We start from the raw sequence: 536,542 nt of genomic DNA on the forward strand, positions 1-536,542 counted from the left end.
TGCTACATTTGATTTACAAATTTTATAGAACAAAATGGTTCTAAAGAAATACATATGGACAACACATTTTAAATAGTAACAATTAAAATGCTAAATTAAATATATTTAAGAAGTAATGAGATTTTTATTTTTCATAGGATAAATTACTGAATATGATACTTAAAATCGCTGATGCTGTAATTTTAAAGAAAGTAAAAATTAAAACACAGAATATTTTATGAGAAAGAAAATACAAACTATGACATCTTTTCACAAATTTTATTTATTTTCTGTTTCTACATTGATAAACATCAAGGAAAAAATCTATGTTTCTCAAATAAATGAAAATGATTCTTTTTACTTTTTTTCAAGTCCGCAAAGTACAGCGAAGGATACACAGAATGAGAAAAACCCATCATAAAGTAACACATGCCTATTAAGAACTGTGAATGACATCCTCCAGTACTAACGGGAAACTGATAAAACAGAACAATAAGCTTTTACGTAATGTACATGGCCGGAATCCTCAGTGCAGAGGTACAGATTTCCCCCCCTTTCTAGTTCCAAAAGCTTTGGGAATTACCAGCTTCCAAAGTACTTCATTTCTTTCAGCATTTTTTTTTAGATGGGAAGAACTAAGCAAATTATAGTTAATAAGGAAAGAAAAATGAAATAAAAAATATACAGTAGATTAATATGCTCACAAATGATATTTTTTAAAATGCAAATGAATAAAATTTACAGAATGATATAAACAACCTGGGAAAAAAAATCACACTGCTCCTAAATTTCTACGAAAACATAAAACAAATGAATCTGGTTACTTTAAATAAACCAAAAAGAGAGAAAGGGAGGAAGAAAAAAAAAGCATTTCAGTTAAAAAAATGCACATTTAAAAGTCCGATTCAAAATCGTGATTATACTCAAGCTCATGAATATATAATACTCCATTTTTCGTAACATCTTTAAAAAGAGAAAAATCTAGATAAATTGGCGTGATCAAGTAAAATAATCATCTGCTAAATTAGAATGCCAAATGCATAAAATGCTGAAATCTTTTCAAAAATAACAGAAAATCTGTTTGCAGTACACAAAACTGATGATATTTGCCATGCAATAAAATTGAGAAATACTGTAAGATAACTAAAATCAGGTTCCCCCTAATGTATCACCCAATTAGAAACAGGAAAGAAAAAAAGTGTTACACTCTTCTAACAAAAAAGTTAATTAGACCCTCAAAATACTTCTTAAAACAGGTACACTTTGCATTGTCATAATTGCAAGAAGGAATTGGTGCACTGTTGCAGTTAGTTGCATTAAAGCATGGTAAAGAGCTTGAAGGAGATGTCACAAATTATAGAAATATCTGAAGTAATGTATATGGGGGGTAGTTCACTGTACATAGGAAGCAGCTATTTCTTTTTCACAGGTCCGCGAGGAGGTGTTACTGGTCGACCTGAATTTAGACCTCCATACTGATATTTGGCTTTTTTCTCAGAAGGCTTCAATATCTGGAAAAAATGAAAACAGGTATTTCTCTTTTTTTTATATAATAAATAAATTTAAAATCAATTTTCAATTGTGCTCTTTTTTCATGAAAAGTAAAATTGTCCGATCTATTTCTTTGAACTCTTTAAAAAAAAAAAAAAAAAAAAAAAAAAAAAAAAAAAAAAAAGTTGTTTTAAAATATTTTCCTTACTTGTATCAATTTTCATAAACAATATTTGATGATAGTACTTTTAAAAGTACTTTAAGAATATTTTTTGTTTCTTTTATCTGGAGTGAAGTACTTTTCTCTCTTAAAAATTAGGAAATGTTTAATGTATTTAATAAAACAAATTCTGTATTTTCATATTAATTATAGCCAATTGCAAATGTTAAATTTATGTATCAGTTTTTTTAAATTTAAAATCTTGTCACATGATAATTTTAATTAACAATAGATTTCCCCCCAAAAAAACATGTCTGAAAATACTAAATCATGATTTTCTGAGATATAACATTTTTCTTAAAAAATTGATTTACCTAAAAATGTTAAGCCATTTTTAGTCACAGATTTCAACTGAAATCGTAATTTTGAAAGATCATACTGATTATGCAAAAATTCAATTACCGAGGACAAAAATGAGTAATTTTCTTCAATTTATTTCAATAGCAAGCTTTTACCATTAAATACATTAGAGAAATAAACACACATTCCGATTTCTAAAAGCTAAAATTATTTACCTGAAATGAACACATTAGTGTTTCATCAACTGACATCATTCCGCCGGCATTGTCAAATTCTCCACAGTAATTAGGAGCTGAGAATAAGGTTACCAACTGTCTTTTAGCAAAAAATTCATATCCATCCTCAACCACCTAAAATTATAATAAAAAAAATTTTAGATTTGAATTTCAATACTATCTTATTCTTTATAATTACTAGGGTCTTTCTCCCCATAAATTTGTTATAAACCAACAGAAAAGTATGACTTAATAACAACAACAATTATATTGCCAAATGGCTTCTTAGATTCATCTAGATACTTTCATGCAGAAGTAACTTATTTTAAGCAGATAACATATAATTTTAAGCATTACAGGTAAATTGTATTTTTCAATGCACTGCTGAATTGATGCATTTAGAAGAACTCTTACTAAATATTTTCAAGTGAATGCACACAAAGAGAAATGATTTTTAAAAATTTTATCTTAATTTATGTATTTGTTACAAAAATGTTTATCTGTAGTGCTGTCGTTTTAGTATAATACAAGTATTTGCATATGTTAATCTATATGCATAATTTGTCATCATGACAGAATTCTACATGGTTGTGAATGAATAACTATTAGAGCTGACAGTTTTTATGAGGCTCTGTTGGATGCTTTCGTAGGCAATGCAGTGAATGCTTCTGGCAAAGATGTGGGTGAAAGTGGTGCAATGTCCAAGATTATGGCTGCACACAGAAATATTGTAAAAAAATGTGTTTTTTTTTTTTTTTTTTTTTTAATAGAGGTAAATGAGCACTACATACTATTATGATGAAAGAAATCTATGGTAGCAAATATGACTGCTGTACTGATTATGCTAGAAAACCTTATTATCATCAAAAAATAAGAAGGGAACTAAATCCACATGCAAGAAATTTAGCAACAAATTGCCATTCTAAGATTAAATGTCCAGAACAATGCTACAAACAGAAAAAGGTTAATAAATCACTGAAGAAATGCCCATCAAATGAGCTGAACTTTACAATGTTAAGAATATCAGCTAAATCTATATCTGGAAACTGCCATCTGTGGTTTACGATTCAGAATGTTTGTTACTAAAAATTAAATATGTCTGGATTCAATCATGAAATGGGCAATCACATCATGACATTCTACTGGACATATTATTACTCTGCAAGGTCACATCACTGTAAAAAAATATAATAATCATTTTGTAAGCCATGTCTATCCCTGGTATCCATTCTTGTGTGAAATGGAATTTTATCGAGAAGATAAAGTTCCAACTCGCAAAGCTTGGTTTTCTGAACATCAAAATGAAGTTTCATACCTATTACAGTAATTACAATCATTAATCTCAATATTATTATGGACATATGGTCAATGTTAGAGGAAGCTGTACATTTTCATCATAATTAATAGAAACGAATACTATTTTACAAGAAGAATGGCTCAATATACAATAAAAGACTTTTAATTTACCTAAGGAGAGGGTAGGAAGTTCTTATAGTGTTATGCTATACAATATTAGTAAGTTTATACACTTTTTTAAAAGGTATTTCAATATTTTTGATGAGTCTCTACATATATAAATGCATTGGTAAAATTTTAATTTCATTAACTGACTATACTCTAGTTCTAAATCCAATAAAAAAAAAAAACCTGTAACTTGTATATATAAACAATAATAAAACTATGCAATCTATACATTAAATAATAAAACTGTAATAATAACCTGATGGGCTCTACAAATCAGATCTAAGTCATGACGATTAAGAAACTTGCTGACTACATCTGCTCCAAATGTGAAAGACACACCACGATCATTCTCACCCCAACCTTGAACATCTTTGTCTGGATCAGACCATAAGAGATCACACAGCAAGCCTTCATAAAAAAAAAATAAAAAAAAAACTAAAGTAATAAGAATTTGAATAATACAAACACCTTAACAGTTGAATAATACATTACCTGTGTCAGGAACATCAGTAGGTCTCATGATTCTTCTTATTTGCTCCATAGATTGCAAATCTGGGGAAAGACCTATGAAGATAATTCAATTTTGATTACTATGTTTTCTTAAAAAGTAATTTAACCACCAGTTTTTAATTCAGATAACAAGGATAGGTTAAATCAATAAATCCAATTACATACACATTGAAATGTTTAAAATATTAAAAATACTCAATATAGATCAAAATAATTGAGCAATAAATTTAAAATTTATATTCAAGGTGCATCAGGAAATTCTTACATAGAGCAATCATTATAAAAACATTCATTACTATAAAAGGAAATCAAATTTGAACAATATGTTCATTAAGAAATAAGGACACTTGAAATAACATTTGTAACAGTTATTAACACTATTCATGAAAATTAAAATTTCATTTTGATCTAAACTGACCGACCCTATGTACATAATAATAATAATTTAAATAATAATACATAATAATTTAAATAAAGTAACATTTTCCATTATTAAAGAAAAGATCTAGAAATTAAAATAAAATTAGAAATAGTATTACCTCCATGGCAACAGAATATTTTTTCATCAATTATAGCAGCAATTGGTAGACAGTTAAAACAGTCTGTGAATGTTTTCCACAATTTAATATTATAACGTCTTTTACCTGAAAGAAATAATACAAAACATATATGATATACTAATAATGGTAGAAAAACAAAAATCATCAGTAGGAGGGTTCATTACTTAATTTTCTCCTGAACAATGTATGCATGTTTTATGATGATTTGTTTTATATTGAAGGCAACCAAAAATATATTTTAGAGCAATTTTTTCCCCCCTCCATTTTGAACAATTTGATCCAAAATTTCACCTACACTTACAACTGTGGTCAAAATAAATTACATACTTAAATTCATTACTCTAGCATTTTGCATTTCTGAGTTCTTGCATTAACATATTCAGCCCAACAAACAGTCATTAAATGACAAATTAAGTCCAAAATGCTATATATAGCGCAGTAATTTAAATGATAAAAGCATGTACCAAATTTAATCTAGTCAACTTCTTATGTTTTTGAACTAAAATGTCTACATGAACATACATAAACATGCAAAGATAACCGATTAAATTTTATTTTCCCAATTTATTGTGTTTTCAAACTAACCCATTCAAAAATTAATTATTTTTTTTAAATAAGTATTTCAGAGTCAGAAACGTCTTAAGTAGAAATATTTTTTCCAAATATTGAGGTTAAATGTTATTGGTTTAAATTATTCTCCAGAAAAATATTAACATAAAATATACAAACTTACATTCATCATAGAAACCATAAATTCGATTAATGCTAGCACATTCATGATTTCCTCGAAGAAGGAAGAAGTTTTCCGGATATTTAATTTTGTATGCTAAAAGGAGACAAATGGTTTCAAGAGATTGCTTTCCTCTATCTACATAATCTCCAAGGAAGAGATAATTAGCTTCTGGCGGAAATCCTCCATATTCAAACAAACGAAGAAGATCTGTGTACTGTCCGTGGATATCACCTAAAATAATAATAATAATAATAAAAAATGCTTTTACTGTAATTAAAAAAAAAACTTTAAAAATTTAAATCAGTTCATTTTTAATTGAAAGAATATTATTCAAAAAACAGAATTTAAAAACTGAAGCACTGGAAATTTACTCCCAGCTTAAATTAATTACACATTAAAATAAATCATATCCTATTTAAAAACTTTACAGCTCTTAAAAAAGAAGCTAGATGTGATCAAACTGCCTGAAGAACAGGGTGTCAACTAATTTCATCTTAAAAAATAAGAATGAGTACTTTTTAAACACTTTTAGACAAAAAAAAAAAAAAAAAAAAAAAAAAAAAACTAACCTAGTATACATTTTTTTAAATTATACAGCTATAAGTCCAATGAAATAAATTGTGTAGTAATTCACTGTCCAATTTTATATAAACATAAAATACTATTAAGAATCACTGAATATTTTTCACCAATATTGAAATAAGTTATTTAAAATGGTTTTAAGTTATTCAAAATTAAAAAGGAAAAAAAAAAAAAAAAAAGGATCATTATAATGCTTAATGAATCTTTTTTTGAATTGAACTATACCAACGGTATACGAGTTGGAACCTCAGTATTTATTTCACTCTGGATTCCTTTTCCGAATTCTTCATTTTTGTCAGTTTTCTTTCTTCATACATCTGACAAACAAACCTTATGACCATGTTTTCAGATTATTTTATTCAACACTTGTGGAGAGGAAGAAAAAAAAAAAAAAAAAAACTTTCTTTGCACTTGCCAAGAAAATTAAGCACTTTTTAAGAACCTTTTTGTAAAATTGAGCAGTTTTAAAGTACTTAAAAATGATTTTCAAACTGAATTCACTTTTTCATCTCAAGTTGATTTCACTTTCATTACACGCCTTGGCATTAAATAAATATCATCTCATAATTTTTCTTTTTTAATTTTGAAATCACTTTCATAGAATCTTGATTAGTTTTAATAAATATTTCATTATGATGTCTAAATATAATTTATAACATTTTAAACTTACTTCTGAAACCTCTTATTTTTACTAATTACACAAAAATGTCAGCAATAAATTTTAATTAAACCTAAGCCTCTACTGCTCTTTTTATAAGCATACATAAATAGTCATATTAACTTTTAGTTAAGTATGAATATCAAATTTATATTCATTAATATACAACATTCAAAAAAGAATAATTTCCAAAGCTCAACAACAAAAGCAAACAATTACCTACCATCAAAAGAAAAAAAAAAAATCATGATAAAACATATTAACTGAATAAAACTTAAGATAAATCGAATTAGCCACATTTCAGTAATACAGAGATATGAAAATAACAGTATAAAGTTAAAATGTGTTCTGAGCTTGGGGATGGACAATTCACGACGTATTAAAAAAAATTTAAGTATTAAGTTTATAACCGTAGTTATTAAAAATATAATTTTAGTCACATGTTTTAAGCACTTTTATGAGATCTATCTATGTGCATCTCTCTCTATATAAATATAAAATGTTCTTTTTGGTAAATAAACAGAAGAGCAATACGTTTTAAATCTCAGCATTACTCTTTCTTCCAAAATTTGACAACTAACCTCAGCAACTTTAAAAAGCTCTGTTTAAACTGTGTCCACAAACCACAGTAGGCATCTACTCAACATAGATGCCAAAAGCAGAAGAGTTCACAAGAAAGTATTTAGAATTTACAAAAATTTGAAAAGGGGATTTTACCAAAATATGGCTAAACAAGTGTTTATTATAAGACATGATTTGTATGAGATACTGCAGCTTAAAGCAGGACAGCTAAAGTTATAGAAATTGGATTCAGAAAAATATGGGAAAGCCAAAAGCTAATGAAATTCAAAATTTCTTTTTACAGTGACAAAATTTATTAAAATCATCATAATGAAGTTTTAGCAACTGTATCTTCCTTCTGGTTGATAAGAATTAGTTTGCTGAACTAAGAACAAGTTTTATTAGAAACTATTGGTTTCAAATAAAAAGCATTCATAGAAAACCACAAAGCTTTGTAAGAGGAGGTTGGGGGGATTTTTAATAAAGATGATATTGGTAAATAAAAAAAATTAAATCAAAAGACAATGCTGTAAAGAAGGAAAAAAGGGGAAAGAAGGAAAATTAAAATTAATATAAAAATGAAATGATAAGGATGAGAGAAAAGAAATCCAAGGAAATTTTTGACATCTTTAAAAAGGTTCCTTCATCACTTTCAAAAGAAAATATAGTACAGAAGAAAAATAATCACAGAAGAGAAAAAGAAAGAAGAGTCCACCTCAGAAGACTCTTCTCATAATCGAATTTTTGATTTCATGATGCAATAGAAAAATATAATGCTGGATTAACAAAAGAAAACAGTAACCAAGAAGTTAAATATTTTACCCATGGTATCTGTAGACATAAATAAGATTTGTAGAAATAGGAAACTTTTCAATTTTAATCAAATATCTTTTAAAAAAAAGCTTTAGTAAAAAGCTGTGGATTTCATATAAATAATAATAATTGCAATCCATTTACAGAAGTGCTAAATAATAATGAAAAACACAAAACTGAAGTAAAAAGATTTTAACATAAACATTCTGCATTTATACTTTCTCATTGATAAAGTAAAGTAACTGTAAAAAAAAAATAATATTCAAATTTGAGATTTTGAAGAATTTCTATATTTCAGGCTTCCCTAAAAAACATTTTTGGTATTATGTCTGTCTGTCTGTGGTCATGAAAAATCAAAAAGGCTTTGAGCTTGATCAATGAAATTTGGTACACAGATTTATGATCAAATTTGTTGACTCCAATCTATTCACTGAAAGCCTTTCTATCTGTCTACTTGAGTACAAATACCTACAAAATGTAAAGAGTTGGACAGATAAAATTTGGTACACATTTAAAATGTAGTTCCTTATCAAATTTTGAACAAAATCTATTAAAGGATTGTCTACTGGTTTGTACTCTGTCTGCATGTAAATGTACTAACTTAAATTAATGAAATTCAGTATGTGATCTTGTAAATTATAACTGTAGCTCAGTGTGAAAGTTTAGTTTCAATAAGTAAGAAAAAAAAGCTGACAAAAATATACATATCTTCACAAACAGATTCAATAAAAATGTTCAGATTCATACTAAAGATCAATATCGACAACTATTGTTTGCCAAAATCATGCAAAGCATTAATGGCGTAATCCAAGATCCACAATTTTATGCAGAGAGAAAGGGATAGTATAAAAGAAGTTCCATAGAGACCACTTCTCCAATTATATCATTTCTTAATGTTCTTCCAATTTGGTTTGAACCTATGCCAGATCACAGAATGCCACAGTTAAAATATTAGAGAAATTATACTGAAGCAACTGTTTGATTCAGAATTTTTGAACAAAGCTTTCTGAAATATAGTGGCATGGAAGAGCTTCCATTATTTATATATTCTAAAGAAACACAAGGAAAACTGTGCAAGGGTTAGGGATTTCATTATAGAATAAGTTCAATAATGAAATGATTAGATTGATTGTCATTAAAGAAAAATAAAAATATAATATACTTTTGCCTAAAAAAACTCAAAAACGATACACCAGAAAAATAACCTACCCTTAAGAAAATCATTGAATAGAAAAATTGAAATCAGATCTGGAGACAAAGAATGGGATCAGGAACAATTTTAGTTCCAGCTTTTTTTGTCATAGGGTGGGGGGTAACTACAATCACTTCATCGGATATACGCTTTAAATGTGAACTCTATCTGTCCTAAGACATCCCATCCTGAAGACTATATCAAGATTATATGTGTCTTGAAGATTATATCAAAGATCTTCATACATTATTAGAAGTCATTCATGAGTTTGTATGAGGTAGGACCAATATAGCAGTGGAAATGATAATAAGAATGGAGATGACAGTGCTTTCACTGAATAAGAACATGATTGTCGGTATTTTGACTTTGACAAAACTGCTGAATACCACAAGTCAAATTGTGAAGGAGTGTTTTGAATTTTTCACACAGATCTACGAGAGAACTAGTCTGTTGAAATCTGAATAATTTTTTTAAGTTATAGGTATCTATAAATAACAAACATAAATTCATCTGCAATGCCTTAATTTAAAAAATTATTAGTAGCTTTATAGTAATAATATGAGTGTATACACTGATTTTAAGTAAAAATAAGCAAAAACCATTACTTTTTGAAATTTTAGTTCTCTATTAATTACAGACGAATTTAACCATCAAACTATATTATATATATATATATATTACTTTTTTGCATATAAATAAACATTTTTTTATTCATTTTAAAAATATAAGAATGCATAACCAGCCATATTTAACAAAATAATTGAGATTTGACTAAAACAAAAAATATTATTTCTTTTGATGTAGCAAAAATGACTTAATTTTATATATTTTGGCAAATGCAACAATTATTAAAAGCTAAAATACTTACATTAATAAGGAATAAAGAATTAATGTTCCTGTTATTCTGCTACACTAGTTATCAGTGAAAAATCAAGCATTAGCTTAATTTTTTAAAATCAAATAACCTATCATCCTAAATTTATATTTTGATAGTGATTTATAATAGAATTAACTACTCATGGAATAAACTAGAATAGGCTAACTTAAATAGGCACTTCTTTAAAGAATTTTAATTATTGAAATATTAATAAAAAAAGATTTACATTAGTCCTGCATGGTACCCTATACCACAAGAAAGAGCAATTATAAATGTTCTAATATGATATTTCCCATAGCTTTATAGCTCAATTTAATTAGAAAAACTCCTAAAGCAATTGAAAAATATATCATTGACTGTTTTTTAACAAATTTTTGAAAATTTACATAGCTACATTTCACACATGAGTAGATATATCTGAATAAAAATTGGTATTTTCCCAAGTATACATAATTAATTAGTATATCCATGTCAAATTTTATGAAAAATTCAAATTGTCAGGTTTACAGAATGTTTTGTATTTATAAGGAATGATTTGATCTAAGCAAGAACATTTACCACAATTAATTAATTCACAAGTTTATGTCAAATTTAAGAAAATAAAGCAGTAAACAACATCTTGAAAAACTGCTTGCACAAAATGACATTATCAAAAATTTTAAAATTTATCTTTCCATTTTACTGATCTATATACCACATATACAAGTTTAATCTCATTAACTAAAAAAGAATAACTTCTTGGGAAAAAATAGAGAAGTGGAGGACACTCATTTATTTTTACTGTTCTGGGTTTATTTGGCAATTTTCTAACCATGCCAAACTTCCTTATTCATAATGCAACTATCTTGCCATTATATTTCAAACATGGAGGACAAAAAATAAATACCTTTTTTACCAGTTTATATTGTTGTTTAAACTTAATTCAAATACTAAAGAGCTAGTTTTTAAAAACATTCATTTACAATTCATGTTTATGGATTTTTTATTTAATTGTATTAAAATGTTTGATTTAAGAATCAACATAATTTGATTTTAATCCAGAAATAATTGTATTTGAATTTTATATTGAATAAATGAAAGAAAATTTTTTGACGCCACTTATTCCATTATAACCAAAATACTCGACTTTTTTTTTCTCTTTTTTTTTTGAAATCTGATATACAGAATATCTGCAATATGGCTATGACAGCCTTTTGTAAGAAAGAATAATTAAAAGAAGCAAGTGATATCTCAAGCATCTCGTGCTGATACTTGAATAAATTTCTTTTTAAAAAAATTCATTAAAAAAACTGCAGCTGTACAAGGTTTTTAGCAAAGAATATGCATAATTTTGAGTGACATGATTGAGTTAAAACAAATTTTGCATGTATTACTAGACATATTTAACTTTATAAACTAAAATAGCAATGGTAACTTAGCAATCTTTCTATAGCTCATAGAATAGATAAATTCTGAATGCATCTCCAATACAATGCCAAATAGTAGAATAAGCAAACATGACTATTTGATACTGAAAATGCTTAGAATGGTTGTAATGGAAGGGTACCCAAATTTATATTGATTTGCTTATCCATAATGTTTACTTTTTGGTACTTATTAATAAATGGCGAAGGATTGGCCAAATTTTTAACTTTAACATCAATAATTTTGATTTCTTTTAATATAAACAGATTATGGTTTTCTTTTTACAAGTTAAAAGCACACTCACAGGGTTGCAATATTAATTTGGCTTTTTCACTATTAATTATTATCTAATTTACTACACATTGATGCAGCTTATTCTGGTCAATCAAAAATGCAAATATTTTTATTACTGTTTTTGAATTATATATATATATATATATATATATATATATATATATATATATATATATATATATATATATAAATTTAAAAAGATTTTCATTTAAGAGTTGGTTAAGAACATTTTCCAATAATCATTTAATCAAATATCTTCAAGAAATATTTACTTTTATACATATCAGCATATGAAAAATTAAAAGTTAGCCTAACACTAGATCCCAGAATTATATGCAAATTTCATCACAAGAATATTAACCCACAATCACTGCATTGAAAAATACTACATTTTACATCTTCCATTTTCAATCATCTCGATAAACTGAAAAACATTGAAAATATGGCAATTAAAAAAGGAATTGTTAATAATAAAGTTAATTAAGAAAAAGTGTTAATGATTCTCATATTTTCCCAAAATGAGGTTATATATAAATAATCTTGTAGCATATATTACAAACAAAATGATGAAAAAATATTTTCCAAAAATTTGACTAATTCTTCCACTATTCTCAAACTTCTAATTAATATTTTTATTTTATTTATTTATTTTTAATATTTTACAGGGATTTAAGTTATATCAATGTCAACAAGAATAAGTCAGTGTTCTCTTTCACACATAAGTATTTTCTTTTTCAATTTTAAGAAATTAAGATTTTTTTTTTTTAGCTTTACTTTTTGTAACAACTTTAATCTATTGCCAACTACAAAGACAATTGATTATATATGTTGCAGAAAATAAAGCAAAATACTCATTTTAAAGTTATTCCCCTGACTGGTCACCATGGATTAAAACAATTAAGTATTTTCTTTTTTCATAAAAATATTTCATGCATTTTATAAAGACAAAAATGCTGAATTTGCTTAGCTTTGAAAATTTATTTTTGTAGTAAAAAGATTTAAATACATTACACATACCACATATTTTTAAAGGTGCTTCCAGTTCCAAGAGTATGGGCTGACTCAGAAATATTTCTCTGGATTTCAGACATAATCCACGAACCTCTGCTTCCGTGAGTTGAACGGTTTTCCCAGGCCTACATCCACGAACTAAAACACACACACACAGATATATAACAAAATTCCAAAAATAAATCTAGCACATGAAGACAGAAAATTTTTACTAAGACACGAACTTAAATTTGTTACACTACATTTTTAAAAATAAAATCATTATAAACAATGTTTCCATATTTTATTCTTTGCATGAAGTTGTATTTCACAGCTGATAATTATAGATTTCAACTATCAACATATAATAACCAAAATTATTATTTAATCTACATATTAGAAGATCTGCCAGTGAAGATCTTCTAATACCACACATTGTTATCTTACTAACAATATTTTGAGATTGTCACAAATTAATTAAAAGTTGTAATAACATTTTTGCACATTGGCAGAATTTTTCAGAAATAAAAAAAAATAACTATACACTTTAGATAAAAATATATAATAATATTAAAATTTTTATTTCCTTCTAATGGAATCTTGTACATTCATAATGTTAATGAAAACTCAAATCGAATCTAACCACTAAAATGAATTTGAAACAAATAGTGATTCACTAACAGAAAAAGTGCAATATCAACAATGTCAAATACAAATATTGCTGAAAGAAAATATTATCAATAATCTTTAAAAGGAGAGAGAATATTATTAATGAATGGACCTAAGCTTGTTACTTCAGCTATAATCCGGTATAAAAATAAAAAGTAAAAATGCGAAGTGTAAGATCCTTTAACTTATTTCTATTTATCCTTAGCTGTATTCTCGCACATGAATAAAAACAAAAGCAAAACAGATTTTGCCAACGGACAAAACAGATATTCATATTTTTCAATCAGCAAATACATTTTGGAAATTCCATTCCGTACTACAGAAGCCACTGGACAATTATATATAGTGACTTTGCTTGAGTAAAAAGAATAAAATTGCTTAAGAAAGCTAAATTACAACAAAAAGTATACAAAAAATAATTAAATCTTTAGACAAAATTTGCTCTTTTGATGCATAAATTTCAAATATACCAAGATCTTTAAAAAAAATCTATCAAGGTGCTGTTTAAAGTCCTAAGTTATAAACCAAATTAAGTCATCAACAAAACAATCAAAGTTTAGAAAAAAAAAGAAATTGCTTTGTATAACAATGTCAATGAAACTAATCATTATGAATTTGTTGAAAATAACTCAAAAGTAATATACTTATTTTTAATAGAAAGCTTTTAGGTACCTATTTATTCTTTTTTAATCAAAAAACATTCTAATTAAATGAAATTCATGTATTATGACTAGATAATACACATTTTTTTATATGTGCTACATCCTACAACACATTTGAACTCTGCCCTTTATATATCATACAGTTTAATAACTTACCCACATCTATTTTTATTAAGTAGCATGTATCCTAAAAATTCCCAGTTCCTTTAATATTAATGTACATCGTTTAAGTTTTTTTTAAATAATAATTTTTTTAAATAAGGATTTTAAAGTATGTATTCTTAAAATTACAAAATGTTAGGTTATTAAAAAAATTCTTCACAAAGGTAAAAAAGACCATCTGTCATAAAAATAAAGGAAAATGCTGCGAATTCCGCCTTAACTGATGTACAGTAAAATGATCGGCAAATGCAACACCTGTTTCCTCCAATTTGCGTTTCAAGAGTTAAAATTTAAATAAATATTAAGTTCATAGATTTGCACTTAAATGTCAAAATAAAGTGATTTCATAAAATTGTCAGTTTAATATAATTCGGATAACACAGGCTTATTTGAGATAAGCAAACAAAGATTCGATTACACTAAGGTGCAAATGTCAATTTGTTTCAAAATTACGCAATACTTGATCTTATATAAATCATTCAACAGTTATACAAAATATATGAAATAACATTTTTTATTCCTTTTAATGCTATCAAATATTGATTTCATCAAAAATATATCTTCTTCATAAAAACAAAACTACAATAACCAAATGTTTATCAAAACAATCTTGACAGAAAAATCCATAGTCATAAATTTTTCTTTCGTAAACAAACAAAAATAAGCGCCGAAATCAATATTTGGTTTTTTTATACTTTCTACATAAAATAATTAAATACTTTAAGCAAAGCCATACCTTCCAATAACCTTGAAATAATACTATCGACGTTCAACTCATTCTCCGCCATTTTCAGTTGATGACGATAAGTGACGGGAAAGCTAATGCCAACAACAACTGAAAACAAACATTCAGTTTCCTTTTCCAGATGATCATAATGCTAGTTGCGGCCTTCAAAAAATCCAATAAAAATGATTGGAAATAATTAATTCAAAACTTTCCATAACTATTTATTTCAAATCTTATGTCTCTATTAACGATCATAATATTTTTTTCATTTACTTAATTATTTGTCTAAATAGTTGATGAAAATCTAGACATATTTGGCAAGGTTTAATAAAGGTGACCTCTCATGGAAGAAAAAAAAGAAAAAAATTGGTTTTTGAATTATTTCAGGACTTATTTAAAAATCATATAAAATATTCAATAAAATTAATATTCTTCAATTATTGATTTAGTTCTGTTTTTAATTCAACAAATACCGTTTATCTGACGAAATTTAGATGTACTAAATATATCTAAATTTCGTAATCTAATTATCTTTTATTTTTAGATGTGAAAATTACACATAATTCTTATAAACTTAATTTTGAATATTCTAAGAAAGTGAAAGATAAGAAAAAAAATTCAATCCATGCATTTTAATTGTTTTCGAATATGTTTCAAATATCGAATGCGAATTTTCGAATAATAACAGTATCTGCTTTTCAAACGCTAAGTACTCAGCCTATTATTCTTGGTTGGGGTTTCGTAATCAAAATTTTACACAGATTTCTTTCTATATAATTTCTTGTGAGAGTAAAAATGTCATTATCTTCCTTTATTGAAGCTTTCTCTTGGAAAAGAATTTTGAGCAACCATGCTTTCATTTAAAAAAAATAAATTATCAATTTTGTTTTTATATTATCACACATGTATTATAAGTTCCTTAGTAAAATAAATATTGAAACTTTCTTGATACCTATGTATAAATATAGCTTAATCATTTACCAAGTTGATTTCTGAGAATAAAATAAAAACGAAACTGAAACTTCCGATTAAGACTTTTAATTTTTCTAGCAACGCTTCTTAAAAAAAGAATATTTCTGATTTATTCAGAAGTTAATTAACTTATTCCAATGTTAACTTTAATATTCTTAGATTCATTACTCGTTTTTGGTGTTGTAATTTCGAACTTTATGGAATAATTTGGTGCTCAGAGTAGAAATAAAATAAATGAAAACTGGAAATTCAGTTACAAATATTTTAAAATTTATTTTTAAAAGGCATAAACGATTATTCTGTTTAACATAGTTTCATGACCCTCTCCGTCCTACACGTCAATGACGTAATTTGTGTGACTCATCATCGCAACGATGGCTCTTCCAGCGGACGCTGCCAGCGAGTTGAGGTTCCTAGGGGTGTTGTGCTTGCTAGCCCTGAACGTAGATCTTTGTATCTTTTGCCAGTAGCCTGATTCCGTGTTATCCGGACCGCCATATTGGTACGTAGCTATTTGTGTTTTTCTTTTAATCGGACTGTAAAAAAGTACTGATTCAGCACAATTATTTCATTTTATTGTTTGTTGATCAATTTTAAAAGTTAAGGATGATGTTCAGTTTAAAGTAACGATAGTTAGTTATTGATTCCGGTTAGTTTTTACCATTTATTGCATGTCCTCTTCTTTTTTCGTTCGTAAGCCTAAATACTAAAAAACTTTAATTGATCAGAATTTCGAGGCGTTGTTTTCGTAATATGCCAATATTAACTTTATGAGGTTGTTTATGAATTAAAATGAGTAAAAATGTTGAATGATTACCTTCAGACATTGAAGTAAACTTGGTGTCATAGTTTAAACTGTCAGCTGTTTTGCAGAGTGCATTTTTTGGGAAAGTTCATTCAACGTAACAATTTGTTCTGTTTGATTATATATTACTAAAATATGAAGTAATAATTGGTTTCTCACGCTTTCGGAAGTCCAGATTACTGTTTTTTTCATCATGATTATGTGGATTGAATGGAATGTCAATGATGTGTGTTAAATGCCAGGAGACCTTTAAAATTTTATTGAAATCTTGATGTTTCTTTCTATATTACTTATTTTAATTTATTTAATTAATAATATAAAATTTCGTTCTTGTATATTCTTTGATGATTATCGGGCTTGTTTGAAATGTATTTATATGCATTTTACTAATGATATTCGAAAACTAAATGCACTTAAATGATTAATTAATTTTTTATGGTGATTATAATCATGCAGTATTAAATCTGTTTTTATATGCTGTATACTATCTTTTGATTCAAATTGCAAACATTTATACTTTATTGGTTAAGAATAAATATTTTCATCAGACCTTTACTTAGTGTTAATTAGAGATAAAATATTTAATACTTTTTTTTATTTCATTTTATGTCTGTACATCCTTTTATTAGGCTCTTGATGGCTAGTATTATATTTCTTTAATTTCAGCCCTTCTTAATTATTTGGATTGGATTGCAATCTTAGTGAAAAATTCTTTGTAATGCACTTAAGTATATTTTCAGTATTTTAGTATTACTCTCCAAATGTTTGTCATGAAATGCTTTTGTAGATACATTACACATAATCACTTTAAATTTTTAGAAAAAGAATTAAATAGTATTCGATTTTAGCAATTTTTCAGTAATAAATTATATTATTGGTTAATATTTTTCAAAAATATTTGGCTTATTTATTGTTCCTTTTTATTTAAAGTATTTATGAATTGTACTTTTTTATTCTTAAGTAGAGGATTATTGTAGATTTTTTTTTTGGAACATTATAAATATTGGCTCTATGTTCTTATCTCCTTAATTAATGATTTTTAAATTTTAAATAATTTACTGTGGTTTATTTAACAAATAAGGAATTATTGTTTCTTTTTAATGCTATTGGTGAGTAACGTTTATTTAAAACTTCAACTGTAGGATTTGCAGTGTCAAAGTTTTAAAGGATTATCTTACTATATTTTAATAGTTTGTATTATAATTATTTTTCAAAACTTCAGTTATTTTAAAATCTTCATTTTTTTTTTTTTTTTTTTTTTTTTTTTACATGGGAATAATTTTGTGTTTAAAATTTCAAAATAGTTATGATCTATTTTAAGTATAATTTATCTCTTGTATTATTTTAAAAGAAATGGGAATATTTCTAGCTCTATTCATTTTAGAAAAAATTTTCTTTGAAAATAATTTTTTTAAATTCATAAATTTAAATAGAATTCTTTCATAATAAGTGTTGTAATAAATTTCATATTTTTCATAATGTACTTGATGCATAATGTACACAAGGCATATGAATATTTTAGTGATGGAATAAGAAATGTACTAGAAAAAGAGTGTATTAACAGAATAATTCCACAGAAAACTACTGACTACTAGTTGTATTAGTTAAAAAGTTTTTTAAATTTCTGGATCCAAAAACAATTATTACTATTAAATTATGTCTTTAAATTGATTTTATTTCTAAAATTTTGAAATGTTTGCATATTTATAGTGTTTACAGAATTAATGTAATTAGTATCAATTAAGCTTTCCAGTAAACTTGACGCAACTTCATCATCAATAAACAATGCAAGTTGTATTTATATGTTATTTTCAAAAAAATACTCCATGAAATTATAACAGTTTGTTTTAAATATGATTCTTTTACTTCTAAATATCAATTATAGGTATTAAAATAAATTTGGTTTGAGTATGTCAGTTGCTTTTTAATATCTTGTAACTGTTATCAGAATTGTTTAACTGTACTAGGTAATATGCCTTGTTTAAATCTTACGTTGCCAACTTGAATTTTCACTGATTATATGTTTAATGATTTTTACATTACATCTTTAATTAGTTTTTGGTTAATTTTAAGATTGAATCATTTTATAATTTTTTTCCCTTAAAAGACATAGTATGTTTAATAGTTTTGTTACTAATTGTTCATTATTACAAAAAGAGTGAAAATTATTTTTTGAAAATTTAATATAAAAAAAATAAGATATGGTAAAGTGCATTGGGCTTTAAATTTGAAATTTTTTTTAATTGTCTATTACGTTAAATCACTAATAAGCTATTCAAGTGTAGAATCGCTAAGTTCCCAGATAAAATATTTTAACATTAAGCATCTTTGTGTTACATTGATTTGTAGTGTTTACAAAACTTTTAGTTATCAAGAGTTCCATCACCAGCTTTATCTTTCTCTGTCATTCTACATCAGTACTCGATCTCAGTGAAAAGTAATCATATTATTCTTCAGTTGTGTTGGTCTTTTCTCTTAATTTTTTTACAAAGAGTTCTGGCCAAAGTATAATTATTTTATTAAAATCGATTAATTTGAAAGTAGTTTTAAATTGATCAAACATTACTGATAGAAAATTTATTGAAATGTTTTGTCTCTGATTAAACTTTAATCTTGTGTAAATGTGCATTAGTTTTCTGATTGAAAGATCAGTTTTCCATTTATAAATTTTGACTGAAGAATATTTCAGATAGTTTAAGTTATAATATTACATGTATCAAATTATCTTCAGTGGTTAAGAATTAAATTTTCATATATTGCATTTATATGCAAATACTTGAAACTGTCAAAGTAAAATAGCATTATTTCATTTGGATAGTTTAGTATAACTAAAATATTAGAACTCTAGGTTAATTTCATTTCATTGATGGAATGTTTTATTGTACATTTCTAGCTTTGAAATTTAGAAGGGGGGGGGGTTCTATTGTGATGTTTTTCACTACTTGCATTATAATATGTTATAGGAACATTCTTTTTATATTTGACACTTGGTTAATATTATCTGTAGAAAATTTATTAATGCTTGTGTTATTATGATTTTGATTTTTTTAAAATTAAATTTTAAATATTTGCTAACCAAATATATAATGAAGACAGTCAAATGTTTTAGTAATTTTTTTTTATGTGCATAACAATTGGAATATCAATTGATATTTGGGCTCCAAAACTTTCAAGCATTGTAGCGGACTTTTTACTTTCTCTTATACAAATTATTGTAATCATCAAAAAAATTCGAACACGAGATTTTGGTGAATCTTCATGTTTTACATGTTTCTGAGTTGGAAAAACTTATTTTTGGAAAATGTCTTGTGTTTGTTACTAAGATGCTCAAATGCTCTGAACCAGACCATTGAAATTTAATGTATAGTCTTTACATCAAATTTATATATTTTTGTTAAATTTTGATGAAAGTCTGTTTAGAGAAGACTGTATTTCTAGCTGTTTGAATATAAATTATCAAGATAACTATAAAAGGAAGAGAGGTAGATAAATTTTGTACCCAGATTTAACATGTATAGTGTGCATACCTAGCGAATTTTTATCTTGATCTGACAATGTGTTGATCTGTACTTTATGAATAATGTAAACACAATAATTCAGAAATGCCACGACTTAAAATTATCAAAATTGGTATATGATCTTATTACAAGTGTAGTTTTATGCCAAATTTTTGTTTCAATCGGTTGAGTTAAATGTGCCTAAAATGCAAATACGATTTTTGGATACTATTTAATTGTCAAAAAACTTACCCACGATCACACTTTAAATTCAGTAAAAATACTAATTTCATGCCAAAGAATTATTATTTAAAAATATTTTATATTTATACTATGCGAGGCATTTTCTGGAAAAACACTTTTATTAGAAAGTTTTGAGATACCACTCCCGTTGATAAGAAATTCCATGGTAATCTCCTTCATGGTCAACTCGCACGTTGTTTTTGTTTTTTTAATTTTGAAAAAGTAGTTAATATTCAGTGTATTTTTTAAAAAGATTCTTATGTTTGGCATAATGAAAATTTTAACTCGTCTTCGCATTATTTTACAAATTGTAGAAAAATTGTAAATATACATTCAAGTGTTGCTGTGACTCACCAAAAATTGTTTCGTATCTCATCAGTAGGTTGCTATGTGAAATTTAAAAACATCCGAGATAAAGCAGACTTGTTTCCCCCTTCCCTTTGTGCTTTTAATTTAACTGTATTTAATACACTTAAACAAAAATTTTATTCTACATACCTAGGTAATTAAGATATATTGGTTCCAATAAAATTTGCTGGTACTTTCTGCATGTACTTGAAAGCTTTTATTAAGACGTAATTACGTACAACGTGTTTTTGTGTGTACTAGGTTTGAAATCAGTTGGTGATCAATTTTTTGTTATGGTTAGGAAATATTCTCATTTGAACAATTTGAAGTATTTTTTCAGTTGGATTTAATTAACAGCATAATCCCATGTCTTACAGACAGATTTTTCCATGGCTTTTTTATCGTATACCAATTGTTAATTGCCAACAATTGTGCACTAATGGGGTTTAGTAATTAATGTTCCCCAATGGCAAGTGGTTAATACATTGGTACTTTTTTTTTTTCATCACATTGTTCCTGTTATGAATCAATTTGCCTACTAGATAAAAAGAATAAAATTATCATGGAATTTATGTAATGAAAATAAAATAAACATATATGTGTCAATTCTTTTATTTATATGGTATTAAGTATTGCTAAATTAATTTTATATGAATAGAGCAAAATTCATCCTTTTTGAATGTTTTATTTTATTTATAATCATTGGAATATTCATAAAACTATGGAAGTCTTCAAAAGTAACATGCTTATGTAGGGATTAATTTTAAAGTCTTGATACAGTTATCTGGAATGAAATAATTGTTGAATATGATCAGTTAGAATTAGTGTGATCAATTAAGATTATGAATTGTCTTTCTGGCTACTAATAGTATTTTATAATTCTTGATTCTATCGAATGCTCATTCTTGGAAAGATAAATTAATTTTTAACATTAGGAAACTTCAAAGCAATTAGTAACAATCTTTAGCGGATTTGTAAAAATCTTTGATTAAGGTATAACATTTGCAGACTTAATTTCTTTTATTGTTTGACCTTGAAAATAACTTGCGTGTTTCCAAGCTCCAATGTGTTAGGAATTTGAACTCAGTATTGACAACAGCTGGCGATTAATTGCCAGAAATGATATCTTTTATTAACTACATTCAGTCATATGAATATCATTCAGCTTTATGATTCTTACCATGATGGAAAACATCTAAGACTAAATGAAGTTTGAAGTGATTTCAGTGATAAAAATAACTGTATAGAGGATTGTTATTATTTTAATGAAATATTGCATAAGATTAAACTTAAAATTTGCCAATGGCATATAATGCCATTGGCAAATAATGTAATGCAGATAAAGCCCCAGCTGCCATGGTTCAATTTGACAGATTTTCTCATCATTTAATCTATATTTGGCTCAATAAAATGGATTGGGCTAATAGTTTTCAATTTTAAGACCTTGATTACATTTTCCTGAAGTGTTAGCTCCTGCTTTTTTAATATTCCAACTATAGGTATCCAAGTAATCTGGCTGACTGCATTATCCTGCAAATGTTCCAATATTACTCGTGCCTTAGAGAATGGTATCAAAACTTGGAATATCATTCAGCCTTATGATTCTTATTATGATGGTAAACATCAAAGACTAATGAAGTTTGAAGTGATTTCAGTGATAAAAATAACTGTATAGAAGATTGTTATTATTTTAATAAAATATTGCATTGGATTAATTGTATTTTTTGCATTAAAATTGAGAAAATTAGCAAGATATTGAACCACAGTCATGTGAAAATTATTATTATGGAGAAAATTTATTTTAAATATTATCTATTGATTCAAAATATATTTATGCAACAGACGAATAAGGTAATGGTCTATGATTATTCTTTATATTCTTATTCTTTTATTCTTTCTTTATCTTAACTTGTAAATACTATTATGAATAGAAAGCTGTATAAAAGAATTAATTCTGAAATAATAAGATTCAAAAATCAAAAATTTAATCATATCAAGAATTGTTTGTGGCAATGAATAGAATTTTGAAAAGTTTTATGGAGATCCAGGAGAGATTGATAATACTAGCAGAAATCATATTGGAAGCATAAAGAAGTACGTAATTTTTGCCTATTAAAGAACGGGAGAGGGGGGAGTGTGTACAAAATGCAATTGGAAATTCTGTTATAATGTGCACAAGAATCTGGATTCAAATAATTCCATGCAAAAACAGATAAATTTTACCCAGTGTTTTATTTTTATACAATGCCTATTCTTTTAAGGTAAAATAAATCTGATTAATTAAAAAGGGAGAATATTTTTGAGATTAATTTTGATTACAATACTCATTCTGGGAAAAATTTAATGAGGCAAAATATTTTTTCTAATGTTAGTAACATTAATAAAATTAAAGGGAGAAAAATTGGATTCCACCTGAAGTGTCGGCATAATTGTAAGACTAGTTGCTGATCAAGATCCGATTGTAGATCTAATGGATCCATGAATTTTATATGGATGCCAGTAATTATGTTGAAGCATTCTTTGCACTGCCATTTTTAAAATAATGAGTTTTCAGGGTGCTTAGCATCATTGAAGTTACTTAAATTTCAAAACCACTTTTAATCATCTTAATAATGCTTAATTTTGGAGGTCTTTAACAGTTAGTGCCAAATCACAGATTGCCAAATCACAGATTGCCAAAAATCACATGATAGATTGGTAAAAATATTAAATTTATGCTGAAGATTAACACTTTATAGATTTTTATGCCAATGCTATGCAAAGCATTATCTGGGATAACACTTTTAATAGAGAGTATTCAAGAAAGTTTTGGAGAGTCCATGCCTATTGGTTTCTTTTTATAATTCTTATAGATTTTTTTTTCTTCCCAATGAAGTCTTTTAAATATAAAAATTTGATTAACAGTGCAATACTCAAATAAGCCATTTAAATTAGGAGCATGAAATTTGGAAATTACATCGTAGGTATTACCACTAAGAACAAGTTTTGCAAAATTTTGATTAGAAGTTCAATGAAAGGAGAAGAACAAAATTTTATGTGTTTTCATCAGAATGTCAAAGCATATTGCGCAAAAAAATTTTCATTATTTTAATTGTAAAAAAAAATAGTTTTTCCACTATACCAATTTTGTTTGAATGAATGTTTTTTTTCCCCCTCTTTAGTTTTAGTAAAATTTTTGAAAAATTTGGTTTTGGACAGCATTTGTAATAATCAATTTTATTATGACGAAATTCATAACATTTTTTCGTCAAATCAATGAGCCATGTTACTTTAATGCTGTTAACGTTGTGATAAAAGAAAAAATACCTTTCTTTGCTTTTATTTTTTAAAAAAGAAATTTTAAGCATTTTATATAATATTTTTTATTTAACGAATTTTGTTAAATTTTGTATCAATGATATGTGTCTCGCATTTGCTTCAAAAAATATTTTTTAAAAATGCTTCAACTGGTATTTATTTTAATTTTGCTTTTAACTAAAGAGCTGATTTTTATTTATTTTATTATTTTTTTCAATTTTGTGATTTTGTTTCATGTTTGTTCATTATTTATGAAAACTAGAACCTGTTAAAGGCATTTTCATTTCTTCGTGAAACATATAATCATATTTTTCTGTAATTTTTTTTTTTTAAAGATTAAGGTTTGTTTTCTTTTGCTCATAGGTTATAAAACAGGTTTTTATTCAGTTTTTGGAATGTTAAATGTTTATTAAAAACCTTTACTAAACTTTAAAAATTAAGATTTTTTTTTTTTTTTTTTTGTCTGACCATATCTTTCATCTCTATTAAATAATTGATTGAAAAACCTCTTTTAGTAAATGGTTTTGTACTATCATCTATATTGTGGCAATTTTGCTAGTCTTATGACGGTAGCTGGAATGTTTTAGTTCTTAGCTTTAAGATTGGAAATAAAATTGTTAAATATAGTGAGTTAGTACAGGTGGAAATTACATTTTCATCCCAGCCATGTCAAATCTTATTTGTTTTCGCATGTATAAAAATTGTGCAAAATTTTTGTCCATGCTATGCTTCTGCTCTTATTCTATGGAAGTAAGGAAAATCCTATACTTTACAATCACCTAACAGTTCTGTAAATAAATTTTTTAGAAATTTGGGAAAATGGTATTCTGTATCTAGACCAGCATTATAGTTGTATACAATATAAACTATTAACATTTCATAATCTCTTTAGTTACCGAAATGTATTGGAATGCTTAATATCAAACACACAATCGCAAGCAACGAATTTTCTTTAGTATTTTCTACTTTTATTCCCAGATGTCTTTTCCATTTCTTAAATTTCAATATAATAAATGTTTATATGGAAATATGAAAATGTTTTAAACTAAATTTGTAATAAGTCCCTTTCAGTTTAAAAATAAGCATATCTGCAAATTCTGTTGATAGAAGTGTGCATGGATGAATGAGAAATGTTTTACTAATTGATACTTTTGTGTTATTGGTATACAAGTTTAATGTTTTAATTTTAATCTCCACAGAAACCAAAATTTCTTTTTATGCAGTTGCCTATTTCATTTAATGAAACTTTGTAATTAGAAGTATATGTATAGGTTCAATATTTACGGAAGTCTATTTTCCTATTGCTTCGATTTCTCTTTTTTTGGGGGGGGGGTTACCCTGCATATATGATATGCTTCTGTTCATGGTATTAATTTTCTTGTATAGCAATTGTTTTCAGCTGATGAGAAAGAAATTTTTAGTGCTTTCAAATTTTTCTTATTGCATTGTTAACTTAGCAATGATAATCTGTGATTTTGATATTTGTTTATACATTCACTGTTATTTGTTACATGAAAAATTAGTCAACCACAAAGTTTTGAATCGTGGATCTATTAATTCAGTATTAGAATTATGTATTAATTATGTCTTATTAATTGAAGTCTTATTAATGAATTATGTCTTATTATTGCAAGAACATTAGGAATATAGAATGTTGAAAGAAAAATAAAATGGCATTCAATCATTAGTTTATTAAAATGTTAAAAAAAAAAAATTATTTTTCTTCCAGGTTTTTTTCATGGCCGTAACATTTTAAATATCTTAAAATGATAATAAAGTTAAAGAAGAGACTCTCTGAATTCCGATAAAAATGAGCTGTATAGTAAGTTATGTAATAAAAATTAGCCCAAGCACTGGTTATTAAAGTGGGACTTTTCCTGATTCCTTGCTGAATAACTTTCAGGTAAGCAGTGTAAATGTATTTTAATCATTTTATGTAATAAAGAGAATAGTTTAATGTTATTTTTTAATATTTAGTTTTTTTATATATACTTAAAATACAACCTATGATAATATATTTAAAAATTGTTACTATGCTAGTAATTGACTTTCTGACAGTTGAGACGTTTTTTGTTCATAATCTGATTTTTTTTAACATCCTTTTCGCAGCATTTGCAAGAAGTCAGAATGTCTGCCAGTGTGAGGACACCATTACAGACTGTGCACGAATCTGTCACAACTGAACAAGTTAAGGTATGCTGGTGTTCTGTCATTTTCATAATTGCAGAGAATTATTTTGAGTTGAAATCTGTGGAACATATAATTTGTTAGAAAATTATCTATTGCTGTCATGTTTGGTTTTTTTCAATAACTCATTTTTAATTTGTAGTTTTTTTTTATGTTTGAAATGTATATACTTCTTAGGATGAAGGGTATTCAGCCTTCAGAATTGCTTTGATTTGAATGTGTTGTAATTTCAATTGCAGCATTGTTTTCTGAAAGATTTGCAGGGTAATTTAAAAATTTTGTAATTAAAATCATGGTTGTGTCATTTTATTTTGTGCTGCTAAAAGTGTAGAAATTCATAAAAATTTATGATTGTAGTTTTTCTTTAAAATGCTATAGGAAATTGGCATATATGTTTTATTTGATATTGTATTTTAATCACAAATTCTGTGTTAATTATCATTTTAAACTTAAAATTTGTTTAATTTAAATAGAATTTATATATTTAAATAATTCTAGCATCTTTGCCTTTGGCATAGTCTTTCCACTTTTTCATAATGATTCTATAAATTAATTATTAACTCTAGATATTTCAATTTTGCAGTAAACTTAAAAAGATAAGTTTTTCAAATTCAATATTTGAATAAATGTTTTTAATTTGTTTTATCACCTTAAGAAGAATAAAAAAAAATATATTTTAAGTAGTCTTGTAATTATTTGTTAAAAAAAAAGCCTATGATTTTAATCAAGCTTGAAAGCTTTGATTAAAATCAATTGGTTAGTCACACAAAACACTGTCAGCAGGATGACGATCTTTCTGAATCTGATCAACGGCAGAAGGCAGTTGCTTCTTCTAAAACTGCTGGTGCAAAAAAAGAAAAAGATCAAGGAGCCTCCGCTAAATTTAAACAGCGTCCTGCAGTGAGTAACCATTTGGTTCATAAGTTTTTTTTGTGCATTCATTATTTAAGCACAGATTTTTAATTAAGAAGCTTTGCTTGCTTGATTTGGTAGATAGATACCATAATAGCATGTGAGGTAGAGATAGAACTTATGCCAAAATTAGGTAGCTCCACTTTGAGACTTGTAAAAATTGGCATGGGTCCTTCATAGTATTCAGTACTAAAAAAAAATTTTTATTAATTAAAAAAATGATGGTTTTCTTATGGAGGCTTATCCTTCCTTTTTCCCTAATTTTTCATTTATCCTGTGATTCTTAAATTGATACCATTATCATGACATTCATATTAATTCACCTGGTTTTGAAATAATTCCTTATATACTGTGAACATGCACTGACTATTTGTTTGCTTGCTTTTTCCATGTATATATTTCTTTTTGAAAAAATCCTTTATTAATTCTTATTTTGTTTATTTTTGATGAATTCCGAAGTAAATACTATGTTGATTTATTATTTACATCTCTTTTTCCTTTCCTTATTCACTGTTTTTTTATAATTTTTTAAAAATGATTCATTGTGAGGAAATATTTAAATTGATTACTGTTTAAAAAATTCATAGTGTTAAATAGTTTTTATTAATATGCTCTTAGCAAACTGAACTAATAATGCCAAACTACTTAATGCTCTTTAAATTTTTGATTCCTATTGCTTTTTGTTCTAGTTTGTAAGCTTTCAATTTTACCTTATATATGATGATTAGCACCTTTGAATTCATAGCATTTTTATCATCTGTAATGTCTAATTTTATTTGAAGATTTAAAATCTTTCATTGATGTTCATTACGATTACTTTAGTTAGGTATTCAATTATGTAATGTTTATTAACTTTTTTCAAAGGATGGAGAAAGGCATCGGGGCTTTTCTTCCAATTCCCGTGGTCGAGCATCCAGCCACACACTGGATGAGCCTCATATTGGGCGGTATAGACTACTCAAAACAATTGGTAAAGGAAATTTTGCAAAGGTGAAGCTGGCAAAACATCTACCTACTGGAAAAGAAGTAAGAAGCATTTAAAATGTTCAGAATTTTAATTGCAAGATATGTTTTTTTCCAGTTCTAAATCTGAAATATAGATGTTTAATTATGATAAAATAGTTATGGTGTAAATTCATTATATGAAATTATTTTATATTCAAGCATAATATTTGTTTTTAAAGATGTTTCATTTGTAAACAGAATTTATTTTTTTTAGGTGGCAATTAAAATAATTGATAAGACTCAATTAAATCCATCCAGTTTGCAAAAAGTAAGAGCTGTTTTGTTTTATTCTTTTTAATAATATGGATTAATTGTAATATATTTTTTATAACAAAATTTTAATATTGCAGCTTTTTCGTGAAGTAAGAATAATGAAAATACTAGATCATCCAAATATTGGTAAGAATTTGTTCTCTAATTTTTTTTTTCTTTCATATTTTTTTTTTTTTCCTTTCTTTTATATTTTTTTTTATGTTTACCTATTTATAAGTTACTTTATATATTACTTTCTTTAAAATGTTTAATACTATCAGATTAAAAAAAAATGTTTGTTAAACATTTTTTTAATCAGACATGACACAGTTCTGTAGATTTCGGCACTTTCAAAAGATTTTGCAAATCTATATTAAAATTTTTGTTAATATGTTGGGCTGGTGTATGAAAACAAAAACTGAGTACCATGTGCTAATTATGTGTACATCTCAAATGTGAAAGTTTTAAATTCAAGGCATATTGCTTAATCCTGTCAAAAGTGGCTCCGAAATCGAGTAGAGAAAATAATGGGAATTGCCATACTTTGGAATCCAAGTTCAGCATTGAAGGAATTGCAATTTCAAGTGCGAGAGAAAACAATCACTAGCTCTCTGAAAGAAGCCGTTTTCTTTTTAAACATTCTTTTCTTTGTTAAATTTGTTCTCATATGTTTATTTATCATCATGATGGTGACTATGATTTCCATTTGTTTGAAAATTAATTTTAAAAGTTTTTGGTGTAACTAGCTAAGAAAAAGAAATTAACATGGACAAAGAAACTGATATTCTTTTGGAGTAGCGTAAAAAAAGTTTGATGTCAGGAGGAAAGTATTGTGCATGCTTTATTATGACTAATTATAGTAAAAGTGGATTTTCTGCAATAACTATTATAAAAAAAATATGAATTATTCTTTATCTAGAAATTTTTTATCACATTAGTTCTCATTTTCAGCAGTAACAAATCTTACTCCTGCATCAATTAATAGTTGTTTTAATAGAATTTCAAATATTGAGGTCCTAATTTTGAATGTTATAGCAAATTTTAAATGACATATGTTCTGTTGGATTTTAGTAAAGCCTTTATCAAAGATGACGTCTTGAATTACTTGACTTTAAATAGAAATTGTGCATTCTACTAAATGAAATTTAGTGTTGCAAGAATGTTTTTCCAAATACGTTGGAAATTATAAAATGTTCATTGAATTTAAATTAAATTACAAGAAAAGAAAATATGAATTTACAAGACAATTATTCATTGAAGTTTACAAGACATTTATTTTTCTTCTTAGTATCTGTGTTTGGTATAATTTATTATATATATATATATATATATACTTATTTTTTTTTTGTGCCAAGTTGGTGGTTATATCAAATGCATATATGTTCATTCATTCATTGTTGTTGATTTTTGTCGATTTTGTCCTATATTGTATAAATAGATCTATTGCATTCTGAAAATACATATACTATGTTAGTTAAAGCAGTGTGTTAACAAAACTGTTCTTTTGAGGAGTACTTAATTTCAGTCTGTTTTATGTAATTTTAGTAGCATGGAAAATCATTCAAGAAGTTAATGCTCTGTAAGATAAATTTGTTTTGAACAGAAATGCTCTTACTATGTTTTACTCCCTAAAACTTATATTATTCTGTATTTATTTATATTTAGCAATGATGAGTGAAAGCGTATTATTGATAGTAATAATTTAATTTTTCAGTTAAGCTTTACCAAGTAATTGAAACAGAGAAAACACTATACCTTGTAATGGAATATGCTAGTGGAGGTATGTACCCCCCCCCCCCCTTCTTTATACCTTCACATAATTTTGCTAAGATTTCTTCTTTTAACTGTAACTATTACATTTCAGGTGAGGTATTTGATTACCTTGTAGCACATGGTAGAATGAAAGAAAAAGAAGCCAGAGCTAAATTTAGACAGGTAATTTTTTTATTAAAAACATTTTTTTTTTAATTTGAGGCATTTATTGAATGCATATTAAATTATTTTCATAACTATTTCTTTTTCCAGATTGTTTCTGCTGTTCAGTATTGTCATCAAAAGAGAATAATCCATAGAGATTTAAAAGTAAGAATCATGTTTTATAACTTAAAATGAATTTTCATATTTCAACTTCTTTGAGACAGAGAAGAATAGAAATATTTTCAGTGGTTGGAATACTTATTATTGCCTTTCCATCTTATGTAGGCTGAAAATTTACTATTGGATGGTGAAATGAATATAAAAATAGCCGATTTTGGATTTAGTAATGAATTTGTTCCTGGTCAGAAATTAGACACATTTTGCGGAAGTCCTCCATATGCTGCTCCAGAATTATTTCAAGGTATGTGTTAGTTTTTCTGTTATTGCAAATGTCATTTAACTTCTGATTTTTTTTTAAACTTATTACTACTTTTTATTTTTGTAAAAGTGTGGTGAATTATTTTGTTGCTTAACTTTTAATGTTCCCATGCATTCCCTCCCTCCTTCTCTTGCTTTCTCGTTATGAGAATTCTAATTCCATTATTTAGAAATAGAAATAAATTTATGTAATTTAAATTTGTTTGTAGTTTTAATTAAATTTCTAGATAAAAATTCTCTGTTTTAGTTATTACTTCATGCTTTTAATACAAATTTATAACTAGGAACTAAAATTAATTATTTAATTCTCAATAACTAATTTTTGTCTAAGTATTGATCTGCCAGCTCTGGGAATTTGGGATATTGCTGTTGTGCTTATTCTCAGTAAAATGATATATATTTTTTGAAATTGAAATATTATAATGCATAAGTTAATTTGTTTGAAATAAATAAAAGAATTAAAAATTATACTTGTTTTGAGTTTCTAGTCTATGAATCAAATGGTTAGTTACACACTAACTCTGATTTATCTAGAGTTAAATGAAACTCTCTTATATGCCTTGTAGATACAGTTGCTTAATATCTCAAATTGCATACCGTTTCATTTTCTCTTGAGTGTATATTTTTGCGATTTCTTCTATTATAACGGAATTGAAAATCAGTTAGCTGCATTTTTTAATCTGAATTTAATTTACAGAGTAGAATTTATTTTTTAAGAAGAGTTGATTATTCCTTTTCAGTAACTTCATACTGTTTTTAAATAGAGAAAAACATTTAATGTGGTCCCTCAAATTAGTAGTATATAAATAAGAATTTCATAATTTTTATTACTTTTTAACTTTTTGTTTTAGGAATAATATGGCTTAAATTGAATTTAATTTTTTTTCAGTAAAAATGGTTTTTTTTTTAACTCTTTAACATTTCTTTCCATATTTCTTCTTTATTTCTGTATTGTGTAATTTTTAAATAATATTTTGTAAAATTACCTTTTGTGTTTGTTATATGCATTTTAATTTTCCTGATAGAGAGAATACCAAAACAGGCTTTAATTTAAAAATTATTTGAAGAGCTCAGTATACTTTATAAAACCTGTCTTTTTTTTTTTTTTTTTTTTTCTCTTTAGTAACTGCTGGTACGAATTGAGCTTTTAATTTTTTTGTTTCCTTGTGCATTAACTTCAGTAAAATGTCTTTCTAGGTAAAAAATATGATGGTCCAGAAGTTGATGTTTGGAGCTTGGGTGTTATTCTATATACACTTGTTAGTGGTTCTCTGCCGTTTGATGGAGCAAACCTCAAGGTTAATATTTAATTTTGTCAATATCTTCCACCATTTAAATTTTTTTTTATTATTATTATTCTTTTTATTCATATTACTGAGATCTTTTCTCTCCCTTTCCCAGGAACTTCGTGAGCGTGTTTTACGTGGAAAATACCGTATTCCTTTCTATATGTCAACTGATTGTGAGAATCTCCTAAAAAAGTTTTTAGTTTTAAATCCTGCAAAAAGAGCATCATTAGAGGTATTTGATTAAATTTCTTCAGATTTATGTTTCCTTTTTTTTAATATTTGTAAGAGTCTATATACCCAGCTTTCCTCGCAGTCAATGCTGTTAAATGTGTAAATATTTAAATACACATAATCTTTTTCTTATTATTAAAATAAGAATATTGACATGAAATTCAAAATCAGTGAAATAAGAGTAGATAAGAGATTGCAATTGATATTTTACTAAATTAAAAATAATGAAAAAAACATTAACAGCTACAAAATTATCAGATACTACTGAACATTAAGAAACTGCATAAAATTCACCATTCTCATTAGAATGTAAATAACACTAATCATACATGAAAATAAGTGTCCAGTCAATGCATGACAATTCCATTAATGACGAAGCAGGAGTTGAAACTTTCATAGGTTTTATTTTCACACATATATGGACACGGACATTTCTAAGCTACCACACAAACACATCACAACATAAAAGACGGGAGAGAGAGTATGTACATGTCGCCGCGTCGGCGTCTCGAATACATCTGGTTAGGGGAACAGAATTTCCCCTTTTCTCCACCGGAGGGAGTCAAAACTCTAACAATAAGTTTTAATTTTCCATACATTTATAGGTCATAAAAATTAGAAGTTTTTAATTTTCTTTATTTTTTAAAAATTTAATTCCGAAATACATCAGAATAAATATGAAAGATCTGTTAATTAGCAATGTTTAATTTTTAATATATAAGGCACCAAAAAGATAAATACTTTCCTTTGAAACAATAGGTGAAACACTTTCTAAGGCTTGTCTCATTGGAATGAGGATAAAACAGCACATTCTCTAAAATTCTATTGGGAAAAAAAATAATTTAACACACTGCACTTAAAGCATCCATGATCCAAATTTCCATGCCGTCAAAAGCCTTGCATCATTGGCATGAGAAAATAATCGGTAGCCTTTCTCCATCGACATAGGAAATGAAGTTGAAAGATTCGAGGCAGAAATGCAAACTGTTAAAAACGTGAGAAATAGTTTTTAATTGATAAAAAAAATGTGACTAATTGTCATGAAACTTTCTAAGATATGTCTATATGCCTCAATGCATGTGTATGCAAAATTTGAATAAAATCTGTTGATAGTTTAATTTATTGAGGAGGCATACAAATGAGCAATGCCTTTCTAATATATATATTGATACGATTTATCTTAATTTTTCTTTTACTTTCAGACAATTATGAAAGATAAATGGATGAATGTAGGTTATGAAGATGATGAATTGAAGCCTTATGTAGAGCCTGAGCCCGATTTTAGCGACACTAGAAGAATGGGTAAGCAAGGTGAATTATTTTTGTGCTTCTGTAGGTAGCAGCTTTTCTCCTTATTTATGTCCATAACTCCTTAACTTTTTCGTACTAAACTTTCCATATTTAGCTTTGGGATGCATACTGTGTGTTTGTCTTGGTTTGGATTCATAGGTATTTCTCTTGGTAATTCAAAATTAATCATTACTAGTTTAAAAATTTTCTTTTCTGACATTGAGTTGATTTAGATTACTAAATTATGTATCCTTTATTAATTTTTGTTAGTTGTTAGATATCATTATTGGCATGTTTCTTTTTTTCTTTTTCTTTTTTTTTTCTCATTACATTTTGATTAGTTTCTTTATGTGGTTAGATTAACTGTAGTTTGTTTTAAAGTAATTGTAAATAATAGTAAGAAAAAGCAAACCATGAATTTCAGTTTTTGATTTTTACACATAATAATGGATTTAAATTTTCTTTCTGTAGAAATCCTACTGTCTATGGGATATACCCAAGATGAAATAAACGATTCTCTAAGGAGCAAGAAATATGACGATATAATGGCAAATTATTTGCTTCTTGGGAAACGTAATACAGAGGTATTTTTTCCTTTTGACTATTTTTAGCCAAAGAAATTCTTTTAATATCTTTACTTGTTTAATTAAATGTTTATTGCCCTGCTCTCTTAGAGCTGTCATATATGATTAATATTGTCTGATTTAGCTTCATGTGAGTTTAATATTGTTTGGATTGAAACTTATTCCTTTTTAGAGGGGGTCTAAAATTCCAAATTCATCCGTTTGGGGTCACAACCCTTCTCTCTCCAGATGAAAATACTTTCATAATTTCAAATTAACAAAACAGTAGTATTATACATCTACCTCAGGGATAATGAATTTTGATTTTCACTCTAAAATCTAAAATTATATTGAAATTTGTTTTTGAATTGTTGACGAATTCCTAATCTTTCATTAATATTTTCCAGCTGTTCTAATAAACATTAGGATGTGAATCGTAAATAAAATTAAATTATATATTTGGAACACCCATAAACAAGATATTCACTTCACATAGTCTTTCAAATTAGTGACTCTTGGAGTTTATCTGATACAAAACTTTCTTCCCCAGAAAGTATTATTTACTTTTCTCTGAGGTTACTAATGGTTTCTTTGTGGTTAAAGAATTATATTCACCCTCTTTAATGTTTTATCCTCATTTAATGAAGTTTTTTTTTTTTTTTTAACCATGAATATTTTAGTACTTTAATGAGACATTAGTATTTTCTTGATATGATCACTATTCCTGACAGTTGTGAATGATATATAGGGATTGTAGCCCTGACAATAAGCAACAGATGGCCTTAAAAAATTGAAATTCACTTATTTTAGAAAGTATTTCCCTCATTTGTCGTTTTATTCTGTTCCAAAACTTACTTGATGTATAAAATTAAAATGTTCTTAATAATTTAATGTTGTCCATTGTCAATTAATAATAGATCTGAATGATTTGGATATTGATACATACAATTTGTATTTGATATACAATGCTGTATTTTGATACCTGTCAGAAACATCATAAAGAATAATGTATTAAAAATCTGTTTGGAATACAAGTTTGAAGTCTGTACTATTTTTCAGAGTGGGTTTCAAATTTTATATATATATTTTTAAGTTATGAAGTTCTTAATGCAACTATTTTTTAAATGCTTTTCCATTGTAGTTCTGTTTTACTGCTCAGATTTTTTTTATGTGTTTGTGTTCTTGTAATAAACAACTTTTTTTTATAAATTTAGAATGACAGTTGTGATTCCCAGTCTAGCTCTAGCTTATCGCTACGCACATTGAAAGCACCGACTGAAACTACTGGAAACAGTCAGTCTCCTCCGCACATTAAAGTGCAGCGTAGTGTTTCAGCTAGTAGCAAACCCCGTCGCTTCAGTCATAGTAAGTTATGTGTTTCATCATTTATAGTCTTTCTGTCTCTGCATAAGCATATTAAGAATAAAATATATATTTATTTATTTGATAAATAATAATTGCTATTAAAATATTGAAATGTTTTAATTTTTGAAAATAAAGCTATTATAGATAAGATATTCTTTTATTACAATAATTTGCATCTAAATCCATGTGGCACTTTCTAATGAATAAGTATTTGATTTCTTATTCAAGGCCTGGATAATTTTTCAATTTTAAGCCAGAATAATTTTTAATAATACATGTTTTAGTTAATATTCAGAATTTCAATTTAAATATAAACTCCATTTAATGATTCTGCCTAAGTTATAACATATTATTCCCTTTATTAGCCAATCAGACACCTGTTACAAATGGTCCTCCTCCGTCCTTCAAGGCGCAAGAATTGCAAAATTTTCTCGATTCGACTGCTTCGAAAGAAAATCGTACCGTCTCTCTTGGATCTCCCACTATTTCCACTGGTCCAAGACCTGCAAAACCCAATCAGTTATCTCAAGAAAACTCTAGTGAGTTGATAATTATAATTAAAATTGGTTGTTTGATAATTTTGCCTTTTTATTTGAAAAGAAAATCAGGTTTAAATCATCATAGACATTTTAAGAGTCTAAATTTTTTATTCATTTATATTCTATGTTGCAAGTGAATTCTGTGAAATGCAAATGTAAAGATATTTTTCTTAATATAAACAAATTTTAATTCATAATAGTTTATGTACAAGGCTTGAATATGCAAAAAAATTTTAAGCTGATACAGGAATTATTAAGTTTAATAAATATAAAGAAAACATTGGCATTTAGGAGCTTTGCCATTCTTAATAATAAGAATAAAGTTATTATGCATTGGCAGGCATATCTGAAATTTTAATTGCATATTGCTTAAAATTTGGGCTACGGTCTTTAGATTACTATATCTGAAATTTAGTGTTGCTTAGAAAATATAAATTTAAGCCTAGCTATTATTTGTTTTTTAAGAATACTATGGAAATTAATGTTTTTCGTGTATGTGTATATATATATATATATATATATATATATATATATATATATATATATATATATATATATATATATATATATATATATATATATATATGTAATAGAACTAAATGCTTTATTTTGCAGAAATGTGTTTGTCTTTATTTAGTATTTAAATTAAATTGAAATATAGATGAATTTCCTGATTGCTACATCATATTCAATTCTAAATAAAATTTATTGCCTTAATGAAAAAGACACGAGATTTTTTAAAATGTGCTCAAAGTTTCCTTATGATTCTCTCAACGTAAAATCATTTTAATTATTAATTTCTTTATATTTGCAATAACTATTTATTTTGAATTATAAATGACAACATTCGCATTAAAGCTGATAAAAGTATAATTTCAAACCCTGGTTTTTTTTTTTTTTTTTTTTTTTTAAAGTTATCATAAAACTATCCTTTTGCATTTCAATTTATTATGTTTTTCTTGTGTATTAATCAAATGTCCATGATGCATTTAAAAAAGGAACTTTTAATTTTAGCTTCTGGTCCATCTGGAGCTAGTAGTCCATCTAAAGTAGTTTCGTCTACTGCACGCAAGACTCATACGCCATCAGCTAGTGCAAAATCAAACTATAGTGGTATTCCAAGAAGAAATACTTACAATTATAGTGAAAACAAGACACTGTCATCTTCTGACAAAACTGGTAGTCAGGAAACTTCAAATAGGTAAAAAAATGCTGCATGATTTTGTTAAGATTTTTTTTTTTTTATTATTATTATTATTTTTTATTTTTTTTGAAGTAAGGATACAAAATGCATTAAAATTTTAAGTAAATCAAATGTTTGCATTATTTTAAGAAGACATTTGCTTTTAATTTATTTTTATTATCTGTAAACTGCTGATGTTCCAGATTCAAATAAATAATAATAATAATTTAAATATGTTCCAGAGTAGCTGTTAATTAAAGTAGATTTTGAATTTGTATATTTCAGGCTTAAACATGATATATAATGTAGAATATTTAGAGCATATTTTATTAGAGCATATTTTATTATTGAGACAAGAATTTCTATTCATTTCCTTTCATCTTCTACATTAAATTTCATTGAAGAATGTTTTTAAAAAAATTCTTAAAGCATTTTTTATATGAATCATTCCTTTTAGCTTGTGTATGAGTTATGTATAGCAAATGTTTTGTTTTGATGTAATTTATTGATGCCTTTTTATTTTTCATTAAACCTCTTATTAGTTTCTTTTAAAATGCATTCAGTGCCTGTGCTTTTTGCTGTATGTGCATTTTGTATCCTTGCTTATATTTAGCTAACCATGCTTATATAATCAAAGCTTTCTTACCAATGCTAACATTGCTAACTAATCTCATTCTTGTAAACCTCATTTTCTCTGACAAATCCATGATAATTAGAGATCAAAATTGTAATTAATTTCTAATTTTAATATAATTTCTAAAATATTTTGAGATCCATTCTGAAATAAAAGGAGGCTTTTTAATTATTTGCTTATTGCTAAAGATGGATAGGAACTATTCATTTCAATTCTTACAAAAAAAAAATCTAAATGTAAAATGTCATGTTTCTGCCAATGTTCTTAATATTTTGAATAGTGACTTAATATTCTTACCTTTATGTAGCATTCTTTGCCAGCTGAAAATTTCATTCTTATTGTTTGTACCAAACAACACAATTGTATAAACTATATGTTTCAAAATTATAAACATAAAGGAACTTTTTTTTTAATTAATGCACAAAATTTAAACTTGCAAATAATGAAAAAAATCTGTAGTGAAGATATTTGGAATACCTTTACTTTACATAATATTAATATTTCAATACATAACCCCCCATCCAAAAATGGTGGAGCTTGTTTAATTGAAGTTTATTGGTAGCAGTTATATGAAAATCACTGTTTCTTTTCTATTCTAATTCATATTTTTCAAACATTCATTTTACTTGTCCTTAATTTTTATTTTTAAAAAAATGGAGCATTTTGTTCTTATCAAAAATGTGAGAGAATTTTTGAATTAATGTCATTGGAAATTTTTACAGTATTTATATAATACTGTAAAATTTTGTACTCAAATTCAAAATGAATGGAATGCAGAGATTTGTAAAATGAGGTATGCATGAGTGACTTAATATGAATGAATTTGGTGCATGACTTTAAATCTGTTAACCCTATTAACTTTCTCATAGTAACATCCCATTGCTTGGCGATAGAACTCCTGTTCCTAGACCTAAGGGACACACAAAATCGGCCTCTGTATCTTGTACTGGTCGGCCGGAGCTTTCATCTTTCGATTCATCTGATCCACTTAGACCAAGGTAGCGTTGTAACTGTTATGTCTACAACAGTGGTTCTTAACCTTGTGTCATTTGTGGAATTCTTAAGAAATTTCAGTACAAAATATTTTGTCCGATTTGTTGCACAGAATAAAAAAAAAATGACCACATCCTTATTCATTTTTGATTTTGGAAAGATTAGGACTGAATGTGAAATGTGACATTCTGCTGTGATGCAATGAATTGAATAGTAGTAAAATGGGTTTATCTTTTGAAAATGAGTTTCAAATTTTTTTTTTAATTATTGAACTTGATTTTTTTAATAGCAGAATTTGAATATGTTTGATTTTCAAAAAATTGAAATTTATCAAATGTTATGAACCAAAAGATTAAATTTTTAGAAACTTATTGGACTTTAGGTTAAGAACCACTGGTTTATTTTATTTAACAAATTTGGAGCCATCTTCTTCAAATTAGATGGCTTTTAAAAAAAATCTATCCAAAATTTAATTAAAACCACACAGTTTTAAAATAAATATACCCTCATTCCATATATGGAAGTAGTATATCATTGTCAGTTTTAGTAAGTTAGGGTAAGATTCAAAATTGAAAACATTTCTATTTTATATTAATGTCTCTGAATATAACCTTAAGTTTGAACCAACTCTAAATGAAATCATTTCCTATAATTAGGATATCTTTCTAATTCCAAGTGCTTCATAAGTCATTAATTGCTTTCTTGAAGTAGCTGATTGTGTGCAAATGATTGCAGTCTGTTTGAATATATGTCCCCCCTTTTCTGTAATTATAATAAATAAAGCTTGTTCTGCATGAAAATTTATAGCTTTTAATTATTTTTATACTGCCAATTGTGATTTTGAATGAATAGCTTCGGGAAGCAAGCATTAATGTATGAAGCTTTGTCTTTCAATATTGCCCCATATAGCCGCAATCAATTATTTGCAGATCCAGAAAAAACTTTCACGTGTGCATTTCCTCTTAGAAATCATCCTTTTTAAGTTTAAGTTTGTATTTTTTTTTAATATAATGTTGATCTGGATTTTAATTGTGAATTGAGATATGTAATAAATTTACAATATTTATAAATTCGGTTTGATCTGTGTGCATGTAGGAGGGTTCTGACTTATTTAATAACTACATTAGCTATTATGCATAAAATGTTAAAATGTCATTATATGAAATATCAGGCATTTCTTTCATTATGTGTGAAATTTTTATTTTAATAATTAATTTTACATACGCTTATTCAAAAAGGGCCCACGTTGCACAAAATTAATTCTTTTTAAGAAATGATGCTTTTTCAAATTTGTCAATGTGTCTGAAGAACTTAAAGAATGTTTTCATATTATTCTGATCCTGTAAACTGTCTATTCTCATTATTTATGTTTGCTTGTTTTTATAACAAATTGAAATTTACTCTGAAAAGTTTATAATTGATATAATTTTTTGGTTAGCTTTTATGTGTAATGTTATCAAAATGAAAAGTAAATTAATTTTTTAAATTATCATTTCACTTTCAAATTGATATAAATTTGTATTAACATTAATTCATTATTTCACAGCACTGCGGCTATTGCAAAACAGCCTGCAGCACTGTCTCCTTTGCCAGCTGTCAGCAGAGCGTTTCCACGAGGCACTGCTAACAGAAGCACGTTTCACAGTGGGCAGACGCGTGAGCGACGTCACGTTAACACCTGCAATGGACCCCAGGGCATGGTCCCTCTCAATTCTCAAGAAATGTCAATGAATCATGCTGGGAGGCAGTCTTTTTTCAGCAAGCTTTCCTTCAAATTTAGCAAAAGGTAATTGTGTTTTGTTTTTTTTTTAGTTTGAATCTTTTTAAAAATTATTTTTTGAAAGAAAAATTTTATGTTGTTAATCCCTGTGCTTAATATAATGAACTTGAATCATTATTTTAACAAAATTTAGATACTGTAAATTATGAGGAGCAATTAGTAATAGGTAATTGTACAAAAAAAAAATTGTAGAGTTTTTTTTTTTTTTTTTTTTTTTTGTAACCTCTAGGAGAGTGTCTTAACTTCTGATATGAATTGAAATAAAATCATTGCATCCAAATTGAGGAAATTGTTAATGAAATTAATACGAAAAGAGATAAAGCATATTCAAGAAATTTGCCATGATTGGTAATAATTAAGTTCATAGTAATATTTGTAACATAAACTGAACTGTTAAGAAATTTTGTTTTCTTATGACCCCCAGCCTTATTTTGTATCCTCATTTAACTACTTATTTATTCTTAAAAATAGTCATTAGGAAATAGTACTTTTAATGTTCCTGAATTCTACCTACAAATTAAATATTTACCGTATATTTGATGGTTAATTTTAGCCAGTATCTTATAAAGTTTGAATTTTGCTGCTTTTATTTATCCTATTTGGATTTACCAAAAAATCCAAGCTGGCTATTTTGTTAGGCTATTAGATAAAGTTGTGTGGCAAGTTTCAGAATTTCAATTATGTTGAAGTCACAGTGCAAGCAGATGAAAATTGGGGGGGGGGGAATCATAGTCCCTTAAATTATTTTCATTTTAAAGTAATTAGTAACTTCCTGTAAAAAAAGTTGTAAAATTTATATTACTTTGAAACATAAACATTTAATTAAAATCTATTTCCTTTTATTCTTAGTACTAGATTAGTGTAACTGGTATCAGATTAAAATGAATTTAATAACTAACCTAAGCAAAATAAATTATATGCAATGGGCAAACTATAGCCCCCTTCCCCAAATTTTTATATTTTTTAAGCAGCTTAAAAATCTTAAATTGTTGATAGTTTTACTTATCTTCGGTCTAAAATATTTTTTTAAATTAATTTGGCAGATAAATACATAAACAAAAAGAGGGAAACCTAAGCTAATTAAGCTTAAAACTAATATTTTACTGACAGGCACATTTTCACATTCACTTCAGAAGAGAATACCTTTATATAGCTAAGATAGATGTAAATGCCTTTTATCTGTTTTTGAATGAAAATTTTTTACAAGTAATTATGTAGTGGAATTGTGTTTAATGGTGTGTGGGGACATAATCGTGAGTTATAAGAGTAAATTAAGGAGTTTGGTAATAAAAATGGATGAGATATGCAAAGCATAATATATTTGCATGTGTATTTCCAGAATGATCTTTCTAGTAAAACTAATGGGGAAGTTGTCTATGGAAAGGCCAAAAATTAGATGGAAAAGGTATTTTTGAGGGTTTTTATATCAATTACTTTGAAAAATCTTGCTTAAAAACAGGACAATATAGTTTGAACTTTTTGAGTGGGCCAAATACTCTTGGTTTTTGAACATATCTTGAAATGTTGAGTGTAGAGGAAAAGGCGATAAAAGCTGTTATATCCTATGTTCTAAAATAGCCACAGTTAGAAAAAGGTTGGATTTACTATCTGTGAACTTGGCCCACAGTACTTTTAATGAGATGTTATCTACTATGTTTAAGTTCTGTCCAAAATCTGTTTCTGCAGTAAGAAAAATTCATACAGAACAATAAAATATGACCAGTATCATTGATGCTGTTGCACTCGTGGCAAAGGACTTATTACATAAATTGAAATGGTATAAAAATTCTGGTGTGATTGACTTTTTGATTTCTTGTCCAAGATGTATTGGTATCAATACCAACGAGTTATTTAAAGCTGTCTGCAGTCGGATATTTTTATGTTTCAAAGCAATGGCAATTAAAGAGAGCCATTTGATAGAAGGAGAGTTTCCTAGTACTTCCTCTGCCATTTGATCTACAAGTTCATTCCAGGAAATTGAATGAAATTCTCTTCTTTAGTCTTGTCAAATTACGCATTTGTGACAAGCTTATATTGGACTTTTTCTCCCCCCCCCCTCGAAGCATTTGGATTATAACTTTTAAATAAATGCAGCTTTTATTTTTTTATAAACAAAAATATTATTTTAGCTTATACCTACATTTAAGCCAAAAAATTTTATATTTTAAAGGAAATAAGAATTTTTTTATGCCATTAAAAAAAAAAAAAAAACTTTTTGCATATTAACATTTTTAAGGTCTATAAAATTAGCTTTTAGAATGAATAAACCTTTTTGGATTTAATCACTCTGAAATCTAAGTTTTAAAGTGGGATTTTAAGAAAGTCTGCATGTAAATACAAATTATTTGCTTTTGAACTTAACTTGAAAAATGATTTTATATATATACATATATATATATATATAATATGTATTTCATGTAATATAGATAGATTTACGTGCGAATGAGTTCTTTTCCTTTATGATTTTTTAACAATCTACTGTATATATAATTTTAATGCTATCTATTAAAATCTCTCGGATATGATCAGTGAAGTTAAGGATTCCAATTTTCAAACCTTTGTTTAGATAAACGAATACACATCTCTTGATAGTTCAGCAGATATGTTGGTTTAGTGGAGATTCAATTTGGTGTAAATTTAATTATAATTGTTGCATTTAGATAATGTTATGTATGTGTGTAATATTATGGCGTTTAATTTAAAATTTTAATAGTAGCCTATTTACATTGTGCTAAGGTTATTGATATTTGTATGTAGCAAGTTGTTTCTATCTAAATCCCATCCCTTTGCTCTCCTGTTAATGCTATTCAAGTAGGGAAATTGCCAGATTATAACAATAATATTGTTGTTGAAAATTTCAACATGGCCAGGCTTATGTTATAGTAAAAAAGAAAAAAAAAATGAATATATTAATGAAGTGTATTGTATTTTGAGGTATAATTTCATATTTGGGATGCTTTTTTATGTAGGTTGGTTTTCTACAGTTTTAAATGTATCACCTATCATTTCCTTCTGTATTACAGAGAAATAATTAATATAAATATAATGGAAATTTTATCTTTGCACTTTGAATTTAAAATATTTTTAAAAACTGAGGCCCATTTATTAGGTTTCCGCTTTTCTTTTTTTTAAATGTTAGAAATGTTTTTAAATTAAGGCAAGATTTGATATTCAGTTATCTCATCATTTTAATATACTTACTACTTTTAAAAAATTGTTTAAAAATATTTTACTGTTTTTAATTAATAAGAGCTGTACTTTCTTAGATGCACATATTGTAAATATAATAATCATTATGCTTTAAAAGTTATCAATTCAGATATTAAAATATATTTAAAAAGAAATTTTGCATGCTTTTTTATTTAAAGAATTGATTTTCTTTGGGATTAAATTAGGGAAAAGGAAAAAAAAAAATGCTATACAATTCTTATTATATCTAATGCTTAGCACATGTTATGAATAAAAAAAATTAGTTCTTAAGTCCAAAAATTTTGGAAGTAGTTCTCTATTTTTTAACATAGTTTATTTTCTTTTGTAATAAAGTCAGTTGAATGTTACCAAAGGACAGATTTATTAATCAAATGAAATTGTTTGCATAACTAGGATGTTTCATCTCATTTTTCCCCCCATTATTTATTTCATTTTAAGTTGACTTTTATTTTTGTACTTTTATTTTGTCAGACTTATATTTTTTATGTGATGATAAACTGTTCATTATTTATTTTGTATATAAAATATTATTTTTTATTTAATCAATTCAGATTAATCTTTTGTTCAGTTTTTTGTTATTTAAGCATTATTAACTCATTTCAAAGTAAGCACATATCTGAGGCTAGGGCTATACTATCTTTTGCTTAAAGGGCGGATCCTGATCTCACACTTATCAGGCCTGGTAGTAAATACATCTCAGCAAAATGATCCAGTTCCATGTTCATTCAACCGGCTGTCAACGCTTCTGCCAAGTCTGCCAAGTTTATTCAATTATTTGCGATATTTCTAACAACAATCTTTCTGCATCAACATCCTTTTAACCTGCAGGTGGAATCAACAAAAGTGATATGGTTTGTACACTGAACATATATGTGAGCAAAAGAATAGACACTATTATGAGAATTTTAGCAGAAAAAGCAGCACAGTGTTTTATTCAATGCTTGCAAATTAGTGCTCTGTGATTAAGTACATGGTTTGAAAATTTCCAGTACTGGTAATCAGACATGTGTTTAGTTAAATTAAGCACTTTCATGTGAATTCTGGAGTGATTATGTGTTTTATACTTTTTTTTTTACCTTCTGTTTTAATTATGGTAATCTCAATCATAGGTTTGTTTTTGTATTGATCATGTGCAATTATTTAAAAATCTTTATATAGACTTACTATGTATATTATTTTTTTTTCTCGGTGATTGATTTTATTTTCCACATCTGTTGTACTTACTGCTGGTTCTTGTAAGTATGCAGATGTATTCTTTACTGATAATACCCACTTTCCAAAGAATCTAGATTTAAAAATTGTTGTACTTTTTTTTTTTGTGATTTCTAATTTATTTGTGGTTAATTAAATTACCGACATCTGACATAAAATTATTATGGGTTGTGATTTAGATTTAGTTGTTATGTTTGAAGTTCCTTTCATTGAATATTTGCTATCCTCTAATTGTATAGCCTTTGTTTTTGATGATTGTAATTTATATTTTTGAAAACTCCTTTACAATTATGCTTTAATAAGAAAATTGTAATTTGACATATTTGGTCTTGTATTAACTTTTCTTAAGTTTTAAGTTGTTAAGACCAGAATGGCATTCTTGTAATGAAGTGAACATTCCTGTTTTTATCCATTGTTTTTCTTTCCTTTTTGTACATTCAGATTGAATTTGTATTTGCCAAAAAATAATTACTAACACTTTGCAATTTTCTTACTATTAATACAATATTAATGAAAATATGTTTCATGCTAATTGGTTTATATTAGAACAATGTTGTTCTCATTCCATTAAAATATTCTGTTATGTTTACTGTTATTTTTAGTTACATCAAAATCAGTATGTTGTGTTTAAATATAAACATCAAGAAAGTTTTGTTACTGTTGTTTTTGGAGCCTAATTTTATTTCCTGGAAAATTCTTGAATTATACCCTCTGTTTGACATTTATACACTTTTTTAATTTTTATTGAAACCATATTTTTGTTGGAAAAATACTTTAATAGAAAAATTTTAGTTGAGAGGTCTCTCTGGGTAGTTGGAAAGTTATTTAGTACCTTTTTTTTTGTGTGTGTATGTGTACAAAATCATGAATTTATTATATGTAATTTTCTGATTAGTTTTTGGTTAATATTATGCAAGATATCCAGATTTAATGAAATAATATTCTATTTAAAGTATTTCGATTCAGTGCGTAAAAGTAGTCTATAGAGCATTATAGTAATGGAAGGGAATCTTAGATTAATCTTAATGATAATTCATTCTTTTTTATTTACTTTAGCTTTGAGATTCAATAGAAAAAAGAAATTGTAGCACGTTGTATGATTTTTCATTCACATTTGTATTCGTGTTTCATAATAAAGAAAGGTAAAATATTACACTAGCCTATAGGTTATTCATTCATTGTTCTTTTAAAACTGTTACTTTTTATTTCGTTTTATATTTCAAGTTATTAAAAACATTTTCAGTAGGGCTTTTGAATCTGTGCCAAATGCTAAGAAATAAATTTGTGCCTTGCATAGTATATTATTTTCATTTCTACTTGTGTGTACATAGATGCCTTTTTTTTTTTTTTTTTTTTTAACAAAATCATTATAAGTGTTCTGATAAATCTGTTGTGATTTCTTTGAAAATGTTTAGCCTTACTGTAATTTGATGAATTTGTACAGGAATTTATTTATATTTCAATAAAGAATTTTGAATTTAATCATTGTCTGCTTACTATTGTGCCTTCATACTCAGTTTCAAATTCCTATAAATGAACAGTTGTCTAATTGTAGTGAAGCTTGTATCGGTTATTCAATTTTTAAAAAATGGCAAATTTAGAAAACTTTAATTGTTAATTTTAAAACTATTTTTAGGTTTTGTATGCTTTTTGTAAAAGTGTTGTTTTTCTTGTGTATGTGTATAGACAGTATTATCCAAAATGATTGAAAATGCATTATTGTATTATTTATATGTTGGGGAGGGGTTGAAATGTTTGCATTGTTATTTAATTTCTTTTTATTGAGTGACTTTGTAATGAGTTTTTTACTTTTATTTGTCCTTGCAAGAAAAAAATGTTCAGATAATTATGAGAGTTAAATATGTTTTTGTTATTTCTTCTTAAGTGTCATTTTTATCATATGTGAAATGAATAACAAGAAATATCTTTTTTGTTTCTTTTCTCCTTACTCTAGGACAATGAATGAAGATCAAGTAAAGCCAAGATCGTTAAGGTTCACTTGGAGCATGAAAACGACGTCGTCGCGGGACCCAAATGAAATCATGCAAGAAATTCGCAAAGTATTAGACAAAAACAACTGTGATTATGAACAGAGGGAGAAGTTTCTATTGTTATGTGTTCATGGGGATCCAAATACAGACTCTTTAGTTCAGTGGGAAATCGAGGTTTGCAAACTTCCTCGGTTGTCTCTTAATGGTGTGCGCTTCAAGCGCATATCTGGTACTTCTATAGGCTTCAAAAATATTGCATCTAAAATAGCTAATGACCTCAAGCTGTAAGTACTACTGTATAAAACAGGAGATTTGGAAGAACTATGGCTACTTTTATTCAGAAGTAAATGCTGGTGTGCTCCGGAACAACAGATTGAGGTGACAAAACTCATTGATGGAAAGCTGTGCACTGTAAATCTAGTGTTAAGATCTTATACTCTTATTATTTGTGCCACCTATATTCTGTAATGGAAGTTTTAGGTGCCACTGTTTTAAAAAGAGGCTTATTAGAGCAAAACAGACACACTCTATCTTGTGCTCTTTGTTTTTTCGGGAATAGTGTATTTATAAAGTATGGTACCTTATACTTATGACTTCCAACTTCTGTACAGGTTCTCTGTTTAGTTTATTACAATTTATCTTGGCACATGATAGGAGTTTGTGTCTCTATGTTTCCTGGGCTTGGCATCTTTGTATGGATGATGACTGCCCAATCACTGTATATAGACTAGCACTCGGTATGTAGAGTTATATTTCAGAATGCTGTCATTTTTATTTCAAAACCCATTATTTTGTAATACCTCTGGAGAGTTGAGGTTGAAGAGTGTACTTGATTGTAAAAATTGTAAATTCTATGAAGAAAAAAAAAGCATGGTAATTTGGAAGTTTATATAAATATTATATATATATATAATAGTTTAATTGCATCGTACACATTTGACAAAACCATGTATCCATTCTCTTGCGTACTTTGTTGTACATTTTCCTCTAATTTTAGATTAATATAAGATTTTATCAACTTCACTCTTGAAAGATTTTTTTTGTGGCTGTTTTATTTAATTGCTTTATTGGTCATTTCATTCAGATTTAAAACTTTTTAAAGAACTACATATCATATTTAATTAAAACTGAAGCAGAAATTAAGCCAAGATACTCATTGAGGGAGGGTAATAAAAAATTATTTTACAAATGATTCCTAAAGAATTAAGACAATTGGAGCTTCTGCATTAAAAAATTTTAGTGTGTGTGGGTAGAATTCTCGAATCTCTTGACTTGCAACTTTATTCGCTTCTCCATTACTACTTGTATTGCAATTCTGTGAATTAGTTAATTTGTGGTTTTGCTTTTTATTGTTTGGATTCCTCTATATGTGTACTTGTAAATCATGTACTGATTCCTGTGAAAGAAAACTCATAGAGCACTTTCGGTATTAATTTGACTTGCTGAGTTTAAATGTGTTGCATAATTTTTAAAGGAAAACCTGATATCATCTCATCTTTGTAAATATGATAAGAAATTCATTGTAGCATGGTGCTACTTTGTGTTATATATTACGCATCTTGTATGAAATTGCAATCCTAGAAGTTTGAAATAAGGGTATGTTTGCACACATATGCTCTAATATGCAAGTTTATTTCTTTTTTCCAACAAAGGTTTTTCTAAATTTTGTTTGTAGTTCACATGTAACATTGGCAATAATCTTGACTTAATAGGGTGACCTCGTACTTGTTGTTTTAATAGTTAACTTTAGATTTGTAACTTTTGGAATTCATTTTTTTCCTATTTTTCTTGCAGCTGCAAATTTTGTCTGTTCCTTAATGTGATAGTACTTGTATGATATTATTTAAATAAACTATAAATGAATGATTTTTCTAAGTAAGTATTAACTATTCACTGAATTCCCCGCCCCTCCCTTTAATTCCTACAATTTCATTACATATAACCTAATCAGATGAATGTTTTCTTTAAGAAATTTACAGTTTTTAAAAAGGAGGAAGAAACCTATTACTGAATATGCTCAAGAGTTATGTAATGGTTTAAAGTTTGAAAATAATGGTATTTGATTTTTGTAACTGTTTGTTGTGTGTTACTATAGACTCTCTTAATAGCTATATTATTATTTATAGGGGTAATTATTTGACCTTTTTTCAATCATGTACATATGTTAGTCAACTTTAAATTTGAACAAATGTGAATAATTAACTTAAATTATACAAGATCATTTCAATCTGACCAATTTCATATAAAAGGGGAGCTGAACAATTGTAATTTAAATTTACTCTGTAATTAACTAATAAACCAGTTTTCTAAAATATTTTTTTTTAATATAGGTTTGTGGTTTTTACATGCTTGAACTTCTGAAGAAAAATTTTATTTATATAGGGTAACCTAAGTTATTTGTGTTTATTCAGTTTTCAAGTTAAATACATTTGAATTTTTTTTTAAATGATATAATAAATGATGCATTAAAATCAAGCTATAATCTTATTTCTTTCAACAATGCTTTAAGACTCGGTGGTTATTTACGTAAGTAAGCTTATTGAATTGGGTGACATCAAACAAAATTTGTAAATTGCTTATATTATGTTTCAGTTGAATCATTTTATATAATTTCAGTAGTTCTTTTGCTTTTATGCATAGCAAAATAAAACCTTTTCATGCTGAATTTTAAAAATTTGCTTGTGAATTTTATTTTAAAAATATACCAGGTTAAAATTGTTTGCAATTGCTACAGTGTCTTTCAAATTAAGATCTTTGCGTCTAAGCAAAGTTTTTTTTTTTTTTTTTTTTTATTAATTTGGTTTATATGTCCTTTATTTCTTCATATTGAAATTAGTAGGGAGTATTATCTATAAAATTTTCAAAAAGAAAGAGGTTAAGAATCCTGATAAATATAATTTAGGGGCGTTATATTGTGATTTTGGTATGCTTAAGTACAAACAGTAAATGCTTTTTTTAGTCAAGGTAAATTCAGATCCTTCACAGATATTTCAATTAGACAACTTATAATAGTTTCGTAAATTTGTCTTCTTGCTACAAAAATGCTTTATCAGTTCATTACATTTTACTCAATATAATAATTATTTATATTCGTATTATAAATATTGAGATATTTTCCAGAGTCGTGCTGGTAAATTTTAAAAATTATTCTTAAAAACAGAGGTTTTTAAAATCTTATTTTCATTATTGTTGGGATATCGTGTAATAGAACTTTTGTAGGTCAAAAATATCTCAATATTTAAAACTTGATCTTTGACATGAAAGTTAACATTTTCTTTGCAGCAAGTCTTATTGTTGGATATATAGGTTAATCAGTCTAGACGTAAATCACTCTTTATATAAGCTTGGAAATTTAGATGATCTTTTATTGTTAATTTTGAAATGTAACAATTCTTCAAAGTTACAGAATTTATAGATTTTTTTTTTTTAAGTATAGCCCGAAATTATGCCATATTGAGAAAAGCCTGCTCTAAATTTTAGTGTTTTTAATCTTCGTAATGTAGATAAGAAATTCTGTTTAGTTAAAAGGTTATATTTTCAAAAAATGACTAAATGAAAGTCCCTATTTCGTCCTTATATTATTTCATGCCATGTTAACAGGAACAAATATATTTTGTTTGAAGTCTAAAATCTTTTGCTGATATTCCTTATTAACAAACATAAATATAGATAATATTCTGAGCTGATTAAAGATTATAAGTTTAACATTTTCTTTTTATGAATGGTTGAGATGAAAGCAAAAATAGTTAAACTTCAAGAAATTAAAGATCAGAGCATTAGTAACCAAAAAGCCTTAGTCTGATTTGAACAAATGTTTTGTCCATGAACATATTTAATTATATCCAGGAATAACTAGAGATCTATGTGGAGAAAAGGTGTACAGTTTTTGGACATACTTAATGCATTTTGATCAACTGTATTATAGATGATTTCAAAAGTGTGGAGTGTCTTATAAAAAGACACTTGTCTTTATTCTAAGTAACTAAATTCATTTTAAAAACTACCTGTTAATATTAATGAGCAAAATAGCATTTAATAATAATATACAAATTTCGATAAATGCAAGAAATTGGGTGAATTGTAATTCAGTATAAAATGTTTATCATCATTTTTTTTTAAGTTTAAAATTTACAATTTAAAGGACCAAATAAAATTTCAAAAAAAAAAAAAAAGAAACAAAAACGGAAGAGAAAATTGTGCATGTTTTTGTAAATGAGAAAGATCGTGAAATATATTCAGTTTTTTTAGCTTAAGTGATTTGAAACATCAAAGTATTCAAATTATATTCATTTAAAAGAAGAGAAAAATTTGAATGGTGGTTTGAGTCAATAGTATTGGTTTCTATTAATTGTAAGCAATGCAAGAGATTTTTTATGGTTGCAAATAAATTTTTGATTCCCAGGCAGGAGAAGCTAGTTACACCAGCTTCCCAGTTGGTGTAAAATAATTCTTATTTGATTATAAGAATTATTTTACACCAGCTTGTAGTGTTGTGTAATTCAAAAAAAAAAAAAAAAAAAAAAGAATCAAATTTTCCACCTTGCATATATTTGAAACATATGATAGTATTGGTTTGTGGTAAACTGGCGCAAATGTGTGCTCCAGAAATTCTGATAATCTTAAATAAAGGTTTGCACAAAAGATAATTTTTTTATTATCAAAAAGTAAGCGTGGTGAAAAAACACATGAACCATTAAAGAAATTTTACTGTTGGAAGAAAAAAATCGAACACTTTAAACAAACAAGCAAGCTTAAAACATTTACTCTTAATTAAATAGTTATAATGTGTACAAAAACATCGTTTAATGTCATAGTAATGCACATGAATACAAATCAAGTGACTACAACATTAAAAAAGGTTGTAAAGCATATTTGGATGTGTTCATTTTAGATTAAAGGAGAAAAAAAACTGGTAAAAAAAAACTTTTTTGTTATTAAAGTGATATGAGCGCTTTTTTTTTTTTTTTTCCCTTCTTCCCCCTTCTGTATATTAATATGCTATGAAGTCGAAAAAACGTTACATTTTGAAAAATCCTAGCTTAATGACCTCCTGCTATTTAAGATGCAAATACTTGCTAAATTTGATAAGTGTAACAATCTGTCCTCTAAAACGTGTACTGTGTTTCTTATTAAGAGCACCAATTACTATGCTTCTTTTTTTTAATGTTTGCAAATAAAACAAACTAGAATAAATATATGCAGTCCAAAAAATATTAGTGTATGTCGACAAATAATTCGGAAATCGGCAGTTATCGCCCATCCTCAGCTATGCTTCATTTCGTTTTCCGTCTCGTATTTCCGCTCTCCGACGCCGGGTGGTACATTTAATATTGAGTTCTAAATGACTTTAGTCACAATTTGCAGGTTGTATGCATTCCTATGTGCCTTGCTATATTAAAATCGCAAAGAGGACCACTTTGGGTCGTTGGTAATAATTTAATGTAAATTCACTTGGAGACAACAGGAAAAGAATTGGGGTCATTTAAATTTCGAGATTAAGTCAATTTCATAAGAAATAGCTGTGAAGATTTTTTGTACGTTAAAATTTTTTCCAGTGTTTAAACAAATTATTCAATATATGTAATTGAATGTCCGTTTGTTGTACATGTTGCGGTAGTTCAAAGTAACAAACATGCCATTCCATCACAAGTTCGCTATTACTGGAATATTATGAAAGCTACTGTATGTGTCGTAAAATACAGGGAATATTATGCAGCTTGATTTTAAAATTCTTATATTTAGATATTTTTTTGAAAAACACGATTCATAAGAGTGCGATTATAACGTATATAAAAAGTCGTTATATAAGTTGCGTTTTACATGAGTGCGATAATTTAAACTGAAAAAGAATCGATGAGATAGTCTAGTGGCGCAAGATTAATCATTTAAAAATAAGAGACCATGAAGAAATTAGAAGAACCATGGCTATCGGGTGAGACTATAATAAAGCTATCTAAAAATGACGTCACTTCATAAAATTGCCGAACAGCATCAGCATACGTTTCTTAACTCCCTAGAAAGATTGATTGCGCTGTTAAAAAAATTTTACCACTGCCTAAATGCTGTAAAAGGAGGATTAAAGAAAAAAAATCATGCTTTTTCCTGTCACAGTTTCAGAACAAATCACCGCACAAAATTTTTTTTTAATCTTATAATTTAAAAAATTAGCTTTATAGTGATATGAATTTGATTTTTCTATTATTTTGCAGAGTTAGTTTAAACATTTTTAATCGAAAATTAAACCAGTTTCAGAGTTGATTAAACACTGAAATCGGTTTAATATTTCGACACCTAAAAAATCGCATATATCATTCGTGGACTTCTGCCGATGTTAAGTTGTTTTCTACAGTCATTTTAATTTCTACTTTTAACTCTTCAATTCACAATTTTTTACATTTCATTTAAAAAAAAACTTTTTGGTATAGGATGTTTACATATAACAACAGAAAATTAGAAATAGAACAAACTAATAAACGCAAATGGAGCTGCGAGTATTGCGGCAAGCAAAAATATAAGTTACAAGGGGAAAAAAATATTGATATCCCCTTGCTTGCTATCTCTAGAAAAACATATATAATGTTACGAATCTATGAGGCGGCTTCCCAGCATAGTTGGTTCCATAGGAGGTCCGAGAGCTTGGCGACTTTGGCTCCAAAATAGATTATACCCGAAACATCGAGAATTTTCCAGAACCGTCCAGTAGGAACGGAGATACGCCTCGAACGTTCCTGATTGGTTGAGAGGCTTCTAGCCCCGCCTCCTAAGACCTATAAAAGGAGCTGCAGCTGCCGGGGAGTAGTGGTGAATTAACTCAAATTAAACAGTATCTCAATAGTCAATTCTAGCTCACAAGCAGTAAAAACTTACTAAGCCCAACGGTAGCGTACCCCCCCCCCTCACCCTAATATCAGACAATCACAATGAGTCCTGACACTCGTCATCTCCAAATTTCGTCGAAGACGGCCACGGCAAAGTATAGACAGCAAAGCACTGTGAAGTCTCTCCTTACCGGGGATAAGCCCCTGCCGGGGCTAGGCGCCCCGTCAACCCAACCATCAAGGGGAGTAGTGGTGAATTGAGTAGTTGGAAGCGACAGAGAAGAGTGGTCGTGGACCAGTGGAGTCGAAGAGTAGTCGGGATCGACGGTAAAGAACTCGCCTTCCAGAGATAAGCAAAGCAGCGACGGAGTGAAGCTAGTGCTGAATTAAGCTGTGCGCTACTATCTGCAGTAGAGACTGTTGTATGCTGCTGTTTATGCTGTTTTGTATGCTGCACGTCTCGACTGAAGATAATCGTCTTTTGTGCTGTATATAGTTGTCGTCTTTGTGCTGTCCTGTGTGTCTTCGTGTAAATAAACGTCGTTGCTTTATTTTCTATTGCCGCCTGCTGAGTGAGCGTTCTCCTCACCATATAACTCCCCCTATCCAAACGAACCCGGAAATTTCGTAACAATATATATATTCTACGATCTGGGTTCCTTTTCATCAATTTTTCCTTTGAATATAGCTGTTAATCATTTTTATAACGGTCATTCCTCACAGTCTTGCTTTACTTGTTCTAAGAGACTCTATAGCAGGGAAGGACACACCAGTTTTCTCAGAAAAGATGCTATGACTTGTATAAAATGACTGGCATTTAATTTTATCTCATAAAGCGCACAATTATTTGAAAGCATTTTTTTTTCTGTACAAAAATTGTTTAGACGACAATGGATTGTATAAATTATAATAAAAAACGTATTTACATATATACAAAATTGATCGGATTTTTTGCTGCCTTAAGACAGAATGCGGGCTTCATGTTAGAGCTAGATAATGTGATTATGATCAGAAGTAAAGCTGCAATACTTTATACACATTAAGCAGGAGTATTTTAACGAACTGATGTTCTTGAAAGAACAGCGGGCTGCCAAAGATTATTCTAACTTAAAAAGAAGGTCAAGCTAAGTTGTTACAGATTTCGGTTCTTCCAAATGGCGCTGTCGAGGGTCATCTAATATTAAGGTAAGCCTTGCCTGACTTCTGTGGTAGGCAATGGAACGGACAGGGATGGAAGGCGTTGGATTAATCTACCCCAAATCGAAATTGTTGTACATATGTAATTTCATGTAACTTTAATATTTTATAGCACTATTTCAAAGCTATACTTTTAATAAGTAACAATGGACATTTTAGGTTAGTTTTTCTTTTCTGTTCTTTTTTTTATTAAAGAGTTTCGGCCTTTTTTTAACTCCAAAGTTTATAGATTTTAGCTTTTTTTTTTTTTTTTTTTTTTTTTTTGCATAACATTAGCTCAAAATCTAAACACTGACTTTTGAAATTTTGTTTGAATATTGTAGAAAATTTGAACAATAATGCTCTAAAAATAGAACGGATATGAACATGGATTTTAAAAACCTATAATGCAAAAATAAATATATAAAAACAATGAAAAATATTTTCTAAATATACATCTATTTCATTAAAATTGGCAATATTCAATGAGCATGTTGCATTTTAAACCATGAAAATTCTTTCACTGTGATTTATGCATTATCTGAATTTGTAATTGCGAAATTACAAATTTTGTTTTCAGTAATAGTTTCTATTAAAATATCTGCATTGCCTTTACATCAAGTATTAAAAAAATTAAAAAAAAGCTTTAATTTTGAGCTTAAAATATAATAAATAAACCACTACCTTCTTTATAAAAAAAAAATTGATTTTCTAGAAATATAAAAGTAAAATGAAGCTCTCATTGAAATCAATGTCCACGTTTTAAAAAGAATTAAACTCATAATTTTAACAACCCTTTAGAAATTTATTAAATTTAAATTAATTTTCATATCCTAAAATAATTGCAGTGTAGCTTTTTATTCCTATTATTTATATAAATTATTATAAAATTGATGAATTTTTGTTTAATCTTCCAACTAACATTACTCCAAAAAATTTCACCTACTTTATTGCGTGTCGTAATATTTAATTTAACAATATATCCGAAAAAAATCTGTCAATTTTCATTGAATAAATAAAAAAGAAAAAAAAAATTAAATTAAATTATGGTATGAAGGCACTTCTAGGGTTGAGACAAGGACAAAATTTTCAAGACAAAAAGAGCAACCTGATTACTCCGGAGGGGAGAGTGAACCCATTAACGAGAACGTTAATGGCCTCTTTGATTTCAAGACTATAGTAAAAATCGAAGAGGCAATTTTCAACAAACAAAGTTGAAATAAGGAGAGAACATCTTCGAGATTTTTCATTCGGTCCCCACACTTAGAGAAATTTTTTCGGAGTTTGGTTCCTGAAATTAAGAGGTTAAATTATTAATCGAATTTTGGAAACAAAATTTCTTTATAAAAGTTAATCACGCTGTACCAGCGAATTTTGAAATACATGTCATACTTGTCATTATTTGCTTATACTTCAGCCTGAAATTTCATTTTTTTTATGGATGCAGCCCCCCCCCCCTCTCCTTTTTTTTTTTCTTACTTAAAGAAGTTTAGTCTTTTATCCCTTTCAGAAGTGTGAATAAAAGATAAAATATTTACAAAATGTCATTATGAATGATATAAGAACTACCAAAGACTATTAATTATCTCAAAATAAGTGTACATTTTTTTAATGTGAGCTTTATCAAGTTATTTCTGCCAGTTCAGATGTCGTCCTCGCCATCTGACCGCGGTCCAAAATTACGAGATCAGTCTCAAAATATTCCTAGTGTTGCCTTAAAAACGGTACGGTAACATAACTAAACTAAACTAAAATTTTCATTCGGTGCAGTAAAATAATATATTTTTCTTGAAATTCACATTCAGATTGCAAAACAATATAGAAAATAGAGTAATTCTATTTTAAAAGAGATGTATTTCAAAGCAGAACATAAATACATTGCATTATCTGGCTTTGAAAATTATATTTAATATAGTCATTATCTATAATTTTTTTTTTTTATTTGGCAATAAAATTTGCTTAAAAAATGAATATAAAATAAGTTGTGCTTACCTTAATACATCCATTTTGTGCTTCTTTCTAGTTGCATAGAAGAAATGAATTGATTTTTTTTATTACGATTTGTGAAATTGCATGTATAAAAGTATATGCTTTGTATGAAAAATATTTATATGACAACGTTTATTAAAACTAAAACATGTGGAATTAAAAAATAAGCGTATATTGCATTGCATCTTCAAAAAGAAAATGCATTTCGTTTCATTAATATCACACGGAGCCTCACGATAAACACTAGATAATATTTCGTTATCAAAAACTGCAGAAGTGAGATAGAATTATGAAAAAATCTAATAGGTGAAATGAACAAAACTGAAAAGAAAAGAATTACAAGTTTTATCACAATTGATATATTTACACCTTGTATTGAAAAATAAATTGCTTGTATTCATAGTGCGTAAAAATTAAAATAAAATGGATCATTATCAGGTTAATGTATCAACAAGGCGTTAAACGAAGTAATCGATTTCCATTTCATAGACGATGATAATGTTAAATCTAAGATTCTGCAATAAAGAAATTTATTGAAAGTGAAAATGAATAAATAAAAAGAGCCATGGATTTCCATAAATCCAAAACTAGAAACCGAAATGGTCGAAAATTAAGCGGGCTGACCCACGACCTTCGTAAAACATTATGACGGTCATTGCTGACCCCCATAGGAGGAAAAAGAACGCCAGAACTAGGAAATACTCCTCTCCTCAGGGCATCCGTTCTCCTTAAAGAAGGCCATAAAGGAAAAGAGAGAAATCTGTGAATGGGTTGTAAAGAGAATGGACGATGATTCTTCAAATTACAGAATCGCAAAAATCATTCGAAACTACTTATCACTGTGGGGGGGGGGGGTTAATTGGGGTTATTACAGTAAAATACAAGTGAAGTTTATATTCATTCATTCTCCAGGCGCCATCTATTATCAAAATATAGAACTAATCCCAAAACTTTAAAGAAATGACAATACTTTTATTTCATTTTTCTATAAAAAAATACTTCACTCAAATAAAGAAATATGCTTTTGAATAAAATTGAAACTAAGTTTAAATAAATAAATTATATCGCTTACACTTTACTTAAAGTAATAAGGTACATTTAATAAAAAAATAGTTAATAGTGTGACTAAAATAAGACTTTCACATATTATTCCAAACATGTATTTAAAAAAATAATAACAAAACTATTTTTATATTCAAACAATCGATAATTATTTATTTCTTTCCGTATATTATTTACTTGGAATTTTCCTTTGGAGAATTTTATGTGGCCCAACGACCTGTCAGCAAACATGTCATAGAAAAGTGCGACTCATTTCTTACAAAATTTAAATAAAGAAATGCGTAATTCTCAGTAAATTTTTCTTCAGATGTAAGTAATTTTAAAAATGTTACCGATATCTTTATATGCATAACTAGCCGCCTTTGGCGACCAGCCGGTTCGCCAATCTTAGTGTTCGTTAAAATTTTAATAATTAAATATTTTATGCAATTCCAACTTCTTCAGCAAAATAGTTTATTCTTCAGCAAAATATTTTAAAACTTCAAATTTTGATAGTCATATAATTCACTCATAATATTATAAAGGCCTTCAGTCATAACGTGATATGTATCTCTCTAATTTTCTGTTACCCCTCGTAGAATTTATGCTTTAAATTAAAGTGTAAAGGATTAATCTGCAATTAATATAATAATATTTTTTTACTGAAACAAAGCATTTTTTTTAATAATATGATTACTGATAATAGAGTCACTGAGCGTTTAAACTTTATGGGCACTAAAGAATATCTTTCTTAATTTATGTAATATCTCAAGAATTTGTCAACAAAATTTTCTCAGATTCATCATGAATGGATCGATTCATTAACAATGTTTCATTTTAAATGCATCAAACACTCAGAAAATAAAATGAATCGTTTAAAATAATCTGTCGAAAACAGGTTTAAAAAAACTACTTAAAAAACGATGTACTTAAAACTATAAGCATATATAAAAAATATATATAATTAACATAAATACAATTTAATTACAAAAGCATGCAACTAACCTAAAAATAATTTAAATCATTGTAAACAGGTTAAAAAAAACTACTTAAAAAACGATGTACTTAAAACTATAAGCATATACAAAAAATATATAACTAACATAAATACAATTTAATTACAAAAGCATGCAACTAACCTAAAAATAATTGAAATCAAGAATCATCCGTTGATAATATTGTCAACAATCAGAACCCAATGCGCATGCGTGAATTTTCAACGCCAGTTACGGTAATGCGTGAATTTTTCTACGCCAGTTGGGGTAACGCTATGAAGATTAGACATTTTTAATTTCCTTTATTCTGTGCTATTTTAATTCAAAAGTACTTCAGAATGAATCTGAAACATGGATTCATTAACAATGTTTAATTTTAAATGCATAAAACATTAAGAAAATAAACAGAATCGTTTGAAATAATCCGCCGAAAAATCTTAACCCTAGCCTCATTACTGTTGGGAGAAAAAAAGAACTAAAGCCTAAATCATTTGGCGTTGGGGAAAATCGAAGATTTTTTTGGCGGAAAAGTTGGCGGTGGGGAAAAATGGAAGATTTTTTTGGCGGGAAAGTTAGTTTTTAATTAATAATTGACTACCCCTAACATTTAGGGGGATGAAAAATATATGTTGGCCGATTCTCATAGATACCGGATAAGCACAAAAAATTTCATCAAAATCGGTCAAGCCGTTTCGGAGGAGTATGGCAACGAAAACTGTGACACGAGAATTTTATATATTAGATAAACAAATCTAGATTTGAGAGAGTAGTGATGGAAGTAGAAGTTCAGAAGTATTGTTGACAAATTACAGTTCATTTAATTAAGAATTTAATTTAAAGGATGAAATAAATGCATGCATTAGTCTACATTAAATTTAAAATATAGGAAGAATTTTCATTTTCATTTTTGGATTAAAGTTATATAATGCAGAAATTCATTTTCAAAAATTTTGTACCGCGGTTAATTTAATTGTTTCGCTTTGGCTTTCACTTCAAATGCATTGTTTTTGGCAAGAGCCCAAGTAAACTTCATTTAATTGTTATTAAATGATTAATATTTTTTTATGATCAAAAATTTATGTCATTGTGAGAAATGGGCCTTCTTAATGATTCAAAAAGCAGAAAGAAAACGTCTGCTTTTCTTATTCAGCATTCAAACAAATTGATAATCCTTAGTTTTCTTTGTGGAATTGTGTGGTTTGCAGCATTGGCGTCTGATGTTTTCAATAACAAAACTTATTTTTCTGAAAATGCTCTACTTCCAGGTCTTGTTGTTAGAGAATTTAATCCAAGGTCAGCACTCTCACGTTTATTAGATGCTCTGAAAGAAGAAGCATCTACTCATCCTTCAGACATACTACCTTCAGCAATGATTTTAGGTCAATTTCGACAACTTGGACTCGATGTATATGAAAATAATTTCACAGTTAATTATCCTTTAGGTTCAAAGCCAGTTTTTATAGGCAATAATCTATATGCCGTTTTGAGAGCTCCAAAAGTGGCTAGCACTGAAGCTATAGTTATTTCAGTTCCTTATAGAGATTATAATAGCATTCATGAAAATACTCTACCTTCGATTGCTTTGATGATAGAACTTGCCCAAGCATTCCGAAGACATGCTTACTGGAGTAAAGACATTATATTTCTTGTTACACAATTTGAAAATATTGGTTTTCAAGCTTGGTTAGATGCTTATCATGGTGTTTCTACATCAGAATATATCAAAAGTGAAAAACTTCAAAGTACTAGTGGACTGATACAAGGTGTTATAAATCTTGAAATTAGTGATTACTATTTTTCTCATGTTGACATTAAAATTGAAGGTTTACATGGCCAATTACCTAACTTGGATCTCTTTAATTTAGTTGTCGAATTGTGCAATCGTGAAGAAATAATGACATCATTTCAATCTCGGTTCAATTACTATCCTTCAAAAATTCTAACATGGAAAAGTTGGTGGCATAATTTCAATACAATGGGCCGCATGATTTCCTTGCAAGCCACAGGACTTCCATCTGGTGGCCACGGACTATTTCATCGTTTTGGTATTCAAGCATTAACTTTAAAATCCGTGACTGACAAAAGATCAGGTCGTGAGTCTGTTTCTTTAATACAAATAGGAAGAGTGTTAGAAGGTACTATAAGAAGTTTAAATAATTTACTTGAAAAATTTCATCAATCCTTTTTCTTTTATTTGTTACCAAGCACTCGAAGTTATATATCCATTGGATTGTATATGCCACCATTTGCTCTAATTGCATTACCTGTATTGATAAAAGCTCTTTATCTGTATTTAAATATTCAAACTTCAGACTCTAATAATCGCATATGTCCAAATGAAAATAATATTCATTATTCAATTGCTTTTGACACGTTTAGTTTACATTTACTTTTTGGCATGATGATGCTCTTTTTTCCCATGTCTCTGGATTATATAAGAATGTTATTACCATTTTCAACAAAAGACTTATTATATTTTATTTTATTGAAAATAGTGTTTTTATGGCAGTTAGTGACTTATTTTTTTAATACTCATTATCAAGTAACAAAGACTGAATTCCATTTTAAAATGTGCACAATCTTGTTGATGTTGGGTGGATTTCTGTATACTTTAGCATTGGTAAATATTTCACTAGCATTAATATTATCTTTATTGTTTGTTCCAATCAGTGTAACTCTACAATGTAGAGGGAAATTATCATTCTTACAATATGTTTACTTAATTCTTATCAATCCATTAGTGTTTACATACTTTATTGTTATTGCTCAGTCATATATAAACGATAGTAATGCTCTTTTGTGGACGCATCTAAAGCGTGCTATAGAAGGACATAAAAACTTATTATTATACACTATAGAGGATATGTACTTCTTTGGTAATTGGAATTTCAAAATTTTAACCTTAATTGTGTTACCATTATGGCAAAGTTTACTGTCAATAAAAATATTAAAAATAAAGTGAAACACATACGCATATATATCCTTTTAAAATTGGACATCTAATTCTTTTCAGTATATATATATATATATATATATATTGCACTGTTTAACTTTTATGTGTAAATGTAATGATAACTGTCACTTTTCTGTTATGAGTAATAGTAAAAATTTTGTTAAATATAGCATTTTTATTGTTACAAAATTATTACCCTTTTCTGCACTAGATAACTAGTCTCACTTACCTAAACTCTAATAGCTACTGCACTAATAAAAAAAGCATGTTATTATTAGAATAATATCAGAGTTTCACATATTTAATAATAAAATTGCAGTTGAATTCTAGTTTAAAGTCCCCTGCACTTCATCAAGAATACGAAATTGCCAAAGTCAAAACTCCAGATGGCTGACAACAATTGCTTTACAGCATTGTTTATCTGGCCAGTTATATGGATTGGCAACTTGATATCCTTAGCAAGGTGATTAATTATGTTTATTCAAAATTGCTAGCTATCATATGTGCTTGTAAAATTGTTTAAAAATAATACCATACAGTCATAGAAAATGATCATATTTTCTTTCTCATTTATTTTCTGATCATTAATTTTCATATGAATTAAAATTTTAATTTTTCAATTTATTAAATAGCTTTTTATTTATTTAAAGAAGTACTTTGCTGATACAAAATTTTGATTATAATTTGATGCATGTTTTTTGGATTTTTAAAATTTCTTCTTAATAGAACACAGAGAACACATTTAGAACACAGAGAAATAAAAGTATCTTCATATATAACATTTTATAATTCTAATATTATAATTGGAAGTTAAATCATATGCAGTTTGATTTTTCCTGAAACAGACATTGGCATGTTAATTTTTTAATAATATATTAATTTGATTTCCAGTATAATTAAAATTAGATTGATTTTATATAATGTATTAGATAAAGTTGTTGCAGATTAAAAAAAATTTTCTTTGAAAAAAATTATTTATTTTTTGTTTAAACAGATATATAAAATTTTTGAAATTTTTTCAAAATAATCAATAATGATGTTATATGAGTCTACCCTTTTTTTTCCCCTTCTATATTCTTTTTCTTCTTGTAGCATGCTCAAATAATTCTAAAATAAAAATCTATCTTCTATTTATGACTTTATTGTATTGGTCTCATGATTTTATTGTTAAAATCCATCATTAATATATTTAATACCATCATCAAAGATTTATTTTTCTCCATTTCTTAACTTGTAGTTGGAATATAGTAGGAATATATAATTAGATTCTAAGAAAAATTTTAGAAATGAGTATTGTTTTATATTTTATAACTTAAGGTTTATAAAAATGCATTGGATGGCAGCAATGAATGTAATTTAATTGTTATTTCTGGCTATTTTTATTGCTACCCAGGTTGAGAGTTAGTTTTAGTAACAGAAAGGAAAAATATTTTTAAAGTAAAAATCATCTTCTTGTACCTACTCCCATGAAATGATTTGTACTCCTCTCCCCTAACTAAACATTAATCTAAATTTTTGATGCAACCTATGTTAAATACTATTATCTAAATCAAAGCTTTTTCAATTTTCTAAGCTGAGGCAAAAAGTTTGAAATAAACTTAACCAAGTTATTTAGTAGAGTTTTGGGTATGCTCAGCTAAAATCAAAACTCAAATAATATTATTAAATAGTAGAACATTAATATTTACAATACAAACAAATTATAATAAACTGTAAACTGAAGTCCACTCTTTTATCTTGCTGGTCCTTCCCAAACTTATTCTCCTTCAAGCTTTTCTTTCAAAATTTTTATTTAGCCCTTTCCTTCAATTAACATCTAGTATGCAATTCTAGTTCATAAAGAAATAGCTAGACTTGATGACCCTACCAAGAAAAGGGTATTTGAAGATATCATGGGATTTTTTTTTAAATCTTTAACTATCTCATTTTTTAAAAAATCTTTAATAATCATTATTAAAAGTCAATTTGATTTAATTTCTTTTAACTAAATTATCAGATAACTGTCTTTGGAAAAAATTTCTTTTTGTGTAATTTAGTTTAAGAATATTTGTCACTCTTCAAAAACTAAAATATATAATTTTTTGATTTAAAGTGGTTATTTAGCAATTATTAATAAAAGGTTTTTCATCTAAATATTTTCTAACTCTTTTAATTAAGAATAATTAAAAATCTGAAATGGTTTTTAACCCTACAATTTTTTATATGTCAATTAATTTGGTGTTTCAACTCCCAGTTTAAATTGGCGACTGTTCTAAAACTGTTAATTTTAATGCATTGTTCTGAATTAATGACTTTTAACATTTTATTATTTAATCTCATAATGAATCTTTAATATCCCTTTGCAGAACAAAAATTCATGTGCAGTTCTAAAAATGAAATAAAACATGAAAAATATCTTTCTAAAATTTATATTTTTCTAAATTTTATTTATCTTAGACAAATTTGTAAAATGTGATGGATAAAATAAATGATAAGAATGTATGAAAATTTTCAATTCTCCTTGTATTTGTGAATTCCTGTTAGTAAACTTTAAAAGATGCATAATTTCAAAATGAGAACAATTGTCTGAATATTTATATTACATTTTGTTATTATTCAGCATGTTGTTTAAGAGAAACTAGCAATATTTAATTCATATTTGTGTCACTATTTTTTATATTGTGTATTTACTTATTTTTATTACAAATAAAGGAAGAAATATTTGTTACATTTTGTATATAGTATTCATTATTTAATAAATAAAGTTGCTTAATTTTTTTTATGTATCTTTGTTTATGGTTTAATCAATTATTAAAATTGATTTATGGAATATTATATTTTCTGTAATTTTTGCTTTAAAAACAATTCGGGTTTTTCCCATTTGACAGCAGATGAAAATGTACCATCTTTTCTCACAAGAGCAAAATATATAACAAATTTTTCAGATATATGAACTTTATTCTATATTTTGAACAATATGCTTGTAAACTATTACACATATGCAAAAGTCGTATTTTGCTGAATTATTTACATTCAAAAGGTGTTAAAGCAGAAAAATACTGTCATTTTTAATATGATAATTATTAAATTATTTATCATATTTCATGTGATTTAGAAAATTTTATTTGAGAGTTACAATAAAATTAAATAAAAAAAATCCTTTGTTACAAAAATAATATTTTTTCGTTTGTTTTTTTCTGTTACAATGTCATTAAACATGAAAAGGAAAATGCCATCAATTCTTTTTAATAAATCATATTTTATATCTGTTCCTGCATCCATATTTTTGGTTTATTTTCATACAGAAGTTGATACTAGAGATGGTAAGTTAGAGTGATGAATTAATTGTCTAATTTCAGAAAATATTTAATTATTTGGTGAAATAGTTGAATATTGAACTTGAAGTAATGTGGTTTAATTAGTTATTTCATGAATTAGTAAGGTGTTTAATTAGTAAAATGAAAAGGATACCAAATTAATTTCTTTTTATTTTATATATTTTATGAATTTGAAATTCAAGATCCCAAACAAGGACCAAACATGCTTTGTGGTTTAATGCTATTTGATAATTATTTGAAAGAGAATTCTAATGAATACTTAGCAATAGATTGAAGAGTCATTTTTTAATGGAATCATCCTTGTTATTTTTTATCATGGCAAATTTAGGCAGGTGAATTCCTAGGTGTAAATTATGGTGTAGTAAATTAAAGTGGCAGTGTGAATTAAGTGGTTTCCTTTTTATAAACTAATCAGTTTAATCAAATATTACAAGGCACTTTTAACATGATAAATATGTTAATATTAATTTTTGTTTATTTTTAAAAAAATTTAGTTACTATTTGTGGTGTGGCTATGTTTTTATTTTTCATGATTCATGGCTGTGGAGCACCCACAACAATGACTAAATATGTTTTGTGATTTAATGGAGTGTAATAGCAAAGTGAACATCATGAATCTGGTAGAAAATGTTTGGAAAAGTGCTAATATTTTATAATCCTTATTAGTTTTTATAAGTTTATTTCTCAGCTAAGCTGATAGTATTTAGTTAACATATCTGCTCTTAAATCAGCGACCCTTGGTAATTGTTTAATCAAAAATCCATTACTATTTCGAATTACACAGTGTTACAGTAATCTTTAATTAATTTTTTATAACAAAATAAATAATGGATTTGACTTTAGATTACTGCTTATTGAAATCTCACATATCCTTTTAAGATGAGTTTTAGACTGCCTTCAAACCCAAGAGCTGAAGGTATTTCCCTCATTTTTTTAAAAGTTATTTAAAGATTAAGTTTGTAGTCCTTTTCAATCACTCATAAGAACTGTCTTTCCTTTTAGTCCCTCTATCATAATGTAATTATATTCCGTAATATAGAATATAAAACAAAACAGCATTCTATTATATTTAGACAAAAGTATTCCATAAAATATATTAGTATCCTTAAGTCAGTCTTTGACATGCTCTCTGATAAAGAAGGTGAAATTAAGCAAATGTTTATGAATATTAATGATAGAGATTTAAATGCTAAAACATAACAAAATAAATGAATAAATTTTTAAAGGAGGCGCAATTGTATGAATTATATTGCATTAAGGTATTTTTGAAATGACAATAAAAGAAATGAAAACAAAGAAATAGCACTGAATTCGGCAAATACAGAGACAAAAAATCTCTCCCCCCAAATAGTTTATCGGTTTTCTTGAGTTATCTTGAACTTGAAAGAAGTAAGGATTTATAGCAACAATGGATATTATCCCCTGATTTCCAAATGTAGAGTAATTTCATCAACAAACACTAGAGCACTCATAAACCAACGGGAGTGATGTCCCCGAAACTTTCACGCAAACTCTCTAATAAAGGTGTTATCTCAAAGAATGCCTTGAATAGCACTGGCCTAGAATGTTTATAAAATATTGACCTTTGGTGTAAAAATAGCATTTTTTCTGGATCTATCATGTTATCCTTGACGAATTATTTGGCGATCAATCCCTGATATGCGATTCATAGTATCTGAAAATTGAATTTGTATTTTAGATGCAATTTCCTCATCCATTGAAACAAAAATTTGATACAAAACTACACTTGTAATCACAAAATCACATATTAAATTTGATATATTTAAGTCATTGTTTGTTTGGGTGATCGCTTTTAAATGTTTCTAAAAGTACAGACCAAAAGATGAAAAATCCAACTCCTTGTTGAATTTGGCTCACAATTTGTAGGCGTATACACTATAGATATTAATTTTGTGTATCGAAGTTCATCTATCTTGCTCCTTACGTTTTGTAATTGTATTAAATTATATTCGAACAGCCTCTTAGTGGAGTTTATTCAAAATTTGATAAAAATCTATAAATTTGATAAAAAGACCCCATAAAAAATTTCATCCGACTAGTTGAAAGCGTATTAGAGTTATCTTTTTCACAGACAGATAGACTGACATTTTCCAAAAATGTTTTTTCCGAACTCAGGGTGATCTTGAACGTGGAGATCCTTCAAAATCTTGAGTTCGAATTTTTTGACGTTTACTATATTTTCTCTATGCTACGTATGCGAGAAAGTAGAAAACACAGCAAACTTAAGTCTCAATCATTTTGTTATTTTGCTGATTAATCAGGATAATTGATATTTATTTAACGGCAGTGTTAAAACAGCTGCAAATGTCTATTATCGCCTATTCAGGTTATTGAAATTTTAGATTCTTGTCATGCTTCTTCATTTATCATTTAATAGGAAAATATTGATGTGTGCATGTCACATGTATTGTCATTCTTGTTTTTTTTTGTTTTGTTGTTGTCTTTAAATTTTAACCTTTGAAAATGACAATGTACTTGTTAGAAATTGGCAACAAGTTTTGCGGCGTCCATCTCACTTGTAATTTCTGCCTATAGGTCAATACCTCATCTGGCACAGCTTCGGCGTTGTTTTAGCCAATTGTGCTTTGTGTATGGTAATAATTTAATCAGTTGAAAAAATACGTAAGTATTTGAAATTATCAGTGGGATACTAGTTATTTTAAATTAATTATAGTCTTTTTTTACTTATTTATGAAATTTTCTTTCTTTCGATCCTTGATTATGCAATTTAGTCAATATACCGGCAGTAGCCATTTTATGCTATTGTCTGCAATTTTTGTAAGACTGTGCCAAGTATTTTTATTTTAATGATGAATCTCAATGTATATATTCAGCCAAAAATTTAAGATGACTTCGAGTGAAGTGTGAACATTGTGCACGTTGTAGATCTGTTTCTGATGTAATCCTGACTTAAGTGAATTAATTTTTTAGGATTTTTTTCTATTCGTTTTTTTAAAGCCTAATACAATATAATTTTCGATGATTTTCTACTAATAAACCCTATTCTTTTGAAATCGACTCCACACAATATTTTCTTTGTTAACTCTAGATTATTCCATGTTTGTAGATTCTGGAATATTCCGTCATTATTGTTAATTTAGACTATCACTAGATGCTATATATTTTCCTCGTGCATAGATAAAATATAAAATTTCTACAGAAAACGAAAAAGTTACCTGCTTTATAACTAATTTTGTGCATACATTTCGAGAGCTGTATATATAAAAAAAAATCGTTTGAGAGTTCATGCAAACACTAATTTAAAATGCCATTTATTTAAATGTATTTCTCATTGAAAACAACTTGTTTAGCGTTATTATGTCGACACTGTGAGACGGTTGATGTGTAAAATTGGATGAACAGTGTTAAAATGCTTGAATTTTGAACAGACTGTAAGGTTAAATATAAGACATTGAATTGCTCTGTAAATATGTCTCGATTTTCTTTATTTATATTTGTAGATTTCTACAAAATTTAAATTCATAAGACAATCAGTAATATTTTGTTAAAAAAAAATTTAAAATCTTAAAATATCTTGTATATGTATTGTATCATTCTTGCTGATATTGTTTCTAGTTTTCAATCTGACATAATTTTGAATTACTTTCATTGTATCTGAATTTAAGTGTTAAAAATAAATTTTAATTCTTTAAGATTTTTATTTATATGATTTATAAAGCTTTTTTCCCCCCCATGTAATGAAAGCTTTTGTAACATTGCAAATCTTTTTGGGAAAATTCTCAGTGTAGCTTTGTGCTTATTTGGTAAGGTGATAAAATTTTAATATTTAATATTTTAAGAGAAATATTATATATTTATATAATATTTAAAATATTAATTAATATTTTAAGAGAAATATTAAAAAAATTAGTTGAAAAAACTGTAAATGAGGTGATTTAAATATAAATATTTTTAAAGAATTTCTTTTAATTTAATATAATGTTATTAAATTCTTATTTTTTCCATGGATTATAAAAATGGCATATTGAAAACTCATAACAGCATTTCTGAATTAATTTCTAATTAAAACTTCTTTCCAGCTTGAATTTTTTTTTTATTTTTCTGTATAAAAGCATATATATCTTTTTTATAGATCATCCTGACTGAAACATGAGTGCTCCTGTAAGTACAGCTCTAATATTAAAATTATATTTATTTGAGTGAAATTCATTCCCGATAAGTTGTTATTGTTTTTTTTTTCTTTTCTTTTTCTTCTTCTTCTTTTAGAAAACTAAGATTTTTGTTGGTCATTTGCCCGATGGCTGTACAGATGATGACTTACGTGCATTATTTGAAAAGTATGGAGAAGTCACTGAATGTGATGTAATTAATAAATATGGCTTTGTGGTAAGTTACAATATTATTTTTAGTAAAATAATCTAATGAATTTTTATCCAGTTAAAAATAATTCAACTTCAGTAATTAGATTGCATTTTATTATTAAAAAATACCAAACTATATCCTAACAATATATTTAGCTTACTCGATTAATTCAGAGCTTGTATATTTTATCAAAAATTCACTACAAGTGTTATTCTGTTTTATTTGAATATAATAAGTATGATTTATTTTATAAATTATAGAAATTTTTTTCTGTGAAATGTTTTTATATGAATTAAGATTGTGAGTGGAACTCAGTATTGGAAATCAAATTTATTTAACCGTATCATAATTTTTTTTTAAGGATTTGTTGAATATTGTAAAAAGTTCACATTAATTTTAAATTGGTATTCTACAGGATTGTTACTACTCTTACTATGTAATTATTTGTACCTCTAATTTTCAAAAGAAAACAATAAGAAACATTGCAAATTTATTCAGCTTAAATTAGTATCTTATCAAGGTGAATTTTATTTGAAAGGTATGCATTTAAAATAATTAAATGTCTGAATATTGGAATAGTTAATGCTTAATAATAAGGATTAATTTAATTGTGCTTTGTATGCAGCCAAAATACTTAATGATACTTAATATGTACTAAATTGTCTTGCATTAAGTGTTTTTATAAAAAGGAAAATATTTTCATTAAAGGGCAATAAATTTAAATGTATTTGAATTTCTTTCAGCATATGGCTACTCCAGAACAGGCTGCAGAAGCTGTTAAACAGCTTAATAATTACAACTTAATGGGTTCAACAATAAGTGTGGAGGTAAGTTTTGAATTTTTATTAAATTCGATTCATGACAGATTTTAATTTTGATTAAACTCCTTTCATTCATTATCTTAAAATCTTGTAGTAATGGAGGATGTTAATTTGATATATATGTAAATAGAATTTTTACATATGTATATTTTCAAAAATATCTTAATATGTATATATTTTTTTGATAGCCTTCCAAGAGCAAGTTGCATCCTGAACCTGGTGCTCCAGGTCGAGCTAATAAGCTGTCTATGATAAGGTAATTGCATTTTTGTTATATTTTAAAAATAAATTTAAAATCTGATGAAATTAAATTTTTTATTTACATCTTGTTTTTATTTTAAATAACTGTTTGATTGGATACATTTTAAAATATCTGATCCAAATAATGAAGAGTATTAAAAAATTTATAAGAAGAGAAAATAAGTGTTGCATAAGGATTTCAATTATTAAAGATATAAAAGAATTAATTAATAGTATCGGATATTCTTTTAGTTGTAAAATCTTTAATAGTATTATGAATTGTATTTATCTGTATTTTTAATTATATATTTATGAATAATTGAAATTTGTCTTTAATTTACATTTAATTTTTTTTAAAAGGAGATTTTAAAACAAACTGAGTTTTTTGTAGGAATTAATTTTTATTGTATGATTTATTGTTTTTGTATTTTTATTGTTTTTGATTTTTAAACAATTTGTGCGATTTGCATAGTTCTTGGCTGCAAATATTTGAGTTATTGTTTCACTGCGTCCAGTAGCTGTTTCATATAGTCCAGTAGCTTTTTATAGTAATAATGGATATTAGGCGAAAGCATCAAAGCTACTGATTTATTGCAAAATACTATAAAAAAAAATCTCAAAAATAGCCCTTTTTTTTTAATGCTCACTCACAGCAGTACTATTGGTAGTGAAAGTTTTTAACATTGTTAAAAAAAATGGGGGGGGGGAAGGGAGTGATTTTGTTCCAACATGAATACAAAATCATTGGAGTAGCTCTTCATAGCAGTTGGTTATAATGTTAAACTGAAGATTCAAAAAGAAATCAGTGCTTGCTCTTTAATGAAAATAATTGTAAATTTCTAACTAATAGTATTAATTTGTTTGATCAACAAACATGATTTTTAAAAAATAATATTTTGTCACTATATTTAGACAATAATAAATAATTTTGCAAAATTTTTTAAATCGAACTTTAAAAATATCTATTCTTCAATGATTTGTTATTACTCATATTATGTAACATAACTAAGAAGTGCTACTGATGATTGGGTAACCAACGTTGGAAGATATGTTGTTGATGATATTTATTTCTTTTAAGTCGCAGAGGAGGAGGAGGTCCCCAACGTAATGGCTATGGTCCACCTAGAGGTGGATTTGGTGGTGGTTTCTCAAATGGTTATGGAGGAAGACGCTATGATGGACCTCCCATGGGTGGAGATTCGTATTATGATCGTTCCTTTGGCTTTCCAAGTCCAAGAGAACGTATGAGACCATATCCCCCTCCCTTTGAACGACGCAGTCCAACTATGCCACCCATGCGAGATGAATATTCAAGAAGGCCATTGCCTCCAATATCTTCAGATCCATACGCCAGACCCTTGCCTCCATTGAGCATGCGAGATGATTTATATGAACGACGACCAATGCCTGAACGTTCAGATTATCTGTATTCAAGGCGATCACCTCCTTTGTCATCAATGAGGTATGTTTGTTGTTTTTTCATTTAAGACAGTTCTTAAGATTGCAGCATTTTTCAAGAATGAGAACTGTTATATTCAAGAATAACAATTTTTTTGCTGTGTATTAAATTGTTTGATTTTTTTTAAAAATATATATTAAATTCCTTTAAGTTAAGATAGTATTTGTTTTCCCTCGTCTCGCCACCATTGCTTTTAAGATGAATTTCATCAATGTTCTTGAACTTTTCTTTTAATTAATTTTAGAAGATTATCTTTATTATCTCTATCTTATACAAATATTATCCCAACTTAAAATTGTTATCGTTTTTAATAATTTAAGTTCTGTATATTATAAGCAATTATTAGGAAATTAGATTTGATTTAGAGAATGCCTTTTTTTTTCTTTTCTTTGTAGCATTCTTCTGCAAGAATTTTAATTTTCTTCATACTGTATGTAAGATGAAGGAACTGAATTTTTATGATATTGAAAAGCCTTAATGAGCTCATAAAAAATGCTGCTTTATATGCATTTTATAGGAGAGAGGGGATTGAAATGGCCCATGATTGCACTTTGAAGAATTAATTAATAATCTTGATACATAAATTTTTGATTTGAAAATCCAACATTGTATTGTGACTTAATTCATTACTGCTCTAATAATATTAATCGGCTGTTTTTGATGGACAAATTTCTAGATATTCCTTCGTAACATTTCTTTCTTTGTTTCAGATCTCCTTACGGATATGATTCCATGTACAATGGGTGAGTGTCTTATTAAATAATTTTTATAAATCACTGATATATTTAAATACCAAACTTAAAATTTACTGAAATTTATTGCATGTTAACATTATGGGCTAGGACAATTGTGGGCTAGGATGTATGTGTAAGCTTGTTTGATATATTGCATGCTTTGTGTTATGCATGAGTTTTGATTTTAACAAATATTAAAGTATGTATACTTACATGCATATTTCTTGACAAAATTTTCCTAAACGTAATGCTATGCTATATGTAGTATCTATGATAAAAGGCAATTTCTATGTTTCTAAGGATTTCTGGTTTCTATGTTCCTCTTATGCAAATTTGTGTTTCCTTTATTTAAGATTGCATGTTCTGTCCTGCTTATTCCATTTGTGTCTGTGGCTTTTTTTCCTTCTTGGTAGCAATGTGTGCCTATTCTGTTTTATTACTTTTTGTCATGATCACTACCGAAAATCACTTGCTTGCTTTAAATGTTTTTAAAAGAGTAAAACTTGCTAAAGCACCTGAAGATCAAATTTTTAAGAATTCATTTTGAATTGGATTTTTGTGCAAGTGAGTGATCTATTTAGTTTTCATCATGACTTAAAAGTCTTTTTCAATCCAAAAATAAAATTTTAATTGCGTTTGAAGCCGTGCATTTCTCGCTAAACTGACGGCCTTTCTTTTTTATTTTCTTTAGCAGCAGCCGAGTCCCGCCTCCTTCTGCGACTAGACGACTCTCGTATTTTTGAAAAGTACACAGGGAATCGCGCCGTTGAAGATCCGCTCAAAACTTTTTCCGCCATCCGTAACGAAAAACGACCGTTAACCGTTTGAGCGTATAACAGAGAACCGCTGTTTTATAGGAAGAGACAGCCACTTTTAACGATTATTTTGTAGAAATTTGTGTCATTGTCATTTTTTATTAACCATTTCCAGAATCGTTTTCCATCGATTATATGTAGAGAACTCTGTTAAGGCTTCCTACAAGTATACACCTCATTTCTTTCTAATGTATTATAATTTTTTTATTGTGATGTGTGAATGTTGAGAATTTTGTTAGCGAAATACGATCACTAGTGATGGCTTCCGATGTTTTTCACGTATCTTAATGCCGAATAAAAAGTGTAAAAAAAAAGTCTGAAGTGTGCGATGTTTCTTTAATTTATTGAACTCGATGTGTAACTTATCAATATTAAGAATGTGTAATTTTATTATGTAATTGCGAAAATGAGAATGAAACGATTTCCTATGAATAATTTATAAGCTAACTCTTTGCGAATACTAAATAAAGGCTGACGAGTATTTTTCAATGAATTCACGCTAGTTCTATTTTTGCGTAGCAAGGTAAAAACCGTAAATTTAGATAAGCTGTGCCAAAAGGGTGATGAATGTTGAAGTGGAAATTGTTTTATCTCATTCTTTCTGGAAACTTTTCTGTTCCGTACATTTTGTTTTAACTGCAAAATGTTGTTCTTCCAAATTTCTTAGGATTTATCTTTTATCATGCATAGTTTGCTTTAATATTGATAATAGTAATTCTATAAATTTTTGATTGTGCTTGAATCATCTGTAGTAATTTCTGTATAAAATGAAATTATTGTGCTGAATATTTTTTTCTTTTGATTATTATGCATTTTCAAAAGTCATTATATTAGGATGATTCTTATCCTTCCTTGTAATATGATTTGATTATCATATCTTTGTAAGAATCTTATCTGTTTATGACATGAGTTGCATAACATTTCAAAACACAGATTTATCATAAATTCCACTGGTTGCAGTTGAATTAAATAGAATGCAATTCATTAAAGCATTAAATAATATCCAAGAAGTCATTTGGGTGTTAATGAAACTGACTAAAACTAGAAAATTAAACTGGTTTTAAATTTTTTCCCCTCCTTCTATTATCAGTGATGTAAAGGCCGTAGAATGTCATTTTGAAAAGATTTTACTGAAGTCCAAAAATTTATAAGTTATTAAAAATATTTCTTATTTGAGAATTATTTTAAAATATATCTATTCAAGAAAATACTTTCATATTATTGATTTTAATTATCATATATTTAAAAGAGTATCTCATATAAAGATTAATGGATTAATTGTAATTCATCAAATATGTTATAGTAGTTACACTTCTCAGTTTTCAAAATTCTTACTGAATTCTGCTAAACAATTTTATATTTTACTTTCTATTACTACCAATACTACATTCTTTAAAATCTATTTTCGAATATAGTAAAAACTGGATAATTCAAAGACTTTTAACTAAGCAGACCAAGCAAGATTATGCAGACCTCTTAACTACACGGAATCAGAAAATTGAACTGTTTTACATTTAATGTAGCCGATAAATTTTTCAAAAACGATCAAAATTGGTATTGGAGCTGATTTTCGAGATCCAAGGCCTATGAAATGTTGCCTTTTTGAGTGTGTTTTTTCCCCCTTTTTTTGTTATTTAGAAATGTGGATAATGATTACATTCTGAAGCACTTTAATAATGTGTGCAAAATCTACGCATTTTAATGAAATTAGAGAAAAAATGTATTGTAATTTCTTGTCGAGAGAAAAGAAAAATGTTCATTTGAAGAAATTATTAAAAAATCATTCTGAAGATGCAAATGAAAAAAAAATAGTGACAGTAGTGAATACCTTCTTCAGTTGCTTAATATTTGACTTTCCTTATCTATGTTAGATCATTTAATAGTCTTTCTCATGTTCATGCATATTTTCTTTTCATAATTGGAAAAAAGATTTACTCAGATAATTTATTGGCTAATGCATGATAGTGCTTGAGGACTTATTTCTATGAACAATTTGTAAACTTTCAGTTTATTTCTTTTGAAATTTTGATAACCTAAAGTGATTATGGTTCTTGACAGTTTAAATATTTGTGGATGTTTTGAGAAAGAAATTGAGATTGAGTTAAGACGTATTTAGTTTGTTTTTTCTGTTCTTAATATATTTTATTTTTTAACTGTCTAAAATACTGATTGGTCATTAAAAGTCAGTTTTAAGAAGTTAACATTTTTACTACAAAAGGAATCTGGGGAAAATATTTAACTTAAAAATGGTCAACTTCTAGTATTTGTCTATTATTAGGGATTGAAAATTTATTCTTTCAAACTAATATTGGAAATTATTTAAAGTAATTTTTTTAATGGCAATTCTGAAAAAAATAATACAAATAGTATCGATGTTGCTTTTTTTCGTATGTTTAAATTGAAATTTTCATAAGTGGAAGTGCATACTTCTGCTAGAATTCATAATAATTCATATGTTAATTCATAATAATTCATATGCTAAGTTTTTTTCCTGTAGAATACCCACAAACATATTTCTTTGTTATTTAAGTGTAAGTATTTAAATGAATATTAAACAGAATTCCTTGTACTATGATGGATTTAATTTATTTTGCCTATTATCTGTATTAGATAAAAAATATTTGACCTCGCATGTTATTGTGCCTTAAATTGCAAAATAAATTTTAATACAGAATTGTATGAGTTGAAAGCATGATTTTTCTGGAAAAGAATATTTGTATAAATTAGACGTGATAGATACCGGGGAAGGGGGGTAGTAGTCTGATGCTTATATACTGGATTATAAAATAAGTCAGTTATTTTATAACATGAATTAATTAAAGAAAGAATGGATTATAACCCAAAGATGTCAGCATTCTGCAATATTGCAGGATTTACCAAGAGATGCAATGCTGTTTTTTACATAATACTGTACACTGCTGGAATAACCCAGTTGTATTTGGCATAACAATAGAATAAAAAGTCATTTATTGTTTTTTTGCTAGTCTCAACCAGAAAGTAAACCAGAATACTGGATTATTTTCCATCATTTCAAGCTGGAAAAGGTCATTACTGAAAAGAGACTTTTTTCACAAAAGAATGTACTGCAACAAAGGGGGAGGGGATATACTGTGAAATCAAACCCCCAAGGAACGATGGTAGAGGACATTTTTTGGTTACCTTTGTGGTGCATGAACATGAAATATAAAATGTCAAAATGATTGATAGAACACTACCACTTTCAAAAAGAATAAATCAGAGCAAGAATTCAAATTTATTGTATGATACCAAAGTCAATTACTGTCAGTTTGATTTTATGTTAATGTTAAAAGAGTAATTTTTAGTCTTGCGATCGTGGAAAGACTATTTTTGTAAGATAACTTTTTCGGAAGACATGAACGTTTAATTTCCTTTGGTAATGATTGCCCGTGTGGCTGTCGATAGTTAAGTCAATTTTTCACTGGATCAAATTTTCCATTTGAAGTCTATTTCTTGGTTTCTTTTATATAATCTTTTCCCTGACTAAATGTACTTTTTGTGAAATAGTCAATAATCTCCAAAACGTTTCTAATAATATTCTGCAGTCCTGTAATTAGCTAAATGAATTGTTGAATTAATGCCACTGTAAAATTTGTATCATGATTATATTTACATCTGGCTGTTGCCATTTAATAATAAATAACAAAAGAGATTTCTGTGCTAACTATGTTAGTGCTTTATATAATATAGATTTTTTTTAAAAACTGGAAGTAGATGACAATAAAACTGTAATAATATAGTATGCAATAGTTTTTTTTCCCTCTAAAATTACACTTAATCATGTGTATACTATTTCATATGATTTCTATGCATACACTTAGCGGGAAATCGAGGTATATACAGACATTATAAAAAGGATGAGAAAGTAAAGTTTTTGAAATAGTTTTCAAAATGAACTATAAATCAGCGATATACATATCCATGCATGAAAAAAAGGAGCATATTGTAATTGACTATAAGAGCTAAGGTTTTGGCATTGGGAATAGATAATTTATTAATGTTTTTTATATATGTTGATTTTGGAGATAATTTTTATTATAATTACTTTAATTGGGAATGAAAAGGCTGATTTATAGAAAAGAAAATGTAGATAAAAATTTGTGACGGAAGTGCTTTATTGTTATTTTCTCTTAGTCAGTAGTATTTATCAAAATGGAATACATATGTATCATTAAATTAACTGTTCCTATTTGAATAAAAGTTAGTTTTTTTTTATACTGAAAAACAATAAGAAATTTAAATAATTTTCATGAAGAAATAAAGTGCAAGGACTTTCTGCTGTGAATATCGATGCATATTATTTCCTTTTTTATTCAAACTGGATTATTATTAAACAAAAACTGGAGAAGTAAATTCAATTTGAATTAATTTTCCCATAATTTAATTTTATTCTTTGCAACTCCTATATTTTTTTAAACAGTTCTTTTATTAATGTTTCATATTTTCTTACAACATGTAATCAATAGTTAAAAGCTGCTTTCTTCATTTTTACATCATTTATCATATTGGTGTATTTTTTAAAAAGAAAGCTAGTACTGATCTCAAATAGAAATAATAGTGGTATAAAATTAAGTTAAAATAGTGGTGATCAGTAGTTGTCTATATTTGGCATTTAAAAATTTTCTCCTACTGTTTTTTCAAGAGGAGGAATGTCGGGGAGGTAGAGACTAATTGTAATGATTAAATATAATGTGCACATTATATAGTGACTTTAAAATTTTTGATTAGATTTTTTTTGTTCAACATTATTCTATTGAATGGGGTAAAGGTAATTGATTTAACAAGTAATTTTATCCATTTAATTTTTTTTATCTCTTTGCTCCCATTTATTAAATCATAACATGTTAACAACTAATCTTTTTAATCCTTTTTCATGTACTTAGACTTTCTGCCTTACATTTTAATATGCAGTCTCAAAGATAAGATGTCCCTAAGGCTTACTGGGCAAAGATTAATATAGGTTAACAGAAAGCAATTGAAAAATCATATAATTAATAAGAAAGGATTAAAAAAAATTCTGAGGGCGGAGAAGGTATTAAAAAGTGGATTTTCAATTTCAATCCCGATTCTGAAATGAAGAATGTTTTTGCTAGCAAATTTGATGAAGAGATATAGATGTATTATAAAACGGGGAATAAAATTCACCAGAAGAGAAAAAAAAGGTTAATTATTTCTGTTAATTGCAGTTCTACTGATACCCAATGTTAATGTTGAAGTGTTAAATGATTTTACTACAAGTCACTTGATATTATTAATTAACACATTCCTGCTAATGATTGTGAAATGTCTTTTGTACATGGATAAATGATAATGAAAAGATCTTTTAAAACATTATGGATTTAATTGTTACTATTTGTTCCACTTTTGCTGCAGTTTGCTTCAGATCTGGGTAGTAAGTAATAGATATCAATTTTGGAAAATCATTTCTGGTACTAAAATCAATAAAATTATCAAGTGGTTTTTTTTATATATATATGATGAATAAATAGTTATATTATAAAAAGTAGTTATGATCAAGGAATCATAAATGCATTTAAATATATAAGCATTTTTCCAACTAATCTTGGCTTCTCTATTTTGATTTCAAAATTGAAAATTAAAGGAAATATTAACTAATTGTGAATTAAAAGTAATTTTATTTGGAAAGAGTTCAAGAAAGAAAACAAAACTTAAGTATCCACACAAATACACACAGCCTAATTCATCCCAAGATTTCTTTTGTGTGTGTGGAGGATTTTTTTTTTAAAGAATTATTTTAGTCTTGCATTATTTTATTCTGTAATTTTGAGAAGAGATGAGAGCAGTAAATGCATAGAAAAGGGAGTGAATTTTTACTGTACATGGGGGTTAAGGCCACATATAGTTTATTTCTGTTTTTTTTTTTTTTTTACAAACTTATTTAATGCAATGAATATTACAGAAATTTTATGCCATAAATGCTGAAAAAAAAAATCGTTTTATGTTAAATTGTGTATGATTGGATGAAAATTTGGGGAGAAGTGGGAAATTTAAAGGAAAAACAGACTAAAATATTTTTATTATTGGTATCCAAAATATGACTTATGAAAAAAATATTTGTGTATTAAGGATAAGCTTCTTTTGTTTGTTTGAAAAGCTAATTTGTGCATATGTTGATTTCCTAAAAATGAATGCATGTTGAATGTTTAGTCACAGTGATATTCTTGATCAGCAGCTATTGAAAATTTTTATGATCTCATTAATACTTTGTGTAATCTCACTGTTTAAATTGTATATTTATTGGGAATATGTGTATGGTTTTATTGCATCTTTTGTATATATTTCAAGCTCTAAAAATTGTCAAGCAAAAAAATTAAAGCATTTTATGAGATAAACTGCAGTACTTCTGCAGATGATCGCAGTTATTTTTTCTCCCCCACCTGAAAAGTATCTCTGAATCCGTATCTGAAAAGCACTTTTGAATAGTAACTTTGCGTTACTCTTAAGTCTAATAGCGAGTATATCCGAAAACTCATTTTATGTTGTGAACACATAACATCAGTTTCACAGCTGTACCTACAGTAGACTGGAACAATGGCAATCTTCTCACCTTTGCTACTCTGCTATTACACTTGGAAAATTTAATATTGCATGCAGATGACCCTATTTTTAATATAGAATATGACTTTGGTTTGGCTAATTTTCTTCAGTTTTGCTGTACGAAAGTCACCAATAATTTATTATGAATTTTTTTAACCTTAATTATTGATTACATGTTTTAAAGAAAAGATCTCTACAAATAGGGCTGTTTTTATCTTTATTTTCAATTAAAAACATTAAAATCACTTCGAACAAAGCCTCCAATTTCAGTTTTAAGCTAATGCTAATTCATGCTAATTTCTTAAAATTCATTATTAAAAAATAGAATTATATCACGAAATCTTTAAAGACTATTTTATTGAACTGAATGATTTAATCAAAAATTCTTAACTGAAAAGCAAAATTACATTGTGTTGAATGCCACATAATGCACTGCTTGCAAATACATTCATTACGGTAGTTTATTTGGCCTATTTCTTGCCAAATGATATAAATGTATGGCTGCACTGATATTAATATAATCTTGTATTGAAATTCCAAGCTGTTAAACTCCAAATAGATATTTGATTTTGAAGTAAAACAATTGATATATTATTTTGGTAATTTATGAACATGAAAATATTCCTTTAAAAAAAGAAATTTCTCTCATTTGAACTCTTATTTTTAAATTACTGTCTATTTTTATATGAATTTCTTATAGATTACATATGGAATTTCATTTAAAAGAAAATAGGAACCTAATGGAAAACTCAATTTTTGTTTTATTCTGTTTGCAAAACTTAAATGGGTGAAATTTGAATTCATTGATGCAGTTATGAAAATTCGAGCCACTTTGTATGATAAGTGATGTCTGCTTATAAATTCTCAAATTTTAAAGAGTCCTGCTTTAAATTAAATTTTATCAGTGTGAAGTTGGTTCTAATCAAAGTCTATTACTCATATTATGAAAAAAGAAGCTTTGCACCACATTTTATTCAAGTAGCAACAATTTAATATGTATAATAGATTCTCCTCTTGGTAAGTAACGAGCTCATTAAAATTTGAATTCATCTGATTTTACTTGATTAGCTTGGTATCTGAGTTATATCTTTCTTTTCATAGTTATATTACCTCTGTAAAGAATAGATTGTTTATTGTATAATTTTAGTTTCTATAGAATTTGAGAAAGCTTTACTATGTAGCTTTTGTTGTTTTCAATTTCAATGGGAAAATTTGGAATTCTTTCTGCAGATTTATAGTATTTACTTTCATTCTTATACATTTAGATTCTCTATAGTTCCTTCCTTGACTAAAAATTAAGTGTATTGATTTGAATTTTTTTTTATTATTATTATCTTCTGAAAATCTGTTTCATTTAACCCTTTGAGTACACATTTATTAAAAAAATTTTTTACACTTGAAGCATATTTAATTTTGTGGGCAAGTGAGAGCAGTAGATTTTATGACGTATCAGAACACTATGCATGTCTTTGCCCAAACAAATGCATGACGTACTGATACGTCAAATGCAGCCAAAGGGTTAATGCAGGAAATACTTATCTATTTGAAGCACTTGAAATGGGAGATAAATCTAAAAATTATTAATTATTTATGCATTTATTTGGTTTTTTTAATTAATTATAAACACATTTTTCTCTTCCCTCAAAAATTTAGATGGATAATGTAATCATTAATTTTTAAAATCTACTAAATTTTCAAAACTAAAATTGTCCTTAAGTGTATACTTCAAGCTGTATACTTAAAGATGAAAAACAAGTAAATGGTTTCTTTTAAGTATTAATTGTATCGGTTAAATCTTTTCTGTCTATCTTTGTGAACTGTCACTACATTGTAATTTCAATCTTAAACTTTTCTGAAGCAGAATTATAAACTTCTGATTTAACTCTGAGAAAGGATATAAAATTTTGTAATAAAATCTAAATTAGCTTTGAAATAGTATGTATAATTATATCGTAAAATCTTTCACGAAGTCTGCAAAAAATCAGTATGGAATTAAACATGTAAAATTATGGAATGATATATGAAAATTAGTACTCATTCTGTTGATAATTTATTGATGCCTAATAAATTAATACAATGTATTAATTATTTATGATTCAATTAATAATTAGCTGGTTTAGGTAATATTGACTAGATTCCATTTTCATTTGATAGATTGTGAATATCTCCAAGATTAATGCTAATAACAGTTAATGTAAATTTATTGAACCTTATGAGAAAAGTTGTGAGTGTCATGTCCCCTTAAGGTGTTCAAAAATTCAGTATTAAAATTATAAATTTAATCAAAAGTAGCTTCACATAGTAGAGTTCTTTTTATTTTTAAAAATGTATTAGGCTTGTCAAGATGCATATTGGATTATTCCTCAGTGATGCATCTGCTGGTGGCTTTTTACATGCTATCTTCTAGCAATATAAATAACTAATGCCGTGCAATAGCTCTAGTGTAGTATAATAGATAAACAAAAGCTTTATCATGTTTTTTTATGTTATATTACATAAATAATACTATGCTTGTACACTTTTCAAAAGTCAAGAAGAATTGTAAGTTTGTGAAAAAATTAAATCATAAGAAAGCACCTTAATTATCATCTAATATGAAGAGATTAGTAAGAAGTATTGTAAACATGGGGAAAGATATTAACAATGGTATATAAAAAGGGAGTAATGAGAATTAAAGGTGTAGAATAAATTTAAAATGGCCTCAATTGGATGAAAAGTAATGTTAATCTAATTTTACTGTGCAGAAGTTTGAATGACAATTTATTTATGTATAATATATATTAATTAATTGAAAGCAATATTGTCTTATTTAAATATCAAATATGTAATAGTAACTTTAGAATGCATAATAATTTTCATAACTTGAGTTGTCAGTGCAAGGTATGCCTTATGTTTTCTTATTGTTTTAACAACTTGAAAGTACAAGAAAACATATGTCTGTTAAATGGCAAAACATATTTTTCTACTACCTGCTGTCAACTTGGTTGTTGAGTATACTGTAGCTTTAATTATATTTCATATTTATTTCTTCAGGTATTAAAATGGACCCATAATTCAAGGATCTTCAAATTGAAGCTGGCTCTGGAGTCTTGTTGCAACAGTTGCATCAATTATAGGTGAACAATCTAATATTTTATCTTTTTAATTTGCATACATTTTGTGTTGCAATACCAATAAAAGTTAAAACGGTGTTAAAGTTAAACGCTAAATTTTTATCTTTTAGTTTACATACTTTGCATCTTCAGTTATAATCTATACTCTTTGATAAGATAGGATAATATATAGGATAGGATAAGTCAGGATAATATATTTCCTTGAATACCATTATTTTAATTACCACTCCTTGTTTCCTAAAGAGATTAGTATTGGTAATAAAATTTCTAATATCCTTTAAGCAGATATGAAAGTTCTTTATAAAGAATTTACCTATTTTTAACATCAGTTTTAATTTAGTTTGAGAGATAATTTAACAGAGTAGAGTTAAATAGAGACAGGCCAGGGCTTTATTAGAAACTTTTACCATTCTTGACTCTTGTTTTACATCAGCATCCCAATTTTGTCTGAACGCTTTTGTCTTTATCCTGAGCAGAGAAAATTAAAAAAAAAAAAACCCATTAAATAATATAACTAAAAGAAATTGCAATTAAAAAATTTTGAGGAAATATGTAAAAACATTTTTGTGAATTATTTTTGATTGGAGAAGCTAAAAGAAAAAAAGCCATATAAAGAGTTTGTGATTCTTTCTGATATATATATTTACCTGTTTTTACCTGCTATTATATTTATTTATAAAGATTTGTGTACTCTATAGCTCTGAATGAAATACAAACTGGAACATGGTGATAATATTTAATGGTTTGGTTAGGAATGAAAAATTCAGATTATAATTTTACATTCCTTATTTAGAATTTCTGTTGTTATTTACATATCTCCCTATTTGAATTCTTATTTTCGCTAGTGAAATTGGAATTAAACAACATTATTTCATATTACTTAAAAGACTCCAATCAACCAAATGCAAGTATAGTACACTCCTGAGTATCCGGCCTAATGTCGGAAGCGCAGGTGGGGTACAAAAATCTCGGATAGGCCAGAATTCTATGAACTCATTTTTTTGCCCACTAATATCAGAAGACAAAGTTTTTATACCATAACTCTTTGCTATAATATGTATTTTCTCAATTCTTATTGAATACTAAGTCCTCCATTAATCTCGAGCCAAGTAGAATGTGAATGTGGCCCAGTGAATCTTAGAAGCAGTTGATGACGATGTGTTGAGTTAAAATAGAAGGTTCTTTACTGATAGTTTATATTCTGCACTGCATGCTTCAATAATTTATTAGAGAAAAAGTAAATTAAAGGATATAAACTGTTCACATTTTAACATAAATTCTGTAATACCTTGCATATATGCAGGGAACATAAACAAAACATTAACATAAATCCTAGGCTTGGTTCTTAAAAAAATTGACTCAAACTGATTTTATTTTTTACTGATAAATGATTACATAGTTATGAAAAGATAATCTTAAGATAAAAGAATCAAAACAGTTTTTTGTTTTTGAAAAAATCCTTAATAAATGACTACTTCTGCATTTTAGTTCATAGCAGATGCTTGCTTCCAATGCCTTGGCAATATTGCCAGTGCAATGCTTTGCCTTCATTTAATTACAATAAAAGAAAACCAGGCTGTGTAATCGCGAACTGGATACTAAAGAATGTACTGTATCATGTAAGGCATTTGAATCTCTCTCAGCTTGTAAACATACCTCTTTGTACCAAGCCCATTTTGCTTATTCTGCATTACTTACATAGTCTTATGGCTCATTGCTTATAAATAATGTTTAATTACATACAAGGATTATTCTGCCTCCTATCAGCATCGAAAAGAACATCACTCAGTTAAGTGTTATAATTCTAGAATTAGTAATCTAGATTCTTCAAAGACTAGAATGGCTTCTGCTTGATTAAGATTGTGGAGAAGAAAATATCTTGAGTTTAGTGACAATAATCAGAATTTTATATTTTCGAAACCAGTTTTCTTATTAGAGTGATTATCTTAATATTTTTGTTTTTAGAACAACATTGCAGTGTTATGTGTACAAATTTATATAATATTGTATATTTGTATTGGATGTCATTTATTAATGATAGAATAACATCTGTGACAGTACTTGGCACTTTTTTCTTTTCAAACATTTATGGATTAATGTTATGCAATGGCTTTTTTTGTAGTAAAATTTCTATCACCTTAGAAAGGAGATGAGAATGATAAAAGATGGAAGAAATTCCATTTAATTAGCTTATATATTAATCTATTAACTGACTTTTGATATTTGCTTTTGCTAATCTTTTTTCATCGGATATCAAGAAAATGCACAGAACTTCTGAATTTTTCAATCGTTAAAAGTAGTGGATTCAGTTAGATGGATGATTCACAGTTTAGTTTTAAAACAGAATCGAAAAATTATTATAAAATTAATTATTTTAGAGTAATGCAGTTCTGCTGTAGTGACTTTTCTAGGTTTCAAAATTTAAAAGGCTAATTTTAATATTGTGAGAAGGAAATGGCATTTTTTATCATTTTATTATAGGCATTGTCAATGTCAAGTAGAATGCTAATTGAAAAATTCTTTTAAATTCTTGTTTACTGTGTTTTCATTTTCCTGATGTAATGTGTTTTCTAAAATTAAACTAGTCTCAGCTTCGCATATATTGGACTAAAAAATGGTAGTTTTGTAAGGTCTGAGATTTTTGCTTTGTTTTCTTATATTTTGCTGTGTTCCAGTGTGTTGTTTTCAAGTTTTTCTGAGAGTTTAGTCTACTCTTGGTTTTGATATTTTTAATTGTTTATATTAATTGATTGATTGATGATAGATTGTTATATCCTGTCTTGTAAGCTGGGTTTTAGATTTTTTTTATTTTTTCATTTTCTGCAGGCTTTGTTTCTTTTGTTGTGAATTATTTTATGATTTGCATTTCTAAAATGGGTATTATGGTCTAATACAATGACTTTAAATAGTTTCAAAACTCACAGTTTTTGAAACTAATTTAGATTTTTAACATTAAAAGTAAATATAAAATTTAATGTCAATAAAAATAAATGCTTTGTTTTTCCGCAATTTGCTATTATTATTCTTATTTGATTAATGCAGTTTGATATACATCATTAATTGCTAATCCTGTATTAAATCAAATAATTGTTAGCATACTTTTTAGAATTAGTATTTAATAATGTTAAAAAGTAAAGATGAAAATATATAAAAATAATGCAGTAAAAATTCATGAACTTTGCTTTTTAAAATTATTTATCATGAAATTAGCTAAATCTGTTATCATTACTAAATATATTATTTTTTGTATTTTTACAGGCAATTGTTGCAACAAGATTTTCCTGGAAGGAAAATCTTGTCAAAGGGTATATTTTCCCCTGCAACCAATGCTACCTTGATGTATTATGGCTCCAAGAGCATTTGAAAATGGCAGAGGTGCAAGACCTTATATCCATTGATGGGGATTTTTTTTTTTTGCTGCTTTTTTTGTGAAGTCTTTTGTATTAATTTATTAATAAAAAATTGAAAGAAGGTATTTATTCTGTACTAAATTCTAATTATTATCAATAGTATGATAATAATGTAACACCATACAGTAGAAAAAGTATATAATAGAAAATTACTAATTGTACTAAAAAGTAACTCCTATGACATTCTTCCCTATTTGCTGTGAATTTAGTTCGCAGTAAGTGAAATTAATCCTTTCATTAATTAGAAGAAGGAAATATACATTCTTTAACTGTCAATTTTTTTCTCTTTTGAAAAAGTATTAAATATTGGTAAGTTCTGCTCTTTTTTTTTTTTTTTTTTTTTTTTGTACATATCTTAAATATCAGTTGAACAATAATTACAATATTGATTCTTAAAAATTTCTTCAAACAGTTAAATTAAAATTTTTCTTTAGTTCTTTATAAAGTTGAGCAGAATTTCTTTTATGCATAAATGTTTTTAAAATATTTATTCTTAATATTTTACAAGTTTAAGCTGTTTTGCATTATAAATAAATGATTTTAACAAATGACATAATAACCAGAATTTTTAAATTTATTAATTGCAAAAATAAGTTAATAATTTTAACAAATAAATAGCATAATTCACATCCCATGTTTAAAGCTTTTTAAACAGAGGTTTGTTGTTTTGTATTGAATGTAATGCATGATGGATCGAATATAACAGATATACTGCACACAATATATGTTCTTATTTAAATAATAAATACTATTCAGGATTTAAAAGGTTTTTAAATTCAAATTAATTAAAATAAAGTGTTAGAGGTAGATATATAAGGTATCTCAAAAACCTTGACCGCTGCTTTTATTCCTTAAATACCGATCGCAGACATATACTGTAAATTACGAAGTTGCGTAAAAAAAGGTGCAAAATGTTATGAAATCGATTAAAATTTTCAGTAGATTAAACTTTAACAAATACAAAATTGAAATTTTTATAAGGACCCCGTACAAAAAATTTCCAGTGAGTAAAATGTGGCCCATCCTCTAATAAGGTCATGTACAAAATTTCAGAATTTTATCATGAAAATTCTCAAATATATGTTAAAATAAAGATGGAGAAGAATCAATCACAAATTAAAATGTTTACAGCTTCAGTGCAGATGACGCGACTCAGGAATGCATCATAAGAAAATTTAATATGCTTCATATCTTTAGTTTTAAATACACATTTTGAAATCTATGTTTTCTGAAAAATATTTTTAAATTTTATATCATGAATTACAGAATATAACCTAAAAATAGCACATTCAGTGAACTTGTAAAAAAACTTATGTAATCTTTCCTTTAAGTTATTATTTCTACACATTTTTAATACTTTTGAACCAATAAATAGTGATTATTATTTATTTATTCAATCATTACTTTCTTTGTTAATTTGTGTACGACCCCTAAAACATGATATTTTCTCTTTGCGAACTCATATCCAGGCATCGAAAAGTGGTCTAAGTCAGCATTTATGTAATTTTATATCTTTGAAACTTTTTGAGATAAAAGACTGAAATTTCGTACATGACCTTATTAGAGGATGCGGCACATTTTACTCCCTGGGAATTTTTTTCTATGGGGTCGGTATAAATATTTAAATTTTGTATTTTTTAAAGTTTAATCCCCTGAAAACTTTAATTGATTTCATAACAATTTGCACCTTTTTTTACGCAACTTTCTAATTTACAGTATATGTCTACGATCGATATGTAAGGAATAAAAGCCGCGGTCAAGGTTTTTAAGACACCCTGTATACTAATAGCACAGTGGTGGATTTAGGTAACTTGCAGCCCAAGGCAGTGAGGTCCTTCTTTTATTAAGAGGATCAATTTACTGACCTTCGGTTAATAATCACATTTAGTTAATGATCTGTTTTAAATTAATATTTTTTATCTTATTAACTTTGATAATACAAATTTTCTTTTATTAATGTATTGAACTCCGAAATCAATGTTTGTACACAGTATTATTGAAGTAGATGCTCGAGTTTTATAAACTGGTAAAAAGTAAATGGTGATGAAATCTATAGGAACTTGACCAGTTGTACTTTATAAAGGTTTAATATTGGCCTAAAATTTTGTCATTTGTAAAATTTTTATTTTTTTTACAAATTTGATCTATTTCACAAATAGGAAAATCAAATTTTTAAATTGGTTTGTTTGTGATCTCTGTCTACCTGGATGGAAATTCAAAATGGCTTCTGAAGAATACTTTTATCTGCCTAAGCCATACACATACCCTCCATTAGCTACGGAATTTCCGTAGTTGCTATGGCGATTAGTTGAAAACTATGAAAGTGGAATCTTGCTCTTCTATGAGTGCTAAAAAAAATCTGTTATATTGGATATTTAAAAGGAAAAGGTTATTTCCAATGCTCATAATATTTGATATATATACAGTAGCTCAAAAAATTGAGAGTACACCTTACTTTTACTTCATAAATCCGACTTTCAATATAAATAACACATTACCGGAAAGAGCAAATATGTTTTTCTTTTTACACATAACAAATGGTTTAATTTAGAGTAAAAATAAAGAAAAATCAACGAAATATTTCTAAATTGAAAAGTTTCAGAAGCATTTTAAATAAACATACTCAGAATTTTGCCTCAAAAAATTGAGAATACACCAATGAAATTTTTGTAATATCTCGCATAGAAAGAACGTGTCAGTATTTAGTTGCATGTCTTTTGGCTCTTATGATGGTCTCTAAACGTCGTCGTACCGATTCGACCCATTTTTGGAGGTATCTGAAGATATTTTACCCATTCTTCTTGCACCACTTGTTTTAAATGGTTTTGTTTCTAATTTTGTGTTTTTGAACCACTTTTTCGAGTATAGTCTGCAAATATTCAATGGCATTGATGTCGGGGTGCTATAATGGTGTGTGTAACTACTGTTTACATGAAAAATACACCATATTTTGAAGTTACGTGCATTCTGTTTGGGGTCGTTGTCCTACTGGAAAATGAAATTTCCATCTAAACCCAAATTTTTAGCACTTTCCTTTAGATTGCTGAAAAGTTTATCCAAGTAAACCATATCGTTTATAATGCCATCTATAAAAATTAAATTTCCTACTCCGGATGAAGCTATGCAACCTCAAATCATGTCGGAGTCACCATCATGTTTAACTGTAGGACAGAAATGTTTCGGATCCGAAGCAGTATTAGGCTTTCTCCATCCAGTACGATGGCTTTCACTGCCAAAAATGTTGAGTTTTCTTTCATTATTAAATATAGCTTTCTTCCAAAGGTTATTGGTCTTCAATTGATGAGTTTTTGCACACTTCAAATGCTTTTTCTGAATTAGCAAGCTGAAGAACGGTTTCTCTCTAAAAATGCGACTTTTATATCCAGCTTGTCTAATGGCATCTCGCACAGTTTCAGCACTTACACTTCTGTCTATGATTTAAAAAGCTTCTGCAACAAGTTGGATGAACCATATGGTCGCAGCAATCTAAAGGAAAGTGTTAAAAATTTGGATTTAGATAGAAATTCCATTTTGCAGCAGGACAACGACCCCATATAAAATGCAGGTAACGTCAAAATGTGGTGTCTTTTTCATTGTAAACAGTAGTTACACACACCACTATAGTACCCCGACATCAATGCCATTGAATATTTGCAGACTATACTCGAAAAAGTGGTTCAAAAACACAAAATTAGAAACAAAACCATTTAAAACAAGTGGTGCAAGAAGAATGGGTAAAATATCTTCAGATACCTCCAAAAATGGGTCGAATCGGTACGACGACGTTTAGAGACCATCATAAGAGCCAAAAGACATGCAACTAAATACTGACACGTTCTTTCTATGCGAGATATTACAAAAATTTCATTGGTGTATTCTCAATTTTTTGAGGCAAAATTCTGAGTATGTTTATTTAAAATGCTTCTGAAACTTTTCAATTTAGAAGAATTTCGTTGATTTTTCTTTATTTTTATTCTAAATTAAACCATTTGTTATGTGTAAAAATAAAAACATGTTTGCATTTCCCGATAATGTGTTATTTATATTGAAAGTCGGATTTATCAAGTAAAAGTAAGGTGTACTCTCAATTTTTTGAGCCACTGTATATTGTAATTCTTACTCAATTATTTTTTTTCTCAGTAATCTTTGTCTCTCTCTCTATATATGCATATATTTCTTATCGTTTGCAGTTGCTTCTTTAGTATTAAATACATATTTTGTAGAATTTTAATTAAAACTTTAATTGAAAAATTAGCAGAATTTTAATGTGTCTGCCATAAAATCAAAACATATTATTAAATGCATATTATCTAATAAAATTTTTTATACTGTTTTAAAGTAAATAAACAAATTTAATTTTATTTAAATGCATTTTCCCTTTTAAATTTGAATAATTTTTTTAAATTGATTTTGGATGCAATTTGTAATAATGCTTTTTATTGTAATGAATTTCAAAACAATGTCATCGCTTCAACAAATCTTTGAGTCCCATGCTTTCAACACAATAATTTCAAAAAAAAAAAAAAAAAAAAAAAAAAAATTATTTAAAGCAGTTTATTGACTAAGATTCCTCACATAATGTAGGTTTCTGAATCTTGAGGCAATGAGATATATAGCCTCACGTTGACTTAAAAAATTTTAAAAACTTGGCAACTGATATTTTTTATTTGCATTTAGCATCTAGATCTCTTTTTATTTTTTTCTTGTCCAGTCACTTTTTAACTTTGTTCTCATTATTTATTAAACATAAGAATTTTCTAAACCATTTTCATTTTTTAAAAAAAATATTTAATCATGTTTTTCTTTAATTTTTTAAGAGCTCAAGTGAGAAACTTTATTTATTTATTTCTTTGCATATGAGCTAATTTTATTAAATTTTGTAGATATTAAAGTGCTGAAAAAGATCTTTACTTTTAAATTTCAGTAGTAAAAAATGATTTTCGTAACCTTATTTTTCTAAATGTTATCCTTTTGTTAAAAATTTGATTAAAAAAAAGATTCATATAAAACAATTAGAAAATGGCATAGTCTTGTTAAACCGTTAGGGTTGATCGTAAAGCATATGAATCGAGAAACGTTAGGTTTTAACAATATGAAATTTGATATATGATTTTGTAACTACAATTGGAACTCTGCATCCAATTTCGATTTGAAACTGTCTGAAAAAAGGCGCCCAAACTACACATTCGGTTTTATGATACTTGCATATTAAGCATATCCTTGTAATTAATCGTAAAGATCGCATTTTAATAGGCTGTTTCACAACTGTTGTCCGCTAATAGCTTATGGGTACATTTATTAGAGACTGCGAGAATATTTCTAGGAGACCATTCCTTTTGATTTTACATCTGATATGAACATGAGAACGATGTTCATTCCTGCAGTGAAATAAAGGTAAAATATTCATTATTTGGTTGCAAAAAAATGTAACGTTTTGAAAATTGTCGTAAGTAGTGTAGTTTGTTAAGTGAAGATATGTTTTTAAACTCGAAAGTAGGTATACTTTTACAAATTTGCTATTTCCAGTCAGGGGTGTTTGTGCTCCGGGGAAACCCCGGAATTCCGGGGATTTTGAACTTCGATACCCGGAAATTCCGGGGATCGTCGTTCAAAAGGAAGTAGGAATAATAATGAATTATTTATTTTGATCTGGGTAATTTTGTTTGCTTTGAAAGCAGAAAACGCAAGGTCAGTGTGTGTGGTGAAAACTTTTCCTTTCTTTCTCCAAAGGCAGTGATAATGCGTGAAAAGGGGGAAAAAACTTCTTTTTTGTTCTTTCCTTATTGCGAGTTATGACTCATTCCCCCGGTTCTCGGACATTCTCTTCTGGATTCTTTTCGGCAAGTAGGCGCGGCAGAAAAAAAAAGGGAGAGACTTCGTTCGACCAGATGTGCGATCACGTGACTCTGGGTTCAAAGGTCTTAATTTTGCAAAAAAAGTAATTCATTGAACTTTTATAATTAGGTCATTCAATACTTCATAATCGTAATTTTTCATTTCTCCCCCCCCCCCTTCTCGAAACTCCAAAATGTCGGTAGTAAGTCCGTAAAAGTTTCAGGGGATTTTTTGGGGTCCCACAAACACCCCTGATTTCCAAAACGTAAAGTAGTTTGCAGCCTATAAATATATTTTACTTCAATGGGTTCCTTAATTCTCCGCCTTATAATAATGGACTTTTATCATAATGTGTAAATATAATGTTTATTACAGATTCTATAATAGAGATGAAATAAATTATGCCAGGTTTTAGCATTTGGACCTTGTACCACTTTATAGTGAATGTTGCTGGACCAGGGGATAATTTGTGAAGTTAATGTAAACTGAAAAGTAATTCTTGTCCTATAAAATTATTACTATAAAGAATATTAGGTTCAGAAATGAAAAGACAGTTTTGTCCCCTCTGTTTTAATTTAAGAAATTAGATCTATAGTTTTCACTGTTTAGATATATTTGCAAAATTTCAAATTAATAATTATGATTACTAACGATGTTCAATATTCATTATTTTGTTGCTTGTTAATGTTAGTCATTTTTTAGTTTTATTTTTGAATTATTGCAACACCGCCTATCCCAATTTTCAAAATGCTTTAGAAGAAACTAAATTTTTCGCAACCAAATAATGAATATTGAACGCCGTTCTCATATTCATACCATATATAAAATCAAAAACACATTGCATATTCAATCTCGGCCTGATTAGTAATTGAAATAACTGTGAGCGATGAAATAATTTGTCTTTTAGTATATAATTTGGGTTGGATGAAATTGCACTGAAGCCATTTTTCACATTTCATGGATAGATATTAAGACACATAAGTCGAATACAAATTTCTACCATGAAACTCATCTCTATGACCTCTGTGCGTTAAGATTCTTCCTTTCAGAATTTTTTATTAAATGATATGATTGGCAACCGAGGAATTTTTCCTAGTATGGAAGTTTCAATAACATAATTAATTACTTTTGTAATTTGAAAAACTTTTTTCAAATTGCTTCCCTCACCCCTCGCCGAACGTGTTTGCCATCTTAAATTTCACATTGTCACCAATTGAAAATAAGAACACATTTCTGTCCTTGATAATAAGATTGACATTCAAAGGAAATGATCACCTATTGTGAAGTTTGTCTACTCATAAATAAACAACATTAAAAACAACAAATTAGATGGAGAACAGATAGCAAGATTTTGTTAAATTTATGGTTCCATTAGAATGATGATGAAAGTAAGTAATCTATCTGGCTTGATGTAAATTGGAACTGGGAAGTCCGCAAAGTAATGTCCTGTGAGAAATCGAATTAAAAGAAAAGGTTCTGGAAACGGAGAAAACCACGTATTAAATTCTGTTGGATCAAACTGATGATTTTATGGTATAACTGTAAGTATAAACTGTAAATTTTCATTAGAAATTGAGCTTGTTATATGCTTTTTATGCATCTTGCAATGTTTTCAATTTATTATTTGATGATACCTTTTTTAATCAGTGGCAAATTTCCAATTAGACAGCAGCCTAGGACCGCTGGAGTGAAGAGAGACCATAGACATGTTGATTAAAAGGCTGTTATAAAACAAACGAATTTGATAAATTAAAATATATATATAAATTAAATGAATCAAAATATTAGGATTATATTAAAACTTTGTCAAATATGAATAGACAGATTTGAATTTGTTTCACTACCTTCATTTAGTTATAATAATATTTATAAGTAAAGAGTGCGTGTTTACAAATAATTGTACACAAACCTGGATACTATGGCCATAAGTCATAAGGAAACAAATATTATTTGCCAACGGTTTCCAAAACCCTCCGCACTTTTGTGCATGCGTTAAGACGAGTTTAACTCGACAAAATAGGGGTGATAGAAAAGATGAAAGGACAAGATGTTCATATTTAACAATAATTTAACCCCTTAGTGAGGTAGAATCATCGAGAACCGCCTTTGGCGACCAGCCGGTTCGCCAATCTTAATGTTCGTTTAAATTTTAATAATTAAATATTTTATGCAATTCCTACTTTAATAGATTCTTCATCAAAATATTTTAAAACTTCAAATTTTGATAGTCATATAATTCACTCATAATATTATAAAGGCCTTCAGTCATAACGTAATATGTATCTCTCTAATTTTCTGTTAGCTCTCGTAGAATTTATGCTTTAAATTAAAGTCGAAAGAATTAATCTGCAATTAATATGATAATATTTTTTACTGAAACAAAGCATTTTTTTTTATAATAAGATTACTGATAACAGAGTCACTGAGCGTTTAAACTTTATGGGCACTAAAGAATATCTTTCTTAATTTATGTAATATCTCAAGAATTTGTCAACACAATTTTCTCAGATTCATCATGAGCAGATCGATTCATTAACAATGTTTAATTTTAAATGCATCAAACACTAAGAAAATAAAACGAATCGTTTAAAAAAATCGGTCGAAAACAGGTTTAAAGAAATTACTTAAAAAACGATGTACTTAAAACTATAAGCATATACAAAAAATATATAACTAACATAAATGCAATTTAATTACAAAAGCATGCAACTAACCTAAAAATAATTGAAATCAAGAATCATCCGTTGATAATATTGTCAACAATCAGAACCCAATGCGCATGCGTGAATTTTCAACGCCAGTTACGGTAATGCGTGAATTTTTCTACGCCAGTTGGGTAATGCTATGCACATTAGAAATTTTTATAATTTCCTTTATTCTGTGTTATTTTAATTCAAAAGTATTTCAGAATGAATCTGAAAGATCGATTAATTAACAATGTTTAATTTTAAATGCATCAAACATTAAGAAAATAAACAGAATCGTTTGAAATAATCGGCCGAAAAATGTTAACCCTAGCCTCATTACTGTTGGAAAAAAAACCTGAAGCCTTACTCATTTGGCGTTGGGGAAAATGAAAAGATTTTTTTGACGGGAAAGTTAGAATTTTAATTATTAATTAAAAACTAATTAAAAATTCAAAAAAGGAACCCCAGGTGCACATTCCCGACCTCTAAGGTATACATGAACCAAATTTGGTAGCTGTAGGTCAAATGGTCTTTTCTGTAGAGCGCCAACACATACACACACACACTGCAGTTACTAAAATAAAAATAAAATCTAAAACAAATCATTAAAGTATTGTTAATGATGCTGGAAATTAAAAAGATGTTGAAATGAATCAATTTATTAAAAGATGGGATTTCGTGTTGTGCACTGCCTAATGTTTCAAAACACTTAAATGCGTCACTGTTTAAATTATTCGTTTAGTGATTGTTATTACTAAGTTTAACTGAATTTGCCTTCTACTGTAGATATATTTTTGCTGTTCCAGTCTAGGGAAATTTGCTTTGATAGTAAACATTATTTCCAATATGGTACATAACTCATTTGACGAAAACGTTCATATTATGAAAGTAATTAATACATCCTGTAGGCTAATTCTGGCTGTTGTTAAATGCTAGTAAACTTACTTGTTGGTTAATATTAAGATTTAATATAGCTGACTCTGCCTTCAATGAATGGTGCAAAGTGTGTAAATGAAGCATTGAAATAAAGTTCGGAATTGGTGTTGTTGAAAGTGTACTCTGATGGTTACAACGAAATGTTCCATTTAAAATTTCTTATTATTCCTTTTGCAAGAGCAAAATTTTTTACGGCAAAAATAAAAACAAAAACATGATAAATATTTAGGGGATTGTCAAGAGAAAATGAACCATTTCCTCATATGTAATACAAGATATACGCAATAAATACAACTCACAAAGGGCTGGGATACCTTTATTTCTGCTTTACTTAGTTGAACACTAGGCTATTTTCTAACAGCTTTCACCTGCTTTGACAAATCTCGTACGACAGCCCTAACTTGCTTGAGTCTGTCAGCGCATCAAGAAGCAATATTTTCTCTTGATAGGCAGTTAGTTCTTCACAACGACAATGCAATATTCTCTCTGGACGTGCCATAGTAGAAATGGCCTAATTTACACGATGCAAGTTCATTGGGAAAAGGCGCTGTGAGACCAGGTTTAATTGGGAGATCAATTTTGTGCCAGAAAAAATTCTCTCATTATAATAGAGGAAAAAGACGGCATTTACAAAAAACGTCTTCTTTATTTCTTAAGACAAAGTGCCTGGTCAGTGAAATCATATCTGAATCGTTTTCACTTATGTAATAGGTTTGAGTAAATTGAAATTTTAATTTCAATAGTGGTAAAACAGACTCCAGCATATTTGGGAAAATTTTAGTTTTAAAAGTATTGGTAAATTGCGATTGGTACTGCCATTTTATTTTTAAAAAGTAACCTTTTATTTTTCGTCTGCTTCGATAACTTTCCGTTGTAAAATAATTGTGTGAAACTAAAACATTATATAGATCCTTTCACCAAATATTGTTGATCGAAATTTTTTTAAATATTAATTAAAGAATATAGTTAAGTTACCATATTTGGCAATGAATCGCCTTTAAAAAATCATGGATTGGCGATTGTACTTTAATTTAGTAATTGATATCAGATTTACTTAGGAATTAAGGTTAAAAATTTGATTATTTACATTTTCTTTTTTATGCATTTTGGTACCAAAAAAAGGATAATAATCTTTCAAGTGTTAGACCAGTAAATAATTCTGTTCTTAAAATTCTCTCTTAGAAATTTGTGCAATGAAATTGATTTACTGTAGTTTCTTATTACTCACGATGTCGTATTAAAATTCTTGAACTTTACAGAGGTAAGCAATATAAATTAAGACATCATTACTTTCGATTATTCCTCAATTTTAAGAAGAATTTGTAGTTAAAACTTTTCTTATGCCTTTTCTGGTTTTTAATGCAGTCACTTTGAGTACGCAGATGAAAGATAGAAGTTCCGTACTAGGTTTCGGTTTCAGGAAGCCGTATTAAAAAATGAGACAAGTTTATGGTCTTTTGTCCGATGTTGAATTGTATATTTTATTAATATTACATTCGACGTAAATCTCACTATCGTTGTGTGCAAAGATCGGCGGTTAAATTTTTAACACATTTGAGTCGAGCCGCGATGTTGCTTGCACCAGTCACCTACATCATGCATATGGTGGGTAATAGTTACCTTTAGTTTTCTTGAAACTTACGTAGCCATCAGGAATTCATGTTGACTATGGAATAATCATGTTATGCATATTACAAAATGTAATTTCAATCACAAGATACAAATTGAAATAATCTGATTGGTATAATTTTTTACTTTAAAAAAACTTTATAATCTAGTTTTGTATTTGCTTATTTATAAATAACGCATACTACTGTTATTTAATCCTCTTTCTGTCAAATAAAAAAAGTTTATCATTTGATTTATTTCTTTAAACTTTCAATGAATTATTTTTTTTCTCGTCTAAAATGAATAATTAAGCGCTTAGTATGATAGTACATTTGAAAAAAGGTAATTAATCACGTACATTTTTCAAGTTTTAAAAAATATTTTCAACTACAATCATATTTTCATTTCTTTTGTACAGATATCGTCTGTTAAAAATTATAAACAAATTCACGTTTTGTCTTTGACAATGTCGAAAATTTTGAAATTTTTCTTTTTTGTTTACCTAGATATTGAAAAGAAAATCGTCAGCTATTTCTAACATTAAAGTTTTCTCTTCCTAAACTTGCAATTGGCAATGAAAAAATGAATCGAAAGGTTTCGAAATATCGTGTTATTAATTTTTAAATGAAAATTCTAAAAAAATTGAGATAGTGAATTATTCTTTTCTCAGTGAGGAAAAAAACCCCCATTAAAATTTTAATTTTGGACAAAAGAATATAAGTGAATATATGCACTACCTTATAAATAATTTCTGACTTTCAATCAGAATTCGGAGCAATTCGAAACTTATTAAAAGCTCTCAATTCCTAAACGAAGCTCTATTTTAATATTCCAGACCTGCATTTCGGTTTTTCGAATGCAATAGATCGTGGAAATATAAGAATGTTTGTATAGCATATTTAAAATGGTATTGGCACAAAATTAAGCTCCTTAATCATGGTCTCAGTCAGCTCACGTAATATCTCTCCAGGAAATTAAGTACCAAAAAAAGAATGTTATAACATATTAAAATTCTCAATCTTTTCATTGCATGCTCTCTCTCTTTAGTTGCAATACTTAAAAAGTTTGATGAATTTCATCGAAACACATTGCTATTTGCAGTGAGTGCAAAATTTCATGGTGCTGGATTTCGATCTGGTTGCATTTATGTATATATATATTTATATTTACCAAACATACTAGAATGTTTTTTCTCTCTGTATTTTTTCCCTTGGATTTCACAGTGGGAGTTTCTCTCTTATTAATTCGTAGACAGCCACTGAAGTTCTTAAAAACACTTTGATGTCTGAAAGGCTGATTCACCCACCGTTGAAATCCGTCTTTCGTTTCGCGCCATTTTGGCTCTGCTGTCACTCGTTCCAACGAAGGTTTGGTCTGCGGTAAAGCTTAGCATAAAAACTAATTATTTTTTCCCATCCTAAAATGTTTGCAGTCATTATAGTTCAGAACACATCTCTTCACAACACATAGTTTCAATAATAAAAAAAAAATTGCACAGAATATTAATCATATATAAGTTTCATAAACGTTTTATCTCAAATTCTTTTCATTTTTAGGGAGATATTTTCTTAAATCTAGGATATTATTACACATACAGGTAATTTTTAAAAAATTTTCCTTAATATCTATGTCAAAATCAATATACACTGCAGTATTCACATAATCATGTTCAGATTCCTCAGTTAAGAATCTTCGAACGTCTATCATAGATGATAGCGCTGTTCTGTTAATTTTTAACCTATGAGAAAAGAAGATTTTTACAAACACACACGACTTTATTCACATAAGAAATCGATCGCAGCCATTTCTATATTTAGTACTTCATTTTTTTTTTGTCAGAGTTTCTTTTCTAAAGTCAGGTTGCTTTTTTCGATGTTCAGAACTTAATCTTACTTACTTTCTTTTTCTTTCTTTCTTTTTTTTTTTAATTTAAAAGAATTTTGTGGAGAAAAAAGCTGCTTGCCCTTTCAAGGAACTAAGTACCTCAACAGATCATTGGCTGGTCGCTTCTATTATTAGCCAATTAATGGCTGGGCCTGTTGAGGTTAACATCACAACAACAATAACCATAAAAGCACACTGTTTAGTTATCGGTGTTCGTATCATGCAGAGATCAAAAAAGACCAAAGGATGGTTGGAACGAGCGATAATTTATTTAATGTGCTAGTCGCATACGAACGCACTTTCCGAGTTTTTATTTCTTGAATCTCCTGCTTTGTCTCTTCACACGTACCATTCTTTAAGATCTTTGACGTCTTTCTTTTTAGGTTGCTTGACCATTTTATTTTGGGCAGGGTCACATTTGAGGGCCCCGTTCATGTGCTGTGCAGATGGCGGTTGGGACTGGTACGGTGCGGTTCCAGCCGGCGGGAAGTGGTACCTCTTTGCCGTCTCATCCACTTTGTATCCTCCAGCTGGGGAAGCTGCCAGAGTCCAACTTCTCACTCTGTACACCACAAGGGCTACTATCACCACTACGATCAACACGCCGGCTATGATACCGATGACCATTGCCGTGTTGTCAGCTGCCGACGATGTCTTGATCTTTGGTGGAGGCTTATTGCTTTCTCGACCCGTCACTGGCAGGTCAGGAATGGGCACGATTTGCATGGTTGGAGGTGATCTGGTGGAAGGTCTGAGTTGAGGCCTTGGTGTCTGCTGAGGGATCACTGGATATAAAGGTGGCGGAGGTGCTGGAGGTCGATACTGGGTCACGATCACCTCTTCTGGAGGAGGCCTCCGATATAGGGTTGTCGATGGAACAGAAGGAGGGGTGATGACTATTCTCTGAATCGCGTCCGCATCGTGTGTAGGCGGAGGTATCACACGAGGCGGATTCGCGAAGTTTTCCGATACTTCTTGGTGAGTGCTGGTAGTAGTGATGAATGCTGGAGTCGCAGGCGTATTCTGGTTGATTGTGAAACTGACTTCACCTAATCCCGAGCCTCCTTCGATGCAGTCTTCTTCATCGTCGCAGGTAGTGTCCTCCAAGCCACCAATTGCATGGTGGCGAGGAGGTGCTGAAGAGCGGCTATGAATATAACCGCCACCTCCTCCATTTATGCTTGGAGTGGTTCGGGGATACGGTCGTGGTGTTGGTGGTATGTAAACAGGAGTTATAAGATCATCGCCTGAGAAAAGAAATAGAAGGAGAAAGAATCATTAGAAGAGGTTAGACAGAGGAAAATTATTTTTTTAATGCGATTAATTGTAACCAATACATAAAATGCATGTGTGAGCTGTCCGAGTCTAATCCGTTGTCTCATGTGAACGGCTTATAAATCAGTGAACGTTTTTTTTGGTTGCTAAAATCATGTGAAAAACCATAATGATAATTTTTAATTTATTTTTTAGAAGGAAAGAACAAAACAAAAACGTTTTATAAAAAGAATTGAAATCTATCACAAATTTCAAGTTATCATGTGAGCGCAGTATTATTTTTAAGTCCCGTGATATCAATCCGACAGAAAAACATCATGTTCTCACATGACATATTTCGCAATTTCCAACATTTAGAGAAACGATGGTTTTTGATCATTTCAAAATCATTTGAGTTCTAAAGGTTTTTTTTCTCGAGGCCAGAACTTTTTTAAATTTTTAATTTTCTTTAAGCGCTAACTTTTTATGATCCTGCCCTTTATTAGCCAGACAGGAGAATCGGGTACTTGGCAGACATTCACTCCAAGTTGTAACTTTTTGTTGGCGATAAGCCGCCAAGTGCGACAACCTTCTTTGTCATTTTATAATATCTTAAAATGCGAAAAATGGATACCTGAAAAGCCAATAAATCGCCAATTTTCTGCCCGTGCATTTTGAGACTTCAAAAACCCCAAACCAAAGCAACATTATGTTCTCACATGAAAAAAAAAAGTTTAAAAAAATCAAATTTATTACATAATTAAGAAACCGAGGATGTTAAATACTATTCTAGCATTATATTATAGATACAAGACACTTCGTTCCAAATGTATGATTACTCAAAACCAAAGGAAGCAAAATGTGTAGTCATCATAACAATTCTTGACTCAATCGGTCAACGGGAAGATGTCCATAATGTATTCTGAATATTCTGTATTATGCGACGAATTTAAACAAAAGACGTGCCGAAAATGTATTTAGAAAGTGGGAAGGTTCCCATTCTCCAGTATTTTGAAACCTGACATCTATTGTTTCTAATAATAACAAGAACGTACGGGATCTACCTGAGGTGGATTCCTGCTCACCACAATCATCTTCGTCATCCCAACAGCCAGAGCCTCCTCCTCCGGAGTACACCAGGTCGTCACCCTCGTAGTTAGGAGATGCACCTGCATGCTATAAATCGAAACATACTTTCAATGTTAGTCATTCAACAAAGGCAAATTCTTTCTGCTATTGCTTTGTCTTTAGAATCTTCATTTCAATTATTAAATCTTATTTGAAGAAAAGATATTTCATTTATAGGCAGTAACTCTCCCCTTATAGACATTTAGAGCTGGCACATAAAAAAATAAATACATCAATACAACTTATTTTAAAAATATGATAAAACTTCGATTATCCGCATAGTTTGCTTTCGTAATCATCTCAAATAAGTGAAAATTTGATTAATAGAGGTTAAATTTTAAACCATAGTTTGTCGTCCGTGAATGGTATCAGGTCTTAAAAGAAGTTCGGTAATTAATAAGATAGTTTATTAAGAGTATTCGCAAATGTTACTGATATGGCTTTTAAAAAAAAAATTCTTACGATTTTTTTTAAGGGTATAAGAGCAAAAATCTCCTAAACAACGCGAAACTTTCTGACACATTTATAGCTCTGTTTTTACCATGAAAAAGCAAAGAAGTTCCCCAAATTAAAATGATTAAAAATGGAACTGTCTTTTTATTTAATTTTTCGCTGTAAGCAACTTTTTGAATTATAAAAGATCATATTCCGAATATTGATATTTTACAGGTGTTGGCATCTTGCAAATCAGCAACAACGCTGAATTTCGCACCATTTTCTGAAGAATTCGTTGATATTATAAAAAAAATAAATAAAAAAACATAGATTTTGATAGAAAAGATAGATAGAGAAACATACATTTTGATACTGGATTGTTAATAATGATTTCGTTTAATAGAGATCCGGATAATCAACGTTACATTGTTTAAGATTTTGAGATGCTTAATATCTATTTATAATATCGATAGTTGATTTTAAATTATAATTTTTTTCATGAGTAAGGAATTTTTCAATTAATAGATTGTAGTATTCATTCATTAATTTATTTTTCACTCCTGGTATGAGCCTGTTTAATTGTAACATAGGGCTCATGAGAATGTGGGCTTTTGGCATTTCACCAGTCCATGAATGTTTATAGAGCATGCATCAATGAGGGTCTCTCGCCATTTTGAAACAGAAATTCGTAAGAGAGAAAAATATAAATATCATTCCAAAATCGAACTTCCCAGAAATTCAGTTTTAAAGAACTCGTTAGAACCGGGAAAAAAAAGAATAACTGAAACTATTGTAAGTTTTATTCGTTTTTTACATTGAAAATTGAATTAAATTCTGGGCTTATAATTTAAAAAAAATTTGGAAAACAAGGGGCTCTATCCTTACGCGGTCACTTACCTGATGTTCTAATGTAAACTTCTAAACCTTATATCTTACTTGGGTAAGTTGTGTCAATGTCATCCTTTGGGAGCTTTCCGAGATTATTGGGCGAAAAAGCACCAATATGTTCATCCTGGAGTTGTCTCATATCTATTTGGGACAATCTGACCGAATGCCCCTAGTTTTAATAGTTGATGCTTAACACTTTCCCCCAAACAATTGAAACCTCATTTATTATATAATGAAATTCTTCATTTTCCCTTTTGCATAAATAAGTAAAAACATTAATTTAGCAAGAAAACAGTTTCTAACAGAAATTTGGCTGTTGAGTACATAATCATAGAGTTTGTGATATTCTAGTCTTTCGAACGAAGTTTGATCATGATAATTTTTCTTCGTTCTACAGAATAGAAAATATGATGTACTGCTAGTGTTATGCACCAAGAAAGAACAGAGAGCATTCATTTTTTTTTCTCTGATCAGAAGGAATTAATTAGAGGTCTTCGTACAATAGGAAGATAATTCTAGAACATTGTAGCATGAAGACTCTATTCCCCAGATATGCATTATATAGATATCATTTTTCTATAGAACAAAATGTGCAAAAAAGAAGAAACGCATCAGTAGTTATTACCCAATCCTAAATCTTTTTCTTTCCGAAATATACAAGTTCATGGATTACTGGATTAAATTCAACAGTCATAGAAAGACTATGTCAAGAAATGGAACTTTTATTCAACTTTTTGCTTTGTTTAACCACGGTTCAAAAACAAATTACGGTTAATTAATTTATTAAAAACCTAACTAGATTTTATGCAACTTCTCAAGGCCGCTGTCATACAACTATGCTATGATGCTTTTACCTTGATAGATTTTCAAACCATAATTTTTTTCTTACTAACAATGGTTCTTGTGCCATGAAAATCGAAATTCAAACTTTTATTGGGTTGTTAGGCTTACCTGCTGCATCTGGTGGTCAGATGGTACGGATCGTTGCTGTAAACTTAGCGGTAAGGACATGAGAAGTTCCACATCCCCTTGAACAGAAATTCGGGGGTCATCTTCTGCGGCCATGTCTAGGATACGGTCGCCGTTCACAACAAGTCCGGAGATGATACCCTGGAAGGGTCTCTCAATCCCACCCCGTAGAGGGTTCTTCTTGCCACCCACTTGAATCGTCGAATGGCTGTTGAATACTGTCAGCTGCCGACCTACATTTGGAAAAAACATTCAAGAATTTCATTTTATTCATTTGTCAAATCTGGAGAGTATTGGGAGTTAGAAAAACCATAACGAAAACTCAAACTTACAACTACAGAAAGAAAAACCATAACGAAAACTCAAACTTACAACTACAGAAAGAAAAACCATAACGAAAACTCAAACTTACAACTACAGAACAAGCCATCATTCCAAACACTTGTGATCAGAATTATTCAGATTCCTGATTAGTGGAATCGTTAAGTAGTAAAAGAAGCAAGAGCGAAAAAGTAGATGTATAAAATTCAAAAATAATGGTAAGAACTAATGTATATTATATAGGGTGCCCAATTAAATTTCTTACTCATCCCGTTACCTTTCGAATGATGGTAGCTATAGTCATGAAATGATGTCCATAAATAATAAAATTACTATGTGATGAGAATACTTACAACGCTAGTTAGGGGAAGAGTCTGGAGTGAGTTATTTTTACCTCGGAAACAATATAAGATGGAAGAAAGATATCCATTACAAAGCATTACAACATTATCAATTTAGCACAAAAAGATACCGATTTGTGTGAATCTGTACCGATTACTAGCATTATCAATTACAAGCACGTATTAACAATACATTCCAAAAGCACATTTATTTGTATTTTTCGAAATTATGAACGTCGCAAAACGTGAGCATAGAAAGAAAATGTTATTTTTTGTACAAGAATGAATGTACAAATAACACGAGAAAGCATATTTGCTATACTAAATTATAAAATGCGATTATTGAAAAAATAATAAAAAAGGTCATTTAATAACTGGAAAAAAATCCGATAACTTGGATATCAATTTACAAATCTGACAAATGCATTTCGGTCTTTGAAAGAGGGGTGGTTTTTGATGAGCCAAACTCTGGTTTCCTGATGTGCCAAGAGGATTCAAGATTATCATTCTGTAGTTTAAAGTACGCTGCAGTCTATTCCTCCATAGCTTATGTTATGCGATTATAAAATGCGATTATTGAAAAAATAATAAAAAATGTCATTTAATAACTGGAAAAAAAATCCGATAACTTGGATATCAATTTACAAATCTGACAAATGCATTTCGGTCTTTGAAAGAGGGGTGGTTTTTGATGAGCCAAACTCTGGTTTCCTGATGTGCCAAGAGGATTCAAGATTATCATTCTGTAGTTTAAAGTACGCCGCAGTCTATTCCTCCATAGCTTATGTTATGCGATTATTGAAAAAATAATAAAAAATTTCATTTAATAACTGGAAAAAAAATCCGATAACTTGGATATCAATTTACAAATCTGACAAATGCATTTCGGTCTTTGAAAGAGGGGTGGTTTTTGATGAGCCAAACTCTGGTTTCCTGATGTGCCAAGAGGATTCAAGATTATCATTCTGTAGTTTAAAGTACGCTGCAGTCTATTCCTCCATAGCTTATGTTATGCGATTATTGAAAAAATAATAAAAAATTTCATTTAATAACTGGAAAAAAAATCCGATAACTTGGATATCAATTTACAAATCTGACAAATGCATTTCGGTCTTTGAAAGAGGGGTGGTTTTTGATGAGCCAAACTCTGGTTTCCTGATGTGCCAAGAGGATTCAAGATTATCATTCTGTAGTTTAAAGTACGCTGCAGTCTATTCCTCCATAGCTTATGTTATGCGATTATTGAAAAAATAATAAAAAATTTCATTTAATAACTGGAAAAAAATCCGATAACTTGGATATCAATTTACAAATCTGACAAATGCATTTCGGTCTTTGAAAGAGGGGTGGTTTTTGATGAGCCAAACTCTGGTTTCCTGATGTGCCAAGAGGATTCAAGATTATCATTCTGTAGTTTAAAGTACGCTGCAGTCTATTCCTCCATAGCTTATGTTAACTATCGACTGTGCAAGGAACATTTTAAAGAAATGAATGCGAAAATCTGTATAGCTTTATACTATCTAATATAGTTCTATAGTATCTAATAGAAATGGAGATTGCATAGGGTACTAGCACAAATATAGTTTATTTTAAATGTAAAACAAATGTAATTTGCTTTATAACGTCCGACACACGATTTTATTGAAATTGAATCGATTTTTTTAGATTTATAAAGCTATAAAATTCTTTCAATTACACAAAATAAATTATAAATAAATAATTTTTCTCGATTTAAATTTCGGCTACCAGAGATTATTCTTAATTTTTCTCATCAAGAGTGGTCATCCGATCATTTCTCATCAAGAGTGGTCATCCGATCATTTCTCATCAAGAGTGGTCATCCGATCATTTCTCATCAAGAGTGGTCATCCGATCATTTCTCATCAAAAGTAGTCATCCGATCATTTCTCATCAAAAGTAGTAATCCGATCAATTTTTATTGCTTTAGGCATTTTGTGGTACTTGGCTGGTCTATTTAGTTTCACATTTCAACATATTTTTAACTTAATCGAAGTACTGATGATGTGCTTTATTTTAATGGTTTCTCATCATTTGGAGGATGGATATTATTTATTATGACTAATGACAGCGCGGCACTTACTTTTATATTCATTCACATTTAAACATACGTTTGATATTTATATACGTAAGAATTACGAGAATGCAATGAAACAGGAATCTAGCTAATTATACTTGACTATGTAATGATTTTATCTCAAAATTTTAAATTCATCAAATAGGAATATTAATTTATTTGACTACTATAATAATAATTTTTTTAATCATCCTACCAATGGCCCATTCTTAGCCTAACGGCCCTTAGCCAGTTGCCTAGTCAGAAATTTGCTTCTGTCTAATATGGTGCAGAATTAGTGAGTTTTTGTCCGGTTGATATGATTTTGCCGTGTTTGGTGAGAAATTGGAATAAATATTACCGATGGAATACAATTACCAATAAATGGATGAAATTCAATAGAAGGAAAAAATAACTTGCAGCTTTTCAACTTGTGTGGCAAAAACTACTTTTTTTATTTGGAATTTTGTGATAGAATTTAATACTAAGTTGGCTACATTTTTCTTGTACAATATTAATAAATTAAATACAAGTCAGACGTTTTTTTTTTAAAAATATGTTATCAAATTAAATTTTCTAATGATTTCAAACATGAAATTGAACTCGTGAAAAACATGAACACATGTAAATAATAGATTTAGGCACGCATGGTTTTATTTGTACCTGGAGGCTGCTTCGTTCTCACGTTATGATCATCCACTTGGATGGTGGAGTTGGGTCCAGATCGGGTGAAACGAACCACGTGATACTGTCCATCGTTTACATGCACGCTGTGCTCTCCGATGGGATGATCCTCTGTTCCCATGTTGTACACCATGTAAATATTACCGTCCACCTGAAGACAGGGGAAAATTAATCCAAATACACACAACGTGATACTTACAAGTTAATCCATGGTAAAAAACAGAAAACTGAAAAATTTAAATTCTTTTATTAGCTTAGTTACAATTTTCCCCTAAGTTATTTTTTTAATGTCCTCGTCAACTTATATTCCTTGGGTGTAAGGCATGTACAGGCCAACGGGAGAGATTTATTTGAGTCATCTAAAACATTTTTCCGGAAATTCCGTAGGGTTCTTTTCTGATTTGTTGGTCGATGAAATAAACAGTCCTTTAGTAATAAACGACGACGTTTATTGAACACGAAGACACTAATACAAGGACAGCAAATATACAGCCGAGACGAACACAGGCAATACATAGTAGCAAACTACAACAAAAAGTAGCTCACAAGTAGTAATAGGTAGTAATGGTAACCATAGCACACAAAGCGGCCAGACAGAATTCAGCAGAAAGAGGGAATCTACGTAGCTTCACTGTACGGTCTCTCCAAACGTATGTAATGCACCGCTGTCCCCTCGCTTTAGCTATATCCAACTGCCGACTCACTACTGCAGACTGGCTACTCCACACACTACTCGATGCTGCTTCCACAATAAACAACAGGACTCGGCACAGGGCTCAATTCATCAATCGCTTGAGTTCTTCGCTGGACTGATCCAACTATTCACTGTAGACACTTTACACGATTATGACTGACTGCAGTTTGAGACTGTCGGCCTTTTATAGTTCTCGGGAGGCGGGCAGAGAAGTTCTGAACGAATCAGGCGTATCTTGGTTTTTATTGGCTGAATTGCTAAAATTCTGGAAGTTTCAAGTAATATCTATTTTGTTGCCAAATTCGTCGCTAAGTTTGTAGCCAAGCTCTAAAATCACTTCCGCGGCACACGATCAACCACCAACAGAACTGATCGTAAAGCGATCTTTCCAGTGATTGAATTAACCGTACTGGGAAGCAACATTACAAGTTTGTAACAATATTATATTGTATATATCTCTAAACATACCAGGTTGTTTTAATCAGTTGCACCAATTACAAATGCATATAATATGCATGGTAGGAAGAAAAAGGTATGAATATAATATAGAAGGAAGTTTTGTTTGCATATTTAATAATTAACCTATGTGACTTTGTCATGCAGGCAACATCCAAGAGGAAGTCTAGTTTATATCAGATAGTGTGAAGTTTATGTTCGACAGCTAAATACATATACTGACTGTGACAATTTAAATTGTTTGAAATTGGATCTTGTGTCTTTATATCACTAGGATAAGTTATAGATTCAATCTGTTAGCCTTCTTTGTGTAAAGCAGTGAGAACTGAAGGTGCATATGGAAAAACTCTCAAAAATTTAGAGTGTCCCTTCGTTTCGCCAAGACAACAATGCAAAGTCGCCAATCAAGATGACTGATTAGATAAACAATACTGTAAAATAGTTATTGTCAATCACCTTGAACTCTTAAGTTTGGCGACCTGATATTTTTAGCGAGTTGAAAGGGCACCTTAAACTAGATCTCAACCAATGCCTCAGATGAAAATAAAATGGAGTACGCGTAGAAATGTTTTCTGTGTTTTCAAGAACAGTTCACAAAGCTATTTATTGCATATACAAATAGAATTTTAGTTAAATTAAAAAAAAGCATAGTAGTGGATGTATCACAACGATAATGCCTCCCTGCATTAATTTTCGGTTTCTTTGAAACATAGACACCAACTCAACTCCACCAACGAATTAGACATGCAGGGAGGTGGTGGAAATACTTCCACCAACGAAAACCGAAATTCCAGCCAAGTTCCGGTTTTCCACACCGCCAATCGTCTCTAACACCTGATTCTCCTTAAAGTGGGCGAATCTGAACTCAATATTATTTATATATATATATATATATATATATATATATATATAGAACGAACTCAGAAAATAAGCTGAAGAAAAGCATAATTCGCCAGAAGAAAGAAACCGTCATAATCAAACCATCCAATCTTCAAACTTTTCATCCGACAACACCCTCGGCACTTATCTATTTTTCTAATTATATAAATCAAATTTTGGTTTTTAGTATCAAAATAATAGCTCCATTTTAAGAAACAAAATAACGATTAAATATTACTTTTACAGAAGAAAACGGCGAGACTCCAAGAAAGGCCTTCAAGACATTTTGAACAATAGTCTTTAAACAATTTAGTTTTTTATTTATTTATCCCAAATACCTAGATAATAAAAGTCCTTTATTATTTTCCCTTTACTATAAAAGTCCTTCACTATACAGTGGCTCCCAAAAGTGTTCGTACACCAACAAGAATCAATTAAAAACCTCATTATTTACCATTACATTTTACATGAAAATTTTTTCATAGCATTTTTTTTTCAGTTCTTAATAAAGCAGTGAAGAATAAATTTTAATTACGATGCAAATTATTTTTTTAAAAATGACAATAAATAAAATTGCACAAAAATAGGACACAAAAGTGATCATACACTTTAAAAAAACATCACTAAATATGAAATTTTCTAAATCTTTATAAATGTTTAGTATTTAGTAGGATATCCTTTATTCTTTATAACAGTTTTTAAACGTTTGGGCATAGATTTAACTAAACGGTCGGTTACTTCTGCACCGATCTTGTTCCATTCTTCGATCATTACTGCTTTCAGTTGAATTTTCGATTTAATGTTGTGACTTCTTATTCGCACCCCTAATTCTTTCCAAATATGTTCTATAGGATTTAAATCTGGTGATTGAGCTGGTGTTTTAAGGGTTTGAGGACAATGATAGAGGCAAAAAAGACGAACATTCATGGCCGTGTGCTTAGGATCGTTGTCTTGGTAATACACAAAGTTGTTTAAAATGCCCAATTTTTGTGCTGACACTTTTAAATCATTATTGAGAATATTTATATAAACTCTATGATCCATTATACCATCAATGAATACTAAATTGCCTACTCCAGCCGCTGACATACACCTCCAAACCATGACACTCCACCGCCATGTTTTACTGTTCCAACTAAATTCTTGGGATTAAGTTCTTCGTTTTTTTTTTCTCCATACAATGATTCTCCCATCCGACCCAAAGATGTTAAACTTACTTTCATCTGCAAATAATACACGATTCCAATAGCTCTCTGGCTGGTTTATTATAGATTTGGCAAATTTAAGCCTAGCAATTCTGTTCTTCTGACTTGCAAAGAATTTTCTTCGTGCAGAGCGGCCATGTATACCAGCATTCCGAAGAATTCTACGAATAGTTTCACAGGAAATAGAAGTTCCATTTGATTCATTATATTGTGAAGTAAACTTTATTGCACTCAGACGTGGATTTTTTAGAAATTTACTCACAATATTTCTTTGACTTCTAGCTGACAGAATTTGAGGGCGACCATTACGAGGCTTGTTTGCAATCCTTTTTTCCTTCTCTGTAACGTTTTATTATACTTTGCACCGTTGAATGAGGTAGATTAGTTATAGTTGCAATGCCTCTAATTGATTTTCCAGCTTTAAAATGAAATATAATTAATTTTCGTACGTCTAAACTCGTTTCTTTACGAATGCGCGTCATATCTAAGAATAAAGTAAATAGAATAAATAATTGTGTTATTAAATACTGAAATCAGACGATTTTAGTGTATTTTTCAATTAGAAGAAAAATAAGCGGCAAAAGTTATTTTTATGATGAATTTAAATAAATATAATGTTTGGATGTACGAAGACTTTTGTGTTCTAATTTTGTGACATTTTTTATTTATTTATTTTTTAGAACAATACTACTTGATTTTTTTATAAAAATATTTGTTCAGTTTTATTAAGAACTATTTAAAGATGCTAATTAAAAAAACCCAACTAATAAAATGCTTTATTAAGAAGTATAGAACACAATTTCTGCAAATTTCTTTAGTGTACGAACACTTTTGGGAGCCACTGTATATTTTTTTAATCTCTAAGAATAGTGGACACTTAAAAATCTAAAAAGATGTAATACCATCATCATTTTCTCATGGTCATTTAATAGTGAATATAAGAAGCATAAAAATAAATAGGAGAAAATTATAAAGATATTAAGAAGCATCTTGCTTCTCATCAGCTAAAAATATCCTAACATCTGCAGCTCTTCGTCAGCATCAGAGCAAGATTTGAACATCAAAGCAATATCGAGACCTTGAGTTTCATATTGCTGCCATTTGCTGTCTCATTTTTATGCCATTCATTGTGACTAATTTCTTTATAGTAGAGTTTTCAATATTTCAAGCTTTTACGATTTTGTTTTTGTCTTCAGCATTTTGATAAGAATAACTTTCTACTTCTAGTATACGAATAAAAACATACTTGAATAAATGTCTTTTATTTTATTAATGATTATTTTCTTAGCTTTTAATTTATTTCATAATTTGTTATTATTATTAATAGAATCAAATTTATAACCAAATATGTCTCACCAGTTGAACTGATATTTAATTAAAATTAATGGCATAACTAAAAATTAAGCACTGAAAATAGCGTATAGACATCAGAAAGAGAAATCTATTCAAAAATTTAGAAATATAGTACACAAGGAAGCGAAGGAAAGTTCAATTATAAAATTCTATCTTTACAAATATGAATAAAAACGTGTAATATATAAAACTACTTCTGCATACATTCATTTCTGTTATTATATAAAAATGGCAAATAATAATTACAAATTAAAAATAGAATCTAATTGCAGATTCAAACTAACATTGACAAAAATTTCATAAAAGTTAAAAGATTTTATCAAAAAGTCATACGATTTCCAGTTCCATGTAGTCGTTGGATGTCCCGCTGTCTATTCGTACCAGGACTCCGTTGTCAGCCATGGTGATGAAACCTAGGGCTACAAGATCCGTTTTGGTGTCCGGCATTTTGTCCGGTGGAAAAGTGAGGGTGATGAGACCTGTTCCGGGTCCGAATTCGTAAGATATGCTCTCTGCAAAAGAAAATACCTTTTTTTTTCATTTATGTACATTTAATATCTATACATCTATCGTTAAGTAGAGAAAAAAACATTTTCTCAAGAATCGAATACAATTTTTTTTTTAAAGCATACACAACGTTTTAAAGTTTGCAATATTTTTTTTTAAAGTTAACATTTAAATGCAAAGTATTTTGACGTCTTTTTCATCTAGCCTACTATATTCGCTTTTTTACTTTCTCGTATACGTAATATAGAGAAAGTATAGTAATCGTCAAAAAATTCGAATTTTGACGAATTTCTCCCTGATCTCCCTGAGTTCGAAAAACGCATTTTTGGAAAATACCCGTTTCTCTGATAGTGACAAAAATAACTCAAAAAATGCTTTGATGTAGTTTTTTGTACCAAATTTGTAAATTTCTATCAAATTTTGAGCAAAATCCGCTCAGAAATCTATCTGCCTGGCTGTTCGAATATAAGTTAATACGCTAATTACAAAACGAAGAGAACTAGATAAAATTCGATGCATAGAATAGCATCTATAGTCTTGGTAGCTATCAAATTTTGAGGTAAATCCAACAAGAGATTGGCCGTTTGTACTTTTAGAAACGTAAACGCGATTACTCAAAGACACAATGACATAAATATATAAAATTCGGTATGTCATTTTGTGACTACAAGTGTAGTCTGTGTCAAATTTTTGTTTCAATTGGTTGGAAAAATACACATCTAACACACAAATTCGATTTTTGGATACTGTTAACATCATACGAAGGATTAATCGCCAAATAACTCGCCAAGAATGATACTATAGACTCAGTAAAAAATGCTAGATTCACGCCAAAGGTTAATATTTTGTAACTATTGCATGTCAATGCTATATATAAGGAGTTTTCTGAGATAATATTTTTACTAGAGTGTATGTGGGAGAGTTTTGGGCAGACCACTCCCGTTGTTTTTGATTTACTGAAAACCAAAAATCTCTATAAAGTTGCAATAAGACTGCATACATTTAAGTGAATTTTTTTAATCTCCAGATTAAAATTTATTAAGAGAATATAATTTTTATAAATGCATATCATGAATACGCAGTCTGAACGATGTTCAGTCTTGATATATGTACTATTCGTATATCAGGGATATGAGTGAGATTTATGAGAAATGATTGGTGAGTATTTTTTCACATTAGGAAATCTAGGATTCAAGAAAACGAACAATTTCGCTTATGCTCGTGCCACAATCGTACGATGAGTATAAGAAACAAAGTACGATTTGTAAAAAGGAACAAAGTTGACTGACCGTCAGCGCATATAGGACCCGAGAAAGACGTCATGTCACAGTCGCAGGTGTAGCTGTTAAACACTTGAACGCACACCCCATGGTTGGCGCAGGCGGAATGACTGCACTTCGTCATGGAACCTAGGAACAAAACGAGAAATTTCACTAGTCTGCTATTGAATTAGAGAAACAATTAAGAAGGGGGAGGGAAATAGGGCAGCATAAATATAGCATTATTTTTCTTTTTGTAAAAAAACTAAATTTTTATTTTAAGAGTGATATTTTATAGCACTATTTTTTCTCTTCGGCTCTGTTTTGGGCGGAATTCCACCCCCCCCCCTCCCACCAATTTCACTGAAACTTCCAAACAATATAAATGAGATCACCTATTTATCACCTATTTATTAAAAGATTCTAACGAGAGGGGAAAATTTTAATTTATATAGGTTAGAAAAATTCACTTTTTTTTTTTTTTTTTTAACTTTCTCGCATACATAGCATAGAGAAAGTATAATAATCGTAAAAAAGTTCAAAATCGAGATTTTGCCGAATCCCCACGTTTTAGACCTCCCTGAGTTCGATAAACGCATTTTTGGAAAATGTCCGCTTGCCTACGATTAAGATAACAACAACAACAAAAAAAAGACCACTTTCAATTAGACGATTTAAATTTAGTGTACGGTTTATACGACAAATTTGCAGACTTCTGCCAAATTTTGAGTAAAATTTGTTCAGAGGGATTTTATCTGTTCGACTTTTCAAATATAAGTTAACACGATAACGACAAAACCAAGAGAGCTGGTTATATAACATTCGGTACACAGATTTGATATCTATAGTGTAGATACCTGCCAAATTTTGGGTGAAATACAACAACGGGTTGATGTCTGTCGGTCTGTACTTTCAGAAACATGTAAACGCGATAATTAAAAACAGAATGACTTAAATATACGAAATTTGGTATAGATTTTTGTCTACAAGTGAAGTTTTGTGTCAAATCTTTGTGCCAATCTGTTGAGGAAAACGTGTCTGAAGCACAAATTCGTTTTTCGGATACTATTAACGGCACGCCAGGGATTAATTGCCAAAATACTCGCCAAGAATGACGCGATAGATTCAGTAAAAAGGCTAAATTCACGCCAGAGATTATTATTTCGAAAGTATTGTAGGCCAATGCCAATGTAAGCCGTTCTCTGGCATGGCAAGTTTATTAGAGAGTGTGCGAGAAAGTTTTGGGGAGACTATTCCTGCTGGTTTGCAAGTTTTTGAAAACCTTTATTTTCAATTTAATCAACCTAAAATTAATCTAAAAAAAACATTTTTTATTACTACCGCATTTTTTATTGCTTCATATAGCAATCTGAAGAGTGGTACTCAAACATACTGTGAGAGCAAAAAAAAAAAAAAAAAAAAAAAGTTTAGGTTTAACACAAATTTATATTTTATTTCGCATTATCATTGAAAATTTATTCTTATTTGATATTAGCAATTTCTTGACTAACTCGTTATTCGCTATCTTTAATCTACGGACTTGTATCTTTTTGACAACACGAAACTCTGATGATACATTGCAAAAATTGCGATAAACCTCCTATAATAACTCATTTTAATGGTACTTCGGTACAAAAATACCGACATTTTTCCTATAACAGGACATTCGGAAAACATGCTACTGAATAATGATAAACCTTCTGTAACAGACCATTATTACAGTACAGTTTCCACCATATAACAAAGCACAAGAATAGCGACATCCATACTGCAGTTCGATATCGGTAAAATATGGTTTATCTGTTTTATAGAGCATTTATTAGGTAACTATGTTTTTATTTATTTTATCTACTCTAGAATTGAATACGTTCGAATAAATCGTTAAAACACCTAAATTAAAAAATTGCAACGTTCTTTCTTTCTCTGCTCCTCTCCCTGGTCTCCCGACCCCCACTATCACTCGCTATTTTTCTTTTCGCTAGACGGCGCAGATGTTACAACATAGATATGTTTTGGCTTTTTTGGTTTTTCATATCTTTGAACAAATAGTAACAGCAAAAGGGATATCGATTCTTTTCTTACCTGCACAGCCTCTTGCCACCAGAGTGGACGGTATGAGGGCGTCTCGAATCAGGTCCCCGGTTTCTCCGTTGAGGTCGAGGGAGGCTAGGCATCCCTGAAACCCTTGCCTCGAGTGAAGAAGTCGAGGTAGAGTGCCGTACATGGATCGCCGGACACCACCTACATAGAGCAGGCCTTGAAGATCCAAGTGAGTGTTGGGGCCTGGACTGCTTACCTGAAGAGCAATGTGAAAAAGCAGATGTAAGATCCAAAATACAATTATAGTGAAATAAATGCAGTCAGCTCCTAGAAGCCATCTTAAAAATATTCTAAATAAATTGAGCCTACATCGATGGCAAGAAGAATGGGATAATGGCTCAACTGGCAGAAATATCTATCAAATCATCTCCAAAGTCTCCTTTAACCCATCATCTTAGAAAAGGCTTAACATTATTTTTACAACTGGCCATTGCCCTTTCTCTTCATATTTCAAGCGATTCAATATTAAAGGATCGTATCAATGTGGCCGCGGTGAAATAGGCGATCTCCTTCATTATGCCACTAGTTGCCCTCTCACCACATCTTTTCATCTCAAATTACCCACCCACGACCTAGAAAATATCTGGTAGATCAACGTTATGGGAAACAAGATGTTCAAGGTCAAAATTAGAAATCTTGTGCAGTTCCTACAAGACAACGATTTCTCCAGATCCAAGCCCTTTATAAATTTTCGTCTTGTATCTCAACCAAACTCTTCTTCAAAATATATTAACTTCAATAGATTTCATCTACTCATACTCCCCACCGACAACCCCCTTCATCGTCATAATATTGTATATAGTTACTTTCTATGTATACCGTATGTAAAATAATTTTTTTCTTAATAAATATTTCAACGTATATCCTTTAAACCGACAGGGAATCCTAGAGATTCCAAGTTCGGGGATATTCTGTGACGAAAGAAAGAAAGCCAGCTCTCGTCTATTCATTCTCATCCAAAAATAATTCTCTAGAACAATTGCAAAGGGGCGTTCTCTGCGTATTGTGATATTGGCGGCATTAAGCATTCTGCGAAACCCAGGTAGTACATATTATGAGAAACCCCTCTTTCAAAAACTGGACAGTATAGTTTGATATTTCAACAAATTTTTATCTTAAGATATTAATTATTTATTTTAGATTTTTAAAGTTTTTTTTAAATAAAATTTTTGATAATTAACCATAATAATAATTTCTTTACTTAAAAATAAAAGCATTTGATTACTATAAAAGTTTATAAGCATAAATTTTTCAAATAATTATAACATTGAAAACTATTGTTTTACTACATCTCTTAAGTGGAATATAATATAATCAGTCTAATAAATAATTTATATTTTTTATAATATAAATAAGTAATAACATTATATATAATTAATTTATTGACTAATTATCCTTAATTTATTGATGATGCTAATAATTCTTTGTAGATATATTCTGTAATTGAAAATATTTGAAATTCATAAAAGTTTTATTTTATACAAATTTATTCATGTGGTAAACTCTGAGCGAATAAGATATTTAAGTTACTTGTGGTCCCCTTAGCTAGCTGGTAAGTCGAAAAACCGCAGTTGATCATGTCCATAACATAAGCTGATAAGCAACAATCGCTTTAAGAAATGAGAAATTTTCAATTTTCCCCTTTTCATCTTATGTTTACCTTTTCACAAAAGAGTGATCGCTTATACAGAAATAGTTATATAAAATCAAATAATTTTTGCAAGAATTAGGCCAAAAAGCATTAATTTTATGTTAATGCTTTGATAATTATCCATTTGTCCTTCTACTAGTATATTAGTCTGGATTATTGGTAATCTTCCTAATCTCTACTCATCCAATTCTGTAAATCTCGTAAACATAATCTCGACAAATTTGGTACATTGGCATGTCTTTAAAGACTTGTCATCGATTACGCAACATTTACCTATTACGGTTGGAGAGTTGTTAAATTGTTCCTCAACTTAACTATTCTTCAGCATGTTGATCGTAATGAAGGCTCCATTACACGATTCTAATGCGCTTTCGATCGTTTCTTACAAGTTGCCATTTTACGAAACACAAATATACTAGTAAGATATGTACGATGTTTATATATATATGCAGTATTATACTTTTCAAAGTAGCATCAGAGGAATAATAATGTGAAATGAACTTAAATTTATATTAAGGAGAACAATACGAAGAGTTTGACGGAAAATCTTCAAAGACGGGAACTCAAAAAAATGGTGTAATACTGTAATTTTAATTCACCATTAAATTATAAAAATAATATGATTCTGAAAATGAAGCTACATCTCAGACGATTCAAATTAAATATCTTTAGATAGCAGCTATTAGGTTTAGTGATTAGTACAAGAATGGCTCTTGTTTAGACATTTGAAACTCGGTGAATTCTGAAATGGTATTCGCAACTTTAAGTTTGCTCTCTTTTTTTAACCATTCATTAAAATTAATTTAATTTCTAAGTCTATAAAACTAATACTGCGGCAATTCAAGATAAAATTTTTTAAAGTTATTTCGGTATAACAATACAGTGTATATTTGATATAAAAGCGAGAATTTTTCGGCAACAGTAAGTTCTGAGATAAAAAAATGTTTTTACTAATAAAGCTTAGAAAAGAAATATCTAAAACGGGATATGTTTAAGAGCGTATTCAGCTATTCTAAATTTCACTAACCTTGGTGATCATATCGTCCACCATCAAAGTATGCTGGTGCAGGGACGGCCGTCCAATAGTGACGGCGTGCCACTGGTTATCGTTCAGAGCCGTCTTTGTGTTCGACCTCACTCCTCTCGGACCGTCTCCTAAGTTGAAAACATAGTGCAAGTGTCCATCCACCAGTTCGACTGCAATGAAGTCTTGTCCTTTACCGGCGTTATACAAAACTAAGCCATTGGGTTCCATGGTCTTGAACTGGAAGTACAAGTTAAGAGTTGAATAGGCCCTCAGCTGTGGAAGGCCCAAGAAAGTGAACTTGGATTTGAACGTGACAGGATGGTGGACGATGTTGTCCTTCTTGCCGAATTTCGCTGTTACCTGAAAGAAAGGATGCCCAGTTTCACCTGCACTGAATATGAAATGACAATCATCAAGCATTTGTAGAATTTTGAATGTATTAATAAATTCACTATTCTGTAGATTATTTGTGATTTTATAACTTTTATGTGGATAAGTTATTTTCAAGCATAACGTAACTTCTTTAATAAGACGAATCTTTTAATTTGATTATTCATTTAATGTTAAAAATATACCTTTATGGCACAAATATATATGATAATGTGGTAACTAAAACCATAGAAGAAAAAATTTTAAGAATATTATTCAATACATAGAGATTAGAACCCAAAATAGGATGTCATGAAAATCTAAACTACTGATGAAATGGAAATTAAAGCATTTCCTTGCAAGTTTCTAAAAAACAACAACAACATTGAGTACCATTTAAATTTTTATTAGTGTAATAAAATGATCGAAAATATCACATTATATCTGATAATAAGATTTATATTTTGTTACATATCTTTCATAAAGATTCGAGTTAGAAGAAATATCTGTGTATGGTTTTTCTAAAAGAATTATTGCAATAAACTGAACTGAAGTATAGAATTTTGTAATTTGGTGTAATAAAATGCTATTCAACTGTCTAAGAAAATCACAATTTAAAATACTTTTAAAGATCTGCTCATAATGATTAAATTTTGTTGGATGTTGAACAATTTGAATTATTTGGAGAGGCGCAATGTTTAGCAAAAATATTGTATTCTGAGTGTATCAATGGCCGGAGCACAAAACTTGTCATAATATTGTTGCCCAGTAACAGAACAGGTTCGATTCCATAAGTCAATTTGCGAATTCCGAACCGTACAACATCATCTATCGGCGAAATTTTGTACTATTTTTACTTTCTTGAAAATGTAGAGAAATGGAAAAAAAAAAAAAAAAATCTACCTCGAGATTTTAACGAATTTCTACGTTTCAGACCACCACGAGACCGAAAAATACATTATTGGAATTATGACTACTGATCTGCGAACATAATTACCCACAAGCACTTTGAGTTCGACAGATTGAATTTGATATTGGACTTAACACCATATTTGTAATTGATTACTAAATTTTGAACGAAATTCACCCAAAGGAAATCTAAATACAAGAAAACTCAAAGATGACTAAATAGAAAGACACACATAAAAATTTTATACACAAGTTTAGCATCTAAAATGTGAATTCTTATCAAAATTTGAACCAAATCAAGTCAAAGTGTTGATCGTCTGTAGTTGGTCCTTTCATATGCATGCAATAATTCAAAAATGCAATAACTTAAATCAATGAAATTTGGTATGTGATCTTTCAACTACAACTGTAATTTTGTGTCAAATTTTGACTTCAATTTGTCTGAAAAAGGTCTACAAAATGCATATTAGCAAGATAAATCCAGCTAAAATATTAGATTCATGGAAAAGATCTATATATCATAACTATTGCTCTCCAATATTATGCAAGGTACTCGTGGCTTTATACAATGCCCACCTTAAGGTTCAATAAGACTCTTATTGAAAAGTGCGCGATAAAGTTTGGAGGAAACTATTCCACTAGTTTAATAAATAGCAAGCGCATCACAAGATTTCTGAATTAACTATTGTCTATTTTTTGTGTCGTTTGGACAAGCAAAATTTTTCCCATAGTTGTTGTTGTTTCTTATGACACTTGCCAAGGACAAGCCCGCTGTTCAAAGACAGCCGATTTAAGGCCTAAGGGGGAGCGCCTCTTGTTTTTATCGTAGAGCCAACTTGGGCCAAGAGTACGACTTGACTACTCACGCATCACTCATTCTCTTGCACAACCCCTTTTTACAGGAGGGCACATTCACACATCTCACAAATAGAACAGGAAGAACAACCATGCCCAAACCGGAGCTCGAACCCGGGACGCCCAGATCACGGGGAAGATGCGCTACCCCTATGCCAGGACGCCGGCTTTCCCACAGTTCTCTGAATTAGTGAAACATAATTTCAACATTCCTGATTACAACGAAATAGAGGGTTCCAATCGAAAACACTCCTGCTGTCTTGATTGTCAAAAAGGTTTCGAATCTGCCATACTATTAAAAATCGGGCACAAAGGAACATTTCTTACCTTGAAATGTGATATTTGCCCACTGTGCGCCATGTCCAGGTAGTGTTTTCTGTTAAAAATGAGATGTTGAAGATGTCCTACGAAGTTCGGCATGCTCGCTATGTGCTTCAAATGTTCAGGGTGTATCGAACCCACATGGAGGGTTTGGATGTCCAGAGTCATTGAATCTACTTCTCCGAGATCTATGAATAGGAAAATGAGAAAAAAAAAATGGTTAAATTTGAACTTAAATTCTAAAAGCTAGTGTTAATCAAACAGAGCTGTTCATACCTCGACTGGAAGTACAGTAGACTCCCGATTATACGCAGGCGGGTTATCCGCGCCTGCCGCACTAAGTTTTTTTTTTTTTTTTTTTAATGATTTTTTTAAAAAGGTGCAGTTTTACAGTTATGCTTTTGTAATGACATAATACATTACAGTATTAAAACAGTATATATGTATTAATTTTTCTGTGTATCCTTGACGCCTCTCGTAAGTAAAAAGCACTTTTCTGTTTTCATTAACAAAATGCATTTTAGGTTAGTTTTGAGTGATATACTAAAACATTAATCGTTAGTTAAACATTTCCTGCTGTTTATTTTACGTTTTATTGTACATAAAACGAATTTTCAAAGTTGGAATGACTGTTTTCTCTTTTGCTATACCCGTTTTTAGCTTTTGACGGATTATCCGCGATTTTTGTTATCCGCGGCGGCCGCGCCACCCAATTCCGCGGATAATCGGGAGTGTACTGTATATACTTTTGTGAATTTTAGTAACGTCGCACCAGTTTTTTAGGTTGAACAAAGTCAAACATGGCTACTAAATATCTATTGGTGCATATAATGGATCATGTACAGCTAGATGAGACTTTTACAGAACTTAACAGATATTTTAGTGTGTTTCATTTGACGGAAATTGAAACATTTCAAAAGTTAAAAAGTTATTTCTTTAATTGAAACAAAAGAAAAACTTGCGAAATTTTTAAGAGCGATAAATGAAAAATGCTTGAAATGGTCGATTCTTTTTTTTTTTTAAAGAACTAAATGGCTATCCGCATTTATCATGTTGATTTATGGTTAATGATAAAAATATACATCATTTTTGTCTTTAAAGAAATGGATTTAGCAGAGTTTTAAAAAAATTTTTTAACTAAACAAACGTTACACCTACGAAATTTTTCTGTATTACTAAGAGATTTTATAATACTATAGCCACTGCTCTCTTTGATAGATAGTACGTACTTGAAATTAAGCAACTCTTTTCAAATATAACGAAACCTGTTTAACACACTATTCTAAAAACCATACCAAAATGATTCTCTATCAAATTTTGGTTAACTACTTAATTTAGCCATGCAATATAAGCCCGATGCCATGCATTTTTTTAATAGCTTCCTTTGAAAGGTGTATAATTCAGCTTGTAATTTTAGACGATATTAATAAATTTAAACTTGAATTCTGACTTTCATGTATGAATAGATCTTAATGAAAATTACGACATTTTCATTCAATGATCATAGTTTTAAAGTATGCATAATTTCTCTCGAATTTTTGTCACCCTACATATATTTATAAAATATAATTCTCGTTAATGGACACACAGCAGTATATAAGACAATTTATATTTTTATTAGAATAAACAGAAATTAGTAATTTTTACTGCATTAATTCCAGACTTCTTTTTCGTTTTATGGAAGTTCGTGAAAAATTTTAATATTATTTCAAAAACAATACCTTTAGATAAACATTGTATAAACGTTTGGTATTGGATTCCAATTAAATCGCTGTGAATTGAATTGGTGAAAATGTCTTTTTCTCTTTCAGTGTTCGATGAAGCATTATCAAATATCTATGACGCCACAAAAAAATTTTTAACCACGAAATGAACAGGAATTTAATTACTCCCAAAATTTAACGAACAGTTTCACTGAATGAGATTTCATTCCATAGAATACTGATTGATTATTATTAAATTTTGATGACATCTGTCAATAACTTCTAAACACACAAGAAGGGCCATTGAATGAAATGTTGTCAAATTTTATTGCCATTGACAGTCATTTATGAAAGTGACAGGTATATTTTATTGAAGGACTATAATATTCCGGCTTCTGTGCCGCCATATTGCTTACCATAACTTTTAGAATCGGAATCCAAGTGGACATCCATCTTGTGGCCTCTCCTTCGAATGTGGACGGTGTGCCACGTGTCATCGTTCAGGCTCTGTCCCAGGTCAATCACCTGAAAAGGAGGCAAAATTGGTTAATTGCCAGCTCTGTTGGGTAATCAATGGGCCTCAATTGAATCCACTCTTTCGTAATTAGCAAGACTCCGCATTTGGCTACAACCTGGGCAAGATGCCAGAGTAGGAGGAAGGGGTGGAGGAGGAGGGTTGGAGCCTTTCTGTTCACTTCAGGTGTCACGGCGGTGCCTTCATTATCGGACAGCTTCGATCTCATTAATTAGCTGACACACTATCCCCCTCCTTCCAAATATTGTAGTTCTAGGACAGCAGCCGTCAAAGATTTTAAGTTCTGGAGTTGGTAGTGCTTGTCGATGGGAGATGCTTCGTTTTACGTTATGGCTGCTTTCTCATTGTGATGATCTTTGAAAATGAATTTCTTAGTCGCGCGATCAGGCACAATCTCTGCATTTCCTAATTAATGAGAACATAAAGAGCTTAAAAGTTTTAACTAACTTAAGAATCGATCCAGTATTTGAACATTGAAGAGTTTCCTGCCTACTGCAGAAGTTTGCCAATTTCGACTCACGAGCCACTTGCAACTCTTTGAGTACCTGCAGGGGCTAGAATAGTAAAGGATCAATTGTCCCTCTGATGTGGAGGGAAAGTTTGAAAGTGGCAGTGGAAGACTAGTTCAGGTATCACTCTCATCATCTGATCACGATTCAAAGTTACGAAAACCGTTCAAAAATAGTCAAAATGGGACGTTAAATGTAACTATACTAAATCAAATTAGATTTTGTGTATGTGCTGAGGATTCTGAAACAGAATTGGAAATTAAAACAACTTAATAACTTCATAAGCGAATATATGTACCGTCTATATGGGAAAGATTTTACGAAATATGACACTTTCAACTAAATGTTTAGTATAAAACTAAGTGTTTATAGATTTAGATCTTTTTATCTATCATGGAGCATATTCAATAAACCCTACTCAAAGAATAGAATAAAAGGCTTTGTTTAAATCCTTTTTCCCAATACGGTAGTGTGCTTGTGGGAATAAAGAAAAACAAAATAAGGTTATCTCTTAAAAGACCAGGCGGAGAATTCACTTCAGCAAAGTCTATTCCCATTTCGCGTTTTTTACGATAAATAGATTCCCGTTGCGGTTAAAATAAAAAAATCTAATATTTCATTGGAGGAGACTGTTTAAATCGAAACTATTTGAGTCTGTTTTTGGCGAATCAGTGCCTTTGATGGAAACACGATAAATATTAGCGTCGACGCTACAGATTTCCGTATTTAACATCAATACGGTAAACCTAACCTGGAAAAAGAAATTTGCGTTTTTTTTTTCCAACAATTTTTTGTGCATATTTCGTAAGATGTATGGCAGTAATATTACTAACATAGTAATCCCCAAGAGATAAAAGTGTGTCTTACAAGAAATGTATTTATTCAGGCAAAATGAATTGCATATGCTTCTTGTGAAATCATTTCTTTTTTACTTTCACATATCGAGCCTATTTTTATTTTGTAGTGTAGAGAGAGCACAGTAATCGTCAAAAAATTCGAACTAGAGATTTTGACGAATCTTGATTTCGTCAAAATTTAGAAATCGATGTTTTAGACCACTCTGAGTTCAAAAAACATATTTTTCAAAATGTCCGTCTGTCTATGAGAAAGACCACATGACCAAGCCAACATCTGAACATGTTTGGTTTAGTAGTGTTGCCTTTTCCCAAAGACCCACGATTAAAAATTCAGAGAATGATTCGTCATCTGGAAGGAAATCAATATCTGTTTAGATTTAAAGAACACTAGTCCCATGAGTAGTAATATACACATATATATTTATTTTCTGTTAGTTTCATGTTTGTACATAGCATTTATTTGTATTTTTCTGTCCTGTTCTTTTTCATTGTTATTTTTATCCTTATTTCTAGTAGCCCTTTTTTATTAATAATTGTATAATTATTATTTTTCCTGAATTTTGTAATCACAGACAAACTGTAAGTCTGTTTATGTAGATTAGCGTAAGTTTTCAGTATCTCTTTGATAGTTTACTTAATAAACCAATGCCATTTTTCATTTGAATTTCAACCAGCTCATTGCTTTCGGTTTTTTTTAAATCCAATATTAAACTCACCTTACAAAATTTCAATCAATAAATGCCAGATACCGAACAATTTGGGTGATTGTCACAGCGATGGATAAACATGAGCGTCTTTCGATGTCTGTCTCACTTTATGCTCATTACATTGTTTAAATACTCAGTAGGTTATAGTCCAAGGGGCATGAAGCGGTGTTGAGTGTCTGTGAGAAAGGTAACTTAAAAACTTTTTGAGCTAAACGGATGAAATCTGGTATATGATCTTGACACCAAATTTGTAGATTTCTATCAGATTTTGAGTACAATCCGTTCAGAGAAGGTTTGTCTGTACTGCTGTTCGAATATAAGTTAACATGATAAATACAAAACGAAGATATATGGGTAAAATTTGGCACGAATAAATATCCATAGTCCATACACCCATCCAATTTTGAGCCAAATCCTGCAAAAGGCTGATTGTATGTCAGTCTTCACTTTTAGAAACGTGTAAATGTGGTTACTCAAAAAACGGAATAATTTAAATACATGAAATTTGGAATGTGATATTATGACTATAAGTATAGTTTTGGTCAAATTTTGTTGTAATTGGATGGAAGAAACGCATTTAAAAACAAATTCGGTTTTTGAATGCTATCAGCTGCATGCCTGAGATTAATCGCCAAAAATTTCGCCAAGGAATGACACGATAGTCAGTAAAAAGGCTAAATTCATGTCAAAGGCTAATATTTCTTAAATATTGTACACTAATGTTATGCAAAGCATTCTCGGGATAACATCTTTATTGCAAGAAAGTTTCGAGGAGACTACTTACGCTGGTTTCATCTACTGAGAATTATATTCAAAGATAAAATTTTTCTGTGTAATATATGAGATTGTCTATGATATTTTGGAATTTTTTTCAAAAATGTTTACATTAAAAAATCATAAATCCTCTTCTAGAGCATTCAGCATTAAATACATAGTTCAATACATTTTGCTTAACTTAATGAGCACTTTCATTAACATATCTTGATTAATTTTTGTGATATGACGATACTCGTACAGTAGAATTATGGGAAAAAAAGAAAAACTCGTTCTTCAGAAAATGTTAAATGCTTATAAATAAGCATCACTTACGTGTCAGTAAACGTAAATAAGCATCACTTACGTGTCATTAGTTTGCTATAACTTAACTTCTAATTGACATAGAGACAAAATAAAGATATCACTGGAAACAGAATCATACCAATTTTTTGAAACTGCAAAATAAATAAATAAAATAAAAATGTGAATTTTCATTGAAATTCATGTTTACAATTTCGTCAGATACCTTAATTCATTCGACAGAGGAAATTTTCTGAACTCCCTTCTAATAAATAGTTGTATAACCATTGTTGTAATATCCAATGGAATTGCGAATAAAGCATTGTTCTTCATTTAGTAAAACTGCAATTTGTATATTTTTCCATAAACAGTCTAAGTCTGTACATAAAGTGACACACAGAAAATCGAAAGAGCGCCCTAACTATTGCACATTTAGATTTTGAATAGATTTATCTTAGCTGCAAATTTATTCAAAACGGAATAAATACAATAGAATGAAGAGCAGAGTAAACAGACCTTTCCGTGACAAAATTCGATTTGTGAGAACTTCTACTTAATCCAACACTTTTAGAAGCTCCTGCAGTCGAGCCTACAAATCTCTTTTCAGAAGATAGGTACACATCTGATAAACTTTTCATACTTAATTCTCTCGTGTGTCATTTCTCCCACACTGCTTTCTGCACGAACGAAGCCGTGTCAAGTGGCGAGCTTGACGGTTCTGACTGGGTCGCTGATTTGTTAATGTCCGTGACCGCTGAGAGATAATTATTACGTTGCATTACATTATCAAGACCTTGTTGTTGCAAAATATTTTATCTTGTCGTTTCTGTAACGATTTTTACTTTCTTGTATATAAAATATAGAGCAAGTATTGTAATCTTCCAAATATTCGGAACTCGAGATTTTGACGAATCTCCACATTTCAGATCTCTCCGAATTCGGTAAATACATTTTTGCATTATGTCTGTCTATGAATATGATTATTAAAAAAAATTCAGCTAGATGGTTCAAATCTGGTATATGAATCGGTATTGTAACATTCCCCGTTTCCCAGTTCTGATAAGACATTTACAGCCAGCTGTGTCGTCGCTGTTACTTACTAAACCCCTCGAGATAGCCAGATGGTGGATCTTTTCACCTGGGTGGTCTCGCATCTGTTCATTAGTGACTACAATGACAGACCACATGTAGAATTCCTCGTTCAAGAGGTATTGATAGAGAAAGAAAAGAGAAAGGGTTGTCCAAACAACTGGATGCTAGATGCTTCTCTTTGTGAAAGGACTTTCCCACGACCAAATTGCGCCGCTGAGAGAGTATATGGCTGAACCCCGATTGGCCGAAAGAGAGCACAAATGACCAATGTAAATTAAGAGGCGGAGATTGTCGCCGAAATAAAGCGCGGAGATTTTTTTTAGGAGGAGAGAAGAAACGAATTGCAGGAGACGGTTGGACTACGCCCACGAGTTTGGAGTCAGAGAAACTACCCCTGGAGTGGTTGTGTTGACGTGATGAAGAACTGAGTTTCAAGAAAAACCTTCGACTTCAACTGTCGTATCTCCTACTACAGGTGTAAATAACTATTGATTTAACCAATATTAGAACAAATCGTTCTTTTGTATATATAGGGCTGTAAAATAAAGATTTGTCTGGAAATTCTGCTTCGTTATTTGATCAGTCTAGATCAAGACATTACAGTTGTAATTCTCTACAAATAATTACTCATTTCTTTCTGGTGAACACCATTTTATTTTCGGACACGTTTTTTGTGCCACTTCATGTAGACTATTACAGATTAGGACACCTCTCACAATCGGGTGCCACGTCTAAGTACTAGAATCGTTCTTACACACTCTACGTTCTGATACAAAAAAGGAATTAACAGAACTTTGTACTCGACAGATACGCCATCTATCGGCGTGAAGCTGTAACAACAGTATTGAACGAAATCCATTTTGTGAAATCTGTTCCAGCGATATTTTTTACTTCAAATATGTGATTTATTTATTCATCGCAATTTATTGATCAACTGAAAAAAATGGTATCGTCATATAAAATTTTCGAAATTTTGTCATAGCAACTATAAACCGTTTTTTTAAAATCATTCTTAAGTTTTCCCTTTCATTTAGCGTCACACTTGTAAGCAATAACACAGCAATTTCGGAATGGACAAGTACGAGAACGACAGTTGAGCTGATCTTCTTCAAATTTCAACATCAAATTAGCAGAATGGCATTTAACCGATAGACTCAGTGTGCACCAGATCGATTTACGGGACAACTTTTCGGTGTAATTGTATTTCGATTCAGAAATCCTTGTCCCGAAGGGTTATTAAAAGAAATGATGGGAAAGATTTCTAGCCGTTTGCCAACAGTTTGAAGATCCTTTAAACTTTTGTTGGCCGTTGCTTTCTTATGCAAAAATTTGGATAGTTAATGAGCATAACAGCCAGTCATAATAATCCCTGTTTGTACGGCTTAGTTCTGTGGTAACGGAGTGACTGGTTAAAGAAAAAAACGAAAAGTCCCGAAGGTTCAAAAGCCGAAGTTTTACTACCAGGTCAACGCAACCCTCCATCATGTTTTTAGATTATACTTTTAAAGCCTAAATATAAAATCTCATCCCATGAATTTGAACAGTACAACCATAAACTCATACATCGGCAAGGTTTCTTTATAAGCAATCTGAAATTCACTGTCGAAGGACACCTCGTAGTGGCAGCCTTTTGTGTTTGTGATTACAGATTATTTTGGAGAAATGACACGTTCTTCTATACCGGATCGACTTGCAAAGTCTGTTACATGATTTCAGAAAAAAAAAACTGTTTAAGACTTTGCCATTTCAAAGAAGAATAAATTAGAATATCACAAAAATCTAACATTTATAATTATTAAGCTAAAATCTTTTGCCCCACCTTGTCTTTGTCTCCCAGATTAATGACAATCTTCAATTTCCCATTCTCTATGCCTAGCACTAGGAAGGTGCTGGCCTTCTCGGAAGTAGTGGCCAGCAGGAGACCACCTGGACGTGGGGTTCGGAATCTCAACTGCACGTCTTCTGCCTGAGTCTTGGATCCCTCTGGAATGTCGATCTTCAGATACTGGCTGCCATCGAAGCTCAAGGTGCTGGCATCTGAAAGGGTGAAAAACAATGAAGACGCAGAGCATCGAGTAATTCGACAAAATATTGATCGTTTTAACTCAAATGGTGAATTTTTTCGATTGCTGTTGTTGGTTTTTATCATACTTTGGCGAGCAATGTAAGTCAAGAAGCCAATGTAAGTCAAGAATTCATGATAAAGGGGAAGTATGACATCTGTTGATTGAGATTTTGGAACATCATGGGTAGCAGCTGCGGTGAAAGCTAGCTTGATTCCTATAATAGAGAGATAGCTGCCGTTTCCCTTTTTATCGAATCTGACTTATAATTGTATTTTGTTAGGAAGGAAATTTGGGAAATCTCCAGTAACTTTGTCATCCGAAGCGAGAAATCTGTTACTGAAAGTCTATCAGTCTATCTGTTTCCGAAGAATGTTATTTAAGAAAACAGAAACCCGAATCTGACAGCCAATTCTTCTTAGTTATGCATCGTCCTAACTCACATAGCCATGGTGGTTTGGTTTAGTTTAGTTATATTAACGTCCCGTTGTAAAGCAACACTAAGGCTATTTTGGGACGGACCTCGTCCTTTTGAACCGCGGTCAGATGACGAGGACGACACCTGAGCTGGCACCCCCCTCTCCACGCCACACCACACCAGCGGGAAGACGTTTGGCATGACGGATTTAACGTGCAACAGACCCCATTACACTACGGTTCTTCGGTGGAATCGGAATCTTCGGTGGAATCGGGTCTCGAACCTGAAACGCTACGGCTCATAAGCCGAGACCTTACCACCAGGCCACCGCGGCCCGACATAGTCATGGTGGGTTTCTAATTGGTTTATTGCGTTTAAAGATGCAAACGCGTTATTGATCATTTTGCTCCTAACAAAAGGTACGTTATTGAATAAGGTGCAATTTTCAGAAATCGACTTCATTTATTTTCAATTAATGATAATGCTTTGAAATAGATTCCTTTAATTGATGGAAACAAAATTAATCAAATAAAAATAAATTATTGCTTTAATTTTAAGAAGTTGAAAATAAGCTAATATAAAAAACTTGAATTTAGGGCCGTTTCATAAAAGCTTTCTGTATAAGTGACGAATGAATTTCTTTTGTCCATTAGAAAATAATTTTTGCAGCAAAATAACATAAAAATAACAAAGTATATGCTAGTTCATTAAGTTAGAATGCGTGATGGAACATAATCCTCCAAATATGAAGGCGTTACGTCGACTGGTTCTCTAGCCAGGGCTCCCAAATAGGTATAGTTTAATTTGAATCATCCTGTATTGTTAAAATTGTCATCTGTCGCTCACAATTAAAAAAAAAGATATTTCAATAGATAGGTAGATATATGAAAATCCCGGTATATTTTACTAGAAAGGCTTATTCCCACGCATATGAACCTGAGGTCCAATTCAGATTTTCAGTCATTTGTTGTGTTCTATATTCAATCACTACAATTATTTAAAATAAAAGTGATAAGTATATTCATCGACATCAATCAAAATCTCATCTATTATAAGAATGGTAAATGCGAGTAAAAATGATAAATCAGCATTATTCATAATAGAAACAACTGAAAGAATGACAAAAAGAAATTTGTAACTATTAGCTGTGAAATCAGGTGTAGCAAGCAGATAGAGAGAATATCAGCATAACATGGGGAGAATAGCTGACTACAGAAAAATATTTACAAAAATTAATTAACTTTACTATTCTAAATTCACACACAAAAAAAAATCAAAACATAAAAGGGATTTGAAAATAAAATAAATCAAATCAAACTGGGAAAACTTTCAAAATTTATTCATAGAGATAAAATGGTAGAAGTTTTTTAAGAATACAATAACTGCCTCGGAATAAGATTTTTAATGAGAATTAATTCAAGAAGTAAATGAAACTCACCTTTGGCACACACTGGCCCTGTAAATCCTGTCCTCGTGCAGTCGCATATAAACCTGTTCCATCCCTCAGAACAAAGCCCTCCATTCAAGCATGGTTGGCTATCACACTGAGAAGGAGACGTGTGACAAGAAGGCCTCAGACTGCCTGAATCCTGTTCTCGGGCCTGAGCCGCCAGGTCTATGGTCTTACCGTTGATCACCAGCTGTCTCAAGCAACCCACGTAACCGTAGTTCAGCTTGGCAGTCCACACCTCACTCGGGACATTTGGACCTTGGTCAGAAGGAGCCAAGGCACCAACGAACAAAGGACCTTCCAAGTCCAACTGACTGGCTGTACCTGTATGGATAAAAATATAATTGAGCTGTTAATAAATATTTGTTTATTTTGTTATGGAAAGTAAGCGATTTACAGCTTATGTAAATCGCTTTCATATTTCTGTTGCCATATTTTGTTTGTGATGTTCGTGTTAGCACCAGTCACTAAATTTCTGAATTGCAGACTTACAGCTGGTTTTCATTTAATTAAACTTTCGGTCTTTATTCTTACTTGTAACAAAAATAAATGTGTGTGTGTGTGTGTTGGCTGTTTTCAGATTAATTGTTTTACCTAGACTGGGCTATCAAAATTGGAAAATATATACTTTGCAAAGTAGAAACGTACATTCTGGGTCAATTTCTGAAATTTTAATTAGAATTTCTATTAAAAATTAAGCAAAATGTTGGCATTTCCCCGCTATGACTTTAAAAAATGCTGCAGTACAAAAATGATTTTTACATCATCTTAAAATTCAAAAAAATTATTTTTACAATGATATCAACTTTTAGCCATATAATTTTTTTCTATATTTAATCAAATTAAAAAAAATATTGTAAATTTATTTTTTAACAAGAATACACATATGCATTAGAATTCTGAACGAATGTTAAACAGAGGACGATTGTTAATACAAAAACAAAACAATTTGTAAGAATACAAAGTCATTTTCAGAGGTGACGACAAAAGTCAATATTAAAATTAAAAGTATATCGATAATAATATTTCAAAAATTCACAAATTACTATCGATATTAATACAAAAAAATAATGAAGCATACAACACAGAGAAATAAATTTCCATCCTTATCAAAAATCATTACTTCCAAAGCAGATTTCAGAAAAATAAGCAATATATTTATTCAGTTCTAAGAAGAAAGTGTGAAAAAATTCAAATTTATATTTAAAATATTATTAATACACGAAAATAAATGCCCAATTTGAAATTGTTTTAGATTAGGTTATGTTGTTAAAAAAGCTTGAATGAGTATATCCATTTTTTTACGAATTTTAGAGGAGCCGATAGAAAAATAAGCGAAATGCATAACAACATGAACAGAAAGGTCTGAATTGAAGTGAAAGTTTAAAAATATTTTGCTATATGAATACTGAAGGTTACAAATATTTTGATGAAGAAGCTATTAGGACCAAGTTATTTTAAATACTGAATTAAATTAACGAAAATTAATTCCAGCGAACCAAAGGTTGCTACTGGATGATAAAAATAAAATATTTATGAATATTTAAATGTTTTTGGTGCTTAGGAACAGGGAATGTTGCAAAATTTCAAGGAAGATTTATAGCTAGATTATAGATTGTAGGAGTTGACTTGGAGCTTTAATTTTTGGAATAACATGACTGTTTTTCATTTGTTATGTGCAGATTTCTGTTTTTGTATTATGATATTATATTTCCTATCCTTTATTTTAGGTTTTATTTTGTTTTTTCCCCCCTAGAAATGCTGTTTTAGTTAATGCTTTTTGCATTTCTTCATCAGCTTTAATGAGGCGTATGTCTTTTAAATAGGTTAATCAGATAAAAGTTAAATAAATAAAGGAATACCAGCATACTAACTCTTTGACAAAGGTTACATAAGATATATTCTTGAACGATTAAGACTAACTCTTGAAGAAAAAATATTCTAAGAATATATTCTTTAACCCTTTAAAGGGCCTATTTTTTCTAGTCATATTATATTAAAATATTTTTAGGCTTGAAAATAGAATAAGAAAAGAGATTCCTTTAGCTTATTAGATAAATTTAATTTGATTAATTAATTAATTTGGTTAAATAATAATTAAGTAACAAATCAAGACACATCATTTTGTCTGAGATAAAGAACTGAAGCATCTAAGTTTCTGACTTACTAAAAAAATTTGTCAGAACTTATGCCAAACTACATAATTTCATGCAAAGATTGATAAATTTGGTGGGAAGCATACTTCCTACGGCCCTAGAAAGGTTTAAACAAGGAATTAAATGCACAAACAATAAAATTCTGTCACACGTATTGTCAAGTCCTTGACAGATGGGATCTAAGAACTCTTTTTATAATTCAAGATGTTTCCTTTTCTTAACCCTTATGTTCATTTTGTATAGTATACCATACATACAACTTTATAAAAATATACTACCACTATAAAATAATTTTTAACTTAGTTTAATATCATATCATATCACGATTTTTTTATTTATTTTTTGATGTTTTTTTATAGCGTAAAGAAGCTACCTATATACATTTTTTTTTTGCTTTTCTTCAAAAAAGCAATCTTGCCACGATAAGAGTTAATATTTCCTTTGTTAAGAAGTCAAACTATGGCTCTCACAACAATATGGCAGAGAAGTGAAGCCATCTACGGTACAATTAAAGCTATATGAAGGAATCGAGATTTTAATGATTTCGTATGACGGCATCTGTACTAATCCATATTATTTCAAGTAAAATATGTCCTGGTATAGCATCTATATGGCTAGTAAGAAAAAAGCTAATTTTTCCACATATAAAAGTTAATGGAATAGCATAGCATGGTGTGAATAATTATAATAAGATCTATTTCAAATACTGCCAATTGCGCTTATTTAGGATAATAAACGAATTAATTTCGACCTATTTATAGAATGCTCCAAAGACGTATTATTCAATTTATCTTCCTCAAAACAGAATCATTCCCAGGAAACTAATTTCTGACACAGAATTTCTGGAGTTTGATCTGTGCGACTTTGAAGCTTTGGCGGTTAAAATGAAAAGACTCTCATAGAATTCATTCTTAATTTAATCCATTAGGACAAGAAATTTAATTAAGGTTAGAACGGCTGATATTAATCATCATAATCAGCTCTTGTCACATACTCCGCGTTTTGAATGATATTTATAGATGATTCCCTATTCTTTTTGTCGAAACCTATTTCCTCAGACGACATGTGAAACGTGTATTGGGAAATAATCAGAGTGGCCCTTGCAAAGAGTGCTGTTTTCTCGATAGGGGCAACTTGAACGCGGAACACTCGATCATATGCCATGCTTAAAGTTTATATTAAATTAAATGAAGAAATTCTTAAAAACAGTATTGATACGTTATATGTTGGATTTTTGCGTTACATTAATAATAATCTGGAAGCTACAACATGGTTTGCAAACTTATACAGTGATGCTTATCGCGAGATATCTCACAATGTTTATATTACGAATACATTAATTTTATAGAAAGTTTCCATTTAATACATATTTCAACCTGAATCAGTCATTACCACGGAAATACTTTTATGCATTATAGCCATAACATGCACTTTAATAGTAACTCTTTCTATAAAATTGCAAAATCTGTCACTGTTATGCAAAAGAAAAATATGCAGACCTCAATACGACAAATATATAATGGTCCTCAGGTAGAAAAAAACCCACTAGGAAATGATCAATGAAAGAATATTAAAAAACTATTTGCTATTTTGATCAATAAAGAATAACATAAAATGATGCTGATATGTATTTAAAAAATCCTGGCAAACTTTTTATTGAAATATTTAGATTATATTAAAAATTGTACTTTTTTTTTGCTATTTTGTAAAAAATTACTTTCAAATCTGAGAATACGGAAACTAATTAGACTGAAAGTGACATTCAAATGATTTATCATTTTTGATGATATAATACTTGATACTTAAAAATTCCCTTTGTATACATATTAACTAAAATCAATAATAACAATTTGGTTTTAGAAGTTCGAAAGGATGAGGCCATCTCCAAACTTATTTTGACTGTAGAAGGCAAAAGCCTACATCCGATATTGCATTTAACCCTTTAAAGGGCCATTTTTTTCTAGTCATATTATGTTAAAATATTTTTAGGCTTGAAATTAGAATAAGAAAAGGGATTCATTTAGCTTATTAGATAAATTTAATTTGATTAATTAATTTGGTTAATTAATAATTAAGTATCAAATCAAGACACATCATTTTGTCTGAGATAAAGAACTAAAACATCTAAGTTTATGACTCAGTAAAAACATTTGCCAGAACTTATGCCAATCTACATAATTTCATACAAAAATTGATAAATTTGGTGGGAAGCATAATTCCCACGGCCCTAGAAAGGGTTAAATACGAATTTTATGAAATATAAGCCGTTTCCTTCCACAACAATTTCTTTCTTCTGATTTAGGTTTTTGCTTCGTATTCTTACAATAAGAAGTTTTGTAGTTGGTTTGGATTTGGATTTTTTGGATTTTATTGGCACAAGAGCCATGGTATTGTCTATGCTGCGCCAAATTGTATTTATTTTAGGATTAAAAAATATAATTTCAGCTATAAAAAAACAATGTAAAAAATATGAAAAAGATGAAGCTTACTTAAATATGGGGATAAAAACCTACTGATTTCAAAAAAGCAAAAAGATTAGCATGAGGTATTCTATCAAGCAAATGAGAAAATGTTAAGTTGTTAAAATGATATAAACGTTGAGTACTAAAATTTGGACATTAATTGAGAAATGGTAAACATACATGATGCAGTTGCATTGAGAGCACGTTGGTGCCTCTTCTCCAAAAAGTAGATGGCGATGGTTGAATCTAGTATGACCTATCCGCAAACGGGTTAAGATAGTGTCTGCTTTTCTATTTGGAAGACGTGGCCAAGGTTCAACTCGAGGTTGAACACTATGAAGTTTGTTTTCTGTTAACAGATTCCATTGAGTCTGCCATTTTGAGAGGTAGAGAAAAGTTGTGTTTTCTTAAATCACTTACAGGGATACTAATATTTGCTGTAGAGGTAGCCGATTTGGCGGCTAATAGGTTTTTGTAGTTGGTAGTGGATGGCGAAACAGTAGCATCGAACCAAAAACCTAAATAGAAGTTCCCAACATATGGAGTGCTTTTGGGTGCTTATTTTACATTGAAGAATTGCTGATGGGATATGACAATAATGATTTTCAAAAAGAAAATGATTAATCAAGTGGTATGGAAGAAAATAAAAATTTGGTAATTAGGATAGATGATAGCTTTAAAATTATTGAAATATTTAAAGCATGTATAAGCCTTTCGTGTTCGAAACTTACCAGGTGTCGTGAAATCATAAGCCGCTTCATCCACAGCAATTCTTCCAGATTTGCCTGTTCGTCTGAGAGTGACCGTGTGCCACTGGCCCTCATCGCACCTCTTGGCGGAAGCCTTGACTTTGGCTATGCCCGATCCGAGCCCGAGTATGAGGTAGACATGCCCGTCCAGCAGTTCGAGGGCGAACACGTCTCCCTGTCCGCCGTTGTACATCAGCAGGCCCGTGGCCTCGTTGGTTCTGAATCGAAAGGCGACGGATCCCGTTTTGCTGCCTTCCCACGTCGGAAGTGCCTGGATAGAAAAAAGAAATTATCCATCAGTCAATTCCACATTTTGTTACCTCCAAAAGAATTGACATGAGATAGTAGAAATTGGCATATATATTTTAAAGGAATTTGTTTTTACCAAAAAGAATTTTGCTGTAGATATCCATTAACAATCAGAATCATTTTTCAGAAAGATTTTAAATGAAATATTGTAAAGAAAATGAACATTATACATCGATTACTAATTAACTGTGTTTTTTTAATACACGCTTTTTTAGAAATATTGACTTGTTAATTATAAGATAAAGTTTAAAGAATACGATTCTTATTTTAAAGTTTTTTTTTATAACTTTTTATATTTTCTTACTTAAAGGTTTTCCTTTAAAAATAAGAAAAGCTTCTATTTTGTAATCACATTTTATTTGTAACTGACAAAAGCACGAGAGTAGTATATTTATTGTTATTGGAGAAATAATGTCTACAGAGGAATAGTAGCAAATAGATGTTTTAGAACATAATAATAATAAAATAAAGTGATAAACGCGTTGCGATGTTTATATTTTAGTTACGAGTATGTTTTTATTATTTAATCAAAAGATGTGCCCAGTTTGACAAGCTGCTATCCTGTCCACAATATCTCGGATAGGACTGCCACAGATTAAATAACAGAAGTTGAGTTTATAAAAACCTCATGCATATTAGCAGAAAGTTTAAGAAATAAAAAAAATTTGTTTCTAGTAACTTTACATACAAATATATGGTGACATTTGAAGTTTCGTTTCTTTATAGAAGGATCTTCTCTTTTCATAATGCTCACGAATTCTCAAATCAAAACTAATTGTTAAAATCTGTTTGAAACAAATAGTGATCTTCTGACAGAAAAAAAATTGCAATACCAAATAAAAAATAAAAATAATTCTGAAAGAAAGTATTTGCAATAATCTTCAAATGAAGTGAGAATATTATGAATCAGAAGACTTCAGCTTTTTTAACATTTGGTGTAATATATCATAAAATCCCACAAAAAATTATTATTCATGCTTAACATTATTCGCACACATAAAAGAATCTGCCTGAGTCACTAAATGCCAAAACGCGGACATGCAATCAATTTTAGCACGTGCTTTATTTCAAAGCTTCAGTTCAAAAAGTCAAAATCATGTCCATCAACTCTGCTTTTCATGGGACAAGTCGCTCGGAAACTATCTTTCCGACATTTAGAATTTTATCTTAAAACATATTTTAAGAAGCGAAAATGTGTAATTATATTTAAATGCAATTTGTAAAATATTATTTCGAACTCTATGCATCTGAAATTTTTTGACTTGGTATAATATAAGATCAGCGAGGTTCTTTGCTGTGCTAGCTAAGACATATGATTGAGAAAGTAAAAGCTTTGGTGACTGAGAATGGAAATAAGACTAAGACTGTAAAATAACTTTCGTGGCTTAAGATAGAAATACAACTGGAAGACAGATTTGTTCACTGAAATCAAAAATAAGACTGGGACGGTGAAAAAGCTTTGGTGGCTGAAGGTAGAAATACGGCTAGGACGGTAGAAACGCTTTAGCGATTGAGAGTAGAAATAAGACTGGGATGATAAAAGCGTTGGCTACTGAGAATAGAAATAAGACTGGGATGGTAGAAAAGCTCTGGTGGCTGAAGGTAGAAATCTGACTAATGTGGCAGAAAAGCTTTGGTGACTGAGAGTAGATTTAAGACAGGGACGGTGAAAAAGCTCTGGTGGCTGAAAGTAGAAATACGACTGGGACGGTAGAAAAACTTTGGTGATTAAGAGTAGAAATAAGACTGGATCGATAGAAAAGCTTTGGTGATTTAGGGTAGAAATAAGACTAGGACGATAAAAACTTTGGCTACTGAGAATAGAAATAAGACTGGGATGGTAAAAAAGCTCTGGTGGCTGAAGGCAGAAATACGACTAAGATGGTAGAAAAGCTTTGGTGACTGAGAGTAGAAATAAGACTGGGACGGGGAAAAAGTTTTGGTGGCTGAAGACAGAAATACGACTAAGATGGGAGGATGGCAGAAAAGCTTTGGCTACTGAGAATAGAAATAAGACTGGGACGATAAAAACTTTGGCTAGTAAGAATAAAAATGAGACTGGGATATTAAAAAAGCTTTTGTGACTGAAGGTAGAAATAAGATTGGGACCATAAAAGCTTTGGCTACTGAGAGTAGAAATAAGACTGGGAGGATAATAAAGCTTTTGCGACTGAAGGTAGAAATAAGATTGGGACGGTAAAATACTTTGGTGGCTGAGAATATAAATATTTTTAGTACGGTAAAAAAAGTTGTAGCGATTGAGTATAGATAAGCGAAGGGTTAAAATAACACGGTCTTAATGCCTGTCACAATTGGGCACTTAAAAAGGCTTTGTTGAGCTAGCTGATTATGAGCATTAAATTTTGCGTAAGAGATTTAGCTGAAATCAAAACAGAACTAATTATCTCGGCGAACCTGTTAATTGTCAAAATGTCAAGTATTCACATTAAAACAGCCTTTCAAATCTTTTTTTATTTTTATTATTTACCATTTCCTTTCATTTTCACAATTTCCTCTTTTTTGCCTTTGCACAGTTCATTTTCTTCTGCTCATTAAAAGTTAAAACAACATGTTCTTTCTTTCATGACCTCGGATGCCATTCACTCGTAAAAGATATGACTAATTGCAAAATTTAAATATCTGCACGCGAAAAAAAAAAAAAATCCCACATCATCGTGCAAGGCAGTTTTAAACAACAAAAGAAAAAAGAGTTAAGGAGAGGCTGCTTATGAAAAGTGTCTCAATCTTCGGAAACTCGATGCCCGAGAAAAGTTCTTAAAGTTTTTAACGGACCGTCACTGTCACCGTGACGGAGAAGATAAGAGGATAAGTGGAGCAAGGACATCCGATCTCTGGGCCATCAATATTCACTCTCATATTCTCGTCGGAGATTTACTTCAACTTCACTTCTTGTTTCGCCGCAGTGTTGCCAGAAAAGAAAAGAAAAAATCGTTTGGCCTTGGAAGTTAAAAACTTTTTTTTAATATTTGTCTTTATATATATAAAAAAATACTGAGATTGGATAATGTTTATTTTTTCTCATCACAAATTGACTTTTATGGATGAATATAGAAATGGAAAAGGATTTGACTGTCAATAATGTTAAAAGTTGTAATGTTCGACTTTTTTGGCTTCTCAACCGACTTCTTTATGAATTACTAGTCGCCTCTGGCGACCACTTGATTCCCCGGGATTAATGGTCACTAAAATTTTCAAATAAATATTTTATATAACATGACTTTATAATAGCTTTTAAAGAATATATCTTTAAACTTCAAATTTTGATAATCGTATAACGCATGCTATTATAGAAGTCTTACGCTTTTCTCTTGATTGTACTATGTATCTTTTATTCTCTGTCAATTCCCCTAAAATTTGAAACGATTAAACTAAAATTAATGCAATTTTCGTTTGCTGAAACCAAACATGTTTTTTTAAATATGATTACCGAAAACAAAATAGTTTCACATCGAAGTCTTATATGCACTACAGCTTTAAAGTATGCAATGTCTCAGAGAATTATTCAATAAAAATTTTTTCTGATTCATTATAAAATTCAATTTTTTAATTTTACTTTCAAATAAGGATTTAAATGACGTAAATATTAATATTTTATTTGGCTTAAGTCAAAATGTACTTCTAAAAAAATTAGAACATTTAAATTTTATAAAGTCCTTTGGTCCCAAGGAACCGTATTCAATAAAAGATTCTTGATACTGCAATTTTTAAATAAAAATAAATAAAAAAAAACCATTTTTATCTTCTGCGACCAAATCTGAAAGAGTTATGAAGTTTTCAATCACTGTTTACTGTTAATACACTGTGTTAGTTAATATCACTGTTTTATTTACCACCACTATCACTGCTTTAGTTAATTCACCACTGTCAAAAATTTAGACTAATTCAGACTAATCAACTTTGGTAAATCAGTCTTGGGGTGGTAATTTGCGTACTTTCTTTGAACTGCTCAAGAGAGTGGTCTAAAATCGAGAATTTTTATAAAATATTCACATTTTTGCAGATTGAGTCCAATTAGGCATATATGGAATAAAAATCCAATCAGAATAAAGAAAATAACATGAGTGGCAAAAGAAAAGCGAAAGTCAATGAAAAACAAAATTTCTGTATAAACTGGTTGCAATTAGGGATTGCAATACCGGTATATCGGGATACCGAATACCGGTATTTTGAGCCATTTGTATAATTTTATAATACCGGTATTCACAAGTTTAAATACCGGTTTTTCGGTATTTACTTCGGTATTTTTAAAATGGTCTCCACTATATGTTCAGAGATCGCCAACATAGCAAAATAGTATACGTTTTTGTTTTTATATCTCCCTAACGGAGGAATTAATTAGCTAATTAATGGCTTGATTAATTGCTTGAATCTAAATTAGCGAAACATGGATTATTAATGAAAGAAGATATTGTATCCATAGCGACGAATGGAGCAACAATTATGAAAAAAGTTGGAAAGTTGATTGGTGCAAATAAGCAATTGTGCTATGCACATGGAATTCAATTAGGAGTAATAGATGTATTATACCAAAAAAAAAAAAAATAAAGAACACAAGAATCCAAATACTGTGGATATAGAAACTTTGAATTCCAACTTTGAAGAGAGTAAGAGTGAGAGTGATATTGACAGTGATGATAATGACAATCTAATTGTTGAAGAAGATATTGCTAATGAGGATTAAATATTAATCTATCAAGAATTGCTTCCTATCATTTATAAAGTTCGAAAAATTGTTAAGATATTTAAACGTTCCCCTATAAAAAAGGATATATTACTAAAATATATACTAACTGAAAATAAAACAGAATATATGTTAATATTAGATTCTAAAACACGTTGGAACAGTTTACTCCTAATGATGGAACGATTTTTGAAACTGAGAAATCCAATCCAAAAAGACAATAATTGACTTAAACCCGTAAATTATTTTTTTCAGATAGCGAATGCGACTTAATATCCAGAACTATATCAGCTCTACTTCCAATAAAACTGACTATTGAGGCATTATGTAGGAGAGATTTTAATAACAGCTAATGCAACAATAAATTTCATGTTGCAATCACTGAAAGAACAGTACACATCATTATCTAAAGAATTATATATTACATTGAAAAATCGCACAAAAGAAAGGCATACAGAAATAGAAAATGTCTTATGGTATTTACATAATTATAATGATTTTAAAAAGGAAAATAAAAAAGAAGAAAAAAAAAAATAACCAGTTCAAATCTGATCAGGTTTAGAGTAAATTTTCTTAAAATTTTTTACCCACAAACCTATCCACATTCAGAAGAATTCGGTTCAATTATCGAATTTTATGATGTCACTACTGTCGATAGTGAAAAGGAATTGTCTCTTGAACAAAAATTAGAATTAGTGATAAATAAAAAAATTTCAACGAACCAAAATTCAATACAGAAATTAGCTATATCCAAAACCATCCGACAAGAAATCGATTTATTTGAAGATGAGGGATTTAGAGGTAAATACTGGAAAAAAATATATCGCGCATTGCTAACAGCACCACCAGCTAGCGTAGATGCCGAAAGAGCGTTTTCGACATCTGGTCATTTTTACACAAAATTACTTTTCAGGCTTAATGACAGTATAATGGATACATTATGTTTTTTTAAGATCACATTTCAAAAATTTGTAATAGTACCACAGACTGAATAGTCATATTTGCACTTTTTTTGTGATTTAAATAAATAAGATGTTCCTTTACTTTTTTGTGATTATATACTGTTATAATTTATAAGTTATAAATTATTTTTTGTGATATTTTCACTCTCTAATAAAACTGGCAAATAAAACAAAGAAACACCTGTGTTTTCTTTCTTTTTCTAAAATTTCTAATACCGGTATTAAAACCGGTATCCCGGTATTAAGATTTAAAAAATACCGAATACCGGTATTGAAATTTTGGTCCGGTATTGCAATCCCTAGTTGCAATCCTACCAGAGCATCTCAACATATCTAAATTAATATTGCTGATATTATCATTTTAATTATTACAAGTTTGCAAACTGTATAAAAAATTTTGTATATTAAAATATTTTATGCAAAATATTTTTCATGAATAATTTTCTTAATATTTTTCAAAAATGCATTTATTTGAACTTATTATTGCTCTATAAATAGATATTAAACGTATTTCAAAGCTAAAATTAGGTATGGAAAGGCTTTTATCAGGAGTAACGCTTGGCATATCTGTTAGTTCTGAATATCCATATTTTATAATGGGAAGTGCTTCTGTGTATTGGCGTTATGTAGGACAGACTTTTACACTTATAGCTAACAAATTCGGCAAAAACAAGCTTTAGAAGAGGGAAATGTGCACCTAGAATAGATTTCGTTGAAAATTTCAATTAGAATTTTAATCAATTAAAAATGAAACGAAAATCTGATGTTATACAGTCATAACTTCCACAAAATATTGGAATACAAATTAAAATTTTACACCGTTTTAGAATTAAAAAAAATGATCTTTTTAATGTTATCATTTCAATTCTTGTGCAATACCCCCCACCTCCTGACATATTGCACAAGAAATTAATTTATAATATTCGAAAATATTGTAAAATTACTTTTGCATAGTTTTCAACAATAGACTTCACCGTTGCAATGATATTCAATGTTTTGTAAAATAAATAATATAATCGTTTTCTTCCATTGTTGAATAAGGAAGAAAAATTCTGCTAATTTATATCAGCAATTTAGGTCGGGATAGCCTAGTTGTTAGGGCGTTGGATTCGCGTCCCTTGGGTTGCGAGTTCGAGCCCCGCTGGCCAAAGACTCTTTGTGTGTGGTGGTGACTGGCGCACGTATAAATCTGTCGTGGTTACAAAATCCTCCATTTCGGGAGTAATATCACTTGGGGGTACTGGATCAGGGGTGATCGTTCTCTGATTCAGATCTAAATTACGATCTGTGGATGAGTGAATGAAATGCATGAATGAAGTCCGCCCCGTAAAAAGGGTTGTGACGTGTATGTTGCTAAGTCGTACTCTTGGCCCTAGATGGCGCTACTGAAAAACAAGAGACGCACCATTGGCTTAAAATCATTGACTTCTAAAGTCAGTGAGCTTGTCTATGACAAGTGCCATTGGAAACAACAACAGCAACAACATATCAGTAATTTATAAGAGGAATCAGAAAGTGATTCTGAAAAGGACACCTTGCAATTCGAATTGTATTAACCCAAGCACTTCAATTTACAATGGCTGATCAATGTCATGTGCCTCGATTTCAGTAGACAGACTCCTTCTTTGTTGAGAGAATCGCGGTTATCATTAATATGCCATTTATATATAAAATGCTAACGTACGAAGGTCGTGACGTGGCACAGAAATCGCTTTTATTACTTATTATCGCTCTTAATTGCAACAGTTAAATGTATAACGATATACGAACGTTCCGGACTGATTTTGTCGGCGTTTTTACAATTGCACTTAATTCAAAACTTAGCAAATTAAATAAAATTATTATATAAATCTGCTCGCTGTGTTAAACACTTTATTCAATCAAAAGATGTAAAAGAAATCAAGAAACAGGCGTTAAACAGAAAGTTTAATATGTTGAAGGCGAAAACAGGTACCGGTAAGCACAGTCACTAGACGGATATTCGTTTTGACTTACTAATGGAAACAGACGATTATATCTTCCGAAACTATTAATTCTATAAAAAGGTTTTTACATTATCTTAAAAACTCAAAAAAATTACCTCTTTAATGATATCGATTTCATTTCTGTACAGTTTTTTTTCTTTGCTTTTAATAAATTCTTGAAGTTTAATTTACAATGTTACGGTGCTTTTAATCTATGCAATTCAAATTCATCCATTAAATATTCAATCGCGTGTTTATTGCCAATGTTAAAATTAAAATTAAAAAAAAAAATTATCTTTGGACATTAATTTAAAAATAGGATTTTCACTTCCGCTTTTATTTCTTCGTACATACACTTTTATTTGCGCTCATAATAATCTATTGCAGACTGATTCAAATAAATTCATATTTTTAAGTCGTATCAAAGAAAAAGATATTTAAAAAATGCATTTCATAATTATCGGCTAACAGCTTAAAAAGCCAGTAATCTGAGCGAGCAATCTGGTCGCAAAAGGCGGCTAGTTTAATTTGAATTAAACAATTAATATTCCCGATTAACCTGTTGGTCATAAAATGTAGTTAGCTACATCAACAGGAAGAAATTAATTAAAGAATTAGATAATTGGACTTTAACCTGTCATTTTATTGATATTAAGCAAAAGTATATACAATCTTTTCTTTAAATGTCACAATATGATGTCTATGATCGAAATAAATCCGAGATCAGAGACTTGATCGTGGGAACCGCCTGCAGGCTCAATTAAAGTGGCTACAACACGTTGTTTTGGCAGATAACGGTAAACAACTCTAAAAGTATCAGGAGTCGAATATTGCTTTCCCGAGCAAACAGAAAGTCACCGTTTCGATATGCAAACAAAAACTAAATTCCCCGAGTGTAATCAGAAAAATCCCGTCAACAGTGAAGAGAAGTAAAGCGAAATTGTATTGGGTAAAGGCCCGGGAGCAAATACCAGGGAACGAAGCCAAGATGGCAACAACGAAAATCTTTGATGGAGCGCAGGCAGTCAGCCATTAAGAGAAGGATGAAAGAGATTTTGTATGCAGATTTGGCAAATGGGAAGGGCGGAACTGTGATGAAGAAAAGGAATGTATTCGCTATAGATAGGAAGCAAGCTTTAGAGATGGAGAGAGAAATTATAGGGTGTGGCTCGGATTAAAAAAACTTCCTGATGTATCTTAAGATTTCTGATGAGAAATCGTTGTCCTGGATATCATAAAAAGATTTAATTATTTATTACAAAAGCTAAAAATATTATTATAAATTATTTTTTTATTTAAATTTTTTTCTCAGCTAATGATTTTAATTACTCATTTACGCACATAATTTCTTATTTGTTCATATACTAATATAATAACGTCTTCAAACGGCTTCCTAAGACAAAACAGAAATTAGTTTTTACTTTTGTATAGTACGTTTCTGTTCATTGTCTATTCTTATTGTGCTTTTGCTTTTTTATAACCCATTTACATTTATATGTGGAATATCTGCACCAAATGACGTTAGTTATCAAAAGCCTCGGAATAATACGGTTTTTGCATGCTTTCTAGAAAACTACCCGTTTTTTTAAGCTTCAAACTATAGCTTGCAGAGCATCTTAAATTCTTAAAACTAAAATAACACTCCAAGCAATTTAGAATTCCATAGGCTTGTTTATTCTTTCAACTTAACAGCGTATCTTACAAACATTGCCAGATTCTAGAAGGTTTACAATTGATCATCAGCTATTATACAAAAAAATAAACGAAATAATATTAAGAAAATATGCTTATCAAAGAAAAAATCGTTTGCTTTTACTTTTTAATAATATTTTAACAAAATAAAAATAGTAGCAGTTATAAAATCTCTGAAAAGGTATCGTCTGCTAAATGTCTATTAACAGATTTAGATTATGATATTTACATAACAACGGTGACGACAAAGTTCATTTACCACCTAATGGATTACTCGGCTCTAGTGGTATATGTTTACGTGGCGCATTATTTATTATAATATCACGAATAAATTACTCCCACGATTATATCACTACAGGATTTACTGCGAGAGTAATAATACATCACGATATTATTACTCTCACAATAAAAAATATCGTGATATATATTTATTGCTGCGTATTATTATTATTGCGAAAACAGTAGATTGATTTTGAGACTTAAAGATAACCATATTTATTAAATACATCTGCGGATTTTTAAAGTTAATTTACTGCGCAATTAATGTTTTCTTTTATCCAATCATTACGCATTATTTCTAAGAAAAATCAAGCACGAAGCTAAGAATTGTGGCCAGCTATGGATTCTAACTGAAGAAAAGGAATGCAATGACGAAAATATTGATTGCCAATCTGCAAAAAGTAACGTGTGGATGCAAAATAATAGTTTGTATACATAAGCTCATATTTATGATGAATATTCAAAGACACACACACAAAAAAAAATCAATCGACAAAATATGCTTTAAAAGTTTGCTAAGTTCTTCGATGAAATGCTGAAATTCTAAAATTATTATTAGCAATCACTATGCCTGAAGTTGAACTGGCTTTCCAAAGCTCAATAAATTTAGACAACAAAACATTAAATATGTATTTTTAATTTCACTTTCCAAATAGTTCCATATAAATATAAAATGTATAAATATAGTTGCAAATTCGACTTAAAAATTATATTTATTTTATTATATAATTTTTTAAGCTACGATGTCATTATAATCAATAAATGTAATGAATTTTTAAAAATATGCCTCTATTAAGTGTATACCAAAATTATATTTTTTAATTTTTATTATTTAATAATTTTTAATTCATAATTCATTATTATCAGTATTATTATGGAGGCATATAATAATTGTTTTTCAAATTCATTATGAGGTGGCAGTGGCTATGAAATCAAAATTTAATTAAATAAATCAATTAACTAGTAATTAAGCCTTCGAAATATTCAAATAATTGATTGTAGAATACAGAACTTCAAAACTATCGCACCAGGAAATGAGTGAAAAATCGATAGCGAAATTGAATCTTTGTTAACATGGATAAAGATAACTTAAATGAAGGTATGTGAAGATAAGGATTTTTGCACCGATTAGTGAGGCTTTAATGTTCCTCAGCCAACCGCCGTTAAATGCTTTAAACCATTCAGTGGAGAAAGAGGACACATAAAGCTGTGCAGAACTTTAGAACTCTAGTATAAGAAAAATCGAATGAAAAATCCATCACTAAAATTCACCATTACAGATATGAAACTAGTGATGGCTAAATAAATAAATAAATAAAAAGTTTCTAAAGGTTGGATTCTAGAGGAGTAAACGAAATATTTAAATGAGATTGCAACGTAATGTGCAGCTGTAGAAACCGCACTATACTCCCTTTCCTCATAAAATGTATTCATCTTTACAATAGAACTAGCGGAGCTAAATAAACAAATAAAAAAAGATTCTAAAGGAGGAATTCTGAGAAAGAATTCTAGGGGAATAAACGAAGCATTCAAGTGAGATTGTTACGTAATGTGTAGCTACAGAAACCACACTATACTTCCTTTCCTCATAAAATTAATTCATTTTTACAATAGAACTAGCGGAGCTAAATAAACAAATAAAAAGAGATTCTAAAACAAGAATTCTGAGAAAGAATTCTAGGGGAATAAACGAAGCATTTAAGTGAGATTGCTACGTAATGTGTAGCTACAGAAACCACACTATACTTCCTTTCCTCATAAAATTTATTCATTTTTACAATAGAACTAGCGGAGCTAAATAAACAAATAAAAAGAGATTCTAAAACAGGAATTCTGAGAAAGAATTCTAGGGGAATAAACAAAGCATTTAAATGTGATTGCAATGTAATGTGCACCTGCTGAAACCACACTATACTCCCTTTCCTCAAAATGTATTCATCTTTGCAATAGAACTAGTGGATCTAAGTAAATAAATTAAAAAAGATTCTAAAGAAGGAATTCTGCGAAAGAATTCTAGGGGAATAAACGAAGCATTTAAATGAGATTGCAATGTAATGTGCAGCTGCAGAAACCACACTATACACCCTTTCCTCAAAATGTATTCATTTTTACAATAGAACTAGCGGAGCTAAATAAACAAATAAAAAGAGATTCTAAAGGAGGAATTCCGCGAAAGAATTCTAGGGGAATAAACGAAGCATTTAAATGAGATTGCAACGTAATGTGCAGCTGCAGAAACCACACAATACTCCCTTTCTTCAAAATGTATTCATCTTTACAATAGAACTAGTGGAGCTAAATAAACAAATAAAAAGCGATTCTAAAGGAGGAATTCTGCGAAAGAATTCTAGGGGAATAAACGAAGCATTTAAATGAGATTGCAACGTAATGTGCAGCTGCAGAAACCACACAATACTCCCTTTCCTCAAAATGTATTCATCTTTACAATAGAACTAGTGGATCTAAATAAATAAATTAAAAGAGATTCTAAAGGAGGAATTCTGCGAAAGAATTCTAGGGAAATAAAAGAAGCATTTAAATGAGATTGCAACGTAATGTGTAATTATAGAAATTACACAATACTACCTTTCCTCATAAAATGTCTCAACTATTTTCGAATAACGTCTTCAAAGAAACTTATCAAAATGTTAATTTATGTACCGCCTTCTTTATATCAAAATGTTGTATATCAATAATCATACACAGTAAAACCTACAGAAATTTGGAGCATCGGGAGGCTAGGTTATTTGGTCCCAGTGGGGTTACTTGAACCCCAAACAATAAAGAGATTGAAGCATTTGGTTTAGAGAAGCAATGGATATTTTTATTTGTTTGTCCTCCAGGCAACACACTGCATGTTCTGGAGCAATCCACGTGTTTTAAAAAGATGCCACCAGAGTTTTGTGAAGATTATCCTGATACTCTGCAGCGTGCAATATATTTTGTGTCTTATTTAAACCCAATAAATGATTATACAACATTTATAAACCATTAAAACATGGTTTCAAGTAAACACCCTAAGGGTTACTTGAATTCCGTTATAATTATTTTTTATGCATTATTAAATGCAAAAATATTGTAATTACCGTTGTAAACTGAAAAACTAACTGTTGTAGATTAAGGAAAAATAGGATATCAGAACAAGAATATTTTTATATTAATTTAAATCAGCGAAAGTGGTCTCCCTACAGTTTTCTCGCATCATCTCTAACAAAGGTGTTATCCCTGAAAACGGCTTCCATTGAAATGGCGTACAATAGTTACAAAATATTAACCTTCTGCGTGAATTTAGTATTTTAATGAATCTATCGTGTCATCATGGGCAAGTTCTTTGATGATTAATCCCTCGCATGTGGTTGATCATATCCGAAAATGGAATTTGTGTTTTAGACGCGTATTTCACAACCGATTGAAACAAAAATTTAACACAAAGCTCTATTTGTACACAAAAATACATAACAAATTTGATATATTAAAATCATTGCGGTTTTGAATTATCAAATTTACTTGTTTCTGAAAGTACAGACGGTCAAACCCTTGTTGGATTTGGCTTAACATTTGATAGGCATTGTAGCAATTGCTGCGGTCTTTTTGTGTTGCTGCGTCAAGTGAGTCTGGCGACTGTGGTTATGCTGTGGGTAGATGGCGCCACAACAGCTGTACGAAGGTTGAAGAATCATCGTCCGAGGTCACCAATGTGGCGGATTGTGATGCGCGAGGATAGAACCTGGGACTTTGTGGTTTGCAGCTGAGTAACATGACCACTATACAAAAGCAATTGCTCGTGCAGCATAGCTGCAAACTGGCTTATATGCTATTCACCACAGCATCTACATTATAGATATTGTTCTGTAATTATCGTGGTAACTTATATTCGTACAGCCAGACAGACAGACCTCCTTCGTATAGACTTTGGGCGACATTTGACGGAAATCTACAAATTCCGTGTGAAGACCGTATATTAAATTTCGACCATTTAGTTTAAAGTATTTTTGAGTTATCTTTGTCACAGACAGACAGGCAGACAGACATTTTCCAAAAATATATTTTTCTAATTCAAAGAGGTCAAAAACATGGAAATTCGTCAAAATCTCGCATTCGAATTTTTTTGACAATTGCAATACTTTTTTTCTCTATAATAAGTTTACGAAAAAATAAAAAGAAATACATCCAAAATATAGAAAAATTGGATCCAAATAACCCTAATTTGTACTAACAAAGGAGTCATTAGCCACATATGGTATTTTGTGATAACATACTGTAATTAATACTCCATGTAATGATATAAAACCAGAAGTAACTCACCAAAACAAGTATTTTTGTATTACATATATTTTAATATTACAGAGACGATATTATAATACTCAGTGTCAATGAAATGGTAATTTGCAAAAGATAATCTGTTCCTCTATATTTTTTAAAAAGTAGAAACAGAAATACAACAACGCCTCATCGTATTTCGGCATTCAACCACCGCATCTCCAGCCCAGATTCGGATTAGATATGGAATCCACGCTTGTAGCGAGAAAACACCCCAGGTACACAATCCCCCACCCCTTTCTTTCCGAATGAATAGCTGCGAGGAGTATAAAAATTCAGCCACCAAACGCTAACGGGGGGATTCAGACATCCGAGAAAAATATGTTACTTAAGCACATATCTCACGTAGTTTTCTTTTCAATATTTTTTCGGCCCATTCCGGCGATATTTCAAAGCCGCTGGTTTCTTGTTGGAAATAGGCCAAGGAAAAGAATTTCTAGGTCGGGGAACGATAAGATTATGTCGGTTGGCGGCATAATAGAGAGAGAAAGAACAAAAAAAGAAGGAGCAACTGTTTATGGTTAGAATTCCGGAAAGTGTTTTATTAGGCGAGAGAATAGATTTATTAGTAATGGTTTGGCCTGGAATGGTGCCTGCAAAGTATAGGAGTTTTAAAAGGTGGGTTCTTTTTTCTTAGGAGCTGCAGTTTAAGCGGTGGAATAGTTTAAACATTGCGCTGTCATCTCGGTTAGTATATGAAATAGACTTCACTGAAAAACTGCAAATGATTTATGTTATTGAGCTCATTTTTGTAAGCTTTGTCTATGAAGCTCTTTTGTGTTTGTGCGTTTTTTTAAAACTGCGAGCAAGTCAGTCAGTGGTTTAACGCTTTAAAGCATAAGATTTCTAATAGTTAAGCCATGTTTTATCAAAACTATAAAAGCTACCAAAAGCTGTTAAGGAATTTATAACAGAAGTGTCGTGTCCATTAAGGTTGTCGAGCTGAACCAAAGAATTAATAAATTTAGCCATAAAAGCTAATATATTTTAATCTTTATTTTTTATCTTGTTCGGCTGATAACATTTAAATGATCTGTGAAAATAATAATAAAAATGTAGAAGAAGAAAGATGATAGAAAAAAAATCAGCAAATAGGAAAGACATAGAAACTGGTGTACTCTGAACAGTAAATAAAAGTACCAGATGGAAAGTGATTCATCGGAAGGCAAAAGTCACGTTTTCCTCTACTGAACTACAGAAAATAGTATAAGGGATGACGAATATTTTACGAGCGGTTATTACGTAACCAATATCAAAAAGTCATAAATACCAGTGATCAATACTTTTCAAAGAGGGGTGTGATTCAAATCCTTGATACGATCTTACTGATGATATTTCGATTACAGGTCTTGGATCACGATAGAAAGTAACAATCGATTCGCTATCACTGAAATTTACCGGAGCGGTGACTACACTGGAAAGTAACAATCGATACGATCTGTCCAATGGAAGCTCTCGAACAAAACAGAAAAGGAGAAACCTGTGAATGGATTGAAAAGTGAACGGACCGGTTATTGGAATTATCGTATCATTGAATTGCATATCACTGGGATTTATCGGAGTGGTGACTTCACCGGAAAGTGTGGGAAGTCACCGCTCCACTTCATGAGAGTGATCTTGACTTTCCGATATTCGCATTTGATGTTGCACTATTCCATACAAAACATTTTTAATTGTTTGTGACTTGACTCTGTGCATATATTCCGTTTACTGCTGGCGCCATCTATTGGTAGAGTATAGAACTAAAGTAAACAATTTAAAGAAATGACATATATATTTAATACAAATTTTTCAGAAAATGGTTTACTCCAATAAAGAAATTAAATAAATAGTTTGGAAAAAGATCACATTTAATAAGTAAGCTGAAATAGATAAATTAATTCAATCACACGTTACTTAAATTAGTAAATTAAGTATTAATTACAATTAATAAATTTTATATTTAATATTAAGTAATAATTTTTAATTAATAATATGATTGAAATAACAGATATTTGGAACAAATATTTAAAAATAACAATAACAAAATTATTTGTTCTTCAAAAAATCGTGAATTATGCATCTTTAAATAGTACGACTGAAACTGAAATTTCACAACTATGATTGGCTCTTGGGCAAATGATTTATTGGGTGTGTAAATACGAATCCGTTCTTTTTAAAGTTGAATAAAAACGAAATTATTTATTATAAAATTAAGAATTGGTTTATTGAAGATATATCCCATCAAAAACTCCAACATTTGTCCATCTTTCATGAAAAAAATCGAATTTCGAGGAGAAAAAAGTTTGGTTGTCAGGTGCATTTTAGTTATCAATCAAATTTTAGAGATCTACATGGAAATTGAATCTCTTTCCAGAAAGTACACTCTGCATGCAGTGAAATAAATAGTAATGTGAAGAAGTAACATGTCTCAGCGAAATTATTCTATAGATTCTTTCAAAGATCTGAAAGCATGAAGGTGAGTATTGTCGTGTTGGAAAACAACCTTATCATGTCTTTCCCCATGTTTTGAACGTTTCTCCTTCAATGCTTCGTTCAATGGTCAGTTCATTGTTTGTTTCGTTCAAAACTGAATGCTTCCCAACTGCATTTTAGATTATTTTTTTAGATAATTTACCATGCGCTATGTCATATGTATGAAAATCATCGTTTTTAAATTACTGGTCACATGTTTTACGAGTTGCATTCGATGGGGCACGTTGACCATAAATGCTCAAGAGCAATCGATGCGTTTCTGCGGCAATTTTCTTTGTAATGAAATAATGTAACATAACTTCCGACAAATGCTGTTTGACATTATATATATATATATAATGATATTTTAAACTCTTAATTTAATCCAAATTAATTTCCAAAACTTAATATTCTCTTATTTCGTGATCCAATTCTACTTTCGGTTTAATTAATTCCTTTGTAAAAATAATGCGCCATCAGTACTACGTATCAAATGAATGTGATCTCTTTGGTGCCCTTGAAAAGGTGTCGAAGGTCACCACATGTATTGAATTGGCGCGTGGCCGGAAATCCCATGTTATATAAGACTAGTGATCATTTGTTTGTCCCTTCTTTCTTACTTCTGCTTTTCTGCCGCAATGCGCCTTCTTGTAAATAATCATGCCTGTCTCATGAAGAGAATAAAACGAAATGAAACCTACAAAGTTTCTTCACTGCTTGTTAAATCTGCTGCTGCAACCAAAATAATGTTACATATTATTTAGCGAACAGGATTCGAAATCCATTATATATATATATATATATATATATATATATATATATATATATATATATATATAATGATATTTTTAAATCTAATTTAAAACCTAATTAATATACAAATTTTTATCTTAATTCAGCCCATATTAACTTCACTCTAAAATGGCCTCTTATTTTCTGATCCAATTCCACTTTTTATTTAATTACTTTTAAAAATCGCTCTATAAACTGCTGGTGAAGGGATAAAAATCCCAAATGCTTGCAACATTTTTTAAAAGAAACCTCCATTTCCTTTTCCTAAGGCTACAAGTGTCAAAAAAATTCCTATAAAAATCTTATTGTAAAACCAATGAAGGGGAAAATTTTGCTCTTCTTTTTGCTCTGTAATGCGATGTAAACGGACGTTAGCTTCATCACCGCTTCTTGTACATAATATGCCTCCCGGATGAAATAAATCGAAGTTAAATTTCAAAAGTTTCTTCTTCTCGGTCACGCATCTGTCAAAATATGTTTACACATATTTCGATGGTCTGCTCTAATTTTTAAAGGTTGCTTTCAAACACGATTTTTTGGATTTATTTGCAGGCAAGCAGTACTACTAACGCCATCTACTGAAAATGGGCGGAATCATTAACTCCATATACCCAATAGTAAATATTTCTGCTCAGATAATCTGAGGGGGGGGGGGAAGGTAAATGCTCCTAAGGATCATGATATGTATTTTTGAGCACCATGAAACATATGAAGGAAAAAATAAACACTATTAAAATAGGGAATATTTTAAAACTTAAATGAAGATGCCATATATATCTAGACTTTATTCTATAGGAAAGTATTAATCCTCTGGCTGTGTAATTCTTTAAAATCACTATTTAGATGCGATGTTTGAAAATAAGTTCAATATATTTTTCAAAGAAAGTGAACTGATACTATATATTACACGATGATAATATAATGTAATAAAAATCTGTAATCGTAAAAATAAACACTCTAAGCTGCGAAAAACGTGGGATGCAACAGAAAATGGATTGATTCCCAAACCGTGGAAATCGTGGGATACGTTGCTGGAGGGTTAATTTAGAATCCAAATGCTTATAACAAATTTTGGTATCGCTTTCATACATTCACAATTTTCTGTTAATTATGACGTGACAATTGTGAATTATGTTTATACAAGTAATTGTTGTTAATTTTACGTGTGATTTATTTTATGGAAATTTTAACGTCATATAATTCCCAGTTTCTTAAAACCACCAAGTTTTGGCATTCTACTAATATCGCTACTTTTTAACAAGTTTTGATTCTGTTTAATTTCTTTCATATTTCAATACATTTGGTTACTCATCTTTTAAGGTTTTGAACTTTTGTGCAATTACTTTATTTTTGAGGACAATATAATACTATAATATTTAAAGAACTACAAAGAAAATATTAAAGAGAATTTTAATTAGGATTGATTATATGAGAGAAGTTCCATCTAATAACAAATCTGTGACAGTTAATTTCTAGAATTCATAATAATTATTACTCAGTGTATTAAAAATTAAAAAATATTATTAATTTTTTTAATAAATATGTTTTTATAAATGCTCCATAAAGCAGAAAGTAATACTTTTTTTCTTAAAAAAAATGAAGCGAAAACAGAAATTGTAGCAGCATGAGATACTGAAAATAATATAAAGGGGAAATTGACCCATACGTATTTAATAAAAAAGAAATTTAATAAACCATCATTAAAATAATATAATTCAAATTCTGATTCATTAAGAATATTTCTAACAACGGCTCACTCTTTTATGATTTTTGATTTCACCTCCAGATTCTGGTTAGAAAAGTTTCTTATTTTTTAAAAAATATCAATGAAAACGAGATTTTCTTTTTTACAATTCATTTTACCAATGATTTTTCTGAAATAATTTACCCTGTGTTTTGCCGGGTTGCTTGACTTTTGAATATCCATCGTGGTGAATAGCATATAAGCCAGTAACAGCGCTTCTACCCGAACAGCTGTTTTGGTAAAATGGTTAAGTTACTGGACTGCTAACCAAAAAGTCCCAGGTTCTATCCTTCGCCCATCACCTATCGCTTCACCATCATTTGAGTTCGTTCTAAATATCCATTAACTCAAATTATAATTGAGTTGCATATATAAATTGATCTTTTTAAATTGCAGCTGAAAAGTTTGCAGAGTTTCAAAGTCTGTCGATGGTTTCTCTTCTCATCTTTATTTCTCTCAAGCTATATGAAGTCATTTATTCAATACATCGGAGTAGAATGGAGTCAAACTATTCCTTCCGTACTTTTTCCCAATTTGCTTCAACGTAGAACCACGCATCATAATCGTTTTCGGAATGGTCTGCTGACTTTCCAATGAATCAGGATCATCCTTTTGATTGATCCTAATAAAATCAACATGCCTAACAACCTGGACATTGAAATGGATCACTACAATCGAGTTAATGATCAATAGAACCGGCAAAATTTCCAGGTTTTTAGATACGGCATAACAGCATACAATAAAACAGCTGCATACTGATAAGCATAACAGCGGCATAACTGATTGGTCATTACATCTATAACCAAGCGGATGATACTGTATTTCTTTACTAGAGATGGTAAGAGGCTATTGCACAACAAGGCAAAATATGACAAGGACTTACCAGAAATGACTCCCTAGTAGTGAAGGTGATGGGGTCGGCCGCTTCCATCTCCTGACAAAAGAACTGGACATCTCCATGGTAGCGTAACAGTTTGCTCTGTGATTTTGCCAAGGATAAAAGGTCCAAGGAAACACTGTCTGCGATGAATTCCACCTGGAAGCAAAGGATGACAAAAGACTCATTAATGTTTTTATTCAAAAGGTTTAAGAGAAATTTTATACAAATCTGCATCTATACAAATCCTTAAAAAAAATACATTAAAATTCTAGAATTTTTTTTTTTTTTTTTTTTTTTTTGTAAAACACCGAAGTGAGTTTTTGATATATTATTTAGGAATACAAAAGAAGCCATAGAACTTTTCGTTTCCCTTACAGAATTTCGTGAAATGTTTTCAGTATTGTCGAATTTTTAGAGGATAAGAGCTTTAACTATATTGTATTTGATTTCCATCTTTTTTAACTAAAACCGTTTCAACACAAGGCTTATATTAAAAAAAGGTTAATGAAAAAATTGTTTTAATATATTTAGATAATAATGCCTTGTTTTTGCGAAGAGAATTAAAAATACTAATTGTTGGACTACCAACATTTTCACGCAGACGATTTTTCTCAAAGTATATTTTTGAAATAATTTCGTTTAAACTAAGTATAGATTGACAAAATAAAGAAATTCTGGAATTTATTAAATACAACCGCAATCGAAAAATATAATACAAAATGAAGCATTAAAAAAATTCAAAGGACTCCCGAGACTCTATTTTGAAACAACATAGTAAGAAAATATTTCAGGCTTAATTCATTCACCTTTATATTATATTAAAATGTACTCTTATTTATATAGAAATGGTAATGTTCATACAAAAAGTATATAAATATCGCCGCAATACTTAACATTTTTAAAAAAATATATTTAAATTTTTTAAAAATTATTTAAATCAGAGAAAAATTGTATGGAAATAAAATTAACATCACTGAAATTCTTATGTTTTGAATTTTAAAATGGTGTAAAATTAGCCCTTGTACAGTAATTTTTTTGAAAGTCTTTGAGGAAAATCGTTACAATTTCGTTTAATTTTTTTTGGATAAAACTCAAATAGAATTTTTGATAAATCTTTTTTTTTTTTTTAAGTAACACCTACGACCAAAGAAGTAACTGAGTGTTAAATTTGTTGTTCCATGTCCGTGGCCTGCTCTATAGAAGATTTTAAACGATTTTTACATGTCGCAATTTATAAATAGTTTCCGGCATATGAACATTATTAAGCTAAAATGTTATTTTGAGAAAAACGTATCCTCTAAACACTCACATTTTAAAATTTTATAACCATAATTATAAAATAAGCTGATATTCATGATAATAATAATAAAAAAAATTCATCCATTTTGTTTTAAAGTAATTCCAAAGTTACATGGAAATTCGTAAATTTATCTCCATTCCCCCAATGAAAAAACCTTCTGATAAATACTTAAATAATTCTAAAAATTCTTATAAATTACGAAATTTATAATTATTTTTCAAATTTTTTTTATTTTCCTATTCTTCTATTTAAATATTCAACACCCTATATAAATGATTCAGAATGTTTTTAAAATTTCAATCTTATTTTGATTAGATATGAATCGTTTTTCATATGCATTTCAAATATTAAATAACTTCCACAAGAAGAAAGATAAATATGTTAGTCTGCATTTAATTATTTTATTTTAATAGAATTATAAGATTCTTGGAAATTTATCGTTTTCGTATAAAATTTCTTTTTATTTCAGTTTAAAATAAATTCAGTTCTGAAATATATTTTACAGTTAAAAAATTATCGTCTGCTGAAAATTTATTATTAATGAAGCTTTTCTGTCTGTAAAAAAAAAAAGCTTTCTTCTTTAAATTGCGATTAATCTTTATTGTTACTTTTCATAACTGATTAAATTTTGTAATTTATATATTTTGGATATTAGTTTCAATTTTATGAACTGTCTGAAATGATATGATTATAATATTATATCAGTTATTTTAAAAAATACCAACTACAGCTTAAAGTTGTTTTTTTAAAGTTTAAAATTAAATTTTTTTTTCTGTTTTGAATGCAATTAATATCGTACAGATATTAAATAAAAATTTGCTTTGCTTTTGCATGTTGTTGAATGTAGGAAAAACTATCAGTTGCCAAATATACAAGTTTAACAATGCCGAAATAAAAATATTATTCTTCGTTCAATGCATCGTATGTCATAATACACTCTTATTTAAAAATCTGGAGAAGATTTAAAAAAGAAGCAGAAAATATATGATACAACACTGGATAGAAGAAAGTTGAAATTTTTTTTTTTTTTTTTTTTTATTCCGAAAATTCTTGTAAAAGAGCTTTTCTTTTTAAGGAGAAAATGGCGATGCCCCAGGAAAAGTCTTTTTGTGCGCTGCAGCATACAAGGAGTGGATCCATTGTTACATTGAAGCTTGTATTTCGTTGTAAGTTTAGCAAAAAGCCGCCTCATCAAAAACAGATTTATAATTATTAGGAGAAATTCGTAGTAAATGGTTTTATATACAAAGAGAAAGCCATGATTGTCCTCGAACGTCATATGAAAATATTGAGCATATCTATTGAATATAAACATAGAAATTCATAAGTAGAAAAAGCAGAGATTTTAGAATTTCGCAACAAACGGTATAACATGTGTTTAAAATCTGTGCTTGCTGTTCCTCAAGATGAATTTTTTACAGCTGCAAATATAATAACCTAGGACCAATTACTTAAACGTGTAGCAAAGAAATGGGATTTCGATTCCACAATTGTCGCATAACAAATGGAACTCATTTTAAAAGCACAGAATAAAACTTTGAGTTTCATCTATTCAGTGATTTATTGTATGTATGCCTAAAGGATCTCCCAAAATTAACGCAAGATTTGAATTTGCCACCGTTCATGCTGTAAAATATGTCAACCCTATTTAAAAAAAAACTATTTGACAGCTGATAGTTTATGATCAGGAAAAATGGAGTATTACACGATAGAACAACGTGTTGACGCAAGATTTGAATTAAATAAAAAAAACACAGTTTTTTTCCCTTTAAATTGTTATATTTTTATTGAATTGTAAAGCACACAGGATAGGGTTATGCATGGAATAACACATAGGGCAAATGGCCTCCACGGTCTTGTTGGCACATACCCACACTTTTGTCGAAATGTTCCATGACTATTTTGCATAATTGTGGCTGAATTTCGTTGATGCAGCGTCGAATTTCCTCCTTCAATGTACCCGTGCTTGTGGGCTTGTTGTCATAGATCTTTGACTTCAAATAATCGCATAATAAGAAATTTAATGGTATTAAATCACGCGATCTAGGGAGACAATGATTAAATTTTCAAACTGTGGGCGCCAGACTTTCATTACTTTTGAAATCTTGTTCAACAATGAAATGCTCCATTCTTACTAACCCTAAATTATCAGCTGTCAAACATTTTTTAATAAGGTTGCCAACACTTTAATTCACATCTTGCGCTAATTTTTGGACACCCTTTAACAATTAGAAATAAATATTTTAACTACGCTCTCTTTTGTTTGAACAACTTTATAAAATAACAGTTTCTAGCAATTTTAAAGAAACCTGAACTTCCAAATAATATGATTTAAAGTGAAATTTAATTATGATGCAGTCTTTTATTCCCCAAAATATATTAATTAAGCATTTATTGAAAAGAATATTTCAAAAACAAGTAAATCTCGACTTTCTTACAATTATGATATGACGGCGCACCCTTTGAGATCCTATTTAGCATCTTCAATCACCGCTCTCCTGGATCAATATGGACCCATCACTCTTTTTCTTGCACTGATTAAACGAACACACGTGTTCCAGCGCCACCAGCCGATCTATCAAATTGATCTCCACTACTTTAATCAGCTTTCAGGCCGCTGATGATGTTGTGTGGTGACGCTAATGAAGATTGTTTGTTAATTTGTAGCAAAAATGTTACTAACAGCGTCACCGTATCATTATTCCGCCACGGGTCCTCATTTCGGAACTTAAAACTCCGCTCTTAAGTGTTCTTCAGAGGGCCTCGGAACTGAGGTTAATTATTTATTTCGAACACGGGCATGATTGGGGAATGGAGTGGATGAAAAGTTGATGGAAAAGTACAACCCATAACTGGTTAAATGGGAGGTTAGGCGGACGATTTTGGTTATTATTATAATTATTATTATTATTTTGATGGAGTCAGTGCCATTGATAATGGCTGGTAAAAAATGACGGGTTCAAACTATTGTGATAAAGAACAGTACCGTAGGGAAATGTAATATTTTTTTTTATTTTATTGATACATTAACTTTTTATTTGTTGTCTTATTTATTACCCATTAGAAAGATAGAAAAATGCTTCAGAATTAGGCAAATGGTAATTCCAAAATGATGTCATAATAGTTTTGAGAGAGAAAAAAGGTCTAAATATTCTGTAATTTTCTTAATGCAAGTAAATAATGCACATCTCGTCATTTTCTGTCCAAATAAAAATCGTTTTTTGGCAGCCTCATATTATTCCATATTATTCAGAAAAAATATATGTAGAGTTTCAAAACTAATGCAACAAAAGAAAAGAATCAGTTGAGCCGCTTAGTTGGGTTTTTTTAAAAAAAAATCTAGTTTGTTCTATTTCTAGATTATTGCTTTCATAAAAGCACGGAATACAGAGTGACAAATATTCAATCCTTGGATGGACATTGTTTATGTAATTTTATTATTTGTAATTTTTGTTTATATTTAATTATTTTATTTGTATTTTTTATTCTTTGCATACTTATTCACATAGTAACAATTAATACTGAACATAGATGGCGCAATATGCCCTAAACCATATGTATGTTTGGAATGTGAGGGAAGCGCACTTAAGCTTTTTTTATTGTAAACACTTCAACCTGAGAGTTGGTGTGAAACTGGTGCAAGCAGGCACCGCTCGCTCTTTTGTTAGTGGCAAAAAGAATAATTCGTTCGCTCTTTGTTAGCGGCAATTTCTACTTTTAAATGTTTATATTATGTGTTTCCTTATATATGTATGATCATCGTCCATGTGTGTTGTTATATGTGTGTGTGTGCGAAAATAAATAAGACAAGAAAGCATCTTTCCTAGGATTAAACACACACATCCATCTACAGACATGACCCATCTACAGATTTGATGCATATCCGCAGTTACATTACGTTGAATATCTGTAATTATATGCTAAATTTTACTTATCAAACGTTTCGTATTTTTGAATTGTGGTCATGTGTTAAAAAACGAGAAAAAAGGAAGATTTTCAATGGACGAATTTCGTCTAAAATTTGATCAAAATTCAAGAATTTGGTGTAAAACAAACTTTTATCCATCACTCTTGTTGTATCTTTGAGTTTTCAATTTTACATATATGTAGACAAGCTTAATTACAAATTTCCGGATTCAGAGAGGACTAAAATATGAGCATTCAACAAAAACTCAAAGCAAAATTTTTTTTAACGATTACAATACGTTCTTTTTCGAGAAGACATGCAGTATCTATAAACTTATTAATAATAAATGAAATTGTCAGTGTGTGCTTGTATCTCTGTATATTTAAGAGTATAAGTAAGCTGTATAAACCAAATATTTTGGTTTAGGGCAACCAAATTTCACACAAATATGTTTTGAAGAGTGGGTATTAGTATATTAAAAAGATTAAAAAAATATTAATTAAAAATCGAGATAAAATTTGGCATTTTCTACTATAGATTTCGAAAATATTACTGCATATTTTTTTTTTACGTTTTAAAACCCTTTTCAATTGGAAAGTGGCCAAAATGCGAAATGCTGTAGGGAAATTTTTTACGGTACACACACTACGCAAGTAGGTTATCTATAATACATTTACGTGTTATTAGACACTTATTTTCCTTAATTGATTTTATCAACTCTCCGAAATTTGCTGTAATTGTAGCCAGAAATCTGCGTATAAAGGCATGCCTGCTATCCCATGTAACGTATATGGAACTTATATCTTCCATGAGAGTCAATGGAAACATGCTTTTGAGCAACTATATTAAATAAAGAGTCAAGTTCAAAAAAATATCTTCTTAATTACACCAATTATATTGTGGTGTCATTTTCTCTTGAATTTTGATATTTTTTAAAAATAATCTTTAAGAACAGCTTTTATCATTGCAATGGAATTGAAAAGAATTTCATTTTTCATCAAATGTTCCATTGCATGATTTTTCTTCTATTACTTAATTCCAATGAATAAAGATTCTATTTATTATTCGGCCTAGTTTCCACAAGGAGTACGAAAGTGAAGTCCCAGTACCGCAAAAGACAACGTGTAAGAAAAGGATCACTCGCACAATTTTGCTTATAATGCCACTTTGATCTCATGGGATTTGATTCCATTAAGAAAGTTCATCAGCACACTAAACAGAAAAAGTGCCAGGCATTTTAAATAACTTCGCGTTATGTTTATCACAATTTGATGGTCAAAATACTTTATGGTGTTCCATGATCAACTTATTCATACAAGATTTAATATAAAATAAGATCTAGCAATATTACCGGTTAACCGAATGGTCACAAAAGACGGCTAGACTAAAATATGTATAAAGCACAAACAACATTCTGTAAAATGCCTTCAAAATAGTTTCTGCATGTTCATCTGAGTAAAGCAACCGTTTCGTTTCGTTTCGCCTGATAAAGAAAACAAAACTTAGAAAGAAGCCACGCAGAGCTTAGAATACCTGAAAAGAAAAGTACTGGCTTCACCGAATCAATGCTTTCGCTCCACATTTGCACCCTTCTGTTTTTTAGTCAAATTTTTTCTGCTGCTCAGAAATTTTATTTCGCTGTTTTGATGCAGGTGAAAGAATGCGGGACGTAACTCTTTATTTCACGACGAAATATTCCAAAGAGGTTTTTCTTTCCGCATGGGTGTATCTTTACATGTGAATTTTGAGCAGGATCGGGAACAAGGGACAACAAAGTGCTTCTAGGCTTTTACGATGCGAGTTTGGAAAATAAACACAGAAATAAAAACTTTTTTTTATGAATAAATGCTATGTGCGTTTTTTTTAAAGAAAATGCCACATCATTTCAGAACTGGCAACGTTTTTTTTATAGTATAAAAGTTCTTGATTTGGACGGAAAAAGTATATTTTTGGTATTCGAGAAAAGTGATTACTTATTATCACAGCCGATCTCGAGCATTCTTTGATGCAATCAATTTTGGACAAACACTCTAAAAGGCATTATTATTAAATTATTAGGTCACAAAAAGGCCAAGTTTTAAAAAATTAACCAATCACATTCTAAAAATTTCTCTCTGAGTGGCAAGCAGGTAATTAATTTTAACACTAACGACAGTCACTGTATTAAGAGTCTTATAAAACTGTAATGTTGTTTTCCTGTGCAGTGAGTCTCTCAGTAAAGAAGAGAGAATTATAGATTTTTTTAGTAGATGCTGAATGAACGCCATGTCAAAGACCTTGGCGACCACTTAGCGACAAAAATGAAAGTTCTAAAAACACAAGATATTTCTATTAGAGCTTGAGATCCAGGAATTCATCTAGAAGATTCTACGTGAGGTGGAGAACCTATTTTCACTCGAACGGATGAAGCGAGTCAATCTAGGGAAATCTTTCTTTGGAATGTTGATCGCAGAGCGAGCTCTCCAGTTGTTTGCCCTGAGTTGTTTTCCATTTAAACGATATGCCGCTTAAGCATATATTGTCGATTTCTGAAAATGATTTGGTGTATGCTTCGGCTGCGTTTTGGTATCATAGTTTTCTTGCGGAATAACGCCTCTTTATGCGTTATCGGACCTATCGGAATTTTCACCGTACCCCCACCAGACGAATTTTCTGTAACAATAGCAATAATTTAACAATACCAACCAAACTTGGATGAATTGCATTTTATAACAACAAATGAAAGTACTACTTCAAATTATACTTGCACTATACATATAAAGTATTCTGATTGGTTAGCTAAACACACGAAGTGATGAAATTAAATGAAGGTATCTGTCCAATTTACATGTCTTGGAAGCTATGCATAAGTTTTATCTTGCGATATCTTTCGAAAGTGGGAGGACAAGCGGCCATTAGTAGTGTATTTAAATATAATAAACTAAATTGACGGAATGAGTGCAGTGATTAGGATAAGAGAAGATCTACTGTGAGCTTTCTCTGTATATCGAGATCATAAGGTGAGATTGTGTATTAGAACGTTCGCTCGAAAATGGTGCGGCACAGATGATGCCATATCTACAGATCCTGCTTTCATATGAAATAAAAAATTGCGAAATCGGAGAAATGATTGGTGCTTGGACAGGCGACCTTAATGACATATCTGTGAAAGCAATTGCTTTTAGCTGAACCGAGAAAACATTAATCTTTAAAATGCATATTAATTATTTAGAAATTCTCTGACACATTAATTAAACATTGTTTACATAACAACTACAAACACGTTATTTATTTAAAATTGCTTACTTGTCACTCTTTTAATGCCTTTGTAATATTCTTAATTCCATTTACCTATTGAAGATATCTTACAATGCATTCATCATATAAAAAATGCTCTTTTCTGGGTCAACAAATTTTATTCTATACCCATTAATGTGAAAGCATCAAAAAGATATTAATTTGGAAATTTTGTTAATTGCTTTTTAATAAAAGTTGCGCATAAAAATAAAATAATTTTTTTAATAAAAATTGTGCCTACCTAAAATTTTCTATTAATAAATTTAAATAAATTGCTTTTAGAATTCTCTAAGTAACTTGAAGTTTCTATTTATCATTTTTTTTGAAATTTTATAATTGTATTTGTTAGCTTTATTTGATTGATGAATTTATCTCTAAATGTTCTCCAAAAAGCTTAAAAAACCACGAAGAAACAACATTTTTTTTCAAGGCCTACTCATTTTTCTCTCTGTTTTGATTTTTAAAAAGCCTAGGTTTGCTATTCAACTACAATTGCTTTTTTTTCACTTTAATTGTGTTTGAAAGGACAATGCCCCCTTTAGAACGAGTGAAGTCAACAAGAAAGAAATCTAGTAAGATTGCTTAGCAATTTTTACGGGGGTTAGCAGTCATTAGCGAGCAGAGAGCAGAGTTTCTTAGTAATTAAAGAATTCATAGAAGTTGCAAATAAAAATTCCTCTTTAAAGTCACAATGGGGAAAACGCTTGTTTTTAATGACAGGGAATCCTTTTTACTTTTTCGTACAAGCAGTATAAAGACATTTTTTACTCTGTTCATCAAAACAGCTGCTCTGCTCGAGTTCGTCAAAAAATTCGAACTCGCGATTTTGACAAATCTGGAAGTTTTAGACTTCACTGAGTTCGAAGAACACATTTTTGGAAATTGCCCGTCCGTTTATCTGTTCTGTGACAAAGATAACTCAAAAGCACTTTTATCTAGACGGATGAAATTTGGTGTACAGGCTTAAAACGAAATTTGTAGATATCTGTCAAATGTTGAGCAAAATTCATTCACAGGAAGTCTTTCTGTCCGGCCGTTTGAATATAAGTTAGCGCAGTAACTAGAAAACAAAGTGTGATGGAGAGATAAAATTCGGTAAATAGATTTAACATCTATAGCGTAGACACCTATCAAATATTGAACCAAATACAATGAGAGGTTAACAGTCTGTCGGTCTGTACTTTCAGAAACATGTAAACATGACAACGTAAAAAACGTATTGGTTGATATATATGAAATTTGGTATGAGATTTTGAGACTTTAAAAATAGAAGTGATACATTTTTGTTCAATTGGTTGGGAAGTCTGACGCGTGTGAAATCCAAATTCGATTTTTGGATATTTTTGACCTCATACCAGGCATTAAACGCAAAAAAAATTAGCCAAAGATTATATGATAGATTCAGTAAAAATGTTAAATTTATGCCAAAGGTTAATATTTCATAACTATTGTACGTCAATGCCATGAAAGATGTTCGATATGCTTAACATCTTTATATTAGAGTATAGGAGAAAGTTTTAAGGAGAAAGCTCCAACTAGGTTTTAAGCAAAAAGTCTCATGCCTATGGAAAAGGACAGATACCCGACAGCCGTCTTTGAATCACTTAAATAATAATAATAATTATCAGTAGCTACATTATTATTGGGTACTTTATATGATAAAACCTTGCATCGAATACCCTTTCACGCTGCAAGATCCACACCATAATAAATAATATTCATAAATACCAAAAACTCTTTAAAACTACACAATAGCTGAGACCAAAATGCCACTTGCCAAAATCAGCCGAAATAATTCTTTCAAAAGTGCTCAAAAATCCCTCAAAAGTGCTACAGATTTCTGACTCTGCAGTGTTTGTTTATATGCTTATACATGTCATACAGATGTTCACAGCCGGCGTCCTGGCATAGGGGTAGCGCATCTTCCCCGTGATCTGGGCGTCCCGAGTTCGAATTCCGGTTCGGGCATGGTTGTTCTTCATTTGTGCTCTATCTGTGAGGTGTGTGAAAATGCCCCCCCCCCCCTGTAAAAAGCTGTTGTGCAAGCGAATGTGTGTGTGCCATATTCATATGAGCTAGAAATCAGACTTCTGCCCTCGGGTGATCAGGGGTCTTTACCTTCAGAAGCTACTACACCCTCTTTCCGTGGTAACGCGGACACGACATCATCATCATCATCATAGATGTTCACAATGTAATTTATCATTTTTTTTCCTTTTTAGTTAGTAATCTCATTTCCCTGTAAGCTCAACCCAGAGTCACCATTTGTTTAAGTATTCTTGTCCATTTAGGTATTACTTCACCAAAAATTGAATACAGTCGTGTAGGATTTAACATCGATAGGATTCTCTCTGGAGATCCCTTTTCTATTTCTTTATTTCTTTTAAGTTTTTTTTATTTCTTTTTTTCTCTTCCTTCTATCTTGTGCTCATCCAACTGGTTAGATAACTTAGTGCTTTAGAGCTGGTTAGATAACTTAGTGCTGGTTAGATAATTTAGTGCTATATGATAAAACCACCCACACGGTTAGGTACTACATCTAAAGCAACTGCAATTTTAAAATCTGAAAAATTCTTGCCTGTAGTTTCATCTATAATTAAACAATATTTTTCTTTTTGTGTTTAATTCCTTCGTACTTAGAAAGTATTGAAAGCAATTGTGCAGTCTCTAGTGGCCAGATTTTGTTTGAAATTTGACACAGATATTTAGTTTTGGCATAAAGGATATAGAATAAATAGCATTTTCGTACCACATTGTGGTTTTGAGGTATCATATGCACATACCAAAAAAGAAACAAATGAGCATAAAGTCTACCTTTTGCCATATTTCGAGGGAAAAAATTAAATATAGATCCACCACTTTGATGTAAAGTTCATTTAATAACATTTATATAACTAATTTGTTGAATTTTTATGTTATCAAAATCACTGGTAAGCGAAAAGATAGGCCGCAAATCATATACTCTTTTAATGGATCAAGTACAGAATTTGATAAAAAAAATCTACAGTTTGAATGAAAAGATTGCTTAGTAAAATTCATTCGTCTCGCAGTTCTTTGCGCTTTTGTGCCATCATGTACAGACAGGGTTTTAAAAAACGCTTTTTGCGTTTTAAATTTAAACATAAGCATAACTAAACATATTAAGTTTCAAAAATGTTTAACAAAGTTTTTTTCCCTTTAGGATGATGTAAGGTGTATCAGAGGTAATTGCAATTGTCAACAAATCTGATCGGCTTTTGGCGAATCTGACTCGGTTCAAATATCAGTGATTTTCATTTTCCTGAGTTGTTACATTTTTGATAATCGAATTTATATGCATGCAAAAGAACATACAGAGGCGAGTTGTCTTTGGGAGATTTGGTTCCAAATAGGAAACATACCTACACTTTAGACGTTAAATATCTATCACGTCCCGAATTCGATTGAGGACCACGGTTTTGGCGTGTAAATCGCACTCCAAATTTCATCTAAGTGACTCATTCTGGTTACAATTTATTGTGCTTGCACAGACAGACAAAGCCTCGAACATTTTCTTTTCTTAATTTGAGAAAGTTTAAAACTTTGTATACATCGTATAATACGAGGAAGTAAAATAAAACTCTCACAACAATTGTCCATCAATAAAAATATCTTTATCCTCGTGTTTATTCTCCTAACTTTTATGCTCTCACCTCGTAAAATCAAGTAGGCTTTGTTGTTTTTATGTTCCCGATCCCTTCACGAGAGTCCCCCGGAAAAGAGGCACACTCATGCGAAAAGAAATCCACTTTGGAGTATTTCGCCGGGAAATAAAGTGTTACGCCGCACACCCTTGCACCGGAAGAATGAAATAAAATTTCTCGGGAGCAGAGAGAAACAGATGGGTACGAAATGTGAAGTGGGGGGCATTGATTCGGCAAAGCCAATACCTTTTCTTTTCAGTATTTTAAGTTCTGAGCGGTTTTCTTTTCTCGGGTTGGTTTTGTTTTCCAAATCTTGCGAGAAAACGAAAGAGTGGATTTACTCTGAAAGAGAAGCTGAGGTTTTTTTGTAGACTCTCTTTTTTTTTCAGTGATGCTACTACAACTACTTTCTAGTGTACAACGATAAAGTACTGGGATTGTTATATTATTCAAGAAAAATCAGAGGAAACATTCTCCCCTCGAATTTCTTGTGCATTGACACAATATACAGGGTTTCTTAACATGGTAAAAAAACACACCCGAAGATAGAATTTAGTTGTGAATATGTGTTTCTGTGTTTGTGGGGTGTGTGTAGGGTCCAAACATTTGGCTGAAACGTTGATACAAATATATAATGCAAATGGCAGGATCGTATGCCTAATTACATTTATCAAAGTACCGTAATCGTCACAAATTCGATTTCGACTAATCTCCATGTTTCAAATCTTCCTAGGTCCACAAAACACATTTTTGGGATTGTGTATGCATATTTGTATGCTCATAAATACCTCAAAAATGCTTTAAATAGACCGATAAAATGTGGTATTTGGTCTTCAAATTTGTTTATTTCTGCCAAATGGAGAATAAAAATCCATTCAGAGGAAATTCTTCTGTTCAGCTGTCGGAATATAAGCCAACACGATAACTACAAAATGGAGTGAGTTAAGTAGATAAAATTTGTCCTGGATTTGTCATAATATTAAAGAAAAATCAGCAAGAACATTCTCCCCTAGAATTTCTTGTATATTAACATAATATACCGGGTTTTGTACTCCTTAATATAGTAAAGAAAACCGAAGATGGAATTTCTGTGTGTGTGTGGGGGGGGGGGGGGGAGGGATTCCTTCTATTTGGTCCAAATTTTGATTTAAATCTATAATGTTGTTGTGTTTGACTTATGGCACTTTACAACCCCGCTGGCACGTTATCCGCCTGCGATTTAAGCAGAGCGAGTATCTCTTGTTTTTTCAGTAGCGCCAACTAGAGCCAAGAGTACGACTTAGCTACTTCATAGGTCACATTCGCTTGCAAAACCCCTTTTTACTGGGTTCACACACTTTACATTCACACACCTCACAGATAGAACACAGAAGAAGAAGAATTACCATGCCCGAACCCGGGACGCCTAGATCAAGGGGAAGGCTCGCTACCCCTATGCCAGGACGCCGGCAAATCTATAATGTAAATGACTGGATCATAAGCCTCATTTCATTTGTTTAAGAACCGTTATCGTCAAAAAATTCGAACTCGAGATTTTCGAACTCCAAATCGAGTGTGTGTGTGTGGGGGGGGGGGGGTACTCTTTGGCTCAACCTTTGACACAAATCTACAATGTAGATGGCAGGATTGTATGTTCGTTACGACAATGTCTGTCCGTTTGTGACAAAGATAAGTAAAGAAGCCCGGTTGATTTAAATGGTTAAAACGGTCCTTATACGAAATTTTTAGATTTCAATTACATTTTGAGCAAAGTCTTCTCAGATGATGTCCGTCTGTCCAACTGTTCGAATATGAGTTAACACGATAAGTACAGAAACGAAGAGAGCTAAATCGACAAAATTCGATTCGCAGAATTAACATCTATAGTCTAGACATCTCTCAAATTTTGTGCAAAATCCAACAAGGGGTTGGCTGTTTGTGGTCTGTACTTTCAAAAATATGTATATGCGATAGTTCCAAAACGTAATTACTTGAGTATATAATATTTGGTATGGAATTTTGCTATTACAAGTGTAATTTTGTGTCAAGTCTTAGTTTCAGTAGGTTGGATTTGGAGATCATTTGTCGACATATTGAAACTAAAATTAGTCACAGAGTAAGCAATAAGATCGCATACCAAATTTTATTAATCAATGTAGCAGGTTTTTTTTGAATTATAGCACTTACATACACGAAAATGTAAAGATCAGCTGAAGACGAATACTTTGATGGATTCTATTCAAAATTTAATACAAGTCTATATTTTAGCTGCTATAACCGAATTTATTCATCCGGCCTTTTGTATTTTGCAAATATCGTTTTCATTTGTAATAGTACAACCATTCAGACAGACTTCCTGACAATGGATATTGTAGTGAATATCTTATAAGCCAGTTAACAACTACGCTGCATGAGCAATTGCTTTTGTATTGTGGTGGAGGGACTACGCTGCACGAGCAATTGCTTTTGTATTGTGGTCATGTTACTGAGCTACGAACCACAAGGTCCCAGGTTCTATCCTCGCTCATACCAATTCGCCACAATATCACTGAAAATTTGACAGAAATCTACAAATTTAGTGTAAGGATTTGTATACCATTCCATTATTATTTGAAAACCAAATTCTTTAGTTTAAATTTTTTTGAGTAATCATATTCACAGACAGAAAAACATAATTCAAAAAATGTATTTTTCAAAAATAGGGAGGTCAGAAACGCAAAAATTCGATATAATCCTCCAAATCGAATTATTTTAACATTTACAAAGCTTTCTGTTTGTATATTTTATATGCAAAAAAGTAAAGAATAAATTCATGGAATACAGAGTGAATCATTTCTTCACATACCTTCCGGACGCATCCGATGAAATTGTTTCGAACCCTGGAAGCCGGCAACAACTGCGCAGCCGTTGTAGGGGCCAGTCCACCCACGTAGATGACACTGCTGGACAGCATCGAGAAAGAACCAGCCGTCGATCCCCTTTCAGTATACACGCCATCGATAGTAACAGACAGCTGGAAAGAAATAACAGTGCTATGTATCAAATTATTAGATAAGGAAACAGAAAAACGTATCTTTATTTATAATGCCTACAATACAACCAGACGCTGAAGGCTATGCTAAGCTAGATCGGTAAATAAGGCTTATAGATACTTCTTTATATTTTGATGACATTAGTGTATTTGAAACAGAGTTAAGAAATCGGAAAAGCTTCATTTTAAAACACGAGGGTTTAGGATGTGTTGAGGATATCAACACAAATATAATTCGGACAGGTATGAATTGGTACAGCAATGGATGAATCTGTTATAAGCGATACGTAGTTTCGTCAGAATGATTCAGCGTAACTTAACTAATAATTAGGTTTCTAAATAGAAATAGTTTTTTTTCTGATATCTTTAGATACTATTAATATAATGTTAATGTATCTTTATAATTCATATTAATCTCAATTAATTTGAAATCAAAAAATTACAAACAGTGTTATTTTTACTTGTAAGTTGTTTTTGTTACTTAAATAGGGCCGAAATTTATAGTTTATATTCATTTTATTGATAAATGAAGCAAAAAGATGCAAAATTGTTTTTAGGTTCCTCATCTACTCAATGTCGTATCTTCGCTAAAGAGAATTGTGACATGCCTGGAATAGATTTTGAGCCCCTCTCCATCATGATTGTTTTCTCCCCTCCCCCCCCCACACACACATAAAAAACTACTATTCTTCTCAATCATCATCTTAAGAAAACAATCTATTAAAACCCATAATTTACTCGAGGACAGTTCTGCTGTAATGGGAATAACAGACAAATGGGAATAAAGTGAATTCATAACTTTATTATACAATTTGTGTATACTGCACGTCGTCTATTTATTAAAACGATTTATTTATATAATAAAATTATTATTTTTAAAAACTTTTAAATCATAATTATTATTTCTTAATTTTGTTACAATTATTTGCTTTTGATTTATTTCTTATGCAATATTTATTAAAACTTAAACATTAAAAATACATCTTAATTGACATTTTAAATTTAAAAAAAATGGATTTTTTTCTTTTTGTAGGATATTATTTGATTATTTTTATTTGATTATTTCAATTTGCACAGACAACTGGTGATAAAATTTGAAAGTTTGTGTATTTAGTACAAAGTTCATCCACCAGTTGCTTATTTTAGTTTGTTGCTGTTTGAAATAAATACTTATTGCGCTGAATAAAACGATTTCTGATTTTATCCCTGAAAAGAAATTTGTAGATAAATCACTTTTTATCTAATAACGTTTCTTGACACAGTTAATAAATGATATTGATACATACGATAGATAGACTTATAATCTTATTTTGTGGAAACCGATCTTTTTCTATTCCAAACCAAAATTGAGTTACAGAATTTTGAATGTGAAACCATATCTTTGACCATAACGATGTATTGTTCTTTCGAGCAAGTCAGAGGCACAATACATTTTATTTAGAGCAAACTAGGGATGCTTGATATAAGATAAAGAATCATTAAAATGAAGAAGATTTAATCATAAGAAGATTAAGAATCATAAGATTTTGTGAGACAATTGGTAATTTGTTTATGACAATTCTGTTTGTTCTTTAGTCATAGTCTATCGTAAGAGATTTCAATTTCAATCTGAAAAACTATTGTGGTAGTAAGTAAATATGTTTTGGGAGTCTAAAGTAAATTCACCGTTTCTCATTTCTCAGAGGATTGAAAGAATGACGAATTAACAATATTTTTTATGAGTTTTAAGCCTACTTCAATTTATAACTTGGTGTGTGAAATTGTGCGTTATTATAAATGGTTTAATCTTTACAAAATTGAAACAATTCAAATTTAAATTAATCATTTAATTAATTTAAAGTAATACACTTGAAATTTAACTATCCTAGTAAATTAAAGTAGTTCAAGAATATTACTAGTACTAGTAGTATACTTGAACCTAACAAAAAATTTCACACATTTATATAGGTAAGCAATTTTTGATATTTATTGTTACTACTTTAGAAATGCGTTTGACTTATGGATTTGCCATAGTAAATAAAGAAAAAAAACCCTAGATTACAAATAATTGCAAGGAAACAGTAGCTACGAATGTAATGCTAATTTTCTGAAAAAATATGAATTCCAAAAGTAATGATAAATTTTTTTTTTCTAATTATAAGATTCAGTAAAGATTTTCCTTATTCTTTAAATAGTCGAATAATGAATACATTTTAAAAGAAACCAATCTTTTAAAAACTATAAAACTTTGTTCTCATGAATAAAAGCAAGTATATTAATCAAAAATATTTATTTTTTTGTTTTATGTAATTATAAATCATTTTCTGATTTATTTTTGTTCTCCTAAGTTCAAGTTAAAGAGCAACATTATACTAAACCACGAACCCCCCTTCTAAAATTTAAAAAATAATTAAAAATATTAAAATTGAAAATTTTGGTCTTTTAAATATGTAATAAATAAAAAACTAACATAAGTTAAAGTAAGCTTTCGCAATAGAATTACAAATCTCTAAGTGAAATCAATAAAAAATTGACACCGAAAATGAAACAAAGATACAATATTCTTTCCTATTCATTTTATGACCCAATTTCGTTTCATATGAATTCTCAGATAAATTGAATTTTCATTAAAGTCCCATTAAATTAGAAAAATTCGATGTCTTCATGTTAACGATTGAAATTTGCCGATTAATTTTCAATAATAGTATTGATACGATTAAACTTGCCTTGGTGTTCTAACTTCCATTTAGTTTTTAATTTTAAATATCTTGCCAGTTCTCCAATCTTGAATTATAGCATGCTATGAAACAAGTAATATATAAAAATTTTAAATTCAATTCCTACTTAGCTCAACAAAGAAAAATTTTATTTTAGTTACTTTTTATTAAATAATTATCAAAAAAATATTGATTTTCGCAAGAATTGAACTCGCATTCTTCACCTTCACTTGAAAAATACTGAAATTCTTGCATTTTACCGATTGAGCTACTGCCTGTTAATTTCAATTTTCGTTACAAACTGCTAAAACTCTAAAGTATTAAAAATTAATTAAATTTAATTAATGTATTGATATTTGAAAAAACTGTATTAACATCAAGTGTCATCCAGTACAAGTTTTAAAAAATGTTTCTGAACTTGAGTGGAGTGGATGAATAAAAAGTATTTTATTAACGATTGAAAATTTGAACAAGGTATATAAGTAAATATGTATAGGGAGAGTGTGAATTAATAGTAGGAATTGAAGAAATTACTATCAAACTCGCTAAAATAAGTGCCAATAAAAAATATTTCTTCTATATATTTTTGACTAATAATTGTCGAGTTAGCATAAGCATAAAAAAAGTACGTAACGACATATAAATAAAATACAAAAATAGCAACTACCAAGTAAAACATGCATTTCTGTGAAAACTCTTTTTTTATTAAATGAGCATTTTATTGATTTTGAGTATTGCCAGCAGACAAAATAATAATAATAAAAAATGACAAAAAAAAATGTTACAAACAATAGCAACAAAATTTTACAAAACCTTGAAATGTAAATAAAAAAGAAATGTAAAAAAGTATTGCAATTTTACCATTTCAACCACAATAAAAAAAACCAACGAAAAAAATGGCAAAAAATACAATTAAAAATAAATTATCGATAAAACGGAGCATAGATAATAACAATAAAACAAAACCATTTAATATTTATTCAAAATAAAAAAAAGTATCGAAATTCAATTTACTCAGCCATTTGAGAAATAAAATATATAAAAAAGAATAATATATAAATATCTTATTACAATAAAAAAATAAGCAGTTGAAAACGTAATCATCCATTCAAAAAAACGAAAAATACTAAGCTCGCTTCGAAAAGTTTCATTACGCTTCAGTTAAGAGTTTTGAAATCATTTAAATAAAGAGATACTTCCATTTTTAAAAGTAAAGATCCATGATTCATATATTTTTTTTTCTTAATGAATGATTAATTACACATTCAGAGTTGAAATTTTGCGGAATTGGATTTATGCATGCAGAATTGAAATTGCAAAAAATCTAATAAAAAACAACAACAATAAAAAAATACTTACATGGCAAAATCCTGTTGCTCTAGTGATCTGCAAAATAAAGAAAAAACAATTATTAATTCATGTTTGGAAAGTAAAATTTTAGACACAAAACTGAACGAAGTTAAAGATAAACAAAGATTAGAATAATTATTTTAAATTCAACTATATGGATTATTTTAAGTGAGAAAAAAAACTGCGAATATATTTATTTTTCTTAATATGTTCAAACAATGATATTTCGGTATATTGCTAGCCGTTTACTTTTGGCGAAAAGCTGTTGGAATATATATCAATAAAATATATCAGGAAAAATATCAGGAATATGCAATATCAGGAAAAATAATTCATCTTGACAACCTGAAAGGCAATGGTAGATTACTTTACATCTAAATTACTATTTGGAAACAAAAATTATTAATGATATTAACAGCCAAAATTAGGGCTTGAAAATCACTTTTAAGCCTCTAACTTCTAAGATATTGCAGTGCAGTTACACGCACGCACGCAAGCACACACGAACACGCACTTTTTTGAACAAAGGATGGTTTTAGATTCTAGGGACCATGATAGGTGAAGATCTGAAGAAAGTTTCCCGAAAACTCGTCATGAGAACCATTGCAATAGGTAATTTTCCTATAGGAATCTACCTAAATGCCTAACAATTAAATTTGTATTACTAAAAAGATAATTCTTGAACTTAAAATTGTTGCACCTATGAAATTTGTGCCATAATATTTTTTGGAAATCGTAGTGTAACAAAAAAACTTTTGGTCGATTTTTAAATAATTAATATTTAAATGTTTTTTCAGAAATACAGATTTCCACCTTCCAAATGTGTCAAATTTGGCAGCACTAGAACGGTCAATCAGTTGGCCATGTTAATGGTCTTAGATCGCACGCTAAATTCCCGTGGAAGATCAACATTTCGTAACTATTACTTTCCAGTCCTAAATAATGAATTGCCGGCCATACGCAAGGTTCATAATTTCATTTAGGGAAAGGAAGATAACATTTTTATTATAGAGTATGCGAGTAAGTTTTGTTGAGACCACTTCCATCAGTTAATTATAAGGAGCATAAAAGAGATTTTTCGCCTCAAAAGTTTTCAAAATCATATATCTGATAATGGCTTTATATTCCAGACATTTACACACACAAAAAAATAATTTTCCCATTATCTCCCAAATTCCATTTATAAGAGAAGACGACGCAAGAGTCAGTTTCCAATTTTGCAATCCTCAATACAAAGTGCGAGAGATGACTAATGGAAATACATCTTTTCAATTAAGTGATTGTTTCTTTGGCGTCTAAAGTACAGCATTCGCCATATCAATTTCTGGCGAGCAGAAATTCTGTCTGTCAGCTCCTATACGGAGAGACAGACGACGGGAGAATGCATATTTATTGACGTGAACGTGCTTAAAGTTAATGAAAATCGCCACTTTTCCTGAAATCATTTCCTTCGAACTTTCGAAATATTCTTAGACAAACATGACTGTTTCCCCAATAGTTCCTCGTACGTCCTTCAGCGAGTATTTTGCATGAATAAAAGATGGGCGTTGTTTGGACCGAAGATAGTATTAAAATCCCGAAAGGGATCTACTTGAAATCAAATTAAATTTTTCTTCTTCTAGCTCTTGAATATTTATTTCGAAGAATGCATTATCGAGTTGAGAGTTAATTTTCTGATTCGTCGAAATCTTGAGTATTCGGAGACTCAATGATTTGGTGATGAAAAAAGTGTTTGTTACTTAATGTTGCAGATGAGACATCTTTATTTATTTCCCCCCCTTCAAATTAGAGCATTACAAAAAATAAATTCTCCAAAATCAAATTTATTGAAATCGATTGTGCGCTAGTTATTGAAATTGTGCGTTTTTAAAACATTTTCAAATTTTATTACTTATCATCTCTACAAATAATAAAGGAAAATATGTGTGTTTGATCTAGGTTATTATATTTGACCCAAATGCCCTAAAAATGGTGGAAGTGCATACGTGGGAGCGATTTTTTTTAAATCTTCATTAGAATTTTTAAAAAACTAAGCAGGGCTTTATTTAGTAATTTATTAATAAATATTAAATTTTAATGAATAATTCCATAACGATTATTTTTGGATCATGTTTGTTTTTTCATATTGTTTTTTTTTTTTAATATGGCAATTAAATTGCCGTGCAATTTTTCTTCTTCAATTTTAACAGGTTTTGAAAAATATTTTTATGCATTATTTCAACATTCAAATTTCTTACATTGTTTCACCAAATATTTAATTATGAAAATTTCTTCCATTGGTGGAAGAAAGAAAGTTCCTAGTTTTCACGAGGAATCTTATTCCTAGGTTTCTTATTCTCAGTTTACACGAGGAATAAGAAAGTGAAATTACAGTATCTCGAAAGACAATGTGCAATTAGAAGATATTTTAAATAAATTTATAATGTGGATTTCATAAGAAAGATATATTGTTACAAATCTGTAATTTTGCTACCCGGAACGAAGATTGTCATCATGGAAAAAACCGTTGCAAGATCTGTTCTTTGCGTGCTGAGCGGGTGCCGCGTCAATGACCTGAGAGCTTGGCGACGAATTTGGCGAGTTTAGCGACTAAATGGATCATACGGGAAAGTTCGAGAAGTTTCACGATCCATCCAGTAGGAACCAAGATACACTCAGATAAGCCCTGATTGGTCTGGAAGATTCTAGCCCCGCCTCCCGGAACTATAAAAGATAGGCACTATGAAGCTGCAGAGAAGTCGGGTGTGAGAGTTGTCGGAGTTGCCGACAAGTAAAAAATTAGAGGATTAGATAGCAAGCAAATTGCTGAACTAGCGATTAAATGCTCTGCGTTATTACGATTGATTGACGCTATTTGTAGAAAAGAAATTTTTGTAACAATATGTACGCAATAAACAATAGAAGTGCAAGACTAATCAAATAAAATGACATTAATATTTACCACAATTCGACGCTTAAAAAGTAGCTCACTAAAAGAATCATGAACATATGCATAAGAGATTTTATTGAAATTATACACAAGCGATAATCCCGACGAACCAGTTGATCGCCAAAAATGGATAGTTCACGAATCGAGAATATCAGTTGTAACTCTTAAGTTCAGAAAAAATTTAAATTTTAAAATTTTGTTATTTGTAACTCAGGTAAATTGCAATTACTTTAAATGGAACAATAAGACAAGCATTTGATAATTCCATTACAGTAGAAAGTTTTTAAAAAATTACCGAAATATATTACAGGTATTTTAGTTTAATGTTATACATAACTAAAAATCGGGATCAAGTAACTGTAACCGCACATAGCTTTCAGTGAGAATTTGCTGGAGAGAGACTTCGCTCATCTATTCAATTCTCTCGAATCGTCTGCTATTCCTAACTGCTCGTCTGAGTTGAACTTGTGTTTGAATCGGCAGCATACAATTTCTCGGTATTTTATAGTTTCCATGACAGGTCACAAAATTATTTAGAACAAACGACATAATTCGAATCATAAAAGCAGGCCGGTCATCTGGGGGCCCCGCTACTGACGGGTCTCACGGTGATTAAGAATTAAAATAGTGTTCTGAACAATAATAGCTATTACACGTACTGAAAGTATACAAGTTTGCTTGTTTCTACGTGGCTGGCTGAACGTCGACTGACGCCATTATTAGGCAATGATACCTATAAAAAGGGGGGGGGGGGTCATTAATGAATAAAGAAATCCCCTTCAGATATGTTAAGACAGAGCGGTCCGGCTCCTAGGCGCAAATGGCAGCCAGGAGTCGAGGCTGAGGCAGGGTTCAAATGGACTATTAAATCATCAGCTATTTACTTTTTTTCTACATCTAACTTAATATTTTTTATGCGTGCCTCAGTGTATGTTTATATTAAGTAGTTCAAACAAAAAGTAAAACGAAGATAAATTAAATGATCAAATCCTAGCAATGCGCATTGCATTACTGCTTCACCGGCTATGATCGGAATGAAAACAATTAAGGAAGAAGTTTAAATGGAGCAGTCGTTGGATTTGGATATATACGATATATATATTAGTGCAAGTGTGCAAAATATTGTTAATATAAGGTAAGTAGTCACCTCACCTACTGGGTAACAGCGTATAGTATAGCATATAGTAATTTGATAATTCATTCTATAAAGTGCTTATTACTGTTAGATATAACCATGTTCATGTCAAGGAAATATCCCTCTGGGTGTCAAAAAAGAAAATTATCAGGAAAGTAAAAAAAAAAGAAGAAAAGCTAAACTTCAAGAAGTCGCAAGTATATCTGTTTTCTTGGCTACGACGTAACTCTGGCAAAGAAATTGCTTCGACTTCAGAAGTTTCAATTCCAACGTCATTGGGGAAGAAAGTTCCGCGCTAAGTACACAATCTTGCAGTGAAAATGTTGAAACGGTGAAATTTGTTGAAGAACCGTGTGTTTATTCAAATATGACCGAATCAGAAAATAATGACGAAAATTGCAATAACAAATATGATCAAGAGAGTATAAATGATCTTGGTTTATGGCCAAATATTAACTGATAAATTTAGAATGTTTTGTGTTAAAGTCGGACCAGTACAACACAAAAGAGTTTTTGCTAAAAATGATAAAGGTAGATCATTTTCCACTACGTACTACTTTAAAAAATGCCAAATGGTGAAACCAACTTCGCAGTTAGTTAATTTATTAAAAAACACAAGATTCCGTATTTTGTTTTTGTTGTATACTGTTTTTGAAAAGAAGAGGAAATGACCAAACTACACGATTTATAGGTGGCTATAATAATTCGAGAAAGTTGTCAACTGTAATCCAAGATCATGAGCGTTTTAGTTGCCATTTTAATTCGTTTAGTACTTGGAAAGAATTATTAAAACGACTAGATTTATGTTCGACTATTGATAAAACAAATCAAGTTAATATAATTAAGTAAAATATAATTAACGACTCAAATTACTATTTGAAAGAATTGTAGATGTGATTCTATTTTTAGTGTGTAATAATCTTCCACTTCGAGGAACCCATGAAATAATAGGTACGCCTAATAATGGAAATTTATTATGTAAATACGACCCTTTGCTAATGGATCATATAAACAAAATAATAAATTCTAAAAATAAAATTGTTCATCATTCAGCACGTAGGTCACAAGAATAAATTATTTCTATGTTAGGAAATGAAATCCTTAAGAAAATTAAACGTGATATAAAAACAGCCCTGTACTACAGTAATCAAAGAGATTGTACTCCTGCTATTTCCAATAAGGAACAAACTTCAATCATTATTAGGTATGTAAAATTTGAAAAGAAAAAGTTAACTATAAACGAATCATTTATAGGGTTTTTTTGAAGTAACTGATGTGACAGGAGAAGGACTAACAAAAACTCTATTGAAAAGATTTACTGATCTTGATTTAGATATTATGAATTGTAGAGGGCAAGAATATGACAACGATAGTAACATGAAAGAGAAATATAAAGGAGTGCAATCTAGAATACGTTCTCTAAATCCGCATGCAATTTATGCTTCTTGCCTATCACATTCCTTTAATTTATTAATTTGTGATGCCGCTTCCAGCAATATATATAGTAAAAAAATACTTTTGGGGATATTACAACGTTTATATTGCTTATTTTCTGCAATGGGAAAAAGACAGGAAATTCTGCAAACATTACTCTTAAACCATTATGTGACACTTGTTGGGAAGCCAAAATAGATTCGGTGAAAGCAATGCATACAGGGTTTGAAGGGGCCTGTAATTCCTAGAAGAATTTAATGATGCTTAAATGATGTAAGTAACGATAATACAGCGGTATCCGAAGCTAAAAGTTTATTAGATGCAAGAAATGTCATTTATTTTATGTTTAATAGTATTGTTTGCAATATTTTCCAAAATTAACACTTTGAATAAACTATTTCAAGCAAAAACAATTGTTCTTGACTCGGCTTTCAATTTATACAATAAAATTTAAACTGAAATCGAAAATTTAAGAACAAAATTTAACCCAATTTTAGTCGAAACAAAAATGCTAGCACGTAATTTGAACATTTCAGAATATTTTCCTGTAAAACGAATTCGAAAAAGGAAAAGATTATATTTCGAATTAGCAGAAGACGAAGTTATAAAAAACCCGGTAGTGGAATTTAGGTGTTATTTTTTTAGCACTGTAATTGACACTATTTTGTGCAAGTAGAAGATAGATTTAAAAATATACCAAATATTATTTCAAATTAATTATTGATATAAAAACTTTAGAAAAACATAAATTAGAGAAATGTTCCAAAAACTTTGTAAAGTTTTATAACAAAGATGTAGATGAAAAACCTAATCCAAGAAATTTGTTTGCAACGGGATTTGATTTTGAATGAAAGATATGAAAACAACGCACAAGACATATTGCAATAGATACTAAATAATAATTATAATGAGTTATTTCTAAATGTGTTAACAGTGTTAAAACTTTTCTTTACGTTGTCAGTTACTATAGCTGAACGTTCACCGGTTTTGCTGAGCGTTCTTTCAGCAAATTAAAACTATTAAAGAATTATCTTCCGTCAAGCATATGTTCAGAACGCTTAAATGCACTTGCAAAATTAAACATCAAAAAAGAAATGGCAAAAAAATTGTAATTTTTCTGAAGTAACTGATTGATTTTCATCTAAATTTTCTAACGTAATTGAAACAAAATCACGCATTAAATAAACATGTGTTAATAATATATGTTCGTGTTGTATTTTTTTTACTTCACAAAAAATTAGGGCCCCAAATAGCTTCTTGCCCCAAGGCCCCTTTATAGAGAAGGCCGGTTCTGCATGAAGGAACTATTTTCGAAGATTCTTGTAGTTTCTGATATTTACGCTTTTTTTGCCAAATAGTAGTCAAGTTTGTCTGAAGGCCGAGTATCATTGACTAGGCAACTATTCAGTGAATTTATCCGTTATATTTGCAAAACTCAAAGGGAGAGTTATTACATTGGAGACTTATTACACAGAGTAGTAACAGCCTGAATGAACATGGCTAAAGCTAAATGTCAATGAACTATAACAAATAATGAAAATAATGACGAAGAAGATAAATAAAAACGTTGTTTACAACTCTTCAATTTCTTAACCTATCACAACAGAATAAAAAATATTTGAATCATCACTTTTTAGAACAAGACATGGAATACTCCAAATACTATTTTTACGAATCCTTGATGCGGCTTCCCAGCATAGTGGGTTCAATAGGAGATCCCAGAGCTTGGCGACCATTTGGCGACTTTGGAGCCAAAATAGATTATACCCGAAACATCGAGAATTTTCCCGTCCGTCCAGTAGGAACCGAGTTACACCTCGAACGTTCCTGATTGGTTGAGAGGCTTCTAGCCCCGCCTCCTGAGACCTATAAAAGGAGCTGCAGCTGCCGGGGAGTGGTGGTGAATTGAGTCGTGGACCAGTGGAGTCGAAGAGTAGTCGGGATCGACGGTAAAGAACTGGCCTTCCAGAGATAAGCAGAGCACCGACGGAGTGAAGCTAGTGCTGAATTAAGCTGTGCGCTACTGTCTGCAGTAGAGACTGTTGTATGCTGCTGTTTATGCTGTTTTGTATGCTGCTGTGTATGCTGCACGTCTCGGCTGAAGATAATCGTCTTTTGTGCTGTATATAGTTGTCATCTTTGTGCTGTCCTGTGTGTCTTCGTATAAATAAACGTCATTGTTTTATTTTCTACTTCTGATTGAGTATTCTCCACACCATATAACTCCCACTATCCAAACGAACCCCGGAAAATTTCGTAACACTATGAATACTTTCTTTTCATATGTAAAATATGTAGTACAATGTAAATACAAACCCAAAAACTTTTAACTTCTATAAAGTTGAAAGAGCATGTATGAAATGACAATCAAATGAAATGAATTTTAAAGCAGTTCTATTGTATATGTACGCAAGCTTTTCATATAATCATCGGAATCTCAGTTACTTTGCATTTTTTGTTTGAACAAAATTTCTTTCCCACAATCGAAACATTTTATCTATTAATCGAATTTGTTAGAAATTTTCCTTAAAAACTTCAGCACATATTATTGCTCAAATTCTATTTTTACATCTCATTTTTAAACAATTACCTTTCCAATGATACCATTTTTAACTACGCTCATTTTTTTCTCTTTAATTATAATACATTTTTCGAAATATTTTTTCTAGTAGTATATATTACTTTTCATTGTTTAAATAATTGCATTTAGACACAAAAGCATTGCAATGACAATAAATATATTTTTGGTTGTACCTTATGTTGCTATAATTAAGAATAATTTTGAAAAATAAAGCAATTAGCAAATCGATCCAAAAGCAATACCGTGCTGTGATATTCCGAACTAAATAATGGAATGTCTTTTTAAATTTTTCAAAACATCAGTACTTTAGAACAACTAGCTCATTTTCACTTTTTTAAACCAGTCATTCAATTAATTTGTAATTTAACGACACTGAATGGTTAAAATTACACCATTAATTACTTTAAAAGTCATTGCAGAACTAGTTAAGAAAGTTCTTTCTGCTGAAGAGAAAGGCAAGAAAATGGAATAATCTTTCATTAAGTACTATAGTTTGTGAGGAAAGTGCTTTCTTATCTTTCCTGCAAGTAAAACATACTTGACTTTATTGTCGCGTCTTTCTTTTAACATTTAAATTTCTAATTGGATTCACCTGTACTTTCCGCATCTCAAAAGATTTTGAATCTAGTTTAAGCATTATTGGGAGGAAGTGCACAAAGCATTTCATTTTAGAATTTTAAGCTGCAGGAAGTATATTATAATCTACTCGACTTGATTCCTAATTAGTAGCATCAACCCATCTTTTGTGTAAATTTTACCTTGCATTTATTCATTTTGTTAAAATATTATTTAAAATTTAGGGCCAATTATTTATTAATAACTAATCACCTTTGGCGATCTGTTTCATTCTCTGGGAATATTAATTATATATAATTTCAATTAAATTATTTATAAATAACTTTATATCCATAATTCCTTCAATATTCAAATATAATTTAAATAAAAAAGACTTTAAGAGTCAGGCATTAAAGTCTTTTTATTTAAATTATATTTATAGCTTACATGGATTTTTCTAATTTTAAACCAATTACAGTAGACTCCCGATTATCCGCGAGCGGGTTATCCGCGCCTGCCACACAAAGTTTTTTTTCTTTTTTTTGACTGATTTTTTTCAAAAATGTGCAGTTTTACAGTTATGCTTTTGTAATTACATAATACATTACAGTACATATATATTAATTTTTTGTGTATCCTTGACACCTCTCGTAAGTACAAAGCACTTTTCTGTTTTCATTAACAAAATGCATTTTAGGTTAGTTTTGAGTGATATACTAAAATATGAAGCGTTAGTTAAAAATTTCCTGTTGTTTATTTTACGTTTTATTGTACATAAAACGATTTTTCAAAGTTGGAATAACTGTTTTATCTTTTGCTATACCCGTTTTTAGCTTTTTTCGGATTATCCGCGATTTTTGTTATCCGCGGCGGCCGCGCCACCCAATTCCGCGGATAATCGGGAGTGTACTGTATAAAATATCAAGGCACTTTTAAAAACGTGACAGTTCAGTTCATCTACCTTCGAACATTCACGATATTGTAACTTCGTTTCTTTATCTTTTAAACTATATAGATATTAAATAGAACCATCCTTCTTTGGCTTTTAATAATGGAAGAAAATCACGTATTTAGATATTTAAAGAAATAATGAAATCGGTTTGTTGGAAATAAGATATAAAAGTAATTTTTTTAAAAATTGCCAAAATTTTGGAAAAATTCGCATGACTATTAGACTAGTATTATTAAGAAATAAAATTTGTTAAATTTTGAAATTGTGTGAAATTTAATTTTGTGCAATAACATTTTCAGAAGTTATCGCAAAAAAAATAAATCCCACCATGATTCAGCTTAATTTTTAATTGATTAGAACTCTAATTAAAATTTCAGAAAATAAAAAAAATCGCTCCTGGTTGTGCAGTAATACTATGTAAAATACTTATGCGCCACATTTTCTGGCTGTAGGCCAAATGGTCCGGCCCGTAGAGCGAAAACACACGCACACACACACACACACACACACACACACACACACACACACACACACACACACACACACACACACACACACACACACACACACTTTTTATTATTAATAATATAGATAGAGATTTAGAAGCGAAAAGTCCTGCTTTTTCACCATTATTGTTCCAAAACAAGATTTTAAGAATCGAAAAATATCACCATATTTTCCCTTTTACCTTCAAAATACAAATGCGAAAAGAAACTCTTATTAAATTCTCTCTTTACAGCTAGAAAGAGAAAATGGATCGAATCTCCGATTACGCCGGAAGATAAATTCAGAAAAATAAAATTACTTTTCTATCAAACGCAAAGAGCCACTGGGCAAGTTGTCAGACCCTGTATCAAACACGAATGTGCTATTGTTAACCCCTTGAACAGAAATGTTGAGAACCGGCTCATAATGAACTTTCTTGAGCAAACTGCCAATAAAGAGCTACATTCGGCAGAAATTGTTGAGAGTTGATGCTTTTTATTAAGAGCTTTTAAAAAAATTATGAATTTTATCTATGAAAAGTTTTTTTTATTAAAAAGAAAACTCTTAAGTATCTAAATCATTCTATTCTCTTTTAAAACTAAAAAAATGAAATTGCCTGACAGGGAAATGCTGACTGAAAATAAATTGCAGTTCAAGGCAGTATTAAAAATAAGATGATTTTAAATTACTAGTTCATTACCTTGTATCTGATCTTGCATTCAATTGGGAAGAAAATTGTACGGCAGATCCATATCTACTATTTAAAATACATCATCAATAAGTCATTTTATACTAAGACTGTTAAATTTCTTTCCACATTAAAACAAACTAATGAAGCATTAATTAATAATAATAAACGAATGGGAAAATCAAATAATTTATTTTGGAAAATTTTAACAAAATAACTTTAAAGGAACTGATACATTCCCGGCAGTAAAAGATATCGAAATTTTAATCGTAAGTAAGGGAATTTTCTTATAAATAAATTACAAACAAGGCATAAAATTTAGTATTTATAGGCTGTTTTCACATAAACCAGCAGAATTCATTGTAAAATCAGTTTTGTTTCTATAAGCATTTATTTTCTAATAACAAAACAAAAGCAGCCTGTATTGTGATGTGATGATTCTCAAATTTATAACCACAAATAGGTACTAAAAATAATAATAAAAAATAATAATTCTCAATATTAGATGAAAATCAGCTTAACACTTTAAAGGGTCATTTTTTCTAGTCATATTATGTTAAAATATTTTTAGGCTTGAAATTAGAATAAGAAAAAGGATTCATTTAGCTTATTAGATAAACTTAATCTGATTAATTAATTAATATGGTTAATTAATAATTAAGTGACAAACCAAGACACATCATTTTGTGTGAGATAAAGAACTAAAGCATCTAAGTTTCTGTCTTTCTAAAAAAAATTGTCAGAATTTAAGCTAACCTACATAATTTCATACAAAGATTGATAAATTTGCTGGGAAGCATACTTCCCACGGCCTTAGAAAGGGTTAATATGTAAATATGTATTATGTAAATATAAAGATCGTATTCTCATTGTAATAAAGGGTGTTCCAAAATTAACTCAAGATTTGAATTTGCCACCATTCGTGCAGTAAAGTGTTGGCAATCCTATTAAATTAAACCATTTGATAGTTGATAGTTTAGAATCAGTAAAATAGAGCGTTACACGATAGAACAACGTATTTTCATCGTTGAACAATATTTCAAAAATAATGAAAATCTGGCGGCGACAGATCGGAAATTTGAGAATTGGCTCCTAGATCGTGTGATTTAACACCAATGGATTTCTTTTTATGGAATTATTTGAAATCAAAAGTCATGACAACAAGTCCACAAGCACACGTGCATTGAAAGAGGAAATTCAACACTACAACAACGAAATGCAGCCACATTTATGCAAAATTGTCTTTGGAAATTTCGACATAAGAGTGCGTATGTGCCAGAAAACCGTGGAGGTCATTTGCTCTAAATGTTATTCCATACACAATTGTATCCTGCGTATTTTACGATTCAATAAAATATAACAATTTAAAGAAAAAAACTGTGTTTTCTATTTAATTCAAATCTTGCGTTAACACGTTGTTTTAACGCGTAACGCTCCATTTTACTAACCTTAACTCTTTAAAGGGCCATTTTTTTCTAGTCATATTATGCTAAAATATTTTTAGGTTTGAAATTAGAATAAGAAAAGGGATTCATTTAGCTTATTAGATACATTTAATTTGATTAATTAATTAATTTGGTTAATTAATAATTAAGTAACAAATCAAGACACATCATTTTGTGTGAGATAAAGAACTGAAGCATCTAAATTTCTGTCTTTCTAAAAAAATTTGTCAGAACTTAGGCCAACCTACATAATTTCATACAAAGATTGATAAATTTGGTGGGAAGCATACTTCACATGGCCCTAGGAAGGGTTAAACTATCAGGTGTCAGATCGTTTTTAATAGGGTTGCCAACACTTTACTGCATGAAAAGTGGCAAACCCAACTTTTGCGTTACTTTTTGTATCACCATTTATAATTATTGATTTTTTTAAAAAATTAATGTTACTGTAATTTAAAAATCTAAAAAATACATATTATTTTGCATTTTAAATAACCCATTAAAATTATACTAATGTGCAATAAGTAAATAAAAACTACTGAACAGATGTGTAATGTCTTCAAAGCTCTTTCATATAAGTTTTTATATGCTTGCAACAAAAAGAATTTTTTTCTGTGTGTAACGGAACTTGAAGAAAACAAAATTTATGTCTCTATCATAGGAACTGTTATGATAGAAAGTTACATTTTAAAAAACTAATAAGCTGCATTAAAAAAATAAATTGATGAGATTTCATCTTTCCAAATATTTATACATCAGAAGTAGCAACAATCAGTGAAATGCTCACTATTTTATTAGACTAAAAATGAATAGTCAATTTTTCAAAGATACAAATATTTCAAGTTCTCTTAAATCAAGGATATTAATACTTAAATATTAATACTAAGGAATCTGACATAATCTTGTCCTTCCATTTAATATTCAAGTACGGAACTGCAATTGGAGGTTAGAATCGTAATTATATCTCAAATATAGTTTGGAAGCCCCGAACCGATCGATTTGGTAAGATGGTTTATGCATGACAATGGCCTCGAGTTAGAATCCTAGATTAGGTTGGTGTTCTGTTGATGTTCCGTTGTTAAATGGCTCTTTAAGAAAGGAAGTGGCATAGGAAGAATGTTTTCCTTCTTGCTTTGGGCATTTCTTAAATTAAAAGTGATCACCGAAATAAATAACAATATCAGAAGCTTACTTGACATCATAATTCGTATAAAACGCTTCATATAAATAATAATAATAATCTCTATAATAATAATAATATAATATAAACTCTTCAGATAAAACGCTTATGTGGATGCAAAATAAGGATGAATTTGTTGATCGTCATTTGGTAACAGCTCGCAGTTTTGGATTGTTTGTATGCTTGTTTTAACAAAGCTCTGAGGTCCCAGAAGATAACAGTTTTTGTCACAATATCCCATACTGTTTACATTTGTATTTGTATCACCTATTAATATTATTATTTAATTATATATGCATATTTTAGAATATTTCTAAAATTGCATTTTATGTCTTGCAGGAATAATTAATTGAAAGAATATCATAAGCTACTTGTATACATCTTTTTCCTTTTTTTATGTATATTTTCATTCATAACAATGTATTTTTCATAGCAATGTAATTATAATGTATTTACGTCGTTAAATCGTATTGTTCTCTGTCACCACTGGAGGAAGGGATACTCTATAGTATCTGGCAACACTCGCATGAGCGATCTATCCTTTATATAAGTTGAGTTGGCAACAGTTTGAAAAAGTTAATGGAAGAAGTAAGTAAGAATAAAATTTTGCTGTAGTTTTTATCTTTCTGATTATGAAAATTAATAATCAAAAACACTACACATTCAAGTTCAACTCTGAGGAAATATTATCTTTTTTTTCAATTGGATAATAATAATAAGAATAATAATAAAACACGAGTTTGAATCGAGTAGTTTCGATTATAAATCGAAATTTTCGAAAATGGGAAATTAGGGAAAAGGAAAATATTGAAGAATTATTCATAAAAAAAATCTAACCGGGATGAACAAAAGAGAGGTGTAAAGTGTTTTTGCGTCTGGAGCGAAGTTTCTGAACTACAGAAACATGCCAGGCAAAAAGGGCAGACTTTTTGTCTGGGCATGTTTCTGGTGGAAAAATCAAATTCAAATAGAAAATACACAAAAATTTTAGCATTATAAAATAATGTTTTGGAAAATCAGTTGAATTCGGCCGAAATGTTTAAAGATTTACCATCCATCAAACGGGCTAGTTCAAACTGTTTGGCGACAAAAATTGGCGAAATCGCCAAGGCAAACCTCTTAATAAACAATTATGCCTCTTGAAGAAATTTTAAAGGACTGATTTAATATTTATGTAAATCATTTTGATTTTTAAGAATCTTAGAATTATATATCATTGCTTTCTATCGTTTACATGTACATATCTCTCTTTTAAAAAAAGAAATTTAATTTTTAGTAATTGATGAAAAATGCAATTGAAGTAGTAGTTCATGCAATTTGAAATGATAATATTATTTTTAATAAGGATTCTTATAACTCTAAATGAGTAATTTTTTTTATATATAAATTTATTTCGTGTATTTCGGAAACAGTTCAAACGATTTGGATCAAATTTTATTTGTAGATAAGATTTTGCTTTTTGAGTTTATCTATATGGGTGTCTTTTCTGAAAAACATGCTTTTACACAAAAGAAAAACATTTTTTATAACTAACTATTAGGGCCTTTTTTTTATCTTCTCTCATGCTGACAATTTCATATAACGCCATCTTGGACCCGATTTCTAAAAATAAACACAATTTTACAAAAAAACTTGCCGAGCAAAGCTTGATTTTCCCGACATTGTATTTATAATTTATTATTACTAGCAGACATGCATAACTACGTGGCGAGAGAGCAAAGCGAGTTGAAATCGCATAGTGATTCTAAGAATCACAATGTGATTTTTGAGGGTGGGTCAGCAGAGTAAGCATGAGTTGTAACGTCCCATCCCCCCCAGGGAATATATAAAGACATATCACTTCTTGAATCGAAATCTTCTGAGAAGAATCATTGCAATTATTTAAAGAAATTATGAATGGTATGGCCCTAGGTAAAATGTCAATATTCCACAGCATAATGTTCCTCCAGTCTTTACTATTCATCAAAAGAATACTTACTTTACACCGAGAGGATGATATCACAGTGCAATTTATCCAAATGTGCAGACCGCGGTGGTATGGTGATAAGGTCTTGGCTTCGGAACCGGAGGGTTTCAGGTTCGAGACCCGATTTCACCGAAGAACCGTCGTGTAAGAGGGTCTGTTGCACGTTAAATCCGTCCTGACCAAACGTTCTCCCGCTGGTGTGGTGTGGTGTGGAGAGGGGGGTGCCAGCTCAGGTGTCGTCCTCGTCATCTGACCGCGGTTCAAAATGATGAGGTCCATAACAAAATAGCCCTAGTGTTGCTTCAAACGGTACGTTAATATAACTACACTAAACTAAACTTATCCAAATGTGCCGAATGATTTTGTCTAGTAATACAATATCTACGCCAAATAATTAACTTCTCCAATGGAGTGCAGCTTCAATAATCAAATTAATTCATGCTGGGTTCTCTCTCATAGGATATTCGATTGACTTACAAATATTATGACGCTAGCTCCCAATAATCTGTAAAGTGTGTCCAAAAGAAATTTCAGTCTGATAAAACTTTTTGAAATATATATTCTTCTAGCTCACCTACAGTTATCCAGTCGTGGTCATTTCCTACAAAAAGAAAAAGAAAGAAAGGAAAAGAAGAAAGAACGAAAGAGAAAAGTCGAAGAACTTTTAATTGGCGCCCTGGTTAAGACAAAAATAGGAAGTCTACAAATAGTAAGTAAAAATAAAGTAAAACAACAACAACGTCCGAAAAGGAAAACCAAACTTGGAAAAAGTCGAAAAAAACTTACAATACAGAACAAAAATAACAACAACAACAATAGCAAAAAAGCCCTAAGAATCTCGAAACTTTTCGTTCTTCTTTTGTAGGATTTGTCATAGATTTCATGTGAAACTTTGGCAAGAGTTGAATTTGCGATGATTGCTAATATAAAAATTAACAAACCATTAATCCTATTATTAATTTTTATTCATTATCAATTCATATAATTAGCTTTTGTTCCCTGCCTCCAATTTTAATCGATCTATTTGTCTAGAATTAATAGCTTAATTTACAAAAAAATATAAAAATCTGTCATTTAGTTGACTCAAAATTCACATAAACATACAAAACTAACTCGTTGGTCGTATTTAGTGCATTAAAACATAGAGCTAAATATATTGGTAGTATACTGTCTTTGATACCAAGTCGAAGTCACACAATATTACTAAAATGACTTGATTTCTTCTTTCTCGACAGTTTTTATGCCAATTTGGGACAAGTAACAAGATTATTTTCATTGGTTTACTATATTGCCTCACTTTTTAAATTTTCGGTTGCTTGCACAAATATCATTCCAATTGTAAAACTTTTTTTTGTTTTAACCCTTTAAAGGGCCATTTTTTTCTAGTCATATTATGTTAAAATATTTTGAGGCTTGAAATTAGAATAAGAAAAGGGATTCATTTAACTTATTAGATAAATTTAATTTGATTAATTAATAATTAAGTAACTAATCAAGACACATCATTTTGTCTGAGATAAAGAACTGAAGCATCTAAGTTTCTGACTTACTAAAAACATTTGTCAAAACTTATGCCAACCTACATAATTTCATACAAAGATTGATAAATTTGGTGGGAAGCATACTTCCCACTGCCCTAGAAAGGGTTAAATTAAAATGTTCGAAGAAGAGAGAGAGAGAAAGCTGAATATGAGGACTTCAGCAAAAAGGACATTGCAGACACAAATTAAAAGTACATAATAAATTATCTAAGCTAGGATTTTTTTTAAAAATTTGGCTTTGTTCTTTCCTTACTTTGGCGCGAAAAGATCAATGGGTCACTTCAAGTTGAACTGAAGGAGTACTACGTAACTCTTTAACTTCAGCTCGTCACTTGGCTATCGTTCACATCAATGATTTGATTTTATATAATTGGTGGAACTGATAATTACAAATCTGAAAGAAATATAAGGTTTCCTAACTGCACATTGTACTATTTAAATATAAATTTGCATATGTTCCTTCTGCTTTAGTATGGAATAGGCGAAAAAAATCAGTAATGTCTTATAACATCCGGGTAATTTCTCATTTAAAAACACAACTTCGACTTAAATAATCAAATATTTTAAGAAATATGTAATTTGAGTAGCAAAATTAAATGAAAAAAAGTGAAAAAGTCATATATGAAAATAAAATATTGATACCAAAAATTTTATAAGAGAAGTCAAATGCCTGAAATTTTTCTAAATTACTTTACTTTACTTTTCAAATGATACTAAATTCTGAGTGTATTAAATAATCATATTCATACGAAATAGCATCCAGGCTTTCCGTAAACAGATTTTTCACAAAATGTTTAAAAATAACTAACATTTTGACTTAAAACCAAATTCGAAATTTTATCCCCATAACATGTTCTATTTTTGATTTCTTATGCTCCAAGGAGACAGATATAATTCCAAACAGGTGTTTTTGGGTCCAGAAAAGTCCAATGTTTGGAGATTCACTAATAAGTCAAAGTAGAATATTTTCTTCTCGTATACAAGTAAATAAAAATGAAGAAGAGTTGTTTTTGTCAGCCATTTGTTTAGTCAATCAACCAAAAGCAATGAATGACAGTGCGTTGATGACAGACACACGCTTTAGACACATCCAATCGTAGAAACACATAGGAGTGCAATTGTAACTACTCATATGTGACAGAATGCTGACAGCTTACAGATGACCCAGACAACGCATTAATTGCTTGGTGGAGATTATTAATAACATCGATGCTGCAGGTGACACTGAACTGTTGCCGATTGCCTATCTCACGGCTGAGGAATTAATCAGATTGCTATTAGTTACGATATTTACAAGCAAAATTCATCTCAAGATTTTAAAAAAATAAAAGTTTATCTAATGCTAATCCACTACATTTTGAAGTTATGATTTTTATATAAATTTATATTGTAACACTTTTGATATATTGCGATAAAAAATTTAAAAAAATTAACATAGGAATTATTATTTTTATTGAGCAGACGATTTAGTGAGATTCTTAAAATCTAAATATTTGCGTCTAAACAATTTTTATTGAGCAGACGATTTAGTGAGATTCTTAAAATCTAAATATTTAAGTCTAAACAAACTTAAATTTAATATTCTTTTTTAAAAATTGCATGCGAAGTTTTTTTTTTTTTTAATTCAATAATTTTTTTAGAATACCAAACAAATCTTAAAAATTTAAATTTATTTCTTACATTAGATAATCTACCACTTTTGAAAAAGTAGCAAAAACCGATGATAAGCCTAAAACAAAAATAACTTTAATTAAATTTTTTTGAAATAGTTAAGCCTTCCATAAAAATTTTAAGGCACATAAATAGCTGATAAAAACTGACAAATGCTATAAACTTTTCAAAAAATGTAGCCAAAGACATTTTTTTCTGGCTTATAAAGTGGATTATTTAGTTTACAGAGCTTTTATAGCCCAAACAATATTTAATAAAAAAAATATGACTTTATTGAACCAAATCTTCCATCAGGGAAAAAAAAAAAAAAAAAGAATGTTTTCCCGCTGGAAAACGAAATTCCACTTCACGCAGCTTGTAAAAAAATGACGCTTAATTAAGATTAAGATGAGTGCCGAAACTTTCTGGAAAGAGCCAATCATCTAAACGCGAAATATTGATCGTAACTAGATTGATTAATTTTATGATATTAATTGATTAATGCGAAATCTTGCTCCTTTTTTCTCAGGCGCATAAAATATGTTAAGGATCCAAAAAAAATTCGGTAATAAATAACAGGAAAGTGCATTAATATTAATGATGTTGATTTATGAGTGATATGAGAAGATTACACATTCGCATTTATAAGGATTTTTAAACGACGAAAAGTAAACACTCGATAAAAAATTTAAAGGTCTTTCCGAGAAAAATGTGTGTTTATAGAGCTACTATGCGTTAATAATAAAAAATTTCGATTTATTTTAAGGTAGAAAATATTTTTTTGTGAATAATGAATCTAATTATGAAAATATAACTCAAACAAATGATATGAAGCTTATCACGAAACTCAAATGCCACTTAAAGTGAATTTCTATTTTTGTCACAAAAAATAGATGCCATTCATGTATAATAGAAGAAGTAATATTTTACTCACATTTCACTTATACTTTTAATGATTTTGAATTGAAACTGAAATTGTTCTTAAATTAAATTAATATAATTTTAAAAATTGTCTATAGCAAGTAATAAAAATTTTTTTAAGTAACGAGATAAGTTTCTTCGAATAACATTAGCCAATTTTTTTTTCACATTTCCATTAAAAAAAATTAGTTAATGCATTCTTTTTCTCAGATTCATTTGTTTTTATGTTTGTTTTTTCTTAAATGTATAATGGAATTAATCCATGTTCACAAAATATATGCCAGTTGTTTCTGAGTCTGGAATTTACAACTCAGTTAGCAGGGGAAAAAGACGTAAAACAACGTCCAATTAAGTGTTAAACGGCATAAGCAAATTATGGTAATCACAGGAAGTAATTTAAATTAATTTTATTTAGAATTTATCATTGAATTTTTTTTAGTTCTAATTCTCTGACTTAGTTAAAAAGATAATTAGTGAGTCGATTGAAATTTTTTTATATTAAATGCTTGAAATTAATTAATTTGAAATTCCGAATTAGTTGCAATTGTGGTGAAATTTTTTGCTTCATTTTGCATTTCAGTCACTTTTTCCAAATCTCTAAATTCTATGTTATGCTAGAAGGAGATCAGATTTAATCATTAAAAATCTTCAGAATCATTTAGTACAGTTATATTGAAAATCACCTGTTAAAATAGTATCAATATTTAAAATGTAGAAATTCTGCAGTAAATTATTCATTTTTGTAATTTTTTAGCGAAAATAAAATCACAGATTGAAGCTCCTTTTTGTTACATTTTATCGTATCAATAAAAACTAAAAAAATAATTTGTCCGTCACAACAGTTTCTTAATAGTAAACAAAAATTGATTTAGCATGAGTAATATTAAAGTATCACAAAGTTTCACAGTATTTTTTTAGATATTCCGCTAAATAAATAAAAGCTAAGTAAATAATTACAAATATTTTGCAATAGTTTCGGTATGATAAAATAATATATAATAAAATAATAAATAATAAAATGATAATAACTTATGTTTTAATTCAACCAATTCACTAAGCATCAAATTAAAAGTTTTTGCTTTCAAGCAATCTGTTATTGTATTTTTGAAACGACGGTTTTGATATTTAGCGTAATTTTAATGCTGGGAAAAATCATTTTAAAATATGTTTTTAGCTTATTTGAACTTTAAAACAAACTTTCCCATACTCTACCATAAAGGAATTAATTTTACAGTAAAAAAATGATGGTTTTTGGAAATGTGTGAAATGAATTTTCGAATGAAATTTTAAAATAAAGCTAGTAATTTTTAATAATTTAAGTCTGGTTTAATTCATTGTGAAATAAAGAATTCCTCAATTTCTAGATTTTTCCTATTTTCTGAAATAAAGTTTTTCTATGAAGATGATAATGTTTCAAATAACTAAAGTTAAAAATTTAAATAGTTATGTTTATATACAAAAGAATTAAATATCTTTTTTAATATTAAAAACTCAAATATGAATCGAACAATCATTTAATACGACAAAGGTAATTTTATAATTATTTTGAAAACTCAATTCATACGAATTAAGTGCATAAATTTAAGAATGCACTGATAATTATTAAATTAATCTTTCGCATAGCTATAACGTTAGTGGAAAAATTCTTACTTTTTATGCAATTTAACTTATTTCATTTTTGTAAAGTTGGAATTTGGTGGTTGATTTCTTGCTCTCTCCCAGATGTACTGGAGTTTTGAAATTTTGCGAAATTTTGTATAGTATTGATGGCATTAACCTGTTTCAGTATTTTCAGAACTTAATTATCAATTGATAAATCAATCTAATCAAATTTTGATATAATACATGCGGTGTTATCTGGCAAAGAATTCGGGGGGGGGGGGAATTCTGATTTCCATAATATTAATAATAGATAAAAACTATACATTAACATTAGAATGCATGATTTTTTTATTTTACAGAAAAAAATATATGTCTTAAATAACTATATAACTAAGAAAAATTATTAAAAAATGTAATTATTTTTTTCATAAAGTTAAAAAAATAATAAAAATATTGCAAATGGCTGCATTATGAATTAAATAATATTCTAGTGATGCAAATAACATTATAGCAATAAAAATAAATTAACTTTTTGTCATTATATTTTTTTCGATTCAAAAAAAATATCTTGATAGTATTTCTCATAATAGATCTGATGAAAATACCAACAGATATTTTAGATTTTTTCCAAAAAATCACAAACAAGTAAAAAAGTGAATAAATATTACATTGTCCACCATTCCTGAGCTATGTTTAAAGTTCCAAGTCTCTAGATCATTGGAAAGTTAATTTAAAATCGACTGCAAAATTTGCACCGAGTAGACAGATGAAGAGAATGAGTTAATAAAAAGGGACACAATGGTTTAACTCATACCTGCTGTAATCCACACTTTTATTAAAATACATCTAGATGAAATCCCTTATTAGTCCAAAAACTGAAAATGAAAACTAAAATCTAGTAGCGAAAAAATCTTTCGATATTTTTTTCGCTACTATATTTTAGTTTTCATTTTCATTTTCTTTAGTTTAGTTTTTTTTTTTTTTTAATTTTCAGTTATACACTTTCTTTCGAAAGTATATAAACAATGAAACACAAAATCTCCATAAATACTGGTTTCAACTAAGTTAAAATGTCTCAGGGTATTTATGAAGTTCTGAAGTGATTTCGATTGCCAAAACCAAAATTATAGTATTGGTTTGTTACATATTATTTTTATTGTACTGTATTGATCTTGATTTTGTATAATTAATGTATTCGGTTTCACATAAAAATCCATTTTATTAAAATTTTAAAGTTTTGAATATATTAAGGTAAAATTTTTCCATTTCATTTTATGGGATAAAGACGAAATTGTTTGGACTACAGATATAAAAACGTACTCTCCGCAGTTATTTAAAAATTTATTGATTATTTTGGGCGTTGTTTGCCGAAATTTTCTAGCTGGATTTCAAATCATATAGAATAAAATATAACAATAAATGATGCACCACTTTTGTTAATTGATTGAAAAGTATAAAATAATTTCTCGTATTTATAATCCCACACAAATTCTTAATTCCTGATTGTTCTGAAAATCTGTGATTGTAAATTTTTAAAATTCAAAAAAAGTTAATTTAAAATCTATTGAAAAATTTGAATCGAACGGACAAATAGACAGAGAAGAAAGTGAGCTAATTGAAACATGTTAAAATGAATTTTAGCCATGGCCTATAACCGTGGTTTTAAGGATAATGTTTCAATAACTTTTAACTGGTTTATTTAATGCTGTTTAAAAGAAGGAAGGTTTTTAATAACCATTAACAACTATTTTTCTTTTAGAAAACAGCAGTTGCAAAAAAGCTCTCAACTCAACTAGTACTTATTGCGGACTCATGCCTTCTAAATCATTGCTGAATCTACTGAAATACAATACAAAATTTACTGGGAAATATGCTGGTATAAATTACAAATTGAAGCATCATCAGTGAAAAATAGTGTTGTTGAGTTTCTAAATTTCAGCAAGAAATAGAAATCAAAGGAAAATTCAGAAATGAACAATTGCCCAATTTTTTCCTTTCTGTACTTATTGCGGACTCACGCCTTCTAAATCATTGCTGAATCTACTGAAATACAATACAAAATTTACTGGGAAATCTGCTGGTATGCATTACAAAATGAAGCATCATCAGTGAAAAATAGTGTTGTTGAGTTTCTAAATTTCAGCAAGAAATAGAAATCAAAGGAAAATTCAGAAATGAACAATTGCCCAATTTTTTCCTTTCTGTACTTATTGCGGACTCACGCCTTCTAAATCATTGCTGAATCTACTGAAATACAATACAAAATTTACTGGGAAATCTGCTGGTATACATTACAAATTGAAGCATCATCAGTGAAAAATAGTGTTGTTGAGTTTCTAAATTTCAGCAAGAAATAGAAATCAAAGGAAAATTCAGAAATGAACAATTGCCCAATTTTTTCCTTTCTGTACTTATTGTGGACTCACGCCTTCTAAATCATTGCTGAATCTACTGAAATACAATACAAAATTTATTGGGAAATCTGTTGGTATGCATTACAAAATGAAGCATCATCAGTGAAAAATAGTGTTGTTGAGTTTCTAAATTTCAGCAAGAAATAGAAATCAAAGGAAAATTCAGAAATGAACAATTGCCCAATTTTTTCCTTTCTGTACTTATTGCGGACTCACGCCTTCTAAATCATTGCTGAATCTACTGAAATACAATACAAAATTTACTGGGAAATCTGCTGGTATACATTACAAATTGAAGCATCATCAGTGAAAAATAGTGTTGTTTAGTTTCTAAATTTCAGCAAGAAATAGAAATCAAAGGAAAATTCAGAAATGAACAATTGCCCAATTTTTTTCCTTTCTGTACTTATTGCGGACTCACGCCTTCTAAATCATTGTTGAATCGTATTGAAATACATTGATAAGATTTTTTCTTTTTTTCATCAGATCATATTTTTAGTATCAAAAATTAAAATTAAAATTCATACAATACTTGTTTCCCGATAAAATTCAGTTAAAGTTAAAAAAATATTTTTTTATTAGATTGGCATATAACTCTTTCCTCGTCTCTGAAATGTTTATATCCTTCATTCTAATTTTTAATGCTTAAATTCCCACGTTATAAAAACGTTTTGTTAATTTTGATGTAAACCAATTATTCTAGTAAAAATAATTGTTTTCCAGAGAGAGAAATAAGGATAATTTTAACATCAGAGTTAACCGTGGACGAAGAAGAACAACGCAAAATCTGTACATTTAATGTATTAACTCTATGAGGTACAAGAGTGTATAAAAATATTTACTCATATTAATATACTCATATTTTTTTATTATAAAAATGAAAAAGAAAAAACCATTGAATCCGATTATTTAACATGAAGCATTAGTTAATTTTTTTAAAATTCAATTCTACTGTCGCAAATTTCAAATTATTATGCAAGAACAATTTTAAATGACAATACGAATTTTGAAAGCAAAAATTGAATGTTTAAATCATCGCTTCCTTCCATGAAATGCATTGATAAATTAAAACATCAAAATCATTTTGTAAAAAGGGATTGAAATTTGCACCATGATCATTCTGCAAGGATAATTTTAATAAAGCTGTCAGATGGCTTTTGATTCAGAAACTAATCTGAAACGTTCGAGATCTGGAACATTTTCTCATATTTATGGTCCATATCAGAGAAAAATTGCTACAATTTATGAGTTCCAACGAATCATACTCTTAATTCTTTTGCCTACTGATTTTAAGGCTTCAAAGGCCCCTAACCAAAACAATATTATGTTCCCACATGATAAACATAATAGCATTTCAATAATTCCTTTTTTATAGGGTGGGACATATATAATCCCACCACTTCACAGCTTCAAAATTAATATAAAATATCAATTAACATGCTTTTTATCATAAGATAATTTAGTCTCTTATAATAAATTAATACAAACCAGTTACGATCGACAGCAATTTATTGCATCACATAATACGTCAACCTTAATCACAGCACCACATACGACTCAACTGATGCATTTTGATTTGTATAAATTTTTTTACTTAATTACGCATTTATCGTTGGCGTATAGCTTTGCCAACTGAATGAAAAACTTTAAATAAAATATTAAACTTTAATACTATTTTAATTTTTCGAGGTGGATTAAAATATATAACAACATGCATAAAAAGCTAAGCTAAAGGTGGGATAGTGTTTAACCCCCTTAGCACCAAAGAATTAAATGTAAATAAATTTTGAATTAATAGACATTAAAAGGCAATTTTATGAGCCTCAAATATTTTAACTTATATTTTTTCATAATTTTCTCAAAACAGAATTCGGTTTTATTAAAAAGGATTTACCAATATGTAATGACACAAGTTCTTTTCCGAATAAAATAAAATATTACAGAATAGTGTGAGAGAGTGTGTGTTGGGGGAGAACTAATTCGACGAACAATCGACTTCCTTTGTCGCTATGCCCCTTGAATTACTTTAGTTCTCAAGGTCTAAGCGAATGAGAGTAATCCGGAATACGTGCTTTGAAAGATCTATGCCCTATAGTGGCAAACGATAAAAAGAAGTGAATTAACAGACGATCGTGTTGTGAATAGTATGCAAATGAGTTTTGTAGCACAACTAATTAAAATATTGCCACAGTTTGCAAAGAACAATTCCACACGAAATATTTCGAATTGTTCCTCCGCGCCACGACTATTGCAATTAGTCACGATATTACAAACAGTGAAGGTTCTTTTTCTTTCTGGTATTGCCAAATCAAGAATACAAGTCACATCTCGTTTTTCCGGGAAATAATTTTAGAATACACATCACAGTTTTGCTCACTGTTACGGTATGTGTTGAACAACGAAGTAAAAGCTGCAGTCGTAATGCATTTGCATAACGTAATTTCGTTCGGTTGTTAGTTAATAAAGCAATTATATCGTTAAAGCAAAATTATAAAACATTTTTACAAAGAATGCTTATTCATTTAGGAAATGATCTTTATTTTTAGATGAAAAATACTTTACAGTAAATGAGTTTTATTTGACATGAAAAATCGTCTGAAAAAAAAAATCGAATTTTTATTTCTAACCAAAAATTTTCCAGTACATAAAACAAAACTTTTTTTGTATATGCATGTGCAATCAATTTTTCGTTTCACAATTAAAACAATCATAATTTAATTTCAGAGATTGTTTATATTTTTCTTTCAAAGATATAGATATTTTTATATTTTTTCCTGGCAATTATTTCCTATAAATTTATTTCGGTCTCAAAAATCTCAACATCGTTTTTGTGATTCGTCACCAAACGAATTATTTTCCCAACTTATAGCCGGTTAGATTTGGCAACGGTTTAAACACGAATAAAACTTAATATGCGATAAAAGTATCGTGGATTTAGTGATAATATATTACTTAAATTACTTTAAATCTAAACAGTTTTTTTAATGTGGATAATTTTACAATATCGATCTGATAACACAATAAATCTTCACACAGGCATTTAAACAATCATGTATATAAAAATTTATTATTATACTAATCGTAAATTAGGGCCTATAAAGAATTAAGCTAGTAAAAAACATATTACTTTTATCTGAAATTCTAATTAATTATTTAACATTGTTTCAAAAATAGCTTCAAAAATATAATCGTTTTAAGGCGATGTAATTTTTGATTGCAGATATAAAAATAATTATGTCTACTATTTTTGATGAATCAAGAAACATTATTTAATTTTTCTAAGATGCTTTTATTAATTTAACAAGATTAATTGTTAATGAAAACCTATAATACTTATTTTATTTAAATTTAGGTTTAGATATCGTAACATTTTTTTCTCGATAAATTTCCACTTTTTTCTTGAATATTAGACATGGAAAAAGGGGAAAAAAAAGCGAAAATAAAGAAATCTGAAAAAATATAAAAAGATTAATTGATCTAATATCTATTCAAAAAATTATTTCTAATGTTTTAAATAGCGAACGAAAAGGAAGTAATGAAGATGTAATAGTAGAATTTATTTTTTCGTTAGTAATTTTTTTTTAAATCAAAGAATTCATAAATACATATATTCCCTACTTACTTACTATATAAACTGACAGAGTCGTTTTACTTATTTAATGTAAAACTGTTAAATGTCTCTATTAAAAACTTTTTTTCCTTTTTTCTGAATTTTATTTATTTATTTTTTGTGGATTGGATTCAATTGATAAGGTATTTTTAAATAAATAAATGACGGAAATCCAAACTGTTTTTTTAATACATTTAAGAGAAAACAATCAGTGTTAAAAACAATTTATTTGCAACTTTTTAAATTTTAAATTTTATTGCTTGTGAATAGAATTCCAGTTTTTACTCTGCTAATAAAGTTTTATCTCCTCGTTTGGAAATATTCCGGGTTGACACGAAACGCGATAGGTGTCGCTGCTGTCGCCAAACACATCACTTGCGGAGGCGTAGCACAAACTGGCAACACGCCAAACGATAGCAAAGGAAGGAAAGAGAAGAGGGAGGGGAGTGTTTTAACTTAGGGAAAATCGGCTGCTGAATCAAAATAAGACGGGAAGGCGATGAAAGAGCGGGAGAATAGAAAAAAAATAAAAACGGGGAAAAAAAATTCGTGTTCCTAAATCGATTAATCTTCATCTTTTTGTCCGAAATTCCGGATTGGAACTTTTATATTCAGAAATCTGGAAATCTAAATGAGATCATGGACTGGACAATCACATTTTGTTTCTTTCTCGCGACACTCAAACTTTTACTTCCATTTCCTTTTTCAAAGTTCGAAATTTATATGTAATATTTTGATGGATGGTTACAATTGATAGCTTTATTAAAGTTAACGACTTTAGATGTAATAGTTAAGATTAGAATTAGATTAAGCTCTACAATTTAGGGTCCTTAAACAAAGTGAATTTCGAACCCACCCTTTCAGGGTGTTCCCAACACCAAATATTTTTTATTGATTAAAATTTTATTTCTATACGAGCCATGTAACAAATTTTATGAAAACCTGGAATAACAAAGCATGTAATTGCGAACCATTCTTAATATGTCATCTATAAAGAAGTCAAAAGTAAATTTAAAAGGGCAATTTAAAATAATCAAAAAATTTGAAACTTTTCAACATAATTTAATGCTCATCAAAGTTTGTCAGAGCAGTTAATTTGTGAGATAGTCAATAAATTTCAAGAAAATGAGCATCAAGCTTATCTGTAAGTCAATATGAATGCGTGACAAAAGATAAGATTCTGTATTTAAAATTATTCCTGATTTTAATTCGAAAAAATTCGAGTAGACTGCCATTTTAAACTGAAGGTAAAGTAGAAAATAAAATTACCTGAGAATATCATGAATGAAATCCCCTCCCATCTCAAAGCTGCGGGATTCCCTTTATTTTCTTATTTGATAATCCGACTTTAATCAACCCCCTAACTGTCTTGCCCGATTGCTATATGTGCATCGATTTACCGAATGTTGACAGTTGTAAGCAAAAAATAAACCATTAATAAAGATTATAATTCAATATTAAAATTACTTCGAATTCATATATAAGTCAAGTATTCAATGGATTTCCATTTGAATCAAAATAAGGAAATGTTCCTAAAATAGAAGGTGTCATCTTATTAGATAGTAAAGAAAATAAAACAGTTAAGTGGTAAATACGTTGTTCTCCTGCGACTAAAAAAAATCTTATTTCTTTTTATTTAAAAAGAAATTATTATTTTCATTTTTGGACGATGGCTAAGTTTAAATACATCAAATTACGTTTTGTTTCTCCGAATTCTAATTGATACGATTCTGTGAAATTATCTTATCTTGGTTTTAGTCCACTTATATTAAAAAAAATATTTCGTCTTCTAGAAACTAGATTTTATGTGAATTTAGAATTTTAATTATCGAAATATTCGGATAATATATTTTTTTTAATGCTAAGAGTAAGAGGAAAAGATTTGATTAGTATTACTAAAAGGAGGAACTGAACTTTAAAAGGGAAAACAAAACTAGTCCGAGAAATTTACTTTAACCCATTAAAGAATATATTTTTTTTTACAATGGTGTCAAAATATTTTTTGGTTTAAGCTCTATTTAAGAAAAGAAATTCATTTTACTTATTAAATAAAATTAATTTTAATTTATAATAAACCTTTCAAGTAAATAATTAACCTATCAAGACATTTTATAATACTGAGATAAGAAATTAAACTGTCCAAGATTTTATTTCATAGAAAAATACGGCGAATATTAATGTCAATCTTCTTTTCAGTTCTAGGCATTGGTATATTACCATTTTAATTTAAAATAATAATAATAATTAAATGACGTTTTAATTTTTAAAGCCATTGAATGTGATCAAAGTATTTATTAATATTTTTGTAGTTTCTGAAGTGATTAAGAATTAGTAACACAAATCAGAGGTGGTAAAATAACTTTCCATGGGCTGTTAAAAAAAAACTGGAGAATTTTGCGAGAAATATACTTTTAGTTACCTTAATCCTTTCTAGGTCCGTGGGAAGTATGCCTCCCACCAAATTTTTCAATCTTTGTATGAAATTATGTAGGTTGGCATAAGTTCATCAGTTCTTTATCTCAGACACAATAATGTGTCTTGATTTGTTACTTAATTATTAATTAACCAAATTAATTAATTAATCAAATTAAATTTATCTAATAAGCTAAATGAATCCCTTTTCTTATTCTAATTACAAGCCTAAAAATATTTTAACATAATATGACTAGAAAAAAATGGACATTTAAAGGGTTAAAAGGGGTTAATTTTTTTCAAAGAATGAATAGTGTGTCGTTCTGTATTTTTCTTTATTTTGTTTCCCTAAACATAATGATTAAGTTTTCACTATGGTGCTGCCCATTAAATTATAACTTTTTTTGTTAATCCATTTCATCTCAACTCTTTATCTAAAATCACAAGTAAAGATATTTTAAAGGAGATTCAAATCTCTTTTGAAGAAGTTAGGAGGCATTATAACATAGGAGGAGGCCTTTTGGAGGCATTATAACATAATAATATTTTAGGTTTCATTTGTCTGTCTTGATTTTAATTATATTGCAGCGATAACATGTGTGAACACACACACACACGTGTATTAAATATCATAGCAACTTGGTTGAACATAAATTCAGTTAATGAAACACCGAAAAGAACTGTGTAAAATATTTACAATTTTATTAAAATTAAATAATAAAATTGGCTTAACTGAAAAGCTAATTTTCTAAATTTTAAAATGGTGCAAAAAATGGGTCGTATAATATGCTATGAAATTATTGCAAAAATGTTAATTTAATTAATTTTTAATTAAAAATCTAATAATAATTAGATTTTTAATTGAGTTAAGTTTTGAGTTAATTTCTATTACCCAAAAATAACTACGTGCCAAATTATTTGCTATAGGTACAATCATCTGCCCTGTTGAGAGTTCTGAATGAAATTTTTTCACGCTTGTCAAAATTTACAAATATTATGCAAATTTATAATCTAATTTTAATATAAGTAAAAGCGTTTGCGAGTTCGTATGTATATATACTCCACATCCCCTTCTAAATGATTGGAACCCTTTCAACCAAGCGTTGGTAATTTATTTTTTAAGACAAGAGAAAGATTACCTTCAGTGAGAATTAAATAATCAATTAGAAATTAAAAGAGTTTTTGTCCTTTTTTCTGCAGTAAATTCGAAATAAATTATCTTATAAGAAATATTTTAATACCATCTTAAAATTTAAAATTTTTCTTTTTGGGTGATACTAAATTCCTTTATTGCAATTGTTTCTTCGATAATCATTAATTCTTTTAAAATTTAATACAGATGGTTTGGATGGTTTATAGTAACAATAATCCTAGTATACTCGTTAATCTTTTTGTTTCATATTTATCAGAAATTTTTTAATGATTCAAAAAAGTTATATAATGATGTATAAAATAACTGAAAGAAATAACTAATATATCCTTAATAGACAAGCGATTGCAAGGTATGAAGGCCCAGGAGTAAACAAAGTGTGATATAATAAAAGGATTATGGGTATTATATAATTTATACAAAAAAATTACATTAAAATATTTTGTATTAATGTACTTTAAATTACGAGAAACGTATGATGTATCAATTATTTTACAGAGCGATGTATCTTAAAACTTGGGATAATCCCATCAAAACATTCAGAAACGAGAATCATTTCAACATAGACAAAAATTAAAAAAAATGAAAAAGTTTTAGATCTCAGAAAAAAAATGTAAAAACAATACAATATAAATTATCAACTTAAAGGCTTTCTTTAAGATTTCAAACAGTCCGAAAGTGAAAATAACTTTGGAAAAAACTAACTCCATCAACTGTTTGCTTCCTTGCAACATACAGATCGTAATACAGAAACTGGTTTGACAGTGAATTAAAAAAAAAATAATGATGAGTTTTTCAACAATTCTTTGAAGATGATCATATCCAGTTGTAAATCTGATACCACTCATTTTCATGAAATTTTTTCAACGAGAAATTTTCAGTTTGAAAGTTCATTTTTTGATCTACTTATATATTGCCACAAGTGTTACGTTTGATACTTTATAGCATAAAGATAACCGATCATTTTGGACTTCTTTTCGAACATATTGAATACAAAAGTTAGCAAAGATTTATTATGATGTAAAGTCTGTATCAGGCTTAATTAATCTATATCTTCACGATTTTAAATACATAACAAAAATTTACTTACAGATCATAGATGGTCAAATTGTTGACGAATTTGGTTTGAAATTGTTTACAGATGTGCAATACTTATGATAATATAATATGCTCGATTTCATTCTTCAAATTTTTGTGATTTTAAATTACTATTTTCATTTGCAGATGAACGGAATACAAACAGAAGAGAATGAACGAATATGACAGAAATTTATAATTTTAGAAATAGGAGATGTCAGATTTCAGGTTTCGAGTTTATGGCGCTATCGATTTACAAACAGGCATATAGATAGACAACGTCAAAATCTAGTATATTATTTTTTCAACTAAGCTTTTTTTAATACTTCGTACTCTAAAAAGTATTTTAAAAAAGGCATTATATGTAGGGTCTTTTTCGAAAATCCTTTATTTTTTCCTGAAATCCCACATTTAATTATTCTCCAACATATTTTTGACATCTACTGCATCCATCCAACTTATGACAACGTTTTTGGCAATAACTTTGTTGCATATTTACTTTTATACAACCTTATATATATTTCAAAACTCTTTTACAGAAATGTACCTCCGTCACAGTTTTCTCTGCATTACTAGAACAATTTAAAATGTCCATTTAATCCAGCAGGAGTAGTTTCCCTAAACTTTCTCGCATATTCTCTAAAAAAGATGTTATCCCTTTTCCTGCATAGAATTATGGACCTTGGGTAAGGCCAAGAATGCCTTAAATAAGATTGGCCAACATTGGTTAAAAATATTGAAGTTTGGCATGAATTTAGCATTTTTATTGGGTCTATCTTATAATACTTGGTGATATTTTTGAGAATTTTTTCCTATCATAAGCAATATGTACCTGAAAATTCAATTTGTGTTTTAAACGTGTTGCGTCTAATGAATTAAAAACCAATATTTCACACAGTACTACAATTGTAGTCACAAAATCACACAATAAATTTCTTATATTTAAGCCGTTGTCTTTTTGAATTAACGCATTACATGCTTGTGAAAGCACATACCTATAGAAAGTCAACTCCTTAACGGATTTGGTTCCAAATTTATAGGTGTTTAGTTTAGATATTAAATATGTGTGCCAAATGTTATCGCTCTATCTCTCTTCGTTTCATAGTTTTCGTGTTAATTTATATTCCGATAGCCAGATAGACAAAATTCCTCAAAGCTCAAAAGTTGATAAAAATTTCTAATTTTAGAGCAGAGCTCATATACGAAATTTTATCTGTATAGCTCATTTTCGAATTATCTTTGTCATAGATAAAAAGAAAGGCAAATGTACAGGGAGATATATAGAACCAAAAATGTGTTTTTCGAATTCAGGGAATCTGAAACATGAAGACCCGTCAAAATCACGAGTTCGAATTCTTTGAACATATTACAATTATTTCTCTCTACACGATAGTAATTAGTTAGATGCTATCTACACTAAGCTGAAAATAGTACTCCTTAACAGTAATTAAATAAATAAAAAATTCTTCTTTGTCATGTGAACTTTAGCATTTCTATTTATATTCAATTTAACTCAGATTAGGACTGCAATATTTGCTTAATCAATAAAGAACTCCATAAATATTATACCCATTGCCAAAGTTGAAATCCTTAAATAAAGGATTATTTCAACAAACGATTTTTAAGAGGAGTATTAATGGACGGGAACACAAATTTTAAGTGTATAGCTGCAATATGTAGACAATATAATTTAAACTTTTCAGCTTTTATATTAAATGTCTTTTACAAAAGGTCAAACAATGAATAGGTATGCTTATTTAAAAAAATTTTCATTGTTTCCTCTAATAATTTTCGGTTAATATCTGTCCGAAAAACTATAGCACAAACAGTTCATTCAAGAAATCATGAAAGTCCCAGAATTATCTCTCTAATATTGGAAGGGCATTTTATAAAATTGTATAAAGTTCTCATTTATTAGAAGTTCTAAAAGAAGACTATAGTCATGAAACTGAGGTTAAGATATGAAAAAATAATTATTCGTGCCATAATGATACCTACAGACAAAATATAGCGTTAACATTTATATCTATCACGAAAAAAGTCTATTAAAAGTTGTAGAGTATAATCGATTTAGAACGAAAAGACATAGAAATTGATTTAGAATGACAGGATTAAACATTAAGAATATATTTCATAAAATATTCATTCATTTACAGTGACTCTTTTGCATATCTTTTAATGCAATTTTAAATTTTAGAAAGATGTACAATTTTCCTTAAATGTTTTTTGCGAAAACAGCTACATTTCGAAAGGCATGATTCTAAAAATTTAATGCAAGTTGGCGTTTTTAGCGAAGAATAAAAGTATTCCATTTCCATTAAAATGGAATAAACTTGTTAATATTCTAGATTTTTTTATACTTTGAATTTTAAATGTAAAAAAGTTCACAATACTTATATTCGATGCAACTGTTTTAAAATAACTCAAGCAGAAATATATAACATTTGTTTTAAATCAATTTACTCCGAATTTTATATTTGCTTAATCCTTTGAAATTCTCTGAAAAATATTTTAGGAAAAATGTTATTTAATAGCAGGAATTTATCCTTCATTCTTATTTTACAATCCAATCCAAGTTAAGATAATATCGAACACAGTCGCAGTCAAACTGATTCAGATATCAAATTTGAAAAAAAAAAATATCGTCTGCAGAAACAACAACTTTATATTGCTTTCTATTTCGAGGGAAATATCCCTCGAGGAAAATTAGATAAAAGGAACAAGAAATGGAACTTTATTCTAAAAATTAAACCTGCAATTTTAATTCCTTTCTTTTTCTTTTATGGTTTCTAAAATGTTTCGAAGAACGTAATTCTCTCACTTTCCGATGGAAATTCCGCGGACTTCCTCACAACAGATTTTACTCAAAATTTGAAAGAAATCTGAAAAATTTATGTAAAAACCTTATACCATATTTGAGCCGTCTAATTCAAAGAGGTTTTAAGTAATTTTTGTCACAGACAGACGGACATTTTCTAAAAATGTGTTTTTCGAATTCTAAAACGGGCAATTGTACAAAATCTTGAGTTAGAATTTTTTGACGATTATTATATTTACTTTATACGATGTAGACAAGAAAATAATAAAAAAAAAACACATCAAGTTAAGTAGTTGCAATTTATCTACCTATCAATACATTTTAGATCACCATTACGAAAATAATTCTCAATTAATTCAATCTTAAACTATCTAAAAACGTGGAGAGAATACAGCAAATGAATTAACATGCCAGCTAGACGCTGGTCGGATCTGATCATCCGGAAACTCGTGAAGGCCCACTGCGAACACTGTTGATTGATTGATTTCAAAATTAAAAGCAACACATTTTCTTCCTTTGTATTCAGATGCATCAGTGCTGCAATTTGACCAGATCTGTCTCGAAGTGTGGATGGACAACTGATCACCCATTTTTTTACACTCCCGTCCTAAATTTGTCTTCATTCTCTTAGTGTTTTTTTTTCTTTTCTTTCATTGGCTGATTTGCGAATTTCACTTTCGCTTATTGTTGCTTTTACAGAAATATATTTAGCTAGTTGGGTATTCATTTTCTATTGTTAGTTTTAGTTTAGTTTTTAGTTTAGTTATATTAACGTCCCGTTGTAAAGCAACACTAGGGCTATTTTGGGTTGGTTGGTTGTTCGTTTTTTTTTTTTGGCGCAAGAGCCATGTTTGGCTATGCTGCGCCAAGCAGATGGTATTTTGGGACGGACCTCGTTATTTTGAACCGCGGTCAGATGACGAGGACGACACCAAAGCTGGCACCCCCCCCTCTTCACACCACACCAGGGGGAGGACGTTTGGCATGACGGATTTAACGTGCAACAGACCCCCTTACACAACGGCTCTTCGGTGGAATCGGGTCTCGAACCTGAAACCCTACGGCTCACAAACCGAGACCTTACCACCAGGCCACCGTGGCCCATTTCTATTGTTAAAAACTACTCTTTGAAAAAAAAGTAAGTAAATAATGTTCTAAAATTTTTTCAATGAAATTATTTTATAACGAGGGGTAATTTGTTATTAAGATATGTAAAAAAATAATACACGTTATGAATCTTGGAAAATTGTATTTTCGCTTCTTTCACTAATTGAAAAAAGAATTGGAGAAATTAATTAAAAAATACAGGTCATCTACGTGGATACAGGTGCGGTTCAAATATTGTTCAAAAGTTTACAAACAGGGAAAACCAGCACCAGAGAAAATTTCACAGCCAAATATATTCTAAACATGTTTGGTCGTATGGATATTATGGAAAAAAATGCATTATTTTGTTTACTTTATGACAAAGATGATGCATGGAATGTTGACGGTGTGAATATTTGACGTCATTTCCATGAAAAAATTTTTAAAAAAGAAAAAAATTCTGAAAAATACTTCATAAATATACATAGATATTCTTAGCAACAATTTTTTTTGTTTTGTCCTCTTCTGAAATTTAAAATTTTAGGTTATTTATTGGTAAAGTAGTATTTTTTTAAATGAAAATTTTTTAACTTTTTTTTGCAGTACTGTTATTTTCTAAGATGACGAATCGGCATTGGCGATAACTGAAAAAAACAAAGAAGTATTGGATGAAATTTAGTATACAGATTTATAATCACAATTTTAAATGTGTATTAAATTTTGGATCAAACCTTTCAAAGGGGTGTTGGTAGGAATTTATTGTTTCTTATATTCGCATGTATATAAATACACTAAATCAAAACGTAAAGACTTAAATAAAATTTGGCAGGCTATCCGGTGGTCAAAATTGTAGGTGTGTATTAAATTTGGTATCAAATCAGAGGAAAAGAAAATTTCCAAAATGCGCACTCAGTTTTCCTCATTACATTACGAAGCACAAAACACGCCATCCTGATGCACTCACTACAAGCGGAAGTCAGGGGAATGGGGGGATACTCACACTAACATAGTGCCGTGACTTTCGAATGTTTTTCCATTTCCTTCCCTACCCTACCGCATCTCCGTTACATGTTCAGGAAATACAGAGGATGAAAGAGAGGAGGAAATGAAAATGCTGGAAGGTCTTAGTATATAAACAAGTAGAGGACAGAGTAATCTGGCGATTTTCCTGTTGTTTGTTGTTGGTAAGAGGTCATGGATGATCAAGATTACACTTATGTCGCCAAAGAGCAGTGAAAGAATTTCTACAGACAGATTCTTATTCCTACAGAAAGCATACAAGATCTATGCTTCATTATTTTAGGCCACATTGGGAAGATTTTCATTATGGAACAACCACTAACCGAGAACGATATCGTACGTTTTAGGCTTGCATATATTACTTTGGTATGCCAAATTTATATGCAACGGATATCAAACTGCATAACGGTGATGCAAGAGGGACTTTTATTATTCATATAATTTTTCAGAAAATTGGCCCACTAGAATGAATATTGGTGCCACAAGCACTAAACCGTCCGGATCTAACGTCATCAAATTTTTACTGTTTGAAGGACTTATTTCGTTAGAAATAAATCATAGATGACAAAGAGGCCATTGCATGTGGAAAAAAAAGTGGTTTAAGGAATAACCTCAAGAACGTGCATTTGTGCATACAAAGATGGCTACTGTGAAATAAACAAGCATAATGAATAGCAATTACAAACAACAACAACAATAATACCAACTACATTTCATTTCAATATTGTTAATTATTACCAAACTGCTTTAGATGAGCGACATTTTCTTTGCAAACGTTTGTATTCTATGCAACAAATGTATTAAAGGAAATTAAAATGTCAAATAAGAATCTATTTATGACGCATATTCACACGTCATGCCAAAATGAATTTACCATAAAAATCTGACATTAAGTTATACACTCTAGTGAGTATATTACCAATGAAAAACATCATAAGAAGTGTAAGCAAGAGAACAGGAGACATGCGGATACGATGTACTGAATTGCATTCATTAAATAAAATAAATTTTGAAATCGTATATAATATAATTGTCTAGCGTCGTCTCTAATGCTGTAAGGAATTTAAAAATATATCCGACCCTTTTAACTGAGTCATTCGTGATTACGCAAATCCTAACCTCGGTTTGGCGTCTAACAACTGAGGTAAGCTTTTACGTTTAAATAGAATAATATAAGCGAATAAAACTAAGCATGAATAAAAATTAATTCTGAGATGTGACCCTCACACTCTATTTACATTTTTTATTCTGAATTATAGCAAAGATTAATGAGCTGAAATTTGAAATTTTTTTTTGTCGTGTGACTGTTTTAAGCCAAATTTTTGCGCAGTAACTTCTGAGGGTAAAGACCCCTGAGCACCCGAGGGCAGAAGTCTTACTTCTAGGTCAAATGAAGATAGCATACACACACTCGCTTGCACAACCCCTTTTTACAGGGGGGGGGGTCATTCACGCACCTCAAAGAGAGAACACAAGGAAGAGAACAACCATGCCCGAACAAGGACTGAAATTTTTATTATTTTATATTTATATCAAATATTTTCTTTTAACATTTTGCTTGGTATAGCATTTTTTTAACGTTTGTTTTTTGTTTGGTATTCCATTTTTTTTCTATTAGTGAATCACTATTTATTTTGATACATTTTTAGTGATTACTTTTTATTTGAGTGTTTAGTGTTCATGAAGTTTTTTAGTTCATGGAATTCCAGACCTTCATCGTTTATTTTTATGTTACTATATATTTACATCTAAAATCTGAGGCAAATTACAATTTTTTAAGCATTCTGCCAATGTGCATGAGATTTTCTATAACTTCCGTTAGTTTATCTGTGACAATCAGACCTAAAATATTATTAACAGAATAACAGAGCATCTAGATAAGCGAATCTTTCACTTACGGAATAAAAGTTTCCATCATATAAAGAGAGAAACAATGAAACATTACTTATTTTCCCAAACATTGTCTTACACGGTGCACGACAAAATATCTTTCCAATACATTACCATACACGATGCAAGGCAAAATCTCTTTAGAATTGAGAAACATTTTTATCAGCAGTAGTCACTTTTTAACATTCAATACACAAGTGATTTGAATAAATAGTACGACATTCCAACCAAAACAATTGTATATTCCAAATAAGATACAAGCTAACTATTTCGAAAAATATTTAAGCCTCTATGTGTTCCAGAATCTTTTATGATCAAAAGTCATAAGTCGAACGTTGCCCCATATCATCAAGATTTTATCTCAATGTGTCTTACAGAAGCAATCAATTCCAGACCCACTCAAGTGCTTTTTATTTCGCTACGACTCCTTTCTATCTAACAAAAGGCTATCTTTCCAAATAAAAGCATATCTTATAAATATATATCCATCTATCTCTAAAATAACTCCAAAGACGGATCAGCTTCGCAAATGAAATGAACTTAAGTCCAACGTTATGAAACTTTGATGCACACAATGAAAGCTTTTCTTCTATTTGTGCAGTCTTGCAGACAGACAGAGGTCGCTGAACTTCTGTGCAGCGCTTCGGTTCTGAGTATTAGAAATCTTATTCAATTGATGCTGTTTCATATCGTATTAAGCATTCGCTTTTGGAATGTTAGATATTGCTTCCACTGTTTCCATTTGTAGTTTCAGCTTTAGTTATTTTTCTAGAATGACAACAATACGGGATCTTAAGTAGAATTGTTTTGACATGAAACCGAATAGAATAAGAAATTTTTGTAATTCTGAGGACATAAAAGATTTTTAAAAATCTGAAAGAAAGAAATATGTTTACAGAATAAGAGAGGTATTATTCTAAATCATATAGAAAGCTTGTCAAGCCTAACAACACATGTATATTTATATATAAGTGATTACGTAAACAATTTCATTGAGTGATTGGAAAATGATATACAATAAATCTTGGAATAATTATGGATAAAATTGATGTCAGACATATATAAAGAAACATTAAATTACTCAGTGAAATGTGAGCGCATCCATTTTGTACAATAGCACATGAATTTAAATATTTTTTTTTCCTTTTTACAAACGAATTTCAAAGGATATGATACAGTTTATTTCTGTAGGTAACAGGAAAATTCGAAAATGTATAAAACAATGCAAAATTTGAACTGAAAATAATTACTCTTTTAAAACTTTCATGGTGTTTCAAATACTGCGTAATTTCTTTCATTCTACGAATTCAGAATGATATGTAAAGCAGTGGTGGATTTTCATATAGGCAGATTAGGCAGCTGCCTAGAATTACTAGGCTGAAGGGGGTTGTGAGTAACTCGATTAAAAAAGACTGATTGAAAAAAAAATTAAATTCGTAAAAACGAAAATTTTATGAAGTGTAAAATACTAGGAACCTGATAAAAATAAAAATAATATGTGTAAAGAAATCAAAATCTGTGTATTTTACTTAAAATAAATCAGTAGTATGATGTTAAATAAAAAAAAAATGTGTTGAGATATGAAACTAAATTATCCAATTTATTAAAGAAAAACGATTTAAAATTAACGTATATATGCTTGTTTTTACATTTTGAAACAATCTACCACATTTTTTAAAAAATTTCTCTTTTATTTTAATGCGACTTTTGACAATAGATTTATTGGCCTTAAATTAGCAATTTAATCATGCTTGAAACTAAATTTGATCGATCATACCAAGACAACCGTTTTCATACTTTAGCATTTGTAATAAAATTGCCATACTAATACAAAATATATTAATAATTTATGGAGAAAATTAGATATCGGTAGTTTTTAAAAATCGTCTGATTTGATTGATATTTCAATTTAAAGCAGAAAATAAGAGGATTTTGTATATTATAATATTTAAGAAAATAGTTTCTGAGTTTAAACATTATACATGAAAAAGGACACTATATCAAATAGTAAGAAATAGAAATTAGGGAAATGTCTATAGTAATTGGAGCTGAAGCACTGGTTTTTAGGTTTTCCTAAGGATTTTAAATATATAGAAGTTCAGAAAAGAAATCAACGATTTTTTTTTAGGAAAAACATTTTTTCGAGTTGACGAAATTAGTTTAAAATGCAGTACAGATTTGAAATTTTTGCGTAAAAATATTTTCTTTATGATATACTAGTAGATTTACGAGAGCTAAAGAGAAATTGAGAGAAAAGTGTTTATCATGAACTTATTTTGAATTAAATCTTTGAGATTTACTTTTTACTCAATCCTAAAACCCTTTTAACTTTTTTTTTTCCGATTTGTGAAAATGGAAATAATGGAATTCTACAGGCACATATCTGCTGTTGGAAATGTCGGCCGCTAATAAATTATTTTAAAAACCAACAACATAAAAAAAGACATTCCAAGTAAAATAAAATTTAAATGCTTATAGCTATGTAGCAAAATAAAAAGTATACACATAAATCTGAAATGAATTAGATGCAATAATTTTAGATGACAGCTATTTCCACCATAAATAAAACACCAAATAAATCATTTGTCATAATGAAACTACTTATATTTCTAAAACTTTCTGTTCTATTTCGTTATTATTTCCGCATTTTTTATTTGTTAGTGATATATATACTTTTCTGAAAGAAATAAATTGTCATTTTTTATTTTTTTGCTTTAACATTGCAAAATAGAATGGTAGTTGGAATCCATCTCCAATTGTTAAGAAAAATTCCAAACAAGGCTACAGTATTCCTTTTTTTATCAAAATGGAGCTAGTTTCTCTAGATCCAAGAAAACAAAAACTTCGCTCTATGCCATGACCTCGTTAGCGATTCTTCTTGAGAAACCGACACAAACATACAAAATTCGTATTTATTTCAAGTTTTATATTTGCGCTATTGCCAAAAGTGCATTTTAAATGCAGCTCAAAAAGTTATTTTTATATGATTTTTTCCAAAATATAATGTTTCCATATCTTTTTCTTTTTACTTGTTCAACTTTAATAGTCTCTTTTTTTGTTAGCAAAACAGCGTAAATAGATTTTAAAAAGCAACAGAAAAGTGAAGTTGTAAATATGTTTTGATTCGCAAAAAGAACTGTTGAATGTTTTCTTTTTTTTTCTTTTCTGTGGTAAATAGTTATGTCAAGTGGAGAAAAAATGGAGCCGTGAACAAAAGAAGAAAATCGCCCGGAATGCAAGAATTTTTAAAGAAAATGTCTTCACAGTCTGTTTGTCTCTGACAATAAGTATAAATTCAAGTTTTGACGTTTTTTAAACTAAAAAAGAAAACAGAAAAAAACACCTTGAAGTTAAAATGGTAAATAAAAGAATATTTTCCTTTTTTGAAAAGAATAAGTTCATTAACTGTAAGGAAATTTTAATTAGAATAAAGATTTTTTTAAAAATTTATCAACTTCAATGTTATGCTCAATTAAATTGTATAAATTAAGCTTATAGAACAATAAAAATGTATGTTATAGAATTAAATATAGAGAGACAAAATACTAAAATGAAATTGTTTAATAAATTTTATCAATCTATTGTAAGATAAAAGATACTTCAAAAAAGTTGGCATATAATTGATTATTATTTTTTTATTTTAAGTGTATAAGGGCAAAAAATGGTTGTCTATGAAATATGATGGACAAAAAGGACTCACAAGCAACTGCTAAATATGCATGTTTGTCAGACAAAAAAATAAATTTTTGACTCCAGAAAAATTCCTATTACATATCTTCTACCAATTCGTTATAAGAAAAAGAAAATTGCATATTTAAGTTTAATTTAGTTACATTTGCATCCATTTTGAAGCAAAGTATTTTGGGATGAATTTCATAATTTTGACCCATAGTCAGATGACAAGGAAAGCAGCAGAGCAGGCATACCTATCTTCAAGTTTCCATCCTGCACCAGCATGAGACATTTGATACTGGCGGATTTGGATACACTTTGCTTCCTTACAGAGTGAGTTTTCAGAGGAATCGAGATTCGAACCTAAGCATTCCGAGGTTTTACCATCAGGCCACCAAAACCTTCAGCAATTTCAGGAAATATACGATAGTATCATTTAGTTTAAGACAAACATTTCCTAATATATTTTCAAGTAATATAAAACAAAGTCTGGAGACAGTGAGTGCAACATGAGAAGGTAGATGACTTTTGACTTCACGAAGACGAATGTATTTTTTGATAGAGGGAAAAGCGCGAATCGGAGAGAAATAATAGAGCTTTTACAAATATGATAACGTGACGTTACTTAGCATCAAAAATAGATTCGTCTTACATCATGTGATGCAGCTTTCTTGCTCTACAGATGAATAAAAGTAATTATACCTAATATATCTATTAATAAAGAAGTATAAAATGCATTCCTGAATGTAGTCAAACTTTTTGATATATCTACCGAATTCTGCACAGATATGATTTGGAGGATGAGAATGTGCAACTCAAAAGGATTCTTTAAAGAAATACTAACCAATTAAAAACTGAACAACAAAGAACCTTTTCGCAATAACTCTTACACAGAACTAGTTTTTATATCAGCTTAAAATGGAAAAATTGCCTTTTTAAAAATACCAATTAAATTGTCAAGCAAAGTTTTCATACATTTTGATTGCATTAAATTTTTTTGGCATAATTTTCAAAAATTGATTTTATTGTCAAAATGGAATTCAAACGGCTTTCATTTACTCATGTAAAATACAGTCGTTTAATTTTCTTCAATAATTGAAAACTGGCGAAGATTAAGTACGAGGTTTGCAAAAAAGATCAAAAAGAAAAATTATATTATCTCAAAAGATAATGTGTGGTTTGAAATATATTACTCAGACGCTTAAATTTTTAGTGGTTTTATGACGTCATGAGATTCGATTCAATTTGTAATGCTCATTCAGATAATAAAAAGAACAATGTCAAATCCATTAAAACTACTCGACTTTAACGTTTTTCAATATTTTATGTGGAAATAGTAATGAATATTATATTACTAATTTATGTATAAGAGATTTAATTGAAATCATACAAACCAATATCTGATTGGATCTGAGGCTGATCGCCAAACATGACTAGAATGAAATAAAAATTATTGGTATTAATATAGTTGTTTAGTTGGAGTATTATCATGGCTTTTTTCCCAATAGAAAATATACAACGTTTTTCGTATTTCAAAAATGGCAAGGACGGAAGACGATCATTGATGGTATATATACGATTTAAGCTTCCATATAAATTAAAAATTGCTATATCAGACTAATGAATGGGGTTGGGGAAGGGGATTTTTTTCCCTTTAACAATTATTTTAAATATGTAGAACCTATCTGGCAGCTAACTACATATGGTGTGACATGAGGCTGTTTCTCCTAAAAGAAACATAACGAACTTCAAAACAAAATTGATTTGACGCATTTCAAATGTGTAACGTCGTGATGAAATGAATGCATTAGTTCAGAATTCAAGAGATTTTTATTTCATAATCTAAAAATTTTGATACCATTTTTATGTTCCTGCGTTCAGCACTTTTTGAGGGAAAACAAAAGATCTGTCAGCACTACAATGCTTACTTTATTAAATTAAATTAACGCTCCATTTTATGATTGCAACAAATGATATTTTGGAACGGGCCTCATAATTTTCAGTCATGGTCAAATGACGAATACAACATTTGAACCGGTACATTTTCTCCGAACATCCACGGCCCCACAACCAATAATATACTTTAGCTTCGACATTAACGTGAACCACGCTCACATAAAGGTCTGTGTCAAATAGTTTATCTGATTCAAACGAATCACAATTTGAATAAGGTTTTTTTTTTTTTTTTACCTGAAACCTTTAGGCAATAAAATCGAGAACTTATCATCAAAACAACATTACTCCAACTATACAAGGTATATTCTAATTAAAGTTATTAATTAATTCATCTATTACATTAAACCACAAATTATCTAATCAGCAATCATTTGATTAATTTGCAGTAGAGGAAAAATTTTATTTCACAACAATTCTACTTCGAAAAATTGCCTTAACGTTCTAACAAATGCAAATAATTGCAAAGTTAATAATTCTAGTAATAAGGAATGCGGAAAAAAACACACATTTTAATTAAAAAAAACTTAACACATAATTGTATCTAACCAATGAAATGAATTACGTTAACTATTCTAATCAAAAGGAAGCGGAACTTTTATGGAATTGAATTAGGAAAGGAAAAGATACGGAAAGGAATAATTAGGAACAAACGATTTTTCGTAAGAATATCGAATCGCTTCCACCGCACATAAGAAGTAATTAAATTTCAAAAAATAAAATACACATTAGAAGAAATAAAACTTGAATTCATTTCTTCTAATGACCGTTTTTTTTTTTTTTTTTTTTTTTTTTTTTTGTGGAATTGCACATAATTGTAGCTACGTAATTATTGTGGCTACATAATAATAATATTGGATTTAATACATCTTATCGAGGACTTGTAAGGGAATAATTTATGCATTGTAATTTATATCGCTGTCCACAAATGGTGTCAATTTTGGACTTTTCGATTGGTTGAAAGAATGTGCTAATATAGAATCAAATTTTAGAAATTTTAAATGATTTTTAATTTATATAATTAAAGTTGAAAATCATAAATAGTTTTAATGCTATGAAAATCAAAGCTACTGAAAAGATTTACTTCGAATTTTCTCCCACATACTGTAAAGAAACATAAGGAAAGGTTTAAGGTTTTCTGGTAATTTACTAAATAATTATTAATTTAAATAATGTTTTCATATAACAATCTTTAATATTGTTATCTGTACTTGAATAAAAATATTATTTATTCATTGTACATATTGTTGCAACTTCTGATATAAGCATCGTAATGGTATTGCTATTGGCAATCTTGAAACCAAAAAAATAAAAATAAACCTTTTTCTTTTTCAAATAGCAAAAACAAAGAGGAACACACACACACACACACACACACACACACACACACACACACACACACACACACACACACACACACACACACACACACACACACACATAATGAAAACATTATAGATATTTTAATCATTTTACTATTTTTTTTCTAGTTATTACTTACAGTGTTTTATTAAATTATGCACCATTTGTAAAAAAATATTAAAACCTATGAAAAAAAATTGATTTCAAAATGTTTTTGGCTAAGTATTTTTTCCAATAGGTTTAAAAATCGTTTGGTGAAAAGATGGTATTTTAAAAATAAAATTTCAGACGATAAAAATAGTATTTTGCGTAGTATAATTATTATTTTATGTAAACGTATTTCTTATATAACAAATATTATTTCTGTTTTTAACAAAATGATTTTTATATTCATGTGCTTTATCATTTCATATATGATGATACTCTGTATAATCGATCAATAATTTGCTCTAAAATTATCGAGAAAAACATTAACATTTAATTAAAAATTTAATTTAAATATTGAGAAATTCTTTTTCTTATAAGAAGTAATTACTATCAATTACTATCGGGAAGTAATTATGTGTCAAATGTAGTAATTCTAGGTTCAAACGTCTGCCTTGCTAGAGCTTTGAAGATTTTTTTTTTCATCGAGTATTTTACAGCTAGGATCATACATGCTTATGTTGATTAATACTTGGTGATTATTGGAATGCCATTTTAACATTTTTAGAGCTACTAAAGACATTTGCATTAAAATTCATTGACGAAGTGGCTTTATTAAATCTCTATAAACATCTTTACAATACATTTTTGTAGTTGTCGAAACAATTACACGCCAAAAGTTATAATAGTTTTTATAATAATGTTTGCAGTCAGAAAAAGACTTTCTGTCTATCTGTATATTCTCCAACCAAGCTACAGCAAAATAGAATTTATAAGGTTAATCAATACAGTTAACAATAATGTTAACAAATTACAAATTCGAGAGTAGTTATCCAAAACATCCATTTCATTAAAAAATAATATAAAAAACTCCTTTTAACAAATGAAATAAATTATTTTAACTATTCTAAACAAAGCAAATTGGAACTTCCATAGAATCAAATTGAGTGATGAAAGGATAGCCAAAAGAGGCCAACAACAAACGATTTTTCGCAAGAATATTGATTGAATCGTGGCTCAGACAGACGGTTCGCACACAGACGAGCATTCTTTCCTGCAAGAAGTGATGGATTTTCAAAGAATTATTTACTTTTCGTAAAAGAATTCGATTTACATCATTTCATGACGCTCCTTTATTTACTTTTTTAGAAGGAAATACAGATAATTGCTGTCCCATGATAATCCATTGTCTATGCAAATAATAATAATGGTTTAATTGCATACATTTTTTTATTCTTGATTTTAAGGGAATAGAGTGCCGTAACTAGAGACTCGGGGGGGGGGGGCAAGAGATAATAGGACCATAGCCCCCTTGTTTCTGTCCAAATAACGTAATGGGTTAAATGCATAATTTTTGAAGGATTCTTAATGGAATGCCGGGGCGTAACTAGAGACTTAGAGGCACCGGGCAACGATGATAATAAGGTCTCCGTACTTATTGTTTGTCCCTACCGTAACCGCTTTTTTTGCTCGAAATGTTGATTTTCTTAACAATTAAAGTAAATTTATAAACTTCTATCGAACGTTTAATTTTTCGGGGAACATCTTATTGATGTTTACTATTATAAACTTTTACTTATAATATTCTAATAAATTAATCTATATAAAGTATTCTATCATATTTAAAATTCTATCGAAAGTTAAATTTATCGGGAAATATCTCGTTGATGAGCCCTGTTGTAAGGTTTTTTCAATTCTTATTGATTCTGGTAATTTAAATAGAATGTGATATTCAGAGCTTTTTGGTATCGTATAGAGAGTAATATGAAACTCGTGCGATACAATTAAGGCAAAACATTAACTAGCAAATCAATTAATGCGTTTTATTTCCACATGCTAAACTTTCTGTTTTCTATCTGCTAAAGAAGCAAACTAATTAATTATTTTATGATATGATAAAAATGCTGAATTGATGCAACTTTATTTTTAGAACAATAAGGGAAATTAGTTTTTTTTTGCATTAATTTTAGATTTGAAAATTATAGTTCAGTCTTACCTACACTACATTAAATACATGAAACCTATAGTAGAGTTGACATAATCGATGTCTACGATGGCTTCTCACATCTCTACAATACAAGTGTGTGTGTGTGTGTGTGTCTGCGTGCGTGTGCGCGCGCATGTGCGCGTATCCGTTTGTTTGTCTCTCTGTGTGTGTTTATGTGTACCAAAATTGGCACAAATATACCATGTTCTTTTGGAAAGTGGAAATGCACCCCTCGAAGTGGTTTTTAAAAACATCTAATAAGAATTTTAATTTAATTAAACACTAAACCGAATTTTGCCCTTTTTTCCGTGATAACTTCTGGAAATACTATCGCACAAAAATTATTTTTTCACAGCTTTCAAACTTAACAAATTGTCTTATAAATATTTCCAGAAAAGCGGCAATTTTTTAAAAATATTTTATTGCATGAATTTCAACAACAGATTTTACTGTTGAACTGAAATTCAGACTTTTTCATTGTTCCACGAAATATTTAATTAAGCAATTTTCTGCGTTTACTAAAGTTTAGTTATATTAAATTCCTATTTAGAAACAACGTCAAGGCTATTTGGGATGGATCTCGTCATTTGAAATCGCAGACAGACGACGAGAACGACACCTGAACTGGTATTTCTTCTCTAAACTTTTGCTCTACACCACAGAGTGAATGTTTGATCCCTATAGATTTACCGTGCGTCAGACCTGCTTACACGACGATTCTGTCGTGGAATCGAATCTCGAACTTAGAAACCTCTGGCCACAAAGCAAAGATTTTATCATCAGTCCATCTCGGTTCCTTTAATTATTAAAAGATGAAAAAAATTCTGTTTCTGTTAAAATTCTGTTTTGCATGTGGAATAAGAAAATGAAGTTAATAGTATCATGAAAATTAGAGGATAAATGAATTGACATTTAAGTTTATAATAACACAATGATATCATCAGATTTGAGTCTAATAAAATGGCTCATATAATGGTATGAATAAAATGAATGGTATAGATAAATAAAATGGCTCAATGAATGGTATAGATAAAAAGCTATTAAATAACATTACTTTGGCGGTTGTTACAATTTGATTCTTCGAAATACTTTCTTGGAAAAATCATGAAATATATGCATAAAAATATTGGAAATACATGCAGCCAATATTTCCGCCAAATTTGCTGATTGTCAAAGGCTAAATAAATAAAAAAAATTTCATTTCAAAACGAATAATATAATTGAAAAGTGAAAATATAAATATAATTATTGAGTAATTTTACAATTTTTTAACACAAAATCTCAATTGGAAAAGAAAAGGAAAAAAAAAATGCTACGCATTTTAAGATCAAGACCGTAGGGCATTATTCAGCTGCAGCAGTGGTGGTTAGGATTCTGAAGAAATGATTCGCCAAAATGTTGTTACTTTAATATTATAAAATTTAAGATATCACTTTCTATAACTAGAAATTTTATTTTTCGATATTTAATTATGTTTAATTATCAATGAAATAACGTTACAATTAAAATATTTCTATTAAGACTTCTTTAAGTTAACTATTTTAATATTTTAATAATTAATAATTAAAGAGAATAAGAAATAATAAGTAGAAATTATTAAAATAATTGGCAAATAATTAGAATATTCATTTCAATTAGGATTAATTCTGCTTTTGGTTCGTTTTATTCAATACTTAACTTGATGTTGCACAGTAATTTGAGTTTGCATCACTACTATTTCTACATTTTTATTTTTATAAATATTTAAATTTGATTAATTAAATTACCATTCTGACAATATTAATCATTTATTAATTGCTTCAACCCTTTAAAAGGGCCATTTTTTTCTAGTCATATTATGTTAAAATATTTTTAGGCTTTAAATTAGAATAAGAAACCGGATTCATTTAGCTTATTAGATAAATTTAATTTGATTAATTAATTAATTTGGTTAATTAATAATTAAGTAACAAATCAAGACACATCATTTTGTGTGAGATAAAGAACTAAAGCATCTAAGTTTCTGACTTACTAAAAAAATTTGTCAGAAATTATGTAGGTTGGCATAAGTACAAAGAACTTATGCCATATAATAAAGATAATAAAAAGAACTTATGCCAACCTACATCATTTCATACAAAGATTGATAAATTTGGTGGGAGGCATACTTCCCACGGCCAAAGAAATGATTAAAATAATTAACTAATTAACATGTGATGAATGTATTTGCATTACTGCTATTTTTGGAAAAAATAATAACTTCGAAATTGTTTAATAAGACTCTTTACAAGCCATATACTTGAGAAAAAAAAACATTTTTTATGAAAAATTCTCGCTGAACACTAAATGTTTAAACATTTTTAATTTTAATATAAAATTATTTTTAATATGTCACTGTTTTCTTTTACCCTAATTTACATCGATTATACAACTTATGCTGAAAAATTTTCAAATAATTTAGACACGTTAAAAATGGAATAAGATCATTCTTTGATTAGACGGAAATATGATAAAGGAAACAAAATGGAATACTTTTCCCCATCAATTTCTTCATATATTAATGTAATAGGGATATACTGTGTTTGGCTTCGTTACATAAGAAATAAATAATGAATTTCAGACCTTTCACTACTAACGAAATAAATTGACTTAGATGTACCATTTTGGTTTAAATATCATATGCTAAATTTCACCCATCTAGAATGTTGCGTTTTTTTGTTAGCGAATTCACATACAATAACGGGCAAACCGATTGACAGGTTTAATACAAAACTTTAAATGCCCAATTTCTTGATTCCATGTTATCGTATTGTATATAAACGAATGGTCAGATAGACAGATTTCTTCGAATTTTGTCAAAAATTTCATAGATATCTGCAAGTTTACAAACGGCATGTCAACTTTCATCAGACTAATTCATAGAACATTCACAAATAAATGAGAGGCCAGACCCCATTCTAAAAATGTTTTTTCTTCGGACTCAGTGATTTGAATTGTATAGATTCATCCAAATCTGGAAGTCGAATGTTTTTTAAAGATTGCAATGCATTCTACTTCTATTCTTTGTACCAAAATCATAAAAAAATGAGGATAAATAAGTTTCCAAAGCAATAAATATAGTATATTTGCTATGTGCTTTATGAAACTTTAGATTAAATATTTTAATGATATATAAGCAGGTTATTCAAACGATTTTTTTTTGTATTCGAATAACCTCGGTAAAGGCGACGTCGTTGTTTATTTACGAGAAAATATCGATGCCTCAGGAAAAATCGTTTTGTGTATTGTAGCGAAAAGTGAATCCATTGTGCGTTCAGTGCATTGTAAGTTAGATGAAGAACCATCCCATCATAAATGGCTTTACAGCAGGTACAAGAAATTTCTTGTAGATGATTGTATATTTAAAAAGGAAGCGCCGTTTGTCCTCGAATGCCTGATGAAAATGTTGAGCGTATTCGAACTGCTTTCAAATCTAACTGACGAATCTCATTCAGTCAGGTAGAATAAGTGGAGAGTTTAAAATTTCGCAACCAAAGAAATAGCATGTTCACAAAAGCCACTGTTATTGCAATCGTTTCAGTAACCAGGAACCAATCAATTACCTGACGAATGTGTGTGGTGGTGGGGTGGACTTCCGATTTGATGTCTGTCGCATAACAGATGGAACTTGTGTTAAATGCCTAGATTAGAACTTTGACTCTCCCTCTAACCCATGGATGTATCGTGTCTATATCTATTGTTGTTCATTAGAAATACATATTATAAATCTGCTTCTTCTTTTTGAATAATCATTTGTTTACGATACGACACACACACAAACACCACTGCTTGTCTTTTAGTTTGTTTGTTTATCGTCAAAATGTAAACACAATAACTCAGAAAAACGACAAATTAGATTAATAAAATTTGGCATATTATGTTATAATGAGAAGTCAAAATATACATAAAAATTTTGAATCAAATCCGTCGAAGAATCGATTATTTGTTGGTCTTTGTTGTTTAGATGTATATGAAAGTATTAAAAACATAACGAATCAGATAGATGAAATTTGGTTTGTGGATTTGACATCACAATTGAAGATTTGCATTAAATTTTGGATCGAATCAATTATGGGAAAGAGATCCAAAATACGTTATCAATTTTCTTCACGTCAATATGATTATCAGTGTTCCACTTCATTCTAACACTCGTATTGGCATCAATTTCCTTACATAAAATAACACATTTGGTGCAAGAAAGCTGAAGAACAACATTGCCGTAGGCTACAGAAGCGCATGATGTAATTGCTTAAATGATCTCTTTTTATTATTGAGAAGCAAGGACTAAAGGCAGAAGAAACGAATGATTAATTTACTAGCATGAAAAAAAGTAATTTACCTAAGATTTAATTTCATAAATTATCGGAAAATGCATACTGTTTGCTTTAATAATAATGTAACTAATATAATGAAGTTTTTGTAATATCACAGACATTCAACAGCAAGTATGGAAAAAATAATTAGAAAAGGTCATATTCTGTTAAAAAGAACCTTTCATACGTAACTGTTTTTAAGTAATAAAATAAATTATTTTAACTATTTCAATAAAAGAAAAACGAAACCTTTATGGAATTAAATTAGGAGAAGAAAGATTCGGGAAGAAATAATTAAAAAGAAACGATTTTTCGCAAGAATGTTAACTCTGTCCCACACTAGACAAACTCCTTGTGCCAGAAAATAATTAAGTTCCAAAGGATAGAATCAACACCGGAAAAGTTAAAAAAAAAATCGATTCTTCTTCTTTAATGACTCGCCTCTACTTTGTACAAGAAATTATAGATAATTGTGGCATCATCACCGTCATTGGCTAAGCAGTAATAACAATAATGGATTAAGTATACCTTTTGGAAGATCCTAAACAGAATGATTCGCATATCGGTTTTGTATCGTTGCCAACAAAATAAAGAGTTCTTTTTTTCTTTGTCTGTTGCTTACCAAAAATGATTGCCTTAATTTCCAAATTTATATGGCTAATTCTGCTATTATAAGAATTTCCATAAAAATTTATTTTGTCTAGTTGTCTAGTTACTTAACCAGAAATAAAAAAAAAAGATACGAATATTTAATCTAAAACATCGGAGCATAATATTTTAAGAATCATTCATCTGTAGTATTTTTTAAAAATTTACACTTATTCATAGCAATGGTAACAAAAAAAAGTATTTAATATTGAAAACAACGTGCTTGTGTAAAAGCAGTTATTAAATTAATGAATAATATTTTTGTGAAATATAAAGGAGGCGATTTACGTTAAAATTAATTTACTAATAAAATAAATTTTCTATCTTCATTTTTTGGAAGGTTCTGCGGAGAAGCGCCTTAATTGAATTTAATTTTTAATTAAAATTCTAATTGAAATCTAAAAAAATCGCACTCCCACAACCTCCAGTGTATACATGTGCTGAATTGAGTAGCTAAAGTCAAACAGTCTAACCTGTAGCGGGACAACACACACACACACACACACACACACACACACACACACACACACACACACACACACACACACACACACACACACACACACACACACACACACACACACACACACACACAGAGAGAGAGAGAGAGAGAGAGAGAGAGAGAGATACAACCATCTTTATTATTAGCAGAAATAAAGTTTAAGACTCCATATTGCCCTACAATTACATTTGCATACAATAATATTATTGAATCAGATGTTCGGTGTTTATAAATGTTTTCCTAACTAAGTGAATATAGTGAATATATAGGAACCTGACCAACTGCACTTGAGAAAATGTCAATTTTATGATAATACTCTATAATCAATTGAATTTGAGTATCTTTCACAATTATTTATTTGTCAACTAAAAAAAAAAATTTTTTTTTTTTTTTTTTTTTGCGGCTTCCTCTCTACCTAGAGCTGCCTAATCAGAAATTCGCCACTGAAGGAGAATGTAATTAACAGGACATTAAAAACATATGATTAACAAGAGTTAAATGGCATTAACTGATAGTATTTACGATTTTCGAAGGAAGCGAAAAAAATGATTTATTTTATGAAATATATCAAAATCTTTTCGGCTTTTGTATTAGTAAAAAGCAACATATGAGCCACTTTTATTTCCCAGAACATCCACAGAAGTCCCAACAATGACCGAATGAGGAAAATACGTGAAGGATTTTGCAGATAGCGTTGGTTATAAAGGAAGTACCAATTGAGCAGTACGTCTTCTTAATTCTTTATATGTAAATATCTATAAAAAAAATTCAAATTCCGTCCATTAGCTAGTTATACGGTGGATTACTGTAAAAACTAAATAATTCCAAAAAAATTTAGATTAATTTCTTAAAGAATTAAACAATTAAAACAATGTGTGAGAGTTAAGAATTTGAAATTTGGATTTCCTGCGTAGTAAGTCTCTTAGAAAGGAAAATAGTTTTACAGATAAAATAATGGATGCTGACCAATGACCTTCGCCCTTACTGACAAACTTCGCGACAAAAATGAAAAACACAGAATCATGGCAATAGCTCCATCAGGACATGAGTACCAACTTTAATTTTAGAACATTCTAGATCTATAAAAATTGGAGGCGCGCGACCGGAAATCAGCTAATAGCAAGCAGTAAGTCGAAAGACGTGAGGAGTTGAGCGAAGTCTCACTTAGAAGTATTGGTCTGTTTTTTTTTTTTTTTTTCTTCTTCTTTCTTTGTACTGATACGGTTGTTTAATAAAGATTTTCTGTTGGCGGACTACTGTTTACTGAAGGTGTTGATCTTGCATTCGCTTCGGCTGTGTTTTACTACTATGAAATCGTTTTTTAGTGTAGAATAAAGCGCTTTTATCCATTACTTAAAATAATCATCTCTCTTCAGAGAGTGCCTCGATTACTCTGTAAGATGTTATGAAAGAGTTTAAATAGACTCACCTCTCTCACTTTTCTGTGAATGACGATTTTATGCCACTGGTTGTCATCGAACCTCACTTTGGAGGGACGAACCACCTTCTCAACATGACCGGAACCCAATTTAGTGTGGACCGCGATCCCTCCACCCTTCAGTGAAACATGCAGGAAATCTTCAGTGCCTGTCCCATGGATGCCCATGTCGGCAGCAAAAAACAGGAGTCCTGCGGACTGTCTGCTGCGGAACTGCAGTGAGACCTGGTCACTCCAGCTGACCAGGGGCTCGCCGCCGCTGCCTCGTACATCGAAATGGAGATACTCCTCTCCTGTGAAGGTTGCTTCAGATGGAGGACGCTCTGAAAAGAAAAGAAAAAGAATAAATTTAATAACACGCTTTTATTAGTGTACTAAAAATATAATTTTTTATATATATTTTAATCTTTTAATTTATGAAATTATTCTAATTTAATTCATTTAATTCCTTTCTTAATTGATAATTCATTAGTATAAATATTATGGTATATAAAAATAATTTGTATTACAAGTTTGCTACCAGGTGTCACCACTAGTAGAGAATCAAAATTTAATAATATTAATTGATTAGCCAAATTTTGAAATTATTATTAAGTTTTAAAAATTTTTAAATAGCGTGGCCTCGACAAGAATACACAAATTGTATGAAATTTCAAGGCTGTAGCATATGAGGAAGGGAAAAATTGGCAACAAATTGATTACCTGAAAAAACTCAGGAATTAGTTCACACATTCACTAATTTTAGAAAAATGCTAATTAGGAGAGCAACCAAACGATTGCATTATAAGTTTCGTGTGTCTGCTCATGTCATGCCTTGACTCATCTTAGGGTTAAATTCTGTAACAACTGGGTTGAGTTGCATTTACGATTAATAAAATGGGACATCCTAGCCCAAAAGGGTGCTGTTCGACTTAATAATTCATTATTTATTATTAACATGCAAGGATATCATCATCATAATCATAGTTAATTAATTTGAAGAAAGATTGGTTAATGTGTTGAGCCGAGCATTGTCAAGTCATTACGCACCTTCATTAACACCTTTCGTAAATTATTTTTTATACTTCATATAAATTATTTATGTTTACATTATTATATTAATATGCTTTATACGATATTCAAGCATGTAAACACATAAGGAATGCTGATTTCTTAATTTAACTTAGTCAAGATAGTTTTAAATGTTCGCTTTGGCATGTCGATATTTTAAGAATTTGTTTCACAGAACGCAAGTGTACTCTCCCCCCCCCCCCCCCAATTATTTCATTCATTACTTTAGCATACAAATAGGTATTTAATGAAATGAAGTATTATATACTTTAATGATAACATATATATTTATTTTATAATATAAAATTTCTTTTGACATTGTTTGAATTTTTAATAGACCATATTTCAGTCCAGCATCCCGTTGATTTTATAATTAAGATTCTGAAATGTTTCAAATAATATTCAATGCCTTCATAATAAAAAATTAGAAAGATAAAGCATAGTTATAATCCCCAGGAGCATTTATAGAACGCATTCAAAATTGCGTCTATAAGCGTTATTCACGGAGCGATATATATGTAAATATCATTTTAGTACAAAATATAGAGAATTTCTAGAAAAAGCATTCTGTTTTCTCTTTTTATTGACAAACAAAGCTGTTTCCTATATCTATTTCAATGGCATTTCCGCGCAATATTTCCACGTGAATGCGATTTATTTTCTACGTTTTTCTAGAAACGTTTCTACATTTTTCTATCTCTAGATATTCCCTATGTCGAACAATTGGAAGAAATTCCATTTCAAAATGTTGCCATAAATATGTTTTTACAAAATTGTTTATTATTTTTTTTTTGAGAAGAAGCAGTAATAATAAAACTCTGGACCTCATTTTAGAATTATTCAAATTCCTGCGTCGTAGAAGTTTAATTTTAAAAGCCATCAAGTGTCATTTATTTGATATTTGTTGGACGCCCATGATAGCTTATATAATTTTCAGTTAATTGAGTCAATAATATTAGATTACTGACTCAATTATCTGTCTTACGTTATAATGGAATTACGTTATTCCATTATAAATAGAGAATAAGAGAAATGTCCAAAGATGCATTTTACTACAGGCATCATTTTATTGAGAAACCCAAAGCCCTTTTAAGGACAATTCTTTTTTTATTATGCTACTGCTAACACTATTTGTAACAGAACTCCCTACTGATTCTGCTTTAAGGTAATACAATTTATTCTACTGTAAATATACGATGCATTTTAGACACGATAATGTAATCAATGAATGCGAGATCGTAGTAACAGAACAAAATAAGTGAACAGAAATTAAATTGTTTCACGCTGAAATGCGATATAGCAATACAGGCAGCGATGAATTTCTAAATTAATTATCTAAATTAATTGATGTTGACGTACGCGCTGAGGGACTGTTAGACAGCCTTTCTGCTGAGGGATTTCATAAATGGCATTTAATATTTCATATGAATATCATTCCACTCCATTGTAGTATTTATTTCTTACTTCATGGAGTCAAAATAATTTTAATATTATATTTATTATATATATAATGAAAAATAATAAATGAAAATTTAAAATGCAAATGTATAATTTTTTTTAAAAAAAACTAAACAGTTTCATCAACATGAAATGAAAAACCCACAAATGTATTTATTGCTTTTAAAGTTTCATAGATCTGCAAAAGATTATGCTATTTTTTTATAGATAATGAAGTTAAAAATTCTCCTGCATTGCGACTAACAAAATTTATTTAAACAAATAAAAGAGTTATCAGTTCAATAGGATTGATGGAATTAAAATGAATTTCAGTTGCAATATCACAAAAATATGTATAAACATAAAACAATTCCATATTTCTTCCAGTAAAATTTAAATAAAATTGCCTTAAAAATTTGTAAAGCTCAAAAGCTGTCCTTTTAAAATAATTACCTGATTAGTGACTACATTCAAAATTACCAATCAGAGGAAGTGGAGTATCCAAAACTCTCTCGTATATTCTTTACAAAAGATGCTATACCACAGGCGTACAATAGTTGCCAAATATGAACCTTTGGCGTCAATTTAGCCTTTTTACTGAATCTATTGTGTTGGCGGTTTTTTTGGCTATTAATCCCTAGAATGCAGTTAGTATCCTAAAATCGAATTTATGTTTTAGACGCGTTTTTCACAACCGACTGAAACAGAATTACAATCGTGTCACAAAACCACATATCAAATTTGATATATTTAAGTCTTTGTATTTTTGAGTTATCGCATTTAATTGCTACTGACAGACGAACAGACAGACGAACAACCCCTTATTATATTAGGCTCAAAATACAGTAGGTAGCTACATTATAGATGCTAAATTTGAGCATCGAATTTTTTCCATTTAGCTCTTCTCGCTTAATACTTACTGTATTAACTTATATTCAAACAGTCGAACAGACAGACTTTCTCTGAATGGACACTGCTCACAATTTGATATAAATCCACCAATTTGATGTAAAGACCGTATACCAAATTTCATTCATCCAGTTCAAAGCGTTTCTTACTTATCTTTGTCACAGACATTTTCCAAAAATGTGTTTTCCAACCCCAGGGAATGCTAAAACGTGAAGATTCGTCAAAACTTCGAATTCGAGTTTTTTGACGATTACACTACTTTTTCTATATTTTGTATACAAGAAAGTAAAAATTAAAACATAAAATCAACGTAATACAAATAAAACATTTCATTCCATTCTATTAATCGTAAATTAATTTAATCATAACTTATATTCCTTTTTTAAAAGATAAACAATAACGACAGTAACAAACAATAACAAAGATAACAATAACAAACGCTTAACTGAATAAGTTTCAATCAAAACGGACCGAATAATAAAAGATACCACCAGTTCTTTAATTCAGTGCTTTTCGAGTGCATGCAGTTCATCTACTTCGTTCAATTCCTCTCTAAAAATTAATATTACAAATCTTTATTCATTCTGCAGATTTTAGTAGAACAGATAATATTTATGAAAGAAAAGGCTAGATGCTTAAAAAAAATACTTTTATTTATCCCGTGTAGCTTGTTTCCTCAATATCGTTACATATAATCCTTACAACTAAGTTTTTTTATACAAAATAATTACATGGCAAATTTGACAGATGTAAGTCCAACGGTTGGCCTTTTAAAATATTTCGAGCATAAGCCTGTGAAGCAAGCAACAAATATATCGCAACACGCAGTTTGCAATATCCAGATCATAAACATTAGGACGTTAAAAAAAGCTTCACCCATAAAGCATACATTTTCCATTCAAGTCAAATTTATTTATGAAAATATTAATATATTTCAAGTAATTTAAGATCGCTGTCGGAGACAATACTTTTCGTTTATTCATTTTACATTAAATCCTAAAAGTAAATTAATTCAAAAGAGAATAAATAAATTGTAATATGCAGACGACAATTTTTGTAATCTGAATAATCTTAATGATGCGAGTAATATTAGAAACTTTAAAAGTTAAAGTTATTTTCCTGATAATAAGTTCCAATTTCTTTTTAAAATAAAATATTATAAAACATTATAATATATATTAGAATAATTTAATGCTATTTCCGACGTTTATAAAATGTAAAAATAATCAACGATTACTTTATCTAATTATTTAATTAGTTAATTATATTTTTGTGATATATTATATTGCGGTTAATACATTAGCTAAGTGAATGGCATCAGGTATCAGATTTCCTTTTTGTCAGATTCGCTGTAAAACTTGGAGTAATAATTACTATATGGATATTAAGTAAACTGCTCATTAATATGTTTTAAAAGCTTTTAATTTCTAACGTTCGATGTTTATTTACCACCAAAATTATTTTATTTCGTATCAGATATCCAATATCTGATTTAATGAATTATTTAATATCTGATCCAATATCTGATTTAATGAAGTATTTAAATATTGAGTAAATTACTGCGATGTATTTATTTGTTTAAAACATCTGCTGAAAATTATTTCACTGCAGACGATTTTTAAATTTATTCATTTCATGCATTATGAATGGATTATGGTTGATTATATAACAAGATGTTTTGGAAAATTGTAGCCGAATATTATTCGAGGATTTTGTGTTCGATATCTATGAGAAATGAGTTGCATTTTTATGAAGAATAAAGAAATAAAACAAATATAATTTTGCTACTTCGTTTCTCATTTTTTAACTTATCATTTAAAATTGTTTACTGATGTATTACTATATAATGAAACCTCTTTAGTAATTTGATGTCAATTTATTTATTCCTATTCATTTCAATGTTTAAATATATTCTCATAATTTTCAAAGGTATTTTTTAATGCTTCGTTTAAAACCACAAGAAAAAAAACATTTTATGGTCACAAATTGAATTCGCATAAATATAATCCAAAATCAAACATTTTTGATTACGGAAATTTAATAGAACTTTTTTTATTCAAAATTATAATCTGAGGATTTACTTGTAAACTTTTTTAATCAAGAAGGATAAAAAGCAAGAAAAGCCATTGCATCAAAGGCTACTATTTTAATTACCGTAAGTTATAATAAAATGGCTGAAAATATCGCAATATCTGTAACAAAGAAATATTAATTCATTATATAACATGAAATAAAAATTCTATAAGAGTACAATAAAAGAGTTGGAATTAAAATTACATCAGATTCAATTATTTGTTTTTAAATTATTCTAAGTTCTCTTAATATCGTTAAAAATTATAAATATAATAATATTCTAAAGAGATTATGAAGAACTTTATAGAAAGGAATATATATCATTTTATTGTTTCGTTAAATTATTTTAAAATAAAATAAAATGACTCAAATATATCGTGTTGTAACTAAGATTGGAATTCATCTTTCCAGGAGCAGTATTTCGAAAGACTTACTGAAGAGATTTTTACTGCATTTCGTATTATATGTTTTTATTATTGTTGTTGGGAAAAAAACTATTTCATGACGATATATATTCAAAAAATGGCATCTTCTAGCACAGAAAAAATCCAACCAAAGCAGCTAAAAAAATTACCCGTCTTAGCCCTTGCCATTAATCATAATTCGTATTCGCTTCTTTTAAGAACAACAACAGCGATTAATAACAAACGTTTTAGCGGATCCAAATGAATAGGTCCGAACAAACAGCAGAGCGAAAAGATTGAAGATGCCACCACCTCTATAATTCAGAGGATGAGTGTTTTTTTGTTCAACCTCACTGAAAATCAGCTGCGCAGGGCTTCATCCATTCTGCTGGATTCAATAAAACAAATAAAAACAAATGATGCCACTCTGCAGAGAACGAGGATGGATACCGAACAAAGGAAGTTTTTTTCCCCGCGCTTTTCTATGTAGTTCGTGCACCCGCATTGTTCGAGAACAAGAAAATTGGATAAACACTCGTGGATTGACAAAACACTCGACGCCCCCTAAGAACACTCCATTAATATCCATTAGAGCCTGGCAGGAGGGTTGAGATAACAAGTGGCCTAAGTGGAACAAGGATTGTCGATTTCGAGAGCGATCCTAAATCTGGATTCGAAAGTTGGTATAAGTTCTCTTTGAGTAATGCAGCTGTTAGTTCAAACATTTCGTTATTTCTGAAAATGGAAGATCTATATGCAATGAGAATTTTCTTACGCCAAAAACTACTCTTCTATTTTTTACCAAACACAAATAATGGTTAATATATTAATTTTTATGGTAGATGAAAAAATGATTTCGTCATCGATTAGTTATTTTTGTATTTTTGTTATAAATGTAGAATGGAGCATGAAATAATCATAATAAGGCAAATGAGACAGATTTCACAATTACACGATAAACTGCGCATGTCATATAACATAACATTACTCGATGCTATCAGTAACATCATATTGTTTTCATTTCAGAAAATTTCGGAATGTATTCTAAATTTTAATTTACACGGCAAACTCGACCTGTATCACGTGAGCATGGATTAATGTTATTATAGAATGAATAAAATTCGAATAAATTAGAGGTGAAAATTAGAATAAGTTATATTACTTGTTCACTTTAAAGTAACGGTTTGTAGTATCTAATTTAAGAACGAAATCGAAATATTGCAATAAATGCTCGAGCCCCTCTCATGGAAAAGACCATGCATATCACAAGTTAAATGGCAGACCACTGTGTAATAAAAATATGATCACATAATCTTAACTGAGATAACCGTGAAAACTTTTCCAAATAAGCGAAACTAAATTTTATTAATATTGAATCAATGTTTTTTTTTAAGTATTACATGTCTCTATTAAATGAATATCTAATGTTAAGGTAATAAATGATATGAAAAATTGGCCTGAAAAGTTTTTGTCACGCGGGTGACGTAACCAAATCTGTGGAGAAAGAAAAAATGTATGTCCTATGACATGAAGATTAATTTTCTAATCAAATGAAGCCCAGATAATATTTATTTCTGACAAAATATGGAAAATATGATAGATTATTTTAAAAGTCTACCCTGATAAAGAATAAGTACTTTGATTTAAAAAATTTGAAGTCCCCTATTTCTTGCTGAAATAAATATCACTTATGCTGCCCATACAGAATGATGGTGCATACTTGTGCAACTGTAACCACTATCATACAACTAGATTGGTATGAGCCAAAATGGTATCCAGGCTATTACATAGAAATTACAATCAATCTTTTGAATTTTTCCAAAAAGAATGTAGTGTTCCAAAAATTCTCAAACGGGGTATTTCATTACCTTCTATGAAGATCAGTGCGAATTATCTTTAAACAATATCCATACAGTTTGGAGTATATCCGTGAAATGAAATCTCATAGCTTTATCATTTGCCACAAATTCGCTAAATCGGCATTTATTGAAATAGCGTGACTGGCTTCAAGCTGTGCTTTGGTTTGATTAAATGGATTTTCTACCTACTGTCAGTTCTCACGCATAAATTGCATTTACCAATTCAATTTCAATCACCAAATTATCATTGTGTTTTGCTAATATTACCAATAAAATTACCATATTACAAAAGTTCGATGGCCCATTTTGAAAAATTCCATCTATCTTGCCAATCGTCAAGTGATTACTTATTGAAATTTTTAATTCAAAAATTTAAAGCAAACAAATTTTTACGGAACAATCAACCAACAAAATTTGAAGCCAACATTCCTTTTGTTTCACGTCCAAAAAGTAGTCGACTCTCACTATCGCCACAGTATTGCAATTATTCAACACTATCATACAGCAAAGGTGATATAACAAATGCAATTTTATTATTTATACTACAAACACACACTACTGTATAATGCATTGAGTCCAGAAAATATAATGCCTTTGTTTAATAATCTCAGCATCAGCAAAAAGTTAAATCTTTTATTACAAAAAAAAGTGGCTGCACTCCTTTTTTTTTTCTAATATCCGAAGTATACAAACAGAAATTATAGTAATCGTAAAAAAGTACCAGATTTGAACGAATCTATGTTTCAGACCTTTCTGAGTCTGAAAAATATATTTTTGAAATAATGTCTGTTTGAGAACACGATTACACGAAAACGAGTTGAACTAGACGAATGAAATATGGTACATGAACTTATAAAAAAATTGTGGATTTCTGTGAAATTTTGAATGAAATCCATTCAAAAGAAGTCTGTCTGTCTATTCAAATACTAGAAAACTCCATAACTACGAAATATAAAGGGCTAGGTAGACGAAATTAGGTATACAAGTTTAGCATCTAAAATTTGGATTCTTTTCAAATTTTTAACCAAATCTGTCAAAAAGTAGACCGTCTGTTAGTCTGTATTTTAGCATATACGTAAATTCGAAATCTAAAAAACGCAATGACTTAAATGAATGAAATTTGGTATGTGATCTTTTAACTACACCTGTAATTCTGTATCAAATTTTGGTTTTAATCAGTCGAACAAAAAGGCGTCCAAAATACATTTTCGATTTTCTAGTATTTGTGCACTGACCGTATGCCAGTATCGTCAAAAATGTCCCCAAGCATCATAAGCCAGATTTACGCCAGGGATAAATATTTCTTAATGTTCGCCAATGCCATGTAATTAATAAACAAGTACGACTTAATTTACTGTATTATGAAATACATAATTATCCCATGTGGAACCGAAAATAAAACTTTGAATACACATGGCATTCACAGATTTGTCCAGGGTATGCGAAAAGGGAAGGAAGATGATACCTGAATTAGAAAGAAAGTGAGAAAATTTTGTGAAGACCACCCTTGTTGTTTCTTCTTTTTTTCATTAGTCCATTTTTTTTGGGAGAGGAGATCACAGATACCGTTAAAAACAATTTTGTTATACCGAGTATATTTGCAGTATAAAACAACGAACACGACTGCCACTGTATGCAATCACTTTCATGTAAATGGAGTCCTACTGCCTATTGCCGAGATTGTACAATGGCTGCTGAATTAAAAAAAATGATGATAATCGGCTTCGCAATCAATCCTTCCTGCATACATTTCTTTTTAAATCTCCCAGCCTGATTGGCATCTTGTAGCTTCAAACTGACAGATTCTAGAAATCAAATTGTACTGTAATTCAAACCAAACATTTTCAGTGACAGTGATACTGAAAAATGCCATCTAGCATTTTGTATTTGTCGAAACGAAACAATATCTTGCTTAATATTTCCTAGTAAGACAGCTGTCATGCTGAATAAATATTGCACAATGCAATTTGATTATGCTAGTGACGTGTTAGTGTATTTCGCGGTCCTAAGCAATTGTACTGACTAGCGCCCTCTACGTACGAACTCAAAAAAAAAAAAAATGATTAGAACGAGAGAAATTGTGATGGAGTGACGTGAGGATGAGTGGTGTTATGTGGTAAGACGATGTGTGTGTGTGATGTGTTTCATGGAATATGGCATATGGCCTCAGATTATGGCCCATTTAATGCTGAAACAACTTTATATCATTTATATATGTGTACCTGTGATGTGTGTAGTTAATTACTTATTAAAACACATTGCACTAAAAAGTTGTTGGCTATTATTAATTGATTATTATTTGTTGAATATTATTTGCTTTTAAGAGACGTCACACAATGCCCATTACAATATCCTTAAAATAACATGATCAGTTTAGTTTGCACGTTTCGGACATTTTTTTACAAATTAATGATTTATTATAGGCAAATATTTTTCTTTTGTAAATATTGTTACAAATCTGTAATTTTGCTACCCGGCACGAATAGTGTCATCGTGGGAAAAACCTTTAAAATGGTTGTGAGATCTGTCCTGTGCGTGCTGAGCTTGGCGACAGGTGACTTGGCGACGAATTTGGCGAGTTTGGTGACTAAATGGATAATACTAGAAAGTTCGAGAACTTTCACGATCCATCCACTAAGACCCGAGATACAGCCAGGTACGCCCCGATTGGTCTGGAAGATTCTAGCCCCGCCTCCCGGAACTATAAAAGACAGGCACTCTGAAGCTGCAGGGAAGTCGTGTGTGAAAGTAGTCGGAGTCGCCGACAAATAAAAGATTTGAGAGGATTTGACAGCAAGCAAGCTGCTTTATTAGCGATTAAGAGCGCTGCGTTATTATGATTGACTGGCGGTATTTGCAGAAAATAATTTTGTAACAATATGTATTTATTTTTATTATTCCAGATTTTATATTATAATCCCTGACTGCCTAATCATCTCCGTTTGTGAAAAACAGTATGTAAATAGACGTTTTGAGTTTAAAAATATTCTAAAAAACTACATAAACATAATGAAACGTATAGGAGCTTGACCAATTGATAAAATGTTGATATTATCCTAATACCTTATTATTCATAAAATTTGCGTGTTTTGCAGACATTTATTTGCAACTGAAAAATAAATTTTAAAAATCGATTTGCTTGCAACCGTCTCACAACTTAGCTGCCCTAGGCAGCTGCCTAGTCTGTCAAATTGAAAATTCATCCCTGGATAATACAGTAACATTTAACATAAAGGCAAGTGCTCCAGAGCTGCTGGAATTATTTAATTCATGAATCGCACTCCCATGTTAATTTCACATTGTTCAAACAAGTTTAAAAAGAAAAATTGGAGCGGATGAGAAAGATGAATATTTGTTTTAACTAAAATATTCTAGTTTGCTAATGCAAAGTCCATGATAATAATTCTGATCAAACATTGAATACTAAGCAGTATTCTATAAAAGTGATTTATTAAAAAATGAGTCGAGTGCTATTCAACGTACGTTAACAATTTTGATAATGGTTTGATAATGAATAGTCTGGCTTTGCAAAGAACAGTTTCAAACAATTATTATGCAGATTATGAGGGGCTTCTTAAAAGCGCCCACATATATTACTGGGCCTCCTTCTGAAATGTTCTGTCTTTTTCGTCTCGTAAATAAATAAATCAACCCCCCCCCCCCGCAAAACCCTTTTTCATTTGATGGTAATCATCCGTATTAACTTTCTGGAAGCGCGCCAAAAATATTCGTTTGTTTACTCAGAGAAGCATTACCCAGAATGCTTTAAAATGAAAATGGCGGTTAGAACAACAAACAAAACAAGAAGTAATGGAAAAGAGCGCTGGAAAAGAAATTATGGAACGGTGAAAAACAATCGTCTCATTTGCATAGCATATTTAAATTGCGTTTAAATCTGCATAAGTTGGAATTATTTTGCGGCATTTTTCATGGAATAAAATTCCTTTTTTTTTTTTTTTGTGTTGATAAAAGTTATCGCTTTTCATTGTGAAGTTGACATTGCCGCCATTTTATTTTCAAAGCAGAAGAAAACACAAATATCGCATTCGAGCAAATATAAAGCCCTTTTCGAAATAGGATAAGTAATGGCAACCATTTATTTGCTAATGTGGCCACATTTTACAAGGAATGAGAAGTATGCGATGATATTTTCCGAAAAATGTCTAAGTAGTGTAAATGATACTTTTCTAAACTTTAATTTACGTAAGTTACTCAAAGTTCTGCTCTAAAATAAATAACTCATTTGTCAACCATTATTAAATTCAGAAGTCAGTTTACTCTACGATAATTTGTAAAATCATTAATAAAATGGCATGATCTTAAATATAAAGCTGGAATAGGAACACTTCAAAATCATATTGCATCTAACATTAGAAATATATCTACGAAATTTTTGTTAAAATGTTTTATTAGGTTAAGAAACCAAAAATACTTTTAAATCTTATCCAGAAATGAGCAATTCAGTAAAAGCCGTTTTCAAAATGTTGAAATGAATACATACAGAAACGCTTACATTTTATTAAATTCTTACATTCAACATTAAATGTTACAACTTTCATAACTTTACCTGAATTTCATTAGCAGTATTTGCTGAAAGAGTAAGCAAGATCTGGCATTAGTAACATTTTTGCTAATCAATTTGAAATATTGAGTTGCGTCGTGCAAAAACTCTTTATTAGCAACTTTTCCGTTTAAACTATGCATTAGGTGTTATTAAACATGCAGAAAGACTCAGCTGTTGGCATAGCAGAACATATTTTTACTTAATTTTGTTTAACTTGATAATTCATTTGTAAAGATGGAATATGATAATCGGTTTATCGCTTATTTATTGACATATTAAAATTTTAAAATATTTTACACTTTGTATTCTCAATGACGAAACACCATTTCAAATTCGTGAGTCGTTGAAATCAGACCATTGTGCAAAAGCATCTTATACAGCACCAGATTTTAATAAAGTCCTGTTAATAGCTTTATACTTGTTTTGCTTATTGTGTACACCAGTCTTACTAATGAATTAGAATCCCGTTGCATCATGGTATCATTAAAAACTTAATGCATTTGTAATCTACTACAATTTGCTCGTTTGTTGTAATATATTTTTGCTTTCGGATCTCTCATGTAAACAATAAAGCATAATCAGTGAACTCTTTCCTCTTTAGGTTTCAATAAAGGGAGAAAATGACGCATTAAATATTTAATGAAATTGAAAACAAATTGATTTTTATATTAACAATGAAATCTATAGATAAAAATATGCAATATTTTGTTTTTAAACAAAATTGTCAACTTTCAGGGGAAAATTTTAGGCAAATTAAATTGGTGTTTAAAAATTGTTAATTTAAAAAAAAATGTAAAAATAAGTTTTGAAAATTAACATTTCTACAACTTATTACAGAAAAAGAATCAAATCTTGCACAGTTTTTAATTAATTAAATGTTAATTAAAAAACAGCTAAGTATACAAAAGCATATATTTACTATATTTGGTAGATGTAACTGAAAGAGTCTAGCGCCAACACACATACATTCATCTTTATTAGTGATAGAGAAGCATTGATTTTATATTTGCAGTAGCTGTCTTTATTACGTATTTTTCAAAATTTAATAAAAATAAAATTTCTCAATTTTTCGTTCCAAATAACTTGATTTTTTCGCAGAGTTTTACATCAATCCACTGCTCTCATATTTTGCTTCATATCGAATACATTTCTCACCAGATGGCGCTTTAAATGCTAACCATGATGCCAACACAAGATGCACATTGCCTTCTAACTATTCAGTCCGTAATTAATTCCGAATCCAACCTAGTTACAATCCAACTGTAATAACTGAATGCTGCAGCAAAGCTCATATCATTACCGGCATTAACCTTCGCAAAGCTAACGTTGATTTGATGACATGTTAAGAATGCGGATATTTTAATACTGTTACTAATTTCCATCCATCATAGTGGAATATTTCATAAGGTATAAATTGAAATAATTGGAATTCCGTTGCAGATTCGGAAAGTGCAGGAATATATAGTATCTTGGTCCAGATTTAAGCTCAAGCTGAAATTTTGTTAATTAAGGCTTCCGATCCGCAGATAATGCCAGCTCGGTGAGTTTACGGACCTTCTAGGACTAATCACAAATGTTTGCGTTTATACTGAGGATGTAATGTAAAGTTAAATCCTGTTTAAAGTATAATTCAGTTTGAATTCCAGCGGACTTCGGTTTGCTCGGAGTCACTGAAGTTAAATCCTTATCATTAGCGAAACATTTGTCTTAAATGCAGTAAAATAAGGATTGCATTCGAAGACGAATATGGAGCTAGTTGTAATTACTTTATTTTGTGTTTTGATAATTTAATGCAACTTACTTTATGATCTCTTTGGTACAATTCGGTTTTAATGGCAATCATAAAACGCCAAGAAAAAATTTCGCCAAGTTTTAAAAATATATTCAAGTGCATTATTATTTATTATGAAAAATTTTGAATGTACGAATTATATGCCATATATAGTTCGGCGATTGAAATCGCTAAATTGGCGAAATTTTTTTTCTTGGCGCTTTTTGGTCACTGTTACAACTGACAAGTACCTCTCCTTAAAAAAAGTATCATCTTTATAAATTGCCTTTTGCACGCAATAATTTCGGAATTTCCAAAAGCGCCTAAGGCGGTGTTATAAAAGCGACGAATACACAATATAACAGTTTTTTTTAAAACCTCAGTTTCGATTTAGTTCTATGTGAAAGTTGAAAACCTTTCAAATGTCTTTTTTTTCTCCAGATTATAAGGAACTAGATGGCTTTAGAGACCAGTTTGTTCAAATTGACTTTTTAGACTGTTAAATGATTAATATGGAAAGCATTAAAAACATTTCTCATTTGATACGATTGAAAAATACGAATTTTATTGAATAAGTTTACTGAAAATTAAAAAAGTGTTGTGATTTATGGCACTTTACAAACCCGCTGACAGTTATCTGTAAGCGAGTTAAGCCGCGTGAACTCTCTTGTTTTTACAGTAGCGCCAACCAGGCCAAGAGTACGACTTAGCTACTCACGCTTCACAACCCTTTTTACGGGGTGGACTTCATACATTTCATTCACTCATGCACAGATCGTAATCTAGATTTGAATCAGAGAACGATCACCTCTGAACTAGTAATTGCTAAAATTATATCGCTTATATTTAAAATTCCTTATATTTTTGTTCTTTTGTTATATCTCTTTTGTTCTTAAATTTATATATATATATAAGTTTATCTTTTATTCTTCTGCTGTTGATTATTTAATATCTTTCTACTGTAAGCGTGACAGCGACGGAATCGATTTTTTTTTTTTTTTTTTTTTTTTTTGCAAAAACGTGCATCAAAGCTTGCGCAAATTGAGCGCACCAAATTTTGCACAAATTTTTTTCATCAAAGCTTGATTTGTTAACCCCAATTTTTGGTGGCATTTTATACTGGTAAACTATTATGTGTGTTTGTACAGAACAGGAAAACAAACCCACAAAAAGAATTCATTATAAATAGTGCCAAAAATAGAACTTATTACTTCATTAAAAGAGGTTTGATTAAAATTTCCTAATTAATTATCTTTCATTGAATTTGGTCTTGTTATTAGTAATAAATACTTCATTTTTGACTTAATTCGTAATTCTGGGGATGAGAGTGCAGAAAGTTTAAGAAATCCTATTCTAATAATAAAAGAGAATTTGTATCTGTATATGTTGCCGCTGTAAAGTACTGAAGGACTAGACGCTTTGTTGAGATGGCGATTGAAACTAAATTTAGTTGGTGCCGAGTGGCAACGTGGAGAAAGAAGCGTGGAGCGGAATGAGGAGTCTGCTGAAAAAGAAACACCGGAAGGAATAGCTTATTAAAATTTAAAAATGTTTCATGTTTAAATGTTAGTCTTTGTAAAGTTGTGTAATGTAGTGATCGTCCCTATGTGTCAAAAAGAAATAAACCAATTCGGTTTAAAAATCGGCCTGTTTCTTTGGAATAATCTAACGCTACCATATTACACCGCCCTATAAGACAAATCGTTTTATATGGAGGCACCAAATTTGGCATAGATATACTTTATAAGGTGAAAATGTCTGCTTTGGAGTGATTTTTTGAATTTTCAATGAATATAAAATTATTCGAGATTTTGGCATTTATCCAATCGCTCTCAAAATATCTCCTCTGGAAAATATTATTATTATTAAGGTTGTCAGTGACGATAATGTAATTTCATTTTCTATATCCTTCTGTAAAATCCTCAGATATAGCAGAATCCTTCATCCTTAGCTTTTAGCATTGAAAAAAGATCACATGATTAAATATTTGATGAAACCATGAAAACAGTTTGAATCTTACTACAACAATGAAATTTTAGTTGAAAATTATGCAAAATAATATTATACTTCAAAATTGACAAAATTCAGGAAAATTGTACATAACAGTAAAATTTGTATCATTGGTATTACTAATTAATATTTCATTGGTACAATTTTTTAAATGTTAAATTATTGGCAAACGTATTTGTTAAATTCTTGCAAAATGTATTTGTTAAATAATTGTTTTAATTTTTGAATGCTATATTGCAATTTTGTGTCAACAAGAGAATAGTTTTATTTTTAATGGCCTTTTAATCTTACTGGACTAGACTTTATTAGGAAAGTTCTGTAAGCAGAACAGGTGTAAGGGAATTAAAATAACACATTAAAATTTGATGCCTAAAAATATTTTGTTTGCAAGAACCTTTAATATCAAGGTATGCATAAAAGATTTAAAACACACAGCCAGTATTCCAGGAGAACTAAATAGTTTTTAAAGGCGGCTAATTGTATGTGAAAATAGTATAATTCCAGTAAAAGTGCAGTAGAATTACGAGAACTGAAAATGGGAATGTTAAGTTGTCGAATTACAAACATTACAGAGGGAACCGATTTAGTTTTCGAATTTAATGAACATCTTTCAGGGGAGGGGGGGATGTGACGTCATAGTAGAACGTAGGATAACATATAATTAGATTTTAAATGCAATAGGTAATATATTTGCCCGATGTTCTTAACATCATGTAAACTTATTACTTTAGTTTAAGTTATTAAACTATCAGAATGTTAAGGCCTTGAATTTATGAATTTTAAAGATCCATGTGTAATTCAAATAATGATTTTTTTTCTAAAATTATAATAATTTTATACTGATGAGTATAAAAATTAATATCGTTAAATGAATTGAAAGCTTTTCGATCCTTGTTTGTAGTCAACTGGCTAATTTTTTTTTAAGAAGACAAAAAAAAAATCATAAAAATTTTATCTATATGAAATTATTATACATAAAAAGACATCACTAAAACAGATATGGATATGCTAAGATATTTTTCAATCTATCTTCTATCATAAAATTTGATCAAAAATCAAATGTCGCTAAATCACAAATATAAGGATTTTATGTTTCTTTAAGAGAGACAAAACTATTTATTATTAAATACAAATAAAATAATAAATCAACAATTTTTAATCTCTTCATATTTAATGCCAAATTTCTACAATAATTTTTATTGCATTTTCTATCTAGTAATTTTGTTTTAACAAAATGCACTCCCTCCCCCTTTTATTTTTGAAGAAGATGCACATCACAAATTGCAAATCATTGGTAAATCATCAACATAACGAAAAGAAGATTAAAATAAAATTTAGCCAGATAAATTGAGAATAGTGATGGCATTTTTATACAAAATTAGTATAACTTTTTCTTGTTTACAGTCTTGAAAAAGTTGAACAAGTAGGAGACATTGTCTATCTTCCAAAGGATTTTATTTATTACATCACCAAACCTTTAAGTCATTCAGAAAGCTTCCTCGCTTAATTCGCCCATTATTTTTAAAGCAAGCTTTTATTACTTAGATTAATTCGGTGAAACGAGCATACAATCAACTTTGATATCTTGACAAATAATCTCAAACGCCCCTTCTCATCAGCGAATTCGCGTTCCAATAATTTAAAACCTGTTTAAAAATTCCATAAATAATTGACAAACTAAAAACTCAAGTTCACTCGCTACTTTTATATTTTTAATCAACATGCATCGCCAAAAGCAGCATATTCGTAATCTTAATTAAACTTTTATGTTTCCCTAGCTTACAAATCTTGCTTATTAAATAAAGTTACTCGAGCTACCACCTCGTAAATTTTTGTTTTCGTCCATTAACTATTAAGAACCTTAGATATATCGAAACATCAGCCGCTCCCCCCCCCTCCCTCTTACGCTAAGGTATGCATTTAGACGAAGAAACGACCTTGGCAACGCCCTCATCTTGAAGGGGGAGGGGGGAAAGAGAAGTGAATTCATGAGTATCATCGACCCTCGGGATTGTCATGGCAACCTGCTAGAAACACAGGAGTAGGTTCGTCCTAAAGCTGCCTTGTTCTCCGGGTGATTAACATCGCCAATTACATCGCCTTAAAATTCCCCATTTACCTTCCCGCCAAACTTGGCGATAAATTCCGGTTTCGATTAAGATTAAGATAGGCAGTTTTCGTGCGGTGTAGAATTTCTGAGCGGGAATCGTTAAAGCTTTTGTTCTTCTCATTTTGTAGTAAATGAGACGAAATGAATTGAATTTGGTTTAAGGAAATGTTTCTGAAAGACCGAGTAGGTCGTTTGTTTTGGGATGGATTAATGACTTATTTGTGACTTTTTAGTTTCAGGGCAACGAACAAAGTAGTCAAAGTTAATGGTGTACCGCTGATTTTGCACCACCACATAAGATGAATTTAAATATAATTTGATTTTTTTAAAGAAGAGAATGAAAAGAATTTAATTTTTGTTCAGGAGTCAGTTCATCGCAAAGATAAATTTGGGTTAAAAGAGAAAATTTCTCACATAAGAATTCTCATCAAAAGAAAAGATTTAAATCAATGAAAAAAAAAACAAAAAAAGAATCCGTTTTTTTACTAAAGAAAAAAATTGATGAACATTTGATAATAACTAGGAGTTTAAATAAATGTATGCGAAGCGCGCAACGCAGCGATATGTTAAAAATACGAGTAATTTAGAAAATTTAAAAATACCAGATTTGAAATTCAGTTACAAAAATGTATGTTGTTTTAACGGATGAAAGATGTTTGAATTAATTATATCACGAGGCCGTTTTGGGATCTTGAGAAAATGAGATCATAAGAACAAAGATTTTGAAGAAGTTACATGGGATGGTGCGGAAGTATGGAGGAAGGATTCCAGCTCAAGTGTCGTCCTCATCATCTAACCGTGGTTCCAAATTACAAGATTTGTCTCAAAATAGCCCTATTTTGGCTTTAAAACGGGACGATAAATAACTAAAGTAAACCTGAAGAAATTACGAAAATGAGGCAGTTTAAAAAAAACTTGGCTAGGCTATTTTTAGTATAAATCAAGAGTATTGCGCGAAACTTCATATTTGACAACAATGGGGCATTTATCGCTCGCATCAACTGCTGGATATAAAATACTTTGAATTATTTAAAACGCATCAGCTATAGAATCCAAATGAAAGAACCAAAGAATAAGAATGTTCAAATGGTAAGTTCGGAAAGCAAAATATTGTTTTTGAGGGCAAGTCCCCTTTTTTTCAACTATGATTTACGACATGCTAATATTGCAACAAGAATCTCCACTATTACTATCAATGTCCTTTAAACAATAAATACTTTTACAATCATTCACCATTACTACAGAAAGAGCATATTAGCTTTTACTACTACTTCAATCAGCAAAAAGAACGGGAGAAATAGTCTGGACTATTACGGTTAAAAATTGGACGTGATCGATGTTTGGTGTTGGCGATATCTCGTTTTGATGATATTTTCTCATAAATGGTTACTCTTGAATTAATTTATAATTTTCCATTTTAGAATCTTATTCTCCGAAACTGTGAATCTTGCCCATGCGTAGTTTGAGTAACAGAGTTGGACAAAAAAAGGTTAAAAAGCGTAAAGAAACTTTCTGGTGTATTTCCATGACCCGAGTGTAATATGATAAGAACTACGAGAAATTGCGAAATTTTATGTCCATTAAAGAATTTTGCATCTCTACTGGCTAGTTATATCTGCGTATATCCTCTCGTTCATCAGCCTAGCATTTCTGGTTATTCATTCCTGATCAACGTTAACTTATTTCTGTGTTATCTGCCTCCTTTAATGGTTTGAAAGCTGAAATTCCTCTCGTCTAAATTAACTAAATGCACCCAAAAGATTATTTTACAAGTTGTCGATGAAAAGCAGGTTAGAAAGTACTCCAAAGTTTACATCTTCTAAACAATTTATCACATCTAAATTCGGCTAAAATAGTCCAGGCAAAAATTATAGACGGAATTTCAACCAAATTTTATGCATAAAGAGGGGGGGGGGGAGCAGTTCATATTTTGGCCTATAAGTGAAAATAGCTAATCATTTAAAGCGTTTAATCTAAATTTACTGTATTTGAATTCCCCTGTCTATGGAATTGCATATGAAGCAATTTTTCATTACGCTCGAATTTGGATACTTTGGATCAAACTTTATAAGAAAGAGCGTGATTTGTCAAATTCTTTTACAAAATAAATATTATTACGTGAATTTTTCAGTGGATGTATGATCAGGAGCCCGCCAAGCTCAATAATGAATAACAACGCATTATACCACAAGAAAACAAGAGAACACAGGTGGCAAACACAATTGAAGTGTACACAAAAACAACTCTTGCGGAAATCAATAGCACAAACAGCAGATAATTACATAGAGAAGAGCTCAGCGGAAACTGCTAGGGTTCGCTTTCCAGCCAACACTCCAAAGAGAAAATCCACGAGATTGAATCGCTTTAGCTATTTCACTTTTATATCTCTTCATAACAGGGTAATGAATTTTCGAAAAGGATCTATGGATCTTGGTTCCCAATAGAGATTAAGCCACAATTCTTGTGTTTTCCAGAACATTCAGTTTTTTCACCCAGACCAGAGATTAAGCTCTAGGCGTCCGTTGAAAATTTATGTAAATCTATCTTATTCACTATGAGACTGACTACACACACAAAAAAAATATTACATATTCAGAGCAATGATAGTGCTTCTGACACGTTCAAGGATTTTTTCAGACTGGGTTGCGCCGTCCTCTTTCTATTACAAAATTTCGGCGAATGTTTTATGCTTTGCAGAGACTGGAACTTTTGCACTGAAACCTGAACAATGAACAGGCAACTGGAATATAGAGAACTAAAGGAATTGCGACTACAATTATTGAACAGGCAACAATAAATATACATGATAGCAGTAGCACGGGTGTAGTTTAGTAGGCTTATAACTTCTCCAGAGAGGTCTGAAACGTGGAAATTCATCAAAATATCGAAGGAAAATTCTTTGACGAATTGGTTCTGCGTTTTGCCAGTTATTTTAACTATTACAGTACACTCCCGAGTATCCGGCCTAATGTGGTGGAAGGGCAGGTCGGATAACAAAAAAGCCGGATAAGCCAGAGTTCTATGAGCTCATTTCTTTGTCCACCAATACCAGAAGACACAAGTTTATATACTAAAATTCACTGTTATAAAATGTATTTTCTCACTTCTTACTATTAAACCCACCATTTATCTCAAGCCATGTAGAATGTGAACGGCGAATCTTAAAAGTAGTTGCCTGTAACGTGTCGCGTTAAAATGTAAGGTTCTGTACTGGTAGTTTATATACTGCATTGCAAGATTTTATTAGAGAAAAAGTTAAGTTAAAGGATATAAACTGCTGACATTTCAACATAAATTCTGTAATGCCCAATTAACATAAACAAAATATTAACGTAAATCGTTGGCCAGATTCTTAAGACAATTGGCTCACACTGATTTTATAATGTAACAAAATCCTTCGTCTAGATAATTCTATTTCTGTGTTCTGATAATAAAAAGACCAGAAAAAATACCGTTACCAAGAATAAAAATTTCCCCTATTTGTGTTCATAACAGCTTGAATAATCTGTGTAGGTGGATTGTATCGACAATATTATATATAAGAAGAAACTTTATTTTGATATTTGAATAAATTTGTATCACATTTTCCCACCATGAAATTGAATTATTTCAATTTCTATGATTTATTGTTAAAATTCATTCGAAATATTTTCATCAAATAAGTAATTTCAGATTTTTTCCATGCTGTTAATTTCACATGAAAATAAATGGAAGCACATAAAAAAAATTAAACGAGGAAATAAAAAAAAAAAAACGAGCTGGGTGATAAACATTGAAATCGTTACCAAAGTAAAAAAAATTAAAAAAAAAAGTATTCCGTTGAAGAAAAGATAAATTTATAGAAGCTTTCAGTTTCAAACGATTTATAAAAAAAATACTGCCGAAGAAATAAAATAATCCATTGAGTAAACAGCAAATCGAGCACATCTGAATTGAAAAAGAGAAAGCAATGATAATAATAAAGAGAAACAGGAATAACAAAATCGTTCGTTTTAAAAAGAAACTATTCGATACATAGTTTCGTTTTGCAGAATGGCATTAGCTAAAGAAAAACGATAAGTATGTAAATAAGTTTTGGGATTCGGACGTTGACATATCAAATGATCGGAAATTAAATACGTAAAACTAATGTTTGCTTTATCATTAAATATCTTTAGTTAAAAACGCGTTAGGTTTTTTTTTTTTATCGAAAAAGAATATATTAAATATCTTTTCTTTTTATCAGGAATCGTTTTTTGCGTTCTTAATTTTTAAGAAACATTTAAAAGTTAAAAAGAGATTTTTTTTTTCAAATCTGTATAGAATTTTATAAATTTTGTTTAAGATGCTGTTGTAAAAAATTCTTTAATGTGAAGATTTTGATGGAATTATTAAAAAGAAGTCTGTCCTTTAAAAATCATTTCTGTTAAAAATAATTTTCTAAGTATAACTAATATGTTTATAAATCTAATAAAAAAGTTCTTACATTAATCTTAGATTCTTTTGTATGACTTTTGATGGATGCTTTTAGTATCGTTTGAATTGCTATATAATGCCCTTAACAACAAATAAAGGATAAGAGGAAATAATAATAAAGCGTTTGATACACGAGCGTATTGTCAGGGAAAACCATATTCCTATGCTAGTTCCACAAAAATAAACTTCGCCTTTACACAACAGAAACGGATAAGTAAAGGATATTTTTATCAAACTGATATAAACAAATCGGAATACTTCTTTAGATTAAAAGTGCCTGATTATTTGATTGTTATTGTATTTCCACATCTTCGAAGATTAACCTGTGGAAGGCGAACATTTTAGTTGTTCAGCTAGGAGCAACTTTTATCCTACCGGGTGTACAAAGCAGCAAGCATGATGTCCGAGTATAGAAGACGGCCACTCTCAACAAAGCGGAGGATTAGTGTGAAACTCGTCTTTTCTTATCTAATGTCGATAATATGTTTTAATAAAAAACACATTATCTTCTAAAAATGAAATGTAAAATTTTCTTGTAAAAATGAAGTCGAAAAAACGTTCTCCGGAAGAAACTCTGATTAGCTTTATTCAGGTTTAAATTGTCTTCGAGCAAGATCCTCAAACTGTGATGGAATAAAGATCATTATGATCCTTGCAGTGGAAGCAAGAGGACGCATGTTTTCGAGAACATTTTTTTAAAGCTCACAATTCACACAAAACAAACATAAACACGAAAGACAAGACATTAAGGCGCCACCTTTTACAGAACAGCATATCATCTAATTTTCATTACAATCGCAATGCACTGTGGGATGCGTACCTAATCAGGTATCGCCATCTATTATCCAAAAGAGAAGATAGAGTAACGCAACTGCTACAAAAAAGACATTTATTAATAATTATTTTTAAAAAACTAGCGGAAGAGATCTCTTCAATGCTTTTTCGCATACTCTCTAATGAAACTTGTCCTGCCATAGTAACGAAATATTAACTTTTGGCTTGAATTTAGCATTTATATTGAATCTATCGTGTTATCCTTGGCGAGATATTTGGCGATTAATATCTAGCAAGCGTTAATGGTATCCAAAAATCAAATTTGTGTTTCAGATACATTTTTCTCAACCGATTGAAAAAATAATTTGACACAAAATTGCATTCATAGTCATAAAATGTCGTACCAGATTTGATATATTCAAGTCTTTGTGTTTTTGAATTATCATGTTTGCATGTTTCTGAAAGTACAAATCGACAGACAGACAGACAACCAGTAGCCGACATTGGCTCAAAGTTTGGCAGCTGTTTACACTATAGGTGTTAAATCTATGCACTGAATTTTATCTATCTAGTTCGCTTCGTTTTGTAATTATCGTGTTACTTTACATTAAAACAGCCAGACTTCCTCTGAACGGATTTTACACAAAATTTGATAGAACTCTGAAAATTCGGTGTAAAGGCCGTATACCAAATTTCAACCGTTTAGCTCAAAACGTTTTTCTGTTATCTTTGCCACAGATTGACAATAATATTTTCCAAAAATACGCTTTTTGAACTCAAGGAGGCCTTAAAATGTGGTGATCCGTGAAAACCTCGAGTTCGAAATTTTGACTATTACTATACTTTCTCTGTACTATGTATAGAAAGTAAAAACTCTAAATTTCGGGCGGTTGGGGGATCAAAATTATAAAAAGAAAAAGGGAAAGAAACATAATATGAAGATAAATAAGTGGGTAAAGTAAAAATGTAGTGCAAAGACTAACGAAGGCATTAAGTTACGAAATACAGCTATAAAAACATCAGACCTAAAACAGGGAAAAAAAAAGGATTCGCCGATACGCATCTCTTTCACATCTAAGACACCAAAACAATTCTTGTCTTCCGAACTCTTTATTCGCCATAAAATACTACCTCCCCCGCCTCTCCCCCGGTATGTTGGGAAACCAAAACAGATGGGGAGTTCCCGGATAATTGTTCCGGACACCCGGACCGAAAGCATTTCGGTCGCGAGGACGTTTGACGAACGGCCTTGCATTAGTCGCGGTCAATTGACAGAATCTTACGCCTATTGGCCTGCCACTGGTGACGTCACTGACGACACTTCTAAGGATGCAGTCCATCAATAAATTGGGTGGGGGGGGGGAGGTGGGTATGAAAAGGAAAAGAATTTTTGAATGCGACAATTGGGAAGAAGAAAAACCAATTCTTTCTCATTTTCTTTTTTTTCGTGATGATGCCAGACGATAAATTGCCAGGGGGGTAAATTCCTCCTTTTCTCATTTTTAGGGGGATATCTGTATGGTAATTCCAGTTTTTGGCGGGGATACTTTGTCTTCGTGAAATGGCGCAAATACAAAAAATAAAAAAATAAAACGAGTATTCTCTATTCCATGCATTGTAAAATGATAGGGGTTATCTGAAAGCGATGTCGAGAAATTTGATAGCCTACACATTTCTTTATTTTGTTTTTTCCTTTAAATGCCTTTCTTCCCTTTTCCCGGGTCGTCTTTTATGGCGCGAATGTGAAATTTAATGAAGTTGTAACAATTTTGGTTTTGAGGGTGTGAATGCCGAAAGAAAGGAATAAAATTTATTGCAAATAAAAGAGTTTTCTTTTATCGGTCGAAACACAAGAAACGCCAAATGTCGAAATAATTGTTTCGGTAAACAGAATAACGTTTAATGGCTATTTCAGCTGCATACAGAAATAAATAATTATACTGTTCATTAAATGTATTCCAATTTTTGAAGAATGTTTTGAATGAAATCGTTTGCTAAATCATAAAGCATTAAAATTTTCCAAATTTTTTTTTGTAATTTAAGATTATTTTTAAATTATATTTTTCATTCTGAAAATTTTTGTGGTTTAAGATAATATATCATTAAATTTTAAATTACTTTGTTTTTAAATTTAAAAAAAATTAAGCCTATCACCAACTACAAAAAGATAAACTTACATTTTTTTTTTTTTGCAGTAATATTCAATATAAACTTTTCCGTACATTCAAAAAGTAAATCTGTAATTAAAATAATAACACAAAGCTTATACAAAATTACTTTCCTAAGTTTATGAAGACATTATGTTTCTTTTTAATTGCCTCAGTAATTTGCTAGTTCTTTTATACTTTGACAGCAAATAAAGTTTTTAAACAAGTTAGGTTGAGAAATTTAATAAAAACTTGAGCGAGATAACTAGAACCGTAATTATTTCAGATAAACGAAAATTTGATTATTAGAGATTCCATTTAAACTATGATTTTCTTTTTCGTTAAGATTTTCGAAATCAGTATTTTATCTATATCTATCTATACTTATAATAAAGCTCAATGTGTGTGTGTGTGTGTGTGTGTGTGTGTTGGCGCTCTACAGGCCAGACCGTTTGACATACAGCTACCAAATTTGGTACATGTATACCTTAGAGGTCGGGAATGTGCACCTGGGGTCCCTTTTTTTGAAATTTTAATTAGAATTTTAATTATTAGTTAAAAACTAACTTTCCCGCCAAAAAAAATCTTCCATTTTCCCCACCGCCAACTTTTCCGCCAAAATAATCTTCCATTTTCCCCAACGCCAAATGATTTAGGCTTTAGTTCTTTTTTTCTCCCAACAGTAATGAGTCTAGGGTTAAGATTTTTCGGCGGATTATTTCAAACGATTCTGTTTATTTTCTTAATGTTTTATGCATTTAAAATGAAACATTGTTAATTAATCCATGTTTCAGATTCATTCTGAAGTACTTTTGAATTAAAATAACACAGAATAAAGGAAATTAAAAATGTCTAATCTGCATAGCGTTACCCCAACTGGCGTAGAAAAAATCACGTATTTGCGTTACGTAACCGGCGAAGAAAATTCACGCATGCGCATTCTGTTCTGATTGTTGCCATGACAACGTTATCAATGGATGATTTAAATTATTTTTGTGTTAGTTGCATGCTTTTGTAAGTAAATTGTATTTATGTTAGTTATATATTTTTTGTATATGCTTATAGTTTTAAGTACATCGTTTTTTAAGTAGTTTTTTTAAACCTGTTTTAGACCGATTATTTTAAACGATTCATTTTATTTTCTTAGTGTTTGATGCATTTAAAATGAAACATTGTTAATGAATCGATCTGTTCATGATGAATCTGAGAAAATTTTGTTGACAAATTCTTGAGATATTACATAAATTAAGAAAGATATTCTTTAGTGCCCATAAAGTTTAAACGCTCAGTGACTCTATTATCAGTAATCATATTATTAAAAAAAATGCTTTGTTTCAGTAAAAAATATTATTTTATTAATTGCAGATTCATCATTTACACTTTAATTTAAAGCATAAATTCTACGGGAGCTAACAGAAAATTAGAGAGATACATATCACGTTATGACTGAAGGCCTTTATAATATTATGAGTGAATTATATGACTATCAAAATTTGAAGTTTTAAAATATTTTGCTGAAGAATCTATTAAAGTTGGAATTGCATAAAATATTTAATTATTAAAATTTTAACGAACATTAAGATTGGCGAACCGGCTGGTCGCCAAAGGCGGCTAGTACTTATAATAAAGCTCAATGTGTGTGTGTGTGTGTGTGTGTGTTGGCGCTCTACAGGTCAGGTAATTTGACATACAGCTACCAAATTTGGTACATGTATACCTTAGAGGTCGGGAATGTGCACCTGGGGTCCCTTTTTTTGAAATTTTAATTAGAATTTTAATTATTAGTTAAAAACTAACTTTCCCGCCAAAAAAATCTTCCATTTTCCCCACCGCCAACTTTTCCGCCAAAATAATCTTCCATTTTCCCCAACGCCAAATGATTTAGGCTTTAGTTCTTTTTTTCTCCCAACAGTAATGAGGCTAGGGTTAAGATTTTTCGGCGGATTATTTCAAACGATTCTGTTTATTTTCTTAATGTTTTATGCATTTAAAATGAAACATTGTTAATTAATCCATGTTTCAGATTCATTCTGAAGTACTTTTGAATTAAAATAACACAGAATAAAGGAAATTAAAAATGTCTAATCTGCATAGCGTTACCCCAACTGGCGTAGAAAAAATCACGTATTTGCGTTACGTAACCGGCGAAGAAAATTCACGCATGCGCATTCTGTTCTGATTGTTGCCATGACAACGTTATCAATGGATGATTTAAATTATTTTTGTGTTAGTTGCATGCTTTTGTAAGTAAATTGTATTTATGTTAGTTATATATTTTTTGTATATGCTTATAGTTTTAAGTACATCGTTTTTTAAGTAGTTTTTTTAAAACCTGTTTTCAACCATTTATTTTAAACGATTCGTTTTATTTTCTTAGTGTTTGATGCATTTAAATTTAAACATTGTTAATTAATCGATCTGCTCAAAATGAATCTAAGAAAATTTTGTTTACCAACTCTTGAGATATTACATAAATTTAAAAAGATATTCTTTAGTGCCCATAAAGTTTAAACGCTGAGTGACTCTATTTTCAGTAATCAGATTATAAAAAAATGCTTTGTTTCAGTAAAAAATATTATTATATTAATTGAAGATAAATTCTTTCCACTTTAATTTAAAGCACAAATTCTACCGTTTTCAACCGTTTATTTTAAACGATTCGTTTTATTTTTTTAGTGTTTGATGCATTTAAATTTAAACATTGTTAATTAATTGATCTGCTCATAATGAATCTAAGAAAATTTTGTTGACGAACTCTTGAGATATTACATAAATTTAAAAAGATATTCTTTAGTGCCCATAAAGTTTAAACGCTGAGTGACTCTATTTTCCTTAATCAGATTATAAAGAAGATAAATTCTTTCCACTTTAATTTAAAGCATAAATTCTACGGGTGCTAACAGAAAATGAGAGAGATACATATTACGTTATGACTGAAGGCCTTTATAATATTATGAATGAATTATATGATAATCAAAATTTGAAGTTTTAAAATATTTTGATGAAGAAGCTATTAAAGTAGAAATTGCATAAAATATTTAATTATTAAAATTTTAACGAACATTAAGATTGGCGAACCGGCTGGTCGCCAAAGGCGGCTAGTTTAATTATAAAAATAAGTTCGCAGATGCATTTAACATTTTTATTTTAATAAACGAATAAAAAATCAATCACTTATAATATGATTCACAAATGTTTCTGATTTTCGGTAATTCTTTTCTAGTTTCTCCAAATATTTTTAAGGAATATTTTCTTCCGTTCAGCAACTGTACATCTAGTATATAAAAATGAATTTTTGTTTGTTCGTATTTTATGCGCTGCTATACCGTTCATTCAGTTGCAATAAAACTTTGCCAACTTATTGCTTTGAACTTAGAAAATCTATGTTTTTTCCATGGCCAGTTGTATGTTATATGCTCATGAGTCGGATAGCCAAGAAATTTATTTGTTTTTGCTAAAGACGGAAAACAAAAAAATATTGCCTACCCTGTAGTAAACTTGAACAGTAAAGTAAAATAAATAAATAAAAAAAGACTAAAAAAAATAGAATAAATATTATTTATACTTCTATTTTATACATCATTCAATTTCTGTGAATGCATTTACAATCGACAGGATCACTCTTTCTATCATTCATAATTAAACAAGATAACTATTCGAAATTTCAAACGATTTCTCCAAAGTTATTTCTCCTGCGGTAGTAACGCGCCGGGTACCCGCTAGAATTTTATAGTAATTGAAAAAAGAATAACGAAAGTGCTTGGAATTTGCTCATATCAGTACTGAAGTGCAAATAAATGGAACGGTGTTTTAAAATCTTTTTTCCCTCTAAACACATAACTTCAGTTCATATTATGTGTGTGTGTGGTGTACGGAGCGTCATCACTCAACAGCCAATAAGAAGCCGTCTGATTCCCGCCATTTAAACTGTATTCAGTAATGTAATAGCGTTCATCGATGTAAAACGGCCCAGCCGTTCGTCCAGTTCATTAAATTCGTTTATGTTAAATTATTGTGCGATTCTTGTAATATGAGCCATCTCTAAGCATTCATCTCAACCGTGCTTTCCCCTATGGCCCGTGAGAGATATTTGATTTGATATATAATCCGGTTAGTAAAGGTCTGTTTTTTCGAGAGCCAGAGTTAACATGTCTCTGCGCGCGCACACACACATATTATATATAACTGAAAAAACAAGAACAAACTTTTGAAATTTCAACTTCGATTTATTTCACCACGGGAGGGATATAACATAAACAAAGAAAATTTGATAAGAGATGCGACAATTTACATCACAACACAAGAACAAAAGCGATGCGTGTTTGTCCCTTCAGTGATTTTATTATGAGATTATGATAGAGATTTCTCTTCCAAGAGTCGATTTAGATAAAGGAATCTTAAATATCTTTCAAAAAATGTTGTAATCTTTAAGAATTTTTATCCTCTGAGTGTGGAAAGTGCGAAAATCATCAGTTTTCTAGAGCACGTGTAGAATTAATCAAATAAATAAAAATGGGAATTGGATCAGGAAATACAAGAGACCATTTTAGAATATAGTTAATGTGGGCTAATTTAAGATAAAATTTAGGAAATTAATTAGGATTTAAATTAAGAGATATTACATGTAATATCTGCTTATAATGACTTTTCACGGCATAAAAAAATTGACGACATTGATGCTCTGTTTGTGTAACGTCTTTATGAGAAATCTTAAACACAGTTCGACTTTCTAGAAGTGGCTCAGTTAGAAGAGAGAGAGCTGATAGACGCCTAGTTATTCGAGATCGTTGTGTATATAAATTTCATTTATGTAAATCTTTTGTACATAATTAGCCACCTTTGATGAACAACTTGTTCACGCCAAATCTAGGCCTCACTAGTTTTGTAACTATTAATATGGAATGAATCGATTAAAAATTTCATATGATTATTTAATAAAACTGAAAAGATGTTAATTTAATGGAACCAGTCTACTATAAATTACTGCGCATACAAGAGAAAAAGTTTATATATTGCGAAATAAACGCAAAAGGAAAAATTTTACTTCGTTTAATCTTAGTTTATGTCCAAAAAAGCAATCTTTTTTAAATCTTCATTTTAACATTGGCAAATGTTAAAATCGAAAGTTTGATGCGACTTATAAATTACTTTGAATTTCATCATAATAATTAAAATATTGCTATGGATTGCCTTATGGAAAACTATTGGAACTGCATATTTTAATTATTACCTCATAATAATTAAAATATTGTTATGGATTGCCCAATGGAAAACTATTGGAGCTGCATATTTTAATTATTACCTCATAATAATTAAAATATTGTTATGGATTGCCCAATGGAAAACTATTGGAACTGCATATTTTAATTATTACCTCATAATAATTAAAATATTGTTATGGATTGCCTAATGGAAAACTATTGGAACTGCATATTTTAATTATTACCTCCTAATAATTAAAATATTGTTATGGACTGTTATGGATTGTTTTCTTAAATTTTAAGAAAATATTAGAAAAAAAAATGTAAAGTAATGAAACTGGTATTATTATAAAACTGGTATTATTAGGTAGTTTTTTTTTTTTTTTTAAATTTTAAGATAACTAAATTATTTTTTCGTGTAATGTTTCCGAAAAATAGAATTGAAAAAAAAAAAAACATACTTAATTTTTAATTAACTCACATTTCAATAATTTTTGAATTCTGGAACATGGCATTCATTTTGTCTTGAAGAGACCACACCACACACATGGAAATGGAAGGAAATTATTAATTTATATAAAATACATATAAGCAACCCTTCATCTTTATTCCCTTAAAACGAGCATTGCATTTAATAAATTCTTTCGATTCAAAATCCCTATCATTCACTTTTAACTGCAATAAATGAATTACTTCGGATTATAGATAGATTCTTTAAGTCACAAAGTAACTTTTATAAATGACTAATACATAGATAATAATCATCATTAAAAATGTTTCTTCAAGCGATATACTCAAACTCGTGCAACAAAAGTTCCCATCCTTGATAATTTGCAGAATAACCAACTTCCAACTTCAAAAGTCTTGCAAAATTCATCGCATAGCTCCGAAAATAGTTAAGCAAGGGTAGCCATTAAATCTATCATTGAGTCGCTGATGCAAGTGAAGTTGGCTTTTGAGATTAATATGTTTCCTCCGTTACAGTCGCGAGTAGAAGTAGTATTGATTCGAGGAGATTATAATGCAGATGCTATTGACAGAGCCCCGAGCTACAGAAATTCGGTGTTGAGTCTCATTATTATTATAACTTTTATTTCTCAGGTAGTGGCAGCAGTTACGTGCTGTCTGGAAATGGGATATCGCTCCTAACGAGAAGTTTCGATTGATTTCCCATAAATCGATTGTCGAATTGATTAATCGAACTGTGTGCGAGAAGGGGGATAATCGATTGGTTGGGGAATGCAATGCCAAGATCAAGATCACCGGAAATGAGACGGTATCAGGCTGAAGAAAAATAATGGTGCTTGCTTTGTTCGGAAGGGAGAGTCGAAGTTCCGTAACTATGTGGGAAAGTTTCTTTCCTTTGTGCTTGGTGGATGTTTGGCTAAAATATGATTGTGTGTAAGCTTGTTTACTAGAGCTCTACTGGATAGACCCATATGTCAAACTTCCGCGTTGACGTAAGCATTTGTAAAGAAAAATGATTTCACAGCAATATTTATTTTAACTTGGTCGTATGGGAAGGATACGAGGAAACCAAATCGTGATCCTTAAAAAAACTGAGATCAACGTTTCGATAAATCTCGATGTTTTATCCGAGTCTGATAAAATGTTCTTTTTTTACTTTCACATCACATACGTATAGCAATCGTCAAAAAATTCGAACTCGACATTTTGACGAATCTCGACGTTTTAAACAAACTTTAAGAAAATATCCGTCTGTCTGTTACAAAGATAACTCAAAAACGCCTTGAACTAAAGGGATGCCATTTGTTATACGGTCTTTACACCAAATTTGAAGATTTCTATTAAATTTTGTGTAAAATATGTTTAGAAGAAGTTTGTCTGTCTGGCTGTTCGAATATAAGCTAAGACAATCATTTCAAAACGAAGAGAGATAGATAAATAAAATTCGGTACAGAGATTTAACATCTATAAATGTTGCTGTTGTTTCTTATGGCACTTGCCACGGACAAGCCCACTGTTTAAAGACAGCCGATTTAAGCCTAATTTATCGTAGAGCCAACTTGGGCCAAGAGTACGACTTGACTACTCATGCATCACTCATTCACTTGCACAACCCCTTTTTATAGGAGACAACATTCACACATCTTACAGATAGAACAGGAAGAACAACCATGCCCAAACCGGGACTCGAACCCAGGACGCCCAGATCACAGGGAAGATGCGCTACCCCTATGCCTGGACGCCGGCCCATCTATAATGTAGACACCTGTCAAGTTTTGAGCCAAGTCCAATATCGAGTTGATTGTCTGTCGGTCTGTATTTTCAGAAACATATAAATAATTCAAAAACGGAATGATTCAAATACATCAAATATGCTATGGGATTTTTATGACTACAAGTGAAGTTTTATGTTAAAGTTTTGTGTCATTCGGTTGGGGGGAAAACACAAATACGATTTTTGATTACTGTTAAACTCAATAATCGCCAAATGATGACATGATACAATGAGTAAAAATGCTAAATTCACGCCAAAAGTTAATATTTCGGAACAGTTGTATGCCAATGCCATGTAAGAGTTCTCTGGCATTACAAGTTTATTAGAGAGTTTGCAGGAAAGTTTTAAGGAGACCACTCCCGCTGATTACTTTCCCGATTTATCTCAAGAAATTATTGAAATCGACAAAAAGGGATTCTGACAAATCTTCAGGTTTCAAATTTTCTTCAATCTAAAAAACATATTTTGGATTTATATATACCTGGAAACACGATAATTATTACACTAAAATGCTTTGAGACAGACAGACGACTTTCAGTATAGGGTCTTATATACTAAATTTGTATATAAATTCAATAAGAAATCCATACATAGAAAGTTTGTCTGTTTATCGAAAGGAACTCTTTAACAGACAACATAAAAAGCGCTAGATGAAAAAAAGTGTTAACACAGTTTTAATATCGAAATGGTAGATTTGTATTGTTACGAATCTGTGATGCTGCTTCCCAGCATAGTTGGTTCCATCACCAGAAAGACTGTTTTACAGCCATCTGTATTGGACGGAGTCCGGGTGTCGCGTCGGAGGTCCCAGAGCTTGGCGACAAACTTGGCAATCATTTGGTGACCTGGCGACGAATTTGGCGACTTTGGCGCCAAATTAGATTATACCCGAAACATCGAGAATTTTCCCGATCCGTTCATTGGGAACCGAGATACGCCTCGAAAGTTCCTGATTGGTTGAGAGGCTTCTAGCCCCACCTCCTGAGACCTATAAAAGGAGGCAGTCTGCAGCTGCCGAGAGTGGTCGGAATCGACGGTGAAGAACGAGACTTCCAGAGATTGGCAGAGCAGCGACGGAGTCAAGCTAGTGCTGAACTATGCTGTGCGCTACTGTCTGCAGTAGAGTCTTGTTGTGTGCACGTCTCGGCTGAAGATAATTGTCTTCCCTGTGCTGTGTATAGTGGTCGTCGTTGTGCTGTCCTGTGTGTCTTCGTGTAAATAAACGTCGTTGTTTTACTTTCTACTGCCGCCTGCTGATTGAGCGTTCTCCACATAATATAACTTCCACTACCCAAACGAACCCGGAAATTTCGTAACAGTATTATATTTTGAAAACCAAATATCTTAACGAGTCGACCGTATGTGAGTCTTTACATTTTTACGCATATAAAAGCGATGATTAAAACACACAGTGATTTAGATAATTAAAATTTCATATATGATCTAATTAAATTGTATTTCTCTAATTAAATTATTAAAATTGTAGTTCTCTCCAATTTTAGTTTCAATTCGTTGAAAAAAAGCTATTTAGAAAGTATACCCGGGTTTCTTCACTATAATAAGAAACAGAACATGCTTATGTGTGTTACTCTGAAAATAAAAATTTGAGTACTTGTGGTGGTCACGAAATTACTTGTCTAGCCTCAACTATTCCTATATATATTTTTAGGAAGTATGCTCGGAAGCTTCGGAGTGACTACTCCTTCTGGTTTCGTATTATGGCTGAAATTCATAACTCAAAAATTTAACAAGCCAGGTGGACGATATCTGGTTATAATCTTTGCAAAAAAATTACAAGCCTCCTTCAAATTTTGTGCAAATTGAATTCGATGGAATATCTGCTTGTTCGCCTATCAGCCAGTCTGTGCTTGAACATGCTAATTTAAATTTTGCAAAGAATTTAATAGATGGGATATGGATCAGTTTTATCATTAAATTACTATATTTGATATTTTAAAAATAAAACATATTACATCAGTTGGTTGATTAATTTTTGATATATTTTTGCACATTTTTGAATATCATAAATAGTAAAGATAGACAGAGAACGTGAAAATTAAACTTAACAATGAAACCATTGATTATTTTAACATAGAAAAAAAAATGTTAGTTATTTAAAAATGTGACCATTTAACCACAATATATTAGAGGTTTAAGAATGTATATTTTTACGTTCAGAACAAATAAATGATAGGAATAGTTTAATTGTCATGAAAGATTAAATAAATATTTTAACATCTCACTTAATGAAAAATTATTATAAAATGAAATTTATATATTCTATCTCAATCAATATAGCTTTACAATAGACTGTGTCTGTGCAGCAGCCATGTAGATAATTCAAAAACAACAGGAATAACAAATCTCGTGGATGGAATGAAAAAATGAGTCAACTCATCTGGAAAGCATGACTTTGCCATTTTTTTTCTAAAATTTTATTTTGTATATGGAAAAATTAATGGATTATAATTGAACACACAGGGCAAATTCGTTGTGAAGGCGTTTTTGCAATAATAGTGAAATCTACACTATATCAATCTTTTAAGCCGGCTATAAGCTGTAGTTCCTTAAAATTTCACTTATCGAAGTGAAAGATTACCTCTACAATAAAGAAGAAGCGTTTCAGAAAGTTACAATTCATAGTAAAAATAAATACATTTACAAATAATTAAATATTGGAAAAACATTCAAAATTATAGGAAAACTATAGTAATTATAGTTATAATATAGTAATATTCAAAATTATAGTAATTTATATGGTAATATCAAGCAAGCATTAACAAACATTTACAATACTTTCAACAACACAAACAAATGCTTTTTAAATTTCTGCAGAGCGTAACTTTTTCAATTTAATGTACAGAATCTTACAGCGATACTTGAATCTGTACTTTTAGAAATATTTATTCGAGAGGTCATTTATCGAATCAAAACTTATTTCATCATAGATTTTCTGAGCAACTTATTTTCATACTTCAAATTCGTGTTACGTAAAAATGCAATAATTGCAATACATTTAAAACAACAACTTAAAACAAATAAAAGAGTTTTTTAGATTCTTTGAAGTTTCCTTTCAAACAAATGGGAGACTTAAAGCAATTCTTTGTATCAAGAAAGCAAACAGAAATCTAATTCTAACAGCATTAGAGAATTGTCTTTTCTTAAGACCATTAGCGATTTTAAGCAGTAATCGGATCAACAGCTAGCTTTAAGCGAAATTTCTAACGCAATAACATATTCTTCAAGAAAATACAACTACATTCAAAATAAGCCAAACGACTTTGAAATAATGACTTACAAAAGAAGTAACAAAACTTGAGTTAAGCAATCAAGAAATCGTTTTCATATTTTTAACAAGATTATGATGGAAAAAAAAATAATGCATGATAAATTATGATGAAAGAATTTGAAAAATACGAATATTAGCACAGAAAAACAGAATTTCGTAAAATCAGATAATAATAAATGCTTATATGTTTTAAAAAATAATTGGAGAATTTTTTTCAAAAATCAAACCGATTTCAATCAGAAGAGAATTATTATAATTTTTTTTTTAAGTGGAAAAAATTGGAACAGAAGAAATAGAAAAACTCAAGAGAGCGCTTTCAACTTTTTATTTGATAGGGGTTTCTTTTCTGATGTCATAGCAAATTAAAATGAAATAAATGGAATATTAAACTTTTCTTTTTTTAATAGACAGTTTTGGAAAAAGAACAAAATATGGAATTTACGATGATTCCGCATATTGCTTATAATTATTTATAAATAAATTAATTTTAATAAAAAAATTATTTTAAAATATAAGAAAATGTGAAAAGTGAAGGAAAAGTTAAATTTTATAATTTAAGTCCATGAATTATTTCTTCACATTTCAGTTGATTTTTTTAAAGAATTTTATAATGTAAGCATATAATTATGAACTATCTCAAATTTTGTGTTGTTCACGCTGATTTTAATGGTATATTAAAATATTTTTTTTGTATCACAAAATAACATTTGCACCATTATATATGCACTATTCTATTTATTTGCCATCTTTTTTGAAATTTCCTTGCCCAAATCTCACAAATTTCCCCTGTCTTTTAGTTAGATTGTGTTGTTTTCAGCCCTTCAATTTTTTTCCTTCAGCAAACTTTGCAGAGAGTGAAACATATAGTAGTCTGAATGTACTAAGTCAGAAAAATTTAGAATGTCCATCACTTTCGCAGTGTGGCCAAGGATTTACGTTGTAAAGTGCTATTTTGATGAAAGATACGACTAACTTTTTCTGGGCATTTCTAGTATATTTCTTATTTAGAATTGTTAAGTTAGCTATTATATTTAACCGAATAAAATATTTGGTTAAACGACAGTATCTCGTAATAGAAATGCCTTCCCAGTTTCGCCATCAACGGACGATTTTTGAACAAAACTTCAATTGTTTTCAGTGTTTTATCAAATGTTGAATATTTAGATTTTCTTCAATAATGAGAGCTAAGAAGTAAAGATTGTGTTAATTACCTGTGCAGTTTATTTGAGTAATTGAAATTACTTTATTGCAAAACCCAAAAACGCTAGATTTATAATAAAAATCAAAATTTGACGCATATTCATGATTTTGGTCACTGACTCAAGGACAGCGAGTAATAAGCGAGCGACATGCAAATAGGCTGAAAGACGCTTCAGGAGTGTTTTAAATGATTTTTTTAATCTTATTTTTTTATGACTTATACTTTATTTTATTTCAATATTTGATATTAAATTAGCTATCCTTTTCATCTTTATAACTTATTAAATATTGCTTAGAAAATAATTGCAATCTATTCAATAGTTATTCACAAAATAATTCTACCAGAAAATGCCCATTTCGTTTTGTTTTATGCAATGAAGTCTTAATTTCTTTCAGTAGTTTTTTTTTATTGCATATTTAAATTATAATATAAAATTTCTATATTCAATCTTACTAATTATTAGCAAATAATATTTTTAAATATTATAAAATTAAATAATTACCATATACAAAACTGTAATAATAATGATAAACTACAAAAGGACATAGCCTGGGTTAATTCGTTATACGTTTGTATGTATACGAATATGGTAACAAAAATTATAATTTATCTCTTTAAGTAGTTAAATTAGCTTTCTTCAGTCTGTTCAAAAGTTAATTTTTTATATATATTTACAAATAAAAATATCTAGCTTCTTTCTTTCAGTTTTTAGTTTGATTAATCGTTTGGCATCTGTTTTTAGTGATTCAAAATGGAAGAATTCAGCAACAAATTCATTTTGACGTGACATTCTTTTCAAATCATATAAATTTTTCTTCCTCCTTTATAATTGTTCGTTCGATTCGTTATAATTCTTTCATATGGTTTAATTATTATCTAAAAATTCTTGAATACGGTTTTGTTCGATCTGTACTTTCGTATGCATGTAAATATGATACCTCAAAAGCACAAAGACTTAAATAAATTAAATTTTGTATTTGATTTTTGCACTAAAATCGTAGATATGTGTCATGTTTTGTTTCATTCGGCCGGAAAAAATGTCCAAAATGCATACTCAGTTTTCTTCCCTAAACTGACCACAGAACGTTTATGTTTGGGGCACTGAAAATAAAAATCTGAGCACTGATGGCGTTCACGACTTCGCACAAGGCTCAAAAAATTTGTGTGTGTGTGTGTGTGTGTGAGGGTCTTTGATTTTATTAGGAAATAAGCGGTAAAATTTCAGGGGTGCCATACCCGTTGGTTGAATTATAACGTTCACATATAGACTGATGGGCAGGCATTGTTCTAAAAATGTTTATTTCGTAATAAGCTACGTGTAAAACGTGGAGATGAGTTTCTGAAAGTCGAATTTTTCGACGAATTCAGTACTTCTTTCGTTTCAGTTTATTAGAAAACAAAATTGAAGTTAAATAACGAATATACTTCTTTTAATGACCTATAATTAAATTAACGGACTCGGAAGCATCGTCTCGTTATATTAACAATTTACTCTTAGCACACCGGCCGAAACTTCCTGCGCGCAGTTAGGAATCACAGGTTTGGGCAAAAGCAACCGGATACCATTTAATTGCCTCCGAATTCGAATTCCGATACCAGGATCTGGATAACTCAATTCTCGCGGGAAAAGGTACGTTATTAAGGAACCACTAAGTGAAGTAATTACTTCCAGTTTAGAAGAATCGAACCATTCGTTTTGACCATACTTTCTTCTGACAAGTTAAGGGATAACATTAACTATTGCTGTGCCTATAACTAGTAGTGATTACAGGAACTAGTTTATGATATTTATACCAATTTGCAATCTAATTCGTATAAAGATAATTTAAATCTAAGACCCGATTACGTACATTACGAAATAATTTATGTTGTAATAATATAATTTTACGTAGCAACTAGTATTTAAAGTCTGGCTTTCTATATAAGTCTATATAAGTCGGAATTCCTCCCAAAAATGTTTACCGAATTTCGAACTTCTTCTAATGAGTTTTGGAATCTTAATATCTAAATTATATCAATTTGGCAAATTAATTCAATAATTAAATGTCAAAATAATTATTTTTCAAAGAATAATGCAATATATAAATTAAAAATGTCTGTAAATATGGTAACATAGAATGCAACATAGTGTGCCATGTTTTTATGAACTTTTTTAAACACATTTAAGAAAATCGAATAAAAAATGTTTTGTCTTCATCTAACAAATTTAGCCCAAATTTATGAACAAAATTTCAATTTTGGTGTGAGGAATTTTGCGATTATCAGACGCGCATGCATATGGACAATGCTTAGTTGCATTTTTCTGATTCCAGGTAATCCAAGGCAGTAAGATCAGAATCTCGAGTCATGTCGAGTAATATTTCAGATATGAGGATAAGATGATGCCATAGAAGTAACTAGGATCTTGCATCCTTGGTGGATACAGTAATGGTGTGGGTTTAAGTTACCTCCACTTTGATGGCATGTTGTATCTGACAATGACAGCCAACACATGAGTTGCGCCATAATGAAGGATATTGTGCATTCACCAAATACTCGCACTAATTATCGTAAAAAATTAAATTCAGATCATTCATAGGCTTCGTAGCCGGATGTAACTCTCTTGGGGATAAAAAAATCTCGAAGTTGAATATTTTAATGATTCGAATATTTTAAGTATGTAATATTTCTTATTGAAATAAATGAAAAAAAATCATCCAGAAAGATAAACAAAATCAGATATTCGTTTATAATTTTTCTCTTATTCCATTCAGATATTATCTTCATCTTTAAAAAAAAAATTGTAAATTCGTGAGAATGATAAGATTTTAAAACTTAAAACTGCGGCAAGAAAAAAAATTATTATGTAAGGTAATTAAAAACTAATCATTAAATAGTAAAATTCAAAAAATGTATATAATATTTATTTCTGAGTAAGAGACGGAAAATAAAATAAAATTTTTCTTGTGCAGTCAACTGAATTATCTTGTATAAAAAATTACTCAACTTGTTTGTTTTTTTCACCTCGCAGTAACTAAAGAAAAAAAATGTTTTATTTCGCTTTATTTAGACGTTTTTATCTTTCTAAGTATATTAAAATAGTGATAAAAATCATTTGAAATGTATTAAAAAACAGCTGTTCGTATTGTTTTCATTTAAATTTAAAATGTTCTTGTTATTTTACTATTCATAAATTGACTGTTTGAAAAAAATAATTTTCCGAATTTAAAAACTAAAACTAAATTCTGATGAATGAATTGATAAAAAAATAAAAGCTTACATATTAAAAATAGATGGGAAATTCATTTTTAAAAGCATTATTAAAATATTTATTCAGCTTAATAAAACCTATTAATATAAAAAATGTATAAATGTTTTAAATTAAGACCAATTCCAACTAAGATTAACTTTAGTTGAAATTTTTCAAGGATTTTATTAAAAATTTTAAAGCTTTTTAATAATAATTATTTATGAATATGACTTTAAGATTTGCAGAATGAATTATCCACTTATTTTATTTTATGAATAAACGTTATCTGAAAATGGCTTCTTTTTTAAAAGCATTCTTTCATCATTATTTTTTATATCGTCTGCGTTTTTCCTTAATTGACATTTTTTTTTGCCTCGTTAAGACATTCTATCAGCTAGTAATTAGCATTTTGCTACTTTCTTATAATATTGGATAACATTAGTATCATTATGATTACTTAAGAAAATTAATATTTAAAAATAATATGCATTATCAAAAAATCTGTCATCAAATTGTTCCGTGAAGGAAGTTGTAATTGTTATTTTATAGTTTAGCGATCATTTTAGTATGCTATAATGAAATAAATATAAAGGGTTTTTTAAATCAATTTTAATAAAAAATTACATGAAAAAAGTAAATTGGATGATTAAAATCAAATTTCTAATGTTAGATATTTTTTAAAGATCTATCATATCGAAAACTTTATGAGATTTTGATTTGTCATAACTATTACATTATTTTCCGAATAAGGAATTCGAATCCAGATCTTATCTCTCTAATCTCCGCAGTTTCCGTTAAATGCATCTGAGAAAAATTCAAAGAATAGAGATAAATTGTGTGCTGTTCCAGAAACAGCGATAATTTTAGAAATTAAATGTTGGGTCAAGATTAGAGTGGATATCCTGTATATCTTAAAGTATGTATGCCTTAAATAAACAGGATTTATTGAATTAATAATATAGCGAGTTTAAAACGTCAGAGAAAAGTTTTTCCTCGTATTCATTTTTGTAAAGAAAATATCACATTTTATATTATTCCATCATTTCTGGAAAATTATAATTTACTAGGTTTAGTTTGCAATAAGAGTTCATTATTTCTTTCAATCTGAGTTTTTGTAACCGTGATGGCAACGACTGATAGAAGTAATTTTTCCCATTCACTCACAACGTGCTTGTGGAGGCGGCTAACTTTCATTTTCATTTTGTGCGAAATAAATTGTTATAAAATACGATCAAAATATTTTTAAAAATCCGTAAAAAATAGAAAATTTATTTATATGTTAAAACGTTGGTATCACTGAAAAGATTAGTTTTCGAACTTTTAGATGATATAAAAATCAGTATCGTGCTGTTCGCTTAATTTTGAATTAATATTCTAAATAAAATTTCAAAGAGATCCCTCTAAGTTGTACACTCCTATCCCCCAAAGTATATATTAAAGGAGTTTGGTAGCTCTAGGGCATATGGTAGGATGTGCAGAGTGCCAACACATATATACCCAAATACACGCAGATTCATTTAAAATCAGCCTTGGAAGAGCTCTGAGCATTGATTGGCATATTTTTTTTTTAAGACGGTGGACGTAAGTCTAAAATCGTTCGCTTTTATAGAATAGCGATGTTTAAACTTTCATAAATCAGTCAGTTTTAGTGACTGATTTAGTTAATTGGAAGGCAACTTTTTGTATTTAAAATATTAGTTTCTCAAGAATATTTTGTTCAATTTGATTCACAGGGAAACGGATCTAATTAAAGTTTAAAATTTGTAATTCATCATACCATTTTTTGACACAAGTTTCATAAAATATAATAATTTACATCATTTAGACCGTTTTGTTAGCAGATGAATGTATTACTAAATGTTTACAAATTGAGTTACAAGTTCAGTCTGTTGGGCTGAAGATATCCTGTATATATTAAACCATGTTTGCCTTAATAGAACTATTTAATTGAATTAATAATATTTTAAAACGTCACAGAAAATTTTTTCTTGCATTTATTTTTAAGAAAATAGAATTCACATTTATTTCATTTGATACAGATACGTACTGAAAATTAATAATAGTTATTACATTAATTACTATTATTACTTTTCTTGGTTTAATTTGAAGTAATAATTAATTTGAGATTTTGTCAATGTGATGGCAACACTTTGATAATAGCTAATTTTTTTACGGGCTCGTGCACGTTAAATTTTATTTTCATTTTGTTCGAAATAAAATGTTAAAATATATGGTTAAAATATCTTTACAAATTCATTGAAAATAGAAACTTAATTTCTACGCTAAAACATTGATATCATTAAAAACACAATTTTTTGAACTTTAAGATGATGGAAAAACCGTTTTTGTGCAATAATATTTTCTGAAGTTATCGCAAAAACACACTGAAATTTCGCTTAATTTTTAATTAATTAAAATTGTAATTTAAAATAAGAAAAAGCTCCGAGGTGCACATTTACGACCTCCAAGGTACACATGTGTCAAATTAGGTAGCTGTAGATCAAACGGTCTTACCTGTCGAGTGCCAATGCGCCACACACACACACACACACACACACACACACACACACACACACACACACACACACACACACACACACACACACACACACACACACACACACACACACACACACACACACTTTATTACGAGCAACATATTTCATTAATCGAATTTTTAGAAATTTTTCGAGGGAAAATTATTAAACATAATTCTAGAATTATTAAAATAGTAGTTTATTATTTTTAACTTCAGACGCAAGGCATTTTTTTCACATTTACAAATACATTTCTTTTGAAATAATAAATCCGTTTTATGTTTCTGGAATCAAATCTAGTATTTAAAAATTTTTAATTTGCTGTCAGTTTGTTTATTTCTTATATCCAAAAAAGACTTTTGTTGCAAAACGTTAAGATTAAAACAAATGCATAAAAATTTTACAACATGAATAAGCTGAAAGTCGAATATTATTTGAAGAAATTTATATTAAAGAAATTTTTACATTTTTTTTAAACTCGAGAAGCTTATGGAATTACTTTTAAAAATTGGAAAACACGTTGTTTTGCAAATGTTGTAAAAGTAATTAATATTTTAAATTTTTCCAAAAAAACTGATTTTTTTAGAAATACATCAGAAAACAATACTCCAAGATTAACTTCATCGAAAAAATAAAACTTTACATGGCTAGAATACGAAATGTTTCGAACTAAGCAGTAATATAATCATGTATTCTATTTTTTAGAAATAAAGTTTCTCTCTACGTGCTTAGAACATAAAGCAAATGTACTGACTCCCCATCTTTTAGAAAACTCACTGCATGCAAAACAAAAATGATCCTTTTAAAAATTCAGCCAAAACAATTTATTAGTGAAAAGAAAAAATGCCGCTGATAAACGTGTCGGAAAAATTAATTTATGAGCTCGGCGATTAATTAAGGAAACGAAATTAAAAAAAATGGTTCACTTCCCAATCTTATTAAACTCGCACTATTAAGGAAAGCTTACACTTTGGAAAGATAAATATAAAATTGCTTTCGAGATGCGATAAAAAACTAATCAAAAAGATAATAATAAATTTAAAAAAATCGCTTGCTCCGGAGCAAATCGTTTGTTAAAATATACACATCAACTGTCTTGCAGGAGCATGTTCAAAAACAAAAACAATACTACTTCAGCATCATCGCCATGACAACCATCAGGAGGAGAGCAAGTGGATCTAGAAAGTAATAATTGGATCATTGCGCAAGTTCAAGTTTTTTTCTTTGGCAAGGTATCTATCTATCTTCTGCTCAAATAGTAATTTTTTATTTCTTTCAATCCTAAAGAATGCGCTTAAAAATTCTTTCTTTACAGATTCTTCTTTTCCTTAAATTCGTTTTTTTTTTCGAAATATTAATTAAAAAATGTGTTCCTATTTAGATATGATTAAATATCTCAAAAATGAAAAGAATTTTAAAATGCTTTTTGCAAAATTCTAAAAACCAGAACTAATCAGGAAAGTAATGTTTACAACTATTGTGAAAGTTGGAAATTTATAATTGTAGTCTGACTAACTATCTGTAAATTGTGATGCAATATGAATGATTAAAATTCGTGCTAAATCCCCTCTAAATCCCGACAAATCCGACCATCTCCGACAAATTTAAAAAAAAAATTAAAATGGACGAATCAAATCTAAAAAATTTATATACTATGTTGTTTCGAATTAAAGGTTTGAATTCCCATTAAATTTTTCATAGAGTAATATTTCCTACAAATCTTAAATAAAAATAAGGAATTAAATTATAAGGTATTAAATTATAAGGAATTAATTATAAGGTATCACATGCTGTTTTAATTAAATCTTTTATTATCATGTGAGCACATGATGTTGTTTTGGTTAGAGGGTTTGAAGCTCGAAATCGCGTAGGCAATGAATAAAGCATAAATGGCAATTTTCATCATCATCTTTTAATCGCATATATTTTTTTTATCTGCTTTTACCAGTATCGCATTATTATTATATATGCTTCCTTGAAAGCAAATGCGTTTTTAAAAGGTTGACCTGCTTTTACCAGTATTGTTCTATTATTACGTGTGCTTCTTTGACAGCAGATGCGTTTCTAAAAGGTTGACATAGAACTATAACATCATAGCTGTTATTTTCATGGAATATAATTTTTTTTCGGAGGAAATTAAATAATTTAATTTTTATAACATGTTCAAAAAAACTTCACTCGTGTTTAATAACAGTTTTGATAAAAATATTTTCTCTTTCCCCCAATGGGGAAATATGCGAGTTCGCAAATTGTACAAACTAAGTCTATGGCAAAGGATACCGACGTGCTCTGATTGGTTTAAGCCTTGGCATCTTTTTGGCAATGTTTTGCTCTCATAATAGTGTAGTTTTCGCTTATTTGGCTCAAACTTTGTACCTTTCATTAGTTTTATGGAAGATACGAGTGAATAACACAATCTAATTTTTATTAATAAAATTGCTTTCTCTAAATATTACTAGCAATACTACTAATACTAATTAATAATAATAATAAATATTACTAATAATGCTAGTAATACAAGTAACTAATGTTGTTTATGCACAGAAGTATAAAAACTAAATGAAAGTAATTACTCAACATGTGATGCAGCAATTAAATAATTCATATTTTTCTATGATTTTCGCGCCTTTATTAGATAATTCATGCAGTCATTGAAACTTGTTGCTGAACGTTTGTTACTTTCCCATCAAATCCATATGGGGCTATGATTACTTAATGCCGAAAACGTAGAAATATGTCAGCTATAACGGAATATGTGATTTCGTAGTTAATTTTTTTACTTTTATCAAAATAATATTAAGAAGAAACACACAAAAAATATTTTTAATAAATTGTAATTTTTATATTCCCTGAATTTAGGTTTCAGGATTTGATGTTTTCTGCTGTATATGTGTTCCAGATTAATATTACATATAAACCGTAAAAAATAGAGGGGGGGGCGGGAATTCAAAATTTTATTTATTTTTTAAAAATATATTTTGGTATGGCTCTTTTTGGCAAAACATTGCCAAAAAGATGCCAAGGCTTAAACCAATCAGAGCAAGTCGGTATCCTTTGCCATAGACTTAGTCTGTACAATTTGCGAACTCGCGGGAAATATCACTTCATTCATCCTTAAGTGAAAAACATTGAAGGATTTGACTCCTGTTCTAAGATTAATCCATTATGAAACTTTTTTATGATCTTAGAAATTAGTAAACAGCAGTTTGTGTTTACAAAAATATTGTTTTCATAAAAATTCTATATAAATTAATATGTTTAAAAATTTATTGGTAAATAGTTTTTCATTTGGAAATCTCATTGCGAAGGAAACGCTCGTTATTCAGCTTCCAAACGTGGTTTTCCTTTTTGTGAGAACATGATGTTGTTTTGATAGGAGATTTTGAAGCTCGAAATCGCGTAGGCAATGAATAAAGCATAAATGGCAATTTTCATTTTCAATTTTTTTCTTGGCTGGTAAAAAAGATTTGGAGCTCACGTCAATCTCAAAGAATTTTTTTTTTAAGTTGACGCATGTGCATTAATATAATTACGTGACCAAAAAAAAATTCTCACATGGTAACTTGAACTTTGTGATGGCAGATTTCAATTTTTTTAATTTTATTTAAGATTGTTTTCTGTGTAGATGCGTTTTAATCTAAGAATGATGAATTTAAGATACATATTAGCCATATTACCAGCAAATAACAAAGATAGTTTATTACAATGAACATACTTGCAATTCGTAATATCTCTTAATATGTAATATTTGATGTCAGAATGCAATTATATAGAAATTTTTTTAATGGATGAAATGTATTTTAGTGTACCCAATCACATCCCAATGGATGTCAAGTCACCAATTCAAAAAACAACATGATTCTTGAAGTAAACTAAAAAAAACAACAAGAAGACTCTTAATGATTGCCATGAATGAATCAGTCACAATTAATTAAACAATTCTAATTTTTATTGGAGAATTCAAATAAATATCTATTTTAAATCCTGAACCTTCAATAGCTGAAACTGCTTTGCTTTTTGAATCTTCACTGGCAGTCTCTTTTGAATTCTGAAAATAAGAATTCCTTCAGCCAGTTGCCCCAGTCTCTGTAATGGATAACTATAACAGTGTTCGTGATGCCTGCGGTATCTGAAACGGGCACCTGATCGAAATTTTTAATTTAAAATATTTCCTGCGGCTACGCTAACCGCCGGTGAAGAAATCTAGTTACTTTGCCATCGAAAGAAAAAAGAAAGAAAAAAAACCCTAAGAAATAAACAGAGGAAATAAAAGGAGTTAAAAGAAAATCAACCATTTGAAACTTCGACACTATTTCTTACATTTTTGAACCATCTACTGAGTCAGTCATACTTAAATATCAAGAAAACTAAAATCATGTAAAAGGAAAGGAGAAGTCCTAAGAATTCCATTGAAATAAAGACTTTATATCAAGACAAAGAATTATGAAATAAAGAAAATTTCAAAACAGAGCAGACAATTTTTATTAAAAAAAATGCATAAAATATTCGTAAAGAGAAACGGAAAACATTAACATTATTAACAAACGGAAAAGAAAAAAAAATCTCGAAATTCGTTTTAAAATTAGTGACATAAAATATTTTTATTGCTTGTTAAAATAATTTTATTTAAAAGAAGTTAGATTTACATTTTAATTTAACTTTTAAATCAATAATCGCTTATTATTTTAAATTCATTTAAGTTTTAATTCTAATTACTTTAATTATTTTCAATTAATTAATGTTCTCCTAAAATTGGTTCGTAACAAACTCAAGCAACAAAAAACATTAGCCGAAAAGCTACTAACGGAATTACTTCTATCAATTCTTTGGATTATCATATTGGCGATAAACTTAAATGGCATTTTAAAGTATATTTAACTTCTTTTTGGCTGCCATTTTTAATAACTGCTAGGTAAAACGTAAGGGTGAGGTTTCTCGCCAAGCAGGACAAAGTTGTGCCGACCGTCCAAAAAAAACATGCTAAACCTCTGCAACTTTAGATGGCAACCAGAAATGGGACAAATGGCTTTTAAGATTGCAATAAAAATTATCAAGATTATTTTTGAACAAAATTCATTCCAAAATAATTCATTTTGGCAACCGGACATTAATTTTAAATCTAGTCATTACTAAAATATTGTCAGATTTAGTAACTCTTGAGAATGATTACATATCATCTTCAAGAGCTATTAAATCTGACAATATTTTTATCCATGAGAAAACAGCATTTGCTCAGTATAATTGAGTTCTATGAAGAGCTTGATCCTTATTAATAGTCATTGCAAAGAAAACATTCAGCGTGAATTGTCATCTGATCGAGAAGCCAATGTCGACTTTACAAGAAGGAAATGTTTGAAATGTATGGTTTGATCAAATAAAGTGATGTGAATTTATGGCATAAAAACAGTCTTACTAGAATCACTTAGGCAGTGTTTGTATATTCACAGAGATTCGTGGCGACAGTTCTTGCCCTATTTCTTAAGCCGTTTCTAACACTCAAATTTTCGAATAATGTGACAGTAGTCAATTTTGTCATTGTTCTACTTAATATTTCAATTTCATGTCGGCAAGTTTAAATATGAAGTATTTAAAAAAAAGGAACATGTTGAATGAGAAAAAAAAACTGTTCTGTCCGAGATTTCATCGTATATATTGTCATGAGAAGGCTACTAATAACTTGTAAAAAATGTTTTCATCAACGCGTTAGGAGTTCCAGGTTTTCGATTGGCAACTATAAAATCACACCTAAAGTATCTATAATTGACTTTAAAACTATTGGGCTATTATTTTTATTTCCTTTATTTCATAATTTTGATGTTCCTTAGTGATAATCTCGGAAACTATTATGTGGTGCTTCTTACACCGTCTTAAAATAAAATTTAAAAGGCTTTTAATGACAGTAATCTGATTTCTTCGCTTCATCATCTGATTTTCGATTTTTAAATATTTTTTCTGAATTAGATTTACCATGACATACACCGAGGATATCAAGCTCGCTGCCCACAATGAATATTTTTGGCTGCTCAGCACAATGTGTAAGAAATTTTTTTTTATATAAAATCATCGTAGGTTAAATTTTACTTTTATGTTAATATCATTTGAAAACACGATGTTTTTGTTTGGGTTTTTGAATCTTCGAAACGCATAGGCAGAAAATTGGTGATTTATCACTTTTGAGGCATCAGTTTTTCGCTTTTAAGATTATTAGAAAATGATAAAGAAGGTTATCACATTTGGCAACTAATCGCCAACACAAAGTTACATCTTGCATGAATGTCGCCATGTACCCGATTCTCCTGTCTGGCCAATAAAGGGCAGGTCATAAGAAGTTATCGCCCGAAGAAGCACAGTCAAGAAAATGGGAATGAACGCGAAGCAGCGAGGTTAGGTATTGAAAGTTATATAATAATAATTTTTTTTAAATTTTTCTAGCTGTCAAAAAAAGTTTTCGAGCTCCAACGATTTTGAGATTTATAAAAATCATCGCTTTTTTAAAAGTTGATGATTGCGCAATACAGTAGTCACATGATCCTTTCAATCCAGTTTAAACAGAATTTTCGCAAAAAAATTCTGGCCCTGAGAAAAAGTTTTGGAGCTCGAATTATTTTGAGGCGAAAAAACCATCGTTTTCCTAAATATCGACGCATGCGTAATATGATAGTCACGTGATTGTTTCAAACGATTGATTTTTCACTCGATTGGTTTTGAGATGGTCAAAAAACCCATCGCTTTTCGGATTGTCGGTGATTGCGAAATATGAGTCATGTGAGAATATGATGTTTTTCTCCTGGATTCATAACCACGTGACTCAAAAAAATAATGTTTTCGAATGATAACTTGAAATTTGCGATAACAGATTTCAATTTCATTTTTTTTTACATTTAAAATTTCACAACAAAAAAAATCAAACCTTTACAAAAAATATAACCAAGTTAAAGCATTCAAATGTAAACTCGTTCTCTAGGAAAAGCAACTATAAAATGATAATTTAACTTATCTTCGAAATTAAATTTAATTCAAGTACTGGTGCTGGTTACTAGATTCTAAATTAACCTTTGATTCCTTCATTAAAGTATTCATCAGTAATACCCTAGCGAGCAGTATTTATTTGAGTCAACTCGTCGTTCAAAAGAGCAAATTAACGATCAAACACAAGCTTTTGCTTTATAAATCCATCATCTGGCCAATGGCTCCTCACTTGGGGATTTAATAACCCTCACAAAATGAACCCCTTGACTTACTAATTTATTTAACTTTATAATTAGATCACATATTCTATTTGGAATATTTATTGTTATTTTAATTCCTATAATAACATGAGCGGTATTTAAGGTATTAGAGAACTTCTATGTAGTTTTTGTAATTTAAATCAATTAATACTTCAACTTAATTGTAGGTTTAAATTTACCAATTCAGTAATTTGATGCTAGTGCTAGACAATCATTGTATGCGAAGGGGTTCAAGAAATTGCAGGTATTTAAGAATCGAGTCTCCATGATATACGAGACGCAAAATCCTACATGCCGATCTTAAGATTACACCCAATCCTTGGATCCTTGAACCAAATCCAATTTATTTCGGAATATTTTTTTCCTAAAACATTCTCTAATTTGTAATAAACTTTTTTGGGATCTCCATGCTTATGATCCATCTCAAAGTCCCAAAAAATGATCTCATTCCGTTTTGGAACATTCATTCGATCATTTTCTATCAGTTTAGAAAAGTCATATCGTTTTTTTTTTTTTTCTTTTTGAGTTGCAAATCTGAATGCCTCTTTTTTTACATTTTTCTTGACTATTTTCAACATACTTAAACCGCGCTATGTTACGCGAGTCGCCATCATTTAAATAAAACCTTAATTACTCTCGGTTTCCACCAACTTTTTCTTGAAAGAATTGTTTTGTGTTTGGCATCGCAAAATAAATGCTACATGTCACCGGACATTATCGATTATAGGAATTTTCGTGTAGTATAATGTTAAATATCCGAACAATTCCCGAATTCAAAACATTTGAAATTAGATTTTTAATTACAACTATCTACTTATAACTCCATTTACATTATTCAAAATAAGACCTTTTGCCTGCCTAGGCAGGCTATAATTCTATTAAGATTATCTCAGTTTTGATCGTCGCATATTAACTAACAAAAATTGTAATAGAAAATATCATGAAAAATGACAAAGAGCTTAACAAATTAAAAACATATATTACTTGAAGTGCATTTTAGATACGAATATATAATAATATTTGAAGTTCTGTTTCTTTCCATTGGAATCTTCTCTACTGATATATTCCCGAGCACTTACATGGAAATTAATTACTAAAATCTAATTGAAACAAATAGCGACCCACTAACAGAAAACAGTACAACACAAAATTTAAAATGCTGAAAACATATTAGTAATAACCCTTCAATTTGATCCAAAAAGAGAGAATATAATGAATCAGCATAAATCTTATTTATTCAGACTTAATTTTATTCGTATTCCGATAAATCAATCACTTTAAACATAAAAAAAAAATCTTGTTGAATTACATAATGCCAAAACATACGTAGAGTTTATACATCAAATAATAATATAGAAAAAGAATATTTTTAAATTCTGCTTAACGTTACAGGCAGCGATGGATGATTATATAAATTTATGTTTCTCTAGAAAGATTATGGTATGAAGATCAATCTATCTTTTTTTTTTTTTTCAAAACTTTTCAGACGTTCCGATTCATTAATGTATATCATATGACCAACTATGGTTTAAGAATCCAACTCTCAGCAATGAAATATTTATATTAGAAAATAAAAATACTCTCACAAAAAAACTTAAATATACGATAATAGATTTCATTTTTTTATTTTTATTTAAATTAACTTGATTCTGATATGATGATAAAGGGCCAGAGGTATCTAACTTTGATACCGGTTGCCCATTTAAATTTAGGGAAGATTATTACATCGTATAAAAAAACGCAGAAAAAATTTAACATTAGAACTGAATTTGAAACAAAATTGATTTCAAAATCTTGGATGAAAAAATGCTTTTGTTTTCTTTGATTTTCTCCACTGACAGAGAATCAGTGTCTATTCACATGGTAATAAGGTAAAGGAAATCCAATGCGTTTTTGGATTTGAAGGGAAATCTAGCTAAAAAGTTGGGATGCTTGAATTTAGCAAGTATTTACCAACACGATTAAAAACATTTGAAATTTCACATGAATTAATTATAAGAAATTAATTTTTTTTAAAAATAATTTTAAGATTTCATAGTAAATATAATAACAAATTAATATATCAGAGATATTTAAAAAAAAATGAATAAATTATTATAAAACAATTTTTTTGAAAAATACTTTTTTTGTTGTTCTAAAAGGTTGATTTTTTTTCTTTTTTTAATCGAAAAGCTGGAAATCAGAAAAATTTAAGATAATGAAAACAATATTATTAAGAAACTAGGCTAAAATAAAAAATTATTCCCAAACTTAGATTAAAATTTTTAAAAAAAATGCTGTAAATACGAATCAAAACATAATTTAACCTTTTGCACTCGGATGGTGCCTCTCACTCACCATTCAAGAAGGTGCATCATTTTGACGTTTTATTTATTTTTCAATTTTGACTGTTAAAAACGCCTACAAAAATTTTTCAGAGAAATTCAACTTAAAACCATTATATATATATATATATGTAATGATATTTTAAACTTTAATTTCAATTTAATTAATTTCCAAGATTTTATATTAATTTAGCCCATAGTAACTTCATTCTAAAATATTCTCTTATTTCTTGATCCAATTCCACTGTCTCTACTTAATTAATTCAAGAGAAGCTATGTAAAATTGCTGAATCGGCTAAAAGCCTAACTTTCCCACACGCTCCTTGCTAAGGGATGGAAAACTTTCCAGTAAGCACATTCTTTTTAAAAGATCCCTGTCTTTCCTTTATTTGTGATTGACATGCGTCAGAAATCCTCATCAGAATCTTATTAATATATTAGCACTATGAAAAAATATTTTCCCTATCAAAATCTCAGGTTATATAAGACCAGGGATAAAATGTCCAAGAGCTTTTTCCTCATTCCTTTCTGTGTCGTTCTGTGTGCTCATCGCTTATACATATGCCTGCTTCTTCAAAATGAAATAAAACGACGTCACGAAATCAAAAGTATCTTCACTGTCTTCAAACTGCATTCTGCTTCACATAAAATAATGCTTACAAATATATATATATATATATATATATATATATATATATATATATATATATATATATATATATATTGGAATAATAAACAAGTCCTTGCATTAGGTGAATAATATGTACGGGATTACTTTTCCGAGTGAAAAGGGTTAATTCAAGTTTTTCTATCAACGCTTCAAGTTTTTCTATCAACGCTTTATACCTTTTTGATTTTGTTTCGCCTCTTTGTTTTTTAAAAAACCGCAATTTTTTTTATTATAATGTGTTTTTAAATGCTTTAAAAATTTGTTTTGTCTTATCGTCAATATAAAGATTTAAATTGTGTTTAATCGTGAGTTCCGAAAAATTAATCCCCGGTTCACTGTCTTTGTGCGCATGCGCCGAACTCACATTACCCAGTTTTTACTCTCCCGATACCCTCGTCAAGAAGAAAGGGAAGAAAGCAGAAAGGTCGACTATCGGGCGAGGAAGGAAAGGAGATAAAACGAATGGGCGAATAGGAAATCCGACGCAAGAGCTCCGAAAGAAGAAAGAAAAGAAAGAGCCCGAAAGAAAGTCTCAATCCTTTTTGGATGGATAGAAAGATTAAACTGCCCGTGGCGGCGGACATCTTGTGAAAGGTGGGCCTTCCGCCGAGACAATATTTCTCTGCCAATAAATTTGCGATTTTTGCCCGACTTTCCTTCTGGTGGCAGCGGTATATGCTTGTCTGGAGCGCATACAGGGTGCATACATTTTTTTCGCTTTTAAACTGAAAAAAAAAAAAGCGAGCCAACCATTTGATTAATTTTTTTTTCCTTTCTTATTTTATAAAAAGTTGGATGGAATGCGGTTTTTGCTAACGTCAGATGTTTTACTTGATGGTAATGCGCACTTTCGAAAAAGGGAGGTTGTTTTTATTGTTATTGTAAGAGATATCCGAAATTGAGAATATACGAACGTTCGCTTGAATTTATTTTAAATTTAATATAATGATTACGGAAAATATTTTGTCCATAAAATATTATTTTTGAAGTAATAGGAGATTTAATTTGTTCAAAAATGTTTACTCACTTTTTTTACGATATTGTACTAGTATAATTTTTTCAGTAATTTTTACTACTTCGTATACGTAGTACAAAGAAAGTACGATAATCGTCAAAAAGCTTGTACTCGAAATGTTGACGAATTTCCACTATTTAGACCACCCTGCGTTCGAAAAACACATTTTTGGAACATGGGCATCTGTCTGCCTGTTCAATCAAAAACGATTTCAGCTAAGTGGTTGAAATTTGGTTTGCGATCTTTACGCGTAATTTGAAATTTCTATTAAATTTTGAATAAAATCCGTTCTGTGCATAGATGTAACATCTATAATATAGACATCTGTCAAATTTTCAGTCAAATCCAAAAACGAGTTGATAGTCTGTCTATCTGTACTTTTAGAAACGTACAAACGCAGTGATTTAAATATATTGAATTTGTCATGGGATGTTGCGACAATAAGTGCAGTTTTTTGTCTGATGTTTGTTCCAATGGGTTGAGAAAAACCTGTCTAAAGCACAAATTCGATTTTCGCTACTATTAATGGCATGTCAGGAATTAATCACCAAAAAACTCGCCAAGAATGACATGATAGATTAAGTAAAGATACCGAATTCAACAGCAAAAGTAATATTTCGAAACTAATGTACGCCAATTCCGTGTAAGGTGTTCTCTGTGTGACAAGTTTGTTAGAGTGTAAGCCAGAAAGTTTTGGAAAGACTACTCCCATTCTTTTTTTTTTATTGAATTGCTAGACTTGTAATTGAAAGACGTGCACTCATTTCTTAAACCAATATCTGAAATTACACACTATAGACATTGGCATAATCATTTTCTCTACTATAGAAAAGAAAAATCTATCAAATTGAGTTCCTTATTCTCAGAGATCATAAATAAAGATATTAATCATCTGCTCTCCAACTATTCCTTGATTGTCCTTAATTAAATCATAAGAGTTTTGAATTTCCGTTTCAAAACCATTGCCAAACTGCACTATTTGAGAAATGACTCGAAGTTCGAACCACCTTTGTTTCATTTTCAACGAATTCTAATCTTCCCATTACCTTTCTCCCCCATGTTCAGGTGTCACGATAAATGATCATTGTAGTAACTAATTGCAGTGATTTCGATCTCGAAATCATTGTAATTAGTTATCACAGATTTTTTTAAAACCTCATATGGTTAAAACGTAATCGTTACTCTAATGTATGCCCTTTATGCCATTTATAGAGGATGTTTTTTGATTTTTCAACAGTATTTTGCAAATTGCTGTTTTATATCTTTCATTTGGCAGCAGATTCAAATTAGTTGTGTAGTAAGTAGTTACTTTCTGACTAAACTAATGCCATTTTTGTAATCTTCCTTTGATTTATAGAAAACAGTGCATTACTCGCAGCAATATGTATAAAAGAGATGTGACTGAACAGACGATTATAAATATAAAAAATGCAAGTACTTATAAAAGAATACTTTAAATTTGAAAGCTGATGTCTCCACAAAACGAAAAAAAAAAAATCTAAATTTAAATGCGGTTTAAAAACGCAAACATTAGCAGATTTGAATTAAATAAATAACTTATTGATATTTCTATTAATATGGTTTCTAATTTTGTATACAAAATTATGTTCTTTTGCATGATACTTGAATTATAATTTGATTTTTAAAAGTTCAAAAGTTTATAAGTCTAATTTTAAAGATGACATATATTTTAAATAACTATTATTATCTTAAAATATCAAAAATTTGTTTTTTTTTTTAAATTAAAATAATGTCCAAATGCCTGTTCTAACTCAACGAAACAGTACTTGTATCGGAAATAATTTATTAAATATATCAGCAAACATTTCCGATAATAATAATCGAAAAGAAATAGGAAGCAGATGTTAAATTATCGAATGCATAGGCAAATGGTCCAACATTTTTAAAAACATTATACTGTAGCTTGATACGCTTCCCAATTTCCTCAAGATAGATAAATATTTTTGAATGTGAGTGAAACTTGTTTTCCAATGGATCTATTAAATGTTGCTCTTGTGAACAATCATTATTTATCAATTGTGCAAGATGTTAGAATGTGTTTTGTTTCTAATGTTTTACCACTCGCGTTCTTTTATGTCATCGAAAATTAGTGATTGTAGAATAAATCTCTAAAAACATTGAATAAAATTTTAAGATATCAGTAATTATAATTAATATTCATCGCCATTCAAGTTTATTTATAATTATTTTTCAGCTTTAATATAAAATTATAATTCAAGTATTAAATGAATGAATATTTATTTTTGATTAAAAAAGGAATAATATATTAATTGAAGTTATCGGTAAGTTGTTAATTAAATTAAATATATTTTAATATTTAAAAAGTGCTTATAAACATCCCGCTTTTACGAATTAAATTATTATTCGGGTATTACGAGAATATACATAAATTTTTCCATTAAAAATACGTAACATATTAATTGAAATATCTATGTTAATTTAACCGAAATAATTTGTATAATTTTTTAAGAAATAGCTTTAAATTTATAATTGTTTAAAAAAAATTAAATTATAATCGAAGAATTAGAAAATGAACATTTATTTTTGAATAAAAAACGAAAAACATATTAATAAAACATAAAAAATAAAACATTCATTAAAAACATAGTAATTAATACTAAATATCAAACTCAGTTTTCGGGATCTGCGTGTGTGCGAATTAGCTGTTTACAACTTACATCAAAACAGTGGTCCACAACAGAATTCCTTCATAGTCATTAACTTTGGTAAAACGGTTTGGCTAAGATTGCTCAATGCAAGTTTCAATACAAAACATTCACCCGCATAAAGGAATAAGGATACTTGTATTAGTACCCTGTTTCGCCAATTTCGTAAAAAAGATGCTTTCATATCAACAAATATCAATAAAATATCATAGGCCAAATATGAATGAAAAGAATATTACGGTTCGCAGTTCGAAGAAATCAAATGCATGGATTTCCAGGGAAATATAAATTTCTCAACCATTATTGCGGAGTCTTTTGAGAAAGTAATTGTTTATCAGTTTTTATAGGTTCCAGTTGGTGTTGTTTTGTTTCTTAACAACGAATAGATGCTAAATTTGAAGGCCGGGTAGATATAGTTCTTATCTGCTTCTTAAATGGTCTTGCTGAACATTTATGAAGTCTGTAACTTTAAAATGTTGTTTCTAAATTTTTGACAAAATATCATTTTCTGTATTTCAGTTCACTTATAAAAGGTGGCATTTAAATGTCTTTGGTTTAATTATTCATTTTGTAAATTTAGTATTTCAAAATTGAGTAATTCTTTTGTTGTCGCTTTGTATTACAAACAATACAACCGTTTCTGCGTTTCTGGAGCTAAATGAATTAGCAAGGTTAAATCAATAATCTGAAGCTTTAAATTTCTTTTCGATAAATATTGTTATGGATAAAAGAAGGTAAAATATACGCTATAATGATCTTATTTTAATGCTTTAACACCTTTTCCAAAATGCTTATTAAAACCTTCTTGCAGCGTAAACATCGTCTCATTACAATTTTAAATTCAGTTAATTCGAACAACATTGGAAAATCAAAATCTCTCGCCAAGTGAAAGCTAAAGAATTTTACATTAGCAGACGACTTTTTAAAAATATATATATATAAATTTCGTTTCTGTTCAGCATGTATAAACGATATCATTGAAATCTCAACATCTGTGCGAAAGTATAATCGCACTACTACAAAACGCTATTCCATTCATTTAAAAGCTTTGAATGTCTTTACAAGCTCGCATCCATTAGAGCTCATTAAAGCTCTGCATAAACCGAATTATTCTGCTGAAATAAATGCATTGTCTGCTATTTACAGTTTTCGCTGCGCTCCAAAGCGGGTTTTAATCGTTCCAGATTTAAAATATTCGCTGTCGCACGTCATCTGTTGTACGAGGGAGGAGTATGTTTTGGGGATTCTAATTGTGCGGGGTGTCATTCGAAATGTTCGCTGAATTAACTAGTGTGGAGAATTAAGTGCTCAAGGACGCTGATTGGATATTAATTTGAATGGGGGGATGACTTTTGTAGGATTTAAGTGCTAACAGGCGAAAAGTTAACCAGATTAAATGCCTTTCATTATTTCGAATGTTGGTAATGGAAAGTAGGAATTATTAAAACGCTGAAGCGGTTATTGTGAACTGGATATAGCCACAATTCCAAACATTTTGCTTTCTTATAATGCTGCAAAAAATATTGCCATCAAAATATCCGACCTTGAATATTTGATGAATTTCTACGCTACAGACTTCTGTGAATCTGAAGTTTTTTTTAGAGGATTATTCGTTTATGCCTGCCTATGAGCAAAAATACTCAGAAATGGAATGAACTGAAAAATGAAATTTGAAGCATTGTTTTTACGCAAGCATTATTTATCAGTCTGATATTTTGGACAAACTCCAAATAGAGAAGTCTGTCCGATTCCCCAACAGTCTATTTAGAATAAACTTAAAACACTGAAGGACATGTTAAAAATAGTCAGCTTTTTTTATCAACTATTTGAAAGCTTTACAGTGTTTGGATTTCTGTTGTAGAACGAAAATCTGGAGGAATACTGAGAATTTCGAGGAAATTTTCCTAAAATTGGTGGTATGTCCTACGTTTGACAGGAATGGCAGGAAGACGAGGAGGAAGGTCAGGGATTGACCACTTTGTGCTGGAGGCTAACTGCCTCAAAGAGGATGTCAGTACGGTGATTTGGCCAGTGTTAAAGACAGCAGTCAGCACAACAATTCCTGTCGGTACTGCTTCGTTCAGTGGTGGCGGGGTAGTCGACTGTAAGCAAAAGAAGCGTATTTGGAAACACTACAATTCAAAGTCGCAACGAACTAGATAAATGAAATTTGGTATGCAGTTTATCGCCAGATTCATCAGCCTCTCTGAACCATCCATGCTTTAAATTCGTCTTTCAACCTGTCTATCCACGGGTATGTAAGTGAATGCCATAGTTAAACGAAACGCAACAGAGTGATTGATATGATGCTAATGCTATATCTGTGATAAATTTCGTATCATTCTAAGCGTCCTTTGTCAATGTGGATATAAACGTTAACACTTTAAAAACACAACTAACTAGATAAATAAAAGCTGGTTATTATTAAATTTGGTTATTTATTACCAAAATTCTAGATTGATATGAAATTCTAGTGCCAATTAAGGGAAGTGAAAAATTCGCATTATACTCTTCACTATTTTATGAGGTTATATTCGAAATTCGCCACTGGATGAAAATATGAAAGAAAATTGAAGGAAGAACACTTTGACTGACTTTTTGTATAAAATCGGATTTGAGAAAGCAGAGAGGGAGGCTACCAGATCAATAACAGTCCTTGATATCTGACTGAAGTTCAAAATTACGAAGGTCCTAAATAGCCTCAGTGTTCTGTGATGAGATTGACCAACAGATAGGAAATCCAAAAATGTACCCCAGATTAATTTATTTAATGTATTTAATTACGTGTTTTAATATTCTACGTTCCTACCTAAAAGTTAAAATTATGATGAGATTTCTTCCGAGTTTTAACTAATGCTAAAATACTTTATTTTAAATTTGGAATTGAGCATTTTTGTTTATAACACCTCCTGCACAGTTCACGACACTGTTCGACTGTATTTTCATTTACTTTTGTTGCCCGAAAGGAGACAACCAATCCCTGAGCAAACATCACTTATATGAGAATATGCATGATTCGAGGACAACATTGGGGTTGGCGAACAAAAGCGAGAAGAGGACAAAGTCCACTATTTCTTAAAATAAAGCGGAAAAAATAAGATTAAAAAAATCGGAAAACCGCGGATCCACGGAAGAATCACACCCCAGAGTATTGTATTCAAAAGGGACGCTAAGCTAACAAAACAAACTTTTGAAAATAGATTACATTCCAGCATATTCTTCTTCTTAAATGATGTTTCGGAAAAAAAAAATAATACTTTAAAACATCTAGAATTTGTCGGGCTGCTTTAAAATATTTATTTAAAATAAAGAAGATTACATAGACGGATATAAGTTCATCTGTAACAAAATATGTGTGGAAATGTTGCATATAAGACGCAAGAGAAGTATTTAAAAATAAAATGGAAAAATAAAAGAAGTTTTGATAAATTTAATGGCAATAGTTTTTTAACATATTTTTATTAAAGGATTAAAAAAAGTAGTCTTTAATATATTTTCCTATTTTTTTAGCATTTAATCCATAATTTATTACAACATAGAATATTCAACTCATTTTTTTCTCAAACGCATAACCAAATATCGCACATATGGAATCGATTTAATTAAATCAATCAATTAACCAATAATTAAATTTTACAAACACAAAAATATTTTGTTCGGAACAGCGCACGTAACACCTCTTAAGTCTAGCACATCAAGAAAAAGAAAAATCGTTTGCAAAAATTCCATCATTACAAAGTAAAAAATAACCGAGTTCAGTAAATGAATAAATAAATAAAAAGGTATAAAAAAATTACTTTTTTAGTTTACTGAAAAGAAGAATATGCTTTATTTTTAACTTTGTAGTCTTTATTTCATTTCACAATTCAGCATTACAAATATTAAGGAATCTTGATATATTTTTTTTCTCTTAGATGGATTATAGTTCCCTAATATGGATTATAGTTTAGTTTTAGTTTAGTTTAGTTATATTAACGTCCCGTTTGAAGCAACACAAGGGCTATTTTGGGACGGACCTCGTAATTTTGAACCGCGATCAGATGACGAGGACGACACCTGAGCTGGCACCCCCCTCTCCACACCACACTACACCAGCGGGAGAACGTTTGGTCATGACGGATTTAACGTGCAACAGACCCCCTTACACGACGGTTCTTCGGTGGAATAGGGTCTCGAACCTGAAACCCTCCAGCTCCGAGCCGAGACCTTACCACCAGGCCACCGCGGCCCTATATGGATTATAGTATAACCATCCTTACTACAATGTATTAGCTAAAATGCAATATAGTACCAATAGCTATAAACCATAACAGTCTGAATATTAAGAAAGAATCAAAGGAAAAATGATCACCGTAACGTCGCTACATTAACCTAATCATTCTCAAACTAAAGAATTAATTTATTACAATAAATATGAAAACGCGGTATGCATTTCTCTGTAAATATATTTTTTGATACTGCTAATGTTTTCCTTTTTAATTTAAATAGCATTTTGGTAAATAAAAATAATTAATTCCTTATATAAATTTAATTGTATTTTGTAATGTTATCACAATTATGTAAATAAGTATTAATAAGGAACAGTTGACAAATTCCATCACTAGCAGAAACTCATAGATTTGGATTGCTCTATATGAATCATTTAAGCCTTTTTCGGATGACAAGAACAACATCTGAGTCTTGGGTAACGTTCTAAATCATTTCAACTAGTCAACTAAACAAAAATTTGAAATGCCATCATTGATTCTTAAAATACAATATCTTTCAAAACTAGTTCAACAAACAAGTTTCTATACAAATACCCTTCGTATGTTTTATTTTGTTATAATTTCATCCATTCATTTTCAAAATCTCAAATTTAAAATACCGGAAAATTCTATAAGCATCTGCATAAAGACATAATTTATCATATGAATAATTATTTTAACTAAATGTAAATGAATTACCGATGCCATTTGCTCAATTTTTTTAATCTAAGAAAAATCCAACAACTCGCATCATTTTCTATAGGTCCATTAAGAAATCTCGAATATAATGGTGTACTTATTTCCACTTTCTGCTCAATTCTGAATAGTATTTCGTGCCATTTTCAACCAGTATAATAAGCAAAAGTCATTTTTGTCTCAAACTGAAAAGATACTAATGTTGGCTCGTTTATATTTGGCTCGTGATTTTTTTTGAACAAATCTTCGGAACGATATGTCATTTGAAGCAACTTTCATCTTAAGCAATTGAAATGGAAATTCCTAAATGGGTTGAGTGTTTTAAAGATTAAACTAAAAGCAACGTTTTCTGGTAAATTAGCTTACGGAAATGACTTTTCAAAATGGCTATAGAAATATGAAGAAAACAATGAGACAATGTAACAAATCCGCACATAAGAAAAAGAATGTTTCGGTACTTTATTTCTGAATTATAAACTAAACAAACGAATAAAAAAAGATGCCTCATAAAACCGACAAGTGCTGATCTTGGATTATAATGTAAAACATGAACATGCTTGCTGTCATATAATATACCGCATGATAATTTTAAATATCAATCGTAATATAAATTGAATAATTACCAAAAAAATTATCAAATTGAAATTTATTTTAAAAGCATCCATTTATTGATAAGTATTGGAATTTTAAACAATATTATTTATTTCATCATCTAAGCGCACATTTTCGTCATTTAGTATAAGCATGTCTACCCTACGATATATGCACATTTTTTTGGAGGGGAAAAAAATGCCTTTTCTTCCAGAATTTGGGATTTTATTATGCGACAAGAAAAAGAACATTGATATTAAAACATTTCAAATATTTCTTTTCAATGATTCTGCGTTTACACAAAAATGGATTGTTTAAATTCGAAGAAAACTTTTTATGCTTGTCTAACTAAATATTATATTCAATTAGACCTAAAGAAACACTACACTTATTTATTAAGAACTTAAAAAATAAACAATACTTTAATAAATAGTTCAAATATATCAAACATTTTATAACTTCAAAAATATATTCTTATAATCTATCAAAGGTAACAAAACGACTAATTCTAGTAAACTGAAAAAGATATTAAACAGACTACACGAAGTTTAAAAGTTAATGGGGAAAAAAGAAGACAAGGTTATTTTCTTTCTAATATCCCTTCTCGAATTATATTATAAATATAAAAATTTAACTAAAAAATAAACAACTGAACTGGATTAGAATTGTTCTTACCTTTGCCAACAGAAATTCTCAGATGTTCAGTAGATTCGAAATTTGAAGAACTGCTTTTAATATACGAGCATGAATTAACCACATTCTACGACATTAAGTACATTTAGACAGAATTCGACGTACCTGGTTATATATCTTATATTCACAAATTAAAACTTTCAACATATTGTCTATCGAAAGTTTGGATTAAATATCTGTTAAAATCTTCACTGTTACATATACGTGATGTAATTTCTTAATTTTGAAAGTAATTTGACAATTTGTTTCATTTCTTACTTTGATTGGCAACCAAAACAAAGAAAGACACTCTTTTCACTTCAGCTCTGTTATTTAAAGATCGTATTTAACAAATCAAGGTTCAATATTTCGAATTTAATTTTTTAAAGTTAATTTTTTGTTTTTCTCTTTACGAATTTGAACCTAAAGAACTATACTGAATGGAAAAACAATAATAGAAGAAGATTTCTCTTTCTTCTAATCACTTATTTAATATACTCCGAAATGCTGAAAATGCCTTAGCTCTTTATTTTTGTTAATCTACTCAAAATAGTATTATATATCTACACGATGAAAAACAACTGTGTTTCCAAAAATTCTTAAGCAAAAGTTAAACAATATGTATGAACTATAATAAACCATCTGAACAATTAAAAAAGGTAAAAAAAAATTATATGATTTGAAAAGAAAATGTTGCATCGAAATGAATGTGTGAATTCTTCCTTTTTGAATCACTAAAATAACATGCCGAACGATTAATCAAATCGAAATCTAATTGAAATAAAATAATTTTATTTGAAAATATAAACAAGTAATATAAAAAAAAATGAATTCAATTCCTACGTAAGTCAGCAAAGAAAAATTTTATTTTATTTACTTTTTATTAAATAATTATCAAAAAAATTATTAAGTATCAAAAGAATTATTCATTTTCGCAAGAATTGAACTCGCATTCTTCACCTTCATGTGAAAAATACTGAAATCCTTGCATTTTACCGATTGAGCTACTGCCTGCTTATTTCAATTTTCATTACAAACTGCTAAAACTATTTCAAGTATTAAAAATTAATTAAATTTAATTAATCAATTAATATTTGAAAAAACTGTGTTAACATCATGTGTCATACACTACAAATTTAAAAAAAATGTATTTGAACTTGAGCGCATGAATAAAAAGTATTTTATTAATGATTGAAAATTTGAACAAGATATATAGAGAGAGAAAGTGTGAGCTAATAGTAGGAATTGAAAAAAATAGAATCAATCGATTTTTAAACAGAGGAAAGTTAAATGTTTGACTTGAACCTTTTTCTGTTCTATTCATACTTCACTTATTATTATTCCAGATATATTTAAATTTAGTAATTTTTTGAATAGAGTTGATTCATGTTTTTGGGGTATGCATTAAATAGCCGATTTGACCTTGAAATATATTAAATATCCTGGAATAAGAGGAGGAGTGGTCGTCTGGAAACTTTCTAGCATTCTCACCAATTATTCCTCTTCCCTTCCACATAAAGTTGTAGATCTTGGGTAAAATTCCGAATGTCTTGCGTGGCACTGGTGAATATTAGGTATGAAATATAAATCTTTGTACTGAATCTAGCATTTTTAGTGAATATATCGTGCAAATACGTATTTTTGACAACTTTTTTCTTGAATATTTTAACAAAATTTGACAAGATTACGTACCGGATTTCATTGCATTGCATTCATGAATTGTTGCATTTCTATGCGAGTTAAAGTACAGACAGAGAGTCAAGCCTTTGATAAATTTTATTCAAAATTTGATATCTACATTTTAATTTCTAAACCGTGTATCAATTTTATTTACCTAGCTCTTAACGTTTTGAAGTTATCGAGCACTACAGGCCAGTGTTAAAAAAATGATTTCGTTCAAAATTTGACAGAAATTTACAAATTTTATGTGAAGTCTATAATATCTGCTTTCATCCGTGTAGTTCAAAGCGTGTTTGAATTATCGTGTTTACAGAGAGACATGCTTTTGAAATATAACTTTGATTTATTTCATCCGGGGGGCATAATTTATACAGGCAAAAAGCGAGAAGCGATGCTTCAGTCTACAACCCGACGCAAGAGCAGAAAAGACCTACGTTTTTTCCCTTTAGTGTTTTTACTATGAGATTTTGATAGAGATTTCTTTGATACGTGTAGTCTTAAGAAAGGGAATCTTAAGTATTTTTAAAAGAATGCTGTAAGTATTAGGAATTTTTATCCCTTCGCTCTCAGAGTGGGAAATACAAAAGCCATCAGTTTTTTAAAGCAGGTATAGAATTAATTACATAAAAAAGTGGGAATTGGATCAGGAAATAAGAAAACATTTCAGAAGGAAATTAACTAGTTAACTGTTTCGACATCTTCGGAAAATGCGTATCTAAATTGTTGTGAACATATATATGTTATATAAATATAATAAATGATTAATTATAAATATAATAGTTAAACAATTATTATATAAATATAACAATTGACATTGAATAAACTCGTCATAACTCAAAATTTTGTAGTTTTTCCGTGACGAGCAAAAACAGTTAGCCGGTTAACAAGGTCTAATTTAAGATAAAAATTAGGAAATTAATTAAGATTTATATATATATATATATATATATATATATATATATATATATATATATATATATATATATATATATATATATATATATATATATATATATATAAACTATTTCTCAACTTTCATTTTCCAAATCCCCCCCGCAAATAGATCTTTTTTATCAATAAAGATTAACAAACTTTTCAGAGTCACTTCAATTTATTCTAATCTTGTCGTGGAAAAGATTCTGCGGTGAAAACTGCAGATCAACTTCTGTTCTATTTTTATAAAACATACCCAACATCCTAAATGTCCGGCTTAGCTGTCCTTCCAGAAGTATTTACCTCCCGATGGTAACTGCCTTTATCGGCAGAGCTTAGCTAAGCCTGTTCTTATCAGGCAAATGGCGCTCGACAATATGTTAGTGGAGGATATGGCAGCACTAACTTTATCGTCTGCTCAATTTCGCTCGCTAGCAGAATAATCTCTTAACTGCGTTCCCTTTATGCCAGCTGAGATTAGTAGACAACATTTTGCCTCCAAACTGCGTGGATAAAAAAAATAAAGAGGACATTCTGTTATTTGTGGCCGTCGGCGAAGCTTTGCCTGATGAGGGTCGGTTTTATGCGTTTAATGATATAGCAGGAGAAATAAGAATGTTACCCGGAATCGGTATTTTGCATTTATGCCCTTTCTTGTTGGGTCATTACGGACACAAAACGTAATAAATTTTACTGCTATATTTTTTACGCAAAAATACAATATACTGTCATCTTTATAATTAACTGACTTATAATGAAAAGATATATGAAAGGTCGCATCCTGAAGGGATGACTTTTCTTACTAAGAATACCTTTGTTTTAATGAAAACGCTGCTAACAGTCTGTAAAACATTCTATCAGTTCTTCTAATTTTCAGGTAAGCGATATTAACTGACACGAAACGTAATAAATTTTACTGCTTTTTTTTTATGTAAAAATACAATATACTGTCATCTTCATAATTAACTGACTTATAATGAAAAGATATATGAAAGGTCGCATCATGAAGGGATGACTTTTCTTACTAAGAATACCTTTGTTTTAATGAACACGCTGCTAACAGTCTGCAGAACATTCTATCAGTTCTTTTAATTTTCAGGTAAGCGATATTAACTGACACAAAACATAATAAATTTTACTGCGTTTTTTTTATGCAAAAATACAATATACTGCCATCTTCATAATTGACTTATAATGAAAAGATATATGAAAGGTCGTATTAGGATTAAAAGGATTACTTTTCTTAGTAAAAAATATCTGTCTAATGAGAGCGCTGCTAACTATATGTAGAACATTCTATCCGTTCCTTTAATTCTCAGGTAAGCGATATTAACTGACACTACGTAATAAATTTTACTTCGATTTTTTTATGCAAAAATACAATATACTGTCATCTTCATCATTACCCAAATTATTATGAAAATATATGAAAGCTCGCATCATGAAAGGATTTATTACTAAAAAAATCTTTGTTTTAATGAAAGCGATGCTAACAGTCTGCAGAACATTCTATCCGTTCCTTTAATGTTCAGGTAAGCGATATTAACTGACACAAAACGTAATAAATGTTACTGCGATATTTTTTATGCAAAAATACAATATACTGCCATCTTCATAATTAACTGACTTATAATGAAAAGATATATGAAAGGTCGTATCAGGATTAAAAGGATTACTTTTCTTAGTAAAAAATATCTGTCTAATGAGAGCGCTGCTAACTACATGTAGAACATTCTATCCGTTCCTTTAATTCTCAGGTAAGCGATATTAACTGACACAACGTAATATATTTTACTGCGCTCTTTTTATGCAAAAATACAATATACTTTCATCTTCATGATTACACAAATCATTATGAAAATACATGAAAGGTCGCATCCTGACAGGATTACTTTTATTACTAAAAAAATCTTTGTGTGAATGAAAACGCTGCTAACAGTATACTGAACATTCTATTAGTTCTTTTAATTTGCAGGTGAGCGAAATAAATGTGAACCTCATTTTCTCATACCTGCTTTTTTCCTTTCTCTTATATGAACTATATAAAAAGAAAGCATTGGGATTGTCTAAAAATTCGAATTCGAGAATCTATATCAAGTTTTGAACGAAATCCTGTCATCGGAATGGATTTCTATGAAATCTATCTGGATGTTCAAATATAAGTCAACACAATAACTACGAAACGAAGAGAGATTTATCAATAGAATTTGTTACACAGATTTAACACCCAAAACATATATACATATCAAACTTGGAATAAAATCCATTCAAGATGTTAATTATTTCTCAGTCAGTAGGGTAGTCAGGGGGCTGTTCTAACAATGATAAGTTATAACATGTACGCTATGCAATGACTTTTAAATTTTTTATTGAAACGCTAAACCTGATTTTTAGGACAGGGCTTAGTCGTCCATGGTCAGCTGAAACGGGTAGGGAGAAATTGTAAAAACGTGCTTCATTTTAGCTAGTAAATGGAGAAAAAAATTATTTCATAAATTTTGATTTAAGATAAGCTAATTGATTTTATTAAAATATTTTTTATTATTATTTATTTTGTTTTTAAGCTTTTAAAAACTGCTTTAATTTTTTACTAATCGCAGTATTTTTTATAAATAAACAAAAATATCCAGAGCTCTGCACCACTGGGACAAGTTTTAACATATTACAACTTGCGAAATTTATTTAGATTTGTGTTTGATTCGTGTAATTAGATTTTCTGTTTTAAATATTAGCATGCACTTTCAAAGATTAGATCTCTAAAAATCTCAATTAATTAAAAAAAAAATCACATTTTCTTAAATTCCAAATTCACCCACTTTATAAAGAAGGAAAGAAAAAGGAATATGATACATAATTAATATGAAAGAATCAAGGAAAAAAAAGTTTAAGCAAAAAAAAAAAAAAACAAAAAGTCTACCTAAAATTTTCTCATATACTATGTTATAAACATGTCATGACAGAGAACGTCTTGTATCACACTGTCGTACAATAATTAAGAAATATTAACTTTTAAAATGAATTTTGCTATTTTACAGAATCTATCGTGCCATCCTTGGCAAGATTTTTTTGCCGATTAATCCTTGGAATGCGATTAACAGTATCCGAAAATCGAATTTTTGATTGAGACACGTTTTTATCAATCTATTGAAACGAAGATTTGACAAAAAACTGCACTTGTAGTCACAAAATCCCATCCCAAATTTGATATATTTAAGTCATTACAGTTTTCAATTACCGCGTTTACATGTTTCAAGAAAGTACAGATCGACAGACAGACAAGCCTTTGTTGGTTTTGGCTCAAATTTTGTCAGATGCATACATTATAGATGTTGAATCTGTGTATTGAATCTTATATTTCTGGCTCTCTTCGGTTTGTAGTTATCATGTTAAATTATAATCGTACAGTCGGACAGACGGACTTCCTCTGAACAAATTTGATAGAAGTCTGCAAATTTTATGTAAAAACCGTATACTAAATTTCAACTGCGTAGCTCAAAGCCTTTTTGAGTTATCTTTGTCATAGACAGGCAGACAAACAGACGAACATTTTCCAAAAATGAGTTTTTCGAATTCAGGGGGGTCTGATTACTAAACTTTTTCCTTATTACGCATAAGAGAAAGTAATTAAGTGAATATGATTCTGAACTAACATTCAGATTCTGTAAAAGAAGAATTATTTGCTTGTGGAGTCGCTTACAACAATTTTGACAATATATTATATTGCAGTATATTACATAAACATCCCATTATGAAGTAACATTAAGGTAATTTTGGGACAGGTCGTGTAATTTTAAGCAGCAATCAGATGTCGAAAATGGCACCCCTCTTTCCGTGAATTACGTAACAACTCAATAAATTACAAGCATGAAAGCAAGCTTCTATACATTTTTTCAATACATTAAATTGATATGTGATCCTATGAAGAGAGAGAGAATAGAATGTTGATGAATAAGAGGAGAATTTTAAATTAAAACTTCCAATAATTTTTAGGAAATTTAGAATTTGAACAAAATATTTTCGATCATCCATTGTAATCGATTCAATGCTTTGCAAATCCGCTTCCAATACATTGAATCGATATGTAATTGTTCTATAACGATAGAGAACAGAATAAGAAGAGAATATTAATGAATAAGAGGAGAATGTTAAATTAAAACATCTTGTCACTTTTAGGAAAGTTAAAATTTGGACAAAAATTTTTTTTTCAAATTTGTAAGATTTTGACTATTATCATTACGTCACATAATAAAAACACAAAGATAATGTATAAAAACATTTTAAGACAGATATTTCGATATTGTTTCGGACTACTCAACTAAGTGACAAATCCTGCATATTTTCTTCTGAACAAATCCTCTTTTGTTCTTTTTTCCTGAGCCTGTCTATTTCGTAATTCAGCTGGAACCCTCCGCCATTTTTTGCCTTCCTTTCCTAATGCCTACTGGAGCACCTGCGCTGCGATGAGAAAGGAAAACAGCAGGCAACGAAACAGGCAGGCTGAAAAAAGTGCTGTTATCCGAAGCTCATACACCAGCTGGATTCCAGAGAAGCAAATAGTTCCCAATCTGTTATTTTAAGAAAACAATATACTGGCAGAAAGACAAAAAAGATATATCCTTATTTGTACCAAACGATTTTTTTTATTTCTTTTGAATTAATCTGTCAATGTTAAGTGAGTCATGTGGAAGTGACAGATGTATCGTCTGCTTTTATCAAAAACTCATTAGAGTAATTTTTTGGGAGTTATGTTAAACGATTTTAATTCATATTTGTTCAAAAAGATATTTTCTTTTCTCAGATAAACATATAGTTATCATTAAGTCAGCTAGATAATAATGAATATCATTTATTTTGACTGAAAAAAATACTTCACTGACTTTTGTAATATTAATAATATTACAAAAATCAGTATTAGTGTTATATCAGAATATTAATTTTGTAATAATAACAGTACAAAATAATTAAAAATAAATTACTATTTACTATAAAACTGCTCTTAATTAATAAAAATTAAAGATGTGTTAATCGAGACAGGTTGTTATAATTTTAACAATATCTCAGATTTAATGTCTCTTGGTTTTGTCTCGCTCTATATTTTCTCTCTGGATTGGAATTTTCTCTGTACAAATGTACAAATCAAAATTAATCACTAATATCTGACAACACACTAATCGCAAAAAAATGTAATGCCAAGCACAAAATTAAAGCAAAAATAATGGAAGAAAATATTAATACTAATCAACAATAGATCCGTGAAGTCAGAATATAATGAAGTAGAATAAATTAAAAATCTTAAAAATTGCTGTTCTCGAGTCATTGATCCTTTCTACAATCCAACATAAGAAGTGTAAATAAAATGTAAAACTTATGAGCTCAGAATTAATTTTTATTTCATGAATCAAAGTTAGATATGAGATCATAATGTTTATGAAAACACAGATAATTCAATCAGTCTAAACATCTACATATATTTATAACGCGCTAGCGTGTGTGGCACAGAAATCGCTCTGATTACTTATTGTCGAATGGCAACGATCAAATGTAAAGAAATCGCAATACGAATGTTATAAACTGCTTCATTAAACATTTTAAACGAATGTACATTTAAAGTTTCGCTTAGCTAATTGATGGAATTGCATTACATTATTTGAAATCAACTGATCGCCATCAAAAAAGAATGTAAATAATTGAAATGCAAATAATTGTCGAAATCGTCAAATGTTGAAACACACTATTTAAAAAGTTCGAAAAATTTCATAGTTTTAGTATAAAATGAAATTAATTTCTAAAGAAGCATTTTAATAGTTTATATATTTTAGATTTTTTTTTCATTTTATGTCAAACATACAATAATTTAAATTAAAAAGTGTTTTTCCCTCTTTTATGAGCTTATTATGCATTAAAACTTAATTAATAATGTAAAAATAAAACTAAAAATTTGAAGATAAAATAATTCGGTAAATATAATTTTAAGTTTATTCATTCACATTGTTTTTATTATATTGAACTTAATAAAATTTTAGCAAAATTCTTAAAAAATTAAATCAGCATATTCTTTTTTAATATGAAATATTTTCTTATCAATAAAAAGAACCGAGACAATCCCAAACAATGATTTGGAATCTGACTTAAAAAAGAGAGAACCAGAAATTTCCCTGTTAATCCAGAACATAAAAAGTTCGAATTCTCTGTTATTTATCTTCGTATGAATTGCTTTTTATTACTTTGGACCTGAACAGGTTTATATTATTTTATTTATTGTTTTTCTTTTATTAAAAAGTATCAGATATGTAAGAGCAAAATTCTATCTGTTCTTAATGTGATACAAAAAAAAAAAAAAAAAAAACTATCGCCTGTTCCAAAACTATCAGAATATAACATAACAAAAAAATCGATTCCAAATAGCTTATCTACAATTATATAGCAATTTTAAAACTACTCTCTACAGATAATGATTTGATACTATGTGTAAAACTTTTTCATCGTAATCGATCTTTTTTTAAATCCTGGTTTAAGAATTCAGCCGGAAGGCACAGTCACTGACACATGCATACAAGACAAAGGACATCCAATTTTCTACCCTTCTAAAATAAATTGTTCCATCAAGATCTTAAGAACAAGCAGAGAGCAATGTCAGAACGCGTAACATCAAAACCTGCCACAGCATGGAGGTAGAAAGGATAGTAAACGAACAATAATAAAGAGAAAAAAAGTAATAAAAAAAAAAGAACCGATGACACCTAAGTGAAAAGCTGTTTGGCTCGGCAGCTGTAAATGAGTTAAGTACCCACTTGTTCTTCAAGAACAACGAAAAACATATGGCGCTTCCCGCGCTTTTTGCTGTTGCCAGGTTCGGGCTAACAAATATGGGCTCATAAGGACGCGTCATAACAAGTTTTGTTCGGATAGGTGACGCGAAAGGGTTTTTTTTTTCCCCCCACATATTATTATTTCTTTTTCATCTTTTTTTTTATACTGCCAGTGAGAATTTTGTCACGAATATTCTTTTTTTTTTTTTTTTTTTTTTTTTTTGCATAGTTGGAGAGCGGGAAAAGAGCGAATTAATTTCCCGCGTTTCCTCATTCTTTGTCCCCCATTGAGTGAAGGCTATACAAAAGGGGTTGGAAGGTTCCAAAGTAATATTCTCCGATCTCCATGGAGTTTTTCCGGTTGAGAAATGAATTCTTCAAATGGTTGGAGTAAAAGTGGGTTTGACAGTCCATTTGGAATAATGGAATAGAGAGTTTTGCTCTTGTGGAATTTTTTTTATAATGTGGTCTGTGTGCTTTGCAGTATATCTATTGAATGATGGCGCCATTTTGTTAAAAGACAGCGAGAGAGAGATCTGTTTGAGAAAAGCGATATCTTTGAGGAAGTAATAATTAATTTCATTCCAGAAAGGCAAAAAGAATTTTTACTTCCTTATCTTTCAGGCTTTTGAGGGAAAATTCTATTTTGGTGGCGGTAAGCGGAAGTTCTTATTTGCCGCCATACTTCTTTGGAACTTCATGCAGAAATAATGAGATGGAAAAACTTTTAGAATATTGGATGCTTTCAGAAGGAAAGGGCTTTAAAAATTGACAATAAACTAAGTTGAAATAAACTCTGGATTTCTCGAGGGAGTGTCGAGGTGGAGACACGCATGCGATTGAAAGGCGATCATCTTTCAAAAAATATTAGTGAGACTGAAAGACAGCATTTCGTATTTTTATTTTTCATTTTAATTTTTGCAAAACCAAAAAAATTAACTTGTTTGTTTTCGAATAGTATATCATATACTTATAAAATACTATTTTGAAAAAACATAGTAGATTATGCAAAGTTATTATTATCGAATAGATGATGGCTGATTGATGGAAAAACATTCCGTTTCAATGAGTTTTAAAAAGATTTCACAGCAAAATTTCCGATTAAAAGAAAAACATCAGTCAGATAAGTTTTATAAAACTTAACAAAACTCATCATGTGTCCGATTTTCAAGGATGTTTTCCTTATTTAGTCCTGAAAAGGTGAAATGGAAGCAATGAGGCCGCGAGGTCACGCAGAGTCCTGCATTACGAGATTTAATTGCTATCTTCTCAAAAACAACTTTTGAAGACAATTCATGTATATATGATAAATTTCAAGTGAGAAAAGTATATTTAATTTTGGAATGCATTGTTCTCTCTAGTACTTACTACTGCATGCATAGCGTCGAACAAGATATAATTCACCGTTAGATGCAGTGAAGTTTTTCCACATGATGGGGAATTCACAAAATTGAATTCGATTAAATGTTATATTAAGAATGAGTAACTTAGAGCTCAATTCAGCTTGTTTAGAGTTAAAAAATAAACTTTCGCAATTCTAGTTTCCACCAGAAAAGTTTCTAAATGTTTGAAAAATTTTGAATCCCATAATGGATAATAATACTACAATTAATAAATTGTAGCATTAATTAAGATAAAGGAAAGTAAATTCGTTAAAATTATTTAACATATTTTAAGCCGGCATCTAAATTATTTTTGCTTACAAATGTTAAAGCATCTGGTAGAAATCGGAACCTTGAAAATTTTCGCCATTGTTATACTTTTTGTGCTTTGGAATCGCCACCTCTCGGATTAAGAAATTTCACTTCAACTGAGAGTACTGCTTTCTTGTTTATGGCGTTTTTCCACAAAAAACTTAATTAAGGCTTTTGTAAAGGATCTAATACAATAGTTTAAGCCTTTTAAAACTGAAAGCCTTTAAAAAAGTGAAACCTCAATGCACTAAATGGGTATAAACTTTACTGATATGATATAAGAAGCGAACCGTAGAAGTGGACAATAAGGTGGTAAATCAGTAATAAATTGTGGTGGTTTTGAATTTAATGTATAAAAGTTATTGGCAACTTGAAGTGAGAAAATGAACTCCCAGGACTATCAGCAAATATTAGAGGACCATTTTATTTCACTATATATTTGTATTTCACTATAGACTATACTTCAACAGGTCAGAGCGCCAAATTCATATGTCTAGCTCGACAAATATGTGGTTCAACATGAAAAATATCAAAGTCATGGACTGACCATCTTTAATCCTTACTTAAATCCAATAGATAACGTGTGGGGACATTTAACACGAAAAATATATGAAAATGAATAGCATTATTTTTTAACCAAGAATCTTAAAGTAGCGATAGAGCATACTTGGTATTATTAACTTCCAGAGGTAAAGTAAAATTTGGGGAAATTTCAATTTTTAAATTCTGAATCTTAAAATATTTTATGGCCTGTGAAATATTGAGATAGAAAAAAATTGATAAAAAGTCTTAACTCAGTTTATATGAGTATATTTTCTGCCAGTTATTATATGGGCTTAGGAAATAATTTGAAATATATTTTGGACATTGAAAAACATCTGTTTATTACGCTTGTTTGTTCGAAAATATTTTGATTTTTGTGTTGTAAAAAGAAAGGAAAGAAAGAAAAAAGTTTTTTTTTTTTTTTTTGCTTTTTTTTTATTCGTGAAAAGGAACAATTACCGTAAATGGAGTTCTTTAAGAAAAGATCAAAATAATTTCAACTCATTCATGTAAATAAACGAAATTTACAAGATGAAATGTCAATTCATTTAATTGCTCTGATCCTCAAATAAAAAAACCCCTAACTATACGTGAAAATAAAAAAAGAAGAAATGTTTGTTAAAATTAAAAGTTCGAAAAATCGAAAACGCCTTGCCTCATTACGCCTTATTCAAAGGCATTCAAAGTTAAAAAATAGTATCAATTCCAGAAACGACGTCTACATAAAAACAGATCTTTAAAAAACCTGCTACACTTCTAAAAAAAACCAAAATAAAAAAAATAAAAAACCAGGAAAATCCTTGGAAAAAATATTAAATGATGTTCTTCAATATTCAGCAAGAAAAATTACCCTGGAAAAACATACGTATGGCGAATAATACGTTGGACACATATAAATCTGAACTTTTTGATACCAAACGAATATTTCTTTTAGTCGCGTCTAATACCGGACTTGTAAATATGGCGGCTATAACTCATTCGAAATTGCGGGCGATCAGCAATTTTTTCAGTTACAAATAGGTTTTTGATGCTCATACCTTAAAGAAAGCATGTTTTTTTTTCTTATTTCTTGAGTATGGCTTATGGAGCGAAAATTATTGATTGTATGCATTTCGAGGTTTGAATACTGTTTTTGAAATAGATGTCTAGGAATTTTTCTTAAAATGGGGATTGGTATTGGCGGAAATGGTAGGGCATAGTCGCTGTGTTTAGTCATCAGGAATATGTTAAAAGAAAAATTAATATTTATTCTCAAAAACGTTAGCAGTGGTTAAAATTTTTAGGCTACAATAAAACTATTTGTAAATGAAATCAAAAAAATATTGCATAACTTTTACTCATCTTTAAATTTAATTGTTTCATGTTCGTCTAATCGCTCACTTTCTAATCAGTTGTATTTCGAAATTTCACATAGTAGAGTGATCTCGATGAAAAATTAATATTTTAACATTTTTAGAATTTAATTATGCGTTGCTCATTAATATAATTAAATTATTCTTTCATCTAGTATCGCAATCTAACAGTGAATGAAAGGAGACACTTATAAAGGGTGTTCCAAAATTAACGCAAAATTCGAATTGCTGTGTTCGAGAGTGTAGTTGGCAACCGTATTAAGAAAAACTATTTGACAGCTGATAGTTTAGGGTTAATGCAAATGGAGTTTTACACGATAGAAAAACGTGTTTACGCAAGATTCGAACTAAATTAAAAACACTGGGTTTTTTTCCTTTAAATTATTATATTTTTATTGAATAGTAAAGTATACAGCATAGGGTTATGTATGGAATAACAAAGGGCAAATGTCCTCCACGGTTTTACTGACACATGCACACTCTTTTGTCGAAATTTTCCTTGATCATAAATGGGGAAAGTCAAGTTGGTATAAATGGGGCTGAATTCGTTGATGCAGCGTTGAATTTTCCTCCTTCAATGCACGCCTTCTTGTGGGCTTATTGACATAAACCTTTGACTTCAAATAAACTCCAAAAAGAAATCCCAAAGGTGTTAAATCAGTCTATCTAGGAGGCCAATTCTCAAATCTTCGAACTGTGGCCACCAGACTTTCATTATTTTTGAAATATTGTTCAATAACGAAAACACATTGTTCGTTATTGAACAATTGTGATCCAGTGAGACTCCATTTTTACTAAGCCTAAACTATCAGTTATCAAATAGTTTTTTAAAAATAGGGTTGCTAACGCTTTACTGTTTGAATGGTGACAAATTCAAATATTGCGTTAATTTTGAGACACCCTTTATATATATATATAGATTCCAAGATTCCATTATATTTATAATAATGAATTAAATTAATTAAAAATAGAAAACAAAAAGTATAAAAGAATTAGAGTAAAGTATTTTATATTTCACATTTATAAGTGCATTTATAAAAACATTTTATAAGTGCATTTTAAAATGCACTTATAAAAACTTTTTACATTGTATTTTAATATGTGTATGTGTGTGTAATAATTTCAATTTCAGGCGTTTTAAAAACAATTATTTTTTTAATCATTCGAGCTCAAATTCGAGTTTCACTTTAATTTCTTTATTGCGTTGCTCCTATTTTCCCATTCAGTAAAGCCAGAAAAATTTTGAATCCTTTTACACACATTCTTTTTTCTACTTTCTGACTTTCTATTTTTCGAGCTATACCATAAAGAACTTTTCAACCATATCTTAAAAATGGAAATATTTCTTTAATCATTTGTGTGTGTGGGAGGGGGGGTCTGAGCATAGTTAATTTGAAATTAAATTCATAATTAGAGTTACTAAATAGAAATAAAATCGTTATTTACTTAAAATATCTCATTAAGAATGAGAAATACTCTCTTCTTTCTTTCTTGTGTAATTTTCAATAAAGATTTAATTTAACCTTCAAAGTTACAAAATAATTCGACAAAGTGATGTTTAATCATATACTTCTAACTGACATGAAGATAAATCTGTTATCCAAGAACGGATTAACCCTGGTGCCTTTTTTTACTAGCGCTAATTCGAAAACAATTCGAACCAAAGATTTTGACAAATCTCCATGTTTTAGGTCCTTAGGTCCTTGAGTTCGAAAAATACATTTTTAGAAAATTTCCGTCTGTCTGTCTATCTGTGACAAATATAACTCAAAAACTATTTTAGTTAGACGGACTAAATTTTGTTTATAGTCTTTACACCAACTTTGCGGATTTCTAACAAAGTTTTAGTAAAATCCGTTCAGTGAAAGTCCATCTGTCCAGGTGTTCGAATATAAGTTAATACGATAAATACAAAACGAAGAGAGCTAGATAAATAAAATACGGTACATAGATTTAACATTTATTGTGTAGACTCTGCTAAATTTTGAGTTAAATAAGTTAAAATTCTAAGTACCTTTCAACATCGAGTTGTTTTTAATCACGATTTACTACATTTTTGAAAATAAATAAATAAAATTATTTTGAATTGCATTGCCATTTATATGCCTAAATGTTATTTATATGCAAGACAATAATATCGTTTCATGAAGCTATACGCGATTATTGAGAAAAACTTTTACTTTTTGTTTGAGTCAAGCGATTTCATGAGTTAAAATTGTTAACATAATTTAACTCTCCGAATATCATAGCAGATCCAAACTTTTCACTTAAAAATCAATAATATTTTATAAATGTACCTATTAATATTAGGCATACAATTTACAATTAGAATACAATTTTTGAGAAATAGATTAAAATATGGAAATCAGATTAAAATTTGACAATAATTTTAATGGCAATTTAGCCAACAAAATTTCAAATCAATAAAAAATGCCAACTAATTATTATAACAAAATGAAAGCAGTTGTTTGAAGAAACAAAAATGAAAGAAGTTAGGAATTTTAAAGTTGCAAATATAAGCAGGCAGAATAGCACTTATAATGTATCAACAAATAACTTTCCATTAACTTTTCAATTCAAAAGAGCTATTTCGTCTTCTTCATAAACAAAATTAATTTCATTATCATATAAATTGAGAAATAAAATGAAAAACAAGAGTTTGAAATTTACGAGCATTTGATATGCTATTCCATACTATGCGTAAAAAACTTTTCTTTTGTTTTACTTTTCATTCGAAAAAGAATGTGCAACATTTGGGATTTCATTCCCCCTTTGAAGGCCTCTCCACACCCATCAGCACTGCAAAAACAGTTTACGAATAATGCTATCAAATATTACGATGAATTTCCCCCGCCTACGCATTGATTTTCCGTTATATAAGGACTTTCTTTTGACTTCTCCACGCGATCACTTTGGCAGCGTGCCAAAACCCTCCTGCTTGTTACGAGAACGAAAGCCCTTCATTGAATGCGTTGTCATGGGAACGCGAAAAGCAGTATTTCAGCTAGCGATTCGAATACAGTCACAGTGAACGGTGAATGCATAAAAGATTCTTCTATTATATCTTTTTTTTCTAATTCCTCCCTTCACTTTAATTCTTTAAATACTCGATTCAGGACATTGTTTGCTGGATTTAAATACGGCAATTATGAGGTATTCCCCACACAGGCGGATGCAGGTTTTAAAATTATTGTTTACGGAAAAAGAAGAAAAGAATTCTTTTTACGAAAATTTCCGATTTTCTGCAGACGATATTAAAGATTTTGTGATTACCGGTAACGTAGCTCGCAGGGTTATTTGAATGGAAAGAAAAGTTTTGATTGGAGAGTTTTCTCGATTCGTGAATTATTCATCAGCCAATCAGCATAACAAATGAGATAGGCTTACTTTTTCCTTATGTAAAAAGTGTCGAAACTAAAGCCCTGGCTACATTTTTACGCAAGAACGCTATCACTAAATCAACGTCACAAGTCAATTACAGACTGATGAAAAGTATTTACTTTTAACTTTATACACAAGTTTCGAGAAAATAAAAGTTTTCTTCTTTCTTAACACGATCCCTTAATGCGATTTAAAAATAAGGTTATCTTTACAAAGTAAGTTATTATATTTTTGAATAAGATTGTCATTAAGCAATTATGGTATTGAATAATGAAGGAACTGATAAAAAAATGAGGAATGCCTTTGAAAAGAGAACAATGTGGGGATAAATCTTTTTATTAAAACATTTTTAAAGATTATTTTTGAATCTCTCAACTTTTGCTAATCGATATATAATTATTTGCTGTTGCTCCTTTTTTTAAAATTTGAAATGATGTTTTTAAGAACTTAAAAAATATGAAATCATTTAAAACAAATGTTTGAAAGTACAGAGGAAAAAGTTAGAATGAAATATTATTTAATTACTATCCGACTCTGGCGACCAGTTGGCTCCCCGGGACTAATTATTGGTAAAAATTTCAATGAAATATTTCATGTAGTTTGATCTTCATAATTTCATCAATAAATTTATTTATACTTCAAATTTGAAAGACATATAGCTCATAGTATTTTATAAATGTGACACCATTCTCTTCAATGGACTATGCATTCCTCTAATTTTCTTATACTTGTAGTTATTCCTCTGGTGGGGAGGGGCATTTCAAAAAAGAGAATCAGAACGTTTATGGTGGTTGGTTCTCGCTACCCTCGTGGGTACAGAAATGATGAGATTTCACTAATTTGAATAAATTTTTCAAAATCAACTTTCAATACAATTTACAACAATGCTTTTCATTGTTGTTTTGAAATCGAAACAAATGTCATTATTTTAGAAAATTTTACAGGCATGTCATTTTGCCAAAATAGTACACTTCCGAATATCTGGCCTAATGTGGCGGAAGGACTGGCCGGATAACAAAAAAGTCGGATAGGTTGGAATTCTATGAATTCATTTCTTTGCCCACCAATACCAGAAAACAAAGTTTTTATCTTTAAACTCACTGTTACAATAAGTATTTTCTCACTTCTTACTGAGTACTAAACCCACCATTTATCTCAAGCCATGTAAAATGTGAACGGGGCCCGGTGAATCATAGAAGCAGTTGCCGGTAACATGTCGAGTTAAAATAGAAGGCTCTGTACTAGTAGTTTATATATGTTTATATATTGACTGCACGTTGCAAGAATTTATTAGACAAAAAGAAAAAGTATATAAATTATTCACGTTTTAACATAAGTTCTATAACTTAAACTTGTAATAAGGTAATTGTAACTTGTAATAAGTTATGCAACTTAAACTTGTAATAAGGTAACTGTAACTTGTAATAAGTTATGTAACTTAAACTTGTAATAAGGTAACTGTAACTTTTAATAAGTTATGTAACTTAAACTTGTAATAAGGTAACTGTAACTTTTAATAAGTTATGTAACCAATAAAAGTTCTGTAACTTAAATGTAGGAAACACAAACAAAACATTAATGTAAATTGTAGGTCTGATTCTTGAGAAAATCGGCTCAAACTGATTTTATTTTTCACTGATAAATAATTACATACGCATATGAATATATAACCCTAAGATAAGAATCAAAACCAACAGTATTTAGGTTTTGAAAAAGTCTTTAATAGATGACTTAACAGACGCCTTGCCCTCCTCATTTAATTACGATAAAAGAAAAGTAGGCCGGATAGTACGGAAGCCGGATTGTTGCGAATCGGATACTCGGGAGTGTACTGTATTAAAGTTACGATAATTAAGGATAATTTTCATTGAATATTAATAATAAAGCAACATTTTTGTTTTCTCTTTTCTTAATAATATGATTAGGCTTACTTAAAGTAAAATTTGTAATGGAATGCAATGATTGATGCAACCAAACCAAAAGCATCAATCCTAAAAATGCTGTCCTATTGAGATATTTCACATTAAAAGTAGGAATTCCCTTTTAGTTTTTAATTTTGCATTAAATCCCATTGAATTTACAAAATAAATCTATGTAAATATTTTTAATGAAAATGGATTATCTCACAGCTGTAAAAATTAGCGTTTTCCATTACGATAGTTTACCAATATATCGAATTTTTTACATTAAATTATGAAAAGCAATAAGTAGTCATTAAATTTTTTTCTCAAGAATGATTAAAAAGTCTAAATTTTTAGCTTATAAAGTTTTATTCTGATTTAAATTAGAAGGCGCATTTGAAAATTGGGGTAATAATATCGACATAAGCTATATATATGTATTTGTGTCCTAAACAAGTTTCTAAATGCCTTTCGAAACTTTTTATCCAGGGTGATAACAATACAGAGTTGGAAGTTGGAAACCTGAACCTAGACCTTTCCGAAATAATATTCCAAAACCCTTTTGGTTGTTTGCCAAGATTTCAAATAACTCTCGCGGAGTGTCAGGTGCAAAGTTTGCTTCTCTGAAATAAGCCTCTCTGCCCTGGATAGAAGGTTTTGCAGATACCTTCCTGACAGTTTTGAGAGTAGAATAAACAAAAACAAAAATCAGAATACTGCAAACGATACTTTAAAGTCGCAGCGGTTAATGTAATGTATTTTTTATTTAAATTTAAATACAGCGAGTTGACTTAAATGGAGGATATATTACTTTAATTATTTTAATGTTAAATTATTTTTTTTAATGAAGCAGACTTTTAATTTTTGTGGAAACTTCGTACAATGGTGGTTGAAATGGGTGATAAAATTGGAATTGTTTATTCTTTTGCAATTGTATTCTTTAATTTTAAGGAAATGTTACTTGATTAGCGTATTGATTTACTAACTAAAAACCATTTTCGAACTGATCCACGATTTCAAGGAGTAATCAAATGGGTAAAAAAAAAATGGATATTTATTCCTTTAAAGTAAATTTAATAATAAAAAAAACAATGTAAAATGCTAAATATAAAATGTCTCCTTAAAAAAACTAAGACAAATAAGAATTTATAAAATTAAATAAAAGCATCACTTTTTTTTCGTTTTGAATATTAAATTATCTTAAACTTTAAAATTCCATTACATATCAGAGCATTTTTCAAATGTAAACAGAAAAAAAATTTCGTCTGATTGACAAAGAACTTATTGCCTTTTTTAAGAACTTTTCTGCCAAATCAAAACACAACCGCGTTCATTAAATTTCAAAACTATAACAGATGAATAAAATCCTTTGGATAGTTGATATTTCATTTCTTCTATTTGTTTTTCCTTATAGGAAATATGATGCACAGAAAATGAGAGGAAAATCTACATGCGTGCTTACTGTAAGTGCTGTTCTTGTATATGTATATATGTTTCGGCCATGATTTTTTTTTTACTGTATATTTGTGTCGAATAAAGCCTCGTTATTTGTTATTGAGCCTACTGGATTTTTAATCATGCATATTTCCAGCGGATTATTGGAAAAATTTCCTTAACAGCATTATTATAAAATATATTTAAACACAACTTAAAAAATTTATTAAAGTTTGAGAAAAGATTATTCAGCAAAAAGATCGATATCAATGTAATACTACCTTTTTTTTCAGTATTTTGAAATCGTGGGAAAATAATATTTTAGCAGTAGTATGCTCTCAAGTTAATAAAATCAAAATTTGAATACATTTTAATTAAAAAATCTTGTTAAGATGTTTAATAATCTTTTTTTAATAATCCTTCACTACCGCAAAAGTTATTATCTTCCAGATTTGGTATCTTTAAGATAGACCTTCTGCCCTGTGGAATGTTTTACACAATTTTTAATCAATCATATTGAATCAATCATAGCGTCATCTACAGATAATCCACATCAAATTTTAATACATTATTAATTAAAAAAATTAAAAAAACATTCTAATAAAAATTTAATTAAAAATTTCTCTTTTTACATGTAGAACTTTTTATACAATTTTTAATCAATCATATTGAATCAATCACACCGCCATTTCCAGATAATCAAAATCAAAGTTTTGATACATTTTTAATTAAAAAAATAAAAAAACCCATTTTAATAAAAATTTAATTAAAAATCTCTCTTTTTCCCTGTAGAACTTTTTATACAATTTTTAATCAATCATATTGAATCAATCACACCGCCATTTGCAGATAATCAAAATCAAAGTTTTGATACATTTTTAATCAAAAAAATATTAAAAAACCCATTCTAATAAAAATTTAATTAAAAATTTCTCTTTTTCCCTGTAGAACTTTTTATACAATTTTTAATCAATCATATTGAATCAATCACACCGCCATTTCCAGACAATCAAAATCAAAGTTTTGATACATTTTTAATTTTAAAAAATCCAAAAAAAACCCCATTCTAATAAAAATTTAATTAAAAATATGTTCTGCCATGTAGAATTTTTTATACAATTTTTAATCAAGTATGTTGAATCAATCACACCGCCATTTCCAGATAATCAAAATAAAAATTTTGATACATTTTTAATTAAAAAATCTAGTTAAGATATTGAATAAACTTTTTTAATAATCATTCACTACCTAAAAAGTTATTATCTTACAAATTCGGTATGTCTAAGACAGACCTGCTTTGTCGAACGTTTTACACAAATTTTAATCAACCATATTGAATCCAGCACATCGCCATTTGCGGATAATATGGGAGCTCGAAGATGTAAGAAAGTTCCAAATATTTCTTTATAAAATAAAAATTAGGATATTTTTCAGTTTTACTTTACAAACATAAATAATAATAATAAAAATCCACTGAGACAAAATAGCTTGTTAATGCATTATAAGAGAGCTAGTCCAATCTTATGTCAAATTCAAACAGTTTATAAGTATGAAAAAAAAAAAAAAAAACTAGATGCCGTTTTATAAGTACATACTACAAAACCATAATAAGAGGAAGAAAAACCCGAGACTCTTTGTCTTGTTAAAGTTAGACACAAAGCCTAGTTTAATGAGCATTTATTTATTTTATTTTTTGCTGTGCGTCAATTTTTTTTTTCAACTGCTTACAAAACAATTGGAATTCCGACCCCAGAGGGGGGAAAGATTTTTTTTCTCAGTGACGGAGAAAAAATGGAGACAGGTGTTTTTTGTGGACTGGTTAAATCAAAACGAAACATAACAGCAGAATAATTCCTCCTATTCCGAGAAAACAAACAAAACAAAAAAGTCAATTTCCACCTTATTATTTTTTTATTTTATTTATTTGCAAAGTCAAACAGAATAAAAATCTAAAAAAGAAAAGGAATAAAAAAAGAGACTTAATCATTTTCAGGTATGATATTTTTTTTCTCGTTTCAACGAAGTTTTTATTCTTTTTCCCGCCATTATCAGACAAAATTGTAATTGCTTGAGATTTGTTCTTAACGTTAAAATAATAATAATAAAAAATAAATAATTTAAATTATTCTCTGTTCAAAGACGAAAGGCCCTTTTTTAAACAAGTTTTCCATTCAAAGTTTTTTTATCAGTTAGATAAAAATAAAAAAAGAAGAAAATCTGAAATTTTAATTATTTTTTGAAGAATAGTTTCGTTTTTCCAGTTTAATTGTTGACGCAAGATATAATAGATGGCGTTGAAAAACAACGTTAGATAAATGGAACGGTGTTAATAAGATTTTAGGTGAGTTGATTGTAATGCAAAACGATTTGGTTGTTCTCTAAAGAAGTTTTAATTAATCTGATTGTCAGATAAGGAAACTTTACAAAAGATTCATTTAAATTTTCCTACTAGACTAAACAAGCAATTTTGAATCTGTATTAGAAGAATAGTTAGCGTGGGTTGAATAAAGTCATATTGTTGTTTGGAAGCAAATAATAAAACTAAAATTGATTAAAATTGTAAAAATTAATTAAAATTCCATTTGATAAAACTGAAATCGATTGCAGGAAATTTTAGATTGTCTTATTTCATTATGAATTTTACTGTTCTCTTACATAGATGATGAACTTGTTTTCACTATTATAAATATACAAACCCAAGAATTAATGATAAAAAAATTTGATATAGACATTTTAATGAATTTTCGATTTTCAGACATATCTGAGTCCGAAAACACCATTTTTGGAATAACGTCTGTCTGCCAGTACATGATAGACAAATGCTGTCCGATAGATTATGTAGAAGAGCCAATGAACTCGTGATGAAATTTGGATGATGGATGAAATTGAATGAAATGAATTTGGTGTTTGGTCTCTGGATTGATGAAATTTGATGTAAAGTTTTTATAACCATACTAAGAGTAATATCCCGCATTGATAGATTTTTTTTTACTGCCAAAACAAGCAAATAAAAAATTCACGTTATTATAGAAGACTGGTTTTGGTTATATTAACGTCCCACTTTAAAGCAACACTAGAGCTATTTTGGAACGGACCTCGTAATTTTGAACCGCGGTCAGATGACGAGGACTACACCTGAGCCTGCATCCCCCTCTCCACACCACGCCACACCAGCGTGAGGACGTTTAAAGTGTACACGAGGGTGGAATCGAGTCTCGAACCTGAAACCCTCCGGTTCCGAAGCCGGGGCCTTACCACCAGGCGACCGCGGTCCTATTGAAGACTGAGAAAAATTTTCCAAACATATCAACATTATCTATTATATTGATATTATTCTACTAATAGAATAGCCAACTTTTCTGACCAGTTTTTCTGCTGGTTTGATTTCTCTGCCTATTAAAATATTGAAACGAAAATGAAATGCATGGTAGTTTTAAATTTCCGTAAGACTAAAAATATGAATTTAATGGGAACTGCAGTTTATGCAAAAATAAATTATCTTATTAAGTCTAATTTTGAAATAAAGTATTAAAATATAAACTGTTTTTAATTAAATGTTTGTATATGGATGGCCAAATTTACTTTAATACATTTTTAGATTTGAAAAGCTGCAAAATTACTATGTCATTATACGCAAACACTGGGTGAAAGAGTATGATGCTTTGAAAAATAAACACAAAAAAATTCCGAAAGAGAGGTAAATATCCTAGAATAGCATGCAGAAAAAAAATTTAGAAATCATTTTTTAGAAAGAACAACTGTTAGAATTTTCCTAACTGTAATATATTTTATGCCGAATAAACGATTTTCTTTTCCCTCTTTTTCAAAATGTTTTAAAGAAAAGAATTATATAATGATAAATGTGGAATGAAAATCTTTGTCGTTTCGGAGGTTTGCTGAAGTATATTGGCCACCGGCCGAGGTCTTCAGGGAAGAGTTATGACTTGTGATGAGGGAAATTCCATGGGATGAAGAAACACATGGGCAATGTGGAATTCAGAGGTTAAAATGAAATAAAGACAATAATGTTAATAAAAAAAAGTCAGTTAAAAATTTATTTATATATGAAGAAAGGAGCAAAACCATGAATTAAAAATATTTTAAATTGAGAGAAAAAGGATATTTAACGTCTGGCGAAAGCAAAATTATAACAAGGATCGAACTTTGGAAAAAATATGAGAAGAACGATTCAAACACGAAGCAAACAAAATGTGTGTTAACTATTGCTTTCTAAAAATACTAGCCGCCTTTGATGACCAGCCGCTTCGCCAATATTAATGCTCGTTAAAAATCTTAATAATTAATTATTTTATGCAATTCTTACTTTAATAACTTCTTCATCAAAATATTTTAAAACTTCAAATTTTGATAGTCATATAATTCACTCATAATATTATAAAGGTCTTCAGTCATAACGTAATATGTATCTCTCTAATTTTTTTGATAGCTCCCATAGAATTTATGCTTTAAATTAAAGTGGAAATAATTAATCTGCAATTAATATAATACAAAGTATACAACTAACCTAAAAAAATTAAATCAAATCCAAATACGTTTAAAATAGTTGTCAACAATCAGAAAACAATGCGCATGCGTGAATTTTCAACGCCAGTTAGTAACGCAAATGAGTGAATTTTTCTACGCCAGTTGGGGTAACGCTATGCAGATTAGAAATTTTTAATTTCTTTTATTCTGTTTTATTTTAATACAAAAGTACTTCAGAATGAATCTGAAAGATCTATTAATTAACAATATTTAATTTTAAAGGCTTCAAACGTTAAGAAAATAAACAGAATCGTTTGAAATAATCGGTCGAAAAATATTAAGCCTAACTTTATTAGTGTGGGAAAAAAAACTTAAGCCATACTTATTTGGCGTTGGGGAAATAAAGATTTTTTTTTGGCGGGAAAGTTAGTTTTTAATTAATAATTAAAATTCTAATTAAAAATTCAAAAAAGGGACCCCAGGTGCACGTTCCCGATTCCAAGGTACACATGTACCAAATTTGGTAGCTATAGGTCAAACGGACTGGCCTGTAGAGCGCCAACACGCACACACACACACATTGAGCTTTATGTAAGTACTTGCCGCCTTTGGCGACCAGCTGGTTCGCCAATCTTAATGTTCGTTTAAATTTTAATAATTAAATATTTTACGCAATTCCTACTTTATTAGATTCTTCATAAAAATATTTTAAAACTTCAAATTTTGATAGTCATATAATTCGCTCCCAATATTATAAAGGCCTTCAGTCATAACGTAATATGTATCTCGCTAATTTTCTGTTAGCTTCAGTAGAATTTATGCTTTAAATTAAAGTGGAAAGAATTAATCTGAAATTAATATAATAATATTTTTTATTGAAACGAAGCATTTTTTTATAATATGATTACTGATAACAGAGTCACTGAGCGTTTAAACTTTATGGGCACTAAAGAATATCTTTCTTAATGTATATTATATCTCAAGAATTTTTCAACAAAATTTTTTCAGATTCATCTTGAGCAGGTATATTAATTAACAATGTTTAATTTTAAATGCATCAAACACTAAGAAAATAAAAGGAATCGTTTAAAATAATCGGTCGAAAACAGGTTTAAAAAAACTACTTAAAAAACGATGTACTTAAAACTATAAGCATATACAAAAAATATATAACTAACATAAATACAATTTAATTACAAAAGCATACAACTAACCTAAAAATAATTTAAATCAAGAATCATCCGTTCATAATATTGTCAATAATCAGAACACAATGCGCATGCGTGAATTTTCAACGCCAGTTACGGTAACGCAAATGCGTGAATTTTTCTACGCCAGTTGGGGTAACGCTATGCAGATTAGACATTTTTAATTTCCTTTATTCTGTATTATTTTAATTCAAAAGTACTTTAGAATGAATCTGAAAGATCGATTAATCAACAATGTTTAATTTTAAATGCATAAAACGTTAAGAAAATAAACAGAATCGTTTGAAATAATCGGCCGAAAAATGTTAACCCTAGCCTCATTACTGTTTGGGAAAAAAAAAACTGAAGCCTTACTCATTTGGCGGTGGGAAAAAATGGAAGATTTTTTGGCGGAAAAGTTAGTTTTTAATTAATAATTAAAATTCCAATTAAAAATTCAAAAAAGGGACCCAGGTGCACATTTCCAACCTCTAAGGTATACATGTACTAAATTTGGTAGCTGTAGGCCAAATGGCCTGGCCTGTGGAGCGCCAACACACACACACACACACACACACACACACAAACAAACAAACAAACAAACAAACAAACAAACACATACACATTGAACTTTATATAAGTATGTATAGATAGATAATCAACTCGAAATCGGTGCTAAAATATATTTCACTAAACAAACTTTATCAAATAAACTAAAAAATGCGTTTATTCAATGACAACATTACTGAGCGTTTTTTTTTAAATATACAGCATCAAACTTTGGGTAAATGAATATAATGGAGTAAATGTATATAATTATTCGCTATGATTGCTATATCATAGTAAACTTGGCTTTCATTGTTATGAGAAATGAAAAAAAGATAAAAAGAAATAGCGATTAAAATATTTGGCGAAACAATTAACTGAATTCTATTTTTAATTATTACAATTAAAAATATTATTACAAATCAGAAAAATTTAAATTAATTTTATATGTGTGTCAAGATTTCGAGCTATTTCGTCAAAGAGCTTGCTGTCTGTCGATATGTCTGTTTGTTTCAGTACACAGTAACTCAGTAATTAATATTTTTTTTTACAAAAGTTAGAAAGAAGAAAAAAAATGAAATATATGACCATAATTGCAGTTTTATACCAAACTATGAACCAATTGATAAAAAAGAAATATTCCAAAATGTATTCACGATTGTTTTTATCAATAGTACCCAGATTAAATCCCAGTACCCAGTAAATAATAGTACCCAGATTATCAATAGATTAAACCCAGAACGATTCATATTCAAAAAGCTATAAAACCACCGCTGACTTTTAAACATCGAGTTAGTTTTAAAAGATGCTAAATAGATCCCATGTCAGTGACTCCATACCTTGACGACAAACATGGCAACCATTTACCAAAAAATTTGGTGCATTTTAAGACAAAAATGAAGGTTTTCGAAAATACAAGAATTATGATAATTCGTCTATCAGAAGTCAAGATCAAAAGAAGTTCTATGCCCCGTACGATTATATAAAGAGAGCGTGAATTCTTTTTTTGAAGAATTGATTGCAGTGGGAATTGTCTATCTGAAAGCTATTCTGCTGTTGTTGTGGTTTAATAACGATTTGATGCTTGATTCTGTACTATACATTTCTGCAAATGCTATCCTTGTATGCATTTCTACTGTGTTCTGTTATTTGTACTTCGTATTTTCTTGTGAAATAAAACATCGTTAGCCGCTACAAATTTCTACAATAGACTTCTCATTGTAGACCCACTGGACGGTTTCCTTTACACTGAAATTTAAGGACGGATTACACAAAATTGTGTAAGAAAAATAAATATTCCGAAGTGTATTCTTCTCGATTGGTTTTACTGCATTGCAGAGTAATCGCATAGAAGGTCACGTTTTAAAACTACGCGAAAAAGTCAAGGAGATAAAACTTCAATCATTTTTTTTTACATCGAAATATCTACTCGACGAGTAACATCCAAATAACAAAACCGAAAAGTTCTTTTTTTTTTTTTTTTTTTTTTTTGCTAGTTTACAATTAACTACACGAAACACTCTGATTTTGGCTAAAATGATGAGCCATCTCCAAATTCAACAACACAAAATATATTCGCAGAAAAATTATATTGCTAGGTTGTTATTTTTTTGTATATAAAGCACAACAAATGAAAAATACTGTAACAATTAATAAGTTCGAATTATTTTCGAATCTCAACCTTTAAATACCACTGAATCTGAAAAATTAAATCATGGAAATATATCTGTTTACATGCGATGGCATCTAATAATTCAAAACTATGAAAAAAATTAAAATAATAAAATTTTATATGTGATCTTGGGACAAAAAAAAAATACATATCTGTTTAAAATTTTGGTTTATTCTTTGCATTATGTATGTAACTAATTTTATGTCTATATCTTTATACATTCAATTATATCACAGGAAAGAAGAGAATGTTTAAAAATTGATGTACTTTTACATTTTTTAATTTTCCTTAATTCTGAAACCAAGCCTTGAGTGTCAGTATAAAAAAATTCAAAAAATATAACTGAAAGTATGGAATACATTGAAACTTACTTAACAAAAAGAAAAAATAAATCTAATTTCTATATCTTGAACCATCAAAAACGCAAAAAAATAGCCAGAGTGAAAAATTAAAAGTAACAATAAAGCTATCTGAGTTTTACCTCAACCATAAAAAATATAAATGTCAAAATTATTCTTAATATATTGTTAATAATTGATTAAAATTAGAAAAAAACTACGCGACAAAAATTTGGCTTTATTAAAAAAAAATTTTTTTAATGTAAGATGATGTAAAAATCCTTTTTGTGTTGTAATAATTCTGAAATTATAGTAAAAAATATCCCGCCAAAATTTGGCGAAATTTTTAATTAACTGAATTTTTTATTCAAATTTTAAAACATTTCACTGAGGTGGTTATCTTCACTCACCTTAACCTTTTCTAGGGCCGTGGGAAGTATACTTCCCACCAAATTTATCAATCTTTGTATGAAATTATGTAGGTTGGCATAAGTTCTGACAAATGTTTTTAGAAAGACAGAAACTTAGATGCTTCAGTTCTTTGTCTTACACAAAATGATGTGTCTTGATTTTTTTCTTAATTATTAATGAACCAAATTAATTAATTAATCAAATGAAATTTATCTGATAAGCTAAATGAATCCCTTTTCTTATTCTAATTTCAAGCCTAAAAATATTTAAACATAATATGACTAGAAAAAAAATGGCCCTTTAAAGGGTTTAATTTGGCAATTGTGAGCTAAGTTTGGAAACTCTATATTAAACAGTATGACTTGTAGAGCGCAGAGAAACACACAAGCGCACACTTATAAACCTTCATTTTTAATATTAATAGAGATAAAGATAGAGATGTATAATAATTACGTTTTTAGAAGTCTGTTGTACAATGTATTAGAATTTATTTAACTTTTCCTGATATATGCTCATTTTTATTTATTTTATCATTTTTCTTCCATTTATTCCATCTTTGTATTTATTTTATCATCTTGTATTCTTTTATTGAAATTATTACGCCTGTATAAAAATTTCGAACGTCCATTTGAAAAAAAGTTTAAATCGAAGATTGTCATAACTTATTCCATATTTTTCCACCGAACAAAAGCAATTCGAACAGGCAGAAAAAAAAACATGACAAATACTTCCATGCTGAACGTACCAAAAAGCCACAATATTTCCTTTTCCATCTCACCAAAAAACGGCAACCCTCAGTCCCTTAAAAAAAAGTGAAGCAAACCAACGTTATTTATATCGCTTCATAATCCCCCAAATAAGAACCATCCATACAAACCACCCCAGGAAAACCCCCCACTTTATCATCAGCTCCCCAATGGCCCAAGCGTTCCGGACAGCTCTCGGAGAGGACACAAAACGCTTGGAGAACAACTCCAAGAAAAAAGGAATCAATCTTAATATGGCGGGAAAAAGTTCTTTCCCGTGTGTTCCAGAAAGTTTAGCCGACGGCATTCAGTCAGACAGTGGATAGCGACTGGGACCTAGCATGGAGAAAAAAAAGACCTGTGAAATGCTCCCGTGACAAGACGCATTTCTCAGGCAGGGGAAGGGAGGGTGGAGGGATTTGTAACAGAAAGTACTTCCGAGTGAAGGATGGCCTGGAGGAAATTGAACTCAGGGTCCCTCCGTCTTTTGTTGATCCAAATGCGATCAATGTTCTTAATCTGCAGCGGTTGGGATCAGGTTTGGATTTTCAATTTTTCAGAAAGGTGTGCGATATTTTATTCTCGATCTCTTGAGTCTACATTTTTTTGAGAATTTTCTTTTCTTGATGGATTATAGTTGAGAGGTAGCAAGTGGTAGTGATGATTAGGGGTGAAAAAACGATAAAGTGAATTATGAAGGATGGTTGATTTCATGAACTTGTGAAACTTTCTAAAAGTTCTAGTATTCCCGTTGAGTCTGTTCACGATTTCATGAAACAATCAGACTTTTCGCACTATAATATTGGGATCCATTGTGCTTTTAGAGAATAGAAAAAAAAAAGATGTCACAATACAGCGTATGAAATAGACATTAGATGATATGCAAGGCAAAAATAGATACATGCAATTGCTGAAAAAAGACATGCAATATTTTAATTCAAAGTAAAATGCAAAATATATGATTATGCATGTATTGTCAGTATTGAGTGATCAGTGTAGAACAATAAAGTTAGTCGACATTTGAGTTCAGCTCAAACAGGTAGTCAATGGAGATTAGCTAACGTTCAAGAGATGTCAATAGTCATGCGAAGTCTCTCTCCCATTACATCTTATGTTCGGAGATAAACATAATATGAAAATTGATATTTTTCTTTTATAAGGAATGTGCAGATTATCAAAGATTCCACTCAGTAGCAGAATATCGAATAGACATTCCAAGTAGCTGCCTAAAGCTGTCTCTAGACAGAGAAAGGATGGCAAGCAAGTCAATTAAAAAATTATTTTCAAAGTTACCAAATAAATAAGCATTTAAAAAATAGAATTTATGTGAAATATAAAATATTAGACTAATATTAACATTTTATCTATTATAATTAGTCAGCTTCCTATATGTTCCATTCCTTTCACTTTATTATTAGAATATAAATAAACAACAAGTCTCTTCTTAAATAACATTGTACAGAAACATGGATGGTGAGCAGAATGGTATAATAATATGTAAATAAAAACTAATATAGTTTTTATTTTATATAAATTTATATCTTGTAATTTTAGCACAACTACATTAATGAGCTTAAACAATATAAAATATAATTTTCGTGTCATTTAGATAATTTTTTTTCAACTGAAGTATATGCCGATATCAGATGGTTTAAAGATTAGTTATGGTCCCATTATTAGAGTGGGCATCCTGCATGTTACAATAACCATAGTATTCATATCGGTTTAATCACAGAATCACAAATTATGAATTGCATCGCTATATATTCAAAACAAATAATTTAGATGACAATGCAAATATTACGCGCTATAAAATTTTATAATAAGAACTTTTGTGAGAAAGCCATTTTTATGAAAATTAGATACTGTCGTGGTCACTAATACAATTACAGCTTGATAAAAATAGAAAAGCAAACAGAATTTATATTAATATAATTTACAACTGGAGATATACATAAAACATTCATGCAGATTGGTAATCTCATTAATGATTTTAATTTGTAAAATCAAAATAAGTGCGAAAGAATAGCTTTTCACTTTGGTTATTTCACGTAGAGCTTACGTACGTACTTTTGAAAAATCATTTTTAATAATAATAAAGATGAATGTATATGTATGTGTGTTGATGCTCTATAGGCTAGATGGACCGTTTGAGCAACAACTACGAAAGGTGGCGTTTCTAATTTTAGCCTTGAAAGGCAGAAATGGGAATCTCGGAACAATTATTTTAAAAAATTTTAATTAATTAAAAATTATATGAATTTTTGTCTTTTTACCGCTATAACTTCAGAAAATATTACAATACAAACAAAAATTTGACTCCATTTTAAAATAAAGATCTTTTAATGTCTTTTTAATGATATCAATGTATCAAATATATATAATATATTTTTAATGATACTTTTTCTTGCATTTTGGCAACTTTTTAAAAATGTATTTCTGCTTAATTTGAAGCAATAGATTACATTGTTTGCCCTTTAATTCAAACTGTTTTCATTACTTCATCACATATATGATGACTTGATTTTTTTTTCATTATTGAAAGCTAAGGAAGAAGGGATTTATTAAATATGTGCAGTTTTACAAGACGTATTAAAAAGAAAAATCGGAAGTGGTCTCCCGAAAAATTTCTCGCATAATCTCTAATAAATTTGTTATGCCATAGAATGTTTTGCATTGCTTGGTATACAACTGTTATGAAATATTAACTGTTGAAGTACATTTAGCATTTTTACTTAATCTATCATGTCATCCTTGGCTAGTTTCTTGGCCATGAACTTCACATTTATGTTTATACTAGCCGCCTTTGGCGACCAGCCGGTTCGCCAATCTTAATGTTCGTTAAAATTTTAATAATTAAATATTTTATGCAATTCCAACTTTAATAGATTCTTCAGCAAAATATTTTAAAACTTCAAATTTTGATAGTCATATAATTCACTCATAATATTATAAAGGCCTTCAGTCATAACGTGATATGTATCTCTCTCATTTTCTGTTACCCCTCGTAGAATTTATGCTTTAAATTAAAGTGTAAAGGATTAATCTGCAATTAATATAATAATATTTTTTACTGAAACAAAGAATTTTTTTTAATAATATGATTACTGATAATAGAGTCACTGAGCGTTTAAACTTTATGGGCACTAAAGAATATCTTTCTTAATTTATGTAATATCTCAAGAATTTGTCAACAAAATTTTCTCAGATTCATCATGAACGGATCGATTCATTAACAATGTTTCATTTTAAATGCATCAAACACTAAGAAAATAAAATGAATCGTTTAAAATAATCGGTCGAAAACAGGTTTAAAAAAACTACTTAAAAAACGATGTACTTAAAACTATAAGCATATACAAAAAATATATAACTAAGATAAATACAATTTAATTACAAAAGCATGCAACTAACCTAAAAATAATTTAAATCATTGAAAACAGGTTAAAAAGAACTACTTAACAAACGATGTACTTAAAACTATAAGCATATACAAAAAATATATAACTAACATAAATACAATTTACTTACAAAAGCATACAACTAACCTAAAAGTAATTTAAATCGTCCGTTGATAATGGTTGCCATGCCAACAATCAGAACACAGTGCGCATGCGTGAATTTTCTTCGCCTTTTACGGTGACGCAAATGCGTGAATTTTTCTACGCCAGTTGGGGTAACGCTATGCAGATTATACATTTTTAATTTCCTTTATTCTGTGTTATTTTAATTCAAAAGTACTTCAGAATGAATCTGAAACATGGTTTAATTAACAATGTTTAATTTTAAATGCATAAAACATTAAGAAAATAAACAGAATCGTTTGAAATAATCCGCCGAAAAATCTTAACCCTAGCCTCATTACTGTTGGGAGAAAAAAAGAACTAAAGCCTAAATCATTTGGCGTTGGGGAAAATGGAAGATTATTTTGGCGGAAAAGTTGGCGGTGGGGAAAATGGAAGATTTTTTTGGCGGGAAAGTTAGTTTTTCATTAATAATTAAAATTCTAATTAAAATTTCAAAAAAAGGGACCCCAGGTGCACATTCCCGACCTCTAAGGTATGCATGTACCAAATTTGGTAGCTGTATGTCAAATGACCTGGCCTGTAGAGCGCCAACACACACACACATTGAGCTTTATTATAAGTATAGATTAGCTCTATGATATCATGGAGCTGGTCTTAACTGAAAAGATCGAAGTACATAATGGGTAGAACTTAAGTAAGGTAATTAAAATAACTTGGCTGAAGCAATCTAACAATTTGAGGAAATCGTAAATATGAAGTTATATCTAAAAAGATTTAAATGAAATTAAACATTACCGATATCATGTACAAACCAGCTAGTCAACAAAGGAGACTAGTTTTTAATAAGAATGATGTGTATTAAAAAGCACGTAAAATTACATTTTTAGAATATATATGTTGCCAAAATGTTCTATTTTAAGCCCAAATCGACCATCTGAAAAAGCACAAAAATATTCATTGATGTAAAAGGATTTCATCATTCAAATATTTATTCAGAGAATATTTCTTTACAATTTCTACGGAAACCAATTTTGTCTAGACTCCAAGAAACAAACTCTAAGCTTTTATAACTATTCAACATGCTTTGACTAAAATTTAATCCAAAATCTGAAATTTGTAAGCCTAGGTGAGTTTGAGATACAAGTTTAGAAACATTTTTAATCAACTCTAAACGTAAAATTTTGATTAAATTTCCATCGTCGAATTTTACGAGAAAAAAATTCGATTTGCAGTAGAAATAATGTTAAGCAAAATGTAATTTAACGTGAAATATTAATCCAGCAGAAGAAACATTAAAAACATATTTCGCTTAATTTATGTAAACTAAATCTTTCTTGAAAGTCGGAGAACATAAATTTAAAAAAAAAAGACAATTGTAACTCCATGTTAAGGAAAATCATCATTTAGATAATTTAAAATTATTTCTCAGCTTGTCTGAAAGTTTCTTAAAGCTTTGATAGAAGCTTTAAGAAATTCTAATAATTTACAAAACAGAATTGTATTTCGACAGAAATCTTGGAAATTAATTTTACCTTTTATAATTCTAGTGGAAAAATTCTGAATAAAATCAATTAATTTTACTTCGTGCATATCGTGATTTCTCGTTACTTTTCTTTTCTGATACTCCACGGATAAATAAAAAAATCGGTAAGAGAAGATTCTGTTTCATTTTTTTTAATCAGCAAAATCGTCTGCTTTTTTTAAAAACCAATCGGAATTAAGCGTTATTTTCTGTTTTTATTTACAAAAAACTTGAGTTATGCAGACATGTTTCTAATCTGAATTAAAACATATTTTTTTATTTATTAACTAAGTCAAAAGAAAAATGGATTAATTTTTTTCTTCTAGCTTTGAAATCCCGGCAAAAATTGTAATATATAAGATCATTTATATCAATATATGCTGGATATGTATTAATAAGAACAATTTTTTATAGAAATAAGAATTTAAAACATCAAGAATATATTAAATTTTTAAAAATTTAATTTTGAATTGGTTAGTAGTATATTAACAGTATATAAATTAATTTGCTCTATTTAATTTCATGAAAGTGATATAAATATTAAATCATATTTCTGCACTAAAACTAGAATATGCAGAAAATATGCTAAAGAGATAGATATTATCTTTACATAGCAATTTAGAGATGACAATAATAAAATGACGAAACTGCCAAAAAAGATTTGAAAAATAATTTTCTTAAATACAATAAAATGCTAAAGACACACAAAAAAAGGATTCTACATACAACTGTTTTCATTTAATATCGTTAAAGTGTTTTCTTCAATAAAAAAGTATAATTACTAAAAATAAAAATGAAATAAAAAATGTATAATTTCTATTTTAAATGATTTTTTTTTTACTTGGTTAGATTGCTTCAACAAGATAAACATGTCACTGAGCCAATGAAAACTCACCAAATAAATTTAAATGAGTTTTTCCTATAATTGAAATTATATTGTCTTTATGGCATATAATTTAAAGGAATAATTACACAAATTAAAAAGAATTTTTAATATACCAAAAATTGTATAGTTATGACTGTGTTATTTAAAATTCCGCTAAAAATTAGGATAATAATTAAAATAATGCATCATAGAAAGATAAAAGGCTATTAAAATATTATAGAAACACTTTTTAATCATATAGTATTCCCGACTATTGTAAGAAAAAAGAAAAAATTTTACTTAAAATCAGAAATTAAAATTTTTTTTTCGTAAAATCTTACCATACAAAATTCGTATGAAATAAAAATGGGAGCATTAAATTCTATTAGGAAAAAGGGGATAAAAACTGAATAATATATAAATATATGTTGGACATCTTAGGAGTAAAAATATAACTTTCCAGAGCATTGTAGAGAAATAACAAATTTTAGCCATAAGACAGCTAAATACAACTGTTTGTATTTTAAAATAAGATGAAAGGAATTGAAAAAAAAAATGTCTGACAGAGAAATGAACAAACAAACGAAAAACAGGATATGATAAAAAAAATACCATTATTTATTTTATGTGCTCCAATAACTTGTCATTGCAATGTTTATTCGTTGCATTTTTTACTACTTTTAATTCTCTTTAAAGCATTCAAGTGAATTATCTTTAAGTTAAGGACATTTCTTAATCAATATTTTATTGGAACTGCTTTTACTTCATTCAATCAGAACCTGAGAGACTTGGCAGTTTATCTCCTCTGATTTTTTACTTCCTGATTACTTACTGATTTTATAGTGCAGAGAAAGTGTAGTAATCGTTAAAAAATTTTTTGACGAATCTCCACATTTTAGCTAGAAAAACACATTTTTAGAAAATGTCCGTCTGTCTGTGACAGAGATAAAAACGTTTTGACCAAGACGGTTGAAATTTGGTATGCAGTCTGTAAACTCAATTTGCATATTCCTATTAAATTTTGAGTAAAATCTCTTCAGAAGAAGTCTGTCTGTCTGGCTGTTCGAATATAAGTTAACACGATAATTACAAAACGAAGAGAGCTAGATAGATAAAATACGTACATAGACTTGAAATCTATAATGTAGACACCTGCCAAATTTTTAGATAAGTCTGATTCCTGGTTGACTGTCTGTCGATCTCTGTCTGTCATTTCAAAAACCTGTAAACCATTTAAAAACGCAATGACTTAAATATATCAAATTCGACATGAGATTTTGCAACTACAAGTGTAGTTTTGTGTCAGATCTTTGTTTCAATCAATGGAGAAAAACATGTCTAAAGCACAAATACTATTTTCGGATACTATTAACTACAAGCAGAGATTAATCGCCAAATAATTAGCCAAGCATGACACGATAGATTCAGAAAAAATGCTAACTCCACGCCAAGAGTTAATTTTTCCTAACTTTTGTACGCCAGTGCCATGTAAGACGTTTGCTCGGGAAGAAAACATTATCATGTTTAAATATTTATGACATTTTCAATCCATTATCAGTTTCTCACTGATATCACTTTCATTGATTTTTATTAAAATTCCCCATGTTGTCTGAATCCTCATCCAGCAGCTAAAACGCATTCTTCTTTCTGACGTCATAGTTTAAACTTTTTGGCAAGAATCTGACAATCCTTGGGATTCCATTTTTTTCTTTCTCTATTATAATAACGGCGACAATAGAAGTTCCTTCATATTATGATTCAAATTGCCATGGCTGAAGCACCACTATCTTCTTTGGATGTTTGTGCGTCAGCCAGTAAAACACAATAGGAAAAGAATTCAGTATCTTTGAATGATTTTACACACTAGTTTGAATCATTCCAAAATTTGTGAAGCTAAACAATACATCGTATAGCATAGAAATTAAACAAACGATGTTCGTTTTCTGCGGGTGTACATTAAAATATATGAACGTTAGAATATGCTTTGCTATTCTCTTTATATGTAAATGCTACGGAATAAAAGTGGAGGTAAATATTCTACCTTGCAGGACGCTATGTTTTTATCATCACATTAAAATTGATAGCATACGAATCAACTATTTGATAGAACAAAAAAAACAGAATTTGTTTAAATTTAATTGTAATAAAAAATTATGTCATTAATTTTATTTAACGCAAATTTTGAACATTTTATTAAAATTAAAGTAAACATTGCTTGTCAATTAAATTAATATCATTTAAAAGTTAATTGATATATAAATTCTATGCCATAATTATTTCAGAAATTATTGGCAACAAAACCATCAAAAGCGCTGAAATTTCGATTAATTTTTCTTATTTAATTAAATGCCTTAAGAGTTTCTCGTGACGGATAGATAGACAAATAAACAAAAGTTCATTCTGTTCTTATAGAGTAGGTTTAACTTTTTGACTACTTTTAACTTTTTCACATACTTTTTAACTTTTTCACATACACAATCCCATTCAAAATTTAAAAGGAGTTAAAATACTTTTTAAAGTAGAACAGCTTTTAAAAAAAGTGTTTTTTTTTTGTTTATAATGCTATTATATCCCAGTCTGAGATTTGAAAACTACTTGGGAAAAAAATTTCGATCAAGAGATTTTTATTCGGAATATGCGAGTTCATTCGTATAGAAAATAAAGAATAAATGTTTTGAAAAATATCCATGGTCAAAAGTTCAAAGCATAATACTCAACGACTAGCCAGCAAATATGAATTATATAACTATTAAGCAAGAGGATGAATTAGATTTCTATTTTTAAAATATCCTAGTAAGGGCCTTAATATTCTAGCTACACCCGGTAACCAAGATACTATTTCTAACCCAACAAACCAAACAAAGAAACCAGAAACAAGGAAATTGAATTTAAATAAATGCTCGGTAAGTCTGAGAGTTCATGCATGCATACACCCAAACAAAGCATAATCGACTATGTCACGTGATCTTTTTCGTACCTCTGAAATCGATTCTTAAAAAAAAGAAAGAAAACAAAATGCAACTGGAACCAACTTTTGCTTTTCTTGCTTTATTAAGTTTAGTCAAAAGAAAAGAAAGATTGACTTTGCACTAATTCACTTCTCAAATAAAATTTGTTTGTCTGTTGCTTGCGAGATTTTTTTTATTTTTTTATTTTTTGTTTTTGCTTATTTATTTCTCTGCTACTTTTTAAATTTTTTTCCATCAAACTTGAATGCCTTTTAGCTTCATACTATTATTTTTTCAGTTTCAAAAATAATCGAAATATTTAATAATTTTTCCTTCGAATTTTTGTATTATACAAATAAATTTTGTTAACGAGAATTTAAAACTCGATTTTTTTCTACATTTTTATGGAATTTTTGAAAGAGATTCGACTTTTAGTACAAAAATGGAATTTAAAAACCATTCAGTTCTAAAACACTATTATGAGATTAAAAAAAATATCTGGAATGATTACATAAAATATAAAATATGAGTTTAATTCACTTAAAAGATTTTTTTAATTCTCAGAATATGATTTAAATCAGCGGGAGTTGTCTTTCCAAAACTTTCACGCATACTCCCTAATAAATTTGTCACGCCAGAGAACGCCTTATGTGGCACTGACTTACAATAGTTACAAAATATTAACTTTTGACGTGAATTTAGCATTTTTACTAAATCTATCTTGTCATCTTTGGCAAATTACTTGATGATTATTCCCTGTCATGACCTAATAGTATCTCAAAATCGAATTTGTGCTTTAGACACATTTTTCTCAACAGATTGTAAAAAAAATGACAGAAAACTGCATTTGTAATCACAAAATCCAATACAAAATTTGATATATTTAAGTGATTGTGTTTTTTAACTATAGAGCTTACATAATTTTGAAAGTATAGATCGAGATACAGTCAACTCGTAGTTAGATTTGGCTCAAAATTTAGCAGGTGTTTACACTATAGATGTGAAATCCCTATACCAAATTTTATCTATCTAGCTTTCTTCATTTTGTAATTATCGTGTTAACTTATGTTTGAATAGCCGGAGTTCCTCTGAACATATTTTGCTGAAAATTTGACAGAAATCTGTAAATTTGGTGTAAAGACTGTATACAAAATTTCAACCCTCTAGCTCAAAGCCTCTATGAGTTATCTTTGTCACAGAGAGACAGGCATACAGGAGGACATTTTCCAAAAATGCGTTTTTCGAATTTATGGAGGTCTAAAACGTGGCGATTCGTCAAAATGTCAAATTAGAATTTTTTGGTGATTACTATACTTTCTCTGTACTATGTATACTAGGAAGTAAAAAGATTAGGTGTGCGATTCTAGGATTCAAAGCGAGGTATCCTTTAATGTATTACCAGCAATGGTGGTTAACAAGGGAAGGGAGGGACGCATATCAGTATCATAACCAGCTATTTTCTTAAGAAGTTTATTATTATTATAGCATTCGCTGACTTTTATTGTTATGTAATTCAAGATTAAAATGCAATACTCGTTATTCGCAGTCTAAACTACGATGAATCCTACGATTTTACGATGAATCCAATTTCCGTGTTCTTAAATTCCTGCTGTTCGTTTCAGGAACCTAAGACAATCATTTTTGGATGATCTTATCTTCATTTTTCGAGTTCCTTGTCAGGTCATGACCTTCATCTATTAGAAATGTTTTTTCATTTATTTGCTTTTACCATTTATCATTTTAATTCGAAACTTTTACATTTATTGTTCATATGGCTAAATATTTTCAGAACTTAATTTAGGACTAATCTATTATTTTAATAAAATTTATCAAAATTTAATTTTAAAAAGTGAGAAAGATCATTATCTTCATTTTTATGAATATGTAAGAATTCAAATCGTATTTAAACATTTTTTTAAAAAATATGATACCTTAAAAAAATCAAGTTAAAGAAATAGGGCGATTTCAGCAATTTTAAAATACAAAATGAGCCAACAAAAATAAAATATGCATTAAAAATACATCACTTATTGATGTATTTTAATATTTTTAGAACTTAAACTACAACTAATTGATTATTTTAATAAAAAGTAGAAAAATTTAATTAATTTATAAAAATTTAATTAAAAATGGGGAAATAATCATCTTTAGTTTTTGAATTCGTAAGAAATCACACTCTATTTAAAAGTTTCTTAAAATTTTAATGTTTTAAAGAAAAGTCAAGTTAAAAAAAGATGCGATTTCAGCAATCTTAAAATACAAAATGAGCCTCTAAAAATAAAAATATATCACTTATTGATGCACATATGCTGCTACGAAGTATTATATTTTATTAAATGGTTTAAATTCATAAATAATTCTAACAGTGAATTAAGCATTAAAATTAAATTCTTTTATATTAAAAATGTAATATATTTATAACACAATAATAAATTTAATAAAGAAATATCCAAAAAGGGAAAAATTCGGTAGGGAATCCATGCTGCTTTTAAGCCAGTTTGAAATGTTTATTATTAGATAAATCATATTTCCATTTGAAGTAACAAAAATATTTTAAAAAATAAACTATACTTAAAAGCCACTCTATTTCATATGTGTGGAAAAGCCTATTTAAATTGGTTTTAAAAATTCAAATGCGTTTAAGCATGATATAAGCACTCACTTATATCAAAAAACTGCATTAAGATCAGGCCGAAGCAAAACATTATGTGAAGTATTAAAAAAAACTGTAATCATGTTCTGCATTCATTATAAAGTTAATAATGCATACATAACCATTTCCAGATAAGAAAACATTATAAATAAAGTAAAATATCATAGTTATATTAAAACTATTTTGAATGATGTTTAGTTTATTATGAGTAATGGTAAAAGAACCATTCAGGACGAATTATTTGAATAGTTTGAAAGATAAGTAATGATTTAAATCCAAGTAATTTTATTTTTCTTGTGTATTTCTTTACATTCTATAATTCGGATTAAAACTTCGGTAAAAATGATTTTTTTTCAATAATTAAATTGCCATAAAAACTAAAAGGTTGGTTTTTGTTACAAATCAGACGATTTTTGAAAAAATTATAAGCAATCAGTAAATTTAATAAAATTTGTTATTTATTCAGCAAGACATATAAAAGTAAAAAAAAAAAAAATTAAGAAGTCAAATACAGATATTTTTACAGAAAAAAAATTAATTTAATATTTTGTATCGGCCCTACTCATTATGAGACACTACAATTGATTTTGTTGTAGGATTGATTTGGTATGCAATTTGAATAGGATTAAAAATTTTATAAATTCATACAAAATTTACATGAATTTCATTCTAATATCAATAGGAGGATAATCTCGACATGTTAAAACGTCAAAAAGTATTTATTAAATACAGTTACGATTGTTTTCCTTTGGCAGTCAGTCTTCTAGTAAGGAAAATAGTTTTACAGATATAGTAATGGTTGCTGAATGACCCGGTCATGGCAATCTTTTGGTGACAAAAATGAAGGATCTTGAATATTCGAGAAACTTAGTGATTGCTCCATTAGGATTGTCCAGAGTTTGTTCCAGAATATTCGATGTCCTGTGAGGATTTAAAAAATACTGGAGCACAGATAAGAGACAATAACGGACAAAAATAGTTGAATTCAGTTCAAGCCAGTAGTTGAGCGAAGTCTTTTTTTGAAGTGTTCATTTCCAGCGAGTTTTCTCTGAGAGCTTTGTGTTGTTGCGGTTATATAACGATGATCTGCTGCTTGGTTTCAGCTGTTTCTTCTAAGCGCTGGTTTTGTATTCGCTTCGGTTGTGTGCTTCATACTGTTAATTCATTTAGAATATAATGTCTTTAGTCATTACTGAGCTCGTTACTGTCACTTTTCACCGTGCACTCACCGGAAGAATTTTCCAGTAGCAATGCCATTTCAAAAATTATTTTAAAGTTATAAAAAAATCATTATTTATTCTAATTTTAAATATAACAATTAACACCTAGAAATACAACATATTAAAAATGCACTTAATATGTTGTATTTCATTATACATGTTTAGACTTTTCTTACTATCATTAATTTATAAATAACTTTGTTAAATGATTTTTATTATTGATTGTGCCCATATGTATTCGAAATTATAACTATTATCACTGGAAATTTGCTGCGGTTTTTCATTTTCTTTTGGTTTTTTCACAATTTTTAAAAGATTGAAATCTTTTTATTTTATCTAATATCTATTTCAACATTTTTGTATTTCGATAAAACTACTCTTCTTCAAAATTCTGAAGTTTATGTTACACTACAAATTGAATTTTAACATTATCGAAGAAATGTCAGCATTTTTTAGAACTGCTCCACATTCAAACCCCATAAATCACAAAAATAAACAAATAAAAATGTTATTAAAGTGGTAGAAAATCCATTTTCAGAGCAGGAAAAGCAAATCTTTCTTCTTTACCCCAAAATTCGGACTTTTTGCGTCAACGTCTCTAAAAAGCTGCTGATCTATTTTCTTAAAGGGGAAAAGGAAAAAAAGAATAATAATTCTCTAAAAGTAGTTCCCAAAAAAGTTCTCATATAGCACATGACATGTGCTAGAGGAAGATAAAAACTTCCTCTGAGACACGGAACGTAAGCCTTTAACACTTCGATTACTCACCAGAGGCAGCCAAAGAAAAAGAACGCGAAAAAGGTTCTTTTTTTATTTTGTTCTTTTTATCTTCCCCCCTCATGGCGGTATCTAATTCCCTGCGTCAAGGGACAAAATACTCCAAGCTGTGCGACACAGAAGTTTCCTCCGGAAATCGTGAAATTGAAACGAATCGATGCAATGGTGTAAGAACGCGAAATTCCAAACATGTTGAAAATTCTTTTTTTTTCTTTTGGACTTTTCTTTTTGTTCTTTTCGAAACGTACATAGTTCAGGGTCACATCTGAAAGCCGTTGTTGTAAGATGAATGAAAATTCTGTGTGATCAATATAGAAGTAACGTTTTCTTTTCTTTTTTGCTTCTTTATTTCTGTTATTTATATATATGTATGTCTGCATATCCATGATAGATGTCTCACAGGACATATCTGTGGTTTTATGAAGGTCCCTATTTCAACAATAGATGAGTGTGTCAGATTTAATTTATAAAATGGAAGTCGCGGCGAAAGTTTTTCATTCTTTATTATTTTCAGCGGGGGTATACAAATATAAAAGCTTTTTGCCTTTTGGAATTTGGTCTTCGGATTTGTAATAACTTATACATAAAATAGTAGCAATCTTTTTAACCAGTACTTTAGAATTTTTTTTTATTTATTCTGTGTGCGTAGAGGAGGGAGGGTTTTGATGTTGAATTGCAAGTGGTATGGCTTTTCAAATTTATTATTCTTTCCAACATAAGGAAAAATACACTTCCTTTTTAGAAAAAGGAGATTGTATTCTTCTTCATTTGAATTTTGCTCTTTTTTCGGATATAATAAATCACATTCTTCCTTCCAAAATGATAAATTAAACATTTTCTTGAACTGAAACTTCAGCTTTCATTTTAAAGAAGGCCAAACACGTTCTAAAATCTTCATAAATTGTATATTTGTTTTATTTTATTGGAATTTGTTGGATGTAAAAAAACGCTTCAGACACATTTGTTATATTAAAAATAAAGAATGAACAATTGCGGTATAAGACGCAAAAGCATTTTTGCATGAATTTGGTATTATTTTGATCTAATAAAATATCCAACACTTTCTCTAAATCTTAGAAATTTTGAAAATTTCTTGAGAATTTTGCTTTTTATAAAATTTGTATTCGTATTTCATTCTTATTTATAAAAGGAATAAAGAATATTTAAATGTCTTGTAACCACTGGCGTATAGAATAACGCCTTCAAAATTATTTGTAATGATTGCAGAAATAATGTTTCTGTATCATCCAAACATAAATAAAGCATGTAGCGGTTACTTAACTCTACTACCTTCTTTTTTGATACAACAGATGGCGTTACCTTATTAACATCAAGGTATATTTCCCAGGATCCTTCTTGGGGGTCATTATTAGATTGCATTCTAAATGAGTGTCGTGTTTTTTCGTGTTCGTGGTTGTTTTGTCCTGTGAAACGTGGAACTTAGAAAATAATTCAATAACTGTTCCTGAAACTTTTCTATTATTTTCATCTAGCCCATAATGAAGTTACAAAAATTCTCGTCCCTCTACAAGCAAAATATTCTAATTCAGTAGTGATTGAAGCATTTTGCATTTGTAAAACTATATTAAAAACATTTGAATATTTATATATTCAATTCAGAAATCAATACAGGGATTAATAATTATGCTTTATTCTACAGAGGTTCCATCAAGACAAGAACTTGCTATTGTCCGCTGTCTTAGCGCATGCGCAATCTTTCTTCTGCGTATTCTTGACTTACTTTAATCTTATAACTGGCTGAGTGTAAACCCACCTTTAGAAAGTATGCAAACAATTATTCCGGGGTTTTTTTTCTTCAAGAAATTACTCTGCAAATTTCGCAGATTTTAATTTAGGATTTTTTAATGCAGTTCAGAATGCTGCAGTATTCTTTAAGAATTTTTTTGAAGGCTGGTTCCAAACTATCGCGCTCCCAACAAAAAATTTGGTAGTAATAGTGTTTTAAGCGGTTTTTCCTCTTATTGGATAACATCACTTTCTGTTTATTTTATGTTCAGATACATTTTCTTTATTCTTTATCATGATCTTAATTTAATATTTTTGTGATACATTTTCTTTATTCTTTATCATGATCTTAATTTAAAATTTTTGTCAATGATCTCTTTCGAAAAAAAAAAAATGATTGAATTAGCGAACTATCTTCTGAAACAGAGGACATGCATCCCTCATACCTTCTTATTAATGATTTATTTCATAGGAACATAAAATAATGATGTAATTTACCATCTAAGAAAATAATAATACAGAGCTTAATGAATTAAAACATATATAATTTACAATTGTAATCAGTTTCTCCGTAAGTATTAATATGAAATATAGTTTTTAATATTTGCTTTATTTTGTACTTCCTGCTATTTATTTTTTAAGTTATAATCGATAATTTGCTTTTTAATTGTTAAAAATTGTTTTTAAATATCAGGAGATAATATATTGTTTCTCTGCCATAAATTCTATTTCAGGACTTTGCGAGATTAACCAACTTATAGCTTGTTTTCTAAACTTAATATTGCTCAAAATTATAACGTAAACAAAACTGTGACATGATATTGCTCAGAAAACATTTTCATAGTATTTTGAAATTTAAAAAATTAACTTTTCAGCTATAGTAATTTTATTTCTCACTATTTTCCCCCTGATTTTATAACTTTTTGAAATATTTTTAAGTACCATTCCTTCTAGTATTTTAATCACGTGGTTCGTTCTCACGCGCATTGAGTTCATATTAAAGGAATTTTTATGTACAAATAATCGTTTGTTACGTAATTCTAAAAATCAAATAAAAGCAGAAGAATACAGCTTAAAATATTATCAAGTAAGATTGCTTCGAACTATAATTCCATATCTCCTCAATTTTTTCGATAAACTGATATTTACTCCCATTCTTGTGCTCGCTTTTGCGAAAGGCTTCGCTTTATGTAGTCAATGAATAATTTAGCTAATTGTAATTATTCCCATGTTTGCCTCAGTCCATTAAGGCACATCAAAACGAGTGCCACAAGACCGCAAATTGATTTCTAAAAATGCCGAAGTTTGTTAGCCATAAAGACTAGTCTTCTATAAACGAAATTAACGAAGACCTCTCGCAGCACTTTTCGTCAGTATTAATTAACAAACGAAGAACACATTTGGCATTATAAGGAGTGCATTATTTATTTAACGATTGATAAACAGCCGACATCGCAATGATATAAAGATAACGAGCATCATACGTCATCAAAATAGGATCGTTAGTTTGCTTTCTTCTAATAGTTAATTACCCTCCGATAATGATTTCTGTTGACTTCCGCACTGATAATCAGTATCAATTAGTTAACCTTTAAACCGGCAGACTTTATGAGAGAATTTATCGCGTTTTCGTAATACATTTTGGTTTCATTTCAAGAAATAATTTTGAAAATGTTATTTTTCTTTTGTCTTAAAATACGATTCTGAGTTTGAATTTGAACTTAGAATATATTCTTAATTTAATTTAAGAATTATTAAGAATTTATATGTATATTTTCTTAATTTAATTTAAATTGTAATTAATTTCTTAATTTTTATCTTAAATTAAATCATGTTACATCATTCTAAAATGTTCTCTTATTTCCTGCCCCAAATTCATTTTTTATTTAATGATTTCTAACAAGCCCTCAAAAAACTTGACGATTGCTGCAATTTCTTTGCAAAGGGAGAGAAAACTCTAACGCCCAAGGCATTTCTTTCAAAGATAAGTAAGATGACATTGCCAAAGAAATGTCTATAAGAATGTCTTAGTGGAAACTCTAAGGTGGAAAATTAACCGCGGTCTGTCTTGTGCCTCATACGAACAGATGCGTCCCGCAGTTGGTCTCCATGCATAAGTTATGTCCTCCCGTAGAAAAATAAATTGAAAGTAATTAATTCCAAATTTGTCTTTTTTTTTTGCCTTGCAGACTGAAAACTTACAGCACTAATACACACACACACACACACACACACACACACACACACACACACACACACACACACACACACACACACACACACACACACACACACACACACACACACACACACACACACACACATATATATATATATATATATATATATATACGTTGAAGTTCACGAAGTAAGAAATATTGTAGAAGTAAACTCGAGTGCATTTACTTTCTGACTGTTATAAAACGAAGATTAAATTTTTTACACTTCCGTGATGATCAATTTTAATTTTTAAAAATATTTTGCACGTTTCTTAATCTTTAGTTTTTATTGTGATGGTTTTGCTGCGTTATGAAGTGAAGCTCATCAAAAGATGAATCAATGCAAATATGTAGATTGAATTTAAAGAATCCGTGTTTTTTTCGCGGACAAACATGGATTGTATGGACGATATAATGTATATTGTATACTCCCATATAGGAAAATTAAGAAAATTTTTCGTATATATGCCAAATGGAATCACCAAAAACATTGTATATCCAAGAGCATTGCAATCAGCTTAAAGTTGATTCGAAATGTATAATTAAATATCTACTTTGAATTAGATACAATAATTGATATCGGACTTCCAATTGTGTTCATTTATTTAATCTATTAATATATTCAAATCTAGAAATAGCAAAGCATGCCGGCACGACTAATGTATTATAAGTTCCAAAAGTTTCGCTTTCTAAATATTATCCAAATGAAATAAAGGCAATTAATACTCACTGGATGTATATAAAATGCAGAAGGTCGGTGGGGACTCATACAATTTGTGTCAAGTGCATCGCTCTAATTTAATTTTTAACACTAATGCGAATTTCTCCTCAGGGAAAGCGTAGACATCATGCGCAGAAGCTTTAATTGTGTCACTTTGACGTCAACTGAATTAACTCTATTACCGCTCTTTTGAATGACGAGTTTAAATTGCTTCAGAACTTAGTAATAATTTTATGTACATCATTATTTTATTTCGGTGACTTTGATCATTAAAAGATAGTTGAAACAAAATGAATATATATGGGATTTGAGATCTTAATATTAAAAATGTTGACTAAAAAAGGAATGTTTTAACTGCAGATTCAGATTTTAACGAAGAAGCTATTGATACCTATAACCGGTCACCATTCAGCAAAAGAGATTTTCAACTCAACAGATTTTGGTGAAAATTGATACCTATTGTCCATTTCGCAACGAATTCTCGATCAATCGCTTAGGATTAAATTTCTCCAATTAAAAAATTAATTTCTAATTAATTAAGCTAAAAAATATATCACTGCTGAAAACAGTGGAGGACCAATAAAGATGCAGATTATATCTTTTTACTTTCTCGTATATATAGTATAGAGAAAATATAATAATCGTTAAAAAATTCGAACTCGAGGTTTTGAGGATTCTCCACATTTTACACCTCCTTAAGTTCGAAAAGCTCATTTTGTCCGTCTGTCTGTTTGTGACAACTCAAAAACGCTTTGAGCTAGGCAATTGAAATTTAGTATAATGTCTTTTTATCAAATTTGCATATTTGTGTCGAATTTCGAGTGAAATATGTTCAGAGGTAGTCTGTCAATCTGCTCGAATATAAATTGACACGATAACTACAAAACGAAAAGAGCTACATAAGTAAAATTTGGTACACAAATTTGACGTTTATAGATTAGACACATGTCAAAGTTTGAGTCAAATCCAATTACGGTGGACTGTCTGTTGGTCGGTCTTTCAGGAACATGTAAACGCCATAATTCAAAAACAAATGACTTAAATATATCAAATTTGGTATGGGATTTTGTAACTAGTGCAGTTTTGTGACAAATTTTTATTTCAGTCGATTGGAAAAAATGTATCTAAAAATTCCATTTTTGGATACTATTAACGCATATCAGGGATTAGTCGCCAAATAACTCGCCAACGATGTCACAGCAGATTCAGTAAAAATGCTCAATTCACGCCAAAGTTTAATATTTCGTAACTATTGTACTCCAATGGCACGTAAGATGTTCTCTGGAACGACAAGTTTATTAGAAAGTTTAGGGAAAACCACTGCCATTGGTTTCAAATAAGATATCATCAATTAAATACTTTATTCCTTAGGATTTGTCGTATCAGAAACACTGAATTTGTCTTCCAAAAGTTTTGCTTCTATTTGTCATTTTGAATCCTGCCAATGAATTTTGCCTTTTTGAATTTTATCCTTCAGAGTGACCGTTTTCGTGTGAAGAAGCTGTTGAGAATCTTCACTATAAATTATTTGTATTTCTTGATATTTTTCTATTAAAAAATAATAAATGTGTCATTATGTCTGAATTATTATTTTTACATATATTTTTGAGCTTTGTCCAATTCCATATCCGATATTCTAGATCGCATTCCTACGCTTAGCGTTGTCTGCCTACTTTAACGATACGATAAAAAAAAGAAATGTTTCAGTATGATCTCTTCCATTACCTAGCATTGCTTCTGATTGTCCCAATATGATTCCAGTTGTCACTGTTGTGACCCACTGTGTTCGAATCGACAATAGAATAAACAGAGTGAGATATATCGTGTGCACCTCTTAGGGTCTGCTACTACATCAATCAATGGGGACATTCCAGCGGAGGTTGGGGAGGAGGAATGTTGTTGGCATTGTTTTTCGGGCAATTGACGACGATAGAGCCAGCTGAGAGCGAAACGCCAATATTCTGTCTCGAAGCAGAACATTCGTCGACGAAAACGAAGACATTATCGATTCGGGGATTTGTTTTTTCCCTTTTTGTCATTTTAGGTCGAGATAATGTCTGGGGAATCCAAAGACGTGTCTTGTTGTTGTCGATGAGAAAATAAGTTTTAGAGTCGTTGTTAAAAAGTTTATTCCAAAGGACGAGTTTGTTCGTTTCGGGGTAGTTAGTTAAACGTTTGTTATTTAAGGAACAACTTATTAATTTTGAGCCATGGTCAGATGACAAGTATGACATTTGAGGCGGCAAACACAATCCTCAAATTTCTTTACCAAACCTGCAAGAAGGATTTTGTCTATTGAGGGTTTGATAAACACTAAACCTTTGTTTTAGACATTTTTTTCATGCATTTGAACTTCCGTCCTCCAATTTCAAAACCGAAACTCTGCCATCATAGCACTATTAAAATGAATCAAATCATTTGTAAGATGTGATAGTTTTCTTTACTTTCTTTGTCATTGTCATCGAAATCACCACTCTGAAATCGTTGAAACCAAAATCAACAATTGGGATATGACGGAGCAGCATTACCATAAGTTTCTGTCTGATTGGACTTCAGCATCAGATTTTTCAAAATCAAACAAAAAAAGCAATGAATGTCGAAAAGACAATTTGGAGCGTTCCGTGATTCGGGTCTTTATATACTGAATAACTTCAAATAATGGAAAACTTTCAAAATGATAACAATAAATATTTTTCCCTGTATAGAAAAGATATCTTTATCTTTAGTATTGCTGCTCCTATTAAATAAATATATAACAAATTTTAAAAATTATTTCGTTTATTTGTCTCCGAATTGTTTCTTACACCTCTCCCACTGGGGGGGGGCACCTCGAAATGAGGATGAGAAACTTTCGGCATGGTGGTTGGTTCTCGCCACACCTGAGGGTACCTGAAAAGGTGGGGGTTTGGCTCTCACATCGATGACAGGACGTACTTCCTTAGGGAAGGGATGTACCGTGACCGGTGATGGCCCTCAAGACTCAACCACAGTTCCCGCCAATGTTGCTGTAAGGTCATTCAGTTTTTTTTTATCCGTGTGCTTTCGAGGCGAGTCAGAGAGTCAGTAATATGACTTAAAACCATTAGTTAAATGTTGTTATTCTTTGAAAATTATTGGTAACTTATAGGGAAAAAAACACAAAATAAAAAATTATTCCGTACAATCATCAATTTGTTTGAGAAATATGAGATTTAAAAATTGTCTATTGTAGCTGATATTTTCATTTTAATTAAAAAATGCAGTTGCAGCTAATATTTGAATACTGTGTATTATAATGTTTTACATTTTTTTTTCATTAAAAATATTTTAAAACATACATTTGTTTCATAAATGCGTTTATTTAAGTGCGCGTTGCCATTCTGCAGTGTGTTAATACCAATACATAAAAATGAATTTTTGTTTGCTCGGATTTCAACCGATGAACCGTACCGTTCAACCGATTCCGATTAACTTGGTCAACTTATTGCTTGCGCTTGAGCGAAGTTTATCGACATAGTGAAGCTATTATATCTAAAGTAAAAAAAAAAAAGTAGAATAAATATTATTTATACTTCTCCTTCATAAATCATTCAATTTCAGTGAATCTATTCATTGTCGACAGGAAAATAAATATCATTCTTTCTATCATTCCTAATTAAACAAGATAGCTATTTCAAATTTCAAACGATATTTCCAAAATTATTTCTTCTGGTGGCAGCAACGTACTGGGTACCAGCTAGCACCAAATATATTCTTACTTTCTAGCTTATAACATTTATACCATATAAAAGTTAACAGCTGATTTTATTTGTAATAACTATAATTTTTGTTATGCAATACATTTGCTATATTATATATATTATAAATTTTGCTGACATATACTGACGCATAAATAAAGTTTTATTGGAAGCTTCGCAACAATTGATTGAATAGTTACTTTTTTTACTAAGAAAAGAACTGAAAATATTTCCTTCCGGAGCAACGACAACTTACACTGAAGTTATCAACAAAACTGTAAGAAAATATTTGATCTCAAAATTTCAACAAGCTGTATCAAAAACAAATCATAATAGAACATCTGTATAATCCGAAAGGATTTAATCGAACATTCTGTCTCACACACCCTGCATCTTCAAAGAAGAGCAGAAAACAACTAGTTTTGACGGCTACTTTCGTTTCAAACTCAATTTCAAAGGCATCAAAGGGACTTTGCGATGTTGAAGGCAACGAAGATAAGGAACAAAGAAAGGCGGCTTGCCTTTTCATGTAAGTGGAAGAAGACGGAATCAAACAAAAGCTGGGGGAAAAAACAGTGCTGGGACTTTTACATGACGATTACTGTAAAAGAAAAAAGGGGTGATTCGAATCATGGACTAGAAAACGAAAATGTGTTTTTTCCCTTCTTTTATTGTCTTACTGTTTTTTTTCCGTAATTTTTTTTCTCTGTAAAACTTAGAAGTAGAAATCTCTTGGCGAAGATAAGTACAAGAGAAGAAAATTTCTTTCTGTTTTAGAATGTTGTTTTTTAATCGAAAAAAAATGATGATTTAGCGGATTTTCATCACGACATTTAGATTATTTAAGTAATATCCAGCGGCAATATTCTGTACTGGATGTTCTCGTATATTTGTATAATATGATGCTTTCTGTGATTATCTTTAATCGCAAAGATTATGCGTTTTGTACCTTTTTTCCATAAACGAATGGGATCAAAGGTGGATTTCTGACTAGACGCCGCTAGGTTGAGGGGGAATCGGAAGTAGGTCAATTAAAGAATTCTGTCTTCGTAGATACAAAAAGCTTGTAAAATGTACAAATTTTATGAATTATAAAATATTAAGTTAATATTAACCCTTTATTATGTTACAAGTGGTTAAAGCAATATTAACACTTTATTATATACTTTTGTACACTTTATTGGTATAACCGGTCAAATATTTATTATGTATTATGTACAATTGGTCAAGATTCTTATATATTTCATTACGTTAACTTATTTATTAAAAATATTTATACTGCTTGAATAAAATTGGGTACAAATGTGGGTGCCGAGCAATCTATAATCTTAAAGATAAAGACAAATTTATTCTCGCAAAGTTAATAAGATAAAACAATATTAACTTACAATAAATAAACATGTTAAAAAAGTGTAGAAACATGAAATTAAATTGATCATCTGATTAAAAGAGAAACTTCTTAATGCTCACGAATATAAGACAGTAAATTATACAAATTCGCTTTTGAATGGAATTGGAAATTTGATGTAACCTTACGCGTTTGGTGTTAAGATCATAAAGTTAAATTTCACCAATCTAGCTCATTGTATCTTTGAGTAATCATTTTCAACTAATGGCAAATACGCAAATTAAAATCATCAACCCACTGATGTTTTTTATTCACAATTCAACACAGATCTATTCTTTTGATAGTGAAACCATATACCAAATTTCATCGATCTGGCTCCTTGCAAATGTCAGATTTTATGTATTTCGTTTTATATCATTTTGAATTTTAATAAACTTTTAGTAATCCTGTATCTTATAAAGCTTCACGTTTTCAGAAGTCAGAGTAAGAAGCGGTAAAGAGAAAACAATTCGTCATATGTAGTTTTCTGTGTTCTTAGAACGAAGAAAACATCACGATTTTAAATTATATTGGGTAATGTTTATTAGTAACCGCCTTCGATGACCATCTGGTACACCAGGAATAATTTTTGTTTCAATTTTAATTTAATCTCTTATACATAACTTAATCTTCATGATTTGAACAAAAAATGTTTTTAAATATCAAATTATGATAGATATTGAAGTCGTGTCATTTTAATAACCTTTTTGTGTTCTGTTTACTGTATGAATGAACATTCTTACGGGATGTAGATTCCCATGACGTCATAGTGCCATTAAAGATATATTTGGATAATATATTTTCTAATGGTACATCGCATATCCTGGCATTATAACTGAACTTTCTTATTCTTCCTATAAAAGGCTCAGTTAATAAACAGAACCCTTTTTTAGTTTTCAACTGCTAAAGAAAATCGTGCGATTAAATATTTAATGAAACAATAAAAATCACTTGAATCTCATTACAATTAGGAAATATAAATTTAAACATTTCTCTATTTCTAACTTTAGAATAATTATAAAAAAATTTCAAAATTCAGAGAAAAATCGCATTGAAGCCAAATTTTTATCATTAAAAAGATAATTTTTTTTAATATTGTTAAATAGTTTGAAAACCAATTTTGTGCAATAATATTTTCGGAAGTAATCTCAGAAAAAATGAAAAGAAATGCTTAAATCTCCTCTTTTTTTTTGTTAATTGAAATGTATATATATAAATGTAACTACTAGAACAGAAATCGCTCTTATTACTTATTGGTATTGTCGAATGGCAACAGTCAAATGTAAACAAATCTAGCCAAAGAGTAACAATGCTAATGTAGCAAATCTCTAGCCGTTTCAGATTGCTTAAATGAGCATTTTTACAGTTGCACTTAAATCAACACCAAAGAAATTAATGGAAATATTATTAGAAATGCTCCGGAGAATATCCACCTTTTTGTCTAAAAATTCTATTCAGTCAGAGGAAAGAAGATGTAATATAAATTAAGAAACAGACGAAAATATTAATCGAGTGCGAAAATAGCTTGAGTTTAGTTATATTAACGTCCCGTTTCAAAGCAACACTAGAGCTCTTTTGGGACGGACCTCGTAATTTTGAACCGCGGTCAGATGACGCGAACGACACCTGAGTGTGTAACTGCTGCTTACAATGAAAAAGACACCACATTTTGATGTTACGTTCATTCTGTTTGGAGTTGTTGTCCTGCTAGAAAATGAAATTTCTATCCAAACCCAAATTTTTAGCACTTTTCTTTAGATTGCTGCGAAGTATATTCGAGTAAAGCATATGGTTTATAATACCATCTATAAGAACTAAATTTCCTACCCCAAAATAAGCCATACAACCCCAAATCATGACAGTGTCACCACCATGTTTAACTGAAGGACGTAAATTTTTTGGATTCAAAGCAGTATTAGGCTTTCTCTTTATGATGCAACGGCTGTCACTGCCAAAAATGTTGAATTTCCTTTTATCACTAAGCATGGCTTTCTACCAAAGGTTATTGGTCGTCAATTGATGAGTTTTTGTAAACTTCAAACGCTTTTTCTGAATATGCAAGCTGATGAACGGTTTTTCTATAACAATTTGACTTTTATATCCAGCTTGTTTAAATATATTTCGCACAATTTCGGCACTTACACTTCTGCCTATGATTTGAAAAATTTCTGCAGCAAATTGGATGAACCATTTGATCTCAACAATCTAAAGGAAAGCGCTAAAAATATGAGATTAGTTCGAACTTTCATTTTTCTGCAGGACAAAGACCCCAAATACACTGCACATAACGTCAAAATATGGTATTTCTTTCACTGTAAACAGCAGTTGCACATACCACCACAGTACCCCGGCATCAATACTATTGAATATCTGTAGACCACACTCTAAGCAGTGGTCCAAAAACACAAAATTAGAAACAAATCCATTTAAAACAAGTGTTATAAGAAGAATATAGTAAAATATCTTCAGATACCACCAAAAATGGGTTGAATTGGTACCATGACGTTTAAAGACGATCATAAAAAACCAAAACACATGCAACTAAATACTGACGCTTTCTTTCTATGCGAGATATTACAAAAATTTCATTGCTGTATTCTCAATTATTTGAAACAAAAATCTGCGTATGCTTATTTAAAATGCTTCTGAAGCTTTTCAATTTATAGATTTTTCGTTGATTGTTCATTATTTTCACTTTAAATTGAATCATTTGTTATGTGTCAAAATAAAAACAAGTTTATACTTCTCGGTAATGTGTATTTATATTGAAAGTCGGATTTATCAAGTAATAGAAAAGTGTATTCTCAATTGTTTGAACCACTATACATGTTTTTCAATTTGCATGCGCAGTAATATGAATAGGTAATAAAATAAGTAGGCAGATAAAATTAAGTTCAAATTTTTCACTATTTTGGCATATAAATTTTAATAGCATTTGATATTAATCGTTTAACTTACTGCAATTTTAATTCTAAAAATTTTCTATTTTATCAATTGTCATAAAAATTTCTTTAAAATCTTTCAATCTTAACATCTATAAACAAAATTTTAATTATTTATTCTACAGGAGAAAAAAATAGCAATCTGTTTATAATTAAATCGTGACAGAATTTGTAAACAGCCCTTTTTAAATAACCTTTTTTTGAAGCAAACTTATTTTATAAAAAAATAATATATGCAGAATATTGTTATCATCTGCAATTTTATTTTTACTAAATAAACTTTATGGCTGTCTTAAAATAAATAAAAAACGGAGTCAAAAATATTTTTAAAAAGGGAAACAAAAATATAAAAAAAAAGGTAAAGCTGTTCTTTACTTTTGTTGCTAGTGTTATCGTTGCCTAGCAACCGAGTATCTTTAAATATACTTATTTGAAAATCGTCTGTATCTATTTAAACATTCATTAAATTTTGAAAAAATAATAAAAATTGAAAAAATAATTACATGACAATAAAGTTTGTATCATTTAAAAAATAAAATTTTTAATTTTAAAAATAATGTAAAACATTTCTTATGGAATAATTTTTTCCGAAATTACTAAGGAAAATGACAACATTTCGTTTAACCTCTTAGATACTATTTAATTTTTTTGCCTTTGAAAAATCAAAAGTATTCTTTTTCTTGGCTTATAATTAAGATTAATCAAGAAGCTTCTTGAATTGTTACATAAATCGCTTCTTAAATTGTTAAAGAAAAGATTCGGAACATATATAAAAATCAAAATGATTTTTATTTAATTTAAAATTATACATTTTATTCGCTACATTTTGTAATATTTTGTGCAATAAACATAGATTTTGCTATTAAAAAGCATTTTTTTAAATAAATTTCTGCTAATCTGGCGGTTCTCTGGTTCGATGCTATATCACTGGCAATTACTTTTTTTCAGTGATGACTAGTTAGCTTAGAAACTAGTAGTTCTGCATAAAATACTTATCTGAGATTGTGATTTAAAAAAAATATTTTACTCGGAAATAGCCGAATTTTTAAACATTGCAAAGCCAATATACAGTTTATTGTGCCAAGCAAATTAAATCATCAATATATAACAGAAATCCCTTGCATTTTTGCCAATAAAAAATTTTGTAAACGTTCAAAAGACGGTTCAGCAGATAAAAGTGTCGCATACACACTCTCCATATATACTTCCATCTTTACAATTCATCTCGATAATATTCGTTAAAAACATCAAATAAAATATGCAATAAATTATCTGAAATATTCAATGTCTTTTACACATAATAATTAATAACTGATTTCCTCGTAAAATTTTTATCTGAACAAGAATTTAGAAAACTATCCACTTACCTTTTTTTCGAAGAGTAACCTCAAACAAAAGAAAAAGAATATTTAATAAATCAGATGTGCTTTTATCGATGCATTAAAAATAGAAACCGGAACTCATAAACAACTATTAAGAAGAGAAAAAAACATCCTTCAAAGAATGAAGGCGAACTTTGGGGGTTGAGAGAAAAAAAATGAATGCCTCTAAATTCAAAGGCAGAAATGGCTGCTTTTGATATTCAAATAAAAATAACTTTAATTGCTGTACGATTTGGGTGCTTCCTTTGAGTAAGCAGATCTAATAAAAACCTATTTCCATTATTATCAACTAAATAAATTTCTTAAAAATAAATTCTATAAATGATAAAAAATTAGTTTGATATCAATATTTTATCGTAATTATTCAGATTGCTATTTGTTTCATTATGTTCATTTCATTATTACAATATTTATAAAATCGAACAATAGCTTTTATGATATTGTATAGGAATGATAATGCCAGACAAATCTGGAATCATATTAGATTCAAAAAAAAATTCCACTAAGTAGCCACTCTTGTAATATTCACCATAACTGCCTGATGACGTCAGAGACCACGCTCTCTGATGCTTTGTAGCACAATAATTCAGTTCAGGTGAGGCGTTGGCATGTGTTGCATGCTTTGATCCATACTCTTATATATATATATATATATATATACCTGCAAATAAATAGCTGTTTCACTAATTCGGACTTTTTACTGAACCCCTTAACGACCCCACAACAAAGTTAATAAAATAATAAGCAAAATTAAAAATTAATAAAATAATGATAAATAATTCACAAGCTATTAAGATAAATATTAATCTATTACAAGTCAAGCTGATGTGGAGTGTTAAAAATGTACCGAAATGTAGAACTAAATAAACCATCTTATTAATAGAGGTTCTCATGACATATTCTGCTTAGGGCCGCGAAAATATCTAAATCATGTGCTGCACGTCAAACAGCCCCGACTTGCGTTTTACTTGTTTATTAATTTATTTCCTTTTTACGCTTTTATTGCCTTTTTTCTCATTTTCATTCATCCTCAAATTCTCAGAGTGAAAAGGGTCGCAATGGCCGCTGGTAAGATCTCGGCTTCAGAACTGGAGGGTTTTTGGTTCGAAACCTGATTCCACCAAAGAACCGCCGTTTAAGAGTGTCTGGTTCACGCCAAACGTCCTCCCGCTGGTGTGGAGTAGAAATTTGGAAAGAGGGTGCCAGCTCAGGTGTCGTCCTCGTCATCTGACCACCGTTCAAAATTACGAGGTCCTTCCCAAAATAGCCCTAGTGTTGCTTTAAAATGATACGTTAGTATAACTAACCTAACTTAGAGTGAAAAAGTAAGTAAGTTTAGTAAAAAAAAAAGTATGGTTTGTAAAAATAATTCCAAGGATACTACAGCTCTGCATCCCTAATGGACGAACCTCTATAGGTTTTTTTTTAACAAGAATTTTAAATAAAAAATAGTAATTTCTAATATATATATGTGTGTGTGTACTTTCCTCCACAATTAATTCTTATGTCTTTTTTCTGCAATTACATTTACAAATATTATTATTCCATTACACCACTTTCGAATGGAAGATTCGATTTCTTTTTTCATAAACAACATAAAAAACATGGAGATCTTATTTAATCATAGCACAAACAGTATTCCGAAAAGGGTAATGCTACCCAACAATATTTGAAGAAAACTGCGCTCAATTTTCTGAATACTTAATTGAAGCTGTCAACATAAAGAAGAGAATCGAGTCAACATGTTGCTAACTCAATTTCCCCACGCCCACGTAAGTATTATTTTGCTCTTTGCGCTGAGACTTCTTATTTGGGAATCAAATTTCAACTTATAGGGCTTATCCGAAAGATGCGGAGGTGTCGACTTTCAAATCCAATCTAAAAAGATGCTTAGATATAAAGATTACGAATAAGTCGCTCGAAATAATATGGTAAACAAGTGGGAATGTCTAGAGAATTAACTCTTAAATTTTGAGTTTATTTATTTTCGTCGAAAAGGATTTTAAAGATGTGTACATTAAATAATATGTATGAGATGAATTAATTTGATACAAAATTTTTCTTTCTGGTTTATTCGTGTTCGATGTTTCTAATCCTTTTTGAAAAAAAAAGGCAAATTCATTTAGTTAATCGAATTGGCAATATTATTCAAAAATAATTTATTCTCGTCTTACAAATACGTAAATATACTGCTGTAATATTAAATAAATATTATAAAAGAGTAAATTATTGCTGTTTTCTTCGGATTTGATTTTAGTTGAAAAATAGATTAATTTTTCACAGCAAGGTAACTATTTGATTACATTGAAGGTAATTTGCTGACTAAAGAAAAATAACGACACAATATATCTAATCCTCCTTCGCAGATATTTTTTTCTTGTAAGTATAATCTTTATACTACAAGAAGAATACGCCTACTTGACAACTTTTTATAATGTTGACAATTCCTTGAATATGATTGTCACAGGTTAAATAGTTAAATTTGTTGCAGAAATTTTATGTTCATCAACATGAATGTAAAATAATGAAAATCGCAAACCTCGCCAAATAAAAAGTTGTCTCCCATTATTGGCTTGTCATTTTTGTATCTTCGTGCATGTTTTAGCAATCCGGCTGGTTTTCCGGTCATTCATTCCTGACTAATTCAAGCTTATTTTTATGTTTCATATCTGCCCTTATAGTTTATGCGGGGAAATTTGAATAGCTCTATATGATAGAATAGTTATAATATCTGTAGAAATAATCAATTTTGGTATGCATTTTTTCTGGTCTGAGAAGAACTTCTCTCTCTACATATTTTAAGTTCTAAGTGTGTGTGTGTTCTTAATTAATCTATGCTCGATAAATAATTTTTCAGTCAATTGAGCTCCGGTTTAGCAGTATTTTTAACTTATAAATTTAACGGATTTTTTTAAGGAATCGAAACGCTATGTTGAACTAATTCGGTTATTCTTTAGTGAAATTGTATAAATTCATAATACTTCTTCGTGGTCTCCCTTTCTTGCTTTCAACTTACCTATTCTGTTCGCTTTTCTTTGCTAATCATGGTTTCTACAATAAATAATTATGATAATAATTAAAAATTAGACTATTTTCTAAAAATTAGAAATAACAGAAATCGTTAAATTACTCTAATATATATATGTGTGTGTATAATGTAGAGTGCTGTAAGAAATTGCGGTTGTCGTTTAAATAAAACCATTACTCCATTTATAATTAATTTCCGTGACTAAATAAGAAATTTAAATGCATTTTTTTTCAATATTATTTTTAGCTAGTCCGAACCATAACCGCTAGAGACAAATGCGGCTCAGTTTTGACACTAAGAATGTGAAGTAAAAGAGAAAAAACCGAATAATAGTCCAGAAAAGGAATTTCTTGTTTTCGGGTGCGACGCTGTAATTGAAACTAAATAATGGCTCGAGCAATTTTTACTTTTTATAATTTCAAAGAAATAGTCCAGTTTTGATTTTTTTTTTTTTTTTTTTGTCAAGATTTCTTCGTTCAAAACATGGTGAGTACGATGTTGCATACCGAACAGGAAGGTGGAAAGCAAGAAAAAGAGGACTTGAAAAGAGAACGTATGTGGAACTTATATAGTTTTAGAAAGGAATCTACAGATTTGTTTTTGTTCTGTGACAAAAAAAGAATAGCATGCAAAGTTTAAAATTTAAAATTATATTGAAGATAAAGTTCGAGAAATCAGAAAATTGATTGCAAATTACCACACACACACCCACACACACACACACACACACACACAATGTTCTGTAATGTCTATAAGAAGAAAAATAACACATGGAGCACATTTTTTTATGGCACCAATCAGCTAAACCGTTTTTTTCTTCTTCTGCTAAACGATAAACCGTTAAGAAAGCAAGAAAAACAGAATCAGGACCAGCAAACGACTCACTTTGTTCGCAAAGATCGCCCTCGTAATCCGTGGCCCTGCAGTCACAAATGGGTCCACCATCTGTCGAGATGCAGGCCCCTCCGTTCAGGCACGGGTTGTCCTTCTCGCAGTGATCGTCTGCAGCGAGCACCTCCTCCCCGTTCGGAGTGTACTGGGGGTGGAGGGAGGCCGTCCGGATTCCTTGGGATTCTTGCAATTCCTGCGCTTTCTGAATGCCGTCGTCGCTGGTGAAAACGACATCTTTTACAGCGCCCCGGAACCTGGAAGAAAATCGTATATTTTACTCAATGTTCTGATTGTCTCGAAGGATAAAGGAATTTCCGAAATAAATAAAACGCGCTGCCTGCTGGGAGGGAGTGTAGAATATCAGGCAGATCGAATACTATTCAGACGATATGTTTTGCTCTGATGCATATTTCGGTGATATATGTCATCTAGCAATTTCTGATCTTAAAAATGCCTGAATGGTAATAGCTTTCACATTTTGAATAAAAGGAAGTTACTGAAATATATACAGAATGCTGAAAATGTCTGAACTCTTCTTATTGCTAAGAAATGGTGTACATTTCAGACGGAGCATATTCTAAATGACATTAATCTTAGAATTCTAACTATCCTTACTTTAAATTGCAGCCTTCATTTGATTAGTTGTGGGAATATTTTATTTCTTTTTTAAATCACTTTCTACAGAGTGCCCAAAAGATATTCATATATTTTAAATAGCTGTTACATTACCAATTGTTTACAAAAATGCATAAGTAATATCTAAATTAATTTATTAATAAAAATGAGTCATGAGCTCGCGAAATCTTATCTTAATGAAATTCAAGCGAAATTATATTGATAGTGATGAGATAAGAATGAACTCCTTCACAATTACCAGATCTCATTCCAATGTATTGAAAGCAGTGTTAAATTCTCTTTGTAATGATATGCAGGTTGATTATAAAAAACTCTCCTGATGTATGAGACCGTAACTAGCATATCGTTCATAGGAACAGAATAAATAAAATTTTGATTCAAGGTGTTTTGAGGTATGCATTCAATATTCATATGAAAAACGACAGTTAAGCTTTGACAATTACGGTCACAGTGAAAAAAAAATCAAAATTTTCAAATGGCAACACCAACTTTATTTTATTGAAATATGTTCTTTATAGCGAAAAACAATACATAGCGTTTGAACAGTATTTCAGCACAAAAATCACCAGCGCTAGACAGACTAAGAAGAAAAGAGAAAATAATTAATAACAACAGAAGAAAAAACAATTTATTGTGCTTCACAAATTTTCTACTTGATTTACTTCAACCACGATGACACTTTGTATGTGGCAGATGGTGCCTAGAACCAAAGCATATGCCATTCCGAAAGGAATCTGTTGAACTTCACGTCTCTGGTAAGCACACCGCAATTGTTTTCTGATTTCTTCTTAGTCTTTTTAGGACTGGTGATTTTCGTACTACAGATACCATTCCAATACCATTTATTAATTTTTGCTATGGAAAACATATTTCAATTAAAAAAAAGTTGGTGGTGCCAACTGAAAATTTTGAAATTTTGTCACTATAGCCGTAAGTGTTAGAGCTTAACTGTCGTTTTTCACATGATTCTTGAGCGCATACCTCAAAATACCTTGAGCCAAAATTTTATTCCGTTCCAGTGAACAGTATGATAGTTATGGTCTCATATATCGGAAATTTTTTTTTAATAATCTCTCTATATAAAAGTTTGCATTTTGCGAAATGTAGCATTTTCTATAAGCATACTATGTAAAGAAATAAAATTTGTTAAAAGTGTCCACAATTTTGGCTACCATATAATTTTTTCTCTTTATTTAAAAGGAACATAATGGTTCTGGATTAGAATTTAGTGGCATGAAATTTAAAGTATCATTAAATGACGTTCTAATTTGTCCTTATCTTTACAAAATAAAGAATGAAAACTTATACTATAAAAAAAAACTACAGAATATCTTACCGTGGTTCGAAAAACGCTGAGGGCAGAGCCAGAAGGGAAAGTTTGGAACCATACCACGAAGGCAATCCCCCGATAAAGACGGCACTGTTCGTTGTGGCATTTCCGAAGAGGTAGTCGGGACCGGCCGTCAAGCGCTTCTGTATATCAGAATCCACCGTCAGTATCGTTTCCTCTGCATTGCGTGTGATCTGTTGAAAAGCGTATAATATTACAAAATGATATATATTCGAGTATAAAACAGAAGAGAAATATAGAGTATTTCTTAATATTCCTAAAAATATAACGGATAAAATGTTTTATTAAAGTTTGACTTTTATTTGTAAATTATCTTTGGCGACCAACTATTCGTTAACCATATTAACAGAATCAATCATGCCAGTTAACTTCGATGAATTACATCTTATCACAAGAAAAGACAATATTACTTTAAATTATATTTGAAAAATAAAGATAGAGTATTCTGAATGATCAACAATGTTTGCAAATTGGAAAAATGGGCCTAGCTGTTAAAGTTTGAAGATGGTGGTGGTGGTGGTGGTGGAGGGTCTGCCAAAATTTTGTTTTGCGACATTTCTCGCAAATTTAGAAAATTGAGAATGGATAGGAATTTATTTGTGATATATCCAAGGGTCATACGCTTCCATAATTTTTTTTTTTAAATCAGTATTTTGGATGCAATTGGACTGGATTTATAATTTTTGAAATCAGTATTTTTGTCGTTGTTTTCACCTATGGAGAATATACAGTGAATGAGTGTTTTTATTTCACTCAAAAAAGGAGACTGGTGAACTGCAGATGACCAATGATCGCATATCTAGAAATTATAAGCTTTCATATGAAATAAAAATTGGCAAAATTGGACTATTGAAACTGGCGGAGTAGTTATTTGCTTTTCTTATCATTTCAAGTAATATATAGAAAGTAAAACAAAAATTTGCATAATTGTGTATTGATGTTGTGAGGGATTGAATTGATCCAGAATAGAATTTGGGAACTTGTGGTTCGCAGCCGAGTAACATGACCACAATACAAAAGCAATTGCTCGTGTAGCGTAGCTGTTAATCGGCTTATAAGCTATTCACTACAATGTGTAGCAGGATATTGCTGCGAAAAGTTACTGGAATATAAAGACAGATTCATAAATCCGCAGATTCATAAAGTTTTGAGAAACTGGAAACTTAAAAAAGTAATACTGCCAAAAGACTCATATCACTATATACAAGAATATGGCTTTTTAAATATGGATAAAGTTCGATTTCAGCCAGTAAGCGTCACACGTACGTGCGCAAGTATGAACCACGATAGGTTGAGACGAATAAGACGAATAAGCAGACGATATGTTGAGACGAATAAGCACACGATATGTTGAAACGAATAAGACGAAAAAGCACACGATAGATTGAGACGAATAAGACGAAAAAGCACACGATATGTTGACATGAATAAGACGAATAAACACACGATAGGTTGAGACGAATAAGACGAATAAGCACACGATAGGTTGAGACGAATAAGCAGACGATATGTTGAGACGAATAAGACGAATAAGCAGACGATATTATTGAGACGAATAAGACGAATAAGCACACGATAGGTTGAGACGAATAAGACGAATAAGCAGACGATATGTTGAGACGAATAAGCAGGCGATATGTTGAGACGAATAAGACGAATAAGCACACGATAGATTGAGACGAATAAGACGAATAAGCAGACGATATGTTGAGACGAATAAGACGAATAAGCACACGATAGGTTGAGACGAATAAGACGAATAAGCAGACGATATGTTGAGACGAATAAGACGAATAAGCACACGATAGGTTGAGACGAATAAGACGAAAAAGCACACGATATGTTGACATGAATAAGACGAATAAACACACGATAGGTTGAGACGAATAAGACGAATAAGCACACGATAGGTTGAGACGAATAAGCAGACGATAGGTTGAGACGAATAAGACGAATAAGCACACGATAGGTTGAGACGAATACGCAGATTCATTTTTATCTGAAATATTCCGTGTCAAAACATGTTGAAACTTGTACATAAATTGATTTCGCCATCTTTAGTGACTTTTTACTTATCTCTTAATATGTTAAAATTTTAAAATTTTGTACTATTATATGTTTTCAGCCAAAATATATTGTTTTAACATTTAAAAAATTTAACGGTAAGGCAATCTGCTAATTTTCATTCAATCTGCTATTCATTTGAGAAAAAAATCGATGTTAAATTACTTTAATATTTATAATGATAAATTCTTAAATATGTTAAAAATTGAGAGATGGAAAATGATGCATTTTTTTAAAATCTTCCTTTTTTAATGCACTAAAAATATTTTTTTAAAGAAAATTTCATCAAAAATATGTACGTAAAGGCAGTCATAAACTTATAAGACATCAAAAACAAAAAGCTATTACAAAATAACACAGCAATGAATTTCAAAAGATAAAATTTAAATGGTTTTCCTGTGTTTTCTCCCAATTGTCTAAAAATAATATGTTGTTTCTCCTCTCCTCCTACATAAAATTGTGGACCTTAGATAAGGGTATGAATGACATGAGTATTTAAATTTTTATTTCCACAGTCTCACACTTAAGAGTCACGTGCTTGTAATATAATAACGGAAATAGAACATGAATCTTTGAAATAATTTTTTTCAACCGATTGAAACAAAAGATTGAAAGAAAATTACAATTTTAGAAACAAAATCATGGACCAAATTTTAATTATTTAATTGGTTGCCTTTCTTATTTATTGCATTCACATGTATGAGAAAGTGTAAACTTCTAGATAGACAGTTGATTTTACTATAGATTTGGTTAAAAATTTGAATAGAATTAGCTCTTTAAATGTATACCTAAAATTGTGTATCAAATTTCATTTATCTAAGCTATTGTGGTTTTGATTTATCATATTTATATGTATGCGAAAGTACAATTCTACAGAGGGGCCACGGTGGCCTGGTGGTAAGGTCTCGGCTTCGGAACCAGAGGGTTTCAGGTTCGAGACCCGATGCCACCGAAGAACCGTCGTATAAGGGGGTCTGTTGCACGTTAAATCCGTCCTGACCAAACGTCCTCCCGCTGGTGTGGAGAGGGGGGTGCCAGCTCAGGTGTCGTCATCGTCATCTGATCGCGGTTCAAAAGTACGAGGTCCGTCCCAAAATAGCCCAAGTGTTGCTTCAAACGGGACGTTAATATAACCAAACCAAACAGATCTACAGATATTCAACTCTTTCCCCGATTTGGATTAAAATTTGATACGGATCAACACCGTAGTACAATCTGTGTATTGATTTTTATCTCTCTAACCCTTTAAGATTTGTAGTTATCGTGTTTAATTATACCCGGAAAATCAGACCGATAAACTTCTTGCGAATGAACTTTTCAAAATCTAATAGAAATCTATGGTGTGTATACCACATCTCATCCATCTAGCTTAAAACTTTTTCGAATTATCAGATTCGTAGACAGATAGAAAGACAGACATAATTCTATAAAAAGTATTTTTTGGCTCGAGAAGGGCTCTAAAACATAGAGCTGCGTCAAAATTTCGATTACGATTTTTTTTTTTTTTTTTTGACGATTATCATACTTTTTTTTTTTGTATATTTCGTATATAAAAAAGTAAAAAAAAAAATCGAGCATATTCATTTGAAATTAAAATACATTACAATTGTGATTAAAATTCCAATTTTTTTTAAAAGAATGTTTCTAATAACATCTCACGATTTCATTTTGACATTAATATTTTGGATTAAAAAATTTATTCGTACTATTTAAAACAATAAAAATCTTTTTTTAATATTTGTTTTTCAAATTAGTGAAATTTGCTCTAGTTAGTTAGCATTTCATTTCATGCCGGGATTATTACAGAAAGAAAAACTGCATGGTACAATATCGTTATTTATAACCGTAACTGATCACCTCCGTGGTTGAAGGAGACATTTAATAGGAGGCTGCAGCATTACTTGATTTATAACGCCGTAAAAAGAGATGTGTGGCAATGAATTAATCAGGGCGCTATTTCATCTTGACGGATGAACCAAGAACTTTCAGTTCCAGACGCTATCATTTCTATTCATTTACTAACACTGCCATGGGAAGATTTAGACTGTTAGCGACCCCTGACAGTGGTATACTATGAGAACCCACTTTTAATAGAGTGGTCATTAGTTATTTTCAGAATTAGATATACTTTTAACTTAATTAAATGCTAAATTATTTTTTATTTCATTAACTTAGTCTATGTTTTATTACTTACTAGAAAAAAATGGTCCTTTAAAGCGTTAAATTAAAGTCGAAATGATTAATCTGCAATTAATATAATAATATTTTTTACTAAAACAAAGCCTTTTTTTTATAATATGATTACTGAAAACAGAGTCACGGAGCATTTAAACCTTATTGGCACTAAAGAATATCTTTATTAATTTATGTAATATCTCAAGAATTTGTGAAGAAAATTTTTTCAGATTCATCATAAGAAGATCGATTAATTAACAATGTTTAATTTTAAAGGCATCAAACATTAAGAAAATAAACAGAATCGTTTGAAATAATCGGTCGAAAAATGGTAAGCCAAACCTCATTAGTGTGGGGAAAAAAACCTGAAGCCTTACTCATTTGACGGTAGGGAAATGAAGATTTTTTGGGGCAGAAAATTAGCTTTTAATTAATAATTGAAATTCTAATTAAAAATTCAAAAAAAGACACCCAGGTGCACATTCCCGACCTTCAAGGTATACATGTGCCAAATTTGGTAGCTGTAGGTCAAACGGTCTGGCCTGTAGAGCGCCAACACACACACACACACACATTGAGCTTTATATAAGTATAGATTTATTTATTATGATTCCTGACTGCAATCAAGTTTATATATATAGGGTGGCCATAAAATAACTTTCCCTGTTTATGGCATCTGCAACTAAAATGAATGAACGAAATGAAACCACATTTCATATACAGACTGTGGAAGGCATGGGAAGAGAAATTCCACACACACACAGACACACAAAAAAAAATTAGTACCAAAAGTTGCCAATAGGGGGAATAGTGGCGTTGTGGGAGCACAGTTATGAATGAATTCATGAAACTCACAGAAAATAATCTTTTATTCATCAATAGTAAGATCCCCTGAATGTCGTGCAACATTTTCAATATTTTGATTTTCCCAGGGTACAACATATCGCATACGGTGTATGACGTTCTCCGCTGCTGTGTGTAAACTGTCAGTTTCGATGTCCATAACAGCCCTTCTTATGTTCTGTTTCAAGACATGCAGGTTTAGCGATATGTGATGCGCGAGGATAGAGCCTGGGACTTTGTGGTTCGCAGTCCAGTAACATAGCCAGGATACAAAAGCATATGTTCGTGTAGCGTAGTTGTTAACTAGCTTATATGCTATTCACCACAGACTCTCCCTCCAGTGAGTCGGAGGTGAGACGAACGATATGGCTGTTGAGTGGTGATGTATTTATTATCTGTTGTCTCATGGGCCTGTACCCAGTTGAGTAGCGCCAAGCGTTATGGCGAGAGTGTGTGGGTGAGTGGTTGCTGCATCAAGTGAGTCTGGCGACTTTTGGGTTGCTGCGGCTTTTTTGTGTTGCTGCGTCAAGTGAATCTGACGACTTTAGTTTATTGCGTCAAGTGAATCAAGTCAGCTGTACGAAGATTGTAGGTTCATCATTCGAGGTCACCAATTTAGCGATATGTGATGCGCGAGGATAGAACCTGTAACCTTGTGGTTCGCAGTCCAGTAACATAACCAGGATACAAAAGCATATGCTCGGATAGCGCACTTGTTAACTGGCTTATATGCTATTCACCACACAGGTTTGCTCATGAGTGGCCACCGCATTACACTGTCTAATATAGAACAATCTTACCAGTAAAGCATGCTGAAGTAAGGTAGGGTCCGTATTAAGCACACATCAACAGTCAATCACTTATAACAATAAAGAGCACATTAATAGTCAAGAAAGAACTGCTAACAGGTCGTTTGCTCTTCCCTTTTTACAAGGAATGCATGGCGCTGCTGTCACACAAACACTAGGAATTTTACATAATCATCTCGATATGCAAATTTCCTCATTCGTACGTGACAGCAACGCCAATATTTCTCCATTTGGCAATTTTTAGTACTAATTATTTTTGTATTTATTCGAATGTATATGTATATTTTATTTGTATAATTTATATGTATTTATATATTCGAAAAATCCTGACAGGAAATTCCAATTTTTTTAAAAAAAATTTAAGGTTATAAAGGATAGAAAACTTAAATAATTTTGATTTTTACATAAATCAGTTGAAAAAAAACCATAGAATTTATCATCCCATTTCATTCATCAGTTTAATGAAAACTTATTACTTATTAAACTTAATGAAAACTTAAACTTATTACCAGTCTGAAACAATTTCTTAACGTCAACAAGATAAATGATTTTATATTTCTAAAATTTTGTTTTTGCTTCTTCTTTCCAAAATACTCTTTCCATATTTTCCAGCTTCAATATTCGAAATTACAAAATTCTGTCAACATACTGAAATACTTTTTTTTATTTAAAATATCCAATAAAAACTTTTGCTTACTTTCAGCATATTAAGAAATATTGCGTTGAAAAGCGAAGAAGTAAATATTCGGGTAGACAAAAATATCCATAAAAAAATTTAATTCGTATAAATACGTCATTCCTTTCCGAAGTAACAAAAGTTTCACTTTCATAATTCAAAATGGAGAAACTTCTGGAAAATTGTAAATTTATTTCGTATATTTTCGGCAGAATGTTAGAAATATCCGAGAACCGTCAGAAATAAAAGTATAGTCAGTATTTCTTCTTCTTTTTTTAACTTTCGCGGTATATAAACAATAATGTTTTGAAAATATTTGTAATTCTTTCAAACTTATTTTTTTAGTTGTCCGAAATATCTATAAAAAAATATGAATAATTTTAGTATTAAATTATACGTTTTGATAAACGTGTTTCAAATCATTGAATAAAACAGATGTTGCTTGAGGCGCGATGGTCTGATGGTAAGGTCTCGGCTTTGGCTATAAAAGGCGTCAGGTTCGAAACCCGATTCCGCAGAACAACCGTCGTGTGAGTGGGTTTGGTGCACCTTAAATCCGTCGGCGCCAAACGTCCTCCCACTAGCGTGGGTGTAAGGTGCGGGGGTACACGCTCAAGTGTCGCTCGTGTCATCTGACCGCGGTTCAGAATTACGAGGTTTGTCTCAAAATAACGTAGTATTGCTTCAAGATGGGGCGTTAATATAACTAAACAAAACTGAAAATTTTAAAGCCCTTTTTTAGATCTAGCTTTAGTAAAAACGATTTAACTCATTAAAAATTTTATTTTTTGGATTTAAAATAGCCAAAGAAGCTAAACCATGATGATATTATCAATAAATTTGCATGAACTTATGTAAGAAAATGAAATGAAAAGTATATATTATGATATCAATATAAATTGTGTGGTGTAGCACCTCTTTTTCCCCTTGAGCAGAGAGCGCTCCCTTGTGGCGTTTTACAGAACACAAGCAGATGAAAGGCAGACCTGCACCCTGAGGTCGACCTTTTTTCCTATGCACAACCCTTGCATTAATGCCGAATGCTTTCGGTTGGAAACCGTGGAATCCCTCCACCATAATGTTCTTGAACCTAATTTTCTATGAGTGTCTATAGATAAGTGTTTATGAATTTTGTAGTGTAGTCGTGTTTGTGAAGATTAAAAATATTGTATTTAAAACCTGGCAGTTCCTTAGAAAATCACAACACCCCACTATAGTGGCTATTAAAAAAAGTGTTATTTAGCTTGAATATTTTGGCAATACTACAATCTCCTGATTTTTTTTTTCTGAAAACATAAACTTACAGGAATTATGGATTAAGCATTGTTTCGATTATTTACCATTCTTATTTAAACTTGAATCTCAGCCGTTTAGCAAAATCTAAATGTCACAGAAATCGCTATTATTACTTATCGTCGAATGGCATCAACAAAATGGAAATATATTGCGATACAAACATTTCAAACTGCTTCATCGAACGTTTTATAGCTCCAATTATAGTTCGCGTAGTTATTTAATCAAATTTCAAAATATATCAGAAATGCTGCGAAAAAGGTTACCGAAATCTGTATTCAATTAGAAGAAAGAAGAAGAAAAAATTAGCCGTCTAAAGCCGATTAAACTTTCAGTTTAATCGAGTTGCGATAATTGAATTAATCATCTCTAGATAGATAATCTTTATGACTTGCCTATAGAAAAAGATGTTCATATCTCTGTACTATTATCTCACAGATATGATTTTTATTTATCTTAAAATTAAAAAAAAAATACTTTTTTAATGATATTAATTTTATTTCTCTATTTTTTTCTTTATTCTTAACATTTTTTAAAAATTTAATGTGCCAATGTTAAAATAAAAATTAAGATAAATTGCTTTTTTTTTACATTAATACTGGATTAGGATTTATTATTACTATTTAGTAGAATATGCACTTTTTAATTTGCACCCGCTATAAATTGTGGAAGATCGATTCAGTTATATTCACGTTTTACAGTTTTATCAAATAGCAAGGTGAAATTTAAAAAAAATCCATTGCATATTGATGATTTAACACCATAAAAAAAGTCAATATTCTGGGCGAACAAACTGATTTCCAATAGCGATTAATATTATCAAAATATGAAAGAAGGCGAATTCATCGGGAAAAATGAATGAGTTGCAGAAAGCTTTCAGGAAGGGTCGACTTAGGAATTGCTTACAGATGCTCGACCTACTCGCATATTTATGTGATCAATGAGAGTTTAGTTTTTATTAACATCCTGTTTTAAAGCAACACTAGGAATTTTTTGGGGCGGACTTCATAATTTGAGCCGCTGTCAGATGACGTGGACGACACTTAAGCTGGCACCTCCTTCTCAAAACTTCCGCACCACACCAGCGAGAGAACGTTTGTCCCCACCGGATTTAAAGTGCACTGCACTAGATCCGTTTACAAGAGGTGCACTAGATTAAGAGATGTTACTTAAAATGCATTAGACCCGCTTACGGTTCTTCAGCGGAAAGGGGTCTCGAAATTGAAATCCTCCGTTTCGGAAGCCAAGACCTTACCACCTGGCCATTGCGGCCCCTTCTGTTGATGTAGAAGAGAACAATGTTCGAATAATGACAGAAATCTGTGTGAACATCCATACAGAACTTTAAGAGATAGTTGAGTATGTGGTTTATATTTTCACCCGTGACTGTATTAATTTTTCCTAAAGTTTATCAGTTTGTTTTAGAGAATTGTAAGAAATACAGGGTGTCTTAAAAAAATGTATAAACACTTTAAATAATTGTAAATTTGGGGTTTATTATAATTCGAATAATTTTCAACATGTAAAAGATTCTACAAATATCATTCTATTGTCTTGTTATCGCATGTTCTCAAACTGATATCCGTTCTGCTCCAGACACTGCTGACAACACGAAGCGATGGAATAACACACATGATGGAACAATTCCCTTGGGATATTCGTACATTCATGTTCAATGGTTGCCCTCAATTGAACAACTGTTGCAGGTTTATGGACGTCCTGAACAGTTCCATCAGCTTCAAACTTATCTCTAATTCGAGTGATGGTAACTCGTGTAGGTGGTTCTTTGTTAAATTCCCTCTTAAATTGTCTTTGCACTTCTACTGCATTTTCATACTTCCAGTAGCATTTTAGAATAAATTTCCTTTCTTCAAATTCAAGTCTGTCTGCCATCACTCAGTTGAATGGGTTCAGTCAGTAAAGAAAGAAGAAATAACTTAGTTATCAGCTGCTAAAATGTGTATACATTTTTTTGGGACACCCTGTATTAATGTATTGATTAGTTACATTACTGTAAGTTGTTTATCTGAAAATCAGCTTTACTGTTACCTTTTGCTTTTTTTTGTAATTTTTCCTTAGATAGTTTTATTTTTTGTTGAGTTTGTCTTCATAATAATCACCATTAAACAAAAATGACCTTTTTCAAGATCAAAAGATTTATTCTTTATTGATAAAGGTGGAGACATCGAAAGAGAATCATTTTAGAAATTTTATCAATTCACAAAATTGAATTTTTTTAATTGTGCTAAAATGTCACATAACAAGTCTTTATCAATAAATCTAAATAATTTGTTTACAGGTCTTTCTTTAAATTATCTTAAATACTCTTAACTATATTATTTTGCGTTTTCATCATTTTATTTGTTGGTTTCAAATGCTCATAAAAATGATGGAAAAAGACATTTTTCAAGGCCAAGTTCATTTTGCTCATTCAACTTCCAAATTTAAACTTCATTCCATTCTTATTTCGATTAAATCATTATGAGCAAACGAATTAAGCTCCACCATAATTGCATTTTGCAATAATAGTGCTAGTACATGTTCATTGTAGCGAGCAAAGTGAGGAGTTGACAACCATTAGCAAGCAGAGAGCTAAGACTCCTAGTTATTCTAGTAATTCACATATTAAATTGTATTTTATTAGTATATGAAGCAATTATTTTTCTTGTTGATTCATTAACGATTATTTGATTGTTTGGTATCTAAATTTATTACAGTTATATATTAGCTTTCATATATTTCTTAAGTTTTTTCTATATCAATTGTGCAATGTAATCAATGTTAAAATATAATAACATATTATATTTTTATGGGATATTTGTTTCAAGTCCCCGCAAATTAACTTTGCATTAGGCTCTGATTTTGTTCCAGGCAATTCTGACAAGTGTATAAAAGAATAGAATAGCAATTCAGAAATCTGCGAAAGGGGGTGATGGCAGCAATCAAGTCCTTTTAAAAAATTGTGCGTATACAGATTTCAATAAAAACACATCGTAGCTCACATGAGAGTACATTATCTCTGTTAAGCTCTAGTGACGTGCGCACATATGCAAAATAAGCATAAAAATGGTTTTAAGGAAAATTCATGTTAAAGCAACGAAAGCAATTTGAAAAGATGAAATGATTTAAAAGATCCCACACACAAGATAAATGGTTGCTAGAGCGACAAGTGTAGACGGTTAACTTGGTTTCGTCCAATTTTTGATTGAATCGTGATCTTCTGAATCATGGTAAACAGATAGTAGGAAAAAAGGGAAGGCATTCAAGGAAAAAGAGAAACAGAGAGAGAAATTTGAATTTTTAATCCAAAGCATTGTAATGTAACAATGTTTTAGATACGATTTGTCTATTTTAATTTTAAAATTTGCTCTTAATTATATTACAGTAAATTATATTTCAGCACTGCGCATGCAATTGTAGTGATTAAAACATCTAAAAGTAAAAATTAAAAACAAAAAAAAGACCATAGAATATTTTGAAAAAATTATAAAATTAAAGGAAGAATTGAACAGCAAAAAAATTAACATCAATGAAACATTTATTTTTAATATATTTTTATATTAGACATATACATAAATAATACGGTATCACTAAATAGTTTTAATTTTGAAAGGGTATAAGTAAATCTTTGGCGATACAATCTTAGAAATTATTAAGGAAAAATATTAATATTTTGCTTAGTTCTTGATTAAAAATGTAATCAAAATTTTGGTAAACTGATTCTTATTGATATTTACAACAAAAAAAAATATGTTAATTTTAGTAACTCTGATTCCAATGCAAAAGAAATTACTGGTCGAATTTGGCAACTTTAGGCGCAGTTTAAAGTAATTACGGGTCAAATTTGGTAAGTCCAGCAGTGTACTTTATAGAGCGCTTTGAATCCTTTTTAATCATGGATTATGTATATAGCAGTTTACAGATATAAGACAGCCTATAAGTATCATTTTTGCTAGCAACATACAAACAAATGAATTTTGTGTTATTTTGCAAAATAAATTAATAAAAAAATAAGATAACCGGACTGTAAATAAATTATCGTTGCGTTTCTTGATTGCACAATAATTCATTTGATAGTGAAGATTGTGTTCTGGGTGAAATGACTTGAAGGCACTTGTTGTCTTTTTCGGGGTTTATTGGTAACATCAGCAACAAAAGGCACATGAATACGCCAAAGTGTAGAAGGCCTAGAGAACTACACATAAAATTTCTCGGGAGAGAGCGAGAGCCGAGATAACACTCCCCCTAGTACAGGAGTCCAGTTCGCTTCTACTGAGAAAAAATATATACTAAACAACAACAGGGAGACCACGTGATACATGATTGGCAGCTAGCTCCGCCCAAGAAGATCACGTGGTTAACTGAATTCTTAACGGACATGATCTGTTTTAATGAATCTGAAGCAAGGCATCTTAGTTCAAAGCAATTTATCCTTCCGTTTTCATTGTCATTTCTATTCCGTTGTCCTCAACAATGTCCATGCTCTTTTCTGTAAATGTATTGTAACTGTTTGAAATAAAAGTGATTCACCTTATTTATTGACATTATAAAGGATGTTGTTGCGGAAAAGTAATCCGAAAGTCAAGATCCGGCACATTGGGTGCACAGTGAGCAAAATTCAGCAGATTCAAAAATGGATAAAGACGCTTTGATCTACATAAAAGCACGGCAAAAAACGGTTAGAGCGTAAAGCAGCTCAACACTTGCGATAAACAGTTGCGTACAAGCACAAAATTAGAGATAAACAACCGTAATATGACAAAGCTCTCCGAAAAAAAAAGACTTCACGCAACTGTTCACGCCTCTCGATGTCTGCTATTCTTTTTTGATTCAATGCTGACTTCTTCAGCTCTATCTCCAGTCTTTTTACTGTTTCCCCGACAGGGCAAAAAAACTCCTAGAAAGATCGCGACAACTCGAATCCTAATGGAACTTCCCCACACTTAATTTCTGGAATCTTTGATTTTGGTACCAAAATCATCAAATTTGTCGCCAAGATTGCAACTGATCGCCAAATTTGTCTCTAAAATCGGGGAATGGTAAGCCAGAGTCCATCAAATCCTTCTCCCTTACTGTGCGGGGAAGCAATGTTACAGATTCGTAACAATATTGTTTTAGAGTGAATAGTTTAGTTATTATTAAGAATATTATCAATAAAAAAAAATAAAAAAAGATTCAAATTGGATTATTGATGAACAGCTCAATCGCACTTAACGGCTCATATTGCATTAGACAATATATAGTACCAGTCGTTTAAACTCGTGAATAGGTCAATTAAAGAAACATGGACTAAATATGATGGATCATTAGAATACCATCCCTGTTTCCAGTTAGTAAATCACCCACACGAACTGAGATCTATGACAAATTTATTCTATAAACAAAGCAACCACTTACTTTAAGTGTGTGCCATTGGCTGTCGTGTAGATTCTTGCCTGCTGACAAGATAGCGGTGCCTCCTCCGAGATTGAACCTCAACCGGGCGTTACCTTCCACCAACTTCACTTCAAAAAAGTCGTAAGTGCCTCCATCGTCCGTGTACAGGAGAAGTCCGTTAGGCTCACGGGTTCGAAACCTGAGAGAGAGGGTCCCGTTTAGCCCGGCCAGCCACCTGGGGAATTGGGCGAAGGAAGTGGGGGATCCGTCCAAGATGAAGGATAAGCAGAAGCAGTTCCACAGGTGGTGAAGTACTAAGAAGCGGAAGAGCAAGGACCCGATAGAAGTGGAAAAGTTCATTTTCTTCAGGGTATAACGGTCAGTGGAGCTCAGTTTCGGTAATCAGAAACGACATGCTGAAATGAGATAAAGCATTTACGTGAGAAAAAGAACCTCAGTAATTTCAAAAAAAAAAAAAAAAAAGCAGTATTCGATTGAAAATAAATAATGATTCAGAAAAATAAATTAAGATGCTTAATCTATCATTTATTTGTAAACAGAGGCATTCGCAATGATTTTCATATATGTTACATACATTTTCATTTTATTTTCCAAGAAAATATGACTACGACTATTCCATGTTATAGATTTGGCTTTTATAATGAGAAGTCAAGAGTTTGAGTCCCGGTCCCACTTTGTATGGGAACATTATGGGTGTCTAATTAATTCTGGGACAAATATCTCTCCCTGAACTTAAATAAATTCTCAAACAATTTCAAAATGAATGATTAATATAACAAATCAAGATGAATTCTATATGGATCGTCTTTTTACCGCCATGTTAAAAGTAAGGAGTAATACCAACAATTCTCATGATAAACATATTTGTTTAACTATCATAAATTGGCAACTCCGACTTGCCCTCCATCACACGGAAAAACTGAATGACCGGACTGCCGCGACAACAACACTGGTGGGAACTGTGGTTGAATCCTAAGGGCCATCACCAGCCACGGTACAACTCTTCCTATGGGAATTAAGTCCTGTCATTGATGGGAGATAGCCAACCCCCCACCTTTTCTATACCCATCAGAATGACAAGAAACAGCTACCATATTAGTTTTTACGAGAAGCTTCTAATCCTCATTTTTGAGGTGCTTTCCCCCGTTGGACAACATATTTGTGTAAGCCATCTGGCATCTAACTGCGCTTTGTATAATTCCTGAGGTTATATCATTCCCTGTTTCATTCTGAATTCAAGATTTCAACAGGGGCAATGGAATTCGCAAATTAAATTTGAGAATTAGATTGGACATGAAATGATGAAATTATATATGTGTTTATGAAAGTGCTATAGAAAAAAAAGATATGTGCTATAGAAAAAAAAAATGACTACAATCCTGTGAAATCAATTGATCACATTTTCCGTGTTAATTTCAAGAAGCAAAAGCTTCTACCATTTGCCATTACCAATCTACAATGGAGCCGGCGTCCTGACCTAGGGGTAGCGCGTTTTCACCCTGATCTGGGCTTCCCGGATTTGAGTCCCTGTTCGGGCATGGCTGTTCTCTACCCTTTGTTATATCTGTGAGGTGTGTGAAAGAACCCCTCTGTAGCGAGTGTGTGAGTGTCATCTTCGTATGAGCTAGAAGTCAGACTTCTGCCCTCGAGTGCTCAGGGGCCTTTACCATCTGAAGCTACTGCACAAACTCGGCTTAAATCGCTGACTTTGTCAGCGGGCTTGTGAGACGTTATGATGGCAAGTACCATAAGTAACAACAATATAACACAATGGACAATGAGTTCTTTTTTTATTATCATTCTTTGATATAAAATGTTTATACGAAGAATAAATTAATGGACGCAACTATCAAATTAAAAACAATGACCGTCTTATATAGGTTTGATAAAAATATCCATCTATACTACTATTATAAATGTGAAAGTTTGGATGGATGGATGGATGTTTGTTAGTCAATCACGCCAGAACGGCTGAACAGAATTGGATGAAATTTAACTGAGAGATAGATTATAGTCTGGAATAGGACATAGGCTACTATTTATTCCGTTTAATTGAGTGGTTAATTGTTTATTAATTAAAAATTAACTTTCCCGCCCAAAATCGCCAAATAAGTAAAGTTTCAGGGGTTGTTGTTTTTTTCCCACGCCAATGAGATTAGGCTTAACATGATTTGACTATTATTTAAAACGATTCATTTTATTTTCTTAGTGTTCGATACATTTAAAATTAAATATTGTTAATTAATCGATCTTTCGGATTCATTCTGAAGTACTTTTGAATTAAAATAAAACAGAATAAAGGAAATTAAAAATTTATAATCTGTATTGCGTTACCCCAACTGGCGTAGAAAATTCATACATTTGTGTTGCCCCAATTGGCGTTGAAAATTCACGCATGCGCAGGAGTAACAGAAAATAAAACCATTGATGCCATAAATTCCAATCTATTTCCACGGGCACGAAGTCTCGGGTAAAAGCTAGTTATTAATAACTATGAATTGTTTTTGTTAATTTGAGTATTCATAAAATGTATAGAACAACTTTACCCTGATATGATCAATTTAACAGATGCAATATTCGTTTTAGAATAGTCATCTGATATTCTTATGAATACAAATTTCTTTTATTTAATATTTTTTTTTCTTTTAAAAATAATAAGTGTAAATTAAGCTCTTCTTAGGAATTTTTTTATTTTCAGAATACAAAAGTTTGTAAAAAAAAAATGATGACTTTTAATTCTACAGCTCAGTTTCTTAGAAGCAAATCTTTTGTTTAAATTAAGACTTAAATTTTATTTCGCAGAAGCATTTGTTTAAAGCTAAATCAAACGATTTTTCTTCTTTCCAAGTTCTGAAATAAAATATAAAAATAAATATCGAATCTAATCGAAAGGAGTGTTCATATTTAAAACATACGCCGGGAGAAACAAAAAGCAAATGAGAAATGCAAATAAAATATGCTCTTTTTTTATCCCATCCGACGTCACATAGCTGTTGAAAGTCGAAAGGGGGATGGCAACGGTTACTTAACAGACGATTTTCTAATACCTTCCAGACTTCTGACCGAGAAATGTGTTATTTGAGAACAAATAAAAATCGTTCAATAAGGAATAGGTCCATTGGGGGAAGAGTGTCTGCATTTGGTTGAAAAAAATCTCCAATAAAGTACGGTCGAAAATTAGTAGCTTTTATTGAAAAAGAAGCCTTTTTTTTTCTTCTTCTTCTTTTTCTTTTAACATTAGTTGAGAGCATTCGTACAAGGTTGTTTTGTTACCATGGTTACAGGGCTTGTTAGCACTCGAAGTCAAACAGTAAATTGTGATTAGGGTATCAGCAAATGTTCTCGAAGGGGTTTTGTGCTTTTTTTTTTAACTCTCAGGATTTTAATTTCGAGTTCTATTTTTCTTTGATATTTTATGTCGACAGAACAGAAATTCTTATTCATTTTTCATTAACTAAAATGGGAAGGAAAAAAAAAGAGATGGGAGACAAGTGCATGGGGGTTATCTATTATGCATAATTCTTTTTTTTAACGTTCTTTCTGACTGTTTGCTTAATGTAATCTGAATTATAAGAATTTTTGTAGAATTACTTTTGCGGACTTCTTCCATGGAGTTAAAAAAGTAAGATTTTGGGATTATTTGCTTCAATAAATTTAATCTCGGTACTTTTTTGGAATGATATATTTTTTAAACTTTATTCTTTAGATACATAAAGGCTTTATATTTGTTTTAAGATGGACGTAGTGACTTTTGTATAAAACGTTTGCAGTCTGATTACTTTTATTCGTGCAGATTTTATTACTTTCTTTTACTTTTTACTCATAATGTAACTTTCTTCTTAAGACTTAAAGAATTAATTTATTTAAATGTCAGAAAGAAATGCAGATGAAGATTTTGATAGTAATATTAGTTTTTATAGTTTAATCAAATTACATACAAATTTATCCTCAAATCATTTTAATGCAGTTTTTTATATTTTTCAAGCACAATCCATTATGTTAAATAAAGTATAAGATATTCCTTATTATTGAGAATTATTTGCTTTTAAAAAAAATCATTTTTTAATTTTTTAAGTGTAATTTTTTTAAGTTCTAAATGATGATATTATATACCTTATTCTCCTCCACAAAATACCAATAATTCAGTAATATTCATTCAATAATTCTTTAATATAAATAAGCCTTTGAAAATACCCACTTCTTTGTGTTGTTTCTGAGTTGGATAAGTAAATCACAAATGTCCTTTTCCCGAATCGATTTAAACTCAAAATTTTTGATATGAAAAGCTAATCTTTTTAATGATAATAAATTTTTAAAAAAAATTACAAACGCTTTTATCAGTATATTAAAAAGGAAAGTAATTATTTTATCAAAACTCTGAAAGCCAAACAAAAGCTTTAAAAGGACGAGGCGCTGATAGCAAAACTTTAATTGAATATGAGTCATAATCACAACATAGTAGTCAAAATTCTGTTCACTTATGGAGGAAAAATGCAATTTTTTAGATTTGATGGTTCGCAACATAAATTGTATTAACTGAAATACCATAAATTTATATATCATTTCATTGATAATTCACCCAAAGATTTAATAAAATAATTCTTAGAATGGATATTTCTGTTGGAATAACAATAATAAAGAAATCAAAGGACACAAACAACAGAAATAATAATATATACAAAAATTCTTACTTATGGCAATTAATACTTATTTATGTATTCTTTAGCGTCAGTTGCGGTCTTGCATCTTTATCCCGACGAGTTTAACAATGTTTTCAGTTCATCACCTTACCAACGTTTTCATAATGTGATATGTTGAATTATTAATTCATTTAACAAGCGTTTGTTGCTGGGTGTTTTAATGTAACGGGTTTCTTTAGTTTCTATGTATGTCCAGTCACTATTTATGTCGACAATAAAGAGCAAGGGGTGATCCAAAAAAAGTTTACAAGCAGCAGCATTTTGAAAGTAGAAATTGTGGATGGGAATATTGTTACCCAGAGTGGAGACAGATGGCGCTAGTTGTCTTAGACCGGTCGTTCAAGCAGATAATGTTAGCACTGAAACCTGAAACAGCTACAATAATGGCAAGACGTCTAGAGAAGTGGTCCCGCACAGAGGTGCGAGCCATGATACGATTTCAATGGGCCAAGAATGTGTCTCCATCGGACAATCACAGACAAATCGTTGAAGTGTACGGGGGCGAAGCAATGAGTAAACAACAGGTGGCGAAATAGTGTCATTCTTTTTTAGCGAGCCGAGTGATTGCTGGAAACGATTAGGTGGAAGGTCTGGAGATATCCCCCCATACAGCCCCGATTTGGCTCCCAGTTACTATTTCCTTTTCCCGTCATTGAAGAAACAAGGTTCATATCAGACGGTGATATTCAAAATGATACCGAGAACTGGCTCAGTAGCCAAAAACCTGATTATTACCAAGACGGGTTAAACAAATTGGTCCACTGGAGTGATAAATGCCTCAACAGATTTGGTGATTATGTAGAGAAGTGACCACCACATATGTCTCTTAATTACCATTTGTATCCTGTGTTTATTGTTGATTAAGCATTTTTTCTTGGCCTTCAAAACTTTTTTTGGATCACCCCTCGTATACAAGCCTCAAGTTCTCCAAATTGTAATGACCAATTAGTGAGAGACACATTCTCCTTTTTTCTTGGAAATCCCCACATTCAAATCTTATGGATCAAGGCACACTTACTTAACACTTTAAGAAAGTGTGCCTTGATCCATGAGATTTGAATGTGGGGATTTATGTAGTTTATGATGGGAATAAAGTGACGAATAAACTAGAAAAAACAGCAGCTAATGTGAATGAAGATCGAAATTTAGTGAAACACTCAAGATGTCATCTGAAGAACATTTTTCAAACCAATATAATGACAACATGGCAAAAGGAATGGGAAGAAAGCAAAACAGGCCGCTGCAAATTCAAAATAATACTTAAAGTTTCTTTCCATGCGGAAAACTGGAACAGAGCGGATGTCCAGTTCTTCCTAACTGTTCACAGCCTATTGTAGTACACAGATTCCATCTGACCAATTCTCTTTGCTGTAGTTGTGGAGACATAGTGTCTCCAATTCACTATGCCACCGACTGCTTGCTGACTCTCTCATGGCACATGAGAAAGCCTATTGTAGTACACAGATTCCATCTGACCAATTCTCTTTGCTGTAGTCGTGGAGACATAGTGTCTCCAATTCACCATGCCACCGACTGCTTGCTGATTCTCTCATGGCACATGAGAAAGCCAGGAACAAGTCTCCAGAAAGAATGGTATAGAAGAGTTGCATGGAATACCCTTTCTCGCAGCAAGATCCACGCTGTAATAAATCCCATTCACAAATACCAAGGCCTCTACAAGACCACTCAATAGCTCAGATCAAAATATCACTTATTAAAATCAGTTTAAATTTTACCATTATAACTGTAATAAATACCCCAATGTTAACTATTAACCTTCCATCTTGTGCTCATACAATTGGTTTGAGAACTTGTTGTTACAAGCACCAAGAGAGCAGAATGTTGTTACATTATGCCCTTTCGCCACTTATTTTCATAGGTGGAAATTCTAAAACGCCACTTCCTTGTACCTTTTTTACGGGGAAAGTTTTAATAAAATTCTTCAGACACAACTATTGACCAGATTTTCCATGTTTGTACTTCATACGAAAACTTACGAGTCCTAAATATATCAATAGTCACCTCCCCTCCATCCCCTTCAGTTTTAAAAGTTATCGGAAAATAAAACTTTGGCGAACTCTCCAACCTCACGACTTTTCCAATTTCTTTCACCAATTAATTTCATCATTATACAAACATTGCTAACCACTCTGAATGCTGTATCATTTTTGTGCCTAACTTAAAATAAAACTTTCTATTATTTTGAGGAAATGTAGTTCATTAATGCTAATCGACATAACTAAATTAATACCATTAATATGGTGGGCAAATAATAGGTGATATATTTATCGGCGAATAATGGCAATGAAAAAAACAAAGAGATATTTATAACCATTTCTTGACAATACTATTTTAAAAAATAATCGTATTAAATGCTTACGAAGATCTCTTTTTGGATTCATATGATTATATATCTTTAAGATAATTCAATTTTAAGAATCTTCTGAAAGAAGATCTGGATATATTTAAAATATGAATCGTTATAAAAATTTCGCTGATTTCTTAGCAAACACGAAAGTCTTTCTGAAAATTTCTCTAAATATAGAATCCACTATTCTTTTGACAGCAACTTCGAATAATTGAATTGTTATTCTCAAAAGAAAGAGAAATGTCATTACAGTGTATTTACTTGCCTATTTATAGCGGTAAGTAACAGAAGAAAGAAACATAAGAAATGGCTCGAAGAATTTGGAAAAAGAAAAGGACATAATATCGCCATTTATTTGACTAGCTATTTATGTCATGAATTGCGGTAGGATCAGGAAACTTTTTCGAGAAAATACCAAATCCGTTGATAAATGTTAAAGTTCATGTGATCGAAAGGGATTACGGAAGAAATGATTTTTTTTTAGAGGGGAGAGAAAATCCGGTTTTATCGTAAATTTACGTATTAAAAAATAGGCCAACTTACAAAGGATTCGCGATAAATGTTATTTGCACAGTTCTTAAAACTTTTTCCATTAGAAATCTCGAATAGTACTTATCTATAACAGTCCTTTGGTATCGTTTGTTTCAGAATGTATACAAAAATGTTAACAATTAGAGCAATATTTTTCAAACATTTTATGAACTATTTAAAAAAATAAAAACGTTGTAATTTGTATCTCTTTATTTTCTTGAGAGCTTCCTTAATTCTTCCATGGAGAGGATTGTGTTGATACCACGAGTAGTGGTTGAGACGTTTAAGGATATATAAGCGGATTCTGGGTATGTGTGGGAACGGGGATATAATATGGTGTAGGATTGAGCTACCTCCATTCATACATTCCATGAGATGAGTGAAGGCTATTCTCAAGTAACAAAGTAAGTTGTACAATATTGTTCAACATTGTATTACATTATTCAATATTGTACAATATTACGAATATTGTTTAATATCTTACAATATTGTATTACATTATTCAATATTGTACAATATTACGAATATTGTTTAATATCTTACAATATTGTATTACATTATTCAATATTGTACAATATTGCGAATATTGTTTAATATCGTACAATATTGTATTACATTATTCAATATTGTACAATATTGTATTACATTATTCAATATTGTACAATATTGCGAATATCGTTTAATATCATACAATATTGTTCAACACAATGTATGTGTGCTATTGAGGTTAGGAATCCACGTTCAACTTCCAAGTATTATCTTTACTATAATCGTTTATTTAAACTCGGATGCCTATGCAAGGTTTGCATGCTAGCCTTTTGGCACATTTCTACAATACAGTAAAATTTCGCTGTAAAGTGCAGGCAATTAGATACTAATTTCGGATGATTTTCTTTTGGTCAATTTGTTTCAAAATTTGGCGCTTATTTTGATGTGAAAACCAAATAGTAAATTTATTCTTTAGGCTAATTATGTTTTTAATTATCATGCACCATGCATTTGAATAGAATTAAAAGTTGGTGGATAATGTCCGGAATTTTAATCAGATCTATAATTCCAGTGATAATACTGTCTATCTAATTTCATTTATATATCTCTTGAGTTTTTGAGTGATTATGAGTAATTGCGTTATCATATTCCCAGACGAAGAGCAATTTCCTTAAATTTGCAATCCTGCAAATTTCCTTAAATTTTTTCTAACCTAAAATTTAATACAAATCTATAGTTTGGTAAAAAAAAAAAGTCTAATATCTTTAAGTACTAAAATGAAATTGATTTATTGAATCTTTTGTATTTCCAGCAACTTTAGATAACTTGGGAATTTCAACATGATAATGTTTTTAGACTGGCATGCTATCAGTAAATTTCGAGTTATATAATATGATATTAATAAAAACTAATTAATCTAGTATGCAGAGTAGATCGTTGATCTATAGCTACCAAATTTGGCACATAGTTACTTATTAGCCGGATATTACTCAACAATGAAGGATTTTATAAAATTTTAAATTACATTTTAATTGAAATTTAATCATACTTTTAACGTATAGTTTCAATGTTTTTTATCAGCAACTTCAGAATATATTATAACGCATTATACGTTCAGAAAGTATTTTTTTTCCTGTACCTTTTTAAAATTCCAAAATTAAGCTTTGCAATGATATCAACATTTTTCTCTAATTTAAATATATTCTTTTAAAGAATGTTAAGTATATTTTATGTCAATATCTTTCATTGTTTTTGTTGATGGAATATATATTTCCGCATATTGAGACGATACTAAATGCAATCTTTTGGTTTCACGTTATCGTTGCCATATAATTAAGAGAAATTTTTAAAAATGATCTAAAAATAAATGGATTAAGCCTAAAACTTTATTTTTCAATGATATTTCGGATTACTGGTTAGACATTTTTCTGCAGTGCATTCGATGATGTAATGCGATTGTCTCATTCGATGATGTAATGAGAATGGGGGGGGGGGGTGCTCAAGAATATAATCTTAGATACGTAAATTTTCTGGGGAGTCCGGAGCCCCCCCCCCCCAAAAAAAAGCACCAAATTGGCCGGTAATAAGACATTTGTGTCTATACTGAATCTTATATGGCGCATGACTTTATTTTAAATGCAAAATTAGAGCAGATATTTCCAATCCTTTGTCAAATAAATTTAATTCATTTTTTTAATTTTTGCAAATAAAGTTTTTTACCCAAAAGTTTCATTATTCCTGCTTTAATTTTTATTATATCTTTAAACTAAGCATACTTAATAAAGAGCACTTGATACATATGAATACAATTCCTAGGTATCACGTGATCCCTACTGTTACTAAATTGCCCTACTGTTAACTGCTATAAGACCTCAATTGAGAAAGGAATGGGCGGTAAATGTTTGTGATGCGCGCAACCGCAATGAGATTCCATGCTTGCCAACTATCAACACTAAGTATACCGCAAACTTCGATTTATAGAGTACATTATAACTTATTTGATAACATGTAACATAGAGTAAACGTTTATTGATGCGCTGTCTTGATTCGACTGTATAAAATGTATTACATTTAATGCCCATAAATGTGACTTTACACGAAATTCGTAACTTTAATTTCGTGACTTTACATGAAAATTCCCGACGTCGAATTGATTGTTCCATTGATGAAAAAAAAAATTTTTTAAAACAGGATTGGTTGTGTAAGCCGTTAAAAATATTGTTTTATAAAAATAAAGCAATTTATTTAATTCTTTTACGAAACTGATTTCGACTTTATTTTTATTTCTAACCAAATAGCTTAGGGCAACATTACTTCCAGACTATAAAATATTGTCTAAGGTTTTGAGGGGAAGTCATGACCCTCATGATCTTTCCTTTTATATCCACCCTTGTTTGGCTTCTCAACATCTGCAAAAAATACTTGGATAATAAATAAATATTTTGTAATGTTTTCTTGCGTTTCTAAATCCTGCTTTCAACGGTAGTGTTTCTGATTAAGAATTACACTTCAACCATGGTTTTCAATTTTAAAAAAATTATTCGAAAATTGTATTTTTAATGTATTTTAAATGTATTTAATTATGGACAAATTTAATTTTTAATTCGGTAATGCATCAATATTTAACAAAACAAGTCTTAACTGGTAGAAATATAACATGGAAAGAGATTTTTGAATTTCTTAATAGGGAACATTCTTTTTTTATATTCTCTTAACCTGTAAAGTATTAATTGTCAAAAAAACGTTCTATAATAATATTGAAGAAGAATTTGCATTTCACGAACAAGATTACTTTTCGAAATGGATTAACTTAATTGTAAGATCAATGCTGATTGCGTTTTTAAATCGACAACAAACATATTAGCTACTTTTAGAAATAAATAAAACATTATCGAATGAAGTTTCTGAATATAAAAATTGGCTTGTAATTCCAAGTAGACAAAGAATATCATTAAATTTGCTGATTCTATTCCCAAAAGCTGAAATGAAATTGTCTAAAATAGCAAAGGAAAAAAAGTTTTAATGCTTAGAACAAAGAAAATAATATTGCATTTTACGAATTATTTTTTTCACATTCTTAAATGAAAACTAAAAAGCAGAGCATTCGCATTGTCATCTGTATTTAACGCCATCTAGGGAATTAGTTGTAATTCTAAGCCTTTATTATTACTTTTTTTCTTTTGTTCCGAATTAAGAAGCTTAATTAGTTTCGCAAAATTTGCATTTTCTTATTTATTAATGAGTTTTTTAACATTTCTCTTAAGTTTGAAATATCTATGTTTTATTGAGACAGCTCACTGATGAGTGGAATTAAGCGGATTAAGACGGAAAATAATTTTTAATAAAAGGAAAAACATAATTAAAAGATAAAAATGTCTATGACACATGTATATATTAAGCTTCTGAGGTTGATGGTACTTATAAGTAATGGCTTATAGATAGAGAGAACCACGCATAATTAATCAAGAATTTCAGCGGCATTAAAGAGATAACTTCTAAAATTTCTTTGAAGTCTAAAAAGTTTTAATTCGAGTACAAATAAAGTTTTTGCTTATGCTAAATTATCACTTACCAAGAATACATGAACGAATTTTTCTAAAAACTTGATAGAAGTCTACAAAATTGTTTAAAGACCACATACCAAATTTCATCCATCTAGTTCAAAGCATTTCTTAGTTATCTTTGTCTCAGACAGATGGATATCTTCCGAAAATGTGTATTTCGAACTCATGGAACTCTAAAACGTGAAAAATTCATCAAAATCTCAAGTTCGAATTTTTTAACGATTACTATATTTTCACCATGCGATGTATACAGGAAATTAAAATTGTCTTTTTAATGATACCCATTTCATAATCAAGCAAAGTTGAGAACAGTTCTAGGAACGGGTACCATTTGGCGATTTTCCCCCAAATTTTTCTCGCCAAGCCTGATTGGTTGATATTTACATCACCGACATTTCCCCTCTCTCTTTACAGGGTTGCCATACACTGGAGACGTAGAGGGCCATATTGGCGACTTTATCTTTAACGTTTGGCGCCAAATTTGGCGGTACCCGTTCCTAGGATTTAGCCCAAAGTTGCTCTGAATGTTAGCATATTTAACAATGTTTTTTGATATTGTTGAAAATCAGTTGATTTTCAACAATAAATTACATTATTTTCCAGGAATTAAATCCGTTTTCATTGTTTCATCGAATATTTAATCGCTTAATTCTCTTCCATTATCGAAATCTAAAGAAAGAAAAAAATTGATTCTGCTTAATATCTCTTTAGTTTACTAGATGATTAAAAAATTAAAGTTACAAAACCGTGAAATTTAGAAAATGAATGAGCCTAATATTTATGTGTTTATTAATGCTTATGATGCTTTGGCACTGGTCCCTACTAGAAAGGCTCATGTACATAATGAATAGAACAAAAACAAAACAATTAAGATAACATGGCTTTAATATCTGAAAATTTAGCGGAATCATGGGCATGAAATTATATCCAAACGATTTATCTGAAATTTAATACACTCAATATTGCTGGGGCAGCCAGATTAGTCTCTAGAGACGATTATTCCTAAATAGAAACCGTTGGGACGGGGAGGGGGTTCATTTCCTATTAATGATGTGGCATTCATTTCAACCCAGAAAACCTTCGTTTTAATTTCAGTATACTTGTGTTAAATTTCTCATATCATAAGCCTTTCTGTGTATTTTCAATCGTGCTTTAAACGGGTCATACTATGGCAAATATTTTTTTAGAATTAAGATGACAATGCGAAAATATCACGTAATAAATAATTTTTTTGTAAAATAGCATAATGAATAGTAATTGAATTAATATATCATGTAAGTTAAAATTCTTAATGTAATAAATTTTTAAAAACTCAGCATATGCCGATATTTTTTTTTTGTTGTTGTTCTTGTAGTTGTTCACATACCAATAAAATCGTTAAATTACAAAAGAAGTAAAAAAAAGAAAAGAATCGGTTATCATACACGAATACTTGCTTATCGTCTGCTTTTTTATCGTCTATCATTATGCTCATATTTTTCACTAGCCGCCTTTGGCGACCAGTCGGTTCGCCAATCTTAATGTTCGTTTAAATTTTAATATTAAATGTTTTACGCAATTCCAATTTTAATAGATTCTTCATCAAAATATATTAAAACTTCAAATTTCGATAGTCATATAATTCACTCATAATATTATAAAGGCCTTCAGTCATAACGTAATATGTATCTCTCTAATTCTCTGTTACCTCTCTTAGAATTTATGCTTTAAATTAAAATGGAAAGAATTAATCTGCAATTAATATAATAATATTTTTTACTGAAGCAAAGCATTTTTTTTTATAATATGATTACTGATAACAGAGTCACTGAGCGTTTAAACTTTATGGGCACTAAAGAATATCTTTCTTAATTTATGTAATATCTCAAGAATTTGTCAACAAAATTTTCTCAGATTCATCATGAACAGATCGATTCATTAACAATGTTTAATTTTAAATGCATCAAACACTAAGAAAATAAAATGAATCGTTTAAAATAATCGGTCGAAAACAGATTTAAAAAACTACTTAAAAACGATGTACTTAAAACTATAAGCATATACAAAAAAATATATAACTAACATAAATACAATTTACTTACAAAAGCATGCAACTAACCTAAAAATAATTTAAATCGTCCGTTGATAATGGTTGTCATGACAACAATCAGAACACAATGCGCAAGCGTGAATTTTCTTCGCCAGTTACGGTAATTGCAAATGCGTGAATTTTTCTACGCCAGTTGGGGTAACGCTATGCAGATTATACATTTTTAATTTCCTTTATTCTGTGTTATTTTAATTCAAATGTACTTCAGAATGAATCTGAAACATGGATTAATTAACAATGTTTAGTTTTAAATGCATAAAACATTAAGAAAATAAACAGAATCGTTTGAAATAATCCACCGAAAACTGTTAACCCTAGCCTCATTGCTGTTGGGAGAAAAAAAACACTGAAGCCTTACTCATTTGGCGGAGGGGAAAATGGAAGATTTTTTTGGCGGAAAAGTTGGCGATGGGGAAAATGGAAGATTATTTTGGCGGGAAAGTTAGTTTTTAATTAATAATTAAAATTCTAACTAAAATTTCAAAAAAAGAGACCCCAGGTGCACATTCCCGACCTCTAAGGTATACATGTACCAAATTTGGTAGCTGTATGTCAAATGACCTGGCCTGTAGAGCGCCAACACACATACACACACACACACACATACATTGAGCTTTATTATAAGTATAGATAAATGTTTATTTTTAAAGATCTAATAAACGATTAGACAGGAAAAGGTTTATAAATTATATTTTGTTAACCTTTGTCACTCCTACTTTGACTCCTCATATTGCTGAATACATTCTTGTTAAAAAATGACAAATACAAAAACCATGTAATGGGAAAAAATTCTTCATTACTTTTTGGAGAGCATAAATTCTATATAATGATATTTTAATCCGTTATAAGACCATGTTTGCCCATGACAGTATTAAATATTCTGATTTAAAGAACGTTGTCTTATAGAGTTTATTTTAGAATTTACAACTAAATCTAATACTAATATTATGGGATATTTACTAAGAGCTGTAAGTTATTAGTTAAACAACGCCCAAGATTTTCATTTTAAAGATTATACTGATTTTTCTCTTTTGAAGTTTTAGTTTTTTTAGATGCAAAGAGGGAAGCTGCTATATTGCTTCTTTTTTTTTAACTCTATTTTTTCAAAAGTTAATTTATTAAGTCAAACATTTATTTTGGATCATTTTAATTTCGTTAAATTTGTTTCAGCTAAAATTTTTAGATAAATAGATAGTATTTTTTTTTCATATACTTTCACATTTTAAATTTCATTGACTAAATTAAATTTGCATTATAATTATAGTGAGTAAAAAATATTTAATATTAAGCTTCTTGATAAGAGAAATTAAAATATAATTAACAATAACCAAATAGAAAGATTGAACATTTTATCCATTTCTTAAAACAGCATTTTGTAACACTAAAGAATACATTTGCATCTACTTCTGGAGCGTTAGATAGAAGAGAATATATAAACGAATCGAATTTTAATTCTTGCTTTGATACGGTCCGCTGCAACAAATTAATTATCAAACCGAATAAGTCTACCGTAATCAAACAAGAGAAACCAGTTAATTAAAACTTTCATTTCTATTTTAATTTTTATCGATCCGTGAATCCCAAGCTTGGATGTTGTTTGAGCTTCATTGCTAAAGAGATTTAGTTATCTACCAACAATGCTTAAAAATGCCACAAAAGTCTCTGCATCGCTTGTATCATATTGACACATTTCCACGTTTAGATGCTTAATTAGAACGAAGTCTTCCATCCCCTTTTTACACGGTAGATTGCATTTTTCTATTAAAACTGGTGATCCCTTCCCAATTTTACTCCAAAACTCCCAGATGGAAACGAGTCAGGAGGCTTTAAGACTTTAGCCTTAATCGCCAACAGAAGATCGTATCTGCCAAAATGAATTAGGCCTAGCAGCAGTTGGGGCTCACTGTTCTTCAGGCGTCATGCCAGGAAATATCCTCCAAGTTTTGGCGAGAAAAAACTCGTAAACAACTTTATTTCCAGCCCGATGATAGGAAAGGGGAAGATATATCTATATACAGATGTAGCCAACTCTATACAACTGAGTAAGAAATAAAACAACAACAACAAAAAGAAACAGCTTATTGCCCGTTATAGTAAAAAGGATAAGTGTTTTGATATTGGTTTTGTTTTTTTCATTAAATTGTTTCGTTCCAAGCGAGCAACATGGGACCGTTGGATGTCAAGAAATGAAAGTTGCCAACGGAGGAAAAGGAAAAAAAAAAGATTCTTTAAAAGAAAATGTAGCACCAGGCAGGAAAACGCTGATGATGTAGTCTAAAAACTGATCAGCCCAACACGTGAACTCATTTTATGTGATATTAGATTCTACGCTCTCTCTCTCTCTCTTTGTTTTGTGTACTTTGGAATTCATGATGATGAAAATACAATCACGTAAAACATTGCGCGAAAACTTGATGAGGTCTGTGCTCCTTTCTCTAATAAACTCTGCTCCCAAAGGAGCTGTAGTGAGAAAAAAAAGTAGATATAACATTTAATGAATGTTTTTAAAACTTGTGTCTCTACATTTTATCTTTTAGTTCACTTCTTCTTTCATGATTGTAAAAATGGAATTATAAAATATCGATTCTACGCTTAGTTCCTGATGTACTAGAATTCCGAAATTCTGTACAACTGTACACTCCTGATGATAATACAATATTTTAATATTTTCAGAACATGATTTTCATCTTAATTCAGTTTTGGTTACATAAAAGGGGCGTTATCTAGTGGTAAATTCTAGAAATAATTTTATTATAAAATCGCATAATAATTATAATTAAATATTTCAGGAAAAGTGGGAAGGTCAGAGTAAAAATCATAAAAGGGTGAGATATTAAAAACAAAAAGAAAATTTAGTCATAATAACATCTTATGAAAGCAACGCTTTGAAAATTCACTAAAAATTAATGTATGCGCTTAAAATTCCAGTTTTTAGATGATTTATAACAGCATTCACGATTTAACGATTTCTACTTTTTTTCAGCTTTTTGATTAAAAAATCTCATTTTCTTCTACTTTAGACTTGAGTGCACAATCTATTATTCTTACATCTAGGTAAATTAATTAACTAATCAATGCATCTTCATAATTTGAAAAGTTTTCGCTTTCAAAAGAATATTCATCTTCCAATATTCTCTGAGGGCAACAAATATTTGAAAAACTAAATTATATCCGGGTAAAATTTATATTCACAAACAAGCGCATGCTATTTATTTCAAACCTTCTAAAGCGGCTCGAAGAACACTTTTCCGAAAATAATTTATTACGTAAATTCCTTTTTCTTGCTCTGATTATACCAGGCGGGAGATTTTTCGCAAAAACTTGATTGGATGCGTCATATGTCAGAGTTTTGCTTAGCAAATAGAAAGCAGAGGGAAATTTTTCTCGGTAAATTGGCTCTGCTTAAAATTTCAATCCTTTAAGCTATGATCGGCAATTTTTTAAGCTTCCGAACGAATTTGTGTCAGATTCTTTTTGTTAATACTACGCCTACTACTGCCATCAAATTATATTTATAAATATTTGAAATCGTCTGAGTTTTAAATATTTGATGTCAAAATAGAAATAAAGCTAACGGTTCCGTTATGAAAGGATGGATATTGCTGGATTTTCTTTAGATAAGGAGATATGATATGAAATAGTTAAATAACAATAATTGTGCATTTCCCAGTTCTTATAGACGAAAAAAAGTAAAGTAATCAAGAGATTGAAATGGAATTTAAAAGAATTTTTCACTTCAAGAATTGCTATATTATAGACGTAAATATTATTTCAAAATAAGGAATACAACTTATTTTGAAATAAGTTAGTAATGGTCTAAATAGTATGATTAATAATAAGTTGGTAAAGGCTAGTTAACGCTTTTTCATGCAGTTCCTTCAAAATATCAATGTCTAAAATTAACGTTTACTTGTGCAATATAAAGATTTCTATGGTAATTTATAAGAAGAAAAATTAGTTTAGTTTTTAAAAAACTTAATAACGTTTATGAATATAAAATTCTAAAACATTATTTTATATTCGAAACTAGCTGCCTTTGGTGACCAGCTAATTTCCTGAGAATATTGGGTGGTTAATTTCAGATTAATCTCTTATGCGTAATTTAATGAGCATGTTTAACTCAGAAAATATGTTTATCAAATTTTGGTGAAGTCTTTAAAGTCACGTTCTTTCAATGGCCTAGCACCTGTTCGCATACCCTTCGCATTGTGTGTAAACATCTGCGTAATCTGTTTAATACAATTTCATTTTCTGATTCCTGACATAAACTGCGCAAATAATTTAAAACTGTTTCCACCTCAGCTTTTAATTATGGAGGAAGATTACACAGTAAAATATATTAATGAAGCAATGAAAACGGTTTGAATTTCATTGTAACAATGAAATTTATTAATGAAAATGATGCAAAAAATATTTTCACGCACATTAAATTGATATCATTAAGAAAGAAAATTTTAAAAATTTTAAATGATGTAAAAAACAGTTTTGCACAACAATATTTCCGGATGCTATAGCGCGAAAATGCCAAAATCTCGCTTAATTTTTCAATTAATTAAAATCTTTAAAAAAAATTGCTCCGGAATGCACATTCTTATCCTCTTAAGTATGTTTGTTCCAAATTTGGCAATTTCAGGTTAAATTGTTCTGAAGAGCGTAAAAACATATATACCGAGACACTCTTTCTTCCTTATTGTTAATGAATTTTTAGAGCTTTCAATGATGAGGCTTTTCATTTATGGATTTCTCATGAAAAAGCAAGTATTATATTCGTAAAAAAAATTCGAATTTAAGATTCAGATGCATGTGTATACTTTTAATATCCATAAATCTGAAAAAGAAAAATCTGGAAACATATGCACGAAACCGATTATAGAAAAATGTGACTTGTTAAATGAATGAAACTTGATTCGTAGATTTTACAATATAATTGTGGTTCTTCATCAAATTTTGGGATTTATCCTCCTCTGCTAAGAGGCGCTGTACCAACTACACTTGTCTTATCTTACCTATCTGCCATTACCTTAAGGTTATGTTTAAACTCGCTTATCTTTTGAATGTAATTAGAAATCATGACAAAAATTCACTCTTTAGTTTTCATTAAGTTCTTATTTCGCTGTTTATAAGGGATCATAGGCAATCATCCGGATTATTTCATATTATAGTGTTGTTGACAGTTGCAAGTCATTTAGACTACTGGTGCTGATAGTCTTCTTTCGATATTTGTTCATGAGTGGATAAGTGTTTTTACATAGCATGAAGTGCTGGAAGATTAAATAGGTCAGCCTGTAAGCAGAGATTTTTGGAGGAAGAGAAGAAGGTTGAAGAGCAAGCAGTGATATACTAATTTTTTTTAATGAACCACAAAGATGGACTACACGCTGTTGAAGAAGTCTTGGAATGTATTGAATTATGAAAGAGAATCTCAATTACGAACGAGATTTGTTTCTCAAAAGTTAGTGAGAGCGGATGTTTCTCATGATAGTTCATAAGATAGCAATAAAATATCCATTTACCATATTCATTCAATAATAAAAGTAGGAAATAATAAGAATATATTTAATGTCAATCATTTCTGCTTCTTGACAGTAAAAATGGAACCCAACAGAAATAGAACAGAGACTAACTGCCCGGGTTTCCACCATACGGCAAGAAACGCTGTATCAAACTCCGTAGTATTAAATGTAACCGGCAACACGTCACCAGAGACAGTCCCATAAAGAAAGGATTTTCAACTCTCTTCGTATTAACTGCAACATGACTGGTCATATAGCTGCCTGGAAAGGATGGCCAGCCATTCCGAGATCTCAGAAACCAACCAAACTCGACGAAATGAAATCATATGCTATAGTTGATGCTCCATAGAGAATCCGAACTAAAATACCAGTCCCAGACAGTGACGAATCCGGTTCCCAACAACTTTCTTCACTACCAACCAAGAATTAACTGAGATTTAAATGACATAAGAGAGATTAAAGAAATCCTCCTTGAATTCACAAACATACTTGAAGCCATCAGATTAAACAAAAGAAATGCGTTACTTCAAGAAGATCCAACACTAATCCCATAGTCTGAATGCAGAAATCTGATTGGTCCTTATCTCCTAACAACTAGGCCCTTCCACGACTACTCTAACCACCAAAAGCAACCCAACATCTTAGCCACGCCCCTTCGAAAACGAATGACTCTTAACCATATCCCTTTCCCAGCTTCTGTCTCGAACTACTTGCTCCAGACTAATTTCTATCATTTCCAGACCACTTCTGTTCCTGACTAGACCACTTGATCAAACCTCAAGTATCTGTCGATTTCGAATAACGACACATACCGCATCGCCAGGAGCCACGAAAACCTCTTCTCTGGATTTCTGAAACTTGACTCTAATAGAGATACAATAATAATTCTTATATTTTCTAGAACTTTAATTTTTGTTGCCAAGGTCACTGACTGACATCATACTCTCTCACTTCCTTCCTATGACAATAAATGTCCAGGTCAGCAGTATTACAGATTCGTATCAATATTTGTATAATTAACTAGCAAAATATTTTATAATCTTTATGTGTTTGGAAAATTGAACTTTGATATTTGAGGAGTACAAAATTTACTAAATTTTTGTTAAAAATAAAGTGGAAATTCTTTCTTGTGGGCTATTATTTTGTAGCAAATTTTCCATCTGTAAACTGCAGCGATATAATAATTTTTGTTTCTAATACAAACAATGGATTTACACAAACACAAAAAAATTATCACGATACTATTTCATAATAAAGAAAAGAAAATGGGGTTTTTATACATTTCTTTTTATATTTTTCTATGTATTATTAAGAAAAATCTGTTAAAAATCGTTAACTTAATTCTATTATAGCTTAAAATATTTCTATCAACTTTCTTTTTCCTAATGATAAAAATTAAAAAAGGGATGTAATTGGATCATTATGACATTCTGGATCTTACATTTCACGATATCTTTGCAAATTGTTCTGTTGATTTAAATTACAATTTGCAAAGTAAACACTGTTTCTAATAAAATAGGAAGTTTTCAATTCCAAAAAAAAATATAATTTAATTCAATACGAAAAGACATGTATCAAATTAATTTTCATTTTTTGCTTCATCGCAGTTTGTGGTTTCTGAGCAGGTGTTTTATTTATTGAAGGAACAACATTTCTGATGTTACATTTTATTCTTTTAGTAATTTATTTTTAAAGAGTTTTTAAGGGTAGGCTTTTTAAATTTCTATTATTAAATTCGCTTTAAAAGAATAAGAAAATCAATCGTCTGGCTTTATTTTTTTAAACTATTCTTTTTTCGTTCACTCCATCCGGAAAACTTTCGTATCATTAAAACATTCTTTGTTTTCACTGGTTCTTTCTTTTTATGTATATATAAAAAAAACTTAAAGCACGCAAATCGTTTTCATTCTTTTTTTTTAATGTCTTTAATGGGTTTTTTTTTTGGTAATTATCAAGAACCTTTTGATCCTGTCTCCATTGTATGTTTTATACCATAAAAACATTTAATGTAGAGTGGACAATTTGTTTTTTTTTAATGTTACATTATTATATTAACTTACAATTATTTCTTCTCTTATCGGTCCCTTAGGTAATGCGATAATATGTTTTTTATAACAATTTTCTATTTCAAACCTAACGATATCAATTAAATACTTGATTAAAATAAGTAGTAGTTGTCAGACTATTAAAAACATATTTGTATTTTATAATAAAATGACACGCAACAGAATTGTAGGTTAATAACTCTAAACAGTGTAATGGAACTCAGTTTTTTTAAAAAAAGAGTTTTCTGCGAAAAAGTAATAAAAAAAATTAATCAAGCAAAGCAACAAAAGGGAATAAATTGAATAAATTGCAGTATAATGTCTAATTTATAAATTAGTATAATTTAAAAAAAAACTAATTAACACTATGTTATTTCACAGCTTATACGGACCATCTATGCGGAAAATAATTTCCGCATAAAATTCATACTTTTGGAAACAAAAGTAGGGACCTCAATATGATATCGAGTGCTAAAGAATATCTAGAAAAACAAGTTTATACTATAAAGGTTGTTAATGGTTTTTTTAATTGATATATATATATATATATATATATATATATATATATCGTTTTTCTCATGTTCATACTTTGATATATTGCTGGAATATAGACAGGGAAATGTTGGGCATAATCCTCATCATTTGACCACAGTTCAAAATCGATAACCTTTCAATAGTTTCAAATTTCCAAGCATTGAGTTTCAAACTCAAGCCAAACTAAAGATCAAATCAATTTCTTCTGCATTTGAACATTTTTCAAAACGAAATCAATTGGCATGTTCTCATCTTCCAATATTAATTTATCAAAACGGAGAGGCAACAAACGCCCATTCAAAGAATTTGTGTATTGCCAAGACACTGCTAAATTAATCATTCTTTCGTGAAATATGATTGATCGATGACTCCTGGAGCATGCTTTGTTCAATAGAGTCGCTCACCCAGATGAGTTTGGGGGACAGGGAAGTTTTCTAAGATTCTAAGATTTCGCAAAAAATGCCGGGTGTACATTTGCTTAATAATTATTGGCTAAGATGCTTCCATTTCGGTTTTTGAGGCGGGAGTGGCGATTTTTCTTATCTTTGAAAGAAAAACTCAGGAGTTCCAGTATTCTGAGGTACCTGAACTAAAATGATCTTTGGAATGAGAGGGTTAAATTTCACACTATGTTGTGATACCATATTTTTTTATCTTCCCACTAGAAGCATAAGTCATTAATGTTAATATTGGATTATTTAGTCATTAATTATAATATTAAATTTATTACACTTTTATTACAGAAGCCAGTTCATGATATCAGATGACCGAAATAATAACTTCAAGCAATTGCCACGCAGAAATATCCAAATCCATCACAGATTTCTGGGATCTTTTTAAATTAATGTGACCTGGAGTATGTTCTGAAAATATGAGATATTTCGGTTGTTACTTTAAAATTTAAAATAAGAACCCTATGATAAACAATTATTGAATATATTTATAGTTATAGTTTTATTTAATACTTACTCTTAAAAAGATAAATGTTTGACAAAAGCTCATATCTAAATTTTATCTATAAAATAAGTCGCTATTGTCAAGCATGTAAGTAGTCAAAACGGCAATCATCAAAGAAATAAATAATTTCAATTTTTCAGCTTTTTAATGAAGAGATAAAATTAGTTTCATTTTAAAATGATAGTCATATTATATTGGAAAATTTCTTTCGAAAAAATATCATCATATAATACACCAAGCATTTTTCAACTGCTTTCCAAATATCAAATTTTAAATATCTTTAAATATTTTATAATAATGCTTAATATAATCAATTAAATTATTTCATCATCTCATCAGAAGTAGTTATGTTTATTATATAGTTTGATGTAGCATGGTATTAATTTAATTTATACAAAGTGTATAAAACATTTTCCCATTTCATAAACAGACTTAAAAAAGTTTCAATATTCTTACGAATAAAAATGCAAAAAATATTATGTCAGAAATAATATTTTGTTATCGTTTGCTTATTTATTAAAAGTTAATTGAAAGTAAAAGTTTATTTTCTGTGAAAATCATTTTAATGTGAATTATTTAGATCTTTAATTTATTATTCTTATTTTCCTTTTTATTTTTGTAAGCTCTTTTCACATTTAACAATTCAATAATATGAATTCTCAAAATAAAAGTAATTATTTCTTGGAAGAGAAAATTTTTTTAATTAGTTTTCACTAATTATTTTAGTTTCTTTTTTGTATTAAATGATCGATTAATATCTTTAATATTTCAAAAGAAAATTTTTGTAAGAGATGGTCGGAAAACTTTAAAAAGTATGCTAGTTTCAATTTATTTAAAAATAAATAATGAATGAAAAATAATGAACAAATTAAATTTTATTTATAGATTTATTACAAAAAAGAGAGACTGAAATCGGAAAATTAATCGAAAATGACAGCTAATATTACAAAATAATGAAACGTAATTCATAAATGCACATAATGTAAGCAACTAAATCACATGAATTACATGAATCACGAGGAATTACGAATGTTTTATGGATGGAAATAGAAGATGAAATTGTGTGTTCTATGCTTGCTTAAAAAGAGGAACTGAAAGTTGGAAAATTAATCGAAAATGAGAGCTAATATTACAAAATATTGAAACTTAATTCATAAATCCACATCCTGTAAGCAACTAAATCACATGAGAATATCGGCGAGGAATTACGATCTTTTTATGGATGGAAACAGCAGATGAAATTATGTGCTCTATGCTTGCTTAAAAATAGAAACTGAAAGTTGGAAAATGAATTGAAAATGACAGCTAATATTACAAAATATTGAAACTTAATTCATAAATGCACATCCTGTAAGCAACTAAATCACATGAGAATATTAGCGAGGAATTACGATTTTTTATGGATTGAAATGACAGTTGAAATGATTTGTTCCATTCTTATTTAAAAGAGCAACTGAAATTCGAAAATCGAAAATGACAGCTAATATTAAAAAATATTAAATCTTAATTCACAAATGCACATTCTTTTCACAAATAAAACACTTGAGAATGTAGCGATGAATCAAGATTTTCGTTAAGGATAGAAATGGCAATTGAAATAATTTGTTCTATACTTGTTTAAAAGAAGGTGGGGGGAAGGTGGTCCTTTCCACTCTCTTTCGAGGCAGAATTCGAGAACAATACGAAACAAATAAGGAGAGGGAGAGTTCTCCTTTCAATGGATATCATCCAGCATTTGAGTTGGTGTTTACAGAGGGACATCCACACAGAGAAAGGGGAAGATTACCGTTCGTATGCGAGGGGATCAATTCCCGAAGAATGCATTTCCTCACAGTCTCAGAGGAAAATCCCGAGTGACGCAGAACATCGCATTAGATTGAGATTGTTTGTTATTTACAAAAGATAATGCACTCGGAAATGGATGAAGACCTTTCTGGGAAATGACATTTCGCTCACAGAAAGGAAGGTTGTACCGAGGAGGCTAATGCTTTTAATATTGATATTACATGATTTTGTACTTATTGTAAGCAAAATTGCTATAAAAATGTAAGACAACGAATGCATTTTGCAAAATAAATTTGTTAGTTTATTCTTAGGATTAAAAGAGGGCCAAACTGTTGTTAATTGGAGCCGATTCAGCTTATTGGTTTAACTGTTTATTAGAGACTGCCGCTAATTTGAGCCAGCACTTAAAGATAAGAAGGTAAACTTATAAATTGAATTTAAAGGCTAAGTTGTGAATAATAATAACTGCATTTCAATAAAAGATAAAATCTGTCCGATTCCAAAGTCATTTTAAAGTGATATCATTAAATGGATGGAGATTAAGTTTCTGTATGTTTCGATGTCTTACAGGACTTAACTAAACAATAATTTTTTTATTTTCCTCCTGAAGAAAATAGAGTTTAAACTTTACATTTTCGAATTTTTTTAGTTGTGAATAATAACAACTGAATTTCAACAAAAGATAAAAATCTGTCCGATTCCAAAGTCACTTTAAAGTGATGTCACTAAATAATTTTTCATTTTCCTCCTGAAGAAAATAGAGTAAGTTTAAAGGGTCATAGGACCTTTAAACTTTAAATTTTTCGGATTTTTAATGATTTCTTTTAATAGCCGAAACTCTTCTGAATAATTTAAGGTATTGCACATGTGTGTACATTAATTGGTTTAAAAGATGTAGTCAAGAACGTCAAGGTCACTGTTGAATTTCCACTCAGAAACGTGAAGGTTAATGGTATTTGATTGCTATATACGTTAGTAGAAAAATTTAATAGAGTTTTTTTTTTTTTTTTTACTTGAAAGTCATTTTTCTCAATGCTACGTTTTCAGAGCTTGCACACAGGATTAAACAAAGATCATGCATCGTATCAGTACGAAATTTTCCAGGTATGTTTATGCATACCCACGTAATAAAGAAAATCATGCAACGTTAAAACCTTATTATATATACTTTTTTTCAGTGCTTGTTAATATGCTGAAAAGGTTTTTTAAAGCGTTATTAAGTTTTAAAAAAATAAAAAGTAAAAAACTCCAGAAACTCTATTAAAATATTTATTACTTTGCATGATTATCAAGTTATGTTCTTTGGGAGTAAATTGGTTTAACATTTGTTGATATAAGTTGCTTATTTTATGAAAAACTTTGAGCGCAAACAAGTTCTGCCTTCAACAATTTATACGAATTATATATATATATATATATATATATATATATATATATATATATATATATATATATATTGCAAATATGTTTTAATTAATGAAAATTATTTCATTAACTTAAAAGCGCTTGATAAACTTTCGAGGTTTGTTTTAACTTTCAAAGGTCCTATAATCCCAAAATCAGTCATTAGAACTACATCGCTTCACTTATATAATACAAAAGTAATCTTTTTTCCTACAAATCTATAGCATTTATCAAGGTGCAAGAAAATATTTTACTTAAATAATTACTCTGATGGATAAATTAAAAGTGAGCCATTTAATAGAAGCCATGACTCACTAAATACCAAAATCAATCGTTGCGCTTTTCGTACGACTAGAAAATCAATTTTGTAAGAAATATTGATCTTTAGAAAAAGGATGCACTGGAACATTCTTCATATAACGTGATGGAACGGATCCAAAAATACAAGAATCAATAATAGATTAATAGTTTTTCTATAATAAATCAAGAAGACTAAATATCAGCATAATTTTCTTATAACATATTTCTATTCAGTAACTTATTAAAATAGTGAAGGAAATTTTTTTTTGTTTAATTTCATATAGAATTCGCTTGATTAGGGCATCCATTTGATTGGAAACAATATTTCCAGCGAGTTCCAGTTAAACGGAACTGACTGTACTTAATAGCAAAATATTCTTTTATCATTTGCTGATTTATTCCCAAATGAACACATGTATTAATCCAAATTAAAATATTTTCATACCTAATATTTTTAATCTAAGAATTACTTTTGTATAAATATTATAATACATAAAATCCTTTTATCGTCTGAAACATTTTTAAATAAACGTGAGAATATTAACTGATCTAGAGGTTTTTGTAAAAACTGCCTATAATTAATTTTCCTCATATCAATAAACAAAAACCAGTAACTGTTTCTTATATAAATTATTAATCGCCTGCATTTAAACTTTTCATTCACTAATGTGGAACTTTTCATTCACTAATGTGGAACTTTTCATTCACTAATGTTCACAGAACAGAATTCTGCTAATGTGTTCTGGCAATAGTTCTTCATTTATATTCTTGTTCTGATTTATGTTTGCCACAATTTCATAAAATCGATTTAGGCATTCCATGCTTGACTATAAAATGTCCTTTTGGCGTCCCTGAATTTTTCTTTTTCCCTACGTATCGTATTAAAATGATAGATATTTGCACAAAGAAATATGGTAAAATAAAAAGAAGATCAACATATCTCAATTTAGAAAACTATAGAAAAGAAATGGCGATTAAAATGAAAAAAAGAACACAACCTCGCATCAGAAAAAACAAAAAAGTCGGAATTAATATGTGATAAGTGATAACAATTTTTCACGCCAAAAAAACCCGCCAAATTCCACAAACACATGCACAGCAAGAAAAAAAATATAATACAGCGGCTTGCAGTTATCCCATCGGGACAATTACTTGCCATCGATGAACAGCAATTTTCAGCCCTTCTACGCATGCTCTGCCATCTTGCCGTCTTATAACTGGCCGAGTGTAAACCCTGCATTATTATCAAAAAATAATATTCATATTTTCTTTGAAATTTATTTTCAAAATGGAACAGAAATACAAAAAAATAAATGTAAAGTAGTTTAATATCGCATCGTCGCTTAGCAACAGTGTATCTATAAATTTATAAGTATCTCAACATCGTCTACATTTATTCAAATATTATTAAATTTAAAAAAAAATAAACGAAAAATAGCACAGATATACAACTAGAATTATTAAAAAGATAAAAATTTTAATTTTAAGATTATATCAAAATGTTTCCTATGGAATAGTTTTCTCCAAAATTACTCCAGAAATATAGAAAATTTTTTTTTTCCTAATTAGTTGAATACTTAATTTACTTTTGTGCTTTGAAAGCTTCACAATATTCTTTGTCTTGCCCTGCATAATAAGTATGCATTGGTTAAATTTATCATAGTTATTTATAATTAGTAGTGGATCATTCATACATACAGTAATTTTAAGATTACTGTAATAATTTTTATTTATATCAAATTTAATCTTTACTTATAATATGAGTGAATGTATATGTATCTGCTTGTGTGAGTATTGGCGCTCTATAGGCCAGACCATTTGACCTAGAGCTTTTAAACTTGGCAAATATATACCTTGAAAAATGAGAATGTGCACCTCAAAGCGATTTTTTTTTTGTAATTTTAAAATTGAAAAATTAAACTGAATTTTGGCATTTTCCCACAATAACTTCCAAAAATATTATTTCACAAAAATAAATTTTACACATTTTCAAAATTTAAAACAAAAATCTTTTTAATAACATCAGTTTAATAATATAGGAAATAATTGCTGATTTTTCGTTTGTTTTTTTTTAATTTGCATAATTTCCAACAAAAGATTACATTATTGTTTTGAAGTTCAAACCGTTTTCATTGTTTCATTCGACTATTTAATCGTATGATCTTCCATTTTTCAAAGTTAGAAAGAAATAGTTTGTTTAATATCTGTGTAGTTTATGAGATGTACAAAAAAAGTGAAGTTACTATACCGCGAAATTTGTAAGATAAATGAATATAAGATTTACATTTTAATAACAGTATGTTGTCATGGGACTGATCAGCATTAAAAAGTTTCATGTATAAAATGAGCGGAACATATGTAAGACAATTAAAACATCTTTCGTAACTATTAATTTCACAATATCATGGACATGAAACTGCATCTAAACAATTTACTGATGTTACTTTAACTTAAATTAAATATAACAATTTTACTGAAAGTAAATATATTAACTGAAACTAATATTCCCGGCAAATCAATTATTCTCCAAAGACGACTAACATCATTTAAAAAAATAAATATCATTTGAATTTCCCATTTATATTTTACAATTTTGAAGAAATGAAACACAAAAAATAATTCTGTATACATTTCACAATATTATTCTTTATCGTTCTTTTATCGTTCTAAATTAATTGAAAACAAACGATTTCTTTTTTTAAAAAAAACAACGTTTTTGGTATCCAATTGCATGATCATTTTATTTGTTATTTACGTTCTTTTTTTCTTCCACAGTTTATAATAAACATTACAAATTGGATACTTATATGTCAGAAGTTAAAAAATAATCATTTTGTTTTTACTAAGAAATGTTTTGAAAGCAAATCATTAAATGAAATATGAGTAAACATTTTTTTTTTTTTACTTATTAGTCATGTTCTTGCTTCTTGATATTTTAACAAGCAATAAACGCGATAAAAAAATGTGTAGCTTTCATTTATTTTTGTAAAGAAAATATTTCCAAAATATATTTGTCACATTTTGTTTTATTAAACGTATAAACAAAAAAAATGATACGATGAAAAATATCTTTTAAGAGTTTTTAAATAACGAAACATATAAAGAGAGAAGAGCAGAAAAGATGAATCTAATTAAATAATGAGAGTTGATGCGAATTTCAGAAAACTGATTTAAAAATTAGCATTTGACAATATATATATATATATATATATATATATATATATATATATATATATATATATATATATATATATATATATATATATATATATATATATATATATATACAAATGTATTAGAATCAAGTTAATAGGAAAAACAAAAATCAAATAAAAATTAAATCAAAAAAATTATTAAAAAATATTAAAAAAGAATCCGGCCTGAAGACTTTTTCAAGGGTCACCCTCAGGCAGGGATTCAAATAAAGGGATTTTTTCTGTGAGGACATACAGACATTAAGTCTAATAATGATTCCTCGTGACCCGAAAATCCCCCGAAATCATGCTCAAGAGACATACCATTTTAACAGAAAGGAAATACAAAATAACAAATTAGAAAAAACCACAAAGTAAAAATACAATAAAAACAATAACAATAAAAACAAAAACAGCATTAAAATTAAAATTAAAATTAAAAACGAAAAGGCCAGTACATACCATCCAACAGTGAAGTAAACTTTAAACAATCGATTGTGATTTCCTGTTTTTGAAAGTTAACGGTAAATTATGTAAACAGAGGTAGGCACCCAGCGCCATCTATTGAGTGATCCAATATGCAAGTAAATTTCTATTTTTATTTAAGCCAAAAGATTAATCCCAAACCATACCTTGTTTAATTAAAAAATTGACATTACAGTAATTTCTAGGAAAATCATTTTTAATTAAATTTTTAAGGAGGATATTTGATGCTTCAATATAAGAATTTTTATTATTGCAAACCCTTTTGATCCTGTTAACTTGTGAGAAAATTAGATTTTTGAAAATTTTAGAGTTTAGATTGGAATGGTAGTTACATAGTTTTGTTATTTTAAAGTTGAAATCATCCCTTTTATCGTATATACCAACTATTGTTTTATCATTAGCAATTTCGATTTTTAAATCCAGAAAGGTAGCCTCAAGTTGATTTATATTTGTATCTTTTAGAATTAAATCTTTTGGATAGCAATTAGTAATAATATTAGTATTGTCGAAGTTAATCAAAAGTAGGTCATCAATATATCTCCACCCGTTTATTAAATTATATTTAATTATTTTTTTCTCATAGTAATGCAGGAAAATATTAGCTAAAGCACTTGAGAAAGCTGTCCCCATTGGAATGCCCTTGACTTGTTTATAAAAATTAATACCATTAAACACGTAATTTTCAGTAATATTAAAATTACATAACTCAAGCCAGTTATTTTTAGGAATGATATTTTCATTTAAATATTCGTCATATATAAAAGTGCAGACCTTTATTAATTTTTCATGAGGTAGATTAGTGTATAAATTTTCGAAATCAAAAGTATTAAGTTTATTAATGTTGTTATCTTTAAGAAAATCCAATACTTCTTTGTTACTAGAAATAATAAAGTTGTCTTCATTTTTTATTTTGTCCAGGATAATTTTTAAGTATTTAAAGAAATGTTTACCCGTATAGTAATTATAACTACCAGTGCTACAGGTTACGAATCTGAATTTTAATGGATTTTTATGAAATTTAACTGTTGGCAATAAATAAGGATAGTTAAGAGAGCAAGTCTTAGTTTTGGTTTTTTTTGCGAAAGCTAGCATTCTTTTATCTAATTCCTTTTTCCCGGTGTTCTTTAACATATAAGTTGCATTAGAGTTATATTCATTAATTAAAAGTTCTTTATAATAATATTTACAAATTAAACAGAAATTATTTGCTGATTTATCTATTACTGTAATAACAAATTTTTCTTTTAAATTTTTTATTTCATTTTTTAATGTTTTACTAAAATAAATCCCACGTTCTTTAGATCTGTCAAAATCAGTATTCAATTTTATTTTAATTTCCTTTAAAATTCTCACTTTCCATTCCCCGAAACCTTCCGCAGGCCAGTGGTATTTTCTAGATAATTTGGCAATAAAAACATCCAAATCATTACCAATAGAAATCAAAATTTTGTTATGGTTTATTTTTTCTCTTAATCTAAATTTTGTTCCTCTTCCCATCAAATCTCTTAAAGAGTTGGATTCAATAATTTTTAAATTACCTGTAATAATATGACCTTTATCAATATCTATAAAATCTTTATATTTTTCCTTGTTACAGTAACAATCTGTTTTATTTATTTTATCTAAATTTTTGCTATAGTAATTATAATTACAAATTTTTTTCTTTAAAGTTGAAGTGTAACTAAACGCTATTGATACATTAGTTTTATCTGCAAGAGGAAAAAATATATTATTATTATGTATAATTTTGGGTAATTTTAGATATTCGAAGTAAATATCCAAGAATTTAATCACACAGTATTCTTTGTAAACATTATTTTTATTATTAAAAAGTAAATCGTTTTTTCCAATGTTAAGTTTACATTTAATAAGATCTAGAATAATACATTTAGTGTACGAATTTTTAAACTCTAATTCCCCGAATTTATTATTTAAAAACCATTTCATTTTATTATTTCTAAGACCAAAAATGTATTTCCTAATTCTGTGAATGTTTTCACTATTGTGTTCCAGATTACAGTAATTTTGAAATTCCTCAAATATAATTTGAAAATTGCCACCTTTCCCTTTACCTCTTTTAAATCTTTTAGAAAAGTTATCTTTATTTAGAAAATTTTTAAAAATGTTAAATTTGTTATAAATGCAATTATTGTTTAAATCTGCATAACCTTCCCCATTTAATTTACTATTGAGACCATAAGGAAATAAAGTTTTCAGGTTGCAAATATAAATGTTTTCCAGATCTAATCTTTTGTTTAATTCGTTAATATTGTCTTCTAGAATGTAGATATTAATGTTGTTAAAGTTATGTTTTTGAAAATGCTCCAGTTCGAAGTCAGTGTTCCTATTTTTTATGAAGTTTTTTATATCGGATCTGTGATTGTTAATTCTTAAATTAAGCTCGGTGCTAGTTTGGCCAATATATTTTAAATTACATTCTGAACAATTAAGGAGATAAATCAAATTTTTGTTTTTACAGAATGTTTGTAATTTTGAGTTTTCATTTTTGATCTGTTCTTTATCTGCCAAAGGACATGTCCTACACTTTCCGTTTCCACAAATTTTGTATTTTTTTGTATTTTTAAGATTTTTTAAACAAAACAATTGTGTCAGTAATTTTTTCTCCGTGAATGCTCCTGACACAAAGCTATCCACAGTGCCCCTTGGTAGAGCACGCGACGGGCCATGCGCTATGATAAATTCGTTATTAACTTTTTGCATAGTTTAATTTATTTATTAAAATGAAAATATATCTCCTAAACGCCAAAAACAAGGAATTCTCGAAAAAGTAAAATCAGGAAAAATGATCTGAAAATTCTTAAATTTTTTAGGCAATACACCAAAAAACCTATTGAACCCCCCCCCCACCACCAAAAAAAACTATTAAAAATATTTTATTTAAAAATTTTGCAGTTCGTGGAACAGCGCACCTGCAGCTAAATTCCAACCAAATGTAGATATTGAAGCATCAAATATCCTCCTTAAAAATTTAATTAAAAATGATTTTCCTAGAAATTACTGTAATGTCAATTTTTTAATTAAACAAGGTATGGTTTGGGATTAATCTTTTGGCTTAAATAAAAATAGAAATTTACTTGCATATTGTATCACTCAATAGATGGCGCTGGGTGCCTACCTCTGTTTACATAATTTACCGTTAACTTTCAAAAACAGGAAATCACAATCGATTGTTTAAAGTTTACTTCACTGTTGGATGGTATGTACTGGCCTTTTCGTTTTTAATTTTAATTTTAATTTTAATGCTGTTTTTGTTTTTATTGTTATTGTTTTTATTGTATTTTTACTTTGTGGTTTTTTCTAATTTGTTATTTTGTATTTCCTTTCTGTTAAAATGGTATGTCTCTTGAGCATGATTTCGGGGGATTTTCGTTGCACGAGGAATCATTATTAGACTTAATGTCTGTATGTCCTCACAGAAAAAATCCCTTTATTTGAATCCCTGCCTGAGGGTGACCCTTGAAAAAGTCTTCAGGCCGGATTCTTTTTTAATATTTTTTAATAATTTTTTTGGTTTAATTTTTATTTGATTTTTGTTTTTCCTATTAACTTGATTCTAATACATTTGTATCAATTCATCTGTGTTTTAGAAGTAGCTGCAATTGCGCTCTCTAAATACTATGAAGTTCCTTTTTTGTTTTAGTTTAAATAGGTAATAAATTTTAGTTGCGATTTCGAAACTGTTTTGTTTCGTTTTCATTTTAGTTTCGTTTTCAAACTTTTTCTTACTTTGGATTGGTTATATATATATATATATATATATATATATATATATATATATATATATATATATATATATATATATATATATATATATATATATATATATATATATATATATATATATATATATATATATATATATATATATATATATATATATATATATATATATATATATATATATATATATATATATATATTGCAATAAAATTAATTTGTCATAGTTTTTTAAAAAAATGTAGTCTTAAAACGAAATATCTGTGACAACATTTTGATTAATTACCATGACAAACGATAATAATAGTCAAAAAAGAAAATAATTTGATCATTAATAAAATATAAAACGAATTATAAATAAAAATTATTAATCTGATAAGATATCTAAACAAAACAATTTCAAGCTTTAAAACCTAATTACGAATAAACAATCATTGCAGAATCGAAAGATACAACCGAAATCTCCAAATGATTAATGATATACGTTTGAAAAAAAATTAGATCAAAATAAAATAATTCGCTTCTGGCTGTGTAAAGAGCAAGAGAAAAATCTCTTTCGTCTACTGTTAGAAATGGCGAAACAAAATAATGCAAAACAAATAAATGCAGAGAGGGAAAGTTCACCTTTTAGGAGAGATCATGGAACATTTGAGTCTGTGGAGTCTATGTTTACATAGGGACTTGTTCGCATAGAAACAGAAAGATCACTGATAATATACTAGAGGATGAATTCCAGAGGAAGAATCGCGTCACGATCTCATAGGGAAAACCAGCGAACTCTGCTAACATAGCATTAGATTGAGATTATTCGTTATTTGCGAAAGATAATGTACTCGGGAAAATGAATGAGGATCTTGCAGTAGAATAGCGTTTCGTGTAGCAAAAATGTTTGAGATGTAGATATGCTGATTTTCTTAGGTTTCAATTTTTTAATATGATCACTATATTATGAATAAATAAACAAAACTGAATATATTTAATGATTCTTAAGAAAGAAAAAATAAACAAAATTGTTAACGATGGAATTCATGAAAAATATTACATTATCGTTTTGTTATTTGTTTGAAATTGTTTGAAGATAATAAAGACTTTTTTTGTTTAAAAGTGTTTGTGATAATGATTTAATTTTTTTCAATTAGAATTATAATTTATTTCTTTTTTTAAATTCATCAATGGAAGAGAAAAAAATGTAAAAGTAATGCTAGGATATTTTTTGAATACCATTATAAACAAGCTAGTTTAATTATATTGATATAAAACTAAAGCAGTTTTGACACGGATAGAAGGTTCAATAATCGAGATCAAATGAAGAAAACAGCGACGCACCTGATATGCCCTCTGTTTTTCAAATCTCCAAGCCATAGAGATAAAAGCCATTTTTTCAAAGGCCAAAATATAATAAAAAATAAATGTGCTCCTGTTATTAGCATGTACAGTATACTCTCGAGTATCCCACGGATGGACAGGCCGAATCGCAAAAATGTCGGATAGGCCAGAGTTCTATGAATCCATTTCTTTGATCACCATTATCAGAAGGCAAAGGTTTTATCAAAAACTCACTGTTATAATTCTATTTTCTCACTTCTTATTGAGAACTAAGCCCTCCATTTATCTCAATGAACTCAGCCGCGGCCTGGTGAATCATAGAAGCAGTTGCCGGTAACGTGTCCAGTTAAAATAGAAGGCTCTGTACTGGCAGTTTATATATGTTTATATACTGCACTGCACGTTTCACGAATTTATTAGAGAAAAAGTAAAATAAAGGATATAAACTGCTCACATTTTAAAATGAATTCTGTAATGCGCAACTTAAATGCAGGTAAAATAAAAAATAAAAAACATTAACGCAAATCGTAGCGCTAATTCTTAAGAAATTTGGTTCAAACTGATTTTATTTTTTTCCTCATAAATGATTACACAGATATGAAAAGGTAACCCTAAGATAAGAGTCAAAACTCACAGTTTTTAGGTTTTGAAAAATTCTTTAACAGAGGCCTTTAACAGACTCTTTAACAGGCTTAACATTAGCCTTGCCTTCCTCATTTGATTACGATAAAAGGAAACTAGGACGAATGGTAATCAAGCCGGATAGTCACGAACCAGACACTCGAGAGTGTACTGTTGAAAGAAAGTACTGTAATAAAAAATTGAATTGTAATGGTTTTATCTAAACACAGGAGACTAATAACAATATATTTTTCTATTAAGTTAATTTATTTGTTCGATTATTTGAATATTGGTCCCATCTTTCGGGTGGTTAACGAAACATTCCTCATGGGTTTAGTTATTTTATCCTATTCGATAAATTTTGTTTCAGTATCTTACTTCAATCCATTTCTTTTCGGGTTAACTAAGATGGTTCAACCAGAACAAAAGAAAGACGAAATAAAGTGACTAAAAATATCTACCTCTTCATTAACCACTTTCTTCGGTCCTATTAATGTTGAAGTCCAAATCCCTGTTAAACTATTCCAACACAGACAGAATTGCTGGCAACTGGGTTTCATGTAGATAAAACGTTAACTAAGTACAAATAAAAAGTTGAAGGCGGGTCGGCTTCATTATTTTCTGCTATTTCTTAATGCACAGCCTGGAAACCAGTCTAGCATTACTCCATCAACGCTTTGAGCAACACAATTCCTTCCATTAGGGCTAATTTTCCCGCGCTCTCTCTTTCCAGGGCTGCATTCGTCTTTGTTAGCCGTTCGCACATCTGCCTTTAAACCTAGCATCAAATGCGTCATTGCAGGCTAGTTACAGGAGTCTCGGCGGATCTTCCAAAGGAGCTCCCTGGGATGTGCTCGGGATACCGAAAATGTCCTCGTTAACGTCCAGGGAATGAGATTCGAGTACGCAGATCTAGTTGCCCAGAGGACCTTTTTTTATTGTTATTCGTTCCTCTTTGGAATAAGAAAAGTGTCTCGGAGATTAAAGTTTCAGTTGGGAAATAGGCGTCGTTAAGAGGGAAATTGCTTTTCTGGGAATGGTCCAGATAAACTCTCGGGAAAAGGGATATTGTAATTAAGACAATTGGTTTGGATTTAAAAATGGTGCGGCAGGAGTACTCAAGCTGTCGATTTACGGTATAGGATTGGCTTTTTTATGAGGTCCCTTCTAAAAGCTTGCGAAAGTGGAGATTTAGGGTGCTATAAATAAACAGAGTGAGAAGAGTATTTTTATTCGGAGAATTTTTCAAAGAGTTTTTGTGTGTTTAACATTGTGAATTATGAAAAAAAATATATAAATCAATAATCTAATAAATTAAATGCACAGACAAAAAAATATTTGCAAAATTTAAGAAATACTGAGAATGGCATATTAGCTTGGAATAATAATATCTCTATCAAATAATACCTCTTTTAGATTACATTATAATAAAAAAATAAGAAATTTAAAGCAAATGTTTGATTCTGCCCGGATATTTTTGACGTTATTTCTAAATTTATATCGATTATTTTAAATGAATTTGATAACTAAATCTATACGATGCAACTACTTTGTTTTCCATGTAATCAATCAATCTCCGACAAAGAATGCATACAAAAAGTTAAGACATTTGATCAAACCTTATTCGTGTAATTAATACGTTTTACATTCGTGTAATTAATTGACACCGAATGACTCATAATTGAATAATATTATCAAACTATTGTTAATTTGAATAATCTAAGTCAATCTAGTATTCTGATTATACTAGACAGTTAAATCTTAATTCGAGATTAATCTTTCCCTTTAATAAAATTGTCATCAAATCTTTGCATTTTTGCAGCAATTCTTAAATCTCATATTCTCTTAAAACACCCAGCCAAAGTTTTAATGCCCCCAAATGTGTAGAAACACGTGCTTTTCAAGCAAATTTATTTGTACAATTTGAGCTTGTCATACATTTGCTTAATAGAGCCATCATGTGCTGTTCTAATGGCAACACAAATGTATCACTCTGCGTCTGTGTATCAGCGCTACCTGTGATTATCTGAGTACTGAGAATGATGTTGATATATTTTATTTTTGTAGGTAACAAAAGTTAAGTATCTCAGTCCCATTCCTAAAAGTAAATTTAGTTTTAAAAACCATATTATTTACATTAAAGAAAAATTTCCGACAAAAATATGCAAATCTCTTTTTCTCATTAGAAGAAGCTATATATGAATCAAACATCAAGACATTCGAGTTATATTGATCTATGATTCTCCCTATGTGGTATTAGTAATAACTAGTTATCCAAGGTAGATTAAAATCACTGTTACCTACTCGGATCTTAATAGTGAAACTGTGGATAACAGCATCGGAAAAATTTCAAGAAACAATTTTAATAGCATTCTTAACCACACCGAACAACTTAATATGTAATCAAATTTTCTTCAAAAACTAAAAAAAAAGGAATGCATACTTTATACTAAAATAAAATGTTCATTTCCAATAATACCTCCATAGGAAACCTTCTTTTCCAGTTAAACTCTCGACTAATATTAACGTATAATGTGTATGTGGTGACGTTATACAAGACAAATTATTTTACTAAGAGCTAATTAATTTCATAGTGTTGTATTTCATAAATTGGGAAATTTTAATGACATTATACGTAACTAAGAGATCTTGTTACGTATAACAAGATCTCTTAGTTACGTATCTTAGTTACGTAACTAAGAGATCTCTTAGTTACGTTTTTTCGTGATAACTTCCAAAAAATATTCATATACAAGACTGATTTTTACATCATTTTAAAATTTGAAAATAATATCCTTTTAGTGATTATGATACAATTGTTTTGAAAATAATATCCTTTTAGTGATTATGATACAATTTTTTTGAAAATAATATCCTTTTAGTGATTATGATACAATTTTTTTGAAAATAATATCCTTTTAGTGATTATAATACAATTTTTTTGAAAATAATATCCTTTAATGGCCAATTTGGTTATCATGCAGCTTTTTTTCTGAATTTTGCAGATTCCTTATAAATATTTTTATGGAAATTTTAGTCAAAAAAATCAAAGGTCGTTGCAATGGGTGTATGGTGAAATAATCCAACTGTGTCAATAACCAATAACCGTAAATTGCATGAGTTTATGTGATAGCTAAGGGTATACTAATAAAATGAATTAAAAAGGCAAAAAATTGTGCAAATTATTGCTTTCTAATTATTAAATAATTTTATTTAATTTCCTATCTCATACTTTTCTTTGCCAACAAATTATCAAACATTGGTTTCCATGCATTTAAGCCTTTGCATGTAAAGCCATATGTCGTGTATGTAAAGCCGTCTTTATACATCGAACTTGTAGATTTATTAAAAAAATTCGATAAAAGAAAATTTCAATTTACATATTTAATCAATATATTTTTCATAATTTTCTTACTAAAAGCAACTATGCGCAGTTAGTTTTTTATCGCAAAGAGAACATAAAAGAATTTAACTATTAATAGTTTAAAAAAAATACTTATTTTTTTAAATTAAATTTTAAATTTTTTTAATGTTTTTTTTTAAAAATTTCATATAATTTTAAAATTGCATATTTTTTTAAAAAAATTTCATATTTTTAAAAAATTGTACATTTTTTAAAAAATATACAATTAAATTTTTTAATGTAGAATTAATAATTGTAATTTATAATTTTAATTAAATGTATTAATTAAAATTATTCAATTAATTCTTTACCAACTTTACTCTTTCTTTTTAATAAATTTTTAAAAATAATTATATTAAAAAAATAGCAAAAAGTATTTTAGAACTGCCAATTTGTCTTGTTTTTTTTTCTTCTCATATGTATTTTTCATCCTACTTTCTGTGTCATTCATAATTAGCTGAACTTTTTTTTTCATATTTTAAGATTTCCGTTTCAGGGCTATACTCGCTGCAAGAGATCTAAAGATAAAGTGAATCAAAAATACAAATTTAATCAATTTTGAAAAGGAATTCATTGAACATAAAAAAATGGCGTATGACCCTAATTATATGCTTATTGATTTCTCATAAATGCCTTTTGATCTTCCAAAAATATCTATTACCTATATATCTATTTTATATCCTATTTAATTTCTATTTTATATCCTATTTAATTTCTATTTAATTCTATTTTTTTCTATTTAATTTCTATTCAATTCTATTTTTTCTATTTAATTTCTATTTAATTCTATTTTTTTCTATTTAATTTCTATTTAATTCTATTTTTTCTATTTAATTTCTATTTAATTCTATTTTTTTCTATTTAATTTCTATTTAATTCTATTTTTTCTATTTAATTCTATTTTTTTTCTATTTAATTTATAATCCGTCTTTGGAATGAGATTAATTGTCATTGTTTAGATATAATAGGTATACATAATTTGTCCCTCGAAAATCTTTGTTCGATATATAGAAATTTTATTTGATATACAGAAACAAACTTTCCAATTGAAAATACAAAATTCCAGCAAGAAATTCGATTGATAGAGATCTTTGATATATAGAAGTTCGATGTATAAAAGTTCGACTGTATTTCTGAAGCACATAAACAAAAGTACCAAAAAATGATTAACTGTCGGATGGTTTTAATTCCCCCCAAACACTATGCGAAATGTGGAAATTCGATTCATAGTGAACTCGCTTCAAGTACGTAAGTCAAATGACAGCGACTAATATAACGGGAGTGGTAATAGACCGAATATAGAGCAATCGAAGGCGCCTGATATTTGACAATTCGAGCAGGGCTTTGTCCGACAAGGCGCGTTTAACGGATGATGAGACGCGTCGGCGTGCATTCAATTTCCGTTCTACTGAACTGCTCTGCTCTATTAATGGAAACACCCTCGTCATTCGTGAAAAGCGATGAGCTGTTCCAAAAATGACTTAGGCAGTGTGCACTGGGAATGCCAGAAATGTCCGAATCTTCTATTCACGTGGGTAAAATATGGAAGTATAAATATCGACTTGTTTAAAGGATATTAATATTGATATAAATTTGAAATGAATCTTACTGTATGTTATAGTCCGATTCGATGATCAATCAAGGTCGCTTGTATATTAGTGGTAAGCATTTTGGTTATGTCATAAAACCAAAATAAGTTACTTTTTTATAAAATAAAAAAAAATCCTATCAGTATACCGAAAATCGATTACATGTGTCTGGCTTAGGTTAATAAATTATCAGCAATCTTTATACAATAGCAAATAAGTTTTACAGTACCTTAGATTTTAAAGGTGTCCCAAAATTAACGCAAGATTTTAATTTGCCACCATTCCTGCAGTAAAGTGTTGGCAATCCTATTAAAAGAAAACTATTTGACAGCTGATAGTTGAAAGTTAGTAAAAATGTAGCGCTACGCGTTAGAACAACGTTTTAACGCAAAATTTGAATTAAACAAAAAACACATTTTTTTCTCTTTAAACTGTTATATATTTTTTTCATCGTAAAGTAACAGATAGGTTTATATATAGAATAACACATTGGGCAAATGGTCTTCACGGCTTTGCTGGCACATACACACTGTTTTGTCGAAATTTGCCAAGACCATTTTGCATAAATGGGGCTGAATTTCGTTGATGCAGCGTTGAATTTCCTCCTTCAATGCACGCGTGTTTGTGGGCTTGTTGGCATAGGCCTTTGACTTCAAATAACCCCATAAAAATAAATTCGGTGGTGTTAAATCACACGATTAAGGGGGCCAGTTGTCAATTTTTTTAAACTGCAGCCGCCAGATTTTCATTATTTTTTTAAATATTATTCAACAATGAAAACACATTGGTCTATTGTGTAACGCTCCGTTTTTACTAACCCTTAATTATCAGCTGTCAAATGTTTTTTTTTTTAAAAATGGTTGCCAACATTTTATTGTACGAATGGCGGCAAATTCAAATCTTGCTCTAATTTTGAGACACCCTTTATAAGGATAAGAAAGTCTAAACGTCTGTTATTACGTTCTTTTATATGAACACAATATAACAATATAAATTAACAAGAAGAATTTTAAACTGTCAATAAATATATCAAATCATGTAACAATAAAAACTCAATTTTGACGTGTAGTTCAGATAAATAAAAATATCGTTTGAACAAATCTTTCGTTTCGAACTCTTAATATTTGAGATATATTAAAAAGAGAAGAAAAGAATTTAAATGGTGAGAGTGTCCTTGAGAGTGTCAGCTGTGTAAGGCAGTCAGAATTCGGGATAAAAATCTTTCTTCAAATTGCAGCCATCAAAAAACTTTCTTAACAAAAGTCGTTCGTTATGAGGATAAGGCAATGATTATCCAAATTTGAGCTATCTTTTATCCTCAGTAGGAATAGACTTATGGGAAAATCAATGTTCCGCCATTCTTATCATTCCTGCCTTTTTTGAACTGGATTACTTTTTACAGTTATGGTTAAGATTTTCTTTTCCTCCTCTCAATATATCCATCGCTAATTTAAATGCAATCAAATAATTTCAATTATATTGTTTACAGTATAGCATGAACAGAACATATTTTACATCACTATAAATAATAAAGATGAATGCGTATTTACATGTTTGTATTGGCACTTCACAGGTCATACTGTCTGACCTTCAATTGAAATTTGGCACATATATATCTTGGAGGGTGGGAATGTGCACTTCTAAATAATTGTTCATCTTTTCATTAGAATTTTAATCAATAAAAAATCAATCGCATTTTTGGCGTTTTTTCACTATAACTTTCAAACATATTGCAATACAAAAATCAATTTTACACCGTTTCGAAATTTTTTTTAAAAAAATTCTTTTTAATTATACCAAGTAGTTTAGTAGTCGAAAGATAACAAATTTTTCTGAATTTCGGCGATTTTTTAAAAATATATTTTTGCCTAATTTCCAACAATAGATTACACTGCCGGTCTGAAATTCAAACTGTTTTCATTATTTCATCAAACATTTATTCGTTTGATTTTCTTTGAGTATTGAAAGCAAAAAAAAAAGGATTCCGTTTAATATCTGTATAATTTATATGACTAATAAGAAAACGAAATTACAATACCACAAAATTTAGTGGAAGAATCAAAAAATTAGGTTTTTATTAGATATGGAGCTGATCTCCATTGCCACGAGTCCTTGCACATGATAAATAGAACATAGAAATTAAAATATCATGGTTTTAATATCTGAAAATTTGAGGGAATAATGGGCATGACGCTTTATTTAAGCAATCTAACTGAAAGTAAATATAATCAATATCCTCAGTGAACCAACTGGTCACTAAAGGCAACTGGCATGCGATAAATTTAAATCAAACAGAACATAGAAAGACAGTTAAAACAACACGACTTTAGTTTATGACAATTTGAGGGAATCATGGGCACGAGGTTTTATTTAAATCGTTTAATTGAAATTAAATATAATCAGTATCCCCAGCAACCAGCTACTCACCAAAAGCGATTTGTATGTAGTAAATTTAATTTATCCATTCCTTTGAAATAAATTCTTTTGAACTCTGTTTAAAAATAAAACCATTTTTACCAAAATTAAAGCGTAAGCACTAAAAAATCAATTCTCCTTAAGATAAAGCAAAGATAAAAGAAGGTACTTCTACTTAAATTTTAAAAAATTATTAGAATTTCCTCATTTTACGAATACCAGAAAAAAAATTACTAACTGAATTATTCGCTGGGGAAATCCCGTTTCGAAAGTATAAAATCTACATTCTTACACCCTCTTTTCTGCTTTGGATGCTTCTTAATCTGCGCCTCTGTACTTAATATTTGAACAATGCCTATGTTTGGAATTAATTACCATCAATATAAACTTCAGTTGATTTCACTAATACGTCTATATAACAATAATTTTGGTTTAAACGACTGCCACATTTAAAATGTTTACTGCAAATAACTTACTGTAAATGTTTCAACTTTTACAAAAGTCGAAAAGATTGGAACTTGTGCAAGTAGACCCTAGTTGGTCACGGCTAAATTGACCCCCCCAAGAGTTTCACTATTTACTTGATGCTTAGAAATGTCTTCAATTAATATGTGTCATGGGTAGAAAGAAATTAAAAAAATAACAGCTTAATAATATGTTCAATGAAATTCTGCATTAACTTATGATTGTGCTACGACCGCACCTATTATTTTAATTGATAATTCAAGTGGAAATTCCATGCTTTTTTTGTGAATTCTAAATGATTTCATTCTGTCATAAGTTAAGGTGTTAAAGCTCTTTAAATTTATAACTAAATTTATTCAGGAAAAATAATTTTGTGAAATGAGTGGCAAAAAGAAAGCCCATGAAGACAATCGACAAGTGTCTTTTTAAGATAAACTTCGTCGATATTATGCAAAATATACAAAAAGATACAAATACAATAATGTTACTTTTGTTAAATTATAATTCCGAAATTTTAATATTGTATTTATCTTTGTGGTTAATTCAGTGATGAAAATTACTTTTGTTACTGACTGCGAGTTAATTATTTACTTTCGAAAATGTTACATTTCAAAGGACCCTAATTAGAAGAGTTGAAAAAATTGAAAGATTTTATTTCAAAAGATTTTTTTCTGATTTCATTATGCATAGCAATTTTTTCAAAGTTAATATTGAAATCTTGGTAAATTTAAGTTATTTATTATACATTGTTTTTATGCTTTGAATTTGAAATTAGTACTCAAATACGAAAATAACTTTTTAAATTCTCGTATTATGGAAATTTTTTTTTATGTTTTACTATTAAGCATAAAACGACGCTAATTTTAACTTTATACAATTGGCATCACTTGGTCGAAAATTTAAAAAAGAGTGATTATAAGATTTCACTAAAATTATAATAAATAATTAAATGAAACGCTAGAAAGTGAAAACGATTAAAATAAAAATGTGATCATTAATAAGAGTGTGCTTCTAAAAGTTGCCTTTATGAAAGACTTACTCAGTTTTATTCATTGGGAATATAAATTTTTATTTGAGGAATAGTTCCTTTTCTAAGAGAATGAGAGATCGCATATGAGAAGGCTAAGGATAAGCATAACAGTACAATTACTGTTCGTTTCAGTATTACTTTTCGACGATTCTACTTCGCTAAGGAGTAAGACGCGAAAAGATGAGTGTAGAAAACGATTCATTTCTAGAATCTTCGCCATTCTTTGCCAAAAAAATATTTCTAGAATCTTCGCCATTCTTCGCCAAAACATTTCTAGAATCTTCACCATTCTTTGCCAAAAAATATTTCTAGAATCTTCGCCATTCTTCGCCAAAACATTTCTAGAATCTTCACCATTCTTTGCCAAAAAATATTTCTAGAATCTTCGCCATTCTTCGCCAAAACATTTCTAGAATCTTCACCATTCTTTGCCAAAAAATATTTCTAGAATTTTCGCCATTCTTCGCCAAAACATTTCTAGAATCTTCGCCATTCTTTGCCAAAAAATATTTCTAGAATCTTCGCCATTCTTCGCCAAAACATTTCTAGAATCTTCGCCATTCTTTGCCAAAAAATATTTCTAGAATTTTCGCCATTCTTCGCCAAAACATTTCTAGAATCTTCGCCATTCTTTGCCAAAAAATATTTCTAGAATTTTCGCCATTCTTCGCCAAAACATTTCTAGAATCTTCACCATTCTTTGACCTTGATTTCCACCCCATTAAATGCTCTTTCATTCAGTTTTTTTTCCATAAGTATGTGAGTGTTGTGACGTTTCTGGCCGTGCTGTTTTATTTTAACTCAAAATTGCGTATTGAGTTCAAGTGGCAAAAAGCTTTCAGGAGCAACACGAAGAATATTTTATACAATATCCATAAATTTGATCGAGATTATCTACCGTTGTTAATCTTACAATGCTATCAAAAAATTCCATAATAAATAAAAAAAAGTGTTTAAACATAAAAAATTGTTATTATTTTCTAAAAATGTGAATTATCAAATATTAAGAACAGAAATATTCCATTTATTCTTCAGAATTTAATGTTTAGACCCCTTACAGAAAATAAAAATTGCTCTAAAATATTTTATTGTGAATTAGTATATTTTTCTCACAACCTTATAAGTTATCCACAATTTTTACGCCTCTTGGTTCGCTTATAATTCGAATTCCCCTTGTTGTTAAATATAAACAGCACTTCCTTGCATTTTCCCTCTCGCCTTTTTTTGACTAAATAAACACATCCTAAAGCTTGTTCAAAAGCGCGTAGTTCTCTCGAATCCGAGGATGAACAGTAGGTGCAGTTTATTTTAATTCGTGTCATTCTCGAATGCATCGTAGATGACAGTCTATAAATGCATTGCTGTCTCTTGTTTTTGTGAAATGCATTTCAAGCAACAAAATATTTAGGAAATAGTTAGGACTTAATATTAAATAATTTCTTCTCAACTATTAAGAAACGAAAATGTGTGTGTATGTCTTGGCGCTCTATAGGCCAGACCGTTTGAGCCAGAATCCAAATTTGGGACACATATACTTTGGGAGGGTGTAAATTAGCATTTTAATGAAATAAAAATAACTAAGATCTTGGAGGGATCTTTTTTTGGAGGGGATAACTGAGGAAAATATTTCAGCACAAAACTGATTTTAACAATCAAAACATTCTTTTATTAATGATAACAATTTAGTTGCTGTAAAATTCTAGAGTAGATTTAATTAGATTTTAAAGATATTTTTAAGTATGTTTTATAACAATGTTTTCATTTTTGAATGAAACATAGATTATTTTCATTGTTTCATGAATTATTTAATCGTATGATTTTTTTCCATTGTCGAAAACTAAGAAAACAGAATTTTGTTTTATCTCTGCTTGATTTGAAGTGTTAAGTAGTTAACAATGTAAGTAAAATGCAGTTTCCTCAACCATTTTTGCAAAAAGATTTTCGTCTGAAAATTCTACTGTAAAGTTCAATCGAATCTATTCAAAATATTCTATGAAAACGGAAACCCAAAAGAGCTATAAATTTTGATGCTTGTTTTGCAAAATTTACACCAAAATTGTAATTTTCTCTCTATATCAAAATTTACTGAATTCACATGCGGAACGTCTGTCCCCTCGAGTGTATACAAAAACAGTAACTCAAAAATACAAAGAACTAAAACGATGAAACTTAGCTTATGATTTTGCCATCAGAATTATGGATACACATCAAATTTTGTGAAACCGTCGATACAATAGCTCAACAAGTGGCTGTGTTTCCTTCAGACTCCCGCATTCAATACGACGAGATTTTGCTTCATAGTGCAAACTGATAATGTAATTTTGAAACAAGAAACCAATTATCGTCGAAATACGCTATAATTTTCTACGAAATGATCATTATTTTTAAAAATGAACTTTAATCTCGTTTTTCTTAATAATAAAGGCGATATACATTTGAATTACCAATTTAATTTTCAAATTAATTCATTAATGTAATTATAAGAGCAATTACGTGAGTTACCATAATCGCTGTACTGTGTTAGCTGTGTTTTTCATCCCCCACTATAAAATGCGGCATATTTCCTAAGCAAAAAATGACTCCATTAAATATAACAGCATTCGATTTAAAATGATACATTTTACTTTGATTCTAAAAGGAAACAACGAAAATAATAATTTTACCACATACGAAGTTCGCAAAAGTAAAACTTAAAATTTAAATAAGGGGGAAAAAGTGATAAAATTTTATAAAGAAGTACTTTGTTAATACATTTGCAAAATTCAAAGGACCGTGGTGGCCTGGTGGTAAGGTCTCGGCTTCGGAACCGGAGGGTTTCAGGTTCGTGACCCGATTCCACCGAAGAACCGTCGTGTAAGGAGGTCTGTTGCACGTTAAATCCGTCGTGACTAAACGTCCTCCCGCTGGTGTGGAGAGGGGGGTGCCAGCTCATGTGTCGTCTTCGTCATCTGACCGCGGTTCAAAATTACGAGGTTCCTCCCAAAATAGCCCTAGTGTTGCTTCAAAAGGGACGTTAATATAACCAAACCAAACCAAGATTGCAAAACTCAAAATTCATGGAAACAAACTGAAATTTTGTAATTATTTCCTTTGATTGGAAATTCATTTTTAAGTATATAATTTGAATTTTTATGTCATTTGATGACAAATACCTTCTATCTTCATATAGATGCAACAATTCAAATGGTGCATGTACAGTTACATTGTCAAATCATAATCATTTCATGAAAAATAGTACGAGAACAGAGTATAAATATGCACATACATTAACATTTTTTATAACAAAGTTATTCTCAATTCAGCGTTATGAAATGTGTATTTTTGAGACAGAATTCAGATTTGAATGGATTTTTAAAAGCACTCATAAGATTCATTTATGTTAAAATATGCGATTTGGAAACATATTGTAATGACTTTTTTGCCTTCAATTACATTCAGAATACAAATTTGATATTCAACTCTTAATTTAATGGATTGCATATTACCGAAGAGAAAACTTAATGTTATAAATGAGACTAAATTCTTCTTTCAAAGACTTAATAGAGAAGAAAATATATATTTATTTTCTAATAGCCAAGAAAAAGCCGTTTATGCAAAATTCTTTACAATGTGGATATTGAGGTGGATTCACATTGATGTGCTGAGTGGGCTGATTTCGAGAATTTAATTTTAGAATTAATTGAAAGTCTTGTAGTAGAAAAAGGAACGTCATCATGTGTAATTAGATGCCAACTGACAAGCGCATTTATGAATCAGTAATCAGCGTTGTAACATGTATAGAAGTCATTGAAAATTTCAAAATCAACTCAAAACTCTGACAATTAATTCGAAAAACTTTTAAGAAATATTTTATGATGCTTCTCGTCGTATAAACTCATAACAAAACTGAAGCAAGTCAAGATAAACTTTTAATTAATAAAATATTAATAATTTTAGAAATAAATTTTAACTTTGCTAAGTATTAAGACATACATACTTTGCTAAGTATGTAGCAAAGTTACATACTTTGTTATTTAGCTACATACTTTGCTAAGTATGTAACTAAATAACCACAATTCCTTTTGGTGCGTTTCCTTAATATTTCAATATAACAAAAGTTTGATAAAAAGAATTACAGTTGGAAAAAAATAATTACTGAAACAAGCATAAATGCAAAATTGTAAGAATCTATTCAAAGTTATTTTCTATGAATATAAGATTTTCTGTAACGAGTCGTAGCTGCATACTAAAAATAACCTTCTTTATTTCCTTAATATCTTCAAAACATTAAATAAAAATACTGAAAAAAGTAAGAATGTTATTGTTTTATATTCTATTTAATCTATATGAAATGTACAAGCATCTTATAAATTTAAATGCATTAAAACATTTAAAAACATCTAGTCTGGAAGAACTAAAAGTTCTTAAGTTTCCTGTGCCGTTTATTTAATTATTTTTGTAGAAATGTTTTGGAATAAATGGTTCGTGGAATTTTCTTATTTAATATTTATTCGTTCATATTTATTCAATATTTATTCTTTTATATTCAGAAAATATTTATTCATTCACATTTATTTAATATTTATTCTTTCATATTCAGAAAAATATTTATTCGTTCACATTTATTTAATATTTATACTTTCATATTCAGAAGATATTTTTTCGTTCATATTTATTTAATATTTGTTCGTTCACATTTATTTAATATTTATTCTTTCATATTCAGAAGATATTTTTTCGTTCATATTTATTTAATATTTATTCGTTCACATTTATTTAATATTTATTCGTTCATATTTATTTAATATTTATTCGCTCATATTTACAGATTTTTAAAGGAAAAAAAAAAATGGCTAAACTTTTACATACGTTTATATCATTCTGTTCAGACAGAATAAATATTAAATTATCTTTGGTATTATAGAAGTGCTTAATTTTTTAGAATTTTCTGAAATGAATTCACAAAAATCTAAAACTTAGAATTCTTTTAACATGACAGCTAAGCCTAACACAATTAGCTACCAAAAAATATTCTTTCAAACTACTTTCAGAAAACTGTTTTAATCAGAAGTGAAGAGAGCCAGCCCACTATAAAAAAAAAGAACAAAAAAATCAGAGTAATAGAAGATTTGCTATTACCGCTTGACCTGATTTTCTACCCGCAAATGATCCGTATAATCGCTAGTAACCGGAAGTTCGGAAACAGTACTCCTCCAAAAAACATTTTTGCTGCTCCGCCATTCTCCGTTTGAACATTTTTCGAACGTTCAGATTATTTTTCCCGCCGTGTGTTTGCTGATAAGAATAGAGAGCCAAGTTATCGTCTGAAGCTAATAGAAAAGAGAAGGTGAATGTTACGCCGAAAGAATAAATGGATGTAGAAGTACAGTAGTGAAGCAGATGCAATTCCAAGCCATTTTGGGCAAAACAAATTATTATCGCGGAAAAAAAATTCAGTTCATTCGTTTGAAATCGATTCAGAAAATATTTTTGTCCATTTAACTTGTAGAGTTGGTGACCAAGCTGGCACATTTCCCCATTTATGAAGTGATGGGTAACTTTCGGATTGCTGAAGACTTTTTTTTTCCTTATCTGTAATAAAATTGCAACTCTGTCGCTGTTGAAATACAATTTGGTTGTAGAAACTATCTGGCATTTTATGTAATGTTTTTAAACTAAAACGGGTTTAACAAGTAACATTGCCCAAGAAATTTCAAATGTTTAAAAAATTTTCTTTAATTTTGATTTTTATGAAACATTATTCTGATGGATTACGGCCGTGAAAGATAAACTATATCTTTTTGGATGTTCTCAACAATTTTGTTTCTAATTACTTTCATTTGATACTTTAATTTTTCTTAATAATTTCTTTAATAAAAGTTGATTAAATTGTCTATTTCCCTTTATAGTTTTGATTAAAGTGAAATGTAGAAGTAAGGCTTCCACGGAAGATTTAAAAAAATAATAATAATTTAACATACTTTATGGTAAATAATTGCATGATCAAACTAGCTGGTTACCATTATTTATGTAAACATGTGAAAAGTTTTTTAGGTGTAACCAGTTTTCAGTTTTAGAGTTTCTTTTAATATTTTTTTCTAAATTTATTCAGAAAAGTGCTAGAGTGAATCTTTTTCAAAGTATTTAAAACATAGTTATTAAGCAAGCATCTCTAAAATTTTCAATAGATGCAAAAGGGTTTGATAAGTAAAATTCTTCAGACATTTGTAATAAAACTTTTTTAAGAAGCCATACAGATAAATTTTTATAAAAATTATATGACCATTCATTGTTTTAGTGTTTTTTTTATATTCTTCATTTTTTTTAAAGTTATCTCATCTCGTTCATATATTATATTCATTATTTCGTGCTAAAAGCCAAAAAAATAAAACAAAATATTAAAAAAAAAAATTAAAGTTATACTTATAAAAAAATCACTACAATAAAACAGTTAAAATCTCTTGATTTCATTGTTAAGCAGAAAGCAAAAATTTAAAATCAACTTTATAAAAATCGTCTGTAATTGATATTGATTTCAATGGGGGGAAAAACAGTCAAATCATATGTATTTATCTCTTAAAATCCAAAAATAATCAAAATCCTAAAACGATTATTTTGAAGTTTAAATTAAAATTATCTCCTAAAACACCACTATTCCATTGAATTGAATAATTGACTAACTCCTGAATTCCTATTTTTATAAATTCTTTTCAAGGCGGAATACCAACTAGAAAGAACACCAGGATTCGATTTTGTTGGCGCCTTTTTTTACGCCGAAAAAATAAATTAATTATGATTTGTAAAATAAAATTAGTATAAGTTAGTAACTCCTTCCGTTTTACACCACTATTTGACTTGCAAAGGAAGAGTAATACTGTAAACCAAATATATGTGCAGAATTGTTGATCTAACAGTTTATTGATCTAAACGTATTAACGATTCCTTTTTATATGCAAATTTTGAAGTCAGAATGCAATCATCTTTATTCTTTTTGATTGTCATATTCGGCAATTAATATATAAACTGTTCTTAGATTAAGTGACTTCAGAAGAAGATGCTTTTTTTTTCGAAAGAATTTCAGATATAAATATAACCAACAACAGAAATACTTATATATAGGAATATGTAATTTTTCTTCATACTGAAATTCGTAATACAAATAGCTGGTTACCACATTACTTTAACACTTGAGTTTTTAGAACAATTCATTTGAGTGTGGTTAAGCGAAATTTGAATTACCTTTAATTTAAATTTTAAACAAATCATGTTTTTATCATAAACAGGATATACTGTGTCAGAAATTGGTAAAGGCTTGTAACAACTAATACCTTATTCATAGCTTTAGTCTTTATATTATTGAGAAAAACAAGCACTGATAACAGAAATAATGTATCAAGATAGAAATAATATGGCTGAGTTGATATAACCTTTGGCTCTGTTTGGCATAGTTTGATTGGCAATGTTTTAAGTTTTCTTTAATTTAAATTTTTGACAAAAAAGTGCTTTATCATCGAGTACGCTACATGAGAAGGTATAATTCTTATCTAACGATACTTTATCCATTGCTGCAGAGTTTGTGTTATTTTTTTAAAGGTGATGACAACAGATTTGTATTGTTGCGAAATTGTAATAATGTTTCCTTGCGCTAGTACTTTCTTAGTAAGAAAAATGGTTTTACAGTAGCTTTAATGGACGTTGAAAGGATGTCGAAACAATGAATTTTCGGTCTTAACGACAAACTTGTCAATGAAAATGAAGGACCCAGAATATTCGAAAATCTTGGCGATATCTCTCTTGGGACTTGAACTCCAGTTTTTGTTTTAGAATCTCCTTTTCCCTGTCGCTGAAACTATAAGAAGCTAAGGGTTAGCAGTGAGTCTGTAGTGACAATTAAGTTCGACTCAAATGAGCGAAGACTCACTTTACAGTTCTTTCTGAACGCCTATTGCTGTGTGTTTGTTTAAAAGCGATCTGCTGCTTGTGCATCACTTCGGATGTGTTTTATTACGATGTAATCGTATTTCGGTATAGAATAGAAGGTCGTTTTTTATTCTGAACTTGTTAAATTTTCCGAGCGCACAACCCACAGACGGGTTTTTGAATATCTTTCGTAACAATAGATCAAAATTTTTAAAAAATTAAAGTGACTACAATGAATTAGCTTGTTGTTCAGATGTAACAATAGAAAAAAATGAAAATGAGAGCAATGGATAAATTTTGTGCATCTTTTCAGTTATCCCTTTTTAATAATCACAGTAAAATAATCATAAATTAAATAGATAAAATTAATTTTTATGTAAAGAAATTGAAAAGTGTTATTTATAATGGTGGCGATCAGTTGGTTCGCCAGGATTAATAGTTGCTAATAATTTCAATTAATGTATTTTGTAGCTTGGTATAAATGGCAAAGTTTTTATAATTTCAAACTTTTAAACAAATAATTCACATTCTTTCCTTTCTTTCTTTCTTTTTTTTTTTTTAGCTTTTACTGTTCTGCTCATTGTGTAATGCATTTCCTTGATTTTCTGCCCATATTCTTGTGAATCCAGTTATATAATAGGAAACAGAATTAGTATTTAAAAATGAACTCATTTTTTTAAAAAATTCACCTTTATTTGATTCTATAGCTTGATTAACCATTGCTTGTTCTATTTTAAATATAAATGCAACAGAATTTCACAAATTTCATCGAAAGCAAACTTTATACTGGAATCTACTCAAAATCATGAAAAAATAAGATGAATAAGATGAAATATTAATAACATGAACGAAAACGATTTGAGTTTATTATTATTAGCTCAGTTGAAAAACAAATTTGTAAAAAAATATTTCTAAAACAGTATTAGTACTTTGTTAAGTATAAAGGATTAAGTTCCTATTTATTCCATTGCGGTTCACATAATTCTTTCAATGTTTATAAAAACTGGATATCTGGTTAAATAACATTAAGTGCACATACGTATGTCATGCAGTCATCGGTCACAGTAAAACAAAAAATAAACATAAACATTTTTACAAAGATGCTGTAAAAAATATTAATTTGGAATAAATATTAAATATGTTGAATAAGTTAAAAATACTTAGAAATGCGAAACTAAATTGACTTATAAAGAGAGGCCTCATAATGTGCAGTATATAGGCTCATAATGTGCAAAATGCCTAAATCCGCCTTTGGCCAGAATATATCCACACAATTATCTTTATTATTAGTAGAGATAAGCGTAAAAAAAATTAAAACATAACTGTTATTTTATCCATCAACAATATATTTAATTTCAACAATAATGAATTCAGATTATTGAATCAAATCAGCTACTATAGGGGTGTTCAGTGTATTTGTTATAAATTTCTTGTAGATCTACATTTAATTTAATTTTATATACCAAAGCTCAAAAATATAAAGGAAAAGTTAAATAAATGGAAATTTTCTGATAAAAATCTAAATAAAAGCTAACTATAAAAAGTTTAAATACTGGATCCCTTTTTAAGTTGAAATGCACACATTTTAAATTAGTTTTTAAAAAACTTCTGAAATTGATATTTATTACTTTCGGAGAAATAATATAATGCCATGCATTTCTTTGGAACACTCTAAAAATATACTGTACTATACTAATACTATATATACTAATACTATACTGTTTTCAGTTATAAATGCAGTATAGGCAAAAAATAAATTCCCGAATAAAAGCAACAGTGTTGTTTAAAATACTGATATCAGTTTCTCTGTTGGTTGAAACTTGAGAAATCATGATGACTCCAATTCAAAACAATCTCGAAATGGCGCCGATGTCAAGGCCTTGTTTTTTACAATTCCAGACTGACTGTGACCCAATCTGTTAAAAAAGAAAAAAACCACAGAAAATGGTTGTATTTTTTAGTAATTTATTTACTTTTCTTTGTTTGAGCCATTAATTATGATTATCTCATTTAACTGTAAGTAATTCATTGGGTGTAAAATAATATTTTTTTTCAGACCGTTAATACGAATTTTGAAATTTTATATAATAACAGAAATAACAAATGTGCATAAATTATCTGTCTATTATGTTAACAATTCCTTTCGGTTCTAATGGAAGCAAATTTTGATTTTTTAAAAAAAAGTTCTTAATTTGGTACTTTAACTCTATTCTACAAGAATTGGTTTTCTTTTTTTTTTTTTTTACATAAAATAAGCAAATCTGTATAAATTAGTGTAATGCATGCAGGAAATATAAATCAAGTTTTAAATTTATATTTAATTTTGAATAAAATTCTTACCGTCTACTAAATTTAATTTTTAATTAAGCTTTTATAAAAAATTAATCTAAAAAATTCTTTATTGTTTAATTTGTTTCATCTTTCAAAAATATTTTTTCCAGGTAGAAAATGAGGAAAATACATAAACTTATCATTCAATTATTTAAAATTAATGGAAAATCATAAAACTAATACTAATGCATTTAATGAACGTCGCACATTCTAGAATCATATCCATTTACAAAAGTAGTAAAAACATTTCATTCAAAAACAGAAATTGCAAAAACATTTATAAATTGAAATTCACTAACGTAACCTTAATTGGTTGACGAACATTTACTCGTATTGGGTGGATTTTAAAAAGTATGTTTAAAATCAAAGAAGTCCGTGTCAATTAATTTATTTACTTTTCAGAAAAACGTCCTTTCATATTTTTATAGCCTTGGATTTTCTGTGGACTTTTCTTTCGCTAAATTTTCGCTAAATTTCGGATTTTTCTTCAGCTAAATTTCCTGATTTATATCTATTTATATGTGTTCGTTACTAAGCGAAATTTATATACCATTTTTTTAATACTTAGATAGAGAAAAAAAGTAAAGGCATTTGCAGAAAACACTTGCACAACGATTTTTTTTATTTACACCATACAAAGATTTATAATCTGCAGGGTCTCGGATAAATTTGTACGAAAATCAAATTTTTTCACAAAAATAATCTTATTTTCTTAATATTATTATGAATATTTGTTTATCCTTTTGTCGTTATTAATCATAATTTACACACTTTCCTGATTAATTTAACTTTCTATCAGCCATTTTCTACTATAATATTCAAAGAATATTAATAAAAACATAAATAATTTAAATGAATTAATACTTTAGTATTTTTTATAATTTTAACTGTATTTAAAATTGTTAATTTTCGTTTTTATGGACAATTTTGATAAACCATTACAAGTTCATAAAATTAAGTATTTGAATTTATTCACTTTCTACTTTAAAGCCTGTTCTTTATTTTTATGAAACAATTTAAGAGTAGCAGTTAAAGTTAGTCTTAAGTGTTTTTCTAACGCCCTTTCTGTAGAATTTTTATTCGGCCCAAGAATTAAGAACAGAATAAACTGAAGTTCAATCTACTAAAAAAAGTAAGAACATTTAATTCGAATTATTTTTCTTTCTTTTTACAGCCTCTGGTTAAATAACGCGACCCATTCTTTTTCTCCCAGAACCTTTGATGAATAATTCTGAAAGAAGATATAGAAAAAAAAAGCTATAAATTATTTACACTTCTTTCCTTTCAAGATGGCGTGGTCATGAGAACACTATCTAGTATCACAGCAAAGAAAAAGAAGTTATTTTTATACAAAGGCGGGAAAGGGTCTTAGATTTCGATCTGTATAAGAAAAGACATAAAACTAAACTTTTCTCTTCTCCAACATTAACCTAAAGCGGAAACCAAGAGCTAGAGGATTCTTTTTCGACGAAAAATAAATATAGAACCCGTAATATGCGAATAATAATACTCTTCGATGGCAACAGTAGAAAATCGTTGTCTTTTTTTCCAAATAACTATTTAATGAATGAAGACAAGACAGAAAAAAAAATTATTTCGTTCTTATTTTTTTTAATCGTTTGGTGTTGTTGTTTTTATGAAGATAAAAATTAATGATTAAACTTTTTTAACTGTAAAGTAGTTTTTTTTTTTATTCTTTACAAATATGTTTTAAGAAATTATAATATTTATTTCGTTTCCGAGACGTAATTATTTATGAAGAATTGCTTCTTGAAATAATGTCAGAATGATTTATAATAGTATCTTCAGATCATAGACGATCATAAAAGAACAGGCTGTTGTAGCGCCAGATCTTTTTTTTTTCCATTATTTTGCAAATGAACTTTCTTTAAAAAAAGTTCTATTTTTTTGTTGTTGTTTCGTGGCTGTCATATTTGTTGGATGTAAATGGAATTTTGAAATTACGATGAAAGATGTTCGGAATACAAAGAATTATCATTTTCATCAATCTTACAGTTATTCTGAATCCACATAGATTTCATACTTATAAACATATTTCTGAGAAACTAAAAGAATTTCACTATGTATAAAAATAAATGGTATTGGGCATGACTGATTAGTTTCAAAACAATTTTATTTCAAAATAAAATAGCAAGAAATGTAGAAAAAAGTTAAATTCCTATTAATCTTTATCTAAAATTTGTGTCTTTCTTTAGGAGATATTTTCATTGCAAAATCTAATTCACTATGAAAGAAATAATATTAGTTTATAAAAAGTATACTCAAATAAAAATTAATTAAGTAACTGTGTAAAATAAAATTAAAAAATATCAAGAAAAATTTCTCCGAACACGTCTGTTCTTTTCATAGAACAATAGATGCAGTTATTTAATGATTTCATATAACATTTTTAATGCAATTTTGTAGCATTCAATTAAAATATTGATTTTGGTTTAGTTAAGTAGTATTCGGATGATAAAAATAATAAAGTTAAATGAGAATTGACTCGGGAGAAAAAATTACCACTTGATAAATAAAGATTGAATTACCCCCACTCTTCATGGGCATTCACAGTGATGTGAATGATTGATTGAAATGACAGCATCGCAACAGCATTTTTGGATGGTGATTTAACGCTTATGACTGAAAAACAGCCATATTCATCAGTTGCGGTCCAACCTGAATCGTAACAGATACGTTACGTCATCGGTGTAGTAATATCTTGCCCCTACATCATTATTAAGCTCATCAGAAAAGTAAAAACCTGCTTGCTTACACAGCAACTTCTTATTCACGTATTCATGGTGACACCCCGATGATAACCATATTTGAAAAATATTTAGGAAGAAAGTTCAACTTACCATATGTTCATCAGATTTAATATGATCTTTTTGTGTAATCCCATATATTTAAAAAATAGTTGATTCATTGATTTTTTTTGAAAATTAGACATCTAATTAAAAAAAAATTTTTAACTATAATTCGAAACATTCTAACACAATAATGTTTTAGGCTTGATTTGTTTGGCGTGATTGCATCAACTATTGCATTCTGTACGCGACGATTTTTGCAATACGAAATTTACTATTTAAACAAAAGACCGCTAACCTTAAATATAATTGAAAAAAATTAATATATTATTAATTTTTATTATATATTTTATAGCCTAAAATATTATTGAAAATTTCACTTTAAGCCGAATGCCACAGAAAGAATTTTTCTTTTTTTTATCATAAGATTAGCAATGGAAAAAGAATGCGATAAAAAATCACGAAATAATGATAATGGCTTGGATTTAACTATAACAAGAAAAGTAGCTTAAAATTGTGTTTTTAGAATGCTTTCTTTTTTGTACATCAGAAAATAAAAATAACACGAAAATGGAACTAATAAAACTATAAAGCCAATTTTTATAAAATTTCCAAATGATACAAAAATACTATAATAATCTTTTCTTATAATATGCTTCTAAATTATTGAAAATGTTAAATATCAATTAATTTTTAATTAATTAAAAATATTAAAGTTTTGTCACTTCCAATCAAGAAGGAATTATGATCTAAAATAATTCTAGGTCTAACGATTTTCTTTGTAGAGAGTTGCAATTTGTGCATAAGTCACCACGCAGTTGACAGAAAATACACCGACTTAAAAATTTTTATCGTGTTTTAAAAAAATCTACATCTAAAATTATATAATTCAAGTAGGGCAGAGGTCATATATTTACAGTATAATATAGACTCAGAAAGGTTTAGGTACTGTTGCAATGAAAGTTCTTTTAGATTTTTCATCTGGGATCCTCTGGCTATAATAAACTCCAGAATAAAAATGCTCTACATTAAAACAACCCTTTTTCAGGTGATGGGAGGGGGGACTATTGAAACGGTGTTCCATCGGCGAAACACCAATAAAATAACGGTAAAAAGCTGTTTTATGTTTTAGAAAGAAGATATTTTTTTCTCTTTCTATGTGTTAATGCCTTTCATTTTCTTATAAATATAGCTTGAAGCATCAAATGTGACATGAGGGGGGGAGTTAAACCATTTTTTATAGCTTTTGAAAAAAATTTTATTTAAAATACAGGGAGTGAATGTAACAAAGGGCATTTTTTTTGTTGTATTTTTTTATCCTGCCTCTGAATTTTTTTTTTTATTTTTAAATTTCAAAATTCTTAGGATAAAAGGTATGTTGAAAACTTTGAACAATCAGATGATTTTTGAACTTGATGACTTTAAAATTGTTGGGAAAAGAAGTAAATCCATTTACTCAAACCGTTTTAATGCTTTTCTTAAAAAATCTGTTATTCGTTCTTATTCGAATTATTCTTGCGTTATTTCTGTCTGAAATATCTCATCTAATTATCTATAATTTGTAATTAGTTGGAATTTTTCAAGGATTTTTCACTTGTGCAAGATGTATGGAGCAAATTAAATTATTAATTCTTCTGTAAGAGGAAATGAGAAAAATTATTATATAAAAATTTATTATGACAAAAATGTCCGAAATTTTATTAAAATTAATGTTTCTCTTTCCAATACCTATCCCCTCTCCTTCAAAATTTAAAAAAGACATATTCTCTCTAAAAGAAATAATTAACAGAATCAGGAGCGAATTTAAGGAGAGAATATGGGGGTTATGAGCCCTCCCCCCCCACACACATAATAATATTTTGTAGTCTCAAAGAAATGTTGTCATAAAGTTGAATACATTTAAACAGTTAATTGGACTGTATATAACAGTTTTATAAAAAAAATAAAGAATTTTTATCGAAATGGGTTAGGTATGACAATCAATTAAATTGGTTTATTTTAATAATCCACCTCTTTATGGTTTTACATATACAATTCAATTTTTAAAAACTTAAAAACTTTATTTCTGGACAGTCCATTCAAAGACGGGAGTCCGCATAAAGTCACAATTATGAACGCTAGGCCATAATACATTTTATGCAATCAAGTCAATACAGCATATCTTCAAAAAAGTACTGTATGTTATAACATTATCATTATAATTTACTCTATGTATTATAAATGTAAACACACAATATATTATGTATTTAATTAATTTAAATCCTAGTTAAAATATCAAAAAATGGGCATTGAGGAGCATATTCTTACTCTCCAAAATTTATTAGCACCGAATTTCGCAATTCTACTGGCTCAAACGGTCTGACCTATCGAGAGCTCTCTTTCTCTCTCACACACGCACATTCCCTTTTATTATTTGCAGAGAATATTTTCTCCTACCGCTATCGACATTTTTTATATGGTCAATTTATTTGTTCAGTTATATGCACAAATTCAAAGATATCTCGTTTTAAATATGATTCATAAGCATTTTCAAGAGAGGAATGGAAGATAGATAGTTCCTTTCCTGGATTGAATAAGGCATACGTCACGTGAAATCATTTCTACCATATGCGAATTGAAGTATTGAAGTTGTATTGAAAGATGAAGAGAAGATTCGATTGCTTTTGCGAAACTCTGTTCAAAGTGCGTTTCAATATAGTTAATCCCCAAGACGACTTAATGGTATAAAAAAAGTAATTTCCAATTAACCTCTAATTAATTGTTTTCTGCTTGTGATTTTTCCCCGTTATTCCTGCTGCAAGCTGCATATGAGATTCCACATTTTTATTAAAAAATACTGAATAAAAAAATTAAAGATTATTCATACCTTTATTGTTTAAAAACAGTAACTAAAATAAAGTGAAGTATTGCGTTAAAATAAACTCAAAAATAATTTAAAAAATTTATTAAAATTAGAGAAAAACATTATATGAAAATAAAATTTATATCACTAATGATAAAAAATGGTTAAAATGGTAAAAAATGGTTTTTTCGATGTTATGCTATAAAATTATTAAGGGAAAAAAAAATTTCGATTTATTTTCATTGCAAATCTAATGAACATTTTGAAAATTCTTTCCTTAATTACTATGCAAGAAAAAAATGCTCGAATCGAGCTACTAAATGTTTTTATTTAGTGGCTCTAGATTCAATGATTGTTTTGTAGAATTTTTGAAAGGTTTTCGAATCATGAATTTCGTGACAGTATTTGTGATAGTATACTTCCTAAGACATTATCGTGTTAATAGTTTTTTTTATTTTCTGGGCAGCTGATAAAAGGCTCACTCTTTTAATTAACTTCTTCCTAGTTTGATAATTAAATCGAATCCTTCATAAAAAAAATCTTATTCATCGTAATCAAATTCATCATAAATAATCCTAACCTTGCAATTAAATCAAACCAAGATATTTATTTAATGGAAAGAAAAGTTATATATTTATTAAAATGTCTTAATATTTTTATTAAATTATCTTAGCTAAAATGCTTTCTGCTCGAAGCCATAAGCATATTAATTCTTTGTAAACAATTTTAAATTATTCCTGATTTACTAACAGAAGTAAAATTTCCCAGTATTCTCAATATAGCCCTTTATAAATATAATGTGAAAGATGCATTGTGCTATTTTTAGTTGCAACTATTACAGCGCAATATATTTATATTAGTTATAACTATCCAATGGCAGTGCCACGTATACTATTCTTTTAAATATGAAGGCTGTCTTCAACGGTGATGGAATGTTTTATAAATTTTGATAAAAGTATTCGAAATCCTTAAATTGTGGCAAATTATTACAAAACAATTTCTTCGTAATTTTTAACTGTTTACAGAACGATTTTTCTGTTTTATAAAAATTTTTATAATTATATGTAAAGTTTAGTTGTATTAGCTTTAAGGCAACTCTAGGACAGTTTTGGGACGGACATCGCAATTTGGAACGAAGGAGAGATGACGAGAATGATGCCAGAGCTGGAACCCCCTCTCCTAGTTTCCAAGCCACGCCAGCGGAAGGGCTTCTGACTCTAACGGATTTAGCGAGCAGTGGATATGCTTACACGACGTTCTTCGGTGGAATAGGGTCTCGAACTTGAAACCCTCCTGTTTCAAAGCAGAGACCTAACCAGCCGGCCATCGCGGCCCGTAATTTTGTCTATATAGTGTAATAAATGTCTAAAAGACAGTAAAAAAATTTTGAGTTCTACTTTGGAATAAAAGTCAATTTAAAACATTCGTTATTTTACCACAATTCCTTTTTTTTAACTCTAAATATACAGTTCATAACTTTCTTAAGTAAATACTAATTTATTCAAAAATATTACGAGAATTGGCAAGGCTCCAAAAATATTCCATTGCGCTGAAGAAGGCAATAGATACATTGTATCAGTTCATATATTTTCGGGAAGCATTTATTTTAGTCAAATTTATCATCAGAGGATAACTCGCAGCATATTATTCTTTCTTCTTCAAGTTCAATACGGAGGCTGTCTCCTACGACGATGAAATCTATTACGGAAAGACTTAGCTTCCTGTAATATATTAAAGATAAATCTCAGACACTGACATAAAAATATCCTTCAAAATTTTCATTTCTATCATATAACTAGCAGAAAGCAAGCAGTCAATACTTAATCATAGAAAAGACCAGAGCGGTCTTTTTTATTTCAGTCCAGCCGTCGGACACCATTTATCTCAATGTCCTCAGCGAACTTGGACAATGAATGACCATTCTTTGGGAGAATGATTAGACCATCTTTCGAGGTCCGCGTCTTTTTATTCTTTCTTCTTAGTTCCCTGCCCTGTTCTTTTCTTTATTTCTTTCCTGAGTCCGTGATCTCTCTTCTTGATTAGAAGGGGGATTCGATTTCGCTGCTGTCCTCCTTTTCGCTAGTGGACAATGGCCAGTCTGCCAACCCCCGGGATGATATTCAGAGTTCGTCGCAAATCGGTTTGCGAGACCCCCCTTCCATTGTAGGAGGAACCACTTCGTGATGCCAGAGAATGCGGGATCTAATTCTGTTTCATACGCTTCTTGATGAGATATCGTTTGGCTTTCCTACACGTTCGCTTGCAGGGATATGGCAACGTCGGAATAGACTTTCCAATGGATGTTATTTATACTTTCTCTCTGGGGCATGCAAAATTATCTATACCTAGATAGTTTTATCCAATATGGGGAAGATCAGTTAGGGATTCCTGAATAGGCAAGAGATTTATTTCTTTTTTAAGTAAAAACCATAATCGCACCAAAAAGCATATGCTACCATGTAAATAATTTTACAATTCCAATTTTCAAGTCTTTTCAAATATAATGGACAAATATTTGTAGAATTCTTCAACTTGGCAGAATTTTACGTACAAATGTGAATTACATTGCATCTTTATTTCGATATGGTTAGGTATATATTCAGTATCAACAGAAAAAAAAATCAAAGAAACTTTTTCCCAAGGATTTAAAATCTTCAAACGTTGCTTAAAATTTCCGATTCAACACGACGAGTTCGTCTATATAACGCCTTATAAACAACTTTTATCAAATGTTGGGTTCTTTAATAAAAATTATGCATATTTAGTAATTTTAAAATTAAATCATTGCATTTTTTTAAAATTTAGTACATACTATTCTGTATTCTGAAATGCAAAAATATACCTTATGGGCCGCGTATTTGTCTTCTTTGATAAAGATAACACTGTGAATATAAATGGTGTCGGATTCTGTGCTACCAACGCTGGGAGTCTGTAAGCGCACTTGTTCTCCCGCATGTGCAGAGGTGGATTCCCAACAAGGCGCTAACAAGTCGTTTAGACCGAGAGGTGTCGCAAGAAACTCGTTTAAAAAAACTTTATTTTCCAATTTGTCAAATAAGTATTTATAAAAAAATACAAATTTTGTAATTGATAAAATATTAGAATAATATTAACACTTAACCAAGCGTAATTGATCAGATTTCTATATATATTTTATTACGTTCACTTAGTTATTAGAATATTTATAAATACCGAACATCTGTTTCAACATAATCGATAAAAATAAATATATTTTCACGAAAGTTAATAAAATTTTAAAAAAAGATTAACCTAAAATAAATAATTAACATGTTAAAATGTACGAAAATGTGATACTAATCTGGTCATCTTATTAAAAAGGAGGCATCAAAATTTGTTCTGTTAATACCACAAAGTGTCTAAATCCATCACTGCGCATGTGTTATATTTGCAATGATAGTGACAAATTGAATAACTCAAAAAAATATCCGTGTTTATAAAATAATTTGTAAACATTAAGAAATGATTTAACAAATATTTTAAGTGAAATTAATTAAGCAAGTTGTAAATTTAAAAAAATCAATTTCAACTACGCAACTTTGATAACACTAAGAATAATCATGACTTCTATTAACTATATCAAATAAATCGAACTAAGTCTGTAAACTAATATATATGAATTTAGTTTTTAAAGTAAAAAATAGAATTATGTTTTAAAAACAAATAACAAGTTGAAAATAAGTAGTTATGTCAAAAACTTGTTCTGTAGAACCACGAATCGCACCATGTGCAGGGAGATTCCCAAATTTGAATTGGCGCAGGACACTTAAGATAATTTATTGCGTGAGTATGATTCCACTTGACCTTGATCCCCTACCAGAAGACAATTGTGCTATTGCAGTTAACATTGTTGGTTATCGGAATTTATTTTTCACATATCTGTACATACTCCTACGCAGACCACTTTCCATTAATTATCTTAGAATAAATAGCGACGCGCCTCCATCTGGCGTCATTCTGTCTGTCGTCGCGACATCAGACAAAGCTGATTCTTCCAACTCATGGAACATAAAAAAATAAATATCTTAAAAGATAATTCTTTAACCTTTTCCAGACGGGCAATATAGATACAGCACAAAAAGATTATGTTTCTTCCGCGTACGGGTTTGTATAACATTCGTAGAGTACTTCGTAAGGTGAATGAATTTCACTTCCCTGCGATAGCTCTTCTTTGCGATTTTAAATCATCCTATAAACAGTTTTACACTCTCGCCCTGTTATATCGTAGTATATGTAAAGATTAGATACATTACTAATGAACTAAGATCAGAATAGATGCCTAGTGAGTTATCGAGAGAAAAAGATATTTTAACTTTGAAATTTTATACATATATGTTTTTAATTCTCTATTTACATTAATCCCTTATATATTTTTTAAATCCCTATTTTTTTATTTCTATTTATTTTAATCTCTATTTTATTTATTTATAATCCCTATTTAATCCCTATCCCTATTTTATTTCGTCATGTTCGTATTCTACAAGTTTAATAATTCAAATAATTATAATAATTTGTTGATATATAGAATTTTTTTACAGACTTGTACATGCATGTAGCGAATTTATTCATGTACAATAATTTTTACAAATTTTTTTTTCTAGATGCGTACCATAAAAATGTGTTTGACAATCCTCTATTTAGCTTTTACGTGATCAATTGTTGAATACTGAAGCTTCATAGAGAAGCTGAGACAAGACATCCTGAGTAATTCGGGGCCATTCCGATTTTTGAATGCTTGTCCTAGAGAGTCAAAATATGTCGTATACTTATCCCAAATTTATATGAAATGTCCCTGAATATCCTGAATTTGCGTAAAGTAAACAGTTTATACTAAAATGTCCCAGTAGGATTTTATTTTTAGAAATTTATGAAAAAATGATTTGTATTATTAATTATTATTAATTGTTTTTAGTTATTAATCATATTTTCTTCCGTTATACGTATAAAAACTGAATTCCTAGATTAGCTGGAAGAGTTCTGATTTTTGAAACGTTTTCCTGCTCTGTAAAAAAATTTACTGGATTTGAATTAAATGGTTTTAACTTATCACTAAACCATTTTAATGTAAAAAAAAGAAAAGTTAGATTTAATGCTTCTAAATGTTATTTGGAAGACTTTGAAAACCCTTTTCTCAACTTTACAATAAAAATAATATGATCATCCTATACAGTCAACATAGATAAATTGACTTAACCCTATAAAGGGCCCTTTTTTCTAGTCATATTATGTTAAAATATTTTTACGCTTGAAATTAGAATAAGAAAAGGGATTCATTTGGCTTATTAGGTAAATTTAATTTGATTAATGAATTAATTTAGTTAATTAATAATTAAGTAACAAATCAAGACACATCATTTTGTCTGAGATAAAGAACTGAAGCATCTAAGTTTCTGACTTACTAAAAAAATTTGTCAGAACTTATATGCCAACCTACATAATTTCATACAAAGATTGATAAATTTGGTGGGAAACATACTTCCCACGGCTCTAGAAAGGGTTAAATAAAAAATAATAGAAACAATAACAAATTATTCAATAGTGGGTTTTGGCATTTTACACCCAAGACAATGAACATTATGAGGCCCGTCTTTTGGTCAATTTAATTTCACATTTCCATGTTAACATGTTAGTTAATTATTTTATTTTTTTATTTCAATAATTTTGTAAAAACACGTGTGTTTTTATTTATTTTATTAACATTCATGACTGAGTTGCATCTGCATTTGTACCTGATGTCATTAAATCAAATACTTGGTAATCAATGCTTTGAAACTAAATTACCATAATGAAACATATAATGACCAATTACCCTCAAACAAAGTATTAGCACTATTCCTATAATTTATAGTTCATATAATTTGTACTTTTTACAAATCTATTTGGCAACCAGGCTAAAACATTTCTATTAAATTGTCCTACCAGTGGGATCATATTAGCAAGCGGCCCCAGATAGTTGCCTATACATTGTCAGCCTTGTCGGTAATCTGCCACTGATATTATTTATGCGTATTTTTAAATTTTTCCAGGGTTTTTTTTTAATTATAAACTATAAAAAAATTATTATTATTATTTTTCATATTTTCAGAAGGGATTGTGTCAACTCCCCCCCCCCACACACACAGAAACTTGCTTAATTTTCTGGACTGGAGTGTTAAAAAAATCGTATGCATTTAGCAATAAGATTAGCAGTAGGAATTGATTCCCATTTGCTTATCAACTAACAATTTATCCAAACATAATTTAATTACCAGGTGTAAAATCTGCGTGAAAAAAAAAAAAGATTTAAGACTTTTTCATCTATCCTCTCAAATCCTTCATTTCTCTGACTATCCACTCAATAAACCACAAACTAAAGTCAACTTCATCACACGTGCCACATAAAGAGAAGAAGAAAAATAAAAAAAACCCAACGAAGGATTTCTCAACAGCATCTCCAATGCATGCATTTCAGTCAGCGCTGCTATTCGTCGAATTTCTTCTAAGAACTGGTGGCAACATTAAATCTCCCACATCTACATTTTAAGGACTGCTTTTGCTATTTTGTAGAAAACGCCATAATAACGCCGTCTAGACTGTGGCGTCCTCATCGAATCAGAAAGGAGGATCTATCTCGCAATTTATCTTTCCTCTCTCAACTACAAAATTGCCAACGATGTTCCTGGGTTCATCTGACAAGTCATAAGCCGCAATCATAACTCAGAATAAAAACCATCGCCGGCTAGTCATCAATGGAGCTTCCAAATACTCAGTAATTTAAGCTGCTTTGCAAATGAATGTTTGCCTAAGCAAAAGAGTGATTTTTAGTTTGCGCTGAGAGAAAGTTGGAGAAATATTTTTTTCGAAGTTATTATCTAGTTAATTTGAGGAGTATATCTCAGAAGAAGTATTGACTGTATATTCTTCTTTAAGAAGACTTGCAGCGTGAGAGAAATTCACACTAAACAAATTTAAAATATTACTAGATCAAAAAAATAATCGTTTATTTTTTTAATAAAATTTATTATGCGAGGTATCCAATCTTATTATAGAACGTGGTCCTAAAGATAATTAAATCCAAACCGTTACAAACACTCATTGGAAAAATGCTCTAAATAATGTAAAAGTAATATTTTATATTGCTTTAGTCAATAAAAATTAATTCTGTTTCAAAAATTACGATGCCTACGTTTTTCTTTAAAGTCTACATCTCTTCTAGTTATTACGTTTAATGAATATTTGTGTTGACGCTCTATAGGCCTGACGTTTAAAGATACCAAACTTGGCACATATATAATTTGGAGGGTGTGAATGTGCACTTCGGAGCGATTTAAAAAATATATTGAATTCAAATATTTGATGAGTTAAAACTTAAGTGAAATGTTGACGTGTTTACACCATAATTTCCAAAAGCATTGCAGTATAAAAATAATTTCTGCATTATTTTAAAATCAAGAAAAAAAAATTTTTTTAAAGATACTAATTTTAAAATATATATTTTTTTTAATTTTAATTTACTTTTAAGATATATTTTTAATATTTTTCAATATATTTCATTATTGTAATGAAACTCATGTTATTTTCGTTATTATTGCTGATATTTCATTCTAATTTTTTCCTCTATTGTTGATTGTTAACACTAGGAACCCGATCAACCCAAAGCAGATATGCGAGTAAATGGTCAAGATATGATGATTCTTCTTGTTTTTTCATGTTGAATAGATGTCAATATAAGGCATAATTTTAATAAACTTTTCGCAATTTTATTTTAATCAAGTTTATTGTCAGAATCAAGCAATAGTGAAAATTTTTCAAAGTCCTTCTGTTTATAAATACTGTTGCACTTTCCATACATATACTAGGATGTATAAAGACAAAGACGGAAAACTAGGGAAATATATAGTTGACACAGTAGTGTAAGGCTTCTAAAGTAGTATATATCTATCAAAATTGGAAGTTTAAAAGTATTTTGCTGAAGAAGTTATTGATACCAATTACAAATTTTAGCATCCATTAACACCTACAATAAACTGGTCACAGAATATTTTACTAAATAAAACTAATATTTAGTAAAATATTCTTGACTCATTTGTATTTTAAACAAAAAAAAACTGAACGAATTATGAAGCTTTGAATATAACCGTTTTAGACAACTTAGACCATTAAAATATCCGGCAATCATTGTTTAGCGATGCTACGAAATGATAATCGATTTGTCTAAAATAAGTAAATTTAACGTTTCTTAAATCAGGCAGTTTTGCTAGTTAGAATTGAGCCTTTTTGTTTAAAATGATAACATTTCAAGAATATTTTACTAATTAGGTCTTTAAAAATAGTCGAGAATAAAATTTATTGAAATCATTCGAAAGAAAATATAAATATCACAGAATAATTATTTTCAGTAAATCGTTTGCTGTAACTCACATGATTTATTTTTTAATAGTTTTACTAGATTTTCCATATGAATCTTAGAGTAATGTTTATGAAAATGATGACAGAATACTTCATACATATCCTTTGATGATATAGAAATTATTATTAATTTTTTTTTTTTTTTGGATTTTTATTTTTCTTCTGAGACAATACGATGTTTTGTGTTACCTTTCTGTAAAACAAAAGATCACATTCTATGTTGAAATTTTGCATTAATGTTCCCGAACAATTTCATTCCACTATAAGTAAGAAGATCATTATAAATGCATCGGAACTTTAGACAGCAATAATGACTCTTGAAATGACAACCTACTTTTCTTAACCCCACACCTCACCCACATGGCGATGTTTCACCGCGATATTAAAGGAACTTTGAATTCAATATTAATTTCAAAAGGCACAGGGGCTATGTTCTTGGAAAAAAAAGAATTGAATCTTTGAAAAATTACTCATTAAAGACAAAACAAGAAAATATTTCAACTTTTGATACAAAATAAACTATTATTTATAGGAATATATAAATACTTATATTAAATACACAAATTATATTTAAACTTTTAAAATTCATTAAAACATAAAAAAAATTAAAATTACTATGGAAAATTGAATCCTAAATGCTGAAAAGTTTAGAATCATTATATCAAGTTTTAATGAAAAAAAATATTTATTTAAATTGCATTTACAAAAGAAAATATCAATTATCATTTCAACACTATAAAGTAATTCAGATATCAAATGATGAAATATTATGAAAGAACTATTTATTATATAAAAAATACCTCTTAAATATTCAAAATCATCATCAACGTAGCATTACAGTTATGATACTTTAATAAAATGAATCATTTTCTTGTCGTCCTGCTCAACAAAGATGCTCGAGCCACTCGCAGACTTCTGATCTTGTGTTCTGGCATCCTACTTAATCATATTATTTTATCATCACGTAGTCATTCATCATCCTAGATTGGAAGTAATTTAATCAGATGTTGGAATGTTGTTCCAAACTCAAACTTAGTTCCGAAGAATGCCGATAGATGCCGCTAATCAATTGGTCAGATTTCATAAGTTTGGGAGAGAAAACTGAACTGACGGTAAAATAAACGGTTTAGATCCGAGTGTTAAAGTGTTTTGACGCAACATGAGGCAAATTTTTAAAATATGGATATAAAATAAAGAAAATAGAACTCATAAATGATGAATTAATTTTTTTGTCCAATTAATGAAATAAGTTCATACAATATAATAATTATATGACAACTTTAATTGCGCATGTCATGTAACTCCATATTGGCTTATCCTGTGATGATGTAATATAAGAAATTTCATCTTATTCTACAAGATGTTCAATAGGTTCCAAACTTTAATATACGCGGTTTCAATGGAGCATAACTCCATTCAATTTCCTAGAGATAATAAATAGAGATGTAAATTTCTCAGATAAAAACGATTTAGTTGGTTCTGATTAATTTAATTAAAAACGTAAGCTTCTCAAAATCCATCTGCTGTCAAAATTAAAGTATGCGCATGTTTTCATTCAAAGATTTATCTTCTTTTAATGTTTTCTTCAAGACGATTTTTAAAATATTGTAATATTTTAATAAGAAGACTTTGCTTAATGCTGTCCCGTTTCCAGAAATCAACAAAGCTCTTACTGAGAATACAGCCTATAGTAAATTCAAACCTAATTTAAAATATTAAAAAAAGGAGCAGCGAACATTAGTTTTTTCGTTAAAAAATGTAGGTGCTCTAAAATTTCGAAAAAAGAGTGCGTATGTGCCAGCAAAGTCTTGGAGGCCATTTGTCCTGTAATGTTATTCCATACATAACCCTATCCTGTGCACTTTACGATTCAATAAAAATATAACAATTTAATAAAAATGCGTTTTTTATTTAATTCAAAATTTGCGTTAACGCGTTGCTCTATCGCGTAACGCTCCATTTTTACTAACCCTAAATTATCAGGTGTCAAATGGTTTTTTTAATAGGGTTGGTACTGTTTTACTGCACTAATGGGGACAAATTCAAATCTTGCGTTAATTTTGGGACACCCTTTATATTAGCATGAACAAAATATCCATTAAAGTAAGCATACATACTGAGTTTAGTTTAGTTATATTAACGTCCCGTTTTAAAGCAACATTAGGGCTATTTTGGAACAAATTTCGTAATTTTGAACCGCGGTCAGATGACGAGGAAGACACCTAAATTGGCACTCCCTTCTCCAACACCACACCAGCGGAAAGACGTTTGGCGCCTCGACTAATTTAATAGGCACCAGCCCTCCTCTCAGTACTTTTAAAACTGAGAGTAATTTTTTTTTTAGTTTTGAAAAAACATGTGTCCCACACTTCTGCAAGATCAACCAAAAATCATAAATTTGTATAAAAGAGAATATAAATATTCATCTGTATTGTGCTATATATTATACATTTTAAAAATAATCTTATGAACACTATAGTACATGTAAGAATATCATTGTGAATAGAGTTTAATATAGCAATGCAATATATTTTGAAATACTGCTCATCTACTGGAGATATCTTGTTACCATGCTAGGCAGAATATAGAATTAAAAACACACACACACGCACGCACAGTTCCAACAGATATTAAATACTATGAAAAGTTAAAAATATAAAATATTAAGAAAAGATGAAGATGTAAAATATTATGAAAAGATGAATTCACTATTTCAGTATATGAATATTCTCAATACATGAATATATTTTCACAAAAAGCAATTGCTAAGAAAGGCTTCCTTTAATATTACTTACTCGAAAAACTCCCAGAGGAACTAAACATCAGCCTATTTTTAGGTTTCAATCGCGAATTGGGAGACTTTTAGAATTCTCTGGAATTCAATACATGCATCACTTTTTATTCATAACGAAACCTTTTATCAATATGACTTTTACATTTTCTCTTAGTGTGTTTTGATGAAATATTTCAAAAAAAAAAAAAACTTTCCACGATGCTTTAAAATGGCAGAAAAAACATTGACAAGCAACGAATGTATTCCTCTTATCATTCACTAAATGATAAGAGGAATCAATGAGCGTACATTCATATTGCAATAAACTATAATAAAGAACTGTAAATTTAAAGGGAGAAGAATTTCTATTATTTTTCCGAAATTTTATTTCCCACTAACGTTTTACAATGATATTTCTGTGAGGAATTAATTTGTTACTTCATATTAATTCATTTACACTTAGAAAAGCAATTCGATGATTAATTATTCACCTGATACAAAGACTAGTTGATTGCTACAGAAAATAAATATATATAATTGTTTTAAATTATATTTTCCCGAATTATTTTCCACATCTTCTTAGCATTTTATAGGTATTTTTAACAATCAAAATTAATTAAATAAATAAATAAAATGTCAAAATAATGCACCGTCTTAAATGGTCAGTGGGAGTCACCAGCTTAGTGCAAAGGGTTAAGATTATAATTTTTGCCGCCTCACATCGCCCCATATTCTGTAAGTTGGAGGATTATTGGAGCGGTGGGGAATTTGAAAGTATAAATATGATTATACAAACAATGCATCAGTGGCGTATCAAGCAATGTACAAACACGGTAATGATCTTCTCAAAATATTTCATATTCTCTAACAAAAGGCATCATCTCCTTAGTTCCCTCTTAAGATTATGGACTTTTCACTGTAAATATCTTGCATGGCAATGGCGAACAATAGTTATGAAATATGGATCATTCACGTGAATCTAGTACCTTTGCTGTTTAGTTTAGTTATATTAACGTCCTGTTGTAAAGCAACACTTGGGCTATTTTGGGACGGACCTCGTCATTTTGAACAGCGGTCAGATGTCGAGGACGACACTTGAGCTGGCACCTCCCTCTCCGCGACACACCAGCGGGAGGACGTTTGGCATGACGGATTTAACGTGCAATGGACCCCTTTACACGACGGTGCTTCGGTAGAATCGGGTCTCGAACCCCAAACCTTACAGCTCACAAGCCGAGACCTTACCACCAGACCACAGCGGCCCCTAGTACCTTTGCTGATTCTATCATGGAAATCTTTGGCGATTCATTTCTGGCATTAATAAAATCGTATTCGAAACTCGAATTTTTATTTTGGACGTTCTTACAATTTTTCAACTAGTTGAAATCAAAATTTATCATGGCGCTATAATTATAATCACATGATCGAACACCAAATTTCATTGCATTTATATGCATGTAAAAGTACACACTGATAGTTGACAATTTTTTTTTATATATATAGATTCGGTTTGAAATTTGATAAGAATCTATATTTTAGATGCTCAACCCCTGTATAAAATTCTCATTTTCATTTTCATTTTTTTTTTATCTTTACGTTTTCTAATTATTTCGTATTTACTTGTACTCGATACAAACCGGAGTATATTTTCCCCTTAATGGAGTTTCTCTAGCAGAAATTTATAAATGTATTCAAAAGACCAGATACCAAATTTCATCCATTTAGTTCAAAGCGTCTTTGAATGATCGTGTTCAGAGATCAACAGAGATAATTCCAGAACTGTGTTTTTCGAACTCAAAGTGGAAAGATTCGTCAAAATCAAGAATTCAAATTTTTTGCCGATTACATTACTTTTTCTATGTATACTTCATATACGAGAAAGTGAAAAAGCCACAAAATGAAACTTAGAAAGAACTGAAAAGATAAAATGAGTGTCTGAATGTTAGTTATCCTGGAACAATTCATAGTACGCACATAGTACGTATATAGTACGCACATAAATGCTTAATATTTACAACATTTCCGCTTTAATTTGAATCTAATAATTAAATTCTAATTACTATTAGAGATAGACATAGACTTTCAGTTGCGAAAATGCTGTATATAATATAAAGAATTATATTTGATGTATTCTTAATCAATAAAAGTAACGTTGAAAAAATTATAAAGTCTAAAATTGTATAAAATCTCCCAGAATCCAATATTCTCAATATAATAACATCTCTGCTAATAATAAAGATGAAAATGTGTGTATGCGATGAAATGTGCACTCAGGGTGAATTTTTAAAAAATTATAATTAATTTAAGAAATAAGCTATCTTTTGATGTTTTTTCGCATTAACTTTCGAAAATATTTCCTCAGAAAAATAATTTTTACAGCATTTTAAAATCTAAAAAAAAAAAAAAAAAAAAAAAAAATCTTTTTTAATAATTTAGCTGCTATAAAATTCTTTAGACAAGACTTAACTACCTTTTAAACATATTTTTAAGTACATATCACAACAATATTTTCATTGTTGTGACTGAAATCCAAAAACTTTTCATTGTTTCATCAAATATTTAATCGCATATTTTCTTCCAGTGTTCAAATCTAGAATAGGATTCCGTTTATCTACATAAATCTGTTTAATATTTAAAATCTATATCAATATAATCAGCTCTTTGCCAAAGGCAATTAGTTTAAAATTAAAAAATAAGTCTCCATTCTTCTGCGACCAATACTCACCGAGTTATGAAGCTTTGAATTTCATTATTTTCAGCCAACCATCTAAGACAAAAAAATAATGTTTGAAATTAATTCTTATTTTTGAATTTAAGCCTAATACATGGAAATTCATCATCTCTAGGTCCAATTTTTGACGAATAAATATTTATTCTTTGCATACATCGTATAAAAAGAAGTAAAAATGTGTTAGTAAATCATTTACTCGTGCATTGCTCCAGAAATAAGTATTAAAATGGTTTTCCCAGTAAAGACGAATTTCAAACTCTTGATTTTGAATCATCGAAATTGTGATCCCACCTTCAAAGGAAATACTTCTTATCTTTTAAGTATATCTCTTATCAAAAACTGAAATGATTAAGCTTTCCTTTGAAATATTTTAGTTATCCAAATTTATTTGATTTTAGACCGGTTCACATCAAATAACGGGATTATAACGTCAAATAACGGGCAAATCAAGCAACTATCAATTAAATTGTTCAAAGGAAATGAGATATTATGTTGTCCTCTTTTCCATTTTAAGCCGATCACGGCGCGACGTCCCTGTCTTAGTGATTACTCTCTTTCACATCCAGAAGAATCTGTAGAACATTGTATCACATTTAGTTACGTAATAATCTATCTGAGAATTCTGAAACAGTTTGCGAACGCTAATAAAATTATTACTGAATAAATTGTCTACACATTTTGTTTACAAATATTGTGAAAATCAACGAATATTAAAAATTGATGACAATTAATTAAAAATTCCTTTTTTACTTTAATTAAAAACTATGCTTCCATGCGCACAAAATGCAATTCTGTTTTTATTGTTTCCATTCATTTTGGATTCAATTATTATAGATGTTTTAAATCATTGAAATTTTTCCTCTAAGTTGGCAATAGCAATGAATCTTAGATTCTGTATAATTTTAAAAATAAAAATTATCGACTTATACAATAATAATAATAATAATAAAAATTATTTTCTGAAATTTTTGAAAATCGTTTGGCGCAACTAGATATATTCATATTAAATTAAATAAATTTACGGACGATAAAAGATTTGTGTGCTTCCATATTTTGTATAAAAGTATATTTACTTTTAAAATATGATGTATAATTCTCTAAAAAAAGGCATTTATTTACATACGAGTTTAAATTCTATGAAATGCTATTAATAAATATATTTTTATTTCCACATTTTAGTTATATCAACGCCATGTTTGGAAGCAGTGTAAAAGCTATGTTGGAGCCAGCATCGTAATTTTAAAATTCGGTCAGATGACGAGGACGGCGCTTCGTCTATTCTCCGATATGAACTTTTTTTTAATTGATTTGGTATGAGATAAATGTAAAATCGTATTGTACTTCAAGTTTTGTAGACAAATACTATAATTTGGAATAAGCTTATCAAAAGTTTAGTGATAATTAATAAAATGGATTATTTTTTTATTAATAAAAGACGTGAAAATATTTTTATCCCTTGTAATTCTGAATATATCAGCTAGTATAAACGAAACAGCGTTTAGATGTGCGGGTTACAAGAAGATTTTAAATATAATTAAGTAATTTTTATAAAATTATAATATAAATTCTCTTTAGAAACCTTGTGTTATGAGTTTTAAAGAGCAACGTTTCGTTTTCATTTCAGAGCCAAATTTAAAATGAATTAAAAGATTTACTGATTATAAAAGAAAATCATCAAATAAATCAATAACCATTAAACAATTAAAAAATAATTTCATTATGCAGTAGCCTATATTCCAAAACCATTATAAATTTTGATTTTAGAATTTTCACATACAAATCTATTCAACCATCTGCATTTTTAAATGAATTTGAAACTTTAATTTTTTTTATTTGCTTTGTAGATTTTTTTTTTTTTTACGCGAGTCAACACCAAACGAATTTTTTAAAAAATAAATTAGAGTATTTGGGGGCGAGCAAGTTTCCAACCTACGGATATTAATATTTATAGCACACAATCAAACTAATCTTCAACAAATTAAAATATCTTAAAAAGATAAAGCATACAATACTTGATTAATAACAAAACTCAGAGTAAACGACCAAACGATTTTTTATCTTAAATTAAACCAACTAAAAAGATAATAATTTCATATATTTTATGATTTGATATCAGTAGTAAATTTTGCAGATAAATGTCAAAATTAAAAAAATACGCACATTTTAATCACGCGACAACAATGCATCCAGTTCAACGACCAAGCGATTTTTTAATAAATAAATTAATTTAATTATCTCAGCATATATATTTTTAACTCTTGGTTACTACCACTTACCAGCAAAGTGTTCTCAAATCCACTCGAATAGGTGGGGAAGAGGGAGTGTTATTGATTATCTGTCATCTTGTTTTTATCATCTGCATTTAGTTCATTGAACGAACTCGCTCTTTGATGACTTAGAGAGAGGGGCAAAGCAAAAATCGATTAGGTCCTCGCATTACCTAATCGATATCGCAAATAATTCGCTTAATTTTTGTCAGGCGGTAAGAATTACTCTCGACAATCAGTCTTACTTTTGAACCCGAGCCATTTATTATTAAATTAAATTGATATTAGTACTGAAGTGCTTAAGAAAATTTGCTGGATCGATTTATTGTATTTAAACTATTCTTCTTTTGAATTCAGTTTGTAATGTCATTGTGTAAGGTTTGATTAAAGGATTACAATACTTGTATCGATATTTCAAGTATAGTTCTCCATGAAATGACCGAGTTTTTCGTCTGCTACATTAGTAAATGGCAAATTTACTTGCCAATACATTATGTATTTGGATCTTAATCCTCGGGCACACGCACCCCTTTTTGCACGCACTAAGCACATTCATACGCGTGTGGAGTCATTTTTAGCACAAATTGATTCCCAATTACATCTTGCATAATGGGGCAAATAAAAAAAAGAAGTTGTCGATAGTATTTGAATATTTGTGCATATAGTTTCATTTCAAATGGAAATGCGATTTTCAGCAAGAATAAAGAAAATTCAGCTTAATTTCCTTTTTTTTTCTCTAAAATTTTTCTGCTTTCATTTCTTTATAAACAATTCGATTATGCTAAACTTACCAGCAGAATCCCCGACATGTACTACATGTCAGCAAAATCAAAATAACAGCACCATAAAATAAAATTTTCAAAACAAAGTAAAAAAATATATCGATTTTGTATATGTATTTTTCATCGTGATTATGTTATCGTTAGGCAAATTGCAGACGATAAAATTTGAAACAAATAATTAAACAGAATATAAAAAAAAGAAAGAAAGACAATGTAATTAGAAAGCATTCTGCAAACGATTCTATTAGAACTGAAATTATATGAAAATAATATTCAGGATTTTTTGACTTACTAAGGAGATTTCTTCTAAATGAGCGAAAAATTAAATCTATCCTCGAAGCCGCACTTTCTGCTGTGCATTAACGACAAAAATCTTTGAGTTCTAAGATTTCCCGAAAAGAGAATTCTTCTCCACTCAGGAAAGAAATTAATTAACCAGCGAGAGTGGTTTCTCGTAAGCTTTAAAATAGATTTTTGGTATACGAATACAGATTTTTGGCGGGAATCTAACATTTCTTTTTTCTATCTATCGGGAAAATACGTATTTTTAATAACGTTTTTCTAACCGGAAATTTTTTTTCACATGAAGATATGGTTGCAGACACAAGATCACATGCTGAATTTCATTGATTTAAGTCAATGCGTTTACGTTATTAATGTTTGCAAGCATAGGAATGTACAGCTCCTTGATGGCATCTGACTCAAAATTTGATATTTCTATATATTAGCATATTAGTTGCTAATATTACTATATTAGTATAAAAGATTCTATATTTTATTTGCTCAATTTTTGTATCAAATTTTATTAATCTAACTCTTTACTTTTTGTAATCATGTAAGTTTATTTACACTCAAATAAATATGCAGTCAGACTTTTTCTGAATAGATTTCCAAAAAAGGTTTTTTGGAATCTACAAATTTGTTCTTAAGTCTATATATCGAATTTCACCCGTCTGGCTCAAAGAATTTTTGAGTTATCGTGTTTGCAGACAGACAGGCAGACATAATTCCAAATACTGCAGCAAGAATGTCTGTTTTTCGAATTTCAGGAAGTCTAAAATACGGAGATTCGTTGAAATCTCGAGTTCGAATTTTTTGAATTCCGTATAAGAAAAAGTGAAAAATAAAATTTTAAGTTATGTCAAAAGACATCACTGTACAATATAACATAAATTATTTTATTCCTATTTTCAAAATACATAAACTGTCTTTGCATAGTGTTATCTGAGGCGTAATAATCGAATATATTTTTTTTCCAAACACTACTTCTTTATTGACGATATGGCAAAATAATTTTTAGAAAACGCAAGAGAATAATGCAACCGCAATAAAGACGGAAACGGAACAGCATATACGAGAAAATAATATTCAGTGAAAAAAGGTAATTTGATTATTCTTGTTTGAAATTAGAGATAAATGTTAAAATAATTATCACAAAAAAATTGTTAAAAAAATAATGGTGTTAGAATGTTACTTGTCCCAACGGGACAACAACATCCCTACGTATTGTATTTTTATTTTTATTTTTTCTTATTGCGCATGCGTTTGTAGAATTTGGTGTGAAAAAATTGATCACTTATCATAGATTAATTCCGACATTTTTTGCTCTTTATTTTTTTCTGATGCAAGATTTTTTTAAAATTTTATTTGCCATTTCTCTTTTATAGTTTTTCAAAGTTAGGTATGTTGGGCTTTTTCTTTCTTTTCATTTTACCGTGTTTTTTCGTGTAAATATCCATCATTTTAATACGATACGCAGTGAAAAGGAAAAATTTAGGGACGCCAAAACGGCAATTTTTAGCCAAGCAGGAAATGCCTGTAATCTATCTTATGAAATTGTGGCCAACATAAATCAGTCCCTTTCTGCGCATGCGTTGTCTTACTGGCCGTCTCATAACTGACCGAGTGTAAACCTACCTTTATGTTAGAGACGTATAATCTGGATATTGTAGCATGGATTTTAAATTTAACTTGCGTAAAATTACACGTAAATTTCATCAAAAATCCAGAAGAAATTTTTGTAAAACAATATATATATTTTTTTTTATTCTTTTCGAATAAAAAATATGAATTTTTTACGATCATCAAGAACGATTCTACAAGTAAACGCTAACGAAAAATCAATTAAAATAACACAAAATATTAAATAAAAAACATTCGACATTGAATTTCAAAATTCTGTCTTTGAGATGTACTGAATAATCATTACAACTATTGAGAACTTAATATTAAGGCTTTAAATGTGATAGGTTTCTCTGGAAATCGCAGACACATATATATTTCCTATTACAAGTATAGATTATAAAAGGTTATTCAAAACGGTCTGTAACTTCGTGTCAAGAACGGCAAGAAGAACATTTCAACACAATACAGAAAGAATTTTATAATTTTGTTTATTTACATAATAATTGTTCGGAAGGATTTCCCTTGCTCCCATCGGCGGCATAAATAACTGAGAAGAATGTTCGCAGACATTCATGCTCGTTCGATAGCCACCTGTACATTCTGCACGTACCTATCTCAACCTTCTGAAATTGCATCTTGAGTTTTCATTTTATTGGGATATGTCACAAACTCTGCCTTAACGCCTCTTTTGCGTGCAAAATGAACGAACTCAAAGAATGCAAGAAGAATGTTTTATACGGTAGAGAAATGGACTACCATTTGAATGCTGACTGTGTAATCAAAGGAAGTCAAATAGGGCGATTCCAGCGCACGCACACAAAATTTCAAACTTTCTTTTATGTTATGTTCGCATTTTTCATCCTGAATTTGTTTACAAGGAAGTTGCAGTCATTTGCAATAGAGAATAATTATTTTGATTATATATTTACTTAAAATAAGAATTTTTTATGAAAGCATTTAAATTATAATTACGAATTCTATAAAATGGAAGTATTTTGATTCCTTGATGAGGTTTACGGTGACCAAATTAGCGAGTTTGCGACAAATTTTGCGATGTTTGTTTGGTAACAGAGTTTGCGATATACTTTGCGACGTGGCAACGCGAAACATACACTTTCTATTTCCTTTATTTTTCATTCATTTTTTACTTTCTCTTACATGTAGTATAGAGAAGGTACAGTAGCCGCCAAAAAATTCTCTGAATCTCCGTGTTTTAGAGCTACCTGAGTTTGAAAAGCGAATTTTTGGAAATTTCATTCTGTCTGTCTGTGACAAAGGTAACTCAAAAACGTTTTGCGCTAGATGGTTCGAATCTAGTGTACGATCTTTACACAAAATTTGTAAATTTCTGTCAAATTCTGAGTAAAATATGTTCCAGAAAGTTCTTCTGTCCGGCTGTTCGAATATAATGTAACAAGATAATTACAAAACGAATAGAGCTACATAGATATGATTCAGTATACAGATGCAACATCTATAGTGTAGAAACCTGTCAAATTTTGAGCCAAATTTAACAAAGAGTTGATTGTCCGTCGATCTATACAGGGTGCGGCAAAAAACTCGGACAAAGTTATTACATCATACAAAGTTACATACAACATACTCGGACATCATAGAATAGAAGTTAATTCATTTCTTTTTTATTTTTGCTCACTTCTTTTTGTCTACCACTACAATTACAAGATATTTTATATTGTATCTTTTAGTTAATGTATTGTTTTTAGGCTTTTTTACAATTCCAAGCAAAAGATATGCTATTTTAGAGTTGTTTAAGCAAGGAAAACGATAGTATGGAGTTGTTCATTTGCTTTATATGCCTCGGCAAACAGTGTCTGATGCAATCTATCGTTTCACAGATCTTGGCAATGAGGACCAAAGTCCAGGAAGTGAACAAAAACTATGATGAACACTTTCAATAGCCGTAAGGTTATCAAAAAGCGAGTTTAATAAAATTCGAGGGTTTCTATGAGAAAGATGGCTCGTGAATTGGGAATACGGGACAGATCAGTGCAACGAATGGCTAAAACAGAGCTTAGATTAAAACCTTACAAGATCCAAAAAATTCAGCTTCTCACTAAAGAAAACAAACTCGTGCAGCTCCAAAGACGCAGAAAACTTTTGAGACGGGCCGCAAGTCAGCGCTGAGAGAGATTTCTTTGCAATAAATGAGAAGCTCTTTAACGTCTGAATGCTCAGAACTCTAGAATTACAGGATCTAGTCTGTAGACGTTCCAAGCATTTAAACAATTGTTGAATATCGCAAAAAGTCCAAAGTCGGTCATGGTTTGGGGCGGCGCACGCAAGCGGCAAAACATCTGTGGTTTTTGTGGATGAAGGCATTAAAAATAAACAAAAAAAAACAAAACAAAAAAGTGTGCCTAGAAGCTATTATATTTCGCATGGAAATATCTTCTTAAAGAGAAGATATTTATTTTTTAATGAAGCTATTTTCGTTTCAATACAATTAAAGTAGTACGATTAGGAACTGCTTTTATGATTAACAATATAAATAAAAGTCATTATGGCTACGTATGTATGCATAAATATATGTTTCACATCTCTCCTTAAACAACTGCTCCGATTGACACAAGAGAAGAAAAGATCAAGAAGAGATTGTTTAAGAGAAGAAAAAATCAACTTTTTAAAATGCAAAAATTAATTAAACTTAAAATAATTAGAAATTATCAAAAATGTTGTCATTTTTCTGTAATAACATCAGAATAGATAATCTTACAAGAAATATTTTAATATCTTCTTAAAACTCAAAATTATATCATTTCAGTCATAACAATCTCATTTCTTTCAATTATTATTAATTTTAAAAAAATTAAATGCAATAAAATCAATGTTGATTTTGAAATAATCTACAACTGCCTTTTTTTTTAAATTTGCGTTTTGTTTAAAAACATATTTATCTTTGTTGCTTGCTTTCATTTGTTTCAAAGTGGTTGTTTAACAATGCCTAAAGGCAGACAAAAGTCAATCGTTCACACAGTGGCAAAAAAAGTAAAACCGTTGTAAGCAAATGAAACAGATGTTGGATGACAAGCAACTGCTGCGGGCTCTGAGAAATTAATTTTATTTTACTTTTTATCCAGAGAAACTTCGAATGAAATTATCCTGGAAAAATTTACACTATCATAATTTTATCTTTTTTATAACAGCAATTTAATTTTTGATAATTTTATTCAATTATTATTAATTTTCTAGAAAATATAATGCTAATGATTTTGAAATAAGGAAATATGTAGGTACTCATTTACTGTCAACGTTAAGAGTTTGAACAATTTTATCACTCATTTTTTTAAACTTCTCTTTAACTTTAAAGCATAAATCTTGAAAAAAAGATTTTGACTATTGTAATATTTTATACAAAAGTTGTTTCTATGTTAAAAGTATTCTACATGAAAGGATTTAAGTTATCAGCGTAGGTATATCAGCTAATCCGTTAGAAATAAATCCATTCATAGTAAATTTTTAATATTTCATTTCAAATATAGTTTGAAATATTGCTTTCTATTGTTGTAATTCAATTAAAATCAATTTTATGGTTATTATTATTTTAAAAAAAAGTTTTTCGTTCTCTTATTTTCCAAAGTTATAATAAAATAAAACTTTATTTATTGACAGAAAAGGCTGAATTTTCATATCCATTTTTATTTCGTAAATACACATCCCTCAGTTTGTATTTAATTTAATGATAGCTTAATTAATCTCTCAATTCGCTGTTTTGTTTAATTCTCACGATTTCCCAAATGACCTTAATGGATATGGGAAAGATTATACAGCCCCAGTCTATTAAAGTTAGTTAATTTAGTTAACTATATTAACATCCCGCTTTTAAGCAACACTAGGGCTATTTTGGAAAGGACCTTTTAGCGATATGTGATGCGCGAGGATAGAACCTGGGACCTTGTGATTAGCAGTCCAGTAACATGACCAGCAAACCAAAATAACCGCTCGAGTAGCAGAGCTGCTAACTGGCTTATAGGCTATTCACCACAGACTCTCCCTCCAGTGAGTCAGAGGTGAGACGAACGATATGGCTGTTGAGTGGTGATGTATTTATTGGCTGTTGTCTAAATGGGCCTGTACCCAGTTGAGTAGCGTATGTGAGTGATTGCTGATGCTGCGTCACGTGAGTGTGACGACTTTGGTTTTGCTGCGTCAAGTGAGTCTGACGACTTTGGTTGTGTGTAGGTGGCGCCACAACAGCTGTTACGAAGGTTGAAGGTTCAGCGTCCGAGGTCACCAATTTAGGGAATTGGTATGAGCGAAGGATAGAACCTGGGACTTTGTGATTAGCAGTCCAGTAACATGACAATGATACCAAAACCTCGGGTAGCAGGGCTGTTAACTGGCTTATATGCTATTCACCACAATCTCCTAATTTTGAACCGCTGTCACATGACGAGAAGGACACCTGAGCTAGCAACCCCTCTCCAAACTTCCACACCGACGATAGGACGTTTGATACCGACGGATTTAATGTACACCACGAGGCCTTCATACACGATGTTTCTTCGGCAGAGTGGGCTCTCGAACCTGAAACCCTCCGGTTCCGAAGCCCAGACCTTACCACCAAGCCCCTGCGATCCACCGATCATAAATAGAGAACACAGTGAGAGAAAGAAAGTTTATTACAAATCATAAAATAAGAGAAAAACGAAAGGGATGAAAAAATGATGTTTCGGGTCATGCTAATAAAAATATCGAATGCCAAAAGTTGCTTAACAATTATCCGTAGCTAGAGAAGGGTTAAGACAACACGAGAAGGTGTGAAAGAAATTCAACGAAAAATGCTTCAGCGAAAACCTACTTTATTGCGATTATTCGTAAGTATTTGGATGAGAGATTATTTTTATTCCTACCAATTCCGTGTATAACAATTAGAAGATTAATTCAACTCATAATAGTATATGCTGTAACTTTGCTATAACTAGAAAACCGGAAGTTATGTTAGGAAACAAATTACACATCCGAATCAATGTCGAGCGGAAGTTTGAAGGGGGATGGCGGATTACGTATCATCCTCATCAATGAACAAGGTCCGAAATTGCGAGGTCCATCTTAAAATATGTCTCTCTCGTGTTAATTTGAAACAGGACTTAAACCTAACTAAACTAAATCAATTCACGTACATTGTTCAAGACGTAACTTGAAAGTCAGTTAATTTTCAACATTTCTTTTACAAATGTTGCAGATATCAAAAATTGAATTTTTTTATATTTCAATTATTTTCTTGCTTTTAATTTTTGATTTATAATTCAATACTGTAAATATTATTGAATCTTAAAATCATTTTTTTTTCGACTCACTTCCAGATGGCGACACGTATGTGGTCTCAAAATGTAATTATATAAATCGATTATTGCTCATTAAGTTCTGAAAATATTACATTAGTATACTGCCATCGAGGATACACCAGCGCACAGAATTTGAAATCTGTAACACATCGAGTAAATTTTGAAATTTAGTGCGAGTGAATTTTAAAATTTTACTTTTATTCATATGAAATAAATCAAATAAAAAAGACAATTGTTCAATACAATACAAGTTTTAAAAAGTGCCTCCAAAATATTTGCCAAAACTTTAGTAAAAGACATTTTACAAAATATGAATTCTTTAAACAAGGAAGTTATAAAAATGGAAACAATGTAACATTTCTACCACATTTTTTATTACAAAAATGGTGTTTGCTGCTACAGTGTGTAAAGAAAAAAATTGCAAATAATGGTTAAAACATGAATGCAAAAAACTTAAAGCACTAAATAAACACCATTTTTTACTGCATAAAATCTTTCCGAAAAATTAAACTAGCAAATAAATAATTAAAAGCCATTAAGGACACATCTTTCTTCCAAAAAAAAACTGAGAAATTTGTAATTAAATATTTACATGAAAAGGCTTGTTGACACTTAGTTCTATATATATATATATATTCATATTTAAATATGTATTGACTTCTAAGATCTCCATATAAATTAGACATGGCCAACTTCCAGTAGCCTAATAAATAATTAAATAATTGTTCAGTCGATCAAGCTAATAATTCTTTATCTTCTGATACAAGCTCACATTAAAGTATTCATGTTTCTAATAGAAGATAGGAGTAACATTGTAAGGATAATAAGGATAAGTTGAAAGCATTTTATTTTCTCTTGTTTATGATATATGTAAAGGGAAAGAAATAGGAACCGTCTAAATTTTCAATGCAAGAATTTGCATGAATCTTGCGTGTTTTAGAACCTTTAAATCCATTTTTTTTTAAATTACAAATAATAATAATAATAACAGGTATACACACATCAGAGGATTATTGGATTAACGATGGAGTTGAATTAATAAAAGATTACTTTAAAACCGCATTAATGGTAAAATGTGTATCTATCGCATAAAACTGTGTCAAATTATATGAAAATTATCTCCATCTCTATCTCTACAAATAATAACATTGGAAGTATGTGTCTGTGCATGTGCGTGCTGGGACTCTACAGGCCAGGCCGATCAAACCTGGTACATATGAACCTTGAAGGGTGGAAATATGACTTACGAAGAAATTTTAATTCATTAAAAGCTAAGCGAGATTTTTGGCATTTTTCTGTGATAACTTTTAAAAATATTACAGCACAAAAATAATCTCCGTATCCTTCTAAAATTTAAAAAAAAAAAAAAAGTTTAATAATATCAGTTTTTGAGATAATTTTTTTCTATAATTAGCTAATTAAAAAAAAGCGAATCTTATAACAATATATTTTATTATTGAAGTTCAAATAATTTTCATTGTTGCTATTAATATTTCCTCCTGGCTTCTTTTTTTCTTTTTCTTTTTTCATTATTAATGAACAAGATATGAAGATTCGACTGATTTTTCCATGTTCAGTAGGTTTCACAAAGGGAGGGCAAAGATTGGAAAATTGAATTTAGAATGGGATTTCATATATGGTAATGTACCTTCAGGACGTTCATTTATTAAATTTTGAAGTACAATAACCAGCCAATTTCGAGAAAGACTTTCAAACTCTCAGCATAGCTTTTATACTAATAATTTGAGACCCTAGATTATGCCACTGACGACACACTCGATAGACTATTAGCTTCGTATTCATGAGACATAGGTTTTGCCCTCGACACCCTTTTTCTTTGAACTTCCTTTCTGAATTATTTCAAATTAGATTTTTTATAAATAGTCTTAATTAACATGTTTTTCTTTTTTTTATTCAAAAATCAATGTTCATTTCTTGGCTTACAATTTATTTTTTGAAAGAAAAATAATTTTAAATTTAAATGTAGTTTTTTTTAAAAAAATATATACAAATAACTTAAGTTGATATAGATATTTTAATTAATATGTTACGTATTTTTAGTGCACAAACTTAATACTCTTAACACTCGAATTATGCAAAACTCTTAATATTAATGCAAAACTCTTAATACTCGAATTATGATTTGATTCTTTAAAGAGAGATGACTATAAATATTTCTTAAATATAAAAATATATTTAAGTTAATTAACAGTTTACCGATGCCTTTAGTTAATATATTATTGCTTTTTTTAATCAAAAATAAACATTCATGCACTTAATACTTGAATTATAATTTCATACTGAAGCTGAAAAATAATTATAAATGTAACTTAATTGGTGAAAAATATTAATTACAATTACATCATAAAATTTTATACAATGTTTTAAAAATTCATTTTACATTCATTAATTTTTAATGACGTAAACGAACCAGAAGGGTAATTGCAGCAAAAACATTGGAAATAAAACACATTCTAACATCTTGCACAATTGATAAATAATGATTGTTCACAAGAGCAACATTTGATAGATCCATTGGAAAACAAGCTTCATTCACATTCAAAAATATTTATCTATCTTCTGAAAATTCGGCAGCGTATCAAACATACAGTGTAATGTTATTAAAGATGTTGGACCATCTGCCTATGCATTCGATAATTTAACATCTGTTTCTTATTTCTTTTCGATTATTAATATCGGGAATGTCTGCTGATATATGTAACGAATTATTAGGTGCTCTCTTTAATTTCCGATATAAGTACTATTTCGTTGAGTTAAAATAAGCTGTTTGACATTATTAAAATCAAAAAATTTTAATTTGATTTTAATAACTTCTGATATTTTAAGACGATAATAATTAGTTAAATTATTTATCATCTTTAAAATTATATTTCTAAATATTTAAAGTTCAGAAATTAAATTATAATTATAATCCATCATGAGAAGAAACTTAATTTGTATTAAAAAAATGTCAACGTATTAATTGAAATATATGTAAGCTGCTAATTTAATTTAAATTTACTTTCATATTTGAAAAAACCGCATTTAAGTTTATAGTTATTTTAATTTTAATTATTAAATTATAATCCAAGTATTAGAAGATTGCACATTTATTTTTGCATAAAAAATAAATAAAACATGTTAATTAAAAGCCATTTGTAAAATATTAATTTGAAATAGATTTGTAAGAAATAAAATAAAAGAAAAAAAATGAGCCCGGGAGTGAACTCAAGTCTCATGAATATGAAGACATTTTTTTAAGCTATGAAAAGGTTTAAAATTTATTTTTCGCAATAACATTTTTTAAGTTATTGATGAAAAACGCTAAAATTCAGATTAATCTTTAAATAATTAAAATCGTAATTAAAATTTCAAAAAATAAATCGCTCAGAGGTGCGCATTCCTACCTTCCAAGGTATATATGTACCAAATTTGGTGGCTGTAGACCAATCGATCTGGCATGTAGAGCGCCACACACATACACATTCATCTTTATTACTAGTCACTTTTTGCAACCAGTTGGTTCGCTGGGATTAATGATTGCTAAAACTTTCAATGAAATATTTTCTGTAACTTACTCTTAATAGTTTATAGCAAAATTTATTTATATTATATATATATTTTATATTTATATTTCAGAGTTGTAGGGTGACCGGTGTCCCTTAGACCATAGTTCCCGCCAATGCCGTCACGATGTTCCGGTCATTCATTTTTATTCAAATATCATCGAGTGGAGCGAAGCATGATTATGATTACACTCATATCACTGGAAACTGTAACCATTTTTTATCCGCCTCATAAACTACATAAACATTAAACAAAATCCTCTTCTTTAGCTTTGAACAATACAAAAAAAATCATGTGATCAGATAGTTAATGAAACAATGGAAACGGTTTGAAGACCAGAGTAACAATGTTATCTATTGTTGGAAGTTAAAAATAATTTTATAAAATTGCCAAAATTCAGAAGAAATTTCGACCATTATTAAATTGTAATCATTAAAAAGAAAATTTTTTCAAATTTTCAAATGGTGCAAAATTTATTTTTTGCTATAAAATTTTTGGATGTTATCGTGGGAAAAAATAAAATTCAGCTTAAATTTTAATTAATTGAAATTCTAATTAAATTTTTTTTAAAAATCTCCCCGAAACGCACATTTACACCCTTTACGATATATTTATGAAAAATGTGGCAGTTGTAGGTCAAACGGTTTAGCCTGTAGGGCACACAATTCGCTCCCACAGACGCACGCACACATCTCTTTTCTTTAATCTTTATTGTTAGTATAAATTTTTATTATTTTAATATCTAATTGTATTCACATATTGGTAGTACATATTTTTATAGTTATTATTATTTCCATTTTTATAAAATATTTTCATAATTTACTTAATTAATATTTGCATTATAATGACTTTTAAAACTTTGTAATTAAATAATTTTAAAGGCTATTTTGAAAAGTTTAACTATAGTTTTTTTATCATGGAAACAGGCATTCAAATTCCAAGGTCAAGTTTCTCTGGCAGAAAGTCAAATTTTGCTTAATCCTAAGGTTTCCTTCCCTTAGCTCTTTTTTAATCTCAAGTCTATGTTTTTTTAAAATGCTAACAACCAAAATATTCGTGATAAGTATTTAAAAAATTTTTAACTAATGACGAATCCTACTAGTTCCGTATAAACCACTCTAAATGGCTTGACGTGCACACTAAAATAAAAACTAACTTGAATATGAAAACTAGGCGTACATTATTACATAATGTACTTAAACATGACTGACACTTGAAATTAGGGTGGAAAGAGGAGCAGAAATCAGTTAGATGGGCTTATCAATCAGTCCGAGAAGATTTAAATATTAGCGAATGGTAAAAGAAAAGAAAGTAGAGAGCAGACTTTGCGGAATCGTAAATCACTCCGAGGATGTCTTTGTTAAATAGGTAAGAGAGAGACATAAAAATTTGTCATTCAGTGGGTGGGGCTTGTGAGTTGGATGTAGTAGTAGATGTAGTAACATTATTCAAAATAAAGAGTCTTATGTTATTTTTCTTACTTCAAACGGCATTTTTCTTTAACGATCGGTTTAAAAACTTTATTTAATTGATGTCTTATTTCTGATTTCTTGTAGAAAGTATACAAAGCGAATAATTGCAACGAAGCTAGCCACATGTCTCCGTGGCTCGTTGATAAGACATCAGACTGCGGGCAAAGAGATTGCTGGTTCGATCCTCGCCAAATAAATTTGTTATTTATTTATTTATTTTCCTTTCAGCTCTTCCAGAAGTTTCTGGAATATTCAGTTATTATAATTTCCTTAATCTTTGTACGTCATTTCCTCTTCAGTTATTTCTAGGAATGTTCTAGAACATTCTACATCTGTATATAAGAGCTTGATTTATAGTAACCGAGGTCTTTGGTTTACTTTAAATAAACTGATATTGTTGAAGAGTGTTCGCTTCTTAAGCCTATAAACGTGACAATATTGTAATCGATAATACATATTTTGATAAATCTCAACCTTTAATCTCTGTGAATTCGAAAAACCTACTTTTGAAATGACATCAATCTGTCTCTTATATACCAATATTTCATTTTTACATACCATACTAATTTTTTTGAACTGAGAAGTATTTTCTTCTCTAATTACGTTTCATAATCATATTTGTTTATTGCTCTTCATATCGTATCTGTTTCCCGTGTTTGCCATATATCAGGCTTGACCTTTTATTTTCGTATTTTGAAATGCACCAGTATTTCGCTCTTTGAAAAAGTATTAAGAGCAAGTGCTTATGCTTTTACATCTTTAGATTTTCAATCTTTTGCGAACTTTTGCCTTTTTTTTTGTTTTGTTTTTTAATTTAGTATTGTAAATTTCTGTCTCTTTATATTTCTTTTCAATCAATCCTGCTTAAATCAGCTTTCAAATAATGAAACATTAATGTTTAATTTAGTATACCGGCCAGAATTGTTGGAACAGCATCTATAAAGTAATAAGAAAAACCATCCGTTAACCCAACCCCCTTTTCCAGTTTTTTTCGTATCTTTTTCTTTTCATTAAAATTTTTAGCTTGTATTGTTTGTTATTTTCAATAATGTTGCCCGGGCAATGGCTCCGATTTGGGACTCTCGCTTGTCCTTGTGGGATTTAGAGCTTATGCCCTTCCAATTATTAAGTAGTTGTAATGATTTTATAGTGTTGCCTGAGAACTAGTCACAACATTTTTGTCACTTTAATTCATGTTACATAAGAGTTCACAGCGTATACAAAACTTTATTCACCTAGTTCATTATATTTTTGAGTTATTTCGGTCATAAGTACGAAGACAGATAGAAGCTTCAAAATACAAAAATTATAAAAAAGTGAAATTTGTCCTCGTGTAGTACAAAATTGTTTACGATGCTATATGAGAATACACACAAATTTTTGTTAGCGTTAATTCATGTTCAACAATCCACAAAACTTTATCCATTTATTGTGCTCATACACGTATGGCCGAACAAACTTTTCGCAGATAGATTTTGATTGAAAAGTGATAAAAATCTACAATTTTGGTGTGAATATTACATTCAAATGTCACTCGTCCAATTCATTATGTTTTTGACTTTTCATGTAAATAAAAAGATAAACGAATGTTATCCCTAGGAGTGAAAGTGGCCTCTCGTAAATTTCTGGCATACTCTTTAATAAATACCTATTTTTAACGTCATACATTGGTGAAAAATAGATACGAAAGAGTCCTATTAGAGTGAGATCTTTCGCTATGTTTTGGGGAATGAATCGTGGGATGCGGTTAGTACACTAGTAGCAGAAAATTAAGATTCAGACTATATATTTTAGACTACATTTTTTTCTACCGATTAAAATCAAAATTTCTCACAGAACTACAATTGTGGTAACGAAACCACATACCAAAACTTAATATGCTTGAATCATTGCGTTTCTTAGTTATCGCGTTTGCATACTGTGAGATTTCAATCTAACGGAAAATCAACCGTTTGTTAGATTTCGTTCCAAATATGATAAATATTTAAATTTTATATGTTACATTTATATTATCATGTTGAGAACATGATGCTGTTTTGGTTAGGGGGTTTTGAAGCTCGAAATCGCGTAATGCAATGACTAAAGCATAAATGGCAATTTTCATCATCATCTTTTAATCGCATATATTTTTTACCTGCTTTTACCGGTATTGCATCATTATTATGTATGCTTCTTTGAAAGAAGATGCGTTTTTAAAAGGTTGACCTGCTTTTACCAGTAGTGCTTTATTATTACGTATGCTTCTTTGACAGCAGATTCGTTTTTAAAAGTTGGCGCAGAACTATGACATCATAGCTGTTATTTCATCTCAAAATCGGTTGAGCTCCAAAACTTTGTTTGCCAAGACCGATAAAGAAGTCTTGGAATTGTTTCAAACCGTTTAAACTGGTTAATGATTTAAAATAATTAAGACAAACAATGACTTAAAAAATAACAATGTTCTCACCTGATAACTTGAAATTTGCGATCGTAGATTTCATTTTAATTTCTTATTTAAATTTGTTCTAAAAGATTTAGGCCTCATTTTAACACTAAATGTAAAGAATTTTTTAAACACCGAATATCTTATATTAAATTTTATCTATGTGGCTGTCTTTGTTTTGTAGTAACGGTGTTAATATATATTTGAACTGCAGGACAAACAGATTTCTTATGAATAGACTTCGTTCAAGATTTAATAGAAATCTACAAATTTGGAATAAAGATCGAATACCAAATTTCATCCGTATAGCTCAAGCTTTTTATTTATTTTTTACGACTATCATATTCATGGACACACAGATATAATTCCAAAAGTGCGTGTTTCGAGCTTAGTGAAGTTTAAAATGTGGAAATTCGTCAAAATTTCGAGTTCGAATTTTTTTTATGATTGCCATATTTTCTCTTTGAATAATCCGTATACGAGAAAGTAAAACTGGATTTTTTCGGATTCGGGAAAAACTAAAACGCAGATTCATCAGAAAAAGATTGGATTTTTACTTTCTTCTATATGAAATATAGTTCAGTTCACTTAGATTGACGACACGATTTAAAGCAATTATAGGATTATTTGAGTACGGGTATCGTAATTTTGAACTACGGTCAAATGAATGAGCTGGCATTCCCCCCCCTTTCAAATATCCGCACCACACTATGAAATGTATTGAATTGTATTGTAATTATCAAAAAAAAAAATGGTACTCGAGATTTTGAGGAATTACAGCATTTCAGACATCCCGAACGCAAATTTTTGCCCGACAGACAACCGAGTCCGAAAATAAATTTTTGCCATTATGTCTGTCTGTCTGCCTGCGAACACGATAATTCGAAAACGCTTTGAGCTGCATAGCTGAAAGTTGGTATATGGGGTTACGACCCAATTCGCAGATTTTCATCAAATTTTAAACGAAATCTATTTACAGGAAGTCTGCTTGTTTGGCTGTTCGAGTACAAGTGAGTTCCATAACTATAAAATACAAAAAGTTAGATAAATACATTTTTGTTCACGTGCTCATCAGCATCTAAAATATAGATATTAAATTTTGTACCAAATCCGTCAAACGGTTAACTTTCTGTCTGTTTGTACTTCTGTATGTATTTAAACGCAATAACATAAACGCATTGGCTTAAATCAATGAAATCTGGTATATTATCCCATAACTGCAACCGTAATTTCGTGTCAAAATTTTGATTTTAATCGATTAGGAAAAAAAAGCAACTAAAATACATATTATCACAATAGATTTAGTAAAAAGTCAGCCATCTAACTCTCTGACCCGCCACGAAGGCACACGGATTTAAACCATAAAAACTGAATGACCAGACCGCCGCAACAGCAACATTGGCGGGAACTGTGGTTGAGTCCTAAGGGCCGACACCGGCCACAGGTACAACCCTCCCCGAAGGAAGTACGTCCCGTCATCGAAGGGAGGAGTCAGATCCCCCACCTATTAGTGTACCCTCCAGGGTGGCGAGATCCAACCACCATGCCGGAAGCATCTCATCCTCAATTCGAGGTCCCCCCCCGGGGGGAGATTTAGTAAAAATGTTAGATTCACGCCAAAGGTCTATATTTCGTAACTATCGTTTACCAATGCCATGCTATATATCCACCGCCTTACCCAAGGTCCACAATTTTAAGCGGTGGAGGGGGGGGGGACTAAGAACTTTATAGCACAGTATGCAAGAAAGTTTCGAGGAGACCTTTATCGCTGGTTTATATATTCTTTCTCTATGTGTACTTAGTATGCATCATAGTAAGGATTATCCCAAACTTTGCAATATTTCTACAAATGATATATATGTGGGTAAAATAATTATCTTTCCTATGTCTGTTCCTATGAGATCAGGAAGAGGAGGGATTTTCCTGGATGCAATGCATAAGAAGCTTTCGCATTCCTTCTAGGGTGGAGGACATGGCACGTGTTCCTTCTCCGGAACCGCCCCTCCGTCTCAGGGGTTGATAAATCGTTTGTAGGAGTTATGAAAGTCGGTTGAACAGGGGAAGTGATCTATATGGGTAGGGAGTATGAAAATCAATCCCAGGATTTCCGAAGGTAAAAGAGGAGGTCGAAATATGAATACAGTTTATGAAGGAGAAGTTACGTGTCGTTTGCTTTCGATAAAGAATGTTATAAGAGTAATTTTAGATTTAAAAAAATTATTGAATTAGAATTTCAGGGAAAAGAATTTATTGGTGTAAATTTTTTAATTGGTAAAAAAGAGAGGTTTTTCATTATAATGTTTTTGTTTTATAATATGTCAGTAAATAAATTGCTAATTTAGCACTTTTTTTTAACTTCTGTTAACCGATTAATAAAATATTAGTTTAGTCTTATATTTGATTAAAATATCAAGAATAAATTAAGCCATAAATAATATATAGTATGTCAATAAATAATATAATTATAAATATGTCAATAAAGGTATGAATATAATATATAAATATGTCAATAAAGGTATGAATATAATATATAAATATATCAATAACGGTATAAATATGTCAATTAAGGTATTTTGAAATGTGTTCGTCTTAAATCGAAAAAAGTGAAAAGTGAAAAAAGTTATATTTTTTAAGAGAATCATCACATTTGAAAAATGCAATTATTAAAGTTTACCGTTTTCCTTACTTGGAAAACTAAAAATACCTTAAATCTATTTAAATTTTTATTTTTAACGTATTTTTTTTCTTTTTATCTCAAAAAAATGTAACCGAAAAAGCAAGAAAAAGCTGAAATAAACTTATAATATAGATTGAAAAACTTTTGAATTGATTATTGAAAATGAAGAAAAAAGCTTTTCTAAAATTTAATCTCTTATTGAAACACGAAATAAATGAATAAAAGATACTACAGCAACTGAAGTTAGATGAGATATTAAAGCAAAATGGAATATTTTCATCTTTTGGGGAGCTTAGCATAATCCATAAGCTCCTTAAAGTACTTATTTAATATTGCATTACAAGATACATGATCGTAACTTTAATCGCAACGTGCCTCTGTTATTATATCCGAACATTATAAATTCATGTTAGAAAAACTATGGTTGTTCACAATTTTCTTGTTTTAAACTTGCTAGAACAAGGTTTGGCGATTTTTGCTCGAGTTATTTATGTTCATAACTATTATCATTTGCATTCTATGCATTCACTAAAATGAATAATAATAAAAGCATGAGAAATTCCATCCATTTCCTCGTGTATTTCCATATAAGAATGTGATTTAAAATGTAATTCAAAAGAGAGTTTTGCCTCTATGTTATGCAAATAAAAGTTTTATAATGCTATTAATAACGAAGGCACTCGAAAATTACTGTTTCCACTGATGATTTGGCTTTACCGTTTTTAAGTTCGTAATTTTAATTTCAGACAAAGACTTTTGAAAAAAATATCTAAAAAAATTTATTTGTATGATATATCAAAATATGAAGAACGTGCTTATTCCATAAAATAATCTGTCCAAAAAGTATGCATTCAGTATAATTCCTTCTTAATGTACGCTTCTCGTGAAATTCATACGACCGCTAATTTATTTTATTTTATTCATATGTTATTTCTTGTATAACTTTAAACGAGCAATTCTTGTATATATATATAAATTTATTTATTTCGAGTATCTCTGAAACGGCTCTAATGATTTAGATCAAATTTTATATTTAGATAATGTTTTGCTTTTTAAGTTTATCTATATAAGTGCCATTCCTGAAAAAAAAACGCGATTTTATACGCACACAAATTGTTTTTATAACAATTATTAGAATAAGTATATTCAACTTCCACGTCGAAGCGTCAGTAGTGAAGTACAGTGGTCAAAACTACATGAATGACGCGTGTGCTGCTGCTCATCGGTTCGAGTTACGCTTTATGTATTTATATTTAATATTTTTGATTTTTAAGTTTATCTATATAGGTGTCATTCCAGGAAAAAAACGCGATTTTATACGCACACAAATTGTTTTTATAACAATTATTAGAATAAGTATATTCAACTTCCACGTCGAAGCGTCAGTAGTGAAGTATAGTGGTCAAAACTACATGAATGACGCGTGTGCTGCTGCTCATCGGTTCGAGTTACGCTTTATGTATTTATATTAAATATTTTTGATTTTTAAGTTTATCTATATAGGTGTCATTCCAGGAAAAAAACGCGATTTTATACGCACACAAATTATTTTTATAACAACTATTAGAATAAGTATATCAACTTCCACGTCGAAGCGTCAGTAGTGAAGTACAGTGGTCAAAACTACATGAATGACGCGTGTGCTGCTGCTCATCGGTTCGAGTTACGCTTTATGTATTTATATTTAATATTTTTGATTTTTAAGTTTATCTATATAGGTGTCATTCCAGGAAAAAAACGCGATTTTATACGCACACAAATTATTTTTATAACAACTATTAGAATAAGTATATCAACTTCCACGTCGAAGCGTCAGTAGTGAAGTACAGTGGTCAAAACTACATGAATGACGCGTGTGCTGCTGCTCATCGGTTCGAGTTACGCTTTATGTATTTATATTTAATATTTTTGATTTTTAAGTTTATCTATATAAGTGTCTTTCCTAAAAAACGCGATTTTACACACAAAAAAAAATACATTTTTTTATAACTAACTATTAAAGCCTTTTTCTATCTGCTCTCATGCTGAAAATATCATATAGCATCATCTCAGATACGATTTTATAATTTTAAAATTGAGTGTAAGTTAAAAAACATAACTAATGATAACAAACTGTAAAATGAATACCGTAATATAATAGATTGCTTCGAATAACATATTAAACTAAGAGAAGCAAGGATTTTTATTATTTAAATGATACATTTTTATTTAATTTCATATTTTATTTATATTTAATCAGTATATGATTCACATTTAAATATTTTCTCCAAAAAGACACAATTTTGCAAAAAAAAATTGTAAAATAAATTGTGATTTTATAGATATTATTTTTTTAAATAATCAATTTAGCATGTAATGCAATATTACTGCAATATATCTATCTTTTATTAAAAATAAATATAGTTGCTTCTTGTAACTTTCCTGGTGAAAATTAAGAAAAATTTTGTATATCGATATTAAATTTCAAATATGCTTTCTTGGAGAGTGGTAAAGTGCACCTAATTTTTCTTACCGTTTTCTAACAGTTTTCACAAATCTTACAGCAATTAAAAACAAAAATACAATATTTATAATTATAAATATGCTCAAAATATATTTTCACAAATTTACAATGAGAAAGAAATATAATTAAATATTATATTATTGTGATATTACTTAAAACGAAAATACTAGACTCTAAGAAACAATTTCCATATAAAATCATTTCTAGAATGATGTAATATTTTAAAAAATGCAAAAATTCTACGGCAATGTTTATTTCTTAAATAAAGGTAAGTTGCAACTAAAAAAAAGATATAAAATGTTTCAATAAATAATAAATAATTTGCGATATTTCCATAACAGTTTTGGAAATGAAAGTTAATTTCTAAATTTTTAATTTAAAATTTAAAATAAAATTTCATAAAAACATTCTATAAAATCTTTTTATTACCTTATTAGTTAATGTATGATAATTAAATAAGTTATGAAGAAAAGTTATCCATTTGTAAACTACGAATTATTTATAGTTAAATTACTTTTATTTAACTAAAAATCCGTATTATCAAATTTTTCTCTGTAAGCATATACTTCATTTTTTTAATATTTTTTTACAAATTTAATTTTATAAAAATAAATTTATGATTTTTAAAAAAATCTGAGGCGATATAACACATGCTTAAACTAAAACCATCTGATAAAAGAATGATTAAATATCTATTTTAAAGGTTCAAATTATGCATTAATGTGAAATGTTTTGATAATTTTAAGATATTTGCTCTTTTTAAAACATTATAAATAACTCAGTCTTTTACTAAGGATTTATTCTATTATTTCATATATACAAATATATAAAATGTAATTAGACAAAATATGTAATTTCTTAACAAAGATAAAATCCATTTATATTAATATAAATTCTGACTTCTAAATTTAAATATTTTCAAAGTAAATACTAAGAAAATGTTATTTTGTTTTGTATCATGATTTTTTTTAAATATTGCTTATTGATAGTACTTTATAATTGTAAAGAAAAAAAAGCTTCAATTCTTTCAAAAATTTTAAAACTTGATCTCACAAAGAGGGGAAAATATACTAAAAATATTTATACATATGTATTTAAATAATATATTATTGTTAAGTTTATATTAAGGTTTATACAAAAAACGACTTTTTGAAAAACCGGTTTTCGAATTCACTATTTCCAAAAAACCAGTTTTAGGCCGTTTTTCGAATTTTTGCCAAACAAAAAAAAAAAAGAAGAAGAAGAATAGGGGAAAATATTTTATTTAATTTATATAAAATAATAAAAAACGAAATCAATGTCAAAGTCAAAATGTATTAAAAAAATTAAGAACTATATATACATATTACTTACACAAAATGACGAAAACTCAAACAAAAATTTCAAATAATATTTATATTATATAATATGAAAGAATTGCATATTTAATAGAACAATAAAATATTAAATTCTCATATGAGTAAGAAGTATGCTTCAGAGTCTTTGTTTTTATTTTTTATAAATTTTCAATGCTTAGAAACTTTAAAAATTCTACAAAATTAAAGAATTCGGTTCTTTCTGATTTTTCCTTGTGTAACATCATCATTTTAATTATTTATCTACATTAACTCTCTGCTTAATACATTTACGTCTTCACAATTTACAAATTAAACCTATTTTTAAAGTTTAAAAGTTTCAAAAAGTTTTTCATAATCAATACACGTGGCAATAAAGTAGAAAATAGAACTTCTTGACATGCATTTGACAATAAAAAATTCGTATTTTTTTCCCTTAGTGATATTCTTCTATATTCGATCATCCCCTGCTTTCAGTCTAATTTGGAACAAGGAAATACAACAAAAGAAAGAAGTTTTACGCAAGAGTGAAACGAGCACCGGCGAGCGCGTAGCTATCTCGTTAACTGTGACCTTGCTTCGTAGTAAAAATGTCACATCTACAACTGGTCACAACTCCAAACTTAGAATTCCTTTTCCCTTCGGACAGTAATCGCGCAACTTCGCGCACACCGACCACTACTCGAGCAAAAACAGAAAAGCCTTCGGCCATCGACGGTCAAGATGCAGAGTTCTACAAACAACACCACAAGCGTATCGGCGCGCTATCGTAGTAAATAAAAACAAACGACAAAATAAAAATAAAACTGACACTTACCTTATAAAATTCTTGCACCCCTCAAGGCGAAATAGCTCATTCCATCAGCACAACCCCACTCATCACTTTTTGCACAAAATAAATAAGAAGAAAGTGTTCGAAATAGTAGTAAAAAAAAATCTTCGACAGCAAAGTACTTAAGCAAATATCTTAACCGCGCTTGCACAGTTCGGACTTCACAAGCAGTCGCTTCCGCAGCTTTGAAGGAGGGTCGAGTTCGTGGTTCTAGGTCCCAGAAAACTAAAATATTTTTCAGTCCAGGGGCTTAAGAGGGACCTCACCACTGGGTTTAGCAATCGAACGAAGTGCTTAAAGGTTCGAGGCACACAGACGCACTCGGATCGATAAAGAACAGAAGCGACCTCTATGCTTGGTGAAATTGTTCCGAAGCCTGGTGAGCAGGGTCTCTGACCGTAGAGCTAGGTTAAAGTTCTACAAGAGTCTTTAGAAGAATTCTTCATTACTTTTCTCTAAAAGAAAATTAGTTCACAACACATTCCGATCTCTAAAATCACGTGGGATATTTGTAAATTAAAAGCGGGAGAGAGATCTTTACACTTTGATTTCGCGATGGTTGGCATTTAGGGTTTGTTGAAGTATGGGCTCTCTTCTAACAGCGGAAGTTCTGAGTTTAACCCTTTTATGTGTGGGAGGAGGGGGGTGAAAGAAGTTTATTAACTTTTTAAGATTTCAAAAGTTGCGAAATGACGGATAAAGCCTGATTGGACGCCTATTATTTTTATATGTTTAGAGGGGGGGAGGAAGAATTGAATTATGTTCTATGAATTGTTATTGAGTGTCTTATAAACTTTTTATCTATCATAACAGTGAGAATTTAAATTTTGAAAATTATGAAACATTCAATTAGAATTTATTTGAAAACTTTCTGTCTGTCAAAGCTATCGTATAAAATTGAGAAAAGTACGAGAATTGTGTTTTTTCATGCATTTATAATAGGATGAATATATATATTTATTGCCGCCTCGGGAAAAATAGAGATTACTGTAAAATTTCTTACAAACTTTTAATTAACAACAGCTACAAGCATTGAAAAATTTAGAAAATATTAAAAAATTACTTGAAAATGTTTTTTGATAAATTTATATGATTTTATCAAGATTAATGAATATTGCAAATGAGAAAAAAATTATGCTGATTGGCCTAAAATAATAAAACTCAAAGTTGCTTGATTCGGCTTCTTTCTGGCTGCAGAAAACTGATTTTTTTTTCATAATAAATAATGCATTTCACTAAACATGGCGAATAACAAATAAGTATTATATAAAAATTTAAGTTTTATATATATATATATATGTTTCAAGAGATTAAAAATTTGGAAAGAGCAACTTTATAAAATCCGCGAAGTATAGGACAAAATCAGCGATGAATTTTATTTTTTTATTCTTTATATTTCACTTTTTGGCATTAAAATCGGAATAAGAAAGGAGTTTCAAAGTTCTAAAGAAATTAAGATAAAGAAAAAACACAAGAAAATAAAGAAGTTTCATAGATTTTAAAATTAAATTTGTCTCTCAGAATATAAAATGCAACTAAAAGAAAACCAAACTTTTATGCAAAAAAAAAAAAAAATCACTTTTTGAGTTTTGTAGATTTATTCAAAAAACAAGTTTATTTCAAAAAAAAAAATTTTGAAATCTTACCAGCACCCCCGCTTCCACGGCCCGATAAATATCGAAACAACTTATTAGTTCCGTGAAGCGAATAAATGTTTTCTCAAAAACATTATATATATATATATATATATAATGGACAAAACAAAATGGCGTTCATGGTTAAGGTTAGATGTGCAGAAACTCAAACTTTTCGAAGGGCAACGTCCACTTTTTCTTGCCACAAGATCCTGAGAGCATGCGGAAACCGAATAGAGCGTTGTAACGGTGCGTTATCAAAAAATAGTAATAAATAAAAATAGACGCATAAGGTATGCGCAAAAACAGTTCTTCGAACGTCTCCCCTTCCAAAAAAAAAAAAGACGATTGGAATCGCACGAAGAAACTTTGTATGTGTTTGTATGTAACAGAAGCAACACACCAGTCACAGAACTCTATACGCGAAATATTCAGCGAAAAAACCGAATAAAAAAGCGGGATGGGAATGTTGGTTCTTCAGTCGGGAGCTCGCACATGACGAAATGACTGGGTCAGAAAAAGTTAGTGGTGAATTTGTAAAACTCTGTTATGAAAGTAAGATGAATGCCAAGGAAACCTTGCGTGCTCACCGACGAAACCATCGCTATGTGGCCCATGGTTCCTTAGGATTTGCGTGATTTAGTAAAGAAATTCGAAGAAACTGGCTGCACCTGTGATATATCGCTATTCCAGACGATCAACTACTCCTGAAGGCGCTATTAAGCAAGTTACTTCAGGACACATGCAAACTGCAAGAGGTACAGTTCGTGTATTGAATATATCGAAAACAGCGGTTCTAAAGCCAGTGTGCTCCGTACGTCGCATGATTCTGTTCTGGTATCAATGCGCCCAGGTGTTGGACACAGGAAACCTTCAAAAACATATTGACTTTGCAAATTAGTCTGTTATCAGATATTATGGTGATAATGACTGGCCGCATATTACAGACGGATGAAGCGTATTTCACCTTAACTGGCAACGTCAATACCAAAAACTGTGTGCACTGAGTGAATACGAATTCTCACGTTGTGGCACCATTACCTTTAGATAACTCCAAATTTACTATGTAGGGCGATATTGCAAGCAGAATCATTCTCGGCGAAATGACATTAACAGGATTTGTGGTCTATGTGACAACCTCTCGCTATACAGCCATGCTGCAAAATTACATCATTTCATAACCGTTGAAACGCAATGCACTGTATGACACCATTTTGATGGAATATGATAAACCTTCATATATAACGATGTCTGATCGCAGGGTCCTGAAACAGCATTTTCGCGATCACGTCATCTCAAGCCACTTTCCATTTCTGTAGTCTCCGTGCTTCTCCGGCCCATTCTTTCATTCTTTTTTTCAAACTCACTTGCTATGTTACGTTAGGCTTTATTGTGTGTGTGTGTGTGTGTGTGTGTGTGTGTGTGTGTGTGTGTGTGTGTGTGTGTGTGTGTGTGTGTGTGTGTGTGTGTGTGTGTGTGTGTGTGTGTGTGTGTGTGTGTGTGTGTGTGTGTTTGTGTGTGTGTGTGTGTGTGTGTGTGTGTGTGTGTGTGTGTGTGTGTGTGTCTATATATATATATATATATATATATATAAGTGACCAATCTAAAGTAAGAAATATTTTTGAAAACGAAACTAAAACGATAACGAAGCGAAATAGTTTCGGAATCGCAAGTAAAAATTATTTCTTATTCAAACTAAAACCAAAAAAAGGAACAGGAAAAACATCATAGTATTTAGAGAGCGCAAATGCAGCTACTTCTAAAACACAGATGAATTGAGACAAAAGTGATAAAAATCAAGTTAATAGGAAGATCAAATTAAACCAAATAAAAAAGAAGAATCCTTATAATATATATATTAGTCTATTAAACAATATATAATCGCCTGTGATAGCATCCATATGGAAAATATGTTATTTAAATAAAAGTTTTCTTTTGTTTACTTTCATCAGTGACTGGTGTTTTGCCTCTGTCATACGCAAATTTGCTTCATGTACCCCTATTGTTCTTTCCTTTTTTTTTTTTTTTTTTGTACTTTCCTTAAGCCTCCTGTTTTATTCTTACAAGTATTTGTTGCGAGTCAGAATCCCGAAGTCCTACTACTGATCCTGGCCTTATATACAGGGTGAGCAAAACGACCGTAAAAACTTTAATAATTCATAAAACCCTTAATAATATCCAAACTAAGAAACGGTTTGCAGGTTTAGCATTCATAGGTCACAGGTTTTTTTAAGCTAAGAAAAAATCAAAAAACAGCCGACTGAGGGCGCTGGTACGAATGACTTAGTTGGAAACATGTAAATGAGACACGCTCTTGATCCAGAAGCAGTTCTCGTTGCATGCCATGTAAGTGTACAAGGAATCAGCGACTGTTGTACTGCGTAAATTCCGACTTTAGAAAAATGTGAAGACTAGAAAAGAGCTTTTTAACAGTGGAAGGCCTCATAAAGCTTGTTCAGCGATTTGAGGAAAGTGAATCGCTGGAGGATAGTGTAAGGTCTGGGCAACCAAGTCTGACACAGATACGATCGGCACACGTTGCAGCCGGAATTGAAACATCAGCATCAAAATCAATTTCAGGAATTAGCAGTACACGGGAAGCTGGCAGAGGCTTGTGCTTAACACGTAAATTTCATCATGGAGTTCTTAATAAGTATTAATACAAATTACAATCTTGCCATGTACTTTTATCGTCAGATACCGTAAAGAGAGAAGCAGTTATGAGATGGGTTCTCTCATTCAAGTTCATTTTTCGTTCCGTGGAGACGTTAGTTAACATTAAAAGACGTTGCAAGTTTCCATGGCCTCAATATCTGACGACAGAAGACTTTTGACTATGGGAAAATTTAAAATCCATCCATCCAATTTGTCGAGACCTGTCGTGTATACAGCCAGACTTGCTGCACTCTGCCGCTGCTGGATTTGTGACACACCTGCAATGTGTTATCCCCTGTGGTGGTGGACATATAGAACACATATTGCTATACTAGATGATTTGGCTACATTATTTTTGCTATTTACGTGTCTTTTTTTTTTTCTCACTAATGTGCGAAATGTCACCTATTGGCTGTTTTTTGAATTATTTTTTTCTAATCTTAAAAAAGAATACCGTGACTTATCGATGTTAAACCTGCAAACCGCTTGATGAAGTTTGGCATATGCGATTCTAGGACCAGAGAAAGACATTGTAAATCTTTCAAAGCCCACAATTTACTTTAAAAAAGTTTTTGGTATTTTTCAGCAATGTATTCTAAAATTATTATCTTATAAATATATTTTTTACATTATCTTAAATTATCAAAAACTTATTTCTTAATGATAAAAATTTCATTTGCTTACAGTTTTTCTAAACATTTTTAAAATTTAATGTCATACCCTGTTTCTTTTGTTATGATGAAATTCAAATTAATACCATTATTCCATGAAATAGTTTAATCGCATACTTTTGCCATTGTGTATTTTATATAAAATAATTGCTTTCTTTAGGTATTAATTCCGAAATAAGATTTTCACTTCTGCTTTTATTTCGAAGCATATATAATTTTTAATATGCAATAATTTGTAACAAACTAATTTTATATTTTATACCTTTCAGTTTTATCAAATAACAAGATGAATTTTTAAATAAATACATTCCATATAAATTATTCAAAAAGCCATATCATTCAATATTCTGGATAAACAAGCTAGTCATCGAAGGCGACTAAAGTACTGAGTTTGTTATATGATTCAATTTGCGAATGTTGTTATAAGTTCCAAATTGCTCTTCCTTTTTTTTCCAAGTCATTCTAGAAAATAAAAAAATATTTTTAAAAGGTTATCGCCAACCAGATTTCTATTTTTTGCGACATTTCCTAAATTTGGCATTTTTATTTTCTTAAATGAGAAAGAAACGCCAAAAGGGCAACAGAAGTCAGACATGAGAGACAAAAGCCCATTAAAGAGGTAGTCTAGGACATTTTATCTAAGATATAACGAGGTCTGCTATGTTTTCTTATTTAACTTCACTTGTTTCATATTTATGAATTTCCTTTTTTTAGGGAGAGTATTTTATAGTTTTTTTTTTCTTTATATTCATTCTTTAATAAAATAAAAATTAGAAATTTTGACCAGTTATATGTTGCCAGTTACAATATTTCAGAATTTAATTACCCTTTTAACGTATTTTAATCATATAAATATAAATAACGCCAGATGGCAGGGAATTTGAAGGGGAAAACTGAATTCTGAGCTGCATAATATTTCCGATCATTAATTACGAAATAATAATAAGTCTATACAAAAAATAATAATGACAATACAAATAGTTAAAATAAGTAATAGTAATAATAATTCTTTAAAGACATTTGGTCAAAAATCATTATTATTAGAAAGAAAATTCTAAGACATTCTTTAAAAATTAAAAATATATTTGGAAAGTGGTTAAAATTCCACCTTATATCAAGTTTAACCAACAGCTCCTTTGTCTTTTGATATTATATTTTTATCTGCATGTTTTATATTTAAAAAAAATTCTTTTCTGCTTTTCAGTACATTTATTATTAACCCTTATGTTCATTTTGTATAGTATGCCATACATACAACTTTATAAAAATATACTACCACTATAAAATAATTTTTAACTTAGTTTTATTAAACACATGACATTTCTAGACGTTTATTTATACTTCAAAAATAAAAATAGTAGTTTATCTGTCATAATTTTAAATCAGTTGTGAAAAATAACCGTCAAGATGCACCGCTCAGGTTTATCTAAGGTAAGTTATTTTTATGTTTGTACCCCTAAATATGTATGTTTATTATAAAATACACATGCCTAAATGTTTGTTCTTACACATTTTTATATATACATACCTATATACATTTTTTTGTTTTGTTTTTCTTCAAAAAAGCAATCTTGCCACTATAAGGGTTAAAACTTCTTTGCTAAATCTTTCTTTTATTTTCATTTTGTTTAAATCGGGAGAAATTGTTAAAAACAGGATTTCTCAGTCTACAATAAAAATGGGATTTCTGTCTTGTAGAAGTCTTGATATTTTATTCTAGTACTTTATTCAATAGCTTAGCCTTAGCAGTGTCACAGCTTTACCGAAATTAGCTACGATTAAAATTAATTTCTGGATTCATTTGTCATGACTCATAAGAAAAAGACATAATACAATAGACTCTCTCTAATCCGACACATATGGGATTCTGTTCCGGATTATAGAGAATCATTTACACATTATTGATATATACCACTATGCATTTTTCTACAAGCGGGGAACAAACTAATAAATTGTTAAAAAGAAAAATATGCAAAGGTGGTGAGAGGAACACGTTAAGCAGACAAATTATGTACTAAAAGTGGAAAAGTTTCAGATTTTAACAGGAAAGAATGAATCATATTCAAGTTCTATGTTCCAGCAAGTTCTTCGGACTAGTGGGAATATGGGAAATATTCCCACTAGTAAAATGGTTTGTAATCGCAAACCATTTTATGTTCGCTTTTCGTGGCGATGGACTCATTTTAATTCTTTGCTCTCTATATATAAGGTACTCATTCTTATCTTGACCCAACAATTAATTTCTAAAATGATAGAGATATGCTTCATAGATACTCACTTCCAATTCGAAAAAAATTCTTTAAATCATGTAAAGAATTATATTTTTTTATTGGACCAATAAATGTATTTTTGAAAAATACGGAATTTAAATTTTTATATTATTTCGAGAATTTATTAACTATATTTAGTAAAACCTCCCTGACATACTAATATTTTAAAAAAAACACTAATGCAACGAAAACTCATTGTATTATGAAATCTCAAATATCACTAATTTAAATTAATTAAACCATTTCAATGAACATCCCGAAGAAGATCTCCGAATCAATTTACTGCGGTTTCCAGAATTTTTGACTTAAAATAATGAAATTCAAAGCTTCTTCCTCTGTAAATTTTGATCACGTAAGAGTTTGAACTCTTTTTGTTTAAAATGTTAGGGCATCCAGAATACTTCTTTAAATATGAATAAAGGACTGAGGGACTGTATGAGATTTTCTTATTTATTTTTCTGAAGTCTGACTTAAACAACGTTAAACATAATTATTTTCACCCTTTATAATATTTTTCTTATTGAAAGACACTGATTCTCTCTAAAGATTTCAAAATTAGTTGTAGGTAAGCATGCATGTAATAACCATTTTTAGACACTTGAACTTGTTCAACTTTCATCTGTATACTTTATCTGCTTTATTACCCATGACAATAAAAAGAGCTAAATAAAATACGCATCTTACCATTGAGGAAGTATACTATTTAATTTATATATCACCAATATTAACATTCATATAGAAGTAGAGAAGAGTTTATATATTTCATGATAGATATAATGGTGTATAGATGCGATCAAAATTTTCGATTTCCAAAACTATTAATATGTTCCTTGCGCATAATGCACCACTCCAAGATATCGACGGCTAGATTTGTTAATGTAATAAAAATAAACATTCTAAGTCTAAAATTTTATATAATATCATTGTAAATTTCTTTCAATAATATAAAAACTGAAAAGTGGCCAAATTTCATTTTTTTAAGATATTGTTCCTTAAAATCTTTCAAAAACCATGGCTCAATAAGGTAGAGAAACTTACTAACATATCAGTTATTTTCTTTGTCAAGTAATAGTATGACTAAGATACAAATTATTACTTTAACAATAGAGATTAAATTTTAACGGATACTTCACATATAATTAGTATCATATATAATAAGTATCAATCATTATAAGCAAGTGATTACTATTCTCGAAAAGTACCAAATTAACAGTAACAGTTGAAGCATAACCATTAATCACTTGAAGTACACAATCATTTATTTTAACAACCAACAATCTTTATCAGTTGCCTTTAAATGCGTTTTATCTAATTCTTTTATCGGGAAAATTTAACAACTTCATTATTTTTCCATCAGCAATATGATATAAAAAATTCAAGCCACTCGTTTTAAATAAATTTGTTCAGAAATCGTTCTGTTCAAATAAGTATAATTACATAAAACTACATAAAATTATACATAAAACTATATAAAACATTGAAACAAATTAACATAAAAAAATTTTGTAACAGACTCATTCTTTACAAAATGAATTTCTAGTCTCTTGGTTAAAAATTGACAACTCTCCGATTTTAAACTAAGCGAAAGATTGATCTACTATCTGGTAAAATTTGACAATTTCTTAAGTCTTAAAGTCAAAAGCAAAAGAATTTCACTTAAGAAAGTGAGTTTCAAAATTATGGCAGAGAATAAAGACAAAACTGCAGCCGAGGAGTCTCGAGTAACGTTTTCTTCCCAGTAGAAAATAGCACTATGTTAAAAAGAGAGTTTTACACATGACTGCTTTCTGATCGTTTCACCATCAAAATCTTGAATCGAAATTAGGTTTTCAGACAGTGATTTATTTGCTGTCTTCTAAAACACATGAGACGACAAAATATAGTTACCGAAAATGGAAAAATATAACTCATTTTTTTTTCGAAATGTTATAAACTTTTACGCTTCTTTGAAGTTTTGCATCGCGATTTGCTAATTAATAGGTTAAATATTTAATTCCACAATAAAAACAGCAAGATATTCTGAAGTAAATATCAAACGATTATAAAATTTAAAATAAGGAAATGTTTTGCTTTAAAATATTAAATTTTAAGAGAAGTGAAAATATCGTCTGATGTTAAAAGAAATAAAGCAACAATAAAAAAAGTTAATATATAACGTTAGAAAAAAAAAACGTTTGAAAGAAGTTTCGAATTTAGGTTTCAAGAAATCTTTGCAACGGTCGTATCAGTTAGGAAATAATTAACTAAGGAATTTATATAATTTTATCAAAATAAAACATTAACATCTTGATTGAAAATAAAAGATATGCAGTTGTTTGTGTAGATTGTACAAAGTAAAGATTAAAATTGATAATAATTATTTCAATACTACAACAAAAATTCGATTTAATTAAAAATTCGTAAAGCGAAAAACTGAGCCCGAAACTGAATGCAAAAAGAAAAAAAGACAATTATTCTACTAAAAATAACAATAAAGATTTGTTTATAATATTTAGAAATTTTAATACATAATTAAAAAATAAACAGTAAATTTTAATAAATAAAATGGTAATAATTTAAATTAATTTTAAAACCACAATTTCAGTTATTAAAAAGATTTAATAAAACAAATATTATGCAATAATTTCAATATATGAAGAATACTTAAATATTTTTAAATAGTGCATGCTTTTTACAAAATGGGGAACATTTTATTGGTTTTTTGACTGAATGCATTGAATAATGATATCATACAATAATAAATTAAGAGCTTTAAAAATTATTTACTCACGATCACTGTGGACATAAAGTATGAAGATAATTAATGAAAATACAAAGAAATAAAAAAGAGTTTTTACGATTTTTATTTTTAATATCAAATTAATCAAAATAAATTCAAATTATAGATAATATTTTCATGTTATGTTAGTAGAAAATTCAAGTTACTAACGATAAATACAATTAGTCAGTGAGATCGAATTACACAAACTCGAATGAGTCAATTTTTTACTACACTTGGAATAGCATCGAGAAATATATCGAAACGTTTCTTCAAAGCACACTTTAACTATTTATTGATGACTAGCCTCTTTTGGCTACAAACCAGCTTTCCTATTGTATCTGTCTTCCTAAAAATTCATTCTTCTGAAAACTTAAATATACATCAAATCGATTAAGAGTAGCTTGCTAACATTTGCTGCAGCACAAGAAAACAGGCTGATTTTGCCTTTAATGATCCAAGAAGTTGAGAGCTCAAAGAAGATTATTAGACTGGAATAAATGGAATTATGAATGTTATGAAAAATAAAATCAATACAGCCTGTTTTCTTAAACCATTAGCTGTATTTAGTCTAATTATGACTGCCTTTCAAACTCACGTTTTATTGTATGATAAAACTAATGATATTAACACCATTATAAATGATACATTCAATATTGACAATCGCATTAATAGTTATTTTTCTTTTTCTTTTTGTTTCTTGAGAAAAATAAAGTCAAGAGATAATAAAGAAAAATCAATTATGCAATCAGAAAGTAAATACCAATTTTTGGATTTCAAATTCTTAATTACAATTATAATTAAATATGTATAATTTACTGCCTAAAATCAAATCAGTTACAGTTTATTCACAGCAGATTACTCATAATGAATTAAGTTATTGTTTTGAAATTTCTTCAATCCTTAATCAAAAACAAGAAATCAAGCTAATTATTTTATCTCTATTTTTTTTTATTTAATTGCTTTTATTTAAACTCTCAAACTTTAGTTCAAATGCTTTCAAACAATTTCAAAGTATGGAAATGAAATAAAAATGAAGTTCTATTTCATTTCTTTTTCAAAATTGGCAACTTAAATTATTGATGTTGTCAGTCAAAATTAGGAGTTGAAAATCATTTTCTGGAGCCTAACAAGTAAGCAATTGCAGCTTTCAAAAAAATTTTTAACGCAAACATTATTTGTCTAACTTTATTTATTTTTCTATCTTCAATTTTAAAGAACTTACAGAGAAACGAACATTTTTCTTTCCCCATTTCATTATATATATATATATATATATATATATATATATATATATATATATATATATATATATATATATATATATATATATATATATATATATATATATATATATATATATATATATATATATATATATATATATATATATATATATATATATATATATATATATATATATATATATAGTATAAGTAATCAAAAAGCAATTGACTTCAGTTTTCTCAGTTCATTAGGTATAAAATTGAGTTCAGGATGAGATATAGTAGTAATAGTAGATTTTAATTTAGATTTAGCATAATATTAGTATACATTTAGAAATATGAAAATTCACAATCATATTCAATTCACAATTCAATTTTCAATTATGGAAATATTAAAGTACAATAACAAGTAAATTTCGAGAAAAGGGCCTTTAAACTTTCAGCATAGCTTATATACTAATAATGTATCGAGGTTGCCAAAAGCCAGAATAGTATAATGGATAGGACTTTGGTGTAGCATTCACAAAACTCAAGTTCGGTGCAGAAATAGAATTTTTTGCTTTTTTTTATTTATTATCTTTCTAAACTATTTCAAAATAATTTCATAATTTACAAACAGTTTTAATTAATATTATTTCCATTTTTAATTCAAAAATAAATCTTTATTCTTCTAATTCTTGGATTATAATTTAATTTTTAGAAAAAAATAATTAGAAATATGGATGCGTTTTTCAAATATTTCGAATTACTTAAATTAAATTAACATATAATGAATGAACATCCCAAGTGCATATTTCCATTATACCAAATCTCATCCAAAACTCAATTTTTCACCTTGCGCCCTCCCTTTGTTAGTGAAATTCTAAATAAGTGCCTTGTGGCAAATTTCGTTAGTTTTTATAATATTTTTACATATGCTAAAAGTTTTTCTCGTTAGCTTGAAAACTAATTGATTGACTGAATGTCTTAAAAACAGTAGCCGTTATCAAAATATTCATCCATTCAAAAACAAGAATGGCACACCATAGAAAATATTATTGATGAAAACTAATATTCTTCTTAAAATGAAAATAATATAAATTTTTTAGTGGAAGTATAAATATCGTTTTCTAAAAAAGCTGACAGGGTGAAAATAAACGCAGCAAAAAGAATTTGACCTGAATTCTGCCACTTTAATAAAAGCTCTAGATAAATGATTCACGCCAAGTTTTGCTTTCTACCTCAAACAGTTTGTCAAAATAAATTTTAGAAAAAGAAACGCTGTAGGTGAGGTTTAATAAAGGAAAGCTGTGAGTAAAGTTTGATTAAAATTTGTTGGCTTTTTTTTTTATAAATTCTGTTTATTTATGAAGATTCTATATATATGTATATATCATATAAAGAAGATTTTGATCTTTCTATTCGAGAAGTTTATTCTAAATTTTTCCATAATACAAAGTAAGGTTATTTATGTTTTTTCCAGTTTCCAGCAGAAAATTTATAACTAGCATGAATATTTTAAGAAAATCGCTCCTATGAAGGCACGAAAGAAATATTAGTTTGAGAAATTCTTTACCGTTTTTACGAGAGTTCTGAAAAGATACTATATTTAATCTGATTATACATGACAATTTTGATGCTATACATTCCATATTGATATCGCATTTACAGTTTCTGCTAATGATTCCGATTGAGCTATAGCTAAAAATACAATCATTCATAAAACATATTAAAGAGTAAATTAGAATTTAATACAATTTTTATGTTTATCTCTCTCTCTCTCTCTCTGTGTGTGTGTGTGTGTGTGTGTGTGTGTGTGTGTGTGTGTGTGTGTGTGTGTGTGTGTGTGTGTGTGTGTGTGTGTGTGTGTGTGTGTGTGTGTGTGTGTGTGTGTGTGTGTGTGTGTGTGTGTGTGTGTGTGTGTGTGTGTGTGTTTGCTTTCAACCGGATAAATCATTTGACTTAGAGCTACCGAATAAAGCGATATATTTTCTCTGCTATGACCAATGAAAACATTATTGCTCAATGCTAATTTTTACATTGCTTAAAAATTATCGTTTGATACCAGTTTAATTATGATATAATATTTTAGTTGATTTTTATCAATTTTGTAATATTTTTGGATAATTTGCAAGAGCAGATTTCATTGTTGCATCAAAATTGAAACCATTTTTATTGATTCAACGTTACTATTAACAAAGTGTCTTGATATTCACTCTCGTTATTTTTTTCCATTTTTGAGAGCTAAAGAGAAAAATTTTGCTAATGATCTACGCAGCTTATTTAAGGAATCAGAAAGTGATATTACATTACCACAAATGATGGCAGACAGTTTGCAACAGATTATTTATATACTTAAGTTTTTAAGGGCTATATGATGCCATTATAACGTACATTCGATTCTTTTAAGATTGTTCATGTTCATAATAAACAGAATAGATGTAAAACTACTTTAAAAAAAAGCTTTCTGAGAAAACCATAATTGTCATATGATTCATAAAAGATTTGATTGAAAATAAATCCAAGGAACTTTCTTGATCAACCGGTCGTCTATAGTGACAAGTCATTTATTTACATATATGGAAATAGTTTACAGTGGAAATTACGTTATTATCTTTGTGCAAACATCAATCTAGTATTATTATATATGATAGAAGTTAAACAACTCGAAAATATTAGAACCACAATAAATTTTGATTTATCTGATCATTATAATCAAGTAAAAACAAATGAATACAGTAAGTGGAAACGATAATTTTAACCTCAAAATGGGATGTAGAGATCTATTTCTAAACTTTCATAGTTTTAATAGGTCTTTTTTATTAGTAAATAATAAATAATCTATATACTTATAATAAAGCTCAATGTGTGTGTGTGTGTGTGTTGGCGTTCTACAGGCCAGACCGTTTGAAATACAGCTACCAAATTTGGTACATGTATACCTTGGAGGTCGGGAATGTGCACGAATGTGCACCTACGGTTCCTTTTTTCGAATTTTTAATTAGAATTTGAATTATTAATTAAAAACTAACTTTCCCGCCAAAAAAATCTTCCATTTTCCCCACCGCCAAACGAGAAAGGCTTCAGTTTTTTTTTTTCTCCCAACAGTAATGAGGCTAGGATTAAAATTTTTCGGCGGATTATTTCAATCGATTCTGTTTATTTTCTTAATGTTTGATGCATTTAAAATTAAACATTGTTAATGAATCGGTCTTTCAGATTCATTCTGAAGTACTTTTGAATTAAAATAAAACAGAATAAAGGAAATTAAAAATTTCTAATCCGCATAGCGCTACTCCAACTAAAAAGTCGGGTAGCGCTACCAACTAAAGTGGATTAATTCTTTCCACTTTAATTTAAAGCATAAATTCTACGGGTGCTAACAGAAAATGAGAGAGATACATGTTACGTTATGACTGAAGGCCTTTATAATATTATGAATGAATTATATAATAATCAAAATTTGAAGTTTTAAAATATTTTGATGAAGAAGCTATGAAAGTAGAAATTGCATAAAATATTTAATTATTAAAATTTTAACGAACATTAAGATTGGCGAACCGGCTGGTCGCCAAAGGCGGCTAGTATAATAATAAAAGAGTTGTTAATAATTATTCTAAAAGAAATTAAATAATTTGAACAATAATTGTAATAAATAAACTCTACACTTTAAAAAAAGAAACAATTATAAATAAAAATTTGAAATAAACAGCACAATTCTAAACTCTTTAAAAAGAGTTAGAATTTTTTTGAAATTGAAATCCATTGTCATGTGAAATGAAACAAATATGATGGACGCCAAAGTATCAACATATTTAACTAACAAAAACAAATCAGAAATAAAAAGAATATAGTTTAGTTTGGATTTCAAATTAAAGAATATAAATTCAAATTACAGACGAATGCTTTAATGCTAAATTAAATTCAAAGGATCTGAAAAATTCTAATTACTGATGAATTCGAAATAATTACCTCTTAATCAGCCAATTCTGCTTTGCATTAATTCCTTTAAATCGAACATCAAATCAAATTAAGATATAATCAGAAACATTAAAATATTTTGAGAAGCATTAAATGAGAAAAATATTCATTTCATCGAAAAATAAACTCATTTTTGATAATTTCCTGTATATAATATTGACAAATTTCTTTTAATAGGTCAAAATTTTGAAAAGCAAAATATTGATAAAGTAAATTTATTAAATAATGCAACTAAAGCAATCAGTTAAGCAAGAGAAGTAAGTAAGTTAAAGTAAATAAGTAGAGAACTACTGGAATAAACTGGCTGAATTTTAGCTGAGGAACAAGTTTCTAGGTATTGAAAGACTCATAGAAAACGGATTCAGTTATTCAATTTGTTTCAGGATCCTAAGACTAGCACTTTTAAACAATTTTACTCCTCAAAAGAGTGATAAGCGGGAAGTTAGATGAACGCATTTCTGGAGTTCTTTTCTAAGCCTTGATCTTCAATCCATTAACTGGATGTTCTTTCAATTCTTTTTTTTTCTACTTATCATTTTATATCGTACTATTTATTACTCATTCGTTCTGAACTTGTTATTATCATGATGTTGTTTCAGTTAGTGGGTTTTGAAGCTCGAAATCGCTTAGGCAATGAATATTGAAGCTCAAAATCGCTTAGGCAGTGAATATTGAAACTCGAAATCGCGTAGGCAATGAATAAAGCATAAATGGCAATTTTCATCATCATCTTTCAATCGCATATATTTTTTACCTGCTTTTACCAGTATTGAATTACATTATTATTCTGTACGCCTCTTTGAAAGCAGTTGCGTTTTTAAAAGGTTGATCTGCTTTTACCAGTAGTGCTTTATTATTACGTATGCTTCTTTAACAGCAGATGCCTTTTTTAAAGGCTAACGTAGAACTATGATATCATAGCTGTTATTTCATCTCAAAATCGGTCGAGATCCAAAACTTTGTTTGCCAGCTAGAAAAATTTAAAATTAAAGTTTAAAGAAATTATCATTATATATATATAGAGAGAGGAGAGGGATAGAGACCGATAGAGAAGTCTCGTGATTGTTTCAAACCGGTTTAAACTGGTTCATGACTTAAATAATTTAGACAAATAATGGCTTAAAAAATAATGTTCTCACATGATAACTTGAAATTTGCGATCGTAGATTTCATTAAAAATTTTTTCCAGTTTTGTGTATTTGTTTTATATATAAATTTATTTATTTCGTGTATCTCAGAAACGGCTCTAACGATTTGATTCAAATTTTACATTTATTTATTATTTAGTTGACAAGTTAAATTTTTCAGAATATTCACTCTTGCTACCGCTGATAATTGCTAAATAAAATGAAAGCTTCTTCTCCGTCTCTCGTATCACTCTGACTTTGGTGAAATAAAAGTCTACTTGCGCATGCGTAGAACGTGAAAGATGTTCGAATATGAGCATACACACTACCTTTTTCAATAAACGCATTCAAATTTAGTCTTAAAAGTGAAACAGTTCATATTAACAATAATAACGGACTCAATAATAAAAATAATAAAAATCAAAAAATACTATTTTATTAGTATGAGAAAATATAGAAAATATTTCCTTATAAAAGATAATAAAAATGTGAAAGGAGGTTACAACCCCTCTAAAAAAATTAGAATTTCTCTTCATAATTAGAGTGTATTTTAATTTTAACGAATATTTAAAAATTTTCATTTCTTTGGTGCTCATTACAACTCAAAATGCTTATCAACAGCTCACACTTTTACAATTTCTACTTTCACCTCTAGATTTAAACGATAATTTCTACAATTTAATGCACTAATAAAAGTCTACATTTTTAAAAGTTTTTTTTATTTTCTACTTTTTAGTCTTTCATATATTTCATATTATGCCACTTTGTAAACGAATCTCTCAAATTTATTGCTAAATGATGCCACTCTTATTTAATCAATTGCATAAAATTATGCGATTAATTAATGCTGTTGTGGATATATCAGTTGGAAAATGTGTAGTTAGTATAGCCCAATAAGTACGATTATGAGTAACGACGCTTTATTCCTCAAGAAAACACAGGTATAAAAACATAGCTGATAACACTTGCACAAATCCTCAGCACATACGTAGACTGCTGATCTTTAAACAGAAAAAGCCCAGGAAAAATAACTAGATAGCTTTCCCTGCGATCAACACTTTAAAGAAAGAATACAATAGATTGAATCACTTTAGTTTTTTCCTCTCATATAATTTCTGGTCCAGGGTATCTAATTTTCTGTAAGAATTTGAATTTGGGTTCCTAATAGAGATATTGTCCAAATACCAAAATTTTTAGGCATCTTCATTTTTGTCGCCAAAATGAAAGGCCATTTATCTGGCATCCATTCATTTTTCACTAAGAATTTTTGAAAAGCTTTCTTCTTTGTTATGAGAATACAACGCTTGGAAACAATACAATAAATTTATGACTAAATTACAGTTTCATTAGAAGTACAATTATATAAAATTGTATAGATATGACAAATTTTATATCAAATCTCGGAAAAAATTAAATCATGATGCATAAATTTACGAAAACGTTGATGGGTGCAACACTATTCCTGATTTTTTTTTTAGCTGTTCAAATGTTATTCTAAGATACAGTTTTATTTCTGCATATGTATTAATGCAATTATTTCATTACAAATAAACTTTACTCTTCATGGAATAATCAATGGGGGACTCTGATTTTCTTGTATAAAATTTCGCTTGCCAGTTTTATTGTGTCACAACATATTTGATAGTTACATTTACTGCTGACGAGAAATCACAAGAATACTTAACTCTGTCAATGCTAAAAGATCTTAAACGCTGTTTAACAAAATTACGGTGGACGTCCAAGATGTTTGGATATCAATACAAATTTTCTTCTTCTTTCTGATAAGTGTGATTGATTGAATGTCGTAGCGAGTCTTTAATAATTTGAGACTCTCGTCCAAATGGGTTTAGAGTACAGGAAGGGTTTCTGAGAATTATAAAAGAATGTTCTAGTATACTTAATATCTATCATTTCAACCAACTCATCTTCTATATATGAAACCCTTCTGAATACAGGCTGTCATTACTTTTTTTGAGAGAATAAAAAAAAATTTTATATCTGAAAGAGAATCTCGCGGCGTTCTAGTATTCTGAAGTATCTGAACAATTTTCATAGTAATACAGCCTGAGTAAAAACTTTAAGGCCAGTAAAAATTTTTGAGAAAATGGAAACATATAAACTGAGGAATTAAAATACCATTTGATTGATAATTATTGAGCTTAAATAAAAGTAAAAAAAGTAGAAAAATTAATTTGCAAATATTTTATTATTAGAAAATATTACAGAACACGCAGATGAATATTTGGGCCTGAGTAAAAACTTTAAGGCCAACATAGAAAATAACATATAAGAAAAAAATTACAAATTCTTAGAAGGTTGTGTAGGAGCCATTTCTTCGAATTACTTCAAATATTCTTGTTTTCATGGATGAAACGAGTTTTTGACAAAGGGTGGGGTTGGTTTTATACCATTCATCTTCGATAGTAAATTTCAGCTCTGTTGTTGATGTAAAATGTCTCCCATTTGCATAAACTCTTCTTGATAAGTCACCCCAAAGGTTCTCGATTGGGTTGAGGTCAGGTTATCTAGCTGGCCGTTTCACAGTTTCAACATTGTTGACTTGGAACCAATTTTTTGTGCTGTTACTCGAATGGATCGATGCATTTGTCTTGCTGATATTTACAATTTTCTCCAGCAAGACATTCAGCATTTGGCAAAAGATGATTTGTTAGGACATTTTGGTATCCTTGTGAATTCATTCTACCTGAAACGAATGCAATTGAGCCCACACCATTGTAAGCAAAACAGCCCCAAGTCATGACAGACCCTCTACCTAATTGGCGCTTGGAGAATATTTCTTTTTCATTTCTTATATCATGCCAGTAGAAATACCAGCCATCTGGTCCATCCAAATTCCAATTTTTTTTCGTCAGAAAAAATAATTTCTATCCATTGGTTGTCCCAGGTCATGACTTTCTGGCCAAAGTTCAAACGCTCTATTTTGTGTCTCTGCAGTAACTGAGGCTTAGTCAATTTTGCTGTATAAGTGAACCTTCCAGACCTTCTAATTGTGTTATAAATCGTTTTTTGACAAACTTTTAAACCTGTCGTTGGAATCAGTTTCCTGGTTGAGTACTTTCCAGTAGATGCAAGTTGGCAGACTCTTCTTTCATCACGTGAGGACAAAGTTTTAGGTCTTCCCCCAGTATTCTTTTTACCATAATTGCCTTTCAATTTAAAAAAAATTGTTGACTACAGTCTTTGATCTTCCTATTTTTATCGCAATAGCACGACTACTCATTCCTGTTGAAGACAAAGCTTCGATCTGTCCTCTTTCACGATCAGTTAACTTCTGACCCTTCGCCATCTTCACAAAGATCACCAATACTTCGAATAAACGTATGACAAATATGAAAATTGCAGCGTTGTCACAAGATAGTAGTTGCAATGGTAATTACACGATTATATTATATTTATTTCTTAAAAAATGACTGGTGGCCTTAAAGTTTTTACTCAGGCAGAAATACTAACTTTTTACATAACCACATGTTTCTCATAATTATGTATTTACAAATTATGTTTATGGCATTTATTTCTTATCAATGAACTTTAATAATTAATATTATTTGAATCCCTTTTATTTCATTTTACATTTTCTCAAAATTTTTTACTGGCCTTAAAGTTTTTACTCAGGCTGTAAGAGGATTAAACAATCAATCTGTTGAAATGCAAGACAGCAATCTTTCAATGACTTAAAGGCAAAGTAAAAAAGAAATTATCTTCTTATCACATTATATAATATGCATAATCAGTACAAAAAAAAGAAACCAAAATTTTAAATTAAATATAAAATTTCTATGGATATTTTTTAATAAAATTGTCTCGCTTATACCATTTATGTGTTGTTTCCAACATGTCTTACACTGCTGGAATGATTCCAGGGAATCCTTTCTTTGATGGAGGAGAGGGGGGGGGCACGGAAATCTCGCAATGTATTATTCTCTCTCTTTCGCTCTCTTCAATTGTTTCCAATCAAAGACTTTTCAAGGGGATTTTCGAAACCGAGAACAAAAGAAAAGCTCAACAGAGTCAAATCTAGAGAGATATAAACTGTTAGAAATGAGTTTTTCCGGATGAATATTTAAAAAAAAATAAAAAATGTTCATCCGCATTTGGATGTTTCCTCAACTCTCGACTATCTGTGATATATTTTGCTCATCGATCAAGAGATAATGGCCAGGAAAATTATCCGGTAAATATGCTTGGAGTGAGTTTTGGCTGATGCTTCTCAATTTCATGGATACTTAAAAGATTATTTTAGGGAATTAAACACTTCGCTCTCTAGATGCGAAGATCGCCATTTTATATAAAAAGGAGATAAGTAGTCGAATCATCTTTGGTAGATTCTTCGACGGACCATTTACAACAAAGGGACCGCTTGGATTAATTTTAAGCATTTCTGAACTCTTGTCAGAAACATCGTAAGATAATTATGTTTTATGCTGATTTTATCTTTATTTTGCTTTGAAATTTACTTTCAATTATATATTATCAATTATATAGTTATAAATTATGCTAGTATAAATTAATTTACAAAACAATATAAGGTTTTATTGTAAAATATACAAAAAAAATATTTAAGTTCAGTTAATTCACTGGGTTTAGTAAAATTTCACTAAACCATTTTCTGTAATTAGATCTCAGTAACTTCGGCTTTCAAATTTCAAATTTTAATAGATATATGACTCGTACCATTTTAGAAGTCTTACACTATTTTTTTTTCATTGCACTATTCATCTTTTTAAGTTTTCATCTATGTTTTTATATACACTACGGAAAGAGCAACGAGGCTCAAAAACGAGTGCACTTCAACGTTTTTTCACTATTGCTAGATCATGAAATTAACCCATAATTACAAATGCAACAAAATTTCAATTATTTTTTTCTTATGATAAAACCTACTCAACATATGAATGAAGCCGAATTTTCGTACCATGATCATCAACAACTGAAAAAAAGGGAGGATTAAATATCAATAACAACAAGGAAAGTTTCGATAATGTCATAAACTGCTATAAAATTCCTTAAAACATTTTTAAAAATTAAAAAAAATTGGAAAAAATTGTATGATAAAAGATAATTTTTTGAATTTTAGGTTGTTGTAAAAATAATGTTTGTACGTGATATTTTAGAGAAACCTTCGAAAGTGACACCTCCTAAACTTTCTCACTTATTGTATTTTATAATTAAATTGTTATTCATCTCACTGTGCATAATATTGCGACCCTTGGCGAAAGCGACGAGTACCTTAATTGGCATTGGTGAACACTAGTAACAGTATATTGAACTTCGGCATGAATTTAATATTTATACTAACTCTATCGTATAATCGTTGGCGGGTTTTTTTTTTTTTTTTTGCGATTTATTTCTTGCATTATTAATAGTACCAAAAAGTAAAATTAGTATTTTAGAATGTGTTTTTTCTAACCGACTGAAACAAAAATTTGGCGCAGAACTGCAATTGTAATCACAAAATCACATACCAGATTTCATACATTTAAGCCCTTGCGTCTTTCAGTTATCGTGTTTTCTTGCTTGTGGCAGTACTGGTTGATACATGGCCAACTTTTGATGGATTTGTTTCCAAATTTGATACATATTTAATGTTACTCTTTAAATGTTACATCTGTGTACCAGATTTTATATGTCTAGCTCTCTTTGTTTTGTATTTATTGTGTTAACTTATATTTGAACAGACAGACAGATTTTCTCTGAATGGATTTCGAGTAAAATCTGATAAAATTCCAAAAATGAATTTTTTGGACTCAAAGAAATCCGAAATTAAAAGATCGTCAAAATGTCGAGTTCAAGTTTTTGACGATTACAGTAGCCTTGTATACAAAGGATTCAGTATTTTAACTTGGTAAAGTTTATTCACAAATTCAATTTTTGAACAAACATTTATAAGATAAGCTCAGCCGTAATGTGACGGTTTTAGTTTAGATATATTAACGTCCCGTTTTAAAGCAACACTAGGGCTATTTTGAACCGTGGTCAGATGACGAGGTCGACATCTGAGCTGGCACCCCCCTCTCCACACCACGCCACACCAACGGGAGGACGTTTGGCCTTGACGGATTTATCTTGCAGCAGAACCCCTTACACGGTAGTTCTTCGGTGGAATGGGGTCTCGAACCTGAAGCCCTACGGCTCGCAAGCCGAGACCTTACCACCAGGCCACCACGGCCCCCGTAATGTGACGGAAAAGTGTTATACATTACAATTCATGCTTCGCGTATTCTCTAGAATAAGCCTTTATAGTCATATCTTTGATGGCAAGATTTTAAAAACAAATACGTATTAATATTAATTAAATACAACTAATCAATTTAACAATAACTTGCCACACATTTGAAGAAAATGCAAAAAAAAAAAAAAAAAAAAAAAGTGAAGCAATCATAACTTCTTTAAACACAAGCAGACAACAGACAGCATCCGTAATAAGGTTTCCGTTAATTAGGAATATTTCATCACAGACTCCCTAAGCTCGAAAAACACTTGATAAACAATTACAGCGGGTTTTATTTTTCTAGCAGCCTGAGGCTCCAATTTTGCACAAAGAAAGAACAACGGCCGACTCAGCTCAGCGAAAATGGATGACAAACTAGCCTCCATAATGAGAAGAAACTTAAAAAGGCCGTTACCCCAAATTAATGGATGCTGGCAAAAGATATATGACAACAATAATTTTCATCTCTTCCTAATTTGCTGCGAGAGCTTTATGATATATTCTGTCATCATCATCATCATCAGCTAACAGGAGAGTATTTTAGAAAATAATCTTGTGCGAAATTTTGCAAAGTTAATCATTTAAACAGCAAAAGTCTCATTGAGTTATTCCCAACAAGGGGTTCGTCCCAAAATTATATGGGAAACATAAAAAGATAAAAGGTAAACTTCTTATTTTAAATAGGAAAAAAAAATTAAATGAAAGTAAAAAAAGCAAAAATTTAATTTAGCAAGCAATTTTTCTATGTCATACAAACTAAAATTAAGATCTCATTTCTTGAATTTTATCTTTCTCAATATGGAAAACTAATATGGGAAATGGAAAATTTAGAATTTAGCAGAAAGCATCAGTAAAAAAAGTGTTTCAATTATTTCAAAAAGCAAAAATGTATTTCAAACATTCTATAACTGTTTGAAAAGAAATATGCTTTAGGGACATAATAATCAAGTCGAAGTATATATTTGACCCTACAATACATCGTGTAGCCATTTGGTTACACGCTTTTATTTCTGTTTATAAGCTTCAAAAGACTCCTCTGAAAGGCAACAATGAGTGTTTGAAAATCCTTTCTTAAATGCTTTTTGATAAACTTTTATAGAAAAGATCGGTATAGGGTAATAGCGGTATTGGGATTAGATTTAAACTGGAAACTTGGGAAAATACCAAGACGCATGAATAATTCTACCATTAAAAGTACAATCAAAAACATTTATTTTTGTGCTGTAAAATTATCTTTGTGCTAAAAACATTTATTTTTGTGCTCTAAAATTATCTTTGTGCTAAAAATATTTATTTTTGTGCTGTAAAATTATCTTTGTGCTGTAAAATTATCTTTGTGCTAAAAACATTTATTTTTGTGATTTTATTTTTATAGATGAATTGTTACAATGTAACATATATCAGTGGAATATTGTTTCATTCATATTGTAGCCATACGGCGCATTTTAATTTTTTTTTAATTCCATGAAGGGAAATAATAAAAAAAATATAAAATAATTTTCCTAAATTATATGCATTTATTCAAAGCACATATATCTTTTTTGTAACAAAATATAAAGTCATGCATTCTAGAGTTAAATGATATTACGGAATACAACGTCATTTAAAAGTAATTTTACAATTTATAACAACATATTCAAAGACGTTTTATTATTATTATTATTTCTTAGGAGTTCTACTACCGTCATTTCCTGCGCATAATCCGCAGTTATTTGTTTGAAAAACATGAAAATCCTCACTGTAATCGTCACTAATAATTTGCCGCATAATCGGCGGATTATACGAAAGAGCAAATTATCTGCTGGATGCTTTTTTTTTTTTTTTTTTTTTTTTTTGCCAGAGTTAAAAGTAGAACCTGTGGATTAAACGCCGCTGCACATAATACGCAGAAAATTAAGGTATAATCAAACTTTTTACATTTCTATACTTCATTCTATAAATTTATCGATTGCTTGTATAAATGGAATTTATAATCGATATTCCACTCATTTCTTAAATAAAATATAATGCTTGTGCGGGTTGAGGTTCGAACTCGCAACGTTAGGGTTCATAGCCGAGTAACATAACCACTAGACAAAAGAGTACTCTCTTCTCTGGAAGTTGTTATCTGGCTTATAATATTACCACCACAACAGTCCCACACCAGTGAGTCGGTAGAGTTTATCGCGCCAGTTATGGCGAGCGACGAACGTTGATATCGCGCCAAGTGTTATGGCGGGCGACGGCGAGTGTGTGTGAGTGGTTGCTGCCGGTAGATGGAGCCACGACAGCAGAATGAGGTTGTTCAGAACCAGGGTCACCAATGTGCGGGTTGAGGTTCGAACTCGCAACGTTAGGGTTCATAGCCGAGTAACATAACCACTAGACAAAAGTGTACACTCTTCTCCGGAAGTTGTTATCTGGCTTATAATATTACCACCACATGCTGAAAATAATTTCAATTATGCATTCTTGAAGACAACATACCATTTTAATATTTTTTTCTAACTTTATTAAAAGTTAAGCAATTTATTTTAATTTCATATAAGTAGCTTCAATTGTTGTCAACTTGAGACTTTAACTAATTGGGAAACAGGGCTTTTTATGGGGATCATTTTAAAGGAAAATCTTTTGCAGCATTCTGAAAAAAAAAATCGTTTCAAATATATTGATATGCAAAAATTTAGTTCTTTTTGTTTTATTTTGTTCCTTTCGAATTCAAACATCACATAGACACATTTTTGAAATTATGACTATCTGTCTGTGAATAGGATGGCTCAAAAATCCATTGAATGAGAGCAATTTTATTTGATATGCTATCATAACACTTATCTATGTATAGAAATTTGGATGGAATACAACGAAAGGAAGTCTGTTTGTCTGTCTTTATACATAAAAGCACAGGAATTCAAATATGCAAAAAGTTAGATGGATTAAATTCGTATAATAAATTTACAATCAGAATTACAGATATGCATTAAATTTTATACATCTATCTACCATAGGAGGATTATTTTTGGTCTATAAATTTGAGTGTATTTGAAGGCGATAATTCGAAAATACAATAAAAAAAATATGAAACAACAATGCGGCAAAATTTGGTACGTGATTTTACAGACAATTAAAATCGTGAAACTGCGCTTCAAAAGGAATATTACGTTGCGTCTGTACATCCAAATAGAAGGGTAGGGACACTCACACTTGCAGACTGCTGTGACTTTCGCAAATTTATCTCCCTCCTTATATTACTCCACTGCTGTTATATGTTCAGGAAATACAGAGGCTAATAGAAGAAGAACAAAAAAAAAAAAAAAAAAAAGTGCTCGTTTATTTAAGTGCACGTGAAAGTCGAGAAGAAAAGACTTTCGTTAATTTTATATCAGAATTAATGATGTTACTTATTTATATATCACGCCGCTTAAAAGCAATACATTTTTAATCATGACGATCATCTGTGAAACTATTTTTCTCAATAAAATATTTATGGGGAATTAATTTTTTGTAACTAAATATCGTTTTGACCTCAGTTGATGTTTACAGCTAATATATAGAGCAGGATTCACGCGATTAAAACAGGGATAAATATAAAAGTGATTCCTGTAACATTTTTAATGGAATGAATCATATCTAATAATATATAAACTATGTTTATTTAAATATCAGAAGTAACTTCCAAGTAACTGTTACTAAACTGATTTTCCTATATAAATGAATAAATACTACTTCATGGTTTAATTTTAGCAGTGAAGAAAACACGTCTTATACCGTAACCAGGCCATTATCTTCAAAGAATATTTTCAACCAATTAATTTATCAAGAAAATATATTCTCATTTTAAATGGTAATTGGAAAAATAGATGATCCGCTTGCATTTTATCAAGAGGTTGCTGCATTTAACTTGCACTAATTGGTGGATTTGAGAACACAATTTTAAAAATATTCTTTATTTACTTTTTCAGTTATCATTGATCACAACAAAAGCTTTTTGATTAACGCAAACATATTATATTCCAAAATTTTATCAAGCATTTTTTTTTATTTAAAATATTTCTCAAATTCAGTAAATTTCAATTTTTTCTGAAACACATTTTTCACATTATTGTTGTCATATTTATTACAAAATTTCTGCTAGGCTTTTTTAACTCTTTTTCTCGCATCAACTAAAAATCGTTTGACCACCATTTTTTTTTTTTTTTTCTTTTTGGAATGATTCAATTGGTTGCTTTTCTCCCTAGATAATATTTAATATTTATTACTCATTTGTGCTCAAAAATTTATAGAAGCCACTTCGAACTTCACTAATTTCACTTCATATTGAATAAATTGTAAGATTTGAGAATACGATTTTAAAAGTATTCTTGACTTATTTTTTCAATTATCATTTGCAATAAAAGAACTATTTTTATGAACACAAGCATATTATTTCCATTAGTTTACCAAGCAATTTTTTTTTATTTAAAATATTGTTCAAACTGTATGTATATATATATATATATATAGTTTAATCCTAATTAATTTCCGAATTTTTTAGCCCAATTCAGCCCATGTCAAAGACATTCTAATATATTCTCTTATTTCCAGACCCCATTCCACTTTTTCTATTTAATTAATTCAACTGAAGCTTTGTAAAAATGATTGCTTCAGCGGTTCCCACGAGCCGAGTGAAGGGATAGAGTGTAGTGAAAGCTTATAAGCCAGTTAACAGCTACGCTGCATGAGCAATTGCTTTTGTATCATGGCCATGTTACTGGGCTGCGAGCCACAAGGTCCCAGGTTCTATCCTCGCTCATATTAATCCCCTACAAGAGAATAGCTAATATAAACAGATTCTTCTAAAGGATCGCTCTATTTCCCTTGTCAAGGTCAACACGTGTGAGAAATTCCTATCAGAATCGTCACGTGTCAGAAATCGCTATCGAAATCTCGTGTTATATAAGACCAGGTATAAAATGTTCATTGTATTTCCTAAATTTTTTTCTTTTCGCTCTGTGTCGTTCTATGTTGTGTGTGTGCTCGTCGCTCCTGCTTATAGAATTTACACCCTATTTGTAGATTTCAAGAAAACTTTGAACGAAATCTATTCACTGGAAGTCTACCTTTCTGGTTTTCCGTCTACAAGTTACCATAATTACAAAACGAAAAGTGCTTGGTAAATAAAATTCCGTACACAGATTTATCATCTAAAATATAGATGATCTTCAAAGTCTGAACAAAATCTGTGAAAGGGTTGATTGACCTTTTATCTGTATGTATTTATGAATACATGTAAGCGCAATAATTCATAAAACGAAATGACATAAATCGACGAAAATTAGTATGTGATCTTGAGGTAATCAACTGTAATTCCGTATTAAATTTTGGTTTCAATCGATCTACTAAAATGCATCCATAATAAATATTCGCGTTACAAATTCAGCAAAAATGTTAAATTCACGGGAAAAGTCAAAATTTCGTAACAATTGTTCACCAATATCATGCAAAGCATTAATGACTTAATTTTTTGCTGGAGAACAAACAAACAATATGCCAGAAAGGTTTGCAGAGATCACTCCCGCTGGTTTACAATATTATTAACATTTTCATTAAAATATTTCTAATGTTGTTTTTTTTTTTGACATTTTATTCTTTTTCTCCTTCGCATCAACCAAAAGTCGTTTGGCCATTCTTTTTTCTTTTCGCAACGATTCAATTGCCCCCTTTTCTTGTCAGATGATGTTTACTCGTTTGTGCTCAATTGTCCATGGAAACTATTCCGAACTTCAGTAAATAATATTTGATAGCTCCATATTCCAAAATTCTCCTCTGCGTGATAAAGAACTGCAATTCTTATTCGGAAGAAACCCGGTGCACCAGAAATAAACGTGAGTCAGTAAAAACGTGAGGGAAATGCATATACCCTGATATAGAAAGAATAAGTAGGGTTCAGTGCCGTGTTATGCTTGTTTAGGATCAATCATTGTGTTACAAGGAGTCATATTTTTTTCCACATGAGTTATTATTTGATTCTGTATAAAATTGTATGCCTATTTCTTGGTTGCTTTTATTATTCTTCATAGTTTCAGTCAACTTCAAACTATGCGCATTCGTGATGATTCTGAGATGCATAACTACATTTGTGTATGTTGTTGTGACTTATGGCACTTTACAAACCCGCTAACAGTTATCTGCCAGCGATTTTAGCCGAGTGAGCGTCTCTTGTTTTTTTTTCAAAACTAGAGCTAGAGTACGACTAGGGCCAAGAGTACGACTTACCTACTTCATGCGTCACATTCGCTTACACATTACCTTCACACACCTCACAGATAGAACACAGACGAAGAAAAACCATGCCCGAACCGGACTCGCACCCGGGACGCTCAGATCACGGGGAAGACGCGCTACTGCTATGTCCGGACGCCGGCGTAACTAGATTTGATTTAAAATAGTAAAAATTGATATCTAATAAACTAATATAATTGTAAGATTAAAAGCAATTTTTCATTTTTACTTTCTTGTATATGTAGTATAGAGAAAGTACAGTAATCGTCAAAAAATTCGAACTCGATATTTCAATGAATCTCCTCGTTTTAGACCACCCTGAATTCAAAAAACACATTTTTGGTGAATGTTCGTCAGTTTGTTAATCTGTGACAAAGATAACTCAAAAACGATTTAAGCTAGAAGGTGGATATTTGATATACGTCTTTGCACAAAATGTTCATATTTTTATCAAATTTTGAGAAAAATTTGTTCAGAGGAAGTCAGTCTATCCGAATATATGCTTACAAACGAAAAGAGCTAGATAAATAAAATTCAGTACATAGATTTATCATCTATAGTGTAGACATCTGTCGAATTTTGAGCCAAATCCAACTAAATCCAACTTGTTTGTCCTTTCAGGAAAATATAAACGCAATAATTCAAAAATGCAAAGAGTTAAATGTATCAAATTTGGTATGGGATTTTATGACAACAAGTGCAATTTTATGTCAAATTTTTGTTTCAATCGGTTGAGGAAAATATGTCTAAAATACAAATTCGATCTCTGGGTACTATTAATGCATGCCAGGAATTTATCGCCAGTTAACTCGCCAAGGATGACACGATAGATTCAATAAAAATGCTAAATTCATGCCAAAAGCCATGTAAGGCGTTCTCTGGCATAACAATTGGCAACTGGTTCTCTGGCATAACAATTGGCATGACGAAAAAATTTCAACCATTCCCGCTGGTCACTTTATCATACGCAATTATACAGAGTGAAAGTATTATAATCACTAACCCCTTCGCATACAACGATGTGGCTGACGCATACATTGAATTACTGATTTTTTTTTTTTTAGTTTTAAGTCTGCAATTAAGGGACAGAATTAAGTATTGACAAATGCTAAAATCACTTAGAAATGCTTCAATATCTCAAACACGAAAATAGGAAGTGTCATCTAATTAAGAAGTGAAGCAAATTCGTATGTCAAGGGATTAAAGAAATCAAATTCCACAAACTCTCCGAGTCCAAAAAAAGGGGGTTGTTGGCGGGGGATTATGTCTGTCTCTGTCTATAAATAGGATAACTCAAAAACGTTTTGAGCTAGAGAGATGAAATTTGATATAGGGATTTAACACTAAATTTGTAGATTTCTCTCCAAATACATTCAGGGAGTCTGCATAAAATGCATTCAGGGGAAGTCTGTTTATCCGGATGTCCGAATAAAAGTTTACACGATAATTGCAAACCAAAGAAAATCAGATGGATAAAATTTGAATAATTGTAGATATTGTACCAAATTTTAATCCCAATTCATTACGAGATTGATCTTTTGTCATTCTGTGCTTTCAAAAGCCCGTAAACGAAATAACTAAAAAAAAAGAAAGGCATAAATATTTTTAATTAAATATGTGATTCTGTGATCACAACCGTAGTTCTGTATGAAATTTTGTTTTAATCTGTCGGAGAAGAGCCGACCAAAATATGCATTCGGTCTTTGGGTACTTCTTTATTGACAGCATCCCAGCGATTAACAGCTATTATTAAAAAAGGAACTACTCTTTTTCTCTGGCATTGTTCATCATACAATCTTAAGAAAGTATAATTCGAAAACTGTAATTTAAGTACTGTTAAAAATTTTGAAATTAAAAATTCCATAAAGCGCCATCTACTTATGTAAATATGAATAAACTTTTAAATTTTCAGTGGCAGCATCTATTTTCTCATCAAATTCAAAATTAGATTATATATTCTTCCTGGAAATCATATTTCATTAATCTAGGTATCTTCGTTTCGAAATGATGAGCTAACGAAATTTCGATTCTCTAAAGTTAGAATTAAAAAAATTTAATTCCGTTCAGAACTTTAAGAAATAAAACAGTTAAGGAACTTAATTTTTTATAAAAAAAATAAGGTATTCTTTATATTTTTGTACTCATATTTATCATTAAAAATAACTTTTAATATTCGAAAAAATTTCCAAATTAAAGTTTTAAAGTTTTAAATGGCAACAAATTAAATTGGGTCATAAATCGAAGTATTAGATCCATTATATGAGAAAAAGCAAAATTTCAAGTTATTTCTTACAGTAGTGTTTTCATTACATTAAATTTTCTGTATTGCTTTTTGAATGATGGATCTAGGGGACACATTCACAAATTTCAAAATATCGATTGTATTTTATTTGACATTCAAAAGCTATTAATCATACATTTCGTGAGTTAAATAATATTTTCCCACGTTGTGATAATTTAAGAATATATGAAAAGATTTTCATCAATGGCAAAAAATGTAAAATCAAGGCAAATACTTTTCATTGCCATAATATTTTATAAATAGTCGCTATTTTTAAATGTGTAAGGTAGTCTCTTTCCTTGTGGCAAACAACACACACTCTCATCAAATATCACTGTTAAAATATAAGAAATTGATTAAAAAAAGGGATAATTTTATTTCCTAATAAATGCTTTGAACAATTGCAGATATTTAATTTTCTAAACATGCGGACCAAATTATTTCTCTTTAAAATTAATGCATAACCAACTCCATATATTGTAATAAGAAAATGTCGTTTGCGTTTAAATTTATTGAAAAGTACTTATGTGCTCAATATTTTTTGCAAAAATCACAATTTTCATACCAGTAATTTTCCTCCATTTTAATTATTATAATATTGTATATAATCATAAATAGAATAAAAAAAATTAGGCATCAACAAATTATTGAGCTAAATTTTAAATCCTGCTAATTAAATGTTAATCGTCCAAGATGCAAAATACATTTTGCATTCAAATTTATTCACTATGCAGGCAAAAACGAATAATTTTACTGATTTATTTAATTAGTATTTTATTGATTACTATTGATGTCAGTATAAAATTATACATTTTTTTTTATTTTATATTTAAATGAAGAGCAAAAACAGATCAAATAAAATTTTTAAACAACTTATTTTTATTTACTTGAATGTCTAAATGAAAAAACTCACTTAGAAAATAAGTTTTGTAAGAATTTCTCTTACTAAACAAAACTTTTTATAGTAAAAAAATAAATGCACAAAATTTCGAATGAAATTCATTATTAAATTATTTATTAAAAATTATAAGTGATTTTTAACAAAATATTTGAGGTCATTTTTTCTTTTTACCTCAGTTATATGAACAATCATAATTTAACAAATATCTCGCTTCAAGTCTATTGAAAGTCCTTTCTTTTTTTCAAGTCCTTTTGAAAAGAGTTAAAATTTTTTAGAACGAATGCAACAATTAAGCATATATCTATTATCAAATCTTAACTATAATTATGTTGATGCTGATAGAGTAGATTTAGATGTGTTATTTCGATTTATAACTCTTTTTTTAGTTAATTTATTACACCATTTAATATATTTGAAGAAAAATGCTTTTTTAGTTGAATTCGTTTTATTTTGTGTAATCAAAAGGTTTTCGATTATCAATCTCGATACTTCTTCTCACTTCTTCTGGATACTTAAAGACATCCAATGGAATAATAATTCTTATACATATTGTTACGAATCTGTAATGCTGCTTCCCAGCATAGTTGGTTCCATCAGAAAGACTGTTTTACAGTCATCGGTATTGAACGGAGTCCGGGTGTCGCGTCGGAGGTCCCAGAACTTGGCGATAAACTTAGAGACCATTTGGCGACTTGGTGACGAATTTGGCGACCTTGGTGCCAAAATAGATTATACCCGAAACATCGGGAATTTCCCCGATCCGTCCATTGGGAGCCAAGATACGCCTCGAAAGTTCCTGATTGGCTGAGAGGCTTCTAGCCCCGCCTCCTGAGACCTATAAAAGGAGGCAGTTTGCAGCTTCCGAGAGTAGTCGGAATCGACGGTGAAGAACAAGTCTTCCATAGATTAGCAGAGCAGCGACGGAGTCAAGCTAGTGCTGAACTAAGCTGTGCGCTACTGTCTGCAGTAGAGTCTTGTTGTGTGGACGTCTCGGCTGAAGATAATTGTCTCCTCTATGCTGTATATAGTTGTCGTCTTTGTGCTGCCCTGTGTGTCTTCGTGTCAATAAACGTCGTTGCTTTATTTTCCACTGCCGCCTGCTGATTGAGCGTTCTCCACATCATATAACTTCCATTATCCAAACGAACCCGGAAATTTCGTAATAATATGATAATTATTCCTATAGTTATGTTGCTTTCAAATTTCTATCATATCAGAAGCAGCAAAATATGTAATTAATATTAGCTTTAAAAAATGCAATAATAATGGAAATTAAACATATTTAGAATAAATTATTAAACATTTATAACTATGTTATGCGATTTGTATTCCACGTCTGTAAAAGCATATATACTGTATATGTGTCTTCTAAATGATGAAATCTTTCGCAATCAAAAAGCATTTGTATAGAATATTAAGTTGCTAGTACAGAATAGAGGAAAGCTGACTTGTATTTATCAATGAATGAAATGCACTATTTATTTTTTTTACATGCTCGTAAAATAAAATTATATATTAATTATATAGAACATTAAGTTGCTAGTACAGAATAGAGGAAAACTGACTTGTATTTATCAGTGAATGAAATGCACTACTTTTTTTACATGCTCGTAAAATAAAATTATATAGAACATTAAGTTGCTAGTACAGAATAGAGGAAAGCTGGCTTGTATTTATCAGTGAATGAAATGCATTACTTTTTTTACATGCTCGTAAAATAAAATTATGTATTAATCCATGTCAATTTATGAGTAATAAGTGATGAGAATCAGAAATTTTGCACATACTGATAAAAATATAAAGTACAAAATTATATAGAATTAAATTAAAACAATAAAATAAAAAAATAAATTTATATCTTTTTATTAGAAAGATATAAATTTTAAAGCTAAAATTAACATTTCTTTTAAACAATTAAAAACGTACCTTAAATTTTATTTCTTTCGTTTATACAACTAAACTTTCCATTTTTATGTTTTCAACATAAGGGCCATTTGGGCTCGGATGTAATTTAAACAAAACTGTCAGCGCTCTTGAATATTTCTTTGCGGAAAAGAATCAAACTTCTCCCAGAAATTTTCACAGCAAATATTTTGTCATGCATGAAGTAGCAATCGATTTTAACAAGTTGATCGTAACTTTACAGATGCATTTAAAGAGCTATAAAAATAAAAAAATACTCTTACCGACGTCCAGAGAATATCTAAATCTTACACATCTAAATATGGAAAAAAAAAACTTTAACAGAAAAAAATAAATATCTTTCGCGGTAATCATGGTAGGTTAAACAAAATTTGTATTCTGGATAATTTTCCCATGGGGAATATATTCATGGCATTAAAAATGGATGTTGTCATAGGAAAGTTCCAAATTTGTACAATTTTAAATATATAGACAATTTCTTAAGCACATATTACTGACTTTTACATCTTTTTTTTTTCATATATGACGATCGGAAATAGAATAAAACTCGTTGGCTTCTTTTATTTCCTCGACAGTTATTAAAAACTATGAGAAAAAGTTTCGGAGCGATCACACCCGCTTTTAATATCTTAAAAATCAGACTAACCACCTATAGTCACCTGCTGTTACCTTACATTATTCATCGCATTAATTTAATATCAACCAAATTTCAAAAACTACACCTTATCACACGAAATGAAAGTATTATTTCAAAATATATTAGCACAATAAATATAAGGCATTCGGATTGCCACTTCTTGCAAAATGACAAAATTAATTCAAGGAAAAAATTGGCCAAATCGGCTCAGTGCTTCTTTTTTTTCTGAGATTTCCATTTTTTTTCCAAGGTTTCATTTTGGAATAATTCTTAAAAATGAAAGGTAGTGGGTGACAGGCTGTTCATGGCGTGTCTAAACGCCATGAGTATCCTAATAAAATAAAAACGGGTGAAAGCGGTATCGGGAAGGGATAATTTTAGGTAACTTAGTAATGTGTGATTAGAACTGGAGATTACTGTCAAAACTTCTTTCCTTTACAGATTGTAGAGTGAAACGGTATTTTTAAGATTTCCTCCGAAATCCTCTGGGATGGGAGAGGAACAAACGATCCTTTATGATATATGTAGGGACCATGAGCTTCCACCACTACTAATAATAAAGGTAAATGTGTGTGTGTGTGTGTGTGTGTGTGTGTGTGTGTGTGTGTGTGTGTGTGTGTGTGTGTGTGTGTGTGTGCGTGTGCGTGTGCGTGTGCGCGTGTGTGTGTGTGTGTCTTTGCGTTCTACAGCCCTGACCGTTTGGCTTACAATAATTAAATATGGTACATATATACCTTGGAAGATGATAATACTCACCTCGCAAATTTTCTGAAATTTAAAAATTTTAATTAATTTGAAATTAGGAATTTTCCCCTTATAACTTCCAGAAATATTTATACATAAGAATGAATTTTACTTAGTTTCATAATTTAAAAAAAATACCCATTTTAATGATACCAACGTACTTGTTATGCGAATTTTTCTCGTATTTTGGTAATTTTTAAAAAATGTATTTTTGACGATTTTCCATGAATAGATTACGTTGTTGCCCAGAAATTCAAGACATTTTCGTTGTTTAATCAAATATTTAACCGTGTGATTTTTTTGCCATTACTGAAATCTAAAGAAGAAAGATTCTGTTTATTATCTGCGTGGTTACGAGGAAAAAGAAACTACAATATCTCAAAATTTAGAAAATAAATGAATTATGTTTTTAATATGCTATGATATCATGGGATTGATCTCCATTAGAAATGCCCATGTTCATAATGAGCAAAACATATGTAAGACAATTAAAATAGCAAGCCTTTAATGTCTGACAATTTGATGAAATCTTGAAGTTATATCTAAACATTTTAACTGAAATTAAATATACTCAATAGCAGATCGCCAAATGACTATTATGAAATAAAAATTGACGAAACTGGAATAGAGGTTGGTGGTGAAATGCTGATTATTTGTGTTTGATAATAAACTCAAATATGCAGATAATGTTCATAGATTTAGTATTATTTTAGCAAATTGTGTCATGCAACAATCACTATGAAAATATTTTTCGAAAATGCTGTACAAACTAAATCACCGAACTAAGAGCAACCAAATCTGATGCGCTGTTATTTCTTGGGTAAGAAGTATTCACGATAAAAAGTTTTTCAAGGTTTTAATTCTATCTTTATTTAAAATTGATCAATTTTCTAAACATTTTCCCGCGATAACTTTGGGGCATATTATTGCACTGAAGCCATTTTTACAACAATTTAAAATTAAAGTAATAATTATGGTAGTAAACTTTTCAATCATACAAGATATATTTATGTTCTTACGGTTTGTTTCCTAATCTTCATAAATACGTGTAAATCCATTTTATTACAATTTTTTCATCCCCTCCTACTTTCTTCTATTCTGCTTCATCATGGCAAAGGAGTATTTCTGGACGGAATGGTTGAAGTGTGTCTGTCAGATATGTATACTTTTTGTAGGGTCACTCAAGTCATGAAGACTATTCCATTTTGACAGCTAAAACGAGCAGGCACTTAGAGCTAAATCAATCATCTGCCCTGGTATCCCAGATCTTCAAACCAACTGAAGCTGCCCCTTTTGCCACTAACATGAATTATCAACTTTTTGAAGGTTTTGCATTAAAGGAGATGGTCAGATGGTCTAGTAAAGGATCCCTGATAATCTGGGATCAGTTAACAACATATTTTCATTTTTTTATGGTACTTGTGTTTATAAAATGCGCATTGCTTCGATGCTAAATAAATTTTTGTAATTCGCGTTATGGCCGCTAAAATTAAGAAAAAAATTTTAAAAATTATGTAACGGTAGATCTTAAAACATTATCATGCTATGGTGGTGCAGACTAGACGTTCGAGTCTTCTTTAATTTTCTCTTATCAGAATTAAAAGATTTAAAAGATATCATTTAAAAATTATTTTCACAGTGGCAAATAGAGAAACATGAAACGGCAAGTTAAATGAAAATTGCAATCTTTGCAAATTTATTTTATAAGACTAATGGTAATGATTCTTTATATCACGCTCGTTTTAGCAAGTTCGTCAAAGTTCTTGATTCAAAAAATTTCGATAAAAGGAAATATGGCACTTTTTATTGATCAAAGCGATCTTAGAGCATTTCAAGCAGAAGCTGGACTTTTATCCAACATATGGGGATAAATTAATAGTTTCTAGAGTTCTTTCTGAGGAAACTGGCCCACATTTGTTACCAGCGAAAGAAAGAGACTCTCACCACCGCAATCATAGCGAGCAATCTCATTCCAAAAAGCACTTTGATCTACAATTTTTCAATAATGTTAATAAAAATACCAGACAGATTATAGTGCTAATCATTTTCTCATTTGGATGATATTTGGCAGTCATGCCATGCATTAACCTGATAAGTCCGCAAACAGCATATAAGATATTTTCTCAATAACTTACATCTCTCGAAACCTGGTAGTTTTTATTTTCTCATATGCGAAGTGTCTGGAAAAAACAGAAATTTTAATCTTCAAAAAATTCAATCTTGAGTTTTCGATAAATCTTTACATTTCAGAGCTTCTTGGATTCAAAAAAACTATTTTTAGATGTCTTGGCCTTTTATTTATTTATTTATTGTGAATGCTATAACTAAAAAAGTAACTACCTAGCAATCTACTCTTTGGAGATCTATTCAAGTTTAAGATGGAACTTTTATATCAACTTAAGAGATTAAAAATTTTCTCATTCTTTATAGGTCAAAATTTGCAAATTTTGAAAAGATCTTCGCTGCTCATCCATGGATAAATCAGGATAAATCATGAATAATTTAGACAGATTGATCGTATTTGCATAATGGTTTTGGAACCAAGTCCATCTGATCTTAATATAGATAAAAGTCATTGTGACTGTTTATGCATGTATGCTCCGCATCTCGTCCAAAACAACTGGACCGAATTCAACAGGATTTTGCATACGTATTATATAAAACAAGAGAAAGAATACTACAAATCTTTCAAAGTGCAAATATTAAATTAATATTTAAGTAATTAAACATTAACCAAAATGCTGTCTTTTTTACACTTTGAACTACTCTACTATTATATAGGTGATTATACAAATGATGGATCTGATTTTAAAAAATCACATTTTCAAAACTACTGCACATATTACAATAAGTGGTACATGAATTTAAAAAAAAATAAACCAATTTTTTTTTTCAGTTACAAATGTCCGATGCGTGACCCTCTTGTTACACGGCATACGTCCAATCTGTAATCCAGCTCGTTCCAAACATTTTGCTTTGTTTGTTAGCTTTGACATGATCCCACAGAAAGAATTCATTGAGACAAGGCATTTTTTATGTACCACCAATGCCCAAAACACAACCAGAACTTAAAGAGCGCATTTGTGCAGCATTCAGAACCATTGACAGAATGATGTTACAAAAAGAACGAACTGGATGACAGATTGGATATATGCCGTGTAACAAGAGGGTTATACATCGGACACTTGTAACTGAAAAAAACTTGGTTTATTTCTCTTTAAATTCATGTATCACTTATTATAACATGTGCAGTAGTTTCGAAAATATGATTTTTTAAAATGAGGTCCATCATTTGTAATCACTCTGTACTGCGTATTACTGTATTTTAAATTCTCTTTTAATATTAATATGTTTTTCACAATAATTTTATTGGTCTTAAAGTAATGACTTAATCATGCTTAAATTAAAATTAAGTCAATCGCTTAAATTAAGAAAATCTTTTTTATACTTCATTATTTGTGAACAATTTGTTATACTAACGTAACAAATTTTAAATAATATAAGGAGAAAATTAATTATCGGTGGCTTTTAAAAATCGTTTGGTTCAATTGACATTTTTATTTAATTAAAATCGGAGGATAAAAATGGATAAGAATTTTAGACGATAAATGGATTTTGCATAATACAATATTTTATACACGAGTAGATTTTTTTAATGTTAAAAAGTATTATAAATGAAAAATTTCAATTCCTAGCAACGCAAAGTATACCGATTAGCACTGATAATAAAATTCAATCAGTGACAACAAAACCATTTGTATTAATAATTCAAAAAGTTATAAACATTTTTACTTATTTCAAAACATAATATTTTTTCTTTTTATGTTAAAAGACAGGAAAGACGGCAACAAGTAACAAAGTAATTTCAAAGTTTCGATTATTCGTATTGTATATATGCTTATGTATATGTGTCCGAAAAAGAAAAAATTTGCAATAAGTTAAAAGAGTATTTCATCTTTCAAATGTATATGGTTAATACAAAAATTATTAATGAAGAAGCTTAGAAAATTTGTCATACACGTGAATAGGAGGTTCTTTTAATGGCTCTAATGGTTAATGTAAAAATTCTAGATAAAATTTATAGCTTCATTTTAGAGACAGCAAATAAATTTCTCTGCAATTATGCGGTGATGACATTAAAGAAATAAATCAGCGCATAATACCCCTTGTTCTACTAGATATTCCTCGAAGATTACATTATAACACTTTAATTGTGTGCAACTCATCGCAGAAATATATTCTACTGAGAATTCAGTTCTACATAACTGAATACTACATACTGAGTAATTTTTACAAAAAGCCCACTGCAAAAGATAATCACTCCCTTAAGAATAATACTACTTCTAGCGTATCCATAATCTTTTTAATGTCTTTAAATTAAAAAATACCAATATATTTTGCGAAAAGAATTAAAAGATTAGTATTACGAAAAAGTAAAATATGGATTTTTGTAACAAGTATAATAACGTATTTAAGCTGATCAATTCTATTATTATTTCGTGCAGTAAAAGCATTTTTTGAAAAGCAGGTCGATTAAAAAAAGTGGGGAAAACAAATTAATTTATAGCATGAAACAAAAGATGATGTAAATTTTGATAAAATTTTCCGGATTATGAATGTGATACGTTTTTTTTTCTTTTTAATTAATTTAACGTTTAGCCTGTTTGTGATAACGATATTTTATAATCGATTTTTCACTTTTGGCGGACTAGCGTTTAAAACTTGTGTGCTATTATTCACTTGCAAGGAAAATACATTACTGTAATAGTTTTATAGTTTTCATTATCGGCCATATCAAGAGCGATAAGATGTAAAGAATTTGAGATAAAATGTTCTCAAAATATTATAATATTTTTAATAATGAATTATAAATGTAAAAAAAATGAATTGAAATAAAAATGTTTTCTTTTAATAAACCAATAAAAATATGCTATTAAAAAACTGTTTTTACTAAAATTTTTATTTTGTAAGTAGACTAATTGACCAGAAAGAAAGGGTCACATTGCCGATAAATGATTTCAAAGGTTTATTGAGGTTTAATGGCGCAAGTATCAAGTTTGGCTGACTGCGCCAAAAATGACTGTAAAATAACAGCTGGCCTAAAATATAAATTATGTGAATGAAATATAAATATGTAAATTTTTATTTCTATTCATTATTATTTAATTTGCTTCATGTCTGTTAAGACTTTGTAAATATTTGCAATTAATTTTTCATTCGTTTCCTGGTGTACTTGAATTTTCAAAAACTTTATACTTGCACATTCTCATGGCAATACACTAATTTAATATTTCAAAATTAGGAATGAATCGATTAATTTTAACTAAAGGTGTCACTCGGTGGTGACAGTGGAAAAAATATTATAAAATGTTATAGTAATGAATTATAAGAATACATTATAAAAAAAATCAAAATGATTTAGATTTGTGCAAAAAAGGAATCAAGTTTTTTTCCATTTATGAAATAAAACCTTATTTTAGAAAGAAGGGGTGAACTTTTTATAAACTTTCCATCTTCCATTTTTTTTTATAAACTTTCCATCTTATTCAATAACAGCTATGCAAATCTAACTGTTACACCATCTTATTATAAAAATTCATTATACCATATCCATGATTCTAGTCTTTATAAACAAAATAATTGAACCATTCAGTTTCATTTTATCATTATAATTACGATATATATCTTTGAGATATTTACTTGACATTGGCATTGTGACTTTAAGGTAATATATCATTATACTATATTCATTGAAGTTCTTACTCTTATAACAGGAAAAAAATGACTGAACAAAGGGAGCTTCTTTTCATCATTGTCACTCTGATTATCATCATTATTATTATTTATCATAATTATCATTCATTACCATTCAATGAATTTTCTGAAAGCACGTGCGTGTGTGTGTGTGTGTGTGTGTGTGTGTGTGTGTGTGTGTGTGTGTGTGTGTGTGTGTGTGTGTGTGTGTGTGTGTGTGTGTGTGTGATATGATAATTTAACTTCGCTAACTTCAGGCTCCATGATGGATGTAATCGGGTTTTTCCTTAGAAAGCGAGCGGTCCAACATGAATGTAATTATGAATATTCTTGATGTATTTGGCAGTTTCAATAAATAATTAATAAAAACAAGAATTAGAAATATGAAAGTTTTATAAAAATATTATATATTTGTTATAATATGTTATAATTTTAATAAAAGTGCTTAGTGCTTGAAACTTAAACTTAATTTTTTTAAATAAATTTTTTATAACTTTTTTTGATTGAAGACATTATGCAATTGTTCTAGACAATTAAACGCCTTACAAAATTATTTATTAATGATCATTGGAAACACAAAATATGAAAGCGTTTAACTAACAAAAAAAATACTCAGAAACAAAAAGTACTTTTCTTTAATATTATTTGAATAAGAAATTCAAGAGATCAGAGAGAAAATTCGATCTAACAATACTAGAATTAAATATGATCACTATAGTAATAATGATTTAATTAGCTTCTTTCAAAGCAAGTTTAGTATAATAGTTGCTATATAAAAAGCAATAGCCATACACATTTCAGACATACATCTTTTTTTGGGTTGACGAAAGGGATGCTGCCTTTTCTCAATCGCGATTTTTACTTTGAGAGCATATCAATATATTTGTCCAACACGAATTCAGGGATTTTTGTTTAATAAAATAAATACATCCCGCCCGTCGTAAGTTGTTCAAAGTCAATTTACGTCTAATCTCTTTTTCACAAATACTGCATTCTGAAAACATCATCAAATTTCGTATTTGCAACTATTAAATATTTCCAGGACAGGAAAAGATATTATTCAACTTAAATGAATATTTTTGACAATAATTATTAAAATTTTGTGAAAGAATTCTGATATTTTAGAAAAAGAAAAGTACACTCCGAATTTTTTCTTCTTTTTCTTTATTCTAAATATTTTCTTCAAGCATTAAACCGAAAATAATTTTTTAAATACATTACAGTTAATTAAAAAATGCATGTATTTCTTCAAAAATATTTAATTTTCTTGTTTATAAATGTTTTTTTTACAAATATCTCTTCTAAATATCTAATGCTTGTGAAAGCTAAGGATACATATTTTTAATAAAGTTGGAAAAAAGATAAAAGCTCCTAAACAATTTTAAGGAACACGATTTTGTTCATATCTTCAATATAAAATTATATTATCACTTATAATTCCTAAAATAATTTATGATGTGAATAATGAAATTATTAATATGTAATGATTATACAAGGTGATCGGTGAAGTCTTTTCAAGCCCTTTAAATTCAAATATCTCTTCGGTATTTCGTATAACCAGGAAAGTACTTGTACCTGTAGTAAAGTGGTTATGCTGAATTTACACGTTACAGCTTCCTTAGTGGTGAAAGAACGAAATTACAAAAATAACTCAAAAACTAAAGGAAATTGGCCAAAAAAATCCATTAGAAAAATTTATGCTAATACCATAATATAAACACAGAAAAAAGTTTCATGGAGTTATCTATAAAATTAGCGAAGATATTTGCGATTAAAGTGTGAACATTCCGTGATATGAAAAAGGGTTCATCTGAAATTCAAAAATTCGTTCTCCAGTATTATCATATAATTTTTCCGAGTTAAGAAACGACAAAATGAAATTTAAGCAGAGAAGAAAACAAGCAAAAATGATAATTTAAAAAAGATTTGAAACACGTACTCTGATAAAGAGGAATATAAATATTTTATCTATACTAAATTATATAGATCCTCTCTATATATTTTAAAGAAACTTATGATTCAGAATCTCAAGAAAAAAAATGTTCCGAAGCTTAAATTAAATCAGTGAACAATCCTGATAGTCAAATTTCGTTCTGAATCAAAAATCACTAACAGAAAGGTTTTATAGTAAAGTTAGAGGGAAAAAATAATTTCTTCCTAATACTCTAGAAAAAAATTAAATGTTTAAGCATTGTTTAGTTGACTTTAATAAAGATTCAATTCCCCATAATTAAAACATTCACTTTTAAGAGCCTTAAAGAAACTCTTTTACATAGAGTTAATGTTTGTTCAGCTATTATAAGAAAAGAGCATTCTGGAGATTTTTTTTAAATATTAATTAAATTAATAAAATGTCCATTAGGAATATTTTTTTTCAAATTATATATTACAATGAAATCAAAAGGTAAACAATGAAATGAATATTTCATGAAATGAATTTCTTTTTGAAAAAATTGTTTAAATATCCTGAGATTGCTTATGGGTGTATTTTGTTAACTTTTTCACTGAGGGAAAATTAAAATAATTATGCTTTTTTTTGTTGTTGTTGAAAAGCATTTTTTTAAAAAATATATGTTTTCCTTGTTTTGAAAATATAAAAATAACACACAAAAGAAGCTGAAAAAATTTAAAAGTTTTTTGTTATTAGTTTTTCTTTTAAATTATTAAATATTTTTAAATCTGAAAATACAAAAAATGCAGCATTAATAATATCTTCTTAAATCATCAAAAGGAAAGAAATAATGAAAATTTATATCATCTGTGAGAAAAACAAAATTACTTTTATGTGGCTAGACACTTTACACTGTCTTTAAAAACCCAGTAAAATAAAATTGTCGATATTTTATTAAAATCCAATGTTTCTTGGCCTACTGGTGCAGTTTGATATTTATTTATTTTATTACAATAAGGAAAGCTTCCCAGGGTTGTTGACCAACACATCATCCTTATAAAAAAATAATAATGGCGATTTTCCGGATTCAAACGCTACATGATTTTAAATTGAGTAAAACCGACTATTTTTATAACACTTTTTTGTGGGGCCATATTGGGAACAGTTGATCCAATTGGCTGAAGGCCAGCCTGGATGTAAAATCCCTTCTAAAGTAAACTGCTTTTAAAGAATTATTAAGGATATGAATGATCTTTTGTTATGGAAAAACAGGAATCCTAATTGATTTATCAATTCAAGATATTTTTCTTTGATTTATTTTTATAATTTTACAAGTTCTAATAGTATGAGCTGAAATCGATTAAAAATATCCTTCCCCAATTCAATACTTTTATAATTCAAGAATATGATCTTCTTTTGTAAGCTTTATTTATAAAAGAAATTAAATGGCATAATCTTCCATTGAAAATTGCCAGGTTTCACCTAGTTTATGCTGATATTTGAAATTTATATCAAGATATTTTAAATTCACTGACAATCAAACTACTAAACAAACAATTCAGTTTTCATAAACATTTATATATCATTTTAAAAAAATGAATAGTTTCAATACGCCCCATCTCTACAGAAACTGCAGATTTCATACGCTGTTCTCATTAAATTTCCTTCGATTAAGGTGTAGCTTAAATATTGAGTTTTTTAGAAATCCCACGCTTTACAACGCCTTTTAACAGTTGAAAAATAAATACACTGGCTTCTCCGCCCCTCTAATTAAGGCTTTCGGATTAAATCTTATTGACCGTACACCGCAATTTTTGACCGCCGCGACAGCAATTTGGCGGAAATTAAGATTATGCCCTAAAGGATCACCGACCATGGTACCACTTTTCCCGTGGGAAGAACGTTCCGTCATCGATAGGAGGTAGAAGACTCCCATCATTTCGGTGCCCACCAGGATGGCGAGAACCAACCACCATACCGAAAACTTCTCATCCTCATTTCGAGGTGCCCCCGAGGACAACTTACATAAATGCCCCGAGGTGAGGATGGTGGCGACTTTTCTTTTATTTCATGTGTTGAAATATGATTCAAATAGATTACGGCAATGCTTTGATCATCAACTTAAGTTGGTAACTGAAAGGTTGTTCACCTATTAATGAAAAATCGATAGAATGAAATTTGGTAAATCATTTTAACAAGTAGAGCATTGTAATCTTCAACACCACACCTCAACTATTTCTATGTGATCATTAACAGCTTACTTTCTTTTTCGAAAATAACAAATAGGAGTGAAATACATGTAATTTACTAATTTCTTGCATCGCATTTGCATTGAAGAAAGGCGACTTTCCCGAGTAGAAAGTATGTGCAATTTAATGGATATCAATCCTGAATATTTAAAACGTAGACACCGTGATCTTTCTAGCATCAATAAAAATATCTTTGTAATATTATAAACTTCCAAATCAGAGTAAATAAATATTTTGACTGGTAACTATCTGCCTTTGGCGACCAGCCGGTTCGCCAATCTTAATACTCTTTCAAATGTGCAATTAAATATTTATGTACCTTGGTCTCTTAATAGCTTCTTCAGCAAAACATTTTTAAACTTCAATTTTCAATAGCCACATAACTCATATTATTATAGAAGCCTCTCTATATCTTTCTAATCTGCTGTCATCTGCCGTAAAATTTAAATTTGAATTTGTAATGGAAAAGATAAAACTTCAATAAATAAGAAAACATTTTTTCTGAAATCAAACATATTAATTAAATTAAATTTTACAAAACTCTTACGGTAAACTGAAAACCTGGGAATGTATAATGTTCAACACCAGTTTGCATGAAATGGAATAAATATGAAATATGATATTTTCTAAGAAATTGAATGCCAGTTCAAGTTTTCTTTAAAATTTTAAAATAGTTATATTATTAATTCAGTTTTAATTAAGACATACATAGTTTAATACATACAGAATATCAACTCTATTCAGTGCCAACAATTAATTTTTTTAACTTTATTAATTGGTGTATATATCTAATAAAAAAACTAAATGAAATAAATAATTATATTTATCGATTTATATTTTATTAAATCAATAAATGTTTCGATGAAATATGAATTTTAAATTTTTATGTAGATACTCGGTTTCAGAGTTATATTTAATAATAATCTTTTTTTGTGTACCAGGATGTGCTATAAAGATAAAATATTAGGACATTTGCGCCAATTTTTAAAGCCAAATATGATCAAAGGCGGGAAAAAGAATATATGCTTCGTGTGCATTTACATTTGCCTAAGTCTCATATGACTGCTAGAGGCAGAAAAAAAAATCAATCGAGTGCCTGAATTACTTACACATGCTACGCCTTTGCATAGCAGAGGGAAGTATAAAAACTTACTAAACTGATTCTATTTTAATTTTGAGAGGGAAAAATTTATTACATAATAATTTTAAGTGTGTTGAAAGTAAAAAATATTTTTAGAACTTGTAATATATAGCCACTGTCTTTGTAATCTATACTCATAATAAGGCTCATTGTGTGTGTGTTTGTGTGTGTGTGTGTGTGTGTGTGTGTGTGTGTGTGTTTGTGTGTGTGTGTGTGTGTGTGTGTGTGTGTGTGTGTGTGTGTGTGTGTGTGTGTGTGTGTGTGTGTGTGTGTTGGCGCTCCACAGGCTAGACCGTTTGACTTACAGTTACTAGACTGGACACATGCATACCTTGGAGATCGGAAATTTGAACCTCAGAGCGATTTTTTAAAATTTTTAATTAAAATTTTAATGAATCAAAAATTAGCGAAATTTTGACGTTTTTTCGCTATAACTTCGGAAAAAATTATCGCACAAACAACATCGATAATGTTATCGCACAAGCAAGTTAAACTTTAAAAACTTACATTTTTAATGATATTAATGTTTTAACCTATAATTTAAGTTTCTATTTTTAATGAGTTTTTAATGAAATATTTTAACCCTATTTTGCAACAATTTATTTCTCGCAAAATAAAAATAAAATTTGACCTGCACGTTAAACGCGCATAGGAAAAATTAGCTGTTATCAACATGCTGCCATCATGTTGTGAAAAGCTGAAATTATAAAATAAGTTAATTCTTACTTGAAATTAAGCCTAGAAAAGTGTAATTTTTAGTACGTGCCTGTATGAAATGAAATAAATGTAAAATACGATATTTTCTAAAAAATTTATGCAAGTAGAAGTTTTCTACGATCTTTTACAATCTCTTTATTGCTGATAAATCAATTTTATTTAAGGCATACATAGCTTAACATATACAGGATATTCACTCTATTTAGATTCCGTAGCTAATATGTAAATCTTTAATGATAAATTACATCTCCTATACATCTGCTAACAAAATTGTTTAATTGAAGTAAATAAATATATTTTACGCAACATAAGTCAATAAATTTCCTAATGAATTTTAAATTTTTTCATAGATTCTCAGTCCTATAAACCATATTTAAATATATATTCTTGAGACACTAATGTTTTAAATAAAAAGATTTGCTAAATCGTTTTATCTAAAATAAATCGATTCTACTAAATCAAACACAAAAACTGTCAGATTTATCAAATTTGAATATCTCTATTCTAATAAAAAATATTCGATTTTGGGCCTTTCTAACCACTGTCTTAAAAAAAAATACACCTATTGCAGTGCCCAGAGTTTCTTAAAGGCTGATAATTGGATGAATATATGTTTGTGTGTGTTGACTTACTTCATGCCAGATCATATAATCTAGAGCTACCAACTGGGTCCATACATATTTTGGAGGATGAAAATAAATAAATCCCAGGAGAGATTTTTTTTAAATTTTAATTTATGGAAAAATTAAAAGAAATTTTAGCATATTTCTGGGATAACCTTCGAAAATATTGCAACTCAAAACTGATTATTACATCATCTTAAAATTGAGAAAGTAATTTTGTCAGTGATAACAATGTTTTAACCTGACGGCGTCCTGGCATAGGGGTAACGCGTCTTCCCCGTGATCTGGACGTCCCGGGTTCGAGTCCTGGTTTGAGCATGGTTGTTCTTCCGCTGTTCTATCTGTGAGATGTGTGAATGTGCTGTACCCTCCTGTACAATGGGATTGTGCAAGTGAATGAGTGATGCGTGAGTGGCAAAGTCGTACTCTTGGCCCTAGTTGGCGCTACTATAAAAACAAGAGACGCTCCCCTTCCGGTTTAAAATCGCTGTCTCCGTAACAGCGGACTTGTCCGTGGTAAGTGCCATAAGAAACAATAACAAAATGTTTTACCCTATAAATTAAATTTCTGTTTTTAATTTTTCAAAGTATTTCAATCATATTTTCTAACAATTTATTTCGCGCAAAATGAAAATAAAATTTAACCTGCACGAACACGTTATGCATGTGCGCACACGCGTACGCACACACATTCAGCTTTATTATAAGTACTAGCCGCCTTTGGCGCCCAGATGGTTGGCCATTCTCAATACTCCTTAAAATTTTCAATTAAATATTTTATGTAACTTGCCTTTTAATAACTTCTTCATCAAATTAACTACTATTATAAACATACCATTATAAAGGCCTTGAATTATAATGTACTATGAATCTCTTTAATTTTCAGTTAGCTCCCGCAAAATTACAACTTCAAATTTAAGTGGTAATGATTAAACTGCAATTAATATAAAAACATGTTTTTATTGAAATATTTTTTTTAAATATAAGTTCTGAAAACAGAGTCATTCAGCATTTGAATCTTTTCAGCATTACAGAATAAATTTCACAATTTATGTAATATCTTAAGAAATATTAAACAAAAAGTTTTCAGATTCATTATAAAACTCAGTTTTCAGTTGCTTTCAAAAGAATTCAAATGGCATGAGTAGCAATATTTTATTTTATTTCAGTCTATAAATATGCTTCTAAAAATTACGAAGTTTAAATTTTATACAGTCCTTTGATCCTAAGAAATCCTATCCTGCAAAATATTCTTAACATTCCAATTTTTAAATAAATAAATTAACGTTTCTAGCTTCTGCTATCAAATCTGATAGATTTATGAAGTTTTGAATAGAATAGTTTTAGAACAATCAACATTTTTATAATCTTAGACCAATCTGGGCGCTGATTGGAGTATCATCTTTGAAACAATCGTTGAAATAGTCTAAAATCGCCAATTTTTATTGAATAGTGATTTAAATTTTCATAAATTAGTCAGTTTTAGTAACTTATTTTGTTGGTTGAAGTGCAATTGTTTTTATTTAAAGTATTAAAGTTTCAAGAATATTTTGTTAAATATGATTCACAAAGCAGAAATATAGATCAAAGCTAAACATTTGTAATTTATCAGAGTATTTATTGACTTAAGTTACATAAAAAATAATTAATTACTTCATTTAGACCATTTTATTCTATTATTAAAGGTTTACAAGTTAGCCGCCCGACCCTGAATTGGAAGGAAATGTAGTAAATCATGTTTGAATTAAATTAAGTTGATTTACTGACTTAATAATGTAGATATTGTAAAAGATCATAAAAAAACTTCTTGCATTTGCTTTTTTAGAAATAATTATATTTCTTATTTATTTCACTTTATACAGACACATGCTGAAAATTACACTTTTCAAGGTTTGCAGTACTATTTACCTTTTTTTTTTTTTTTTTTTTTTTCAGCTTTTGTCAATATGTTGGCAACACGCTGATAATTCTATCTTTTTTTTTCCATGCACACGTAACGTGCTAGTGCAGGTTAAATTTTATTTCTATTTTAAACGAAAGAAATTGTTGAAAAATATGGTTAACATTTTTTTAAAAAAAATTATTAAAAACGGAAATTTAATTTATATGTTAAAACATAGAATATCATTAAAAAGATAATTTTTTGAAATTTAACTTAATGCGAGAATCATTTTTGTGAGATAATATTATCGAAAGTTACAGCAAAAACAAGCCGAAATTTCGCTTAATTTTTAATTAATTAAAATTCTAATTAATTTTTTTTAATCGCTCAGAGGCTCACATTCCCGATCTTCAAGATATACATGGGCCAAATCTAGTAGCTGTAATTCGAACGGTCTGAGTTGTGGAGTGCCAACACACACACATTGAGCTTTATTATAAGTATAGAGATAGATATAGATATAGATAGATAAAAATCACACCAATTTTAAATAAAATTACTAGAAAAGAAGTAAAATCTTAAAAAATCAGTTATTGTAAATTGTTGGTCTGACGGTAGTCATTTAAAAAGTTAACTAAAGTATTTACTAACGAAAGCTGCCATTATTTTCCCACCAACGTAATAAAATAATTAAAGTAAATAATAAAATTGAAAATTTTTTTGATCTTTGATTTTATTAGTGTGTTTTAAAACAAGAAAAAAAGGTTTTAGACACTTTATTCAGTACCTGTTTAGTATACATTAGGATTAAAATATTTTTTTCTATAACATCACAAGAAAAATTTAGCAACCAAAATTGTTAACGCATTTCTTTCAATCGAAGTTCTGCCAGATATCGGAGGTTTAATTCTGCATTTTTTTTCTCCTTTTATTAAAATGCATACCACCGAGATCCAAATCCGATTATGCAGAGATAAAATTAGTTCATCTGATAAATGAATTCAAAAAATACCATATCGTGAAATTTTTTCAATCTCATAAATGATTTCAAAAATATAACTTTTACAGATTTTAGTTTCTTTTAATGCGAGTATAAGTATATTAATGAGAAAGTGATTAAAATTGTAATGCTTATCAATACATTATATCTAGGGATTGCAATACCGGTATACCGAATACCGGTATTTTGAGCCATTTGTACAATTTTGTAATACCGGTATTCACAAGTTTAAATACCGGTTTTTCGGTATTTACTAGACATTTTTAAAATTGTCTCCACTATATGTTCAGGGATCGCCAACATGGCAAAATAGTATAAGTTTTTGTTTTTATATCTCCCTAACTAAATAATTAGCTAAATAATGACTTAATTAATTGCTTAAATCTAAATTGGCGAAACATGGATTATCCCTGAAAGAAAATATTGTATCCATAACGACTGATGGAGCAACAATTATGAAAAAAGTTGGAAAGTTGATTAGTGCAAATCAGCAATTGTGCTATGCTCATGGAATTCAATTAGGAGTAATGGATGTATTATACCAAAGAAAATAAAGAACAGAAGAATCCAAATACTGTGGATATAGAAACTTCGAATTCCAACCTTTCAAAAGAGTGATATTGGCAATGAAGATAATGCCAATGTAATTGTTGAAGAAGATATTGCTAATGAGGATGAAATATTAACCTGTCAAGAATTGCTTCCTATAATTTATAAAGTTCGAAAATTTGTTAAAATATTTAAAAGTTCCCCCATAAAAAGGATATATTACTAAAATATATACTAACTGAAAATAAAACAGAATATATATTAATATTAGATTCTAAAACACGTTGGAACAGTTTACTCCTAATGATGGAACGATTTTTGAAACTGAGAAATCCAATCCAAAAAGCAATAATCGACTTAAACCTGTAAATTAATTTTTAAGATAGTGAATTCGACTTAATATCCAGAACTATATCAGCTCTACTTCCAATAAAACTGAATACTGAGGCATTGTGTCGGAGAGATTCTAATTTATTAACAGCTAATGCAACAATAAATTTCATGTTGCAGTCACTGAAAGAACAGCACACATTAGTATCTGAAGAATTATATATTACATTGAAAAATCGCACAGAGGAAAGGCATACCGAAATAGAAAATGTCTAATGGTATTTACATAATTATAATGATTTTAAAAATGAAAATGAAAAGAAGAAAAGAAAATAACCAATTCAAATCTGATTAAGTTAGAGTAAAGTTTCTTAAAAATTTTTTCCCAAAAACCTATCCACATTCAAAATTCGGTTCAATTATCGAAGATTATGATGTCACTACTGTCGATAGTGAAAAGAAATTGTCTCTTGAACAAAAATTAGAATTAGCGATAAATAAAAAAACTTCAACGAACCAAAATACAATACAGAAATCAGCTATATCCAAACCCATCCGATGAGAAATCAATTTATTTGAAAATGAGGGATTTAGAGCTAAATACTTGGAAAAAGTATATCGCACATTGCTAACAGTACCATCAACTAGCGTAAATGCCGAAAGAGCGTTTTCGACAGCTGGTAATTTTTACACAAAATTACTTTTCAGGCTTAATGACGGTACAATTGATGCATTATGTTTTTTTAGATCACATTTCAAAAATTTGTAATAGTACCACAAACTGAATAGTGATATTTACACTTTTTTTGTGATTTAATTAAATAAAATGTTTCTTTACTTTTTTGGGAGTATATACTGTTATAATTTATAAGTTACAAATTATTTTTTGTGATATTTACACTCTCTGACAAAACTGGCAAATAAATAAAAAAAAACCTGTGTTTTCTTTCTTTTTCCAAAATTTCTAATACCGGTATCAAAACCGGTATCCCGGTATTAAGATTTAAAAAATACCGAATACCGGTATTGAAATTTTGGTCCGGTATTGCAATCCCTAATTATATCTTTGCGAATCTAAATTTTCAGTCACCCCACTAATTAAAAATAAAGGACGCGTTTGCGACATGAACCTGATTTATATTCGAATTAAAAGAAAATAAAGTCTTACATATTGTTACGAAAAATCGTCCAGTGGTATCGATAAATAGTCCAACACGCTTCCGATAAAAAAAATTTAAAAAAATCGAGACGCTTTATTTCACAAGAAAACACAGGTAGGAAAACATAACCGAAGCGTATACAAAAAGCGTATATAAAACTTTTACAGATTTTAGTTTCTTTTAATGCGAGTATAAGTATATTAATGAGAAAGTGATTAAAATTGTAATGCTTATCAATACATTATATCTTTGCGAATCTACATTTTCAGTCACCCCACTAATTAAAAATAAAGGACGCGTTTGCGACATGAACCTGATTTATATTCGAATTAAAAGAAAAGAAAGTCTTACATATTGTTACGAAAAATCGTCCAGTGGTATCGATAAATAGTCCAACACGCTTCCGATAAAAAAATAAAAAAAAAATCGAGACGCTTTATTTCACAAGAAAACACAGGTAGGAAAACATAACCGAAGCGTATACAAAAATAATATTTGCAGAAATCTACAACACAGACACAAACAGCATATTGTTAAATAGAAAACAGTTCGACGTAAAATAACTCGAGAGTTTGCTCTACAATCCTTACTCCAAGGAGAGAAAACTGACTAGTTTGCTCTTCTTATTTTTATATAAATTTTCTCCAAAAGGGCATCTAATCTTCTAGAAGAATCGTTGAAACTCGGCTGCTAATAAAGGTATCGGCGTAATTCTATTATATTCTATAACTTTCATTTTCGTAGTCAAAATCTTTACCACTTTTCACCAAGGCCGGGCATCCATTCAGTATCCTTTAAGAATATCTGTTAATTTCTCTTCTTTACCGTGAGACTAACAGCGTACGGTTACAATATCATAGATGTGTAACAATATTGAACTGGTTAGAACAAAACAACCCTATTGATTTTATTGATTCCCACTAACTAAAAGACTCAATACTTGTTATCTATATATTTGGTATAGCCAAAGAATCAACCCCCTCAACCCAAACCACTATTTCAATTTCACCAGTTTATTTTTATATGAAAATTCATGACATCCAGTTCTATCATCAACAGTTGCCTATCCACCATTACCCTACATTAGACAAATTTCTGAAACACTACTTTGCTACACATTTTCTATAGAGTCATTACCTTGTCAGACTCTCACAACCGCAGTCATTGTAAGGATTTCGAAAAATTTTATTTCATATAAGTGATCCTGAGCATAAGAAACAACATTAATAAACAATCGATTCTCATATTAATTTCTAAATTGCGAGAGATATCGCAAATTAGAACTTTGACAGAGTCTCCAACTTCAACAGTCAGGCCAATTTCTCCAATTTTATTCCAAATTTTTTTACATCACTTTGTGTGCATAGTTAATCAGACAAAATATGCAAGTGTAATTTCAAAAATACTTTTATTTTGGTATGATAAGATGCAATACATCCAAATGGGATCACATGACTAAATAAAATCTGTTGCGGAAATTCACCAAGCGGGTGCACGTGCAAGGAATTCATCAACCTCGATAACGGATTATTATCTTTTATTCCAGAAAAATAAACTCTCGTGAAACACAAGTAGCAGCAGAAACGAACATAAAAACAGTACTTGCAGAAATCAATAGCACACTCAAATAACAGATAGTTTCTAAACAACCGCAACACAGCAATAGCCCCCAGAATGCAGATAGAGAGCTCGGTCCATGATCAATATTGTAAATAAAGAATATCCTTGACTGACTAACTTTAGCTCTCTCGCATTTATATATGCGTTTTTGATAGGACATGGAATTCTCTAGAAGATTCTCTGAATATCGCGTCCTAATAGAGCTATTCCCATAATTCCTGGAATTTTCATTTTTTCTGTTAAAGTCGCCAATTTTGTTGTCAAAATTGGTGATTATTACATCCATTAAGAACAGTAATCCGAACCCCGCAGAAATCTGCGGGCTAATAAATTAGAAATTGAACCGCATACAGATCACTCCTCACCTCCGACTTGGAGGCGCAAATTTTCCAGGAAAATGGGATACACCCAGATAAATGGTGTCCGAAAATCCGTCGCGGAAAATTTATGAAAATTAGAATGCTAAAAAGTAAATTTTGGACCGATTGAGATTTGGCATTCTCTATGACGCCTATACTTTTCTCTAATGTTCTCTAGACAGAAATATCGGAACTCTAACTAATTAAATTTAACCTAACCTAATTAAATTTCTCATATAAAACATTTTTGGCGCGTGTTCCCTATTATGTGTCTTGGAAATAAAGCTCCTTTTGAGCTAAATTTGGACAATAACAATACTAGTTAGTGAATTCGTATTACTAAGCGGAAGTCTGTGAATTGAATAAAACCTCAAATTCAATGGACTTAATTCAGTTTCGCCCTAAACTGTCTAGGCTACAACATGGCATGATTTCAATGCGTTTCAACATCCCTCCTTATTGCGGTTGGATAATTCGCGTGCGTTTTCCAAAAGTTATTTTGTCATATCGTCAACAACGAGGCATTTGGCAAAAATATATTCCTTTATTACGCCTATGCAAAGGGAATTCATGTATTGTAAAAGTGCAAGTGAGGTTACTGACATTATATTGCAGAGTGATAGTTTTCGACATAACTTAAAATTTTACTTTTCACTTTCTCATATACGAAATTTACAAAGAAAAAGTATTGTAATCATCAAAAAGATTCATCATCGATCTCAAGATTTTGATGAATCGCCACATTTCAAATATATGAATTCAAAAAACACACTTTCGGAACAATGCTTCTCTGTATGTGAACACGATAACTTAAAAATGCTTTTAGTTTAGTTATATTAACGTCCCGTTGTAAAGCAACACTAGGGCTATTTTGGGACGGACCTCGTCATTTTGAACCACGGTCAGATGACGAGGACGACACCTGAGCTGGCACTCCCCTCTCCACACCACACCAGCGGGAGGACGTATGGCATGAAGGATTTAACGTGCAACAAACCCCCTTACACGACGGTTCTTCAGTGTAATCGGGTATCGAACCTGAAATCCTACGGCTCATAAGCCTAGACCTTACCACCAGGCCACCACGGCCCCCGTAATGTGACGGAAAAGTGTTATACATTAAAATTCATGCTTCGCGTATTCTCTAGAATAAGCCTTTATAATCACATCTTTTATGGCAAGATTTTAAAAAGAAATACGTATTAACATTAATTAAATACAACTAATTTAACAATAACTTGCCCCGCATTTGAAGCAAATAAAAAAAAAGTGAAGCAATCATAACTTCTCTAAACACAAGCAGACAACAGACAGCATCCGTAATAAGGTTTCCGTTAATTAGGAATATTTCATCACAGACTCGCTAAGCTCGAAAAACACTTGATAAACAATTACAGCGGGTTTTATTTTTCTAACATCCAGAGACTGTTAGACCACCAGGCCACCGCGGCCGCAAAAATAATGCTTTGAGCTAGAAGGAGGAAATTATATATGTTGTCTATGGGACTGATTTATAAAATTCTGTCAGATTTTGAACCATATGCAATCACAGATAGTTTATCTGTTCGAGTGTGATGAACGCGAAAAATAAAAGAATTTAAAAAGTTATATTGATAAAATGTAATAAATACACTGTTGTTTTAGCATTCAAAATATAGATCCATATAAAATTTTGGACTAAATATCTTTAACAAGTTGATCGTCTTTCGGTGTATATATTCATATACATGTATATGCGATAATTCAAAAATGCAATTATATCGATAAATGAAGTTTAATATATAATTTTGTTTCTAAAATTGTAATTTTGTGTTAAACTTTGGTGTCAGTAGGCTGATAAAAAAAAAGTATAAAATGCACGCGCTTTTTTTTTTCTTTCGCTACATTATGAAAAACAAAGCCATCATTTGTGGGATTCAAATCTGAGCGTCTGTGGCATTCGTGTTCTTGCTCAAAGCTCGCAGTTTTTATGAGAAGAGAATAACCCCTTTAAAAGGCTGTATGCAAAAAGGTTTCAGGAGGACCATTCCAGTTAGTTTAGTTAATCTTGAATAGTTTTATTGAAGCTAATAAAAAATATAACAATAAGATTTTTGACTTCATGTAGATAAGTTTTAACAAATGAATTGTAATTAAGTTATCACTAATTTTTAATAAGAAATTTAAGCTGTAAATTAAAGTTTTTTTATTATATTTCCAGCAGTTTTTACTCCCATTAATAAAATTTGCGCAAATGAGGTTTACCATTAAAAAAACTATTAAAAAATTCCATAAATATGCATGTAGTGATAATATTTTCAAATTTATTTACAAAAAAAATTATTGTATGAATTTTTTAATAAATTCTTGTTTATTATCAATCCTCCATTTTCTTGTTTAATTTCAAGTTTTAGTCATGTGAAAGTCATTTTCAGAGCGGAAAAACTTAAAACCAACAATTCATACATTCTCTCCGACTCCACTTTGACAGTATCTCCTTCCCTTTTACAAAACAGAAAAAATGAATTTTGCTTTTTAAAAACTTTCCCTTTTACTGCAAGAACAAATGAACTTTGTTACAACGCATGTGCAGCAGCGAAAATCTGTATTGAATTAAAAGGCAGAATTTAAAAAAAAAAAAAAAAAAATCTCCTCTACGAAGAAAAGTATAACGTTTTTTCTCCTATCTTTGCCCAGAAGATTGCAAACTCTAGAGCCTTTAATTTCTGATAGGTTTAATTATTATATTCAAAATTAAATAAATTAGAGATTTCAATTATGCCTTGAAAAATGAGAGAATGTTCTACACCATCTCTACGCAAATAACAACTAGATCTTCTGTTTCGAGCGATAGGTGAATTACTCCAGATTATTATCAAGATAAATCAGTTATATTGCAGAATTAATGGAAAGTTATGGAGCGATGGAGTATTAACTCGAAAGTTAATACTCCATCGCTATAAATTAATCTTTTAGGTCACAGATTTCCAAACAATGGATCTCGACATGATTTTGTATGAATCTCGACCGGAATATGAATCTCTCCATAATTTACAAACCAAAAAATAAAATGTGGATTTAATATTTTCACTAAGCAACAAGACAAAAAAAAATAAATAAACAGCGCAATACGCAAACAAGTGACTAATGTCGAATAGCAAGGGATAAAAAAAATGTGTTCACTCTGTGGGTAACTCGAATAATTTATTTATTTATTTATTTTACACATGCTAAATGCAAGGTGGCAACTGTTTCTTCAACCTGCTGCTTTGTTTAAATTTCGGTTTCCACGCAGTGAATCGGATTTCTCCTCCTTGTCTCTTTCTATGCATGTTCAATCAATTTTCATAATTTCGAATTGATTAGCTATCATTCGTGTAGACCATTTATTAGATTTAATAATAAATATTTTTCCCATTAAAAAAAGTTCCTTTGATCCCCCCAACATTTTTTTCTGAACTAATGTGCCAACTTCGTCTCCTGAAAAAAAATTTGAAAATTAAAAAAAACTATATTCCGTTTTACAGCCTGAAAATTCAATAATGGAAGAATAAGCTGGCTGCCAAAGGCGGATAAATTACAGAAGCGATGAAGATCTACTAATACTAAATAAAAATCGTCGAAGGAAAAAAAAATAGTGGTAAGCTATTCAATTCTTATATATGATGTAAAACCCATATTTTTGTGAAGTTTCGTCGGCGAAGAGATAAGACACTTTTGTAATTTTAAAGCTTCGCTTTACTTCAGCCCGGGAGGCATAATTTATGTACAAAATACGTCAATCTACATCACAATATAAAAGCGAAAAAGAGAAAAGCGAACGAAATATTTATCCCCATGATTATATATTGTGAGATTCTGATAGGGATTTATTTACACGTGTCGATTTAGGTAAGGGAATTATAGAGATCTTTTAAAAGAATTTGTTTAGATAGAAAAATTTTTATCGACAAATTTTTTCACTCTGAGCGTGACAACCGCTGATTTCAGCAGTCTTAGAGCTCACAATTTATTTTAAATTTATTTTAGCTCCCAATTTATTTTAAATATAAAGATAAATTTTAGCAAAATTGTTTAAGATGGAATTTAATTTTCTAAGTTTCCCAAGGACAAGAACTCGCTAAATACTCTCTGAATCCTGTCATGCTACCTTTTATGGAATGACACTATTTGACATCCATAAGTTGGCCTGTAATCTTGCTGAACCCAACCAAAACAACTGGATTCGATATAACTATAGAGAGAATCTGTATCGATTGTTTAGTGTTATATCAAACGCGATTTTTTTATATAATTAAAAAAAAAAATTTAGCCGGCAAGCATAAACCGCATCGCTGCTTCTAACACGGAAGAAATTGGAAACTATTTTAAAAATTTACATAAATAAAATTTAATAAAATAAGCAAATTTTAAATCAAATTGTATTAATATTTACATTTATGTTTGCAGAATTTTTAAGGAAAAAAAACTGAATTTTTACTATTTACAAAATTTTATACCAAAGCCACATTTACTATATTTCCATATTTAATACCTCAAATCACCCGTCATAAGAGTATTGCGTAACTAAACTATTCAGAAAATTAACCATTTTATAAAAATAAATTGGTTAACAAAAATAGAACTACTAAATAGTTGTACTAAATGAAAATAAAAATTTGGCTCTTGAAAAGTAATTATTAAATTTGCAATTGGAAACTACCTTTGGTTAGTGGAATTCCTCCACTCTCAACTAAATGCATTTCATAGTAATCTCTTGCAATTACAGTACATTTCAACCATTTTTTTTTTTTTAATCATCAAGCTATGACTTAAAATCGGTTTCGTAAAACCTCTTTAAAATTTATTCGTTTATTCCCTCATTAGAAACAAAATGGTAATAAAGAGAAACAATTTTAATCATGGAATAAAAAAATAAAAAATAAAAAATGTGCCATATTCAGTAAATGCTGAACGTGTAAAGCCATATTTGTTGAGTAATTTTTCAAAAATTCGCAAATAATAATTAACGTTGTAAGAAGATGCATTACGCAGCAAAATATATGCGTTATATCTCCCCGATTCCCGTAAATTTCGACGAAATATTTTTATGCAAGAACGACAAAACAATCTAGAAATATTCTTTAATGACACTCTGGGCTATTGTTAGAAATTCAGAATGCACAATTCCACGAAATCAAAGAAAGCAGTCAATATTACCTTGATTTTTTCAATCAATGTTGCCATGGTTTTTCGGTCTTTCTTCATTTTTCAAAAGTCATTAACTTGATTGTTTTCCTGTTGCCTAATCATAAACATAAATCTAAATTTCATCATCAGAAACAATGCGATTTAAATGGAAATTGCCTTGAGAAATCATGTCTCAGAATATTTGAATATTTTTTTTTATTTTCGAACTAATTTAAATTTTTTGAGAAATCTTGAGAAATAGCAGGTAGTAAAACTAAATTCTCCAAAAATGTTTTACAAATACTAAATGATCTGAAAAGTTTTTCAATAATGTCTCTAAATGTTAAACGACGATCTTTCACCAACAATTCTCTGATCTAATTAGCTATTGATAATCATTAAAAATAAGTAGCCTACTAGAGAGGGATTCATAAAAGATGGATTCTGTATCTTCTTTAAACATTTTATGCCTATTGGATTCTGTTACTTTTGATAAACAATCGTCTTTAAAATCTGTTTTCAGCATTTAAATGTTTTTACAGCTGAAAATGCATTGCAGAAATAAAATTAAATGTACGCACTTTATTCAATTTCATTTGGTGTATTTTGAAAAATCAACATAGTTAAAATTCTCATCTCATTAAAAATAAATTAAGTATCAAACGATAATATAATGTCAGAAATTAAGCATTGACACATGTTTATTAAAGGCATAAAAATATTTGAAAAGATTTGTACAGGATTTTTAGTACATTATTTATTTTAAAATAAACACTTCTAATAATTTTTTTATCATAGAATTATATTTTTATCTTTGAGAATAATCTTAAAAATTCTGAACATTTAAAATTGTAAATACTTTTTACTAGAATTTTTATGCAGTAATTTTTTGCTAACAGTTGCCATTTACTTTGCAGCGAATATTCAAAATATTGTAATAATTTATTCAAGGCAGACGACATTTTTAAAGAAGTCGTTTTCTAAAAAATTTTGGCAACTGGCGAAAGTAATTTTAAAAATCGTGGTACGATGATTGATAAGAAAAGGAATTGGATCAGCACAACATCCAAAATTGATTTATTCTGACGACTTCATGCCAAAAGGATTTCGCAGAATACACACACAAAATAGATTACATCTAATACCAGATTAACCTAAACAAGATTAAATCTGAACAAAAATAAATAAAATATTCTCATAAATTTTTAATATTACACAACATTTTATTTTTCGAAATATTTTAATAGACAGTTTTGCCATAAAAATGGAAAACTGAATTATATAAGGAAGGATAAAATCACGTTTCAATAATATAAACTTTAATATAAACTGATATTATACAATACAACGTAAAATGTCTTTGCTCTGAATTTAAATTATTCTAGAGCATTTGTTATTCCGCAAACAATTCTTAAATTATTATAATATGAATCGACAAAAATTGTTCTTTAATTAGGTTATTTCTACAGCACTGAAACAAAAGTAGTTCATATATAAAATATTCTTATGAAAATAAAACTATTCTATCCTTTGATGAAGCATTCGATATTGTCTGCAACGTAAAAGTCGAATAAATTTAATCCCATATGACCAAATGCTGAGTAAATGATACATTGTAATTCTGATCTGTTTAAAGCTATAAATTATACATAAACCGTTTCTGTTTCTTCAACAATTCAAACAAACGATCGCAAAAGATAAATATTATATACGTCTGATATTTTAAATAAGTTTTATTTTAGATATTTCTACCTTTTAATCTATAAGCACAAAAGCTTTATGCAGAACAATATTTATATGAGTTTTTTTAATACACTTTACTCTGCTAAATAATTTATACGGCTGTTTTCGTAATGCTTTGTTAAAGTCATTGAACTCCAAAATATAAAAATATTTCGCTTCGAACAATCGCTTTATAATTTCTAACTTCATGTAGGGAAAAGATAAATTGTGCAGACGATATTTTATTATTCTAGTCATTTATTTCACTGCTTGAAACATCTTTTCAGGCAAAAAAAAAAAAAAGATGATATAGAAATGTCTGAATCCTAATTTGGAACTATTTTCACATGGGAAATATGTTTGCAATAATCTTACTTATTAAAGCAGTTATGATATGTAAAGCAAATACGAAAAACACTTCGCCATATTTCTGGAAAGAATTTAGCTACAGAGCATTAGATTAATGTTGTTCCATTAAATGTTTTAAAGTTATTTTGTTGTTTTACAAAACTTAAATTAGATTCTTTTTTCACAGTAGTTAATATAATTCAGATTTGAAGAACTTATATGGTGTATAAATGTGCTCAGCTAAATAAACCTAGTATGTTATTAATGCCTTTTAGAGTAATTGGTACAGCTGATAAAATAATTGTAATTGATATTTCTTGCGATAAAACTCTTTAAAAATGGAACTTTCTGTAATTCCATAGAACTTTTCCTGTAGTTGTTATACGTTTCTCTGCGACTTCATTTTTTATGAAAAAAAATCTTTACAATAAGAATTAATAGAGAAAATAATTATATTTTTAGAACCCTCTAACAATTATGGTTAGAAAATATGAGTTATTTATGTTTCTTCCTATTTCACTCATCAAGATTTCCATAGTTGACAAAATTAGTTTTTCAGTTTGATTCTTCGTATCTTAAATTCATAAAAATGTTCTAACTCTCGTTAGGAATCAAAAACAAATTTTGATTTTATCAAAACAAAATAAAAACAAAACGATAAATATTTTTTCTCTATTTTTATTTGAAGAGTAAGGAGAAATACAAGAAATGTCTGGTCTTATAAGTATCTAACATGCAATTTAAACTTGAAAACAGAAACTTTTATTATACATTAAGTTATTATTTAATACTTAATATTAATTTTAACTCGGCTTTTATGAACTGATTGATATCAATGAAATTAATTCGTTAATGGTGTCCAATCTAATCGTGACCAAATAGGAAATTTGTAAATCTTTAGAAATTACCTATTATTTCTAATTGGAAGAATTCTTTAAATTATTTAAAATATATATATTTTTAGTTGTTTGAATCAAAAATTTTAGCTGCTGGTGGGAGATTTTTTTTATAAAAGAAATGTGGTGTACTGGAGAGAGAAGATACTGTTTGCGATCATTCTTTGGCTAGTGCAACTAATTCAACGAGAATGCCATACTTTCACTTAAAAATTCTTCTTCAAATCAGAATTGTTGTACATCTCACTGTGTTGTTTTAGTCAACGGGTTTTGAAAATATTGTTGTAAGTATATATTAGAATTCAAACACGCCAATGTAGATATTTATTAAATAATTTGTAAAATAATAATCAAACTCTCTCTCTCTCTCTGTCGAAAATAAGAAAATGATTGAAAGCCACCCCTCCTTATGTTCTTGAATCTAATCTAGTAAAATAGTTAGCATCATTTGTGTCAAGAAAATAGCCATTAGTGGGCTCACTGATCAAGTAAAAAACCTTTCAACATGCCGAAAAACATAATATGAAAGACTTTTCTGTATCCAATGGTTGGATCGATCGCTTGAAGAAAATATATCACATAGCCCCAAAAGAAAATATGAGAAGAAAATGAAAATGTAGCAAAAGATTGAGAAAAAAGTTACTCAGCCTGATGGAAGGGTATTCACCTTCGAACATTTACAACGCAGATGAAACAGGATTGCTTTATGACAAACAACTCTACCAAATGCTTCGCGATCGAAATGAAAAGTGCTTTGACTGAAAAAAACAAAACAAAATGAACTGCGGTTTCGGTTCCGGTTAATGCTGATGAAAGTGTCAAGTTGAAGTCATTTGTAATAGGAAAGGCAGTAAAGCACGATATTTTAAAAACGTGATAGATAAAATGCGAAAAAAAAAATCCCGAACGCTTTTTTCTCTATTTACAGATTTCCTGAACTTCTTCAAATAAATATGTGAAGATACAAAAGAGAAAATTTATTGATTAACGTAACGCATATCCTCCAATTTTCAATTCAAAAATCAAAGTTGTATTTTTTCCTGCAAATTCCGCAAATGTATTTCAGTTACTAGATTTTAGTATCATTTGTTCTGTGAAAGCCAATTACAAAAAGTTGTTTATAATAAAAATTATATCATCGTTGAACGAAGAAACGGAAAAGGATAGAACGCTAATGTTTTGAATGCTCTATATTTTGTGAGACAATCTTAGGAATCAAATTTCGAAAAATACAGTTGAAAAGTGCTTTCAAAATGTAGGATTCGTAGGCCCACAAGTGGAAAGAGTGAAAATCAGAAGTCAGTTTTTCATTTGATCCTTCAGAAGAGGTCATATGGATACAAATTGTTCACGAAGTAAACTAATGGATTATAGCACATTTAATGATGAACTGTGTCAGTGCGACTAAAGCTAATGAATTATTGATTTATCAGAAGCAATGGATAGCAATTCTGAGACAAAAATCGATAATGAAATTCCCATTAAAACTGTTACTTTTTCTGATGCCTTTCATAGTTTAAAAACTGTGAAAACATCTAACGCAGCAGTATGTAAATGACGTAATATTTTTCTTCTCTCTATAAAAACGAAAAAGAACTTTTTCGGATCAGGAAAATTATCAAGCCTTACTCAGTACTTCTTTAAGATTTTAAATTAATTAGTACGTACTCATTTGCCGAATAAAAAGTGCACAATTTCTAATTATGGATATTTTTATGCAATTGCTTATTACAGCTGCTCCAGAAAAAAAATTTGCAGAATTTCTTCTTCTTATTATTATTTATTTTGGATCTTGATATTACGAAAATTCTTGATTTAACGAATAAAATTTTCGGTCCTGGTGAATTCGTTAAACCGGATTCCGACGTAATTACCTCGAACAACAAAAGAATTATTCTTAATGCTGTGAGCAATGGCTTTTTAATTAAATTAGCTCAGAACATTTTATGTCTATCACAGAGAAAATGATTTTTTTCCATTTCCATAATTGAGATTCATTCTATTCTATATTCAAACGATAAATTTAAGAATTTCAAAAACGTCTCAAAATTTAAAAACGCCAACTAATATTGTGATATTATTTTTGTTTGTGTATCTAATTAGATGGCAAGGATTATGATATTCTATTAACGGAATATACTTTAAGAATTTGACCTCTACGCAACCCATCGGAATTCAAATGAAAAAAAAAAAAAAATTTTTTTGGCGAATTTTATTTGAGCGAATTGAGTTTAAATCTTTTATATAATATTAGAAATTTAATGCATCATAACTGCTCGAAATAATCTATTGTTGACTATTAAACTGAAGCTAACTTATTTCAGTAGAATTCTCGAATAACGTTGTGTTTTACTCTTCGTAGCTTTTTTATAGTCAAAACAAAATAATTTTGAAATCTTTCTCCTGATCAGAATTACATCTTTCACAGTTTTGAAAGCTTATTAGTATACAACTTTTTTAATATGATGATTTCCATGACTTGGATACTTATTAACGATAAATTGCAGTATACATGATGCAACACGCTTTTTCCACTCTACAGGATGCAAAAATCGTTCCAAACACTTTATGAGGTAGACCATTGCAATCAGAGCTACCAGATTTAGCATAGCTATTTCTTTGTAGAAAATTATCATTATAATGTATTTTTCAAAGTTTTAATAAGATTTTTAATAAAAATTAATTGAATTGTCAACATCCCCCCCCACAGTATTTTTCGGAGTGTTGTACGAATATAATTTTTACATCATTTTAAAATTCAAAATATTGATTCTGATTTTCGAATAATTTTTTTCGCTATTTTAAATATTTTTTTCAAAATACTTTTAAGTTTATTTTACAACAATTCTTCGCATTGTGTTAGTTTTTGGATTTTAGGAATACGCGCTATGATGTTCTTAGATGCCAAATAGTTCTTGAATCATGAAGAAAATATATATATATATTTTTTTTTTCATTGAATTCCTTAATGCATGAACTTTGATTTTTGTCGATCAGCTGGAAAAAATGCAATTTCTTTACTGAAATCTTCAAATATATATTATCTCTAGTAAATAAAATCTACTTAATTGGGAAACTATTTAATAGATTAAATGGAAACCGTAATCATCATTATGTTTCCAGCTAAATACTGAAAAAAAAAAGAAAAAAAACTGTCTAAGAAACATTCTAATCGCGATTTCAATCATAAAAAGATTTTGAAATTCTTATAGAAAGAAAGAAATTTGACGATACCTGCCTGCAAATAACTTTTTATTTCATAGGTATAGTATCGACAGATAACACTTACTTCGCAGTCAAATCTGTAACTAATTCTTCATCCTTGCGTATATTGCAAATATTTTATCAAATATATGGTGTATTAATAATTCTGGGCGTCCATAATCGTAGATATAAATGGAAGTGCAGTATTACATCACTTCCGTCTCTGATATTTTTTCATCGATTTCTGATTTAAATCTCTTTTGAATCTTATTATCAGACGCAATGTGCATAATCTACCCTGGTGAGATTTGATGTTTTTCATTGAAACTGTCAAGGAAACGTAAAATCTTGAGTAATTTTAGACAACAAATGTAAATAAATTATTACTATAAATGGTATCGAAAATCATTAGGCACAGAATAGACATTAATCATCAGGCACCACATAGAATATATACAGTGGTGGCAAAATTGTGGACTCTTTTGAAAATTTTAATGTTTTCTAACTTTGTATGCTTATAGAAAATGTAACTTTTCATAAAATGCAAACTCTTGCATTTTAAAGAGAATTTAATGCTGATTTAAATACAAAAAGCAAAATTCTAATATTTGTAATGCAAAAAAAGTAGAGAGGCAATAATTATCGAGATACATTAAATGCTGATGGCTGCAGTGAGTTATCAGTACTTGGTAGAGTAGCCTTTATTTTTTTATTACAG

The 536,542-nt window shown here is 29.5% G+C and overlaps 5 protein-coding genes across 16 annotated transcripts; 3 read left to right on the forward strand and 2 right to left on the reverse strand.

Moving 5' to 3' along the window:
- Positions 1-244: 244 nt before the first annotated feature.
- Positions 245-15,297, reverse strand: LOC129975225 (serine/threonine-protein phosphatase PP1-beta catalytic subunit). The gene is made up of 8 exons (XM_056088255.1): positions 15,073-15,297; positions 12,871-13,002; positions 5,473-5,703; positions 4,719-4,823; positions 4,162-4,233; positions 3,926-4,077; positions 2,206-2,340; positions 245-1,490 (listed from the first exon to the last, which is right to left on the reverse strand). The coding sequence occupies exons 1-8, from the start codon at positions 15,122-15,124 to the stop codon at positions 1,392-1,394; spliced, it is 978 nt and encodes a 325-aa protein (XP_055944230.1). The 5' UTR covers positions 15,125-15,297; the 3' UTR covers positions 245-1,391.
- A 1,105-nt stretch (positions 15,298-16,402) lies between these two features.
- On the forward strand, positions 16,403-49,288 carry LOC129975224 (MAP/microtubule affinity-regulating kinase 3-like). Of its 7 annotated transcripts, none has more exons than XM_056088254.1 (22): positions 16,474-16,537; positions 17,507-17,555; positions 25,955-26,128; positions 26,335-26,418; positions 27,193-27,312; positions 28,189-28,350; positions 28,544-28,597; positions 28,680-28,728; positions 30,296-30,361; positions 30,446-30,516; positions 30,607-30,663; positions 30,784-30,919; positions 32,134-32,234; positions 32,338-32,457; positions 33,659-33,767; positions 34,218-34,330; positions 35,524-35,674; positions 36,040-36,213; positions 37,228-37,414; positions 38,900-39,028; positions 40,570-40,809; positions 44,664-45,667. In XM_056088254.1, exons 4-22 carry the CDS (start codon positions 26,353-26,355, stop codon positions 44,719-44,721), a joined length of 2,163 nt encoding a protein of 720 aa, XP_055944229.1. In that variant the 5' UTR covers positions 16,474-16,537; positions 17,507-17,555; positions 25,955-26,128; positions 26,335-26,352; the 3' UTR covers positions 44,722-45,667. The 7 variants fall into 7 exon arrangements, with proteins under 7 accessions (XP_055944224.1, XP_055944229.1, XP_055944223.1 ...); XM_056088248.1 differs by lacking the exon at positions 44,664-45,667 and adding an exon at positions 47,180-49,288 and having other exon boundaries at positions 16,520-16,537; XM_056088251.1 differs by lacking the exon at positions 44,664-45,667 and adding an exon at positions 47,180-49,288 and having other exon boundaries at positions 16,521-16,537; positions 33,659-33,758.
- Positions 49,289-60,231: 10,943 nt separating this feature from the next.
- Positions 60,232-64,832, forward strand: LOC129976570 (glycosylphosphatidylinositol anchor attachment 1 protein-like). The gene has a single exon (XM_056090200.1). The coding sequence runs from the start codon at positions 60,329-60,331 to the stop codon at positions 62,195-62,197; it is 1,869 nt and encodes a 622-aa protein (XP_055946175.1). The 5' UTR covers positions 60,232-60,328; the 3' UTR covers positions 62,198-64,832.
- Positions 64,833-68,000: 3,168 nt separating this feature from the next.
- LOC129975194 (RNA-binding protein lark-like) lies at positions 68,001-87,082 on the forward strand. Of its 4 annotated transcripts, XM_056088180.1 has the most exons (9): positions 68,001-68,148; positions 69,620-69,648; positions 69,754-69,873; positions 70,593-70,676; positions 70,859-70,926; positions 71,989-72,372; positions 73,080-73,112; positions 83,528-83,610; positions 86,866-87,082. In XM_056088180.1, the coding sequence occupies exons 2-8, from the start codon at positions 69,637-69,639 to the stop codon at positions 83,532-83,534; spliced, it is 708 nt and encodes a 235-aa protein (XP_055944155.1). In that variant the 5' UTR covers positions 68,001-68,148; positions 69,620-69,636; the 3' UTR covers positions 83,535-83,610; positions 86,866-87,082. The 4 variants fall into 4 exon arrangements, with proteins under 4 accessions (XP_055944155.1, XP_055944153.1, XP_055944154.1 ...); XM_056088178.1 differs by lacking the exons at positions 83,528-83,610; positions 86,866-87,082 and adding an exon at positions 73,798-74,608; XM_056088179.1 differs by lacking the exons at positions 83,528-83,610; positions 86,866-87,082 and adding an exon at positions 73,795-74,601 and having other exon boundaries at positions 71,995-72,372.
- Positions 87,083-96,784: 9,702 nt separating this feature from the next.
- LOC129975678 (neurexin-1-like) lies at positions 96,785-470,255 on the reverse strand. 3 transcript variants are annotated; one of them, XM_056088803.1, is made up of 21 exons: positions 469,964-470,255; positions 370,575-370,969; positions 357,303-357,490; positions 355,325-355,584; positions 231,273-231,604; positions 176,712-176,738; positions 172,471-172,638; positions 157,505-157,657; positions 137,386-137,674; positions 132,025-132,360; positions 129,925-130,142; positions 123,766-123,874; positions 121,653-121,834; positions 119,193-119,552; positions 116,497-116,710; positions 114,445-114,564; positions 112,982-113,160; positions 108,041-108,212; positions 104,624-104,874; positions 102,286-102,397; positions 96,785-101,214 (listed from the first exon to the last, which is right to left on the reverse strand). In XM_056088803.1, the coding sequence occupies exons 2-21, from the start codon at positions 370,911-370,913 to the stop codon at positions 100,307-100,309; spliced, it is 4,917 nt and encodes a 1,638-aa protein (XP_055944778.1). In that variant the 5' UTR covers positions 370,914-370,969; positions 469,964-470,255; the 3' UTR covers positions 96,785-100,306. The 3 variants fall into 3 exon arrangements, with proteins under 3 accessions (XP_055944778.1, XP_055944776.1, XP_055944777.1); XM_056088801.1 differs by having other exon boundaries at positions 102,277-102,397; XM_056088802.1 differs by lacking the exon at positions 469,964-470,255 and adding an exon at positions 440,208-440,318 and having other exon boundaries at positions 102,277-102,397.
- Between the last annotated feature and the right edge of the window lie 66,287 nt (positions 470,256-536,542).

Source organism: Argiope bruennichi, chromosome 7, assembly GCF_947563725.1.
Source record: "Argiope bruennichi chromosome 7, qqArgBrue1.1, whole genome shotgun sequence".
Taxonomy (NCBI): Eukaryota; Metazoa; Arthropoda; class Arachnida; order Araneae; family Araneidae; genus Argiope; species Argiope bruennichi.

Excerpts from the sequence above, each read along its gene's own strand:
- LOC129975194 (XM_056088177.1), top strand. Across the intron at positions 69,874-70,592 it reads TTAATAAATATGGCTTTGTG|CATATGGCTACTCCAGAACA; the intron begins GTAAGTTACAAT and ends AATTTCTTTCAG. Across the intron at positions 70,927-71,988 it reads AATAAGCTGTCTATGATAAG|TCGCAGAGGAGGAGGAGGTC; the intron begins GTAATTGCATTT and ends ATTTCTTTTAAG.
- LOC129976570 (XM_056090200.1), top strand. The coding sequence starts at position 60,329 with ATGGGCCTTCTTAATGATTCAAAAAGCAGAAAGAAAACGTCTGCTTTT.
- LOC129975225 (XM_056088255.1), bottom strand. The coding sequence starts at position 15,124 with ATGGCGGAGAATGAGTTGAACGTCGATAGTATTATTTCAAGGTTATTG. Across the intron at positions 13,003-15,072 it reads TATTTCAAGGTTATTGGAAG|TTCGTGGATGTAGGCCTGGG; the intron begins GTATGGCTTTGC and ends TGTGTGTTTTAG. Across the intron at positions 4,234-4,718 it reads AATATTCTGTTGCCATGGAG|GTCTTTCCCCAGATTTGCAA; the intron begins GTAATACTATTT and ends TTATCTTCATAG.
- LOC129975224 (XM_056088249.1), top strand. The coding sequence starts at position 26,353 with ATGTCTGCCAGTGTGAGGACACCATTACAGACTGTGCACGAATCTGTC. Across the intron at positions 32,235-32,337 it reads TTGATGGAGCAAACCTCAAG|GAACTTCGTGAGCGTGTTTT; the intron begins GTTAATATTTAA and ends TCCCTTTCCCAG. Across the intron at positions 32,458-33,658 it reads CAAAAAGAGCATCATTAGAG|ACAATTATGAAAGATAAATG; the intron begins GTATTTGATTAA and ends TTTTACTTTCAG.
- LOC129975678 (XM_056088801.1), bottom strand. The coding sequence starts at position 370,913 with ATGAACTTTTCCACTTCTATCGGGTCCTTGCTCTTCCGCTTCTTAGTA. Across the intron at positions 357,491-370,574 it reads GCCAATGGCACACACTTAAA|ATCACACGCAATGCAGAGGA; the intron begins GTAAGTGGTTGC and ends GCTTTTCAACAG. Across the intron at positions 121,835-123,765 it reads TTCCGATTCTAAAAGTTATG|ATCTCGGAGAAGTAGATTCA; the intron begins GTAAGCAATATG and ends TCCTATTCATAG.